The 576,716-nt window shown below is 43.1% G+C and overlaps 1 protein-coding gene and 2 pseudogenes across 4 annotated transcripts; 1 reads left to right on the top strand and 2 right to left on the bottom strand.

Moving 5' to 3' along the window:
- Window positions 1–189,559: 189,559 nt before the first annotated feature.
- Window positions 189,560–496,259, bottom strand: LOC126251329 (transmembrane ascorbate-dependent reductase CYB561). Of its 4 annotated transcripts, none has more exons than XM_049951671.1 (5): window positions 456,600–456,857; window positions 206,530–206,756; window positions 200,070–200,278; window positions 194,374–194,543; window positions 189,560–190,411 (listed from the first exon to the last, which is right to left on the bottom strand). In XM_049951671.1, exons 1-5 carry the CDS (start codon window positions 456,680–456,682, stop codon window positions 190,264–190,266), a joined length of 837 nt encoding a protein of 278 aa, XP_049807628.1. In that variant the 5' UTR covers window positions 456,683–456,857; the 3' UTR covers window positions 189,560–190,263. The 4 variants fall into 4 exon arrangements, with proteins under 4 accessions (XP_049807628.1, XP_049807630.1, XP_049807626.1 ...); XM_049951673.1 differs by lacking the exon at window positions 456,600–456,857 and adding an exon at window positions 496,104–496,259 and having other exon boundaries at window positions 190,363–192,365; XM_049951669.1 differs by having other exon boundaries at window positions 190,363–192,365.
- LOC126254246 (5S ribosomal RNA) lies at window positions 337,799–337,916 on the top strand (annotated as a pseudogene).
- On the bottom strand, window positions 470,508–470,625 carry LOC126254086 (5S ribosomal RNA; annotated as a pseudogene).
- Window positions 496,260–576,716: the final 80,457 nt, after the last annotated feature.

Raw genomic sequence — 576,716 nt, 5'->3', positions numbered from 1 at the left:
TAAAAGGATATTGTGATTTACACAGTCAAATGCCTTTCACAGATTACAAAATGTACCAATTGCCTGAAATTTTTTGTCTAATGAATTCAGTATATTTTCAGTGTAAGTGTAGATAACCTTTTTAATATCAGTACCCTTTAGAAATCCAAACTGCGACTTTGACAGTATGTTACTTGTGATAAGATGGTTATAAAGCCAATTGTACATTACCTTTTCTAAAATTTTTGAGAATGCTGACAAAAGTGAAATTGAATGGAAATTTGACACTATTTCTTTATCTCCCTTCTTAAATAGTGGCTTACCTTCAGCATATTTCAACCATCCAGGAAATATTTCACTGATAAATGACTGGTAACTTAACTCAGAAGCACACCCTTTAATTAACTTTGTTGATATTTCATCATACCCACTAGATGTTTTTGATTTTAAAGATTTTATAATGGACATTACTTCTGCTGGGGTAGTGAGGGTCAAATTCATATTATGGAAGTTACTTGAAATGTCTGGTCTGAGGTATCCCATGGCAGCATATACAGAACCTGACAAGCCCATCTTTTCAGTAACAGTTATAAAATGTTTGTTAAAAAACACTATATACATCTGTCACCAATGTATCATTTACTCTTAATGCTATTTTCCCCTGTTCATGTTTGGTCATACCAGTCTCCTTCTTCACTATATCCCATATTGATTTTATTTTGTTATGTGACATGAGTATCTTTCCTTGTAATACATTTGCTTTGATGTCCATATTACAGCCTTTAATATTTTGCAGTATTTCTTGTAATGTGCTATAGCATAGACATCAGAACTGTTTCGCATTGACAGATACAGTTTTCTTTTCGTTTTACAAGAAACCTCTTTTCCTTGAGTAATCCATGGTACTTTGTAGACATTGCTCTAACCTTTGTTAGTTTTGGGGCAAAACTGTTAAAATTTATTAGCAAAAGTGTCATATTTTTCATTCATTCCATGAGCACTGTAAACATCACTCCAGTGAATCTCTCTGAGGAGTGTCCTAAAATAATCTATTTTTTGGTTATTGATTAACTCCTTGAGTTCAGATTTAACAGATTTTATTTCCTGTTCCATATTAACTTTTAACAGAAAGAACTGCATGTCATGGTCTGAAAGGCCATTGACTATCGGTTTTGTAATGTAATTTTGTTCACTGAACTTTCCTATAAAGATATTATCAATGGCTCCAGAATGAGATTTTCACTCTGCAGCAGATTGTGCACTGATATGAAACTTCCTGGCAGATTAAAACTGTGTGCCAGACCGAGACTCGAGCTCGGGACCTTTTCCTTTCACAGGCAAGTGCTCTACCGACTGAGCTACCCTAGCATGACTCACGCCTCGTCCTCACAGCTTTACTTCTGCCAGTACCTCGTCTCCTACATTCCCAATTTTACAGAAGCTCTCCTGCAAACCTTGCAGAACTAGCACTCCTGTAAGAAAGGATATTGCGGAGACACGGCTTAGCCACAGCCTGGGGAATGTTTCCAGAAAGAGATTTTCACTCTGCAGTGGAGTGTGTGCTGATATGAAACTTCCTGGCAGATTAAAACTGTATGCCGGAATGAGACTCGAACTCGTGACCTTTGCCTTTCGCGGGCAAGTGCTCTACCGACTGAGCTACCCAAGCATGACTCACACCCCGTCCTCACAGCTTTACTTCTGCCAGTAACTCGTCTCCTACCTTCCAAACTTTACAGAAGCTCTCCTGCTCATATCAGCGCACACTCCACTGCAGAGTGAAAATCTCATTCTGGAAACATTCCCCAGGCTGTGGCTAAGCCATGTCTCCGCAATATCATTTCTTTCAGGAGTGCTAGTTCTGCAAGGTTCGCAGGAGAGCTTCTGTAAAGTTTGGAAGGTAGGAGACGAGGTACTGGCAGAAGTAAAGCTGTGAGGACAGGGCGTGAGTCATGCTTGGGTAGCTCAGTCGGTAGAGCACTTGCCCGCGAAAGGCAAAGGTCCCGAGTCCGGCACACAGTTTTAATCTTCCAGGAAGTTTCATTATCAATGGCTGTTTGTGAGGAATTGGGTACCCTAGTTGGGAACTTTACAGTGGGAATTATGTTGAATGATAGTGTTGCTAACTCAAATAAGTTCTTATTGGGAGAGTCTTTAAGGAAATCTAAATTGAGGTCACCAGCAACCACTGATTCTTTGTTTTTGGTTGTTAAATGGGCCAGTACAGCTTCAAGGTGGTTTATGAACAGATTAAAGTTACCTGCAGGTGCTCGATATACACTTAATATTATGAAGGATTTTTTATGAAATTCTACCTCTGTTGCACATGCTTCTCAGATCTCATTTCTAAGTTTTTGCTTCCAGTTTTCTCTTCTTAGTTCTCACTTGTTATTTGTTTCTGTTGATCAAATTGAGACAGAAGTTTTCATTCTCAAGGTTTATTTTTGTTACTATTTTGTGGCTGCTGCCTTTTATTACAGGAATTCAGGCAACATCATTGACTTTGTCATTTGTTAAATAAATTAGAATGTTTAAGTGAAATACATACTAAAACACACAATATATCTGCAACATCATATACATAGAATTATGGAGTGAAACTCTGTGTGGATAAAATATTTTGTGAACAAGTTATGATGAAAATAATACAGTATTTTAAGGGCTAATGATATGGGAAGTGGCAACAATCTCAGTGGGCATCCTGCAAATACCACCTATTATCCAAACTCCAACTATCTGGAATACCAATTATCTGTCTCACTTTGAGGAAAAACAAATTTGTATTGTTTGATTGAAATTGTTGGTTTAGTATGATAGTTATTACAGAATACAATACACCATACATTTCTTTATTGTTCTAAAATCAATCCACAGCAAATGCATTAAAAGACAAAATCTTAAAGTGATTAATGAATACAATATGTGCATTGTTGTAGATGCAATATGTGCATGGTTGTGTTTGTGGTGCCTGTCATTCAGAGTGGCCTGCATCAGTCTGTGTCATGACCTTAATGTATAGGCCTACACTGGCTTACCACCAGATGTTCTATTTTCCGTGTCTTTTGTTTAATGAGTGTCTTTTAACTTATGGTGCAGCATATGTCTTGTAACAGGAAATGTGTTTGTTCTCGTATCATTGGCAGACAAAATGAAAGTCCTGGAACGATTAGAATTAGACAAAGGCATGAGTGGTAAGCAGTTAGCTGAGATGTTTAGTGTGGGAATATCAACAACTTCAGACATAAAAAATGAAATAAATAAATAAAATAAAAAAACGAGGGTTCTGTTTTAAACTTTGTGGCTCTCCTTGAGAATGAAGATGGGAGTTCATTCAAAAAATCAATGAAAACAAGTTGAAGAAGCCATATTCAAGTGGTTTTTGCAGTGACGAGCACTGGGAGACCCTCTTTCTGGGCTGACTGTTCACAACAATGCAAATCATTTAACCAAGAAAATCGATATTTTGTCTTCATTTAAAGCTTGCAATGGATGGCTCCAGAGTTTCAAGGCAAGACACAGTATTCGTAATTTGGATTTAAATGATGAAAAATTATCAGCAGACTCGAATGCAGCAATAAATTTTATTGAAAATTCAAAACTGAAGCAGAATCTTATGGCTGTGAATTTTTATACAGTGCAGATGAGACAGTCCTTCTTTGGAAGGCTTTTCCTGAAACAACTTTGGCTTCTAAATGTGAAGCTAGTGCTCATGGCCATAAGTTAGTAAAGACTGTGTTATCATGCTGAACTGGGCTAACTCTATAGGAAATCTGTTTATAGGAAAATCGAGAAACCCCGACTTTCAAAACTGTTAAAAAACCTGCCATCTTTTACTGGAATCAACCAAAGGTCTGGATGCCTGCTACTTTGTTTTGTGAATGATATGATTCAGTTTTCACTAACTAAACTCCTCCTGAACTGGCCATGAAGGCCTAACGGTAGCAACTGGCCACCATGCCCACAGGTGTCACTGGATGCAGATATGGAGGGGCATGTGGTCAGCACACCACTCTCCCAGCTGTATGTCAGTTTAAGAGACCAGAGCCAGTACTTCTCACTCAAGTAGCTCTTCAGTTCGCCTGACAAGGGCTGAGTGCACTCCACTTGCCTTCAGTGCTCGGCAGACTGGATGGTCATGCATCCAAGTTCTAGCCCAGACAGACAGTGCTTAACTTTGGCGATCTGACAGGAACTGGTGTTACTACTGCGGCAAGGCCATTGGCTGATTCAGTTTTCATAGGTGAAGTAAAAAACTACTCAAAAGGCCACAGAGAAAAAAGATTTTTAGGTAAAAATTTACCAATAGGCCATAGTGGGAAGAAAGGAAGTATGGTGATGTTAATTCTGGACAGTACACCCACCCACCTCACAGAAAGCCTTCCTGATAGAGAAGATGGATGATTCAAAACACTCTTCCTGCCATGAAACTCAAAGAGTTTGTGGCAGCCAATGCACCATTTGGTTTTTGAAACTAGGAAGTGACATTACAGATTGCAACTGTTGAGGAAGCTTTTGATAGAAGATGGAAATGAAGAAGGCATTGGGGCTCCTCACCAAAAACTTAATTTAAAAGTCTGTTCTTCCATGGCTGCAGAAGCATGGAATTTGAAGAAAACCACATTAAAAGGAGCTTGGAATAAATTGAAAGGAATTTCAATCAAAGGTGAGGTACTGACAGATGAAGACAAAAATAAGAAGCGTGAAAATGAAGAGGAAGAAAGAGACATGGCAGAGGACAAAATATCATCTGAGGACATGAGAAAGATCCTTCTTAAAATTCTAGGATGCTTTTACTGCAGTGCAGAGGCTGCAGATGAGTGGCTTGCTCATTATTGTTTGGACTCTGGATCCAAATTGTCAGTGATAATGAAATCATTCAAAGTGTGAGAGAAGAAACTGAAGACCAGAAGAATGACATTGTCACTGAACCAGATACGGGACCACCAGCTGGTCAAGTATTTGCATGTCTTGACACTTCGCTAACACAGATGGAGTGGCACCCTTAATGTGGCCACATACAGCAGCTCACTGACAAACAGTTACGAGACTTGGCTGCACAAAAATTAGTCGAGAAGGCAAAACAGCTGTCAGACATGTGGTCAGCACATCACTCTCCCAGACACTGGATGTAATTACAGTACTGTACAAAATGTAAACAGTATTGTTTTGTTGTCATTAAATTAGCATTACAGTAGTACGCATACACAAATTTAGTTTTCTTTTTTTCTTTTTTAATGATTTATCTCCAGTTATCCACATATCTGAGATATTTGATCATCCAGAACATGTGTGGTCCCAAGTCATCTGGAAAATTGGAGTTCTACTGTACAAGTAAAACCCATTGGGAAATGTCACGGCAGTTGGGTCCCTGTCTGTGTGGGCTGTCGAAAGTCATCTGCTGAGAAGACTTTTGTGGTATCAGTGCAGCATCAGCAACTCCTGGAGAGAAGGTCACAGTTTTAATCCTGCATGGGCCTGGATCTTAATTTAATGCTGAGTGCATCCTCAATATGGTATAGAACGATAGTCTCAACCAATGGAAAGCAATCAATATTTGTGGCAAACAGTATTTATGGTCACTTTTCTGATCGGTAATACATCTAATGTTTAGCTCACAGTTTGGTCAAATACATCGCTATAGAACAGGTTTTTTATAACAAACAGAACTCTTTAGAATTCTCTATAAGGAACTAAAAAGCAACACATCGTATTTCTACCCCCCCCCCCCCTTATTTTCTAAGAAATCATTTGCCTGCCTACTTACATACATACACAAACACACACACAAACTATCATTTATACAAAATGGAAGGACCAAAGACCAAAAAAATGAAGCAGCACAAAGTATAAAGGTGATTGATTGGTTGTGTGACATGGAGTAGGATACCAATATCTATAAAACTCATTTGGGAAAAATCTGATTACTAGGTGCAGGAAAAAATCACTTTGTTATTATTCATTGCAGGGCGACTGAAAGTTGAGTATGGGTTGGTCCATTATGGATGATAACTTGTTTCCGGAATAACCTATAACATTTCTCTTTCTTTGCAAATACAAGTTAAAAAAATTCACTATTGACACTGAAGACTGTCCACACAAAATGTTTCATAAACCACACAGTGCAGTTTGCTGTAGTGAGAGCCACTGCTGCCACAGCCATCAAACTCTTAAAAACCATAAGAAAAATAGAGCACTTGTGTGGATCCTAGAACACAAGAGGTCTGGGACATTTTCTAAAATATTCAGTTTAATATGAAACTATGGCAGTCAAAATAGTAATCTTTTGAGTGGTAAAGAGATATAAGTGGATTTCCTGACACACCTAGCAGAGTGTCCCTTTACCAACTAACAGATGTACTTCATCCGCCAGAGCACTAGGAGACTTTGTGTCACTTGGATCCCTTTCATTCTATCTTGTTTTGTTTCCCCAGTCACATGTTACAACTTGCTTGTGTCTTCCAGCAGCCCATTGGTGTTGAGGCCTTGTTTCTTCTATACCATTTAACCGTTTATCAATAAATATAAAGTTTCAGTTTTCACATACAGAATGATAACTTTTTCATCGCCATAAAATTTCAACTTTCAATGAAAAATGGATAAGTCAGTGCCTGGACCTTCTCGAGACAGCACCAACTTTGATGACAACTCTTCTGACTCAGGTAAAGTAGATTCATAATTATACTAAAAACTTCCAACAGTAAAATTATCTTAGCTTTAAGCATTTTAAATTAAAGTAATTAGTAATTAAGACGATCAAATACATGTGAAATCATTGTAAAGTGAGGTAAAGTCAACTTCTGTTTACTAAACTTAATACTGTATTGTGTATTGTAGATCCACCATCCTTTTTGGGAGGTGATTCTGATGCTGTGAAGGATTACAATCTCGGAAAAGAAAGTTATAAAAGTAGTGAAGAATTGTCAGGTAATATGATTTATTTTATCTATCCATTATAAAGTTCTCCTTTGCTTCTATTTGAAGATCACTGAGATAACAGTACTCCTTGCCTCAGGGACCTAAATATTTTATATTTTTTACACTAAAATTGATAAATCTACCTATAGCTTCTCAGGAGACCCCAGTCACTTGTTGCAGCACAATCAAAACAAACTCTGTAAGTTACCAGAGCAGGCTAAAGAAAGGATGCTTGTGTATTACACTACTACCACCACTATTACTACTACCAAAAAAACTTCTCAAACAATTTTTAATATTCTCCATTTAAAATTATTTTTTGTTCTCAGAATCTAGTGAAGAAGAAGGTGGAGTATTAGAAGACTTATCTGATAAGACCATTCCTGCAGAGCCTCAGCAAGGGAAAAAATGAGTAAGAAGAGTTCACACTTGGCAACAAGTAAAATGAAGAGAAGCTAAGGAACTCAGGCCAGACAACACAAAATACACAGGAAAAACAAAAATAATGCAACCATATGACCGCAACTGCCAGTATAAATGTACTGATAATATCCCTTTACAAGAATAGCAAAGTATTTTTGATTCTTATTGGAAACTTGAAAGTTGGGAACTGCAAACTGTATTTCTGAAGGGGCCAATTGAGTCAGAGCCAGTCAATAGGAACAAAGAAGGTGTTTCATGTGTATTTAAGCTAGGTGATAAAGAGTATGCAACACTTTTTTCTCAAAACCCTGGAGAAATCAAACAAAAGAGTGAGAAATGTAACTGTCAAAAAAAGGGAACAACACATGGAGTGCTTTTATGGGATCAACATGATATGAAGGAACCAGCAAATAAAATTTCTTGCCCTACGATCAAAGTAATCAAGGAACATTTCAGAAACTTCCCTTGTTATTGAAGCCAATACAGTTGAGAAAATGCTCCAAAACATGACATACCTTAACCCTGACTTAAATTTATCTAAAATGTATGATTTGTACACAAGATTCTGTAAAGTAGTAAAAAAATTGAGCCCACGAAAAAAAGTTTTTACAGAAAATCTGACTTCAAAGTTTTCACAGCCTGCAGACTGACTATGTAGACTTTCCCAATGTATTAGAAGATGAAATTCGCATCGGATCTCCAGCCAGATTAAACTGTCATCTGCACACAATATTTCTGCACCACCTTGCTGCTTTCATCAAGTGAGAAGAGCTAAGCTGCTCTCGCTGATAACTGATTCAACCATGAATGATTGAAAATTTACATGCAGTTAAAATACAAAAGCACATTGCTAAGGTAATGCGCAAGCACTTAATCGTTGCTCCTGCCTCCTGGCGCAAGAAGGGTTGCAGTGTTAAATTCTACTGAAAAATGACTTATCACTAAAAATTGTTACTCATAGCTGGCTGATTCAGATACCATTGTTTCTCCGTATCTGACAAAACAGGATTCCAAGTTTTACTTAGCTGATATCCATTATCACAGTTAATGATTTCATCTTTTAGTCTTGTTTCAACAGATTGTCATAAAACACAATCCCAGTAACATGAGGCACTTGCAACCACTTGTGTCTCATTGTATAACAGCCTATGTCCCTCTGTAAGACAGTGTTCAGCCACCGCAGATTTGTTAGATTGTAATAATCAAGTATGGTAATGGTATTCCACCCATCTGTCATTTACCATACGAATAGTTTGGCCAATGTATATTTTACCACACTCACATGGTATTTTGGCCTTAACGAGGCCAACAAGTGTTCTAATCTTATCTGGCCGACAGACACATCTACCTCAGGCAGTATCTTCCCAGCATATGGAAGGAAAGCCACAGAACTAAAGGTGTCTTCAGCTGGTTTAGATAGTGGTCCAAACCCAAAAGCACGTCGATTCTCTCTGCCCGTGCAGCCGCTATGATTAAACATTTTTGAACACAGCTCTAACTATAGAAATTTTCAGCCTCTTTGGAAACACACCTTCACTGAATGATAAATTAGCAATATGTACCAGTGGTTTCAAAATTTGTGTGGCAACATATTTTATTAGTGACACTGGCATTTCATCCATACCTGCAGACATTTTTGCTTTCAGGCTATTGATTACTTTCATCATTTCATATTCATTTGTGAGACTTATTCTCATACTGTTGACTACTTTTGCTGCTGTCATTTTCTCTTGTTTGGTGGAGTTCTGGGTTAGTTTCTCAGTTACTCCTAGAAAGTAGTTATTAAAGTAACTGGGAAATGCTTCCTTTTTTATTTTAGTGTTATCACTACATTTAAGTAAAACTTCTTGTTCCTTACTTGTTTTTTCCCCTATTCTTCTTCTAACAATTTCCCATGTAGTTCTTGATTTATTGCCTGACTTCCTTACTAATCTGTCTGCTTTTAGCACTTTTGCTAGATTAATTACCCTTCTATACACTTTTATGTAGTTTCTTACAATTTTTTTTAAGTTAAAGTCAGTGTGAGTCTTTTCATAGTCATGTAAAAAATTTTAGACTAGATGTGATACATGTGTTTATGCCTAGTTGAGCTGATTTTGACTAATCCTTTTGGGAAGCACAGTTCAAAATTTGTCATGGAAAGAGAAGAGAAAACAATGTGTGCAGCATTTGTATTCGTTTGTAGCAATACTTCTGGACAGAATTGGTTAGTCAATGTGAGCAAATTCGTTACAGTTTTCAGATAAGAAAACTCTTTTATATGTACGATGTACTGTTTTTGTTTTAATGATGAGTGCATTTCGGTCAGATATTCATTACTTCTGTATCTTAGGTTTCTATATTTGAAAATTTATTGTATATGAAATTTTTTAAAGTATTTATTAGCCTTGAAGGGCTATTCATAAAGCTGAAAGTGTGTAAAATACTGAGGAATTGAACTTTCTACAACTACATCCTTGCTCTGCAAACCACAGTGAGGTGCATAGCAGAGGGTGCATCCTATTGTACCAGCTATTAGGGTTTCTTACTCTTCCATTCACACATGGAGTGCGAGAAGAATGATTGGACCCTAAGTAATAATTGTACAGTTCTCTATAATTTATGTGAAAAAAACTTGCTTCTCTTCCAGCATTTAGATTCCAAGTGGAACCACATGATTGTTTGAATGCCTCTGTGCATGCAGTAATTATTCTAATCTTATCCTCGTGATCTGGAGTGATACATAGGGATTTTAGTATATTCCTAGAATAATCATTTAAAGCCAGTTCTTGAAACTCTGTTAACAGACTTTCTCAGGACAGTTTATATCTACCTTCAAGAATCTTCCAGTTCAGCTCCTTCAGTATCTCTGAGACACTCTCCCACAGATTAAAAAACCGGAGACCATTCATGCTGCCCTTCTCTGTATATGTTCAATATTCACTGTTAGTCCTATCTAGTACAGGTCCCACACAATTAAGCAATATTCTAGGATGGGTCACACGAGTGATTTGTAAGCAATCTCCTTTGTAGACTGATTGCTCGTGTTCTACTAATAAACCAAAGTCTACCACCTGCTTTACCCACAACTGAACCTATGGATCATTCCATTTCATATCCCTACAAAGTGTTGCAGCAAGGTACTTGTAAGCATTGTCAAATTCCACCTGTGACTCATTAATTTTATAATCACAGGATACTACTTTTTTGTGAAGAGCAACATTTTACATTTCTTAACATTTAAAGCAAGTTGCCCACCTCTGCACCACTTTGAAATCTTATCAAGATGTGACTGAAAAATTATGCAGCTTCTTTCAGATGGTAGTTCATTACAGATAATGGCATCATCTCCAAAACACCCCGATTTTACTATTAATATTGTCCACAAGGTCATTAATATACAACGCAGACAGCAAGGGTCCCAACACACTTCCCTGGGCACACTCAAAGTTACTTCTAAATCTGACAATGTCTCTCCATCCAAGATAACATATTGCATCCTCCTAACCAAAAAGTGTTCAGTCCAGCCACAAATTTCACTTGATATCCCATATGATCGTACTTTTGATAATAAGCGTAGGTGTGGTACTCAGTCATATGCTTTTCGGAAATTGAGAAATACAGCATCAACCTGATTGCCTTGTTCCAAGGCTTTCAGTATATCATGTGAGAAAAGTGCCAGTAGGGTTTCACATGATCGATGTTTTCCAAATCCATGCTCGTTGGCAACATCTACCAATATATTGGCATTAAAGTCCCCACATATAATTACTGATGATTTCTCATAATGTAAGATGCTTGCAGGGCCTCAGTCTTATTTACAAAAATTTCTACATCATATGATGAATTATACACTGATATTAGTATTGTTTTTCTCTTTTTTTACATTCAGATGCACTGCTGTAGCCTCAAAACATTTAACTACACTCAAGGCTTCAGTTTCAGGACTGTTTTTTACTTTAACCTCTGACTTTACATACATGTACACTCTTTGACATAAAACTCGACCGGCGGCCGGCCGCTTCATAGACTAAGTCTGCGCCGATCGCGACATGGGACAAAAAAACTGGCCAACTCGCTAATTCTCTAAGTCCGGTTATCTGCACAATCCGGCAACACTGTAGACTGCGGCACTTCCTGGAGGAAAACTTGTCCCATGATAGAGAAGCACTAGGCTGATTATGCCTGTGGTCTAGCGGTAGCGTGCGTTGTTTCTGTTCGTAATGTCAGTGGATCGAGAGCAGCTGACATAAAATATTTTTATAGCCTCTTCTGTCTGAATGCTGAAGACGTGAATGTAATGGTAAAGCAGATTCGATCTATTTCGCTTTCTGACACACCGATGTCAAAATTTTACCCAGTAACGATTTTGCGGCAGATTTCCTGCAGACTGTCCTCCTCTGGACGCCGTATGCGGCAAAGCTCCGGGATCCACTGGCTGGCTACCGGCAGCGGCCGTGGCGACAGCAGCGGCACAGCACTCCCCCGTTCTTTATCGAAAGCGCCTGCTACCGCTCATCGCTTTTGATGATTTAAAGCACTTTATTATTAAATGTTGCTCCACAGAAAATTTCTACGATTTCCACTCACGCTCAAAAGCAACGGAGACAGACACCCTGATTATGCCCGGGCCGCTGAAACATTGCACTTGACGTTTGCGTATGAAGTTGGCAGCGTAACAGAGTAACAAGTGAAGAACGATAGGCGCTAGGCGTTCAGCGTAGGGCGCCAGCCAATCACAGCGCAGTGAGCACTGCTGTTACTCACGTGCTGTGACGTCAAAGTTCCCGCGTTGCCGGCTTTGTTTGGTGAATGTGTATACAACGTGAATTGTATGTTGTTTACCGCGTGTTTTCGTTGTACTGTGTGCTATATCGTTGTGACTTTTGTTACGTTGTGAGTGTACATACTTGGAAAATGCCACCGAAAAGGCTTCGTTCACCAAGTGACAATCCTTTGCGTCGAGGGGTGCCGCTAAACAGCCAGGCACTGGAGTTGCTACGCAGAACTCGTGAGTTTTACGAGCAGGAGAAAAACTACGTAAGCATTCATGGACAGCCATCAATTCCTGCCGACAAAGTGGTGGAACGTACGTCGAAAACTCTTGGTATTAGTGCAAGAACCGTAGTAAGTAAGGGAGTATTACTACAAAACTTGGAAGATACTGAAGTGAGCCGTAATGATTCCGAGCTGTCTGGATCAAATAATACATTTTTATCAACCCCGGGAAAGAAGAAAAAGCGGCCTAGTCCTATCACAGATTCAGATTCTTTCCAGACTGATGCAATTCGTAGGCATATTTATGCTTACTACAGCAGAAAAGAGTATCCGACTGTAGCTAAGTTATTAATCTCTTTAAAAGAAAGTGAACTCTTCAGGGGTGGTAAAACATCACTAAAAATTGTGCTAAAAAATATGGGTTTCCGTTACAAAACGCTAGACGGACGCAAAGTACTGTTAGAGAGGGCACATATTGTTACCGCTCGTAGCATTTTCTTGCACAAAATTGTGGGCAGAGACATTCATTCCATAATTTGGCTAGACGAAACGTGGGTTAATGCCGGGGAAGCTGTCAGTAAATGTTGGACGGATAACACACCCAGCAGTAGCGGCCATCAGCCGACGGGAAGAGGAGCTAGATTAATTGTGGTCCATGCAGGCTCCTCCAGTGGTTTTGTTCCTGACGCACTTTTAGTTTTTAGATCAAAAAAGACGGGTGATTACCATGAAGATATGGATCACACACGATTTGTTGAGTGGTTCAGGAACCTTTTAAAACAATTTCTTGTCCCTACAACAATTGTAATGGACAATGCTCCATATCATTCGGTGATACAGAACAAAGCCCCAACCACAAATGATCGGAAAGAAGTTATGGTGCAGTGGTTACAGGCTCGAAATATTGCAGCGGATATGAGTATGACAAAGGTTCTGTTATATTCTCTTGTTAAAGAAAATAAGCCTACGACACCTACATACGTAGTAGACGAAATTGCCAAGGAGCAGGGTCATACTGTAATAAGGCTGCCACCATATCACTGCCATTTCAACCCTATTGAGTTAATATGGAGTGATGTAAAAATGTATGTAAGGAACAACAACAAGTCCTTTACAATAACAGAGGTGGAAAAGCTGTTGCGTGAAGCTCTTGTGACTGTGGATGCAGCCTCATGGAGAAAAAAAGTAGAGCACGTCGAGAAGCTTATACGAGCAGCACAGACAATAGAAGGCATTATCAGTGGCCATGAACAATTAATGATTTGTCTTGCTGATGACGACGATGAAGACGGTTTTGGCGATGAATCGGACAACAGTGACGATGGCGAGCTGGATGGAATTGCGCCATTATCGCTGTAAATTGGTGAGTGAAAAATTACTAATATTGGTTATTTATTGCAATCTCGGTTATTATTTATTTTGTAAACTACGTACATTATTGATTTTAAAGTACCAGTCGTGAGATGCTTGTTTTTTGTATTTCTTTGCTCCGTTATCGAAAGGGTGCGCATCGTTGTGCTTTTATATGCATTATTATACGGTTGTTTACTTCCTATCATTGTAGTACAACTAAAAACGAGTTTTTATATACACTGTAATTGCTCAATCGCTTGCATTTACGAGACGGGACGGGAAACTGTGTCGTCTGCTGTGTGTATAGAGGCTGCTGTTGCAACATCGCTATTACAGTATAGCCAACCTAACTAGACAAAAAGCGAACTGTCAAGTGCAATGTTTCGCCGGCGGGGGTATAGTAGGCGGGTGTTATATTACATTAATTGGCAAGAGCTGAGTATGGCCCGAAATTAATTTTATAGACTGGGATGAAATTAAACCACCTCGCTACATCCGATGAATTTATAAATGCTTCATACCTCGTTTCTTTTCCTTTCAAACTCAATTATTTGTGCAACTTTTGGTCAATGTTAGGATGTTTTCGTCAAGCCAGAGTGAGCGTCTGTGGTGTAAAGTGTATTACAGTTCTTGTTTCATTTCTTATGGTAACTCTATGCGATAAACTGTGTGAATACCTTGCAATGCATGCTCTGCAGCAGTTCAGGAGTTCCATGTATGGGTTCATGAAGTATTTAATGTTGATCGGAAGTGATAGTTAAGGTCATCAGATTTAGACCAGAAAAATTTGTCGTTTTGGAGGTTTCAGAGAACGGCAAGGAATTGCTAACGCCGGTGTTAGAAAACGTCTACAGTTAAATGCTATTGCAAAAATTTAGAAGAGGGGAACTATATTAATCAACATGTGCACGTCATAAACAACCTTCTGACATGTTAGACCTATATGACGAACAAAGCTCAAATTTATATCGTTGACAGTCGCTTTGAATCTTTTCAGGATCTATTTTACAGTGAAGCACCTTGGCATTTGCAAAGCAGACATCCATGATATTAACTTAATTTACTAAGTCGAAATCGGACGAAGATTGATGTTTAAAGGCATTCTTCAGATTTCGTATAAAGAATTTTTACTAGCAGTTTGCAACTCCATTAATTAAAATGGAAAATAAAAGGTTGTAGTCAGCGGCTTCCACCGAGATTGGAACTCCTATGTCATTCAGTACGAGCACCGCAACGCACAAGGGAACCTCTTTTTTTCAATTTTGCTTTTTTTCTTTTACCTTTTTTTGACGATTACCCCTTTTTTTCTCTCTTATTTTAAAGCCCCTTAGGAAAATGGCACTAAAAAAAGAAACTAAGTGCCACCGCCACTTTTCATCCTATAACAAAAAAAAATCTGGTCCACTTCAGGCGTTGGCTCCTGACTAAACCTACCCCGAGAGCTGCCTATATACCAGGGGAAATATGGGAATTCAAGGTTAGGGCTATCCTTACAAACAAAACAAGATCTTCCTTTTTCGGATTTTTTTTTTTTTTTTTTTTTTTTGATCAGACGCCTTCTGCGCCCTGCTGGTAATATGTTGAGTCACGTCTTCTCGAAATTGGTGTTTTCCGTTCAATAGTTCAGAAATGTTCATTGGTTCAAACAGGAAACCTTCTTCACTCTTGGCTTAACACATTCCAGCTGTGAGGTGGGTCGTGGAAAGCACTCCCAAAGAAGTTCGAGAAAAATTGTCTGTATTTTGGGTGGCGGACAACGACATAATGACGGTCGTTGAGGTATGTCCAAAAATCGAGTACAGAGTCTACAGTTTGTCCAAATAGGTAGTGAATGACATGTTCGCGAATCCAATTCACAGCATTGGTCTTTGTCCGAGGAAAATAGTCACGTCCCGGAACTAATAATGAAAGGGGAGTATTCCGATTCAGAATGTCCCGCGTTAGAAAAGCCACAATACGACGAATAACCTCTGAGCTAACGACACACTGGCGACAACAGACGGACTATAGTCACTGCGATGTTGCCTGAGCCTCAAAATGCAACCTTAAATCACACAAACAGGTGTTACTTATGTGAAGAACGCCGTTCTTGGAGTCCAGAAATTAATTATACTTTCTAAGTGTCTCATCTTACAGTGGATTATATCGTACGAGTCTTCGATGTGGAAAACGAATGTCAAGTGAATTTAGCGAGGTAACGCCGGCCTACACCCGGAAGTAAATGCACTATCAGAGTGTTGACAAATACTTGCTACGACGCTGCCATTTCTCGGCTCTTCAGCGAAATGCTTGCCGTGATTCTCTGATACGGTTCTTCAGAGTGGAGACGCGCGCGCACGTTTGGTTTTTATGCGGCGTTCTCCCCTGATGGTTTCTGACGTCGCCTTGTGGGCTATGTATACATTTCAGACATTCACTTATCATTAATGCAGAATGATACAAGTTTCAGCTTCCGGCGTGGAAGAAGGCTGTTGACGCCGACATTATAACATTTCAACGTAGGGAAAGCAAAACGGGTCATTCAATGTTTCTCATTCAACATAAAGCGTGTGAGATAATTTTCCGTAACGTTCATAATCATCTAAAAATACAAACGAAGTAAAAATACATCTGAAGCTTATTCGAATTGAATATAATGTAAGATACCAAACGCTTTGCACCTCGATGTCGAATTTGTCCACGTGTAATCTTTTGCAGCATACACATAGAATGTCATGATTACCACGAGAATGAAGAAATATGTTGGTACGGATGGAAGCAAGAAGAGACGCAGTCAACAAATATTCGATTCCTCATGGCATTCATTTCATTTGCGACGTAAGAAGAGTTAAAGCGGGATATTACTTTCGTTAACACGAAAGATATGCCGCACGTATTGATAACGAGGAAGTCTGCGTCTTCATACGTTTCCTCCTTGAAATCTGTATGCTCTATTATATACTAAGTAGCCTGATCATTGTTTCAGTAATGTTACCCTCTTGTTTGACCCCGTAACGATGAACAGATTCCAAATGCATGTCTCTGCATGAAAGTAGCTGTTCGAACCCTTCCTCGGTTGATTTTTGTGTTTTATTGCTTGGAATTCCTGAAGCAGACCACTGTGCCTCCCCCCCCCCCCCCCTCGTGGGTTAGGTCTCAAAACTAAACCGCTTTTTATCCAATGGCATAATTTATTCAGACAGCATCAGCACATGACTATCAAACAATGCCTTCCATTTACAGTTGCAACACTCTTAACCAGCACTGACCACCGAAGTGTAATCCACGGTCATGGTCCGAAATTAGCAGCTGTCTGCTACTGTGGCAAAGTCCGTACTACACTTTCGATTCTGCAGCACCATTTTATCTGGTAACACTGTGTAGTTGCAGGGTTGTGCCAGCATGTCTGTCCTCACACTGTCAACTTTACGTATCTCACTTCTCCTGTAACGTTGATCACGAGGACCCGAAGTAAATGAGTGTATTCTGCACGACGTAACATTCAGTATTCCCTTCTTTCATAGCCACTCTTCATGTGCATCGATACCAAATAGGAATGTGAAAACTCTTGCGACTGAGAGAATGACAATAACAATCGTAACAAGAACAATCAAATAATGAATGTTTATTCCAACGCAGAACGAGAATGGCTTTAAATATAAAAATCTATATCTATATCCATAGCTATTGATCTTTGAGTTGGCACAATGCAAATATATTCTTAGATTTAGTTACTGAATTTAGTTCTGGATGTTTGCAGAGAAAAGGAAAAGTCGGTACTTCTCGCTAGTGTAATATAATGTGAACCAGCAACTACCCTTTCCTTAGAACACGACTCAAGCAGGTCCCCAAGTAGGTACCAAGGCACTGCTGCATTCTGTTCCCTGACATTGCTCTGATGACGGTTAATGCAGATAGTTCCGATTATGAAATACAAAACGTATTGCAGGTTACTTCCTAGGATAGTAACATTAAATTTGCGTTGTAGAAGGCACATGAACGTGACGACTATCCATATTGCTTATCAATATAAAAAGACAATATTATGGGAATTTAGCAGGCTTACTCAACATGAATTCTGAAATTGGGTGACTGACCGCACAGGTGCTAAACGTCGTCAAGAGTATACGATGTCCTAATCGCATTAGGAATATGAAGATCGTCTTCGACACCTCGCAACTTTCACATTGCTATCTCCACCCTACTCCAGACAGCCCTCGGTGGAGTTGCACTACGTTGCCGATGTAATGGAAGGCCTTCAAACGGACAACAAAAAGAAAAGAAAAGCTGTAACTGTTTGTCTCTCAGAAGTCAAGACCTGGCCATATGCAAAATCTCACAGTGCTGTGGAATCCAAAAGTTCTGGAGGAATAGTTGTCGAGTTCTGGAGCTGTTGTAGCTACGTGTCAGCTAGTAGCGCAGATAAGATGTCGCAAGTTCGAGTACATTCAGTGCTACATTTTTTAAAACGCATTTCTGCTGTCTGCTGAAGTTATCAATCTAATGGAACTTTGAACATAATTCCCTTCACTTCTCAACCCAAAGTAGTCGCATGTGGAAAAAGGGCTAACTACTGTAACATTTTGTTCTATTCAGGTTTAATAGACAGCAGGCAGCAGATGCATCTCGAAGATGTGTAGGGAGAGCGCATCGTGCCATAATATGTCAGAAAAGTATTTTCTACATTAGCTGTCATGTGGTAGTGAGATTTTATTCTTCTTCAAACTTTGTTTGACAGCTTTAACGCAGAACAAGTTTTCTACATGCAGGTAATCAATAAACTGCACGTGCATTGTCATACTGTCATGGGTAACATCAGAGAATTCGCATATATCGTTGATGATTAATTTCTCTCTCACGTTTACTATTGTTTTAACAACACTAAAGGAAACCTTACGAAAATTGTGCACTGTATTATAAGAAATGAAATAAAACTAACCACGATAACCTTACGACGAAAGTATGTTTTAATAAAACCAAGTATCTGTACACAAACGTGCCTCTATCGACACGAATTAGTAAAATACTACTCACTTACATTTTGATTGGGTCTGTGTTTAATTGGTATGCTGTGTCTTACTCAAGAGGTATGCAAATGTGGCATTTCATAAATATAGTTACGTATTCCTAGAAACCCAAAATTCGCTTGTCAGCAGCGGAAAGAGGCGTTACCTGTTGTGCAGCATTGTAAGTTTTTCAACATTGTACTATGAGCCGAAAGTATTTTCTTGCGATTTCCTTATTGATGTTTGATCCGACTGCTTGTAGCTCTTTCACAGAAGGGATGAAAACGTTGCAGTTAGTGAGACTCGAACTGCGACCCATAACAGACGCTTTTCCACAGGTCAGCACGTTACCACATAGCTACAAAGAGGCATGGGTCGGAGCTTTATCTTACGAGGGCCAATAGTGCCTAGAACTCGTAAACCGCTATTTAAAGTTCGAGATTAGTTGCGATTTCCACCTGCAACGACTTTCCTGGGCTGAAAACCGTAAATTTACAATCTTCTGTTACCCTTCAGGCGATAATAACTCAGATTATTCAATGAAAATGACAGGTAAAATCAAGTGAACTTTGAGGCTTAATTCCGTGCACACCAGAAAGTAACTCGTCGATCACAGAGTTGCCAAACATACGTTGCCTTGTTGCCAAATCTCAGTTACAGTACCAGCAGGAAGAAGACGAACCGATGTGATCCTACAGCGGGCTGGGAAGTGACCATAGCTGGTGTCTCCAAGTCGCGGCTGCTACGGCCTGGAATACGTAATGCGTCTGATTCGCTTACTGTAACTAGGTTTAGGGACTGGAGTGTAGTTACTAATAATACTCAGAATTGACTGCAAACTAAGCATCATATATCAGTAACTCTCATTGTTGTTTTTATATTTCTTTCGTAAGTGTACTCAAAACTAAGAAACTCATTCACAGGCGTTTTCGTGCCTCGCCGATAGTCGAAAACATCAAACAAATAAAAGTAAAAAGGAATGTGTATATATATATGTGTGTGTGTGTGTGTGTGTGTGTGTGAGAGAGAGAGAGAGAGAGAGAGAGAGAGAGAGAGAGAGAGAGAGAGACGGAGAGATAAAAAAGAATGAGAGAGAGTGTAAACAATTGTTGTAAAGAAATTGAATCATGGTATTTAAAGAAATCTTTCATTATAATGACACGTTCCACATCATTACGAAATGTCGTATTCATGATCTATGGAACAAGAATTAATCTAATGTAATGTAATCTAATCTAATCACATCATATTGATGACTAGCCATGAAGAGTCATGAATTATCGAAATTTTGGCCAATACCAGTAACCAAATATAAACTTGAAAATAAAAGACGACAATTTTTGTAATAAACCGTGACTCCTATCAAGACCCTTTCGTCCCTGTTATCTAACCACGAAAGATGTCTGATATACCTCCATTCTGAAGTAACAAAGTGTGCATGCATTTAAAGATGAAGTGCATGATGTGAAGTTCTGTGATGGAGATACGAACCCAACACGTAATCGGATTGTTAACTAAGAAAAATCAAATGTTACGTATCGGTTTTTCTTACGAGCCACTAGGTGTCTGAATCTAAAATAAGGATACAAACTTTTGTGCCTAAGAGACAATCGAGCTGCACACCTACCATGCATCCACGAATGTAGCTTAAGTATCAGTTTCTTACGCACAAACAGTAAGATGTGTGCGTGTTTGACCAGAAATAACGACACCTGTTGCGATTGTTGGCAACACATGAACACACATTAAAAATGCGCGTTAATTTTCACTAGCAGGTGGGTGTGCACTTGATAGAGCTGGAAATGAAATTATGAATATTTTTGTACTGGATCAGGGTTCAGACCCTCATACTTACCTCTGGAGGAGACCTAGAGAAGATTGCAGTCTTGGGAAAAGGATGGAAATGATTGAACTATACTGTTCCGAGAGATTCAGATCCTCGAAAGAGGAGATTCGAATTCGAATCACAGTCCAGCACCAAATTTTTCAACGTCTCTAGTTCAATCAAGTACAAGTAAAGTGAGAGCCCTGTCCCTTTAAATGGCTATCGGTTCATCAAATAAAATGAAATTTGCTAATGTAAGTAAGCTTACTGGCGACTGTATTTCTGTTTACCATGACTTCCGCTATGTCATTTCCCAACGTAAACCCGCTCCGCCCAGTTGGTAATGAAGGAACGTGATGCTTAATGTGGATTCTGGATTATAACGTCTTTCTATTGAGGTTACCAGAGGTAAAATAAATCTGTTTGTGCCTCTTAAAAGTAAATGCCTGAACCCAGGCATTGCACCTGTGATAGTTCGTTCCACCAGACCATTGTGGCCACATTTCCCAGCCCTTGGAGTGTGCTAAAAATGGCTCTGAGCACTATGGGACTCAACTGCTGTGGTCATTAGTCCCCTAGAACTTAGAACTACTTAAACCTAACTAACCTAAGGACATCACACACATCCATGCCCGAGGCAGGATTCGAACCTGCGGACTGCACGCCTAGAACCGCGAGACCACCGCGGCCGGCTTGGAGTGTGCTGTAACGGATGATGTGCTTAGCTTACAAAATTAATCACGGTGGAAAAAATGCGAGTCTATTAAATGGTTAAGTAGAAGCAAGCTTCTGACGCAGAGATTATGCTATTCTCATGTCAGCAGGATGTAAAGACTCTTCTAGGCATCATAGACTGGATGTGAAGCCATTTTGATTTTTCACAAATTCAGCAAATTTCTTAGTTCGAGAAAATCCACACATCATGCACTTCATCTTTAAATGCATGCACACTTTGTTACTTCAGAATGGAGGTATATCAGACATCTTTCGTGGTTACATAACAGGGACGAAAGGGTCTTGATAGGAGTCACGGTTTATTACAAAAATTGTCGTCTTTTATTTTCAAGTTTAGATTTGGTTACTGGTATTGGCCAAAATTTCGATAATTCATGACTCTTCATGGCTAGTCATCAATATGATGTGATTAGATTAGATTACATTACATTAGATTAATTCTTGTTCCATAGATCATGAATACGGCATTTCGTAATGATGTGGAACGTGTCATTATAATGAAAGATTTCTTTAAATACCATGATTCAATTTCTTTACAACAATTGTTTACACTCTCTCTCATTTTTTTTATCTCTCCGTCTCTCTCTCTCTCTCTCTCTCTCTCTCTCACACACACACACACACACACACACACACACGCACACACACACACACACACACACACACACACACACACACACACATACATATACACATTCTTTTTTACTGCAGACAGGGCTGTAAAGAGTCTAGAAATACAAGCAAGAGTAAACAGGAGGAGGAACAAGAGGAAGCTGGAGGAGGAGTTTGCAGAGGATGAAGATAATCCATCCTATGGACCTGGAATCCAATCTTTGTCGCTCGATTCCCAAAACTTTTATTTTCTCTTACTAATTACATGTTTTCTAAGGATCTTCCAAACATATTTGTTTCAAACGTTCAGTAAATGTTACACAGTACCTTCTGCATAATTTAACACAGCCTTTTTGCAAAAAACTGTATATTTTTGAATATATAAATAAAAAATTGCAAAAAATGTTGTGAATTTTCATTACAATTGAAAAAAAAATCATCTTTAATAACTGAACTAAAATTTTCTAAAATCCCTGTGTTAAGTTGTAGCCCATATTCCAATAAATAATCTGTAAAAAGTTCAACTTCCTACCTCAAATACTTTGTGAGGAAAGATGTAATTTATAAGCGTTATTTTAACATTGCAAGTATATGGCGTACCGGAGCCCCTTAAGGTTGCGTTTTGAGGCTCAGGCAACATCGCAGTGACTATAGTCCGTCTGTTGTCGCCAGTGTGTCGTTAGCTCAGAGGTTATTCGTCGTATTGTGGCTTTTCTAACGCGGGACATTCTGAATCGGAATACTCCCCTTTCATTATTAGTTCCGGGACGTGACTATTTTCCTCGGACAAAGACCAATGCTGTGAATTGGATTCGCGAACATGTCATTCACTACCTATTTGGACAAACTGTAGACTCTGTACTCGATTTTTGGACATACCTCAACGACCGTCATTATGTCGTTGTCCACCACCCAAAATACAGACAATTTTTCTCGAACTTCCTTGGGAGTGCTTTCCACGACCCGCCTCGCAGCTGGAATGTGTTAAGCCAACAGTGAAGAAGGTTTCCTGTTTGAACCAATGAACATTTCTGAACTATTGAACGGAAAACACCAATTTCGAGAAGACGTGACTCAACATATTACCAGTGGGGCGCAGAAGGCGTCTGATCAGTTACACAACAAAAATAACAAAAAAAAAGAAAAAAAGAAAAAAAATCAAAATAAAAATAAAATTCCGAAAAAGGAAGATCTTGTTTTGTTTGTAAGGATAGCCCTAACCTTGAATTCCCATATTTCCCCTGGTATATAGGCAGCTCTCGGGGTAGGTTTAGTCAGGAGCCAACGCCTGAAGTGGACCAGATTTTTTTTTGTTATAGGGTGAAAAGTGGTTTTATTTTCCATTTTAATTAATGGAGTTGCAAACTGCTAGTAAAAATTCTTTATACGAAATCTGAAGAATGCCTTTAAACATCAATCTTCGTCCGATTTCGACTTAGTAAATTAAGCTAATATATCACTTCCGATCAACATTAAATACTTCATGAACCCATACATGGAACTCCTGAACTGCTGCAGAGCATGCATTGCAAGGTATTCACACAGTTTATCGCATAGAGTTACCATAAGAAATGAAACAAGAACTGTAATACACTTTACACCACAGACGCTCACTCTGGCTTGACGAAAACATCCTAGCATTGACCAAAAGTTGCACAAATAATTGAGTTTGAAAGGAAAAGAAACGAGGTATGAAGCATTTATAAATTCATCGGATGTAGCGAGGTGGTTTAATTTCATCCCAGTCTATAAAATTAATTTCGGGCCATACTCAGCTCTTGCCAATTAATGTAATATAACACCCGCCTACTAATCAGGGCGTCTGTCTCCGTTGCTTTTGAGCGTGAATGGAAATCGTAGAAATTTTCTGTGGAGCAACATTTAATAATAAAGTGCTTTAAATCATCAAAAGCGATGAGCGGTAGCAGGCGCTTTCGATAAAGAACGGGGGAGTGCAGTGCCGCTGCTGTCGCCACGGCCGCTGCCGGTAGCCAGCCAGTGGATCCCAGAGCTTTGTCGCATACGGCGTCCAGAGGAGGACAGTCTGCAGGAAATCTGCCGCAAAATCGTTACTGGGTAAAATTTTGACATCGGTGTGTCAGAAAGCGAAATAGATCGAATCTGCTTTACCATTACATTCACGTCTTCAGCATTCAGACAGAAGAGGCTATAAAAATATTTTATGTCAGCTGCTCTCGATCCACTGACATTACGAACAGAAACAACGCATGCTTCCGCTAGACCACAGGCGTAATCAGCCTAGTGTTTCTCTATCATGGGCAAGTTTTCCTCCAGGAAGTGCCGCAGTCTACAGTGTTGCCGGATTGTGCAGATAACCGGACTTAGAGAATTAGCGAGTTGGCCAGTTTTTTTGTCCCATGTCGCGATCGGCTCGGACTTAGCCTCTGAAGCGGCCGGCCACCGGTCAAGTTTTATGTCAAAGAGTGTACGTGGGGGAATAAATGTTTTCTAGTTCATAATTTTTGCAATAATTCTCAAGAATACAAATATAGCCAATGAATGCACCATTGGCTTTAATCTCAAATTCTGGAACTTTGTATTTGAGACATTGTATATTAAGGCTAAGTACTTTCAAGGTGTTGCAACTAGGTTTAGACAAGCTCATAATTTATAAATTCAAGGAAAAATTCATTTGTACCAGAAAATAGTTCCAAACATTTATTTGTCCATTTCCTTGAAATTAAGTAAAATAAGTAACTAATGCCAAATTTGGATGCACTGGTATATTTAGTTGAGTTCTAGTTTAAAATGTTCAGCATATTCTTACTATTTCAATTACTTTGCGAAAGTCGAAAAACTGGGGGCAACAAATGAGGAGTTGAGAAAATTTGTTATCCTCAATCAGTGTTAAAACAACGGAGGACAAAGCATGAAAACTGAATACTGTCCCCAGATCATGACGACAGCTGACCACCTTGGTCTACTGATTAAAAGTATAATCGGAGATTTGCATTATTGTGCCATTGGACGTTGGTGTTGATTTAGGGGCGAGGGGGGGGGGGGTAAATCAGGGAGCCTGATAGTAAAAAGAAGGAGTGTCATTTTTCAGTTTTTATTTATTTATTTAGTGCCCGTATTATCACATTCATGTCAAGGTACAGAGCAGTATAAAATATTACATATTTACATCATGTACAAAATCTTATCATTGGTATCAACACATCTTTGTAACAAAAACATTATTCTGCTTAATTTGATTATAAAATTATATATGTACTTACAGATAGAATAAAAGCTAGCGAAACCCCTTGGTTGATTTTATTAAAACTATTAAATACCAGTACTTTAGTTAACTAGGCGTAGTAACATATGGCACAAAAGCTAGGTGCATAATTAGATAAATACAGGGACGAAAGAAGTTTGCTTTTATCAAGGAATGGTTGATAATTACGAACTTTTTTTTTAGTGAGTTATGAAGGAGACCTACAAATTTGAACAATGCACTGTACATAATTTTTTGTCTGTAAACAGCACTGTCCTGATATATTGTTTTTCTGTGCAAATCCCTATGATAGTCATCTCTGTTCCTTGTTTGATAATTATGGATCTCACTACTCAAAGCTGGTTTGAAGTTCATTCATACAGTTTTCTTGTCATTGACAACTAGAGTTATCTTTACACCATTTTTCTGCCACTTCTGCTATTTTGGCAATTTTTTGCTGCATCTCATAATCATTCTTCCCTTTTACAATGAAGCTGATATCATCAGCAAATAATATGGTATCAGCTGCTAAAAACTGTTGTGGTAGGTCACTAATAAAAATCAAGAATAACAATGGTCCCAATACCGAGCCCTGGTGCACCCATAATTAACACTTTGATATTCAGAATGGTACACATTTTCATCCTGAGAAATTTGTACTCTTTGTTTCCTATCACTTAAATATGACTTGAACCACTCATAGGAAATACCATGGACATCATAATAACACAGTTTTAACAGCAGTAGATAATGATTTATAAGATCAAACGCTTCAGAAAGGTCCAAAAACAACCCACAGAAAAGTTCCTTGTCCTCAATAGCTTTGTACAGTAAACAAGTTTTAGGAAAATGAAGAAAGCTGTTTGTGTAGATTTGCCTTTCCTGAAACCATTCTGTGCATTTACAAGAATTTTATTTTTGTTTAGGAAGTCTAGCAATCTGTCATACATTATTCGTTCAATTATTTTCGAAAATACAGATAATGTGGTCTGAAATTTTTAATGTCAAATTTGTCACCACTTTTATAAACTGGTATGACTGTTGAAACTTCCTGGCCGATTAAAACTGTGTGGCGGACCCAGACTTGAACTCGGGACCTTTGCCTTTCGCGGGCAAGTACTCTACCAACTGAGCTACACAAGCACAACTCATGCCCCGTCCTCACAGCTTTAATTCCGCCAGTACTTCATCTCCTACCTTCCAAACTTCACAGAAGCTCTCCTGCGAACCTTGCAGAACTAGCCCTCCTTTCTTCCAGGAGTGCTAGTTCTGCAAGGTTCGCAGGAGAGCTTCTGTGAAGTTTGGAAGGTAGGAGACGAAGTGCTGGCGGGATTAAAGCTGTGAGGACGGGGCGTGAGTCGTGCTTGGGTAGCTCAGTTGGTAGAGCACTTGCCCGCGAAAGGCAAAGGTTCTGAGTTCAAGTCTCGGTCTGCCACACAGTTTTAATCTGCCAGGAAGTTTCATATCAGCACACACTCCGCTGTAGAGTGAAAATTTCATTCTGTTGACTGCTAAGTTTACTTGAAAACACACCAGTTTCAAATGAGTCATTGATTACGTCCACACGTTGAGAGACAACATTATCAGTACTATAATTAATAATTTTGTGAGGGATACCATTTGCAGGTCATTATAATAATGTGCCCTGCCCGTGACGTAAAAACATACTGTTTTTTTCTTTTTCTATTGGAATATTAAGGTTTAAAGATATAATTTAACTACTGACTCAATGAACTGCACTGCAAGTCAGCGAATATGAACGCCCAGAATAATAAGAGCGGTATATCATTATCATCTGTATTTTGTTCTATATAAGAATGCGCACTCATTTCTTTCTCTTCTTTAATCACGCTCCTTTCCGACAGCATCTAACGCTATCAGACTCTTATTTTCTTCCCTTTAGTTTGAATGAACTAAACTTTTATTCCTGCTGGGAATGTATTTAATCATTTTATTATTATCACCAATTGCGAGTACTAGTATGACCTTATTATGAATGCTTTCTTCTTTCACTCCAGAGTTGAGCTAAGATTATTGTAATTTCCAAGTATTTCGCCGAACTATGGAACAATTCTTAGTTATGTTCAAAACTGTGAGAATTATTCACAAAATCTTGGATTTCTGTACAAATTATTTACTTCATTTAATAATAATTGTTTAATTTAACATTTCTGCCTTCATTTCGTAACAGCAGTCCCAAATTTCCAATTTATAGATGTTATAGATAATATTTCTTTACTACATTTTTTCCTTATGGTGCCAACACGATACTCATGAGATTAAATCATATTATTCTGAATTTCTTGCGAGGCGAGAAGACAGAAATTTCCCTGAGATTACAAATACACAAATTAATCGTTCTTCAGCACCCTGCTTGCCTACTGATCTTCACTTCAAGCGAAAAAGGTAAAAAGGGTAACATAAATTAAGAGGTGAAGTGATAATATTGTGTGTTCAATACTACTGTGTGAATTTTCTGATAAAAATCATTTTTATTATAAAGTCAAAAAAGTGGCACGGGTGTGAAATACCTAATTCACTTACTTTTAATTAAGGATAAGAAGTGATACCTTTAATTATTCCACACACTAATAGTTGTGTGTGAATATTTAAGTATTAAAGGTAACTAGTCCCATGCATATATTTAAATAATAGTAGAACAGAAAATTTAATGGGATGCATTAAGTTTGAAGAAATTTTGCTTAACAGTCATACAATGACTGATCTACTGCCAATATATGAATATACTAGACGCTTGGGTTACATCCATGGTAATTTGCGCTCGCCGAAACATAAATTTCGACAATAATAATAATAATATTCATCCATATTTATAAAATATACCACAGTCAAAAAGATTCAGTTTATCATTTCACTCTTCAGTTTGGTGATAGCTATTTATACTTCTTTGGGTGTAACAGGATATAGATACATTAACCTTTCATTTATTGGAGTTAGTACATTTGTCTTTGGATTATATTAAGTGGTGATCAGGTTCTGGGCTACATTAATATAATGATCGTTAAATATATTAGCTATTAGAAGTGGATCATCAACAATTTCATATCTGTGTTTTATGGTGATTTTATTACTTGCATTTTCATGTGTGCCTGTATGATTATTAATAATCCACATAGATTTAATTTTGTTGTTACCCTTTCTGATGTATGAATCATTGTGCTTCTTTTTGCAGCAACTATAGCTTTCCTGTACTTTTTCCTACAACACGTTACATAAGGTTTCAAGATAGTAGGGGCCTATTTCGCTTTGCACACTTATATTGCATTCTAAGACTTCCTGGTGACTCTTTAATTTCACTTGTGATCCATGAATGTGATCTTTTGTTCATTTTCATTCTCTTCAGAGGGAATGAAACATCATAGCAGTATTTAGAATTTGGCAAGAACTTGCTGAATTTTATATCTACAGAACTATTGCTTTCGATGTCCCAGTTTACAGTTTTTAACATTAGATTAAAGACCCTAATGCTGTCATCATTAATTAATCTTCTCTCAATATATCTCATGTTGTCACGTTTATCATGAGATTTCTCTAGAGTCAATTTAACAGCTTGATGATCAGAAACACCTGTATCCAATACCTCAGATTTAAAGCCACATTTTGATTTGTCGATGAATATTTAGTCTATAGCACTTTCACTTTTGCTGCCATATCTGGTGGTATCTTCTATACACATGTCCATTAACAAGTTTCTGTCTTTTTACAGTTGTACTTGAAATTAACACTGAAATCCCCAGGCACAATGTATTTTGACTGATTATTTAGATAGTCCGGAAGATTTTCCAAATTTTCAGAGAACAATTCAAAATTGCCAGATGGAACCTATATATACATGCAATTTTAATTTTACTATCTGTTAGTTCACATAAACAATATTCACAATCTTTTTCAATACAGCAGACATTTTTAAACCTAATGTCTCTTCTTACATGTTCCCAACTGCACATTTTTGTATATCTTGCAGCCAGTGTTCAGTTACACATAAGACAGATATCTCCTTCAATGAACCATTGAAAAGGACCTCTAGCTGATATAGCTTACTAGGTAAGCCCTGTACATTATGATATGGGACATTTCTCATCTAGGACAGCGAAACACATAGCAGTGGCCCTATTTATGTAGTGAAAAACACCTGAACTAAAGCAGTGACACGCCATTTTCCGGTGTCAGGCCATTCATATAATGTATGCAACCAAGGCTTTGGGGTCATTGAAATAAAAGAAAAAACCAAAGAGCCTTGTATGTCCCATAAGATTGGGTAGACCTGCTTGCATCTTTAAGCCAGAAGTTTATTGTAACTCTTACAGAAGATGAGGATTTCATTAACATATTATAACTCAACACTTTCTTTCCAAAAACATTAATGGAAATCTGAGGACTGAAAGTTCTTCATTTCAAAAAGACAAATCCAGCCATTCTCTTTTACAAGACTACACCAGGAAGTATTGAATCAAGCAAAGAGTTTCCAATCCCAGATCCGATCACCCTCCCTCACAGCTTCCAGTTCTTGCAAGAGTCGTGTGGTTTGTACAATACCTAGCACATCTGCCTAGTAGACAGGAGACCTAATTCAAGTCCTGGCTGTGGCACAAATTTTAATTCATTTCTTCAGCTTCTATCTTTATTGATGAGGAAGAAAAAATATGAGTCTCATGGAACTTCTCCAATCTGTCTCACCAATCTGCCATTAATTCTCTGTTGGGGTGCCCCATAACATGACAATGGAAGCAACACACCAGTTGTTGAAGAAGGAGAAGAATCATAACCAGACAATGTTTATGATACAGGCAGAGATGATTATATTGTCTAATACATACGAAGCATTCAATTTACATTATAAAGTGAGTTTTCATAAGTGTGTATAACAATAAAAGTATTTCATGAAACTACTGCAGTCATGTTGCTTACCTTTCCTTTAGAAGTCAAGGGATCTAAGTCACGTATTCTTGAAATACAAAGGACCTAAGTGTAAACATAGTTAGAGGAATAAAAAAAAACCGCTAATATTATAAAAATCAAGAATGGCTGAAAGTGATTTTGAATGTCTAAGACTTGTATAAGACTTTGAAATACAAAAATGTACGTAGTCAATATTTTTATTCCAAAAAAAAAATAATTTTTCAAACTTTAACATTGATTTATGCAAAATTAGAAAAATAACACTTTGATCTCTTGTGTTCTAGATTCCACATATATACAGGGTGTGGATAAAGTCCAGGAACACTTTCAATTATTTACTGCGCAAGAACTAATCATTGTACAAATGTCATACATATTGCATTTTGAAAAGAATCTCTGAAAGTTTTTTTTTGTTTTTTTGCTTGCAAACATTCGATATGCGAACCATGAGTGACCCAGCAGATGTCAATCGAATTATTGTCATACCATCCCAGCATGGCATTGTTGACTGTGACAGTCGCTTCCCGTATTCTCTTCTGGAGCTCTGCTACATCACGTGGTAGAGTCAGTACATATACCAGATCTTTAATATGTCCCCAGAGAAAAAAGTCACACAAAGTGGGATATGGTGATTGGGGAGGCCATATCATGAAACAGCTGTCCCCTTCTGTAGCACTGCTGATCCATCGATGCGACAACTCCGTGTTCAGGTACCCACGAACTTCATGTTGAAAATGGGGTGGAGCCCCATCCTGCTGAAAGATGAACGGAGAGTAAGATTGCATTTCAGGCATCAGCCATTGTTGCAACATATCCAAGTAGAAATGTCCAGAGACAGTGCTCTCGGCGAAGAAGAATGGCCCGTACCGTTTTTGGTGTGACAAGGCACAAAAAACATTTACCTCTGGGGAAGTCATCACTGGGCAGAGCAATTTACGAAACGTTAGAAACATATGAAACACAGAGTATCTATGAGTCAGTACCAGCCATTGTAATGAACTACCAATACATTACTGAAAGCAACCATGCAGGAAGTAAATCTGTCTTGGAGACAACAACTAAAGCAGCTACAGAACCACAAATTGCTACAGCATCACGATCAAATTCAGTAACAACCGCAGCACCAGCAAAACCAGCAACATCTGAACCAGCTCAAGCAACAAGACCAATAACAGCAGCAGCACAAGCAACAGAAGCAGAAATGGTGTCAACAACAACTGTAGCAGTTCCACTGCAGTCACTGGTAGAAAAGAGGAAGGAAACGACAGTGAGTATGGTATCACCACCTCCATCCTACGCCAAAGTGTTATCAAGTGCCTCCAATCAGCCTGCCCACATAAACTATGTAACATGTGAAACAAACAAGAACCTTGAGAAACAGACAACAAAAATGTCACCTCCATTAGCAGATAAGAAGACAGAAACCTCAGTAAGTATTGGCTTATCTCCATCCCATAGTGAAGTGTTATCTAGTGCATCAAATCAGCCATCCCACACTAACGTGTTATCAAGTAGGCCTATATCAAATCCCGCATGCCAGATAAATTGTGCAGGAAGTGAAATAAAAAAGTCTGCCACCCGAGCCTCAAACAGAACCACAAAAATACCATAGAGAAGCAATGATGTTTTATGGCCTGCCACAAGGAAGTCCAGCCACTACCAAAACATAACACCATCACCACACCAAACATGAGGGCCAGTGAAAGGCAAACCACCATGTGTGCATCCAATTGGGCTCAAGACACCAAGCAGCTTCCCTCTTGCTGTGAAAAATCAATATTATTCATGCACATAAATATTAGATCTCTGAAATATAAAGCTGATGAACTTGGTATTGTATTGAATGGAAACAACAGAATAGTATTATGTATTAATGAACACTGGTTAAGAGAAGAAGAGATAAAACTGTATGTACCACCATGTTTTAATTTAATGACAAGTTACTGCAGACCCAATGAAGGTTATGGGAGTTTCTCAATATATATAAGTGACAACCTAGAGTTAAGATATACTGTGCTTGATTTTAGGGACATATGTGTTAAAGGCATTCTTGAAGCGGCTGCCATGCTACTACCAACATTAAAAGGGTCGACAGAAGCGTCCGATCCCACGCGTCGGCTTTGACCCGTGACGTAAGGGTGTTGTCGTGTGTGACGTCATGACGGCGCGGAGTTTGGTTTGAGTGTGGCTGTCTCCAGTTCTGTTTTATCTTATTTTATTTACTTTTCTGATCTGTTCGTTCTATCTTGTGAGATTTTTTCTTTTTAATTTAAAAACACTTATTACTTATTTTAATTATCTGTTTCCTCCAATTTCTGTTTTAGTTTATTATATTTATCTTTCTGATCTGTTCGTTCTATCCCGTGAGATTTTTTTTTAAAAAAGACAAAAAACACTAATCAGCTACTGAAACATCTTTATCTTCTATGGGTTGCAGGGGTTATGACCCCTGGGGAGGTGGGTGGGTATTCACGCATGGCTGTCTTCACTTACACGTTGTAGCTACGCAAGGCGTCTAAATTTGTTTATATTTAGTTTGCCCCCCCACCCAAAACACCTCATTTCCCGCGCTTGTCCCGTTAGTGTCATTAGGCTTCTTGTGGAAAGTGTGTGTGTGTGTGTGTGTGTGTGTGTGTGTGTGTTTTTGTTTCCGCCATATTTGTGATGTCATGGGTCAAAGCAGACGGGCGGGATCGGACGCTTCCGTATTTCCCATTAAAACTCACAGTTATTTCACTATACCATTCTCCTGATAGTGATGTCGATCAATTTGTAGTCTTTAGATAAACTTATTCGCCGTACAGGAAAATATACCAAACACAAGACAGTAATTTTAGGAGATTTAAATTCTGATGTAAGGAAAAAAACACACAAAAATGCTAATTTGCTTTACATGCTAAGATCCCATAATATCTTCTGTGTAAATTATAGTCCCACAAGATAACTTTCTTGTCTCGACAATTTTATCACAAATATACATAAAGTTGATTTTGAATTGGGACTCCTTAATGTCGACCATCTGACAGCTCACAAAGGTATATGGGTAAAACTAACAATTAATGAAAGAATGGGGGATTGTGAACCAACCCGGTATGTCAGGTTATTAAATGATAAAAGCATAAATAGCTTCAGGGATAAGCTGAAGGTACTAAACTGGAATAATATAATATATGCTTCCAACAATGTTGAGGAGGCTTGTAGCAGGTTTGTTAGTACTCTATCTGAAATTTTCAATACCCCCTGTCCAATGGTTACCAAACGAAACAAAACTATGGCAAGAAAGCATGGTCGAACTACTCCGCGTAGATGGTTCACACCATATTTACAGAAGCTAAGATTAATGGTTTAGATATGCTATGATAAGGTAAAAAATGGTAGTGTTGATAATGCAACGTATGTTAGCCTCAAGAGACACTATAGACCACAAAGCAGATTAGCAAAATGTAGAGCAAATGATAACTTCATCAAAGACTCCAATAATAAGTGTAAGGCTGCGTGGAGGGTCATTAGAGCAGAATTAAGTACAGGTAGTCACAGTGTAAAAGTTACAACTGATGTTGATGTCACCCCAGATGAATTTAACCTCTTTTTTATCAATGCAGCAAACCCTAATCCCTCATCTCCTCATAAGAAGAGTTCAAAATCAAATTCACAATCTACTTATATAAGTCAGTTTTTATAAAATTCTCCTGATACCATGCCAACCTGTAATTGGGAACATGTGGAAATAAGTGATGTAATTAAATCAGTGGCAAAGTTAAGTGACTCCAGATCGGAAGATAGTTATGACCTCTCAAATTTTGTGATTAAAAAAAAAATAATCAACTTGATATCATTCCCTCTCTGCACACTCATAAACTGGATATTTGACAGTGGTATTTTTCCAGAATGTCTAAAGAAGACAGTAGTAATTCCATTACACAAAAAGGGTGATAAATCCTGCACTAACAATTACTGTCCAATTTCTCTGATACCTATTTTTTCAAAAATAATCAAATATTGTATACAAAAGCTAATTAACATGCGTTTGTCAAAAAACAATATACTAAGTCTCAATATGGTTTTAGGGCCCAGTTATCAACAATTAATGCTGTTGAAAATGTTGTTTCTATTGTGCAATCTTCTTTTGAATCCAAATTATCTGCTGAAGCCATACTAGTGGACTTAAGCAAAGTATTTGATTCTGTAAACCACACAATACTGCTGGAAAAACTATGGTGTTATAGCATTAGGGATCTGGAACTCTCCCTCATAAAATCATACCTCAGTAACAGAAAGCAAACTGTAAGCTACAACGGTAAAAAGTCACAGTTACTGAATGTCACTAGGCGTTCCCCCAGGATCAGTGCTTGGGCCATTACTGTTTATAATATTTATAAATGACCTGCCCAGCAATATGCCAAGCAAATCTAGGCTTTCATCAATTCAGGGAAAGACATAAATAAACTGAAGGAGCAACGTTAAGATTTTCTCAGATTATCCAACATGTGGTTCGAAGCCAATGAGTTAGCTATTAACTATGAAAAGACTGTAAATATATCCTTCAGCTTATCCTATACTGATATTGAGTACACTTTTACCAAATGTCTTGGCATATACTTAGATACGACATTAACCTGGCAGAGTCACATAGACAACATATCTCGAAAGCTTTCGCGAGTTATCTATCTACTGAAAAAATTATGCAACTGCGTTTCTGAAAGCCTGCTAATTACTTCATATTATGGATTCTTTCATTGCCATATTAGCTATGGTATGCTTCTATGGGGTAATTCTCCACGGTCCAGGAAAATTTTTATTTGGCAGAAGAAAGCCATCATGAGCATCTCTGGGATTACCAAAAATAACATATCATGTAGGTCATACTTCAAAGAATTACAGATAATGACAGTCCTTTCTTTTTTTATATACAGCTGCCTTTTGTACATAAAAGAAAACTTTTCAGTTACAACCTTAGGCAGTCATAATCATAACACTCGTCAAGCATTTAACCCTCTATTGCACAAGAACAGTAAAACTAAGAATTTTCCAATAACAACTTTGGATTTATACTTCATAGTGCCCATGAATGAAAAATAGATGATGATAAACTTTCTAGTATATATATTTTGGAAAATATCACTCTGTATGTTCAAATATACACTGCGCAAATACGGATGTAATGAGTACGTACATATTAGTTCGTATAAGGTACTACATTTTTGGAGAACAGAGTTCAAAATTTATGGTACATCGACAAATTAAGACTTTAAATTAAATTTTATTTAAAAAACGAAAATAAAAAACATTATAAAAGTTGGGTATACATCAGTTAGCAAAATGTCACTACTATGCAGTTACATATTTCCAGAATTTATATATTGTGAAAATTGTAGAAACAATTTCTATCTGGTACAAAACACAAATAGGTGTTACATTTGGTACACATTACTTTTGTTATTTTTTGACATTTATTATATTTACATCTGGCAGATTTTTCACAGTAGTTAGGCCAGTGATCGATTCTGTCCTTCCTGATGTCAGCATTTGCTGTATTTGGCTGCCTTCTATTTTTGGTGCCACTGCCTGGTGAGCTATCCAGCGATTGTCTCTTGGATGGTTTTCCTGACCAGAATAAGGATTCAGCAATATCAAGCTTGAAATCAAACAAAGCCATCTGGGTTTTCTCTTCAATACTATTTTCATGACAGGCTCTCTTGTAAAGTAGCCAAGCAACAACACAACTCATGTCCAATAAATGGAAGAACAGTCTCATGTAATATTTCTTTGACCTGATTTTCGTTCTGTACAGAGCTAATAAGGAGTCAATAGTGTCAACACCTCCCATAAACTTGTTGTACTCTTTCACAATCTTTGGGCATTTTATTTCGATATGTTGCTTTGTTTTTTTGTCATATCTTGCAACCTGGCTTTCTGGGTGAGTGCCTGAAAAGGTGCCCAGAAGGCTGACACACCTGTTGTCCTGCCATTTCACAAGAATCAGGTCATATCCAGAAACAGATGCAGTGGATTCAACAGATGTGCCTCTTCCCTGCTTTTTCATTTCAGCATCAGATGGCATCTTATTGTTTCTAACTCTATTCAACTGTACTGTTCCCAGACAGTGAATACCACATTTTACCAGCTCAACTTGAAGCTCTGGACTGCAGAACCAGTTATCATAGAACAGTTTATGATTTTTGTACTTTGGTATTCTTTCAGCCAATCTGAGCACTACATTTCCACTGGCGTTTACATTAGGAAGATGACTGGGTTGATTGACGGGTCCAGAATAGATTTCGAAATCATAAATAATACCACTGGCACCTGCTATGCAATATATTTTGTAGCCCCACTTTTTTGGTTTCTTGGGATTATACTGTTTCAAGCTACTGTGACCTTTGAATGGCACAGTTTGTTCGTCCACTGCAAGGTGTTCTTCAATTGATATTTTTGATAAATTTTTTCGCAGCATATCTGAGTATAAAGTGCACGTCAGTGGCACAGTTACATCACATGAGCCAGTACAGAGTTCTGAAAATATGTATATTTAAATATACACAGTGCAATAGAGGGTTAAGATAGACATACCAACAACTCGACTCAAGAAAACACAAGACAGTTATGAATACATGGGAATAAGGCTTTTCAACACATTACCTGTGCAGGCACATTGTGTCTCTCTTAATATATTTAAAAGTAAGACTAAAAAATGGCTGAAAGACAAAGCTTCTTACAGTGTTAAAAAATTTGAAAACTCTTCAAAAATAGACCTGACATACGAAACAACTTGCAACTCTGTTTGCACCTCTTCCTAAGCTTTTCTTGTCTCTGTAGTTCCACATTTAACTGTGAAATATGTGGAGAAATCCTTATGTATGAAATGTATTATTTTATTATGCACATTCTTTAAAATGCACACTTTAGTTATGTGGGATATCTTTATGTATCAAATGTATTCCTTTATTGTGTATGTTCTTTTAAAACGTATATTTTAGCTTCGTGTGATACCTCACAATAGTTATATTTCTTAATATGTAAATTGTACATTACTCATGACGACATCGATTGCATGTAAATGCTTAACGATGGATAAATAAATAAAAACCAAGCTCAAATTGGATGCATTCGTGTGGATGTATTGTACTCCAGATTTGACAATTATGCCTGTTCACTCTCCCATTAGTGTGAAAAGTGGCTTTGTGTCTAAAAAAAAATTAAACGATCAACAATGCCATACCCATCCCCATTTAATTGTTGTAACTGCAAACAAAACTCAAAATTCTTGTCTTTGTCGTTGAGCTTCTGCATTAGCTCCAATTAGAATGGTTTCATCGACAGCTTCTGTCGCAGGACTTTCCACACTGTCACTGAAGCCGTTTCGAGTTCACGGATTGCACAACGCACCGATTTCCTTGGACTCCTTAAAATGTCTCTCGTGCGCGCTCCACAATCACTTCACTCACACTGGAACGTCCGCTTGTCTTTGCCGGGTACAAGCAACCCGTCGTAACGAATTTGTTGTGCCCGCGGTAAATGGCCTTCCTTGCTGGTGGCTTCTTACCGTATTCGGTTCTAAACATCCGTTGAACAGCTTAGCACACATGTTTTTGTCGAACTCCAACACACAGAAAGCTCGCTCCCCACCTGAAATCGCCATGTTTGCGACTAGCGCCGACTACCAGCAACTTACCAAACTACGCTGTGGCGGTATACATGAAAAGAACTTTCATGTACACCGTGTACTTGTAACTGGCTCGCTACTGCAAACGCGTAACTATGCGCTGGCTGCACAACAGTCACCTCCCTACACTCCTCTGGTCTAGTAGAGCCCATTTCCGAGACGCAACTAGGCCGCGTTCACGAAGGCAATTCCTTTTTTCAATTCAGTTTATAAACTACCTTACGGAATGATTAATTTTCAACAGGCAATGGCTGAAAATTTGTTTCAGTATTTTTATAAATGCACAATCAACGTCATTTTCTCGAAGTGTTAACTCCCATTGACAGCAAAATATTTCAGCTGCTGAGATTTCTTGCTTATTGAAATAAAAGTTCTTGATCACGTGTTGTTGATGTTTCGCTCGAATCGCCAGCGTTGTTGAGACACTCCAATGTCTTTTATTATATACTGCCCTTCCCCAGAATTGTCCGCAATTGTCCTCGTAACTTGGACACTTTCTCTACCATAGTTGTGTATGGGGTGAACACGCTGGAAGTGCCCCTTTAATTACCGAATTTCCAAAATATTTTAGTTCTTTACGGCAAAAACTGAAAGCACTGGTCCTCCTGCACAAAAACTTCCTACACGTCAATTCAGACTTGTTCCTTCTTGAACCAATGTTCGCAGTTTTTAAATGCACATGACCGCATCACAGATCCATAAACTACTTAAGACCCTATGAAAAAAACAATACAGGGACACTGATGCTATGAGTGGCGGAACCGCAAATATCTACCTCACAAAAACAGAGAACGCGAGAACGTCAATCGCCAGCAACGAACTTCTGAGTACTAAATTCATTATCTGGGTCGAGAGATTTTTTATGGATGGTTAGAATATGTAAATGGATTTCCTCTCTATATTCCGAACAGCGAAAGACTTCTGAGGGCAAACAGCACTACTGCCGACTTCCAACCGTGCGAGCTACAGGAAAAGGTTTACAAAAGCCGGTACAAGCGTTTGGATGATTTAACAGTCTTACTAGATCCTTTGTGGTGTAAGTATAGTAATGGATGTAGTAACTTTGTTTTTATGCAGTTTTCGCAGTGAACCTGAGCGTTTACAATTTCAGATTGCTGCTCGAACAAGTTCTATGAAGAGCTTGAAACAAACCATTGTCATAGTGCTTTGAGTGCAATACTGTATAAATTAAGAAAATAACATTCCACAGTAATTAACGCAACCTTTCCGTTGACCCTAAGAAAGTTGCTGAGAATTAGGCTTTATACAACTAACGCCTTTACAAACTGTACGGGATCGAGAAAAGTTACAGGTAGCTTTCGACGGCATCAGCAGTAACTGATTTGAATAAGGTTTCGCTTGTAGTACAAATGTTTCGAGAGGTCTGAGGCGCTGAAGTCATGGACTGTGCGGCTGGTCCCAGCGGGGGTTCGAGTCCTCCCTCGGGCATGGGTTTGTGTGTGTTTGTCCTTAGGGTAATTTAGGTTAAGAAGTGTGTAAGCTTAGGGACTGATGACCTTAGCAGTTAAGTCCCATAAGATTTCACACATATTTGAACATCTTTTTAAAATGTTTCATGGCCTACAAAAACAAACGGCAAACGGTGTCGGGGTTGCCCTGGGAACAGCAAACATTTCAACTTGTGATAAGTTCCTAATTATTATTGGTATCGAAAATTCGACAGTAATCTTCCTTTCTGAAAGATATGAGATAAGTGGATATAGTCTGTACTAACTTGAAACAACTGCGGTCCAAATTCCTCGTGTATTACCTTCTATTTGTTTCAGAATATATCAAAATATTATCTTCAGTTGTTGAGTGGTGCGATTGCAGAAAATTATTAACAGTTAGCTGCATATAACTGACAGTGACTTCATTGGCGCAACCTTAGCGCAGCCCCATAATTTTGAACGTGTTTGCCTTCGACAATAGTTTTACTTGTAAAACATCCCGAAAACAACAGAAACAAATTGTAGCTGCACTGTCTGACGCAAACAAATTACGATTCATCTCCTTTTAAGTGCGTGTAAAGAGAAATAAATGTACGGGTAGAATTCTAAGTAATAACAAATAGAAGGCAGGTGGTTTGCTGTATTCGGTATGTTGTTGGAATTCCCGTTTCTCTTTCGACTCCTTTTGGTTCTCACGAATAGAATTCTCTATTCTTCAACGACTTAAGTTCTGCCTATCCAAAGCCGTAACCAAAGGGGATGGTGCTGGGGGTCTGGACCCTCCAAATGAAATTACACACGGCCTACTTGAGGTGCAGTGAAATTGAAATACATTTTGACTTTCGATCATACCATAATAAGGCCGGTATTACACTATCAAATTTCTTTGTCAAAGATTTGATCAAAGATGTGATCCAATATTCCGTCCAATATATTTGACAAAGATCTTTGACGTAGCGCTAGAAGGGGTATTACACTGTCATCAAATTCTCCGTCAAAGTTCAAGATGGCTGACAACAACGAGTTATTAACCGCAGCAGTTGTACGTACCCCAATTGCATTGTGTGCACATGCGGAAAAGAAGTGGGAGAAAAATGGAACCATACATACGAGGTTGACAGTCTAAGTCCTGGGATTACAACTTGATAATAAATTCAGTTGGGACGAGCACACCACAGAACTGCAGAAAGGCCTTAACAAATCTGTATTTGCAATTCGAGTGTTAGCAGACATAGGCTACATAAAAATGAAAAAGCTTGCATACTTTGCCTACTTTCATTCCATAATGTCATATGGGATAGTATTTTGGGGCAAATCTTGAAGTCAAACAAAAGTTTTCAGAGTCCAAAAGCGTGTAATACGTATTATTTGTGGAGTAAATTCACGGACGTCCTACAGAAACCTCTTCAAAGAACTGGATATACTAACTACTGCCTCTCAGTATATTTACTTCTTAATGAAATTTGTCGTAAATAATATATCTCTTTTTCCAACAAACAACTCAGTTCATACATACAATACCAGGAACAAAAATGATCTGCACAAGGACTTAAAAGCACTTACTACAGTTCAAAAAGGGGTCCACTACTCAGGAACACTCATCTTCAATAATTTGCCAGGAAACATCAAAAATTTAGTTAGAAATAAAGATCAGTTTAAAAGGAGCCTGAAAAACTTACTACTGGCCAACTCCTTCTACTACTCCATTGGCGAAATTTTTAATAGAAACAAATGGTGTATTGTATTTATTCATACTATTAGTATTGTTATTTCAGCTTTAAAAAAATCGACATGTTCCACATCCACGAGGATCTCCTCAGCACAGATCTATGGGACGAAAAACTAATCTAATCTGGGTGAAGCCGTGGGTTTTACGACGACACGATAAAAGCATTCAACAAAACTTGCTACGTGAGCTTACAGTGGAAGATGTCAAGTCGTACATCAATTACTTAAGAATGGACGAGCATACATTTCTGTATGTGCTCAATGAAGTGTATCCTCATATCACAAAGCACAATATTCACTTAAGAACTGCTACATCTTCAGAAGACAGGCTCACTGTAACACTCCGATTCCTTGCTACAGGAGAGAGTTATGTTAGGTTAGGTTAGGTTATGTTAGGTCAGGTCATGTCAGGTCTCCAATCTTCTTAATCTATTTTTGTATTCAGGGTGCCTCAAGTTGTAAAGCGCCTCATCAGCTTCAGACATCTTTATTAATTTTGTAGTTGTCGGCACACACCAATTGTATTTACCGGCAATGGTTATAAAAACACTACCGACGACAGAACGCTGCAGCGATGCTAGCGCTCCATGTGGTAACATGTCACATTGCAGTGAACAGAACACAAGCGGTTTCTTTGATCAAATATACAGCGAGGCCCTAGATTTGATCAAATATTGGATTACATTTGACCAAGTCCCTATTACACTATCAAAAATTTTGGACAAAGATATTGGACAAAGAAATTTGATAGTGTAATACTGGCCTAAGGCCGGTATTACACTATCAAATTTCTTTGTCAAAGATTTGATCAAAGATGTGATCCAATATTCCGTCCAATATATTTGACAAAGATCTTTGACGTAGCGCTAGAAGGGGTATTACACTGTCATCAAATTCTCCGTCAACTTTCAAGATGACTGACAACAACGAGTTATTAACCGCAGCAGTTGTACGTACCCCAATTGCATTGTGTGCACATGCGGAAAAGAAGTGAGAGAAAAATGGAACCATACATACGAGGTTGACAGTCTAAGTCCTGGGATTACAACTTGATAATAAATTCAGTTGGGACGAGCACACCACAGAACTGCAGAAAGGCCTTAACAAATCTGTATTTGCAATTCGAGTGTTAGCAGACATAGGCTACATAAAAATGAAAAAGCTTGCATACTTTGCCTACTTTCATTCCATAATGTCATATGGGATAGTATTTTGGGGCAAATCTTGAAGTCAAACAAAAGTTTTCAGAGTCCAAAAGCGTGTAATACGTATTATTTGTGGAGTAAATTCATGGACGTCCTACAGAAACCTCTTCAAGGAACTGGATATACTAACTACTGCCTCTCAGTATATTTACTTCTTAATGAAATTTGTCGTAAATAATATATCTCTTTTTCCAACAAACAACTCAGTTCATACATACAATACCAGGAACAAAAATGATCTGCACAAGGACTTAAAAGCACTAACTATAGTTCAAAAAGGGGTCCACTACTCAGGAACACTCATCTTCAATAATTTGCCAGGAAACATCAAAAATTTAGTTAGAAATAAAGATCAGTTTAAAAGGAGCCTGAAAAACTTACTACTGGAGCCTGAAAAACTTACTACTGGCCAACTCCTTCTACTACTCCATTGGCGAAATTTTTAATAGAAACAAATGGTGTATTGTATTTATTCATACTATTAGTATTGTTATTTCAGCTTTAAAAAAATCGACATGTTCCACATCCACAAGGATCTCCTCAGCACGGATCTATGGAACGAAAAACTAATCTAATCTGGGTGAAGCCGTGGGTTTTAAGACGACACGATAAAAGCATTCAACAAAACTTGTTACGTGAGCTTACAGTGGAAGACGTCAAGTCGTACATCAATTATTTAAGAATGGACGAGCATACATTTCTGTATGTGCTCAATGAAGTGTATCCTCATATCACAAAGCACAATATTCACTTAAGAACTGCTACATCTTCAGAAGACAGGCTCACTGTAACACTCCGATTCCTTGCTACAGGAGAGGGTTATGTTAGGTTAGGTTAGGTCAGGTCAGGTCTCCAATCTTCTTAATCTATTTTTGTATTCAGGGTGCCTCACGTTGTAAAGCGCCTCATCAGCTTCACACATCTTTATTAATTTTGTAGTTGTCGGCACACACCAATTGTATTTACGGCAATGGTTATAAAAACACTACAGACGACAGAACGCTGCAGCGATGCTAGCGCTCCATGTGGTAACACGTCACATTGCAGTAAACAGAAGACAAGCGGTTTCTTTGATCAAATATACAGCGAGGCCCTAGATTTGATCAAATATTGGACGACATTTGACAAAGTCCCTATTACACTATCAAATATCTTTGACAAAGATATTGGACAAAGATATTTGACAAAGAAATTTGATAGTGTAATACCTGCCTAACGGGCTACGCACTATCGATAGTCAGCAAGGCCAACGGTATATTTAAACTATCTACACATCCACTGTTGGCTATCGCCCATCCCTATTTTAGCCAAGAACAACTGTTAGTCTTGTTTATGCTCAGTAGTTTTGTTAATCAGTTCGGTTCTTACTTGCAGTTGAATTTAATGTAAGTGCTACCGCTTATTGTTTTTGTGTTGTGTACTGTCATGATAGTTTCTAATTGTAGATAAGTTTGTAACAAGAAAGAGGAAGAAAATCGATTTTGATCCATCCGCTAGCATTATGCCAAGTTAAAAATAGGTACGCACTACTGTAATAGCCTAATTACCTATCTATAGCAGTTTAATGTTAGCACTGCATTCGTTATTTAGAGGCTGGTAGGACTTTTTGGTTGCAATATTTCAGTATTTCGGAAAGCAGCAGAGCGATAAATATCACTACAAATAACATTACATTAAAATCAGTGCATAAAAATACGCTTGAATTTGTCCGTATCTCCCAAAAATCGTGTTGACCAACAAAAACGTCGCCTAAAGGGCGATGGTTGCGTTTCTTGGGGTAGCTCTGCATGTTGGGTTGCTGAGCGTGCAATTCCTTGGTTCTGGAAGCGAGGTTCTTTAGCTTCTAAAAGAAAGAAACCTCTAATGACTATTCATTACTCCGGCGCATAACAGGTTGGCAACGTGTGTAACATTTCGTAGCGGCCGAAAATCGGCTGACCTTCACAAATCAGAAAAGTGTTAGCTTATAACGTGGGATTAGTATGTACTAAGTGGATGCCATACCGGCATGCCATTTCTTTAATCTGTAAGTAATAGGTGTCTCAATGTTGGCTGGTGTAAGAGTGTCCAATAGCAATACAAGACTGTTAACTGTTGTAGACGAAGCACATATGAAATGAAAACTGCACAAACCAAATACACGTCTTTTACCATACGCATCGTTCAAGCACATATTAAAACTTCGTCTGCATATATTGCATCGTATTTATTTTGACGAACATCATTTGTTTTCTATTCTGCCGTATGCTTAACTACAGTTTATTCACAAAAAGAAGAGCGAGACCTCCCTAATTCTGAATCGGCAGAAGTCGGTCTGCTCCGATCCGCTCACGTTATGCGTTAGCCCACTACCAACCTCTACAATTTAATACAGAACATTAAACACGTATGTATTCATTACCAGCGATGGCGAGGCATGACAGAATCTCTGACCAGAGAGTTATTTATCGTTGCTAGTCTGCGCTTGACCGCGCGAGAGTTCATTGTGTGTGGCGAGTGGGCAGAGAGAGTAGACAGTTGGAGAGTAGTAGCAGTCTGGTGTAGTAGTCGGTGCTAGTCTGCGGGAGTCGGCATGCGTCGACGGCATGCTGTTCTTCCGAATCTGGTCAGGATTGTGGTGGACGATGTGTATTATTGTAGAAGGTAATGAAGCAGCATTGCGCTCAGCTAATAACGTATGTTAATTGTAATTAATTTGTTCAAATAATTTTTCTATAAAGTAAATCTTTTAAAGAAAAGTAATCATTTCAATTTAAAGAATTTTTCCACTCTTTTGAAGAAAAAGCATTCATTTCAATCTAAATAATATTTCCTATGCATTCCCTCCAAGAATCAAAATTAAATATAAGCCAGCATTGCACGAAGCTATGCCGAAAAATAAGAGCAGATATACATGCAGTTTTACTGAGGTAAGAATTTTGGTTTAATCATTTCATAAGGCCGTAGGTCAGCGCTGCTGTCCTTATAAAATTTGTCAGGTTTAATTATTGCTGTTGAGTTGTTACATTCAGTTCATGGTTCATTATCTAATTAATGTTATTGCGGGTTTGTGATCAATCTTCATCCCTTAATGATATTTTGTGGGGAGTTTACATTTGCGCAATTTTTATTCTTTAATTTTGCAAGGAGGTTACGCTTGGTTCATTTTATTATTCCGTTAATATGGACTAACTTTATTGCGGGTAGGTTACACTTGGCGACCCTGCCAGGATTCGTATTTCTTTGTGAATCTTCTGAGAAGTAGTCATATATCTGCTCTTATTTACTTAATATAATTAGCATTTGGCGCAACGCATTTTCTAATTTATCAATCTTTCTTCCACAGATCATCAGCAATTTGTTGCTCTTTGTTGTATTTGTGTTTGCTGCTTTTTGCATTGTGCTTATTTCATTTGTGATTAATTTGTTTTGAGAAAAATGCCGTGAAAAACTGTTAACAATACATCGCAATGTGTAATGAGTGAAATAGCCGATTCTAATAATTTGAACGTTAGTACTTGTGACACACGGTGTAATGATGACAATCCTCTGTTTACTGACAATCAGTGCGTACCGACCATTAATAATGATTTTTACCTTAACCTTGAGCAAACGAATTCAATTGTGTCCTCTGTTAATTTGACGACAATTGATGACGCGGGACGTTCTGTTGCAATGAGCACTGCCCAGCTTGACACACCCGATTTGCAGGATTTACATGACAAACAGACAAATTTTTCTAATGAAAATGAACAGAGTAATCAGAGTACGATAGACTTATTTAATTCCGGTGTAGTGATTAACAATGCACATCCGATTAGCAAACATTTTCAAGAATCACAAAATGACCGAATGGATACACAAAACGCGACAAAAGCAGATACACCATCAAACTGCACAGAGAATAGAGTAGGTAATATTGGCTTGGATCAAATTATGGCAATATTACTACAACAGAATGAAAGACAAGAGAACAATCTTAAACAATTTGGTGAAAATCTCAAACAACAACTTAGTGAAAATTTCAAACAACAACTTAATGAAACTAATGAAAACGTCAAACAAATTAATGAAAGTCTTAAACAATCGAAAAAAGAACAAGAATACAATCACAAACAACTTAGTGAACAGAACGAACAACTTAACAAAAAACTAGACAACAATTCCAGACAGATTGCAGCTGTTGCCGCGCAGTGTCATGATACTAAGAAACAATTGTGTGTGGAAATTGAGGCTTGTGCTAGGAAGAGTAGTGGAGAAATTAGATCTGTTGCTCAAGAATTAAGGGATATGCAAACAGCTACAACAGAAACATTTAGAGAAGAAATTAGTGCAGTCGGTAAACAATGCTCTGAAAAAGCAACACAATTACGCGACGAGTTTAAAGTAATGACAGCAGAACTTTCGCGCACAATGGATGCAAAGGTAGACGCGAAATTCGAACAACAGAACAGTCAAATTGACGAGCGATTCAATCATCACCAACAAAACAGTGATACCCGTTTCCGTAAATTTATACAGGATCAGAATAAATTAAAACGACAAGTCATGGAAACAATCACCGCACAGAGGCAGGAAGATAAACGTAAATTGTTTGCGAAAGCAAAAACATACGTAGACAACAATATTGCTACAGTATCGGACGAAATTAATACCATCGAACAGTTGAACACAGAATTACGTGATGAAATTTCCGATCTTAAATCGAAAACAGACACACACACACAGCAGACTTTCAGACAGTGACAGACAGACTCGAACAATTAGAACTAACACAGGATTCCGATGTCATTAAAGCTGACGTTAAAAAATTGAACGAAACCACACGTAAAATACAAAAACAAATTAATGCTTCTGACACTAAAAACGATGATCAGGTAAAAATACTGACTGAAAAATATGATGAATTGGCCAGTCGTATTGATGTTATCGAAAGTAATAATGACAGCAAATCGGACGATACTTCACCGATTTCGTTTAACCAAACACCTGAATTCCAAAATCTACAGCAGACAATCAATGAGATAGATTCGTCTAATAATACATTACGTAGAAAATTGTCAAGTTTACAGCAAGAGGTAACAGAGATAAAAAATATTTCAGTTAATAACAAGTCACAGCATACGGCGAATTCCGAACATTTCACACACTCACACAGCCAGTATAATTTAGGTAATCTACAGACAGTATGTGAGTTAGACACCGAACAGTCACGGTCAAACAGATTCTCATACAATCGTGAACCTGTTCAGACATACCGAGATGATAATTTTGATTACAAACATTTTCTATCAGTGAGAAAATTTAAAGTATTTAAAAATGACAGAACACAGATCCACCCCTTGGATTGGATACAACAATTTAGCTTTGCTTTTCCACCAATTGGTCTGTAACGCAGAAACTAGCTTTGAACTGGATACGACAATTTGCTCTTGAATTTTTACCAACATTTCGTGTAATGCAGAAACTAGAATTAGCATGGATACAGCAATTTGCTTCTGAATTTTTAACGGCATTGCCTGTAACGCAGAAGCTAAAATTTATTTGCAGCGCGTAATAGGCCTCAGGGGATTCATTACGCTTTAATGAGTATGTGCCGTAGCGTGCACAGGGCCCCGAGCTGTAGTAGTGCTGTTTCATCTTTAGTTTTCTGCACTGCTGCTTTCTCTTCTACTATCCTTTATATCTATCAAAACAGCTCTTTAACTATTGCTCTACCTAGTATTAAGAAAAGTGAGTAAAGAAAACCCGATAAGACAAGTTATACCGAAAGTGACACTTTTTCATTAGACGCTCCAGAAATGACAACTACGAGAACTTTAATATCAGAGAAAATTTTAATCATCAGTATGTACAAAATTTTCAGCAACAGCAAACACATTTTGGTAACAATAGAGGTTTTTCTCCGCAATAGCATCAAAGCCAGCCGGTTAGCATACCTAACCAACAATGCAGTCTACAAGGTCAACCAAACTTTAATGTTTCGCCACATGCACGTATACGAGGTGTGGCTAGAAAAAAACCGGACTAGTACTGGTGAAACATTAAAACGAATGCAATAAGGCTGAAAGTCGCGTGGCCTGTCACGTGACTCTCGCTCCGCCTACTGCTCGAGTTTCATCTGCCTCCTGCACTCAGTCTGCCCGTGGCGTCTGTTTTAAGTAGTTGACGTTTTGTCTGTGCGTCGGAAAATGTTGAGTGTACAGAAAGAACAGCGTGTTAACATCAAATTTTGTTTCAAACTACGAAAATCTGGAAGTGAAACGTTTGTAATGTTACAACAAGTGTACGGCGATGATTGTTTATCGCGAACACAAGTGTTTGAGTGGTTTAAACGATTTAAAGATGGCCCGGAAGACACCAGTGATGACACTCGCACTGGCAGACCATTCTCAGCAAAAACTGATGCAAACATAGAAAAAATCGGTGAACTTGTTCGACAAGATCGCCGTTTAACAATCAGAGCAGTGTCTGAGTTAACAGGAGTTGACAAGGAAAGTGTTAGGCAGATTCTTCATGAAAGTTTCAACATGAACAAAGTGTGTTCAAAAATGGTTCCAAAGTGTCTCACAATTGAACAGAAGGAACGCTGAAGAATGATTTGTTCTGACATCCTGGAAACTCCTGTTAACTCAGACACTGCTCTAATTGTTAAACGGCGATCTTGTCGAACAAGTTTACCGATTTTTTCAATGTTTGCATCAATTTTTGCTGGCAATGGTCTGCCAGTGCGAGTGTCATCACTGGTGTCTTCGCGGCCATCTTTAAATCGTTTAAACCACTCAAACACTTGTGTTCGCGATAAACAATCATCGCCGTACACTTGTTGTAACATTACAAACGTTTCACTTACAGATTTTCCTAGTTTGAAACAAAATTTGATGTTAACACGCTGTTCTTTCTGTACACTCAACATTTTCCGACGCACAGACAAAACGTCAACTACTTAAAACAGACGCCACGGGCAGACTGAGTGCAGGAGGCAGATGAAACTCGAGCAGTAGGCGGAGCGAGAGTCACGTGACAGGCCACGCGACTTTCAGCCTTATTGCATTCGTTTTATTGTTTCACCAGTACTAGTTTCTAGCCACACCTCGTAGTCTCAGCTCCAAAAAATAGTAACGCACGGCAGCAAGGAAATAACTACGTGCAGAAAACACAGTACTTCAATTCCTATCGCAATGCGCCGTATTGCAATGACTATCACGACAGACGTAAAAACAATGAGCATAATTATCAACATACGTTTAATAACAGTCGGTCTTACCAGCAGCAAAATGATCAGCAGCAACATATTCTCATGAATGAACCCGACAGTAGGTATCATCGAGAACGTAATACGTCTGGAAGAAATAACAGAACAGTTCAAATAGTGGAAATGCCACAGAATCCTCCCGAAAATAATAACACGTCAGATAGAATTTGACTAGATACAGTACAGGTCGCATCTTCCAGTAACACAAGTACTACTTTAGACACACAGAATGTTGTTCACGAAAATGTAATTACTTTTGACGACATCAGAGACACTCTTTCGCAGGAAAGACCAATTGTTCAGAAAACCATTTCACATCCTGTCATCGAAATTAAAATTGGTTCATCGAAATTTTCAGCAGTAATCGATTCTGGATCACCTATGTCAGTTATAAATGAAGAAACTTTCAACGAGTGTAACAAAGAGAATACCTATCCTACGTTACCATTAGGCAAAACTAAAGTAAAAGGAGCAGTATCTAGTAAAGGAGTAGATGTTAAATTACAGACACATTTATCATTTTGTATTGCAGGTCATACTTTTCACTCAAATTTTTGGATTGTTCCTTTATTGACAACAGACGTTATTTTAGGTACGAATTTTCTGGTACAACACGACGCAATTATTGACTTTCAAAATTCCTATTTAATGTTGAAGGATGAAAATGTACAACTGGCTTTAGAATTTCAGCACTCTTTATCTGCGGAAGAACAAACAATTAATTGTACTGAGGTCATTTCCGTATCACGTAGCATAGACTGTAATCCCGCATTGTTCACAGATACGTACGTACATAACTATAATACTCCAGACGAAGCTGACTATGACATTATGCAGATGATTTCTGATAAAGTTAAACAAAGCAGTGCAAATACAGACGACGAATGCACGCAACTACACAAACTTCTTTTACAGCAAGCTCCAGTTTTCGACAACATTCCTGGTACTATGTCCGGTTTCATGTATGAATTTCAAGTCAAACAGCACGATACATTTAAAGGCAAGCATTATCCCATTCCATATATCCATAGAGAACAAGTTAAGAAAGAATTGCAAGATATGCTCGTGCAAGGAATTATTGAACCGGCAGTTAGTCCCTACATAAACCCGCTCCATATTGTTAAGAAAAAGGATGGCTCACTTCGCCTCGTGCTTGATTCACGTCACATCAATGACATTATTATTAATGAAACAGATCGCCCACAAACACTAGAAGAACTACTACAGAAATTTCACGGTACTGCTATTTATTCTACTTTAGATCTGAAATCGGGATTCTGGCAAATTCAGCTCCATCCGAACTGCAGAAAGTACACAGCATTTCTCTGTTTTGGTGACTGTTATCAATTTTGTAAATTACCGTTCGGTTTAACTATTTCTTCAGCAGCTTTTATTCGCGGTTTGAACACAATACTTCCGACAGAACTTAAAAACAGAATCACAACGTACGTAGACGACATTCTTATTGCAGAAGCTAACTGGTCTGAACACAATTTGATTCTTGAACAACTGTTACGAACTTTTCGTGCACAAGGACTCACAGTTAATCTCAGTAAATCGCATTTTGGTAAAACTTCTATAAAATTTCTTGGACACATAATTTCAGCAGAAGGCATTGCGCCTGATCCGGAAAAACTTCAAGCTTTACGTGACATTACTGTTCCTACGACGAAGAAACAACTACGCAGCTTTTTGGGTCTAATTAACTTTTTTCGTAAATTTATTCATTACTCTGCTTTAGACACCCCCAGATTATGTCAATTGACAGGTAAAAACACTATTTGGTCCTGGGATAAGCAAGCACATTCTGAATTTATGAACCTGAAACATGCTTTGTTGAATGCACCACTTTTATCGCACCCAGATCTCACCAGAAATTTTTCCATTGCGACCGACAGTTCTAACACCGCTTTAGGCGTACACATTTTTCAGGAAATTGAAGAAGATGGCTGTACAGTAATTAAAAACATAGCATTTGCAAGTCGCACTCTGTCACCTGCTGAACGAAATTATTCTGTTACAGAACTGGAAACATTATGTGTTGTTTGGGGATTTACTAGATTTCAGCATTTTCGTTATGGAAGACATACTACCGTTTACACAGACCACAGAGCAATACAATTTTTACTTTCGGCTAAATTTACACACGACAGATTAAGCAGATGGAAACTTTATCTACAGGAATTTAATTTTACAATTGTTCACATTCCCGGCACACAAAATGTTGTAGCAGACGCACTATCTCGTTCTCTCGGCAACAATCAGCAAGTCATCGCAACCAACTTCTGCAAAGCAAATTTCAGCGTCGTGTACATTCAACAAGTTGCATTCGAAAATTTCATTTCGTCGTCATTACAAGACATAGCACAAGAGCAGAATAAAGACAACGTATGGAAAGAGATTAAACACCTTTGGCAAGATAGGAAAAATGTTACCATTAGAAACCATTACACTGTACGCAATGACATTCTGTTTCGCCGCTCTCATCCTGACAGCAACAATTGGTTATTATGCATTCCTGACGAACTTGTTAACAAATTAATCTGGTATACTCATTTAAGTTACGCACATTACGGAGCTAGAAAATGTTTTCTTATACTGAGACAGAACTGTTATTTTGCCAACACGGAGAAACGTATACGACGAGTTTTAGCGTCATGTAAAATCTGCCAGAAAGCTAAGTCAGATACGACTTCACATATTCCTCCATTATATCCCACTGTACCTGTTAAATTGAGACGTATGGCCGCTGTAGACATATTTGGTCCGATTCGGAGAACTAATAGAGGTTTTTGCTACATCTTTGTCGCTGTTGAACTCACTTCAAAATTTGTTACCTTCACTCCGTTACGCAAAGCTATTGCTAAAACTGTTTCGAAAGCATTTGTAAAACATTTTCTATTTCATGTAGGGCATGTGTTGAAAGTAATTTCCGACAATGGATCACAGTTTCGATCTGCTATATGGACACGTATGTTACGAGCTAGAAACATTTCTCCGATATATATATCCAGGTACCATGCTTCTTCGAACCCTTGTGAACGAATAATGAAAGAAATTGGTAAACTGTGTGGAATTTACTGCCATAAAAAACATAGTGATTGGGACACACACATACTCTCATTCCAAGATGTAATTAATTCCATACCGAATGAATCTACTATGCTATCTCCGTCTGTTATACTGAAAAATGTTGAACCACATAACAAAATTAAAGAATTAGTAAACTTTCCTACATCTCGTCGACTACGACACCATGAAATAATTGACATTGCGCTGAACAACATCAAACGTGCCGCAGAGCGCCGGAGAAGACAACAAAAACAGGTTTGTATACGCCGTGACTTTCACGTTGGACAGAAGATATTAGTACGTACACACTATTTATCCAACAAAATAAAAGGTAGGTGCAGTAAATGTGAACTTCTATACGCAGATCCATATCGGATTCGCAGCATTCCTCACCCCAATGTTGTACACGTCGAAACTTTGAGAACCAGAAAATCGAAAGGAAACCACCACATGTCGAATATTAAACCTTTTATTGAATGAAGATACTTTATGATTTAACATGCTGTAGTGCCATTTCCTAATTTTTTCGACCACTTATACAATTATATTCATGTGAATATTTATTGATGATTGTCGTATTTTTCTTGGCAAGTGCCCGGCAAGGTAAGGTTAGCAGGTCGCTTTTCTTGTCGTTACACATCAGACCGTGCACATTTTCCATTTTTTATGTATGTATGATTGTTTTCCTGTTTGTTTGTATGCATTATGAAATAGTTAAGATATAGCAAACACCAGTTGACTTTGACATTTTTGCCCTACGATATCTCAACATCGTGACTATTTTTACATTTTTTGCTGCTGCATTATGATATTCTGTGTACATTTTTGCATCTGAACACTGTCTATATTTTTGACATAATACGTTTTCTGTCATGCTATGCTGTATGCTTAATTATATCACTATAAACCAGTTTTTATCTAATGGGTATATGAATTAAATGCAAGACATTAATCTTTGTTCATCATTTTCAGAAAGAAATAACGTGTAAAGAAAATAAATTAAACAGAAATGGGAATTTCAACTACGGAATAAACGAAAGAAGATGCAAAAACCTTATGAGGAAGAGTAAATGGATCAGAATTAACAAGCATTAACAAGAATATACTATACACATCGTAGAATAGCAGTCTTAACTAATTTTTTCTTTCGGAATACGAAGCAATTGATACAGGCTGTCAGACAGAACTTCACATCTTAGTTTTAGTGAGGAAATATGCTAGAAATAAGGTATAGTTGTGTAATGAATAATGAAGTGATTTTTTTGCAGATGATAATGAATGGTGATGAATAATGATGAAGAATATGCAGCTATGAATAATGAAGTTTTTAATTTCAGGTGATGATAATAATGGAGTTATGATAATGAAGTGATGGATAATGAAGTTTTTTCTTTACAGATGAGGATGATGTTGAAGTTTATGTATTTATGCTCTGTAGTTATTTAAGTATTTGTTGCAGTTCGTTTTGACAGTATGTGTTGTATTGCATAGTATGATGACTGAAGGTTTTGGAAAGGACAGCTAGAGAACACATTTTATACACATTTCACTACCTGTTAATTCGAAGTTCACTACTTTTCAGCATAAAATGCGTTTCTTCTTTCAGTCTAATAATCCATTTTTGTATATTTTGCAGGAGAAATTATTCATGAAATTAATGTACTATAAGCAGTTGTTCATTAAACCCATGTCATTTATGAATGTGATTACATATACTCTACTTGTTTCATAATCTTGATACAGCTGACTCATGACGAATGACGTTACACATCTTCATTTGCAGCAATAACTCAAAAGCAAATATTGTTATTAATTATCGAACCCAACACAATGCATTGCTAGCACAAAAAATGCTTTGTAACTGGCAAACGAATGCCACTGATTAATGTAATAAGATGAACTATGAGGACAATGTTTACTATAATTAGATTAATTATGCCATTTATTAACTCATTTTCAATGATGACTTCTGATGGTTTGTAATTAGACAATGAATGCCAATGTTCTCTGTAAATAACTTCTGATGGTTTGTAATTAGGCAATGAGTGCCAATGTTCTCTGTAAATGACTTCTGATGGTTTGTAATTAGGCAATGAATAGCAATGTTCTCTGTAAATGATTTCTGATGGTAACTAGGCAATGAGTGCCAATGTTCTCTGTAAATGACTTCTGTTGGTTTGTAACTAGGCAATGAATGCCAATGTTCTCTGTAAATGACTTCTGATGGTAATTAGGCAATGAATGCCAATGTTCTCTGTAAAGTTACTCATGAACATTATTCTGTAATACTACGTACATGGTACAGAAATGTTCAATAACTGGGCAATGAGTGCCACCCATTACTAGTGTAATTCTCAATGAAGACTAGTATGTGACTTAATGTCCTTCACCTTCTAACCTAATTACCTGGAATTACTGCAATATCCGTTTGTCCTGTATATCCTCATGATCATGGCGCACTATATTTAGTTTTTGCACTAATTCCACGTTGCTGTAACAGACAAGAACGTGGTGCTGACACGACATGCTGTCAACCACAATGAGCGATGAGATGCTATTATGGTCCCACTGTTTGGTGTACCTAATGTACTACCAAAAGGATAACATGGAATATTACTACGGCATTTCAGTGTCTTGGCTACGCTGATTAATACTTCTGGGAAAAGAACTTTAGATTGCCTCACTTGGTGTTGTGCTTCTGTAGAAAGATATGGACTTTCAGTGCAGCTGCGTGCAACCTAAAGTGCTACAACCATGACGCAATCCTTCCCTTTCCTATCCTAATTCTTGTGACATAGTAAAAAAATATCATCTTTTGTTATCATGATTTGTATTTATGGCCTATACATTTTGTGATTTTGCAAATATGTTCTGAACTAGAGTGCATGTGCACTTTTATCATTTTGTTAACATGATTTCTACTCATCGCATATACATTTTTTGTGATTCGCTGATATGTTCTGTACTTGTTGTATATATATTTTGTCATTACCTGATATGTTCTGTACTCAGTGCATGTGCACTATATTTACTTCATGTTCTACACCTATATGTCTGTATATTCTGTGATTGTAAAGTTAGTTAGTTAAGAAAAAATTTGTTGCTCATGGCAAGTCCAAATGACTCACCATCGCTGCCAAATTTTTGCCCCCCCAGTGGAGGGTTATGAAACACGTATGTATTCATTACCAGCGATGGCGAGGCATGACAGAATCTCTGACCAGAGAGTTATTTATTGTTGCTAGTCTGCGCTTGACTGCGCGAGAGTTCATTGTGTGTGGCGAGTGGGCAGAGAGAGTAGACAGTTGGAGAGTAGTAGCAGTCTGGTGTAGAAGTCGGTGCTAGTCTGCGGGAGTCGGCATGCGTCGACGGCATGCTGTTCTTCCAAATCTGGTCAGGATTGTGGTGGACGATGTGTATTATTGTAGAAGGTAATGAAGCAGCATTGCGCTCAGCTAATAACGTATGTTAATTGTAATTAATTTGTTCAAAAAATTCCCCAATAATAATTTTTCTATAAAGTAAATCTTTTAAAGAAAAGTAATCATTTCAATTTAAAGAATTTTTCCACTCTTTTGAAGAAAAAGCATTCATTTCAATCTAAATAATATTTCCTATGCATTCCCTCCAAGAATCAAAATTAAATATAAGCCAGCATTGCACGAAGCTATGCCGAAAAATAAGAGCAGATATAGATGCAGTTTACTGAGGTAAGAATTTATCAGGTTTAATTATTTCACAGGGCTGAAGGTCAGCGCTGCTGCCCTTATAAAATTTATCAGGTTTAATCATTGCTGTTGAGATGTTACATTCAGTTCCTAGATCATTATTTAATTAACATTATTGTGGGTTTAATGATCAATTATTATTCTTTAATTTTGCAAGGACGTTACGCTTGGCTCATTTTTATTATTCACTTTTGTGGGAAGACAACATTTGGCACCATTTCTGTAATCATTGACTTTCCAATTTCTTGCGGGGAGGTTACAAACATTACATATGTAGTCACTTGACCGTTGTGCTGTGTTGAGTTTCTTAGTAAAATAATACATCCCTTGGCGACTGACAACGAAGCGATTTCTGGCCCGTCACCTGCAACGCCAGATACTCCTTCCACTACTCGGAGAAGGGCACGAGGTAGCACATTACAGAGTGGAGCAAGGAAAATAGTTGTTAATGTCACTGAATGTGACTCGACGACACTAGGTTGCAGGCAACTGCGCTACCGGCTACTGCGCATGCGCGCCGCACGTTTGCGCATCTCGTCGGTGGAACTAAACAGTTTCGGCGTGTTCCAACTTTGGAGACACTAGTTGCATGGGTTTTGAGGTTATGTGTGTTCGTAAAATGTAGACAAACTGAAATATGAAGTGGGGAACGGAGAATAATGTTCGCTTTTTGGATATATATGCTTTGCATAGTGTTTGTGGATTTTCAGTGATGCTGTTTACAAAAATAATCAACATATTGCTGGTCCCGAGATCGTCATGTGCGATCAGAACATAATTTGACAATTTCTGAGCTGCAGGGCAAAATTTATTGAATTAAGAGCACTTTTACAACTGAATTAAGAAGAATACAGACAAATTTAACTCTAGCTGTAGAAATGCTCTTGTCTACAAGACTAAAATCCCATTGTTCAAGTTGGTCCCCTCTTTTTTTTTAAGGAATATTGTTGACAGGAGGAAAGGCTACGCAAATCAAGAAGCTACATTCTTTATTCAATATTCATCTATTTAAAACGTCGCAGCAGTGCTCCCCATTGACATGTGTTTAAATTTTGAAATATAGCTACTGTACAGATCTATCTTCAAGAAAGAAGTCTGCAAACCATTCTCTTCTTAATGCGGCCTACTTCGAATAATTACTGCTGTCAATGTTCATAATTATTACTTAGCATGTCGAGTGTCCCCGATTGTAATGCATGCAATGTGATACGTAATTTCAGTTATGGCGACAATGCTTCATGCATTACAATATCTTTATTCCTTATCACATAATTAACTCTATTTAGAAGAACCGTTAACAGTCCTGGCGACATTCTAAGATAATTAAAAGAACTTCTTGGGTCTTCCATTTCAAATGGAAGGCTATAGACAGGGCAACAACGGCTGTGAATATGCATCTTGTAAAATAGAAAACTGTTTCAGTTGTACAAAGATACCTTTCTCTTTTAGGTAATAAAAACATGGATTTTCATACGGCTGAGGCAGTTTTCTATTTTACAAGATGCATATTCACAGCTGTTGTTACCCTGCCTATAGAGTCTTTTATTACAGAAATAACTGCCAGTATTACTTTTATTCCATTATTTGTGGCTGGATCGTGTGATCCCTGGGACCATAACCTATAATACTATATAAGAGGTATCAAAAAATGTATCATTCCCTATGTAATCTTTCCTTGTTACTTGTAACTATGCATTCTGCATAAAATTAAATTCTGCTTTCTGACTTTTTTATGCTCTTTCATTAGGTCAAGATCTGCTGGGTAGATCCAACTGGATAACTTCTATAGGGAGTCTCGAGACAAACAATCAAAGACTTATTCATGATGCAGAAGATTGTTCCCGTTCTGCTGAAACTTCGATCAATACTCGAGGAAAAGATCGACAGGGCTGGGGGTATTACATCTCTGTTGTTCATGGGATTCACATGGGAGAAAAGTGCAGAATAACAGATCTTTACTGCTAGTGTGTGGAGACATTATTGATTTGCCGTCGCCTTTCACTGTAGCAATGAAACATATTAGCGAAGCAGTCACAGAAATATTCCATCTGGATGTTGCTTGGATAGACAGTAATGTGATGCATGGTAAATGTTAGCTGAAGTTTGACATAGCTGGCGTTATGGGATGGGGAAACTCCTCTAAAAGATTTATTATTGGAAGTGTTGGATCGAGGAAGGGGTTTGTCCGGGGGGCCCAGCAAAGTCTGGGCCAATCCACAAAAGTTGATTATGAAATGCACTCTGAAAACTGAAATATGATTCTCCCAAATTTTCATCCAAAGACAGAGATTTGGATGGTCAACGCGCCATACCACAACAGACAGGTAGACAAAACACCCACACGGCAGGATATTGAAAATGCTGCAAAAGGGGTGTGTTGCGTGTAATGAGTGCATGAGCAAGCAAGCTCACTTTAATTCAAGAAAATAGATCTGCTAAAAGAAACATACGTGATCGAAAAATGGCAAAAGAGAAAGGCTACACAGTTTTCCGCTTGCAATCTGTAATTGTAAAGAATTTGAGTGCAGTTGAACTGGCATGGGCAAAAGTAAAACGGTTGTTTAGAGAGTGAAGCATTTCAGGAGACACGTCCAAAGAGAACCTGTTTAAGACTGCAAGTGAATCTCTTCTGCCAACAACTGCTGATGATTGGGAAGTGCACAGTACAGCAAGAAGATCCAGCAACTGGATGAAGATTACTAGACTCGCGATGCTCTGTCATTGGAATCGTGGAATCACAGTGTATGAAATCATTATCAGTACTGGTAATGCTGAACCAGACTGTAGCAACAATAATGCATCGTGTGCAGATGTGGAATTTAATGAGATTGAGTCAGAGTGATTTATGTGTACAGACATTTCATATGTGAATAAATGTTCAAAATTTTACTAATTCTCTTTTTATGGCCAAAATGTTAAGTTTTAGTACTGATTCTTTTTAAACCACAATTGTCTATAGGAGCTGATGAATTCATAGCCACAAGTACTATTATTCAACATGAACCTACCGATTTCGATTTCGCGAATCCTCAAAACTTTTACCACGCCGCTGTTTCAGTTTTTCCTTTCCTAGGCGCGCAATATGTAGCAGCTGACAGATGTTGCGGCGGAGGCTAATAGATGGCTCTGTCAGCGCCGCTTAGAGCACAATTTTTATATGACCAAGTGTGTTGCCAGCACTGCTTGCTACTTGACGTTAGCCCTGCTTGTTCCCCACGCACTGCCTGTCAGTCCTCAGCAACCTATGTGCCGAGAGTCGGTGGGTGGGGCTTTCTGACTCCACTTTCTCTCAGAATTCGCTCTTCTTCTTGTGAACAAACTATACGTAAAATACGATGGTCACTGCAAAAGAAATGTACACTATTTTTGTAAAAATACAGTTTTCATTCTTTGTGTGTGAAAGTTTTCAAACTTAGTTCAACCTGTTCCCGTGAGTGGCGCCGTCACAGCATGTCTTCAAGAAGGCTGCTACACTTGACCTTCGTCAGAAGCAACGTGCTGTCATAGAATTCCTGTGCTGTGAAAACGAGGCTGTGGGAAACATCCACAAGAGGTTGAAAAAGGTGTATGGAGATGCTGCTGTCGATCGCAGTACAGTTAGTCGGTGGGCAAGCAGGTTACTTGATGAAAGCGGGCACGGTAATATTGAGGACTGTCCTTGCAGCGGCAGGCCTCATACTGCACACTCTCCAGGCAATGTGCAGAGAGTTAACAAATTGGTGACTGCTGACACACGCATCACAGTGAACGAATTGTCACGCTACGTTGGGATAGGGGGAAGGAAGCGTTTGCAGAATACTGAAAGTGTTGGTATTAAAAAAGGTTTGTGCCAGGTGAGTTCTCAGGATGTTGACAGGGGCTCACAAAGAAACAAGAAAAGCAGTATGCAGTGAACTTTTGGAACAGTACGAGAATGGGTGGAGATGAATTTCTTGGAAGAAGTGTGACAGGTGATGAAACATGGTTCCATCATTTTTCACCAGAGACAAAGGGGCAATCAATGAAGTGGCATCATGCAAATTCACCCAAGAAAAAAAAAATTCAAAACCACACCTTCCGCTGGAAAAGTTATGACTACAGTGTTTTTCGATTCCGAAGGACTCTTGCTTGTGGACATCATGCCAAGTGGAACCAACATAAAATCTGATGCATATGTGACAACACTGAAGAAACTTCAAGCTCGACTGAGTCTACTGTTTCACGACAATGCACGGCCACATGTCAGTCAAAAAACCATGGAAGCGATCACAAAACTCGGATGGACAACACTGAAACACCCGCCTTACAGTCCTGACCTGGCTCCAATACTACTACTACATGACTACTCTGCAATTCACATTTAAGTGCTTGGCAGAGGGTTCATCGAACCACAATCATACTATCTCTCTACCATTCTACTCCCGAACAGCGCGCGGGAAAAACAAACACTTAAACCTTTCTGTTCAAGGTCTGATTTCTCTTATTTTGATGATACCTACCTATGTAGGTTGGGCTCAACAAAATATTTTCGCATTCGGAAGAGAAAGTTGGTGACTGAAATTTCGTAAATAGATCTCGCCGCGACGAAAAACGTCTTTGCTTTAAGGACTTCCATCCCAACTCGCGTATCATATCTGCCACACTCTCTCCCCTATTACGTGATAACACAAAACGAGCTGCCCTTTTTTTGCACCCTTTCGATGTCCTCCGTCAATCCCACCTGGTAAGGATCCCACACCGTGCAGCAATATTCTAACAGAGGACGAACGAGTGTAAGCTGTCTCTTTAGTGGACTTGTTGCATCTTCTAAGTGTCCTGCCAATGAAACGCTACCTTTGGCTCGCCTTCCCCATAATATTATCTATGTGGTCTTTCCAACTGAAGTTGTTCGTAATTTTAACACCCATGGAAACTGAAAGACTCTCTTCGTGGAACAAGGTTTGAAGATGATGACTCCCTTGTGCACGCTACCAAACATTGACTCCAACAGGTTGGTCCAGAATTTTACCGTGCGGGTATACAGGCGCTGGTTCCAATATGGCATAAGACAGTTGAGAGGGATGGAAATTATGTGGTGAAATGAAAATATTGTTCCTAAAGGATGCATCTTCACACTGTAAAACTTTCAACCATGTAGAATAAAAGATAGATTTTAAAATAAATAGTGTGCATTTCTTTTGGAGTGACCCTTGTACCATGTCACATTTATAAATTTCTGTGGCTCGACAGTCGATACATTTGATAGCGCAATCTAACATTTGACAAGACTATGCATTTGACTGTGTGCTCCGTAGCTCGACTGTCACATGCAAAGGTCAGTATTCCACAGTAATCCTATTATTTATGTAACGGTGTAACTTACTGCCCCAGAGAAAGGCAGTGACTGTCTCTTAAATGAAATTCTTTTATTGTATTTTTCAGCCCTGGACCACAAAAATGATATCAAAGCCAGTTTCCACTTATTAGCATATCATCATAAGATGACCTGTTGAAAATCAGACAAAGGGGGATAATGAAGTACTAGGAAAGCACATTACAAAATCAAATAACGTGTGCCTATACCACTACACACACATGAATCCATTACATAGCACACACTCATCAAGTACTACTGAATAGCTCAGGAGAGGCACTCACAGTGTAAACATATGTGGACTCTAAGAAACTGGTTCAAATGGCTCTAAGCACTATGGGACTTGAAACATCTGAGGTCATCAGTCGCCTAGAACTTAGAACTAATTAAACCTAACTAACCTAAGGACATCACACACATCCATGCCCGAGGCAGGATTCGAAACCGCGACCGTAGCGGTCGCTCGGCTCCAGACTGTAGCGCCTAGAACCGCACGGCCACTCCGGCCGGCTACGGAAATACACTTGTAATATAAACCTAGTTATAAACATAAAAGCAGAACATTAAAATTACTTACCCATAATGTGCTTTAATGCAATCAAGCCACATGCAGGGTGGCACTATTGGAATATTCGGAAACGGCTGCAATATCAAGCAGGATACAATCTCTTCATTTTCATTGAACACGGTCATCGGCATGTAAGATCGGTCCCTGCAAAATGCAATGCATAGTTTTAAACGTAAGAAGAAACACAGTACTGTGTTATACAACGTGAGGTTTATAAGACTGATGAGTTACATAAGTTATGAAATGACAATAAATTCACCTTATGACTGTAGGGATATAATACCCAATATTATTCCACACTCGATTTCATCTCACAAGTCATTGTCATGTGGTTTTGAAGAGTCTTATCACATGTCACAGTCTTAAGTAACACCATAGCATTCCGTGTTATACTGTCATAATTCATGACTGTATACAGGGTAATCGGATTGCGCTCGTTCTGTGTCCTTGCTTATAATGCAGTACATGGAATTGCAATTTTGACCAACGACATGTGCACTGATGCACTGGCCTACCTGAACCTGGTTTTTAGACTTGTTTCCGCATTTGTACAGGGTGTTACAAAAAGGAACGGCCAAACTTTCAGGAAACATTCCTCACACACAAATAAAGAAAAGATGTTATGTGGTCATGTGTCCGGAAACGCTTAATTTCCATGTTAGAGCTCATTTTAGTTTCGTTCTTCCACCTACGCTCAATGGAGCACGTTATCATGATTTCATACGGGATACTCTACCTGTGCTGCTAGAACATGTGCCTTTACAAGTACGACACAGCATGTGGTTCATGCACGATGGAGCTCCTGCACATTTCAGTCGAAGTGTTCGTACGCTTCTCAACAACAGATTCGGTGACCGATGGATTGGTAGAGGCGGACCAATTCCATGGCCTCCACGCTCTCCTGACCTCAACCCTCTTGACTTTCATTTATGGGGGTATTTGAAAGCTCTTGTCTACGCAACCCCGGTACCAAATGTAGAGACTCTTCGTGCTCGTATTGTGGACGGCTGTGATACAATACGCCATTCTCCAGGGCTGCATCAGCGCATCAGGGATTCCATGCGACGGAGGGTGGATGCATGTATCCTCGCTAACGGAGGACATTTTGAACATTTCCTGTAACAAAGTGTTTGAAGTCACGCTGGTACGTTCTGTTGCTGTGTGTTTCCATTCCATGATTAATGTGATTTGAAGAGAAGTAATAAAATGAGCTCTAACATGGAAAGTAAGCGTTTCCGGACACATGTCCACATAACATATTTTCTTTCTTTGTGTGTGAGGAATGTTTCCTGAAAGTTTGGCCATACCTTTTTGTAACACCCTGTATAAGTGTATGCAAGTATTTCCCCCATCACCATCACAGAAGCACAACTAGCAAGTAGTTAAATGACTAATGTATACAGAACAAAGCTTACACGCATTTACAGGCAAATACGCACACAGTACTCCCTGAGCCAAATTGACAACATTTTCCCCCCACATGCGAATATCATTTGGCGCCCCTCTCTGACCCTGCCATCCTCAGACATAAGGTGTCTTTCCTTGGGCTCTTGAAGAGACCTTTAAAAATAAATTTGAATCTAGAAATCATAGAAGTGGACTGTTTACTCTTTCCATATTTTTAGTACACACATACCGATCTGTAACACAAACAAATTTCTAAATCTTATTATTTTTTCACTATGGGACTTAACTTCTGAGGTCATCAGTCCCCTAGAACTTAAAACTACTTAAACCTAAGTAACCTAAAGACATCGCACACATTCATGCCCGAGGCAGGATTCGAACCTGCGACCGTAGCGGTCGCGCGGTTCCAGACTGTAGCGCCTAGAACCGCTCGGCCACCCCGGCCGGCTAAATCTTATTCCAAAGTTAAATATTAGAGAAGACATGATTAATTTCCACTTTTGGTATTTTCTTAGATCTTTGAAAGGTTTAAATAAAAAAGTTTCGTTATTATGTATTCAGGTTGGATTACAGCTAATAGCAGAAATTTTCACTGTAAACATACACAATAAGTGGTGCAAGAGCGTTCTATAGTTGGAGTCACAAACGGACAGCCGTTAGATTAGGTTGGTTTTGTCAGGGCCCACGAGAAATACGGGCCCTGTAACGAACTTGTGATGTTGTAATGGTCAGTTTGTCTGCCATACTTCGTGGGGCCATGGGAAATCAATATGTAATTGAGAAGGTATCCACTGAAGGTCTTCACTTTTTCATGTGCCATCAAGAGCTTACATACATTTAAACGCACACTTAAAAATTATTAAACTTGTTTTGAATTTTCAACTTCTCGCGGCATAATGAATAGTCCATTAAATTTCGGGCATGCAGCCGCGCAGATAAAATTTCCTCCACTGATATTTCGGCCGCGTATCGTCTGGCCATCCTCAGAGTCACAAGACTGAAGACAAGATGCCACGTGCGGACTTATATGCTCCACCGCGGCGGTACTGCGCATGCGGATCACAGATGCTGGTCGGCGGCAGAGGAATTACACATGCGTCACATGTGGCGAAGGCGTACAGACATTCGATTCGCTTGTTGATTTATGATCGGCGGCGGTGACACCATGACGACTTCTCTGCAGTTTAATTACCCCAAAAGCCGGATTCCATGCTTTGTCCAAGTTAAAACTATTATCTCTATTTATTATATTATTAGCTAATCTAACCTCTACAGCTTCCTTGAAAACAGATTCCCAAAAAGAAGAGGTGGATGTTAGAATCTGTATCAATACAATGTTCGGCCATAGCTGACTTGTCTGGCTGTAATAAGTGTGTGTATCTTCGATGCTCCACACACCTCTCATGAACGGTGCGTGTTGTTTGCCCTATGTACGACGTCTCACAATTTCCGCAAGGAATCTGATACACACCCGCTTTACGAAGCTGTAAATCGTCCTTCACAAAGCCGAGTAAAGCTGCAATCTTCGTGGGGGGCCGGGATATCACATTAAACACATTGTTTCTCAAGAATGCGGCCTATCTTCGAGGAAAGAGCACCCACATAGGGTAAAAACGTACTAGATCTGAAGGAATACTCTACAAATTTGTTGCGGAGAAAATCCATTCAATTTGCTCTTCTTGCTAATTGCCTTTATCAGTGCGCCTGATGCACTAAGGTCTTAAGAACACCTATGGTCTGTGAAGGGTCAAGGGTGATGGCAGCTACTGGCATGAAGATATAGATTTGTGTGTGTTGGTTTCCGGTATGCGGCATGTCCTAATGTGCCATCACCTTTACGGCGAACGACAACATCCAAAAAGGGAAGGCAGCCGTCTTTTTCTATTTCCATAGTAAATTCAATGCTAGCATGGATGGAATTCAAATGCTCAAGAAATCGATGTAATTCATCCATCCCATGGGGCCATACCATCAATGTGTCGTCGACGTACCTCTAGAAGACCGTTAGTTTAAACACACGCTTATTACAACCAGACAAGTCAGCTGTGGCCGAACATTGTATTGATACAGGGCATTCCATGAATTACAGTGATGTGAAGATTTTAACATACATCTCTTCTTTTTGGGAATCTGTTTTCAAGGAAGCTATAGAGATTAGATTAGCGAATAATTTAATAAATAGAGATAGTGGTTTTAATTTGGACAAAGCATGGAATCCGGCTCTTGGGGTAATTAAACTGCAGAGAAGTCGTCATGGTGTCACCGCCGCCGATCATACATCGAATAGTGAATCGAATGTCTGTACGCCATCGCCACAGGCGGCGCATGTGTAAGCGTATTTCTCTGCCACCGACCAGCATCTGTGACCCGCATGCGCAGTACCGCCGCGGTGGGGCATGTAAGTCCGCGCTTGGCATCTTGTCTTCAGCCCCCGAGTCCTTTTGCATTTCCCTCCTCTGCCGCTTCTCATTCCTTCTCGCGTCTGACCTGCCCCTCTTCCCCCTTATGAATCCTCTCCCTCCATGGTTCTCCCCCCTTTCGTGTTTTCTCTCCTCCCTCATTGTTTTTCCCCCTGCTCCAGGCCCGCCCCGCCGCCCCCCCCCCCCCCCTCAATCTGCCTTTGGCTCGGGAGTGTCATCTTTGTGCCACCACTTTCGTGCAGTGTTTTACAGTGTGTGTTTTACAGTGAGTGTTCCGTGTTGTGTCTTTTGGGAAGTGTTGCGAACGTCCATCATATTGTCGCTGGGTGTGATTTTTTATCTCTTGCGAACAGAAACCAGACTGTCGCCATGTTTTTTAATTGTGTGTCTACTATGTTACTTGTCTGATTCCTGTGTATTTTATTAACATTGCCAGCCCCTTTCCTTTCTGTTTTAACTTTCCGCATTTTTGCGCCCTTTTACACTTTAAGTCACCATTTTATCGCCTGTTTTTTCTTGTTTCTTTTCTTCCTCCGTTTTTAAAAAAGTCTGTCGGCTGTAGAGCAGCGTACTAAGATGCTGCCAGCCCTTAGATTTGTGCGATTTATCGTATACCCAAAATTTATCGGATTTCTTTTAGTACCCATGTGGATGACCTCGCACTTTTCTTTGTTCAGTGCCAATTACCACTTTTCACACCATACGGAAATTCTCTCTAGATCATTTTGTAATTGGAATTCATCGTCGGATGATTTTACTAGACGGTAAATTACAGCGTCATCTGCAAACAATCTAAGGGGGCTGCTCATATTATCACCTAGATCATTTATGTAAATCAGGTACAGTGGAGGGTCTATGACACAACTTTGCAGAACGCCAGATATCACTTCTGTTCTACTCGATGATTTACCGTCTATCAATACAAACTGTGATCTCTCAGAGAGGAAATCACGAATCCAGTCACAAAACTGAGACGATACTCCATATGCACGCAATTCGATTAATAGTCGCTTGTGAGGAACGGTATCAAAAGCTTTCTGGAAATCTGAGAATCTGGAATCGATCTGAGATCCCTTGTCGTCAGCACTCATTACTTCATGGGAATAAAGAGCTAGCTGCGTTGCACAAGAACGATATTTTCTGCATCCGTGTTAGTTATGTATCAATAAGTCATTTTCTTCAAGGTGATTCATAATATTCGAGTACAGTATATATGCTCCAAAATCCTACTGCAAATTGAAGTCAGTGATATGGGTCTGTAATTCAATTGGTTACTCCTATTTCCTTTCTTGAATATTGGTGAGACCTGTGCTACTTTCCAGTCTTTAGGAACAGACCTTTCGTCAAGTGAGCGGTTGTATATGATTGCTAAGAAAGGCGCTATTGTGTCTGTATACTCTGAAAGGAACCTGTTTGATATACCATCTGGACCGAAAGACTTGGTTTTCGTAAGTGATTTGAGTTGTTTCGCAACACCTAAGATATATGTTTTTATGTCACTCATGCTAACAGCTGTTCTGGTTTCGAATTCTGGAATATTTACTTCGTCTTCTTTCGTAAAGGAATTACAGAAAACAACAGCCAATGAGCGTTCTCTAGTGTTCTGAGCGCTCTGCCGTGAACTTCGTAGCCATTGCGAGTTATTTAGTGAATTTTTATTAATTTTTTTGTGAGTAGTCGTCGCTGATGGTAGTGGTAAGCGACAAACCAATTGAGAGACATAATTTGTAGGATATACGCTTTCTTGAAGCGCAAAGAAAGTGTGTGTGTCAATGCACCTATCGCAAGGAACTGGTAACATCGTAATTCCCATTCTTGCCTCAACCTACGAGGACCGCAATCATTTGTGAATCGCACTACAGCAAACACGGGTCCGCTGAGAATTCGTTTGCGAGGTAATTGTGAAATTATGGTTGTGCGCCGCCACTCACTTCAGTGTGGAATAGTGTCCTACTTAGTATAATTATATCTGAAATGCAAACTTTTGGATTAAGTCCCTATCTAATTGGGCTGAAATTTCTTTCATGGCCTACCTTAACTGGTGTAACGTTAGAGCATCTGGTAGGTACAGGATAGGGGACTAGGCACATTGTGCTGCTGATGTGGAACAACATGTAACACACAAATACTGTACAACATGGACAGATTTAGCAGGCCTGTACCTTGGCCTGCAAGATCACATGACCTCAGTCCTGTGGATTTTTCTGCCTGTCATCTGAGAAGTGAAGTGTACAGCACTCCCATTGATACGAATGAAGCACTGGAGAAGCGACTTCTACTGCCTTGTAAAGATTCACGATAAACTCTCTGCAGGGATGGGTGTAGTATTGCGTCTAAATGTGAGGACAACATATGAAAAACATAACAAGTACAAGTGTACTGTAAATTGTGACGTGTTATGCTGTACTGTATTTCTTAGTGAACAGGCCTTGGGCGAAATTTGAGCCCATATAGATTGAGACTTAATCCAAAAGCTACATTTTAGATAAATTGTACTAACAAGGTCAGTACTATTTATTGAAATCAGTGGTGTATCGTAGCTACCAATTCACAATTATCTCGCAAAAGGTCCCTGTTTACTGGTACGTTTTTGCTTCTACAACTATTATAGAGTAAGTTTCCGTTACTATTTTTTTCATGCTGGATACAAATTTTGCACATGGGTGCCTCTGGCTTATGCTTGTGTTGCATGGACCTTAAATTGAGCCCTACTATCCTCCCTTACGGTAAGTGACATATGAGTTACAAGAATGGCACCCAACACAGCAGAAACGTCAAATATGGCATAGGTGATTCTCAAGCGTTTATGGACCGCGCATTGTTGAATCACGGACTAATGTAAAAGAAGTGGTTTTATTGTTTGTAGACTTTAACGTCCGAACTACAGAGACATGCACTGATGAACAAAAACATTTTGATCACTGCCCACCAAGGGCACATTGCGTTGTAGGCATGTAATGTGGAAAGAAAAGTATGTATGCAGAGCAGAGACGAATAGGGTATCGTTCAAGTGACGATACAAATCGCAAATGGTAAAACACACTGACATAAGCAACTTTGAAAAAAGTGAGATTATTATGACGTGGCACCTGGGAATCAGCATCTTTGAAATTGTGAAGCTGGTCTGCTGTTGGTGTGTTGCTCTCATGAGCGTCTACAGTAAGTGGTTGCAGGGCAGCGAAACCATGAGAAGGCAACAAAGAGTTGGATGACAACGCCTAATTACAGAATGTTGAAGTAAAAGGCCTTCCCACTATGCAAAGCATGATACGCAGTGATCTGTGGAAGATCTGGTGCCAGAGTAGAATGTTGATGCAAGCACAAGTGTTTCGGAGCACATTGTTCAGCGCACATTTCTGAACATGGGGGTCCACCAAAGACGATCCCCACATGTTCCCATGTTGATTCTAAGATGTTGCCCATTATGTTGTCGCAGAAGAAACCAAGTAGCGCAGCCGCAGTAGTGTAGTGATTATGATACTAGATTGTTGCCTCACCCGCATTGAAAAATTATAATTTTTATATTCGGTTCGAGTACATTCTAGAAGTATCCACAAATGGCAAGAATCATTGTACTGGAATGTTCTGTAGCTGTATATATACCGTATGTGTTCTGGCCGGAGGCAGTTCGCTCCGCGCTCTTGTATGTGCAAGTGCTGAATAAATTTTCGTTAAGTGAAGGCAGTGTTCGTCATTCATCTAGTTACACCTTCCTCTACGTGACATTATTCTGGTAGAGGCGCTGGGTATTGAAACTTGTGATACCGCACGACAGTGGCAACCATCAGGCCACGACACGCCGTTTACGTGGCGAGAAACCCGAGTTCGAGCCATATTCAGCAGATCGCAATCTATCGGAGACAGAAGAAGAAGAGGACGTCACGATGACAGCAACTGTGTGCCACCACATGAGACATCCTTCCGGGTTCTCTGGTGACGATGGCCAAGATCCAAACAAGTGGCTGAAGGTATATGAGCGTATAGCCAAATTTAACAAATGGGATGACACCGTGTGGTATTTTTCTACCTGGAGGGCACTGCCAAGCAATGGTATGAGAACAACGAGGAAAAGTTCACAAGCTGGGATGTATTCCAGGCGGAACTGCGCAAGTATGTCGGCGACACACAACGACAGAAGTGCAAGGCTGAAGACAAAGTGCAGGGCCCAGTATCCAGGAGAAACGACAGCATCCTACATTCAAGACCTCTTGGAGCTGTGTAAAATAGTGGATCCTCGAATGAAGGAGAAAGATATGATTGCACATCTAATGAAGGGTGTTGCTGAGGACATGTATCAAGCAAGCCCTTCTTCTGAAGAAGGTTTCGACAGCAGACGACCTCATAAATTGTTGCCAGTATGTCGAGACAATGCATCAAAAAAGAATTACACGCAAGAAGTTTGAACAGCTTCCAAACGTCGTATCGATGTCTGTGATGGAGGAAGAAACTGATTTCACAAGTGTTCTTCGTCAGATAGTGAGAACGGAAGTTCAGAAGGCACTTGGATTGCAAGGCGAGCAGAAAACCGAGACGCTTCAAGAGGTCATAAGGGAGGAAGCGGAACAGACATTGAACCCAATCTCTTGTCTTTCATTTCCTCTTAAAACGGTAAAAAAGTCGAGACCAAGGTGAAGTTATGTTCCTACAATGCCGCATGAGGAACCTGTTAGGGCACCAAGGAAGAGAGACGTCTGGAGGACCGAGGATAGCCAACCAGTATGTTTCCACTGCGGATGACCAGGACATGTGGTGCGTTATTGTCGAGAAAGGCGGCGGATATTTGATGACGCCCGCGCCAAAAGACAGCAGATCGATCTTAGCCGACACCAACTCCTGGACGACGAAGATGAACAAGATGATGTGTGTGCAGGACAACATAGGTCACCATCGCCGCAAGCTAGCCGCTGGAGAGGACGCTCCTCAAAGCATCGATCAATGTCTCCATCGCCGTTTAGAAGCTCCAGCCTATCACCTGGCCGCCGCAGCCTGGAAAACTAAAGGGTGCGACCTATCTTGGGGGTGAGGCCTCCGAAGAGAAAAATCCTCCGCCGTCGATCACTACAAAAATGATAGGAAACTACGTCGATATCCTCATGGATGACCGACCAGCCCAAGCTCTTGTGGACTCTGGAACATCATATTCAGTCATTTCGGAGAAGTACCGTCGCCAGTTGCAGAAAACCGTATTCGTCGACAGCAAAACTTCTTTCCTGAAGGTGGCTAATGGGAAATATGTAAAACCTACAGGAAGATGTGTCATTCGTGTGGGTACAAGTGGCCATACACAGCCCTTAGAATTCATCGTCTTACAAGAGTGTAGTCATGACGTCATTCTCGGATGGGACTTTTTCAAAGCTTCTCAAGCAATTATAGATTGTGGTCGTTCGAAGATTATGCTAGACGAGATGAGATACTGTGGACAGGAAGATGCGCATCCGCGTGTGTGGAGACTATGTGTGCTGGACGAAGTGATCATTCCTGCAGGCAGCGCTCGAAAGGTAGCTGTCATGTTTCATGCCATGCATCAACCCATGGATCTTGTAGTGGAATGTAAGAGAAGCATACCACATACATAGCTTATAGAAGTACCATTCCATGCTAATTACTTACAAGCATAAATTACCTTCCACAAATCAGAAGCGCTGAACTGTTGCGGCAGCATGAGCTTCACCGTATTAAGCAGTCATTCCCATTTTCAAGAGTTTGGAGTAAATCTCATATTTTTTTCGGATTTCAGCAAAAACGATAAAGTGCTCTGACTGATGGCCTTAAGTCTGATTCCTTGTCCTAGTACAGTGGGTGTCTAACATTGCTGTCTCATTATACTTTCCTTAAAAATACCGGTACATCAAACCACCAAGTAACGATACTTCAGCGAGCAGAAAATGATTCCTGATTTCTCCTGTCTTCGACGTCTTTACATGAGATGTGAGCTCTAAGGGCGCTGCTGTCAACAGCTGCCACCCATCAGCACTCTGGACCAGAGTGTGCATGAGTCATAGCTTCACTTCACCGACAGCGGCATCCCCCATTAGATGGATGGTTGCGGGCACTTTTCACATGCAGTCTCCAGACAATGCTGACAGAAAGTGCTGTGGTCTAGTATCTGACAACAGCGACAGCTGTTTCTTGTTAAAACGCTGTGGATAAGAAGGGTGTGGACCATTACTCTCATAAGATGTCATTGTTTTATCACATGTATTTGCCAGGTTTTTGACGGTTATGAGTCACCATTCTGCTTTCAATAGAGGTATTTTCCTCTCTCTGTGTCTGCTATATGACTGGAGCACGTGACATAATTTTTTACGTAAGATGAGCAAGGTAGCTTAAGCTTTGAAGAATGTCATGTTTACTGCCAAGAGCCGCTGATAAAATTTCTTTATTTAACAACCAGTTTCAGTCCACAGACAATCATCATGTACGTAAAATCATTTGCAACATCAGGTTGGGCATTACAATGTCATTTCCATCTGATAATAAAATCCACAAATTTGCAATAATATCACCTAGTGAAATTAATTACGTCATCAATCATAAATTGTACCAAATGGCAAATTTATTCATGCTATATCAACAGTCAGCATTAATTATTGGGCTGGAGGCATTCTACATATTGCCAACTGCTGAATATTTGTTCAGTAGCCAACATGCATTAATTTTTGTGGCGACTTTCAAAATAAACTATCTACTTTCTTTTCTTCCAGCTTCCCTGAGAGGACAAGTGTGTTTAAATTTTCATGCAGAATGTCTGTGTGGGCTATTGGTTAGTTTGAATTTATTGTCGTTTTCCAATGTGGATTAATGCATAAGTGCGCTTCTTGATTTTTCAAATTTCAGTGCCATTTTAAATTAGGTTAAATGGGTTTCGACGTTAGAGGGATTTTTTTTTGTGTGTGTGTGTGGGGGGGGGGGGGGGTAGGGGGGAGAGCGGGGGGGGGGGAGATAGCAGTGCTATTGTAAACAAAATGCTAGTAGGGGAAATCAGCACTACATCTTGGATTTTAAATTTTCCACAATTTCAACTTAGGGCAGTGTATATTGTGTTTATGTGGGAGACTGTGGTCCTATGTTCAAGCCAGACAATGAAATGACGTGACTTGGTGGCCAGCAGTGGATGCACTGCTGTCTGGGACACACAGTGACATGGTTCACAATCTTCTACAGCTGACGGTCTACTGGTGATACTTAGCAACCGTGGAGGGACCTCTCCATCGTCTGATGTTTGTTTAAATAAAGATATAAATACTCTTATGATGTACCAACAATGGTGGCAGTCGTTTTAGAGTAGCAAAAGTGAATAAGAAGAAGTTAGATCCAAACTAAGGGTGACAGTTGTTTAAACTGAGATATAAGAGGGGAAAAACCCAATGGCTATTTGAATTCTGTATGCAACGTGAGCTGACAGCCATGACTGCTATAAGTAAATAGCCTCAAACACAGGTTCCTAGATGTCTGAGTGAATAATATTTCTCGATGCATGTGGAAAACATGTTAAGTGGTCTTTCATGAAGCTAAAGTTATATCTAAATAAATAGCAGGCATGTGAAGACTAGTTACTTCCTCTTTGTCCTGTAATGGATTCTGACGCTATAGAGCTGCGCCAGTATCTTTGGTCAGCCATCATGAAGCCTTCGAATTTCATACCAACAGGACAGTGCACCATCTTGGCTTTTTGAATCTTCTGCCTATTTACACACAGGGCAAATAGCCTGGAAATCTGATAGCAATGCATGACATCATAGTGTGATGAATGAGTGGGAAATCCGATGACGTCATAGGGGAGGATGTTGGCGGCATCCTCTGTCCCAGGGCCGGCAAAACCTACATACAGCGGCCATCTCCATACCAATCAGCATGTATTACGAAAAAACTGATCTTGCAAAACCAAGTTCGCATTTTTCTCGGATGACATTCTGAAACCGCAGATGAAAGTAGTCTGGTAGATGTCTTCCGAAAACCATTTGAGTTTATACAACACCAACGCTTTTAACGAAAGTTATACGGTATAGAACGAAGTTTGTGAGTGGTTTGGGCAATTTTGGTAGGGATGATGCAGAACGTTATTCTCTATATCGTCTTCTGGATTTCTACTGTACTATATCACATTCATAACACATATGACTGATGGAGGACACTGAAAAAGTTCAGAGAAGGGCAGCTCAATTTGTATTACCACAAAGTAAGGGAAAGAGCGTCACAGATACTGTACTCAAGTTGGAGTGGTAATCATTAAAAACCGAAGCGTTTTTCGTTGCGGCGAGATCTTTTCAAGAATTTCCAATCACCGGCTTTCTCCTCCAAATTTGAAAATATTTCGTTGATTCTTACCTACACTGGGAGAAGATTTAGGCGTTTGTTTTCTGCACGCACTAATTAACAGTGGAATGGCGGAGAAGTTGTCTGAAAATGGTTTAGTGAATCCTCTGCCAAGCACTTAAATGTGAAATGCAGAACAGTCATGTCGATGTAGATGAAGATCTGGGATGGAGAATCAGTGACAGCTACGTCTACATAAATACTCCGCAAGCCTCTGTAAAGAGCGTGGTGGTCATTTTCCTTGCTGTTCAATTCGTAAAGAGAGAGAGGGGAAAACGACTGTCTGTATGCCTCCGTATGAGCCTTAATTTCTCTAATTTTATGTTCGTGCCCCATACGCAAAATGTACATTGATGGTAGTAGGATCGTTCTGCAGTCAATTCAAATTCCCCTTTCAAACTTTTCTCAACATCACTCCCTCCCCCCCCCCCCCCAAAAAAAAAACATCGCCTTACCTCCAGGGATTCCCATATGAGTTCCCGAAGTACCGAGGTAATACCTGTGTGTTGATCGAACCCACTAGTAATAAATCTAGGAGACTGCCTCTGTATAACTTTAATGTCTTTCTTTAATCCGACCTGGTGGGGACCCCAACCATTCGAAGAGTAATCAACAATGTGTCGCACTAGTGTTCTACGCTGAAGCGCCAAAGAAACTGGTATAGGCATGCGCATTCAAATACAGAGATGTACTATGTGATCCGGATACCTGGCTGAAAATGACTTAAAGTACGTAGCTCCCTCCATCGGTAATGCTGGAATTCAATATGATGTTGGCCCAACCTTAGCCTTGATGACAGCCTCCACTCTCGCAGGCATACGTTCAATCAGGTGCTGGAAGGTTTCTTGAGAAATGGCAACCCATTCTTCACGGAATACTGCACTGACGAGAAGTATCGTGTCGGTCGGTGCGGCCTGGCACGAAGTCGGCGTTCCAAAACATCCCAAAGGTGTTCTGTAGGATTCAGGTCAGTACCCTGTGCAGACCAGTCCATGAAAGGGATGTCATTGTCATGTAACCACAGGCCGTGCATTATGAATAGGTGCTCGATCGTGTTGAAAGATGCAATCGCCATCCCCGAATTGCTCTTCAACAGTCGGAAGCAAGAAGGTGCTTCAAACATCAATGTAGGCCTGTGCTGTGATATTGCCACGCAAAACAACAAGGGGTGCAAGCTCCCTCCATGAAAAACACGTCCACACCATAACACCACCGTCTCTGAATTTTGCTGTTGGCACTACACACGCTGGCAGATGACGTTCACCAGGCATTCGCTATCCCATACCCTGCCATCGGATCGCCACATTGTGTACTGTGATTCGTCACTCTACACGACGTTTTTCCACTGTTCAATCGTCCAATGTTTACGCTCCTTACACCAAGCGAGGCTTCGTTTGGCATTTACCGACGTGGTGTGTGGCTTATGAGTAGCCACTCGACCATGAAATCCAGGTTTTCTCACCTCCCACCTAACTATCATAGTACTTGTAGTGGATCCTGGTGCGGTTTGTAATTTCTGTGTGATGGTCTGGATAGATGTCTGCCTACTACACATTTCGACCCTCTTCAACTGTCGGCAGTCTCTGTCAGTCAACAGACCAGGTAGGCCTGTACGCTTTCGTGCTTCACGTTTCCACTTCACTATCAAATCGAAAACAATGGGCCTAGGGATGTTTAGGAGTGCGGAAATCTCGCGTACAGACGTATGACACGAGTGACACCCAATCACCTGACCATGTTCGAAGTCCGTGAGTTCCACGGAGCGCCCATTCTGCTCTCTCACGGTGTCAGTGACTACTGAGATCGCTGATATGAAGTACCTGTCAGTAGGTGGTAGCACAACGCACCTACCATGAAAAACGTATATTTTTGGTGGTGTCCAGATACTTTTGATCACATAGTGTATGTAAAAAGGCAAGTGACGGAGCAGCGGTCGGCAACACATACACTCCTGGAAATGGAAAAAAGAACACATTGACACCGGTGTGTCAGACCCACCATACTTGCTACGGACACTGCGAGAGGGCTGTACAAGGAATGATCACACGCACGGCACAGCGGACACACCAGGAACCGCGGTGTTGGCCGTCGAATGGCGCTAGCTGCGCAGCATTTGTGCACCGCCGCCGTCAGTGTCAGCCAGTTTGCCGTGGCATACGGAGCTCCATCGCAGTCTTTAACACTGGTAGCATGCCGCGACAGCGTGGACGTGAACCGTATGTGCAGTTGACGGACTTTGAGCGAGGGCGTATAGTGGGCATGCGGGAGGCCGGGTGGACGTACCGCCGAATTGCTCAACACGTGGGGCGTGAGGTCTCCACAGTACATCGATGTTGTCGCCAGTGGTCGGCGGAAGGTGCACGTGCCCGTCGACCTGGGACCGGACCGCAGCGACGCACGGATGCACGCCAAGACCGTAGGATCCTACGCAGTGCCGTAGGGGACCGCACCGCCACTTCCCAGCAAATTAGGGACACTGTTGCTCCTGGGGTATCGGCGACGACCATTCGCAACCGTCTCCATGAAGCTGGGCTACGGTCCCGCACACCGTTAGGCCGTCTTCCGCTCACGCCCCAATATCGTGCAGCCCGCCTCCAGTGGTGTCGCGACAGGCGTGAATGGAGGGACGAATGGAGACGTGTCGTCTTCAGCGATGAGAGTCGCTTCTGCCTTGGTGCCAATGATGGTCGTATGCGTGTTTGGCGCCGTGCAGGTGAGCGCCACAATCAGGACTGCATACGACCGAGGCACACAGGGCCAACACCCGGCATCATGGTGTGGGGAGCGATCTCCTACACTGGCCGTACACCACTGGTGATCGTCGAGGGGACACTGAATAGTGCACGGTACATCCAAACCGTCATCGAACCCATCGTTCTACCATACCTAGACCGGCAAGGGAACTTGCTGTTCCAACAGGACAATGCACGTCCGCATGTATCCCGTGCCACCCAACGTGCTCTAGAAGGTGTAAGTCAACTACCCTGGCCAGCAAGATCTCCGGATCTGTCCCCCATTGAGCATGTTTGGGACTGGATGAAGCGTCGTCTCACACGGTCTGCACGTCCAGCATGAACGCTGGTCCAACTGAGGCGCCAGGTGGAAATGGCATGGCAAGACGTTCCACAGGACTACATCCAGCATCTCTACGATCGTCTCCATGGGAGAATAGCAGCCTGCATTGCTGCGAAAGGTGGATATACACTGTACTAGTGCCGACATTGTGCATGCTCTGTTGCCTGTGTCTATGTGCCTGTGGTTCTGTCAGTGTGATCATGTGATGTATCTGACCCCAGGAATGTGTCAATAAAGTTTCCCCTTCCTGGGACAATGAATTCACGGTGTTCTTATTTCAATTTCCAGGAGTGTAGAAGACAAGTGTCTAGCGCTGTTGTTATATCGGTTACTGCTGCTACACTGGCAGGTTATCAAGATTTAAGTAAATTTGAACGTGGTTTTGATTTTCCCGTATTACCATTTCACGAATGTACCATGAATATCAGGAATCCGGTAAAACATTAAATCTCCGACATCGCTGCGGCCGCAAAGAGATCCTGCAAGGATAGGACCAACGACGACTGGAATCGTTCATCGTGATAGAAGTGCAACCCTTTCGCAAATTGCTAGAGATATCAATGCTGGGCCATCATTAAGTTTCAGCGTGCGAACCATTCAATGAAACATCTTCGATACGGGATTTTAGAGCCGAAGGCCCACACGTGTACCCCTGATGACTGCACGACACAAAGCTTTACGCCTCGCCTAGGCCCATCAACACAGACGCGAACTGTTGATGGATGGGAACATGTTGCCTGGTCGGACGAGTCTCGTTTCAAATTGCATCGAGCAGATGGATGTGTACGGGTATGGAGACAACCTCAAGAATCCATGGACCCTTCATGTCAGCAGGGGACTGTTCAAGCTGGTGGAGGCTCTGTCATGGTGTGGGGCGTGTGCAGTTGGAGTGATATGGGACCCCTGATACGTCTGGATACGACTCTGACAGGCGATACGTGGCTAAGCATCCCGTCTGAGCGCATGCATCCATTCATGTCCATTCCGACAGACTTGGGCAATTCCCGCAGGACAATGCAACACCCCACACGTCCAGAGTTGCTACAGAGTGGCTCCACGAACACTCGTCTGAATTTAAACACTTCCGCTGGCCACCAAACTCCCAAGACAGGAACATTACTGAGCATATCTGGGATGCCTTGCAGCGCGCTGTTCAGAAGGGATCTCCACCCCGTTGTACTCTTACGGATTTATGGACAACTCTGCAGGATTCGTGGTGTTAGTTCCTTCCAGCACTACTTCAGACATTAGTCGAGTCCATGCCACGTTGAGATGCGGCACTTCTGCGTACTCGCGTGGGCCCTACACGATATCTTGTAGCTGTACCACTTTCTTTGGCTCTTCAGTGTACATTCGATGTCCTTTACAGATGAACTACACTACTCTCTAGATAAATGGAAGTCGACCACTCACCTTTTCCACTACAGTCCATTTTATATCACTTTGCAAGTTTATGCCTAGATACATAATTGAACTGACAGTGTCAAGTAGCATACTACTAATGGTTTATTCGAACATTATGGGATCGTTTTTCCTTCTCGTCTGCATTAACGTACATTTTTCTACATTTAGAAATAAAAAAAAGTGTGAACTCCTAAGGGACCAAACTGCTGAGTTCATCGGTCCCTAGACTTACACACGACAAACTAACTCATGCTAAGAACAACACACACACACCCGTGCCCGAGGGAGGACTCGAACCTCCGGCGGGAGGGGCCGCGCAATCCGTCACACGGCCCCTCTAACCACGCGGTCACTCCGCGCTGCGCATTTAGAGCTAGGTTCAAATGGCTCTGAGCACTATGGAACTTAACATCTGTGGTCATCAGTCCCCTAGAACTTAGAACTACTTAAACCTAACTAACCTAAGGACATCACACACATCCATGCCCGAGGCAGGATTCGAACCTGCGACCGTAGCAGTCGCGCGGTTCCGGACTGAGCGCCTAGAACCGCTAGACCACCGCGGCCGGCTTTAGAGCTAGGTACCCATTCATCACACCAACTATAAATTTTGTCTAAATCATCTTGTATCCTTCTACAGACAACACCTTCCTGTGCACAACAGCATCATCCGCAAACAGCAAAGATTGCTACTCACCCTGTCTGTCAGATCATTTATGTATACAGGGTGAAAAGTATTTAAACCGACAAACTCTGGGACATAAAAACAAATATTTTTCCCTAATGTCATTTTTACTGTGAGGATTATTTAAACCAGTGGAGGCCATCTTACGCACTTCAGTTGTTAGAGGTCGTATTACGATCTTCAGTTGTTAGAGGGCGTATTACAATCTTCAGTTGTAGACAACTGCTGTCCACCAGTGAAGTAGTGCATTGTCTCTGTTTACTAATGGATCGATGCACCTGGAGTGAGTACACTGATATGGTTGGTGCGTACTACGTAGCACACCAAACGGACGAGCTGCACAGCGGTTTTATCAACAACAATATCCTAATCGCCGTATCCAGCATCATACGACCTTTGCTGCTGTGTGCCAACGTCTGCGTGAGACCGGGCCATTTAGCATATTACCTGGACAGGGACGCCGTCGCACGGTAAGAACGCTGCAATTTGAGGAAGCTGTCTTGTAGCATGTGGAGCGGGATCCTTCTTTCAGCACTTGTACAATTGCACGTAACATGGGGACGAACCAGACGAATATAAGAACAGTCCTTCGAGAGCAGTTGTTACGTCCATTTCACTTACAGCGTGTCCACAACCTGGAACCAGTTGATTATGCACCCAGAGCACAGTTTTCGCAGTGTTACCTGGAACAGTGTGAAATGCATCCTACATTTCCATCCCCTGTGTTGTTTACCGATGAAGCAACGTTCGGGCCTGATGGAGTCTTCAACATGCACAATTCGCATGTTTGGAGTGAGGATAACCAACATGCCACAATTACTAGCGCTCATCAAGTGCGGTTCTCGTTAATGTGTGGCTCAGTGTTGTTGGGGTCTGTTTAATTGGGCTGTATCTGCTACCTAGGCCATTAAATGGCAGGCACTATTACAATTTTCTCGCCAGAGCATGCCAGAATTGCTGGAAGACGTCCCGCTCCCTACAAGACAACACATGTGGTTCCAACATGACGGGGCGCCAGCTCATTTCAGTCGTCGTGTGCGTCGATTCCTGGACCGACGGTTCCCAGAAACGTGTATTGGCAGAGGCGGTCCTGTACCATGGCCTGCTCGATCCCCAGATACGTGCTCTCTGGACTTTTTTGTGTGGGGAGAGATGCGTAACCTTGTTTACGCAACTCCTGTTGCATCAGAAGAGGATCTGGTTGCCCGGATAGCAGTAGTAGCAGGAAAAATTCAGTATACTCCTGGGGTTTTTCCCGTGTCAGACAGAACATGATCCGACGTTGTAACCTTTGTTTACGTGTCAATGGAGGCATTTTTGAAAATCTACTGTAATTGAAATTGGGTTGTGTTAATGTGTTGTCTCTTGGTCATAAAAAAAATGGAAAAGTGTTTGTTGGTTTAATTAATTTGCCGCCAGATAAATCTTCCTCTACCGGTTTAAATATTCCTCATAGGAAAAAATGACATTAGGGAAAAATATTTGTTTTGATGTCCCCTACAACCTCCCAGAGTTTGTCGGTTTAAATACTTTTCACCCTGTATACAGAATAACAGCGGCCCTATCACACTTCCGTGGTGCGCTCCTGACGATACCGTTGCCTCTGATGAACACTCGCTATCGAGGACAATGTGCTAGGTCGTATTACTTAAGAAGTCTTCAAGGCGTTCACATATCTGGGACTCTATTCAGTGTGCTCGTACCTTCATTAACAGTCTACAGTGGGGAACCACGTCAAAGGCTCTTCACGGAAATCTCGGAATATGGAATCTGTTGCCCTTCATCCATAGTCCACGAAAGATCATGCAAGAAAAGGTCAAGCTGAATTTCTTATGAGTGATGCTTTCTAAAACCGAGCTAAGTTGTGGGCAGAAGCTTTTCCATCCCAAGGAAGTTTATTATATTCGAACAGAAAACATGTTCAAGAATTCTGTAACAAACAAAGTTAAGGATTTTGGTCTGCAATTTTGCAGGTCAGTTTTGTTCCCCTTCTTATATACAGGAGTCACCTGCGCTTTTATCCAATCGCATGAGACTTTGTGCTGGGCGAGAGATTCGCGATACATGCAAGCTAAGTAAGGGGCCAATGCAGTAGAGTACTCTCTGTAAAATCGAATTGGGATTCCGTCCAGACCTGGCTACATATTTGTTTTGAAATCTTTCAGTTGTTTCTCTACGCCTGTTACTACACTATGTGATCAAAAGTATCCAGATCCCCCCAAAACATACGTTTTTCATATTAGGTGGATTATGCTGCCACCTACTGTCAGGTACTCCATATCGGCGATCTCAGTAGTCATTAGACATCGTGAGAGAGCAGAATAGGGCGCTCCGTGGAACTCACGGACTTCGAACGTGGTCAGGTGACTGGGTATCATTTGTGTCATACGTCTGTACGCGAGATTTCCACACCCCTAAACATCCCTAGGTCCACTGTTTCCGATGTATAGTGAAGTGGAAACGTGAAGGGACACGTACAGCACAAAAGCGTATAGGCCGTCCTCGTCTGTTGACTGACAAAGACCGCCGACAGTAGAAGTGGGTCGTAATGTGCAATAGGCCGACATCTATACAGACCATCACACAGGAATACATAACTGCATCAGGATCCTCTGCAAGTACTATGACAGGCGGGAGGTGAGAAAACCTGGATTTCATTGTCGAGCGGCTACTCATAAGTCACATATCACGACGGTAAATGCCAAACGACGCCTCGCTTGGTGTAAGGAGCGTTAACATTGGACGATTAAACAGTGGAAAAACGTCGTGTGAAGTGATAAATCACGGTAGATAATGTGGGGATCCGATGGCAGGGTGTGGGTATGGCGAATGCCCGGTGAGCGTCATCTGCCAGCGTATGTAATGCCAACAGTAAAATTCGGAGTCGGTGGAGATATGTTGTGGTCGTGTTGCTCACGGAGGGGCTTGCATCCCTTGTTGTTTTGCGTGGCACTATCTCAGCACAGGTCTACATTGATGTTTTAAGTACCTTCTTGCTTCCCACTGTTGAAGAGCAATTCGGGGATGGCGACTGCATCTTTCAACACGATCGAGCACCTGTTCATAATGCACGGCCTGAGGCGTGCATGAAATGAAAACATGAAAATAACATCCCTGTAATGAACGGCCTGCACAGGATGCCGACCTGAATCCTATAGAACACCCTTGGGATGTTTTGGTACGCCGACTTCGTGCCAGGCCTCACCGACCGACATCGATGTTTCTCTTCAGTGCAGCACTCCCGTGAAGAATGGGCTGCCATTCCCCAAGAAACCTTCCAGCACCTGATTGAACGTATGCCTGCGAGAGTGGAAGCTGTCATAAGGGCTAAGGCTGGGCCAACCCTATACTGAATTCCACCATTACCGATGGAGGGCGCCACGAACTTTAAGTCATTTTCAGCCAGGTGTCCGGATACTTTTGATCACATAGTGTATGTCTCCTATACGGGAGTCTGTGCGATGTTCAAGCGACGGTATTTTTATACGATCCTTCTGCGTTAACGATTTCTTGAACGCGAAATTTAAAATTCCAGCTTTCCATTTGCTATCTTCTATTGCCAATCCAGATTGGTTAAGGGGTGACAGGATAAAAGCCTTCGATTCGCATCGCGATTTTACGCAGAACTATAATTCTCTCGGTCTCTCGGGTACTTTCTTTGCTAAGATATAACGGTGGTATTTATTGCATGCTTTGCGCACAGATCTTTGAACAGGCACGAATCTCTATTCGCCTTTGTCTGTCGTTATTTGGATGCTCTCTTTTGAACCGTGAGTGCAACAGTCTTTGCTTCCTTAGCATTTTCCGATTGTTTAAATTAAATCATGGCGTCTCTTTTCCATCCTTAATTCAGTTACTCGGCACATACTTCTCCAAATCGCAATTTATAATCCATTTAAACATTTCAAATAATTTCTCCACTTCCATCATATTGGAACTAAATGATGTCCATTCATTGTCTAGGTGGGATGCCAGGAACATATACAGAAGTAACTTCAGACGTTCCCCAAAAAGTGTTTTGGGACCCAAGCGGTTCGTGTTCGTGTTCTATATTAAGGACCTGACAGACAGTATTAGCAATAACCGGAGACTTTTTGAGGCTATGTATAAATATCTGCCCGAATATTCAATCAGATCTTGATAAGATCTCAAAGCTACGCAAAAGCTGGTAGCTTGCTTTAACCGTTCACAAATGAAAAATTGTGCACTTCACCAAATTCAGAAGCTTCGTATCCTAAGGTTACGATATCCATGTGTCACAATGGGAATAAACGAATGCATACAAATACTTGGTCGTAACAATTTGTGGGGAAATGAAATAGAATGACCACATAAGATCAATCCCACTCAGAGCAGATAGCTGCTTCGGTTTATTGGTAGGACTTTCATAAAATGCAGTTTATAAAGCAGATTGCATACAAAACAGTCGTGCAACCAACCCTAGAATACAGCTCAAGTATATGGGACCCGTAGCAAACAGTACTAATCACGGGTATTGAACATATAGAAGAGTCGCATGAATGGTCACAAGTTTGTCTGACTTTCAAAAATGGCTCAAATGGCTCTGAGCACTATGGGACTTAACTTCTGAGGTCATCAGTCCCCTAGAACTTAGAACTACTTAAACCTAACTAACCTAAGTACATCACAAACAACCATGCCCGAGGCAGGATTCGAACCTGCGACCGTAGTGGTCGCGCGGTTCCAGACTGTAGCGCCTAGGACAGCTCGGTCAGCCCGGCCGGCTGTCTGACTTTCGGGAGAGTCTTACGAGAATGTTGGAAAACATGCATTGAAGATATATGTCAGTTATCCTAAGAATGCTTAGTTACTGAGTTTCAAGAATTCAAGAATGAGTGTTAAGTGAAGAATCTGGACATTATCTTAGACCACTATGTATCGATAATGTAGAGATCGCGAAGACAGGATTAGACTATTTCCAGTGTGCACAGAGACCTTTCAGCTGTCACTCTTGTCCCGCTCCATACACTGTCATGTGCTGCAATGCGTATACAGTTAGTCACGTACTCCACAGTAATTTTGAGAGCACGGATATACATTTAGATGTTCCTGCTGGGACGGGCAGAGAGCGCTTCAGTCTCTATGTCCACTGCAATAGTTTGGCGTGTCATGTGGTTATGACATCATTAGATCTTGTACCGTAGGTCTCGATCTTGTACTAGTGATGGTAACACACGAATGAAAACATTATGAGGGTGGTTTCATAAGCCTGGTAAATTTCCATGAAAGAATGGAAATTTTTGTTGTGCATTTATGGTTGGTAAGCTTGATTATTCCAAGAGTCGTATGAATATTTCAACAATGTACAGCATACAGTTCAACGTTGACAGCCTTCTGCATTGATCAGTGTGTCGACTGCGACTGGGAAAAAAAGAAAGATTTCGCACTGTTAATAAACATTTCATTGGAAGGGTTGAACTGCCACACAGATCAAAATAGAATAGTATGAATCTCACGCGGCCTCGCACCATCATTGAAGACCATTTTCTTTTGGATTAATTAATTTAAAAGTGGTTGGACAAGCACCGAAGGCTAAGCGAGCTCTGGCTGTCCAATAGAGGTCACAACATAGGAAATCGTTGACAAAACCCATGATACGGTAATGCAAGACCTCCGACTAAAAATTCTTGAGATTACTGAGACCAGACAATCTCAACTGAGCGAGTGGATAATATCCTCCTCCAAGAATTGGCTATGAAGAAGCTGTGCACGGTATGGATGCCGCATTTACTCCCAGTTGACGAAAAGCGCATCAGGCACAACATTCCAACACAATGTCTAAAGATGTTTAACCGCAATCCACAAGGCTTCTTGCGGCGATTTGTGACTGCCGATGAAACCTTGATCCATCATTACATATCTGAGTCAAAAGGATAGTCAAAACAAAGGGCAAAAGCTGATGAAAGTGCACCGAGGAAGGCAGAGACCATTTTGTCAGCTAGTAAGACGATGGCCACTGTTTCTTGGAATTCCCGAGGAATAATCCTCACAGATTACTTGAGAAAAGGCAGAACCATAAGAGGATCTATTATGCTTCATTGTTGGATTGTTTGAAACCTGCGTTGGCTGGAAAAAAAAAGATTGGCTCGCAGGAAATTGTTCTTTCATCGGGATAAAAAGCCATCCCACACATCAGCGATAACAGTAGTGATAGTGCAGGAATTGGGCTTCGAATTGGCTCCTCATCCCCTATTCACCAGACTTGCCCCAAGTGACTTCTTCTTGTTCCCTAGCTTGAAACTTCGCCTTGCTGGAAAGAAACTTTCATCAAATGAGGAACTGACAGTTGCAGTCAACGAGTATTTTGCACAGATTGATAGAACCTATTTTTCCCGATGGGACGAAAAAGATGGAGGATCGTTGAACTAAGTATATGTCCCTCAAAAGAGACAATGTCAGTGCATTGTCCTCGTCGGCGAGTGTAGTCAGGAGTGAGGAGTGATCCAGGGAAGTGTGATAGGTGCGCTGTTGTTCTCTATATACAGACATGATTTGGCGGACAGGGCTGGCAGCAATCTGCGGCTGTTTGCCGATGATGCTGTGGTGTACGGTAAGGTGTCAGCGTCAAGTGACTGTAGGAAGATATAAGACAATTTTGACAAAAATTCTAGCTGTTGTGATGAATGGCAGCTAGCTCTAAATGTGGAAAAATTTCCGTTAATCCGGATAAGTAGGAAGAACAAACCTGTACTGTTCGGATACAGCATTACTATCGTCCTGTTTGACACAGTCAAGTCGTTTAATTATGTGGGCGTATCGTTGCAAGGCGGTATGAAATGGAACGGGCATGTGAGGACTGTGGTAGGGAAGGTGAATGATCGACTTCGGTTTATTGGGAAAATTTTAGGAAAGAGTGGTGAGTGGTTCACCTGTAAAGGAGATCGCATATAGGACGCTAGTGCGACCTATTCTTGAGTACTGCTCGAGTCTTTGGGATCCGTAACAGGTCCGAATGAAGGAAGACATCGAAGCAACTCGAAGGCGGGTTGATAGATTTGTTACTGGCAGGTTCGAACAACACGTGTTACAGAGATGTTTCAGAAGCTCAAATGGGAATCCCTGGAGAGTAGGCGACGTTCTTTTCGAGAAACACTATTGAGAAAATTTACAGAACCGGCATTTGAAGCTGACTGCAGAACGATTCTACTGCCGCCAACATACACTCCTGGAAATTGAAATAAGAACACCGTGAATTCATTGTCCCAGGAAGGGGAAACTTTATTGACACATTCCTGGGGTCAGATACATCACATGATCACACTGACAGAACCACAGGCACATAGACACAGGCAACAGAGCATGCACAATGTCGGCACTAGTACAGTGTATATCCACCTTTCGCAGCAATGCAGGCTGCTATTCTCCCATGGAGACGATCGTAGAGATGCTGGATGTAGTCCTGTGGAACGGCTTGCCATGCCATTTCCACCTGGCGCCTCAGTTGGACCAGCGTTCGTGCTGGACGTGCAGACCGCGTGAGACGACGCTTCATCCAGTCCCAAACATGCTCAATGGGGGACAGATCCGGAGATCTTGCTGGCCAGGGTAGTTGACTTACACCTTCTAGAGCACGTTGGGTGGCACGGGATACATGCGGACGTGCATTGTCCTGTTGGAACAGCAAGTTCCCTTGCCGGTCTAGGAATGGTAGAACGATGGGTTCGATGACGGTTTGGATGTACCGTGAACTATTCAGTGTCCCCTCGACGATCACCAGTGGTGTACGGCCAGTGTAGGAGATCGCTCCCCACACCATGATGCCGGGTGTTGGCCCTGTGTGCCTCGGTCGTATGCAGTCCTGATTGTGGCGCTCACCTGCACGGCGCCAAACACGCATACGACCATCATTGGCACCAAGGCAGAAGCGACTCTCATCGCTGAAGACGACACGTCTCCATTCGTCCCTCCATTCACGCCTGTCGCGACACCACTGGAGGCGGGCTGCACGATGTTGGGGCGTGAGCGGAAGACGGCCTAACGGTGTGCGGGACCGTAGCCCAGCTTCATGGAGACGGTTGCGAATGGTCCTCGCCGATACCCCAGGAGCAACAGTGTCCCTAATTTGCTGGGAAGTGGCGGTGCGGTCCCCTACGGCACTGCGTAGAATCCTACGGTCTTGGCGTGCATCCGTGCGTCGCTGCGGTCCGGTCCCAGGTCGACGGGCACGTGCACCTTCCGCCGACCACTGGCGACAACATCGATGTACTGTGGAGACCTCACGCCCCACGTGTTGAGCAATTCGGCGGTACGTCCACCCGGCCTCCCGCATGCCCACTATACGCCCTCGCTCAAAGTCCGTCAACTGCACATACGGTTCACGTCCACGCTGTCGCGGCATGCTACCAGTGTTAAAGACTGCGATGGAGCTCCGTATGCCACGGCAAACTGGCTGACACTGATGGCGGCGGTGCACAAATGCTGCGCAGCTAGCGCCATTCGACGGCCAACACCGCGGTTCCTGGTGTGTCCGCTGTGCCGTGCGTGTGATCATTGCTTGTACAGCCCTCTCGCAGTGTACGGAGCAAGTATGGTGGGTCTCACACACCGGTGTCAATGTGTTCTTTTTTCCATTTCCAGGAGTGTACATTGCACGTAAAGACCACCAAAATAAGATTGAGAAATTATGGGTCATACGGAGACACATAGAAAGTTGTTTTTCCGTTGCTCTATTTGAGCACTGGACAGGAAAAGAAATAAATAGTAGTGGTACAGGGTACCATTCGCCACATACCGTACGGTGGCTTGCAGAGTATCTATGGAGATGTAGATTTAGGATGATAATAAGCAGGTGAACCACCAATTTATTTTCATCATGTATGGATACGTTTTTGAGCAACACTGCTGCGTTTATCCTAGAGGCAACTGGGTAGTTCGTTCTTCTCAACATTAAAAGAATGGCTTGTTGTGTCATAAATGTACGTTAAACACAAACACGAAAAAAATGAAGTAAAATTTTAAAAATGACATAGTCCTTGCAAAACAGGTTGGCAGGTGCGAGGAGTCGCGCACTAAAGCCACCGCACAAGCTTAATTATGTATACAACCAGTTCATCCATTCCGAGAATCGAGGATCTCGACGAATTAGTATTGGAACAAGGCCGGTCCCATTCCTTTGCCGGTACCATTCCAAAGTACCGTTATCCATGATGGCGGCTATGGCGTCAGAAACACCCCCCCCCGCCTACATATACGCGCTAGGCATGAAATGTTTTCATAACACCGCCACCATTCCAAAGCACTGTTATTCGACAACAACAAGGTCGCACCCAGTGTATCCACCACGTGGTGCGTGTCTAGTCCCTATTGCCGTGGCGCGGTGCGAGAGAGAGAGAGAGAGATAGCGTCATCTCTCTATGTCACAACCCCGCGCTTACATACACGCGCTATGCAGGACCTATACAAATCAGTGCACGGTCCACCTCACTCTCACACTGCTCGTGTACTTCGTTCGTCCAGTACTTGTCACGTCTTCGTAATTAAACGTGCAAAAATGAAGCGTTCACGATCCGCCAGCGGCAGCAGCAGCAAACGTGCTCATGTGGACGAAGTTCCCTCGTGGTTCTCGTCTGCTGTCCCGCTCGTCGTCAGCTGGCCAGTCAGCGCCACAAAGTGTAACTGCACTCACTAAGGATACGATATTTATTACATGATTACTTATTGCCTAAGCCACTTCCTCTTACGTCATCACGTACAATACATTACAATTATTTTACAGAAATACATTTCTTAAACAAAATTTTCAAAACAAAATTATAAAAACAATCATGATGGTCTGTTCCTGTGGATAAAATAAACGTTTATTAATTTAGTCATCCCATCACCACATGGTCTCTAACTACCAATTTCTCTATTTCTACTTTCTACAGTTGACGTCAACATGCTACTACTACATGCCGTGACCTTTTATAGTAAACTCCTTTCCCTGGCGTCGCTCAGTTGCTGCTATTATCTGCGAACAATTAAAAACATTTGTTGCACATTATTGTAGGTTACTGTAACTCCGAATTTCTCCGATACCCCTTTGATGTTGTGCTTGTTTGACTGGTTATGGCATTGGTCTTCCGCTCCTAGTCTGCTTCTGTCTGTAACGGTAGGCTCAATTCAACGTCATGCTTATCTGTTGAACAAAACAAGAGTTGGCCGGTCGAAGTTGCCGTGCGGTTAAAGGCGCTGCAGTCTGGAACCGCAAGACCGCTACGGGCGCAGGTTCGAATCCTGCCTCGGGCATGGATGTTTGTGATGTCCTTAGGTTAGTTAGGTTTAACTAGTTCTAAGTTCTAGGGGACTAATGACCTCAGCAGTTGAGTCCCATAGTGCTCAGAGCCATTTGAACCAAAACAAGAGTTAGTTTTGCACGTCACAGCAAGTAAAAATCAGTGATAGTGGTCAAAGTTCATGGCTGGACTTGAGAGCATCTATCTTTTGTGGTGACCTTCATTATCATCCTTTAAACTGACTGGCGTGTTGTTTTAGCGTCTCTGCTTAACTCAAATAGTTAAGCCCAGACTCGGCTAGCGCCGCTAGTACGTCTCTACAACATTCCTACGGCCCAAATCATCAATAAGCTCTGTCGATCACGCTATTGCGACACTGTCGTACCGAGCAGGGTTTGGACCTTACTCGACAGGAGACGGAAGAATGAGCAGGGGATCACCTGCAAGTCATGACAGTAGTTATACGCGGAAAGGGGAGACTTGGCAGTAGACGGTTCAGGTATCGCTGGATTCTTGGAGCGTATGATGCAGAAGATAGACGCTAGTACGAAAGTGATACAGGAAAGAATTCAAACGTGTAGAAAGGAGAGGCAAGCTAGTCTGGAAAGAATCAGCGAACAAACACACAGCAGCATACAGGAGTGTAGAAAGGAAACCCGGGCGCAGCTTGCCATCATAAAGCGCGAAACATGCGGTGTGAATGATGAAGTAAAAGCGCTGCGTGAGAAGTTAGAGCGTGAGATAGCCGAAGCGAAAAGAACCGCCAATGAGGCGAAATTATTTGCGCGGAGAGCCAAGAGAATAGCGAGAGAAACGAAGGAGGTCACAGAGAACAAGACCAACGTCGGCAAAACTGTTATAAATATGCTGCAGACACGAGTGAAAAAGATTGAAGAAACCGTGTCGAGCAGGAAGGAGGAAGCCGGAGAGGCACCACTGATGGCAGAATTTGCCGAATTTAAACGACATTTCGAGAGCAGGGTAGAGGCACTGTCAGTCGACAGAACTTCTACAAATACAGGACAAACTGGAGTCGATATTCAGACAGTACCCACGGAAGAGGTAACCTCGGAAGTACGGCAACGGGACACAGTATCTGTCACAGGAGTTGTGAACCGACGTGATAATGAAGCACGCATGCTGGAAACCAGACCGTTAGAACGTCATGGCAGCTATTAACCGCGAGGCACACGTATGGAGGTACAGCGTGTAGTAAGTGATTTGTCGGAGGCGGAGTTCAGTAGCAGAACAACTGGCGCAAGCAATTGCTACCCGCTTAGGCGATCCACCTCGCACTTGCAAGAGCCACAGAATATCCAGGAGGCGCACACGGAGGTAGTTTATGAAAACATCGAAACGCCACAGCATAAAGATGAAACTAGACAGTTTGATTATAAACACTTTCTGTCGGTACACAAGTTCCAGCACTATAAGGATGATAATAATGCGTTACATCCAAAAACGTTCATTCCACAGTTTGATCTAACATTACCACCACAGTGGCCGTTAATGTACAAACTTGACTTTGTGTGTGCGCACTTGGAAGTTGCATCAGCGGAAAGTATGCGTAGTGTTGCTAAAGGTTGCAGAACATATCAAGAGTTCCGCGACGCATTTATGAGCAGATATTGGTCAAAGGAGACCCAAAACAGAATTAAACAAGAAATCCTCATGACACGCGACTTCGAGAGCTCAGGTTTCCGAAGTGTTGTGAAATTTTTATAGAACATGCTGAAAAAGAATCAGTATCTGGACGAATCGTGCAGCCTTGGGGAGATTATACGCGTATGCTATATGAAGTTGCCACTTACATATCAGCAGACGCTAGCTGGCATATGCGGAAATGAAGTAGAAGCATTTAAGGGCATTCTTAGGGAACTGGAGTTTGCCTATAACGACCAGCAGGTGCGTGAGAAGAAGAAGTAAAGGGGACCGCATGAGGAAGGCCAAGACGCGAATATAGAGAGAAACAGGAACCAGATGAGGAATAACTATGCCGGTAACGGTAACAATAGGGGAAACAACCCACAGTGGCGCGATAATAGAGGACAAACATTTTCCGCCACAGGAACGTAGGTGGAACCAGGGTAATAATAACTGGAAACTAGCCAATCAAAATGGAAGGGATCAACCAGTGCAGAACTGGAGAGCGAGTGAAGACCGCAATCCAGAACCTGCACAAATAATCGAAATACGTCCGGCGAACCCTGGCCGTACGCAAACTGCGCAAAACAGACAAGAATGACTAGGGCGGCACACTCGGCAGCGGAAGAACGCGGACGGGAACAAAGTAGTGTATAATTAGATTAGATTTTTGTGATTTGTTGGCGATGTTTATTTGTATTAGTATAGGCAGTGTTTTATTTGTGTTTTGTGATTATTTGTTTTATGTTGTGTGTATTTATTTTCATATTTTCATGTGCTTGTCTTATTTTGGTATGGATTGTGTGTATATTATGTGTTTGATGTTAAATTTTGCTGTATGGGGACCACTGGGTCTCTTAGTATAGACAATTTGCTTCAGCTATGACACAAACAATATTTAGAAGTATTAGATTAATTATAGAAGGGGTTATCTTATGTAGATAACTTCCTATACAAAATTTTATGGCAATGCTATTGGACAGGAGAGCTTTCAGGATAAAATCTGGATCTGTGGTGGATGGATTTGGGGTGTGTTGAGCGTGTTGTGATATGGTAGGTGGACATTGCGTCCCACCGAATGTGTTGCGTTTCTCGAGACGAGTGCAGGGTATGATGTCCGACGCGGTAGTGTTCAGGACCCACCCGTTGCGTTATCGGCGTATGGCGATTGTGGGTGTTTCGGGTGATAATTATGATGTGGTCTGTCCGACGCAGTAGTGTTCGAGACGCACCTGTTATCTCAATTGTGTTGATAGTGTATGGCGATCAAAACGACTATCCGGTGGCCAGTCAATCGAAATTAGGCGATAGGGACGCACCAAACATGGATAATTCGTAATGGGTGCGATGAGGATGTTGTGTGAAAAGGCGAGTTTTGAGCCGTCATAGAAAGACGTAAATCAGGTGGCTGGTCGCACGCAATAGCGTGATCGACAGAGCTTATTGATGATTTGGGCCGTAGGAGTGTTGTAGAGACGTACTAGCGACGCTAGCCGAGTCTGGGCTTAACTATTTGAGTTAAGCAGAGACGCTAAAACAACACGCCAGTCAGTTTAAAGGATGATAATGAAGGTCACCACAAAAGATAGATGCTCTCAAGTCCAGCCATGAACCTTGACCACTATCACTGATTTTTACTTGCTGTGACGTGCAAAACTAACTCTTGTTTTGTTCAACAGATAAGCATGACGTTGAATTGAGCCTACCGTTACAGACAGAAGCAGACTAGGAGCGGAAGACCAATGCCATAACCAGTCAAACAAGCACAACATCAAAGGGGTATCGGAGAAATTCGGAGTTACAGTAACCTACAATAATGTGCAACAAATGTTTTTAATTGTTCGCAGATAATAGCAGCAACTGAGCGACGCCAGGGAAAGGAGTTTACTATAAAAGGTCACGGCATGTAGTAGTAGCATGTTGACGTCAACTGTAGAAAGTAGAAATAGAGAAATTGGTAGTTAGAGACCATGTGGTGATGGGATGACTAAATTAATAAACGTTTATTTTATCCACAGGAACAGACCATCATGATTGTTTTTATAATTTTGTTTTGAAAATTTTGTTTAAGAAATGTATTTCTGTAAAATAATTGTAATGTATTGTACGTGATGACGTAAGAGGAAGTGGCTTAGGCAATAAGTAATCATGTATAAAATATCGTATCCTTAGTGAGTGCAGTTACACTTTGTGGCGCTGACTGGCCAGCTGACGACGAGCGGGACAGCAGACGAGAACCACGAGGGAACTTCGTCCACATGAGCACGTTTGCTGCTGCTGCCGCTGGCGGATCGTGAACGCTTCATTTTTGCACGTTTAATTACGAAGACGTGACAAGTACTGGACGAACGAAGTACACGAGCAGTGTGAGAGTGAGGTGGACCGTGCACTGATTTGTATAGGTCCTGCCTAGCGCGTGTATGTAAGCGCGGGGTTGTGACATAGAGAGATGACGCTATCTCTCTCTCTCTCTCTCGCACCGCGCGACGGCAATAGGGACTAGACACGCACTACGTGGTGGATACACTGGGTGCGACCTTGTTGTTGTCGAATAACAGTGCTTTGGAATGGTGGCGGTGTTATGAAAACATTTCATGCCTAGCGCGTATATGTTGGCGGGGGGTGTGTCTCTGACGCCATAGCCGCCATCATGGATAACGGTACTTTGGAATGGTACCGGCAATGGAATGGGACCGGCCTTGTTCCAATACTTACAACCAGTTCATCCATTCCGAGAATCGAGGATCTCGGCGAATTTTGCTTGTTATAGACATTAACACTAGGAAGATACCAATCATTCGGGTTCGTAGATTTTCCAGAATGTTTTATTTCAACTTAAAAGTTGGGCAACAAATGACAAACGAAATATTTTTCGCGTGATATAATTACAGATTAACCATTTTTGGATTCTTTTGGTTGGTTGTTCTGTAAGATCTCGCTTCTTGCCAATGTCTCTAGGTCAATGGGACGTACTCTGTAGGTTTCGATGACTAGTTAGAGAGTATTAAAAATATGTGACATAAATGGCCATATTTTTTTATTACAGTGACTTAGAAGCAAACTTTATTACACCGCCAGGGGACCATAGACCTTAGTATGTGAGATAAAATTCAACTTGATATATCAACCCGTTCCTGAGAAAAAAGGTTCAAATGTGTGTGACATCTTATGGGACCTTACTACTAAGGTAATCAGTCCCTAAGCTTACACACTACTTAACCTAAATTATCCTAAGAACAAACACACACACCCATGTCCGAGGGAGGACTCGAACCTCCGCCAGGACCAGCCGCACAATCCATAACTGCCTGAGAAAAAGCCATCTTAACAGATGGACAGGGAGATAACCAGTCTCATAACAAATGACCAAAATTTTTTCGTATTATATAATTACAAATTTAAAATTTTCGAATTTTTTCCCTTTGGTTGTACTGCGAAGCCTTGCTTTTTGGCAAATTTCATGAGTATAGGTCAACGGGGAAGTACCATGTGGGTTTTGATGAGTGTGTTTACAAATATACGTGACAGAAGCGGCCGTATCTTCCGATTGCATTGACTTTGATGCTTCACGTTTTTGCATCAGCGAGGGACTGTAGCCTTTGATATGTGACATAAATTTCAACTTGATACGGCCACCCCTACCCGAGAAAAAGCGTTTTGAACGGTTGGACAGGCAAACAAAGTGATCCTATAAGGATTCCGGTTTTACCGTCTGAAACATGGAACCCTAAAAACTGAATACAGTACGGCATCATAATGATAAAAAGGCAATTTAAATTTCTATAGGCAGAGCATTTGGAATTCTAGTACTTGCGAACAATGTGTAGCTAATAAGGAAAGAACGATTGCGTCAGCAAACACCGGATCTCACTAATCAGTTATAATAAAAGGGAATGAAAATGCCGACTGAATGACGAAACTATTTCTGTACATGTGTAGGCGGCCCCATTAAGGATAGGCACGGTGAGAGTTCTGTTCCGGCCGGCCGGAGTGGCCGTGCGGTTCTAGGCGCTGCAGTCTGGAACCGAGCGACCGCTACGGTCGCAGGTTCGAATCCTGCCCCGGGCATGTATGTGTGTGATGACCTTAGGTTAGTTAGGTTTAATTAGTTCTAAGTTCTAGGCGACTGATGACCTCAGAAGTTAAGTCGCATAGTGCTCACAGCCAGAGTTCTGTTCCGGAAGTTTTGGTTCTCTGGGAAACGTTATTATGCGCGCATTTTCACGTACCTCAAATGGTTGTTGCCAGTTGGCATTTACTTCAGTAGTACTGCACAGCAGAGTCTGGCGTTAAGTATCCTGGCATTGATCGATGTGGCATGTTGGAAAGTTAATTACTTCGAAATGAGTGGTCTCAATCCCTTTACCGTCTGTTTCCTGGCTTCAATCCTGTCGTACGTCATGAGGTTCCAGGTATGCCGATTTCGAATGTAGACGGAAAAGGTAAAAATTGTTTGCCAGGGTCTCGTATCATTGGAGGAGGGGTGTTATGCCCGTTTCGTGGACAACTTAGCAAAATGTTCAATTGTGTGTGAAACCTTGCGGACTTAACTGCTAAGGTCATCAGTCTCTAAGCCTACACACTACATAACCTAAATTATCCTCAGGACAAACACACACACCCATGCCCGAGGGAGGACTCGAACCTCCGCGGGGACCAGCCGCACAGTCCATGACTGCAGCGCCTTAAATCGCTTTTTTTTTTATTTATTCATTTTGTTCGATATTGCTCGTAGCGTTTGGTCTGGGCGGACGTCACAAGACATCCGTTCAAGTTGATCGGTGATTATTTGACTCAGTTTTTTTTTTTATTACAGAGTGCAAACAGCCCTCTGACCGAACACGCTGAGCTACCGTGCCGGCATACCGCTCGGCTAATCCCGCGCGGCAAACTTAGCAACCCTGGTGAAGTACAGGGCGTATAAAGTTTGCCGCTTGGCTATGTTCAGTAGCCCTTGCAGCTCCTGCATCTTGTCTGAAGCAGTGGAGAAAAACTCGGGACACGGCGCAAGGCGACATCATTTGAAACAATTATTTGCAGTGTCTACACAACACAACTATAGAACACTCCTGTTAGGTGCGTTCAACGAAGCTTCCACTACACTGAAAGTAAATTTGACCAATTTTACACAGTTGAATACAATGACCTGTTTTCTTCCGAATTGTTAATTTAAATCCAACTGCGTTCACTGGATGAGCAGTGTTTATTAAACAAAATGAGCATTAAAACTTGTTTTTATATGCTCCAACAATTTTTTATGGCAGTAAACAATTTATTGCGGGAGTAAGGCTTTTGTGGTACCAACAGAAAATAACGTTAACTGCGATAAGACGTAAAATCTGGGACTGTAAAAGATAGGTATTAAAATGACGAGCAACACAATTACATAGAGATTGTTGCGGCAGAAGTAGTTGGTACACCAGATATTTCGGAACATTTCACCTTTTCAGCAAGTCTTTGTTCCCTTTTAGGTATTTATAAAACTCCATGCAAGTCAACTTGTAGTTAAAGTGGCACTGTAAGATTGATTCCACAGTCCCTGGCAGGATTCGATTTCTTTCATCGGTCCACTGGGCCGATGTCACCGAAAATACTTTTTCCACAGTGGCGTTGTGTGCGGCAATAGAAAACAAATACATAATTTTAGCAGTTGGCATTGCATTTTCGGTTTCCTTAATAAAGTAAATCCACCTTTTTTCCACGGAGCGTTTAGACTTGCATTCTTGCGAGACCTGCTTATTTCTAAAAACCTCTTCAGATACATATATTTCTGAAAACAATCGACGCCTGAAATCTTCACACCATTTTAAGTCAGATATATAACAGTGATTTCAATCATCACCCAATCTCGGGTTTCAGATAGCGTCATCCAATCAAATACTTGATATCTGTTAAAAGAAATAGCCCATTTCTCTAACTAATCAAATGTTTTGGTATAGAAAGCCGTTTTCTCTTCCCCAGATTCGAAATCAAATTGATTATATCTTGGTTAGAGTTCTCTCATTCTTTTATTTGTTCAAATTCATCTTGGTTTGAACGCCAATAGAATTGGCAGTCTTCCTTTCATTTAGTCATCTTTGAGTGTCGATTAATGCATTTCTTATTTCAATCATCGAGACTTTATCCTTCCCTATATGCTTTTTATACTTTTTTCGAGCAAAGCCAAATCTGACTGCAGAAACATGAAGTAAATTTCACTAATCGGACTGCTGAAAAAATCTCAAATTATTTTAGGTGGCCTGTCTTCGGCGTCAAAAAACTGTTTTAATGGAATCTAAAGCTTAAGAATTCCCTCAACTGCAGGAGTCTTGTTCTTGAGTCGGATGGAGGTGTTTGATGATTGACATCAATGTAGAAGCAGAACTCTTTCAGTTTCTCTGTCCTTATCGTGTATATTGAAAAATAATTAAGTGTTTTCATGACGATTATTACAATATTGACAGATACGATTCCAATAGCGCTTGACTTAGTATTGTGAGGAATATTGGCAGGGCATCCAACGCATTCTACATTTTTTCCTATTTCTTCCTTCATTTGGCCGCGTCAATGAAGCTCGCCGAAGTTGGTGTACGCACGCGCAAAACGCGCGGTAAATTCTGCGCTGCCTCGCTCTTTTGACAGTCCAAACGAATGCATACGCTCGTTGCAAAGGAAAGGCGGTTGAAGTGAAAGTACATGATGGTAAAGGTGGACTGTACTTAGATACTACATTGCGAGACACAGTTACAGAAGCGTGTGCACTGCTTGGCGGTCACGGTCCGTCTCCCGTGTCCCAGCCAGTTCTGGCCGTGGACTGTGTAAACGGCCGAGCAGAAAAAATTCTTACCTGCAGCGAGTGTCCGGTCACTGTTGCGCCCTCGGGGCACGTTGCACCAATACAGAACAGTTGGTATTGATATTGTCTCCACAAAAAGCGATTAATTTATGTAATAGAATTTGCATTTGTCTTGAAGTAGCCGGTCGAAGTGGCCGTCCGGTTCTAGGCGCTACAGTCTGGAACCGAGTGACCGCTAAGGTCGCAGGTTCGAATCCTGCCTCGGGCATGGATGTGTGTGATGTCCTTAGGTTAGTCAGGTTTAATCAGTTCTAAGTTCTAGGCGTCTGATGACCTTAGAAGTTAAGTCGCATAGTGCTCAGAGCCATTTTGTCTTAAAGTGTCCAGACAAAACTTTGCAATTGTCTCCGATGTTTCGTTATTCAACCAATCAAACTTCAACAACTTCTGTTGGATTCCGTCAGTTTCAGTAGAGAATTGAACAACTAAAGCAAATATCTTTACAGCCTCTTGGCTCGATGCATCAGTGACTATATCGTAAAATGAAACTTCTTGCAATTGTTATATGCATTCTGACGCGGAGTGTGGTGCGAGAATATTTTTATCAATCGGTGTAGCTTTGGTCATGGCTGCAGACTGCTTTGCAGCGACTTTTGAGTCAGGATGCATTGTGGCTTCAGTTTTACGGTACATTCAAGAGAACTTAAGGATTGGTGATGCTTGACAACTTTATAATGTGTTGTTAATCCTGCAGCAGCAACGAACAATTCTTCCTGGGTATTTTCTTTCCTCATGAATGTAGAAATAAGCTTTGATGTCGATGCTACCGCGAATCTGATTGTATGATTCTTCGTAGAAATGTGCCTCATATCTGCCTTACCTCCGTGAGTTACTGAGACGAAACAGCTACAAATCTCACACAACGCTTCCTGATCTGTACCCTCTTTCTTGACAGAAGACCACTCTTTTGTGTAATCATACGAAAAGTGACACTTCCGTAACACTTTCGTCATAGAGGTACACGTCACTTCACCCCCTCACACCCGCAGTAAACACTTCAAACATTACTATCTTTTACTTGTTGTTGGTACTACGTTAAGAATGAATCAGATCGCTGTTCAACTGGGAACTGTCCGAGTCTTCCTTGTAGCGCTGCTTAAATAATTCCAGGCCCATACTACTGGAGAAGTCTGGTATTTTTTTGAATGATGGCGCTAGATCTAGAAAGCGCTTGCATCGTCGATATAGGATACGCAACATGCAACGCCATCTGTGAAACGACCTTGTCAATATAAACTTCACATAAATAAAACTAACTGAGGCTGCATTTACATCTTGCGCTAACAGATGGTGCTACTTCAGTACTTGAACCACGCACGTAACAGTATTTGCTAACATCGGCACAAAATTGGGTCTTGTCGGTATGTCAGGACAAGAAGGTCCATAACTGTGCCTGTCCCGAAATATAGGGATAGATGGAAACCCTAAGTAAAACCAGTGTGTAGGAGCGAACGAGTGGAAACGACCGAGACATTCGGTTGTAATTTTGCGTACTCATTGAATTATTAATTCCTTCTTTACAGGTGAAACCAGTCTGTAGTCTTACTGTCAGCTGAAATATGTATTCATTCTTTCAACATAAAACCTCTCTTTAGTGTTTTATGTGACTGAGCTATTCAATTACTCTTCTGAATAAAACCAGACTGCAGTACTTTCACTGGTTAAACTAAAGCAGTCGTATGCAACTGAGATACACGTACGCCCAGGCGATACCTTGCCCCCACAGGTTCATGATGACATCTCAGGGAGTATCAAAAAGTTAAAATAAGCATTTAATGATCTGAATGGACCCTTCCTCCAAAATCCTTAGCCCCACAGAAGTATCAGTCCTTTCCAAGGCCTCACCTTTTCCCCCACTCCCTAGTTCAGACATGCAGGACTTGTTAAAGACCTTCTCCCAGTCCCTACAGTGGAAACACTTTTTCGCCACCAACCCTATCAATAAAACTCAACTAGAGGTCAATGTTGAATCCTCCCTGACTTAGTTCACTCCTCCATCCAAATGTGATCTACGCCATTATCCCTGAATCCAACTCTGTTAACTTTCCAAAATTTCTTAACCTCAAAACTTGCCACACGATCATTCCCAACTCCCTTAACATGCAAACAAATCGTATATCTGCACAAATAATCGCAATCCACCACCCCCGACCGTATAATCGTACCTGCTGACAAAGGCTCCACCACTGATGGTTTGAACTGCAAGGATTACCTGGCACAAGGACTCCGCCAACTCCTCAGATTCATCCACCTACAAACTCTGCCAAAGTGACCCCATTCCAGAAATACAGCAGGATCTACAAGTCCTCAGGCTCACCCTAGAACCTCTCCCTGGAGTCCATCCTTCTCCTCACCCCTACCACTCCCTGCACTCCTACCTTCTACATGATTCCTACAATCCACAAACCGAACCACCCAGGATGCTCCATTGTGGCTGGTTACTGAGCGCCTACTGATAGAATCTCTACTCTTGTACACCACTACCTTCAGTCTATTACCCACAACCTGCCCTCCTACATAATAGATGCCAACTATTTCCTCCACCGACTCTCCACAGTTCATATTCCTTTACCACCTGGTGCCCTGCTTGTCACTATTGATGCCACCTCGCATTACACTAACATCCCTATTGCACATGGCCTTACCGTTATTGAACACTATCTTTCCCAAGACCCAATAGATTCTAGACCTACAACCTCCTTCCTAGTCTCCATGACCAACTACATCCCCACCCACATTAGTTCTCCTTTGAAGGCATAACCTACCCAGAAATCTGGGGTAGGGCTATGGGCACCTGCATGGCACCACCCCATGCCACCATATTCATGGGCCATCTATAGGACACCCTATCCACATTTCTCCAGAACCTCAACACATTCTCCCTCAATCAGTTGACTACCTCCACCAATAACAAACATACCAATCACCAGCAATATCTCCACTTCAACAGTTGCCACCCGTTCCGTGCCAAGAAGTTCCTTCCATATAGCCTAGCCACCCATGGCTGTCGCATCTGTAGTGAGGAACAGCCCTCATTGAAATATTCTAAGAGTCTCATTGAAGCCTTCACAGATCATGATTACCCTCCCAGCCTTGTACAGCCTGCCTTATCTCTCCAGTCACCAACCACCTCCCACAGTTCTACTGTCTGGCCACAGAACAGCATTCCCCTTGTGACTCACTACCACCCAGGACTGGCGCAACTGAATCACTCTTGTTGTGCCCTGAAATGAGGAATGTCCCACTTCTATCATTCCCACTCCTCCCACATTGGTATTCGACCACCCACCGAACCTACACAATATTCTCACCTATCCCTACACAACCTCTGCTCCCAACCACTTGCCTCAAAACTCATATTCTTGTAAAAGTGATTGTGCAAGGAAAAGGATGCTGGTAGACCTCTTTAATTCATATAATCTTATGCAAACCGTATTCTTTCCAACGAGAGTGCAAGGGAACAGTAGAACAACCATAGACAACATTTTTGTTCATTCCTCATTACTGGAAGGGCATTCTGTTAGCAAAAAGGTGAATGGCCTTTCAGATCATGATGCACAAATTTTAACTCTAAAAGATCTTTGTGCTGCAACACATGTTAAATATAGTTATCAACTGTGTAGGAAAGCTGATCCAGTTGCTGTAGAGACCTTTGTAAATCTTATCAAGGAACAAGAGTGACAAGATGTTTACAGCGCTGATACAGTAGACGATAAATACAATGCTTTTCTCAAGACTTTTCTCGTGCTCTTTGAAAGTTGCTTTCCATTAGAACGTTCAAAACAGGGTACTAGCACAAACAGGCAGCCTGGGTGGCTGACTAGAAGGATAAGAATATCTTGTAGAACAAAGTGGCAATTATATCAAAACGTTAGAAACAGTCAAAATCTAAATGCATCAGCCCATTAGAAACAGTATTGTAAGGTGCTTAAAAATGTTATTAGGAAGGCAAAAAGTAAGTGGTATGCAGATAGAATAGCTAAGTCTCAGGATAAAATTAAAACCATATGGTCAGTCGTAAAGGAAGTGGCTGGTCTGCAGAGACAGGTCGAGGATATAGAATAAGTGCGTAGAGGGAATGTCCATGTTACTGATAAGTCGCATATATGTACAGTATTTAATAATCACTTTCTGAATATAGCAGGTGAACCAAATAGAAACCTTGTCCCAACAGGGAATCATATAGCGCTTTTAGAAAAAAGTGTTCCGAGACTGTTACCTGAAATGCTCTCCCACGATACTGACAAGAGGGAAGTCAATTAAATCACTAAAGACCAAGAACTCTCATGAATATGACGGGGTATCTAGCAGAATACTGAAGTATTGTTCTGCATATATTAGCCCAGTACTTAGCCATATCTGTAACTTTTCGTTTAGGAGTGGTCGGTTTCCTGACCGATTAAAGTACTCTGTAGTGAAGCCACTTTATAAAAAGGGAGACAGGGATAATGTTGACAACTTTAGACCTATTTCCATGCCATCGGTGTTTGCTAAAGTTATCGAGAAGGTTGTATATACAAGGTTACTGGAGTATTTAAATTCACATAATTTGCTGTCAAATGTACAGTTTGGTTTTACAAATGGTTTAACAACTGAAAATGCTATATTCTCTTTCCTCTGTGAGGTTTTGGACGGATTAAATAAAAGGTTGCGAACGCTAGGTGTTTTCTTTGATTTAACGAAGGCTTTTGACTGTGTTGACCACAAAATATTACTGCAGAAGTTGGACCATTATGGAGTAAGGGGAGTAGCTTACAATTGGTTCGCCTCTTACTTTAAGAACAGAAAGCAGAAGGTAATTCTCCGCAATATTGAGAGTGGTAGTGATGTTCAGTCACAATGGGGCACAGTTAAGTGGGGCGTTCCCCAAGGGTCGGTGCTGGGGCCACTGCTGTTTCTTATTTATATAAATGATATGCCTTCTAGTATTACAGGTGATTCAAAAATATTTCTGTTTGCTGATGACACCAGCTTGGTAGTGAAGGATCTTGTGTGTAATATTGAAACAGTATCAAATAATGTAGTTCATGAAATAAGTTCGTGGCTTGTGGAAAACAATTTGATGCTAAATCACAGTAAGACTCAGTTTTTACAGTTTCTAACTCACAATTCAACAAGAACCGATATATTGATCAGACAGAATGGGCATATTATAAACGAGACCTAACAGTTCAAGTTCCTAGGCGTTCGGATGGATAGTAAGCTGTTGTGGAAAGCCCATGTCCAGGATCTTGTTCAGAAACTAAATGCTGCTTTATTTACCATTAGAACAGTGTCTGAAATAAGTGACAGTTCAACACGAAAAGTAGTCTACTTCGCATATTTTCATACGCTTATGTCGTATGGTATTATTTTTTGGGGTAATTCTTCTGATTCAAAAAGGGTGTTTTTGGCTCAAAAACGGACTGTTCGAGCTATATGTGGTGTAAGTTCGAGAACCTCTTGTCGACCCCTATTCAAGAGTCTGGGAATTTTGACATTGCCTTCACAGTATATACTTCCTTTAATGTCGTTTGTTGTTAGCAATATTAGCCTATTCCCAAGAGTTAGCAGTTTTCACTCAGTTAATACTAGGTGGAAATCAAATCTGTATGTGGAATGCACTTCCTTGACTCTTGTGCAGAAAGGAGTGCAGTAGTCTGCTGCATCCATTTTCAATAAGCTACCACAAGAAAAATCTTAGCAGTAGCTCAAAGTCTCATTAGATATGTGATCTACCCATCTAATCTTCAGCATTCTCCTGTAGCACCACATTTCGAAAGCTTCTATTATCTTCTTGTCCAAACTATTTTATCATCCATGTTTCACTTCCATACATGGCTACACTCCATACAAATACTTTCAGAAACGACTTCCTGACACTTAAATCTATACTCGATGTTAAAAAATTGCTCTTCTTCAGAAACGCTTTCCTTGGCATTGCCAGTCTACATTTTATATCTTCTCTACTTCGACCATCATCAGTTATTTTGCTCCCCAAATAGCAAAACTCCTTTACTACTTTAAGTGTCTCATTTCCTAATCTAATTCCCTCAGCATCACCCGACTTCATTTGACTACATTCCATTACCCTCGTTTTGCTTTTGTTGTGTTCATCTTATATCCTCCTTTTAAGACACTGTCCATTCCGTTCAACTGCTCTTCCAAGTCCTTTGCTGTCTCTGATAGAATTACACTGTCATCGGCGAACCTCAAAGTTTTTATTTCTTCTCCATGGATTTTAATACCTACTCCGAATTTTTCTTTTGTTTCCTTTACTGCTTGCTCAATATACAGATTGAATAACATCGGGGAGAGGCTACAACCCTGTCTCACTCCCTTCCCAACCACTGTTTCCCTTTCATGTACAGAAACCAGATGGCAGTTATAAGAGTCGATCTTATAACTGCCATCTGGTTTCTGTAAAAATTGTAAATAGCCTTTCGCTCCCTGTATTTTACCCCTGCCACCTTCAGAATTTCAAAGAGAGTATTCCAGTCAACATTGTCAAAAGCTTTCTCTAAGTCTACAAATGCTAGAAACGTAGGTTTGCCTTTCCTTAATCTTTCTTCTAAGATAAGTCGTAAGGTCAGTATTGCCTCACGTGTTAAAATATATCTACGGAACCCAAACTGATCTTCCCCGAGGTCGGCTTCTACCAGTTTTTCCATTCGTCTGAAAAGAACTCGCGTTAGTATTTTGCAGCTGTGACTTATTAAACTGATAGTTCGGTAATCTTCACATCTGTCAACACCTGCTTTCTTTGGAATTGGAATTATTATATTCTTCTTGAAGTCTGAGGGTATTTCACCTGTCTCATACATCTTGCTCATCAGATGGTAGAGTTTTGTCAGGACTGGCTCTCCCAAGGCCATCAGTAGTTCCAATGGAATGTTGACTACTCCCGGGGCCTTGTTTCGTCTCAGGTCTTTCAGTGCTCTGTCAAACTCTTCACGCAGTATCGTATCTCCCATTTCATCTTCTTCTACTTCCTCTTCCATTTCCATAATATTGTCCTCAAGTACATCATCCTTGTATAGACCTTCTATATACTCCTTCCACCTTTCTGCTTTCCCTTCTTTGCTTAGAACTGGGTTTCCATCTGAACTCTTGATATTCGTACAAGTGGTTCTCTTTCCTCCAAAGGTCTCTTTAATTTTCCTGTAGGCAGTATCTATTTTACCCCTAGTGAGATAAGCCTCTACATCCTTACATTTGTCCACTAGCCATCCCTGCTTAGCCATTTTGCACTTCCTGTTGATCTCATTTTTGAGACGTCTGTATTCCTTTTTGCCTGCTTCATTTACTGCATTTTTATAGTTTCACCTTTCATCAACTAAATTCAGTATCTCTTCTGTTACCCAAGGATTTCTAATAGTTCTCGTCTTTTTACCTATTTGATCCTCTACTGCCTTCACTATTTCATCCCTCAGAGCTACCCATTCTTCTTCTACTGTACTTCTTTCCCCCATTCCTGTCAATTGTTCCCTTATGCTCTCCCCGAAACTCTGTACAACCTCTGGTTCTTTCAGTTTATCCAGGTCCCATCTCCTTAAATTCCCACCTTTTTGTACTTTCTTCAGTTTTAATCTACAGTTCATAACCAATAGATTGTGGTCAGAGTCCACATCTGCCCCTGGAAATGTCTTACAATTTAAAACCTGGTCCCTAAATCTCTGTCTTACCATTATATAATCTATCTGATACCTTCTAGTATCTCCAGGATTCTTCGATGTATACAACCTTCTTTCATGATTCTTGAACCAAGTGTTAGCTATGATTAAGTTGTTCTCTGTGCAAAACTCTACCAGGCGGCTTCCTCTTTCATTTCTTAACCCCAATCCATATTCACCTACTATGTTTCCTTCTCAACTAGTTTGAGCAAAAGTCTTAAGACATAAAAGTCCAAATAGGCCATGAAGGTCCAATGGTGCTGACTGGCCAATGTGTCATCCTCAGCCCACAGGCATCACTCGATGCGGATATGGAGGGGCGTGTGGTCAGCAAACCGCTCTCCCAACTGTATGTCAGTTTACAAGACGAGAACCGCTACTTCTCAATCAAGTAGCTCCTCAGTTTGTCTCACAAGGGCTGAGTGCACCCTGCTCGCCAACGACACTCGACAGATTGGACTGTCATCAATCAAAGTGTTAGCCCATCTCGACAGCTCCTAATTTCGGCGATCTGACGGGGGCCGGTGTTACCACTGCGGCAAGGCCTTTGGTTTACGAGGGTTGTCCAGAAAATAAGTTCCGATTGGTCGCTAAATGGAAACCACAGCGAAAATCAGAAACATTTTATTTGCAAGAGTTAGCTACACTTTCCACATACTTCTCTACGTAGTTACTGCTCCGACTTAGACATCTGTCGGAGCGTTATACCAAATTTCCAACACCATCGTCATAGAAGGCAACCGCCTGTGCATTCCGACAATTCTCTACGCTGATCTATAGCGCGTAGCCTGTGCCCATGTGTTGTCTTCATATCTAGCGTTTCATGTGAACAGAGATGATACTCAGGACGAGCCAATTAGGGCTGCATTGTGGGTGATCGAACACTTCCCATCGAAAAGTCTGCAGGAGCGTCTTCACTGCCCCTGCAGAGTGCGGCTGAGAATTGCCATGAAGGAATAGCGTGAGAGTTGTGTCAGGTGGGCTGCATTCATTAAGGCGAAGCCTCTTAGTGGGCCCTCCTACTTGGCGGGAAACATCGTTGTTCTAGGCGCCTTTACTCGCCCACAGTACGCTCACAACTGAAAAGAGCGTCTCGATGCGATCGACGGTTATACTAGAGACACTACGCAACACATCTGTGCAAAGCTTCATTGGGTTTTCACTGTGGTGTCCATTTCGCGAGCGATCGGAACTTACTTTCTGGGCAACCCTCGTATTTTGCGTATAAACTGGACACAATCGAAGAAACGGTTGTCATTTCTAGTAAAATAAAATTAAAAATTTCGCAAGTGCCGTTTAGGAATCGTCAGAAAACTAAATGCTTCTTGCCGAACTGACATTTTGTATTCTGCTCCTGTGGAGTAGCGAACTAAATGATTCGCAATTCAATAACTGCAAGAATTCGTTGAAGAACTGTAACTGTGTCGCTTGTAAAACGAAAGAATTGCTAATACAGTGTTTTGGGGAACCGTTGTCCACCTAAAACTTCCGCCACAAATATTGTGGAAATGGAAAGTGCTACTGATGTGCGATTTTCACAGAATGTATTGGTGGTCGGGAGTCCGTACTGTTAGCCAATAAACAGATACTTAGAAAGTGTATTTTTGTGGAAACACACATTTTTAAATATAACAATGACTATTGACATTAACACACTATAAGTAGGGTAAATTAGAATGCCAGTGGTGTTTGTTGCAGGATTCTAGTAGGAGTCGTTTACGAGCTATCGTATTTTGAAAAGTTTCCATACTGACACTTGTTTATGCTATTCAACCTGTATGGATGCTAGGTACAACGTTGTTATGTTTGCTCACAATGTGCTTGTGTGTTACTTGAGTGCACTGCGGCTAGCTGGCCTGACAGAATGAGACAATCCAAGCAGTAGGTCGTGAGTGTACGACTGGATTAACAAATGCAGAAAAGGCGACATGCTCATGGTGAATCGACAGTGTGGAAAGAATGCAGTTTGTTCTTGCATGGTGTATGTGGGAAGACATCCCAACAGATCTCAACCATCTTGGCAATAATTTACACTACTGGCCATTAAAATTGCTACACCAAGAAGAAATGTAGATGATAAACGGGTATTCATTGGACAAAGATATTATACTAGAACTGACATGTGATTACATTTTCACGCTATTTGCATGCATAGATCCTGAGAAATCAGTACCCAGAACAACCACCTCTGGCCGTAATAACGGTCTTGATACGTCTGGGCATTGAGTCAAACACAGCTTGGATGGCGTGTACAGGTACAGCTGCCCATGCAGCTTCCACACGATACCACAGTTCACAAGAGTAGTGACTGGCGTATTGTGACGAGCCAGTTGCTCGTCCACCACTGACCAGACGTTTTCAGTTGGTGAGAGATCTGGAGAATGTGCTGGCCAGGGCAGCAGTCGAACATTTTCTGTGTCCACAAAGGCCCGTACAGGACCTGTAACATGGGGTCGTGCATTATCCTGCCGAAATGTAGAGTTTCGCAGGGATCGAATGAAGGCTAGAGCCACGGGTCGTAACACATCTGAAATGTAACGTCCACTGTTCAAAGTGCCGTCAATACGAACAAGAGGTGACCGAGACGTGTAACCAACGGCACCCCATACCATCACGCCGAGTGATACGCCAGTATGGCGATGACGAATACACGCTTCCAATGTGCGTTCACCACGATGTCACCAAACACGGATGCGACCATCATGATGCTGTAAACAGAACCTGGATTCATCCGAAAAAATTACGTTTTGCCATTCGTGCACCCAGGTTCGTCGTTGAGTACACCATCGCAGGCGCTCCTGTCTGTGATGCAGCGACAAGGGTAACCGCAGCCATGGTCTCCGAGATGATAGTCCATGCTGCTGCAAACGTCGTCGAACTGTTCGTGCAGATGGTTGTTGTCTTGCAAACGTCCCCATCTGTTGACTCAGGGATCGAGACGTGGCTGCTCGATCCGTTACAGCCATACGGATAAGATGCCTGTCATCTCGACTGCTAGTGATACGAGGCCGTTGGGATCTAGCACGGCGTTCCGTATTACCCTCCTGAACCCACCGATTCCATATTCTGCAAACAGTCATTGGATCTCAACCAACGCGAGCAGCAATGTCGCGATACGATAAACCGCGATCGCGATAGGCTACAATCCGACCTTTATGAAAGTCGGAAAACGTTATGGTGCGCATTTCTCCTCCTTACACGAGGCATCACAACAACGTTTCACCTGACAACGCCGGTCAACTGTTGTCTGTGTATGAGAAATCGGTTGAAAACTTTCCACATTTCTGCACGTTGTAGGTGTCACCACCGGCGCCAACCTTGTGTGAATGCTCTGAAAATCTGATCATTTACATATCACAAGATCTTCTTCCTGTCGGTGAAATTTCGCGTTTTAGCACGTCATCTTCGTGGTGTAGCAATTTTAATGGCCAGTAGTGTATCAACCTTTTTAACGAGTTATGTGAAAGCAATAGAGTAACACCTAGACAATCTAGCAGAAGGAAACAAGTGACGACAGAAGAGGGGAAAATTTATGTTCTAGCTGCTGTTACAATTGATCAGCAATTAGTTCCCGTTCAATCAAACAAGGATTTGGCAGTGGCCAGGCACATGTTCTAAGAATTCTCCATTGACATAGGTTCCATCCCTATCACATCTCTCTCCGTCAAGAGCTGCTTGGAAACGGTTATGTGAATCTTGATAACTTCTGAACAGGATAACTTCTGTACAGGATACTCCAGACATATCATGTATCCTGTTTAATGATGAAGTCACATTTACCAATCATGGCTAGGTAAACCACTGAAACATGCATACTGGTTTGTTGAAATCCGTGTTGGTTTTGTCAGGTGGAATGTCAGCGTTCAAAGAGCGTAAATGTGTGGTGTGGAATAGGTCTGTTTTTCTCAGAAAAAACGTTGAACATCCGCCAGCACATCGCAGCCTCCTAACAGACCATCTTCCATGGATGCTAGAAGACGTTCCTCTGCAGACTAGGCAGAACCTGTGGCACCAACAGTCTACAGCATGTCTCCACGAATCTTCCACGGATGCTACAAGACGTCCGTCTGCAGACTAGGTGAAATAAGAGGTAGCAACGTGGTGGCTGTCCAGCCCTCACTGGACGAAGTTCTACAGCATGTCTTCACAAATTGTTTCTGAATCGTTGGATAGGACGCGGAGAACCAGTACCTTGGCTGAACCATTCCACGGGTTTGATGACTGTATACTTTTTTTTTGGAAATACACTGTCTACAAGGGCATACCAACTACAACTGATGACATGCAACAAAATTACTGCAGCCTGCTTGTATATCTATGCTGAAATGCTAGCAAGCATGCAGCAGTCATTCCATAGCAGAATGGAAGCATGTATTACTGCCACCAATGATCATTTTGAACATAGCCCGTGACACTCTACAGTCTCATTACTGGCCAGAATCAACATAACAAACGTATTCACTTATGGTGTTCTTTGGTGTGTGCTGTCACTGGTGTTGTGCAAGTGTCAGCGTGGATACTTTTCAAAATACGATATTTCATAAACGACTTGCACTAGACTGCTGCAACAAATACCATGACATTCTAATTTGCCTTACTTTTAGTTTGTTAATGTCAATAGGCACTGCTCCATTTAATAAAGTGTATGTTTGCACAAAAAGTGCGCTTTCTAAGTATTATTTCAGTCTGTTTATTGGCTAACAAAATGAGTCCCTGACTACTGACACAATTTGTGAAAACCGCACACAAACAGCACTTTCCATTTCTGCAATATCTGCAGTGCACGTTTTTGGTGATTCAGCCTATACATATAGTGGTGATGAGACACCATGTCAATTGCCCACATCAGACTATGCAAGTGCCTGCGTGCTTCAAATGTGAGATGCCAGCTCATCCCAATGATCGGTCAGTGTCCACACACCTGATACGTAATGCGACTGGACACTGAGAGGGGTGGAATGGCCATTCTTTATCACACCAGCAAGCTGTCGCTACCGACCTGGCTATCAGGACCAGCAACTGTCTTGTCATAAGCATCCCACACAGCTGAGAGATAACCCTACTGGAGTGAATGAGTGAGATGGCTCCTTTGGCGCTCTTTGTCACAGTAGCCACCAACTCGCCCACACATGATAAATAACAGGTAGCAGCCTGTAACCCACAGAGCTGTTATGATCTGGAACTGCTGTCTATGCCAGGGAATACAGAGCCAGCTGTGACAAAAACTGCAACTTGAGGGCACACTATGCACGAACTGTTTTTAGTTTGTTTTAAATATAGGGCATGCCTGGCCTATTCCCATCCTATTCCAGTGGGGGTTATTGTTTGCAGCGTTAATTTAGTGCTGTGGTGTATGAGCATATGTTTGGAATTTTTTGCTGTTATTTACAAGTATAATATCATCTTATAGTGTCACATTCCTCTAAGGCAGTTTTATAGTGACGTCATTATTTTTAACGCACTACATTGCCATTTTTATGCTGATGATGGTAGCCAGCAACACAAGTGGAAAGGGGGGGGGGGGTAATTGTTTACAGTGTAAATTTCGTAATTTGTTGTGTGAGTATGGACTTCCCTTTATATATCCTATAGTATCCTGCTCCTCACCACAACCTTGTAGAGGCGTTATTGTTTTTTAACATATATGACATCATTGTTATTAACTCACTAATAATACAGGAACAAGTTCCTTACAGTGAAATGTAGGCTTGGTATTACCAAGAGTTTATTTATTTAGAAAATGCAGTGTAGTAATTGTTAAAGATTAAAAGACCTGTGTTTATGTGCACCTTTGATTTACGGTCTTGAAGCTATTTTGAATACATGGGGTCATACGTTGGAGTGCTTACAGAAAAAGTCCAGTTCTCTGCCGCTAACAGTGCTAATTAAGATAAGAAACTTGAAGGCGGCCATTTTGGATGATTAATTACGATGATTAATATAATATTTGCCGCCATTTTTACGTAGGGTAAGAGCCTGTCACATAATTTGCCTAGAGGAGTGGGTGGAAGGAATATTTAACTGCAGCTTCTTATTCTTTCTCGAGGTACTGGCTGATCTCTGATGATGCTTCATGTTGTTTATTCCACTGGGGTGTACAGACCTCAAACGATAAAACTCATGCAACTGACCTAGGGAGAGATGTGGGGAGAGGAGGGGGAGGAGAACTTGATTTCCCCATATTTTTAAGCCATACAACTGGTCTAGAGAGACAAGGGGAAGGCGGAATTTGTTTTCCCACCCTCCTATTAGACTAGATCAATGGAGGGAGGCTGACATTGAAAGGTGCTTGTACCAGCACAGTTGATGAGTGGCCATCATTTTCCCGCCATTTTTATGTCATATAACTGATGTACAGACGGGGGTGGCCGAATGGGGACATTTTCTTGACATGTGATTAGTATCATGTTACATCATGGCACTGAATTTACTATTGCTAGTGTGGGTATCAAGTTACATTGTGACCTTGAGATGAGATCGTTATCTGAGCTCCTACCAGCCCAGCCACACCACTCACGATGTTCACCTAGTCGGATGTGGAAAAAGTGCCAAAAAGACGCATCCAGGCTGACAGGCACATCCCTCATCAGTGAGTCTGGTGGATTCGATATGGGATCGGCACGTCTCCAAGAATCGTGAAAGCAGCAGGCTAACGTGTATGGCTATATGGGAGGGTAAGATAGAAGAACTAAGAATCCACAAAGTTTTAAAATGTGTGTTACACTGTTCTATTGCCAGCTAGGGTGGTAGGCAGGTCTGCCACCAAGCAAAGAATTTTTCTTATGGCAATACATGAAACACATGTAACTAAAATGTGTTGAATCGAAACTGGTATTCCACAAGATGCAGGAACACCGAAAAAGGCCACTCGTGACATGCAAAGGGCCTCTTGGACTGATGAGTTGGGTTATGTGTTAGTAGAGGCCGACTGTGGTCACATTAAGCAGAGCACAGTCTGCAACAGGTAAGTGGCTGAGGTATTTTGATGATAACACGTTGGACCATCTCTGGCCCTAACGCAAACAATTATTCAGCTTGCCACTGGTTGACACGGTTCTCGGATTGGCAGAATTGTTGGGATATCGTGTTAAATTCTATCCAACTGGCGCGCTAGATCGTCAGATGCCCAAGGTGGTTGGTGGGCGCTGTCCATAATGCTCCAAACGTTCTCAACTCGGGAAAGATCCGGCGACATTGCTAGCCAAGAAAGGGTTTGGTGAGCACGAAGACACGCAGTAGAAACTCTTGCCGTGTGCGGGCAGGCATTATCTTGCCAAAATGTAAGACCAGGATAGCTTACTATGAAGGGCAACAAAACAGGGAGTAGAATATCGTCGATGTACCGCTGTGTGTCACGGACGAAAGCCAAAGGAGTCCTGCTATGAAATGTACTGCCATCCCACAGCATCACTCCTAGATGTCGATCCGTATAGCAGACGACAAACATGTTGGTATCCCCCCAGTGTCTGGGGTCTCCAGACACTTCTTTGCTGGCCAGCAGAGCACAATTTGAAATGGGATTCATCGCTGAAAGCAATACTACTCCAGTCAATGAATGCAAAAAAACTATAGTTTGAGAGCAGTATTGTAACGTATCAGCTCTTATCACAAGCAATTTAGGGCACCAGCTATGCCCCGAGGCACAGAATGATGTCAGTCAGCCGCAAGACAGCCTTTAGCTGTATGTAGTCTTTAGCTGTGTGTAGTTGTAAGCCTATAATCTAACATTTAATAAAATATAAATTATGATCCAGTGTCATTATTAGCTTTACTTGGAACAGAAAACCATGTGATATTATAAGTGGAGCTGTTGGTTTGGAAAAGATAATCTACTCATATTATGAGTATTTGCAGCACTTAAAAACCTAACTCAGAGGAGTGAAGACATAATGAAATTCGAAGCGCGGAGTAGCCGCGTGGTTTGAGGCGCCATGTCACGGATTGCGCGGCTCCTCCCGCCGGAGATTCGAGTCCTCCCTCGGGCATGGGTGTGTGTGTTGTTCTTAGCATAAGTTAGTTTAAGTCTAGGGACTGATGACCTCAGACGTTTGGTCCCTTAGTAATTCACACACATTTGAACATTTTTTGAATATAATGAAATTCGAATAAACAGGAACAAAATAAGCAAATATTTCATACAGAGTTCAGACTCGTTATTGTGGTTCCACTTTCATGTATAACAAGCAATGAATAGCAGAATATGCGAACTGAGGCACTATATTAACTTATGATGTTATTCAACTTATATTAATTTGATGTACCAGAAGGCAGATGGGAAGTTTACACAACACGCCAGCCCATCGCTTCCGAGTTGTATTAGAATGACTTGTGAAACATTGCAAAGGCATGAGGTTGCGTGTCGAAACTCCGGTCACTTGGCTTCAATCCTACCGACAGCAACTGGGATGCTATAGAATGAGATATGTGCACCTTGCGGCCAGCTGCGACAACTTCATGAATTGTAAGCTGCAGCTGTTATGACACGGATAGGAATGGATGCCAAATACCCTCTGTTTTACCTGGAATGGAAGTTACAATGAGTTGCTTCCATCATCTTGGCAGAAAGGATTGTTACACGATGCCAGCGGTGTGAATGTAATTTAATTACTCGTGAATATGCATTATATAGGTAATTCCTATACATCCGGTCAATACTTGAAAACAGTTTCATAAGTTCACATGCGTTAATTCTTTGGCAGTATAATACATAATATATAAAGAGAGGCCAAAAGTCATGGGAAGGCACTAACTGTGATGTTACTCGCTAGTCCCCGAGCTGTCAAAACTACAGTGGCACATAGAGACATGGTCTTTACGAGATGGTGCAACGCTTCCAGGGAGATTTCACTGCAAACATCTTCCAATGCTACAAACATTAGTTCTTCTGTAATTCGTGTTGGGTTCATCAAGCATACAGTGGTATTACACACATCCATAAATTTGCGACTGGGTTCGGATCAGATGATCTGGAGGGCCATGCCATGATCATGAATACCACCTGCATGTACACAACGAATGGTGACATGTCACATTGTCCTACAGAATCACGGTGATCCCATACCTCATACCACAAAGGACTGCTGATGGTTTGCAGGAAAGTTCATATAACATTCACCTGTCATTGGTCGCTACAGCTTGACAGTGATATCTAATTGTGACCATGTGGACACAGTTCAGGTCATTACTTACTTTCGCCACGACCAGAACAGATGATGCACTGGATGCATAGTTTTAGGCGGCATATGCCACACTCCCCCCCCCCCCCCCTCCTCATCTTAGCACAACTGAAACTGAAATTCAGCATAACGGGCTACATCATTGCCTGCGTTCCAAGGTCCATTGACGATGTTCACGGGGCGGTGGCAGTCATTGAATTCTGTTTCGAACTGTCGGCAAGGGGACAAGACTGACCCATCTGCTGTTGCAGTTGTCTGCCTACACTTCGAGTAGAAATGGATTCCTGATGTCTAACAGTTTAACTGGCTGTGATCTGACTAGCATTAGACGTCGATCGCCACTACAGATCTGTGGAGGCGACATGATGCCCATTCGTAACAGCAATACTGAGGGTCCACTCAACAGCAGAGTCAGTGAAAAAAGATCCCCAAGAGCTGGCAGCGCTGTTGCCAGCTTTAAACTGCAATACACAAACGGCTCCAGGAGAAAGCAACAGAGACCTACTGAGCCGTGACAAAATGAGGTGTTGCCACAGAGATGTATACAAAATCGCGTTATGTGACTGGTTGATGCAAAGAGGCTGCTCGAAGCCTGCTGCAAGTGTCAGGTATTTTCATTCGCCGACTCAACTACAAGTACTGTTGACGATTCTTGCGTAAAAATTTGAAGTGTTATGACCCATGCTTCTTGCATAGATTATTACTGCACGCTGGAAGTTGGATAAGTCGTGATGAGCCACCACACACACTACAAATCTATCTTTTAACACACTGCTCAGTTATCGTGGCTACACTCTTATCCTACGCCACACTTAGCCACAACATTCGAGAGTTACACATGGCACATCCTTAAATGCAACAAGCCTTCCCGCGACCTTTGGGCACTCAGTTTAAATTAGTACAGAAAGAAACGTACACAAGTAGATTCAAATCAACGTCACCGAATATTTCCTTTGTACATGGAGTTTTAAAGAGTTTCCGTATATTGGGGATATCTTTTGTCTCCGTTCTGCGCCAATGAGAAACTGGATATATCTGTTTTGGTGAGTCCCTCTGGCTCTTCGGAGACTCTGACAAGTCTGGCGACGAAGGTTCCTGAAACAAAGAGACACACTTACACTAACAACTAATAAATCTTAACACTTTAAACATACTGCAACAGCTCATAGTTACCTTCAAAGAACTACCTGGGACATAGCGCTAAACGAACTTACTAGTTACTAGATGTAAGTGTATAACGTAAGTTCAGTCATGTAAAAAGATAAAAAATGTTTGAAATTCTGTGAAAAACAGGAAGAAGGTGTAGAGAAAGGCGGATGATTTACAATATATACAAGAACGAAGAGGGAACAATAAGAATGGAAGGCCAAGAAAGGCGTGCTCAGATTAAAAAGGATGTAGACAGAGATGCACTCTTCCGTCCCTAGAGTCCAATCTATGCACTGAAGAGGCACTGACGGAAATAAAGGTTAAAGAGTGGGATTAAAATTCAGGGTAAAAGGATATCAATGACAAGATACGCTGATGAAACTAAACGAACAATCGAATGAGTTCAGAATATGGATTGCGAGTACACCAAAGAAAGACGAAAGTAAAGAGGGGAGCACAAATGAGATTAGCGATAAAATTAACATCAAAACTGGTCACCACGGAGTAGACGAAGTTAAGAATTTCTGTTACCTTTGAAGCAAAATAACATATCTCGGACGAAGCAAGGACGACATACAAAGCAGATCAGCGCAGACAAAGAAGTCTGCTAGTATCACATATCAGCCTTAAACTGAGGAAGAAATTTCTGCTAATGTATGTTTGAAGGACTATATTGTGAATCATGAACTCTGTGGAAACTGGAGAGAAGGAAATCTAAGTATTTGAGATGTGGTGCTATAGAAGGATGTTGAAAATTATGTGGACTGATTTATGGAACGAGACAGTTCTCTGCAGAATCGGCGAAGAAAGAATTAGAGGTAGTCATATGTGTACTGGGTTTAAGCTTCATGGTAATAAGCACGTGAACATTCATGAGTATGAAAAAGGATCTTCAAGCTAAGGACATGCATTTTTAACATAGCCTATTACGTGAATTGTTGCCTGTTGGAAGAGTGAAGTATGTGAGTAGTGGATGCTGTGTAATGACAGACATATTACTATACGCAGATGCGCGATTTCGCTAATAAGAAATATATCGTTTAATGGGTCGATGGGCGTCAAGACTTAAGACATACACTGACGGAAAAAAAAATCGTAACACCAAGAAGGAATTGTGTGACATAATCGAAAGTTGGTAGGCATGTTTCTACATTTGAAAGATTATATCTGTTCAAATTTCGCCCCAGTCGCATAAGAGCGGGCTAGTAGACCTAGTATGAGAATGCAAATCACGTTTGCTTTAAATACAAACTGTAACGGTTGTGAGGGTTAGTTACATTTGAGCATAGATGTAGTTTGTTGATGTTAGTCAAGAAAGCCTTTAAGGCAAAAAAGACGCCATTATCAGCACCTCGCTGAGTTTGAACGAGGAGGCCTAGAAGGGGTATGAGAAGCTGGACGTTCCGTCTGCGATATTGCAGAAAGACTTGGTAGGAATGTGGCCACTGTACATGACTACTGACAATGGCGGTCACAAGAATGTACGGTCGCAAGGAGACTGGGCCGTCGAAAGACAAGGCCATCGTGTTCAGCGTATGACTCTGGCGCATCGTACTGCATCTGCAGCCGCAATTTGAGCAGTAGTTGGCACCACAGTGACACAACGAACTGTTACAAATCGGTTACTTCAAGGAACGCTTCGAGCCAGGCGCCCTGTAGCGTGCGGTGTACCGTAGGTCTCTAGAAGAGCGTAGCGTTCCAAAGGATTGGAAAAGGGCACAGGTCATCCCCGTTTTCAAGAAGGGACGTCGAACAGATGTGCAGAACTATAGACCTATATCTCTAACGTCGATCTGTTGTAGAATTTTGTAACACGTTTTATGTTCGAGTATAATGACTTTTCTGGAGACTAGAAATCTACTCTGTAGGAATCAGCATGGGTTTCTAAAAAGACGATCGTGTGAAACCCAGCTCGCGCTATTCGCCCACGAGACTCAGAGGGCCATAGACACGGGTTCCCAGGTAGACGCCGTGTTTCTTGACTTCCGCAAGGCGTTCGATACAGTTCCCCACAGTCGTTTAATGAACAAAGTAAGAGCATATGGACTATCAGACCAATTGTGTGATTGGATTGAAGAGTTCCTAGATAACAGAACGCAGCATGTCATTCTCAATGGAGAGAAGTCTTCCGAAGTAAGAGTGATTTCAAGTGTGCCGCAGGGGAGTGTCGTAGGACCGTTGCTATTAGCAATAAACATAAATGACCTTGTGGATGACATCGGAAGTTCACTCAGGCTTTTTGCGGATGATGCTGTGGTATATCGAGAGGTTGTAACAATGGAAAATTGTACTGAAATGCAGCAGGATCTGCAGCGAATTGACGCATGGTGCAGGGAATGGCAATTGAATCTCAATGTAGGCAAGTGTAATGTGCTGCGAATACATAGAGAGAAAGATCCCTTATCATTTAGCTACAATATAGCAGGTCAGCAACTGGTAGCTGTTAATTCCATAAATTATCTGGGTGTAGGCATTAGGAGTGATTTAAAATGGAATGGTTCAAATGGCTCTGAGCACTATGGGACTTAACAGCTATGGTCATCAGTCCGCTAGAACTTAGAACTACTTAAACCTAACTAACCTAAGGACAGCACACAACACCCAGCCATCACGAGGCAGAGAAAATCCCTGACCCCGCCGGGAATCGAACCCGGGAACCCGGGCGTGGGAAGCGAGAACGCTACCGCACGACCACGAGATGCGGGCTAAATGGAATGATCATATAAAGTTGATCGTCGGTAAAGCAGATGCCAGACTGAGATTCATTGGAAGAATCCTAAGGAAATGCAATCCGAAAACAAAGGAAGTAGGTTACAGTACGCTTGTTCGCCCACTGCTTGAATACTGCTCAGCAGTGTGGGATCCGTACCAGATAGCGTTGATAGAAGAGATAGAGAAGATCCAACGGGGAGCAGCGCGCTTCGTTACAGGATCGTTTAGTAATCGCGAAAGCGTTACGGAGATGATAGATAAACTCCAGTGGAAGACTCTGCAGGAGAGACGCTCAGTAGTTCGGTACGGGCTTTTGTTGAAGTTTCGAGAAAATACCTTCACCGAGGAGTCAAGCAGTATACTGCTCCCTCCTACGTATATCTCGCGAAGAGACCATGAGGATAAAATCAGAGAGATTAGAGCCCACACAGAGGCATACCGACAATCCTTCTTTCCACGAACAATACGAGACTGCAATAGAAGGGAGAACCGATAGAGGTACTCAAGGTACCCTCTGCCACACACCGTCAGGTGGCTTGCGGAGTATGGATGTAGATGTAGATGTAGACCCAAACCAACGTCGTTTGCGACTTCCTGGGGTCAAACGAGAGCTCATTGGAGAGTAGTACGGCGGTCTGTCCTGTCGGTATGCCTGCGTGCCACGCATACTGGACCTAAACCTGGAGTTACGATGTGGGGTGCGATTTTGTATGACAGCAGGAGCGTCTAGTGGTTACCCCGCACACTCTGACTGCAAATCTGTATCTCAGTATAGTGATTCATGAACAGGGGGTGTTTTCCAACAGGATACCTCTCGCCCACATACCGCTATTGTAACCCAAGATGCTCTACAGAGAGTCTACATGTTGTCTTGGCCTGTGCAATCACTGGACCTGTCTGCTATCGAGCACATATGGGACATCATCGGACGACATCTGCAGCAGCGTCCACAACCATTTAATCGTCCCTGTACTGATCGACCAAGGGCAACAGGCATGGAATTCCACCTCACAAACTGACATCTGGCACCTGTGAAACACAATGCATGCACTTTTGAATGCTTGCATTCAACATTTTGGCTGTTACATTGGATATTAATGTACCAGCAATTCACATCTGTAATGATTCATCTTGCCCTTACATTAAGCAGTAATTTTGCAATGTTAATCACTTAAATATATTACCTAGACAAATGTATGCCCGAAATTTCATTACTCTACATTAATTATTTTTTGGTGTTGCGATTTTTTTCCATCAGTGTATTTACAGTCTATATCCCGTTCGTGGTTATGTTACTTTCGCTTGAGGGCACATAGAATCATTCTCTCTTAACCACTGTCAGAACCAGGCAGAATTTTATTTACCTGTACATCGAGTTGATCATTGTGATTTATACATTTTCGTTATTGTATTTACTTACCTGAGGCACATTAGCCATATTACGCATTTATTTAGTGTTAAATGAAAAAAATGAAACTGAAAATGTTTTATTAGTTACATTATGTCAGGAATGTTCTTTGTTGTGCGATTGTTTTTCCAAAGCTGTTTCACAGAGGAAGACCGCACTGCAGTTCCTTCTCTAAATCCTCGCACGAAACATGGCTGACATCGAAATAAGTGTCCAAGGAATAGAAAAGCAACTGAAATCACTCAACAGAGGAAAGTCCACTGGACCTGACGGGATACCAATTCGATTCTACACAGAGTACGCGAAAGAACTCCCCCCCCCCCCCCCCCTTCTAACAGCAGTGTACCGCCAAGTCTCTAGAGGAGCGGAAGGTTCCAAATGATTGGAAAAGAGCACAGGTAGTTCCAGTTTTCAAGCAGGGTCGTCGAGCAGATGAGCAAAACTATAGGCCTATATCTATGACATCGATCTGTTGAAGAATTTTAGAACATGTTTTTTTGCTCGCGTATCATGTCATTTCTGGAACCCCAGAATCTACTCTGCAGGAATCAACATGGATTCCGGAAACAGCGATCGTGTGAGACCCAACTCGCCTTATTTGTTCATGAGACCAAGAAAATATTAGATACAGGCTCCCAAGTAGGTGACATTTTCCTTGACTTCCGGAAGGCGTTCGATACAGTTCCGCACTGTCGCCTGATAAACAAAATAAGAGCCTACGGGATATCAGACCAGCTGTGTGGCTGGACTGAAGAGTTTTTAGCAAACAGAACACAGCATGTTGTTCTCAATGGAGAGACGTCTACAGACGTTAAAGTAACCTCTGGCGTGCCACAGGGGAGTGTTATGGGACCATTGCTTTTCACAATATATATAAATGACCTAGTAGATAGTGTCGGAAGTTCCATGCGGCTTTTCGCGGATGGTGCTGTAGTATACAGAGAAGTTGCAGCATTAGAAAATTGCAGCGAAATGCAGGAAGATCTGCAGCGGATAGGCACTTGGTGCAGGGAGTGGCAACTGACCCTTAACATAGACAAATGTAATGTATTGCGAATACATAGAAAGAAGGATCCTTTATTGTATGATTATACGATAGTGGAACAAACTCTGGTAGCAGTTACTTCTGTAAAATATGTGGGAGTATGCGTACGGAACGATTTGAAGTGGAATGATGATATAAAATTAATTGTTGGTAAGGCGGGTGCCAGGTTGGGATTCATTGGGGGAGTGCTTAGAAAATGTAGTCCATCAACAAAGGAGGCGGCTTACAAAACACTCGTTCGACCTATACTTGCTCAGCAGTGCGGGATCCGTACCAGGTCGGGTTGACAGAGGAGACAGAGAAGATCCAAAGAAGAGCAGCGCGTTTCGTCACAGAGTTATATGGTAAGTAATAAATGAAAAGCACCAGTTTGCTTTGTTCTACAATATTAGATAGATATATATATTGTAGAACAAAGCAAACTGGTGCTTTTCATTTATTATTATAATGTCGTTCTACCAAGAACCGACGGAAGATTCTGTTAATATTATTTGGTAAGCTTGATAGCGTTACGGAAATGTTTAGCAAACTCAAGTGGCAGACTCTGCAAGAGAGGCGCTCTGCATCGCGGTATAGCTTGCTGTCCAGGTTCCGAGAGGGTGCGTTTCAGGATGAGGTATCGAATATATTGCTTCCCCCTACTTATACCTCCCGAGGAGATCACGAATGTAAAATCAGAAACATTAGAGCGCGCACGGAGGCTTTCCCGCAGTCGTTCTCCCCGCGAACCACATGCGACTGGAACAGGAAAGGGAGGTAATGACAGTGGCACGTAAAGTGCCCTACGCCACACACCGTTGAGTGGCTTGCGGAGTATAAATGTAGATGTAGATGTAGAATTGCTGCGGCATGAGGATAGTGTTATAGCAGGATCGCTGGTTCAAGAACAGAGCGACTATGATCAAAGTTAATTAAATTCTCTGCCGGCTGTAAAGCATCGCTGCGAAATATATATCATACTCACTTTATTAGAATCAAATATTAAATGAATGTTGAAGTGTTGAACACTTGTGTTAGTGATACGTGAGTCACCCTCTACGTGAGCTTACAGCATTACTAATAACAAAATGGCAAGAGATTTTACACTAAGCTAAAGGCTGTTACTCAAGATTTTGATACTGACCAAATTTTATTTAATTGAATAGAGGCATTATTTACTCGTTTATTTGTTTATTATTACATGAAATAACTACAATTATAAATTTTACGATGAGTGACATGTTAGCAACTTCAGGTGAACAGAGGGAAGAGGAAGGGAAAGGAAACCTTTGCCTCAGTTGAGTATGACGTGCTAACATACATGCAAAAAAACACTAATATGGCGAGTCAACTGTTATCACCCGCAGCTAAGATTATTGTTATCTCTGGTGAAAGAGCGCTAATGAATTTTTTAAAAGCTGATGCGTGGTATGTTAAGAGGTGTAACATCGAAGAAATGATGAGTTATTAAGTAAATGTGTCTTATTTTATAAAAACTGGAAAGATTAGATGGGGATTAAAATCGAATTTAGAATTATTCTCAACAGATCTTGAGAAGCTACCTTTTAATACGTATAGCGAGAATTTGTCTAAAGAAATGAAGAGAAAAGTACGTTTCAGACATTCAGGGCTGCATTTCTGTCAACGAATAAAGATAAACCGTAAAATCTAATAGCTATGAATGGATCCCTGTCGGACAGTCATTGACAACAATTATTTATGAGAAGGTGAAGACTTCTTGGAAAAGTGTGCATGAATGTTATTAGTGACCCATGGTAAAACGAATGCAGGGGGAATAACATGAGAGAAGGATCATTATTAGATGACTGAATACAATATATGCAACTTATGGCATTAGTAGTTTAGGTACAAAGGCACAGAAGGAATAAGGAAACATAAGTTTGAAATAACTGGGTAGGGACAATATGCTACGGAGAAACTTCGTCATTCATCTCCGTAAAGGAAAGTGTCAGAGGAGGGACACTTGCACTGTAAAGATGAAGTATTTACACAGCATCTGCCCATAGGAGGAGATGTAAGCTCAGCTCTTCCATAAGCTGGGAAGCTGCACAGTGTCTGGTGTACACACTGTAGAAGTTCTCTCCAAAATAGTTAAAGGATAAAAGTGTTATTAACTTGTCTCGGCAGTGATGATTCTCTGAATTTACGTTTCCGCACATTTTTAACTTACCACAGACCTGAGATTTGAAACTGTGGAGAGTGGTGTAAATAAAAATGTCAGCATCTAACTCCTTATGGCAAAGAGGAGCTTAAACATTTTATGTTTCAACAAATTTAAAAAACTTGTGCTATTGGAATCAGTGAATTGAAAGCAAAGTAAATGCAATTACTTTTGAGTAAGAGTATAATAATGATGATATAGCTTTATCGAACAGGGCAAATATCTCTCTTGTTTCTAAGAAAATGAAACAATGTACGTGTAAAGTAATTGGATGAAAGTACAGGAGAAATCCAGTACAAAGGAAGCAACAAAATGTATAATGGGAAAGTCATTACTAGTTTATAACAGGGAAGAACTACATTATGATTGAACAGAAATACACCTGTATTTTGAACGAAGTATGTTAAGCGTGAAACGAGACTATTAAAGAAATATTCTGCTTTTATCTAAGCAAGCTGAGTCACGTGATGGATAGTTTTCAAAAATAAAAACAGGGTTGCTCCTAAGTCACCTTAAATACAGATAATGCTAATAATATTGAGTAAAAGTTAAAAATATGGTTATTTCGTTGATTTTTTTCAATGTCTTTCGTCTCAGTAAGGAAATCTGTGGTGTAACAAGTCGATTCCGTAACATGTTCCACTTTCAACCAATTACTCATCCGCCCCCGGTGGCTGAGTAGTCAGCGCGACGGAATGTCAATCCTAAGGGTCCGGGTTCGATTCCCGGCTTGGTCGGCGATTTTCTCCGCTCAGGGACTGGGTGTTGTGTTGTCCTAATCATCACCATTTGATCTCAATCGACGCGCAAGTCGCCGAAGTGGCGTCAAATCGAAAGACTTGCACCCGGCGATCTGTCTACCCGACGGGAGGCCCTAGACACACGACCAATTACTGAAGCCGACGAAAGATCGTTAAGTTTGGAACATCCTACTGTGCGCGCTCTGATTTGCCGCATGTGCAGATTTGGGCCAAACAACGTCATCTCAGAAGAAGGACAAAGCGCAACGCCAGATCAACTGAAGATTATACATGAGAACAGTGAGTCTCCAACGTCAAATCGGTACACGAATATATATACAGGATGTTACAAAAAGGTACGGCCAAACTTTCAGGAAACATTCGTCACACACAAATAAAGAAAATATGTTATGTGGACATGTGTCCGGAAACGCTTCATTTCCCTGTCAGAGCTCCTTTTAGTTTCGTCAGTATGTACTTTACTTCCTCGATTCACCGTCAGTTGGCCCAATTGAAGGAAGGTAATGTTGACTTCTGTGCTTGTGTTGACATGCGACTCATTGCTCTACAGTACTAGCATCAAGCACATCAGTACGTAGCATCAACAGGTTAGTGTTCATCACGCACGTGGTTTTGCAGTCAGTGCAATGTTTACAAATGCGGAGTTGGCAGATGCCCATTTGATGTATGGATTAGCACGGGGCAATAGCCGTGGTTGATCGGCGTGTTAGGGAGCACGGAACATTCCAGCGTATGACTCGCGACTGGGGAAGACCTAGAACAACGAGGACATCTGCAATGGACGAGGCAATTCTTCGTGTAGTTGACGATAACCCTAGTGTCAGCGTCAGAGAAGTTGCTGCTGTACAAGGTATCGTTGACCACGTCACTGTATGGAGAGTGCTACGGGAGAACCAGTTGTTTCCGTGCCATGTACAGCGTGTGCAGGCACTATCAGCAGCTGATTGGCATCCACGGGTACACTTCTGCGAATGGTTCATCCAACAACGTGTCAATCCTCATTTCTTTATGGATGAGGCTTCATTCCAACGTGATAAAATTGTAAATTTTCACAATCAACACGTGTGGTCTGACGATAATCCGCACGCAATTGTGCAATCACGTCATCAACACAGATTTTCTGTGAACGTTTGGGCAGGCGTTGTTAGTGATGTCTTGATTGGGCCCCATGTTCTTCCACCTACGCTCAATGGAGCACGTTATCATGATTTCATACGGGATACTCTACCTGTGCTGCTAGAACATGTGCATTTACAAGTACGACACAACATGTGGTTCATGCACGATGGAGCTCCTGCACATTTCAGTCGAAGTGTTCGTACGCTTCTCAACAACAGATTCGGTGACCGATGGATTGGTAGAGGCGGACCAATTCCATGGCCTCCACGCTCTCCTGACCTCAACCCTCTTGACTTTCATTTATGGGGGCATTTGAAAGCTCTTGTCTACGCAACCCCGGTACCAAATGTAGAGACTCTTCGTGCTCGTATTGTGGACGGCTGTGATACAATACGCCATTCTCCAGGGCTGCATCAGTGCATCAGGGATTCCATGCGACGGATGGTGGATGCATGTATCCTCGCTAACGGAAGACATTTTGAAAATTTCCTGTAACAAAGTGTTTGAAGTCACGCTGGTACGTTCTGTTGGTGTGTGTTTCCACTCCATGATTAATGTGATTTTAAGAGAAGTAATAAAATAAGCTCTAACATGGAAAGTAAGCGTTTCCGGACACATGTCCACATAACACGTTTTCTTTCTTGGTGTGTGAGGAATGTTTCTTGAAAGTTTGGCCGTACCTTTTTGTAACACCCTGTATATATCGCGATCTATGTTGAGGTACCTGTTAAGAAGGATCCAGAAATAAACCTCTCGGGCTTGCCTCCGTATCGTATTGTGTAAATCCCTCAACATTTTATCGATGCAACTGCTCGACATCTTCAGGTGGTGGTAGTTGCTGCTGGCACTGCTGCAAGACGCGACTGATGACAATTGCACGGCGGCGTCGAGATTTATCAGGCTCAAGCAGCCAGTACGCTTGCGTGGGAAGACGCTCACAGTTGGAGGAAAGCGGCGCTCCTAGTGCCCCCTACTGGGGTCCGCAGAAAGCCCTTCCGCGCTTGAACTGTTGGCAATGACTGTGCTACCGGACACTCCTGTGGTTACAAGCTGAATTAAATCCCAGCAGTGTGTTGCATCGAATGACGAATAGGAAGTTCTAGTTTTCCCGGTTTTGATTTAATGGCAGCCAGTGCTGGATTCCAGACGGCGCTTAATTGAAAACCTGCATCCCTGTTGATAATACTGTCGCTCTATGTATGGCCTCCTTAGCAACACGGTCCCAGGAACATAACACTGGGGATAAAATTTCCGTCTTTTCGTAAAACATCCGATGCCCCGTGTCCATGCAGTGCTTCACTGCAGCTGATTTATCAGATTGTCACCAGCAAAATTCAGGACTTTACTGTGTTCGATCAAAGACGACCTTGGCCTTAGGAAACATGACGTGTAAAAGATCCTACGCCAATGTGGAAAATCTTGTATTGGACACGCATGCCGAACCGAGCAAGAACGTTGCGTCGAACGCCACTGTCATAAAAGCCTGCGTATTTGCAGCAGATCAACCGGGAAAGCCTAAAAAGTCACATAAGAGAGGTCTGTTTTACCCGCAATTGTAAATGAAGTTGTACAGTGGAAATACCACGCTTATAATACGGAAAAGTTACTTTAAAAGTGACTACGTCATTTCAGTGACTGGACAATATGGGAGCTATATTTCAGTACCCAACCACTACAAAATGTGAAGAAATCTCACATCACGGTCTAGTGGCACTGCATAGCTGGTCCACTAAAGTGAATAACTTCCAAGAACGGCGAGGTAAGGTAAAAGTCGCCATACATATCAACCGTGTGACGGATCGTGCATCATACCAAAACACAACCTGTCTCACTCCGGATTATAAGTAGTATTTCTTTCATCTCCATCGCTATCATTCTCGTAAAATTTCTATGTTGTTGTGTATCTTCCATCACAAGCTCTACAATGAAATTCTTGCATGTTCCAAAGTCATCCCCCGACTAATTCACTCTCTTATCCAACACGGTCGTTTCTTTGCCACTAAAAATATTACAAGTGTAGCTGCAACCCGACGTTCTTCCTTCAAGCTCGGAAATACGAATGAAAAATCTCGCAGAGTGAACTCTCAGATCTTATACACTCTCTCACCCAGCTGTGTGTAAAGGCTTTCCATATCTACTACTAGCCGGCCGAAGTGGCCGTGCGGTTAAAGGCGCTGCAGTCTGGAACCGCAAGACCGCTACGGTCGCGGGTTCGAATCCTGCCTCGGGCATGGATGTTTGTGATGTCCTTAGGTTAGTTAGGTTTAACTAGTTCTAAGTTCTAGGGGACTAATGACCTCAGCAGTTGAGTCCCATAGTGCTCAGAGCCATTTGAACCATTTATCTACTACTGCAGAACTCTCGGGCACTTACAAAAATTGCTCGCAAAGAAATATCAGACAGTAACTACGAGGGTAAGTCAATTATTATGCGCAATTTAGTTATATTTTTGTTTATTTTGTTATTACTGTCGTTTTACGTTGATGACACATGCATTGTTTATTTGTTGTTAAACCTTTGCAATTTTCAAGCTGCTAGGTTAGTTTCGTTATCGCTGTCATGCTGCTAATCATGGCTGCTCCGGTCGAAGGTTCGAATCCTGCCTCGGCCATGGATGTGTGTGATGTCCTTAGGTTAGTTAGGTTTAAGTAGTTCTAAGTTCTAGGGGACTGATGAGCTCAGCTGTTAAGTCCTATAGTGCTCACAGCCATTTGAATCATGGCTACTCCGCTGTCTATTTGCACCAAAGAAGAGCAACGTTCAGTGATCCGTTTTTTTTTTTTTTGTGGTCAATGGGCGTATCAGGGGCCGAAATTCATCGAAGACTTTCGGTACAGTGTTTTGCCACAACGAAGTGTCTACGAATGGATTGAAAAATTCTGAAATGGTCGCACAAGTGTTACGCACGATGAAGAAACCGGACGACCGTTTACCGCCACAAATGGGGAAACCATTGAGCGTTCACGTGAAATCTTTCTATTAGACAGACGATTAACTATTGACGAAGTGCCACATCGTCTGCATATTAGTGCCGGCCGCTGTGGACAAGCGGTTCTGCCGGCACGGTAGCTCAGCGCGTTCGGACACAGGGCTGCGCCGGGCGCTAATGACCGTAGCAGTTTTGCGCCCTAAAACCATAACAAAAAAAAAAAAAAACAGTGCTGCGTGCTCTCTGTAATAAACTGACTCAAGGAATCAACGACCAACTTGAACGGATGTCTTGTGACGTCCGCGCAGACCAAACGCAACGAACTATATCGAACAAAATAAAAAAAAAAAAAAAGCGTTTCTACGCGGTTCAGTCCGGAACCGCGCGGCTACTACGGTCGCAGGTTCGAATCCTGCATCGGGCATGGATGTGTGTGATGTCCTTAGGTTAGTTAGGTTTAAGTAGTTCTAAGTCTAGGGGACTGATAACCTCAGATGTTAAGTCCCATTGTGCTTATAGCTATTTGAACCATTTTTTGCAAATTAGTCACGGTTCTGCCTACGAAATCATCCACAACAGACTTTGGTTTCATAAAGTTTGTGCAAGATAGGTCTCAAAACAACTCACACAGTTGCATAAACAAACGCGCTTGGACATCTGCAAAATATTTGGATCTCTATGGTAACGAAAGGGGCAACTTCTAAGACGGGATCATTACTGGTGACGAAACAAGGATCCATCATTACGAGCTGGAGAGTAAACGGCAGAGTATGGAATGGAAACATCCAAATTCGCCGTGCAACAAAAAGTTCAAGACCCAACCGTCCGCAGGAAAACTGATGCTTACGGTTTTTGGGACGCACAAGGTCCAGTACTGGGACATTATGGGGAAAAGGGCACAACAATAAACAGCGTACGTTACAGTGTGACGCTTACTGCCAGGCTAAAGCCTGCAATTCGAAGCAAACGCCGAGGATTGCTGTCAAAAGGTGTTGCGTTGTTGCACGACAATGCCCGTCCGCATACTGCTGCCCACACAGCTGAAACGCTCCAGAAACTCAAATTTGAAGTACTGGATCATCCTCCATGGACCCGATCTTGCCTCGTCTGACTATCACTTGTTTGGTTCACTCAGTCTACGGGGCCGTCGATTTGCCTCGGACGAAGCAGTGGAAGAAGCGGTGCATTCCTGGCTCGCAGCTAGAGATGGGTAAAACTGTTCTTTTCAGAGATTGGATCAGAACTGTTCGCTCCCTGAAATGAATTAGCTCTTTTTCATGACTCACCACTCACTTAAAATAGAAAATAAATGGAAGGCACATTGCCCTTTAAACTTGGTTTATTCCAGTACTATACCTGTATTTTGATCTTATTTGATCCTATTTTGAAGTAACACAGATAATGAGTAAGAATTTTGTATTGTTTATTGAAATTTCCACGATATAACAAAGTTTTTGATTATTGATTTATTTTGCACTATCGTGGTTTTTTGGGTGATCGGAAAATGTTGTAACTTGAGATTTACATTAACAATATATTTGGCTATAATGTATTAAAATTTCATTAACCTCATACAAATACATCGCAAGCCATATATTTTTAAAGTGAACGTTTCCTTCCGAAGACGCTTAAAATCGCAAAATCCGTACCAGAATAAGAAAAAAAAAATATAAATTTGACTGTAAAACGAAAGTGCTGCATATAGCCTTACGCAGAATAAAACAAGGAAAATATTGGTGTATCACATTTTGCGATACGTTTATCGGTTCGCTCGTAATTAAGGCGTAAATTCGAGTATCCATAATAAAAATCCTATGGTAAGAGGAGTCATCAGGAACCTAATCTAATCAGTTTAAACAAATAAAAATAAAAACGATTGATGTATCCATAACATAATAATGTAATATACATAGCGGTATTACTACGAAGAACAATATCCAGTAGAGAGGAACTCCGATGCAGAGGCGCTGAGTCGAGCAGGTCGAGCCGCGAGCTGTATTACTGCATGAGCTGAGACCGCAGAGACCAGAGTGACACCTGAGTCGCTTTGCTCAACGCTCTGGCTAGAGTCGAGACGGTGGGGTGAGCGTTGAGCGGGCGAGTTCCGAGGGTGGGGGGAGCTCACCCGCTCCGAGCCAAATCGTCGGTTCCCTTGCGAGCAGGTTTTTGCAAGTAGTTCCTATGTTATCCGCTAGGTGGCTCTCTGTCCTGTTGCTCGCATCAACTGCCCAGAGGGCAGGACGTGCGACTGAAACGATCGCCGACAGAGTGCGATGCGAAGTTAAGCTGCGCCAGACACTGCACACGGCAGACGACGCACAGAGACGGCACGGCATATGTGAAACACAAAATCCAATGGGGCACTGCACAATGCAGGCAGCCAAGGTAGAAGCAGGGCAGAGGCCGGCGCTGGCTGTGTTGTGTGGCGTGCACTGTGCTCTGACCAGCAGAGGCGCTGCTGATATGCTCCGTCTCTCTCTCTCTCTCTCTCTCACTGCCGTGGGAAACGTTTGGAGCTACCGTTCTTTTTTTTCTGAATCACTGATTGTTCACTCCTTTGAAAGATTCAACTCTATGAATTAGTTCAAGAGCGGATCCCCCATCTCTACTCGCAGCTCAAAAATGGATCAAATGGCTCTGAGCACTATGTGACTTAACATCTTAGGTCATCAATCCCCTAGAACTTAGAAATACTTAAATCTAACTAACCTAAGGACATCACACACATCCATGCCCGAGGCAGGATTCGAACCTGCGATCGTAGCAGCCCCGCGGTTCCGGACTGCAGCGCCTAGAGCCGCTCGGCCACCGCGGCCGGCGCTCGCAGCTCAACCGAGTATATTCTTTTATGAGGACACCACGAAGCTTATACAACGATGGACGAAGTGCGTTGAAACGCAAGGAGACTGTCGAACAATGATGTTCTTGTAAGTTTCCTATTTGATTACAATAACATTTTTTAGCTACTTTCGCCGGCCGTGGTGGCCGAGCGGTTCTAGGCGCTACAGTCTGGAACCGAGCGACCGCTACAGTCGCAGGTTAGAATCCTGCCTCGGGCATGGATGTGTGCGATGTCTTTAGGTTAGTTAGATTTAATTAGTTCTAAGTTGTAGGGGACTGATGACCTCAGAAGTTAAGTCCCATAGTGCTCAGAGCCATTTGAACCATTTTATAGCTACTTTGCGGATAATAATTGACTTACCCTCGTATCAGCGAAAATTCGCTCCTAGTGTAATCCTTTCTGCGAGTACTATCTGAGAGTACCAAATTACTGAGAGCAAAAATTCTCCAAATGTAACCCAGCCCTTTCAACAATAGAGTTCTAGGAAAATAACGAAGGCCCCAGCTAAAAATTTATTCTCGTTTTGAGCGCTGGGCGGGTCCATCCTTATGTTATGAAGGGGCAGCCAACACAGTTTACTGTCGCCTGTGGGGACTGATGACCTCAGATGTTAAGCCCATAGAGCTCAGAGCCATTTGAACCATTTTGAGCCACTTGACTGTCGGCTGCCAAATTGTGTACTTCGACCTAGGGCAGTTGATATTTTTAAAAATATCGGGAAACAGTTATATCGATGTTAAAAAATATCATATTCGGCCATGGACGTATCGAAAAGAATTATGGATATATCAATACATCGATGAGAAAAGCCTTTAAAAATATCAGCTGCACATTGCAAACATTCTGTCAGTTTTGGAGCTGCATATTTAAATATTGATTTATTCTTAGATACTCTGTACATCAACAAGCTAGCAGCCTGTTTATCCTCCTTAGGGCAAGAACTGAAATGAAAACGATGCACGTTCATGCTTGGAGATAACGACTTTGCTAGCAATGTTAACTGCATGTAAGTGACACAATATAAGGTGTTCGATGCGTCCATCATTTGGTTTCGTCACGTATTGGATTTGTTTGGAACACTTCATGTCGACTTCCCTGTTTTTTCATTTCTGCAAATGCCAGCGACCTAGTAGCTGCAGTGTCAAAACTGCGTGGTGAAGTTAAACGGTGTAGTTTCTGTTGGTAGCGCCGCGCGCCGATAACATCACCATTTCCCCTCATATTTCTCGTCCCATCGCAAAGACCGACTGGTGTGCTATTTCTTCACATCTGATATCTTGTTATTCCATTCGCACCGCCATGCCTCCTGTGTAATCGGACTTCTTCTTTGTGCCATCTATACTTGCTTCAAAAAGTAAAAGGGAAAGACTGGACGTCATGACAGCTCAAAAAGTAGTAAAACTACTTCACACAGTGAAACTAAAATTATGTTCTACTACAATTTTAAAGGAACAATCTCAAATGTTTACCGAAAATTGCGAAAAAAACATGATATAAAATAAAAATGTCTACAATCGATATTGCCAATTCGATATCGATATATCGTGAAGAGACGTATCGCCAATATATATATCGTTAATTTTGGAAAAAAATATCCACATTGGGAATGGTTATCTTTTATCAACAGCCCTACTTCGAGCTACTTGTTGTATCTTTACTAGACTGCATGACATTGGAGCATTTGCACACCGTAGCTCCAGAAAAGTTCATAATCAGACGTTATACACTGAATTGACAAAAGTCGGGATACCGATAAGCGCATATACAGATGGCAGTATTATGGCGTACACAAGGGATTAAACGGAAGTGCATTGGCGTTGCTGTCGTTTGTCCTCGGGTGATTCACGTGGAAATATATCTGACGTGTTTATGACCGCACTACAGGAATTAACAGACTTTGAATGCGGAATAGTAGTTGGAGTTAGACATTCAGTTTTGAAAATCATTACGTAATTCAATACTCCGAGATCGACTGTGTCAAGAGTGTGTGGAGAACATCAAATTTCAGGCACTATCTCTCACCACGGACAACGCAGTAGTCAACGGAATTCACTTAACGATCGAGAGCAGCAACGTTTGCGTAGAGTTGTCAGTGCCAACAGACAGGCAACAATGCGTGAAATGTGTTTATATGACGGATTCGGCTGTCGAACTGCACCTCCCCTACTACCGTATGATGGTAATTTAAACGGAGCCCTCACCATTATCACTGTCTTCTCCCCTTCCACGCAATCTGCACAGGGGCCCTATACAAGCGATCGCCGCATTCAGCTGTCTCTCGCCGTTACGAGGCTGAGCATCGGACAGCGTGTCGATTGGGTAACGTTCATGACATCATAAGGAAGGCATCTGGGTCTTTTCCTAATGCTATCTGATGACATTCATCGATAATTTTTCTTTTGAAGTAAATGAAGTCGCTCACATATGGCCAACGATTTGTAAATAGAAGACCTGTCACTACTCAACAGAGTGTTGCGTGGAGCTTTGGCTATATGTAACTAAAATATGATTAAAAAAGCAATGTTCGAGTGTAACAAATCTGAATTGTGATGACAAACTGATCTATAGTCTAGTTATAGATTTGACTGGCAGGTAATAGCCTGAAGCCAATGAATGTATCTACATAGTCTCTAACTGCACGACCATAGTGAATACATGCAGTTGTTATCTCTATCTTTTATGTTACAATCTGCTGAAGGCTTTTAGTATCAGTGCATCGAATGAGAGACTGATTTGTAGCATGTGTCGTGGTCTACATTGTTGGCTTAATCAGGAAACAGATGAGTATTCTGTCATTATTTCCATTTCCTCAGAGTACAGAGTCACTTCGAAAAATACGTAATTATGATCATGACATAACTGTTTAGATGCACGTCTTTTAAGAGTTTGGGAAGTGACTGAAATATTGACAATACACGGTCATATAATCATAAAAACTAGCACTACGCTTTTATGCTTTAATTATACACTATGTCTCCATATTTTTGAACGTACTACTTTCAATGGTTAAGAATATAAACGCAATTAACTGTGGCCTTCGATAACGCAGTTTATTTTCCATAACAAAATTTCTAGATACAGTGGTAACACGGATTTTAATTGCTTGGCAAATCACTCATGTGTGTGAAGGTTGGGGTGAGCTACAAATTGCAGCGATATCACGTGCGAGGCCCTTTATTTTGTGTGGACTCGAACACACATCAACAAAACTTGTTTTACAATGAGAGTGATACAAGTTTTAGGTGTCATTGTGGTCAGTTTTTTTTTGAAAGTTGATGCAAGAGAAAGTCTATTTTTCTCTTGATAAATACTTTCTCACGGCCCCAATATCCCACTAGTTATTTAAAAGGAAGCAGGGCGCCTTGTAACTTTTCCATCCCTTCGTCATCACCTTTAGCTAACCAACTTTTTAACTGTTCACCCTCTAACCATTTATTACGAAATGAGACCATTCTTTCCACTTTTTTCTTTCGGGTTTCATTCTGATTGTTCTAACTGTCGTCACTACATTCATTTCCACTGATATTTGTATTTAGGCTACACTTAATCTACTGAGTATTTAAAATATGAATCGGACTTCGGAAAACCTTAAACTCACGGCAATATTAATGATATTTTGCTCTTACGGAGCACCGAACGTAGGAAACATGGAAATACACTTTCATTCGATTACAACATAAGTACAACTGTCTCTGCAACACCATAAGAAAAAGATAGTTTCGTTGCTCTCATGTGTATTTTAGACATTGGCTTTGGCAAGCAAGAATAATATGACTTGCTTAAGAACACGAAATTATAAATTATAGAATATGATATCGTAAAAGTAAAACTGTAAAAGAAAACATGGGAAGTAGATACTTCAGATGGTCCCGTATTACTCATTTAGGAAATCGGAACCGTTACAAAGGAGTAGGGGCAATCGCTAGTGTCACATAACTGAACAAAAATCATGTCTGAGAAACTGCCAAGAAATTTAAATTATTTCTCTATTTCCAAGTAGTGTCACTCGTGAAAACAGACAATTACTACGACAAATTTTAGTTGACCAAGGATTTTTAAGCAATATAGTGTTATTTACTCGCAACAGCGTACGTAGATCTATGCTATTTGATGTTGAAAAGTTTACAACTTTCTCTCGTGAAGTGAACTACATCCTAGAAGAGAAACAAACTCGTGCTTACCTCGCTGAACTGGTAAGACATATTGCCGTTTGTTGAAAAATATCCTTCTTAAAGGTATAAGGTCTCACAAGTCACAGTTTTTCGCGACACATTCAAATAAAATCAGATCTTCTACCTTACAATAAAAAATCACCAAATGCCAAAAATAAAAATAATAGTCAAAAAACTCTTCGCTTTGATTACAACAAAATCTACAGTCAGAGATTATTGTGCAACAGTACACGCCATTCACGGAAACTTAAAAAAAAAATCTGCGATTGCAGTTTAGATTCGTCGTAGACCAAGGAGATTAGAATATTTTGAAAAACCAACTCTGTTAAGGGGATTTACTTCTAGCCTCCTTGATTTTTATAACCGGTTGGATGTAGAACTCTGGTCTCTGAGCATTGAAATTCATCGTACCTGTTGATTCGTATTGTGAGTATCGATAGCCGTATTATTATTAGGCAAGAAGTTTCAATCATTGTGTACTGTGATTAGGGATTATTTACTTGTTCCTGGTTGTAAACCATTACTCATTTACTGTAACAGTGTCTGAAGCAGAGAAATATCAGCTCGCATGATACTGCACTACAATACTTCATTAAAATATGCCACAAAATCAGAGTAATCGCTTCCTTCAAACAAACTGCGAATTTCACAATCTTAACCCCTAATTTTCTACCTGCGTATGGTAACAGAAATGTTTCATTTGCTTTGTAACTTTAGATACATCCCACAGTAAACGGACAAGGACTTCCAACGTTTTTCCCGAATTACGTTGTCCGTCAGCTTTTACATGGATCTCTCTTGGTCGAAATAGAACACATTTAGCAACCAGAAATGCAGCTAATCCTATTGAAAACTCGATATGTAATGTCTTTTTGAAGAAATAATATGCCTCATTTGGAGTGTGTGTTTCTGTGAAATTGATTAACAACAGAAAAGTGGTAGCAATGCGTGGCTTTATATACCAAGTACAGGGAGGGACAAGAATATGAAAACACCTTAAGATATGCATGCATGAGCATAAATGCAGATGCTAGCCAAGCCTCCAATTTTTGCTGTTGTATTTTATCACCAGCAGTACCCGTGCAGTGTCCTCAACGCACTGCAAGTGTTAGACGTGGTCAGAACAGTGATATGTGTTGTGAATGCACCATGTCGTAGCTAAGTGAATTCGAAGTACACAACTTGTTGGGACTCGTATGGTGGGTGCTTCTGTAACCAAGGTAGTTGAAGTGTTTGATCTTTCAAGAGACATCGTGTTGAAGATTTATAACACATACAGGGAATGAGGAAATCCATTATCCACAAAGTCACAGTGTGGATGAAAGTGTGTGTTGAGTAATCATGGCTGACGTTCATTGCAGAGGATTTAGACACAAAGTAAGGGGACAACTGCAAAAGTCAACGCAGAACCGAATGTCCCACTCGCGAGCCCTGTCGGCACTAAAACAACATGAATCGAGCTCCATACGCAGGAAACTGCAGGGCAAGCTGGAATTCCAAAACTACTCGACTGCAAAATGTGAATAGTGAGGAAACGAGACAACGTTGCTCTAAAACAATGAACATTGCCTAAGGTCAAGGTCACGTCCTTATCTCAAAGAATGGGAGTCAACATCCTCCGCTTTGAAACAGTTTTGTTTCAATATTTTTTAATCAACTTCTATACACCTGGAAAGCCTGTCACTTGGCTTTCAGGCATAATCAAGAATGAATAATATTACGAAAATATTTTGGTACTAGAAAGTTACTATTGTATCTAATATAAACCAAAACATTTTTTTTTGGGGGGGGGGGGGAGTGGGTGTAGGGCGAGTGCCTCCTGCCCCACCCCATCACCAAGGCCCCTACATGTGGGTGTGCCAGCATCTGCCATTTATAATGCAGTACTGGAAACAAGAATTTTCCAGATTTCTGCTGTCTTTAGGTCTCCACATATAAGTTTTGTTATGCTTGCTGCAGTTCGTCCTTAAGGCCTTTTCTTACCACAGGCAATCCAGGACACAATCTCATTGGTCCCAAGGAAATTCTAAAATCGTTGTGGAAAGCAGATAACAAAACGATTATTCAAGTAAGTTGATTAGCAGACATACCATCGGGCTTTTCTTGGAGGTATGGTGAACAGATTAGATACACTGGTATGCAAAACTTGTCATCTGTGGACGATGTTCTCACACCCTTCCCCTCCCCCTTCCTTCTCCCCTTCCTTCCCCCTCTTTCTCCCATTCGCCACTCCTTTCTCTAGGTAAATTGTGCATCACTAGTATCTGAACACTGCAGGAAAGGATCATCATGAAGCATTAGGAGCAGTAGGGATCAGCATCAAACAGAATATGAGAGGAAAAAACTGACCTGTTAATACACACATCAAAAAAAGTTTTGCATCACCCCGATTCCCAGAACTCCTGAAGATAGACATTGAGTGTGGATATTGTATCACAGACACAGTCCCTTTGACTCTACAGAGAGGTGACTAAACCCACCCATAGATGTAAACAACCATGCATGAGAAGCGCCTATTAGACGGAGAGGGTCCGACAGCGATCAGTTCCAGTCATTCCACCAGGAAGGAGGTACACTTCTTATGTTGTGTGTAATTCAACCACACCCAGACAGTCAGTACCGTGGTTCGACCGCGTCCGCATTGTTACTTTGTGCCAGGAAGGGTTCTCAACAAGGGAAGTGTCCAGGTGTCTCGGAGTGAACCAAAGTGATGTTGTTTGGTCATGGAGGAGATACAGAGAGACAGGTACTGTTAATGGCAAGCTTCACTCAGGCCGCCCAAGGGCTGCTACTGCAGTGGATAAACGCTACCTATGGATTATGGCTCAAAGGAAACCGACAGCAGTGCCACCATGTTGAATAACGTTTTTCGTGCAGCCACAGGACGTCGTGTTGTGACTCAAACTGTGTGCAAAAGACTGCATGATGCTCAACTTCACTCCCGAAATCCATGGTGAGGTCCATCTTTGCAACCACAACACCATGCAGCGTGGTACAGATGGGCCCAACAACGTGCCAAATGGACCGCTCAGGATTGGCATCACGTTCTCTTCACTGATGAGTGTCATATATGCCTTCAACCAAAGAATCGTTTGGAGGCAACCTGGTCAGGCTGAACGCCTTAGACACACCGTCCAGCGAGTGCAGCAAGGATGAGGTTCCCTGCTGTTTTCGGGTGGCATTATGTGGGGCCGACGTACGCCACTGTTGGTCATGGAAGGCGCCATAACGGCTGTACAATATGTGAATGCCATCCTCCGAGCAATAGTGCAACCATATATTGGTGAGGCATTCGTCTTCATGGATGACAATTCGCACCCCCATCGTGCAGATCTTGTGAATTACTTCCTTCAGAATAATGACATTGCTCGACTAGAGTGGCCAACATGTTCTCCAGACTCAATGCGCAAGGCATACATCCCAGTCCAGAGCACCTCCATTCCATACAAGACTTGCCTTCGCCGCAGAATTTGAAGCAGCTACAGAGTGTGCTGGGAAAAATTAATTATTATCATCGCTATGTGCGCCACGCCTCTTCCATTTCAGCTCCGCTTCATCGCTTACGCCGTAGAGGTGTTCCGTTCGTCTGGACGACGGAATGCGAACGCGCCTTTCGCCAGTTGAAATCGGCGTTGCTTTCCAACACTTGCCTTACGCCATTCGATCCCCAGAAGCCCCTTTTGTTGATGGTGGATGCATCAGATTTCGGGATCGGTGCTGTGCTTGCGCACAAAGATGGTTCGCATGATCGCCCTATTGCCTTTGCGTCCAAATTGCTCTCGTCGGCACAAAGAAATTATTCACAGATCGAGAAAGACGCTTTGGCTCTCGTATTTGGTGTTCCAAAGTTTCATGATTTCTTGTATGGTCGTCACTTTACCATCGTCACAGACCACAAACCTTTGACATCGCTTTTTCATCCGACCAAGCCTGTACCTCCACGTACAGCGCAGAAATTCATTTGCTGGTCTATTTTCCTCTCGCAGTACCGCTACGATATCTTGTATCGGTCCACTGCTAAGCACGGAAATGACGATGCGTTGTCCCGTTTGCCTGTTGCTGAGGATAGAGCATTCGATTCCTCTGAACTTGCTTGCATGTTCATTGATTCGGAAACCGATGACGTGGTCGAATCGTTTCAGATTGATTTTCGTCGTGTAGCTACAGCCAGAGCTGCAGACCCTGTCCTTGCTACCGTCCTGCGTTTTGTTGCTACGCAATGGCCCTTGTCAAAGTCACAGATCGGGGATCCGTTGGTTCGTCGATTTTTTGCTCACAAGGAGAGACTTTTTGTACGATGTGGTGTTTTGCTGTTGCATTCTGATAATGATCAGTCCAGGGTCGTGGTCCCACGTTCGTTAGTCCTCTGTCTTACGGCTTCTCCACCAAGGACATTGGGGTATAGTGCGTACGAAACAACTTGCTCGTCAGCACGATTACGAATATGTGCTCTTCTTGCATTGTGTGTGCCGAACAACAATCCGCACCACCGCAGAAATTCTTTGCATGGCCAAAAGCCACTTCCCCTTGGCAACGCTTACACATCGATTTTGCTGGTCCATTCTGGAATGCTCGATGGTTGGTTGTGGTCGATTCATTCAGTAATTTCACTTTTGTTGTCCGGATGTCTTCCACGACGTCTTCTGCCACCATCCAAGCGTTATCCACTATCTTTTGCATTGAAGGTCTTCCACAGACTATTGTTTCCGACAATGGCCCACAATTCATGTCCGCAGAATTTCAGTCATCCTGCAAGGCCAATGGTATTCAACATCTGACGTCCGCGCCGTTTTCACCACAGTCAAACGGTGCCACTGAACGATTGGTCAGGACTTTCAAGTCACAGATGTTGAAGCTGAAAGAGTCGCATTCTCGGGAGGACGCGTTATTGCTCTTTTTGTCCTCGTATCGCTCTCAGCCCCCAGATGGTCGCTCGCCGGCTGAGTTGCTCCACGGTCGCCCTCATCGAACCTTGATGTCTTTGCTACATCTGCCCCATCAGGTTCCTGTGCAGCGGCAGACATCTGCTTTTGCCCCAGGTGACGTTGTCTACTACCGCAACGATCGAGGTTCACGGCGTTGGCTTGAAGGGCGCATTCTTCGCTGCCTCGGCCGCGCTATGTATTTGGTTTTGGGGGCCTCTGGTGCGGAGCGTCGGCATCTCAATCAGCTGCGCCTCTGTCGTCGCACGGGTTCTGCCACTCCCCGCCTGCTTTCAGCGACGGTGCCGTATGGTCAGCGCCCTGGGGACCCATCTACTGGCTCGCCTCATCCCCAGGTGTTACCGACGCTGCCTTCCATTTTGCCCCCTGGCGACGCGCCGCCGCCTGTTCTCCCGCCGGCAACGCCCACGGTGGACGCTTCGCTGCAGCCGCCAAGCGCCTCCCTGGGTCACGCGCCGCCGATCGCTTCCCGTGACCAGCTGTCCTCCGACATGGAACTCTTGCCCGCTCCAGACCAGATGTCGTCTTCGCCCGTCGGGTACCCCGACGCAATGGAGGTCGACCCTTCGGCCCCTCCTGTCTCTCTACGGGCGCATAAACTGCATGTTGGTGTGCACCCTGGACTAAGTTTTCAGGCGTTTCCTAGCTCCCCTCGGACCGAATGGCCGGGTGCGGGTGGCACAGCCTCGCCTGTTGTTAGGCTCCCCACCTCGTCGCATACATCAACATGGGGTCCTCCCCAAAGCGGGCGGAAGCCTTATAACACAACCGTACGCCGATTTGCGGGGGAGGAATGTGGTGTCACCGCCAGACACCACACTTGCTAGGTGGTAGCCTTTAAATCGGCCGCGGTCCATTAGTATACGCCGGACCCGCGTGTCACCACTCTCAGTGATAGCAGACCGAGCGCCACCACACGGCAGGTCTAGAGAGACGTACTAGCACTCGCCCCAGTTGTACAGCCGACTTTGCCTGAGATGGATTACTGACAAATACGCTCTCATTTGCCGAGACGATAGTTAGCATAGGCTTCAGCTACATTTGCTACGATCTAGCAAGGCGCCGTATTCAATTGATATTGAGATTCTATTAATGTATCATCAAGAGCGATGTTCTACAAATGTGGATTAAAGTTAAGTATTCCAGAAGCTACATACTTTTCTTTATAGCATTCATTACGTATCCTGTTTCAGACCTCACGCCAGCCTGCGTGAGTTTAAGCGTGTGCCTTTCGGCTTCCTCTCATTGTGTCTAGACTGTCTTGTCTAGACACAACAATTTTCACAAATACTTACGATTTTTCCTTTTCAGTAGTGCAACAGCCCCCTGATATACCAATAGCTGAGGGCATACACCTCTTCACTGCACCATCACTCGCTGAGCCGCAGCAACATGCAAGTAGGTTACCTGATATTTCAGACCAGGTCACACAACCATTCTCTGCACCAGCACTTCCCAGGCCACAGCTACATGGTCCTAGTGTACTGTTATTCGCCAGAAGATATAATTTTACTGACAAACATAGGTATAGGAGCAGACAGTGATTGCTATGTAGCAATGAAAATTGAGAGTGTTAAACATGGTGTGAAATGTGGTTTATCTTCCCTGTTTATTTACGTCATTTGAGTGTTATGAACTTGTGTGATGCATTACAGATTATGAAAGACATGCTGAGTCACTGGCAGCTGTATGTCAAAGCTGTATTCTATGTGTGTGAGCTATTGTATAAATTCATGTGTCCACACAGTGCCAGAGTCAGCTACTGTTACCCCAATAAGTATTAAACCCATAAAAGTGTAATTTACAGATGGAATGAAGAGGTTTTTTGTTGCTCACATCTGTTTGTCTGTGATACAATGTGTATTCAAAGCATATATGAAACAGTTATTTGTGAGATACTGCAATGTAATGCTCTAGAGAGAGAAAAAAGAGAATAACAGTTTTGGATGGTTTTGAATAATAGTGTTGGAAATATTTAATAATTTAATAAATTTTTTTTTTACAAAATTGTTTTAATTTTTCCCCAACTCCATCCTGTCATTAAATGTGATTTAGTAGCTTATAAAGCTGTGCAGTCACTGTAGCTCAATGAGTAAGGTGTTTGTTTCTTAAACACAAGTATATACAGAAACAGATACAACAGCATCCTTCCACCAACTTGTTCAGCTAGAGTGACAGCATATTTTAGGTCCATCTGTTTGACATTATGCATTCAAATAATTATGCTAAGAAATAAGCATGTCACTCTTAAACACTTGAGGTAGCCAATGAAAGCTGTGTGAAATATCACTTTATACTGGCATCAGTTCCTTAGGAAACACATGATATAAAATATGTTCAAACGACAGGGTCTTTCTGTAATTTTGTTACACATTTTAAACATCACCTTACATACATTTTTAGATCCAACCAAATAAAACTGGTGGTATGCATTAGCACTCTCATTATCATTCTTCTTGTTGAATTCATAGTTTCCAAATTGAAGCATCATGACATATTCAGGAATAATTAGCTCCAGAATCTTCAGATCATCTAGATTGGGTAGATTTCCTGAATACACCAACCCATCAAACAGTAACCAGTATCCCTTAGTAGTGAGGTAATGAATGTGTTCAAAATATGAACAGATACATCAGTTCTCAGCACTTCTAGCACTGTACATATTCATTGTCATCACTTAAATTAACAATTAGTAACCATTTTCAGCAGTACATGTGATGATTCAAGTGACAGCAATGAATTGGCTGTAAAATCAAATGTGTTTTTTTCTTCTATACTTGAAAGCGAAGATGATATTTTACTACAAATTTTCACGTTGCAGGCGTTGTGATGAACACTACTCAGTAATGGAGGCTGAAGCAACATTTTCTCCCAGTCATGTAAAACTCTAGAAGGGTGAACATGTCGAAACACATAGCAGCAGCAGTGCCATTCTCATCCTCAGTGTGTCCATTATGTAAGTATTATTGAGGCTGGTGGTATTAGAATGTTGTTGTTGTTGTGGTCTTCAGTCCTGAGACTGGTTTGATGGAGCTCTCCATGCTACTCTATCCTGTGTAAGCTTCTTCATCTCCCAGTACCTACTGCAACCTACATCCTTCTGAATCTGCTTAGTGTATTCATCTCTTGGTCTCCCCCTACAATTTTTACCCTCCACGATGCCCTCCAATACTAAATTGGTGATCCCTTGATGCCTCAGAACATGCCCTACCAACCGATCCCTTCTTCTGGTCAAGTTGTGCCACAAACTTCTCTTCTCCCCAATCCTATTCAATACTTCCTCATTAGTTATGTGATCTACCCATCTAATCTTCAGCATTCTTCTGTAGCACCACATTTCGAAAGCATCTATTCTCTTCTTGTCCAAACTATTTACCGTCCATGTTTCACTTCCATACATGGCTACACTCCATACAAATACTTTCAGAAATGACTTCCTGACACTTAAATCTATACTCAATGTTAACAAATTTCTCTTCTTCAGAAACGCTTTCCCTGCCATTGCCAGTCTACATTTTATATCCTCTCTACTTCGACCATCATCAGTTATTTTGCTCCCCAAATAGCAAAACTCCTTTACTACTTTAAGTGTCTCATTTCCTAATCTAATATCCTCAACATCACCCGACTTAATTCGACTACATTCCATTATCCTCGTTTTGCTTTTGTTGATGTTCATCTTATATCCTCCCTTCAAGACACCATCCATTCCGTTCAACTGCTCTTCCAAGTCATTTGCTGTCTCTGACAGAATTACAATGTCATCGGCGAACCTCAAAGTTTTTATTTCTTCTCCATGGATTTTAATACCTACTTCGAATTTTTCTTTTGTTTCCTTTACTGCTTGCTCAATATACAGATTGAATAACATCGGGGAGAGGCTACAACCCTGTCTTACTCCCTTCCCAACCGCTGCTTCCCTTTCATGTCCCTCGACTCTTATAACTGCCATCTGGTTTCTGTACAAATTGTAAATAGCCTTTCGCTCCCTTTATTTTACCCCTGCCACCTTTAGAATTTGAAAGAGAGTATTCCAGTCAACATTGTCAAAAGCTTTCTCTAAGTCTACAAATGCTAGAAACGTAGGTTTGCCTTTCCTTAATCTTTCTTCTAAGATAAGTCATAAGGTCAGTATTGCCTCACGTGTTCCAGTATTTCTACGGAATCCAAACTGATCTTCCCCGAGGCCGGCTTCTACTAGTTTTTCCATTCGTCTGTAAAGAATTCATGTTAGTATTTTGCAGCTGTGGCTTATTAAACTGATTGTCCGGTAATTTTCACATCTGTCAACACCTGCTTTCTTTGGGATTGGAATTATTATATTCTTCTTGAAGTCTGAGGGTATTGCACCTGTTTCATACATCTTGCTCACCAGATGGTAGAGTTTTGTCAGGACTGGCTCTCCCAAGGCCGTCAGTAGTTCCAATGGAATGTTGTCTACTCCGGGGGCCTTGTTTCGACTCAGGTCTTTCAGTGCTCTGTCAAACTCTTCACGCAGTATCGTATCTCCCATTTCATCTTCATCTACATCCTCTTCCATTTCCATAATATTGTCCTCAAGTACATCGCCCTTGTATAGACCCTCTATATACTCCTTCCACCTTTCTGCTTTCCCTTCTGTGCTTAGAACTGGGTTTCCATCTGAACTCTTGATGTTCATACAAGTGGTTCTCTTATCTCCAAAGGTCTCTTTAATTTTCCTGTAGGCAGTATCTATCTTACCTCTAGTGAGATAAGCCCCTACATCCTTACATTTGTCCTCTAGCCATCCCTGCTTAGCCATTTTGCACTTCCTGTCGATCTCATTTTTGAGACATTTGTATTCCTTTTTGCCTGCTTCATTTACTGCATTTTTATATTTTCTCCTTTCATCAATTAAATTCAATATTTCTTCTGTTACCCAAGGATTTCTACTAGCCCTCGCCTTTTTACCTATTTGATCCTCTGCTGCCTTCACTACTTCATCCCTCAAAGCTACCCATTGTTCTTCTACTGTATTTCTTTCCCCCATTCCTGTCAATTGTTCCCTTATGCTCTCCCTGAAACTCTGTACAACCTCTGGTTCTTTCAGTTTATCCAGGTCCCATCTCCTTAAATTCCCATCTTTTTGCAGTTTCTTCAGTTTTAATCTACAGGTCATAACCAATAGATTGTGGTCAGAGTCCACATCTGCCCCTGGAAATGTCTTACAATTTAAAACCTGGTTCCTAAATCTCTGTCTTACCATTATATAATCTATCTGATACCTTTTAGTATCTCCAGGGTTCTTCCATGTATACAACCTTCTATCATGATTCTTAAACCAAGTGTTAGCTATGATTAAGTTGTGCTCTGTGCAAAATTCTACCAGGCGGCTTCCTCTTTCATTTCTTAGCCCCAATCCATATTCACCTACTACGTTTCCTTCTCTCCCTTTTCCTACACTCGAATTCCAGTCACCCATGACTATTAAATTTCCATCTCCCTTCACTATCTGAATAATTTCTTTTATTCCATCATACATTTCTTCAATTTCTTCGTCATCTGCAGAGCTAGTTGGCATATAAACTTGTGCTACTGTAGTAGGTGTGGGCTTCGTATCTATCTTGGGCACAATAATGCGTTCACTATGCTGTTTGTAGTAGCTTACCCACATTCCTATTTTCCTATTCATTATTAAGCCTACTCCTGCATTACCCCTATTTGACTTTGTGTTGATAACCCTGTAGTCACCTGACCAGAAGTCTTGTTCCTCCTGCCACCGAACTTCACTAATTCCCACTATATCTAACTTTAACCTATTTTACCTCCGGAATATTTTACCCAAGAGGACACCATCATCATTTAATCATACAGTAAAGCTGCATGCCCTCGGGAAAAATTACGGCCGTAGTTTCCCCTTGCTTTCAGCCGTTCACAGTACCAGCACAGCAAGGCCGTTTTGGTTATTGTTACAAGGCCAGATCAGTCAATGATCCAGACTGTTGCCCTTGCAACTACTGAAAAGGCTGCTGCCCCTCTTCAGGAACCACACGTTTGTCTGGCCTCTCAACAGATACCCCTCCGTTGTGGTTGTACCTACGGTACGGCTATCTGTTTCGCTGAGGCACGCAAGCCTCCCCACCAACGGCAAGGTCCATGGTTCATGGGGGGGGGGGGGGGGGTATTATTAGAATATTATCATAAATTATTAGATATTAGAATATGATCATAAATATGTGTCTAGAGCATTTTCTTTTCTTCTTCACACAAGTGAGGTGAAGACATCTACACAAGAACAGCCACCGAATGTGAAAATGTTGTTTAATACAACATGTACTTTTTTGTATTGTGTTGTATGGAACTGGGGACGTAGAAACGACGGAGAGGCTTCGTCCCCACCTTAGCCCTCAGTGGTTCACAACCCCACAACAGGCTAAAGCAGTCCACTCACCCCACCACCACTCCACACCGAACCCAGGGTTACTGTGTGGTTCAGCCCCTAATGGACCCCCACCCCCTGGGAATGTCTCACACCAGACGAGGGTAACCCCAATGTTTGTGTGGTAGAGTAATTATGGTGTATGCGTACATGGAGAAAGTGTTTGCACAGTAATTGCTGACATAGTGTAACTGAGGCAGAATAAGGGGAAGCAGCCCACATTTGCTGAGGCAGATGGAAAACCGCCTTAAAAACCATCCACAGATTGGCTGGCACACTGGATCTCAACACTAATCCACCAGGTGGATTCGTGCTGAGGACCGGCATGCTTTCCCGCCCAGTTAGCAATGCGTTACACCACACGGCTAACCGGGATGTTGTGGCATGAAAGTGACATCATACTTGGATGAGTGGGTTGTATTTCAATGCTAGTTTCAGCCAAGCTCCCTCATTGCAAGCAGGTGATCATATGGTTACTTCAGGGGACTTTCCATGAAAAGTTAAACTTTTTTACAATAGAAACTGTTCTCATCTGCAAGAATAAGTATTTAAAAACGTAATGTATGCAGGTTATGTGGTACAGCATGATCTTGACAAATGAATAAGTTAGCAATCATACAGGTACAGATTGCATGAGAAAATAAGGACCAGTTTGCTAGAATTAGCACATCAAATAATACTTCCTGCAAAAGAAACCATCATTGAACTTCATGACACATGTTGTGCATCAGTACATGCAAATATGTATGAATGTACAATGCCAGATGTAAGTGCAGAACTGTGTTCTTATTTAAGCATGTTCATATATCCTAATATATGCAAGAGTAAATAAAAAATAAAGATTATAAGAGCTTCATGTGTTTTTTATTTCTTTATACAATCCCTTGCATGCTAATGTCATCATATAGTCATCACCATGGCCAAGTAAGTGAAACACACTCATCACAGGGACTTTGTAGTAATTGACTGGTTCTGCAGTTCTACAAAAGACCAGAAGAAAAAGAAGAAAAGTAGAACACTCATATAATGGTGATAACTGTTGACTGATCCAACTGCAGAAAAATGAATATTTTTGTTTGAGTGCTAACTCTTCCAAATGGGTTTCATTTCTAGAATGTGTATCTATTTTCTAAAACTTTGTTTCAGCCCTAATATCAGCTATTACAGCAGATACTGCACAGCAACAATGGTGTAACATAATCAACATTCAGTGCAAGCAGCAATATCACACCATTTGAAAGAGTAGAGCCAAACAGTGAGTTTACATTTGATGATGTTGCAATGAAAAACCATCATCAAATATGGAAATATTTTTGTTTTGGCCACAATATGGAATGTGACATCTTTTATTTGAGTAATATTTGTTCTATATGAATTCCAAACACATTTGGAAGACAGTCAATATGATAGCTGCAAGGTCTGTGACAGCTAAGAAAATGTTAGAAAATATGGGAAAAACTCATGTGGCTATTAGACCCATTTTGAAGTTAATCAGAAAGGCACACATAAAATTGAAAAAAAAAACTGTAGAATTTAAATCTTAACGGAATTCAAGTGCATTTTGTGTGAGAATGGACAAAGTTCAGGTGGGCCATTTTCATACATCTACCCAGAGAGAATACATAAGCTGTGTACTGTCTTGAAGTAAGTTTAAAACAAATAATATATAGACAAAACATAATCATCAAAGTATGTAAAGCCATTCAACAGAAATTGCCATTGATAAGGTTAGAGCATTTGGAACGAGATCATGCTCTCTCAAAAATGTTTAAATCAGTTACTGAATCTCTTGATTGACTGTTGAAGGTGATAAAAGAAGAAGATCTCATTACTGATTTCATTGAGAGACACAGTGATGGAAAGATAGATAAAATATATGGAGTCTGTTGTGACTCGCCGATCTTTCAAAGTGCCGCCGTGCAGTTACGTGCGTCCTCTACATGCGGCGCTGTCTGCCAGCCATGCAGCAGCAGCGCCACCTAAGCGGCCAGCCAGCCAGTGGCCGCTAGACTCAGAGTCAGTTATGATTTGACTGTTAAAGTGACACATGTCCTTACTCTGTTTACTTGATCTGTGACTTTCATGTATTGCGTCGTCCTTGAAATATATTTGTTCAAGTTGTAGTTATAACAGAGTCAGCAGAGGAAAATCATATACTCTGGGCACACACATTGATTGCTGCTATATAATTTGAAATAACACCAGGTTTACTTTATTCGATACTCTTAAGAACCCAAAAACATGAGAACTGTTTACTGAAAGAACCAGAAAAGTACGGTGAATACAACATGTGACTGCTGCACATAAGAAAGCCAATGTGAAACCAAAAAGCCCAAGTGCTGTGAAATATAAAACCACTACTAAACCGAAATTAGATATTGGACACAGCCTCAGTGATGGTATTGACATTCAGTGTAAAAGAATGAACAATCTATCTCTGCACTACATGTGCTATGACAACCCCAAAGAAATCATAGACTGGCTCCCAGCTCCCAGCATTGACAGCCACGGGGAATATGGCTGACATGAACAAAATCGTATTAATCATTTCTGCACTTAGAAAAATGTGCATCATCAAATAATTTTGAGAAAATAGTCCGAGAACTTCACAAACCAGTGTGCAAAATATTCTCACATAGATGTGCTGTATTTTGAAGCTTGGACAACTTACAGCAAGTGTATCTTGCAGATAAGGAGAAATATTCATGAGGAAATAAAGGTTTCAAATATATTTCAATGGTTATTGATATGAATTCCAAATTCACCTGGACAGTACCTGTAAAAACAAAACTGGGGAAGGACATTGATAATCTGAACATTTACTGCAGTTGGGGATGAATCATTGCCCACACAAAATTCAAACTTATCATAGTGGCTATAATAAGTATTTCAAGACAGTAATGGAGCAGTGCAGAATAAACAAGTACTCGAAATACACCTACATGAAAGCGAGTATTGTGGGATGATTGAACAGAATGATAAAAAACCGAATGTGGATGCATTTCAAGCTTTGAAGATCATACAAATGATTGTACATTCAATCAAAAATAGTTGGACTGTATAACCATATTAAGGGCTGGTTCAACAACATATATCCATACAGGTAGCTTATTATTTGGCACTCTGCCCCTTCTTCCTTTTCCCTCCATACACTTTCACCTGTGTCAGCTTTCACTATTAATTGTGAAACACACCATACATAAATCTTGCAGTTGGGTGCCAATGGTGCCCCTCTTACCTTGGTACCCCAAGCAACCATTACTAATTGTGATATAACTCGTAAAGAAATTCTGTGGCTGTGATGTCTCCAGATCTCTCTTGGCTTGTTGCCCCAAGTGGCGGCTTGTGTCACTTGAGCCTGAAACTGGCCCAGAGTGCATCATATGATGAAAATAAAACCTGTTGATGCCTGTGACAATGGTCTTCTAAGCACAGTATACAATCAAATTCAAATGGTGGCTCCATGTGAACAGAAATTTAATGTTGGTGATTTGGTATGTATTTCAAAGTATAAGATGGTGTTTAAGAAATCTTACCTGCCAGACTGATCGGCAGAGGTATTTACAATTACCAAAGAGCAGTGAACAAGCCCTAGAATATATATCTTAAAGGGCAGAAAAGATGAAGAAATTGCTGGGAGTTTTTACACAAAAGAATTACAGGGAAGCTCTGTGCTAGATGTGCTTCTCATAGAGTGTGTCAGACACGTCAAGGGAACAGGGCTTTAGTTAAATGGTTTGGTTTCCCATCATCGCATAACAGTTGATTGTATGCTCATGATTTGGTATATAACAGGATGTGCAAATCTCAAACTGTATAGTAGCATAACACAACTGGTAGGAAGAACATCTGGGGTGGTAGTAGTATTCTCGATAAGATGTCAGTAGAACTGCATATCCGTACATATAACTACTGTCGACTGGGCACATAGCTTGAAGAGTGACTAGCACATGGTGGTAAGGGGATTAATCTGTTGGATGAGGCATGCAAGGGGCACGATAGTGTTATAGAAAACTCATAGCATTTGGCTGCAGTAGAGCAATTTATTAATTTGCTACTGGTTTGGATCACTGACCATAATCTGGCAGCTGACTCAATGTCAGGAAGCGGAAATAACAACAAAACCTCATGTGCAAAATGTCATAAAAAATGAAATAAGAAAACGTAACTTACGAAAAAATTGGCTACTGCAAGTCAGCTGTCAATCATGCTGACACATCATTGTATTGTCACTTTCATGAGTAATAATATACAAGGACAAAACTTTTCGTACACCAACAAGCTTTATCACGAACACACAACAGGCAACTGGCCATATGTTGTCAGGTCATAGCATGAGAAGCCAAAACACTTGTAACCTCAAACACAACACCAAGAATATGCCTGGTCGGTATAAATCATGACATAAAAACTACCATAACTGCAACAATTTCAGTACAGTCACAACTAAAAGATGTACACCAACAATAAGCATCAATTGTCTAAAACAGTTAGCATCTTCTTTTTTTCATTTTTTTGTTGTCTGTTTAATAAGTATTACATAACAGTAATGTAAATAAAATGACCTATGACAAAAATCTTTGAACAAAAATTAAAACAAGACTGCCAAGTCGTAGGGACAATGTATAAATCAATGTATCACATGTTCCAATGCACAAGGACATAGAAAGAAATAATTATGATTTCATGTCTATATGTGTGGTTAAAATAATGTAGCGCGCACATCTAACTTCCAGTAAAACAGGAATTACATGGAATACATTACCTCAGAGGGATCAATATACAACACCCAGATGAGTGAGATCAATATGAAACATGAGAACAAAAGATTAATGAACTTAGAGAAGTTGCTCAAAACCAAGGAAGAATCAGGTACATCAGATTTAGCCAATTAAACATTGTATTGACTGTGATTAACTAGGTGACCAATTAATGGATAACTTAAAAATAAAAAATATATAAAAACAGTTTTCAGCTATTACAAGCTATTGACACTGTTACATAACTATCCACAGGAGAGACTGAGGTACCTCAATTCCAATAAACCATACAGCCACAACAAAGCAGTAATACGACATCTCATATTTTAAAGGATGGAGATGAGTGGGTAATATAACTTATCAGTATGAACCATCTGTAGTGGCATCATGAACAACAACAAAATTATCAAGAAATACAAAGAGGGTATTGTACACACACAATATCAGACAAGTTTAAATAATCACAGAGCAGTCCTGTAAAAAGTATAGTACAATATCTCAAATGTTTCTGGGAGGAGGGGAGCAGAGGGTGATACAAATTAATAATGTGAAACGTGTAAATAAGTACCAGGGTAAAACAATAAAATTATCAAAAATACATAAATGATAATTCATATACATGGAAATGGACCAGCCTGCACAGCAGCTATCACAATTGCAAAGCAGTGGTCTTTCAAGATGGTATAATGTCACAATGCCTTAACATAAAGGTCCAGAAAAGAACACCAACATACACTGAAGAGCCAAAGAAATTGGTACACCTGCCTAATATTGTGTAGGGCCCTAGCGAGCATGCAGAAGTGCAGCAGCACAACATGGTATTGACTTGACTAATGTCTGAAGTAGTGCTGGAGGGAACTGACACCATGAATCCTGCAGGGCTGTCCATAAATCTGTAAGAGTATGATGGGGTGGAGATCTCTTCTGAACAGCACGTTGCAAGGCATTGCAGATATGCTCAATAATGTTCATGTCTGGGGAGTTTGGAAGCCATTGGAAGTATCTAAACTCAGAAGAGTGTTGCTGGAGCCACTCTGTAGCAATTCTGGATGCATGGTGTGTCGCACTGTCCTGCTGGAATTGCCCAAGTCTGTCAGAATGCACAATGGACATGAATGGATGCATGTGATCAGACAGGATGCTTACATATGTGTCACCTGTCAGAGTGGTATCTAGAGATATCAGGGATCCCATATCACTCCAACTGCACATGCCCCATACCATTACAGAGCCTCCAACAGCTTGAATGGCATGCAGGGTCCATTTATACAATTTGAAAAGAGACTCCTCTGACCAGGCAACATGTTTCCAGTCATCAACAGTCCATTTTCGGTGTTGATGAGTTCAGGCGAGGCATAAAGCTATGTGTCATGTGGTCATCAAGGGTACACTAGTGGACCTTCAGCTCCAAAAGCCCATATCATTAATGTTTTGTTGAATGATCTGCACGTTGTCACTTGATGATGGCCCGGCATTGATATCTGCAGCAATTTGTGGAAGGGTTGCACTTGTGTCACATTGAATGATTCTCTTCAGTCGTCATTGGTCCCATTCTTACAGCATCTTTTTCTGGCTACAGCAATGTCAGAGATTTGATGTTTTACTGGAATCCTGATATTCATGGTACACTTGTGAAATGGTCATAAGGGAAAATCCCCACTTCATCGCTACCTCGGAGATGCTGTGCCCCATCACTTGTGTGCTGACTGTAGCATCACATTCAAACTCATTTAAATCTTGATAACCTCCCATGGTAGCAACAATAACTGATCTAACAACTGTGCCATATACTTGCTGTCTTGTATAGGCATTGCCGACTGCAGTACTGTATTCTGCCTGTTTACGTATCTCTGTATTTGAATACGCATGCCTATACCAGTTTTTTTTGGGAAAATAAACAAGTAGAATTACATTTAAACACGTACCATTTACATTATAAGCAAATTAAAGTAAGAAGGCTAAAGATATGAATGAGCTTTATTTTGAGGAGGGGTTAAAAAGTTCAAGAGCGAGGAGGGAAACAGATGGGATGGCGGCCTTGGAGCTGGTTATGAGGAGCAGATAGCTCTGTAATGGTTATCCTACTTAGAAAGAAAGTGAAACTTACTGATATAAAAATTTTTATTATATTCTAAAAGACCAATCAATAAATTCAAGCACGGGTGTGCGGTAATAATTTTTACTTAATACATTACCTAACACATCCAATTATTGCCTATGAGGGGCTAATCATTCATACACTACAGAGTGTGATGTATCTAAAAGCCATTGACAAAAACAGCAACTGTCAAGGCATTTCTATAACTTCAACAAAATTATTTAAGTAATTCTTATTTTCAAATCAGTTTGATCATTTAAGATCATAACTGAGTGTGTGACCATGTTAAAAAATATTTATGTCTCCTCTAGCAGATTCATTCCAACTTCTTTGTTAGATTTGTGTAAAATTTCCATCTAATTACTCAGAAAATGTTTGTGAGTTTTTACATATGCCCCTAGAGCTGATGTATTATTCAGGTTGGAGTGCTCTTTAAATCTTATTCTCATAGGTGGTAATTGAGTGTGGTAGGTAATTACATCAATTAAAAATTAATGCATCACACCTGTGCTTGGATTTATTGAGTGGTCTCTTAGAATTACAATGTTTATAAAAATTATTGTATCAATAAGTTTCAATTTCTTCCTAGTTACCAAAACCATTATAGAGCTATCTGCTCCTCATACCCTGATTTGTTTCCCCCTCACTCTTGAACATTTTAACCCCTCCTCAGAACAAAGTTTGTTCATATCTTTAGCCTTATTACTTCAGTTTGCTTATAATGTAGACGGTACATGTTCAAAGGTAATTCTACTTGTGTTTTTTCCTTTTTTATATTGGTGTTTTTTTGTGTCTATGTTAAGGCATTGTGACATTATCGCATTATGATAGATCGGTGATTTTCAATTGTGATAGCTGCTATACAGCTGGTCCATTAGCATGAATGTGTATTATCTGTGTTTTTTGATAATGTTATTGTTTTGCTCGGATACTATTTTATATGTTTCACATTCTTAAGTTTAATTACCCTCTACTACCCTCCACGTCCGCCCTGTCCCTAGAAACATTTGAGATGTGTTATATGTTTCACAGGACTACTCTGCTATTATTTAAGCTTGTCTGATATGGTGTATGCATATTACACTATTTGTATTTCTTGATAATTATTGTTATTATTGACACCTTTACACATAGTTCATATTGATGAGTTATGTTACCCATTCATTTCCCTCCTTTAAAATATGAGGTGTTTGATTACTACTGCTTTGTTGTGGCTGTGTGATTTATTTGAGGTCAGGTATCTTGACTTCTGCTGCAGATAGATATATAACAGTGTTAATAGTCTGTAGTGGCTGAAAACTGCTTTTATATTTTTTTATATTTTTAAGTTATCCATTTAGTGGTCACACACTAAACCCAATTCAATACAATTTTTAATTGCCTAAACCTGATGATGCTGATTCTTCCTTGGTTTTGGGTAACTTTTATAAGCTCATTAGCTATTTGTGTAATGTCCATACTGATCTCACACATTGGGGTATTGTGTACTGATCCCCCTTAGGAAATGTATTCTGTGTAATTCCTGTTTGACTGTAAGTCAGATGCGTGTGCCACATTATTTCAGCTACACATATAGACATGAAATAATGTTTTTATTGACAGGTCTTTTGCATGCTATCAGTAAGGTACCCTTTATTAAGTTATTGAGTTTTAACACTGTGTCCTTGTACCATTGAACCCAGGTTTTCCAATTTCCATGATGATGAAGCTTCTCAGTAATATACTAGGAACCTGAATTGTAACAATTTGTTTCTGTGTCCCTGTCTGTTGGTACAAGTGATAAATTGATTTATACATTGTACATGGAATTTGGAGTCTTGTTTTCATTTTTGTTCAAAGATTTCTGTCTTAGGTTACTTCATTTACAATACTGCCATAATAACGCTTCTTAAACAAGCTGCAAAAAGAAATAACAACACTGTTGCAAGTCTGCTGTGTGCAAGGCTTACAGTTTAATTTCATGATTTTGCTGTGGAATAATTGCCTTCAGGTTCTTTCAATCAATGAACTTTATTTTCTTAATTAGAATGTTTCCAAATTACAGGAATTACAAGAAACACAAAAGTAGAATTAATTCAACTGGAGGAAACAATTCGTTGACTGAAGCTAAGAGCTGGAATCTAAGTAAATAGTCAACGATGGAATATTCTAAAATAGAGCAGTCAACAACCGCAGAATGTCTGTGAGCCACAGCAGGGAGTGATCACATATGAATGCTCCTAGCAGCCAGCACATGACCACAGCTGACACATCATAAGTGATCAGTAGATCATGCAGTGACACCTGTCACCACACAGCCCCGCCCCCCCCCCTCCCATGGGGAAATGGAGCGTCATCTTCAGTAATTGCCTCAGATGCCTTCCTTGAATCCTGCTGGAAGTGGGATTACAGGAGATGGCTGTCTGCTGTCAAATGATGGCACTGATCAGCATAGAGGAAAGTGAATAAAGATTATTCCAAGACAAATGCTGGATATCGCTGTCAATAGACACAGTATTTCTCTTGCCATTAACCAAAATTTCCATCGTCTTATCTTGTCTTGCTACTACATGGTGTGATCCAGTATATGGTGGTGTGAGCACTGGCTTGATTCTATCTTTTCATGGGATGATATGGGTGCAACACTTCAACTCTCCATGGAAAAATGTTTTCTGTATGCTGCATCATGACGCGGGTTGCAGTTGAATGCAGGAGATCTCTCAAATGCGCTATGAACTCCGATGATTGCAATATGTCCCCCATTGAGGAATCCAGATCAACAAACTAACCTGTCAGCAGTTGCATTTCCACATAGACCAATTCAGCTGGGGTTGCACAGAGATCCAGCTTGCTTATGGTGAAGAACCCAGGTGGAACTAATGGTAGGGCTGTTGTCCATTCGATTCAAGGCACATGAGGGTGGGAGGGCAGGTTTTAGGAACTGGTGCCACCACTTGACCATGCTATTGCTGGTTGGATGATAAATTGCTGATATGTGACATGAAATGCTACAAAACTTGTTCAACTGTGTAAACAAATTGGACTCAAATGGGCATCCTCTGTCACTTGTTATATGCACTGCACATCTGAAGCGAGTGACTCAGTTGGACATAAAAGCAGCAGCTAACATCTCAGCAGAGATATCATCTATAGGAATAGCTTCTGGCCAGCATTTCAATCTACTACAATGGTTAGCAAATGTTGTTGACCTTCTGATGGTGGTAGCAGCCACATGATGTCAATATGTATTTGGGCAAGCCTCTTAGTTATGTCTGCGAATTTTTCTACTTTTGCATGAACATGATGTGAAACTTTGCTGCATTGGCAGTTCACACATGCATGAGAACACTGACAGCAATGCTTCTATATTCCAAGCCACGTGTAATGATTAGATGTGAGCTTCATCACTGCCATAATTCCAGGACGACATAAATTGTGGATGCTACAAAATACTTGTTTGTGCCTATCTGCTGGAACAAAAAGGTGAGTTTTTTTCATTGGAGGCATCACAATACACCTTATTGTTTGACTCTGGTATGTCAATGAGAGTGAGCAGCAGGCCTGAGGCCTGCCATAGTATGAGTCACATAATCTCAGATTTATTGGCCAGACTGCTGTGGTGGAGCGAGTTGTGTGAATTTTATGGTCTACACACTTGCGTTGATGGGTCAGAAATGGTCTGCTACTACATTGCTCAATTCTAAGATATGTTTAATGCCAGTGGAAAATTGGGCCATTAATTCCAGCTGATTAAACTGCCTCAGAGCATTTGTTATTGTTGCCAAAGATGGAGGTCAGAGGTTTGTGGTCCATCTAGACTGTGCATACTCTTACCTCCAACTGTGGATCGAAATATTTTCTCCATTTTTGCTGAGCTGGAGACATTTTCCAAGACAAAACAGCAAGAGCCTGCCAGGGCTCATTAACAAACTATTTTAATGCTGCACCAATGGCTACCTGGCTAGCATCGAGCTCTAGCATGAGGGGTACATCTGCAGCATAATAGGTGAGAAGCACTGCTCCACTATAAATTTTTTGGAGGGCTCGAAGGCATCTGTTATTGACTGTGACAACTGCAGAGGTGTCATGCATTTTGTTTATGGACCAGTCAGAACAGCCATAAATGGTTCTTGAAGTTCTGCCACATATGGCAGATGGAAAGGATCTAACCTAACCTAACCTAACCTAACCTAACCTAACCTAACCTAACCTAACCTAACCTAACCTAACCTAACCTAACCTAACCTAACCTAACCTAACCTAACCTAACCTAACCTAACCTAACCTAACCTAACCTAACCTAACCTAACCTAACCTAACCTAACCTAACCTAACCTAACCTAACCTAACCTAACCTAACCTAACCTAACCTAACCTAACCTAACCTAACCTAACCTAACCTAACCTAACCTAACCTAACCTAACCTAACCTAACCTAACCTAACCTAACCTAACCTAACCTAACCTAACCTAACCTAACCTAACCTAACCTAACCTAACCTAACCTAACCTAACCTAACCTAACCTAACCTAACCTAACCTAACCTAACCTAACCTAACCTAACCTAACCTAACCTAACCTAACCTAACCTAACCTAACCTAACCTAACCTAACCTAACCTAACCTAACCTAACCTAACCTAACCTAACCTAACCTAACCTAACCTAACCTAACCTAACCTAACCTAACCTAACCTAACCTAACCTAACCTAACCTAACCTAACCTAACCTAACCTAACCTAACCTAACCTAACCTAACCTAACCTAACCTAACCTAACCTAACCTAACCTAACCTAACCTAACCTAACCTAACCTAACCTAACCTAACCTAACCTAACCTAACCTAACCTAACCTAACCTAACCTAACCTAACCTAACCTAACCTAACCTAACCTAACCTAACCTAACCTAACCTAACCTAACCTAACCTAACCTAACCTAACCTAACCTAACCTAACCTAACCTAACCTAACCTAACCTAACCTAACCTAACCTAACCTAACCTAACCTAACCTAACCTAACCTAACCTAACCTAACCTAACCTAACCTAACCTAACCTAACCTAACCTAACCTAACCTAACCTAACCTAACCTAACCTAACCTAACCTAACCTAACCTAACCTAACCTAACCTAACCTAACCTAACCTAACCTAACCTAACCTAACCTAACCTAACCTAACCTAACCTAACCTAACCTAACCTAACCTAACCTAACCTAACCTAACCTAACCTAACCTAACCTAACCTAACCTAACCTAACCTAACCTAACCTAACCTAACCTAACCTAACCTAACCTAACCTAACCTAACCTAACCTAACCTAACCTAACCTAACCTAACCTAACCTAACCTAACCTAACCTAACCTAACCTAACCTAACCTAACCTAACCTAACCTAACCTAACCTAACCTAACCTAACCTAACCTAACCTAACCTAACCTAACCTAACCTAACCTAACCTAACCTAACCTAACCTAACCTAACCTAACCTAACCTAACCTAACCTAACCTAACCTAACCTAACCTAACCTAACCTAACCTAACCTAACCTAACCTAACCTAACCTAACCTAACCTAACCTAACCTAACCTAACCTAACCTAACCTAACCTAACCTAACCTAACCTAACCTAACCTAACCTAACCTAACCTAACCTAACCTAACCTAACCTAACCTAACCTAACCTAACCTAACCTAACCTAACCTAACCTAACCTAACCTAACCTAACCTAACCTAACCTAACCTAACCTAACCTAACCTAACCTAACCTAACCTAACCTAACCTAACCTAACCTAACCTAACCTAACCTAACCTAACCTAACCTAACCTAACCTAACCTAACCTAACCTAACCTAACCTAACCTAACCTAACCTAACCTAACCTAACCTAACCTAACCTAACCTAACCTAACCTAACCTAACCTAACCTAACCTAACCTAACCTAACCTAACCTAACCTAACCTAACCTAACCTAACCTAACCTAACCTAACCTAACCTAACCTAACCTAACCTAACCTAACCTAACCTAACCTAACCTAACCTAACCTAACCTAACCTAACCTAACCTAACCTAACCTAACCTAACCTAACCTAACCTAACCTAACCTAACCTAACCTAACCTAACCTAACCTAACCTAACCTAACCTAACCTAACCTAACCTAACCTAACCTAACCTAACCTAACCTAACCTAACCTAACCTAACCTAACCTAACCTAACCTAACCTAACCTAACCTAACCTAACCTAACCTAACCTAACCTAACCTAACCTAACCTAACCTAACCTAACCTAACCTAACCTAACCTAACCTAACCTAACCTAACCTAACCTAACCTAACCTAACCTAACCTAACCTAACCTAACCTAACCTAACCTAACCTAACCTAACCTAACCTAACCTAACCTAACCTAACCTAACCTAACCTAACCTAACCTAACCTAACCTAACCTAACCTAACCTAACCTAACCTAACCTAACCTAACCTAACCTAACCTAACCTAACCTAACCTAACCTAACCTAACCTAACCTAACCTAACCTAACCTAACCTAACCTAACCTAACCTAACCTAACCTAACCTAACCTAACCTAACCTAACCTAACCTAACCTAACCTAACCTAACCTAACCTAACCTAACCTAACCTAACCTAACCTAACCTAACCTAACCTAACCTAACCTAACCTAACCTAACCTAACCTAACCTAACCTAACCTAACCTAACCTAACCTAACCTAACCTAACCTAACCTAACCTAACCTAACCTAACCTAACCTAACCTAACCTAACCTAACCTAACCTAACCTAACCTAACCTAACCTAACCTAACCTAACCTAACCTAACCTAACCTAACCTAACCTAACCTAACCTAGGAACTCAGCACTCCAAGAAATCGCTATAAGTTTTTCGTTGTCTTTTGAGGAGGAATGTTCAAAACGGCTTCAACTTTCACTGGAAAAGGGCATGAGCCTGCTGTGAGATAAGGTGGTCTGGAAATGTTATCTCCAGATGCCCAAACACGCACATAGGGAAGTTCAGGACAATGCCAAATGCATCAAGGCGCTAAAAAACTTTAGTGAGATACTGCTCATGTTTCTCTGGCATTCCTGAGAATACGAGTATGTCATCCAAGTAGGTGAAACAACATGATAATCCCCATAACAGTGAATCAATGAATTGTTGTCATGTTTTTGCGGTGTTTCTCAGGTTGAAAGTCTTGAACGAGCTTTCGAACAAACCAAAAGGTGGTATAATGACCATCTTTGGAATGCCTCTCTCAGTAACTGGGATTTGTGTGTAAGCTTTGGCACAATCTGACACACTAAATACCTGTTTTCCACACAGTGGAAGGTTATAATCTTACAGCAGAAGCACCGGATAGTGGTCTGGGATCATTCTTACATTTAAAGCATTGTAATTACCACATGGGTGCCACGCACTATTCTTTTTTGAAACCAAATGCAAAGGTGATGACCATGGCCCTTTAGAAAGAAGGATAACGCCCTCAGTCAGTGTAGGGTCAGGATTTGACTTAGCAATTACATACTGGTTGTGAGCTAATACTCTGGGCCTGCATGAAGTCAGAGGGTCTGCTGTCATATTAATGTGGTGCACGGTATCATGACATACCTGCAAGGCATTGTGAGAGCAGGCAACTGGTTGATCAGCTTGGCATACCCATTTCCTGTAGCCTGGGTCACCTTGGCTTCAAATGTGGCAACATGACACTGGAACCCAGTGGTGGACAGCCCAGTGCAAGTGTCCAGCTGCTGTGCATTGGCAATGTGAGGAATCAGGCAATAATGCAGTGAGAGATCTGCTTCAGTGATAGGCTCTGTCACATCTGCAATTATGAAGTTCCATGCCAAAGCATACCTCAGTCTCAGGTCCAGTTCCAAATGCTGCACAATAGCAGACCTGCTAGTGGCTGACAGTTGAAATGTGGTGGCCGAGTGGTACTTGTGTAGCTTGCCCCACAGCAGAATGCTGAGATTAGACCCCATATTATCAAAAATTTTCACCCCTACTTGAAATCCATTACAAACAGGCATACAGAAAGATGACCTGATGCATCTACCTCCGTCTGACATTTATGGTTGACATAAGTGCATGGCAGATTTCATTTAGTGCCTGATCTCCATATCACTCATGATACTGACATATGCTGGCTAACTGCCTGTCGCTGGAGCAGGGTGAGTTTGATGAAGAGCAACTCGGTGCTTCCTGTCTGGACTGTCTTGTAATGTTCAGACCGGCTACCAGCTCACGCATCTATTTACTGCGGGCATCGATCTTGCTCAAGTAGCTGTCATTCAGCTGTTTGTTCAGTGCCTCAACTTCATTCAGTAGACTGTCAGTCTGGTCTGGTTCCCAACAAAACACTATTACATGCCATCATAACAGGAGGCAGGTACATCTTGAATAAGGTCAGTAAGATCAGCTACGGCATCAAGTGGCATATCCGTTTGTGATGCGATGAGAGTTTTCACCTGAGCTGATGGTTAGTTGCTCAACAAGGTATGAAGTAGTGTGTCTGACACTGCTTACATTGACTTTACTCCTCAAGTGATGGAGATATTGTAAAGGTTTCTTGTCCCCAATATCCTCTTGTGTTAGTACTTGTTGCACTCTCTCTTCTTGTGACACTGATGCTCACCATATTAATGCCGTCTTGAGTTTCAGGTACACTTCTGTGTCAGGTGGTAAGATTATACTGCCCTGCACTTTGGAAACATATCAGTGATCCATTTGACTAACTGCTAAAGCAATCTTGATGGAATGAGCTGTCACACTGGCACAATCTAACAAATACCTGTTTTACACACAGTACATGGTTATAATCCTGCAGCGGAGGCACCAGACAGTGGTCTGGGATCATTCTTACATTTAAAGCATGGTAATTATCACATGGGCGCCACGCACTGTGTGTGTGCCTCAAGTTTTGGGGCTGTGGAGCCAGAATGGTGGCAGCTGTACTGCCAGTCTTGAGATTGTGGATGAATCTGCCTCTGACATGTTTCTGTTATTGAGTGCAATGTTTGTGAGCCTTTTTGTATTGTATCATACCAAAAATTACCTCAGTGTCACCACTGTGACAGGTCTTGCTGTCCACGAGGCTTCTGGCTAAATTTCATGTTCTTATTGTCGAAGAATTGTGTTTAGGTGGTGCCTACATTAAGTACATTTTATTTTCCTAATTAGAGTGCTTCCAAATTACAGGAATGATAAGAAACATGGAAGTAGAATTAATACAACTGGAGGAAACAATTAATTGACTGAAGGGAAGAGCAAGAATCTCGTAAACAGTCAAAAACGGGATAATCTAAAATGGAATATTGAAAACCACAGAATATCTGTGCACCACAGCAAGGAGTAAGCACGTGCCAGAGCTCTTAGCAACCAGTATTTCAACTCAGTTGACACATAGTAAGCAATTAGCTGATCACATGATGAGAACTGCACATCTGCCTCTTGCCATGACACCAGCTGTTTTTGATAATTGATATTTGTGGTTTTTGTACATTTTTACTTATGACTGTACTGTAATTGGTGTATTTATGGTTGTTTTTCCATTAAAATTATCTTTGTATGTCATAATTTATATTGGATGGGCATCTTCTTGGTGTTGTCTTTGAGGTTACACGCTTCTCATGCTATGTCCTGACTATATATGGCCAGCTTCCTGTTGTGTGTGCATGAGGAAAATTGTTGATGTATGAAAAGTATTGTTCTATATTGTTACTCATGAAACTGACAGTTAATATGATAGTATGATTCAGTATGATTAATGTGTGACTTGCAGTAGCCAAGTTCTTCCTAAGATTCGTTTTTGTATTTCATTTCCACATGATGTTCTGCACATGAGGTTTTATTGTCATTTCTACTTTCTGACATTGACTCTGGTGCCAGAAGAAGGTCAGTAACCGAAACTGGTAGGAAATTAATAAACTGTTCTACTGCAGCCAAGTGTCGTGAGTTTCCTGTAACATATATCCAATGCTGAAAGTCGCCTGAGGAAAACATTTGGAAATGATATTGCATACACTACAAGACGCACATTCACACTTTAGTGAGGCTGCATTTACACTCATTCTATGTGAGCTAACTGGCATGCACAATACACATGGGTGCACAGCCCAAACAAATGTGTACCACAGAACACAGAACACAGAATGATAGCCCACACTACAGATTTTTTCTTACACTGTAATAGGAGTTGTAGGGAAGAAGGAATCAAATTGTTTAGATAGTGTGTAGGCACTGAACACGCACCAGGAATTGTGAATGCTGAGCCACATATCACAATGGATTGTTGCAATAAGCGAGGAGTGCTCACAGTCGCCAAGTGTAGCACGACATCCATGCATCTGTGCACCTCGCCATTTCATGGCTGAATGCAGTAGGCGGGCAGCTGTAGGCACACACAGTCCCCCACACATCTGCATGCACAACTGCACTCCTTGCTCATCTGCAGTGTTTGCCCTGCCACACCACTGCCTTCACTCTCACGGCAATAAAATGGAAATGAGCATTTGGCGTCATTGGCTGGGAGGCCCCTTACGGGGCAGGTCCGGCTGCCTTGGTGCAGGTCTTATTACATTCGATGCCACATTAGGTGGCCTGTGCCTCCAGATGGGGATGAAATGACGATGAAGACAACACAATACCCAGCCCCTGAGGGGAGAAAATCCCTGACCTAGCCAGGAATCGAACCCGAGCCTGTAGGACGGCAATCCGTCACACTGACCACTCAGGTATCGGGGCAGACTCTTTCATGGCAATGCGCCAGTGCAACTGGTTGTCAATTACTTGGCAAGATAGGGAGCTGCCGATGGATGTCTTTGAAAACCACTGCTGATGTGTTAGAGGAAGTAGCGACTTGCTGATGAATTCCACAAATGCTTCCCTGCAGCGTTTAGAGCATGCCACCCTCATGTCAACCAGAAACCTCGCAAAAATATTTGAGTTAAATACACAGAAATTTATTGAGCTAGCACTGGTGATCTGTAGATAGGAACATACTATAAACTGTCTCACTATGACAGCATCAAATGGGCTGCAGACCCTTTTCAAAGATGATGGAGGGTGTCTGCCGCACCTGCCTTCCATTTCCAAAACATGTTTCAATGCTACTAATTCCTTAAAGCCACAGCATTTACACTGCCTCTCCTGGGTAGAAGACCTGCAGTCCCATGATGAATGTGTTATGTCCTCTCTGATCTGGTACAGACTTAACAGAAGGCCAAAGAATTTTTCCATGCGTATATTCTCACGCCTACAGATTTAAGTCCTTACAATACTTCACTCTAATGAACCTCTAGTGTGCTTCCCATGCTATTATTCTGCAGACACTGATATTTCAAAGGACAGCACAATGAGAAAACATCTCATTATTCTCATTCAGACACCATTGTCTTGACATTCCACAGCAGTTAACCTCCTGTGATAAATTTGGTCAGCATGTGTGCTTCCTTCCCTTTGATTTGACAATACATGCCCCAACAATCTCTACACATGGTAGCTGCATGATTCTCCCACCAGTCAACAGAATTTGTATAAATACCACAATTCTGCCAGTTGAATTCATTTTATCTCCAGGTTGCAGCACTTTATCATCCACAATGGATATATTCTGCAGTCAGTTCTGTTATGAAGCTGGTTTCATATCCAGTACTAAAGTTGAAGATGTGCTATGCTGGCTTTTGGCCTTCCATATAAGTAGTGACTTTTTTTCCTTCTTCAACTTGTGTGTTTTTGTGTGTGGGTGTGTGTGTGTGTGTTATATGCAATTCATTATGTTGTTGCAGCATTCATCTCTCAAATGCTGGCTGAACTTGAACAACAACTTAAAAGATGAACACCATCATACTCACTGTACATTGCATTCTAATATAGTGCTTTTCTTAATGTCTTTTTTTCATATGTTATAGGTAAAGATATATGTACAATGAAGATGTCCCCCCTCATGGGTGACAATACTGAGAGTACCTTAAGAAATAAATACTCACTCCAGAGATGGGAGGTTGGGCTGGTGTGGGTCTGGTTATAACTTATAAATAGTTATGTTGTTTAAGAAATATCAAATTGTATGATATTTCATGTGAGAAGATATATGACAGCTGAATATTTCAAATCTTCAAGTGATGATGATATACCAAACTCACAACAGACACGTGACTCTGACATGCCTGACTGGGTAGAAGCTGTGCCTAATGATCTCAGTGTACTGATATCAGAGTGGTATGATACAGACATCAATACTGATTTAGGTAAGCACCAAAGAAATCTATTACTTACACTTGCATATTTATCCACATTTTTGGGAATGTGATTCTAATTTATCTTGTTATTGTTTCTACAGGAGTGTTTAAACCATCTTGAGGTGGACATGGGGTGCAGTTACCATGACCTGGACTGTCAGCACAGTTAACACGGCATGTTTGCTGTGACCCGGCCCAGCACTTTCCCCACAGTCCATCACATCCACTGTACACTCACCACAGCATTGGCCATCATGTCAGCACCAGAGGTCAACTCACCAGCATCCTGAACCATCCCACTCACCAGAGCCATAAACCTCCCCTGTTGTAATCATAGTAATACTCCAGCTAGCAGCAACTTTCTGCCCTATCCTACTAGTACTGTAGACACACTCCAGCTTAGTAAATTGCCATTTTTAAATCACTCTTAGGTTGGAGGTGTATTTGAAGACTGAATCTTGGCCTGTGAATATAATTCTACCACTGGGTACAGAGACCCCATACATTTCCTAAACACTTGTCTACCCATTCTGGAAGGGACCTCTCCAACATCATTAGCAATTCACAATATCCCATTGTTAGGTTTGGTGCACCCCAAAACAACCTGATGGTTTTGAAGAATTGACCATTGTCTATATTTGGGGGGAAATTGGCGTGATATCATGAGGCACCTCAATCACAGAGTGGTTTTGAACTTTTACCTTGAATGTCATACTGGGTACTGGGCCATTTTTCCCAGATGTAGCAAAGAGGGTCTGGTACGCCACTCAGCTGAGTGCTCCACCCAGACATCCACTCACACCTTCACCAATATCCAGCTTCCACAGGATACACAGCATACAGCTTAAAATAAGGCTATTATTAATATCCAAAATTTTGATGATAAGTTTCCCCCCCCCCCCACAGTCAGTCTTGGCTTGTGAGAACTGCAGCATCCAGTAAATACCATGTGGGTAATAGTATTTGTAGGTGCCATAACTTTGTTGGTATTGATTTCCCTGTTAAACTACAGGACATGCCTAACTTTGAGAGGCAGAATACCAATATATCAGTTCAAATTAATGGCCTGAAAGAAAAGCAAGCCAGCTGACAGTGGTACAGTGATTCACAAAGTTGTTGGACCCCTTCATTTATCCAATTTTGTCGGTCAGCATAAGTTGCACTTAGAATTTCTTCTATTGTCAGAGGGAGAAGATCACCACTACTGTTGGATCAAGAACATGTCCAAACTCTTTTCCTTCCAACTGTCAGAACATTGTGGTACACGACATTTTTTCCCCTGGCCACCCGGACACCTCTACTTCGAGTGAGCGTGTAGCAAAACATCTAACAGATTGCTGTTTACAGGAGCTGGTTCATGAAGAAGTCCCCACAGAGAAAATTAAATTCTTAAGATTTAAGAATGCCCACCATCAGGATCGGTATCCCTTTTTAGTGTATGCTGTCTTTGAGTGTGTCCTTGCTCCTGTAAAACACTGTGGATGACACCACAACTTCCCATACAATCTTCACAGAATGGAATGAACCACAGTTGGCAGTGTATCAAGTTATGTATGTATAAGAATCTAACCACAATTATTTTGATTCATATGTTGGGGATAATACTATGAGATGATTGCTCTCTGAGCTCGATAAACTTGCATGGGATGTTGATCTGTTTTACAACACCGACATTCCCATGACCTAATCAAAGAAAAATTACAGTTTGTAGAATAATGCAGTTAAACGTCATATTTGTGAGCTGCCATTAGATATAAAAGTGGAAGCTACACATAAGTACCACTGTCATCTTATAGGGAAGCTCTGTGGCACAACCCACAGTGCATGAAATTTTAAATACCAGTTACCTTGACACATACATATTTTCTTCCATAGTTTGAGAAAGTATGATGCTAACTTCAATGCTGTACAGTTGGCTGATTTTGGACTGAAGAATTACCAGTTTAGTGTCCTACCTGAAAGTGATGAAAATACATCTCGTTGTCCAGGCAAATGACACCGAGAATTATGCTCCATTTTTAAAACTTGCTATGTTTTACGCATGCACTGCTTCAGAAACTTCTTAAAACAATGCATCAAGATGATATGCACATCATTTGGGGTCCATATCCTGATGATGGAAAGTTCCAGCTTATGTTGAAGAAGAGGGTCTTCTCATACGAATATCTGGATTCAATGGGAAGACTCAATAAAACCACATGAAATAAGTAGTCATAGGAACAACTTATGTAGCACATTAGCAGGTGTCAGTAAATGGGATAGAGTGCTTCAAATTTTTGTGTGTACGTATGGATGAAAACTTGAACTGAAAGAATAGTATTACTGAACTTCTCAGCTACTTAGTATAATTGCTAACCTTGGAAACAAATGAATGTACCTCTTGATATATTTTGCATATTTCCACTCGATGATGTCTTACAGAATAACTTTCAGTAGGAACAAATCACTTAGAAAGAAAGTATTGATTGTACAAAAACGAGTGGTAAGAATAATATATAGTGTTCACCCAAGGACATCATGTAGTTACCTATTAAAGGAGCTAGGCATTTTAACTGTGCCATCACAATACATATATTTACTAATGAAATTTGTCATAAGTAATCCATCACAATCTGAGAGGAACAGAAATGTCAATACCTACAAAACAATACGGAAAAACAACCTTTACTACTCACTAATAAAGGTATCAGTGGCTCAGAAAGAGTTCAACATGCAGCATTAAAATTTTGACCATTTGTTCAATTACATTAAATGCCTGACAGGTAACAAAGCAAGTTTAAAATATAAATGAAAATCATTTCTTATGGATAACTGCTTTGGCTCCATTGATTAATTTAAACTTAAAAAGTGGAAACCAGTAAAAATAAACAAATAGAAATAAAAAATATGTAGCTACATGAGTGTGACTAAAATAATAACGAATTCATTAATGTTTACACTAATCATGTGTGCACATCCTTTAAACTGACTCACTCTGCATCATTTTCATAAAAGAGACATTCAGATGATCTATGAAATGTGTAACTAATTGCCTAATTAAATAAACTTGTCTGAGTTTATTGTATAGCATGTGTGTGATGTAATGAAATACATTAGCATTAGTCTTGCACCTGCTCTGGCTGCCAGAGTCTCCAGTTTTTAGTGTAATCTAGTTCCTATGTTAAATCAGTCCTTTTTTAGGAAAGTATATCAAATTATGCTGCAGAATTTCTCCATTGCATCAAATGACACTGGGGTTGTAAAACTTTTCGACTCTAAATCAAATGACATTGCAATAACTGAATTGTAATTTTTCTTCTATTGTACCACTGATGGCTTTCATGAGAAACATATATTTTTAGTGTAAGAAAACATATCTCTGCACCATGCATAAAAAGCACTATTTTTGAAAGAACTCATTATTTTTATCTCAAATTAATTGGATAACTATCTCCATATTTTTATTAGTGTTGGAACTAAAGAAAATATTGTATAAGATTAACTGAATGAATTATGAAGATATTTGTTACCCCCATAACCTTGTTATTGTTTACAAAACACCAAATCACAATTCTGTCAAAGTAATGTAGTAGCCTGAGATGTTTAAAGATGAGGATAATGGGGTTCGCAGAATGATCATTTGGGATTTTACATTTTGATAAGCACATGTAGGTTTCTGAAAACAGGTAGCATGTGGTTGCTGCTGTTTCCAAATACATGTAGACGATGCCATGTCTAAAATTTTATAACCTGTGCTTGAAGAAGACCATTGATATAATATGTGGATGAAGTTGTATGCTAAACAAAAATATATCCCCATAACCTTACTCTGGTGATAGTTGAAAACAATTGTGATGAAATCATTAATAACACAGTGAATTAGCTTTAAATTAATTTGTTGGTCACCCAGCTTAAAACCAATTACACATTTTCTGAAGCAGACACAACACTATTTTGTCCATCTACGTACTTCTCCTTGAGCTGCTGGAGGGTTGAACAGCAATATGATTCCAGATCCTGAATAGCTGCATACTTATAGATCCATCCATCCACATAGTCTCCTAGGGGCCTTTAACATAAACAACAGTGCCTGTGTAGTTGAAAGTTTTAAGCAGCGTCACCACATCTGCATAAGATATATCAGAATCATTCCAGTGATTTCCATAGAAAAACGGGTTATCCACAATGCTGTCTTCTTTGTTTCAGCACACTTCCCATCCCTGAAATGTTTCAGTGATGGTATACTTCCTGAGAATGTCATCGTTACCCTTTCAAAATTTGTAAAAGCAGTTAAGGCAACATTCATAAATACAAACTTTGTGCATACATAGCAAAAACCTTGAGCATCTACTGTGATGTTCACCCTTTGAGGTTCCATCATGAAATGCTTTAGATGAGACACAACTCTTGTTCTTTTATACAACTCATTGCACTATTCCTCTGACTGATGAATGGTTAATCATATAGTCATTCAGAAATAGAGCATATGCTATGGTGCCTGCTGGGAAGTTCGCTGAAAATTCAAGTTCAATATGTACATCTAGTGGACCAGGTTTAACTGTCTCATTCTATTTTGAGCAACCTATAATTATGAATGGTGCCAGTTCCTTAAATTTCTATGAAGTGAGTAGACACTCTTCTTCTATAATATCCTCCACAGTAAGAAGGGTGAAACCTTGCATACATATTGAATGATGGACTGTAGACATTATGATTCCACTCCACTTGTAAGTCGTCATATGGATAATAAACTGAATTTGAGTAGACTTTGCCGTTAGTTAAATTACTAGTGTTGAATATGTCCAAATCATTTTCTAAGTAGCTGTTCCTATTGGTTTGAAATGCTAGTATAATAAATCTTTTGTTACTAATTGAATGGACATTTTAATAGCCCATGTCTGCTTGGATGCAGTCAGTAGCATAGGATATTCAAAGAGCTTCCATGAACAGAAAGTTAATGGCAGATGAATACTGGCAATCAAATCTTTTGACAGCTTCAGGCATTCCTCATCTGTTACAATGATGTTGGGCATATTCCATATTATTTTATTGATGAGTATCTCATTCACTTCCTTGAATGTATAAGTACAAGTTCTGTCAATCTCAACCCCAATCAATTCATATCTTATTTTATTTCATGAAGAGAAATTCTAGAGCATTATGAATAAAATTTGATGCAACTGTAGTATTACCATCACTTTTATGAAATTTCCTGTCCATATATAGGAAAGTATTGCATGGTTGATGCTGGATAAGAATCCTGATCTCATCATTTTTGTTAAACATTGCTGAGGAGGCAAATGGCTTGTGTGAAATGTATTCCTGTCATGTAGTCCTCTCATCATATTCTGTGGGAGCTGTTATAATGACTGATGTCATTGCACGGTTTCAAGCCCAGGAATTTAAAGAATGAGCAGGTCTTCAGTGTTATCATTTTGCACCTGTAAAGTGGTGCACAGAAAAATGTATGTACTGGTTTTATACCTTACAGTCATCCTGATTGAGGTGTAGAAGTACTATGATTTTCACTCTGTGAAAGTAGAGTACATAATTGTCTTGGTCAACAATACATAGCTCTAGGTGTTCCAACATCTGGTGCTCACTGGAAGATATACAGTGTTGGTAGGAGCTTCGATAATTTTACATTCTGGTGAAATTGTTGGGAAGAAACTGTAAATTGTGTGAATCAATTTATCATCATATAAGAGTTCATTGCAATGTTACACTCAACATGAATTGTACAACAGGTAGTGCATCTAATGTATCATTTGGTACGTAAAATTTATGGGATTGTTCTCTAAAACTTGACTCCTTGAGAAACCTAGCAGTGGTCCTATTGAACCATCATTTACTATTGTTCTTATTCTGGTTTAAGTGTATTCACATTTACATATAATGCAATCCCTTTCCCAACTGTACAACAACCTCATTTAAATCATCAATATCATATGTGCTGGGTTTTATTTACACAAAATCACCACCTTCTAGATATAGCTTCTTGTTTACATCAGTATTTTGGGAATGCTGTTGTATGTCTCCAGTGCAATCAGTGTGACACATCAGTGCTCTCTGCTTAAATCAATTGGTGGGAAGTATTTGACATTTACTTCTGATGATCATTCTTTTAAAGTTGGAGTGTATGAGATCACATCTAAATCTCAACTGACAATTTGATGTCTAATGTTGATCATTATATTTGTTCTTATATGTAAATGTCAGGAATTACATGAGGCACAGATGACAACTCAAGTATGTGTGGAAGTTTTGGTAGTGTCAAAAATTGTGGAACATATGGTGGCTGATAAAGTATCGGCCTTTTTCTGCTGGGCACAGGTCACCAAACAAATCAAAACTATAGATACTGTTTAGAAGCTTTTTAAAATATGTCATCCAATAAGTTCCAGATCCCCTCACTACCTCTAAATCCACAGTTCTGCATTCATTAGATTTACACATAGTCTAAAGCAAGGTATTCTGCATAAATACTCCAAAAAAATCTTGGAATACCAAATTTATTTGCGAATTTAAGTAGATAGGCATTTTTAAGTGGTCCATTGAATAGTATAGCTAGGAGCTTTTTCTTATGAATTGACCGTGGCCTTTCCTGTGTCATTTTAAATGTAGTCCTTTTGCGATAGCCAAAGATTCCATTATCCTATTGTGGCTTTTTGCCTTATAAAGCTCTGCCTGGGCTCTTTCGGTATTTTTCACTGTTGAGGCGATGGCTGCTGCACCTCTGGCTAAAGAGCCAATCACTAAAAGACCTGCCAGTGAAGGAATTAGAAACGGAATAATTCCACCTGAGGTCCAAGGACTTGGTAGACCCCTAGGTAATTGAATTGGTCTTCTTCTTCTTACTTCTTTCTGCTTCAGGGCACTTTTTTACCAGGCACCACAGACTGAATGCAGTTCTTTAAACACCACTGGGTTGTCTTCTTGTTCTTAAGTGTACAAAGAGTGGCATTCATAGATTGTCAGAAATTTACTCCCAAACTCAGTTTGAGCTAGGTGACCATTTTTATATCAACTGCAAATGCCCCAATGCATTTTCTTATACTCTTGCAGGTGTTGCCTTAGCTTAATCAGCCAATATTCAATCTGCTGCATGAAATTCTGCCAAATCCCAATTTACAGCATGTGCAATACTGTTCTCCTGGCATGCCTTGTCCAACAGATTAATTCCCTTATCACCATGTACTAGCCATGTTTAAGCTGTTTCAGGACCACAGAAGTTATGTATAGGGATTCATAATTTGACCATTAGTTTATCAATAACACTAGCACCATCTCTGATGCACTCCCTACCACTCATGTTATGTTACTGCACAGTTTGAGATTTGTGCGCCCTGTTATATAGCAAATTATAGGCATCTACCCAAATATGGTGTGATGATGGGAAACCAAGCTGTTTAGCTAATGCTCTGTTCCCTCAGTGTCTTATGACACACACTATAACAAGCACATGCAGTTCAGAGCTCTTCTGTAATTCTTCTGTGTAAAAATTCCAAACAGTTTCTTTATCCTTGCAATCCTTTAAGTTGATGGATCTAGCGTTTGTTCTCTGTACTTTGGAAACTGTAAATATCTCTGTTGATTATTTTGGTATGTGAGATTTCGTAAATGCAGTCTTATACTTTGAAATATGTAATTAATTGCCTAGATTAAATTTCTGCTTGCATGAATCTAGATCTACCATTTTAATATGACTGTATTCAGTACTAAGAGGCTCATTATCATGAACATCAGTTGGTATCATTCATGCTGTATGATGTGCAGTTTGGTAAAACTCTTCAATAATTTGTGGGGGAATGTCAAGAAATTTGTATGATCTCAAAGATTGAAATGCATCAACATTTGGTTTCTGATCATCCTTTCCAAACTTTCCACAATATTAGCTTTCAACTGGGAGGATGTCGAGTAGTGGTGTATTAAATACCGCTCAACTATTACTCTGAAATGCTTTTTGTAACAACACACCAACACCAATGCCTTATCTTGCCTTGCAATTGGGCTGGACCCAGTGTTTGATGAGGACAAGTTGCTTTGTTTCTATTTAGATATTGAAAACCAGAATGTGGCCAATGGTTTTCCCATTACTAGTGCCATGATAGCATCAGCTGTCACCTCGGATCCTGGACTTAGTTAGGTCCTCTCTTTTGTGCAGCACAGTTGACAAGAAAAACTCCTGGGCCATGCCTCAGATCCCTTGCATAATTACTTCTCCCTCCAGCACCACCTTTCTGTTTTTGATGGGGTTCTTTTGTTAGCTACGGAGGACGCTGCTCTCTGGGTTGTGATGCCTGCTTCCTTAACCGTAATGTACTGCCACTTCTGCATGTCAGTCATTGGGTGACCTCTCACACCAAAGCTTTGGCCCATCCTATGGTTTAGGAGCATGTCTGTTTCAAGTAGAAGAAACCAATGGGAACAGGGAAATAAGAGTTATAGCTTTTGCCAGCCGAGTGCTTACTCAATGTGAAAGAGCATATTCGGTGACCGAAATGGAAGCACTCAGTGTTGTATGGGCTCTGTAAAAATTTCATTATTATGTTTATGGCAAGTCAATTAAATTGTTCTGTGATCACCAAGTCTTAAGTTTCCTATTAACCTGCAAACTATTACATGCCAGACTAGCCCGTTGGGCATTAGTACTACAGGAATACAATTTAAAAATTATGTACATAAAAGGGCAAGATAATGTCATTGCGGACACTTTATCACGTCTACCAGTAGGCATGTCACAGCTAGATGAAATGATCGAGCGAGCGTCAGAATATAGAGTTTTATTAATGACGTCGCAAGCATACCGTCGTGAATATTTGTACCTGTGCAAGAATGTAGGAGAGCTGCAAGACGAAGATCATACCTGGACGAAAGTGAAACGATCACTAATATTAGAGCAAGCTAACAGCGAAAATTCGCGGTACAAAGTGAACAACATATTGTACCACAGAAATGACACTGCCTCAGAAAACTGGTGCGTGTGTATCCCGTAAAAATACATACAAAATTTTATCTGGTACACGCATTCTGCATGGGGACATGTAGGAATACAGAAGTGTGTAACAATAATACAAAGATATTGTTACATCCCGAATAGTAAGAGTGTGGTCCAAAAGATATTACGAACTGCGTAGGATCCCATGGTCTTGGCGTGCATCCGTGCGTCGCTGCGGTCTGGTCCCAGGTCGACGGGCACGTGCACCTTCCGCCGACCACTGGCGACAACATCGATGTACTGTGGAGACCTCACGCCCCACGTGTTGAGCAATTCGGCGGTACGTCCACCCGGCCTCCCGCATGCCCACTATACGCCCTCGCTCAAAGTCCGTCAACTGCACATACGGTTCACGTCCACGCTGTCGCGGCATGCTACCAGTGTTAAAGACTGCGATGGAGCTCCGTATGCCACGGCAAACTGGCTGACACTGACGGCGGCAGTGCACAAATGCTGCGCAGCTAGCGCCATTCGACAGCCAACACCGCGGTTCCTGGTGTGTCCGCTGTGCCGTGCGTGTGATCATTGCTTGTACAGCCCTCTCGCAGTGTCCGGAGCAAGTATGATGGGTCTGACACACCGGTGTCAATGTGTTCTTTTTTCCATTTCCAGGAGTGTATTTATATCAAATTACTGACTATCTGAAAGTTGTTATCACAATTTGTCAAAGTATAATTTCATAACCAGAGTCACTAATTTCAGTTCTAAGTTTGATTATATAAATTCTAACAACACTGAGAAAACATTTGTAACTGTTGCATTTTATATAAGCACCACAGCGGTAGCCACATTAGTTAAGTTCTGGATCACACACATTTTGTGGTGTGTAGTGTGTGTATGTCAGAATAGGGATGGTGGTAATCTATGAAACAACTGGCATTTATCTTTTTCTATGCCAGGTTAACTTGACTGTTAAAACCATTCAAAATAACTGGATTCTAAAGAAATGGATTATCGGATTTTTATTCATATTATTTCCTGTAATGAATGTAGAAGTCAAAAAAATAATGAAAAATTTTGACTCTCAGTTTCAAGTTACACAGAATAAAAATATTAAATTAAATGTACAATAAAAGAAAGTGCAGTACATCCAGTGTTCACTGCTTTTCTCAAAAAGTTGTTAAGTGGTTAAATGTACAAAAAATTGCCAGCATTCTCATGTTTCCAATTTTTTGCTCAAAAATCATGTTGTAAATGGGAATCATACCACTATTTTGGCATTATGAATAGTCAGTGCTAAAAGATGAAATGTGGTATTCAAGAACTCATTTTTTCATGTCAATCTGTCCCTGTTCAAGGGCTGCTCGCAGGTAACGGCATATTATGCAGACGCAGGCAGCAGGTCAGCTACTTTCTATTTTTATTGTGCACTATGAATGAATTGTTATTAAGTTTTGAATTTATTACTGTTAGCATAATTTCATTCCTCTTATTATTTCATTGGAATGGCGGACAAATCTTTAATCTTTTAAAAGAAATAAAGCATTGTACTTGATTGTTATGCAACTTTGTAAAAATATTTCCAGACTAGGGTCAGTGTCATTCTGCAATACAATGGATGTCTGGTAACAACAGTGGGGAACTAATGTATAGACCAGGTGAAAGCAAGTCCTGCACACTGCACTTACATGCGTACCTTAAGCCACAACACATGGCAACAAGGACATTATCATCTGAGAAATGCTGTACCAATTCTTACGCCATGTGTTTGTTGCTAGTTTCTGTCAATGTTGTTGTTAAAACAGCACTGATCACTTTTCCCATTTTCTACAATAATGCAATATTTCTAGCAAATGCAAATTTTATGTATAGAAATTACTCCTTTTTTAAAAAAAGGGTTTATTTAAAAACCAAAAATTTTAACACTTCTGCTATGGATTATTGATATTGGTGTTAAAAAAAAACTGCCATAATCTAGACCAAGAAAATACCCAAAAATATTGCTTATTCAAATCTACAATACCAGTATCAGTTTTCAATGGTTGATTTTTCCCACCTCTATGTCACAGTGCCAATAAATTTGTTAACAAATGAAAAATGGTGTCATGTACATGAACTACATATTAGCATCCAGTATAACTGCTTGACTAAGTGGAAGGAACCCAACAAAGTTTTTAGTGAATTCATTTATCATATATTTTGACCACTTGAGTTACACCCAATCAATGAACAATACAATCAAATATGAGTATTATTCAGATGCATGTGTAGAAAAAGACACATTGGAACATCACAGGACTTTTTAAACAGATTCCAGTGAAATCAGATACAGCCTCTGCCCCTTCTATGATGGACCATCCACTTCATAGCTCTCATCAAGAATGTTACTGCAGTTTTCATTGTGTAACTGTAGTTGACAAATCTTTCCTCCTTGCTTCCCTCCCAACCCTGATCACACACTGACACACAACAAGCCAACCAAAGTACTGTGACTGCCAGATGCAGTTTCATTTAATATTGTGGCGATACCAGAATTAGTGACATACCGGTATACAATTCTATAGCCAGATATTTTTCTAGCACTTTTGTGTAACTGCTGTTTCTTACATTTATAGTTCTACTACGTTGTGAACTTTATCCCCTTTGAATTGCGTAAACATAATTTTCTATCTCCATTTTACTTTTTATGATACAAATTTACTTTCCTTACAACATACTAGTATTGTTGTTTTGTCAACGTTTCTGGATTCAGACATTATTATTTATTCACCTCAAAAGAGCTATATGCAATGGAATCCATTACACATATACACACTGAAAATATGTTAGTGATAAAATCAATAAAATAATTAAGTAATTAAGGGATTCTGTAAACTCATTGTCTAAATAACAGCATTTAATATAATTTTATAATGAAAACTTTACCTAATTGGAATTTACTAATAATAGATTTGTTTCAACCTACACAATTCACAAGGTGAAAAACCTGTTATAAAATATAAATTTCTAAACAGAACATAATTGATGTAATCATGTCAGTTATGTAGTTCGGAGCATTGCCACTGGTATTTGCTGCTGGAGAGTACTTAACCAGGGTACAAATTCCATGAATGTGATCTGTTACTTGCATGTTTGTATTATCTTTACCTTTAAATCCTCTCTTTCTGCACTCGTGTCACTCCTTGAAGTTGCGCTCCTGCCATGCAGTGCCACTTGTTGGTATATCGAACTTCTTCACTGTCTGCAGGAAAGTGCTGTGATAATGGAAAATCATGTTTGATACTCACTAGCTACGAAATCATGTAACCATTTCTTTTTCAAAATACTTGTGTGTTTAACAGTCCACCTAACACTTTCAACATATCAATTAAACATTCACATTTAAGCTCTTAATAACCAAACCTGCCAACAGACAGATCATTAGTATCTGACAGTCAAAAAGTAAGTAAGTAATTCATTAAGTAATTCCATGCAATTTTTTTCTTTTTCGGAACACCACTCATTGTCATCCCCACCTCTTCCTCTCTGGCATCCATGGCACCCCCAAGCCATGGTGCCTAAGTATAAATGGTTCTTTCCCCACCAGTAAAACACTCACCCTCCATTGCACCTTGTGGCTGTACTGTGCTTTTATTTCCATTTTGTATCTGCACATACAATGGACATCTCTAAAAAGGGCCATCACAGAAGTTGGGAAGTAAAACATTGGTACAAAGAAGGTAACTGTGAAGAAACAATGGGTAACAGAAGAAATACTTCAGTTGATTGATCAAAGGAGGAAGTACAATGTTCTGAGAAACTCAGGAATACAGAAATACAAGTCACTGAGGAATGAAATAAATAGGAAGTGCATGGAAGGTAAGACAAAATGGCTGCAGGAAAAATGTGAAAGACATTGAAAAAGAAATGATTGTCAGTAGAACAGACACAGCATACAGGAAAGTCAAAACAACCTTCGGTGCCGTTAATAGCAAGGGTGGTAACATTAAGAGTGCAATGGGAATTCCACTGGTAAATGCAGAGGAGAGAGCAGATAGGTGGAAAGAATACATTGAAAGCCTCTATGAGGAGGAAGATTTGTCTGATGTGATAGAAGAAGAAACAGGAGTCGATTTAGAAGAGATAGGGGATCCAGTATTAGAATCAATTTAAAAGAGCTTTGGAGAACATAAGATAAAATAAGGCAGAAGGGATAGATAAAATTCCATCAGAATTTCTAAAATCATTGGGGGAAGTGGTAACAAAACAACTATTCACGTTGGTGTGTAGAATGCAGTAGTCTGGCGACATACCATCTGAGTTTTGGAAAAGCATCATTCACCCAATTCTGAAGACAGCAAGAACTGACAAGTTTTAGAATTACCACACAATCAGCTTAACAGCACATGCATCCAAGTTCCTTACAAGAATAATATACAGAAGAATGGAAAAGAAAATTGAGGATGTGCTAAATGATGATCAGTTTGGCTTTAGGAAAAGTAGAGGCACAAGAGAGGCAATTCTGACATTGTGGTTAATAATGGAAGCAAGACTAAAGAAAAATCAAGATATTTTCATTGGATTTGTTGACCTGGAAAAAGCATTCGACAATGTAAAATTGTGCAAGATGTTTGAAATTATGAAAAAAGTAGGGGTAAGCTATAGGGAGAGACGGGTCATATACAATATGTACAACAGCCAAGAGGGAATAATAAGAGTGGACGACCAAGAATGATGTGCTCATATTAAAATGGGTGAAAGACAAGGATGTAGCCTTTCGCCCCTGCTGTTCAATCTGTACATTGAGGAAGCAATGATGGAAATAAAAGAAAGATTCAGAAGTGGAATTAAATTTCAAGGTGAAAGGATATCAATGATATGATTGAAAGTGAAGAAGAATTACATGATCTGCTGAATGGAATGAACACTCTAATGTGTACACAGTATGGACTGAGAGTAAATTGAAGAAAGATGAAGGTAATGAGAAGTAGTAGAAATGAGAACAGCAAGAAACTTATCAGGACTGATGGTCATGAAGTAGATGAAGTTAAGGAATTCAGCTACCTAGACAGTAACATAACCAATGACAGATGAAGCAAGGAGTACATCCAAAGCAGACTAGCTATGGAAAAAAAGGCTTTCCTGACCAAGAGAATTCTACTAATATCAAATATCGGCCTTAATTTGAAGAAGAAATTTCTGAGAATATACGTCTGGAGTACAGCATTGCATGGTAGTGAAACATGGACTGTGGGAAAACCAGAACAGAAGAGAATCAAAGCATTTGAGATGTGGTGCTACAGAGGAATGTTGAAAATTAGGTGGACTGATAAGGTAAGGAATGAGGAGATTCTACGCAGAATTGGAGAGGATAGGAATATATGTAAAACACTGGTAAGGAGAAGGGACAGGATGATGTGACATCTGTTAAGACATGAGGGAATGGCTTCCATGGTACTAGAGGGAGCTGTATAAGCCAAAAACTGTAGAGGAAGGCAGAGATTGGAATACATCCAGCAAATAATTGAGGACGTAGGTTGCAAGTGCTACTCTGAGATGAAGAGGTTAGCAAAAAATGTGTGCACAGTACGCAGTCTTTCCTCTAGCACTACTACAGCAAATTAAACCATATTTTATTTGATACCCAAACTGCCTGCCCCCTCCCAGTTTTGACAATGGATCTCTGGCCCCCATACAAATTTTGAAGAAGAATTTATTTGAAGGAATTAATTTCACTTCATGTAACTCAAAGTGAAATATTTTTTAAGATTTTGAGAAGTTCCTTAACACGATTTTCTCTGAGCCCTCATTCAAAAATCAGTGAACAACATAGCACTTCTTCTGACATACTTCTGGTATAATACCAGATGTTAAAATTACAAAAATTTGGTTCCAGTTAGATGGATACCAACACCAGATTGTAACTGTAGATGGGTATTCACTAGTATGAACTCACAGATTTTCTTGGTGCAGTTGATTCCTCATGTGCTTCCAGTCGAGTATGTTTGCCCCAACCAGTATTGTGACAACAGGCCCCTTTGTCTTCTTCAGTGGTGTAAACTGTGTTGTGTGCACTTGCTGCCTGGACTCCAACCATAGCGTGAAATGTTATTGCTGGTGTGTCGCTACTTACAGCAGAGTTAGACATGCAGTCATCAATACATACTTGCTCAGTTGCGATGATTTCCAAGCAATGTTGTGCAAAGCATAAAAACTTCTTATTTTCCAGTTGCCATTTCTCTTTAATGAACTGATATTAGAAGTTAATTCGTAAACAAAAGCTGGCTTTCTGTGTCTTTATAGAAGAGTGCTCTTTCATGGTTTAGCTCTAACTGCAGTGTTCTGTATACAGGAAATATCCATTCACTGTGAGGAAACAGTTTAGTCCTACGAGTAGCATAAGAAAAGTTGCTACATATCTGATTCTTACACAAATGAGTTTTGTGAACATAATGTATATACAGGTTGTGCGCATTCTACATAATCTATTGAGGTTACAATTTATATAACACATAACTAACAATTGTAAAATTTTCAGACCCAAGATTTTATGTTAAACTCATGAATGGGTTTTTGGAAATAAATAAAAAAGAAAACTGTAAACTCACACCAAATTACTACAAAGCATGTAGTGGAGATGAACCACCAAACACACACACACACACACACACACACACACACACACACACACACACACCTATGTGTTTAGTAGTTCTATCATTGTACCTGTCTGCAATCTTTCATCTCCACCATATGATGACTAGTAATTTTTTTTTCATAATATTGTAAATATTCCATTACGGCCTCTCCATTGTTTGAAATTACTATGAGGATCTTGTAAACCCAAAGACCAGATCACTTTCAGGCAACCTGAACCACATTCAGATTAGAATTCTCCTCACAGATGAACTAAGCAAATATGTAAACTAAAAAACACTACATCTATTCTTAAGCCACTTAAAGTGCGTGGCAGAGGGTACTTCCCATTGTACTATGTATTAGGGTTTCTTTGTATCCAATGCAAGTATGAAGCACAAGAGGAATGACTGTTTTAATTCTTCTGTGTACATTATAAAAATCCAATACTACAGAAAAGGACTGTAGTATATCATTAGATTCATCAGTTAATAATGGTTCTTGAAACCATGTGAGGTTTCCATGAGACACTTGACATTCATCACTTGCCAGATCAGGCTTTTCACCATTTTCATTACTCTCACCCATGGGACAAAAGAATCCATTAACATTTGTGCTCCCCTTCTTTGTATATGTTCAATAACCCCCATCAGTACTACTGATATGGGCTCCACACATCTGAGAAATATTGTAAAATGGATCTCACATGTGTTTTGTGTGCTATCTTCTTTGTAGACAAGGGAAATGCTATCAATATCATTTCAATGAACTGATGTCTGTGACCTGTTTTACCCCCAGTTGACCCTATGTCATCATTTCATTTTATTTTATTTTCTGTGACAATAAATTACACTGGCTGGCCATAAAAGTGAACCATGCTGTAACTACATAAATGTACACACCATCAGTGAATATATAGTCCACCAGTTGCAGTTCTCTGTGACAAATCAAATGGCCAGCATTACTGTTGTTCATGTTTAGTGTTGTTACCAGGCCTTGTAGGATATACAAGAGGTGTGAAAAGCATCAGATGTTGAGTGTTCACCATGAAGGATACAGACATCTTGTGCACTCATATGAGACAATTTTATCAGCACTTGACTAAGTTTGGAAAGGGACCTCATTGTGGGACTCCAATAGGTCAGCTGGTGAACCCGTGCAATGTTCAGATTTATGGGGCCATTGGGCATGATGGCAGCTTTGTGTTGGATTGGATGGGAACGTTGGGGCAGGCATGAAAATCATCAAGTTTCTAGTCGAACACATCTAACCACCATGAGGGAGGATCACCACACTATGCACCAAGCACATCATAACCCATTTACATCTGTGTCTGTCATGCAAGAACACATAATTAACCCTTCAGAATCCTGTGTCATCTTGCATCATTGGTGGGAGACTAGCAGCGCCCAGACTAAGGAATTACAATCTGATTCATGGGCTGCCATTAATGCCACAATACAAATGGCTGAAGAGTAGTACTGTGACGAAGCGTGGAGAGCAGGTGAATGGAGTGTTATTGTATTCAGTGTGAATCATGGTACTGTACTGCCCTGTAAGACAGTTGTCAGCAACTGTGGCAGTGACCTGGGGTGAGGTTCATTGTCCCACTATCTTGGAGAAACATAGCCGGTGCCATGGTGTGGGGATACATCTAGTATAACTTCAGGTCATGATTGAGAGAACTCTGACTGTACAGTGGTACATCACGGACATCCTGTGTTGTCATGTTATCTCTCTCATATAACAGTATCATGGTGCCATTTTTCAATGGTCTGAATGATAATGATACTGGTGTACTCCCGTAGCCAGAAAGATCCCCATATCTGTCCCTGATGAACATATGGGACCAGCTTTGGCATCAACTCTGTTCCATTGTCAGTATCCAGGATATCAAAGACCAGTTACAACAGTTTTAGATCACCTAACCTCAGGAGAGAGAACACTGATCAGCCAGAACATTATGACCACCTACCTAATAGCCGGTATGTCCACCTTTGAAATGGAGAGCAGCAGTGTCACAGTGTGGCATTGAAGAAATGAGGGCTGGGTAGGTTGCTGGAGGCAGTTGGCACCACATCTGTACACACCTCACCTAACTGCCATAAATTTCAGGGAGGGGAGTGATGGGCTCTGACATACTTCCCAGATGTAACTTGCCACTGCGTTTCTCAGACCATTCCATCAGACTCCTGGCCTTTTTACTTGGCACATTATCTTGATGAAAAATGCCACTGCTGTCAGGAAACATCATCATCATGTAGGGGTGCACGTGGTCTGCAGCCAGCATACGATGCTCAATTGCCATTATGGTGCCTTGGATGAGCTCCACTGGACCCATGGATGCCCACATGAATGTTCTCCACAGCATAATAGAGCTGCTGCCAGCTTGTCTCTGTCTCACAATACAGGTGTCTAGGAACTATTATCCTGGAAGCCAATGTATTCACATCCTCCCACTGGCATGATGAGGAACATATTGGAATTCATCAGAGCACTGCTCTGTTACTGCACCAACATGCAGTGCCAATGGTCATGTATAATTGTTGTTGTCATGGTGTTAACCCTGGCAAATGCATGGGTCGCCGGCTTGCACTGTGTGTTCAGAAGCACCTGTACTCTGCCCAGCATTAAAGCCTGATGTTGGTTCTGCCACAGTTCACCACCTGTCCTGTTTTACCAGTCTGCCCAGCCTGCAATGTCCAGCATCTGTAATGAGGGGTGGCCACCCAATCCACAATGTCTGGACATGGTTTCACAACATGTTGAAGACACTCAACACAGCACTCATCAAACACCTGACAAGTTAGGCAGTTTCCAAAATGCTCATGCTGAGCCTCCAGGTCATCACAATCTGCCCTTAGTCAAACTTAGAGATCATGCATGTTCTCCATTCAACACAGGGACAGCATGTTCACTGATACTACACACACTGTGCGTGTCTCTGACTAGCAGTCATTCCTTGCAAGGTGACACTGTTTTCATCTGGATGTGTTTACATCAATAGGAGGTCAGTGGTCATAATATGGAGATAGCTTTATGACACTCTTTCCAAATGAAATTGTTAATGGATCCATGCCAGAAGGGGTGCAATGCCATGCTGATATATGGGCTCCCATTGCCAAATTCTTTGTAATTTTGACTTGATCTTGTAGTCACTGAAATAACATAACATACCCTCTCAACCTGTGAAGTTCCTTTTTGTTTCCTGTTCTCCTTGAAGGTGCTTCACTTGTTTGTCTGGCAATGTATTATATCCAGGCATTTGCTGGAATTGACATGGTACAAGTGGGACTCATTAATATTGTTATCATAAGATTGTAATCATCAGATGTTATGTTTCTGCATTTTTTTAAGTGAACAGTTTTACATTTCTGAACATTTAAAGTAACTTGTCAGTTTCTGCATAAATTTAAACTAATATGATCTGACAGGATATTTGTGCAGCTTTTATCAATTAGTACATCTTTTTGTATCATTTCATCATCTGCAAACAGTGAGGTTACTATTACCACATTGACTGCCACAAGACCACTGGCAGTGCCGCAGAGCTTTCTGCTATGGCTGCTGCTGGCTGCATGGCAGTTAGTGGGTTTAATTGTCTGTCAGATCAATACAGTATACAACATAAACAGCTTGAGGCCCAAAATACTCTCCATGGGAACACCTAAAGGTACTTCTACATGTTTTGATGTCTCTCCATCGAAAGTAAAATGTTCTCCCTACCAAGAAATCCTTCATCCAGTCACAAATTTTGTTCGATACCCAATATGATAATTCTTTTTTAAAAATAAGAAATGGTATGGGAAAAAAAACAAGCAGCAACAGTCTCACTTATAAATTAATGGGATAAAACAAACATCAAAAACTACAGAAGGATGTTCTCACTACCAGAATTCTGTAAGTCTTACTTCTGAAACTCAAAACACAAACAGACCACCCAATTTGTTAACATCAGGTAGGTTTCTGGTAAAGCTTATCCTGTAGATTTTATCACTTAAGTGAGGATTCAGTTTAATATCTTAGATTGTTATTGTAAGATGTCAAGTTCTTTTCTGAAGTCATTGTTTACATTGTGAATGAAAATTATGAACTATGCTTGTCAATGATTTTTGCTCTAAGAGGCAGTGATACAGAGAGTTCAGGAGCATAGACCTCCGTACTCTTCAGTTTTGTATTGGAGAAAGCAACCATTACCGGGGAAAAAGAATTAAAAGGAATAACTATTGATGGACTATGTGAAAATAAAATTCATTTGCAGACGATCTAGCAGTTCTCTCAAACAATAGAACAATATGATTCACTCCAAAGAAACAATTTATGAAACTGCAGCCGAAAGTGTACTGTACATTTCACATATAAAAATTCTGCATGTGGAATGAACTCCTCAGTTCTTTCATATTTTTGTATGTAAAATCACACTGGTAAGGTAAACTAGCCAACATTAAAGATTAAACTATGAAGCACACAAAGAGAGAATCTCTAAATAACAAAAAAGCCTACAAAATCCCCTGAAACTGAGATAAGGAAAAATCAGTATCCCAAAATGCAACCCTAAGCACAACAGCACAGTAATCAAAGTGCAATGGAATCCTCAATAACTGGTGCAGGCCCAAATTCAACACATAGAGGAGTAAGGAAGAAAAATTATAAGGAAAACTTTTGATCCAGGGTGCACAGGAGGAATGAGGATGAAAAGAAAATCCTAGTAATTGCATCAGCATACTGAGAAAATCTGACAATTCCACCAAAAGATTATTAAACGTCATGGGCACACTCAAGATAACTGACAACATGCTGACCAACAGAATTCTTAGTCTTATCGTCTCAGTGAAAGTTATGAACAACTGGCTGCTTGAAACTGAAAAAAGATTTTCAAGTGACATGATCCAGGACAGATGTATTCAGAACATTTATATAGAATCATCTGTTTTGAGACAGACTGGGCAGAAGGATAAAAGACATATTTCAAGCAGAAGATAAGAGTTATGAGAAGAAGAAAGCAAAATCATCAGCTAGTTCAAGAGTGCTTTTCAGCAAGGAATAATAATACACAAAAAAGAGCCATGGTGAAACCTTGTGTAACTGCAGCCTATAGAATGAGTATTTAGAAGTATTCATCTTTGACAGAACAACATGACACATATTCCAATGAACCTTTCTGCCTCAAGTGGCAATGTTCAACTTTTGCCACAGTACTGACCCTTCTGGAGATCAATATTTAAGCAGATGACAGAAGAAATTTTACATAGACATAGGCTCTACTGTAACTGGTCCCTGTGTTGAATGCTTATAAATCTTTATAACCACAATAATTTTTCAGCTTCTTTGTTTCTCAGGTTACAAATTTTGAACCATTCTTAATAAATTTTTGGCAGTACACAATACAGTTAAAAAGGTTACAATTAATTTATACAACCTTAAGTGCAGTTAGAACAGATCTGAATTCTTAGGAAAACATTTCCCATTTCCTGTCTTAGTGAATTTTGGAAAAGTGAGATTCCATTGAAGGAGATCAGTGATAGACTTCTCAAACTTCTGTTTATTATCTTAAGATGGCCATTTGAGGCTGAAACCAGTCATGATTGTAACATATAATGTGATTCAGTCGAAAATAAACAGAAGTTCAATCCCTACACTTACAGGAACACTAATGTACAGAGTGTGACTTAGCAATGCGCCTAATATGGACCTATATTCTATTCAATTCAATTCTGCACTTGTCTAACTACATAAATAAAAATTTAACAGTATTAGATCTGGATACCATAGTGTCTGGTACAACTATGATCAACCCAATAATTTGGCATAGTGTTGAGATATTGTGACACACACATGCTAAAATGAGGAAGGGCTCCACCACGAAGTACACTGCATTCTGTGCAGCCACGGAATATCTTGTACCTCTCCACCTAAAGTATTTATGTTGTGTTATTTGTTACTTCATGAGCCATTAGTGACACAAGCAATGTATATAAAACGCCTTCTATATGGGAAATCATTCCAAATCAAATACACTTGTAGCATCTCTCTCTCTCTCTCTCTCTCTCTCTCTCTCTCTCTCTCTCTGTGTGTGTGTGTGTGTGTGTGTGTGTGTGTGTGTGTGTGTGTGTGTGTGTGTGTGGAGGGAGGGAGAGAGAGAGAGAGAGAGAGAGAGAGAGAGAGAGAGAGAGAGAGAGATATTTATTACTTCACCATTTATGTATTAATCACAGGTGCTAGAAGTTTCCTACAATGTTAGCCTTCCACTTAAAGAGGATGAAAAATCAATGCAATGGATATGAAATTTTGTTTTATTTGTAAATATATTAACATACAGATTGACATATTTAAATGCTGTAAAAGACACATACCCAAATACTAGGAGTTTATTCAATATTACGGCTGTCTTTCATTAACTGAGGAATAAACATATAACCATACAAACACTAAACAGTTTGCACATATTATAGCTTAAATCTGTATATCACTTTATCTGCTAAGGACATTAAAGTATATAATATTCACAACACATAAGGCACACACACACACACTACATACAATAAACACACTCAAAACATCTTTTAGCATGTTGAAAGATTCTAATAGCATTGAAAACGGAGTATTATTCAGAAAGTAAGCATATTTATTTACATAGATATTATGGAGTTGTTGGAAAGCTATCTGCTGTCACATCATATGTGGAGGTAGACAGGAAAGGGAAGGAAGATTAAGTGAGAAGCAAGAATACACAATAGTCAAAGTTTCCTGTACACAGTGTGATTCAGAGGACATCATTCATACAAAAAGACTCATTTTATTCATAAGAGTAGACTGAGACAGCATAATGTACTGTCACCAAGAGCATTGAGAATAGGTGGAAGAGGCTTCAATTGAGGGAAATTTGGAACTGTTTAATGATTATTAATAACAGTTGGGATGACCTATTATAACTATTTATAATTGAAACCAATCAGTCTTTAAAGGTAATTGCACACATATCCATGCCACTTAGCTTTTAGTCATTTTAATAATGACTGTTAAAAAAATCTTTACATAATGCAACTTACCTATAGATAGTTTTTCTTTTGGTTCTGTGTGGTATTTGTCCTTGTGTAAATATTATCAAAAGAGATTTATTGTATGTTTCACAAATGATTTACCGTTCTGTTTGAGAACCTACTTTGTTTCTTCCTTGTAGAATTTTATTTCAGAGTTGGTCTTCCAAATGTATGTGTGCATTTCAGTGGTTGTGAATTCTTTCACGAGGTGCAGTATGTAGTAGTTCTCTAACACTGTTCAACATTTGTTGTTCCCAATCAGACAATAGGCGAGTGATGTTAATATTATGAGATAGAATAACTTTCATTAAAATTTTAATCAGACGTTACTATTCTGTTCAAATGCTAGGATAACATTAAAAGTCTGAAGTTATGGTTCTCTGGAAACTAGGGTAGTGCTGCTGGTGGTGACGACGACTGCAGCAAATGAGAATAATGAGGACGGGGAAGGGGAGAGGAGGAGTGAGAGGAGGAGGAGGAGGAGGAGGAGGAGGAGGAGGAGGAGTTTTATGAAGGCATACCATACCATTGCATGAAAAAAAGGTTTAGAATGGACAGACTATACATGTTTCACCAATTTATGTACAGTGTAGTGCAAATAAATATCATCTCCAGATCTCATAGTATAGTGCGGAAATTGAATGCAATTCTTGCTGCCATCCCAGAAAAGATCAAAGTGCACACAATACTAATTTTGAGGTACTTTTAAGCATATAATTAAGTTATATTAATACAATGCAATATTTGTTATTTGTTCAAGTGATTTGGTTTCTTCTTGTTCATGTTGTGTTTAAAACTTGCAAATGCTTTTCAGTGTTTCTTTTTATCAGAAGTTCATAACTTACACTCCGTGTCACTGTCATGATATTAATCACACCATATTTTATGCTTGTAAATAATCCCAGTGGCGAGTTCACTGTGTTATGAGTAAATGGTATCTTATACAATTCCTGTAAAAACAAAACACTTGTTGTCTGACGTATAGAAACTTGAGTTTTAAATGGATGTTAGCATGCTTTATAAGCATGTAATACACATTACATTTGACTCTACCAAAGTTCAAAAATAGCTGTTTGTAATTGACAGTGAGCAGACAAAGAACTTCTAAAATACGGCAGTTTTTTTAATACTTTAATGTCAAACTTCTTCAGGTTACATATGAAACTTTTTATACTCCAATAACACTTATCATTTTGAATGCTTCGATGTAATAATTATAGCATAAATGTAAATCTATTATTTCTTTCATACATTAATCTGATATCTCAATAACAAAAATCTGAATAATAGAATTCCTTACTTGACCGAATTCTTTACGTGTTCTGTCAAGTCAACACTCATGGTATCTTCACACCAAAAGATTTAAAAAGATAACAATGATGGCAGAGGTAAAATTAAAAACTTTTTGTGACGCAGACAATATGAGGGAAGATGTAATCATAGAACAGATTTTTTTAAAAAAAAAAAGAATCTGCTCCAAAGACAAATATTTCAAACTTTGCACAAGTGTGCAAAATATGTTAGGTGTAATTAACATTTATAGTTTTCTAAAATTTTCTGCCATCAAACAATAACAACAAATTACTTTTAATATTCAGTCATACTGCTCATTAACTTTTCTCTATATTTAGAGCAAGTTATTTAAATACAACACTCATGCACGCATTTGCACAGATCTGAATTTTTGTATATATATATAAATGGATCATGTACACAAATGTATGTCAGTATTTTTCCTTATTAACTACAAAGCTTATGTACAAAGGCATGATTTATAAAACGATATACAAGACTGATTATCTGCACCGAAGTAATAAAAAGTGACTATGCTAGAACACACAGAATGTCTATAAAAATGGTATGGGTAATAATAAGGTACCTTAGCAGGAATAAAATGTCTTTGTACACAGAATATATCCTTTTTGGTCCTTTCAGCTTGTACACTGTTAAAAAGGGCACTGTCCACTGTTATGAAGATAAGACTGACAATCTTGATAAGAAAATGTATAAAAATTCTAATGGTTCACTATTTCTGGATTGAACAGTTAAAGAATTTTTTTTTCCTTCCAATACAGCGTAGGAACAACTGAACCTACAAAGCTTCTGTGACATTAGATTACAGCAGTGAAACAATTCAGTCCAAATAACGTATTGTAAAACTAGTCTACAGTCGCTCAGTGACGAAAGTCTTAACTTGTGTGCGGAATGGTTCCCTCCGCACAGCGTAAGACAGAAGTATCCCCAAAGCTACCAACACCATAGCCAGAGCATTCATGATTATCCCTTCCTCAGGCATCTCCGAATACTTAGAGCTGAAAGCACACAGAGAAACAAACATAAATTTGTGCACATGCCACACCATGCAGGAACCCTGTGAGACAACACAAGCATAAACATGGTTCAAACAACAGCAAGTTTGTAATGGGTGTTTTGCATTTCTGCCAACATCACATAAGTGTTTCCACAGGAGGACAGAAAACAAACTTCAGTCTCTCGTGAGTAAAACATAATAAATGACATTATGATTTAGACTGATACAAATTAAGGTCATGTCAGACTATATTGGTCTTTCACACCTGAATACTGCTGCCGAAGCAGCAAAATCCAAAATGAACAAAAATGTGACAGGTACTGAAGAATTGCCCCAGAGCCTCTAAAAATAAATAAATCAAGTGTATTAGGGAGGTATAATAAAACCTTCAAATTATGAAATACTTTCATTGTATGTTTTTAAATTTTGGGAACAAGAAAATTACAGAAACTGATAAAAACCAAAAAAACTCTTTTGCAAATGGCAATATTGCGTAACTTTGACTGTCACCTGTAAGTTGTCTTTTTTGGTACTGCTCCATTAGCCTCACGTCTATTGTGTTTGCTGACGAATGAAACCAGTATTATGCTAGGCATAGATCACTGCAAGAGTAATACAGCTACTCAGTGGTTCATTCACAGACGCTTGGTAATAACTGAGATATACTTGTTCGATGTTAATTACATGCAAACATTTTTCAATATGAAAACAGGCTGTTTAGTTACGTTTGACTTAGAGCTATAGTGTCCTGTTCTTTACTAAAACAAAATTTCATTGTGAAAAAATGCAGGTGTCTTGAATCCATAGCCAGCAGATACTGTAATGGCATCTATTGATGCTCTCTGAATTAAAGATTTTTCATTTCCTTCGTATTCTTGGATAACGACACAAAACATACTGAATGATATGCATGTGAATTTCTGGCAGAGTTAGAAGTTCATCTCTCACTAAACATAGCAACTTTTTGAGAAAATATTCATCACTAAGCACTAGCAGACAGAAAATAAAATGTTTTTCTGGCAAATACTTCAAATGACAAGGAACAGCTTTCCAGAACTTGCATAGCTCTGTCGAATTCTTGTCAGTAACTGTTACCAGCCTAAGGTAATTTTCTAAGCTGATCATTAATACTTAGTTTTAACTATCACTGTGCAAGATAAAACTAATTTTTCTTGATAAGAAAGTCACATATTGCTTTCTGCAAATGCTGATAGAGACTAATTCTAGTAAATGAATGGTTTACCTGAACTCTTGCATCTGATACATTTAATATTGTGTTACTTAAAAAGAGGAAAAAACAAGGGTGCATAAGACAAGAGTATTAAATTATAATTATAAACAGGAAAGATAGACAAACATGAAACTGTTACTTTAAAAAACTGGATTCAGTTTTCACCATGATGGAATTAAGAAAGATGAATTAATGACGTTAGGTGTCCACTGTGACTGAAAAGCAACAGGTTATTGTTAAAAGGCTGTGTGACAGACTAATACCAAACACATTCAGTGCAGTGTACCATCACCTTAAGAGTGCCATCTGCTGTGCAGTGAAGTTAGTAAGCTGATTTAGGGCTGATACATACCATAAAGTAAGAGAAATCTGAATATTTCCACAAGTGAGTAATCAGAATCAGAGAACAGGCAAGAAGTGTAACAAAAAATGTTTTTATTTGAGCATCGCTCAATACAATCACTTAATCAAAAGTGTTCTTATGAATGAAAATATGAAAGCTCAATTTATATTCTTTGTAAATAGTTTTCTGAATATCACATGAGAAGCTTATGAGAAGTGTTAAGATCTTCATAGATCTCCATCTGATGTAATCAGAATACGACCACGGTAACGGAAGTCATCCCTCATGACGATGTAGCCAACAACAACTGCGCTGACTGAAAGCACTATGGCAAGTGCGTTCACTATGACAGCCTCCTCAGGCAAATTCTGGTAATTGGTGCTGCAAATTGATAATTGATATGTGCATAAATGTAATGTATATATGCTAATGACAGTTAAAGTAACATAAGAATAAATGTGTCCAGTATTGAAATTATTAGAGGAAAAAAATGGAGGTTTGGAAAATCGTTAAGAATAAAAGAAAGTTAACAGAATCTGAAATGTCAGGGAAATAAATTATAAATAACAACCACTAAAACTCATCAGTAATTTCAGAACATTGATCATTCTTTCTGATGACCAATGTAATAGCTTTTGTTCTCTTTATTTTAATTTATGCAAAGTTGATAACACTGTCTACTGTGGCTATGATGCAAGTCACAAGTAAATAATATGTATTATAATAGTTATGGGAACTAAATTAATCAGTGATACCTGAGAAGGTTACAGAATAAAAGAAACATAATTAAATATGATAATATGAACTTCAGAAAATAATATATTTCTACCTCCACAGCCAAAGTGAAAGTGAAAAAGCAGGAATAGAAAATGTTTAGATAGGTGGCAAAGGTTAGAGTAGTATAAGGGTTAGGAAACTAGTCAACTGATACATATGGCCACTGTAGACAAAGTATGTGAATAGAAAGTTGATTATGATGGATAATGTGAAGACTAGAAGCAATCTGTAGACTGCAATTAATGTGTTACACAGTAAGTAGATCTACTGTTCCCAGATCAGGATAAAGGACTGAAGGAAGATTGAGAAAGACAGAGCAGACATGAAAAATCTCAACACAGAAACAAAAATGAGGAAAAATTGTCAGTAGATAACAAATAACTAAAAAGGTGATTTACCCTGAATATCAGAGATGTAACTGCACAAAAAGAGAATGCTACTTTGGAAAGGAATTATCAAATAAACTAGTGGAAAAGGAGGCCTTTTCAGAAGGAAATCAAAATAATATGGATTAGGTTAAGACCAAATATTGCGAATAAATGGGTGACATTAATTGATTTAAATTTTATGAAATGAAATGAACAGAATTATTAATGATGAAATGCACAGACATTAAATTATACGCACTATTGGGTAGCGTATTTCTATTAATTTCAGAACTATTCTTGTGTGTACCATTTCCCACCATTTTTAGTGATAACACACCAGTGAACATTTCTTTCTTTTTGTTTTAACTTTTAGCTTCTTATGCATAACATATGATGATGTTTTATATCTTGTCATTGTAATAAAAATAAAGTATAGCAGCAGCAATTTATTATTATTTTTGCTCCATGTGAAGCTATTGTTAACATATCTGAATAACGGAACTTATGAGCAATTTATAATTTCTGCTTCTATCTACCATTTTGTTATTTTCAGAGAGCTGCTTCTAAAAATATGTGTGTTTTACCTGCAAAGTTGTAGGCATCACATCAATCTTGTTCCTCACATTTCATTCCTTTTCTGTAATACATCTATGCAGGCGAAGTCTACTTTTGAGCAACGATCTATTGCTTAACCAGTTGACTGGACAGATTGTATGTGTTCATTCAGAATAAGGAGTTTAATAGTAGCAGTATACCATTTTACCTTACAAAAGGCACATGGGAAATTTGGAAAGATTATTTGTTTATGACACTGATGTGAATGTTTGCATTAAACTTGGAGCTAAGAATGTGCCTCTGTGACATTCTCAGGTAATTTTTAAGAAGATTTTGAAGTATCACTAATGATTCATGATGCTTTTAAGATGCAAACTATTTGTCAAATAGATGGCAAATAGCTGAAATATCTACTTTTCAAATAGAAGCATATCACACTGCACAAAAACGCAGTATGAAGCTATGAAGAAAGCTTCAAGATTTGTCTAAGAAGCAGAAAGATAATTTTCTAAATTTAACTTCACAGCTTGTAAATGTTATCCTATTCTGACCAAGCAATTATTGTGTTCCATGTGTGTCTTTTTTAAAATATTGGTAATAATTTATTTGGATTGCAGCAAATAGGAAGTAGAGACAAATCAGTCCCTTTCCTGTAGGTGAAATACACTTTCACTCTCTGGAATACATACCTAAGTTTAAAGAAGGCCTTCTCTGTGAGACCTGTAAGGCATGTCGCTACAGCCAGCATGAAAGTTGTTATGCCAAAGGATGCGTGTATGGGTACCAGAGAAGCTCGGAATGCTGCTGTTGCACCTTCGCAGCACAGCAAGATCAGGAAGCTGAAGAAGCCTACAACAAACTGGAACAAGCAGTAATATTAATCATCTGTTCTACAGATCACTAGAATGTAACTATCCTTTCTACAAATTGTATGAACCACACTAGAAGTAAATAAGCATTTAAACTTGACATGTAGGTATTAAAGCTTAGTGTAAAGTATAGATTTTTCACACTTAACGCAGATTCAGTTTATTTCAAATTTTCGTCAACACCGTCACCCTTAATTTTGTATGTATATTAATTAAATATTGCTTTCATTTTTAACATTTTTTTCCACCAAACAGCCCTGACTCTGCACACACATGCTTGTGACTTGCATGTGAATTGTGTACAACAGGAAACCATTTGGTCTAACCTGAAAGTAGATACTTAGAGAAAGTATTTTCAACAGAGGAGACAACAGTGATTAGATATCTACAATAAAATTTATTATGCACCTAGATGGCATATATATATATATCAGATTTTTTTGCAGATTGAAACTGTTGCCAGATGAGGACTTGAGCTTGAGAACTTGGCCTTTCATGGGCAGGTTCTCTACCAACTGAGCTACCCGAGCATGACCCATCCTCACAGCTTTATATCCATCAGTACCTCATCTTCTACCTTCGAGACTTTACAGTAGTTCTGCTACAGAAACTTGCAGGACCAGCACTCCTGGAAGAAAGGATATTCCAGAGATGTGGCTGAGCCAGAGCCTGCAAGTGAAGATTCATTGTGGAAACAATCCTCCCAGGCTCTGGCTAAGCCATGTCTCCACAGTGTCCTTTCTTCCAGAAGTGCCAGTTCCATAAGTTTTGCAGCAAAACTTCTATGCTGGTAGGAGATGAGGTATTGTAGGAAGTAAAGCTGTGAGGACAGGTAACAAGTCATGTTCAGATATTTCATTTCGTAGAGCACTTTCCCACTAAAGGCAGAGATGTTGGGTTTGAGTACCAGTCTGACATACAGTTTTAATCTGTCCGGAAGGTTCATATTAATACATACTCCGCTGCAGACTAAAAATTCATTCATTGTGCATTTTTAGTCTAGATAAATAACAATGTTGCAAATCTGACAGTATTTTAGATTCACAATTTGTAGAGCAATCTGCAATAAATAATTCAGTTACATCCCTGCCAAAAGGAATCTAAAAGTCTGCAGTTCTACATCGAAGAGGCAACAGATTCATCTTGCTCTTACAGTAATGTGAAATTTCTGTTACAATAAAACACCTTTCCTAATTTTGTAATTTAGTATTTCTGTTTAGATTCAGAAGTATACATCCTTCAGTATTTCAATAACCCAAATGACAGCAGTTAGTTTAATTATTTGCATGTTTCGTGGATCATTATTTGACCTCTCACTGTGATACGGAAGACACCAGTTTCACAAGATCTTATATACCACTTTTATCACAGTATTCTAATGAAACAGTACTGAGAACTAAAAGAATCGAGTAAAAACTGCATTATGGTTGCATTTTATGAGTATAACATGATTTCATAGGAGCAAAGTCGTATATGACATAATCTGCTACTAAAAAATCATCCATATAGTAAGTTATAATGCATGCTTAGTTTATCTTCAGGTATGACTTGATACTACATCAAAATCACAAGTGTCACTAATGTATCAAATGTATGATACTTCTGTTTTAGATACTTGAAAATGGCCTATGGCTGAAATTGTACAGTCTTACAGGAAATAAAGAGAATGGCAGCTGAAGGTTTCAAGAAATCATTAAAAAAATATTAATTTATGTTGTGTTCCATATTCATATAGTAATTTATAGTTAACTCTGAGAGGAGGAGAGATAAATTAAACAAACACATGCACACAGACCCAAGACACCACACAACTAAACGTTCAGAAATATTTCAATGGAGACAGAGTGATCTCAGTTTGTGTTTGAAGTTAATTACATTCCTTACATCAATGTGTACATGGTCAAAGATTTTTATGGATGAATACCTCACTCGGTTGAGATCGAGGGTGTTACAGGAATGAAAATTATAGTGCAGGACAAGTTCACAGCTATGAAATTGAGAAAAGCTGGTGTTTCTGGGAAGAATGCAGATGACACAGCTGTGAAGCAATTTTTGAAGTCACACACATTGTGTTCAGTGGCATGCTCTGCAGCTGGATGGTCCTGCAGTCTCTTGGCCACAGTTTGGTGATTGTCATTCATATGGACAGATGCCGGACAAGGATACTGCATAGTTTGGGTGGGTGGTGGAATACAGCTGTGGATGAGGTGGGTAAGGTAGTGAGGAGGATATATCTCAGTTCAAGTAATGGTGAGAGGTAGTCAGAATCCTGGCAGAGAATGTCATCAGTTGCTCAAGTCCTGGATCACAATGAGTCACGAGGGGGGTACTCCGTTTGGTCAGACAATGAGTATCTGAGGAATGGGGAGATAAGGCACAGGAGACTTGTTTCTGGATAAAGTGGGAAGGCAATTTCAGCAGTTGAAAGTCTCGGTGAAATCTTAGGCACATATGGAGAGGGACTGCCCCTCATTACAGATGGCATGACCACAGGCGGCTAAGCAATATGGAAGGGACTTCTTGATATGGAATGGGTGGCAGCTGTCAAAGTGGAGGTATTGTGGTGGTCAGTAAGTTTCATAAGGGTGGAGGTACCGATGTAGCCATCCTTCACATGGAGACTGACAGCGGGGAACATGGCTTGTTGGGCTGAGGAGGACCAAGGATTTCAATCATTCTGAGGGTGATCTGTCAAATTCTTATTGCAGTATTACATCTCTGCTTTATCTATCCCGTCTTCTCTTTCAGTAATACTGTCTCCAAATATGTCTCAGCCTACCCTTCTTTACTTAGTGCTGGCTTGTTATCTGAGCTGAAAATTGCATGTATACGAATATTATACAACACTTCACTCACATCTTTCATAACTTCATTACTATAAATTACTTTATACTGTTTATTAGATGTTTTACCTAAGACCATTCACATAACTGTGTATTTATAACTGCTACTGATAAAATTTTATGTATCCAGTACAAAATGACAGAAGGCAGAATACAAATAAATGTTTAACTCGAGCATCATACTCATCTGATAAATTGAGACAGCACTAGCTCAGCTGAAGAGGACTGGGGAAGAAAGTAGCCACATGGTTTTTTAAAGACTCCTTTGTTACTTGCATGATGTGATTACAAGCAATTCACAGACAGCCTAAATCAGAATGGGAAGATGGTAGGTTGCACTCATTGCTTATGAAAAGGAGTCCATTGTCTTCTGCGACTGTGCTGCCTCATGCGTTACATCTGTGGTTTACTTACTTACAAAAGACACAAATACCTTTAGTGAAAAGCAAGTCAAAATGACTCCCTTTTAAAATTTTGTGTAACTGATAGGAACAAAAATAAAAACTTTGGCATGTTTGAAAAGCAATTCAAATACACATCACTAATATGATAAACTCAAGAACTGTACCAACATGACTTGTATATGGAAATATAAATGGCAATATTTATTCATGAGTTGTACATGTGACACTTTATACCTAAAACTGATTGATTTTAGTAATTCATTTATTATAGATTCAGAGCTATAACTATCATAGAAAAATCACTAACTCATGAAATATCAGTTTTGTATAAAACTCTCACTTAAATATTCACATTGAATTATTGCTTACTATTGTGATAATGTAATTGGGTCATAACTTCAGCTTATATATTCTCAGAAGCCAAAAGTTACAGAACTTTATAGTGGGAATTTCGAGTTGCAGTGCACAAATGCTCATTCATGAACACCTGAGATCATTGTAAAACACATTACTTCTTATTCTAGAACATTTGAAAACATTCCTAGAGAATCCAAAATTCTTTTTGAAATTTATGAACAATTTCAACTTTGATATCTTTGCAGGTTCTCAGACAGTGGTGTCATGCACATGATGAGACATTTCTGCAAGCTGATTTGTTGCTATCCCCAGGTGATCCTAATGACTGCTTCTCATGGGCTAATAGTGCCTAGGCATAGCTTCCTCATCCATGTATGTATGTATGTATGTATGTATCTGTGTGTCTATCCATAATGTTCCATAGATCCGATTGAGAAGGAGAACCTTCATGGTTGTGGAAAAAGTAAAGATACACATTAATGTAAGACAACAACTTAATCTGCTTACTGCTATAACAACAGACTATCAATATATTGCTTAACACTATTCACACTTATGTCATCTAAATTTCATCAAGTAAATTGGTAAGAAAGTTACTACCTTGAAAAAGAGTGCTGCCTCCTCGGTTTTACTATATAACTGCTTATCATCTGCTATTAGTAGCTTAATACTCACTCATTTACAATGGAACTTTTCAAACAAAACAGTTTTTACATATAAAAATACTGGAGTTTTATAACAAACCCTTATACTTGCTATGTAGTTAACAGCAACTTTTAAACCCTGAATCAAGATTTTCAAATAATTTGAAGAAACAATAGATAGTGATGTATAGTTCCAGTTTTCTTTTGAATTTATAAGGATTCCCAATTTCTTGCTTTATGATAGATGGGAGGTTGTTTAAGGTCTTACTAACAGGGCAATTAACACTATTCTGGGGCCGGGTGATGGTGGAGGAAGTGAGTAACTGGGATACGAACCACATTCCTCAGTCACTAAGCTGCCACCACCAGGATCGCGACATTGCTAATGTAGAGGTGGCTTACCTACATGGTGTGGTCTTAATTTTTCAATTGATAAGACATAAATGGATCTTCTAACAAACTGACATTGTATTTTGAGTGCATTCAAACTTTAGTCCCAAGCTTTAATTGTTAATCAGTCATCAGAATTGCCTGAAGTTGCCAACAAATTAACTTACTAAAATACCACTATGTTTAGACGACACTACCACACTGAATACCTGAAAAAGAGTTCAAAATTATCATACACCAGGAAAATCTGAAATCACATATATGTCCATTATTTTCTGCATAATAAACACATCTCAACTGTATCAGTTCTGTAGTAGTGAAATATTTAGCTAGAATTACAACTAGTTATCATCTCCATAACTTGCCAGCTTTTAATGAAATCACCTTGTACAATTGATGGCAATGTAGAAATGCAATAGACAACAAATGATCACAGTGTTAAAATAAGATAGGCTGCATTATCTGATGAGTGTTTACTGCAGAGCTGTTAGCAAGCTAGTGTTTTGTCAATACTGAAATGCTGTGACTACTGATGTAATGGAGGCTGTTTGCATTACGTTTTTCAAACCTATAGCGACCCATTGACACGATAAGCATATATGCAGCTATTGCTTAAATATATTGCTATAATTGCTATAAATCAATAAAGCTATTTGCTTGAAACAGTAAACAATTCTATATTAAGTACCTGCAACAATTCTTCGATCAGAAGTAAGTTCTGATGTGCTCTGCAGTATGTACTGACTGTATCTATCAGCATCAATCTTTCCCTTTTCCCTCAACATGTTGTTTGTGAAATTAGTTCACATATGTGCTAGTGCCCGTTCATTGATAAAGTTAAAAGGAGCTACTAAAATGGTGTTTACAAGTATAATTACCTGCAGTGCAAACAGGCCCATGGTAACCAGCCCCATCCAGCTGTGCAGGGAGTAGAAGTTTGCTATTGGTGGATCTGCAAGGTTGTGTGAATCAAGTACTGCTATAAATCCAACCACAATGCATGGTATGGCAAGAGCATGAAAGATTGTGTGGAACAGCTTCACATAGATGCGACGGCAGCATCGACAGATTCGATACAGTAACAGGGCTGAAACAAAAAAAAAAAAATTGTTAGTTTTTCTGTGCAAGAAATTTTTATCACAAAACTTTAATTTGCATTTGAAAAAAATGAAATTTATCAGTTATTTTGTAACCTTCACAGAATGACAGTATATCACGTTACTCTCACCCCAATGTTTTCCTGTAAATCATATGGCGTTACCAAGTGAGTACAGCTACATTTTTGAATCTATCATTGGACACAGAGCTCCTTCACAATTTGTTTATGCAAATATAAAATATGAATATGACATCAGACAGAAAACAAATGTGTGCCTGAAGCAGCCCACAAACATTAAGACTACTGAAAGAGGTGAAGACAATATTAATGCACAATGATTTCGCTATTCTAAGCAGAATTATTATTGTTAAAAATATTTAATATGTATCTATATGTGTCACATCTGAAATAATCTGTATCTGTAAGTAAATACTAATAAGGCCACATACACCATCACAGTAAACAAAAAATTGTTTCTCTTTCTTTTTGTAACTGGAAACAGTCTTAATTTTTCACACAGCACGCTGATGCTTGAAATGAATAGGATCCTTTTCACAGCCTGACAAGCACAGACAGTATCAGAAACCACATGGCACTTGTGCATACCCACAAAAAAGTACAGAATAGAAGAAAGAACCAGCAGGGTCAACCCGTTGATCACAAGTCAGGATGTGCATTACAGGCTACAGGCCTGATGTAAGACTCCACAGACACAGTTTTACTTAAAATGCCAATCTTATATAATTTTAAAATATATCTGGCACAATATCTTGTGGTAGAAATTTATCAGGATTGGACATCTCTTCCAAAAATCTTTCAGCTTTTGTTGAATAAAGACAACAGCGGACTTCATGTTAAGAATGTTACATTACTATCTCACTATATATACAAGAGCTATAAATACATCTGTACATTGTGAGTTTTATCTAGAAAAGAAGTATCCCTCACCACCATCAACTTGGCAGTCATTTACTGGAAATGAATGCACAAGTGAGGAAAGATATAGGTCATGAGTATCATCTACTACCATATTTCACCTAATCAAAAGTATGTAGACATTTATTAATGACGTAGATATGGGGTATGTCCAAACTTTGCCTTTATGATGGCTTGAACATTGCTGGCAGTACTTTCAGTAAGATGTCAATATCCATGGAGGAATGGTAGCCCTTTCTTCCTCCAGAGCCACATCCAGATACAGTAGTGACGTAGGACACTGGTGTCTGGAGCGAAGCTGACATGATAACACATCAAAAGATGTTCTTTGGGATCAGATCAGGACTCTGGGCAGGCCAGCCCATATTAGGAATGTTACTGTCCACAAACCACTGACTCAGATGATGCTTTGTGACAGGGATTACTGTCATATTGCTACAGTCATACTCTCTGAACAGTTCCTCTACTGTACACAGTAACAATAATGTAAAATATGTTTATATCCTTCTACATTTAGCTGCTTCTGAAGTGCAGTAAGGAACCACACACTGAACATAAGAAACAACCACACACTGAACATAAGAAACACCCCCATACTGTGACATTTACACCTCTGTATTTCACTGTTGGCACAATATATGATAGCAGGTAATGTTCTCCAGACATTTGCCAAACCCAAATTACTCCAGCGGATTGCCACAGGATATACATGCTTACCCTCACTCATATCAATCCAAATCACTTGTTTCCTATCACCCTTTGTCCAGTAGTATTGCTCTTCAAATGTGCTTCATCATTAAACCGTAGGTATCTACAGTTATGAGGAGCTCCTTGCCCACTGTACCCAATTATTTTTAATGTCCTACACAGAATCATTGTGTGACTGGTGGTAGCACTTTAGCACTAATGAGTGATTCCTTGCACTGAGTTCATGAGATTTTTTAGAACTATCCTCCACTGTGCTCGACAGTACCTGTCCATCGGTATATGAGCTCTGCCTGGTCTTCGTCTTGGTTTAGCTGTGGTTGTTCCTTTACATTTACATTTCATAATCACATCATTAACAGTCAACATGTGTGGTTTACATGGGTTGAGATGTCCCTTTTGGATCTGTCACTCAGGTGACATTCAGTTATTAGGCCATGTTCAAAGTAACAGCTCTGCTAACTGACCCATTCTGCTATTCTGCTTCTCTACTGACAACACAATATTTCTGCCTCCTTTTATCCTGGCAGGTCTGCCTCTTGTGACATATAGTGCTTAACTCCACATTAATTAGGGGTGTCCGAATGCTTAGTTATTCTCAGTAACTTCAACTGTCCATTGTACAAATGGAAGGTTATCTGTGTGTTTCTATGTCACTGACTACAGTGTTAGATCTGTGATGAATTTCTTGAATTCATATAATGTGGCATCAATGAAGATTCACTGGAAGTCCTGTCCAGAGAGAGAGAGAGAGAGAGAGAGAGAGAGAGAGAGAGAGAGAGAGATAAGAAAGCAGATAGCAAGTACCTAATGATCCAAAAGTGCATAAATAAGAGCAAAACAATGGAGCAACTGACATTTTATGAAGCACCTTAATGTCTTCAGCACCTATTTCCCACTGATATCCCAGTACTAAAATTTTCAGTGAACCATTAAAAACCGTTAGTGTAAGATGCTCAGTGCAGACATCATGTTACCTCACAATACTCTTTGTCTACAAACTGCTCAGTGTACAACAAACTATTGGCATGTGTTATTGTGTGAAGTGTTCAGTGATCCATCCTGTAGTACTGTTCTTTTTCTCATGCTTCTGTCTTTTCTTTGCCTCATGAAATTCCACCCTGTGAAAAATTCTATAGTGCTGTCACACACTGGTCCCAAACACAAGCAGTACACTTTTAAAGGAGTACTAAAGTTCATTATGAGAAGAATTTAGATTTGCATGTTAAATACATTGAGATGTAGCTGAAGGCATTGAGATGTAGCTGAATAACTGGTGTAACAGTTCCAATAAATGTTTCCACGATGTTTTTTTACTGTTTACAGCCTTGGGGAAATTTACTTCCCACTTAAGTAAATGAAAATTCTGGAGCTGGAACAATAATCACTCAACACATTTACTGTAACTTCCAAGCAGTATTACAACACAAAAAAGCTGATTCATTTGACGGATTGTCAAGCTCTCCCATGTGTTATTGTGGACAGTTACAGATCTTGGAAGTATATTATGTGTGACCTTGACACAACTGTGCAACTCACTAGTTTATTTTAAGAGCTGTTTCATCCTATGAACAAAGCAATGAGCCTTCTCTCCACAAGGAGATATTTGTAATTCAATCCAGGATGTCTTCAAGAGGATGTAAGAAGATATAATGAATACTTAAGAAAGACAACTGGAAAAACCTAGATTATGAGGAAGACAATATAAACTGTTGGACAGACTCCAAATTTCTTCTTTTAAGATAATATATGGCACAGTGTCTTACAACAGAGGCAAAACTATACAAGAAATATAAGATTTCTTTGAATATTTATATATTTCAGGAGATGAATCTAAACCACAGATGGTTGATAATAGACGATCATAAGGGAAGAGTAAGGCATGTCTGATGTGCTTTTTCTAAAGTAAGCTTTCATTGAGTCCGAGAAGGAAAGTTTACAAGATATGTGTAATATCAATTGTGTGTTATGATAGGAATACATGGTCTTGTGTGTTATGATAGGAATACATGGTCTTGTGTGTTATGATAGGAATACATGGTCTGGTTTCATACAGCTCATCACTATTCTGATCAAGCCTCTTCATCTCTCTGTAACTGCTGCAACCTGCATCTATTCAAACCACCTTATAGTAATCAGGCCTTGGTCTGCAGCTACAGTGCTGCCCACTTCCCACTTTCATCCATTATGAAACTGATGATTCCTTGATGTCATTAGTGTTCTTCAGTAGCTCTATATTTCATATGCTTCTGTAATGTTTTGTCAGTGCTGTTTATCTTCCACATTTTACTTCCATACAAGGCTGCACTTCAGACAAACACCTTCACAAAAGACTCCCTAAAACTTGAATCTGTATTCAATGTAAGCTAATTTATTTCATAACTGCTTTTCTTACTACAGCCAGCGGATAGCGAAAGAACTTTTCGGATCTATGAGGTTCATTCAAATGAAGCCAGGTCAGTGCACCTACCTTTGTCTTACACGTATGGTGACACCAAGTAACTGCGAGTATGGTGGCGCCATCTATTGGTAGAGAGACTGATGTGTGCGCACCATTTGACGTTGCATAGCAGCAGTGTGGTTTCACGCCGAGAAGGTGATCACACAAGTTATCGTCCACAATCGAACATGCAGGTGCATGTAGGTGAGTAAGCAGGAACAATGAGGAATGATTCAATTTTTGATGGTGGAGGGAGTTGGAGGCTGTGAAATGTATAGACAGATGAACGCTGTGTACAATGAGTACAGTCTGAGTAGTTCCAGTGTTGTGGAATGGTGCAAATGATTCCTTAAGGGCCACAAGTCACTGAAACACTATGCTCGTCCTAGTCAGGCTCATCGTGTCATTACACTGGAAATGGTTGCGGAAGTGAATGCTTTAGTCTTGGACAACTACAGAATCATCACGCACAAGATCCATCAGTTACTGGGTATTAACATGGGCAACGCCCACACCATACTGCATCGAGAAATCTGTGCGCAGTGGGTTCCCCACCAACTGACCACCGAACAGTGCTATGGCACTGTCTTTCATCTGCAACATTATCACGAGGAGGAATATGGCTTTCTGTCGCATGTTGTCACAGGTGACAAAACATGGTGTCACCATTTTGAACTGGAAAGCAAGCGTCAGAGCAAGCAGTGGAAACATGCGACTTCACCACCTCCAAAGAAATCCAAGGCCGTGCACAGCACTTCTGGTGAGGCCATGATGTCGTCCTTTTTTGATCACAAGGGCTCATTGCCTGTCGAGTTCCTGGAATGGGGACATCGATTCCCAATGGACGACAAAGTGTGTGACAGGGTCCAGGCATGGATCCGACAGCAGCCTACTAGCTTCTTCAAGGATGGAATCGACTGGCTAGTGTCACAATGGGATAAATGTGCCAATAGTTTTGGCGACTATTTTTGAGTATGTGTACTGTGTATAAGTTTTGAGTTAATAAAGTTGTTACCGTTACTTTATACTAGTGACTGGATTTCATCTGAATGCCCCTTATATACTTTTTTCATCACTGGTCACATATTTAATTTATGTGGCATTTGAGAGGCAATATAGTGAAAAAAATCCTTTGTGCATTTTCATGAAGTTGTAGTGAATTTCATATGTTATTTAAATATTTATTATTTGTAATTATATTTTCAAGGACGTGGACAGGCTTGGCAAGCCCAAGTCAAACCTCGTTAAATAATGATGCGAATGACTTTATTCACAATAAGTAATATAGTAAGTCACAATGTGCCAGACCACAAAAATAACGTACAATTATTCGTCGGGTGTGCTCTCGACAGAACACGTTGGCGCCGGCCGTTGTGGCCGAGCGGTTCTAAGCGCTTCAGTCCAGAACCACACTGCTGCTACGGTCGCAGGTTCGAATCCTGCATTGGGCATGGATGTGTGTGCTGTCCTTAGGTTGGTTAGGTTTCTAAGTCTAGGGGACTTATGACCTCAGATGTTGAGTCCGATAGTGCTCAAAGCCAATTGAACCATTTGAACCACAACACGTTGCAGGATGGTATTTGTCATACAGACATAAAAAACATAAATTGGAACTTCATGCAAATACACGTTCTTTTTTCTCATTATATCAACTGGAGAAAAAAAAAAAAAACAGCTTGATAATGAGGTTAGAGAGGGAGTCGAACCGTCACCACGTACAGATTGGTCTTACAAAGCTCGAATGCTGATCACTTGACCACCATGAACTTTTACGTCCAGTACCTCGGAACAGATACATAAGCTACGTAATAGACGCGTAAAAATTCTCTTGTGATTTTGTCGTAATTGCCGGTGTAGTGCACCTTACTACTTGCACATTGTGTTGTTTTAATGGCCTACTAAACGAGTACTAAGTTTGAAGTAAATCCGTGATCCCAAATGTGGTCTCCCCCTGTAAGTTTTGGCAACACTGCGGTGTTGCCACGGAGACCGATACGAAATCACGTTACGTGATTGGTTGTTTGACAGACGCGCGAAGCAGCCGCGCCAACTCCACTCGAACGGTCACATCTCATATTTTGCGGTTGGACTGTAAGTCGTGATAGAGTGAGCATCTCAAAGACTGCCTGCGGCAGCTTCGATTCTGCGGCGTACTCACAGAAGCCACTGAAAGTGATGAACCCGGCGACCATGAGCACGGGGTGGAGGTTGAACTGGCGAGCGGGCTCCTCGGTCCAGGCGAAGCCCCCGGCGTAGTACAGCGCCCAGAAGAGGGTCAGCGTGAGGGCGCCGAGCAGCAGTAGGCTGGCCAACACCACCACCAGCATGTACTCGAACCAGTTCATGCACGCCCACCCGCTCTCCTCATCGTCATACTGACGATGCCTGCAACAAAGGAGAAACAGCTCGGTAAGACCAGCCAAAGTTCAATACAGTAAGCTACTCACTATAGACTGTTGTCGTGCTGCTGTGATTACATGAAATGCGAGGCAGAAAAGAAGTCAGCATATGTCCATTTACAGACAAGCAAAAGATTATAATTTCAGAAAAACTGAATTTATTCGGGGGAAAGAACTTCACAAATTGAGCAAGTCAATAATGCCTTATATATATATATATATATATCACAGTTTTTGTTTGCCTGTCCGCAAGAATGTGCTAATTGCTTCTTGGTCGGGTCGTTTTCATTCACACCTCGATTGGGTAATTTAAGGTTGGTGTCGCGGGTCTCTGTGGTTCGGAGTCTGTGCAGACACCGCCCTTGCTACATCTTCTGGTTTTGAGTAACTCAGGGAGGTGGCGGCTTGTACTGGAAGTTTTGGGGCTGATCTGCTGTGGCCCTGTAGACCACCAATAAATAACTATTCCGCCTATTGTGATTTGGGCCCCTTTACACGTGTTACTCCCTCACCAAGCTAAGGAAAATTTTTTGGGGAATTGCCTTTAATGTGAAGGTTTGTGTGCTGGCTTATTCACATTTATCTTTTAACAACTGACAGGTGTAATACAAGTTATTTAACTGGCGAGAGAGAACTATTTTAGCTTCAGTACAAACTAGCTACTTACAGTAGTGTTTTTTTTTAATTTCTATTATAGATATCGCAAGTTTAAAATCTTACTATTGGGAAGTTATTAACGTCATAACTGGCAATCTCCTTTCCATAAAGATTATTATTGAGAAACCCTTTTAAAATAAAAAGATAACCTTAGCAATGTGAGTTATTTCACCAGCACCTCCTGGCCCCTACTTCCACGATAACGTTTTTGGAATAACATGTGTACTTGAGTTGTTTGTGAACCGCCCTAATTGACGGGTCAACGTGGTCAAAACCCCAATATGGTTGCAGGACCCTGACCTGAGGACAGATCCAGCGACCTTGCTGGCCGACGTGCGGTTTGGCAAGCATGAAGACAAGCAGTAGAAAATCTCACCATGCGCGAGTGGACATTATATTGCTAAACTGTAAGCCAAGATGGCTTTCCACGAAGGGCAACAAAACGGGGCGTAGAAGATCGTCGATGCTCAGCCCAGGCCTAGTCATCGGGACTAGTCACTGAGGTCAAGTCTATTCCAGTCAATGAGAGCCCAGGCCGAGGCGAGTCTGGAGATTCCCCGGGTAGCAACGGGATACCACCGTGACTGTCGCCCGCGATATAGCCCGACAACCAGGAGTGATGGTCTGGGGTGGCATTTCTTTTCATAGCATCATCCCTTTGGTTGTCATCCGCAGCAGCTTTACAGCACTACTGGACGTCGACGGTATTTTACAGTCGTTTCCCTTGCCCTTCATGGCAAGCCACGCTGAGCTTACACTTCAGCTAGATAATGCCCGCCCTCACAAGGCGAGAGTTTTTACTGATTGCCTTCATGCCTGTCAGACCTTGTCTTCGCGCTTGCCAAACCCTACATTGGCCAGCAAGGTGACTGGATCTCTCCCCAATCGAGAAATTCAGAACGACGAAGCATTAAGAGCAGGGTTTTCCAAACAGCTCGGCATTTCGACGGTCTAAAGCGCAAATTGGACAGTATATGGTACGATGTCCCGCTGGTGGACACCCAACAACTCTATCGGTGAATGCCAAACCATACAACTGCTTGCATAACCTAAGGACCAGTGGTGGGCCAATGTGTTACTGACTTGGTCAATCTATAAAGCCCTTTCTCTTGAATAAATCATCCAGTTTTTCTGAAATTTTAATGATTTATTTGTCTGTTCATATACATCACAGAATAGTTCCTTCGTGGTGAGTTTTTTTTTTTTTTGTCGGCTTAGAGTGTAATTTTAAGCCTGCTGTACTCTTGTACACGATAGACTTTCTGGTCAAAATCTGCTACTCATTGCGGGTGCAGGTAAATCAATCGCCACACCACATCGTGGGCAAGTCAGTGAAATTAACCATTAACTGACTGTGCGCAGTGTAGATTTCAATAATCGTGGGGTTGAAGTATGCATGCGCAGGAACAGGGGCCTATGGGGGTCTCCTAACTCTTGAAGTTAACCTATTGTCGCAGCGTTCACTCATATTATAGTAATGGATTTTGTGCTTTTGTTTCTTCTTAATCTTGTTATGTTATGTTAACCGGGGACCTAGAAACGACGGAGAGGCTCCGTCCCCGCCGCACACTCAGTGTTCCACAACCTCACGACGACTACCGCAGTCCACTCCTCCGCCGTCCCACACCGAACCCAGGGTTACTGTGCGTTTCGGCCCCCAGTGAACCCCCCAGGGAACGTCTCACACCAGAAGAGTGTAACCCCTATGTTTGCGGGGTAGAGTAATGGTGGTGTACGCGTACGTGGAGAACTTGTTTGCGCAGCAATCGCCGACAGTGTAGCTGAGGCGAAATAAGGGGAACCAGCCCGCTTTCGCCGAGGCAGATGGAAAACCGCCTAAAACCCATCCACAGACTGGCCGGTTCACCGGACCTCGACACAAATCCGCCGGGCGGATTCGTGCCGGGGACCGGCGCTCCTTCCCGCCCGAAAGCCGTGCGCTAGACCGCAAGCCAACCAGGCAGGCTTCTTCATCTTTATGTTTTGTTGCTTGCTTAGTTTTCATGATGAATTGCAAAAGCTGCAGGAGAACTTTACGTTACTCCTGCTAGCGTTCTCCCACAATGTAAACTAAATATCTCAAAGCAAAAAGGTATTTAGGATTTACAATACTAGGTGAAGGAGATAGTCTACGCTCAGCATAAATAAGAAAGTCAACACAATGTTTTCTAACGCGATAAATGCTCCAAGGTAGACTCTTGAAGAATTCCAAGAGACCAATTGGTAGTGAATTAGGTATAGCTGTAAATAAAGAGTCAATAGAAGACTGTTCTGAAAACCACAATGCTTCACTGGCCAGAACGAAAATGACACGACCTCTCCTTTGTCAGACGTGGGTACTAGCTACCTCCCTTGAATCCTACGACGCATACACACAGGCAGAGGTGGAAGACAAGAAAAATGATAATGCTGTTCAGAAAACACACACACACACACACACACACACACACACACACACACACACACACACACACACACACAAAGAGAGAGAGAGAGAGAGAGAGAGAGAGAGAGAGAGAGAGAAAGAGAGAGAGAGAGAGAGAGAGAGATATTGCCCGTATGTTGTTGCTGGAGTTCCATTCCATGACAGGACAACGAAACCACCGCGCCACTTAACTGGCATTAGCAGAGCAGTAATGACATAAACCCATTATCTGCGATGGAGCTTCTGTAACGAAATGCTACGGACGGCGTCTCCCGAGAGAAAGTAATGGCGTGCTTAGCATAACAAGTACCGCATAAATTTCGCCTACAGGCGCTGGAGCACTTCTCCGCGGACCATCTTCGCGTCGCAAGCAGGTTCCAGACGTTGTCTGGACACTACAGCTCCGCGTTGGTCGTTGCGTTGGCCTCCCCGACTTCCACCGTCTAAGGTACGCGTCACAGAAGTAAAACTGACAAAAAATAACGACTGCCTACTTGCGTAGGGGAGCGATGAGCTAAACTTCCTTCACACTGTCGTTTTCTCTGTGTGACAACGAGTTAGAAGTAGATACCAACAATGCTGCCATGGCTCAAAAATAGCTGTGAACACTATGGGACTTAACATCTGAGGTCATCCGTCCCCTAGAACTACTTAAACCTAACTAACCTAAGGACATCACACACATCCATGCCCCAGGCAGGATTCGAACCTCCGACCGTAGCAGCAGCGCGGTTCCGGACTGAAGCGCCTAGAACCGCTCGGCCACAAAGGTCGGCATGCTGCCATGCTTCTGTCAATAATGCCGGAGGCGGATGCAGAGTACTGACTAGTGGTAAAACATTGGTTTCGTGGATCTACGTGTAAACCTGAGCAGCAGCATCACCCAAATTCACAAACAGCGAAATAGGTTAAACACAACACGAACAGAATTTAATTACACCACTGTGATGAGACTAAATGCGTGCTCTTGGTGCATTTGTTGCTTTTTTAGACATCAATTATAACTGAAGAAAAGAAGCCGTACTGGTGAACAAGTGTTAGTATGATGTGGCGCAACAGTGGAAAATAAGATCGAAATTTTAAAGAAAGGCAAGAACACTCCGTTTATTTTGTGACAGATACTTTGGTTGTGTAAGTAATTTTTATTGACGATTTGAACACAGCCAGATGATGATAGCCTGATTCTCGAAACGCTTAGCTCTGAATTAACAGTGCTTCTTTTCGTGTTGAATGAAAAAAAAAAAGAAAAGAAACAAATATAATGAACTTCAGGTTGTGTACAATATGGTTTATCAGAGGCTAGAAAATAAAAACCTGCAGTTGTCTTGTTCAAATGGCTCTCGAGCTCTATGGGACTTAACATCTGAGGTCATCAGTCCCCTAGAACTACTTAAACCTAACTAACCTAAGGACATCACACACATCCATGCCCTGCCGGCCGCGGTGGTCTCGCGGTTAAGGCGCTCAGTCCGGAACCGCGCGACTGCTACGGTCGCAGGTTCGAATCCTGCCTCGGGCATGGATGTGTGATGTCCTTAGGTTAGTTAGGTTTAAGTAGTTCTAAGTTCTAGGGGACTGATGACCTCAGATGTTAAGTCCCATAGTGCTCAGAGACATCCATGCCCGAGGCAGGATTCGAACCTGCGACCGTAGCAGTCGCGCGGTTCCAGACTGTAGCGCCTAGAATCGCTAGGCCACTCCGGCCGGCAGTTGTCTTGTTCTACAGTATACTATTGACCAAAAGTATTTGATCACGAGATGTCATGAGACAAGACAGTGTAAAGGGAGGTGGGAAGTACTGTGTAGTCGGTAGAGAAACAGTAACAGCAGAATGGACCCATCACAAGATCTCAGTGACATTATTGGATGTCACTTGAGTAACAAATCCACCAGAGACATTTCAACCTTTCCAAAAGGTGCCCAAGTCGACTGTTGGTAATGTGACTGAAGAGCAAACGCGAAAGAACAGCCACAACTAAACGAAGACCAGGCAAATCTCATGTGCTGGTGGACAGAGATAGTCGAGCATTGTGGAGGGTGTCTGTCAAAAATCGCATTAAATCAGCGGCAGGAATCTGTCAAGTTCTAGAGTGCTACCAACAATGCAGCTAGCACAATGACTGTGCGTAGGGAGGTTAAAAAAAACATAGGGTGCAATGGTCGAGGATCTCCTCACAAGCCCCACATTTCTGTAGTCAATGGTAAGCGACGCTTTAGGTGATGTGAAGAGAGGCACCATTGGGCAGTGGATGACTCGAAGCGAGTGTTTTGGAGTAATTAATCTCCCTGTGATAATGTGATGGAAGGGTTTGGGTTCCGTGAATGCCTGGAGAACGTTACCGATCATTATTTTGTGCCAACATGAAGTGCGGAGGAGATGGTGTTACAGTATGGAGTGTCTTTCGTAGTGAGGGTGTGATCCCCTCATTGAGCTTAAGAAAACGGTAAATGCGGAAGCATATGAACACATTTTACAGCAATGTACAGTAGAAGAGCAGTTCAGAGACAATGATTGTATCAGCGGCATAATGAACCCTGTCAAAGCAGCATCTCAGTCCGAGAGCCCCAATGGAGCACCCCTGGCTTGAGTAAGAACGTTGACTTCGCTCCAGACCCCAGCCTCCAACATCATTACAGAGCCTAGTTTCGGCTCATGAGTGAGAATGGGTTCCCATTCCTCCACGGGCATTCCAACACATCATTTCAAGTGTCCCCAGCAGAGATCAAGGCGTCATAAACCGAAGGATGGACACACCTCTTATTAATGTCCGCTAACAGGTTTACTGACACTTTTGATCGGATAGTGAACAGGCACATACAATGCTGCCCAGAGTGTCCAGATGATTCACAACTTCAGAAGGGAACTTCCCGAACGGCCTCATTGAAGACGGTGGTACGGTGAAAATTTACACAATGGAGTCAGTTCTACGCCATCAAAAGTCAATTTCAGTGAGGCTATGGGCTACTTCTCACGTTCGCCTAGCCATGTACTCATTCAGGTACTGACGAAGTAGGGTTTCACAAAAAGAGCTTGTTCACGGTACGGAGAAATTACAACAGGATTTCTTAATAAACTTCGAAATAAATCATTTGTGATCCATACTTATCATAGTGTATGTTGTCTCTTTACGCTATTACTCGCTACATACAGTCCTAAAATGTTTCCAATACAAACGAACGTACTAAAAATCCGTGCTTGTATCGTGTAGCTCGTTATCTATACATATTACTACATTTAAAGATCCCACCGCGTTTTTCTGTCTGTATGTATGTATTCCCATCTCAGGAACTACGGTATTCTGACACATTTTCGCTAACAGACTGACTGGTTCACGGAGAAGGTTTGCGTGTATAATTATAGTTATTTGGATATGTGCGGGAAAGAAAAGAGAGAGAGAGAGAGAGAGAGAGAGAGAGAGAGAGAGAGAGGGGGGGGGGGGGGCAGTAGCTTTTCAGTTTTCAAAAATCGTTGATATTCATGACAATCTGTTTTAACAAGACAGACAGAAATGTTTAAAAGACTCCAGGTGCCACAGCTTGGACTTTGTGGACCAGAAAACTATTTGCTCTAAAGATTCTAAGTGCCTACCTATTCGAGGAGTCAAAGAATACATTACTGTCTCTCGCATAGTGACTATGTTACTACCTCCACAACTTTATGTTTTAATTTTGTTAGTAAAACCTTCAAATATAGTAACATGAAATAGTTTCATTTTATCGCCGTGCTAGAACGAAAAGTATAAGCAGAGACAATACCCAGAGAGGTCTACGAATAATAATTTTATAATTAGTAATAGGGGACTGATGACCTCAGATGTTAAGTCCCATAGTGCTCAGAGCCATTTGAACCATTTGAATTAGTAAAAAGAAAGAATATCCTTGTCTTATTGGGAAGATAAAAGGAATATTCTATTTGATCTTATTGTTTCGTTGCACGTCGTCCAGATTGAACTTGAGTTACATCTACTATTCTCTTAAATGAATAATGATTCATTTCCAGATTGAGTCAAAAAACTTATTCAAAATTACTTTTGATACAAATTAATGCGACAAATAATGAGGTAATGTTAAATGTGGCCGTCTTTAAAGCGGAATCGATTCGTTTCGTATCATAACTTTGAGTGTCATATGGCTCCACCGTTCATTCACTACCATTTTAAAAATTTAACCTACGGAATTAGGAGACGAAGTCCGAATATTACACTAAATGAGATTTTGACGTAAAGAATACTGTTTAGTAATCATGCGGTCGCGCAATTATTCAACGGATCGATTCCATAAAGGTTATGAGCCTAGCTAATATTTTCAAATTCCATAATAAATGAACCAAAAATCCCACTGATATTTAAAGCATTTCACTTAAAGAAAGAAATTCTCTTCAGTCATTGCAGTTAGACCTGTAATGAGGGCAAAGGTTACAATTATTTTTTTATATCGTCCACCCATACCATCATAACTTTTAAGCCTAGTTTACACGACGACACTAGGTTGCAGGCAACTGCGCTACCGGCCAGCGCTCATGCGCGCCGCGAGTTTGCGCAACTCGTTGGTAAAACTAGACACTTTCGGCGTGTCCCAACTTTGGCGACACTAATTGCATGCGTTTTGAGGTTGTGTGTGTTCGTAGAGTGTAGACAAACTGAAATATGAAGTAGGGGACGGAGAATAATGTTCGCTTTTTGGATATCTATGCTTTGCATAGGTGTTTGTGGGATTTCGGTGATGCTGATCACAAAAATAAGCAACATACTGCTGCCGCCGAGACTGTCATGTGCGATCATAACATGGATGGTTTGACAATATCTGAGCTGCATGGTAAAATTTATTGAGTTAGGAGCACATATACCACTGAATTAAGAAAAATACAAGGGAGTGTAATTCTAGCTGTGGCAATATGCTCTCGTCTACAAGACTAAAATCCCATCGTTCGAGTTGGCGACCTCTTTGTTAAGGAATATTGTTGACAGGATGGAAGGCTATACAAATTCAAGAAGCTGCATTTTTTATTCAGTATTCATCTATTTAAATCGTCGCTGCAGTGCTCTCCATTCACATATGTTAGAATTTTGAAATACTGCCACTGTAAAGATCTGTCTTCAAGAGAGTAGTTTGCAAACCATTCTCTTCTTAATGCGGCCTGCTTCGAGTAATTATTATTTCTAATGTTAATAATTATTACTGTTAATGTTAATAATTATTGGTGTTAATGAAACAGCGTCATCACCAACTGAAACCGTATCTTATAGCATGTCGAGTGTTCTCGATTGTAATGCACGCAATATGACATGTAATTTCAGTACCTTTATTCCTTATCGCATAATTAACTTTATTTAGAAGAAACGTGAACAGTTCTGGTGACATTCTAAGATAATTAAAAGAACTTCTTGGATCTTCTGTTATAAATTATTTCGGCAAGAATGCTGAGCAACCGAGCTGATGCCTTTTTTTTCATCCAGTCACGAGTCGAAACACGTTTCGTATTTTTTTCTTATGCAGCGATTCCACGCAACAAGCATTAACTCCATCACAACTCGTGCGACATGCAGCTGCCTAAACTTTCATTTCAGACACGACTCAGAGACCCACAAAACGACGAAACTGAATTGTACATTGGTGTCGCCGTGTCTAGTCATATATGAAACCTCTTGCGTGTAAGTCATTCCACTCACCGAGTGGCGCAACCCAATGTCGTCGTGTAAACTAGGCTCTAATTACGGAAGGGTGGGAACGACTTATATGTAAGTAGCAGTAAGCCATATTAGACCTCCCATGTAATGACTATCACGAAAAACTTATAGGGGTTTGGTTTCATACCGATGTAAAGGCACTCAATTCTCCCGCGCACTATTCGGCCACGATAATGAAATAGGGTAAAACGATAGTGGCACTCACTGAACAACAGCACGACTGTATGAAGTGTCCTTGTTGTTCACGCAGAAGGTCGGGTTGAAGCGTCACTCAACTCTAGGAGCAGTAAGCGAGGAACTCCCGTACAGCCGTCGCGCCTGGCAGCTTCAGAGAGGTGAGGAGAATGTGGGTTAATGAGAGTGTTCCCGGCCTTACATCACACGGCAGGCGCTCTGCTTTAGTGCCTATCCTTTCTTCCTTCCTTTCTGCCCGCCACTTGTCTGGCGGGACACGGAAAGGCCATAAGGCGCGCGCCCATTCCCGGAATGAATTAGTGGCGCGCGGCCCAGTATATTTAGCAACAAGTGCGACCACAGACCACTCACACGCTCGCCCAGCCTTTGTGCTGCTACCAGGATAAGATTTCCGCTATTCCTTCTTCTGGTATTGTCCGTAGATCGCGGTGCCACACCAAAGTCGGCGACGCGAATCGATACCACAAAATTAGCGAGCACTCGCTGCAATCCGCAGCAACCAATGGGAAACACTCCTGAAGACGGGCCTCCCTTCCGGTATAGCAGCATCCTCACACTGCTGTCAATATAGTGTCGAGCATGCAATGTTCAGCAACAGTTCGTGACGTCAACTACAGCAGTCAATATAGAACTGCAAGACCAACGGGCAGTTAAAGCTTCTGATGAACTGCAATGTTGTAAATGTCGAATATGCACTGTAAGGTAACAGTTTGTTGCTAAGTCCATCAGGTGATGCCTTCATAGTTAATGACAGTTTTAAAGTATCTAGCATTCCTGTGGCAAAGAAGGGTGCCAAAGTTAAGTAAATCTATTACTCATTTATGTCATAAAGTGAACTAATATTTCATGCCCTCTCGTGTGATGAGCTTTTCGCCTCTCGGTACTTTTCCTCTTCTTTCTGAGCTTCAGCCTTGTTTATTGTCGTTGCAAACAAAACCTTAATTGGGAACTGAATTCGCTTAAAATCAATGAATAAATCTGTTAGGATCGTTGGTATACGCGATATGAAAAAGACCTCTTCAGCTGGTGGATCTGTGGGGCTAGTAGCTCCAATGACAGTATTTTGCATAGATTTCATTTGTGGATGGGTAGGATTAAAGTTGGGACCAATCAGATTCGATAGTAGTGTCAATCATAAACCTATAAGCCATAAATACAACTTCTCTGTTACCTGTAAACCCGAAGGCGAAGAAAAAACAAAGCAGTAGATTGTTGTTGAAAATGTGTAAAAGAAGAAAGAATACGTATGGGAGGAACATTTTCCCTAATAGTTTACTTTCTCTCCTATAGTTGATGAAAGTGAGTGCCAAAAAGAAATAGAAACCGCACATCTTCATAGCACAGCCCTATATTTTATTTCTCACAGTCTGTTTTAACAGAAAATCTATACAACATCGTTTTAAAAAAATTTAAGTAAATCGGTCCTTAACGTTTCGAGATTTTTGTTATCAGCATTAAACAGCAACCTGTCTTTGTACAGTAGTATGGATTAAACTCCGCGAAATGAAATGAATGGAGCCAATGACGATGAAGTCAGTTACATGAAATGTCATCGGCGAAAACCGCCACGAATGCTTAATCTGCAATGTAATGAATAGTCGAACCTGAAAGAAGCTAAATAGTTGATGTGTGAAACGAGGCCTTCAAGACTTCTCCTCTCGAGATTCAATGCTTAATCCAATTTCCCGTGTCAAACCATCAATTAGGGGAAGCCATTCCTCTTTGTTTTCAACACTTATTTCCATTATATTTGTCTAGCATTAATTACATAATTTACTATAAAATAATTTTGTTATATAAATTAACTGACATCACTCTGTGCAGTTTTCAGAGTGTCCATCTCCGTAGCTGAGTAGTAAGCGTAGGACCCGAGTTCGACTCTCGTTGCTGCCAAGGATTTTTCCTTGGCAAGAGGACTGCTACGGAGTACACTCAGCCTCTTGATGCCAGCAGAGGAGAAACTTGACTGCGACATAGCGGCTCCACCGTCTGGAAAGCGGTGTCGAACACATGCCCCTCCATACCGCATGGCAAAGGATGACACGGCGGCCGATCGTCATCCCTTGGGATTTCAAAGGACTGGGCGACGAACTCTCTGTTATTCAGATATAACAACTTATAAGCCACCTCATCCGACAAAATATTATGCAAGCCCCAACTCCAAATTCGATGGGATTAAACGGGTATCACATCACAACTCCACTCTTTCGATCTGAATATATTTAATTAAAGCAGATAGAAATAAGAAATTTTTGGTATTGTTCATATTAAGGTGCAACTAGAGGCTGCATATGCTCAAAATAATCACCATCCACCGCAATGCATTGTCGACAACGATTTACAAGTGAGCGACATGGTAGTTCTATTGTTTCTAATAGAAAAATCATTCACGACCTGTGATTTTGCGGAGTACACTGCTTTTGACACTGCTGTCAAGACAGAAGCGTAAAAGGAGTTAAATCTGGTGATCGAGCTGGATGTTCTGCAGCATTTGATCTTCCTGGTATCCATGTCAAATAGAATAAGAATTGAGAAATTCCCTCGCATCAAGTTGTAATTTTGGTTGTGCCCCATCCTGCAGAAAGTAACAATCTTCATTGTCAATAATTTAGTTAAGTTCTGGAGTAATGTGCAAAATTTCTTGGCAAGCGGCACCTGTGACAGTTTCTCTCTGGAAGTGCGGCCGAATTAACACTCCAGCCGACAGACCACTCCAGAATGATACTCCTAGTAAATTAACATGGTCTTTCTTCAATTATGTATGGATATTGTTACAGAAGTACATAACATTATGGTGGTTGACTGTTCCATTATGTCTAAAGACTGCTTCTTCGGACCAAAGAATTCAATCCTGGAAACGTTGACCTTCGTCAGACAAGTTGTTGAAATACAAAATTCGGCTCGCCTATCGGGATCATTCTCGATCAGCGTGTGAAGTGTCGGAATGTAAGGCTCCCATCTCAGTTTCCGTAAAATACTGTGAACACTGGTTTTGCTGATCCCAGTCTCACGACAGCATTGCCTCAGACTTTCGAGTCCGTCCCGATAGGTGAGTGGTCAGCGTGACGCATTAGCCGTCCTACGTGCCCGGGTTCGATTCCCGGCTAGGTCGGAGATTTTCTCCGTTCAGGGACTGGGTGTTGTGTTGTCTCCAACATCTTTTTCATCCCCATCCGGCTCGCAGGTCGCCCAATGTGGCGTCGAATGTAATAAGACCCGCACCAAGGCGGCCGGACCTGCCCCGCAAGGGACCTCCCGGCCAATGACGCCAAACGCTCATTTCATTTCCATAGACTTCCGAGATTGGATAAACTCCTGAATCACTACATCAATACTTCCGTCGTCTGTTGAATGACTTTTTTCCACCATGCCTCTTCTTCAAATGTGCACCGTTCCATCAATTTTGGTCGGATTTGTCTTAGTGTCTTGTAATTGTTAACCGTGAAGGTGCGATAAATTCAACTCTTCGACATCATCGAACATGACGTTCTCTATTTTGCAGTAGTACTTCAGGACCCACTTGAAACGATAAAGTCATGTTTACTTCCGGTCATGCAACATACGGTAGCGTTGAAAGTTTTTACTGCCTTTTGAATTATTACGCAAAAAAATTGTCATGAGCTTTAATTAAAGAGAATGCGTGCATTGTTTTGGGACACATCGTATATCTTGCCAGCAGCAAAGCGCATAGTTTCCCTCATTGTCTCTAGGCTCAGACGTTGCGTTCAATGAGTTGGTAAGTCTCGTAATGCTGTAATCCTTTTGGGAATTCTACGACTGGACACTGACAGCGCTGATAAAAGTGACCTCATAAAATGCCCCAGCTTCTCCAATGCTGAAATGCTGAAGCGACGGGGAAAAATGCTTGGGTCGTGCCAGCAACATCGGCGTAACAAGTCATCCGGCACGGATTGCAAAGGCGGGCCAAGGACGCTGGGCGGCGGGCCCATTTGACGGATGACGTTAAGTGCAGCAGGCGTTTGCAAACACGCTCCCGCCGCAGCAGCCGGAGGCGCGGCAAAAAACAAGGAGTGGGAGGACGAGGAAGCCGGCGTGGCGCTGAGGGACGTTATTTATGGGCCGGCGTAATGGGCGCGCCTGCGCTTTTACTGCTACGTCTGCTGCCTAGCTGGCTGCCCGATGCAGCAGGCGATTTACACACGTCCGAGCCGAAGAAGGCAGGGGATGAGAAGGCAGTGAGACAGGGTTTCAGCCTATCCCCTATATCCTTCCAAGCACTAAAGGAGACCAAGCTGAAATTAGGAAAGGGGACTGAAGTTTAGGGAAAGGAAATAAAAGGAAGAGGAAATAAAAGCTGCAGCGTTTATATGCAGACTGAAGCGACGAACGAAAATTTTTACAAAGCCCGGGATTCGAACCCGGGTTCCTGCCCAATTGGCAGATGTGCTAACCACAACGCCATCCTGTAGGACTACCCTAGGGCGCCTCCCTCCTTAACTCAAATTCCCGTCTCTTCGACCGTAGGGTCATTTGATTACGGCACCTATGTTTGGATTTCAGGCACGATCCCCGTTTCGATCGATGTTGTTGTTGTGGTCTTCAGTCCTGAGACTGATTTGATGCAGCTCTCCATGCTACTCTATCCTGTGCAAGCTTCTTCATCTCCCAGTACCTACTGCAACCTACATCCTTCTGAATCTGCTAAGTGTATTCATCTCTTGGTCTCCCTCTACGATTTTTACCCTCCACGCTGCCCTCCAATACTAAATTGGTGATCCCTTGATGCCTCAGAACATGTCCTACCAACCGATCCCTTCTTCTAGTCAAGTTGTGCCACAAACTTCTCTTCTCCCCAATCCTATTCAATACCTCCTCATTAGTTACGTGATCTACCCACCTTATCTTCAGCATTCTTCTGTAGCACCACATTTCGAAAGCTTCTATTCTCTTCTTGTCTAAACTATTTATTGTCCATGTTTCACTTCCATACATGGCTACACTCCATACAAATACTTTCAGAAACGACTTCCTGGCACTTAAATCTATACTCGATGTTAACAAATTTCTCTTCTTCAGAAACGCTTTCCTTGCCATTGCCAGTCTACATTTTATATCCTCTCTACTTCGACCATCATCAGTTATTTTGCTCCCCAAATAGCAAAACTCCTTTACTACTTTACATGTCTCATTTCCTAATCTAATTCCCTCAGCATCACCCGACTTTATTCGACTACATTCCATGATCCTCGTTTTGCTTTTGTTGATGTTCATCTTCTATCCTCCCTTCAAGACACCATCCATTCCGTTCAACTGCTCATCCAAGTCCTTTGCTGTCTGTGACAGAATTACAATGTCATCGGCGAACCTTAAAGTTTTTACTTCTCCTCCATGGATTTTAATACCTACACCGAATTTTTCTTTTCTTTCCTTCACTGCTTGCTCAATATACAGATTGAATCACATCGGGGAGAGGCTACAGCCCTGGCTCACTCCCTTCCCAACCACTGCTTCCCTTTCATGCCGCTCAATTCTTGTAACTGCCATTTGGTTTCTATACAAATTGTAAATAGCCTTTCGCTCCCTATATTTTACCCCCGCCACCTTCAGAATTTGAAAGAGAGTATTCCAGTCAACATTGTCAAAAGCTTTCTCTAAGTCTACAAATGCTAGAAACGTAGGTTTGCCTTTCCTTAATCTAGCTTCTAAGATAAGCCGTAGGGTCAGTATTGCCTCACGTGTTCCAATATTTCTACGGAATCCAAACTGATTTTCCCCAAGGTCGGCTTCTACTAGTTTTTCCATTCGTCTGTAAAGAATACGCGTAAGTATTTTGCAGCCGTGACTTATTAAACAGATAGTTCGGTAATTTTCACATCTGTCAACACTTGCTTTCTTTGGGATTGGGATTATTATATTCTTCTTCTCACCAGATGGTAGAGTTATGTCAGGACTGGCTCTCCCAAGGCCGTCAGTAGTTCTAATGGAATGTTGTCTACTCCGGGGGCCTTGTTTCGACTCAGGTCTTTCAGTGCTCTGTCAAACTCTTCACGCAGTATCTTATCTCCTATTTCATCTTCATCTACATCCTCTTCCATTTCCATAATACTGTCCTGAAGTACATCGCCCTTGTATAGACCCTCTATATACTCCTTCCACCTTTCTGCTTTCCCTTCATTGCTTAGAACTGGGTTTCCATCTGAGCTCTTGGTATTCATACAAGTGGTTCTCTTCTCTCCAAAGGTCTCTCTAATTTTCCTGTAGGCAGTATCTATCTTACCCCTAGTGAGATAAGCCTCTACATCCTTACATTTATCCTCTAGCCATCCCTGCTTAGCCATTTTGCACTTCCTGTCGATCTCATTTTTGAGACGTTTGTATTCCTTTTTGCCTGCTTCATTTACTGCATTTTTATATTTTCTCCTTTCATCAATTAAATTCAATATTTCTTCTGTTACCCAAGGATTTCTACTAGCCCTCGTCTTTTTACCTACTTGATCCTCTGCTGCCGTCACTACTTCATCCCTCAAAGCTACCCATTCTTCTTCTACTGTATTTCTTTCCCCCATTCCTGCCATTTGTTCCCTTACGCTGTCCCTGAAACTCTGTACAACCTTTGGTTTAGTCAGTTTATCCAGGTCCCATCTCCTTAAATTCCCACCTTTTTGCAGTTTCTTCAGTTTTAATCTACAGTTCATAACCAATAGATTGTGGCCAGAGTCCACATCTGCCCCTGGAAATGTCTTACAATTTAAAACCTGGTTCCTAAATCTCTGTCTTACCATTATATAATCTGATACCTTTTAGTATCTCCAGGGTTCTTCCATGTATACAACCTTCTTTCATGATTCTTGAACCAAGTGTTAGCTATGATTAAGTTATGCTCTGCACAAAATTCTACCAGGCGGCTTCCTCTTTTATTTCTTATCCCCAATCCATATTCACATACGTTTCCTTCTCTCCCTTTTCCTATTACCGAATTCCAGTCACCCATGACTATTAAATTTTCGTCTCCCTTCACTATCTGAATAATTTCTTTTATTTCATCATACATTTCTTCAATTTCTTCGTCATCTGCAGAGCTAGTTGGCATATAAACTTTTACTACTGTAGTAGGCATGGGCTTTGTGTCTATCTTGGCCACAATAATGCGTTCACTATGCTGTTTGTAGTAGCTAACCCGCACTCCTATTTTTTTATTCATTATTAAACCTACTCCTGCATTACCCCTATTTGATTTTGTATTTATAACCCTGTATTCACCTGACCAAAAGTCTTGTTTCTCCTGCCACCGAACTTCACTAATTCCCACTATAACTTTAACCTATCCATTTCCCTTTTTAAATTTTCTAACCTACCTGCCCGATTAAGGGACCTGACATTCCACGCTCCGATCCGTAGAACGCCAGTTTTCTTTCTCCTGATAACGACGTCCTCCTGAGTAGTCCCCGCCCGGAGATCCGAATGGGGGACTATTTTTCCTCCGGAATATTTTACCCAAGATGACGCCATCATCATTAACCATACAGTTCGATGCTGAGGTGGTATTCCAGTGCCGGACGCAGTGGCCGAGCGGCTCTAGGCGCTTCAGTCCGGAACCGCACTGCTGCTACGGCCGCAGGTTCGAATCCTACCTTGGGCATGGATATGTGTGTGATGTCCTTAGGTTAGTTAGGTTTAAGTAGGTCTAAGTTCTAGGGACTGATGACCTCGGATGCTAAGTCCCATAGTGTTCACATTTGACTTTTTTTTTTTTGCTATTCCAGTACAGATGGAGAGCCTCTGCAATGCCGTACGTAGTTGGCGACAGCGTGGCATAGTAGCTAGCGTATATGTCTAGTAAGCAAGAGACTCGGGTTCGAATTCCACCCTTGGCAAAAATTTTCATTTGTCGCTTCAGTCTTCTTCTACAGGATGAATATTAATAAAACCGACAAACTACAGGGCGCTTTCCTGACTGGAAATGGAGGAAAAAAGGTCGCATGAACAGGTATCCTGAAATGCATCGTTGCCATGCTAGACGCCGCTGACGAATGAAAGTTCCTCTGACCACGCACCCTGTGTTCTGTGTGTGTTGCAGGCTGTGTGATTGACGATTGATGCAGCGTACTGTAAGCAGCAGAATGGTCTTGTATTCATGTCGGGAATAAGCTGAGATGGTGTTTGTGTACGGTCAAGCAGACGAAAACAGTCGAGAGACAGCGCGGCTATGCCAAAATAAATACCCTCACGGACACCAACCGCATCATACAACATTTCATGACCTTTTTGGGCGTGTGTGTGGTAATGGATTCTCTCAGACAGACGAATGTGCAGGGAGACGGGAGACTGCGTACCCCAGATTTGGAGGACCGGGTTTTACAGAACATTGAGACGAACCCGGAACAAACTCTAGGCAAGTGGTCCGCCAACATGGTGTAAGCCGAAGTACAGTTATGTACAACCTGCATGATGCGATGTGTGAATGCTGAAGCTCAGGTTGGTTGACAGAAAAACTAATGAAGCAGCACTGAATCGAATTTGGGAAAAAGAAATTTGCGGGAGAACTTGACAAAGAAGTCTTACGTTAAGACACACATCCTGCGCACCCCCTGAATTAAGTGTTCGGCTCTTCTGAGTGCCATGCTGCGGGCCCGGGTTCGGTGATTTTCTCTGCTCGTGGACTGACTGGGTTGTCCTCAATATCAGTTCACCACCACCACCACCACCACCACCACCACCACCACCACCACCACCACGTAAGTCACCCAACGTGACGTCAACTGAAAAGATTTGCACCTCGGCGGCCGAACTTCCCCAGGCGGGGTCTCCCGGCCAACAATACCATACGGTCATTTCATTTATCAGGACACATCCTGAGGCATCAAGGAATTGTTAATTTGGTAGTGAAGAGAAATAATGTGTGGTGGGGGTGAGGTGGGAGGGGGGTTGTAGAGGGAGACCGATGCTTGAATACAGTAAGCAGATTAAAGTGGATGTAGGCTGCTGCAGTAATGCAGAGATGAACAGACTTGCAGAGCATTCACTTGCGTGGAGACTTGCATAAAACCAGTCTTCGAACTGAAGACCACAACATTGACACCAGGAGGCTTCGCCTGTTACAGGCCGACTGCACTCAAATTCTTCGACCTTTTTGGTGTTGCTTGCGAAGGTAGCTGCATTCGCTCACTTCTGTACACAAATCCAAAGGTACGGAAATCGGTTCTGAGTGGGGTCAATGATTTCTTTTTTCTCGCAGTTAAAATGTCTTATCTCTCGTAGTGTTTTGAGAAAGTGAAATGATAAGCTGCACCGTAGTACGAAATCCACATTGAACTGCAGGTCCGTGCGTCGTACCTGGTCGAATACCACCATCGAGTATTAAACATTCTAGACCGGTTAAATGGTTCAAATGGCTCTGAGCACTGTGGGACTTAACTTCTGAGGTCATCAGTCCCCTAGAACTTAGAACTACTTAAACCTAACTAACCTAAGGACATCACACACATCCATGCCCGAGGCAGGATTCGAACCTGCGACCGTAGCGGTCGCGCGGTTCCAGACTGCAGCGCCTAGAACCGCTCAGCCACCCTGGCCGGCTAGACCGGTTAAGAAGTGTAAATGTACTTCAGGGGGAAACTGCGGCAGAACCATGGAAAAACTACAGCTCATCTATTGTGGGAAATGGTATAACCTAAACAAGTTTCCCGATAGGCCATTAGAAAGTATAATTACTTATCTGGTGTTTGATTCATCACCACTACTGTAGGTGAAGCTTTTGCGCACCTTAACTGTTTGTAAAATAAAGAATCGTCGTAAACGTGTCTTGCCTGACGAGAGAAACAGATCCTTTATGGGTGCAGAAATGACAAAGAGGACATCTCTGCACTAGGATAGGAGATTGCTCCTTGGTCCAGTTAGATCTACGTGCAAAGCTTTAGGTTCAACACGATAGCAGAGTTCTCTAACGGTCATCCCAGGAAGCTATTCGACACACACACACACACACACACACACACACACACACACACACACACATTGTCAGCCACAGAGAAAACAGCATGTCTACGGGATGTTTATCCATGCGAAACGAAGAAGCAGGTGGATAAGAACGGTTATGGTCGTGTGTGTTGTGTTAGTGTGCAAGGAGAATATACGTGCTCTGCTTTCCATACTTTTAATTGGGATTGTCTCATTAAGTGTGGTTTCAGGAGGACGTATTCCAGGAGTGGTACTGCGACTACCAAGTGAGGAGCTGTTGAGTATTTTATTCCATTAGTTCGCGAAATTTTTCTATATTTTCGTTGTGAGTGGAAAGTGACGATGCCAAATAGGTTTAATTTTTGTTTTATTTTTTTACTGGCGAGCGTTTATATCTGAAATCAATATTTTTTCTAGCAATCTTAATAGAATTTTGTGGCTAACTTGGAACACTGTTTAAGTTCTATTTTTTATGCAGTAGCTATTTATACGATAATTTAGTTCTGACGAAAGCGAGGCTATCGTAACCGTAACAACTGAAATTTATACTATAAACCATTGTCTCCGGATGCAGAAAAGATTCCGTTTCAGTCTTCTCAAAAAGACGGTTGGGATTATCGTGGTACGAATCTTTTTTTTCTGTGTAGCAGAACACTGACGTCTCAGTTTCTGACATATGCAGTATATACAACTCGATAAAAAATAAGAAAGTTCGACATTAAATTGAAAAAAAAAATTGTATAGCGTCGCCCGAAGTTACATTGTGACCTTTATCTCGAAGCAGAAAATCAGATACCTGACGTGGCCGTCCGAAGCTCAAAGTAACACCGGGAGGTATTGATTTGGCACTGATTTGGTCATACTCGTCTGAAACTTTAATACTTTATTTCAGCCGTGCCGTGCTGTCACAAAAAAGGAAGATAGAAAGTTAGAGCAACAACTGCCAAACCTCTGAAATTATAAAACGGTGAAGAAAGTAATTTGTTTCTCAGACAAATTAGTATGATGTTACTGTTTCCTCAACCACTGGGAATCCACAGCGAAGTCTAACGTACGTTGCCGTTTGCCGCTAGGAATACCTGTAAAGCTTATTCGTCAATAAAATACGTATCAGTTTTCATTAGCAGGGATCATTTAACTGAATTAATTCCTTGCTACATATTATCTTCAACTTTTCCTTGAAATATCGCGGGAAGATGACAGAACCAGGGGTTCTTACTACATATTGTTTGGGAAAGGTAGCAATAGACTGTCGTCGCTAATGAATGAGAAGTTCTGCGGCCAGAACATCAGTGGATATGCACAGTTTATCATACACGACAAAACATCCTTGTCATTTCAACCGCGAAAAATACGAAGATGCACAACCAGTGACTACGATTAATAAAAACATATGGGTTCAAGTTTCATTTTTGAGCAAAATCGTATGATAAATTTTGGTGTATCCGAATATATTAGGAAGACGATTACAGTGATATTTTTGTCGCGTAGTTTTCCACTGAAACAGTATCTTGTGCTAATTTCGGTTTATCCGGAAAGACAAAGTAGACTATTTCAATTTGTTTATCTTTGTCTAGAGGTTTTTCTTTGAAGCTATTTCCTTGTCTCACTGAAAGGGAAACATTAGACGTACAGGCTTCGTGCTTTGCTCAGATATGAAGATGCACATACTTGAAATCGTTTTTTCATGTTCGCTCTGACACACTTGGAAATAAAACAATTTTAATTTTTTTTAACCTCAACCTTTATACCAGTACCAGAATGCGAGACTAAGACGTAATACATCATTGCATTTTACAACATTATCGCAAAACAATATATCTGTACCTTTCACGGCTGTAATGGCAGAAAGGATTTATGCTCTACGCTATAGTTTATATAGCATGTCACAAATTAACGTTAAAAAATTCCTCGTGCTCTGCTGAGGACTGAGATATGTGATTTGACGTGGAGTACTTGGGATATCGAAGATTTGAACGAACAGTTGCGAAGAGTTCTTTCTTTTTAATACACGTACATGTTCGCTAATTTACTGTATGACGTTTCGTTTAATTCTACTACTCCGGCTTATACTCTTATACCAATACTCAATTTAAAGGCAGTTTCACATCTGCGGTTCCACGTGTTTTAAACCAAATAATTTAACTCAGAAGTTACCTACCAAGTCAAGAAATGTTTTAAACCTTGACTAGCAATGTCCCCCATAATCCACTGCCACTCCTTATAACAGAGGAACAGCTACGCTTATATCCTCCAAATGCAAAAATTCTAGGTACCACGCAGATCGCTAGATTCCACACATCGCGCACCATCATTCGCCACTAGCATTTGCTAGTACTGTTTGTGGATTGTGGGCAACTGCTTGGCGATAGAAGCAGGTTCGCGTCCATTTCGGCGTGAAGTTAGGATTCGCAGAATTGATACCTACAGTTTTTTTTTCTTCTCCTGAGAGCAGTCATGTGAGTGCTGATTTGACTATTTACATTGTTGAGATACATAAAATGTCCAGTCTTGTTTCTCACTTCTGGGGCACAGGCTATTTACGTTCTATTACGTTTAAAGTTTGTTCTTGAGTACTTGGCTTAGCCTGAAAGTCAAGAGGTTCCAGTTCGATCCCGGTTTCATAATTTTAATTCCTCAGGTTCCGTGAGATTATCTTAGCCGAAGCTACTTGGCCATCGACGAAACTCGACATGTTTTACGGAAAGAAAATTTAAAAAACCAAAACAGAAGACAGAGGAAAACACGATATATTTACACTACTATACATCTACATCTACATACATAATCCGCAATCCACGATACGGCGCGTGGCGGAGGTTACACCTCGTACCACAACTAGCATCTCCTTTCCCTGTTCCACTCCCAAACAGAACGGAGGAAAAATGACTGCCTATATGCCTTAAGCATGCATAAGCAATTACAGAACGAGGGTCTCAACTACTTTATGGAACTCTGGTACGGAATAAAAGTAGTGTATCATAAAGCAGCCTTACGGTGGTATTAACCAAGCGCATATCTTTCTCTAGGGTTCTTTTGCTGGCACCTGATACAGTATTTTCTGTGTGATTAGCTGCATTCTCGTTCGACTCCCACTTTGTGTGTTCATTTTACATTCCCCATTCAAGAGTGGAAAGTGGGCTATTGATACCTTACAACTCTATTTTCAGCGAGATGGGACTAGGGCAAAGGAGTAACCAGTTGGGAGTACTTTGAACACGATTTCCAGTTCCTGTTACACAGCAGGTCATCCTATAACCGGCTAAATGACCAGTTCTCACGGAGGATGGCAAGATAAGAGTCACTTCTAACAGAGCCCAGCTCAGTGAAGTACTGTGGTGTTCAAACCTACCTTCCACCTGAACAGTTTTACCTATCAAGCAGGAAACTGCGGAAATAGATACTTTTGGGAGTATTGATACTTACAGTAAATATGTGGCTTAACCAGTGCCACCGCACTCATATAAAAAACTAAACTCGGCCAGAGCAGTCCTCGGAAGGTCCAAAGGTACCGACCGACCGCTCGACCGCTGTGTCATCGTCAGCTCACAGGCATCTTTGGATGCGGATATGGAGGAGCATCTGGTCAGCACACCGCACTCCCTGCCGTTGTCAGTTTACGAGACCGGAGCCGCTACTTCTGAATCAAATAGTTCCTCAACTCACGCCACAAGGGTTGAGTGCACCCTGGTCGCCAACAGCGCTCGGCAGATCCGAACGGTCACCCATCCAAGTGCCAGCCAAGCCCGACAGCGCTTAAATTCAGTGATCTGACGGAAACCGGTGTTACTATTGCGGCAAGGCCGTTGGCCACGCCGCTCATATAAGCATGCTAGAATGTGAGCTTCAAAGAACAATCAGTTATGGTTTCTGCCACTGTGTCGGTAGGACCGTGGACGCGAGCAGCAGTTTTCATGTGAGCCTCATGCTTTTTTATAGCAATACTCTTAGCCTGAGGTATTATGGATTTGTTCAAATGGTTCAAATGGCTCTGAGCACTATGGGACTTAACATATGTGGTCATCAGTCCCCTAGAACATATAACTACTTAAACCTAACTAACCTAAGGACATCACACACATCCATGCCCGAGGCAGGATTCGAACCTGCGACCGTAGCAGTCGCGCAGTTCCGGACTGAGCGCCTAGAACCGCGAGACCACCGCGGCCGGCTCGGCCACCATTGACCAGACGTTTTCAATTGGTGAGAGATCTGGAGAATGTGCTGGCCAGGGCAGCAGTCGAACATTTTCTGTATCCAGAAAGGCCCGTAGAGGACCTGCAACATGCGTTCGTCCACTATCCTGCTGAAATTTAGGGTTTCGCAGGGATCTAATTAAGGGTAGAGCCACGGGTCGTAGTAACACATCTGAAATGTAACGTCCACTGTTCAAAGTGCCGTCAATGCGAACAATAGGTGACCGAGACGTGTAACCAATGGCACCTCATACCATTACGCCGGGTGAGACGCCAGTATGGCGGTGACGAATACACGCTTCCAATGTGCGTTCACCGCGATGTCGCCAAACACGGATGCGACTATCACGATGCTCTAAACAGAACCTGGATTCATCCGAAAAAAATCACGTTTTGCCATTCGTGCACCCAGGTTCGTCGTGGAGTACACCATCGCTGGCGCTCCTGTCTGTGATGCAGCGCCAAGGGTAACCGCAGCTACGGTCTCCGAGCTCGTAGTCCATGCTGCTGCAAACGCCGTCTAACTGTTCGTGCAGATGGTTGTTGTCTTGCAAACGTCCCGATCTGTTGACTAAGGGATCGAGACGTGGCTGCACGATCCCTTACAGCCATGCGGATAAGATGCCTGTCAGCTCGACTGCTAGTGATACGAGGCCTTTGGGATCCAGCACGGCGTTCCGTATTACCCTCCTGAACCCACCGATTCCATATTCTGCTGACAGACATTGGATCTCGACCAACGCGAGCAGCAATGTCGCGTTACGATAAACCGCAATCGCGATAGGCTACAATCCGACCTTTATCAAAGTCGGAAACGTGATGGTACGCATTTCTCCTCCTTACACGAGGCATCACAACAACGTTTCAACGGGCAACGCCAGTCAAATGCCGTTTGTGTATGAGAAATCGGGGGCCGGCCGCGATGGTCTCGCGGTTCTAGGCGCGCAGTCCGGAACCGTGCGACTGCTACGGTCGCAGGTTCGAATCCTGCCTCGGGCATGGATGTGTGTGATGTCCTTAGGTTAGTTAGGTTTAAGTAGTTCTAAGTTCTAGGGGACTAATGACCACAGCAGTTGAGTCCCATAGTGCTCAGAGCCATTTGAACCATTTTGAGACATCGGTTGGAAAGTTTCCTCATGTCAGCACGTTGTAGATGTCGCCACCGGCGCCATCCTTGTGTGAATGCTCTGAAAAGCTAATCATTTGCATATCACAGCATCTTCTTCCTGTCGCTTAAATTTCGCGACTGTAGCACGTCATCTTCGTGGTATAGCGATTTTAATGGCCAGTAGTGTATATCACAACAAAAAAGTATTTATTTTGTAATTCGTTATCCGACTTCAGACTTGAAATTAAAACATTCTGGAAAATCTTTGAATCCCTGGGACCGGTATCAAAGTTGATAACAGGCAAAACTCGTGGAGATTCTCGATTCCGGAAAGGATGAACTCTATACAACAATTTAGTTTGTACGGGATCCTCAGTGCAGCTGGTCAGTTTTTTGTCCCATCTTATCCGTTAGAAACACAGTCCTATCATGCCACTCGTCGTATGACAAAATCATGTCTCTGATTACAACAAATACTGTATTTGAGAGGGAATGGTTGCGCAGAAGGTTGTGATTGCTACGTGGTAAGGAGTGAGTGCGTCGGATGGCTGCTTCCTGTTAGCGGGCTGCGGGGTGCTACACCACACATAAAAACACTCAAACAAGTACGCCCATAAACGCAGCCAGCAGTAAAAAAGCCGGCAGTGCGTGCCCGACGGCGCTTCCGCCTCACTGAGCCCTCCTCTTTGAGGAAGCCGCTGCTTGTCAAACCAGATACACGCTGTTTATATCTCGCGTCTTAATTCCCGCATTCTGCTGACAGCTACAAAATTACGTTTGTCCCCCATTCATAACAAGTAAAGAATCGGTTGCATCTGTGGCTCAAACGTTCTCCGATTCCGAAGCACAGCTTTCACCGACGAACCATCATTCCCGTTCTATTTATAGCATACAGTATTTCATCCAAATGTTTCTCTCTCTGTTATTCTACATGTAACGCTCAAGTATTTAATTTTCTATCGGTCCTAGCATTTTTATAGCACTTGAACATGAAGTATTACCCTAGATAAAAATTACTTTACGTTAAAAAGTCTGAAATTTGGACACTATGAGTCTCACAATTATTGGTTGCACGACTCGAGTCCCAGGACAGGAAAAGACCAAGCCACAACATAGTCAATAGTACCTCGAGTAGTCCAAGCAATCCTTCTGGTTTACTTTTTAACCACATTTTTATGAAACGCCCGCTCTTCCCTATGCTGCTTTGTACATTACTGTTAGAGCTTATCAGCAACGTAAGTCGGTAGATGTGCAACTAAATCAAACAATGCACACTTTTGCTGGTACAATAACAACACACCAGTTTTACGGCTACCTGCCTTGTGCCGCATTTCACTACCTAACCTGAGAAGAAGCAACATCCTTCTGTGTGAATAAAACAAAATCTGCAATAATCAGCAGCTGCCAATTCATGACGACATACCTGCTATTCAAACCAACAGACCCTGCACCAGACATCCCCCATTCAGAATATCTAACTAGCTGGTGAACCGTAACTTCGATCCACATAAAGATTGGACGCAGCAATGGTACAACATGGAATTACATTTTCCTGGAGACATATTGAGTCTCACTTTCATCCTCGATAAGGACAGAAGCTAAAGAAATGAATTAAAACTTGTACCAAGACCTGGAGCTGAATCCGAGCCTCCTGCTTACTAGGCAAATGTGTACCCAAAGACACCACCCTGGCATTGTGGCTAACACAGCTTTACGGACTACTCTAGTCCAGTGCCCTCCCTGACACAAACTTCAGTCCACCAGAGCTCGATAGCTTTCTCGAAGTAAACGACACATTATGGGAACTTTATCTGCCACGGAGAACACTGAGTAACTCAGCAAGAACCAAAGTAACCATGGGAGATGCGGCGACTACCAAATGGCTCTGAGCACTATGGGACTTAACATCTGAGGTCATCAGTCCACCTAGAACTTAGAACTACTTAAACCTAACTAGCCTAAGGACATCACACACACCCATGCGCGAGGCAGGATTCGAACCTGCGACCGAAGCGGTCGCGCGGTTCCAGACTGAAGCGCCTAGAGCCGCTCGGCCACTCTGGCCGGCTGGCGACTACCATCGTGGAGCGCAACTGTGGCTTTCCAAGACAGACTGGCAGAGATATAGTTGGAGAATGCCCTCGAAATTCGTGCCCTGAAAACCCCCCTGACTTCTTAGACACTACAGCGGAAGTGATCAATTACATGAATAACATGTCTGTGAATCTGTCAATCATGTACATATTTTATTTGTACTTCTAAAATGACTTATAATTGTCATATTATTATTATTATTATTATTATTATTATTAATCATCATCATCATAAAGATCGTGGTCAGCAAATGATGTTCTGCGTCAGTGATCAATCACTCATTAGCTGATGTGTGAAACATCAATAACAGTCGAGGGTTTCTGTTTTCTTGGGGAACGCAGTCATAACATACTTTTTAATTGGAAACATTGCCATCACTTGACTAAGTTTTTATTATTTATTTATTTCACCATCGGTGTTTTAGCATTTTTGAGTGCAAGATGAGAAAGGTCAGTAAATATCAAACATGTCTGAACGACACGTCGTCCTTGAAATGTTACGAAGTATATCTGGTCATATGTACTAGTCGTATCATCGTAAGATCCGAGTGTGAATGAAAAATAGTTATAACTAACATAGGGACGGCAGACATCCTTTGACACACGGTGCTGTGATAATGCTGGCCAACACAATGCTGTGATGAGCACAAACCATGTACAAATACGAATTCATCCGTTCCAAGTTGACTCAAGAAACAGTTTTTGCAACATACAATCAGAGCACTGGCCATGATGGCAAAATACGGGATGTGAGGCTTTCAGAGAGGCGTATTGACTGTCTTTCTTGCAGACAACTCGCTTCCAAGTGTAACGCAGGGGGGGGGGGGGTAAAAATGACGTACCCTCCACCATGTGGCTTTCAGAGACCAGAAACACTATCCGCGTAATCCAGGAAGGCACTCGGCGGGGTGGGTCATACGAGTAACAGATGCACAATGTAGTGTACGACTTCGGACTGCTGTTGTTTGGTTGGTTGGTTGGTTGGTTGATTGATTGATTGATTGATTGATTTGAGGGAGGGGACCAAACAGCGAGGTCACTGGCCCCAGCGGATTAGGGAAGAATGGGGAAGGAAATCTGCCGTGTTCTTTCAAAGAAACCATCCCGGCATTTGTCTGAAGCGAGTTAGGAAAAATCACTGGACTGTTGTTCACTTGTTTAGAATCGCCCCTACTTTAGACTAGAATACAATGCTATATATACACTGGTGTACTTGTGATTCTGCGTTGTCTGCGTTGTACAAATCTTGTTCCGTGTTTTGCGATATGTTACGTTTTTTGCAGTTATTACAAAATGAGTTATGACACAGCTGAAGCTCTATTAGAGGCATACGCTTTCGTGCGCAAAATCGTAAGATCAGTAAATTCATTGTTGTTTGCTAACAGAGGCAGGCTACGTTGGTAGCGAACGGGACAGGTTGCGTGCCTCTTCCTCAACATGTGAGTGCGAGTAATTCATTCACACCTGTGTTCACACTGGGCCGCCTCTACTTTCGCGTGGGGCAGCTACAGCTGCAAGGCGCACATGTGTAAACGCATCTTAGATGGTAGTGATTTCGGTTGACGAGACAGCTGTAACTGCTGTAGTAGTTTAACTTCGGAGCTACATGACGCGGTGTCCTCTTCTAGCAGCGATGCTCGTGGCAGATTCCATGATTACTGGCCGCACCGACTGTGCTACTCAAGCAGAGGCTCTTCGTGCGGCACGTGTACAAGAAGCGCCATTAGGTCCACATTTTCTGGCGGCTGCATCGCGAAGGCAAGCTGCGGCGCTTAGCGGGGAACCGCAAAGCCAGCCGTCTGCGTTCCCAGAAACCGACAGCTCGCAAGAAACAGTACCGAATGCACTCATTCCACAAATGGATTGCCAACATTCTTTCCTTTTTTTCCAAGAAAGGGGTACAATCATTTCCAAGAACGTTTCGCCGGCGACACCCGTCTCAGTGGCCTTTTCTTAAGCAACCGCCTTACTATTCTCGCAAAATTTTCTGAAGCGGCAGTAAGAGAGAGAGAGAGAGAGAGAGAGAGAGAGAGAGAGAGAGAGAGAGAGAGAGAGAGACCGCATCAAACTAGTCTCAGGACTGAAGACCACAACAACAAAAACATAGATAACAGAACGCAGCATGTCATTCTCAATGGAGAGAAGTCTTCCGAACTAAGAGCGTTTTCAGGTGCGCCGCAGGGGACTGTCGCAGGACCGTTGCTATTCACAATATACATAAATGACCTTGTGAATAACTTCGGAAGTTCACTGAGACTATTTGCGGATCATGATGTAGTATATCGAGAGGTTCTAACAATGGAAAATTGTACTGAAATGCACGAGGATCTGTAACGAATTGACGCATGGTGCAAGGAATGGCAATTGAATCTCAATGTAGACAAGTGTAATGTGCCGCGAAGACATAGAAAGAAAGATCCTTTATGATTTAGCTACAATATAGCAGGTCAGCAAGTGGAAGCAGTTTATTCCATAAATTATCTGGGAGTAGGTATTAGGAATGATTTAAAATGGAATGACCACATAAAATTAACCGTCGGTAAAGCAGATGCCAGACTGAGATCCATTGGAAAATCCTACGGAAATGCAACCCGAAAACAAAGGAAGTAGGTTACAGTACCCATGTTCACCCACTGCTTGGATACTGCTCACCGGTGTGGGATCCGTACCAGATAGGGTTGACAGAATAGAGAGAGAAGATCCAACGGAGAGCAGCGCGCGTCGTTACAGGATCATTTAGTAATCGCGAAAGCGTTACGGAGATGATAAACTCCAGTGGAAGTCTCTACAGGAGAGACGCTCAGTAGCTCGGCACGGGCTTTTGTTGAAGTTTCGAAAACATACCTTCACCGAGGAGTCAAGCAGTATATTGCTCCCTCCTACGTATATCTCGCGGATAAAATCAGAGAGATTAGAGCCCACACAGAGACATACCGACAGTCCTCCTTTCCACGAACAATACGAGGCTGGAGTAGAAGGGAGAACCGATAGAGGTACTCAAAGTACCCTCCGCCACACAGACTCAGGTGGCTTGCGGAGTATCAATGTCGATTTAGATTAGCGTATCCTAAACGAAATGCAAGGTAATGCCTGAAACAAAGACGGCAGTTTAGAACGTTAACACCCGCGGTACACCCTGGACGCAGTCAGACCGATCATATAAAATGTCCAAATAAAGTCTTGCACTCCATGTGTAGTTTGTGTATCCTTAGTCGGACATCACTTTCTTCGTCCTCTTTTGACCTGAGGAAATATATACCCGCAAGACTAAAAAACGGCACAGGATACTCCTGTTTACACGGAACTGTAGACCAATATTGCTAACGTGGGTGGCTTCAGGTATATTTCACTAACAGAATCCAGTACGTTATACTGAACGGTGATTGTTCCACACAAACGAAAGAAGCATCTACTGTGCCCCCATCAAAGCGTAAGAGAACCCGTAACTTAATACTTCATAAATTGCTTATCAGAAAGATCTGCAGCACTATAGGATATCGCTAACGATGCTGATGAGTCCAGGAAAATGTCGTCGTAGAACGATCGTAAGTAACTGTAGTAAGACTTGGACAAAAATTCCTCTTGATGTAGTGAATCGCTACTCTATTTAAATGTGAATAAATATAAAACAAGGCTTATTAACTAGTGAAAGGAGCCTGTAGTACAGGGTGGGGCAAATAAAAGTGGCCCAGAGAACAGGATACAAAGAAAACAGGCGTCGGGTTGATCTGATAGGACTCTAAGCATTTTCAGGTGAACAACAGCCACATTTTCTGGTGTGCGGGCAAGTTTCGAAATGTGTTTTAACTTGCTAAACAACAGATCCTGTCTGACGTCATTTTCGGACTAAGCGTTGCGTGGCACTCTTTGCTAGCACTTTGACACCATTAAACTTCTCAGCGAAAAACAGACCACTCCGTTTCCATGGCTCTGTTGTCACATAACTTTCCACAACGAGTACCCGCTGCTCCACTATGAGCACCACAGTCCCCTTTGCATTTTTCCACCCACACTGACAGAGACTGCACTACGCTATGAACAGGCGTGGATCACGTGTCGGTCGTTCACGTGGTGTATGCATTACATGGCGTGGTTATATGTATACAATCACATCAAATCGCATCCACTCGTTCGGACCACTTTTATTTGTCCCACCCTGCATCTCACTATCAGATTAAAGGTAAACATCTTCAGAGGTTTTTAAACTCCCTCAGTCGGTATGCACCATCATCTTATATGTAAAATCAATGGTGTTAACATCTATGCGATTGTATTTTAATTGGTTCCTGTATTTCCTCTAGCACTGAGGATGGTCACTCAGTGAGCAAAATCTAGATCTGCTACAACAAACACAAGTTGCAACTGATTGCAGTACCTTCTTTCACCATCTTTAGCATGCCACATCTTTCATGTATTTATATATTTAAATTATCTGGGAGTAGGCATTAAGAGTGACCTAAAATGGAATGACCACATAAAATTAATCGTCGGTAAAGCAGATGCCAGACAGATTCATTGGAAGAATCCTAAGGAAATGCAACCAGAAAACAGAGGAAGCGGTATGAAGTGGGACGGTCAAGTAAAATCAGTATTAGAGAAGAAGAATGGAAGACTTAAGTTTTGTTGGAAGGGTTCTGGGAAAGTGCGGTGCATCTTCAAAGGAAATCGTACACAAGACGCTAGTGTGGCCAATTCTAGAGTATTGTTCAAGTGTTTGAAATCCTTATCAAGTAGGCATGACAACAGGCATCGAACGAATCAGAGACGCGCTGCTAAGATCTTAACAGCACGGTATAACCGACACAACAAAAATGTTCCGACAACGTAAATAAGAGTTCTTTGACGAATGACGACGTAGTTATCGCGAAACCTTGTTGCGTAAATTTAGAAAAACTGTATTCGAAGAAGACAGTGCGGCCATTATGCTACCACCATGGAATATATCGCACAGTGATCGTGAGAGTAAGACGAGAGATTAGGGTACGTTCAGTAGAATGCATATAATAATTTTTTCTTCGTTCAGTATGCCAATGGAATAGGAAAGAAAACTGATTATATTAGTACCATGTACTCTCCGTAGTGCACTGTTCAGTGGCTTGCGGAATATTTATGTAAATGTAGATGTACAATGGAGCTAAATGAAAAAAGGCCTCTCAGAGTACTTCAGTATAGAATACTGTTTCTACAATCGAGAATGGGACGGTACTGCCTGGGTACACTGTCCGGGCTATCATCCATGCGTTGTAAGATCATCTCAAGCTTAGACCGGATACGTATTGTCACTTTACAGCAAGAGGGGTTGCCAGGAAGTGAATTTTCCACCGCGCTGGAACGCACCGCAGCGAAGTATCCAAACACTGAAAGACAAAACACTTAAGATCTGTTTCTTAGCGGTCGCCTGCTGTCAACAGCACTTGCTAGCCACTGTTACATAAAAACGGCTCTTAGGTACGACGAAGAAAATGTCTTCGCGCTGAATTTTTGGGGCAACGGTTAGTGCCGTGTCGTTCCACACAATACACATTGCCGGAGTGGCCGAGCGGTTCTAGGCGCTAAATTCTGGAACTGCGTGACCGCTACAGTCGCAGATTCGAATCCTGCCTCGGGCATGGATGTGTGTGATGTCCTTAGGTTAGTTAGGTTTAGGTAGTTCTAAGTCTAGGGGACTGATGACCTCAGATGTTAAGTCACATAGTGCTTAGAGCCATTTGAAACATTCGTTCGTGTTAACGTGATGCCAAGTTTTCTTTGAGCAATTTCTACAGACAAGATTACGTAAAAATGGTATAAATACAAAATATCACTTGCAAAAACCGCAGGTTTAAGTTATAGTACACTGGAGACTTCTTACAAAACTTGCGTGCGATTCACTGTTGAACACGGGTTACTTATTTGCGGTCTCTCCACGAAGTGGGTTTGGAGAAGTAGATCTCACGAATTGAAACGCCGCTTGCCAGATTCGTGACTGGCTAGTTTCAGTACGTCATGTCACATGCGCACTGGAAATCGTTGGGAGAGAGTACGCGTTGCTTTCGGGAGGAGCTACTGGCAAAGTTTCAGTAGCCCGATTCCAGACAAACTTTAACCGATTCGCATCCGTCGAATACATCCTTCGTGTACAAAAGAGGTGAGAGAGAATAAGCAGCCATAATGGCAATCGAATAGCCGTAGTTTCTTTTATTCTTGGAAGCGACTATGTCTATAATGACATCTGTGCATAGTATTCTATGCAACACAATATATTTCGGAGCATCTTTGCGGCGTCACTGTTCCTCTATCTTTCCCCACACCTCGAGACAATTGTTATTGTTGCTGGTTGTGCTGTATGTAATCTGACAGAGATTAGCAGTGCTGACTGGTGTGCTGCGGGTCACCAATTTAAGCCCGATTACCAACAGTCATTTGTTATTCAGTATGTATAATTTCTGGAAATTTCCAGAAATGTCTTTCGTTTATTATGTCTGAATGTTCTGGAATATTCAAAGTTTGTATAAACTGAAGTACTCTGTCCAGGTGTTCAGTTCGGTTCTTTTCTGGTTGTACGTTGGTGTTCGTAATAAACGTGCTTTCACTGCTAAGTGTTGCACTTGGTTCACGACCCCGATTTCGGATATGGACTTCACAGTGTTTACGACGTGACAGTATTATTAAAAGCTCTCCATTGTTCTCTGAATGTCATCATACTACCCTGGGAGCGCGTGCATGAATTACATCCTTTTAGTTACGGATAATCTAATTTCGGCACTGAAAGTGACTCCTGCTGGTACCATTGTCATGGTCTTAATTCTGCAGTGTAAGTAACGGACGTAATTCTGCTTGATATGATCTTATCAGTCATTTACGGTAAAAATATAATTTAGAGAGTGATATTTTGGTGAAAATATATTTTGGTGAAAATATATTATGGTTAAACAGAGATGTAATAGACTACGGAACTCAGCCTTACTATTACGTGAGAGGTGAGTGTGGACTGTGAAATGCTTCCTTAGGCCGCGTAAGAATCCACTTGTTCCCAGGAGGCTACCAAATAACTGTTCATCAAAATGTACCGTCGTTTGAGAATCGATACCGACGAGCAGTCACCATATTTCCGTTTACGTACGTAAGCTGAGAAAAAAAATTCACTCGGCAGCACGTAAGTTGTAGCTCTACTGATAGGCGACCCTTCACAAAACTTAGTTTGACAAATATTTCTATCACACTACAGTTACAATAAACAGAATGTACACTGTATGCCCATTCCACTAACGGAAGTATCATACTGTCTTTCCCTGTGATCTAGTAGCTGGTGTGAGAGAAACCTACAATTAGCAGTTGAACTTTTAATGGAGTGCTTTGATGTATGCTATCAGCAGATAGCGCTAATAGTATGCTGCTGGAAATGACTCAATGGCAGGCATCGCGCTATGGATGCAGATGTTCTGTGTAGGTGGCGGCTATGGATGCGCAGCAGCCGGGCTTCAATGGAGCAAGTGCCTGCCTGACAGTCGTTACGGCCAGAAGCAGTCTTGGGCCATGTATGAGCAACAGTTGTAATATGAGATCTAGCAGTGAAGAATACTCACGAAGCTTGACAGCCAAGTGCCGTCCGTGGTAGCAGAGCGATTCTAGGCGCTACAATCTGGAACCGCGCGGCTGCTACGGTTGCTGGTTCGAATCCTGCCTCGGGCATGGATATGTGTGACCCTTAGGTTAGTTAGGTTTAAGTAGTTCTAAGTTCTAGGGGACTGATGACCTTAGAAGTTCAGTCCCATAGTGCTCACGGCCATTTGAACCATTTGACAGCCAAGTGTCTTCTACACAAGGAAGATAACTCCCCTAGCATTGAGAGAAATTTGCTATGAGTGTGTCCCCCTTATTTGATTGGCCAGCTCAGATTCTTCGTCTTGCCAAGAGAATCATTTGGAATTAATTTTTATCGCAGCTGCGTTACGCCTTGTGTTCCAGCGCGCACGCCGACGTACTCGCATGGGCACTCAACTTGCACACACTACTCTCTCTCGAAAGGACGATCTTCGAGTAGTGTGTTGATTCTGATTCTTCAACAAATGCGAAACACTGTGTTCTGCTGAGTCGTTCATTTACCTTCGACAATCGACAGTTTGTGCTTTACTGCTGTGGTCGACTGGAAAACAATGAGCCTCGAGTTGACTCTGGGAACTGCATCTACAGTGGTCACCGAAAGGCGCCATAGGATTATTTTGCTAGGTTTGTCTGCTTGCGGTGGCGAAAAAGCTATTACGTCTGTTTTTCGGGGCGACTGGGACTCCCTTCGGGGAGAAATCGTCCTATTATACTCCCGAGACGTGGTTCTCCATACATAACATACCACGTTCTGCGTGTCAAAAAATATTCAGTCCTCTCGCATACGTGGCTCGGTTCCCGCACGCGAACTCATTTTCTCCAATAGTCGTTATCGAAAGTGTTGGAACACCAAGTGTAGGAAGCGTAAGCGTAAAAGTTAAGGCCTGGTTTACGTTGAAATTCAGACGCCACAATATCGTAGTAGGCAGCTAGAGGAATCAGCTGATCCGAAAGCAAATTACCTCACGATACTCCACTTTACGACGCACGCCGCCTCTTTCTGTTGATTCCTCTAGCTGTTTTCTACGATACTGCGGCGTAGGGTGTTCAGTGGGTACCAGGACTGCAGGCATATACCTGCAAACAAAATATTAACTGTGTGGCCTTATTTTTTTACCTCGTGATTACTGAAACATTAAGACTCGCACGAACTGGTGAGGCTGCAACCCCCTGGTGACTGAGCGCGACATCTGCTCTGCGCATGCGCATCCCGCCCCTCTGGGCCACGCAGTCCCCGACGCCAGCAGCAGCCGCCGCCGCGCCAGACAACTGGCGGTTAACGAACCCGACGGCGGGTGCGTGTTGTGCGGGCAGCGGGCCGGTAGGAGCAGCCGCCTAACCTGCTCCACTTGCAGCGCCGGGTACCGTACGGGGAGGACGAGCGTCATTCCTCAGACACGACACGGCGGATGCTGGCCGCCTGCGGCATCGGCTCCACGTCCGGGACGCTCCCTCTGCCCTCTGGAGGCGCTGCCGTCTGCCCCACAGCCGGAAGAGGAAACCGACGCGCTTCGCCGTCTCGCGGCACACACACTCCTGCCACCCTGAACGTAAATACAGCGTGTACATAAAGTCCGTGAACGCTTTCAATTACTTACCGCACAAGAACCAAACATTGTACAGATATCATACATATGTCATTTTGTAGAGAAACCCTGAAAGATTTTTTTTTTCCACGTATACTGCCACAGCGTAGTTTGGTAATTTGCCGATAGTCAGCGCTGGTCGCAAACATGGCGAGTTCAGGTGCGGAGCGAGCTTTCTGTGTGTTGGAGTTCGACAAAAACCCGTTGCAACGAATTTGTTGTGCCACTGGTAAATGGCCTTCCTTGTTGCTGGCTTCTTACCGTAGTTGGTTCTAAGCATCTGTTGAACAGCTGTAGCACACTTGTTTTTGTCGAACTCGAACACACAGGAAGCTCGCTCCGCACCTGAACTCGCCATGTTTGCGACTAGCGCCGACTATCGGCAAATTACCAAACTACGCTGTGGCGGTATAAACTTTCAGGGTTTCTCTTCAAAATGACTTATCTATGATATCTGCACCATGTTTGCTTCTTTTGCAATAAATAATTGAAAGTCTCCCCAGACTTTATGTACATCCTGTATATTGTACTCAGCTAACAACAATGCGCACGCTCGGAATGTTGCTGCGAGTGGACATGGTCTAGACAATAGTATGCGCTCTTCTAAAAACAGTTTCACGAATGCAACTACACCGAAGCGCCAAAATACTGGAACAGACATGCGTACAAATAGAGAGGTAAGTAAACAGGCAGCATACGCCGCTGCGGTCGGCAACGCCTACATAGGACAGCAAATATCTGGCGCAGTTGTTAGATCCGTTACTGCTGCTACAATGGCAGGTTAACAAGATTTAGAATAGTTTGAACGTGGTGTTATAGTCGGCGCACCAGAGATGGGACAAAGTGTCTCCGAGGCTGCGATGAAGTGGAGATTTTCCCGTACGATCACTTCACGTGTGTACCGTGAATATCAGGAATCTGGTAAAACAGCAAATCTCCGACATCGTAGCGACCGTAAAAAGATCCTGAAAGAACGGGATGAACGACGACTGAAGAGAATCGTTCAACCTGACAGAAGTGCAAACCTTCCGCAAATTGCTGCAGATTTCAATGCTGGGCCATCAAGAAGTGTCAGCGTGCGAACCATTCAATGAAACATCATCGATATGGGCTTTCGAAGCCGAAGGCCTCTTGTACCCTTGATGACTGCACGATATAAAAGCTTTTACGCCTCGCGTGGGCCCGTCAACACCGATATTGACTGTTAATAATTGGAAACATGTTGCCTGGTCGGACGAGTCTCGTTTCAAATTGTATCGAGCGGATGGACGTATACGGATATGGAGACAACCTCAGGAATCCATGGACCAGCATGTCAGCAGCGGACTGTTCAAGGTGGTGGAGGCTCTGTAATGGCGTGGGGCGTGTGCAGTTGCAGTGGTATGAGACACCTGATTCGTCTAGATAGGACTCCTGACAGATGACACGCAAGCATCATGTGTGATCACCTTCATCCATACATGTACACCGTGTGTTCTGACGGACTTGGGCAATTCCAGCAGGGCAATGCGACACTAAACACAACTACATGAAAATTATAACTGTCACTGACTCTAAATAGTTCGAGCGAGGTAAATATATCGAATCTCCTCAAGTCTTTGCCAAAGGCCTTGCCGCAGTGCTAACACCGGTTCCCGTAGTATGACCGAAGTCAAGCGCTGTCGGGCTTTGCTAGCATTTGGATGGGTGGCCATCTTGTTCTGCCGAGCGTTGCTAGAAAGAGGGGCGGAGTCAGCCCTTGTGAGGCCATTGAGGAGCTACTTGACTGAGAAGAAGCGCTCCAGTCACGAAAACTGACAACGGCCGAGAGAGCTGTGTGCTGACCACGTGCCCCTCTATATCCGCATCCAGTGATGTCTGTCGCCTGAGTGTGACACGGCAGTCGTTCGGTACCGTTGTGCCTTCCAAGACCTGTTCCGACGGAGTTGTATGTATTCTTCGGCGTACATGCTATCAGTAGCTGCTGTTTCAATTTATTAATACTGGTGCCACGGATGCAGCTACTGAAATGTGTTTTACGTTATGATTCACGTTTCGTTTTATTCAGCTAAAACATCACAGCGATAGTAGTACAGATACCCATCATGGTTGCTGTGCTCCTCTAGCTGTGTCGCAACACTGAAAAACGTGCGACATCTGTGTGAGAGGCTTATTTGAAGGGTATTAAATTTGGACGTGAGTTACAAAACCTTAAGCAATAAGGGCTGCAGTTGATACGTAGAAAGCCGCCGTTTGCACAGACAGACAGGCTTTGTCTGCTGCAACAGCTGTTACGGTAGAGCAGCAACGTGGTATGGGGGACGGCAGTCATTATAAGAGCAGTTGTAACTAGGAACGAGACAGCGAAACGCACTTGCCATTTTAGTGTTATAAATAGGTAACTGCCATAAATGGTTAAATCTTCACCACTTATCTGTATTACTTCTATTTTTAATTAACCGAACGGTAGAAATTTTATGCAACAATTACTGGACTAAACGTGGTATGATTTCCGAAATTGAATGCTGAAATTTAGCGATAGGAAGTGAATCTTTGTTTGAGTATGGACTCGAAAACGTCACATTTAGCTTATGATGAAGTCGTCATTAAATTTGTTTTGTACCGTTAAGTTAATTAGCGTCTGACGGAGAGTACGGAAACTTTCAACTTAGGCAACATCACTAGTGGTATTTGTGCGATGTAATACCTGAGTCATGGTAGTCAAAGTCATGAAAATTTTGTACAAGTTGTCCTTTTGGAGAAGGCAGTAGATATGGTTGCCTCGAATTAATATCTTTTAATGGTATCCCTTTTATTGTTCAAGACTATCGCACCGAAACCAGTCGTATCACCCATCAAATGCAAATGTTTTCAGCCGATAAGCGCTACACCTGCAGCGGAGAAGACGTTACAAATGAAACGCTATGCCTATCGCAGAAGCCAGACCTACACCAGCTCGGTTTTCAGTACACGTGTGTAACATCCGAACAGCAGCTAGCTGTGCTACGCCACGGTACGTGAAAGTTTTGGAAGATGATTTCATCGCCATAATCCAAAGTGACCCTGATTTTGACAAGATGTGGTTTATGCAAGACTGATCTCGACTCCATCGAAACAGAAGCGTGTTTGATGTCTAGAAGGAGCTCTTTAAGGACCTCTTTCCGGCTCTGGGGTACCCAGAGGCCACTAGCATTGGCCTCGAAAATGGTTCAAATGGCTCTGTGCACTATGGGACTTAACATCTGAGGTCATGAGTCCCCTAGAATACAGAACTACTTAAACCTAACTAACCTAAGGACAACACACACATCCATACACGTGGCAGGATTCGAGCCTGCGAGCGTAGCGGTCCTCGGTTCCAGACTGAAGCGCCTAGAACCGCTCGGCTACAACGGCCGGCTGGAGCATGGGCCTCGATTGTCCGCCATATTCTTTGGATCTGAGCACATGCGACTCCTTTTCGTGGGGCTATATTAAAAACAAGGTGTACAAAAATAACCCCAAAACCGTTGCTGATCTGAAAACAGCCATTCAGGTCATCGATAGCCTCGATGTTCCGGGACTACAGCCGGTAATGCAGAATTTTGCTATTCGTCTGCGCCACATCATCGCCAATGATGGCAGGCATATCGAACACGTCATGACCTAAATCCGAATATTTGTAGTGACGTTTACGTGTCGAATAAAGTGTGTGCACGCCGTAGTTCGTAAGTAATTTACGTTTTTTTTATATAGTTCAACAATTGTCACCCTGCATCGGTCACGGAGATAATTCGCAAATACTTCCATCAGTTCCATAAGACGACTCAGATGAAAGTCTCTAACGACTTTAGAAATGACACCGGCAGTGTGATACGGCCAATGGAAATTACCTTTGAGGTAGTTTGTTTATATCTCATTTACTTGTTTTACGCCATTCGACAAACACTGACGCCACTTGTATCACGCCACTGCAGTCGAGTAAAATTGTCAGTCTTGTACTTCTGCATCTACACTGCACAACCGGAAATGTCCTATATCGATGAAGCGTAATTTCCATACAAGGGAATGTGTAAGCTAGAACTTACTACCGAAAAGCGATGTCCCATGCAACAGGTAATAAAAACCTGAGACTGTTACACGAGGCCGGCCGCTGTGGCCGAGCGGTTCTAGTCGCTTCAGTCTGGAACCGCGCTGCTGCTTCGGCCGCAGGTTCGAATCCTGCCTCGGGCATGAATGCGTGTGCTGCCGTTAGGTTAGTTAGGTTTAAGTACCGGGTGATCAAAAAGTCAGTATAAATTTGAAAACTGAATAAATCACGGCATAATGTAGATAGAGAGGTACAAATTGACACACATGCTTGGAATGACAGGGGGTTTTATTAGAACCAAAAAACTACAAAAGTTAAAAAAGTCCGACATGTGGCGCTTCATCTGATCAGAATAGCAATAATTAACATAACAAAGTAAGATAAAGCAAATATGATGTTCTTTACAAGAAATGCTCAATATGTACACCATCATTCCTCAACAATATCTGTAGTCGAGGAATAATGTTGAGAACAGCACTGTGAAGCATGTGCGGAGTTATGGTGAGGCATTGGCGTCAGATGTTGTCTTTCAGCATCCCTAGAGATGTCGGTCGATCACGATACACCTGCGACTTCAGGTAACCCCAAAGCCAATAATCCCACGGACTGGAGACCTGGGAGGCCAAGCATGACGAAAGTGGCGGCTGAGCACACGATCACCACCAAACGACGCGCGCAAGAGATCTTTCACACGTCTAGCAATATGGGGTGGTTCTAATAAAACCCAATGTCATTCCAAGCATGTGTGTCAATTTTTACCTCTCTATCTACATTATTCCGTGGTTTATTAAGTTTTCAAATTTATACTGACTTTTTGGTCACTGCAGTTCTAAGTCTAGGGGACTGATGACCTCAGATGTTAAGTCCCATAGTTCTTGGAGCCATTTTTTGTTACACGAGCATTCATGTACAGGGTGGCTTTACAGTCACAGACAGTGCTAAATACGCCGCCCCCGCCTAGGAGAAGTGTGGTGCTGCGCTAGGTACCGGTTGCGCGCCGACTGGGCTGCAGTGAGGAGGAGAAGCGGTCTGCCTGCGGGCAGCAGCTGCCGTCGTCGGCTGTGTAATTAGGAGCGGGATGCGCCGACAGACATACGACGTGCCGCCACCAGCCTGTCTGGCCACGCACTGCCCTCCACACTCCGGTCTCGTCTCGTAACGCTGCACCGAGAGAAAATGTTCAACAACATCAAATACACTACTGGCCATTGAAATTGCTACACCACGAAGATGACGTGCTACAGACGCGAAATTTAACCGAAAGGAAGAAGATGCTGTGATATGCAAATGATTAGCTTTTCATAGCATTCACACAAGGTTGGCGCCGGTGGCGACATCTACAACGTGCTGACATGAGGAAACTTTCCAACCGATTTCTCATACACAAACGGCATTTGACTGGCGTTGCCCGGTGAAACGTTGTTGTGATGCCTCGTGTAAGGAGGAGAAATGCGTACCATCACGTTTCTGACTTTGATAAAGATCGAATTGTAGCATATCGCGATTGCGGTTTATCGTAACGCAACATTGCTGCTCGCGTTGGTCGAGATCCAATGACTGTCAGCAGAATATAGAATCGGTGGGTTCAGGAGGGTAATACGGAACGCCGTGCTGGATCCCAAAGGCCTCGTATCACTAGCAGTCGAGCTGACAGGCATCTTATCCGCATGGCTGTAACGGATCGTGCAGCCACGTCTCGATCCCTTAGTCAACAGATGGGGACGTTTGCAAGACAACAACCATCTGCACGAACAGTTCGACGGCGTTTGCAGCAGCATGGACTATCAGCTCGGAAACCGTGGCTGCGGTTACCCTTGACGCTGCATCACAGACAGGAGCGCCTGCGATGGTGTGCTCAACGACGAACCTGGGTGCGCGAATGGAAAAACATTTTTTCGGACGAATCCAGGTTCTGTTTATAGCATCATGTTGGTCGCATCCGTGTTTGGCGACATCACGGTAAACGCACATTGAAAGCGTGTATTCGTCATCGCCATACTGGCGTACCATCCAGCGTGATGGTATGGGGTGCCACGTCTCGGTCACCTATTGTTCGCATTGACGACACTTTGAACAGTGGACGTTACATTTCAGATGTGTTACGACCCGTGGCTCTACCCTTCATTCGATCCCCGCGAAACCCTACATTTTAGCAGGATAATGCACGACGCATGTTGCAGGTCCTGTACGGGCCTTTCTGAATACAGAAAATGTTCGACTGCTGCCCTGGCCAGCACATTCTCCACATCTCTCACCAACTGAAAACGTCTGGTCAATGGTGGCCGAGCAACTGGCTCGTTACAATACGCCAGACACTACTCTTGATGAACTGTGGTATCGTGTTGAAGCTGCATGGGCAGCTGTACCTGTACACGCCATCCATGCTCTGTTTGACTCTATGCCCAGGCATATCAAGGCCGTTATTTCGGCCAGAGGTGGTTGTTCTGGGTACTGATTTCTCAGGATCTATGCACCCAAATTGCGTGAAAATGTAATCACATGTCAGTTCTAGTATAATATATTTGTCCAATGAATACTCGTTTTCATCTGCATTTCTTCTTGGTGTTGCAATTTTAATGGCCAGTAGTGTATGTGAAAGGTGAAGTAAAGGCTGACTGGTACTTAACAGTCATTCTAAAAACACATCGACTGCGTACAGTATGCACTGACGGAAAAAATCACAACACCAAGAAGGAGTTATGCGACAAATGAAAGGCGTGTTTCTACATCTGAAAGATGATGTGTACTCCAATTTCGCGCCAGACGCATAAGAGTGGCACTGGCAGCGCCACTATGCGGATGCATATCCGGTTTGCTTTAAGTTCATGCTGCAACTGTAGTGAGCGTTAGTTACCTTCGAGATTAGACGTGATGAGTTGATGTCAGTCAAGAATGCCTTCGGGGCGACAAAGACGCCATTATCAATACACCACTGGGTTTTTAAATTACTGCTAGCGGCGGTGGTCTTGAGAATCTACGGTTGAAGAAGACCGGGCTCCGGATGATCACGTGGAAGTACCGAGAGGGAAGACCATCGTATTCGATGTATGGCTCTGGCGCATCGTACTGCATCTACAGCAGCAATTTGAGCAGCAGCTGGCAGCACCGTGACACAACCAACTGTAACAAATTGGTTACTTCAAGGACAGCTCCGACCCACACGCCCTGTAGCGCGCATTCCACTGCCGCCAAAGCACCGCCATTTGCGACTTCAGTTGCGTCAAGTCACAGCTCATTCGAGAGCAAAGTGAAGGTCTCTGTGTTTTCTGATGAAAGCCTGTTCTGCCTCGGTGCCAGTAATGCCCGTATATTGGTAGGAGCACTTCGCTCTTGGTCGTCCATTCTTATTTTTCCCCTTTTGCTTTTGTGCATACTGTATATTACACGACAGTGTCTTGAAAGAAGGATATAAGATGAACATCAACAAAAGCAAAACAAGGATAATGGAATGTAGTCGAATAAAGTCGGGTGATGCTGAGGGAATTAGATTAGGAAATGAGACATGTAAAGTAGTAAAGGAGTTTTGCTATTTGGGGAGCAAAATAACTGATGATGGTCAAAGTAGAGAGGATATAAAATGTAGACTGGCAATGACAACAAAAGCGTTTCTGAAGAAGAGAAATTTGTTAACATCGAGTGTAGATTTTAGTTTCAGGAAGTCGTTTCTGAGAGTATTTGGATGGAGTGTAGCCATGTATGGAAGTGAAACATGGACGATAAATAGTTTGGACAAGAAGAGAATAGAAGCTTTCAAAATGTAGTGCTACAGAAGAATCCCGAAGATTAGTTGGGTGGATCACATAACTAACGAGGAGGTATTGAATAGAATTGGGTAGAAGAGTTTGTGGCACAACTTGATTAGCAGAAGGGATCGGTTGGTAGGACATGTTCTGAGGCATCAAGGGATCACAAATTTAGCATTGGAGGGCAGCGTGGAGGGTAAAAATCGTAGAGGGAGACCAAGAGATGAATACACTAAGCAGATTCAGAAGGATGTAGGTTGCAGCAGGTACTGGGAAATGAAGCTTGCACAGAATAGAGTAGCATGGAGAGCTGCATCAAACCAGTCTCAGGACAGACGACGACGACGACGACGACGACGACGACGACGACCACCCTATACCTACCAACTACTTTTTCGAGAATTTCGAACATTTTTGCACCACTTTACGTTGTAGAATGGTGTTCTAGGTCGAAAAACCCTACGAACTTGCCTAGATGTTTTTTAAACCTTGCTTCCATTATCAGAGCTACCAGTCCTCCTCGCTAAAGCCAAACTGGTCGTCGTCTAACATTCCTCAATTTTCTTTTCCATTCTTCTGACCTTACTAAAAGCACTGTAGAAATGCAGATTTGGTGTGAGAATTTGGTAACCTTTCCCGACGGAGATTGTAGACCAGCAGGTCAATGCGAGGAAGGCGGTAAGCCCGTACAGGTCACGTGGCCTACACTGTGCCGGAAGCAGCGGCAGCTGTGTAGCCTACTCTCGGCTTGGGGCCCGAAGGTATCGGCCGCGCTTTGTCTGGTTGAGGTACAGCGCACACAAAAACATGGCAGCTGGCTGCCGGCTCTCCAGCAGGTACACCACACGCCGCCTATCTACGCCTCACTCCCGGCAGTTCTTCACTGCTGAAAAATAACCAACTGGTTCAAATGGCTCTGAGCACTATGGGACTTAACTCCTGAGGTCATCAGTCCCCTAGAACTACCTAAACCTAACTAACCTAAGGACATCACACACATCCATGCCAGAGGCAGGATTCGAACCTGCGGCCGTAGCGGCAGCGCGGTTCCGGATTGAAGCGCCTAGAACCACTCGGCCACAACAAACTTACAGCATCAGTTCGGTTTTTTCGTATCTAGCACAAAGCGTATCGCCAACTTATTCCAATTTTAGACTGCTGTGGGGCGTTATATACCTTTTTTAATATGGTGTGTGTGTGTGTGTGTGTGTGTGTGTGTGTGTGTGTGTGTAACAACAATAGTAAAGACGCACACAGGCCGTCCAATTTGGGAGAATGGGGGTGCACTGCGCCCGAACGACAGTTCCGAGAGGGGGGAGAGGATGGTATGCGAGGGGGTGCCGAAGGCTTATTGCACCATCCGTCACTAAGGTAACTGTAAATTTGTTCTTAAAGCTTCTACATTACTAATTTTATTTTGCATATACACATGGGCGACATCCGTTTTATATTGAAGTGAGGCTTTTGAATCATTTTGACTCTCTTTTAAGCAATTTTGATGCTGAAAATACTAGTATTCTGTAGTAGATGAAGTTTGTAGGTTTTTTGCGGAGAGGCGGGAAATGCCGTTTGGGTCGGGCCATCCGAAATCAGCGCCGGACTACAACCCAGGCAGCGCTGCATTTCGCGCACCGCTGCGTCTCCCTTGTGGGGAGGAACAATTACGTATGTGACACTACAACAGACCCAGAAACTTATTTCTAAATAAATGTTTACAATTGTTGCTACACGTAGTTATAACGAAATCTGACCAACGATGTTGCGAATAGTGAAGTTTGGAAAGTACTTACCAGCACAGTTTTCCGACATTCAATTGTCTGATACTGTATACAGAGTAGCCTATTAGGGAAACATAGTGACCGTCTTTTAATTATTTTTATTATTTTTTTCACCCTCAAACTCACGACTGAGCAGTTGCATGGATGTGCCGCTTGGACCAGCTTATAGATCAAGGTCAAAGATATAAGGCCTATGCAAGCCTGCAGGGTTGCCACATCTTGCAAAGAAAATCAGTCTCATTACTTTATTGTCACACCTCGTACAGAGGTATGGCACGCCAAGAAATTTTTAACGAATGCTGAAATATACATAAAATTGACAGCTACATGACTGTTTCAGATAATCCCCAGGTCTCTGTATGTAAAAGTCAGAATGTTCTAACAACTGTTCACTTCCTTGACGATAGCAATCCGCTCCTTGGTCACGCAGGCTTTCGAGAACGGCGATCAGAGCGTCCTCATTGTTGGAGTCTCATCCCCACAGGTGTTTCAGCGTACCGAAAAGATGGTGATCGCATGATACAAGATCAACACTCTTTGACTGATGCTTCCAAACCTCCCATCGAAAACCCTGAAGCAGAGCTTGTGCTGTGCACGCAGTATGAGGTCTTGCATTTTCGTGCAAGATGTTGTGACTCTAGAAAATTTTAATTTTTGATTTTGTGAGCATAATAAGACACCAGGCTTCATAGGCAAACAGCCAGCCGACAATAAGAAATAGTCCACCAGGACGTAGGGACAAGATAAGCGCTGGAGGCTGTCAAGTATGGCTTGTTGATCAAATAGTGTTTGACTTCCTGCATGAATCAAACTTGCGCGATGGAAGACGCAAACACCAGAACGATAATACAGCAAAAGAGAGTGTCAGTCACGTGCGGAAAAGACTCGTGTGGACCCAAAGTAAGTTGTGTGCAGCTAGAAACGAAAGTGTGGTGTGGAACCAAAGGCATGCCGGCCGCGGTGGTCTCGCGGTTCTAGGCGCGCAGTCCGGAACCGTGGGACTGCTACGGTCGCAGGTTCGAATCCTGCCTCGGGCATGGATGTGTGTGATGTCCTTAGGTTAGTTAGGTTTAAGTAGTTCTAAGTTCTAGGGGACTGATAACCACAGCAGTTGAGTCCCATAGTGCTCAGAGCCATTTGAACCATTTGAACCAAAGGCATTCTAGTGCAACCCGACCAATGAGAAACGAGAGTCGTGTGGAACCATAGGCATTCTTGTGCAATCTGATCACTTAGAAATGAAAGGACCTTGTGAAACAAATTAACTCGTGTGGACCCAAGTACATGAGAAACGAAATAAAACGCCAGGCAGCGGAATAGCGAGAAGCAGAGATTCAGAGGCAGTGCTGGCAGTTTGGAGATTCCGCAGCGAGACGCCAGCGGGGCCGAGTAGGCCCATAGCAGCCGATACAGCTGATAAATACTTCAACTAAGAGAAGACGGTGATAGACTCTGGTGGACACTCAGGAACTGCAGGGCAACTAGGATTTTGAGAGTTTCATTGGAATAGTGTTGAACAGAGGCTGTCAGTCTTTGTCTCAATTACTTAGAGAGATTTCAGTGCTAACCAAGAACAAGTGATTGCTTTGTACTTGTTTCTTATATGTACCGGCAATTAGCTTTGAAGAAGCAAGTCCGAATAAACAGACTGAATCTTACTAAGGGGTTTATGGTCCAACACCTCACATAAGTATATGTGAGAATAAACTTGATAGAAACTAACCAATCTTTTCTGCCTATTGCAGTTCTGTAACCTATTTTCAGGAAACTTATTTGCTTCAAACCAAGGAGATTCTCTCCCTCTCATCTCTAGTATAAAGGTTGACAGCAATTTATAACCAACCCATTGACGTTAACGTCCCGATTGCGCTACGCAGTTCGCACTTAAGTTCATTCTGGTATAGTGAGGCTGTGCCGGGACACGACAAAGAGAACAAAGTCTTCACTTAATTATTCACGCCTCTTATTATTTACGTTTGGCCACAAGAATTTTACTGTCCCACATACTTTAAGTATGAAGTACGTTTTCAGTTGGCGCACAAATTCACTCGCACCGTGTGATGCATCTTTAATCCATACAGCAGCAAAACTGCGTTTGCAGGAAACCCACAATATATATTTCCTTCTGACAATGCGCCCCTGTTGGTGTGGGACGGTCTTAGCGCGGGGCAACACTTTTAAGTTACTTTCTACATAGATAATTTCTAGCCAGTGATTGTCATGCTCTGTGACATATCGGGGAGAGATTTATTATTTACAATGATGGGTTTTAAACCCTCCTGTCGCAATTCCTTGCACACGCTGAGCCTCCCCAACGCATATTTGTATTAAATAAACCGCACAGCACGCCAAGACAGCTGGCGTTGCTCCGCTTTGCGCAGCTTCCCCCCCCCCCCCCCCCCTCCTTTTTCAGGAGCAGTATACGACGGGAGCAGCAGTTCTCACGCGGCCGCCTCGCCACCCCCTGCCTGACTGCATCTGACAGGCTGTGCTCGTCCGCTCGCTCCACCCCCGCTAACCCTCCCCCGCGCCAGGAGGGTGCACTCCTTTCCCACGCAGGAGCAGCAGCGGCAGCCCACAAGAAGTGACGGGCCTCTAGCGTTGCTGACGGAGCCTCTCCCAGGAGACCCGGCGCACTAGCAAAACACCGCTGTCCGCACGCCGTCAGTGATAAATCCAACCCCACCACGACCCGCACGTAAACTAACGCTTATAAAAAAAAATGCCGTCTCCACATCCTTTCCGTACATCAAGGCTCCGACACCGCTTCTAGCATCCTGCCCCAATCCCTCTCCTCCGTGTTTCAGGCTCTAGACATATCGCACTCCGGCAAGGAAAGTAAGAAATCAAAACGGCAATTTTTAGTTCTTGTTACTGAAAAATACGTGTGAATTGCTCCAGCGTGCACGAAAAACATCGCATCTCTACTCCGCAATTTGTCTACTTCAGCACAGTTGCGTCAGTTTTGTTGTAGGCTGCCATATTCCGCCACGGCAAGAACATTGTCGCTTTAGCGTTTGTAAAGCAGGTGTGCATGGGTCATTCAACAAGAGCGGCGCATTCTGAGTTGTGACACATTTCATGTATATGTTAAGTTGAGCGTAATCGTTAATATAATTGATTATTTAAACGGCTGTGTTTACACAGTGTCTGTATCTTAACATCACATAGTCCTTCTGACATGCATGTATGGGATGCAACAGACCCATAGCCGTGTCGGGAAACTGTATCTCGACGAACAGACATTGTTTTGCCAATTACAGTAGTTGTAAATAATATGAGATTTCGTAAGTACCAGCGCACAAGGAAAAAATCGGAAGTTCTGCTGTAAAGGAAGTCCATATTGAATCTCTTCTCTCGGCGGAAAGTACGCCGTATGCGTACATTACATTGGCCCGTTTGTGTGTTTTCGTAAATATTTCTTAAGTTTTAACTAATTAACGTTTCTTATTGCATTAATTATCACAAATTACAATTCTGCATTTTTTATTTTTCTAATACAACAATTTCAACTTTTTCTTTTTCAGTTTAAAATAAGTAGTAACTTTCCCAGATGGATGTTCGAATGTCTTATATTTGGGGTGGAAAAGTGGCAAAAATATTACATGAGGTGTCATAGCAAATTCATAAATTTTTATAAATAATTACCTGATAACACCTCACATTTGACGAGAACAGAATTACATGTCCGTATTACTACTGTATCGAATATGAAGAAATGTACTGAAAAAATTGCTTACTTAAGTTTAATCGACATTTAGACTATTTCAACACGAGTTTTATAGAATTCTTTAAGTCGATTTATCTCAAGTATTATATTTTTGAGTTATGTCACTGTTATTGACGGGGTGTGGTACATTATACTGCCCAGCTCTTTATAACACCTACCACACCGTCGTCGCCTGTGTTTTTGTAATAAATAATCAAACGAAATTATGATTGTATTTTAAACATATTTTAGTTTTTAACTGTAATTATCCGTCCATTGTTCGGCGTTTCTGAAAGAAAAAAGAAAAAACTAATGGAGCCTCGAGTATTCTACTGTAATTTGTAGTTTTCAAAGCAAATTTCTGGTTATGAAGACGCAGATGAATAAAATATCCGCCAGTGATTAAACAGCGATGGCTACTAACCGGGACTGGAGAATATGAGTGACGCGGATGTACTAAACCGCGTGTGATCGGTGGAGGAAGACAACGAAGACGAGCCGATCGAAACCGAGCGAGGTGGCGTAGTGGTTAGCACAATGGACTCGCATTCGGAGGACGACTTCCTTCCATAGTCCGATGAGACCGATGACCTCTCAGTTTGGTCTCTGCCCCCAAATCAACCCCGACTCAACGAGCCGATCAAAGAACACATTGTCACGCAAATGAGATGCGGTAATGTATTTACTTGTTATTAGAGTATTCGAGATAAAATTCGTGCGACTATATCGATGTTTTGAATCTCCGGAAAATGAGATCGTCGTCAGAAAAAGTGAATGAAAACAAACATAAAAACTGGACGATTATTTTAGGAAAGCGATATGAAATATTGTGTGTTTTAAGTGTAATTTTGTAAATAAGTTGTCAATTGCTAACAGTACCGCGTCAGTAATTTATTGGGGGTTTCATATGTGGCATGTGTTTTTTTTTAAATATAATAAATAGCAGTTTCCGTATAAATACCCAGTTACCAGCGTTTTACTGTTAGCCGTGGAGCCTCGACTCCGCGTTAACCTGACTAAGAGAGAGCCACATGTGCATAAAGGGCGACCGAGAATGAATAGCCAATATTGAGGGATATTACAGGGAATAGCATTCGAAGCACAAAAGTCTAGTAAATATGGGCTCTCAAATTCGTACCTTAACTGGTATGAGCAGTTGTTCAATACAAGACATGTTTCACACCAGCGAAGATGAAGAATCGACGTTTACTAGACGTTAGCGCTTCGAATGCTCGTCCTTGTAACATCCCCGAGTACTGACAATAGAGGGATTAAACTATACGCACCTAGATGTCACGTTTATATCTATTATAAACAACATTCGTTTCCTCAGGATATCAGTTAAGATATTCAATGCTTGGGACAACCTGAATTGCTTACAAAAGCACTCTGCAATGGGACACAAATGTTTTTGTTAACATAATTCCAGTTGACATTCATTATTTCCTTCAACCGCAGCCCGTTGAAAAGGCTACTAGAGATTCGTTGCGGGAGTATTTCGCTTTTTTAGTCGATAAGATGGGGCAATGAAACCATTTTTACCCACACTCCCTTTGAAGTCCGAATTTTATTTTGGTCTGTTTTCTTACAGGATAAGCTCTGAGAAGAGTTTCCGCCGTTCTCGTCTGCAGACTATGATATGAGATAACAATGTATACAAGGAAGCTCTTATCATAAGCACATGACAAACTGCAGATAACCGTAGCTGATGTATCCGATTATTCGGTTTCCTGTCCGTCTCTCCAACACACTTGTCAGTGACAAAAGCTTAGCTGAGGAAACAGACCTTCTAGACGGGGCTATTATGCCGAAGAAGACATAAGAACATTTGGCTAACGTATATAGTACAAGAAGTTTCTAAAAGTTACGCGCAATAAAAAAAGTTTTAGAAGCGAACCGCGAAAAAGTTATATTTTGCTCATCCCGTATGTCTCATACTTGATGTTTAGGACTGCTTGGTAGCTGTGTAAAAATGAGCTTAATCAACAGTTACGGAATCTGCTACAGCGCTTCCAGTTTTGTGGAAGAAACCTACACGTTTTTTATTTATTTGTAAACCACAATAGAAGTATATGACAAATTAGGCAGAACTTTATACTGTTTAACTTAAAAAAAAAATCAAAAACCTTTAGCAAAGCCAATCTTTAAATATTCTCTCATCATGCAAAATTTTCCAAGCTAGTGCTTTAAGTATTATGGATAACTAGTTACAAATTTTCAAAAACAATTCAGAAAAAAGAAAATGTTCAGGTTCGAGGATAAACACTGTTTTCTTAGTCTTCATTCATTTTGTACGCCCACGTGTTTCTTGGCGACCGGGCGAAGTAAATATTCGTATACATGTGTTTAATACTAACAGCAAAGAACACGGGCAGTTATAGGAAGATCGAACAACAACAAAAATAACGGAAATGTTATTGCGATCGATGAAGTTCGCATTTGAGACACATGAAATGTTTCACACGGAAACGAAGAATAAGACGAATGAAAGTACAAGGTGTCTTAAAATATTTGCTGCACCTGCTACTTTACTACGGCGTTTAGAGATTCGTAGTACGTGCACGTACACTGAGAAAGTAGATCTTACACCACGTGTTCTGTCTTTCATTTTGAAGCACAATTATTCAATTATTAACTTCGCGATAAGAAATTCAATGAGAAAATCTTACTTTTATCGCCTACGTTTAGCGAGATTTTTCTCTATTATGACGAACGTGGCTACGTAGTTTAGCAACGTTTCACAATCAGGTCGCTTTAAATCTGCAGACAGGCTGGCGGAAGCGTCGTCCCGACCTTTTGAATCTTCATCGACGTCGAACATAGTGAATACAGTTACAGCCGGAGTAAGTTGGCATTGCGTCTGATGAGGCCCTTTGGGTAGCAACCGACCGTCAGCGAAACTGCAGCACAGCTATGTGAAATGGAGCGGACAGCAGTTTCTGGGTGTAGAACAGGAAATGACTTACGACTCTCGAACAGACGTGTAGTGCATCTGCGTAGGCATGTTGCAACGCCGCTAGTTCCGAACGCACTGCCTAAGGCCAAGCGGCGCTGTTATCGCCCGATATCGCAGACAGGCGGCAAATCAGTACCTCTGCGTCACCAGTGTAGTCTAATAGGTTGGCCACACGCAGGCGGATTCCTGCGACGGCCCAGAACTGTAGGTCAGTTCTGAGGATATTCCTGACAGATCAGGCCTGTCGTTTTCCACTAACGTGCAAGCCCAGACGCCGGGTCCCTTCCTACGTGGCGAAAATCAGCAGAGTTTCGCCATTTATCCGCGGACCCAGGGCGACTCAATATTATTTTAAGGCTTTTTTTGTAGTGCATTTTTGGATTTTGAAGCTGTTGAATAATAAGTGGACACTAGCCGCTCAGGCGAACATACATTTTTCTCTATATGATGATAATTTGTCTGTGTAAGTTTCGAGGGCAAAGAAATATAACAAAATGATCTAAAGAGACGACAAGATACGCTCTTTTGTTAATTTTTAGTCGTCTTCACTTCTTCTCTTGCCTTGGTTGCGTGTAGACGGACATCTTGCGAGTGCTGGCAAATGTAAGCATATTTGTATGAGTTAAGCAGATAATATATTGATTTAATATCATTGTTCACTTTTAATTTGTAAGAGGTGATCCCGATTTCATGTCCGCCTTCCTTGAATTAACCTGCATTCGAGTAATTTACAGTTCAACAATCGCAGCGGCCGATGCAGCCAACGACGCCATTATGTGGCGATATCAACTTATAAAAATTTAGCAGAAGCGAAAAACTCGCCCGCTATTAACATAATATCCATTTTTCTCCACAGCCGCACGAAGTTGCAGAAAATACGTAGCTTTAAGATTCTTATTTTCAGTACCATAGCCGAGAGCCAGAGCCAGGACTCAGACTACAATACAATGGTTAACGGAGGTAAGAAAAAGTACTCTCGCGCGTGTGTGGGCCGCAATTGTAATTAATAACTAAAGACTTTTGCTTTAAAGTGAACTGACTAGCCGAGGAAACTAATATGAAAAGTTTATTCCATTGTTCAACTTATATGCTCATGTTTTAAGATTCAGTGAGTCTAACGTTCATTAACGTAACAAATAATTTAAGATTAATGTTGTTAAAAAGGAGAACTTCAGGAAAACATTTAATCGTAAATCAAAATTGAATGAAATATTTTTATTAAGGCTCACCACGTAAGTCGACAACAATCAAAATAATGATAATAATATATTGAATTACGACAGCCGACAGATGCGAGAAAATCGTAAGTCACGCACCAAGTTTATTCAGTTCCTCACTTTTGCTCTCATTGTTAGGTCTATGATAGATGAAAATCCACTCACATATTTAAGTTGTTACGAATGGAGTCATAATTATTACGTATTTCCGACAGTAATGTGTACTCGCCACCAACGTTTCACCAAAATGTTGCCAGCTCTGTTTCATCGAAACCAATTTTTATGTGTATTATCTTCGCAGTTTCCAAGAAATTTTTCTCTGGCTCGGATCTCATTAATGAAACATTCCACCATTCACTGAAAACGGTGTTAGAACCGAAGAAATTATTTCTCGGCTTTTCAAATCAGGAAGATATTAACTAACAGAAATTACTTTCACGACACACATTAACTTATTTCATATCTGAATGAGCACTTATATCAATCATCTCTGCCAGTTCTAGAAACATTGACACCTTAGACTGTAAAAGCTCCAATATGCGAAAAAACTAGCAACCTCTTGTTCTGTTACAACATTAATCATATTTCCTATTTTTATTTCTACAAGGAAATCCACAGAGCATCCAATTTTGAAAATACTTATTATACACATGTGAAACGGGGCCACGTTTTGTGAATGTTGTACATAGTGTATAGTAACCTTTCAGAATTAACATTTATTTGTGAATTACACAGCTGATACATAGTGTACGCGTAACACAGCGAATTTTTTTTTTTTTAAAGTACAATAGAAATGTTCGCCGAACGCATCGTTCATCAACATGCACCGCAGCATTAAGCAATTAACGACCACAAAGCGAGTCCCCAACATTAAAGTTTGGAAGAGCCATCGGACAATGGATTTTTTAAAATCCGAAACCAGTAACGGTTAAATGTAAATAACTTTTATATCATAGTAATGGCTGGTTGCTGTATTTAGGTTACAATACTTATAATTCTGCTACAGCCACGTCTCTCATAATGTCTATTTTCGACAAGACAGCTAATACGCAGTATCTGACCTTCTGTACCTCCACTGTCATTTCGCATTCACTGTTTACTGTGCGGCGAAGAAGGTAGCTTGGCACCGTTCCTATCTTGCTGCAAGAATGCAGTGTGGGCGCCGATGCTGAAACGCTAGCGAACGTAATACACACTCTGTATACGATAAATGAGCGGGAAGAAACACTGCTGACCGGGAAACATAGCCACCATTTTATAGATTTTTTCTCCAAAAATGTTATCGTGCAGTGCACAGCGTTTAGCGTTCCGTAGCGTCTTTACCAGCACTAGGCCTATGGTGCACTAGGCACAAGGCTTTCGCTGCCTCAGCCATCGATCGTCTGGTTTACCGGTCAAACGTAGTGGTTTTTCAGTGCTGTTTCATGTCTCAATGATAAAAAATTGGATTGATTTCTCACATATAAAATGCAGCTTATAGAAAGATACATCTCATCCGTTCCCTGTGCTCCAGCGTGAATTATTTCCGGCATTGCGGCAGCAGAATATCGTGTCAGAAAAGAAAGTCAAGTCTAGAGTGGAAAAAAATACAAATAAAGAAGATTCTACGTAGGACAAGTTAAAACCATAAACTTGCACATGGGAGTAGAGCACTACGCAAACACGATTCTCGGACAGATTCAAATCTTGAACTTCTCACCACTACTAGTGGACTCCACAGAGCGTCTCCCATGATACGGTAGCAACACCTCCAGCGGAGCAGATATAGTGGAAAATTTAACTTTTTCTAAGCCTCTACGTTGTTAATGAGATCGACGCACAGAACCAATACAGCGTAAATTCCTCAAAAACAGCAGAAAATTTCTGTCTATATAATAACTGAACTTTTAAAACAGCAATATCTCACAAGCCACGGAAGAATCTCCTACTATGAATAAAAGGTTGGCTCAGCCACCGTTTTATGTGACAGAGTATGGGACTAGTGGAATCGAAGGTATATTGCACGATTTTGCTTTTAGTCCTGTAAAAAGGCAGGTCGGAAATCTCGATAATCTCATCCAGAGTTCCAAATTCTCTTTAATTATTAAATTCCCCCGAAGACAGAACAGTGAATCGTCTATTACATTTTGAACGGACGACAGATCAAACGTCTACATCACATTGCCGTAGAGAACCTTGCGTATAAACTGCCCTAAAAAGAAGGAACATGGTTTTACACCTCTCGTAGAGGACAAGGTTACTAGAGAAGGAGCGCAACATCGAATTAGTAAAGGAAACCAGCCGTGTCTTTTCAGAGGAACCGTTTCGGCATTTGCCTTAAGCGAGTTGGGGAAATCACGGGAAATATGAATCTGGATGGTCGGACGGGGATCTGAACTACCGTCTTCCCTGCTAACAATTGCTGACCAATGCGCTGCCTCACTCGGTATGAACGGGCCAGTAGGTGGACAGCGTTTTGGAAGACATATGGCATTACGGAACGATACTCAAAACTAATTGAACTAATCTGGTAAGAAATGAGGACGTTGTTCGTAGAATAGGCGCGGGAAATAAAATGTGGCCGACACTAACTGGAAGAAGGGACAAAATGGCATTTAAAACTTCACGGTACTAGAAAGCCGTAGGAGCGAATGTAGAAAGGAAAGGTAGAGTTCATAATACACAAGGTGTTTCACAAGGTCTCTTACAGGCTTCTAAGGGTTGCCGAAGGCCGTCTGTTGGTAAAGTTTCGACGTGCGGCCCATGTGCAGAAATGTACCGTTTGCATACAAAATAAATTTTAAGATCGAATCACTTTTAGACTTCCAACTCCACGCTGAGCGCACAAGCTGGGGGAGTGTGCCGTCATCAGTCCGTGTTGTAATTATATTTCCGTCATACAGCATTTTAATCCTACTACAAGAACGGCTGTGAGAAACTGGTACGTTCGCAGCTAGTTGAGGTTGACTGAGGTGCTAAACGGACATACTGCACTCTCGACTTCGTCGCGTAGAATAGAACCCAACAGCGAGCAGTCTAAACATTGCCCGTACCTTGGGCCCCTGTTGAGCATGTTGTCTCCATTGCCCGCGAGATCTGAAAGTGATCCAATCTTCAAACTTATTTTACATCCAAATGGTACATTTCTAGAAACGTGTTTCTTATAAACACGTTATTTACTACAACCCCCAGAAGCGTGTAATAGGGCTCGTGAAACACACTGCATACCATACATAGTCGAGGACGTTGAGCTGAGGTGCTACATCTATACTCCGCAAGCCACCCAAAGGTGTGTGGTGGAGAGCACTTTACGTGCCAGTGTCATCACCTCCCTTTCATGTTCCAGACGCGTATGGTTTGCGGGAAGAACGACTGCCGGAAAGCCTCCGTGCGCACTCGAATCTCTCTAATTTTACATTCGTGATCTCCTCGGGAGGTATAAGTAGGGGGAAGCAATATATTCGATACCTCATCCTGAAACGCACCCTCTCGGAACCTGGACAGCAAGCTATACCGCGATGCAGAGCGCCTCTCTTGCAGAGTCTGCCACTTGAGTTTGCTAAACATTTCCGTAACGCTATCACGCTTACCAAATAATCCTGTGACGAAACGCGCCGCTCTTCTTTGGATCTTCTCTATCTCCTCTGTCAACCCGACCTGGTACGGATCCCACACTGATGAGCAATACTGAAGTATAGGTCGAACGAGTGTTTTGTAAGCCACCTCCTTTGTTGATGGACTACATTTTCTAAGGACTCTCCCAATGAATCTCAACCTGGCACCCGCCTTACCAACAATTAATTTTATGTTATCATTCCACTTCAAATCGTTCCGCACGCATACTCCCAGATATTTTACAGAAGTAACTGCTACCAGTGATTGTTCCGCTATCATATAATCATACAATAAAGGATCCTTCTTTCTATGTATTCACAATACATTACATTTGTCTATGTTAAGGGTCAGAATGGTTCAAATGGCTCTGAGCACTATGGGACTTAACATCTGTGGTCATCAGTCCCCTAGAACATAGAACTACTTAAACCTAACTAACCTAAGGACATCACACACATCCATGCCCGGGGCAGGATTCGAACCTGCGACCGTAGCAGTCGCGCGGTTTCGGACTGAGCGCCTAGAACCGCGAGACCACCGCGGCCGGCTGTTAAGGGTCAGTTGCCACTCCCTGCACCAAGTGCCTATCCGCTGCAGATCTTCCTGCATTTCGCTGCAATTTTCTAATGCTGCAACTTCTCTGCATCATCAGCGAAAAGCCGCATGGAACTTCCGACACTTTCTACTAGGTCATTTATATATATTGTGAAAAGCAATGGTCCCATAACACTCCCCTGTGGCACGCCAGAGGTTACTTTAACGCCTGTAGACGTCTCTCCATTGAGAACAACATGATGTGTTCTGTTTGCTAAAAACTCTTCAATCCAGCCACACAGCTGGTCTGATATTCCGTAGGCTCTTACTTTGTTTATCAGGCGACAGTGCGGAACTGTATCGAACGCCTTCCGGAAGTCAAGGAAAATAGCGTCTACCTGAGAGCCAGTATCTAATATTTTCTGGATCTCATGAACAAATAAAGCGAGTTGGGTCTCACACGATCGCTGTTTTCCGGAATCCATGTTGATTCCTAAATTGTGGTAAAGAGGTTGGCACAGGAGAGAGAACAGTGGCGGGCCGCATAAGTTCAGTCCAAAGACTGGCGACGAAAGTTCTTGTTAGGGTTATCAGGCACACTGATCAAGTGACTACTACCCAAATGAAAAACCGCAATTGTGTAATACAAAACAACTAATATCCAGTGGAAAAGGTAGCGTAGAACTCAGTCTGAACAAATTTTCGTGTCTCTTATTACAGCAATTACCTCCCCTCTTCTTCACTGTGTACATTTACCTAGGTAAATGTTACGAGCTAACTGTTGCAGAGCAATGTTGCCGCCGACACTACCACCTCGTCGGCCCGGCTTACAACTTTTTAGATGCGCCACACACGCACGTTTTGACGTTTTCCTGGATAACATTTAAGACCAGCTCATTTAGAGCAGCAGTACCGCTGCAGACTAGGGCTACTGGCTGGATCAGCAGACGGAGAGAGGGACCCTGCCGTTGAGGTGGAGCGTCGCGCAGTTTGGGGTTTAGCGGCGCGAGTTAAGCCGGGCACGCCCGGTGTGGTCGGTGCTCCAATCAGCGCAGCCGTAATCGCCCGCACATTAACCGGCGAATTCGCGTGTGCCTCAAGTGCGGGAGGCGCGGGCAGTAACAGAGCCAGCAGCTACCGCTCTCCGTGGTTCAGAGAGTTGTTCGTTACGAGTCAGAAGAATTATTCGGCAACTGCCACATAACGCAAAATGTCTGACAGGTAGAAAATCGAATGTAAAATACACCTTACTTAACTCTACAGCAATGTATAAAATAGTAACTGGTGAGAAATTAGAAGCACCTCTTAATGATAGCAATACGGAATTATCTCATTGAAAGGCGAAGAATTCTCGTTTTTCACTGATGATAGTTCTGCTTAGCTTAATGAAACTGACTAGTAAACAATAAGCACGTTAATTTATCGTGACAGTGGCTAGGGGCAGAGGACGTCCTTGTACAGTGAATTCCTCTGACAGTGAAGATGTAGAAAATGTGAATAAAAAGCCACGAAGAACTGTGCTACAACAAGTTTAAGAAATTAGGTCTTACAATGTTGGCCAACTGTCAAAATTTATTGAGGCAAGGAGTGCCTCAAAATGCAGCAAACCCGGCTGCGATTCCCACATAAGAGACGTGTATCAAATGTGGTATGTATTCATGTACTGTGAAAGATAATTGTTTTGAAGCTTATCATAAAACGCACCGCAAAGATCTATCTACAGCCAGCAGCAAAATGTTACCTGTCATAAATTATATACAGGGTGTTACAAAAAGGTACGGTCAAACTTTCAGGAAACATTCCTCACACAAAGAAAGAAAATATGTTATGTGGACATGCGTCCGGAAACGCTTACTTTACATGTTAGAGCTCATTTGATTACTTCTCTTCAAATCACATTAATCATGGAATGGAAACACACAGCAACAGAACGTACCAGCGTGACTTCAAACACTTTGTTACAGGAAATGTTCAAAATGTCCTCCGTTAGCGAGGATACATGCATCCACCCTCCGTCGCATGGAATCCCTGATGCACTTATGCAGCCCTGGAGAATGGCGTATTGTATCGCAGCCGTCCACAATACGAGCACGAAGAGTCTCTACATTTGGTACCGTGGTTGCGTAGACAAAAGCTTTCAAATGCCCCCATAAATGAAAGTCAAGAGGCTTGAGGTCAGGAGAGCGTGGAGGCCATGGAATCGGTCCGCCTCTACCAATCCATCGGTCACCGAATCTGTTGTTCAGAAGCGTACGAACACTTCGACTGAAATGTGCAGGAGCTCCATCGCGCATGAACCACATGTTGTGTCGTACTTGTAAAGGCACATGTTCTAGCAGCACAGGTAGAGTATACCGTATGAAATCATGATAACGTGCTCCATTGAGCGTAGGTGGACGAATCTAAAATGAGCTCTAACATGGAAATTATGCGCTTCCGGACACATGTCCACATAACATCTTTTCTTTATTTGTGTGTGAGGAATGTTTCCTGAAAGTTTGGCCGTACCTTTTTGTAACACCCTGTATATTGGTGAATAAAATGTTTTAGTGAAGAAATAGGAAAGATAATATAAAGCAAGGATTAGTACGTTTTCATGGTAACTGAGGTCCACATATGTGGGCTTACTTTTAAGCCTTAGTGAATCATCAAAAAATATTACATTTGCGTCATGCTCGTACATTAGTTTGCTAGAAAATATGAAAAGAAAAATTTAGTGTTAATTTTTATCTGAGAAGTGAAGAGGTTAATGCATCCTGCCACTTACTGCACAAGATAGGAATTCTACCGACGTCATCCTGAAAGGCAATGTGAATTTTAACGAGGCGACTAAGACACGATGAAAGAGACTTTTTCAAAAATTCAGTCCTAGAAAGGTGCCGCTTGTTTAGAACCGAAGATTCTCGAATCACAAATAGCGAAGGAAGTGAGTTAACCTGGAACGCAATTACGAGACAGAAGCTGGAGAAAACTTGCAGGACGTAAGAACAGAGTGGAAGAGTGAGGGCGCCGCAATCGAGAAAAGACCAGCGCGCAGCGGACGGCAGTGTTAAGGTGGGTTCACACTTTACTTTACGTCACCATTACGCCGTATATTCTCCTCTGGAGCTCTCTGTGGCACTCACACACGCCGTCAAAGGAAGGTCATCGACACGTGACGTCAGCGTCACCAAAGGTTTCTCGGGAAGAATGTTTCGATGGGCCACAGTGTAGCGTACTTGGCGGACAACTGTCACATTAAGTACACAGTGTGGACTAATACGAAAGTATTCCCCACTGACTGCTATCGCGAAAAGGTCTTAATGTGTGCTGGGAGACAATACTACGTTAAAGTACTATACATTTTACTTACTGAAGGAGTACATTGCAAAATAAACTATACATATCTTGTTCAATGTGTTATACTCAAGATTTTTCCAGTGGAATAGCGAGAAGAAAAGCCGCGAGTAAAGCTGAAGTGGCATTCAGAAGTTTAAAATAAGATTCGTAATAAATTAACGACGAACATCAGGTAGCAAAAATACGAGGGTGAGTCAAATTGAGAACCTTAAATTTGTAATAAAAAATCGAAATTTCACGCAGTTATCCTGTAAGTTGGTAAGCGTGCTACAAACAGCGTGCAGAATGGCCTGTAGGTGGCATCATAGTGCAGATGCACACATACCGTAGCAGTATCAGTATAAAGATGGCCGTCCCCACTTGCAACTTGCTCCAGGGAAGATCAGCATTCTGTTATTCCGTTTTTGCGTAGTGAAGGTGTGAAACCTATTGAAATTCATCGACGAAAGAAGGTTCAGTACGGTGGTGCATGTTTGTCACAGCAGCAAGTCTACGACTGTAGTAGGAAGTTCGCAAATGGTGTGACTTCAGTGGAAGATGCGCCTCGTCCAGGTCAGGCACAACGAGTTGTGACTCCACAGAACATTGCAGCAGTTGAATCCATAGTGAAGGAAAACCGCCGAGTGACACTGAATGACATTGCAGCATGTTTAGAGATTAGTCATGGGTCAGCACACCACATTGTGCATGATGTGCTCCAGTTTCACAACGTGTCTGCAAGATGGATGCCACGGCAGCTGACTCCTGAAATGAGAGAACGACGTGTTGATGCTTGTGAAGAACTTCTTCGTCGCTTTGAACGAGAAGGTGATGGCTTCCTTGCAAGAACCGTTACTGGGGACGAAACCTGGGTTCACTTCCACCAACCGGAAACGAAGAGAGCGAGCAAGGAATGGCGCCATTCCTCGTCACCAAGACCGAAGAAGTTTCGAACAGAACCATCAGCAGGGAAGGTTATGCTGACTCTCTTTTGGGTCGAAAAAGGTGTCATTTCGGAGCATTACATGCCTAGAGGGACCACTGTCACCAGTGCATCATACACAGATCTCCCAATGAATCATCTGCGACATGGATTGCTGTCAGCAGGTGTCCTTTTGCAGCATGACAATACAAGGCCTCACACTGCCCGTACAACAGTTGCAACAATCACAGACCTGCATTTTGAGTGTCTTCCTCATCCACCATACTCACCAGACCTTGCCGCAAGTGATTTCCGTATGTTTGGACCACTCAAAGACGCAGCAATGGCACGAAAGAAGTACCGTTTTGATAAAGAGGTACGCCACGCGGTGCATGAGTTGTTTTGCGGACTACCTAAAGATTTTTTAAAAAAGTAATTTATGCACTTTGTAAGCGCTGGAGGACTTCAATTGACCGTGGGGGAGATTATGTTGAAAAGTGATACAGCTTTGTAACACTACTGCACAAGAAATAATATTTAAAAAAATATTTAAGGTTTTCATTTGACTCACCGTCGTATATGTAAACATAGTTCAAGTACGCATCTTGACATACCGTAGGCAAACCGTCAGCTTCTGTCTAAGTGATATAGGACACCTAAATCTTTAGTTTCTCTTCGTAATTTTTATTTGTATCTTGCTTAACAGGTAAAAAACTGTTGTTTAGAAATTCTGAAATGTTTACAGAACGACGACACCTCCGCTTCCAGAATCTTGTAAAGCGTGTGGAGATCACCTTCACAGTCTAGATTTTTTTACACTTTTCTAATCCAGACTCTGTTTGCTCTCTGTTCCTGATCATCAAGTGCAACAGCAATCAGTGCAGACTGCTTTAAACTAAATTTCGGCTTTTTATGACTGTCCACCACGAGCTACGAAATAGCGCCTCTAGTGAGTATTTTATGAACCAGCTGTTCTTTCTACGTTTACGTGCCGTGTAATATGACTGCTCAGGAATTCCTCTGATCGTCGGCGTTCAAAAACGCTACGGTTACGTTACGGTGACGTTCCGGCAAGTGCGAATCCGCCTTTATAGTAGCAGACGAGGTGCGGATCCAGCGCCGCGGGCGCTGCCGCGTCAGGCGGTGGCTTTGTTCTCGGCGACAGACAAGAGCCCGCCTGTTCGCGTTAGCAGCACGCCTGTAAAGCTTGCTGACGCCGCCACGCTCCGCACAAGCGGCACATTAATACCAGCTGCGCTCGTTTCCACTAGTCTGTACAAGGATGATGCAGTCGAGGGCAGGTGTAGGAAGAAATGGTTGCGGGAAAGGTCTACATCTACATACAACGGATGATAAAGTTTTAATTATTACTTCAAGAAAAAGCTACGTAACTAATTTCTTGTTAGTTAGCAGGTACAGTTAACTTCTGCAGTTCTGGTGCACTCTGAAATGCCGAGGCCGCAGTACTGTAGCGCACTGTTAGTGAAGCCAGAACAAAAGGGTGCACACGATCTACACTTTACCGATGGTCTGCGAGACAGCACTGCGCCCTCGGGATTTCGGTGTGTGCAGGACTGCCCACGTGAACTGTACTTACAAACAAACTAGAACTTAAATCCCTAACTCAATCCAGGATGCCTCAAAATAACGTACAGATTGTTTGAAATTAAGCAGCTCTTTAGCAGATACGAATGAAAAATTGTTGGTGTCATATACTTTTAAGTGTACCTCACACTGAAGTGACAAAAGCCGGCCGCTGTGACCGAGCGGTTCTAAGCGATTCAGTCGGGAACCGCGCTGCTGCTACTGTCGCAGGTTCAAATCCTGCCTCGGGCATGGATGTGTGTGACGTCCTTAGGTTAGTTAGGTTTAAGGGGCTCCGGAACGCCCTATGCTTGCAATGTTAAAATAACGCTTATAAATTACGTCTTTCCTCACAAAGTATTTGAGGTAGGAAGTTGAACTTTTTACAGATTATTTATTGGAATATGGGCTACAACTGAACACAGGGATTTTACAAAATTTTAGTTCAGTTATTAAAGATGATTTTTTTTCAATTGTAATGAAAATTCACAACATTTTTTTGCAATTTTTTATTTATATATTCAAAAATACAGTTTTTTGGAAAAAGGCTGTGTTAAATTATGCAGAAGGTACTGTGTAACATTTACTGAAAGGTTGAAACAAATATGTTTGGAAGATCCTTAGAAAACATGTAATTAGTATGAGAAAATAAAAGTTTTGGGAATCGAGCGACAAAGATTGGATTAACTTTTTAGTGCATTCCAGGTCCATAGGATGGATTATCTTCATCCTCTGCAAACTCCTCCTCCAGCTTCCTCTTGTTCCTCCTCCTGTTTACTCTTGCTTGTATTTCTAGAATCTTTACAGCCCTGTCTGCAGCCCGAAGGCGTTCCTTGTCTAAAGCAAGCATCGCTCGTACCATGTTAGAACCTATCTTCATTCCCATATTTCTAAATACCTTGCACCTTACAATGTTGCCATCATTGAAAGTCGCAACAGCATCATACACACCAAAGTGAAGTGTTTCTATTCCAACAAATACAGTCTTGGGGATTCTCGACCATATAACACTATTTACAGTTTCATTGGGGTTTTGATTTTTTCCGTGAATACACTTTTTCAACAGTTCAGGTGCTGCTAACTCTCTGAAAATAGGTTTTATCACCTCCATTATTGCATGAGGCAGACTATACTTATGAGTGTACACTTCACCAGTTAGCAATCCTTTGTTATATTTACACCAACTGTCTTCTTCTTTGGGACACAAGCTATGTTGGGGATTTTCATCGGTTGAAGAAGTATGAAAAAAAAAAGAGCCCAAACAGCCTTCTTCATTTCGTCGACACTTTGTGTATTTTGCCTAATAGCCATTCCATAATAGTTCTGTATTTTGTCAATTACACTGTCAGTTAACCTTCCCTTCCCATCCAACCCTTTACCATCACAGAGTTTTTGTTTTATGTACGAAGCTTTCAGTCGCCGAAGTCTTGTTCCCATTCGCTTCTGTACGTGTCCAATACACTCAAATTTCTGCACTACAACATCATCACCATAGGGCTTCAGTACCTGATGAACACGGACGTTAATAATAACACCATTTGACAGCAGTTTAACAGCGCGACAGTGGGTCACGCCCGTGTAGAACACATTTCAAAAAAAATTTAAAAATAGTTGTAGTCTTCGGAATTGAATAAATTATATATCTATTAAAAGGTAATAGTCTGCAGATTGAGAAAACGCAAAAAAGTAAAAATTGAACTTTTCATGATTTTGAGCCTTTCCGGAGCCCCTTAAGTAGTTCTAGGGGACTGATGACCTCAGAAGTTAAGTCCCATAGTGCTCAGAGCCATTTCAACCATAACTGCAGATGGGCGTACTTTGTTGTAACTCGGTTCAGCTGAGCAGGAAATGTGAAAAGTGAGCCCGCTGGGGTCCAGTGTTACCGGATAGCGCTGGATGGCCGGCTAGCCGCGCCGGCTCGGCTGGCCACGGCCTGCCTGCTAATAGGGACTATTGATATTCAGAGCAGGCTGCTGCAGGCCATCGTCTCCGGAGCGTTTGCTGTGGCGGCGTGGGACGGCGGGAACAGTGGGGGCGCGATCGCAGCTGACGTCACGGGCTGTGCAGCACGCACAGGTAGTGTGGGCTCTAGAAATGCACTCACACACCTTCAGCCTAACTGTGGTGTTATCCGACAAATTCTATACCTACGCAGTTATCTCAACTGAAGACGTGCAGGCGACATTTAGTTTTGCCCGCAGTTCCTTCCTCAGTTCTGCTGCTGCGTGTAGTGGTTGTGACGATGAAGTGACTGGCTGACAGAAGAAATCTGACCTGGCTATCGCGCACTGAGGAATTATATCTACACTGCTGGCCATTAAAATTGCTACACCACGAAGATCACGTACTAGAGGCGCGAAATTTAACCGACGGGAAGGAGATGCTGTGATATGCAAATGATTAGCTTTTCAGAGGATTCACACAAGGTTGGCGCCGGTGGCGACACCTACAACGTGCTGACATGAGGAAGGTTTCCAACTTTACCGATGGTCTGTGAGACAGCACTGCGCCGCCGGGATTTCAGTATGTGCCAGGACTGCACACGTGAACTGTCCTTACAAACAAACTAGAACTTAAATCCCTAACTCGATCCAGGTCCCCATGTCGAATGCATCCTCAACAGTTTCACTAAGAGTCCGCAGAAATCCGTTCGCCGTGCAGCTCGACAGCTCAATATACCCTCTATGTCCGTCTGGCGTGTGTTGCGTTTATGTTTATACATGAAACCACACAAAACTCCGCTCGTCCAAGCTGCCCTTGAAGGTGACAAACTACGTGTGGAGCTCTGTTAATTTCGTTCTTGATACGGTGGAGGAGGACACTTTTCTACCACGCTTAATGTTTAGTGACGAGGCCACATTCCATTTAAATGAAAAGGTGAACAGTCATGATGTGAGAATATGGGGTACGGAACAACCAGATGAAGTTGTACAACACGAGGGGAGCCTTCCAAAATTAAAGGTGTTTTGTGCCGTTTCACGGGAAAAGGTGTATTGGTCCATATTTCTTTACCGAGAACACTGTTACATAAAGCACATATCTCAATATGCTTGAGAACCTTCTTTATCCACAGTTGAAGACGGATTCGAACAACTCCATTTACCAACATTTGCCACTCTGGCATCTGGAAGTGTGGTAATTTTTAAATCAAAGGATAACTGAACAATAGATCTGTCGCAGTAGGCCAAATGATTCAGCCTTACATTACTGGCCTCCAAGGTCACCAGCATGACTGTATGTCATTTCTTATGGGGGTTTATGAAAGACTGTTTATGAGGCTCCGTTACCAACAACAATGAATGAACTGAGACATTGCATAACAACAGTTGTGGAGGCTGTCACTCAAGACATGCCCGCTGCAGTGTGGGAATAATTTGAATACCGCACTGACATATGCGGTGCATCTCTAAGGCGGCCATGATGAACACACATGAAAGGGTACGAAAGAAAACGGAGTTTCCCGTTCATCAGGAAACAAAATTCATTGTATATGTTTATTAGATTCAGAGATACAGACGTGCCAAATCGGATGATTCTTTCTGATACACCCTGTATGTTTATTTTTAAGGCACGAATCTGTAAAAACGGAACCCCTATATTATCACTTGGTTGTCCGTCTCCCTGTTAAGCTCCCTTTTTATCTGGAACAGATCGGCGTATCAAGTTCAAATCAAAGTCACATGCTAACGTCTATGGTCTCTTCGCGGTGTACAAAATTAAAACTTCTAAGTCAATGTAATCAAAAGATTCAGTAATTTATGTTACCTATTTTATTACTTGCAAATTTACTCATGAAAATCTATTGGGTACGTCCCGTTGACCTGGAATCACGAAATTCCGCAAGAAGCAAGGTTTCACAGTGCAAGTAAAGTAAAAACTCTGTAACTACATTACATAGAAGTATCATTTGTAATTTGATAATACATTGCATTCATCATCCGTCAAACGCATAATAATAGACGAAGATCATTGCATGCAAAAATAAAATGTGAGTTGCAATTATGTTTGGCAAGTAAATAAAAAAATGCTTTGTTAAATCTTCTCTCTGCACACAATATAAACTGAGGTCCCGGCGCGCGGGATTAGCCGAGCGCTCTAAGGCGCTGCAAATGGTTCAAATGGCTCTGAGCACTATGGGACTTAACATCTATGGTCATCAGTCCCCTAGAACTTAGAACTACTTAAACCTAGCTAACCTAAGGACAGCACACAACACCCAGCCATCACGAGACAGAGAAAATCCCTGACCCCGCCGGGAATCGAACCCGGGAACCCGGGCGTGGGAAGCGAGAACGCTACCGCACGACCACGAGATGCGGGCTAAGGCGCTGCAGTCATGGACTGTGCGGCTGATCCCGGCGGAGGTTTGTGTCCTCCCTAGGGAATGGGTATGGGTGTGTGTGTGTGTGTGTGTGTGTGTGTGTGTGTGTGTGTTTGTCCTTAGGACAATTTAGATTAAGTAGTGTGTAAGCTTAGGGACTGATGACCTTAGCAGTTAAGTCCTATAAGATTTCACACACATTTGAACTGAGGTCCCCTGCTCGCTTCATTTTCTAAGACTCGGCTAGTCCGCCAAGGGAAACTCCCGGTTGCACCCCCCTCAGATTTGGCTGTAAGATGGCCCAGTGGATACAGATGTAAACACAGCGAACAGACACGTCAATGACCAGACGGACAGTTAATAATTTTCAGGAAAAAAAAATTGGCACAAAGGAGATTTGAACATGGTCTCCCGTTTCGCAGTCCAACACCGTGACCACATAACCACGACGCCTTGGCTCTGTCAATTTGCCTGATGTTCATATCAGGAACTTGGACCGTTCACTGTTTCTATTTTGTTTCTTTTCTCGCAGTTCAGTACACCTTCTTTCTGTTTTTATGCTTGATCTATGTTCAGTTTTTGACGGATTATCCACTGGGCCAACTCACCATTAAATCTGAGTGAGGAGCGATGTGAAGTTTCTCCTGTGAGGAAATGCTGTATAGATTTTGATACGGTCTTGGAATTTCCGTGACCAATATCTCGCCAGTTTCGATATAGACAGGCAAAAATCGTTCAGGTTCTCAGTTCCCAGAATGGATGAACTGTATGCGTACATAACAAATTCTGTATAGAACCCACAGTGCGCGAATACTACTCTGACTTGGTCAGTATTTATGTCCTCGCTAAACAGAGAACAGCACCAAGAACACTATTACACGAGTAAATATTTCTGTCTCAATACCATTTTCGACTGGATGAACACGAACTTTACCAAAAATACATCAAAATGCTTAGAAACTGTCCCTGACCAACCTCCGAATGAAGGGACCCGTAGTTTCCTGAACTTCGTTACAGAGTAATTGTATTTATTTTTCATTCCTTGAGCCTTTTTATCTTTGTATCTGTATTGCACTGAAAATACCTGCACAACAGTGTAAATTTCTACGGTGTGCTCCGTGTGTCTTCTTTGGAAATAACCTCGTTCCATTCCCTCACGTCACTTGCTTTTGGCAACATAGTGTCCACTTTACTTTTCGCACTCAAGTTTGCATTCAGTACTGCTCGGTAGTCTTTCGGTTTCTTGTTCCAGCAGTGTTAGCTCTACTTTATCGGAAATATACAGCAGTATGGAGATGTTTCCTAATGAAGAGGTGGCTGATATGCACCATATGTGTGGGTTCGCTGGACATGATGCAACACGATGCTATGCAGAGCTGTTCATGCCGCATTTTTTTTTTCCATCTATCTGAGGGCTGTTGCATTACTCTGTGTTGGGTGTTGTGCGTTTTGTTGACTGTACATCTAACATCATCTACATTTATACTCCGCAAGCCACCCAACGGTGTGTGGCGGAGGGCACTTTACGTGCCACTGTCATTACCTCCTTTTCCTGTTCCAGTCGCGTATGGTTCGCGGGAAGAACGACTGTTTGAAAGCCTCCGTGCGCGCTCTAATCTCTCTAATTTTACATTCGTGATCTCCTCGGGAGGTATAAGTAGGGGGAAGCAATATATTCGATACCTCATCCAGAAACGCACCCTCTCGAAACCTGGCGAGCAAGCTACACCGCGATGCAGAGCGCCTCTCTTGCGAGTCTGCCACTTGAGTTTATTAAACATCTCCGTAACGCTATCACGGTTACCAAATAACCCTGTGACGAAACGCGCCGCTCTTCTTTGGATCTTCTCTATCTCCTCCGTCAACCCGATCTGGTACGGATCCCACACTGATGAGCAATACTCAAGTATAGGTCGAACGAGTGTTTTGTAAGCCACCTCCTTTGTTGATGGACTACATTTTCTAAGCACTCTCCCAATGAATCTCAACCTGGTACCCGCCTTACCAACAATTAATTTTATATGATCATTGCACTTCAAATCGTTCCGCACGCATACTCCCAGATATTTTACAGGCTCTCTCATTCCTATCAAAGGTATTTTTTTTAAAAAACGAAGGTAACTCGGGTAACAAATCTAATAAACCGTAGCTACATTATTAGTGTCTAACAAGGCACAGGGGATCCTGGTTCCCTTAAAAAAAACTCACATAACGTCCCTGAACAGCCTCCGAAATTTTATCGGTAAGGTTGGGGCCTCAATGCCTATTATTGAAAAGAAAATCAAGAAAAGAAGCTATATAATAAGTCGTCACAGAAAGATACTACGCAAATACGTTTCTAAACCAAGTAAAATTTAAGAATAATTAGGATGGGTCTAGGCATAAATCTGCATCGTCGTCTTTTTCGTTCTAATTTTTAAAATAAGTAAAAATTCTTGGGGTTCTACACTATTGTAAAATATTGTTTTTGTGTCGTTACGTAACTTTAAATCAAGCGTGCAAGCCAAATGTTAAACGCTCTCATGGCTACGTCTTCGTGTTTAAAAACTTGTCTAGTAATTGTTGCGAAATAGTAACGCGAATTATTCGCAGAAGAATGGAAACACCTTCGAATCGACCGCTGCAACAATCATTTTACGACTAATCTTTGGAGACAGATTACGGAAAGAAAATCTACGGTTATGGAATTTGTCAATTTAGAGAAATTCTGCTGATGGAAGTTATATGACTGTAGTCTGGTTTCTGTACATCTTTTTGGTAACCTGTCGCCTGTTGTATTTTATGAGTATAATGATATGAAAGTGTACAGTAGTCTTTATACTGAATAAGAAGCAGTAAACTTAGTTTTTTATGTTTCGTATCGTTATTTTCTTTATAACTGACAGACAAGAGACTATTGAGCAATCGATTTATAAAGAAAATTGTCTGTCATAAAAGTCTTTACGGCCACTTCCGGGAGGCTGACGTTAGCAGTCACAGCGAAAACGTTTTCGATTTAGCCTCTACTGTTGTGGTTTTCTTGTGACATTAAGAAGCAGATAGCAAAAATAGGTGGCCCTATAAACTTAGTATTTGCACGTGGAAAAGTTAAATTATGTTGGAACATGAGCAACAGCTCTGTGAAAGGACCATGACACATACTACACTTTCCGCTGTAACAAAGTGATAATACTGCTTAGCAAACACGTCCCACACAGAGTTAGTCAGCAGTTGAGCTTGTTAGATAGCAGGCTCCTCATAAAGACGTTCTTGTCTCAACTCAAATATTTGGCACGGGCGACGGGAACTATAAAGCTACTGTGTACAGCGCTGCAGGCATCTCAAGATTTTAGACAATGTTCTTGCACTGTCGTAAACGGATAAAAGTCAATGGTAGAACTTTCACCCTCGTAATGGGCGTGATGATTCGCAATAAGTTGTGCTTTAACATGTGGAATACCTTGTTAGTCATTGTCATTAAAGTGACGACATACAGTACATAATCGCCACTTCTAAACAAGTGTCTTGGAGGAGATTACGAGCAAGCCCACAGCATCTGAATGTTTGAAACCATTAGACATCGTTCGTTTGATAAAAACTGGAAGTCTGGTGGTTTCCTTCATGGATTTCGAGAAAATTAATCTAAATGTTGCACCAGGTTACATCCTTTCTTTCATTTCCATAATCACTCACAATAATACAAATACAGCAATACAGCGAAGGCACACTCATCGCAGCGCCGAAATTCACGTGATTGCCCTGACATAAGATGATGGACCATTCCTCGGCATTTCAGAACCTCCCACGAAGGTCCATGAAATTGGACTGCGATGTCGAGTTCTAACCAATGGTTAGGCTTAACAGTAAAGATGCCATGGCCGGTCTTTCGTGATTGTTTCTCTAATCAAATAAGCTCTCCACCTTTATTTCTGCAAACTGACTGCTGATCTATGTTACTAAAAGCCTGAATACAGCCGTTGCCAGTTGCAGGCTGCGTATATAACGGGTTGCCGCGGGGGCAACGAAAATTTGACTTTCAGTATTTGATATGATTAGGCCTATTAAACTCATCTCCTCCCGCACACTCCAGGAAGGCCCAAAGGTACCAACCGGCCGCCATGTCATCCTCAGACCATAAGCGTCACTGGATGCGGATATGGAGAGGCATGTGGTCAGCACACCGCTCTCCCGGCCGTATGTCAGTTTCCGAGACCGGAGCCGCTACTTCTCAATCAAGTAGCTCCTCAGTTTGCCTCACAAGGGCTGAGTGCACCCCGCTTGGCCGGCCGCGGTGGTCTAGCGGTTCTAGGCGCTCAGTCCGGAACCGCGCGACTGCTACGGTCGCAGGTTCGAATCCTGCCTCGGGCATGGATGTGTGTGATGTCCTTAGGTTAGTTAGGTTTAAGTAGTTCTAAGTTCTAGGGGACTGATGACCACAGATGTTAAGTCCCATAGTGCTCAGAACCATTTGAACCACCCCGCTTGCCATCAGCGCTCGGCAGACCGGATGGTCACCCATCGAAGTGCTAGCCCAACCCGACAGCGCTTAACTTCGGTTATCTGACGGGAACCGGTGTTACCACTGCGGCAAGGTTGCTACAATCTACCCATTAAGAAGCGTATTGTTATGTTGTAAGTATAACACAATAATTCAAGTATCAAAATTGCTGACGAGTAGGAAATTTGTGGTAAGGACTATGGGACCAAACTGCTGAGGTCATCGGTCCCTAAGCTTACGCACTACTTAACCTCACTTAAAGTAACTTACGCTAAGGGCAACACACACACCCATGCCCGAGAGAGGACTCGAACCTCCGACGGGGGGAGCCGCGCGAACCGTGACAAGGCGCCATAGACCGCACGGCTACCCGGCGCGGCTGCTGATGAGTCTTCTGGGCTGTGCGGTTGTAGTCAAAGAAACTTTTCAGTTCCTAAAGTTCCGTTCGGAGTTGCGTTCGACGTCTTCGGAGGTGCTCCTGGTGACGCTGAGCCTTGCCCACTGACGAGTCGGACGTCGGAGAGCGACATAAATACTCTATAAAAGTGGGCGTGGTCGAGTTTACACGTGATAAGCAGAGATAATCTTTGTCAAAGATAAAATTTGACTGCCGATTATCACCTGTCACGGATAACTATCGATTCTGCAGGGCGACTGTCCATATATCATTAAGTACCATGACTTCTTCCTTTCTGTTAAAATTATCACTATGCTTGTACATTCTCTGTACACTCGTGGATAATAATTTGCCACGGTAGATAAAATTTTGGTTTCGGAAATTTTCACTTCATTATTTCCTGACTGAAGAGCATGCTCTCCTACACACGATTTTTCTGTTTTCCCTAGTCAGAAAAGACTTATGTTCTTTCAATCTTGTATTCACTTTCGTAGTTCCAATGTAGACCGTTCCACATGTACACGATGTCTTCCATAGATCACTTGCTGTCAAAGGAGGACGTTTGTCCTTTATTGCGCGATCACGTATTAAAGCTAGAAACTTTGTATACGTCTTGAGGCAAAGTAACTCACAAATTGCCCAAATAATATTTATCCAGGATTGGTGTTTTCTCGTTTTCTCGCAGTGTGATCGGCTGATATTGGTTTCTCAGAACGGGAATTACGCCTTGTGTCCCAGTAAAATACTTGTCCTTTCCGGCTTTCTAGTTCAGGCAAGCGGCCCAGCCACGACGTGTGGGGCATCTCCGTTCCTCCCAGTGCCACTAGATGTCGCCAAGAATGGGCAGGGAAAGCCGCGGCTAGTAGGCCGCACGCGGTCGGAATGAAGCGCATCTATCACGCTTCCGGTCAGCTGCACCAGGAGCGGATAGCGTCGCGCGCTCACACACACACGCACGCGCGCGCGCGTGTGTGTGTGTGTGTGTGTGTGTGTGTGTGTGTGTGTGTGTGTGTGTGTGTGTGTGTGTGTGTGTGTGAGAGAGAGAGAGAGAGAGAGAGACGACGACTTCATTATCGAGTATTTCCTAACGTCGGGCAGCGGTGCTGTGGAGTCTGTGGCAGGAAGAGGGGTCACGGCGCGGTGTCCCGCTAGCGCCTACCGGCAGGTGGATGCCAGCAAGTGTGTCGCTGACCTGGTGTCCTCACCAGCCCGACCGACACCGCTGCCGCTGTCACCTTTTTATAACTTCCTACGGCTACGGAAGGTGGCCACGGCGTTATATGGAATGGCCAGATGTGTACTCTCCCAGGAGATGAGGATCAACAAAGTGACAACTGGGTGTGGAGGGGGGGGGGGGTGCGAGAGGGGAAGCGGTTGCGATTGTGGTGTCGTCTTACCTGGGTACCGCAGCCATTGTAAAACTAACTAGACGAAAGGCGGATTGTCCATACAGCATACGTAACATGTTGCGGGCGAGCGTTGTAAGGGGCACTGCAGCCGCACTGCCGAGTTTTCTGGCGAAAATTAACATTTAGTAGTTTTGAATTGCAAGAAGTAGAAAAAATGTAAATGTCATATAGCATGTGGGGCTTGGATATTCCACGAGGTGGATTCAGCCGCCTGTCGAAGTGGCGCTCGTCCTCCGCGCTCATCGGCCTCTTTCCTTTTGAATAAGAGAGGTGTATCTTACGTGTACATGTAGGGTGGAGGTGAGTGTAATGGATGGTGTGTATAGCGTAATGTATGTATTGTATGCTGCTGCTGCTGCTGCTGCTGCTGCTGCTGCTGATGATGAAGATTATTAGACGAGGGACAGGGTGAAACCTTATTGTAGCACATAGCCTACTCCTCTCAAATAGCCCTAACGGAGCCACTGTGTTCAATGTCCCCACTCGATGGACGAATTACCGGCAATAGTGCCACGTGGCCACACTTCGTGAGACACTGTGGAAAGGATCAGAGTTCAACCCGGGACACGCGCGTTGGTTGGTGACAGGGACTTTACCCCAACATCTCCCCCCCCCTCCCTCCCTCTCCTTGCCGACGAAACACTGGCACTGAAAATTTGATCCACCATCACGATTTGAACGCCGCGGCACATGCTTGCTTAGCGACCTCGGTAATGAAAATATAGCTCCTGTCCATATTAATCCGAACTGCTTTAATGAATCATAACACTTGAACCAATAATGGGACACATTTGCAATTTTGGGAGATGCTAATGCACAATGCATGCATACATAGTACTCGCAGCAAATGCTGGAACTGCTCTCCATCAGCTTCGATGCATAACTGTACTTGTTTCATCATATCCCGCGATGTTTTGTGAAGTGTTCAAAAAAATGGCTCTGAGCACTATGTGACTAACTTCTGAGGTCATCACTCCCCTAGAACTTAGAACTACTTAAAACTAACCATCCTAAGGACATCACACACACCCATGCCCGAGGCAGGAATCGAACCTGCGACCGTAGCGGTCGCGCGGTTCCAGATTGTAGCGCCTAGAACCGCTCGGCCACCCCGGCCGGCTTTGTGAAGTGTATCTTCGCCACTGTCGTTTATTTAGTGTATTATAAATTGGCACGAGAATTTCATTAGCATATTGCGAACTGTTCGCGTTACACTGATAACAGATCCGGCCTAAAAATGGTTCAAACCAGTGTTCGTTAAACTTTGGCCCGAATCTAGTAGTCATGCGGCCTGCGATTCCCAGCCGTAATTTATAACATGCACTAGCAATGAAAAGCCGAATCAATAAGAGCACACAAACAGCAACACTTCGCCAGGTTCTTACAGTGTCACAACTTGGGATCGCTGAGAGTGGCAGCAGCAATCAAACCAAAAACAGTCAGTCGACACGAAGCGTTCCGAATGGTACAGAATTTTTAATAATCAGTACTTGTGGCTGGTGGCCAACTTAGCGCGCACTTACTGTGTATGTAGTCTACTGGTGGCGTACAACACGATAAATTATGTGCACTACCGATTAACAATAAGATCCGTACATATAGAGTCCGAAGTGCCAACACACAGTCAGCATACGTTTTTGGGCAAAAAAGTTTGACAGCCACTGGTTTAAACAGTAGCCCAATCAGAACTAGTTTGAATTAAGATTAGTGATAATCTGTCTTACTTAAAGCTGTATTTGCGAATCTACTTTACGTTCCTTTCGCCAATTTTAAGTTCAGCTATTGTACCTTTGTAGCAGCTGTGCATCACGCTTCAAAGTTTACATGTATGCTTTAATATTTAACACATTCACTCCCGCCGAACGTCGCAGTGCTAGGTTTCTATCTTCCACCGCAAAACACAACGTAGATCAGGTGCTCTCTACCGGTGGTTCGCTGCGTTTTACTATCTAGGTAAGTACTGTGGAAAACCGCGAAAATTTGCTGCGTCAGAATTTTAAGTCTTGTAAGTTTGCAATACGACATGATTTACTGTTTACCGCAATCTGCCGGCAGCCGCAAGCAATGGCAAAACTCTGGAACGGCGATTAGTTTACTCCTCCCGCTTAGTGGGAACAGGATCACCACCACCTTGGTAACTTAATTAGTTGAACAGGCAGCCTAAGAAGGAACTGGTCCAAAAATTTTATTTCAATTTAATGACACAGATACTTGGTATGCGTAAAAGGGAAGCTAGTCTTTACTTTAATGGAATAAAAGTTTATGAGACTTTGCCTTCACATTTTATACGGAAGCAAAACGAAACAATTAGGAAAAATATGAGTATATAATGATGACTTGGGGCGCTGAAGTTCGTACGTGTTACGGGCTCCGCCCGACAATGATTATAATTGTTCTCAACATATCCATCACCTCTTGTTCTCTTCCATCCTCTATTCACTGTCCTTACATTATCACTTAATTGCAAATAATTTACAGCCCGCATCTCGTGGTCGTGCGGTAGCGTTCTCGCTTCCCACGCCGGGGTTCCCGGGTTCGTTTCCCGGCGGGGTCAGGGATTTTCTCTGCCTCGTGATGGCTGGGTGTTGTGTGATGTCCTTAGGTTACTTAGGTTTAAGTAGTTCTAAGTTCTAGGGGACTGATCACCATAGCTGTTAAGTCCCATAGTGCTCAGAGCCATTTGAACCATTTTTGAGCCAAATAATTTACATTGCCACGTACTGCACATCTATATATTGTTAAGAATTTTGAAAGTGCATTATGTAATCTATTCTCCTCGCTCCCTGTTTTTACGGTTCCGTACATCAATCGGCAAAAAGGGAACCCTTACAGCCTCATTTTGTTGTACATCAGTCTATCCGTCCGACTGTCGAAAAACCCTTTTTCTCATAAATGAGTACATATATACAACTGAAATTTATGTCACCTATTGAAGTGTATGGTCCTTTGGTGGCGTACGAAAGTTAAGATTCTAAATCAATGTAATCAAAAGATACGGCCATTTTGTCACATATTTTTGATACTCGCGCACTCACGCCTTAAAACCTCTAGGGTACTTCCTGTTGACCTACAATCATAAAATTTGGCAAGAAGGAAGGTTTCACAGAAAAAAAAGAAAAGAAAAAAAGCATATTATTGATTTGTAATTATATCACACGCAAAAAATATTTCCTTTGTCATTCGTTATCCGACTTCAGACTTGAAATTAAAACATTATCGAAGCTTTAGGAATGCCGGGGATCAACATCTTACGAGTATCGATGTCGAGAATACGCAGAGATCGCCGAGATCCTCGATTCCCACAGTGGATAAGCTGTATACGTACATAATTAAGTCCGTGCGGAACTCACAGCGTGCGAATGCTACTCGTACCTGGTCAATTTTTTCTCATAGCAGTCGTCGGAGTTTCAGGCTCAGACGTCAGTTTTGATTTGCTTACAAGTACTAAACAGGGCGCTCAAGCTGGAGTCTGAGCAGCAACTACAACGACAAATGTTTTGTTAGCGATAGTGCCGTAGCTTAGCATTCGTCCTGAGTCTACGGAGGAAATAGCTTAAATGTTGACTGTTAGATAGGGCACAGTTCGATTCGTACGTCTGTTGCTTCGACAGCACTTCATTCAAACAAAACCTCTGATTTTACACTGCAACATGGCCTCCAGGGTCTCTGATCGCACGGTATGTGATTTCTTTTCTGATGATTTGTGGAACACTCCTACGGACCTCACCTACCAATAATTTAGAGTGAACTGCGGCGCCGTATAGCAAACACGAGTGAATATAGTAACTCTAGATCTGATGACCAAAGTATGGGACGATGTAGACGGCGAGTTTGACTATCGTCAGGAGGTATAACGTGCCTCCTTTGGAAGGTACCGGATGGTTATAATTACGACTCGCGGAGGTCCACTGTAGTCTCTAATTACCTGCACGGCAGCGGAACTTGGTGGACATGCTACCGCTGTAACGAGGAACAGATTAACGCTGGAAAAGAAATTGTTCAAATTTTGGTTAAAAGGTGAGAATCTGGCGTTGTTCAGCATTTCGTTGACGTCTCTGGTGCTCATATTGAATAAATGGTGAAAGTGGCGGTTAATAATAAAATCAGCCTTGTGCCTTTCTTGCTTGTTTGACTTTTTCTGCCCATGTCGCGTTTCCAGTGCATTACATATGCAAACATTTATATACGTATTTCTTGCATCAGCGCCAGATTTGCACCTGGTGGCCACAACTGGAACTAGTTTTTTCCATGGTAAATCGGTTCCGTATTAACACATTAGAATGTCTACCAAATTTCGCTGCCATACTTTAATTACAGCCCACACTGTATCTCTGCAAGTAGCAGCACTTCTTTTATTATAACCACCCCATATACTGAACTGTTCTGAAAGGTACATGGAAACTTTAATCATAAACGCGACTGTAAAAAGTAGCGAAAAGGTTTGTGCGTGTGCATGTTTTAAGCTCACTTGGCTTATACTGTACAGTTTAATTTTGCGGTTATCGGAGACGGCTGTGGGATGGTCGACCGAGAGAACATGCTTCGTTTCTAAGAGGAATATGACCGAGCTGCCAAGTGCAAAAACGTGTCTCTTTGCTTTTTGAATACTGACTGAAATATCTTGCTTTGAAAAGTTGATCGTACAGATGATTTTACTTCGTTTATTGACTCTTTGTATGTAACACAATTGCTCCAACGCAATTTGAATCGCGCGCCAAAAACAAGACAACCAATCAGAGACTGTGCTCGACATCTATTGAGCAGCCCAGAGAGCATCACAGAGTGCCCCAGAGAGCATCCCAGAGTGCCCCAGAGAGCATCCCAGAGTGCCCCAGAGAGCTAAAACACCAAGAAGAATTGCTTCTCGGCTTTTGGCAAGATCAATGTGTAGTATTTGTGGCCCTTAAAAGGGCCGTTTATTGACAACTGCTATCAATGATTATATAAAGTACAATCACCCACAATGCGTCAATCTTCCAATGAAGAAGGACCACTTGCCTTCACCCATAAGTGAATACTAGAATCAGAATTTATCTTGATACGTCTACGACAAGACAAAGACAAATTCCCGTGAGGTAAAAGGTAGGAACCCTCACTAGCAATAATAATCTCGGAAACAGGAATAGTACGGTAAGCTAAGATTTCCCGAGTTTCAAAGGATTCCAAACCGGCTCTTCCTGCATTGTTGCAAGCAACGAAAGCTACAGTTACCCATCCGTTACCCAAACTGGAGGAAGAAGAAACTTTCATTAAGGAAAAATTTAACCTCGCACCACAAAATAAAGTAGGTCCATTAATAAGAACAAATTGAGTAGTTTTACCTACTCCTCTTGTTTCGTTCTTTTTACCCTTCGCAGAAGATGTCGAAGCACCAAGAGTGCCGTCCACATTGGCAAGTGATTTGTAAACCAGCATTTGTAGTTGGCATTGCCGCACTGCTTTTCCGAATTAATCTTTCAGGTCCACGTATCCTTTTTCAAACTGTTCACATGTACCGACAACACAAGCTACTCAGTAGCGACGACGACGAACGCGTTTCGTCCAATGATATATTTATTTACGAGAACCTTTCGCGAATAAACCGCATCATTGCTCACTAATATCCTGCCAATCGACGTAATACTTCTAAACCAATAATTCATCAGTTTCAAATAATTTTGATGCGATGCATCTATACGCTACCCTTCCGTGCGAAACCCTAACGACTCCCTATTCGCATACTGGCGCGTGACCGGTAGCGGCTGGGCATTGAAGAAAATAAAATACCAGGACAATGCCCCTGCCGAAAGAAGATGCGCTGAGCTCGTAACGTTCCGGAGAACCAGCGATGCTTAACCCTCGCAACATAAAGGGGTAGGGGAGTTACTTTTATGCCCACTTACTGAAATCTGGTCAGTTTTATTGTTTCAAAATTCTGAAAAAATATTTGTTTTTAATGAATTCCTCTACCATATTCGAGAAATGATTTAAAACTTTCAGTTAAACTTATCCAAAAATTTAAAACTTAGCATTGGATGTCACTCTTACCAGTGAATGTAAAATTCGATATTTATACGTTCGGGACTACTTACACAACAAAATTTCTGTAAGGAGTTTATTGTGAGTCAAGGTCAGCAATAATTAACGTAATTTGAATTTCAAACATTCTTTTGTGATAGTCATATTACATACGGCAATAGACGTTACTAAAACTGCCTGGACTGATGTTGCTAAGAGTACACTAGACGATATTTTCAGGTTCTGGATCCTAATTAAGCATCAGAAACTGTTTAAAAAATATGTTGCTAATAAAAGTCAATGACAGTTAACGAATTTTGCATATTCTTTTAATTTTTTAGTGTGGGCATAAAGTACCCCCCTCCTTGGTATTGCGCGTTATGGGAAATGCGTTGGTATCGCTAGAGTTAGGCATACCTGCCAATCTTAGGAAACCAAAATCAAGAGATTCAGTTTTAAAAATCTGGAGATAGGAATGATCAAAAACCGGGGCTTTTTCTCAGTATAATCCCGTGACAACTGATGTCTTTCCATATGAACCTTTTCTCAATATTTTTTTGGTTTCTACGTTTATGAAATACTGATTTTTCCACTAAGTGATATACTAATGTCACATCCACAAAGAGTACAAAACGCACAGAAGAGGCCTCCCCTACACTTGATAATGCACGGAAACTGTTCCGAATTTTGCTTCAACAAAACATTTATATATGTTTTGTCATAATGAGAAACAAAACAGCGAAGCAAAATACTACGAATATAATGAATCAGAGGATTCAGGTGACAAAATAACACTCAATCATCAATTCTAAGGATTTATAACGATTATAAAAACGTTGATTGATAAGCAAAACGACACCAAACAAACACAAGTCCAAAAAGAGCACAACACTAAGCAATACGAGTATACACTCTACAAAATACTTAGCTGAAAGGAAAGTATGAACTTCGATACTCTTTAGCCAAAAACTTCCAGCCATCGAGAAAGAACACTGATATCACGGGTTTGCAAAACAAATGGTTTGGGTTTGATGATAATTAGCTAAAAATCGGGAGAAATAATGAAATGATAGGGAGGTGACAAAAACGTGAAAAATCGGGAGTGTGTCGCTTAAATAGGGAGAGGTGGTTAATTTGGGTTAAAGGATACGATTTACTACGTCATACTACTATGGATAGCAATACCCCTTAGAATATGAGATATGTACCTTAATAAAACGAAATGGTTCTCTTGAAAATAAGACTTCGTAGTCATATGCCGAAGTTAACATCCATCCCACGTTCATATCGACATTCATTTACAAGATACAGACGTGTGAAATCCGATGAGTCTTTTTGAACCACTCTGTATATCGGCAGTTCCGAATTCCTGGGAATTCTCAGTTCTGTCCATCACTAGCTTACAACACCGCTGGACTCAATCAAACCCACCAGCTTCAGGAAAGTGGACTCTTAAGGGGGGTAGGACGTCAAACGGGCCGACTTGGAGCAGGAGAGGCATCTCAGGACATTTTAATTTCCAGTGTCTATACCTTTACAAATAAATTCATAAAACTTTGTCAGCATCACCAGGAAGGATTCAGGATTCACACTCATTGCAGTGGACGTTCGAAAATATAACAAAATAATTTTTTTTACGTGCGAAATTTCATTTTTTCACTTACTAATGGCTGCTTTTGTTGCTATAGGTACACTTTTCTTCAGAAGTTAGAGAGATTCTTCGAGCCGGCCGGTGTGGCCGTGCGGTTCTAGGCGCTTCAGTCTGCAACCGCGTGACCGCTACGGTCGCAGGTTCGAATCCTGCCTCGGGCATGGATGTATGTGGTGTCCTTAGGTTAGTTAGGTTTAAGTAGTTCTAAGTTCTAGGGGACTGATGACCACAGATGTTAAGTCCCATAGTGCTCAGAGCCAAGATTCTTCGATGAATTTTGCACAGCATACATACCATACTTACAGGTATACGAAACTCTAGAATTTATTAAATTTATGAAAAAACGAATGAGCTGTTTTATTTTAAACTTCATGATTAGAAAAAAACACAGATTTTATAGTTACTTACCGCAATTTTTACCACAGTTTTTAATAGATTTGGAAAATTCTAGAGTTTCATACACCTTTAAGTATGGTTTGTATGCTGTGCAAAATTCATCGAAGGATCTCTCTTAGTTATGAAGAAAAGTGTACCTGTAGCAACAAATGCTGCCATTAGTAAGTGAAAAAAATGATGAAATTTCACAGGTAAAAAAATTATTTCGTTATTATTTTCGAAGTTCCACTGCTAAGAGTGTGAATTCTGAATCGTGGTGTGCGTACTGTAAGACCTTCAGTACACACACCATCAGATTATTTGACTTGTCGCTCTAACGAAGTAGGCGTGTGTCAGCAATATGTCTCGTGGTCTTATCGTGGCGTCAGACGATAGAAATGCTTCTTGCACGCTTAGAGTAGCAGATTGACGGTTACCAAGAACTTGATTAATTTTCACACACATTTATTAAAATAATAAAAAGCATAGATATTACGTAACTTGATTCTGGATGCTGTTTACAATTGACAATCTGAAGTTCCTTTGGTCTTGGTACGTTAATCTTATTCTCACATATCTCTGATACTTGACAAAGTGTCTATACATTTCTCTTCATGGCTATGTACAGGAACATGATAATCTTATTAGGCGCAGACAAACTTGACTTTAGACTGGTACAGACAAATGCAGACTAATGCAGACTCGTACAGACTAATGCAGACTGAGTAATCGGAGTTTTTTTTTTCTTTCTTTATTGATTTTCAATTCCCCCCGAAGGGGGCGGGCTGGCAGCTGCTCTACAGCCTTGAGTAATCGGAGGTCTGTACACTCGTTATAATACCTCGCGCGTTCAGGTATCACTGCGCGAGTGTGATCCGCGAGGAGGAAAGGTTCTACGTTAGGAGCAATCTCATTGGCTGCGTTACATATTAATACGCGGATCGGCGGAAGCAGAATTTGGTCTGTCTTTATGGCAGCGCCATCTCGTAGAGCGGAGACGGACGAGCGCTGCGCCTGCGCTGTTGTGCTTAGCGGGGCGCGCTCTAGTGGGAAAGTTGTGTACGCGCTGACTACGCGGAACTCTGTACACAACAGAATCCTTCCTGGTCATGCTGACAAAGTTTTATGAATTTTTTTTGTAAAAGTATAGACAGTGGAAATTAAAATGTTCTGTGGTGCCTCTCCTGCTCCAAGTCGGCCCGTTTGACGTCCTACCCCCCTTAACAAGGTGAAGCAGAGAAGTTTTCACACCAGATCGTCTTACTTTTTGTCAGCGCCTACAGAGATAAAAAGGGGCACGTACAGTGGAACTGGGTATCGAACCGGAGACCCCTGTGGGAGAGCGCCAGCCGGGAGTGCCGTCTGCGCGTGGCGCGTCGCCGCCACATCCTCCCGGTGACTGTCCACTCCGCTCCAATTGGGGCGAATTGTGGCCGCTCGTTGAGGCAATCAAGCGGGATTGGCGGCGGCCTTGCGCGCAAGTTAAAGCGCGTTGCATCACAGGAGGTGGCGGTTCCGCGCTGCAGGCGTCTGTCTGCACGGGCGGCGCGCCGGGCCGCCACCTGTCCACGTCCACGTCCACCCTGCTTGTCCCACCAGCAGCCGTGCTGTCTGCCGCCGCGGCCTCGCCGCTCCTGTGATAACGGCGCGCCGCCCGTCACGCCGCTCACCAGATGACCCACATCCTGATTATCTACATACCGCCGCCATTGGCGCAATTGGATGAGTGTCGCGAATTGCAGATTACGCTTTGCAGTTCGATCACACGTCGCTTTCGTGACCTCGCTTCGCTTTGCCAGTAGTGCGCTGAGGCACGTAGTAAGAAATGGCTCTGAGCACTATGGTCATCAGTCCCCTAGAACTTAGAACTACTTAAACCTAACTAACCTAAGGACAGCACACAACACCCAGTCATCACGAGGCAGAGAAAATCCCTGACCCCGCTGGGAATCGAACCCGGGAACCCGGGCGTGGGAAGCGAGAACGCTACCTCACGACCACGAGCTGCGGACGCACGTAGTAAGACAAACAGCTACTGCGTTACGCCGAGGATGAAACGTATTGGCCTTCCTCTTTTGCAGCCGTGGCGTAAGTACACTGTGGCAGCCGGTGTGTGTCCTGCTGGGCGCCGTTTCTGTGGGGATGCAGTTTTCTAACGAACGAAAAAATTAGGAAAGGAAAAGGGGGCGGGGGGGGGGGAGGAGGGGGAGGGGGAGGGGGAGGAGGAGGAGGAGGAGGAGGAGGAGGAGGAGGAGGAGGAGGAAGCTAGCTGGTTGGTTGGTTGGTTGGTTGGTTGCCCTTTCAAAGGAACCATCCCGGCATTTGCCTGAAACGGTTTGGGGAAATCACGGAAAACCTCAATCAGGATGGCCGGACGCGGGTTTGAACCGTCGTCCTCCCGAATGCGAGTCCAGTGTGCTAACCACTGCTCGGTAGTAGGAAGAGGAGGGTTCGAAGCATTAAAATAGGTAGAGGGGAGAAGATGCGTTAAAGGAAATCACGAGCAGATTCGGATTGGACTTTGTTGAGCACCAGGGTGGGTTGCTTTTTTTTCTTCTGTGGATACGAAGTAAGACAATTACAGAAGCCCGCCCGGTTAGCCGAGTGGTCTAACGCACGGCAGTCCGGAGTGGGAAGGAGCGCTCTGTCCCCGGCACGAGTCCGCTCGACGGACTTTTGTCGAGGTCCGGTGAGCTGGCCAGTCTGTGGATGGTTTTTAGGCGGTTTTCCATCTGCCTCGGCGAATGCGGACTGGTTCTCCTTATTCAAATGCTTCAAATGGGTCTGAGCACTATGGGGCTTGACATCTGAGGTCATAAGTCCCCAGAACTACTGAAACCTAACTAACCTAAGGACATCACACACATCCATGCCCGAGGCAGGATTCGAACCTGCGACCGTAGCGGTCGCGCGGTTCCAGACTGTATCACCTAGAACCGCTCGGCCACTCCGGTCGGCTTCCCCTTATTCCGCCTCAGCTGCCCTACTTCGGCGATTGCTGCGCAAACAAGTTCTCCACGTAGCGTACACCACCATTACTCCACCACGCAAACGTAGGGGTTTACACTGGTCTGGTGTGAGACGTTCCCTGGCTGGGGGGGGGGGGGGGGGTCCAACCGCACAATAACCCCGGGTTCGGTGTGGGGCGTCGGAGGGGTGAAGTGGACTGCGGTAGTCGTCGTGGGGTTGTGGACCACAGCGGCTGCGGCGGGGACGGAGCCTCTCCGTCGTTTCTAGGCCCCCGGTTAACATACAATACAAGACAATATAGAAGAACTGTAAAGAGCATACTCTTCATAAAATCTGCCCTAATTACAAAAATTTCTAAGGAACTAAGGTAGATACAGCTAGTAGCTTAACACACATTTCTTAAGGATACATTGCCACTTGTGCTCCGTTTGATTCCCGTGGAATACCTCAACGGCACTTAATATGTCTGCATGTCTTTGCCAACAGATCTTCTGTCACCGCTTCTACAGCATCTCGTACTCGAGCCGTAGGAGTTTGCAGGTCAGGAACTGGTCAGCTGAACACTTCGTCCTTGACATAACCTCACAAGTCAAGGGAGGGGGGGAGGGGGTGTATTGATGACAATTATGTTGAACCGCCCCAACTTATCCATCTGTCCGGAAACGTTTAATGCAAGAATTGGAAAACAAACAACTCCCAGTGTGCCGTAGCACCAACTTGTTGAAACACTGTTAGGTGTAACGCCGACATGTAGAAGCGAACCAGTAGAAGAACAGGCATACGGAAGCGTGTCCAAAAAATCACGTAACTGCATCTAGCATAGTTACTTAGATATAAATTTATGTATCCAAGGATAGACTATCTTCACCTCGTAACTTTCGTTTATTGTTTCAATAATTTCTACAACATTTCTTGTGGAGAGCAAAAACACTTATTTTGTGATAACTGGTTTCGGTCAGTTTTTGACTGTCTACAGACCCTCATACCATAATGGTAGGCTGTGGCGAGGAATGGAGCGTGTGGTAGAACTCCACGAAACGTCAACTGCAGGTAAGACCCGCTCCATTCACTGCCACCGTCTAACATTATGGTATCAGGGTATGAAGATGGTCAAAAACTGACCGAAACGCGTTACCACAAAATGTTTTTGTGGTCGAAACAGTTTGTGTTCCTTTTTAAAGTTTACTCTTTCGTTTTGTTACCACTTTGCACTGACCGGCAATTCATCAGTGAAAAAGGAATCGTCTTATTGTTGCAACCAATGCGAATTTGGTCTGTGTATTTTTCTTCGTTTTGACTAGCATATGAAAAAATAATGACTGAAATGTATGGCTTTCACTTATTTATAACTACGAGTATTTAAACAACCTCAGCGGACTACCTAAAAAAAATAAAAATAAAAAAACTTGCAATTTTAGACGTTTTTGTTTGTACAGATTGTGGAAGGTTCAAATTGGTAACTGAGGAGTTCCCTAGTTAAAATCGCTTTTAACTAATATTTTAACTAATATACTCTACAGCCGCCTCCGTAGCCGAGGTCGCCAACGCACACCTATGCAATGGCACTCGACTCTGAGATGAGCCGGCTCGAATCCTAGTGGTGGATGGAATTTTCACTGCAAGTATTTGGCCAGTTACGGGAGGGTGGAGCGGTGGTGCGGGAAGTGACTGATCACGTGCTTTTTTACGAATGACCCGTTTTAAATTGCAAATCTCTGCGTAAGTGTCATGGAATGAGAGCATGTGGCACCAATGATGGTGATCCGTCGTCGGATGGGGACGTTAAGCTCTGCGGAACCTAGATGTTATTCGGGAAGAGTAGGCTACGTGAAGGCAGCGTGTTCCACCCTCTCCCTTCACTTCACCCATAACGACACAGACCCGGCACTACAATGCACAAACACACTTCAGTCATCCACACGACACAGATTCGCACTTGACACTTCGTAACAGGTCAGAAGCATGCACTGGCAAACCACTAGGACCTTTCCTAGCATAGCGATGCTGGATTCGGTCATCTGCTTCCTCATTCTGACTGTACAGAACTACTTTGATTTTTGAATATACTCTACAGACTTTGATATCAAGCACAAGTATGGTGATTCTGTTTTATTAACACTTTTCAATCTGGAAAAATAACGAGAGAGATTTAGGAGGAGGCAAGGGAAGAAGTTAAAGAAGAAGTGGTAAGAATATGGGAATTTGGCAGGAAGTGGATGGGTTGAAGAGCACGCAAAACCTAAGTTTGCCTCGGGCACCAATTACCTCGGTTACACAACTGTACGGAAGTAATATTATAGAGCAGAGCAAATTTCACACTCATGTCGCCATGTTTATTTGAATTTTATATTGTTGGTTACCTGATGATGAACGCAACCGGTAATTAAAATTACGGTTTTTTTTTTTCAAACAGCAGTTGAGATTCCAATTTACACAGTCCTTAAATAGGAGAAGTGTAAAGGTTATTACACTCATGCTCATAAATTAAGGATAACTGCAGAATGTGGTGCCACACAAGATGGCACTACACAAAACTGGCGCTAATAGCATAGGCACATAGGGAACACAGGTCTGTAAGTCCACGGTACTGGTGGTAAGTTGAGAAAACCGTCCCGAAACACATGTGCTACAAAACGCCAGTTTCCTGCGCATGTACCCAGATATCAGTATGTGATATGATCACCACGCACACGTATACAGGCCGCACAACGGCTTGGCATACTCTGGATCACGTCGTCGAGCAGCTGCTAGGGTATAGCCTCCCATTCTTGCAACAGTGCCCGTCGGAGATCCTGAAGTGTCGTAGGGGTGTGAAGACGTGCAGCGATACGTCGACCGAGAGCATCCCAGACGTGCTCGATGCTCGATGGGGTTTAGGTCTGGAGAACAGGCAGGCCGCTCCATTCGCCTGATATCTTCTGTTTGAAGGTACTCCTACACGATGGCAGCTCGGTGGGGCCGTGCGCTATCATCCATTAGGAGGAAGGCGAGACCCACTGCACCCCTGAAAAGGCGGACATACTGGTGCAAAATGACGTCCCAATACACCTGACCTGCTACAGTTCCTCTGTCAAAGACATGCAGGGGTGTACGTGCATCAATCATAATCCCACCCCACACTATCAAACCTGACCAGCATACAGGTCTCTTTCAACGACATTAAAGGGTTGGTATCTGGTTCCTGGTTCACGCCAGATGAAAACCCGGCGAGAATCACTGTTCAGGGTATACCTGGACTCGTCTGTGAACATAGCCTGGCACCACTGTTCCAATGACCATGTACTGTGTTCTTGACACCAGGCTTTACAGGCTCTCCTGGGACCAGGGGTCACTGGAATGCACCTTGCAGCTCACCGGGCGAATAAACTACGTCTGTTCAGTTGTCGGCAGACTGTGTGTATGGAGACAGCTGTTCCAGTGGCTGTGGTAAGGTCCCATGCACGGCTACCTGCAGTACTCCGTGGCCGTCTACGGGTACTGATGGTGAGATATCGGTCTTCTTGTGGTGGTGTACACTGTGGACGTCCCGTACTGTAGCGCCTGGACACTTTTACTTTCTGCCGGAATCATTGCCATAATCTTGAGATCACACTTTGTGGCACACGGAAGGCCCGTGGTACGACCTGCTGTGTTTGACCAGCCTCCAGTCGCCCTAGTATTCTACCTCTCATAACGTCATCAGTATGTGTTCTTTGAGCCATATTCAAGACACAGTCACCATTAGCACGTCTGAAAACGTCTGCACACTTACTCGCTGCATAGTACTCTGACATGCACCAACACACCTCTGAGTATGTGGACTGCTGCCAGCGCCACCGTGCGACGACCGCAGGTCAAATGCACCGCATGGTCATACCCCGAGGTGATTTAAACCCGCAAACCGCCCACCAGACCGTTATTTCACCATGTATCAGCATTATCCTTAATTTATGAGCATAAGTATAGTTACTTTAAAACGTGCTGAACCATACTGGCAACGTAAGCAGAGCGGGACAATGTACTGTATTCTCAAGGGATAAAAAACCCTTACTGTCGGGTTAATGTGGAGACATGTTGACTTTCGCTAGAGCGTTTTACGGAAAACAGAGGAAAAGTAAATTTGCTGCACTAGGCCAACACTTCCTGGTAAAGCATTAGCGGAAAGCGAGTCTAACTCTCTTTACTGCGGCACGGCCAGAAGCCCGTGACGCTGGGTAAACACAGTTGTGCATCAACCGCCGCTTTTGAGACGCTACGTTCAAGTTATTAAAACCTCAGGTTAGCTGCCAGTTACGAAAAAAGCAAAGGAAAAAAGCGGCTGTCAAAAAAGAAATGAGCAGGCAGGGAACATACTTAGTGAGGTGAGTGTTTCAAAAGGTACCGTGACGAACTCTGCACAAATGGGTCTGCATCTCTGTTGTTCTCCTCGGTCGCTGTTTTTAGTGATGTAGCTGCGCCACTGAATCACTAGAGTTACGGTGTTTTACTGCTGGCGACGCCTAGTGTCAAAGTGTCGGTTTGTTGCCAGTCACAAACAAAATTATTTCAAAAGGGAAATTACGTGTGACTATTCTCCGCAGCTGTCTCAAATTAATCCAGTACGATATTCGGTTAAGCGATATGTATTAGCACGGACAGTAGAACACTGAATAGCGATCACTGCAGCAGCGACGGGACAGCGCCGCTACATGGTGGTAGCAGACAGCCCGGGGTGGGGTGGCATGGGAGTAGGGGTAAGCTGGGCAAGGACTACTGCTGCGCTACCGGTTATTGTTTGTGTTTCAAAGTCTCTGTCAATAAATATCTGTAGAGCGACTGTCGCACGCCGGCCGCTGTGGCCGAGCGGTTCTAGGCGCTTCAGTTCGGAACCGCGCTGTTGCTACTGTCGCAGGTTCGAATCCTGCCTCGGGCATGGATGCGTGTGGTGTCGTTAGTTTTAAGTAGTTCTAAGTCTAGGCTACTGATGACTTCAGATGTTAAGTCCCATAGTGCTCAGAGCCATTTGAACCATCTGAATGTCACACTAGACTAATTTTGGACCGCTTAACACAGGACAGTTACCTGTTACTGGCCCACGTGCACGAGCTGGCAGTCTGACCAGCTGCAGAGAACTTTCCAGACAAGTAAAAAACAGCCATCACAGGCTGATTTTACGGATTGCCAACTACAGGACCGAGGCGGTTTGTGAGTCCGCAAGCAGAGCAGAATAAATAACAGAAACTGATTTTCCTGAACGTAGGCGGAAAGAAACAGCACTAGCCCCGTCTGCGTGTTCGCACAGCCACAGTCTACAGACATGTGTTCACAGTCTTCGTGCTGACAGACTGGCATTGGTCAGTGCACACTTCGATCCTATATCGCGTAAATTATTACATTCCCCAAGTTCTAAGAGCTTATTACAACTATAGCTGAAATCAATAACTTGAAACATGTATGTCTCAAATTCTTCGGCCGATTGGTGTTTGAATGATGTATTTCACTGAAGTGCAATTTAGTGTAAGTTGCGCTAAAGCTGTAACCTGTGGTGACGGCACTCACGACTCCAGAGAGTACCGCACCACAATCATAGCGCAGCAGCTGTGTGGGTTGGCAGTGCGAACTATACCGATATCCGCCAGGCGCCCCAACTGCTACGCCTTGGGGATCACGTGTGTGGATAGCGATCGGTCGATGCCTCGTTAAATACCGGTGCATTGAGCTACGGCGGACAGTTCTCTTTAGTGTGGCGAGTCGTGTGCAGTCTCCACTTACCGCGGAGTCGTATTACTAATTGTTGGAACACTTTATAATTGAGGATAACCTACGCCGTCCTCTTGCATTCCCGACATAACCAAAGTGCGGCCGGCCGAAGTGGCCGAGAGGCTCTAGGCGCTACAGTCTGGAACCGCGCGACCGCTACAGTCGCAGGTTCGAATCCTGCCTCGGGCACGGATGTGTGTGATGTCCTTAGGTTGGTTAGGTGTAAGTAGTTCTAAGTTCTAGGGGACTGATGACCTCAGATGTTAAGTCCCATAGTGCTCAGAGCCCTAAGTGAAGTGCAAATGTAAATAAATTATTATTACATTAAAACATTTCATTGATATTATTAATCAACCCATAGGCATCAATAGCATGTTACAAGTAAGCGTGGCGAAAAATCCTGTTTAGGAGTTTTTGACAACACTCGTCCCCGCCTCCCCGCCTTCCGTCCCACCCCCGCCACGTTCACCCAAAGAACAAAACTATGCGTGTCTGCCTCAGAGCCGCAAATTTCTTATCCTCTGGTCTTCCTACTGTCCATGTTTCGCTTCTGTGCAGAGCTGCTCCACTGTTAAGATTCCCTGAGCTACAGTAACTTAGTTTCCGTCCTGTGCTGCTATAAAGCGAGCAAGAGAATTGTCACGGTGGCAATGCATGTCCGCCCGCCCGGTTGGCCGTGCGGTCTAACGCACGGCTTTCCAGGCGGAAGGAGCGCCTGGTCCCCGGCACGAATCCGCCCGACGGATTTGTGTCGAAGTCCGGTGAACCGGCCAGTCTGTGGATGGTTTCTAGGCGGTTTTCCATTTGCCTCGGCGAATGCGGGCTGGTTCCCCTTATTCCGCCTCAGTTTCACTATGTCGGCGATTGCTGCGCAAACAAGTTCTCCACGTACGCGTACACCACCATTACACTCGTCTGGTGTGAGACGTTCCCTGGGAGGGGGGGGGGGGGGGGGGGCGAACCGCACAATAACCCTGCGTTCGGTATGGGCCGGCGGAGGGGTGAAGTGGACTACGGCAGTCGTCGTGGGGTTGTGGACCATTGCGGCTGCGGCGGGGACTGAGCCTCTCCGTCGTTTCTAGGTCCCCGGTTAACATACAATACAATACATGTCCACTAAGTCTTTGTGTTCATTGCACGTAAGCAGATGCACACTTTTCCGACACCCCAGGGTACACACTTGTTGCTCTCCGTGCAAACGGATCTTACGCTGTTGGGTTCCCACGCGGCGTCACGGATGGCTGGCCGCACTTTCCTCCGCGTCAGCGGCCAACGGTTCGGCGAGGGTCGCAGGTGAAACTCTACCGTTCGCCGGGTCAGTGCGGCCAAACCTACTGTGACGCCGTCATCAACACTCCTCCTGTACACCACACACGTAACCAAGGCGTAAAAATTGAACGAAAACAGTGTTCATAAGCTAATATCAGTTTTGCAATGATCTCACGATTTTGATACGGTGCGACTTCGTACAAGTAGGGTAAGGTGGGGTAAATCCGACCGGGTGGGTAAACCCGGCTGCCCTCTATTTGTGAGAAACGGCAAAGCGAAGCGATTTCGCATTCGTGTTACCATATAGAGCATTCGAAATAACGAAAATGTCACCTTGACAACTTTGCCGCATTTGACATTTAGACACTCAAAAGACAACAAGTGTGTTTTCGATTGTTACAATTTAATTTTTGTGCAAATTGCATCACTACATTCACCTTATTAAATAAAACGATCGCAAAACAAACGGTAAGTGATTTTGTAGTGCATTTGGTGACCTATTCGGTGTATGTATCGTTTTTGTTGGAAATTTCGTCTAAATTGTTTCTGTGTGTGTTAAATGAAAAATGGCATGGTGGGGTAAATCCGACCGCTAAATGGTAAGGTAAAGCCGACCGCATATTTTTTATCGTTTATGTTTATGGAATTATTTATTTATGGAAAAAATTGAATTTCTGTTTATTTTTAGGAAAATGGTACGAAATTACAAACGAAAAACGACAAAACGCAATCAAAACGATATTCGCCGAGCAGTTGCTGCAATGCAAATGGGAATGTCTTTTCGAGCTGTCGCTTGTGATGTTAACATTCTTGAGATCGACATTGCTGTTGCACTGCCGTGCAATGAAATCATCTTTTTTCAATTAGAATTTACATTCATTTAACTTTCAGTAAATTTAGTACTCTAAACATTGTTATTTTTTGAGAAAATTTTGTTCATTTATATAAAACCCATAATTGCTTATGATTATTTCCCAAAAAAAAACCGTCATTTGGAACTATTTCTGTGCAAAATCAGCCAAACAAATAGGGGGTCGGATTTACCCCACCATTTTTGCAAATGGCAAAAATGGACATTTCTTAAAATACGGATATCTCAAAAACTATTGATGGTATAACAAAAATATTTTGCAAACAGTTGCTCCTTTATATTACCCATAATTTAACGCACATAACGTTAATATCAGACCTCGGATAAGCGTTTTATAGCCACAAGAAATTACTAGGTCGGATTTACCCCACCTTACCCTATTCATTAAATAACGGAAGTTTTAGTTCTGCCACTACGAGATATGCACTATGTGACCTCAAGTGTCCGGACACCCCTTCCAATGCAGAACTGACAACTAGATGTCACTCGAGACGTACCTGCAATGCAGAAGGTGGCGGGGAGTATTGTGTTTTCAGTAGACCAGCAGTAACAGAGGGGCGGATCTGCAGGAGAGCTCGGTGACTTCGAACGAAGACTAGCGTTTCGCTGTCACCTGACTAACAAATTCGTCAGGAAAATTATTCCACTCCACCTTGGTGCGGTGACACAGCAACCTTCTTTTGCTACTAATTAAAAACAGTCTTAGGTCTATGAGAATACAGACCGGTCTCTGGGACCGTTGTACTATACGGCTGTTTTCGGTTTGCGCGCGAGGTTCTGTTCTGCGCTGCTAAGCCTATCGTTGCCTCCATGAGGTTGCCTTTTAGTATGTTTTATGCGGCATCCTGCCTTCTTGACGGATGCTTTTCGGCTGACAATTTCTGAACTTTTAACATGACCTAACGATGCCCTATTCGGGCGAAACGCGCCGGTCTTAAGTTAATAAAGAGCATTCTGCAACATACCCGTTTTTTCCCCTTTTTAATGCAGTAAGTTCATCAGGGACATTTCAATCCTCCCAAATCTGTCCAAGGGCACTGTTGGCGTTGTGACTGTGTCGTCAAAACGCGAAGGAACAACCACACTGGAGGCATGACGAGGCAACCCTTGTGTAGTGACGGACAGAGACCGTCGACCACTGCAGAGGTTTGGTATACAATATCGCATGACATCAGCTTCCGTTGATCCGATCCGGCCGGGATTTGGAGTGATGAATCACAAATGAGTTTGAAAGTGCCACCAGCATTCCAGATACCACAATGACTGTGCGTAGGTAGTTAAAAATAATGGAGTACAAAGGTCGAGCAGATTCTCATAAGTCACACATATCCGTAGTCAAACCTCAGCGACGACTGAGGTGGTATAAAGACGGACGCCGCTGGACAGTGGTTGACAGGAAACGAGCGATTTGGAGTGGTGGTGGTGGTGATGATAGCTGTGGGGCGCTCATCATAGTGATCATCAGCGCCCGTACAAGTTCCCATTTCCAGTCTCGCTACTTCCCGAATGATGATATTATGATGATAAGAAAAACACCCAGTTAATGGGCAAGGAAAATTCCCGATCCGGCCAGGATTTGGACTGACAAATCACACTGTGAATTAGCGGCTCGATTTCGCACCAGACCCCAGCGTCCAACATCATAACCTTCTCCGGTTTCGGCTCTTGAGCTGCGATTCCTCCGCAGACATTCAGACACTTCACTGAAAGTGTCCTCAGCAGAGTTCCGCCCGTCAAAAAGGTGAAGGATGAACATACCCCGTAATAATGTTCATTAACAGGTGACAGGATACTTCTGATCAGACACTGCATGTACAACCAGCTTTATACAAATTGTTCCAAACATTATACAGGTTGTTTCAGCTGTCCCTACCGTGAGATTTTATGCAACCCGCAACGCATTAAAATACACTCGCAAGACTTTGCAATTCTCTTGCTTGCCATGCGGAAACTATTAGCCCCACAGAAAAATTGAAAATCGTTTTTGCTAAGGACAAGTGTATCGTGAATGTTGCAAAAAGTCGCGATTTGACTTTGTTCGTGGTATGATACGGTGCAAAACGCATGGGTCACAGAATATCGGAGATTACACAAAGTTCTTCTTTCTGTGGTCAACAGTGTATAGTGTGAGTCTTTCGCACCGCATAGAGAATGTTTCTACATGCGTAAATCGCAGCACACCAATCGCAGTGGCTGCATCAAAACCAACGCGACAATAGGAGAACTGTACGTGATACAGCCGAAAACCAGTTGGGCAACAGATCGTGTTTTCTCTCGTACTTATTATCGAGCGGTCACTGGCCCTGTAGACCAGGCACTGCATCAATAATCAGTACCCATTGATTATGTCCGTTGTTTCCTCCAAACTTACTACATTCAGAGCTTCCCCATCTCTCCTGGCCCATCCAGGCATCTTTTCGTTGTAATGTGGGCAACGAAAGCTTGCTTAGGAAGTCTGTTCTCTGGCATACGGATTACGTGACCTGCCAACTGCAGTCGTTTGGTCTTTTGATACTGTAAAATGTTGGGCTGGTTTATGAAATAAATTTCATATCTTGCTCTCCAAGACCTCCGGCTCTCGCTGGGTCCAGATTTTTCTCACTGCGTATCTTTCACATGATACAATCTTTTGCATTTTCATTTTAATCAGCATATAGCTCTTGAATCATACAGGACAATAGGGGTGTATAACGCCTTTATACTTATGAATTTTCGCAGAATGTGATACGGCTTGAGACTTGAACGTATCTCTCACGGCATATAGACATCTGAAGCGAGCAGAAATTCCTTCGTTTACCGTGATCCCCATTACTTGCTCAATGTACCAGATGGTTACAAAATGGCTCTAAGCACTATGGGACTTAACATCTAAGGTCATCAGTCCCCTAGACTTAGAACTACTCAAACCTAACTAACGTAAGGACATCACACACATCCGCGCCAGAGGCAGGATTCGAACCTGCGACAGTAGCAGCAGCGCGGTTCCGGACTGAAGCGCCTAGAACAGCTCGGCCACAGCGGCCGGCAGCAGATGGCTATAATTAAAGTGCAGCTACCCACGGAGGTCCAATGTGGGCTGTAATTGTCGTATGACAACGAAACTTGGTAGATGAGCTAAAGTGTTAATGCGAAACTGACTTACGCTATACGAAAGTTAAAATTTTGGCCACCAGGCGCAAATCCAGCGCTGTACAGCATCTCGTAGACGTCTCTTGTGCTCATATTCAACAAACTGTGCCGGCCTTTGTGGCCGTGCGGTTCTGGGCGCTTCAGTTTGGAATCGCGTGAGCGCTACGGTCGCAGGTTCGAATCCTGCCTCGGGCATGGATGTGTGTGATGTCTTTAGGTTAGTTAGGTTTAAGTAGTTCTAAGTTCTAGGGGACTGATGACCACAGATGTTAAGTCCCATAGTGCTCAGAGCCATTTTAGCCAACAAACTGTTTTAAATGGCGGTGAATTACAAAATCAACGTCATGTCTCTCTCTTTTGTTTGATCTTTTCTGCCCATATCTCATTCCTAACCCACTCCTTATGGAAATATTTCTATACGTCCTGCTTGCATTTAAACTGGTTCCAAAACCCTTCCCGCTGGGATGTCGACGGCTCCACTCTAGAAGTTCCCTTCTGTGAAGACACGCCAGAGGTAACCAGACAGCAGGTTTCCACTCTGCTGAAACCTTCTGTACATAATTTGCCTCGACACAACACGTCCAGGTGATGCTGCGAGGTCAGATGCTAGTTGCAGTGCAGCACTAAGGCACTTGTCCTTACAGCCAAATAATGGTCCACTCTTTCTGATGTCAGACATGGGCCCTGTCCTGGACTCCGGGATACAGTTTCGATCTCTATAAACTGTCGCCGTATCCGAGAAACAACAGAAAGATTCATATTAAGCCATCAGCCCACATCGGTTTGCGACTCTCCGCCTTCCATTCTTTCTATGGCCCTCCACAGTAGTGTCTGAGGGCGTCTTCTCTGTGCGATAATTCACCGTCGTGACTGTGTACACAGCGATTGTGGATGTGGGACTACCCTGGAAACATAACCCCGCTTGATAGGTACCCTGACGTTACTGCTGGCGTGGCTGTCCGTTGACCGGAATGCGATCTTCCGTGCAGGACACGATCGTAACGACATCTGTTGACAGTTTGTATGATTATATCATGAATTTCACACAGGACGGGGAAATAGCAGTTCGTTGCTTTAATTTTGGACTCCAGTGTACATCGCCTGATATGCTCCTGGTGGCCAACATTGGAACTTTTTTTTTTTTCCCAGTGTGAATCGGTTCCGTATAAACACATTGGTATATCTGCCAAGTTTCGCTGCCACACGGTAATTACAGCCCACACTGGACCCCTTCGAGTATCTGCACTTTAATTAAAACCACCCGGTACAACTAGGAGCGTGCACAACCCTTTCCGGACCGCCTCAGCCCCCTGCAGTGTGTTCGCTGTCTCCGCCTGCGCAGTGCGGCGACCTCACGGCCGCTGCTCGCTATTAGCGTGGGAGGCAGAAAAGACCACAATCATCCCATCACGGTCCCATTACGGCGCCTCGCGCTCTATTGTGGCGCAGATATGTGCCGCTGATAGACCGCGCCGCACCAGCCGGGCCCGGCCGTCTTAGCGTAGGGGGAAGGAGCGAGGCGCGCGTCGCCCCCGCCTCAATGCAGCCGGCCCTCCATTATGGAACACTTCCGCTTCGTTGAGGCCGCCGACTATCTGCATTTTGAGATCCCGGCTGGCGTCAAGTTTCACGACTGTTGTGTGATTCCTTTCAGTCGGGACTCATCTGGACCGTGAGGACATATTTAAAGGGTTGCGAGACTGTCTTTAATGCCAGATTTTGATGTAATGGTACACACTATCTGAAAAATTCAAGACGAAGTAAATATTCCTGAATTCCAATCAAGAACAACTGCCAAGATGAGAAACATAGAAGTAGATATCCTCGGAGGAACGAAGCAGCTTAAATCACGTAATAAAGACAAGGCCTCTGGTCCAGATTGTATACCAGTCAGGTTCCTCTCAGAGCATACTGATAAAATAGCTCCATATTTAGCAATTATATACCACCACTCGCTCACAGAAAGATCCGTACCTAAAGACTGGAAAATTTCTCAAGTCACACCAATACCCAAAAAGGGAAGTAGGAGTAATCCGCTGAATTACAGGCCTATATCACTAACGTCGATTTGCAGTAGGGTTTTGGAACATATACTGTATTCTGACATTATGAAGTACCTCGAAGAAAACGATTTATTGACACGTCGCACAATTTCAGAAACTATTGTTCTTGTGAAACACAACTAGCTCTTTATACTCATGAAGTAGTAGGTGCTATCGACAGAGGACGTCAAATTGATTCCATATATTTAAATTTCCAGAAAGCCTTCGACACCATTCCTCACAAGCGTCTTCTATCCAAAACTGCGTGCCTACGGAGTATCGCCTCAGTTGTGCAACTGGATTCGTGATTTCCTGTCAGAAAGGTCACAGTTCGTAGCAATAGACGGAAAGTCATCGAGTAAAACAGAAGTAATATCCGGCGTTCCCCAAGGAAGTGTTATAGGTCCTGTATTGTTCCTGATCTATATTAACGACGTAGGAGACAATCTGAGTAGCCGTCTTAGATTGTTTGCAGATGATGCCGTCATTTACCGTCTTGTAAAGTCATCAGATGATCAAAACGACTTGCAAAATGAGATAAGATATCTGTATGGTGCGAAAAGTGGCAATTGACCCTGAATAAGGAAAAGTGCGAAGTTATTCACGTGAGTACTAAAGGAAATCAGCTAAATTTCGATTACGTGATAAGTCTCACACATCTGCAGGCTGTTCAAAAATGGTTCAAATGGCTCTGAGCACTATGGGACTTACCATCTCAGGTCATCAGTCCCCTATAACTTAGAACTACTTAAACCTAACCAACCTAAGGACATCACACATATCCATGCCCGAGGAAGGGTTCGAACCTGCGACCGTAGCGGTCGCGCGGTTCCAGACTGAAGCGCCTTGAACCGCTCGGCCACCAACGGCCGGCTGCAAGTTGTTAATCCAACTAAACACTCAGGGATTAGAATTACAAATAACCTAAACTGGAACGATCACGTAGATAGTGTTGTGGGTAGAGCAAACCAAAGACTGCGATTCATTGGCAGAACACTTAGAAGGTGCAACAGGTCTACTAAAGCGACTGCTTACACCACGCTTGTCCGCCCTATTCTGGAGTACTGCTGTGCGGTGTGGGATCGATATTAGGTGGGACTGACGGATGACATCGAAAAAGTACAAAGGAGGGCAGCTCGTTTTGTACTATCGCGAAATAAGGGAGATACTGTAACAGACATGATACGTGAATTGGAGAGGCAACCATTAAAACAAAGGCGTTTTTCGTTGCGATGGGATCTTCTCATCAAATTTCAATCACCAGTTTCCTCCTCCGATTACGGAAACATTCTGTTGGCACCCACCTACATAGGGAGAAATGATCATCACGATAAAAGAAGAGAAATCAGGGCTCGCACAGAAAAATTCAAGTGCTCGTTTTTCCCGTGTGCCGTTCGAGAGTGGAACGGCAGAGAGACAGCTTGCAGGTGGTTCATTGAACCCTCTGCCAGGTACTTTATTGTGAATAGCACAGTAATCACCTAGATGTAGATTTAGAACTGTGGATGTAAAAAATGAACACTAGTTACGTACAGGGAGTCATTCCTAGTGGAAACCCACTCACTGTTACACAGTAGGGAGCCCCCTGTTTCAATGACTTGGCATATTATTATTCTTTTTCCTGGTTTTTATCCCGGACCTTCACGGGGCCGGCCTGTAAAAATTGAATTTCGCAATATTAGTCATAGAAGGTGCCCGGATACCCATTCTGTCGCCACCCCTTTCCATCGAATTCCGTTTCTCTCGCATACGTGCTTGCCCATGTCGGGGAAACGTCTACAGCTTTCTCGTTTACGAATCTAAAATAGGCATTGAAAATAGCATGTGGCTGAACTGATTCTGGTATGAACCCAATTGCTCTTTAGTACAATTTATGCTAGTCAGCTTATACAACGCGAGAACAAATTCCTCGTTTGCGAGATCAAGTTTCGGAGTGGCTTGGGTCTGTAGTCTTACTAACCTTATCCCTTACTTAAGAAAGCTCACGAACTAGCGAAGCTATAATATGGTGCAATTACATTTTCCTGGACAAATACTGAGTCGCAACTTTATATCCGACAAGGATAGAGGCTGAAGTAACGAATTACAATATGTGCCAAGGCCGAGACATGTCTCTAGCTTACTAGGCATGTGTGCTATCCACTAAAACACCGTCGCATTGTGGCTGCCGCAGATGCATAGATTACTCTAGTGAGTGTGGACTGAAGTTTGTGTTAAAAAAGAAAATTGCTCAAATGGCTCTGAGCACTAAGGGACTTAACATCTGAGGTCATCAGTCCCCTAGAACTTAGAACTACTTAAACCTAACTAACCTAAGGACATCACACACATCCATGCCCGAGGCAGGATTCGAACCTGCGACCGTAGCAGTCGCGCGGCCCCGGACTGAAGCGCCTAGAACCGCTAGACCACCGCGGCCGGCGATGTTTGTGTTATGGAGGGCATTGGGCTAAGGTAGTCCGTACAGCTGAGTCAGCCACAATGGTGGTCTTTTGGGTAGTACAGATGCCTAGCAAGCAGAAGCCCTATGTTCAAGTCCTGGCCTTTGCACATATTTTAATTCATTACTTCAGTTACTATCCTTAGCGAAGCTACGTTACAATCTGCTTGCATCTTTTGCATATTATTACCTGGTTTTTATTTTCCGCATTAGAATGTCAAGGCGCAGTCCTTGCTGCAGATGTGAAAATATGGTATTCATAAGACAATAGCATGTCTTAGGCTACGTGTTGTCTTACACATCAATGAGACTGTCCCCGATTTTGCGTTTACTACGTATTTTCACCCAAATTTTCGAGGCCAGTTCTTCAGTCAAGCTCTTCTCGGAGGCCTACATTAAAGCGTACAGCTTACTAATATAACACTGGCGTCAGAAAACAGTGGACTCTTGAGATAACGTTATACTTATTCCCCTTCGTATCCTATTGCAAGTCTTTCGCGTAATGACAACCTATGCTCGTATTCAGTCGCTCTGAGACAACCTGAGTATACACTGTTTCTACAGGATCTTGCCCTGTGGAGGCGCGTGTGTTTGAACGCAGAGGCATGCGCGGGTACACGGCCTAATTATAAACACGGCTGGCGTCCCAAATAGATGGGCGCCGACAGACTGCCGGGGCGTGGCTGGGCCGTCTCTCGTGACGGACTGGTGCGTGCCGCGTCCCATCAGCTAACGGCAGCACTGTGCTCCCGATTAACATTTCAGGGGCCGCGTTGCGGTATGGCCATCAGTTTCAGGGCAAAGGCAAGTGAACCCATAGTCTCCCTTCTAACGAGAAGAATGCAAGAAGCAAATAGAAAGAGAAGAATGCGAGATGGGGAAAGATAGAGAGGGGATGGAAGACAAGTGGAAGAAGAAGAAGAAGAAGAAGAAGAAGAAGAAGGCAGAAGATTATGAGAGAAGAGGATGCAATAAATAAAAGAAGGCGACGCAACAAAGAGAAGAAGAGAGTGCTACGATGAGTAAAAGTAAGGGAAAACAACTTAGAAAAAGAGAGAAAAAGAACGTAATAAAGTCAGGAAAAAATACAAGGAAAGAAAGATAGTGACAGTAAGAAATGTGAGATAGATTGAAATAAATTGAAAGGAAGGGGCACAGACAGAGACAGAGAGAGAGAGAGAGAGAGAGAGAGAGAGAGAGAGAGAGAGACAGAGAGAGAGGGCAGAAGGGATACTTTTATTACAGACTGAGAGATCAAGAAAGACGGGGGGGGGGGGGGGGGCGACGTTAAAAGGAAGAGCTTGACTGCGACAAAAAGTCCCGCAGGAGGCCCGCGACCGTTATGTTAACTCCGAGAACGTCTTGTATCACTGTTTTATCAGGGCACTAAGATTAGCTCACCGAGATCAACAGATTAAAACTTGCAAATTATATTTTCTGATGTGCTAATACGCTGCAAAATGAAACATAATTGCCATGAAAGTACAAACGTTATATCTACATGACATTACAAGTAAAAATGTTTTTAAAAACTTGACAGTTATGTTTACGCGGCACGTAAAATGCCGTAATTCATAATATTGTGTCGCAAATTACATTCTTGATATGGATGCCCAACTGATTGTGGACTGACACTTTAAAAATTCTGATAGTCTGCTAACACTTGGTACGTATGTACGGTTGTACTGGCGTTAGAAGCGTACACTGAAATTAGCGAGACAAATTAATAAGAAAAGTAGAACCAGATAATGACTATAGATAGTGGGAGGAAAGGGCTGTAAGAAAAACTGAAAACAATAAAATTAAATAAAATTATGTCAATCACGTGATTTATTTGAGGGTGATAGGAAGTGAATGAACGGAAGACTGGGGTGAGCATATTGGGACAGTTCGCCATCCGCCGGCCGGGGTGGCCGAGCGGTTCTAGGCGCTACAGTTTCGAACCGTGCAATCGCTACGGTCGCAGGTTCGAATCCTGCCTCGGGCATGGATGTGTGTGATGTCCTTAGGTTAGTTAGGTTTAAGTAGTTCTAAGTTCTAGGCGACTGATGACCTCAGAAGTTAAGTCGCATAGCGCTCAGAACCATTTGAACCATTTTTGTAATTCATACAAGTAAGAGACAATAAAATGCGGAATTATCGTATTAAAATTATACAAGAAAGATACACCTCAGGTACTTTAAGAAATGCACATAAATCAGAAAGGGAAGAGGGAGGAGTGGAAGCACCGTGTATGGGGACAAGTATTTTTCTCAATGTCACGTGTACGTTGTGATTATGCTTTCATGCCAACTTTCGTTTGGCACATGTCTGATGATGGAATATGTCCAAAACGCGTCCGGAAATGTTAAAAATTACAAGTTACCTGTAGATTTCAAAAATAAAGACGTGCCCAGAGATAGAAGAAGTCTAAGGAAGTCATAAAAGACCTCATTGACAAGATATTCGTCAACACGAAGTGGGATACTTATACTGTTGTCGTAGGCCTATACATAACTGATTACTAATAAATCACAAGTCAACAGATTCTCAAAAGCGTTACTGAGACATCAAAGGTAACACAATGAGTTTGACTGTTTCCGTGCTGAATATGCGACGATGAACGGTTACGTAAACGGTGCGGTATTTATAGCGCCTAGTCACCGCCACTGTTAGTGGGCCACCTACTTCTAACCTACATTTAACTGACGCGTTCCACACAGAGGCAGAAATGTGGAATGCACTGACTATCAGAGCGGCTGCAGTAGCATCGGCGTGGCGCTCTGGTTGGGGTGGGCTGCCCGCCACAGCACGCTGTTATCCAAACAGAGCGACGGCCCCTTCCTCTGCTCGATACCATCTGCTCTACTTCCAAGTCACGCTCGTGTCCGGTTCCCTTTAACATCAGATGGGACACCGCAGCACAGTCCTCTGGGGAGGCTCCGCCGGGAAAGTCTCTATGCTCACAGATTCATCAGAAACGTCCAGACGACGACCGTTAACATTATCACGTCCCAACAACAGAAGTATAACTAGTCATCGTGTCTAACGGTTTCTGAAAATCGCAACACTGACGCCAGCCTTGGGCGTCAGTCTCGACAATTAATTGCTTGTCTCTGCTCTCATCAGTGTAATGCCCAAGGACAGAAAGCCCCAATTAACAAACTTTGTGAAAACTTAAAGTAGGGAAGTGAGTAATCTTGACAGTGACAACAATTATTGGTGATAAAATTACACTGATAATGTTTTGATTAACGACTACAACACTTAAATACTGAGAGTAACATACAAAAGAGGACTTAAAAGGAATGGGTTGTCATGCATTATACTTTAAACATCTATAGAATAAATTTAAATTCATATGAACGAAGGTTAAATCCAAGGAGGTAATTCGGTCAAAGATAACATTTACCATGGAAGAGAGTTGTAGACGCATCGAAAAGGAAATCAGTGACCAAAAAAACTATTCGTAGTCTCGAGTAGGACACAATAATACAAAGTCATGAAGAAAAACTAATACGCAGTTCAATCAAAAGTTGTTATCATCACGATTACTGGACTGATGAGAAGTTAATCTTGAATGACAAATTACAAAAATATTAATAAACTATTAGTCAAGAGATAAATCAGATGTGTCGCCTACATGATTCAAGGAATAATATTACATATGTTCATGCTAGTGATTGAGTCTTTTAAACATTTTAGCCTAAGTGACTGTGTGAAGACAGGAATAACAGACAGTGAAAGGTGAATAATATAAAAATCAGCATTACGGCGTGTTACAAGGACGTTACTTCAATATGAGTGATCTCTGGAGTTACCTTGGACCATTGTTAATAATTTGGCATAGCAACGGAATTACGAACAGCAATTATTAATCCTCGCTAAGGATGATGTAAAAAACGACCGTAATGATAGGATCAAGAACCAAGATTTCACTGCTCAACAAAACTAACAGGGCATAAGATAAAAGATAAACAATTGATCAGTTAACACAAATTGCTAAAACTGTTACGGACGAACAATAGAATATTTCTTAACTACGCGAGGAGCTGCGTTCTTACGAGAGTGACAGGTGCTGTTCCACGTCATACCGACGAGGACGATCATTACAAGTCGCGTCTCCTCCCAACGAGTGTAGAAGGAGGGAAGGGACGTCACAATAGGAATCCAGACTAATATAATGGACTGGAGAGCCGATTACTGATAAATGTTACACATACAGGGATTCGACAAAAAATATGGAAATACCGCAAGAAATGCATGCTTGAACATAAATGCAGATGCAAGACAACCCTGCAGGTTGCGCTTTTTTATTTGGCCACGAACGACGCCTGTGCAGTGTCTTCAGTACATTGCAAGTGTCAGCCGTGGTCAGAACAAAGTTCTGTATAGTTATGAGGGTATTATGTCGAAGCTAAGTGAATTGGAACGTGTGGAAATTGTTGGTGACGGTATGGTGTGCGCTTCCGTAACCAAGGTAGCCAAAGTGTTCGAGGTTTCAAGAGGCATCTTTTCGAAGAATGATACCGCATACAGGGAAAGAGGAAAACTGCCATCCGCTTAGTTACAACGCGGGCGAAAGTGTATGTTGACCGTGAGAGACGGTCATTGAAGAACCTAAGACGACGATGGCTGTAAAAGTTACTGAATGTCGCACTCGCGCACCCTGTCAGCACCAAACCACGATAGAATCTCCAGAAGCAGGGAACTGCAGGGCCAGCTGGAATTCCAAAACCAATCGTCAGTGATGCAAATGACTGTACAAGGAAAACGTGGTGGCGAAGCCATAGAACCTGGACAATGTAGCAATGAAAGAAATTTATTTGGTCGCACGAGTCTTCTTTCACACAGTTGCCAGCATCTGGACGAGTTTACATCCCAAGAGTGAAACATGGTGGGGATTCGGTGACTGGGCAGCCCTATCGGGGTATTCCAAGCGCCCCCATGGGTACTCTGCATGGCCGCACTGTTGCCAAGGATAACGTGACTATTTTGGCTGAGCAGGTCCATCCCATGGTACAATGTTTGTTCCCTAAGGATGACACTGTTTCAATGCGACAGAGTCCCTATTCACTAAGAATAAGTACAATCTACATGAAGACCTAAAATTACTTACCTTGGTCCAAAAAGGGGAACAATATTCAGGAATATAAATTTTCAATAAATTGCCAGCAATCATTAAAAACTTGGTTTTAGATAAAGCACGGCTTAAACAGAGTTTGAAAGACTTTTTGATAGTCAACTCCTCCTCTATAGATGAGTATCTTAACGGGGACTGTTAGGACAGCTAAATTCAAATGATTCAAATGGCTCTAAGCACTATGGGACTTAACATCTGAGATCATCAGTCCCCTAGACTTAGAACTACTTAAACCTAACTAACCTAAGGGCATCACACACATCCATGCCCGAGGCAGGACTCGAACCTGCGAGCGTAGCAGCAGCGCGGTTCCGGACTGAAGCGCCTAGAACGCTCGGCCACAGCGGCCGACACTAGCATAAGTAAAAATGTCGTTAGATTTCAGTTTAGACTTTGTCACAACAGTCAAGATTACGCATTTTGTTTATGATACATTTATTATAAGTGCATAACAATTTTCATTCTGACAGTGTATTAATTCCATAAATATTAACAGTTCCAGTATACTGTAATGTATTCACCTATCCGGACAAATCATCAGGATAGTAAGTATTCTATTCAAATGTTTTATGCTTTTTTAATGTTATACTTTCTCACATATTCCACACCCACGAGAATCATCTCATTCTTTGGGTCTATGGAAACAAAACTGAATCTGATCTAATCTCATCTTATCACACAGCTCGCATCCTTCAGGACAGGTTTTGCGAGCACGAGGATGAATTGTCGCATCTCCCTTGGCGTCCACACTCGTAAGATCTCAATACTTATTGAGCCTTCGTGGTCTACCTTGAAGAGAACGATGCTTGATCGCTACCCACTTCCATCATTACCTGAGCTTGCCACTATTTTGCAGGAAGAATGGTATAAGATTCGCTTGAAAACTATATAGAACTACACTAATCCATTTCGAGAGGGCTGGAAGCTGTGTTGAATTCCAACGGTTTTCCTATGCCGAATTAAGCATGTTAATGTGTTGTTTTTGTGGTGCTTCCGTATTTTCGTCCACCTCCTGTAGTATGTTCTAAAATGTAAGACTTAACTATCACTAATCGCCACTTCAGCGAACTATGTAATACGCATTGGCATACACTATCGATCGACTTGTTTTTTGTCTCTGAGTGTATCTTTAACAGAAGTTAAGAGTAGTTGTGGTTCGCACATGATACGGTATGGTACTTCAGTGAAAAGATATAACCCTTCATTACGAAGTTTCACAGTGTATCACTTTTTCATATTTCACTGATCTTTCGTTTATATTCGATACAGAAGATACTGTTGTTCACGTGTGGCGTCACATGTGGACTGATCATTTGATTTGTATGCCACACCTCGTGCGACATGGTTCATACTGTAAATGTACTGTATACAAGTTACACATTACTCTTCTATCTTGTTGCGTTCTTTTCAGGATTCTTGATAGTGACACTCTACTCGACACTGGCCAGTAGCACAGCAAATAAATGATATAAATATACATCCTACAATGGGCAGTGTTTTCATTTACGAAATACAGGGTATAACGGGTGTAACTGGAGATATTTCTACTGGTGAGTTAGGACGGTGTAATGAACAACTGCACATCAGTATTTACGTTTGTAGACTAATAATTAAAGCTGTTGTAAGTGCTGCGTTTTTAGCTTGGGTAGTACCTCCAAGTAATGTAAGACACAAGCAAGTTATTTATTAATGTTCATTCTTTTCCCTGGGCGGCATGTCTGATATTGAAGCGTAGACGTAGGAAACAAAACGGGTAGCCTATGCTTCAAGGCGTCGTTCACTTCGCGGCCTCGGTCCGGGCATGCAGAAAAAAAATCAGCTCGTAAAGTTTGTGATGTGCTTCTGGAAGGACTGTTTTTAACAAGAGAAAACGCAACTAACACATTGCCATGTGTGTATATTAAGGTGCCACACAGAAAAATATCTACATGTACATACCTAACACTCTGCATTTGGAGACTGTAAACCCACATATACACTTTCATCTCTGGAAGTTTGTCGGTACAACTGAGATGTTCAAACGAGTAACATATTTCCCCGAATTAGGTTTTTCACTAGTTCCCACTCGCGGCATGACTAAGTTTAGCTCTCTATTGTTCGAATAAAGTTGCCTTTTATAGTGGTACTTAATTCCCCTCCGTGGATCTCCTCCGACAGTCTTTTCTTCTCGTCCTTTTGCCTCGACCTTTTCTCTTTCTTAAATTGTGTCCAGTGTTTCCACATCTCTCATTCTAAAATTACCGTTATTGTTTTCTTTCTTCTACCTTGGTGTGACTATTGACTTGGTTGGCATCCATAGTCAATATTACCCTTGCGTTTGTTTAAAATGAAACTACATTGGTCTGGAAATGACTTGTGTGATAAGGGCTACAATGGTATTTAAGCCCAATCGAGCTGTCTCTGACCTCGAGCTTTTGTATTTCTTCTCCGATGAGGACAACAGAAAATACGTGCGATGAAAAGATGTACTTAATATTCCGGATTTAGTGTCCTACGTGTACAAAAGTATTTGCATCTGCATGCCTTCGGAACACTCTCCGCTTTGTTACGTGTTATTAATTTTAACGAATGAGTAATGTGAAATATTCAATATAATGATAAGTTTCCACTAAGCAGAGAGGAACAATGCTATGCCCAAGTTCTCACTAACTGAAATGCAAGTCGTAATAAATGACAATTAGTAAAACGAATGGAGTAAAAATATGGGTATGTGCGATTGCATGTCAGTCACGTAGTCTTTTAGTGAACTATCTTTACAGAAACACTTTCCTGATACAGAACTAGCGAGACTGTTTGAAGGCTACGACATTGTATTGTGCGCGAATTAAAGATGAGTGAGGTTCAAATCTTGCGTCAGGCTTTTTTGATTTAGTCTCTCCATGGATTCCTAATTGGTTGGAGGAAAATACTGGAATGGTTCTCCCCCCTCCCACCATCACCATCAGGCTCTCCGAATGTTCTGTCCCTAATGACACTCTACCATCTAATGCTTCTCCTTTTTCCCTGGTTCAGATCGTCGCACACAATAACGTCAGGTTATTTTCTGAAAATAGACATCAGGTCTTTAAATAACAGACAACATCAGTTTCTCACTTACAAATCAAGCGCTACGTTATATAACCTAGCAGTACGTCGCGATACACATGACTGAGGTATACACTGGACGGGAAAATACTTCCGTCACCGCGCTACACAACAATCTTTCTTCTCCTATTTGCTGTTTCAGCTAAAGAACGGTACTAAGAGGCGAGACCGGTTCGTGACGAACGCTGGAAGGAGTTTAACGTGAGTAGCCCTGAAACTATTCCAAGTATCGGCGTGCGAGCGGAGTGCTCTAGCGGTAAAGCCGTCGATATCGACCTTGTAACAATGACGTGTATTTCCTGTGGTTAGTCTGAAACTATCCGTGCGTCCGCTGAAACACTTTCTTGTTCAAAGACGTGAATGTTGCTTTCTCCAAGGTTGCCTATCTTTAAACGACTGGTCAAATTAATACCGGAGTAGAAATTATAGTAATACTCCTCGCCAAGCTTTATTTGATTTAATCCTCCTCAAGTTAAAATGCTCACTAGGCAAGCATGTCTTCGTCTTATCCAGTTGTTTTTCCATTAAGTCTTTGTCCCATCTGTCCATTGGTCTTCCTCTTTGTCTTTTCTGGTAAATTGGGACAGTATTTGTGTCTGCCATCGTTTCTTCGAGAGAGATAACCAGCCCATTGCCATTTCAGGGTATTTACTCTTTCCATTATGTCACTGACTTATGTTGTACGTCTCATGTCTACTGCTTTGTTTCTGTATTTCTTTGTATAGCTCAACATTGATCTTTCCAATCCTCTCTGAACTACTGTGAGTCCTCTGATAATGAGCTCAGTGTCCATGTATCATGTACGGGATAGATAAACAGCTCGTCAATTTGTGACACATGGTCTGTAGGAAAAAACTTCTTTTTAAGTTAGTACTAAAAAAAATGTTTTCATAAACATTAACACTAATTATGTATACATATCCTGTTAACTGATTCGTTCCACGTCATTTCAATAAAAGAATCGCTCAAATTATCTAAAGAACATGTAACTAGGTAATTAAAAACTAAATGAGCGCGTGCAAAGTTGTGTGTATCGGAACCTGTATCTATACTCTGCAAATCACCTAACTCCCGGTACCACCGCCATTTTCCCTCTTTAGTTGTTCCAGTCACGAATGGCGCGTCCGAAGAATGATTGCCGGTAAACTTCCATGTGACCTCTAATTACTTTGATTTACTAGTCGTGGTCATTTCGCAAGAGTTTCGTTGAAGAAAATTCTATAAAATTCAACAGTAATCCTCGCCGTGGAGCAGAAAGCCTCTCTTGTACGCGATGCCCTTTGCGTTTCCTGAGTATTTCCTACTCGCTCTCCGTTGGTTTCTATCTCTTCTATTAATTCAGCTTGGTAGGCAGTACGAGCAGTAAATCTGCTTTCTCACAAGTGTCAGCGGTGGAAACTTCCAGTGTTATCTCGTAACTTAAGCATAATCTAGTTTTAATTTAGAAAAGAAAGAAAAAAAAAAAGAAAAAGACCGTTACGGAGCAACATCAGATTTCGCCAAGAGTGATTTACGAAAAGAAGACTACTTCTTCTCTGTTTCTCTTCTTCACTTCGTTCCGCTGTTACACGAATTCTGCCCGCAAGTCAAGTCACGTTACTGGCAGAGCTCCACCGACGCGAGGAAACTCGACAGTGGATAAAAAAGGGGAACGAAAGGGAACAAGAAACTCACAGGCCCGCATCTCGCAGCTTTCAGCGCTGTGTCGCATTAATTCTGTCATAAAATGTATTTCTGCGTTTCTGTCTGTCGGGTGAATTTTGTGGCTTTGATCCCCGAAGCGCGAGATGATAATCAATATGGCGCACGAACCCCTACCACAGCATCGTAATCAGTCTGCTCGTCTAAAGCTTCTGGGGGGGGGGGGGGGGGGGGGAACGGAGAACAGGTGGCTTCAAAGCTTCTGTATGCATTACAAAGCGGACTATTTTTCTGTTGTAACGAGGTACGGACTGTCTTTGCGCCTGGATGAATTTCTTTAAGTTGTATGGATCTTAAAAACACAGGAAGGAAAATATATAACTAGAAATAGAAGTTGAAATGAAAGTACTAGTTACGAAATGCAACGAATTATATCGAACGGTACCGATCTCACCTTTCCTTCATTTGGTAAACTCTTCATGCTCCATCCGGAGCAAACTTACCGCAAAGTTGTGCAATCCCATGTTTATAAGCCGTTACTCAAGGAGCTTCGTTTTCAAACACACACAAAACATGTAGATTTTCAATTTTCTGGTACTCCTTACGCAGAATTTCGGAAAATTAACGCGCCCAGATTGATGTCTTTTTATTTATTTATTTATTTATTTATCGCCGGCCGGAGTGGCCGTGCGGTTCTAGGCGCTACAGTCTGGAACCGAGCGACCGCTACGGTCGCAGGTTCGAATCCTGCCTCGGGCATGGATGTGTGTGATGTCCTTAGGTTAGTTAGGTTTAATTAGTTCTAAGTTCTAGGCGACTGATGACCTCGGAAGTTAAGTCGCATAGTGCTCAGAGCCAACCATTTTTTAATCGATAAAAGATATTTCCTTTATCAGTTATGGTTTTGATTATTTGAACTCTTAGACTGTTATCGGCACGTTTTATCATCACAATAATTTTTCGAAACAGTTTTTTTCTTCACAGCTCTCTGTGTTCCTAACCTGGGAAATAAGAATCCATGTCTTGTAGTACATAAACTACAACTCACAAGTACGGTATACGTATTTCAGGATGGGCAACAAAGCTAGTGAAGAAAACACAGTCAACCTAATTTCATTGTTGTTATCCAGCTGGATAGTGTAATTACAACCATATATTTCACTTTCTCTCGTAAGAGGAGTTTCACACCCATAGTTTTCGCTCTTTCCATGTGCTGTGAGTACTGTTTTGAAACTGTTAATATACCCTAATAACGCACACTCTCAATTCATTAAGACAGGCTAACTTTTTCGTCGTCTGTTACTTAATTTTCCCGTCATATTCTGCTGGAGCTTCTTAAACAAATAGGCGTCTACAAATAACAGAAAGGTTGTCCTCTTAAATGGACTCAGTGTTTGTAAAAAGTCATGGCTCCCATATCAAAATTTCTTTGTTGAGGTTCCATCTTAAAATTCTCTGTAGACTTGTAAATATGAAACTGTAGAATATTTTGACAAAACCATTTTGTTAGAAAAGAAAAGGAAGTTTCCAAAGAATAAATCTTCAATTCAAGTTGTGACAATTTCTGTAATTAAAATATTATTTCTCCTTTAGCTTGGTCTGTACGTGCAAGTTATTGTTCTTTACATTGTACTGGAGTAGTTAAAACAGATCTACTACTTTCTAGCATCCTAGATCTTACACATATATTTGTGAACGAAGAATGAAAGAAATTACTCCGCAAAGAGAGCTGCTCTTGGCTGCAGAACAAAATCTTTGCCGCCATGTGCGTCTGTTGCTCTCGAAATGTTTCTAAGTTACAAAACACGTGTTTATTACCTTATTCGGCGACTACAGTTGCTTTCATGTAAAGAGAACATAGACTAGAAAGAGGTTAGCTACAATTTTTGAATATTTATGTCATTAAGCGATACACGTTAATTTTTTACATCATAAAAACAGCAACCAGCAATTGTATCATTTATTAAGAACAAAAAGCGCCAATAGCGGTTTCGAAGCGGCAGGCTCATTGTCAGCCGCTGTCCCCGTTTGAAAATAGATTTACCTTACGGTGTACATCTGAGATAGGCCGATTTCCATTGTAGCTTAAGTTCCTATATCAAATTAAATGATGTAAGAAAAGGGGATCACTTAAAGTGGGCCTAATAATGAATTAAAACATCGTAAACAATTTTCTATATACAGTCGCAGGATTTTCGATATAAGTAAAACAAAAACTCAATCCTTATCTTAGAAAGTTATTTCAAATGTTTTAATTCGTTGTTAGCTCGAATTACAGTAAATGAGACCTTTTTCTTACATATTTTTTGCTGCAAGTTGCAAGGGACCGACGCATCACGGAGCTTCCGTGACATCGAAAGTACAACATAAGCTATATGTAATATTAAACGTAAACAGACGTCTAGTGATGAACCTGTCGGTTAGAAACAGGAAATGGCGTTATTTTCTCTTAATAAATAGCACTGTTAAGTGTCTGGTTGCTGTTTAATTTATTGTATGAATTAACCTGTATCTTCACATAGTAACGGTCTCGCCATATCAATTTTCGGAAAAATAACGTTATTATGATATCCTCAGCGTCGTTGTGAAAACTAAGATGAGTAGATTTCTTTTTAACCCTTGACTCAAGAAGTGTGATCTCTCAGACCGCGCAAGGATTGTCATACTCGTTCTCGAAGGTAATTTTTGGCGGAGTGCTTCTATACTCCACCTACCCTCCTTGAATCGTCAACTTTATAGTGTTTTATTGTCAACTGATTTACCGCCTTCCTTGTTTGTTGCTGACACGTGTTGAGGTGTCCTAGACCGCGCCTTGTGAACTACGTACCTGTTTTCTTAGTATAGCACAAAATGTGTTCGCAGGGAAGTGTCGATTTTAACTATCCTGAGTTTGGTGAAGTCTGTCAGTTATATGGCTCAAAAAATAAACGAAAAACGGCGATTACGGAATAACTGGTGATCAAACTGACAGCGAATAGAGGTTCATTCAGAAGAAGAATTTCACAACAATGGTATTGGGCACCTTCCTGTTTCTTCAAAAATCTTAAAGTGTAAGTTAACATTAAAAGTGATCAGAGTTGCTAAAAAGAAAAATTTGCATGTCAGTTTTGCAGACTTTCTTTTTGTCCTATCGAGTGCAATTTTCATCTGCAAGTTTAAACCCTGCAGTTCAGTTTTACGTGAAAATTTACCTGATACAAAGACACTATAATTTTTCAGAATGTAAAGTTCAGTTCTCACAGTTTGATTATGTGCACTATTTAAAAAAATCGCACGAAAGTATGTAACTTTATGAGATCAAAAGAAAAATACTGCAGGCTTTATTTAGCACAATAAAATCAACGAGTAGTACCCAACGACACTGAAATAATTGTAAAAATAAATGTTACATAACTTTAAATGAAAATTTTCATGTGATTTATCCCCTAAATCTCAGTTTAAACATAAAGGTCTCAGAGGCCACACCTCGTAGTATAAGTTACAGATAAGTCACCTCGTCAGTTGAGGGTTACAGATGGGTAATGGTTAAATAATGTCTGCCAATGCTAGACAATGAACGAGTCACTTGGGACTGTAACATCACATCGATAGGTACTCCTATTTCCGTGCAGAGCTACGTAATCTACTTCCCCAAAAAATCAATAGAGAAGAAATAAATAAAATATTTTACCCGGCCTCCACTATCTACAACAAGACGAGCACGAAACAAAGTAGCACTGTCAAAGGCACTACGTCTTCGCTATGCAAGTCTGTGGGACGAGAGGCAAGTTGCATAACCCGTAAGTCGCAGGCGTTACGCTACCGATAACGTGAATTATCACGACGTTAACTGCGGTGCGAAGGCCAGTGTATCCTCTGCCTGTCGACCTTAGACATGCGAATGAAAAAGCCTAGTCTACAGAAAACAGTCTAGAAAGTTGAACGCTAAGTTTGTCAGTCTATAGTTGGCACAAATTTAGTAGTTTAATCGCACATACGAGAGGGTAAGGCAACCAGATTCCGAACACTCATTTCTTCGCCCAAGTGTGGTTACAGAACTGCTTAGTTGAAGATAGATACAATTCTTATCAATGTGTTCAAAATATTTGTTTGAGAGCGCAGAATTCAACCCGTCGTTCTTAACGGGGCGATATTGTAAGATGTGGAAGTAACCACGTAAGCATCCGATGGGAACGTTTTAGGGTCCTTGCTGTCCACGATACGTACAGTGTGTGCAAAGTAAGGCTGGATCGGAAAGTATGTACAATAAGACCGGCGCGGTATTGACCTTTGTTAGTGAAGATCGTAGGAGAGGCTGGAAATGGCCACCACTGACGGTGATGCAGCGCTGTGCTCGATTTATCAAAGTGTGAGACTCGCTCAGCAGCACTAACGTTTTCAGTGTTCCGCTGTAGGTCCTCCAGTGTGTGACGTTTATCTGCTCCAACCTTCAGTCTGCTCCTCTCTCCCCCCCCCCCACCCCAAAAAAAAAAGCACAGGAACAGATCAAGCGATCTATGAGGCCAAGAGATTGCACAGCCTCTAGTGGCCGACCTCCATTAGCCGAACACCTCATGCGCTCGGGACTAGGCTGTCATGGCGTTGTGTGTTATTGCTCCGTATTGCTGAAAACATATACACAGTTTTTCGTCTTCTCTGAGTTGATGCACATATAAATCGAACCGTTTCTGGACAGACCGGTGAGCATTAACAGTTGCTGAAAGACCCGTGTTACAATGCCATCACCAGACATTGCGCATCAAACATCAGTCTTGAGATTACGCAAGGCTTTTCGAAACAGTGATGGGGATTTTCTGACAGGCTGAACCAGGCCTCATCTAAAGAAATGAACTAAGGATTCGAAAGTACCAATTCCGCTTCAATGAGAAACCATCGGCAAACCTTTACACGCACAAAGTTCGTCTGGGGGTTATAACACACGCACAACAGAAAATTTGTAAGGATACATATGCAGGTCCTTTTTGATAATGTTTCGACACAATTATCTCTTGATTCCCACTGGCGCCGATAAATGGCGATTAGATTTCGCCGGACTATGTTCGAAGCTTTCCTGCACTCTAGCAATATTTTCCGGTGTTTAAACTCTTTTCGGGTAGTTACGTTTATTCGATAAATAGCGCATTTCACGCCACTCTGATACGAAGTTTTACATTGCAGACTTTGCTGGAGGTTTTTCCAATACACTTCCAGACTTTAACTCCTGTACAAACCGTTCCGCACACGTATCCCACGAATTTAGCTCCGCGGAATATTCGAAAATGAACACGCACAATCACTTCGTGAGCACAATTTTGTGTTGCATTCAACTGGTCACAAAACACGTCTGATCCTCTCATTCACTCAAACGTAATGACACAGACGAGCACTTGGGACAGAGCATGTGCAAGCGCACAAAAGTGACAGCATCCGAGTGGTACATCGAAATCACAGTCCCCAGAATTTTCTGTGATGGGCGTTTCTGCTGTTCATTAAGAAAGATAAGTTCTGCGTCAATCTTGTAAATACAGGGCTATTCAAAAAGAAGGAACATATTTAAAACATTTATTGCTTCCAAACTACAAAAGATAGAAATATAATTCCAACATTGCTGAAAAGATAAAAGTTAATATTTTCATGCATTAAATGTGAGCACCATGTGTTACACGACAAATAGCATATCTGCGGCTCATATTCTGCCACACACGAAGCAGCTGGTCTCTCGTTGTCGAATTCACAACTTCAACAAAGCGATGTCGCACACTTTTCAAGGGTTTCAGGCATCCGGGAAGAGAGGAGGGGGGGGGGGGGGGAAATCCTACGTCACCTGAATGATACTATTCCATTGACTGGAAGAGGAAGAGCAGAAGATGAACTAAATCGCCGGTGGCCTCCCAGGTCTCCAGAACTGACACCTTATGACTTCTATCTGTGGAGTTACGTAAAAGACCGTGTTTTTATCTCCCTCCCCCCGCCCCTATGCCTGACACTCTTGAAAGTCTGCCACATTGCATTGTAGAAGCTGTAAATACGATAACGGGAGACCAGCTGCTTCGTATGTAGCAGGAAATAAGCTACCTTCTTGATATTTCTCTTGTAACACATGGTGCTCACATTAAAGCAGGAAAATTTCAACTTATCTCTTTCGAGGAACGTTGGAATTGTGTTTGTTTCTTTTGTAGACTGGAAGCAATAGATGTTTGAAATCTGTTCGTTCTTTTCGAATAGCCCTTTATTTTCCATACCAGTTCAATTGTGACCACCCTTTGTAAATGTTCTTCTGAATAACGCCGGGAGATCCGACAGCCTTTTCGCGAACAATTCGAATTCGTTCGGAGCGCCTAAAGAGTGTAGTGAAATGCAGGAAGACTTGTGGAGGATCAACGAGCAATGGACAGACTGGCAGCTGACCCTGAAGGTAATAAGTGTAATAGGCCTATATTGGGCATAAATAAGCACAAAGATCGATTACTGTTCGATTGCACTATTGGCGAAGAATCACAGAAAAGAGCAACAATTGTAAAATACTTACGAGTAATCTTCAAGAGCGATGTTAAATGGAAGGAGCACACAAAACGAGTTGTTGAAGAATCTGATGTCCGACGGAGATTAAATGGAAGCATCCTAAGGAAATTCACTCGTCCACGAAGAAGTGGTTTGTAAATATCTCTTTTAACCAATTGTTGAATACTACTCGTTAGTATGGGACCCCCACCGAAATGGATTAATAGAGGAGTTGGAGAATATTCAAAGAAGAGCATCGTGCTTCGTCATGGAATTGTTTAGTAAGCGCGAGAGCATCAAAGACATGCTTCTTAAACTGTAGTTACATTCGATGCAAGCGAGGCGTTCCAAGGCGACTCGGGTAACTTTCTCTCAGACACATCTCACGAAATCACCACGACTGGAAAGCTACGGAAATTAGAGCTTACCGACAATCATTCTTCCCATGCACTGATCGGTACCGGAAGTATACCTATCGCACACTTTAAGATGGCTTGCGGAGCCACCGTCTGGTGCGTGGCGGAGGGTACCTTGTACCACCACTAGTCACGTCATTACCTGCTCCACTCGCAAACAGAGCGACGGAAAAACGACGGTCCACACACCCCCGCGCGAACCCTAATTTCTCTTACACTAGTGGACCTTACGCGGAATCTACGCTGGTGGTAAAAGAATCGTTCTGAAGTCAGTCTTCACTATTGCTGACCAATCGTTTCAGATGAGTTATTGAGTCAAGGCGCTAGTCACTATTCGCAAGGTCTTCTGAAGTTGTATGCAAAATCAACAACATGTCAGTCACGGAAACTACTACCTGTGGGCGATGGATGTACTAGATTCGCTTTATCGATTCACTGAATGTTATTTTGTTGAAAGAAGGTAAGATATGAAGAGGAACAAAACATTCCATTTGTGTTTTCTGTTCTCTGTATTGTTTAATTGTATCAGAATTTTTTTCTACCACCGTGGCGGAATACGCGTACACATTGTCAGTGCCAGCTAGACTGGGTACGCAGAAAAACAAAATATCGCATCCTATCTATAAGGCGGAGGTAAACTACGCAATTTTGTTTTGTGTTGTTTAGCGGTATGGCGCGGGGATTTCTGTCTTTCAGACTGTTACGGTGCTGCAGACATGTACCTGCAAACAAAAAGTTCTGAAGTTTTTCTTTCCGTGGTGATAGTTTTTAAAATGTTTTTAGTGAACGCTATTTTCCTTACTTTTTTTACGTTCGGGCATAGCCTTTTGTTGGAAATGAATTTTCGTTCACTGATTTATTGATTAACGGCGCCAGGGCTACGGTGGTTCGTAGCGTGTTCGGTTCACAGGTTGATTCCGAACAGTGAGCAAAGAATTCTGCGCTCGATACCTGACAAAGACGTATCGTGTAAAGAGAAAAATGACAACCAAAAAGACTTGTAAACCAAGAATTTTGCATCTTGGATGCAGTTACGCCGTAGCTAGTCGTCGGTGTATTCTTAGCGAGACAAGCCACGATATGCTCACCGAAACACCACGGAAGCATGAGCGCTCTGGCTCTGAGCACTATGGGACTCAACTGCTGAGGTCATTAGTCCCCTAGAACTTAGAACTAGTTAAACCTAACTAACCTAAGGACATCACAAACATCCATGCCCGAGGCAGGATTCGAACCTGCGACCGTAGCGGTCTTGCGGTTCCAGACTGCAGCGCCTTTAACCGCACGGCCACTTCGGCCGGCATGAGCGCTCTCGAAGGGTTGCAGAGGGGGAGGGGGGGGGGGTAGAGCTAGCGACTGAGATCGCCGGCACGTGTTCACCTGCCAACACCTCTCCCCTTCTTCCCCTTCCCCCTCCCTCCTCTTCCCTCCGGTATTCGCTAATGAGCGTTCGTTAGCGGTGAGCTCCTATCGGCGCCAGCACCTCCGTAACCAGCCTTTCACGCCCACCTCAAGCCGTTAGAGCGAAGGGCGTCCTCAAGTGCGCGGCGTAATCTAAGAGCGGCCACGTCAATAAAACTGACTGCCGAGCTTGCGGCAGAATGGCTGTCTCTAATTTTATCAGTTCTTGAATACTTCTGTGAAATGCGTTAACGCTGTTAACATCTATAAAACGAATCTCGCCAAATAACTATTCGTGTGCACAGTACACGTGATAGCTGTCATGTAGACACTGTATACAACTAGTGCTTTGATGGGATTCATGTTATGTATGTGAACAACGTTAAAAGATCCAACATACGGATACGACGACGACTTTTACACATGTCAGAATATTAAAATGTTTTGACATGTGCTAAACGACAGTTATACCACTTGATAACGGCCACACTGCCAAATCTGAAATAGTACAAGTAACAGCTTTTACCGTCAAAGGCGACTTTGATTTCATTTACAAAATCTTTCCAGTTAAAAGTAGTATAAATTGAAATAGGGCCAGCCTTCAGGCAACTTAATTGTATTATTAAACAAATTCTTGTACTTCGTTTGTGACATAGTTCATTCTTAAATCAGTTCTTTTATTAATTCTTACATTTTGTTCTTACGTTTATGCTTCAGCAAGATTTGGTGCACTTGCTTAGATGTCACCGATCGTAGACACATTGGAAACATACAAATTCCGGACACCACGAGCGTCGCGCGAAGACAGGTTGGCTGCAGTGACATTTCTTCGTATGAATCTCACACTACTGAATATTTCACGCGTTGGCAATATTTTCGCGGCAAACCACGCATAACGGATCGTTTTTCCGGAAACTGGCGCCTACAACTGGTTATGAATCAAGATACGCGACAGGAATTTCACCCAAAACAATTTGAAAGTTTTCTAATTTATTTACTTTTTTTTAATTGCACTCACCACACAGACAATAAATAGACGAATAAAGGCAACACTGTTTCAGCATGCATTGGAAAACGTTCGTGTAGTAATCCTCTTAGGACATGAGTTAATAAATAAAAAACAAAAACAAATATATAAACAATAATCGAGTTTCGAATACAGATGGCTAAAGTGTTAAGCCGCGAGGCAAACCACTTTGCCCCGCTTCTGTTAAAGTTGCCGCGTGCTAAAAGGCGTGTAAGTTACCGCGGAAACTTTGACCATCGGGTTCTCAGAAACGGCGGAGTATCTATGGGTCACCCGAGACACACATTCGCTTTTTTTGACCCCTCTTCCACTGAGCGGAGTTTCTGGGAAATCGGATAATGGCACTTACGGCGTTCTCTACATCTACATTTATACTCCGCAAGCCACCCAACGGTGTGTGGCGGAGGGCACTTTACGTGCCACTGTCATTACCTCCCTTTCCTGTTCCAGTCGCGTATGGTTCGCGGGAAGAACGACTGTCTGAAAGCCTCCGTGCGCGCTCTAATCTCTCTAATTTTACATTCGTGATCTCCTCGGGAGATATAAGTAGGGGGAAGCAATATATTCGATACCTCATCCAGAAACGCACCCTCTCGAAACCTGGCGAGCAAGCTACACCGCGATGCAGAGCGCCTCTCTTGCAGAGTCTGCCACTTGAGTTTATTAAACATCTCCGTAACGCTATCACGGTTACCAAATAACCCTGTGACGAAACGCGCCGCTCTTCTTTGGATCTTCTCTATCTCTTCCGACAAACCGATCTGGTACGGATCCCACACTGATGAGCAATACTCAAGTATAGGTTGAACGAGAGTTTTGTAAGCCACCTCCTTTGTTGATGGACTACATTTTCTAAGCACTCTCCCAATTAATCTCAACCTGGTACCCGCCTTACCAACAATTAATTTTATATGATCATTCCACTTCAAATCGTTCCGCACGCATACTCCCAGATATTTTACAGAAGTAACTGCTACCAGTGTTTGTTTCGCTATCATATAATCATACAATAAAGGATCCTTCTTTCTATGTATTCGCAATACATTACATATGTCTATGTTAAGGGACAGTTGCCACTCCCTGCACCAAGTGCCTATCCACTGCAGATCTTCCTGCATTTCGCTACAATTTTCTAATGCTGCAACTTCTCTGTATACTACAGCATCATCCGCGAAAAGCCGCATGGAACTTCCGACACTATCTACTAGGTCATTTATATATATATTGTGAAAAGCAATGGTCCCATAACACTCCCCTGTGGCACGCCAGAGGTTACCTTAACGTCTGTAGACTTCTCTCCATTGATAAAAACATGCTGTGTTCTGTTTGCTAAAAACTCTTCAATCCAGCCACACAGCTGGTCTGATATCCCGTAGGCTCTTACTTTGTTTATCAGGCGACAGTGCGGAACTGTATCGAACGCCTTCCGGAAGTCAAGAAAAATAGCATCTACCTGGGAGCCTGTATCTAATATTTTCTGGGTCTCATGAACAAATAAAGCGAGTTGGGTCTCACACGATCGCTGTTTCCGGAATCCATGTTGATTCCTATATAGTAGATTCTGGGTTTCCAAAAACGACATGATACTCGAGCAAAAAACGTGTTCTAAAATTCTACAACAGATCGACGTCAGAGATATAGGTCTATAGTTTTGCGCATCTGCTCGACGACCCTTCTTGAAGACTGGGACTACCTGTGCTCTTTTCCAATCATTTGGAACCCTCCGTTCCTCTAGAGACTTGCTGTTAGAAGGGGGGCAAGTTCCTTCGCGTACTCTGTGTAGAATCGAATTGGTATCCCGTCAGGTCCAGTGGACTTTCCTCTGTTGAGTGATTCCAGTTGCTTTTCTACTCCTTGGACACTTATTTCGATGTCAGCCATTTTTTCGTTTGTGCGAGGTTTTAGAGAAGGAACTGCAGTGCGGTCTTCCTCTGTGAAACAGCTTTGGAAAAAGGTGTTTAGTATTTCAGCTTTACGCGTTGAGTTTTTCTCGTGAGTTGTTGTTGTGGTTTTAGTTAACATAGACTTACAATACTTTAAATTTTCGTGGAAATGTGCATGAGCACGACCGAAGTCAGTCCTGAGCGTCCTCTGAGAGTTGTTTACGATATGAATACTGAGCTGCAAAGACATATTTTGCTTTATCTACATTTGCATTGCACATTATTACAAAAACCTTACAGGGAGCTCAGATCTGGAATCGACTGCGGCCATTAAATTCGCCACATTATATCGAAATTCACAAGTTGGGTTTATGGCATGGTATATGAAGTGAGGGGCTCACACTACTTCCGTTAACTCCAAATACTGGTGTCCGCAGCTGGTGGTCTCGCGGTCGCGTTCTCGCTTCTCGAGCGCGGGGTCCCGGGTTCGATTCCAGGCCAGGCGGGGTCAGGGATTTTCACCTGCTTCGAGATGACTAGGTGTTTGTGTTATCATTTCATCATCATTCATGAAAGTAGCGAGTTTTGACTGAGCAAAGGTTGGGAACTTATACGGGCGCTGATACCCGCGCAGTCGAGCGCCCCACTAACCAATCATCATCATCATCATCATCATCATCATCATCATCATCCTCATCCTCATCCTCATCCTCCTCCTCCTCATCCTCCTCCAAGTACAGGTCACGCCACAGCCCAATGGCCATGATAACTAGTTCAGTGCGACCAACTAGGATTTGAACAGCGCTTCTTCCAAACACAAAAATGCGGTATTGTTAACTACCGCTCCTCCTACCTTTGTGCAAACAAGATGGAGCGTAGAGTACATGAGCTAATATCATCATGAAATTAGCCAGCTAATCTAAACGTACAGAGCGGGTTTTCTCGCACGATGTTGGCGTGGTATGTGACAGAAATTCGTATTAAAAAGCCAAAGACAATCAAAAAGTTTTCCGATCCAAGCAATACTATTCACTGGTGAGCGTATGAAACGACGTGGATAGCAATTACAGGTGCTACGTAGGACGTCTTAGTTGAGTAATATGCCAAGCAGAGCCTTTGATTACTGTCTAACAATATCTGCAAGCACCTAAGCTACGTCGGCCGCGGTGGTATCGCGGTTCTAGGCGCTCAGTCCGGAACCGCGCGACTGCTACGATCGCAGGTTCGAATCCTGCCTCGGGCATGGATGTGTGTGATGTCCTTCGGTTAGTTAGGTTTAAGTAGTTCTAAGTTCTATGGGACTGATGACCACAGATGTTGAGTCCCATAGTGCTCAGAGCCAACCTAAGCTACACAATAACAGCTATTTTCGTGTGGGTCAAGGGCCTGCTAGAAGTCTTTGAATTGGATGCCACTTCGGTGACTTGCGCGTCCCTAATCTACCCGTTATCCAATCGTGTAGCTCGATGAGGAATCCGAACAACGTGTCGATTCTGGCGAATATCAACATCACTGAGATGTAAGTGCCAGGCTGAAAGGCAGGCTGATCCATGTTCCTACCGGGATACGATCCCGCGACCTACCTGTTCGCAGATACGGTGCCGCAACACCATCATGCTACGGAAAAAACATCTTGAAAAGGGTGGATATTGGTTGGTTGGTTTAAAAGAAGGTGAAAGGGACCAAACTACAAGGTCATCGGTCCCTTGTTCCTAATAAAACACTGCCACAAGTGTGAGAATGGAATAGACGAGACATTAACAGAAAACGGAAAGAAGGGAAAGACCACAATAAAGAAGGAAAAGCAACGAACACTAAAAGGAACAAAAGAGGACAAGAGAACAGAGATATGCAAGAAACAGAAGAGAGTAAAACAAGGAAGCAGATTACAGTGGCTGGCCGACCACGAAAATAAAAGGAAAAGCCAGCCACCCTGCAACACATTAAAACTTTCACCCTAAAGGCACTAGGGTGGAAGACACAGATGGACAAAGGACAGGCGCTAAAATTCAGATCGAATGATAAAACCCAATCTCACGGATGAAACGTAAAACCAAATCAGCCGATGAGGTGTTGTCTGCTAAAATCAATGATAACGAGTCCGGCAACCGAAGACGCAGTTCATCAAAAGAAGGACATAGCAGAAGAATATGGGCCACTGTCAACCGGACGCCGCACAGGCACTGAGGTGGGTCTTCACTGGGCAGGAGGAAGCCGTGGGTCGCCCATGCATGGCCAATGCGGAGCCTGCAGAGAACCACAGAGTCCCTGAGAGACGCCCTCATCGAGGACTTCCACATATTCGAAAGGGTGGGTATTATGAAGCTTTCGTGTAGGGAGATCGTGGAGCTTATTTCTAGCGTGAAAGAGACTGTGAAGCCTACATTTGTGAACGGCATGAATTTGGTGAGCCTTCGCTACGGTACCGGGTGAAGAAAGCATATCGTGTCCGTGGCGCCGGAACACTGGGAAGGCAGTCCGCGCACGTTGGCTAGCTGTTGTCTATCTCGCGGCCAGGTGCAGATCCCGATGCAGATGCAGATCCGGGCGTGCTGATAGCGGCAGGTCTGTAGCTGGCACGCAATCACGCCGGCTTTCTGCGGCGATCAAAGATCCGCAAACACGGACGCTTTCTCCAGTCGCTAGCATCTTCCACTTTGTGTCCTGCTCTTGAGTGATGACAGAGGCAGAGAGAGCCTTGCGTGTCATACCTTAAACGTGGTCTGTCATTACTTGTCGTCGGTAATGTTTACACAGGGATGTCCCTGCTATGGGTAGCTACAACTTTATACGAATACGTGGTGTCTGTTCTTTGGACATACGCGAAAGAATAGACACCGCGCTTTCATGTAACTGATTCGCCTCGATGGGCAATGAATCCACCACCTTCAGTGCGGATGCATAATCACGTTCGATCTCCAGAGGGAATCTAAAATGGCTAGCGTGGAGAACATAGACGGGGACTGCTGATAGGCGGCGCTAGACGGGAGTGTGGGTCAGTCAGGGAGCGTGCCAAGGTAGTCAGCGCATTTGCGATAAATACTGTGTCTGGATGGCACACTGGTAAGTAGGAGATCCTAGGTTCCGGTCACAGTCCGGCACACATTTTCACTCGTCGCCGCTGATCCCGCGCACAGTCCCGATGCAGGTGATATCACATTAGTCCCTTCCGCTTCTTTTCTCCTCTCCGCCTTCAATTTACCTACTGCTGCAGTCGGGCCACAAGAGTTGAGTGCCGTTTCCGTGCGTGCGTGCGCGAGGGGCTGGTGCAGTTAGGCGGAAAAAATATTGTGCAAAGAAAGCGCGCACTAAAATGGTAAGAGGGTCAAGATGCATGAAAGTTTATCAGGAGCACGTTCAGTCTGGACTGTGTTGAGCAGTGTGTGTCTACATACCACTCGTATGGAGACGCTTGTTTCCGTTTTTCGGCTGCTACATGGAACCCCTCTCCTAATGACAAGCGCCCCAACACAATGTGTAAGGAATATGTTTTGCGTTTGCTGTTTTGCTAATTACACGGCTTGTTAATGATCGGTAATAAAAATTACTATATGTTTGAACCAGGTTACTATGATAGACGCCTAAAATGGAATAACAACGTAAAACAAGCAGACAGGGCCGTTTCTACCATTAGGCAAAGCTAGGAGGCCGCCTAGGGTGTCAAATTATTAGGGGCGGCAAAGGGCGGAAAAAATTAGTTTCAAATCAAACAACGAAAATATTGAGCAAATGAGGAGAAAAAATTAAACAGAGGAAAAATTAAAACACCGAATTGTTTTCAAATCATACAGAACAGTTATTTAATAAGTCTTTACTTACTTTGACAGAGCGAGATGATGCAGTGGCTAGCACACTGGTTTCGCAATCTAGAGGACGACGGTTCAAACCCGCGTCCGACCATATTGATTTAGGTTTTCAGTGATTTCCCGACATCGTTTATGGCAGATACCGGGATGGTTCCTCTGAACGTGCACGGCCGATTTCCTTCCTCATGTTTCCCTAATCCGAGCTTGTGCTCCGTCTCTACATAATGTCGTTGCCGAGAGGACGTTAAGCACTCATCTCCTCCTTTACTTTGACGAAATTAAACACACTGACTCTACCAATCTCAAAACTAATTCTTCCTATTTCAATTATTTTGGGGAATTTAAAAAACTCAGGACAAAAAATAAGAAACTCAGGACAAAAAATAAGAAACTCAGGACAAAAAATAAGAAACTGAGGACATCCGTTTTAAAGGAACTGAGTACAAAGCATGGAAACTGAAGACCGTCCCCAGAAAATGAGGCCGTCTGGTCACCTTAGTATAATGATACCGTCTAGGGCGGCAAAACACCTAGCAACGGCCCTGAAGCAAGTGCCGGACAGATTTATTTGGACACTTGGCTGACCGCATTCTTGGGTATTGCTCATCAGTGTGGAATCCTCATCGAGTTGGATTAATAAAAAGACAAAGAAGATTCAATGAAAAGCGGCGTGTTGGTTGCGGGATCGTTTGGTCGACGCGAAAGCGTTATGGAGAGGCTCAACACACTCCTTTGGCAGAAGCTGTGCACCACAGATGCACAGAATGCCAGAGGGTGGGCCCGGGCTCTCGTCGGGTATTGCCGTTCCATCTCGTTCCTGTCATGGCACCACATTAAGGGACGATAAGTACCTCGCACCCTCGGTTCTCTGAACGACGGCAGCTCACGGCGGACATAGCTATATTCTACAAGAAACGTTGCAAAGTGAGCAAGTATCGGTTAAATGTTTGCAACTGGAACAGGAGGCAGGCACATGAGAGAATAGCATTAGCTGGTCAATCAATGCCGATGTTACTGTAAGCGTCCGACGGTGCGAAATTCTGAGCATCGCCCGCATGAACAGGGCTGAAGACTTAAGGCGGAAGTTCGTAAGGTCAAGTCCACCATCCTAGCGCTGAGGGTTGAAGTGCATTAGCACGACTCAGGACACATCCTCACAGTTTTACTTTCGCCAGCACCTCGCCTCCTACCTTCTGTGACGCCTACAGGGTAGGAGGCAAGGTACTGGCGAAAGTAAAACTGTGAGGGCGGGACGTGAGTCGCGCCTGGGTAGCTCAATCGGTAGAGCACTTGTCCGTGAAAGCCAGAGGTCTCGTGTTCGAGTCTTGGCCCAGAACATAGGTTTAATCAGACAGGAAGTTTCAATCAAGTTTAAGTCGCAAGGGCCTACGCCAGAGGATAGTGATGGGTGGTACTGCACTTCCAAAAACCGCCGATCAAACACGCCAGTAAACTTGCGTCATACACGCCTGAGCATTCTCCCAGAAAATGATGGTCGAGTCATGCAAAAAGTGTCGCCGCTTCTTTCTCTAAGCTGTTCAGTTTTGGAACACAGCCTGCGAGCAGCTCAGAAAAAGATGCGGCGACACTTTCTGCAGGACCCACCCACCGTTTTGCAGGACAGTACTCGGGTGCGTGTGGCGCAAATAGTGACTGATTTGTTCGAGCGAAGGGGCTGGGAAGTGTTGTACCACCGACCACACTTCTCAGACTTAAGATCTTAAGACTTCAATTCTTTCACTGAAGGAACCACTTTATGGGATTCACTTCAGAACTATTAGAGAGATTCGTAGGGCAATAGATCGTTCCACCAGAACTTCGAACACAACTAGTGCTGCTAAGCATATCGTACGACTTCAACATCGCTGGCGTCGTCACCCCGTCCAAAAAAAAGTCAAGTCAAATCAAACACCAAAACGATGCTGATTTGCTTTTTTGATGCCAAGGGCATAGTTGATTCAGAGTTTGTTCCCCCACCAGGTCAGACGGTCAATCAAACCTTTTATTTGGAAGTTTTAAGAAGACTGTGCAACAAAGTTCTAAAAAAAAGACGCGATTTGTGGCAGACAGGAGACCGGTTCTTCCACCACGACAACGCACCTGCACACACACCTATCTCTATTAGACAGTTTTTGGCTGAAAATGGCATGGTTCCGCTGCCCAACGCACCTTACTCACCTGACCTGGCTCCGTGCGAATTTTTCTTATTTCCACGCATGATAAGGGGCCTGAAAGGACAGCTTCTTGACATTGAAGAAGTTAGGAAAAAAACAAAAAAAAAAAAAACAACGAGGTAAGAACTGTCAGCCATTTCTGAAGACGACTACAGGATGTGTTTCGACCAGTGGAAGCACCGGTGGGACAAATGTATTAGTTAAAATTGAGAGTATTTTGAAGGGAATTTGCTTGTTTTGTATACAATTTGAAAATATATAGCTTGTAAAAAATAATTCCTTTTTTGGGTGGATGTAAGGTGCCTCTTACGTGAGGTAGACATTTTTACCAGTTTTAATAAATGATTGTCTCTTATTGGTATATTCACGATAGTTAGGAAGTGCTGTAGTCCGTAGCCGGCCATGATTTGGAGAGCATTTCCCATTGCTGGCTGGCTAGGTGACGAAGCGACCATATGTCGCGCATAGTGGGGTGGGGCTCGGCGCTGGACCGTAGCAACAAGCGTCAGCCTGGGAAATATACATGACGGAAAGTACCGCCAAAGTCACCGATTTTGTTTATTTAGATTTAATTATTAAAGTCATTTATGACAACATGAATACGAGTAGGAGCCTCTGGATGTTTAAAACTATTTATCATAATTTTGCCTCGTTAAAATTCACACCCGTTCATTAACAAATGCATAATTTAGTAAGTACGAACGTGATCGGAAATCCACGAACTGTGACGAAACTAGTAAGAGATACGGACTGCGCGCCGAAGTCGGCAGTCGGCGTTAAGAGCTCTTCCTGTCTTGTTCGATGGTAGCCATGCTCTCGGTTACGAGTAGTTTGTGACATGAGTGTTTAATTATTGATCTAATAAAATCGGTTGGTAGGACATGTTCTGAAGCATCAAGGGATCACAAATTTAGCATTGGAGGGCAGCGTGGGGGGTAAAAATCGTAGAGGGAGACCAAGAGATGGATACACTAAGCAGATTCAGAAGGATGTAGGCTGCAGTAGGTACTGGGAGATGAAGGAGCTTGCAGAGGATAGAGTAGCATGGAGAGCTGCATAAAACCAGTCTCAGGACTGAAGACCACAACAACAACAACAACAACAACAACAACAACAACAGGAATAAGTGATATTACGGCATTCTGAATGTTAATTTCAAATAAATAGATACCCCAAAGTTGATCGACAGCAGTTTCAGATAATTAGCTTCCACCGACAGACATCCAATGCGCCAATGAAGAATCTGCACGGGACGACATTTACGAGAGCTGCACCGTGCACAGGTAGGAGGAAATCCGACGACACGACCCCCAAGGCGGATCAAGGAAGGTCAGACTTACAATCGGATATTCCGGGTGGAAATGCTGACCAGTTATACTGTACGTCACATATACCACCCTCTACGGACTCGCGGCTAAGCTGAGTAATAACAGTATCAGTTTAGAAGCGAGGGGATCTTGCTTGGAGGAAGGGGGTGCCCCTCGTAAACAATGCTGGTGACTACTCAGAAGGGCAGTAAAACTTTGAAGCATGTGTGTTTCGTATAAATTGTAAATAAAGAGTTGCCACTATAGAAGTTTCATTCCTCGTAGAGCGGTTATACTGTGAGAACGAGTTGAAACTCGCGGCTGCAGCGTAGCGCGGGCTGCAGAGTAAGCGGGGATCCGGCCGCAGAATTGTCGACCTTGAGAGGGCATGAATGGCGGCCGCGGCGGCGGCCGATCGCAGGTGCTGGCGGTCGAGCTGAGCCGAGGCTGGGCTGGGCAGGCGCGGGAGCGGCCCGGCCTGAATGCTCGCCTCTCTGGGTACGCGGCTGCACTAATGAATGATGCAGCGCGGTCCGCGCATTGTCCGCGACGCGCTCTCCGGCGGCGTGCCGGCTCATTACGGGGCACTCTGTGCCGGCGGCGCTCGATACACGCGCTGCGTAGCTACCGGCTGCGAGCCACCGCGCCCTTTCCACCTGTACCGCCACGAGCTGACACTCGCCCCACAGGTCACCAGCGCAGTTTACACCGCGTCAAACGCTTTATGCCATCGGTAGCTGCGTCTCTACCTAAACTCTGTAACATCATAGATTAAGGGCCGACCTGCGACAGCAATCGCACAACTTGCGTACGGGCCACTAGACGCCGCCGCGAGCGCCAAGAGTGCATTGCGATCGCAGGCGCGCGTGTTGCGTACGGGCCGCGAGGTGCCTTCACGAGCGCAACCGTATACAAGTGCTGACGGACTTCGGCCAGCTATTCTCCTTTTCCTTGAACACATCCGCACACTATATATTGTCCGCCGCCTTGATCCCCCTCACCCCCTGGTGTCTCCCTTCCTCTCCACTCCCAACCAGTTGCCGCGCCTTTACCGTTGTGTCCCTCCCTCTCTCCATCTCCACACCCTCCATCTCCTTTCCCAACACAACTTCCACCATCTACCCCTCCCGGATGATGAGCTTCGCCCTGACATCTACCCTTCCTACCAACTCTAACCCCCTCTTCCTGCCTCCTCCTCCTCCTCAGGTCTCCCTCTCCTCCCCCTCCCTCCTCCTGAGCGGCTTTCCCCTCCTACTTCCCCTCCATCTCTTGTGCCTCCTTTCAGTGTCTCTGCGCTCCCTCCTGCCCTGTCTTCCCTTTTCCTCTCCCGCCCCACGTGTCTCCTGCCTCTTCGTGAACCCACGGTTGCCCCTCCTCTCTCCATCCCGCCGCTTCCTCAGCTGCCCCATGCTCTCCCCTCCTTTTCCATCCTGTCTGACCTTTCCCTCGGCAGGTCCCACCTGGTAGTTTTACTCTTCGTCGTGTGTGCTCGAAGTGGGTTTTAAGTGTGTTGTTTCGGAGTGTTTTTAATACTGTGGCCAACTTTTAACCTGTGCATTCGCATTCAGTGTCTTCTCTGTGTTTCAAGAATCACCAACTGTGTTTTTTAACTTTCTGGTGACTTTTTTTTAACTGTCCCCCATGAACGTCTACATGTCCATGTCTTTTTACCTCCATTTTCTCCCCTTACTCTGTTTTATGCTCCCCTTTTTTATCTCCTTAGGTATGTATCATTTTATTCTTGTTTTAGTTGTCGTGTCTCTCGGCTGAAGAGCGGCGGATTGTGCCGCTGACAGCCCTCCCCTGCCCATATGGGGCAGGGGAATGAAATCACAATAAAGAAAAAAAAAATTCGGCCAGCTCTCATTCTGGCCTATTCTCTTATTGGCTTAGTTGCTTACCTCGTACTCGTTTATGGCTCATGTTATTGTGCTCTCTTTCAGCCATTCTGATTGTTTTGATTTACTCCCAATTGAGAACTGCTCATTTTGGCATTTCACTTTTGCATATTCCTCATTTTCCTAATAATATGCTCCTTAGCTTTTTACAGTTGAATTGATTAACGTAGTCTCATGTACTCTTTGTTCATTTCTGCCTGTTCATATTTTGATGTTCTTTAAATACTGTAATAATTATCGGAAGCATTTCTTCCCTTAAACTTGTGTAAAGTATTCTCGATGTAGGATTTGTTCTGTGACACAGGTGTAAGGTTTTGAATATAAATTATATACGGAACTGTGCTTTAAAAGGAATTTATTTTTTCAGTTTGTACTACATCAGACGACAATTTTGTGATATGAGGGAGAAATTTGAGGGGCGAACCCATGGAAATAGTCTTAAGTGATCCCCTTTAAAAATAAAAATTTGTGTGACACTGAAAGACGTGACACTGTAGGCACCGAAAATTTATATATATAAAATTATACGTCACAACTCTCAGGCAAAGAAGTTATTAACCTAGAAGGAAACTTCTGGTATAGAAGCATTCTGTACTCATGGAAAGCAAATAAAAGCTAAGCTCCATATTCTGGTCCTGAAGGACCAGTCGGCACCGACGACCGCCGTGTCATCGACTGCCAATGGCCTCATCAGATTCTGTATCGGGACCAACGACAAATACGGGCCCTGCAGCGAACCGGTGACGTCACACAAGCGGCTTGTCCGCCACACTTCGCGAACACTCGGATCCGTGCATGGCCAACGGGAACTCAATATTTAATTGAAAAGGTACTCACTGACTTAATTTTGTCGTGTGCTATCGAGAACATAGGCAACGGCCTTGCCGCAGTGGCTACACCGGTTCCCGTGAGATCACCGAAGTTAAGCGCTGTCGGGCGTGGTCGGCACTTGGATGGGTGACCATCCAGGCTGCTATGCGCTGTTGCCATTTTTCGGGGTGCACTCAGCTTAGTGGTGCCAATTGTGGAGCTACTCGACCGAATAGTAGCGGCTTCGGTCAAGAATACCATCATAACGGCCGGGAGAGCGGCGTGCTGACCCCACGCCCCTCCTATCTGCATCTTCCACTGAGGATGACACGGCGGTCGGATGGTCCCGGTAGGCCACCGTAGCCTGAAGACGGAGTGCTTTATCGAGAACATGCAGGCATTTAAACACGCACTCAATAACTATTAATCTCGTCTGAAATATTAAACTCTATCCCCTCCGGGGATTTCTCTCTCAGACACTCCAGGAGAGCTGGGATCCCTATTTTTGTACAGCATTTCCACTCCATCCGAGTCTGTCTCCGACATGACGTGGTGTTGAAGGCATGTTGCCTTCTCATTGGCTCTAATTTGCAGTCGCCCTTAGTAATTTTACTTAGACTGGGTCGCGGGGAGACCGCAGTCTGTCCATATACTGCGTTTCTAGTTTGCTATCAGCTTCTTATGAGATCTCTCTTCCCTTCCCCGAACATCTCTGTCCATCCTCTTCTAGCCCCCTGATTGCTGTTACGTCGGAAAAATTTCCGTTCCCTTATTTTGATGCATATGGGTACTGAGTATACTTTGCAAGGATGCAATGTAATGCGGTGGTTACCGCCATCCTGGCGCCGGCTATGTACTCGCCGTCAAGGGACGCCTGGCACCCTGTTGATGCCCGCTTCTGCATCGAATCTGAAGGTCTTCCTCTTCACAAGACTTGGTCCTTTTCCTCTCTGGATACGACAAGCCACAATTTCTCTCTCAAACAGCTCCTCAGCTGGCATCAAGAGGCTCAGTGCACCCTGCACCAGTCCTCCCAACATAGAAAAATCCCTAGCAATGTTGAAAACTGAACCCGAGTCCTTCCCATAATAGCCAGACATGTGAACCACTGAGTTACGAAGGCAGACGTATACACGTAAAGCGTTTAGAAGATACAAAGCATCATTTCACGTATGTACGCAATAAAAGTTCATTACAAAAAACAACAGGTCAGACAGAGGTGTTCGGGAAAGGAATCGTATATCTCGTAAGAAGCTGATAACAGGCTAGAAGCTCAGAATATGGACAGACTGCTCTGTCCGCTATACTCAGTCTGTGGAAAGTTACTAACGGCAAGTGCAAATTAGGGCCGATGAGAATGCAATACGCCTTCAACATCATGTCATGTCGGAAACAGACAGGGACGACGTGGAAATGCTGAATAAAAATAGGGAGCTCGGCGTTCCCCCAAAGAGTCTGAGAGAAACAGAGAATTAGTCGGAGTCAGAGCTGCCGGAAGTGCTTGGTTTGCGAGTTATATACATCCTTCAAACAGTGATATTTACTGCAACGTTTCAAAAATGGCTCTGAGCACTATGGGACTCAACTGCCGAGGTCATTAGTCCCCTAGAACTTAGAACTAGTTAAACCTAACTAACGTAAGGACATCACAAACATCCATGCCCGAGGCAGGATTCGAAACTGCGACCGTAGCGGTCTTGCGGTTCCAGACTGCAACGTTTCGCTTCGCGCAGGAAGTTACCGTGTCCGAATATATTAACAGGACAGTTTACTCCCAGGTGAAGGGTATGTTGTGTGTGATATTTGGCGTTCGACTTTTACAGAGATCAGGGTCTGGTAGAAGTGTACTTTATGTACGTTAAGGCGGACGGCAATGCTACGCTGGATCGTCATTTGCACCAGGAGAGAGAACCACAGCAAATATGTCCAGATCGGAAGACGTATCAGTGTGTCTATCACTGTCTGTGCGTTCGTGGGAAGTTTACATGTCCCGGTTTGCAGACGGTAAGGGGGGGGGGGGGGTAAATCATGAATAACTGCTGTACCCATATCATCTACAGCACGTTCAGGCCCTAATGACACGGGATCATCATGACAGATGGCGGTTCTGTCATTGGATGTTGCAGCAGTGTGCCGCAGACCCACTGTCCACATCTAAGATTTTATTTACCGATGAGACAGAGTCTACAAGAGACGGTGTTGTATGGGCAGACGTAAATCATCAGCAATTCAGGAAAAGCATCAACACCGATTGCCAATCAACGTATGGGCAGGCGTACTTGACGAGAGATTAATAAGGCCATACGTGCTACCACAAAGGTTAACTGGGGCGCATTACATGAACTTTCTCATGAATGTACTGCCTACCTTGCTGGAGGCTGTGCCACTGCACCAGCGAATACGAATGTGGTTCATGCATGATAGCGCACTAGCACAGTTGCGTCACAACGTGCGCCAACATCTGGCGCAGGCATCTCAGGACCGCTGGATTCGGCTGGAGAGGGGGGGAAAGGATGGTGGTGGTGCACACCTTGGCCTGCTCCTACCCCAGACCTCAATCCCCTACACATTTGGTTATGGGGACACTTAAAGGAATTAGTCTACGCACACTAATCAACGATGTGCGGACGCTCCAGTGTCGCTTCTTCAATGCGTACAACAACAACCGGGTATACTTCAAAGAGTGCATCATTCCTTACGCCGCAGGGCAGAGAGGTACATTGTCATGAATAGATGCCACGTTGAACACCTCATGTAAACATGGATTTACCGCAGAACCTATGCGCGATCGCTATATGTTGTCTTCACTCGACAGCAGGACACAAGAGGGCGAAAATACTTCGTATAGCTTGGCTGAAGTTAGCAACGATGACAGGCACTACCTCGCCTAGCGATGCGGCGACGTGTTTGAGGCGAAAGGCTACGCGGCGCTCACACGGCTGTGGCTACTTTCGGATAGGTTCCAAAGCCCCAGAATGCGCTGGCGCAGTGCGCTTCCTTTCACCTCAGTACAATGTCTGCGCACTCCACTGCTACTGATTCAAAAGGCACGCTGTAGAAGCGCCGGCATCACTTTGCGACACAGCTTGTAGGTGCCGCTTGTGACGTAGCTGGGTAGAAAAGAGTGCAGACTCACCTGTTCGCTCTTCAGCTTGCAGACAGATTACACTGTCTGGGAAAATGTATCGGGATATCAATTAGTGCACATTAATATAGGATATGTCCACTCCTCGCCTTTATGATGGCTCGGGCTCTTCTGGGACTATCTTAATGTGATGTCTGAATGTCTGTGGAGGAACGGCAGCCAATTTTTCCTCAAGAGCCAAAACCAGAAAAGGTAGCGATGTTGGACGGTGCGAAGTCCACGTTCTAACTTATCACAAAAGCGTTTCATTGGGTTCAGGTTGGGACTCTGGGCAGCCGAGTGTATAACAGGAATGTTGTTCTCCAAGAAAATGGTTCAAATGGCTCTGAGCACTATGGGACTTAACTTCTGAGGTCATCAGTCCCCTAGAACTTAGAACTACTTAAACCTAACTAACCTAAGGACATCACACACATCGATGCCCGAGGCAGGATTCGAACCTGCGACCGTAGCGGTCGCGCGGTTCCAGACTGTAGCGCCTTGAACCGCTCGGCCACTATGGACGGCTGTTGTTCTCCACAAACCATTGCCTCACACGTGCCGCTTTATGACAGTATGCATTTTCATGCTGATACAAACAATCGTCTCTGAACTGTTGATCTTCTGGAAACAGTACACAATGTTGTAAAATGTGTTCATATCCTTCCGCATTTAGCGCTTTCGTAAGTGCAGTAAGACGACCACGCATTACCCGCGAGAAACACCAACTGCGTATTCCACTGTTGGCACCACATATGATGGAAGATGACGTCCTCCAGACATTCGCCAAACCCAAACCACAGGGTATAGCGTGACTGACCACTTCAGACCGATCGCTTCCAGTCATCCACTGTTCAGTAGCATCGCTCTTTACGCCACCTCAAGCGTCGTGTAGCACTGACGACAGAAATGTGTGTTTTCAGTTCCCTACACACAACCACTGTGCTAGCTGGTCTGCTGATAGCCCTTCGAAATTCATGCGTCGTTTCTTACGCTGATTTTTATGATTTTTTTTTAAACTACCCACCGCAATGCTGGGCAGTCCCTGTCAATCAGTGTATGAGGTATGCCTGGTCGTGGCTTAGCTTCCTTCGCGTTTCCACTTCACAATCACAAGACTTGGGCAGCTTTAGAAGGGTCTAAATGTCCCGATGTATGTGTTACTTAGGTGACATCCAATGACTAGTCCACGTTCGAAGTCGATGAGCTCTCCTGACCGCCCCATTCTGCTGTTACTCTTCCTGTACTGATAAGACAATACTGCCCGCCTCCTTTTATAATGGCGGGTCCGGCTCTCGCGACATCTAGTTGTCGATTCCGCATTACGTAGGGTGTATCCTAATACTTGTATGTATGTATGTATTAAACCAGTGACCTAGAAACGACGGAGAGGCTTCGTCCCGCCGTAGCCCTCAGTGGTTCACAATCCTACAACAGGCCACAGCAGTCCACCTACCCACACCGAACCCAGGGTTATTGTGCGATTCGGCACCCAGCGGAGTCCCACGGGGACGTCTCATACCAGACGAGTGTAACCCCAAATGTTTTACGTGGTAGAATGATTATGGTGTACGCGTACGTGGAAACAGTGTTTTTGCAGCAATCGCCGACACAGTGTAACTGAGGCGGAATAAGGGGAACCAGCCCGCATTCGCCGAGGCAGATGGAAAACCGCCTGAAAAACCAACCACAGGCTGGACGGCACACCGGGCCTCGACACTAATCCGCCGGGTGGATTCGTGCTGGGGACCGGCACGCTTTCCCGCTCGGGAAGCAGCGCTTCAGACCTCGCGGCTAGCCGGGTGAGCTGTCCTGATACTTTATCAGTCAGTGTATTATACAAGGGCAGAATTAAAAGTAATGCCTGAACCTTCGTTAATTGGATTTGGATAGGAATATTTTAATAAATTAAACACAGAAATAATCCTTACAATGTGATCTTTAACTACTAATATTCACTTTACCACATAATCACCAGCTAATTGGATACATTTTTGCCAACGATGAACAAGTTTTCTGAAGCCGTCACGGAAGAAGTCCACACTGTTTCCGCAATCACAGTCTCACATTTCTCTCAACGTCTTCATCAGAAGCATAATGATGTCCCCGCAGATCGTCTTCCATCATAGGAAACAGATGGAAGTCAGACGGTGCTAAATCTGGACCGTATGGATGATGCCGTACGGTGGTGAGAGTCAGTATCTCAACTTCTGCTGTGGTGGCACGTGAAGTCACGAGGCAAGAAAACATTTCCCTTTTCCTTTCGGGCCCTTCTTAGCCGTCGTTTCAGAGTTCGCAGCGTTGTGATGTAACGCTCTGAGTTTATTGTTGTTCCACATCAAGGAAATCAACATGGATAACAGCATCTGCTTCCCATCTGTGACCATGATTTTTCCAGCTGAGGGCGGCGTCTTGAATTTCTTTTTCTGGGGCGAGTCTTTGTGTCGATATTCCAAGGACTGACGTTTCGTTTCCGGGTGGTAATGGCGTGCCCACATTTCATCTCCAGTCACAATTGAATGGAGAAAGGCGAGAGGAGTTCCTGACAAATTTCAAGTCTGTACGCTTTCATTTCAGGAGACAGCACCCGGGGTACCCATCGTGCACAGATCTTTCGGTAGCCAAACAAAGCAATAATGTGACCCACACGTTCTTGTGAAGGGCCGATTGTGTTTGCAGTTTGTCTCTTAGTGATACGACGATCGTCCTGAATCAATCTGTCAACATGTTGCTTGTGAAAGTCTGCTCTTGCTGTCATAAGACATCCAACTCTTTGCCACGCAGTTCAGATGTTCCCGCCTCAACATCTTTAAACTTACTCGCTCAACGACGCAAAGTATTCACATCAACACAATCACCATAAACTGCTTTCATTCTCTGATGAATCTCCTTTGGGGTGGCACCTTCTGCTGTCAAGAATTTAATGACTGCACATTGCTTAAATCGCATTGACCGACCGTCTGCGCAGGGTTCCATACTTTACACTGTAAGGACAAAACCGTTCAATTGTTAAGGCTTCCCGCCATCTGGAGCTGTAGAGAAGAGGCTACCGAACAAGCCAGTACCTGCCGCATACCAATGCTGCCAACTGTTGAAGAGTTGCGAAGGTGGAGACTTTGCTTTTCAGTCAACCCTCGTAACGCAAAAATGAGAGCTTTGTGCGTGGAATCCGCTCTGTCTTCTGGCAATGGGCACAGATCTGAAACTGTGCTCCTTGAAAAAGTATCGGAACCGCGCGACTGCTACGGTCGCAGATTCGAATCCTGCCTCGGGAATGGATGTGTGTGATGTTAGGTTAGTTAGGTTTAAGTAGTACTAAGTTCTAGGGGACTGATGACCTCAGATGTTAAGTCCCATAGTGCTCCGACCCATTTGAATCATTTTTTGAAAAAGTGTAGTTGGTTGCAGTTTCCTATTCCATGATATTTCCGGTAACAGCCCTGTTCTTCTCAAACTGTCATGGATAAAATAATTTGTATTCATATTGTTTAACAGTGTATAAAATCGAACGAAGAGACAACGAGGCCTTTGGATCTCGGCATCTTAATAAACTACGAGAAACAGCGGAGTCGGAAACGTGAGCCCTGGGCGTCGGCTATTGCACGGTGCCCGCGGTAGATAGCGGAAATGCCTTCGCATCGCGCTGGATTTAAATTGCCACGGCCCACTGAGTCACGCCCCCCTGTACACAACTGCGCCACAGTTCAGTTCAAACACGGCAGTGACGACAGCCCCGCGGCTAAGCGAACAAGGAGAACACCCGAGTCGCAAGCGCTGGGCCGCGATGCGTGGGTACCGACCCAGCTACACTACGACATCTGTGAGGATTACAACTAGAATATAGCCACCAGTCAAAATTATGGTATAAAACGTTTATTCGCATTTAGCCACTAATGGGTCCGGAGTTTTACACGTTTTCGTGCTGGGCCTTCGCTCTGTTGTCGTCAGTCGTTTGGTGCTCTAAGATTAGCAGATAATAGTTTAAAATTCAGTAAATATATATGTACGAAATTGAAGTTTTTGAAAGTCGTTTTTGAAAATATTTGTTTTTAGGGTAGCCTTGCACGGGAGTGAATCGTGCTCGATAAGCAGTTCAGTGTAGAAGCTTGTGAAATGTGATGCTAAAGGAGAATGCTGAAGATTAAGTGATTAGATCGAGTAAATAATGTGGAGCTACTGAATGTAACGGGGGGGGGGGGGGGGAATGAAACTTCTGGGGCAACTGGACTAAAAGAACGGGTCGGTTGATAGGACACCTCCTAAGGCATCAAGAAATCTTCAATTTTGTAATTGGGAGAGGAACAGAGAGAGAGAGAGAGAGAGAGGTGTGTGTGTGTGTGTGTGTGTGTGAGTCAGTGAGAGAGAGAGAGAGAGAGAGAGAGAGAGAGAGAGGTGTGTGTGTGTGTGTGTGTGTGTGTGTGTGTGTTAGGAGGAGTGGGGGGGGGGGGCGAAAACGTAGAGGAAGAGCAAGAAATGAATACAGCTAGCAGATATAGATGGTTGTCGGTTGCACTAGGTATTCAGAGATGAAGCTTGCACAAGATAGACCAGAATAAAGTGCTTCATCAAGACTTCGGACTGAAAGCAGCAGCAGAAACAACAACAGTAATATGTGGAAGATTTGTAAATTCAGGAAATTATACGGGAAATGGTCTTCAAGTTGGTTAATACATAATTTGGCGAACATTCGCGTGATATATATTGCTCAGCGACACGTTCGTTGAATATTGCTGTTGCTTTTATACTATTTCTCACCATGTACTGGTTATAGGACTCACTAATAATCAGTTCAACGTCCCATCTTTCTGAATTTTAGGACACCACACACTATATTCAACATTCAACGATGCTAAGTTTCAAATGGATAATGAACAAAAATTAGGCCTACTTCCAACCAAAAATGCAAATACATTAAGTTACAGGCGCTGTGTAACTTTACACCTGTAAGTACACTATCTGATCCAGAATGAGATTTTTACTCTGCAGCGGAGTGTGCGCTATTACGCAACTTCCTAAAAGATTAAAACTGTGTGCCGGACCGAAACTCGAACTCGGGACCTTTGCCTTTCGCGGGCAAGTGCTCTACCGTCTGAGCTACCCAAGCAAAGCACGACTCACGCCCCGTCCTCACAGCTTTACTTCTGCCAGCACCTCGTCTCCCACCTTCCAAACTTTACAGAAGCTCTCCTGCGAACCTTGCAGAACTAGCTCTCCTGGAAGAAAGGATATTGCAGAGACATTGCTTAGCCACAGCCTGGGGGATGTTTCCAGAATGAGGAGGGCTTCTGTAAAGTTTGGAAGGTAGGAGACGAGGTACTGGCAGAAGTAAAGCTGTGAGGACGGGGCGTGAGACGTGCTTGGGTAGCTCAGTCGGTAGAGCACTTGCCCGCGAAAGGCAAAGGTCCCGAGTTCGAGTCTCGGTCCGGCACACAGTTTTAATCTGGCAGGAAGTTTCACACTATCTGATGTTTGAAAATCATAAAACTGTTTGTCTCTCATTTTTTAGAAGTTCATTTATGTATTCCTGTGCCTGACGATTTGAAACAATCGAAATTAATGCAAAGAATTCAGGTTTTTCCACAGCAGTTGATTGTGATATTATATTGTTTCCTGTAAAGACACAGTAAGTGGAAGCATTTTTTGAAGTGACGTAATGACTTGAAGGAAGATAAAGTAAAAACACAATTTATCCGTAGTCAGCTGTAATCTGAGCTATTGCTATGTTTCTCTCACTGCAGTTCTTAGATTTTGCCAAATATCATGTGGAGTATGTCTTGTGATACGAACGTTCCGGTGTTAGAAAATGAGTTCAGTTACGCAACGAAGTTGCGGAACTCTGGACTGAATGATATGACTTATATTTCCTTGAATTTTCCAGTGTCACTTCAGGTGAATGACTAGTGGTTGGTTGGAAACTACAGAGCACGTAGCAAACTCTAACATTGGACAAAATGGCTCAAATGGCTCTGAGCACTACGTGACTTAACATCTGAGGTCATCAGTCCCCTAGAACTTAGAACTACTTAAACCTAACTAACCTAAGGACATCACACACATCCGTGCCCGAGGCAGGATTCGAACCTGCGACCGTAGCAGTCGCGCGGTTCCGGACTGAAGCGCCTAGAACCACTCGGCCACCGCGGCCGGCCTAGCATTGGACAAACTGATCCACTGATGCGTCTCTAACAAACGTGTTCCAGTGGGACAGTACGCTGCAACAAAGAAACAAGATCACGTAGCGTGCAACTAAACTCGAGCGGGCAAATCGTAAATACATCGCTTCGGCAGCCTGTAATGATAAATCTCGAAAAAGAAAACTGTTTCGTGTGAGTGGTACACAGCCGACGACGTGAGGGATAACTGCACTTTAAGCTAGCGGTGTAGATGACGGCTACTGCGCCCGCCGGAAAAAGAGGCGGTGGCAGGCCCATTAGAGCTTCCCGGGAAAAGTGTCGTGCAAAACATGGCACACGCAACCCGGGGGGCGGCCCGTTAACTCTCCATTAACCAGCTCGCCACGCCATCTTGCGACACGCCGCCAATTACGATCCACGCTTTATTACATTAACCGCTGGCCAGGGCTGGGTGACGGGATACCCTTAGCTCTGTTTGCACAACGTAACCCACAAACGTACAAAACGAAGCGGCCCGTTCTGTGGAGACTGTGAAGACCGAGCGACCCGACTGTGTTTTTGGCCAATTGTGTTGTACTTCGGAAGGAATCACACTGTCAAAAGTAGATGGGTATCAAGTGAAATTTGTGACCAGATTGAGGACTGTTTCGTAGGAGGATGCAGTATGTTACCTTGGACGGAGAGTCATCGTCAGATGTAAAAGTAACTTCGGATGTGTACTAAGGAAGTTTTTGGGACCCTTGCTGTTCATGTTGTATGAATGACCTTGCAGAGAATATTAATAGTAACCTCATACTTTCTGCAGATGATACAGAAATCTTTAATGAAATATTGTCTGAAAAAACTGCATAAATATTCATTCACGTCTAGATAAAATTTCAAAGGGATGCAAAGATTGGTAACTTGCTTTAAATGCTCAGAAATGTAAAACTGACCACTTCACAGAATGAAAAAACTTATTATCCTATGACAATAGTCTGATATGAATGAGTAACTGCTGGAATCGGCGAACTCATACAAATACCTGGGTGTAACACATAGTACGTATATGAAACGGAATGACCACATTGGCTCAGTTGTGGGTAAAGCAGAGAGTAGACTTCAGTTTACTGGTAGAATACTGGGGCAGTGGTATTAGTCTACAAAGGAGACGGCTTACAAATCACTCATGCGGCCGGTTCTACAATATTTCACATGTGTGTGGGCTCCATACCAAATAGGACTAACAGGGAATTTTTACCGTATACAGAGAAGGACAGCTTAACCTCGGGGAAAGTGTTACAGAGATACTGAGGAAATTTAAATGGAAAACTCTTGAAGAATATCTATTAACAAAATTTCAATAATTGGCTTTAAATGATAACTCTAGGAATATACTACAACCCCCCTTGTATTCTTCACATAGGGATTGCGAGGATAATACTAGAATAATTAAACCACGCATAGAGGCATTCAAACAATAATTCTTCCAGCGCTCCGTACTTAAATGGAACGGGAAGAAACCCTAATAACTGGTACAATGGGACGTACCCTTTACCGTGCACCTCACGGTGGTTTACAGAGCATTAGATGTACGTGTAGGTGTAAGTGGATGTCTTCCAGTCCCCGGCAGAAGAAAAAGCGGAGCAATAAGTAACTTTTTACATTCTGTGTCATTCACCTGTGCAGCCCTCAAGCCAAAGTGCTGCAGCCTTTTTAAAAAATCAACTTTTTACTGCGAAGACAATACTAGAAATATCGCCATTTTCCCACATAGTCTCCCTTCAGTCTCTACCCACTTGATAGGTCGCATCCTTCATGGATGTTTTGACTGCACATTAACTAAATATAAATACACCTAACTGCCATTCGTCACTTGTGAAGTATTTCTTTATTTACATCAATGACTTTCCAAGCCTTTTCAGGCTTTTCAGATGAGCCATGCAAAGCTTACATTCGTGTTTGTAGCGCGATACATGCTGACGGAAGTTCCTTCTTGTGGCAATTTGTGCAGTGCTGCTGTTAATACACACTCGGGAGCTTCAATTTTCATGGCCTTCGGACAAAGAATCAAGCACTACTTGCTGACAACACTGAATGTACCAGAAATCTTCAGAATCAAGCATGTGCTGTAGAGCCTTAAATGTGATTTGGAAATTCCCTGAGTTCCTGTGTTTGTCAGTTGACGTGGTCCCTAACGAGCACAAACTCTGCTATAGTGCAAAGTTTCTAGGGCGATTTTAAACGCTGAACAGTGGCTAATCGTCAGCTCACGCGCAATGTCTTCACTTCTGGGATGGCGATCGTAGCGAATAATTTGCCCAGCTGTCTCGAAGTTCCTGGCAGGTCACATATTATAACAAGAATCGTAGCTGAAAACTGTACTCTAAAGGACAGTGGAAGTACAGAATCGCAGGGGCAAACCCAAATGTATTTAACGCAGATCGTCGATGCTGTGGGATGCAACAGGTATGTTTAAATGATGAGCAGAGCTGAAAGGCAACAGGAGTCCAGAGCGGCATCAAACCAACCTTGGCGTTGATGACCAAAGCAACAATAGCTGCACGTCTTGATTTAGAATTCCGTAGCAAAAATTTGTATTAGTGGCGTTCAGCCTTCAAAAAACCATGACTGGAATTTCGATCGCAACATTTAGTGCCCGTTGACTATGTTGTAAGCCCACTGTCGTTGAAATGTTTGTAGCGTGAAAAAAAAAAAAAAAAAAAAAAAAAAAAAAAAAAAAAATAAAAAGGAAGGAATGGGTTAATTAGTGATGTAGGGCAAGACGAGGCGAACAGTCTGAAACAGGAAAATTATGATACATCAAGTTGGGAACTAACAAATTAGCCTAAAAAACCACCTAACCTACAGTACATTCGCGCCACCTGAGATCTTAGAATACCCTCTCTCCATCTTACGCCATCGTCTTAGTCTTGCACTTATGAATTATAAAACTGACGTTTACGTAAATTTTGCCTCACAATTTTGTGAACATTAGCGCGTAAAATTAACAGTTAAATCGTTCTGTTTTTCTGGTATTCTTACTATGAGACTAGTATACTTCTAATGGTTAAGTTTTGATCGAATTGTAAAAGTAATTAATTTTTGCACATAGTGTTCGAAAGTCTTTTACTTTCACTTCGCTGACAGGAAAGGTTAACTTTAATGATGCTCAGGAAAGTCGATGGCATACGAGGGCGAGGGGGGGGGGGTATCTTGCTTGGCGCGCAATTGTGGCTTCGATGGCTTTTGTAGGCCAATTTGAGGTTGTTTTCCGATTTGACAGACCATAAGTGTCTTACACTCGAGTGACAAAAGTAATGTGGTGACACCTGCAAATTTCACGTCAGACTCCCTTTTTCCCGGCGTAGTGCAGCAACTCTACGCGGCATGGAGTCAAGGCGTTGGCAGAAATACTGAGGCATACTGCATCTACAGCCGTCCCTCATTGCGAAAATGTTGCCAGTGCAGGATTTTGTGCACAGACTGAGTTCTAGACTATGTCCCATATACGTTCGATGGGATTCCTGTCCGGTGATGTGGGTGGCCAAATCATTCGCTCGAATTGTCCAGAACGTTCCTCAAAGCAACTGTGAACAACTGTGACACGCCGACATGGCGCATAATCATCCATAAAAATCCCATAGTTGTTTGAAAACATGAGGTCCAGGAATGGATGTAAATTGTCTCCAAGCAGCCGAACATAAGCACTCCTTGTTGACAAATTGGTTCGATGGTTTCGTGGAGTCTGCGCCACACTCGATCCCTACCATAAGCTCTTAGCAACTGAAATCGAGACTCATCTGACAAGGCCACGGGTTTCCCAGTCGTCTAGGGACCAACCGATATGGTCACGAGTCCAGGAGAGTGCTGCAGGCGATGTCGTGCTGTTAGCAAAGCCACTGGCGTGGGCCGTTTGTTGTCGTAGCCCATTAACGCCGAATTTCACCGCAGTGTCCTAACGGGTACGTTCGTCGTACGTCCCACATTGATCTCTGCGGTTATTTCACACAGTGCTGCTGGTCTGTTGGCACTGACAACTCTATGCTAACGCCACTGCTCTTCGTTGTTAAGGGACGACCGTCGGCAGCTGCATTGTACGTGATGAGAGGTGATGCCTGAAATTTGTTATTCTCGTACATTCTTGACACTGCGGATCTCGGAATATTGAAATCCCTAACGATTTCCGCGTTCAAAGTTTGTTAATAACCGTGGTGCGTCCATAATCACATCGGAAGCCTTTTCACACTGAAACTTCCTGGCGGATTAAAACTGTGTGCCGGACCGAGACTCGAACTCGGGACCTTTGCCTTTCGCGGGCAAGTAGTCTACCAACTGAGCTACCCAAGCACGACTCACGCCCCGTCCTCACGGCTTTACTTCTGCCAGTATCTCGTCTCCTACCTTCCAAACTTTACAGAAGCTCTCCTGCGAACCTTGCAGAACTAGCACTCCTGAAAGAAAGGATATTGCGGAGACATGGCTTAGCCACAGCCTGGGCGATGTTTCCAGAATGAGATTTTCACTCTGCAGCGGAGTGTGCGCTGATATGAATCTTCCTGGCAGATTGAAACTGTGTGCCGGACCGAGACTAACTCGGGACCTTTGCCTTTCGCGGGCAAGTGCTTTTCACATTAATCATCTGTATACAAATGGCAGCTCCGCCAATGCACTGCCCTTTTGTACCTTCTGTACACTATACTACAGCCTTCTGTGTATGTGAATATTGCTATCACAGGACTTCAGTGTACATCAAATTGATTGTCTCGACTTCTCCTACACCAGTCAGTTACCGCTTACATCTTGTTTATTGTGAAACACGAGACTAAAACACAAAAACCGAAACATGGCAATCTAATGACGCCAAAACCATGTTAAAAAAGAAGTTCTGTTTTCCTGGGTTTGAGAAGGAGGCAGATTAAACTCGTGACAGGTGTAATGAGTGGCCACTTCAGGAAACATTTGCACACGATGGGTATAGAGAAAGAAGGTCCTAAGTCAGACTACGTGAAACGGGGATGAAGCAGCAGCATTTTTTTTAACTTTGCAGTGCAAAGCAGTGGAGGCCAAAAGATACGAAACATGTGGGTCACTAACTACTGAAGGAAATATAGCAAGGATAGACATGATAAACGGCCTCCTATTAGTCTGTAAGGTTACTGGCTGGCTTCAATAGAATGCAGGGAAAGATACCGCGCAACAAACTTAGCGTCGGTGCCGACAACAGTGGACTAAAACCACTGTTGCTTTGTATTCCTGGCTATCTTAAATCATCATATTGTACAGGCTGACCTTCTACAGTGAGAAGTTCTCAAAATTCATCTGGATGCTGTTATACAGGGATCCATAATGGAATTTCAAGTTTCAAAACGTTGTAGAACGGACCCCTGCTCAGAATGACGTAAAATTTGACCAGCATATTATAGAAGCTGGGAAAACGTCATGGACCAAAAAACAACAAAAAAACGAAAATTTGACCGATCGATGGCGCTGTAAGCGTCGGAATGTCCACACCAAGAGACACGCGGCACAAAGCTTTTCCTCAGTTTGAGATCGAGACGCCCAGCATGGCTGTCTCCATGTAGGACTGCGCGCTGCTGGTGAAGCCCCTTTACAAGAACGGTGACGATGCGTCACTAGCCGTGCAAAAGTTCCGGACACTCAAGGCTATGGAAAAAATGCATTGGTCCGTTCTCTGCTAAGGGTCTGGAGAAAATGAAAATGACAAGAGGGAGATTGACTTAATAATTAAATCACTAAAGACCAAGAACTCTCATGGATATGACGGGGTATCTAGCAGAATACTGAAGTATTGTTCTGTGTATGTTAGCCCAGTACTTAGCCATATCTGTAACTTTTCCTTTAGGAGTGGTCGGTTTCCTGGCCGATTAAAGTACTCTGTAGTGAAGCCACTTTATAAAAAGGGAGCCAGGGATAATGTTGACAACTTTAGACCTATTTCCATGCCATCGGTGTTAGCTAAAGTTATCGAGAAGGTTGTATATACAAGGTTACTGGAGCATTTAAATTCACATAATTTGCTGTCAAATGTACAGTTTGGTTTTAGAAATGATTTAACAATTGAAAATGCTATATTCTCTTTTCTCTGTGAGGTTTTCGACGGATTAAATAAAAGGTTGCGAACGCTAGGTGTTTTCTTTGATTTAACGAAGGCTTTTGACTGTGTTGACCACAAAATATTGCTGCAGAAGTTGGACCATTATGGAGCAAGAGGAGTAGCTTACAATTGGTTCGCCTCTTACTTTAAGAACAGAAAGCAGAAGGTAATTCTCCGCAATATTGAGAGTGGTAGTGATGTTCAGTCGCAATGGGGCACTGTTAAGTGGGGCGTTCCCCAAGGGTCGGTGCTGGGGCCACTGCTGTTTCTTATTTATATAAATGATATGCCATCTAGTATTACAGGTGATTCAAAAATATTTCTGTTTGCTGATGACACCAGCTTGGTAGTGAAGGATCTTGTGTGTAATACTGAAACAGTATCAAATAATGTAGTTCATGAAATAAGTTCGTGGCTTGTGGAAAACAATTTGATGCTAAATCACAGTAATACTCAATTTTTACAGTTTCTAACTCACAATTCAACAACAACCGATATATTGATCAGACAGAATGGGCATATTATAACCGAGACGGAACAGTTCAAGTTCCTAGGCGTTCGGATGGATAGTAAGCTGTTGTGGAAAGCCCATGTCCAGGATCTTGTTCAGAAACTAAATGCTGCTTTATTTACCATTAGAACAGTGTCTGAAATAAGTGACAGTTCAACACGAAAAGTAGTCTAAATGGTTCAAATGGCTCTGAGCACTATGGGACTCAACATCTTAGGTCATAAGTCCCCTAGAACTTATAACTACTTAAACCTAACTAACCTAAGACCATCACACACACCCATGCCCGAGGCAGGATTCGAACCTACGACCGTAGCAGCCTCGCGGTTCCGGACTGCAGCGCCAGAACCGCACGGCCACCGCGGCCGGCGAAAAGTAGTCTACTTCGCATATTTTCATACGCTTAAGTCGTATGGTATTTTTTGGGGTAATTCTTCTGATTCAAAAAGGGTATTTTTGGCTCAAAAACGGGCTGTTCGAGCTATATGTGGTGTAAGTTCGAGAACCTCTTGTCGACCCCTTTTCAAGAGTCTAGGAATTCTGACATTGCCCTCACAGTATATATTTTCTTTAATGTCGTTTGTTGTTAGCAATATTAGCCTATTACCAAGAGTTAGCAGCTTTCACTCAGTTAATACTAGGCAGAAATTAAATCTGTATGTGAAATGCACTTCCTTGACTCTTGTGCAGAAAGGAGTGCAGTATTCTGCTGCATCCATTTTCAATAAGCTACCACAAGAACTCAAAAGTCTTAGCAGTAGCCCAAAGTCTTAAGTCTAAACTGAAGAGTGTCCTCACGGCTCACTCCTATTCTGTCGAGGAGCTCCTGGAGAGAGCTAAAAAATTAAGCAAATTCCAGTGTTACATTCTTGATTTTCTTTATTTAAACTTACGACTTGTCGCCTGAGTATGTTTTTTATATTTCATTTTATCTGTTTCTACTATCGTGTTATAATTTCATGTATTGACTCGTTCCATGACCATGGAGATTTCTTCTTAATTGGGTCCCACGGAACAATAAATAAATAAATGAATACAATATTCGAAAAGACAGATTCTTTTGAAGTACAGTGTGCCAGTGGGTCGAAAGTAGTTGATCTGACATCTGTCGAAGATGTGGACACAGCACTGTAGGAGGGGTCGAGCAGTAGTGTGCAAACATGCACTGGACGGGGAATTGGCCCATCGTTGGACATGCCTACGACAACGGTGTGTAAAATTCTACGAAATATCCTGCATTGCTACCCATACAAAATTACCCACGTTCAGGAGTTGCTTCCTGGTGGCCTGCCAGCAAGACAAATGTGCGGTCTGGAATTTGTTGCACCAAGGACATGTCAAAACGCAGAATTGCAAGATGGCGCTCCTGGGCGCATTACACAGCTGCTGCAGAGGTACCTTGGATATGCTTGATCTATTAGCCGTCATTTCCCTACAGCCTGGACATCCAAAACACCTGGTCTTAATCCGCGGGACTTCTGGCTGTGTGGTTATCTCATAGTTGATGTGTTCATTGCTCCAATTGCGAATGCAGCTGAAGTGAAGGCGCGCATGACAGAAAACGGTAGACAGCGTATTGAACATGTCTTGCGCCAGTCTCACGAAAATTAGAAACCGATGTCCTTTTGCTTTTTGTGCAGTTTTTGGCTTCAAGACAATTAAAAATCGATTTTTCCCACACGATATGGTACGACCTTGCCGTGGTGGATGGCTCTACCGAACAGTGCCGAACTTTTGCAGTCACGCACACTGAACAGTACCGACGGTGTGATGTGCAATTGAACCGTAGCCGTCGTATTGCGATTCATCTGTCATTTGTAGCCGGCCCCGTTTACCTTACAACGCTCACAGCGCCATCCATTGGTAAAAATTCCCGTTAACTTTTTTTTTCTTAAATGACGTTTCCTTTGCGTCAATAATATGCTTTTCAAATCTGACGTCACTCCGAACTGTGGCTCTCTTTCTACAGCGTTTTGAAACCGGAAATTTAATTATGGATGCCCTTCATTATGTTACCTAAGACCAGAAAAGAAATGAGAACTTCCTTAGATGCGATCACATTGCTCCAAATTTTGTAGATATCTTACAAGGGGAGGCCGCCAATTGTGAAATTCAGATTCGATTCATACTGCGCATAATAAAAGCTCATGGCCAGAGGTGTAATGTGGCAAAGCACCAAGATGCACTTCCCAGCCGTTGTCGAGAAAATCGACAGTTAAAAGGAACCGTTGCGGTGAAATACTCTCTTCGGGTTCGTAATCCGAAGGTCGCCGGATCGAATCTCGCGCCATGCAACCTTTTTTTTGTAATTTATATATATATATATATATATATATATATATATATATATATATATATATAAAATTCCCGGCAATCAGTTGCAACAATTATGCATATAATAAGTTGTTGAAAATCGTTTCTCGTGGGAAAACTGGCGACTTCGAACATCATTGTTTTCCGCAAACAAAGTTGTATTTCACAAATGTTATTAATTGTCTTCATAATGCTAACCACGTATAGTTAATGGAAGACGTAGAAACGATATTCCGAAACGAATACGTACAGCGTAAGTCAAACGTTCGAATTAGAACAGAGACCCCACGAACACAAATTTGCTGTGGCAGGTATGAAATATAAACTCCGTTACTCGCTCGTTACACTTGAAGGACAGATGCTGAATGGGCCGAAACGAGCAGCCGCATAACAGCGTAGTTGCCTGCTAACTTCGAAAGAAGGTAGATGCGGTCCCTAGCGCAACTTATAACATCGTCGAAAATCAGTGCGGACGGGAGAGCTTTGGTACACCCTGTTAAACAAACGGAAAAATGGAGGCGGTACAATTGGAGAGCGATCCGCCTTCACCAACATGCATAAGCAATTCATTAATAGTTATATATATTTGAATTACAAAAAACTTATAAAAAAAATTGCATGGCGCGAGTTTCGATCCGGCGACCTTCGGATTACGAACCCGAGCGCTTACCGCTGCGCCACGACGCTGTAGAAAATTATTAATCGTAGAGAGTATTTCAGCGCAACGGTTTCCTTTAACTGTCGATTTTCTCGGCAACGGCTGAGTAGTGCATCTTGGTGCTTTGCCACATTACACCTCTGGCCATGAGCTTTTATTATGCGCAGTATGAATCGAATCTGAATTTCACAATTGGCGGCCTCCCCTTGTTAGTTTTACCGTCTCAATGGATGATACCATTCTTTCTTTCTTTCTTTTGCTACTGCCTTTATCCCACTTGGTGCACAGGGTTTAGTACGGAATTGGCATGGTTAATTTTAAGGGGTGGCCGGATGCCCAGGGTTAAGTACGGAATTGGCATGGTTAATTTTCAGGGGTGGCCGGATGCCCTTCCTGCCACCACCCTGTACCCCCCCCCCCCCTCATCAGGATGGAAGTCGTGTACCCCAGCTGTCTGAGTCTAGTGTAAATCGTGAAGTAGTGTGAATGTGTGGCAAATGTCTGCGAGTCTTTTAACTGAGGCGGGACGTGGGGGACCAGCCTGGTATTCACCTAGTAGGATGTGGAAAACCGCCTAAAAACCACATCCAGGCTGGCCAGCACACCGGCCGTCGTCGTTAATCCGCCGGGCGGATACGATCCGGGTCCGGCGCGCCAGCCAGAGTCCAGGAAGCAGCGCATTAGCGCTCTCGGCTCCCCTGGCGGGTCTCAATGGATGATACCATTGACGGTAGATTTTGACAGAAAAGCAAAATCGCAGCGGTCTGCCCAGATATTAAGTAGATGTTTTACTACATTCCGCACTGAAAAAAGTTATCTAGTAAGTTGAAGCTACGGTAGGAGGTAAGAATATAAGTCTTTGGAATTTATCAAGTGCAGTTCAGTTGCTGCGTTACCACCATCCTGTGTGCATTCTTACTGAACGATGTTTACTGGAAAACGCCGAGGCCGTGCGGAGGCAGCTGGCGACAAAGCTGCAGGATAAATCTTAGCCTCTTTTATAACTTTTATTTCAGTCGTCCTTAAGAAGCTTTTGTCTTCCTGTTTTCATTCAATTAGGCGCTGTACGGTCGGCCGCAGACGGCCTGCACGACCGTCCTTGGCGGTTACGGCAAGCAACGCTGACCTCTGCTGGAATGCGAGAGAGTTGCGCCGAGTAAAAGCATGCTGGCCGCACTGTCACTTGGCGGCACGTGAGGCAATAACAGCCGCTGCCACGCTCTTTTGTAAAGGCATTGCGTTTAGTTTCGCGGGGCGAAATAAACACACGGCAAATGAAGGGCTCATTTCAGTAGTGGTACAAGTCTATTTTTGTTCATTTTGAGATACGGAGTCCTGAAGTTAAATAAGCGCTGAAAAATTTGCAGCTGAGATACCAGAAATATTCAAGCATATGGCTTCTTGCTAGAGATGAACCTCTCTTTCTGTTTGTTTGGCTCAATTTCAGAAACATTATAGGCAGAACAGTGGAGGTATTGGACTTTTACCACTATCGAAATAAACCCTTCATATTATATACAGTGCAGTAACGAGCTCCACTACAATCAATGCACTGATCTGAAGCCTATGCGACTCTATCCCTAAGGCGTCAGTACCACTGTGACTATTTAATGATGATCTTGCACCGATAGATTAAATACGACCATAAAATGATTGATTAGGTGTTTCAGGTTTATTATAACTTTTGGTTCGGTGCGCTTATTTCCACCACAGTCAGTGATACTTTTGAGGTGGAGCACGGTAGCAGTCCCTTACCCCTTCAGGGTCTTAAACGATTATTGCACTCACTGGTCCGCAATAATAATTGTGGTGTGCGTACTGTGAGACCTTCGGCACACATCAGATTATTTGACTTGTCGCTCTAACGAAGTAGGCAAGTGTCAGCAATATGTCTCGTGGTCTTATCGTGGCGTGTTTATCTTCTGCCGTTAGGTCAGACGATAGAAATGGCACTTGCACACTTAGATTGATGGTGACCAACTTTAAACAGAACTTGATTAATTTTCATACACATTTATTAAAATAATAACAAGCATAAAAATTACTTAACTTGGTTCTGGATGCTATTTACAATTGACAATCTGAAGTTCCTTTGGTATTGGTACGTTAATCTTATTCTCACATATATCTCTGATACTTGACAAAAGTGTCTATATATTTATCTTCATGGCTATGTACAGGAATATGGTAATCTTATTAGACGCAGACAAACTTGACTATAGACTGGTACAGACAAATGTAGAACTCGTACAGACTGGTACAGACTGATGCAGACAAATGCAGACTAATCGGAGGTCTGTACACTCATTATAATACCTCGCGCGTTCATGTATCACTGCGCGAGTGTGATCCGCGAGGAGAAAAGGTTCTACGTTAGGAGCAATCTCATTGGCTGCGTTACATATTAATACGCGGATCGGCGGAAGCAGAATTTGGTCCGTCTCTATGGCAGCGCCATCTCGTAGTGCGGAGACGGACGAGCGCTGCGCCTGCGCTGTTGTGCTTAGCGGGGCGCGCTCTAGTGGGAAAGTTGTGTACGCGCTGAATACGCGGAACTATGTACACAATAATAATAATAATAATAATAATAATAATATCGTTGGCTTTCAGGCAGTTGTAAGAATTTCCATTATACATGATATCTTTTCGTTTTTCTATTTCAAACCACATCGGCAACTTGCGTATTAGCTTAAAATTTTGTCAAGCAGTTTCTAAATTAGTCTCACTAGATCAAACAGACCTTTCCACAATACAAAGTTGATGGTGAAGTTCGGGAATGAAACCCTGTACCTCCGCCTTCACGTACAGAAAAAATAATCCGAAAAACATGGAGATAATGCATCGTCAAGCGATTTACACGAGCGGAATATGCCATGAAACATACGGAGAGGGGTAGGGATGACGGAGTTTTTTTTTTTTTTTTTTTTTTTTTAAAAAAAAAATCTTTATTCAAACATTACATTACATTATACATATAACCCACTACCTAACTACATTAGTGGGTCTTATAATGATACAGTTAATGCAGCTGTTTTCTACACTACAGGTACTTCTATTAGTTTTGCACTAGTCTCACCGCTATGGGATTCTAAGTTTCTTAATCTAAGAGCCTACATTCTACCTGCAGCGTTACAAGTGTGCCAGTGCTACTATAAACCTACTGGTGTTGGCCCAGCCCACTGAGCTAATCCCAGTGGGCGTGCCCCTGGCACTGGGTTGGCCTTTAACTTGATGTCGCTGCAGTCTACACTAGGTATTATCCTATCTCCTACATCTAATCTAATCTAACTACATGTCATAATTGGTGTGCGGTCAAATCCGGTGTTTTGTGCTCCCCTCCCTCCTAGTCCAAGGTAAGGCGGATTCCAGCCGTGAGACGGCTGGCCAGGTCCTCACTTGGCGGTACAGGAAGGGTGCACGAGGTCTAAGTCGGTGAAAGTGTTTGTCTTCTACTGATGGTTGTCCCTTAAAAAGTTCCTAATTACTTTCTTGGATATTACGTCAGTGAGAGTGTTTAGGATGTTGAAGGTGTTTTCGTGCCTTAGTATGTGGTACGTGTCATTATTCGGTAGTTGTTGTCGTAGATCATGGGCTACATCATCGAAAAGGTGGCACTCGTACACCACATGTTCTGGAGTACCCTGCACGGCACCACAGTCACACGCTGGTGTAGCCTGCTTCCCAAACCGACATAGATATGTTGGGTATGGTCCATGTCCAGTAAGAAAGTGCAGCATTCCTCTTGTAGGTGTGAAAAATGTAAATTTCAACCTTTCTTCTATATCTGGTAACAGTTCATAGGTTCTGCGTCCCGTGTCCTCACTACTCCATTGATTCTGCCAGAGTTCTGTTCCTCTCTTTTTAATGGCATGCTTGTCCCCCGCATAGACCCCAAGTATTTCCCTAATTTTTTCCCTATTTTCTTTCTTTGCCCAGTACCAGGCGGCTTGCTCTCGGATTTTTATGTCTAATGGACAAATCCCCATTAATACTAACAACGCTCCTCCTGGTGTAGTCCTGTAAGCCCCTGCTGAACGTAAAAGCATATTACGCTGCACTCTTCTTACGGCCATGGCAGGCATGACCCTCGTGAGTCTGTGTGCCCAGACTCCTGATCCGTATCCTACAATGGAGGTCAGAATGCTATTATGATATAGTTTTATCAGGTTGGGTGGAAGGTGAAATCGCTTATGTCCAATTCCAATGAGGTTATTTAATAAAACCAGTGATTTTTGGGATACGGTGTCAATATGTGATGACGGAGTTTATGACAAGTTACTCCGAGCTATGCAGATGTGGATGCATGGCGAGCTCGCAGCGAACGGAAGCGCGTCCGCATCATCCGGCGACTCGCAGTTGACACGCGTCTCCCGCTGCCGGCCAGGAAGGGCACTGCATCGCCACGCAAGCTGCGTGCAAATGCGTGAGCTGCACACACAACGTCCCCTCACACTTCCGTCAACGTGTTACGACGCACACCGCCCCGTCCTTAGCAAGGGGTCACATCTGGGCACGCTACGCAATTTCATCTCTAGCTTTCTGCGCAGATCGTATTTCCGCACGGATAACATGGATACGAGCCCAGAGTGTTAAATCCTGTGGGGCGGAAAAATTTTGAAATTAAAGAAGTACGCTCAGAATGCCTTACGGAGAAGCTCAATTACTTTCATCCGTCTCAGTCTCAGGAGACGGTACATAATTTTTAATATTAACTATTTATTTATTTTACCTGATGCTCTGACGTCGGGCCAGGGTTTTGTTCATACATTTTTACATCGTAGTTACTGATTTCACTAACAACAGAAAGTGACATTTTTTTCTCGTGTTTGAAAACGCTTTTTAGTCGTTGAAACAGCAAACGAAATATATTTGGCTTGGAACATTATTCTCACGGTATCTGGACTTCACAACGTATAGCCAATAATGTCGTTATTAGTCGTATCGTTTACTAAGCTGCTTCGTTTTATATCCCTAAAAACTTTTAAAATTTTTTTCTGTAGACATGGAGCCACCAACTATTTGCGTGCTTATGCGGAATGATACCGTACAAAAAAGAAAGAACTTCGTGGCAAATTTATAAGAAGGGTAACATTCCTGTTTTTGGTTGTGACAGTTGGGTAGAACTGTTGAAACTCTTAACGCTCTCTCGATTTTGAACGCTACTGAAATTTTGGCTCTATAGCCATTTGAAAGTCATCCATTATTGTAACATGGTAATTCTTCACACACTGCTTGCTGTAGCGCACGTCTAGATCACAATATGAGACATACGATCATAAAGTGAATTTCATATCAAATGAACTTTTGATCCCATTTCAACGCCAGTCCCACTCTTAACTCCTGGCAAATACATTTCATCGCCGACACAGTAGAAAGTACTGCAATCATGTCCAAAAGGAAATTAATTAACAGTCGGAAGGCGAAAGTGTTATGTCGACAATTACGAGGACGACATTGGTTCTTTTAAGTACTGATGTGTGAGGCTCCACGTGTAATGTCTAAACACATGATGGATAGCGGTTTATGTATTAGAATTGCACGCACTGTTATTTGCTTTTCTCCTTTTGGTAATAGAGAGACTAAGATGGACTGATTCAGGACCGAAATTGATGGTCTTCAATAAAAGATGAGATAGTGCAGTTATGTTTTGTACAAAGCAATTCTTAGTCTTGATGGACAAGGTTTGGAAACCAATGATTTCCCCAAGCGACGTATTATGACTGAGGACATGAACACCATACAGCTCAGTCCCCGTGGATCCAACTGCAGATATGCACTTGAGGACAAACATATGATAGAAAGTGTTCCACATGGCCGTCGCTCATGTAAAGGCAGGCCTCAGCGCGTCTCCTCATCGATGCCCGTACACTCTCAAAACTCCCAGGTGTTTTCTGAATGCACTGACAACCAGCCACACGGAGTCCATCTACACTATCAACAGAGCTGAAATACATCAAAGCTCTTAAATATCCCGACACAAAAAAATCCAACGGGTTGATATCGTGGGATCTGGAAGGCCACAGTATTGGCGAGCCAAGACCGATACACTTGTTGTCGAAGATTCGTGCTACGTATTCCCAAACAGCCACTCGAAAGTGCGCCAGAGAGCCAGCATCCATGTACCACATACGCATTCTCGCACCGTAAGGAACACCGAAGCTGCAGCGTAAACGTAGCCTTCGAGATTAACAGTTCTGTAACAATGGCACGACTGCACTTGTGCATATGTCGTATCGAAGAAGCCATTGGCTTCCAAACCTTCGTATCAAGACTTTTTGCTAGTTTCGTTGTGCCACGGCAGCTGACTCCTGAAATGAGAGAACGACGTGTTGGTGCTTGTGAAGAAATTCTACGGCGCTCTGACCGAGAAGGTGATGGCTTCCTTGCAAGAATCGTTACTGGGGACGAAACCTGGGTTCACTTCCACCAACCGGAAACGAAGAGAGCGAGCAAGGAATTCCTCATCACCAACACCAAAGAAGTTTCGAACAGAACCATCAGCAGGGAAGGTTATGCTGACTCTGTTGGGACGAAAAAGGCGTCGTTTTGGAGCATTACATAGCTAGATGGCCCACCTTCACCAGTTCATCATACACAGATCTCCTAATGAATCATCTGCGGCCTGCAATCAAATCAAAGCCAAGTGGATTGCTGTCAGCAGGTGTCTTTTGCAACATGACGGTGCAAGGCCCCACACTGGCCGTACAACAGTTGCAACAATCACAGATCTGCATTTTGTGTGTCATCCTCATCCACCATACTCACCAGACCTTGCCCCAAGTGATTTCCATATGTTTGGACCACTCAGAGACGCAATGGGAGGAAAGTAGTTCCGTTCTGATGAAGAGGTACGCCACGCGGTGCATGAGTGGTTGCGCGGACTACCTAAAGATTTTTTTTTAAAGTAATTTATGCACTTAGTAAGCGTTGGAGGACTTGCATTGAGCGTGGGGGAGATTATGTTTAAAAGTGATACAGCTTTGTACCACTTCTGCACAATAAATAATATTTAAAAAATATAAGGTTTGCATTTGACTCACCCTCGTACTACTACGTTCAGCTGAAGATAAGGATCTACGCCAGCGAAAATCGTTGTGGGTGACGTAAAAAATCGTGGGCCAAAAGCAGATGTTTTGATTTAGGCAGAAGTTCACGATAAAACGACTTGTGCTATTCCTCTGATACGCAGGTAAATTGGCGCAATCTCGCGAACGCCTAGAAACGGAGCGAGGGGATTCCCCACCACGGAATAAAGTCGGGGTGGGGGGAGGGAGTAGGGGGAGAGGAGGTAAGGTGTGAAGCCAGCGCTCCAGAGGCGTGACGTCACCCACGCCTCGCCGCCCCCGCCCGGCTGCTGCATTATTCAACAGCGGGGCCAGAGGCAGCGCCAACATTCCGCAGATTAGCCGTGGCAGCACGCTCCGCCTCCGATCGCACCCACTGAGCTGCCGGAGCGCCAGGTTCCTCGACATCTCACTCAGTGGCCAGTCTCCTGCCGACGTTAATTTCACTCAGCTAGAAGTTAGAATACGACGTGAAAGTTCAATCAGTGCACCGATTTCCAAATGAAAACATGTGTTAGAGATACGAGAAACGACACATCGTGTCCAAACTGAAGCACATTTTCCTGCCGTGGCCAATCGATAGTAGTCGGCGCGAAAACCAGGGGGGCGGGTTTCATCGGAAATTAACGACAGAGATGCCAGTGATTTCAGTACAAGTGTATAGAAGAGAGCTGTGGGCAGAAATTGTGTATCTTAGTACGAAATCAAGAAGGCTATAGAGCCTGCCTCGGTAGCTGCGAGGTCAGAGCTAACCGACGGGGCCAGGGTTCGATTACCGACTGGGTCGGAGATTATCTCCGCTCGGGGACTGCGTGTAGTGTCGGTCCTCACACTCGTATCGTCATTACTGACGCGTAAGTCTTCTCAAACACACTGTCGTACCGCCTTTTCACTATTGAGGTGGCTGTATGTGCACGAATTGGAAAAAAAGAACTACGATGAACAGGCACGGAAGTGTGTACAGCGAATTCATAGAGACGAGGAAGGGTAAAGTTAGAAGTCTGTGCGCTAGCGGTTCTAAATAAATCCACAGTTTTGCACTTCACGAAATGGGATAAGAGGGTTAATGAGTCACAACTACAGTCAGACACAAATATTTGGGCTCTGCATAACGATTTTTAAAGATGGGAGTTGGAACGACTACATAGGCTTAGTTGTAAGTTAAGCAAATGGCAGGCTTCCATGGACTGGTATACTAGGAAACTGCAGTTTCTTTACAAGAGAAATTCTTTACCAAACACTTGTAGGGACTACACTAGTGACAATGTCAGACTAACAGGAGGCGTCGAGCTATAAAAAGGAAGAAAAATGTTATACCGGCCGATACTCTAGGAAATCCAATGCACAGGATCAGCTTAGAAAAGTCTAAAAATCAGCTTTCAGCGAAGAAATGGACTCCCCAGGCATCTATCCCGTAGAGATTTGAGAAATAACAGCTTTAACAGAAGCATAAAAGTAGTCATCATTCCCCCACAAGAGAATGAAACTGGGAGAAACCTTTGGAAACGTTACAAAACAAAAATACTCCTGCCGTACATTTAAACGACTCGACTAGTTCAGTTGTAGAACAGGCTACGGTAGGAAAATCGGAAGAACGTTACCATCGATACCGATTAAAATGGGTTAAACAGATTGCTGGAATTGCAGTAGGATTTCGGAACATGTACTTCGTGGTTATGAATTACCTGAAGGAAACGATCTACTTACGATAATCAAACTCAGAAACTACCGTTCTTGTTAAACACAGCTGGTTTATTATTCATACGGAGCAATGAGTCCTCTCGACATCGGACATCAACTCCATTAATTTGATTCAATATTATTTTGCAGACTTCCAGAAGCCTTTTGCCACCATTCTTCATAGGCGACATCTAATCAAAATGTGTGCCCATTTATCGTCGCAATTGTACGACTGTTGGGGTAGGGTTGTTTGGGGGGAAGAGACCAAACTGCGATGACATCGGTCTCATCGGATTAGGGAAGGACAGGAAAGGAAAGGAAAGGAAATCAGTCGTGCCCATTCAAAGGAACCATCCCGGCATTTGCCTGGATCGATTGAGGGAAATTACGAAAAACCTAAATCAGGACGGCTGGACGCGGAATTGAACCGTCGTCCTCCCGAATGCGTGTCCAGTATTGTACGACTGTATTCGTGATTTTCCATCAGAAAGGTGGCATTTCGTAGTAACTGACGAAAAGTCTCAAGTGAAACAGAAGTGATGTCTGATGTTCCCCGAGAAAACGTTAGAGACGCTGTGCTGAAAAATCTTTATAAACGATTTGGGAGACAATCTGAGCAGCCCTCTTACATTGTTCGCAGATCACGTTGTCGTTTACGGCTTAGTAAAATCTTCAGAAGATGAAACCAAACGCAAGAGATAGGACACGTCTGCGCGACCTCGTTGCTATGATGACAGACGCTTCACCCAACGACTCACCGTGCTTTTGTTCACTGCCAGGTTTTCGTAGACATTCTGCAACCGCCTGTGAGTATCTGCAATGCTCTGGTTTCCCCCCAAAAGCAACTTAATGACAGCTCTCTGTTTGGAAAGCAGCTGCGTCAAAGACGCCATTTTGAAGGTTACGTATAGCACCGCCACCTATCGGATCTTCATGAAACTATAGTTGCTGAAGCGGAAATATTCCACAATTTCCCCACAGCAAATCTCTTATTTTTTGCAACCGAAATTGAGCGAGAAAAAAACGTTTTGCATTATTTATTGAGCACCCTTCGTAGACATGCAGTGATAAGAACATTATAACAATCTATCAGCAGACGGAGAACAGCGCCAGACGAGTCTCGTGTGTTTGTAACGCACAAGGAAAGTGACGTGTTTAATAGTATGGAAATAATACTGACTGGAAGCTGGCGGAGAGCAACAGGTTTTATAGGCAACGGTGTTAGAGAGAGAGAGAGAGAGAGAGAGAGAGAGAGAGAGAGAGAAACACGGCTCAAGGCCAGCCGTAAAGCGCTCGCCGCGGAGCGTTTTGCGAGCCGCTGGTGAAGGCGGGTCCAGTTGCCCCGCAACGGGACCGGGAGCCGGCATACCTGGCCAGCGCGGCAGAGAGCGCTGTTTGCGGTTACGCACGTGGCCGCTGCAGCGCTGGGCACTGCGCCTCCAGCAGCTCTCCGCCCGTCTCGTAGTTCTCCAGTACTTCGCCACCCTCTACAGCGCGAAATGACGGTGTTGTATCTCACATTTATGTTAGCTCTCACTGCACCTTCAATGCAGAACGAGTCTATCTGCATATTATCCCAAACCTGAGTTGCAGTAGCGAACCACACCGCAATTATACGAGGGACGTTCAATAAGTAATGAAATACAACCTCGGACAAAGTTCTGTGAATAGTCCTGTAACATTAACGTAGATGAACTATGAACTACAGTTACTGTCCTTCGAAACAGTCACCTCCCATAACTATACACCGCTGAGCTCTGCGATACACGTCCTGGAAACTTTGCACGAAGTCTTCCTTTGGGATGGTTGTCAAAAACCGCGTCACGTTTCATTGGATGTCAAGAACATCGTCGAATCTCTTTCCTTTCAAAGCGGATTTGAGTCGAGGGAATGGGAAGAAGTCTGGAGGATTGAGATCCGGCGAGTACGGTGGATGTTCAAATTGCACCACCCCCTTTTTTTGCCAAGAACTCTGTGACGATATTGGCTGTGTGTGGGCGAGCGTCGTCGTGAACAAAAAACAGGAACCTTGTGCGTACTGGGGCGTGCCCTGCAAAGATGTTGCATAAAAAAAAAAAGCTCCGTCTGTAGGCCACAAGTGGCCCTTCCGGGACCGTCCGGCCGCCGTGTCATCTTCCGAGGAGGATGCGGATAAGGAGGGGCGTGTGGTCAGCACACCGCACTCCCGACCGTTAGGACGGTATTCTTTGACCGAAGCCGCTACTAATCGGTCGAGTAGCTCCTCAATTGGCATCACGAGGCTGAGTGCACCCCGAAAAATGGCAACAGCACGTGGCGGCGGGATGGTGACCCATCCAAGCGCCGGCCACGCCCGACAGCGCTTAACTTCGGTGATCTCACGGGAACCGGTGTAGCCACTGCGGCAAGGCCGTTGCCTGATGTTGCATAAAACGGGTCAAAATTTTGGCGTACCGTGCAGCGGTCGTCATTCCCTCAGATAGAAATTCCTTATGAAAAATGCCTCGACTATCGAAAAAGGTGATGAGCATCATTTTGTGCGTGATTTATCGGCTCTGACATTTTTCCGACGAGGTGATGTCTGAGAACGCCATTCCATGCTTTGCCGTTTCGTTTCAGGGTCGCATCGGAGACACCAGTTTTCATTCTCAGTGACAGCACGGCTCAAGAAATTCGGTGTCGCATTCAGAGTTTCGACAAAATCCAGTGAAGCCGCTAAACGTGCCCGCTTCTGATCGTCAGTCAAGTGATGTGGCACAAGACAACACATTTTTCTCTTCCCTAACTCCTGGGTAAGGACTTGCCGCACGGATTCACAGTTCATCCGCCATCATGGGCACAGTTAATCGACGGTCGTTCGTGATTAACGTCCTCACTTTCTCAATGTTTTCGTCACCGACGGCGGTCGCCGATCGTCCGCTACGGGTATTCTCAGAAACACTTTCACGGCCTCCCCGAAAACTGGCGAACCATTCGTACACACACTTCATGGACAGTGCTTGATCCCCATAGACACGTACGTGCTTTACATGCGTTTCTTTCGGTATCTTGACAAGCTTAAAACAAGACTGTAAACTGATCCTTTGCTCGTTCATTGTCCTGTTCTCAGTTCGGAACCTACGAACTAAAGAAGCACTTCGTCCAACAGGTCCAACACGGAGCACACACGATGCCTATTACGGGGAGGGGGGGTGGGGGCAGGTTGTGCACGTTGTCAACACCGGCCGCTACGCAGGTGCAGCGTTCTGTGAGTCGCCAAATTGCTCGCTCGACCGTTCTGACTTCATTCACCGAACTTTATTGTCAGAGATTGTATATTTTGTTCTCCGCCAATTTCGGCTGAAAAAATGCGGAAGTAGTTGTGGGACATTGTGGAATGTTTCCGCTTCAGCCTCTGCAGTTTCATTACGTTACAATAATGATGGAATCTGAAGAAATGAATTAAACTTTGTGCCACGGCTGGGACTTGAATCCTGGTCTCTCTGCTTCCTAGGGAGGAATCCTAACTATTACACCACCGCCTTACTATTGCTAACATTGCTTCACGCCCTCTCCAACACAAACTTCAGTTCATATCTTCTGATTATTTTCCCCTTTTTAGATCGCCACTGTTGCCGAGGCTCTCCGGTATTGGGCCAGCACCCCAGCTTTGGACTTAACGGGGAGATCATCTATCTCAGTTGTAGGTTATCTATAGGTCTTATAAGATCATTAAGTTCCGGTAGGTGGCGGCGCTATAGGTAGCTTTCAAAATTATGTCTGTAACAGAGGTGCGTTACAAGCAGAGACCTGTCACAGCGCATCGCAGATACTGAAAGGCGCTTGGAGAATGTCTACCAAGACCTGGCAGTGAACAAAACCACGGTGAGTAGTGGGGTGAGGCATATGTCATAGTTCCAGAAAGGTCGCGCAAACCTGTTCGATCTCCTGCGTGGCGACCCATCGCACACACCTGTGACTCCTGCAATGTTGGAACGTGCGGACATTCTTATTCGAGGTCATCGACTGATCACAATCAAACTCCGCGCTGCTCAACTGAACATATCCGTTTGTAGTGCTTACACACTCGTCCGCCAGTTGGAGTACTCTAAGCTGTGTGTCCGTTTGGATCCTCGCCCGCTATCTCTGCGGAATTGCTTGCACGTTACGAGGCTGGTCGTGAAGATTTTTTTGTCCATCATCATCACGGGCGATGAAATATGTGGTCATCACTTCGAACCGGAAACGAAGCGGCCATCCGTGGAATGGCACCACACCATCTTTTCTCCCGAGAAAAAGCTCAGCCGGAAAAGTCATGGCGACGGTCTTTTGGGATTCTGTAGCGGTTATTCTGTTTGTTGTCTTCCCTGATGGTGCAAAGATAAACTTTGAAGTGTATTTTGAGCCCTCAGGACTTCAGCGTGTTCATCGCCGCAAAAATGCAAACTAATTTCTACTTCTCCATGACAACGTAAAACCTCAGATGACTCTGCGCATCCGAGAGGAGTTCACAAAACCTCATTGGACTGTTCTTCCTCGTCGACCCTACAGCTCCGATCTCGCATCGTTCGACTTACATCTGTGTGGCCCAATGAATGACGCACTCCACGGAGGCTGTATGGACCAAGCAGTAATGTCAACCGAAAAGAAATTTGGAAAAGGAATAAAAGTACAGCCAGAAGAAATACAAACTTTGAGGTTTGCTGATGACGTACTGCTTGTCAGAAACGACAAAGGAATTTGAAGAGCAGTTGAACAGAATGGATAGGTCTTTAAAACAACTTATAAGGCGAAAGTCAAGAAAAGCAAAGTCAGTGTAATGGGAAGCAGTCGAATTTCATCAGCCGGCAAGGGGGGAAACAAATTAGGAAATGAGAGCTTTGATATTTGGGTAGCAAAATAACCAACGATGGCATATGGAGAGAGGATTAAAACTGGAGACCGACAACTGGAACAAAAGCAATTCTGAGAAAGAGAAATTTGATAATACCGATTATTATGCAAATTTCAATCTTGCAAAGTCGTTTCCGAAGGTGTTCCTTGTATTATGATGTGTCGAAGAGAGACACCTCCATCTTAGTTACTATTAATCAATTTCTAAAGGCGCTCTGCCACCTCAATTAAAGCTTCTCCGTGCCATACAGCTTTTGCTTCGCTGCTGGCGCTTGCGAATAACTTGACGAACTATAGATTCCGACACACCTTTCAATGACCTTGCCTCGGCCAATTCGAGTATGATGAACGTATCTCTTCTCCCCTCCACCCTCTCCATGTGCTGTGTGGAATAGCCGTTGAATAAAGCCATCTATCGTCAGCATTCTGGGAGGAATACTGAAAGTGTTAACAAGACTGGTCTTCACTCAGCCTTACTGGTAGGTTTGGGTTGAGAAGACGTAACGTCGGAATGCGATTATTCCGCAGGGAGAATTACTCAGTACAAGATTACCTTCTGTTTTCTTTACAAATTCTGGCTGCTGGCGAATATATTTTTGTAAAGTATTCAGCGTTGTCTTCCGATTCATAGCAAATTTTTCTGTCAGGAATTGTTCCCGTGAGACGCCAGACCAGAACAAATAGCTAGTAGCGCTATTAATAAGTAACAAATCTTGTCACATACCGTTTTGTTCATTGTAATTTGTTTGGGTTGTGCTGATTTAGATTTTTTCTTTTATTGTGTAAGACTAGCACGAGGAAAGTTGTTTTATTAACATTTTTGTCAGACTGTTAAAAAGTGAGTATCTCATGCAAAACATTTACCTGTATTTAAAACAGCGTCTAATTGTAGTATGAGGTCCCCTTCAAAAATTTCATACTGATATTTTTACCTAAAGCAAAAAGGCATCATATTAATATTAATTACTACAATTTATCCCTTTACTATTTTATTTAGTTCTTATTCATGCAGATCATAAAACCGAAGCATTATAAAATTTGTTAATAATGCATTCGTATTTAATATTTATCACAGGTGCCTCATCTTAGCTATATATTTAATTACATTATGGGATCCATTAGATTATTTCCTCGAGGAAAGATCTACTCGGGTGCATAGCTAGGCGAAGCGAAATCTGGACGATAATCAGCACACACAGAAAGAGACTAGAAGCTTTCGAAGTATGGTGTTACAGGAGAATGCTGAAGATTTGCTGGGCAGAACAAAGAAGTAATGCAGACCTTCTGAATCGCTAGGACTTCGCTTAGTCATTCTCCGCGGTATCCTGTCCATCATTAGCGCTGGTAAAGGAAGATATCTAGGAGAGCCGCTGGGACGTTTTTGAAAGTAGGAGGTCCGAAGGCGGGTCGTGAACCGCTGTTAGATGCTTATCCAGTAAGAGCGCTGCTCGCCAAATGCCAGGGGCCCGGTTCGAGCCCCGGTCCGGCACAGTTTTAATCTGTCAGGAATTTTCACGACAGCCCGATAAATTCCTTCTAGGTGCTGTCAGAAAATCACGAAAATCTGGATGTGGCTGATCAGCTTGCTTTCTCTGCAGTTGAAAAAAAATTTATGATTTTTGGAAAACAGAAGCACAGGTCGTGAACCAGAGAGAGTGGTTCCTGGAGTATAGTGCAAAGGCAAATTAAGACCGCATAATCGAAACGTTACGAGGTGATTTCGAAAAGTAGGTTACGCCTGTCGCCCCACACTAAAACCAATGCGGAACAAGAGTGGTGGATTGTCAGAAGAGCGTACATGTTTCGGCTTCTTTGCAGAGACACTGAGTCACATTGTGCGAATAGACTGGCGCAGCTAGTGGAGACGTACTCCAAAGTACGCAGAACAGAACGATTCTTGGGGGCAAAAACGTTTGGCAGAGAGTTTCACTGAGAATTTCTGGCGGTATATCATCCAGATGCAGCGTCACGTCCAGCCGCAGTGAAAGGCCGCTTGGATGTAGTATTGATGACACTAATCGGCAAGGAAGCCCATCGACATCGGTAATACACGACACACTCTAAGTATTCGAAGAAATGATTCGCAAAAATTCCATTTCATTTTCCCCCTTCTGACGACGAGAACGTTCACAATGCGGTTCTCGAATGGCACCGTGACCGAGAAGAGGTTTTCTACCGTCGAGACACTGAATGTTTGATATAAAGTTCAGACCGCTGTTTACAGAGACTTTATGACTACGCTGAGCAGTAGTGTCATATATATGTGTCACTTTTTTAGTGCAGCATTCAATAAAAAAAATAAAAAAATGGCTCTGAGCGCTATGGGACTTCTGAGGTCATCAGTCCCCTAGAACTTAGAATTATTTAAACCTAACTAACCTAAGGACATCACACACAGCCAGTTCGTTACCTTTAAAGTTTACTGTTGTCTTAGGAGACGGATCGTTTTTGCTCTGTCCTTTAAAGCTGAGAACGTGGGCAAAGGTTTCGTATACCCAGCTGGAAAATTTTAAAACAAATAAAAAGTAAACGCGAAAGAAGTTGTTTGTCGTACATTCTTTCGGCTGCTGACGACAGAAGTCAATTTTCTTACATTCGCTTCGCTGATGTTGCGACACCTGCAACGAACCGGCAGGAAATACGGTATTTTGAGTTCCATGGAGACGTGTGTGTCAAGGTGACTGATAATTTGACCAAATTTTCACTCTTTGGTTATTCTAGCGAGAGAGGGAAAAATAGTTTCACATTAGGATGTTGATTTCGACAGTTCAAGGTACACGAGCGAGGATTTGGACAGTGAAGTATTGTAATCCACGGATTATAACTGCCTTCGGGTGTAAATATACTAATGGTTCTTTGAGACAGGTAAATGTTAAGATTTTGATATTGGTGCAGAAGAAGCCTGTCATTAGGACCACTTCATATTGACATCTAAGGATGTCCCATATCGCAATCATACGAGTATTTAACGGTGGTGATGCAGTTTTAGAGTATTTTTAAGATTATTCGACGTATAGTGTGTAACGGGATGTGATCTCAGGTATTCTTGGAGTGATTTATTAATGCTGCGTGTTCAAGCGACTTGTTTCATTTATTCCACATAAACAGAGTGTAAAATTCAAGGAGCACCAAATGTCAAAAATAGATCTGCTTTGCAGTGCACGTAACAAAACAAATTTTGTCAAGTGGTCCTGATACACCATTATATACTTAAAGCCACAATCATCTTGAGTTTGCATGTTAATGAGATCAATTTCTGAATGAAGTATAGGTTTCCAAACATGATCTCTCTTCTTAATGCTCCTTTTGCGCTGACAAGTTTCACACATGGACTGATAAATGGTTATCATCTCCACTGTTATGTTTGCACATTTTCTTGAAGTTTCAAACTTTAATCTGTCTCGACCTCCGTGACCAACGGCCTGATGAGTTGTTTCAATAATGTCGAAAATTTCTTCGACACGGAAGTAGTACTTCACAGGATCTTTTCTTGTCACTAACTTCCTGGTCCCACAAATATTAATAACATTGAATCGATTTGATCTTCTGTACTGCTTCTGTGTCTTTTTCTCAGCTGTATGTGCTGCTTCAATTTCGTCCACTAATTTATCGTAAGATATACAACAGGCTCTAGATACTGGCTCCCAGGTTGATGCCATATTTCTCGACTTTCGAAAGGCGTTCGACTCAGTTCCGCACTGTAGCTTGTTCCAAAAAGTGCGCGCTTACGGCCTATCCGATGACATATGCGGTTGGATAGATAGTTTTCTAACAAACAGGGAGCAGTACGTCGTCCTGAACAGGGTGACTTCAACAGAAACAAGCGTAACTTCATGTTTACCCCAGGGCAGTGTAATAGTTCCGCTGCTTTTTACGATTTACATAAACGATCTGGTTGACGGTATTGACAGCGGCATTAGACTGTTTGCTGATGATGCTCTAGTCTACAGGAAAGTAGTATCACACGAAAATTGTGAACAAATCAACGATGATTTGCAGAAAATAAATGCGTGGTGCAATGACTGGCAGTTATCTCTCAATATTACTAAGTGTGACCTACTGCGTTTAACAAGGCGAAAACTTGACATTAATGTACGAGTACAAAATAAATACCCAGTCTCTGGAAGCGGTAACATCCATCAAGTATCTGGGTGTGACTCTAGATTGCGGTTTATTGGTAGAATCCTGAAGCGATGCAGTCCTTCAATAAAGGAAATAGTTTACAATACGTTAGTTCGTCCAGCGTTAGAGTATTGTTCGTCTGTATGGACCCCTTACCAGTTGGGTCTGGTTCAAGAGATTGAGAAGGTCCAAAGAAGAGCGGAAAGATTCGTGACTGGTACATTTAGCCATCGCGAGAGCGGAACAAATCTCATTGAAAGTTTGATGTGGGACACACTTGCAGACACGGCGCGCTAAGCGCAATGGGCTGCTCACTAAATTCCGAAATCCGATCTTCACCGAGGATGTAGAGCATATATTATTACCACTAACTTTCAAATCGCGCAATGATTACCATTCAAAGATAAGGGAAATTAGAGCTCGTACTGAGGCGTTCAGACAGTCATTTTTCCCTTGCGCGATCCGCGAGTGGAACGAACGGGGGGATATATGACTTTGGCACGAATTGTGCCCTCCGCCACACATCGCTTGGTGGTTGGCGGAGTATAGATGTAAATCACAAAAGAGAGTGCCTTTAAGGCGACAAAGAAGCATTATCAACACGTCACTGAGTTTGACCAAGGTCACGTATAGGGCCACGAGACGCTGGACGTTCCTTCAACGATGCTGCAGAAAGACTTGGCAGGAATGTAGCCACTGCACATGTTTGCTAGCAGCGCTGGCCGCGAGAATGTGCGCTCGCAAGAAGGCGAGGCTACCGCCCTACCGAGAGGCAAGACCAACGTGTCGGCGTATAGCTTTGGCGGTACGTACTGCATCTACGGCAGCAATTTGAGCAGCAGTTGGCACCACAGTGACACAACGAACTGTTACAAATCGGTTACTTCAAGGACACCTCCGAGCCAGACGCACTGTGGCGTGCATTCCACTGACGCCAAACTGCCGCCATTTTCGACTCCAGTAGCGTCAAGCCAGAGCTCATTAGATGATGGGGTGAAGGTCTGTTGTGCTTTATGGTGAAGGCTGGTTCTGCCTTGATGCCAGTGTGTTTGTTAGGAAGAGGCCAGTTGACTGTCTGCAACTGAACTGTATGCGTTCTAGGCACACTGGAGCTACACCTGGAGTTGTGGTCCGCGGCGAGATTTCGTATGACAGCAGGAGCACTCTCGTGGTTACCCCATGCACCCTTTCTGCAAAATTGTACAGCAGTCTGGTGATTCGATCAGTTGTGCTCCCATTCATGAATAGCATTCCGAGGGTTGTTTTCAAAACGTATAACGCTCGTCCACATACCGCTGTTGTAACTTAACATGCCGATATGTTGTCTTGGCTTGCTCGCTCACCAGACCTGTCTCCTATCGAGCACATGCGGATCATCATCGGACGTCAACTCCAGCGCTATCCACAAACAGCGTTAACCGGCCCTGTGACGAACAACTACGTGCAACAGGGATGGAACTCTGTCCCACAAACTGACACCCGGCACCTGTACAACACGAAGTACGCACGTTTCCACGCTTGCTTCAACATTCTGGCGGTTACTAATGTACGAGCATTTCAAATTTGCAAATGACTTATCTTGCGCTTACATTAACATGTGATCTTCAAATGTTAATCACATAAATGTTACCTAGACAAATGTACTTCCGAAATTTCATTTACTCTACAATAATGATTTTTTGGTGTTGCGATATTTTTTCCATCCGTGTATTTCGCCGACCGACTCAGTCGTCTTAAGGTGCTGCGAGTTTTGCTGTTACGTGTACTTGCTGCCTGAATTATCCAGACTGTTAACTATTTGATGTCGGTGAAATGTTGTGCATAGAATGGGACTAACAAAATGGCAGAATGTCCCGAATCACGCTATTAATATGTAACTGGACAAAAAGGAAAAAAGCCGGCCGAGGTGGCCAAGCGATTCTAGACGCTACAGTCTGGAACCGCGCGACCGCTACGACGCAGGTTCGAATCCTGCCTCGGGCATGGGTGTGTGCGATGTCCTTAGGTTAGTTAGGTTTAAATAGTTCTAAGTTCTAGGGGACTGATGACCACAGCAGTTAAGTCCCATAGTGCTCAGAGCCATTTTTGAGAAAGGAAAAAAAAAAAAACATGCGTCCTAGATTTCGAAATTTTGCAGTATGGGTAAGAAAGTCATTTTCTCATTTTTGAGACGAGGAACTTCGTCGGGATCATCTGTCCGAAACTAACAGTGAAGCAGGTAATGAAACCACAGTAAGAAAGATGCATCTATGGATGACTTTTCTTTCAGCAGCTGCACAGTATGTCTGCCGCTAATCTCTCAAAATAAGGTCAGTCTTTTTTGTCTAAAATATCTGACGAAAACATTTCTACGGTGATGTACTAACGCATCGGTAAATAACTTTTTCAAGCGGTAGGCACGCTTAATTGTTTAAGAATTCTACGTCATTTTGTGCTATTTACTTTTCCTGCTGTATAGCACTTTCACAAACGACTTTTTTTCCTATTGTACTAGAGTCCTACAGTTGAATGCTTTAAGGTCGGTTAGACAACATCCGATGGCGTTAGACTGTAGCCAACCGAAGACAGCTGTTCCGTCGGGTAGTTCCTGCCCCTGTTTCCTACTTAACCATCTTCGCTGGGGCCTTCGCTATGACGAGTTGAGCTCGCCGATCCCGCACTGCGAGCTTCCACGATATACGCTCCCTGACAGGCGTAACTTTAATTTCCACAGCGTAGGTGTCGTTATTGGCAATCTGTAAGCGATCGACTGAGGTGACCGTGTCGTCGCTTGCATCACCGTTGTACATGGAGGCGGGCTGGCTGACTTCACTCCGGAACCGCGCGCAGCACAAACACACGCGCCCTTACATACTAAGCGTGTTTTATGTAACAACCTAGTCACATTACTCGTCGCGGTCACTGCCAATCTTCGCCTTTACTCTGTGTCGTTATTTCGACATACAAGTGGGAGACCAGCAGGCTGGAGTAAAGAATTTTATTGGCACATACAATCAGTCTTACAAAGGGTTAGACATTTTAGTCTCCTGGTTTCAATGCTTGTCGGAAGGCGAATAATTGCGCGAGGAAGGCCACAGAGCCGGCCGGTGTGGCCGTGCGGTTCTAGGCGCTTCAGTCTGGAACCGCGTGACCTCTACGGTCGCAGGTTCGAATCCTGCCACGGGCATGGATGTGTGTGATGTCCTTAGGTTAGTTAGGTTTAAGTAGTTCAAGTTCTAGGGGACTGATGACCACAGGTGTTAAGTCCCATAGTGCTCAGAGCCATTTGATTTGAAGGCCACAGACCTCATATGTCACAAACAAATGTGCTTTTTTTTTCCTTATGCGAAATATAAAAATAGGAACGCAACAAACAAAAAAATCTATTAAGTCAAATTGTAAATAAATGTTGTTTAGTGGCGCGCAATACTTTTCAGTAAACTATGATACTGCGTCGGTATTTACTGACCTTGATGTTACGTAAAACACACTTTGTAGGTAAGGGCGCGTACGTTTTAGATTCGCTTTTAGCAAATTTTCTGTTTGTGCGGCATTTGTGTGATATCTGAAAATGTGAAATTCCGGAAAGAAATTGCAAGATGTTACTTAAGTGTATGAGCCACTCATTCATCCTTTTATTTATCTTCACTTCCAATGTTTTTCATTTAAAACTGTTTGAGACAGTAATCTTTCAAAAAATGTGCAAATGTGTGTGAATTCGTAAGGGTCGAAACTGCTGATGTCATTGGACCCCAGACTTACACACTACTTAAACTAACTTAATCAAACTTATGCTAAGAACAACACACACACACACCCATGCCCGAGGGAGGACTCTAAGCTCCGGCGGGAGGGGCCGCGCAATCCGTGACATTGCCAGTAATCTTTGATGAAATAATTGTTTTCTACTGTGAATTTGTGATTGTAGCTAGATTTGAATTCCCATGTGTCTCTCTGGTCTACATCTATTACACCGTGTTCTGTCGTTCACAGGAAACTTGGAAATTCAAATTACTGGTAACAGTAGGTGTAGGTTATGATGATCCAATCGTCGATATTTTTGCATGAAAGATTTTGGGACTGGTTTCCACTTGATTGTAAAAAGCAAATTCTTTTTATTTCCTTGCTCAAATCTGTTTCAGCAAATATGTGCCATCATTGATGTATTTATCTTGCTGCAGATCGTTACGTTTTGCAGAACTTTCATTAGTGGACTGATGGCCGCATCCAAAAACTTGCGGTTCAATCTTCAGTTGATCCTAAGTTTTTTTCTGCTACTCACCTCTTTTTTCAACTTTGACAACTATTAACATACGGGAGAAATGCTAAGTTTCACCTTGGTCTGGAGTCTATGTTAAACTGGCTGGGTGAAGTCGGTTCATGGTCAGAGGAAGACAAGAACATACCATATCCAGTAGGAACAAGTATAGTGAAGCACTCCAATGTCTAAATCAATCTTTCAGTTGGGGACAGCCCTACCCCTTTACTCACAAAATGCAACACAGAAATTAAGGTATGGAGTAAATAATTAACTAATGACCATGGCGGAAATTAGCTGCAACTGCTTTGAGCACGAAAACTTACACAAAAAGGCATAATCCAGTGCTGGAAGATGTGAACTAACTTCCGGAGCGTTTGACGTTGATGAACCAGTTTAGTCGGCCATAGCTTGTAGTACAAAGATGGCCACAACATGGCTTTTACGTTAACCTAGTGTCGCTCTTGCACACTTAGCAATGCTGTACAAGCTTGCTTAACATTCCTGTCGCCTTCAATTTGTTTTAGGAGAGAGAAACGGAAAGTCAATGTGGCTTCTGTGTCATCAAGAACTGTGATCTGTTCTAATAGGAACCATCGCGACGTTTTCTTGAAGTAATTTAGGAAAAGCGTGACAAACGTAAATCCCAGTTCGGTTTTACAAAGAGTACTGAACGGAAATGGGCCCTTTCTTAACTTGCGTTTATCGCGAATCTCTAGCCCAGTGCGTCGTCCCAGGCGACTGGAAAAAGCGCAGATGACTCCTGTGTGTAAGAAGCGTAAAAGAACGGACTCTCAAAGTTACAGACCAACACCCTTAACATACGGGCAGAAGTACAGCTGTGAGGAGAGGGCGTGAGTCGTGCTTCGGTAGCTCAGTTGGTAGAGCACATGCCCGGTAAAGGCAAAGGTCCCGATTTCGAGTCTCGGTCGGGCACACAGTTTTAATCTGCCAGGAAGTTTAACATCAGCACACACTCCGCTGCAGAGTGAAAATCTCATTCTGGACCCATAACATTAGCTTGCTGCAGAATTTTTTAACACATTCTGAGTTCTACCGTAAATTCTAAGAGGCCGAAAAGCTGAGGTCCACGTATCAACACGGTTTCATAATGCATCGATCGTGGGAAATTTAGCCTGCCCTTTTCTCACGTGGTCTGTGGATGAATGGAAACAGGCTAATACCATATTTCTAGATTTCCGAAAACCATCTGTCAATGTGCCCCACTCCAGATTGTTAACGAAGGTACGAGCATTGGGAATAGGTTGCCAGATATGTGACTCCAAGAGTTCGTAACCGCAGCCAGTATGTTGTCCTCGGCGGCGAGTGTTCGCCAGAGAGGAGGATATCGTCAGGGGTGGCTCTGCGAAGTGTGATAGGACCGCTCTTATTTTGTGTGTCCATAAATGACCTGGCGGACAGGGTGGGCAGCACCCTGCCGTTGTTTGCTGATGATGCTGGCGTCTACTGGCAGTTGTCGAAGTTGAGTGGATATGGGAGGATCCAAGATGACGTGACAAAATTTCTAGTTGGTGCAATGAATGGCAGCTGGCTCTGAATGTACAAAAACGTAGTTTAATGCCGGGAATAGGAAAAAGGCAAACCCGTAATGTTGCGATACAGCATTAGCAGTGTCCTGCTTGACAGTGTAACGTCGATTAAGTAACTGGGCGCCACGTTGCAAAGCGATATGAAATGGAACGAGGTATGAGGACTGTGGTAGGCAAGGCGCACGGTTACGTTGGAGAATTGTATGAAAGTGTTGCTCATCTGCAAGAGAGACTGCATATAGGACGCTATTACGACCTACTTTTGATTACTACTCGAATGTTTGGGATGGGCAATATGTCGAATTAAAGGGAGACGACGAAGCAATTCAAAGGCGGGCTGCTAGACTTGTTACCGGTGGGTTCGAAGAACGCAGAAGTGTTACGGAGGTGATTTGGAAACTCAAATGGGAATCCCTGAAGGGAAGGAGACATTATTTTCGAGGAACACTGTTGAGAAAATTTAGAGAACCAGCATCTGAAGCTGACTGCAGAACGATCCTACTGCCGCCAACATACATTTCGCGTAAGGAGCAAGAAGATATGAAAAATTAGTCTCATATTCCGGCATAAAGATAGTTGTTTTTCCCTCGCTCTGCCTGCGAGTGGGACAGCAAAGGAAACCACACTATTGGCCATTAAAATTGCTACACCAAAAAGAAATGCAGATGATAAACGGGTATTGATTGGACAAATATATTATACTAGAGTATTATCTGTATCCAGAAAGGCCCGTACAGGACCTGCAACATGCGGTCGTGCATTATCCTGCTGAAATATAGGGTTTCGCAGGGATCGAATGAAGGGTAGAGCCACGGGTCGTAACACATCTGAAATGTAACGTCCACTGTTCAAAGTGCCGTCAGTGCGAACAAGAGGGGATCGAGACGTGTAACCAATGGCACCCCATATCATCATGCCGGGTGATACGCCATTATGGCGATGACGAATACACGCTTCCAATGTGCGTTCACCGCGATGTCGCCAAACACGGATGCGACCATCATGATGCTGTAAACAGAACCTGGATTCATCCGAAAAAGTGACGTTTTGCCATTCGTGCACCCAGGTTCGTCGTTGAGTACACCATCGCAGGCGCTCCTGTCTGTGATGCCGCGTCAAGGGTAACCGCAGCCACGGTCTCCAAGCTGATAGTCCGTGCTGCTGCAAACGTCGTCCAATTGTTGTCTTGCAAACGTCCCCATCTGTTGACTCAGGGATCGAGACGTGGCTCTACGATTAGCTAGAGCCATGCGGATAAAATGTCTGTCATCACGACTGCTAGTGATACGAGGCCGTTGGGATCCAGCACGGCGTTCCGTATTACTCTCCTGAAACCACCGATTCCATATTCTGGTAATTGTCGTGGATCTCGACCAACGCGAGCAGCAATGTTGCGATGCGATAAACCGCAATCGAGATAAGCTAAAATCCGACCTTTATCAAAGTCTGAAACGTGATGGTACGCATTTCTCCTCCTTACACGAGACATCACAACGTTTCACCAGGCAACGCCGGTCAACTGCTGTTTGTGTATGAGAAATCGGTTGGAAACTTTCCCCATGTCAGCACGTTGTAGGTGTCGCCACCGGCGCCAACCTTGTGTGAATAATCTGAAAAGCTAATCATTTGCATATCACAGCATGTTCTTCCTGTCGGTTAAATTTCGCGTCTGTAGCACGTCATCTTCGTGGTGTAGCAATTTTAATGGCCAGTAGTGTACTAGTAGTGGTAATGATTACCGTCCGCCACGCACCGTACAGTGGCTTGCGGACTGTGTGTGTAGATGTAGGGTGGTCGCATCAGGCCCTGAGCCTCCGTCCTGCCGAATGCAGACCGGCGGCAGCTGCCGCAGGCTTACACGGTGGTCTGGGGAGCGGGACAGAGCGGAACCGCTAGCCGCGTGACGGATGGACTCATTCATCCGGGCCACAGCCGACCCCAGCCAATTGGCGCCTCGCGCCGCTTCAATTTGTAGCCTCGGCGCCGGTGCTAGTGTCTGGGCAGGCGTGGCGTGCCGTGGCTTTCCCCGCCGCTACACGCCAGCCAGTACCGCCTCCCGCGGTGAAATACACGCCGCGAACCGCCGCCAATCCTATTCTCCGGAAGGCTAGCCAAGTAGCAAACTTTCAGTCGTCAAACTGAAAGTACCGCTCTTGGCAACCGCACTGTTTTACTAGACAGCGCGTGAAAGTGGCGCCGAAACGCTTATACGACGCAGCAGTAGACTCGCATCCCTTTTAGGCGCAGTCACCAAAAAGGTGAGAGTGAAGTTCAATGTGTATGCATATACTGCAACTACCTATTCCTACTCCTGACAACTCGACGTCGCGAAAGCACAATCGTGCTACGCTTCATGCGCCACAGGCTTTTGAATCACACTTTGCCTCGTTGCTGTTGTGGCTTTCAGTCTGAAGAGAGGGTTAAATATATCTACATCTATATCTACATCTACATGGATACTCTGCAAATCACATTCAATTGCCTGGCAGAGGGTTCATCGAACCACCTTCACAATTCTCTATTATTCCAATCTCGTATAGCGCGTGGAAAGAGTGAACATCTATATCTTTCCGTACGAGCTCTGATTTCCTTTATTTTATCGTGGTGATCTTTCCTGCCTATGTAGGTCGGTGTCAACAAAATGTTTTCGCATTTGGAGGAGAAGGTTGTGCTCTACCAAAACTACAGTTTGGTACTCTCGGAGGTTCGAGTCCTCCCTCGAGCATGTGTGTGTGTGTGTGTGTGTGTGTGTGTGTGTGTCCCCTTAGGATAATTTAGGTTAAGTAGTGTATAAGCTTAGGGACTGATGACCTTAGCAGTTAAGTCCCACAAGATTTCACACACATTTGAACATTTTGGTACTCTCGGTACAGCATATATACGACGTAGTGAATGTAGGGTTACCGGTAGTATTGTTAGCACTGATAGAGGAAAAAAATTAAGGAATGTATGCGAGAGAAACTGGGAGGCAACGACGATTTCTTGTTTTTTATTTATTTGTTTTTCAAATAATTAGAACCGAAAATCGCTATAAATACCGTTTATTTTTAAGCGATAGGAGGATAACTACATTGAACAACAATGTTTCACGGGGTACATATATACTCACTTAGCTTGTACATGGTTCACTACTTTTTTGTGTGAATCTACTAAGACACTGATAGCATACGCAAACAAAGCGATCAAAATGAGGTGATGCCAGGTAGGTATGCAACGCATCTAATATGTAAGTAACATAGGTACGATCGTAACGGACGAAAGTTACTAGGAAAACTACCTTAGTCTACTCTTACTTCTGGTAGTACACAGTAGCCTACAATAGTTTTACAGCTCTAGATGTAGCTCTCTGTCCTAGTTTATCCTGTGCAAGTCTCTTTCATCTCTTCGCGACTGCTGCAATCCACATTGTTCTGAAGCTGCTTTCTGTAGTCTGGTCTTAGTCTCCGTCTACAATACTACACACTATTCTCCCCCCCCCCCCCTCTCCCCATTACCAAATTAACTATTCGTCGAAGCCTCAGCCCTGTCAACCTGTGCCTTCTTTTAGTCAAATTGTATCAAAGCTCTTTCACCTCAATTTCACTTAGTTACTCGATCTACCCATCCGTTCTTCAGCATTCTCCCGTCACACCAGATTTCAAAAACTTCTGTTCTCCTGTCTTTACCGTTTATCGGCTGTTTCCGTTCTTATAGTCTCTTTTATGCAGCTGACCCGAGTCAACTGTCCGCACTGTTATATTAGTGAAAAAGTTTTTGATAAGGGTCAACAATACTACTTCAACCGGCGAAACCTTGCTGTAACAACTCTTGACAGAACTGACCACTGCCCTGTAGCATTCTGACTGGACCCAGATTACTTTAAAAAAATCTTATCACTGAACTGCAGGCAGACAACGCGATATTCTCTATTTCAGTTCCAGCTGGCTCTCTGCGAAGTCCTCGATAATGTCAGGAAAAAACGTCAAAGGGTAATAGTTCAGGAAGACCACCAACATCTAACACTCCAATTTGCCCAGGGACATTCAAGTTTATTCATACTGTAGTAAACATCGCCATAGCTATTTCTTCGACCCAATTAATACTAACAAGATTAATACACTCTGGTGGCGGTTCTAGTTGTCAGAGGGAATTCAAACTCTCACCATTTGCATGTTGTGTACGTGTAAGAAGTTATATTGACACCCGACTGTGTCTTCTGGGTGCCCCATTTCTTTGCCAGCTAATGTATTTGAGACTTCCCTTGTCAATTGAAGGCGTTGGCAAATATAAACATTTTAATAACAAATTGAAATAATTACTATTTCACAACTACTCTTACTTTAGTTACCACTTTTTGAGCAGATAGAAGATAAAAACTACAGTTATGTAAATGGCCAGCACATAGCCTTGTGTTCAAATCATGGAGAGTTATCGCAAATATGATTCACGGAGCATGCAATAAAACCAAAATGAAATATCTAGCCAATCGAAAAACGCTCATGTTACGAACAGCTGTGCAATGACAGCGCGTGGGAAAAGATGATCAAAGGAACGGCGCCCGCTAGCTTTCTCCGCCAGTTCCAAAGCAAAGCCGATGATAGCGCTGACTCACTGGATCGCTGGAAGGCAAGAGAGCGTCCTTACAGAAAAAAAAACCATTTGTCATGGTAAACCCGGAAGCTGCCCAACACGAAAGTGCAGACAATTGTCACCTCTGCTCGCTCATTGAATTAGGAAAGCCTGAGACTGCCACATTCCACTAGGTAAGAAAACTAATCTGTATTATACATTAATCACCGAAAACATTACTACCACCCGCGAAATAGCTTGTTCGTCGGTCTTTGGGACGAAATACATCACTGATTCCGCGTATCGTGGATCCGACAGTTTGTTGGTACGTTATGGAGGAATGTGGCATTAGATGTCTACGCACAGGTCATATAATTTGCGCAAACAAACGGGTCGTTGATTTGAGTATGTGCTGATGGCACCCTATAGCGACCCACACGACGTTCCATAGGATTTACATCATGCGAATTTGGTCGCCGAGACATCAACATGAGTCCACTGTATGCTCCTCAAACCACTGCAGCACGGCTCTGGCTTCGAGACAAGACATCAAGCATGAAGGGATGCAAGGATTTGCAGCTGCCAGTGTGTCTTCTGTTATTACCACAGGTCCCATGCAAGCTTAGGAGTATGTCTGCCATAGCATAATACGCTCTCATCAGGCTATGTCCGTGGGGCGTGCACGTTTCCACCCGCGGTTCACTTCGATGACTGCGTTTGTGGAGACGACCATCGACCTAGTATAGCAAATATGTGATCGACCCGAAGTGCCGACACATTTCCATTATTCGACGGTCGAATCCCGATGGTCCCGTGCCCACTGCAATCGTAACTGATGATGTCAACATGCGAACACCTAGGAGCGGTCTGCTGCGGAGCTCCATGTTCAACAATGTACGATGAACGGTGTGCTCCGAAACACTTGTGCGTGCACCAGTATTGTGCTCTTTCGCCAGAGATGCCACAGATTACCCTTTATCCTACTTTAAAGTGCAGACAATCCTCCGAACCTTGCATTTTGTGAAGAGACGTTGAAGTCCAACCATTTACCGCTACTTGTAGTTTCACTGTCCTATCTCTTTCCGTAGATGCTCACGACAGTAGCACGTGGAAGTTCGACCAGCTACGCCGTTTTCGAGATACTCGTTCACAGGTTCTGCGTAGTAATCCGCCCTTTGTCTGTCTCGCTTATCTCAATGGGTTTCCCCATTTGCAGTCCGTATCTTCGCTTGCACACTTTTGATACTTCGTGACGTGCCTGCAACGCCACCAAGCGGCATTCAATATCGCGGTGGGCAGTTGTCACATGTTCTGGCCTATCAGCGTAAAGCTATAATTAATCTTGTCGGGGACAATCTGTTACCGTCTTTCTTCCACCTGTGAAGTAAAACACCGGAAGTTGTTGAGGTAAATTCTAAACTGCAGCAGGAATTCGCATTTTACCCACACAAAACGCCTTCGCAAAGGCAAAAATTACGTCATGAACTATTAAAAACCTCGCAGGGGATCACCAGGAGCTTGAACTTCAGACTTTTATACAGATAAATAGCTGACAACTATCCAGTTTGATGGGAGGTGCCAGCTCGTGGTACACGGGGTTTTAATTACACTCCAGCCACACACAGCTTTCCCGTATTTGTCGCAAGATAATACGCTCGAATTGCGGTAGCTGTTCATCCTCCAAGACAATTGACTGCTCCTTACCAATTTATCAAATGCAAAAGAAGCGAAGGATTTCTGCCAACAGGATGAAACATTGAAATGTAGAAAAAGAACTTTTGAATCCAGTTACTACAGCTAACACGTCTTGCTTCCTATATATCTTAACAAGTTCTTCGTATATGTTAGGAACAGGTACTGGTATCCAAATTCGGACTTATCTAGACCATAAATCGTCTTCCAATAATTGATCTTCGCCCGCCTGTAATGAGCGTGTCGAAAAATTCCACGACGACTGTGAGAAAAACAAAGCTGTTAACGGTACACTTGGAAGATACATTATGAAAGTTGAACATTATGACTGGAAAACTCTGGATACATTCCTGGCATATTAAACAAAGTCCAGGACGTACTCTGTGTGAACTCAAGTGACTATGAGAGAATGAACACAAATATCCAACAGGGTTTAGCAATTGTGCCGAAGAACAATCCGATCAACGATACTCATTCTTTTGAGGGTATGGCATTCCCTTGACGACGAATACGTCAGAGCACTTGAATGCCATCGGTATTTGAATATTTCAATACGATCGTATAAACTAACGTAATGCTTACAACTGAGCGAAAAACGATCACACTACAGACCATTTCACCACACAGAACATTAGCTGCGAAGAAAAAATTCTGAAAAAGAATGTTGAGTCCAACATTCTTTTTATACCTTAGAATTCAGTTTGACTGTCTCGGCGCATATGTGCTTTACGGAAGTACTTTTTTTCTGTTTTCTTTTAGCTGAAGATTCCATAGCTGCTAGAAGTCGCTACTTGGGGATGTCCTATAGTTGGCTGCGATACGCGAATTCCGTCAGGCACATTATTCACTGTCTAATATCACTCTGTCATTAGCAATGAACGAATTCAAACCATACATATGAAATAAAATAGCTACAGACACTAAAACTTCTCTATTATATTTTCTTCTCTCCTTAGAATCACGGGAGAAATACTACTGATTTCAACGTCTCGCGAAATATTCGTTGCATTGAACATTTAGGACGGGGTAAAAGTGAATGAGAAACCACGATTTCAACCCAGGACTCGCGTGCAGCCGTCTTATAAGTGGGACGTAAGTGTTACTCGATCAGTGCCTAAAGGTGTGTACGAACTGTTCAACGGAACGAGTACTTGCCACGAATACAAGTGTCGAGGTCGAGATTCTAGTCATGGTCCGAAAGTTTGTTAGTACAACATTCAAGAACCAATGCTGACGAAGAAATCTATGCTCCTGTAGACTCAGAGAAAACCTAGTAGGTGTCAGGAAGACAATCTCTCTCTCTCTCACACACACACACACACACACACACACACACACACACTAAGCCCGTGAGATCTAGGTCTAAAGCTATTTGGAGTATGAGGAAAGAAAATAGGCTACGAGATTATTGTGTTTCAGTAGAAACTGTTGAAGTACACACACACACACACACACACACACACACACACACACACTACAGGGAGCGGGGAACGCGTTTCTTATGCGTGGGAACTTGTCCTGAAGGAATGTCGTAGAGAAAATTATCACGCACACGCAACCTTCTCCAAGACCGTTACACGGCATTCCACTGAGTCATCTTGTCTAGAACACGACGGTGCAGTCCCCATTCATAACATATCTACGGACCACAGAATATCACGGCTTTTGTTCGGCTTAAGGAGAATTAAATTGAAATTTGTTAGGTGTAAATTTATTTTAACTGCATTTCTGCTAACTGAACGGAGTTCAAAATCTGCAAACTATTAATAGTGCGAAGAAAACAACAGAGTTGCAGGCTAGAAAATACCTTCGTAGAGAGAGCATCTCCATAAAGAGTCTGTAAAACAAAATAAGGAATTCAAAATCTCCAGAATTTTATTGCAGAATAAACTGGCGTGAATATGTTGGACAGCGTATCACGTGAATTGTCACTGTCTGGCCAAAGTACTCCAGCAGTTACATCTGAGACAGAAGTAAACGCTTTGTTCATATTGCGAAAGAACAGGGAAACTTTATGTCGTACCGCAAAAGTAAACATACGATGAAGTTGCGGGGAAGGGGAGTGATACAGCAATTAGTCTAATGATGTTAGACCGCAAAAACACACTACGACGTAATTCCGGTGAAAAATGGAAACGTGGGGTTGTCTGAACTTTACTGTTAGTCGAGGAAATGAAAGGAAATGTGTTTGTTCAACAATAACATTTAATTTTCTTTAAATGTTGAAACGTAGACTTAGTTTCCATTCGATTGCGTTTGCACCGCTGTACCAGGAAATAAGAAGAGAATATTAAATTTGGAATGTCAAAAAAATGTTCAAATGTGTGTGAATACCTAAGGGACCGAACTGCTGAGGTCACCGGTCCCTAGACTTACACACTACTTAAACTAACTTACGCCAAGGACAACACACACACCCATGCCCGTGGGAGGACTCGAACCTCCGGCGGGGGGGCCGCGCAATTCGTGACAGGATGCCTCTAACCGCGCGGCAGGTGTCAACACAGAAACCCGTAACGAAAGCACACATATACACCGACGGAAAAAACAATTGCTGCACAAAGAAGGAGCTGTGTGAAATGAACGAAGGTTTGCAGGCGTGTTGTGTTTCTACATCGAAAGGATAATGTCTGCTCAAATTTGGCACCAGCTGAGTAAGTGGCAGTAGTAGTGCCACTATGTGGATGCAGATCAGGTTGCTTTAAATAGATGACGTAACGGACATTAGCGTTAGTTACCTTTGAGATTGGACGTAGTGAGTTAGCGTTAAGGAGGAATGCCTTTAAGAAGGCAAAGCCGCAAATATCAGTACCTCACTAAGTATGATGGTTCAAATGGCTCTGAGCACTATGGGACTTAACATCTGAGGTCATCAGTCCCCTAGAACTTAGAACTACTAAAACCTAACTAACCTAAGGACATCACACACATCCATGCCCGAGGCAGGATTCGAACCTGCGACCGTAGCGGTCGCGCGGTTCCAGACTGAAGCGCCTAGAACCGCTCGGCCACACCAGCCGGCTCTCTAAGTTTGAACGAGATCGTGTAACAGGGCTACGAGAAGCTGGATGTTCCTTTTGCAATATTGCAGAAAGACTTGGCGAGAATGTAGCCACTGTACATGATTGCTGGTAGCGGTGGTCACAAGAATGTACGATTGCCAAGAGACAGGTCTCCGGACGGGCAGGAGGCAGTACGCAGATGGTACCATCGTGTGTCGGCGTATAGCTCTGGCTATTCGTACTACATCTGCAGCTGCAATTTGAGCAGCAGTTAGCAGCAGTGAAACAACAAACTGTTACAAATCGATTACTTGAAGGACACCTCCAGGACAAACTCACTGTCAGGTGCATTCTAATGACCTGAAACTACCGCCATTCTCGACTTCAATGTTGTCAAGCGGGAGCTCATTAGAGGGCAGAGTGGAGCTGTATTGTATTTCACGTTGAAAGCTGGTTCTGCCTCGATGCCAGTGACAGTTGTGTGTTGGTTAGTAGGAGCCCAGTTGCGTGCCTCCGATCAAACTGTCTGCGGGGGGTGCGACTTCGTATGAAAGCAGGAACACTCTCGTGATTATCTCACGCAGCCCGGCTGCAAATTTGAGCGTCAATCTGGTGATTCGCCCCGTTGTGCTGTCATTCATGAACAACATTCCAGGGAAGTTGTTTTCCAACAGGATAACGCTCGTCCACACACCGCTGTTTTAACTCGACATGCTCTACATAGTGTCGACATGTTGTCTTGGCCTGCTCGATCGCCGTATCAATCTCCTATCAAGAACATATGGAACATCATGTTCCCATAAAACGATGGAATTTTAATAGATAACGATGCGCCGTGTTACCGGGTCAGAATTGAGTGACTGTAGGAGGATACAAGATGACTTGGACAGGATTTGTGATTGGTGTAAAGAATGGCAGCTAACTCTAAATATAGATAAATGTAAATTAATACAGATGAATAGGAAAAAGATTCCCGTAATGTTTGAATACTCGATTATTAGTGTAGCGCTTGACACAGTCACGTCGATTAAATATTTGGGCGTAACATTGCAGAGCGATATGAAGTGGGACAAGCATGTAATGGCAGTTGTGGGGAAGGCGGATAGTCGTCTTCGGTTCATTGGTAGAATTTTGGGAAGAGGTGGTTCATCTGTAAAGGAGACCGCTTATAAAACACTAATACGACCTATTCTTGAGTACTTCTCGAGCGTTTGGGATCCCTATCATGTTGGATTGAGGGAGGACATAGAAGCAATTCAGAGGCGGGCTGCTAGATTTGTTACTGGTAGGTTTTATCATCACGCGAGTATTACGGAAATGCTTCAGTAGCTCGGGTGGGAGTCTCTGGACGAAAGGAGGCGTTCTTATCGTGAATCGCTACTGAGGAAATTTAGAGAACCAGCATTTGAGGCTGACTGCAGTACAATTTTACTGCCGCCAACTTACATTTCGCGGAAAGACCACAAAGATAAGATAAGAGAGATTAGGGCTCGTACGGAGGCATATAGGCAGTCATTTTTCCCTCGTTCTGTTTGGGAGCGGAACAAGGAGAGAAGATGCTAGTTGTGGTACGAGGTACCCTCCGCTACGCACCGTATGGTGGATTGCGGGGTATGTATGTAGATGTAGAATGATCGCGATTGGTTTACAGAACATTCTTGACAATTCGAACAAATGATTTTCCCAACCAGATCGCCCGACATGAATCCCATCGACATTGGACATAATTGAGAGGTCAGTTTGTGCACAAAAACTTGCACTGGCAACACACTCGCAATTACGGACGGTAGAGAGGCAGCATTTCTGCAGCGGAGTACCAAGTATTTGTCTTGTCCATGCCACGTCGAGTTGCTGCACTACGCAGGCAAAAGGAAGTCCGACACGGTATTAGGAGGTATCCCACGACTTTTGTCACCTCACTGTATGTAAAGCTATCATGGGATCCATGCCCCATGCGCTTCCCGTTGTTACTTTAGAGAACTTTCAGACTTAGCTTAGATATCTCCTATGTGGCGGAACCATCAAAGCATACTGCCGTTGGAGGCGTCCATACGCAACACACCTTTTAATGCGAATTTGCTAAGCAACTAGTTGCATAGGTGCACAGTCACTTTGATTCTGCGTCTTGAGTATATGATTACTGCTGACTTACTACATGTAGTGTCAAATAAGTTCAGGTGTAGCTAGTGTCCGAAGATGCGTATTGCTTCGTTCAAGTTGCTTTTAACGCATATCTACGTTTAAACACTTTGCAAGCCACCATACGTGGTGTGGTGGAGGTTATTCTGTACCACTACTAGTCATTTCTTTCATGTCCCACTTGCAAATAAAGCGCAGGAAGAACTACTGTTCTGTGCCTCGGTATGAGCTCGTAATTTCTCGCACCTCCGTGGTCCTTACGCGACATGTATGTTGGCAGTACTAGAATGGATCTGCAGTCAGCTTTAAATTCTCATTCTCTAAATTTCCTGAATAGTGTTCCTCGCGAAGAACGCCCCTTCCCTAGAAGTATTCCTATTTTAGTTGCCGAAGCATCTCCGTAATACTTGCGTGTGGTTCGAACCAGCCCACCTCCGAACTGCTTCGATGACTTCCTTCAATCTGACCTGATGCGGATCCCTAACACTCAAGCATTACTCAAGAATGGTGAGCACTAATGTCCCTATATATCTCCTTCATAGATGAACCACGCTTACCTAAAATTCTGCCGATAAACCGAAATCGACCCCTCGCCTTCCACACTCCTGTCAGTCACCCGCAGTATAAATACACAGATGTCGTCATGTTGAAGTATTCTAGTTCTGACAGGATACTTCTCAGGCCACTCGTGTATCATTTGTCTACGTGCAGCCCCTGAATTCATGAGAACCACCACAGTAGCTATGCGGTCAGCGTGGCGGATTGCTAACCGATTTGTCCCGGGTTCGATTCCCGGACGGGTCCGCTATGGCCGAGCGGTTCTAGGCGCTTCAGTCCGGAACCACGCTGCTGCTACGGTCGCAGGTTCGAACCCTGCCTCGGGCATGGATGTGTGTGATGTCCTTAGGTTAGTTAGATTTAAATAATTCTAAGTCTAGAGGACTGATAAAAAATGGTTCAAATGACTCTAAAGCACTATGGGACTTAACATGTGAGGTTATCAGTCCCTTAGACGGAAACTACTTAAACCTAACCAACCGAAGGACATCACACACATCCATGCCCGACGCGGGATCCGAACCTGCGACAGTAGCAGCAGCGCGGTTCCGGACTGAAGCGCCTAGAACCGCTCGGCGACAATAGCCGGCTGGGGATTGGTCATCCAAGATGTTAAGCCCCATAGTGCTTAGAGTCATTTGAACGATTTGAACCGGCCATGTCGGCTGGGTGTTGTGTTGTAATGTGTTGTCTTTACGTTCGTATCATAATAATTGACATTCTTCTGTTGAGATGGCTGTATGGTCACATCTCGAAAGCTAATAAGTAAAACTCACGAGAGGCCAGGACTACGTGGACTGCACGCAGCCAACGACGACGTGCATCTGGTGAAGGTCAGTCGGCAACCCGGCGCGTGACCGTCGCGGCCGGCATTCCGGAGCCAAACGATCTCCTTGTGGCAGCCGGCCAAAGCAGTTTACCTCTGTGGGCGCCAGTACGCCGCCTGCTCCCAGGTCAGCCGCGTGTATTTCACACTCGACACTCTGCTCCACCCCGGCACACGACTGCTAAGCTGCATTTGTCTCTGCACGCCTGAGAAACTGCAGCTAGACATTTGCCGGTGGAACTTCGGACCTACGTCTGGAGCTCTATGTGGAAGCGATACGTGGACAAGAATAAAACCAGAGAGATGCGGGGACACCTTAAATATTCTGCTGCACAACGATATAAAAAATTCAGATCAATCTACGATATAGTTTAAAGTCTCTCGCCGCGTTTTTCTGCCTGTACCTTCGGGATGATCTCAGGAGCTGTTGTAGAGATTTTGATATACTGTAGTTTTCACTAATTCGAGGAGCGTTCAGTAAGTAGTGCAACACATATTTCTCGCATAATTTTGGTTGAAAAAATGAGAAATTTATTGGGGAACATAATGGAATATTCTCGATTCAGCTCCAGTAGTTTTATTAAATTCTGATGAGTGGCGACATTATACGTAGGCTTCAAAGTGGCGTCTGTAGCGTAGGTGCGCTCCAAACCGAGAGCTGTCATTGGGCTGCTTTTGGCGGAGAAACAGAGATTCGCAGATGTTCACAGGCGCTTGCAGAATGTCTACGGAGACCTGGCGGTTAACAAAAGCACGATGAGTCGTTGGGCGAGGCGTCTGTCATCATCGGAACAAGAGCGCGCAAACCTGTCTCCCGCGTACCGAAACTGAACAAACAACTTCTGCGTCTTGACCGGCACAAAAATACAAACGAACTCCTCTCTCTCCACGACAACGTGAGGCTCAAGTCAGCGCACCCAAGAGCAGCTCACAAAACTTCATTGGACTGTATATGTGTCTGTTCTTTCGGACATGTCTGAAAGAACGATGCACCGTGCGGCTGGTCCCGGCGGAGGTTCGAGTCCTCCCTCGGGCACGGGTGTGTGTGTTTGCCTTAGGATGATTTAGGTTAATTAGTGTGTAAGCTTAGGGACTGATGACCTTAGCAGTTAAATCCCATAAGAATTCACACACATTTGAACATTTTTTGAAAGAACGAACACTAAATATTTATAATTCAGGTGAGAACGGGCAATGACCCCTTCAGTGCAGCTGAACACCATATTCGAACTCTTACGGGAATTGGCGAGATGCTGCGAGTAATGAGGATAATGGGCAAGAGGCACTACATTAGTAGCGTGTGGCGTAATTTGAGAATCTGGGTCTGACGGTAGGTCATTAGTCATAACATCTGCCTACCAAGTGCGAGACCCGGGTTTGAATCCTGGTCTGGCGCAAATTTTCGGCTATCCTGACGATGGACTACCATGTGCTGCGAATTAATGCCTCCCAATGTACCTCTTCCACCCTCACGTGGAAGGAATGATCATCCCATTCACAAACCATCCGGCAACACAGGGGTACAGGCCTACCGGCCACTGACCCTTCTTAATTGCGACTACAAGATCTACTCCAGGATACTTGCAGCACTCTACCAAACCCAGCTAGGAGGGGATAGCAATATACAAACGGCACTCAGCGATTCAATGACCACTGGCAGCTAATATCTTTAATTGCTGTCACGGGACTGTTCTACCTCATCCACCCTACAGCCCGGATCTCACACCTTCCGATTACCATATGTTTGTCCCATTTGGGCTGCACTTCACGGGAAACAGTATGTGGATGATGGGGTGGTTATTGATGCAGCAAGACATTGTCTCAGGCTCGATGGAATTTGAAACGTGACTCACCCGACCACGCAACGTGTTTGCAGTCATCAACAGTCTAATGTCTCTGTTGACGGGCCTAGGCGAGGCGTCAAGCTTTGTGTCGTGCAGTCATCGAGAGTACACGAGTGGGCCTTTGGTTCCGAAAGCCCCATATCGATAATGTTTCGTTGAATGCTTCGCACGATGACACTCCTCGACGGCCCAGCATTGAAATCTGCAGCAATTTGCGGAAGGGTTGCACTTGCGCCACGCTGAACGATTCTTTCCAGTCATCGTTGGTTCCGCTCTCGCAGGACCATTTTCCGGCCGCAGCGACGCCGGAGATTTGAAGTTTTACCGGATGCCTCATATTCACGGTACACTCGTGAAATGGTCATACGGGAAAGTTCACACTTCATTGCTACCTCGGAGATGGTGTGCCCATCGCTCGTGTGCCAACTGTAACACCACGTTCAAACACAAATCTCGGTAACCTGCCACTGTAGCAGCAGTAACCGATCTACCTACTGCACCACTCTCATATAGGCGTTGCAGACCGGAGCGCCGTATTACATATCTCTTATTTGAATACCCAAGCCTATACCAGTTTATTTGACGCTGCATTATACATATACAGGGTGTTACAAAAAGGTACGACCAAACTTTCAGGAAACATTCCTCACACACAAAGAAAGAAAATATGTTATGTGGACGTGTGTCCGGAAACGCTTACTTTCCATGTTAGAGCTCATTTTATTACTTCTCTTAAAATCACATTAATAATGGAGTGGAAACACACAGCAACAGAACGTACCAGCGTGACTTCAAACACTTTGTTACAGGACATGTTCAAAATGTCTTCCGTTAGCGAGGATACATGCATCCACCATCCGTCGCATGGAATCCCTGATGCACTGATGCAGCCCTGGAGAATGGCGTATTGTATCACAGCCGTCCACAATACGAGCACGAAGAGTCTCTACATTTGGTACTGGGGTTGCGTAGACAAGAGCTTTCAAATGTCCACATAAATGAAAGTCAAGAGGGTTGAGGTCAGGAGAGCGTGGAGGCCATGGAATTGGTCCGCCTCTACCAATCCATCGGTCACCGACTCTGTTGTTGAGAAGCGTACGAACACTTCGACTGAAATGTGCAGGAGCTCCATCGTGCATGAACCACATGTTGTGTCGTAGTTGTAAAGGCACATGTTCTAGCAGCACAGGTAGAGTATCCCGTATGAAATCATGATAACGTGCTCCATTGAGCGTAGGTGGAAAAACATGGGGCCCAATCAAGACATCACCAACAATGCCTGCCCAAACGTTCACAGAAAATCTGTGTTGATGACGTGATTGCACAATTGCGTGCGGATTCTCGTCAGCCCACGCATGTTGATTGTGAAAATTTACAATTTGATCACGTTGGAATGAAGCCTCATCCGTAAAGAGAACGTTTGCACTGAAATGAGGATTGACACGTTGTTGGATGAACCATACGCAGAAGTGTACACGTGGAGGCCAATCAGCTGCTGATAGTGCCTGCACACGCTGTACATGGTACGGAAACAACTGGTTCTCCCGTAGCACTCTCCATACAGTGACGTGGTCAACGTTACCTTGTACAGCAGCAACTTCTCAGACGCTGACATTAGGGTTATCGTCAACTGCACGAAGAATTGCCTCGTCCATTGCAGGTGTCCTCGTCGTTCTAGGTCTTCCCCAGTCGCGAGTCATAGGCTGGAATGTTCCGTGCTCCCTAAGACGCCGATCAATTGCCTCTAACGTCTTCCTGTCGGGACACCTTCGTTCTGGAAATCTGTCTCGATATAAACGTACCGCGCCACGGCTATTGCGACGTGCTAATCCACACATCAAATGGGCATCTGCCAACTTCGCATTTGTAAACATTTCACTGACTGCAAAACCGCGGTCGTGATGAACACTAACCTGTTGATGCTACGTACTGATGTGCTTGATGCTAGTACTGTAGAGCAATGAGTCGCATGTCAACACAAGCACCGAAGTCAATTGGGCCAACTGGCGGAGAATCGAGGAAGCACAGTACATACTGACGAAACTAAAATGAGTTCTAACATGGAAATGAAGCGTTTCCGGAAACATGTCCACATAACATATTTTCTTTCTTTGTGTGTGAGGAATGTTTCCTGAAAGTTTGGCCGTACCTTTTTGTAACACCCTGTATACGTGGCAGTTTATTTTTGTTTTTACAAATTTTTTTATATCCAAATTATGAACGGCTGACGATTTTTTAACGACGCCCGGTGTTTTGCCGTCGTTTGTTGTGGTTCGGGAGCGGGCAGAAGCAGCAGAGCAGAGCTGCGGTTTATCCCCGCCGTCGCCACCGCAGGCGGGGGAGGTGGAACACAAGCAGCGAGGGCCGGCAGCCGGGGGCAGCGCTGTTGACCCGCGTACAGTCGCTGCTTGTGCTGCGAGCTGTGGTGTGGCGGCAGCGGCGGCGGCAAGTAGCCGCAACTCCAGCAAGCGGACCAATTCAGAGGCGTGCCGCAGTATAGCGAACAAGAGCGTGCAACAGGCATGCCACGGCAACTCAAATGTGGGAATTTTCGGAAAAAAAGGCAACATTCTACTCGCGATACGGTGTTGAACGTATCTAAGGAGCTGGTATTCCAAAGAGTCTGTCAAATACACTACTGGCCATTAAAATTGTTACACCACGAAGATGACGTGTTACAGACGCAAAATTTAACCGAGAGGAAGAAGATGCTGTGATATGCAACTGATTAGCTTTTCAGAGCATTCACACAAGGTTGGCGCCGGTGGCGACACCTGAAACTTGCTGACATGAGGAAAGTTCCCAACCGATTTCTCGTACACAAACAGCAGTTGACCGGCGTTGCCTGGTGAAACGTTGTTGTGATGCCTCGTGTAAGGGGGAGAAATGCGTACCGTCGCGTTTCCCACTTTGATAAAGGTCGGATTGTAGCCTGTCGCGATTGCGGTTTATCGTATCGCGACATTGGTGCTCGCTTTGGTCGAGATCCAATGACTGTTAGCAGAATATGGAATCGGTGGGTCCAGGAGGATAATACAAAACACCGTGCTGGATCCCAACGGCCTCCTATCACAAGCAGTTGAGGTGACAAGCATCTTATCCGCAAGGCTGTAGCTGATCGTGCAGCCACGTCTCGATCCCTGAGTCAACAGATGGGGACGTTTGCAAGACGACAACCATCTGCACGAACAGTTCGACGACGTTTGCAGCAACATGGACTATCAGCTCTGAGACCATGGCTGCAGTTACCCTTGACGCTGCATCACAGACAGGAGCGCCTGCGATGGTGTACTCAACGACGAACCTGGGTGCACGGATGGCAAAACGTTATGTTTTCGGATGAATCCAGGTTCTTGTTTACAGCATCATGATGGTCGCATCCGTGTTTTCCGACATTGCGGTGAACGCACATTGGAAGCGTGTATTCGTCATCGCCATACTGGCGTATCACCCGGCGTGATGGTATGAGGTGCCATTAGCTACACGTCTCGGTCACCTCTTGTTCACAGTGACGCCACTTTGAACAGTGGACGTTACATTTCAGATGTGTTCCACCCGTGGCTCTACCCTTCATTCGATCCCTGGGAAACCCTACCTCTCAGCAGGATAATTCACGACCGCATGTTGCAGGCCCTGTACGGGCCTTTCTGGATTGCTGCCCTGGCCAGCATATTCTCTCACCAACTGAAGATGGTGGCTGAGCAACTGGCTCGTCACAATACGCCAGTCACTACTCTTGATGAACTGTGGTATCGTGTTGAAGCTGCATGGGCAGCTGTACTTGTACACGCCATCCAAGCTCTGTTTGACTCAATGCCCAGGCATAACAAGGCCGTTATTACGGCCAGAGGTGGTTGTTCTGGATACTGGTTTCTCACGATCTATGCACGCAAATAGCGTGAAAATTTAATCACATGTCAGTTCTAGTATAATATACTTGTCCAATGAATACCAGTTTATCATCTGCATTTCTTCTTGGTGTAGCAATTTTAATGGCCAGTAGCGTATTTAAACGCCGAGCTAATAAGTATTGAACTGGTCTGGAGTAGTAACTCGCTTCCGCCACAGACGGTCGCTGCAACTGTTAAGACCTGTAGCATCACGCGCTGTGACACACGCCACAGGAGCTGGTGTATCTCGTTGGCCTCGCTCAGCGGTCGGTGACGTCACGCCCTGGTATCGGATAGGCGGAATGATGCGGACGCTGACATGTGGAGAGCTGCTGATCGACGGATCAACTCTTGACATTTGCGGCTGGGTACACACGAGGAATGCACTGGAGCCCTCTGACCCCAGAGGAGAGTGAAAGAAACAAAAAATGCGTGAGCTGAGCTCACCGCGAGTCACTGGTGACGTCACGATACCAGGGGCACACTCGCCGCTCCCGTCTGCTTCTCTGCACCGGCTGCACACGGAATGTCTTCGTGATTTTCAGTCCTACGTGAATTTTTTGTAATTGTACCAAAAAAGCGTGTATTTATGAAGGTCTACTTAGCATTTCACCGAGCTCCAAACGAAGGTTGGATGATCACCATCATCATACTTAATGTGTGATGAAGATGACAATGACGATAGAGATGGATGGATGAGAACTTACGGTGCTCAACTGTATGGTTATCAGCTTCTTTACTGCATATCAACGTACACATCTCGAGCTTTTGACGATGTCTTTAGTCAAGACAAATTGCTGCGACGATTCTCCAGGAACGTACACTATCAATTTCCTTCAGAAGGTGGAACCATATTGACGAAAATATATGGTTCGGCAGTGGTAAAATTATGGTCGTGTACTGACGTCCATCGATCGTTTGGATTAAGTCTGTATGACGCACTAAACCATGACAAATAAAAGAATCAACTCATTGTTTCTATGGCAGTTAATTAATTGCTGGTGAGTTTACTAACATAATAATAGTAATTATAATTCCGTGCGGCTAAAACGCCTGGCGCAACTCTTTCAAATGCATGCCACTTCGGCGACTTGCGTGTCCTTAACCTACACCAGCAACCTTCCAGAGAAATGGCATCTGCAGTTTAACGTGGAATCAGAACAACGTGACACTCCTAGCGAATCTTCTCTCCATTGAGACACGAAGGTTGGCTTAAACGCAGACTGAACTATTCCGTGGTCCGACTTGGATTCAATCTCAGGACCTGCCGGATTCCAGCCACGGGTTTTACGGCTGGACTACAAGTCCCTACAACTTATCGCAAAGCTACTTTACTTCGCGCTGCATACAATGAAGAACAATGTTTATAGGGCTGATTTCCTTTGTATAAAAATGGAGGGAATCGGAAAAATTGCATTAGGTTTTTAATCTCTCCACACACTAGTGTCATCGTTGTTGAGTACAAGTGAACTAATCACGACTTGAGATGCTACTTAATGCTACGAGAACTAGCTGAACAGAAACGTTAGAACTACTTGTTATATGTGGGAAGCAGACCTCTTAATGAGAACCAGGAGTCAAGCCATCCACTCAGAGTTCACTGACATCTCCCAAACACTTCAGGTAGGATGCCCCGAAATCTCACAAAACATTTTCGAAAGGTTAGAGGATTAACATTCTCCCCACCCCCACTGCTAAGATTATTGATGACGGTGCCGTAACACTGTCGGACAAGGACGGTGGAAGGAAGAGACTGTAGCAGTTTAAAAGGAACCGACCTGGCATTCGCCTGACGTGATTGGTAAAGCGCCACGTAACTCGATAACTCAGAAACCAACAAGGTGGCTGACTGTTCAAGTGACACAGTTGTTCTTATAAAACATTTAATTTATTGTTTAAGTTTTACTTGCAATCAACAACGAACTCTGTAATTATTTTCCCATTATTAGCATAATAACAAATAAGTGGAATGGAATAAAGCTACCAAAACAAATTTGGGTTTGGAAGAACAAAGAACGCGCACTTTTCCAAAAAACGACGGATGTCTACGTACGTATTTCAAAATTTCGAATTCCTTTCGTTTGACAGAGCGGTAAAACCAATGCATATCAATAACATGGAGCCGAAAACCTTGCAAGAAAGATCACGTAATTTGTACACAACATGAATCTGAACAGAACGGACTGTAGTATCAATTTCAAATATGTAACAGTTCAGCGTAATGTACAAAACTGACAAAAATATGCAACATTTACTGGGAAATAATTCTATTTACTGCGGAAGGTAGCGAACTGTAGTGCACAATTGCTTTCCTCGAGTTTAACGGATCATTTGCAGTTTACAAGGTGCAAATTACCATCCTGTCGCTTCCTTAACTAAATATCAAGTTCATAGTGAGTAACTACAACTATTTATTTTTGTTTTTCTTCTTTTTTAACCTTCTGTATCAAATACGTAATGTACAAAATTTGTTTTCACATTCACTATATCAGTAATACCCGGGAACCCGTGAAATAACGGTTATTGACCGCGTGATACGGAACTGAGCCATTAGCGAACACGTGGAACTATCTTGCAGGTGTCGCTATTTAAATGTGGGAGACAAACTCGTGGAACACTATTTGCATTCTAATCGTTCAGTTGTTAAATATTTGCATCTAATTATTTCCAGGTCCATTTGCATAAGGACAGCGCCTGCATCTAGATGCGTGGAACCCCGCTTCAATCGCAAGAAGCAAAATTCATTGTGAATGTATGCTGATACCTAAATGAAATTACAACCTGGAGGTCCCGCAAGGAAAGCTTTTTCAACTTTATTTGGCCTTCAAGTTTCTTAATTGAGTGGTGTCTAATACGGTCCTCAAAGCTTATTTTAAATCCGGTGTCTCGTGGATATTATGCTGTTGGCTGATACATATCGAAATGGTGGCGAAATAACTGCATTTAAGTAGTAAGAACTGTGGCAGTGAGGTTTAACAGATGTATTTTATCCTAACGCTAGTTGTCTTAACAGAGGCCTACTCAACCTCAGCTTAAGCGTGGTGTGTTTGTTTGACACTTATCAGTCTGATTTTAGGCGGGTGTTCACACCTTTCTAGACGAATTCCTTGGTTTGTCCTCCAAATGTGCACAAACAGTTTGCAGACGGAAAGATATTGAATACAATTTATACGGATGGTGGGCAGATGGTGCTTCGATATCGCTCCCCATCTGAGGTACATGAGAGGTTTTGACCACCATATGGTCAACTGGTAACCGAAATAAACCAAAAGGTTAGTTTAACCATTTGCGTGCTTTACTAGGAATGATCCCTTTGGTAATGAAATGTCTTGCTGTTTTCCGACCTTTGAACTGATTAACCCAACCACTTACAGGGGACTTTCAGTTCATGTTGTTTTCGAACTACGGTCCAACATGACATTTTCCACACTAGCAAATCTTTGTCAGAGATAAAATAAACCCCTGGATTAATTATCTGACTCTTAACTACAAAGACTTTGTTTGCGACTTCCCCCGTTCCCGAAGTACGAAAAACTAACTCGCACCCTACACCGTCAAACAGGCGAATAACTGATTACCGTTTGAAGAACGGCAGAACGTGTTACGTATATTGACTAGTAGCTAGTGAACCAAGAGCCATTGGGCCTGCAATATCACAATTATTACGTCAGTCAGCTCGAAACTAACCTAAATTACTGCCTCCGCCCCCCCCCCCCCCCCCCAGGTTCATGTTCTAGGTACGCTGTTGTTAATCACCTATGAAGTGATTTCAGGATGTGTGTACAATCACCTGCACACTTCGAAAATTAGGGATAAAGACAACTAGAAGAAATGCATTCTAATATGTTGACAAGTACTTACGTCACCGCTTGTTCTACGAAACTCGGATTGTGTTACAAGGAAAGAACCTGAGTGTCGACATATAGGTCTTAGAAACAAAACAGATTTCCTCGAACCGCTTTAGAACTCTGATAACTTCAAGGTCGCAATGGAGCCCATCTTCCTAACAATACGTGTCCAGGTTCTTAACCACGTTACGCCGCACTCAGTGAGACTACGAAATTCACAAGGATTTTAGCACTATCGTCCGTCTTTAAATCTCTGTTTCATTATAGATTAAATTCGTTTAGCGATTAAGAAAGTGCTATTCGTATTGAAATACACTCCTGGAAATGGAAAAAAGAACACATTGACACCGGTGTGTCAGACCCACCATACTTGCTCCGGACACTGCGAGAGGGCTGTACAAGCAATGATCACACGCACGGCACAGCGGACACACCAGGAACCGCGGTGTTGGCCGTCGAATGGCGCTAGCTGCGCAGCATTTGTGCACCGCCGCCGTCAGTGTCAGCCAGTTTGCCGTGGCATACGGAGCTCCATCGCAGTCTTTAACACTGGTAGCATGCCGCGACAGCGTGGACGTGAACCGTATGTGCAGTTGACGGACTTTGAGCGAGGGCGTATAGTGGGCATGCGGGAGGCCGGGTGGACGTACCGCCGAATTGGTCAACACGTGGGGCGTGAGGTCTCCACAGTACATCGATGTTGTCGCCAGTGGTCGGCGGAAGGTGCACGTGCCTGTCGACCTGGGACCGGACCGCAGCGACATACGGATGCACGCCAAGACGGTAGGATCCTACGCAGTGCCGTAGGGGACCGCACCGCCACTTCCCAGCAAATTAGGGACACTGTTGCTCCTGGGGTATCGGCGAGGACCATTCGCAACCGTCTCCATGAAGCTGGGCTACGGTCCCGCACACCGTTAGGCCGTCTTCCGCTCACGCCCCAACATCGTGCAGCCCGCCTCCAGTGGTGTCGCGACAGGCGTGAATGGAGGGACGAATGGAGACGTGTCGTCTTCAGCGATGAGAGTCGCTTCTGCTTTGGTGCCAATGATGGTCGTATGCGTGTTTGGCGCCGTGCAGGTGAGCGCCACAATCAGGACTGCATACGACCGAGGCACACAGGGCCAACACCCGTCATCATGGTGTGGGGAGCGATCTCCTACACTGGCCGTACACCAGTGGTGATCGTCGAGGGGACACTGAATAGTGCACGGTACATCCAAACCGTCATCGAACCCATCGTTCTACCATTCCTAGACCGGCAAGGGAACTTGCTGTTCCAACAGGACAATGCACGTCCGCATGTATCCCGTGCCACCCAACGTACTCTAGAAGGTGTAAGTCAACTACCCTGGCCAGCAAGATCTCCGGATCTGTCCCCCATTGAGCATGTTTGGGACTGGATGAAGCGTCGTCTCACGCGGTCTGCACGTCCAGTACGAACGCTGGTCCAACTGAGGCGCCAGGTGGAAATGGCATGGCAAGCCGTTCCACAGGACTACATCCAGCATCTCTACAATCGTCTCCATGGGAGAATAGCAGCCTGCATTGCTGCGAAAGGTGGATATACACTGTACTAGTGCCGACATTGTGCATGCTCTGTTGCCTGTGTCTATGTGCCTGTGGTTCTGTCAGTGTGATCATGTGATGTATCTGACCCCAGGAATGTGTCAATAAAGTTTCCCCTTCCTGGGACAATGAATTCACGGTGTTCTTATTTCAATTTCCAGGAGTGTAGTATAGTGTGCTCCGGAAGATACGGAACATAGCCATACACAGATGAGCACTGGATGTCTACATCTCAGGCGCGCTATAGTTTCAATTAGCCTTGTCGGAGGTCTACATTACGCTTCCGTGTTACGTCATGCAGACACTTCCGAAGTGAATATCCATCTGTAAATCGAGGATATAAGAAGACGCACGGTTCCATTCAGACAGTATCAACAGTATCTCACCACGACGCCAAGAAGACCGAAGTTTGACATTCTAGACGTGATCTTAGTTGTCGCTCACTGGATTCAAGACTATACAAGAGTTACAGACAGACCAGTGCAAGTGAACGTAGAATGAATTATTGACATGCACCATCCTCATACTGAACCTGAGCATTTCTAAGTTTTGTGTAAATAAATTGTTGCCATTCTGTGTTGCCGTCATTTTAGAACACATGTTGTCTAATCCTATTTGGTCCTGCGACGAGTTGCTACGTGGAAGCAAGCCATGTTCAAAATGGTTCAAATGGCTCTATGAGACTTAACATCTGAGGACATCAGTCCCCTAGACTTAGAACAACTTGAACCTAACTAACCTAAGGACATCACACACATCCATGCCTGCGGCAGGATTCGAACCTGGCGGTTCCGGACTGAAGCGGCTAGAACCGCTCGGCTACAGAGGCCGGCGCAAGCCATGTCATAACAGCAAAAAGGTTAAAAACAAGCCTCGCATTGGAGAGGACAGTGTTCGAATACCCTCTCTGTTCTTCTATTTAGGTTAAACGCGCTTTCTCCAAACGCGAGGACACGGGCGGTTCCTCTAAACACGCTGATGAGGCTTATTTCGCATCTCATCCTTATCCAGTTGATTAGTCGTCGACGAGACGTTAAATGCTGACCGTGCTCCTTTAAGGAAAATAATCGTGCGCTGAAAGAAATAAATGAGGCGGGAGAAGGAGGTAATAATTTGTGTGTGCTGTGGGCGCCTCGCCTCGACGTAGCGATGCTGCAGCTGCATTCGCCGTTGTAAGAAAAAACTGGGACAGTGACGTCACATCGGTGACGCTCCAGCGGCGACCCCAAGACACGCAGCTGCGGCCGGAAGCCTGGCCCACACACCGTGACGTGGCCGGCACAGCTTGGTCGCTCACAGTCACGTGACGACTAAGCAGGAAACCGGGCGCAGATGACACAACGCGCTCGAGAGAGAGGCGTCAGCTCTACCATTAGGCCGATGTACTGTCATCTACGAAACGAGATACGCGCTGTAGTAGTATCACATCAGCCGTGCGATTCGAGTGCTGATTCGTTTACAGGCCGTCCAATCAGCCACTCAAGTGCGGTTTTGCCAAAGAATTACGACACGTACGCAGAGATTTTCGCGGGAATGGGTGCTTCCAATCTATATATGTAGAGAAGAGTGTTTCCAGAATGAAACTTTCACTCTGCAGCGGAATGTGCCCTGATATGGAACTTCCTGGCAAATTAAAACTGTGTGCCTGATCGAAACTCGAACTCGGGACTTTTGCCTTTCGCGGGCAAGTACTCTGCCGACTGAGCTACCCAAGCACGACGCACGAGCTGTCCTCACAGCTTTAATTCCGCCAGTACCTCGTCTCCTACCTCCCAAACTTCACAGAAGCTCTCCTACAGACCTTGCAAAACTAGCACTACTGGAAGAAAGGATATTGTGGAGACATGGCTTATCTACAGCCTGTGGATCCCCTAGGAGTTTTATTAATGGGAGCTCGATTCTTTAAAGATTCGGGGTGAGGAGTTCACCAGTGGAAAACCTAAATCAAGCTGGACGGGCATTTGAACACCATTCCTCCCGAATGCAAGTCCACAGGCTTCAACACTGCGATGCCTCTCTGTGTATAGAATTATTAAGACTAACCTGCAATTTATAGATATCGTAGATAATAATAATAATGATAATAATAATGCCTTTATGCATCAGAATTCATTTCGTTAAAAACAGCCAAAGAATCGGGTGAAACGGAAGAGAAGGAAGGAAAATAATCACGAAAATCCTTGGACCAAAATATGTGAATGGCAAATGAAAATTAAGAAGTAATGAAGCAGTTTATGGAAAAAATAGATACAATATCAGACATGATGAGGAAGAGAAATTGGTTCAAATGGCTCTGAGCACTATGGGACTTAAAATCTGAGGTCATCAGTCCCCTAGAACTTAGAACTACTTAAACCTAACTAACCTAAGGACATCACACACATCCGTGCCCGAGGCAGGATACGAACCGACGACCGAAGCAGTCACGCGGTTCCGGACTGAAGCGCCTAGAACCGCTCGGCCACCACGGCCGGCGAGGAAGAGAAGAGTTGCATTCTATGGACACCTAAAAAGGCTAGATGAAAAGTGGATAACAAAAAGAATGTTTCTTTGACAGAAATCCCAAAACATCAATGACTTGGATAAAAGAAGTGAAAGCAGACCTGAACGAAATGGAAATAATTAGGACGAAACAGGAGAAAGAGAAAGGTTCGGAGCGAAAGTAAAACGTATGAAGGGCATCTAGAAGAAAAAGGTGCAATATGGACAGAAGAAAGAAGAGAAAAACGTAGGGAAAGAATGAAAAATTACTGGAAAGAAAGGAGAAAAGACAGTATTCATAATTTATTTTATGTGATCGTTAGTAGGCCAAACAAATTAAAATAATAATAATTTAGATTTGTGGAATAGGTTCATTTCAGGGTGTGGCAGGAAATGATTTGCACAAACAGCGTCTGTACGTCCATCAGTGTCAGTGTGTATAAGAGGGGGGGGGGGGGGGGTGGCGCTTACGTACACCTAAGTCTGTAGGCGCTTGTGTGTAAGGATTTAACGGTGCCGCCAAACGGAACGGTCTCTTCCAGGCACTGGCTCCACTTGTGTAGCACGGCGGGTTATCACAATACAATGGTCAGCCCTGATGTCGGTGGGTTTTACCGCGACACGCCTCACCTTTAACGGCGTAGTAAACTCAGTGAAGTCACCGTAACAGTCACTCTCTCGCCGTCGTTTACACTTGAAGGGTGACAGGAGGAACATTCTCTCTTTTACGGAGCAAAAGAGCCCTTCCCTTCACTTGTTGGTACCGTGAACGCGAAAGCATGTAATTCGTTCACAGCAGTTCTACTGTTTAAAAGTTAAGCGTAACAACAGAGGGGAAAGAAAGGAAATGGAAAGTGGAAAGACGACCACTGACTGTAAATGGGCATCAAGAAACGTAGTTGCGCTGTCTCTATGAGCAAAGAGTACCCCTAGTTAGACCAATAAGAAGGAAGACACAGGTTTGGTAATGCATCGGCCTGGGTATAACTGTCGTTGCGTAAGCAAACGCAAACATTTTTCGGCGAAAGCACTGACTATCTTGTCTCAGTGGGATACACGTATTAACAGTTATGCCGATTATTTGCGAAATAACAAACAGTTTATTGTTTTTCTCCATCTGTCTCGTTTCCACCTGAATCCTCCTTGTATATCACTAAATGGTTTAAACAATCACACTGTCACCAGTTGCAGGATGCGCTTCCGACATCTTCCAGGAGGACAAAAACTTTACTTTCAGTATTTGATATAATTGTTGACGGAACAGAAAATTTAAAAATGCTGTCATAATCTACTCATTAATAGATAAGATCTTACGTTAAAGGTTTAACGCAGTAACTCAAGTGTTACAGTTAGAAACTGTGAATAAGCCTTGAGCCAGCATATTTCACAGCGCGCAAGTTAGCCACACTATATTCATCCTGTATTTAAGAACTAGACGATTTAACGACTTCTGTCAAACTGTTCACATAATATCTGACACCCACGACAAAGTGATGAAAGGAAAAAAGTTTATCAGTTGTTATATTTTCACTCCCCGCGTGGTAAAACTTCAGCGTCAGGCTTTATTAGTTATAGAGGTGAGAGGAAAGTAATGGGACTGACAAAGCCGCAAGCGATCTGGCAACGCTGTGTATTTCTGCTTGTGTAGACAGGTGTGTTCGTCCCTTCCAGATGGTCAGTCCGAGTTTCAGCTCCGTACAGCCATCACGTGATTTTTGGGAGTACCATCGGTAAAGTTATGATTTTGTTGTGTGTTACGAAAATGAAACAGCGGAATTTACAGCAACGTTACAGTATCAAGTTTTGTGTTAAACTTGGGGAATCCGCGAGTGTGGGCTTTGAAAAGTTGAAACAGGCCTATGTAAAACATTCCTTATCAGGGCGAAAGTTTTTCGCTGTCACAAATCATGTTTGGAAAGCCGAGGACACATTGAAGATGAATCTCGTTCAGGAAGACCTTCAACTTCAAAACCGACGAAAACGTTTAACGTGTGCATGCTCTTGTGAGATTGTTCCTGTCAAACAAGTGATTTAAAAAAATGTCATTGAAAGGCTCATGAAAATGGTGAATCTGGTGAGACTGCAGACAAGCAGATGCTGCACCATGACAACCTTCCACATCACAGGGCCACATCAATCATGGATTTTTTTTTTACCTCAAAAGCATTCCTCTTTATCCACAGCCCCCCCCCCCCCATTCATTTAATATGAGCCTTGTGACGTTTTTCTTTTTTCGAAGCTGACAAACATCTTAAGAACGACGTCATTTTGGGACTCTGGAGAACATTCAAAAGAAAGTGACCAACATGTTGAAGGCCATATCAGTTGAAGACTCTCAGCGCTGCTACCAAGAATGGGAAGAACGACTTCGCCGGTGTGTAGCTATCTAAGGGAACTGCTTTGAAGGTGACAGTACTGTTGTTTGAAAACAAAAATAAGTAAAAAAAATAAATACTTTGGTACATAAAAAATCAGTCTCATTACTTTTTCATTCACCTCCTATACCACTGATTCTATTCGCAACACATGTTGCAGACAGTATTCGCATCTACCAGTGAATGTACCTGTACAATTGTATCAGTTTACGACACATAGTGCTGGAGGTATGACATCATAAACATTGAGATACGAATAACCGTACGAGTTTTACACGCTCAGCGTCATATATTTAATTTATTGACTAACTTGTCAAGCAATCGGACGTTTCTTTAAAAAATGATGTGGAGTGAGGGGCGTTACTGACAGCTGTTCAATAACTTTAGTTGTTGAAGTAATTTTCCAAGTTACAAGGGCTGTTCGGAGCATAAGGTCTGATCGGTCGCGAAATGAAAATCACAGTGAAACTCAAAATTTTTTTATTCGCAACAGTTTGCCACACCTTCCAGCTATCTCTCTAAATAATCGCCGCTGCGACTTTATCTGTAGTGGCGTTGTACAAATTTTCCAGTACCCTCGTCACAGACAGCTGCCGCTTGTGCTTTCCGCCAATTCACTACGCTGATCTGCCTTTCGGTGTTTGTGCCAAAATGTTGTTTTCATAGCCAGCGGTTCATGTGAGCAGAGATGAACGACGGAGGCAGCCAATTAAGGGCTGTATTGTGGGTGATCAAACACTTCCCATCGAAAACGCTGCAGGAGCGTCTTCACTGCCCCTGCAGAATGCGGCTGAAAATTGTCTTGAAGAAAGAACCGCATGATATTTATGTTATGCGGACTGCATAGCTTCAGGCGAAATCTCTTACCAGGTCCACATACTTGGCGGGAGGCGCTTTTGATTTAGGCATTTATTCGCGATCGCTTGGTGCTCTGAACTGAAAAGAGCGTCGTGAAACGACCTACAGGCACACTAAAGACACTGCCCAACACATCTGTAGAAAGTTCCATCGGATTTTCACAGTGGTTTTCATGTCGCGCCTAATCGGAGCTTACTTTCCGAATACGCTTCGTACATACATTTCTTTTCTACAGTTACACAACTTCACTAGTCTCATGCTTTTTGGACACTGCTGTATGCAAAAACGTCTTGCGATTGAGATTTACGCTGTTCTGTAGCACTTCCGGTACGAAGTTCAGGAACAAAGGTCTCATTTTTCTCGACTGTGCAAAACTTTTGGATGTTAGTGTACTTCGATGGCGCGGAATAGTCGTTAAGCTGCAGTGAGCAGGGCCAACCCCGGCTGTACGTAATTTTGCAACGGCAACTAGCAAAGTGGAGAAGTTAGCGGTGTGTTTTAATTCCGCGCTACATCTGGGGGAAGTACAGAGGGCTCCCCTCCGGCACTCCCGTGATGAAGCGGGCAGTCTTCCTAGTCCCTGCTGCTGAGCTCATCAGCCAGAGGACACACAGCCGCACTGCGTCCGCTGCTTGCTTACACCACCACTGCGACTCATCTGAAGTTGTGTCTCGCCTCGCACGACGTCATTATGTAGAAACTAACACTCGCTGGCTGCTACGTTTCCTGCATGCTACTCGTAACGTAGGAGACGTTTGTCGAGAGATTTGGACTGAGAGGCAAGTAACATGGTATCTTAATTTAAAACCAATAAATCCCTGATTCTTTCAAGAATACGACTCCGATGTAGAATATAACTTCTAACGTCCGAGTACTGTACAAATGAGTAGACGTGTTGAGCATGTCAAGCCTTCATGGCTAAGGAAGCGAAACACTGCTGAATGTTTATGATATGATATCGTATCTCCTAAACTGTGTGCTGCAAAAGTATCTAATATTGCAGGTACATTCAGTGTGGTATGCGTGGATACTGCCTGCAAACTGTATTGCGACAGTCGGTATTAAAGAAGTAATAGATTAAATCATCATATCTAAAGCCGAATTTTTAGAGCATGTGCAGCGTAAAAGTAATAAGCGATAAACTATTTTTTTATCTTTTTTTTTGGGGGGGGGGGGGAGATAGGCAGCGAGAAAGTATTTCGTAAAAGTTTGAAATTATGTGTACAGCTTTTTGGAAGTTGGTAAGTGTTCTCATTCTCTAACAGTGGATAAGTTTGGGTATTTTCGCGTTGTCAGACTGCCTCGAGACAAACACGCAGTTTCTAACTGTAATACATCGTGTTTCAAAAACGAATACACGTATTACAAACCATGTTGTCAAAACTTTCGATCGCTGCGCCACGGCTCGGTTATTGGAGGAACGAATACATTGTCTAGTTTATATTCAGTACGACTAGATGTCGTTTGTCTTCTTTTTGTTTGGTTACAATCATATGTTGCGAAATGGCTACTCTGTAGCTGAAACAATTTTGTGTCTCCGAGTTTGCGAAGTAATTACAGTGCAAAGACATTTCACACCAAAATTTTGGTCTAACTTTTAGTTGTTCTAAAAATTAGACCGAAACTATCAGTATCCAACGCGGAAAAACAACGATGTGCTAGCAAACGGCATTTGCCGATTTAAGCGAGAAATCAAGCGGAAATCACCGTAAGTACAAATCAACATATTCTTAACGAATTGTTTTTCGATCTGAAAGCAAATCAAAATGTAAATAATTTAATAACAGACCACTGATGATGTCTAACCTAAATGAAGTGAAACGCGTCTGGAGGAAAAAAAACCACGCACTTTTGTAGTTGCAACGACAAAACAAAACCTCAAGAAGTGTTTGGAAGTTTATGCAGGATATTGGCGCAAAGACTGGTGGTCAGGAACTCCACCACCTCCTCTCCTTGTTCGGGAAATACTGGCACTGAAAATACGGGGTGTATCAAACACGATCATCCGATCTGGCAGGTCTATATGTCTGAAACTTATAAATATATACAATGAATGTTGTTTTTTGATTAACGAGAAACTCAAAAAGTTTTTTTTCGTTACTTTTCATAGGTGTTCAGTGTAGCCTCCTTGAGATGCACGGCATATATCAACGCGGTATTCAACTAGCATGTCTTTTTATGCGACGTCTCAGTTCATTAATTGTTGTTGGTAACGGAGGCACATAAACAGAATCTTTTATAAACTTTCACAAGAAATGATCACATACAGTGGCCTTGGAGGCCAGTAATGTAAGGCTGAATCACTTGGTCCAGTCTTAGTGAGTCCAGACGTGTCAAAACGAACTGTTGTGAACCGATTATTAACAAAAAAAGAAATGGCTCTGAGCACTATTTAGGGACTTCACTTCTTTGGTCATCAGTCCCCTAGAACTTAGAGCTACTTAAACCTAACTAACCTAAGGACATCACACACATCCATGCCTGAGGCAGGAGTCGAACCTGCGACCGTAGCGGTCGCGCGGTTCCAGACTGTAGCGCCTAGAACCGCTCGGCCACCCCGGCCGGCCGAATTATTAACAGTTGACACTGCTGCTGCCTAGCGGAAACCATTTGTAACTCTGGAGTTTGCTCTTTCCAACAATACCGTACGTTGCACAGGCACATATCTCAATTAACATAATAGTTATTTAATTTAAATCGGATGATTCTTTTTGATACACCACCAGGATTCGATCCGGCATACCTGTGACTCGACCTCTAACGCATAGGCGTGCGTTAGCGACCTCGGCTGTAGAGGCAGGTGAAGCTATCTCTCTAAATGCTATGCTAGATGTAAGCTAGAAAATTAGCACGGAGTCCACTTCTTTGGATGAAAACTTCAATTCCTCGGTTTGTTAAACGAAGTTTAGTGAATCCACTTTGAGTCGACTCACTACGTAAAGCTACTCCGCAGCGCTGAAAACCGATGTTGGATTCTTGGCGTCGCAGGAGAGACGCTGGACACGCAGCTATGGAAGGGAATGCAGCAGAATGCTTGTTGGCAAAAACACATGGGAACTAGTGGTGTGGGATGACCGCAGCGTATTGGGCACAAAACGAAGTTGAGGACGAGGCTACCGGCACTGGCGCCGAGCAGACACAAAGGGGCGCCTTGAGAGGCGTGGGAGAGCGTGAGAGCGCGTGAGGCATGTGGCTGGCCAGAGGTCCCGGCGCTCCCGTGGGAGGTGCCATGCGACCAGCGTCCACTGACCCCGCCCTCCTGTCCCGCAAAAAGCACTGTGCTCTGTACCGCCAGCTCTGCCGCACTTGTCGCGTAAGCCCCCTTCACTCCGTAGCGAATGGAAGCGATCACAAGCATATGTTCTTTCGGAGACGATTCGCCACAGCTCTCTATCATTCGCTTGTACACTGAGGCGACACAAGTCATGGAATAGCGATATGTACGTATACAGATGGCCGTAGTATCGCGTACACAATGTGTAAAAGGGCATTGCATTGGCGACGCTGTCATTTGTACTCAGGAGATTCGTGTGAAAGGTGTCCGATGTGATTATGACTGCATGACAGGAATTGACAGACTTTGAACGCGGGCCCGCATCTCGTGGTCGTGCGGTAGCGTTCTCGCTTCCCACGCCCGGGTTCCCGGGTTCGATTCCCGGCGGGGTCAGGGATTTTCTCTGCCTCGTGATGGCTGGGTGTTGTGTGCTGTCCTTAGGTTGGTTAGGTTTAAGTAGTTCTAAGTTCTAGGGGACTTATGACCACAGTAGTTGAGTCCCATAGTGCTCAGAGCCATTTGAACCATTTTTTTGAACGCGGAATGGTAGTTTGAGACAGACGCATGGGAAATTCCATTTCGGAAATCGTTAGGGAATTCAACATTCCGAGATCCACAGTGTCAAGAAAGTTCCGACAATAACAAATTTCAGGCATTACCTCACACCATGAACAAGGCAGTGGCCGACGGCTTTCACTTAACGACCGAGAGCAGCGGTATTTGCGTAGAGTTGTCATTGCTAACAGACAAGGAACACTGCGTGAAATTACCGCGGAAATCTGTGTGAAATGTACGACGAACGTATCTGTTAGGACAGCGCGGCGAAATTTGGCGTTAATGGGTTATGGCAGCGTATCACCAACGCGAGTGCCTTTGCTAACAGCACGACACCGTCTGCAGCGCCTCTCCTGGGCTCGTGATCATATGGGTTGGACACTAGACAATTCGAAAATGGTGGCCTGGTCAGATGAGTCCCGATTACTGCAAATTTAAATACATACAGAGGGACGGAGGACTGGAAAGCGAGATACAACACCGAATAAATTGCGGTTGGAACAACTGGAGGAAAATGAGTGGAGTGTTGTGTGACAAGAAGGTGAGCATTGGGTTGAAAGGGAAAATGTGCAAGTCGGTGGTAAGGCCTGCTATGGGGGCAGAGACATGGCCAATCACAGTACCCCAGGAGAGGAAGATGGAAGTGGCGGAAATGAGGATGCTGAGGTGGATGTGTGGGGTAACAAGGAAGGACAGGATTAGAAATGAGTTTGTTAGAGGAGCTGTGAAAGTGGGACCCATGGGGAAAAAGATACAAGAGAGCAGACTAAGGTGGTACGGTGACTTACAGAGAAAAGGGGAAGAGTATATCGGAAACAGAGTTGAAGATATAAAGATTGAAGGAGCGAGGAGGAGACGAAGACTGAAGATGAGGTAGAAGGATATCCGGGGACCTAAGGGAGAAAGGATGGAAGAAGGAAGAGGCAATGGATAGAGTACTATGGAGGAGAAGGATCGAGAAGAGCGACGCCGACCCTGCGTGACGTGGAACAAGGCGACGAAGAAGAAGAAGAAGAAGAAGAAGAAGAAGAAGAAGAAGGGCTGATGGTAGGGCTCGAGAATGGTGAAGACCCCATCAGGCCATGGACCCAAGTTGCCAATAAGATACTGTACGAGCTGCTGGTAGCTCAGTAATGGTGTGTACTTTGTTCACATGGAATGGACTGGGTCCCCTGGTAAAAATGGCTATGTTCGACTGTTTGAAGATCATACGGAGCCATTCATGGGCCTCATCTCCCCAAACAACTATGGAATTTGTATGAATGACAACGCGCCATGTCACTGGGCCACAATCGTTCGCTATTGGTTTGAAAAACATTCTGGGCAATTCGAGCGAATGATTTGGCCACCAAGGTCGCCCGACCGGAATCCTATCGGACATTCGAGGGACGTAATCGAGGGGCCAGTTCGTGCACAAAGTCCTGCACCGTCAACACTTCCGCAATTATGGACGGCTGTAGAGGCAGCATGGCTCAAAATTTCTGCAGGGGACATCCAACGTGTTGTTGAGTCCATGCCAGATCCAGTTGCCGTACTATGCCGGGTAAAATGAGGTGTGACACGATGTTGGGAGACATGTCATGGCTTCTGTCGTCTCACTGCGTCTGAACAAGCGTTTACGCTAGAGGGAACGGGAGGGAACACAACGAACGTAAGCTATGAACGCTGTGTTATTGTTTTGTGGGGCTAATAGTCTGCATACATAATGTAACACCACACAGGGAGAACATAAATAAAACCGATAAACTCCAGGGACGGCTTCCTGCCTGGAAATGGAGGAAAGAGGTCCTGTGAACATGTGTCTGGAAAGGCATCGTTGCCACGGTATACAGCGCTGACGAATGAAAGTTCCTCGACCACGTACCGTGTGTTACTTGTGTGTTTCAGGCTATTTGAAGGAGCGGACTGTAAGCAGCAGAATGGAACGGTCTTCATGTTGGGAACAAGCCGTGGTGGTATTTGTGTACGGCGACGCAGATGGAAACGGCCGAGGGGCAGCACGGCTATACCAAAACAAATATCCTCACAGACACCGACCACATCACACAACATTTCAAGCCTTTTTGGGCGTTTGTGTGATCGTGGGTCCTTTCAGACAGGCGGCGGACCGTGCAGTCACAAGACCTGAAGGCCGGGTTCTACAGGATGAGGCGAAACCTAATACAAGATCCAGGCAAATGGCCCGCCAACATGGTGTAGGCCAAAGTACAGTTATGTGTATCCTGCATGACATATCTACTATGCCTATCACATACAACGAGTGCACGCAAAGATTATCAGCAGCCGTTTCCTTCTCCGGAAAATATTTTGTCGATGGTTTTTGCACCAGACCTTCACAATTATGGGATTTCTGTCATCTTCCTCTTTACTGACCAAGCAACCTTTACCAGAACTGGCATCGTCAACCTGCATAACCGTCGTCTGTGGGCAACAGACAATTCTCGGGGAATGGCTGAACGTCTCATCAGCATCGGTAAAGCATCAATGTGTGGGCAAGGTTTCTTGGCGACCACATACTTGGACCAGTTATTATTTCACAACGCCTCGACGGAGGAACATATATTGACCTCCGGCGGAATAACCTGCCTGAGATTGTTGAGAATGTGCCTTTGGCAATACGACAAGTTATGTGGTCCAGAATGAGATTTTCACTCTGCAGTGGAGTGTGCGCTGATATGAAACTTCCTGGCAGATTAAAACTGTATGCCGGACCGAGACTCGAGCTCGGGACCTACCAGGAAGTTTCAAGTTATGTGGTTTCTGCATGACCGAGCACCACCCCCTTCCGCTTCATAATTCGCCGACACCTCAACATCATCATCCCCGGACGTGGTTAGGGCACGGAGACCCTGTAGCGTGGCCTGCTAGATCTCCGGGCTTAAACTCCCTGGATTTTACTACCTCTGGAGGCATATGAATACCGTTGTGTATGCTGAACCAGTTCCCGATATGCAGACCCTTCAACAGCGTCCTCAGTTATTCGGAGAGAGGCCGGAACGTGCGGAAAGAGTGTGGCCACCCACGAGGCGGCCTGTGAACGCGTGAACCGCATCCCATGGAGGCCACTCTGAACACGTGTTGCGACGTGGGTGCGATGCGGCTCTGTACTGTGTTCAGGGACGATTTGTTGTTTTTGCACGCACACCGTCTATTTCCAGACACATGTTCTCATAGGACCTTTATCGAATCCCGCTGTCGATACTATGTGGGCTGAGGCGTAAATAGGAATTTCGATTAAGGAGGACGGCGCGCTAGTGTAGTCCGTGCAGTTGTGCAAAGCCACTGTGCCAGAATGGCGTTGTGGTTAGCATAAAAGAAGAAAAGAGCGTGTGGGAGGCCCGGGTTCGGACCCTGGCCTTGGTACACATTTTCATTCGTCGCTTCAGCCTGCTTATGTACATTAAAAGAAACTTATAACTATCATAGGCAAAGGAGCACCATGGATGCCCAGCTTCATACATGTATTTTACATAGTTAATTTATTATTCACGAATAACATATATACAGCATTGTCATAGATAATAACTGTGACCACACCGTAATCCATTATCTCTGCCTTCGTACAAGATGACTTTTCTAAATGAATATACTTTCCGTATTTGTCATTGTCGCCTTGAATTGTGAACTGCTTACTGCTAGTACAGCCTAACGTGCTTACTGTAATTGATAAATTTTGTCTAGCTAAAGATTGTTTGACCAGACTGACAGTATCCGCTCTGCCCGTCGCACAGGCCGGAACAAACAGATGAATGCAAAACACATTTTTGGACAGTTGGAAATGTATACACAAGGTTGCATCATAAATTGATCCTTATTATTTCACGACGTTCTGTTCTTTTTTGAAGATTTTTTCGCTACACCCCCACAACTCATCCCAACGACTTCAGTTATTCCAAATACGTCATTATTTACAACTATGGAAGTGCGACAGTTTCGCACGCATTCTCTGGTCTAATGAATTCATCGTCTTACGTCCCCAGTAGGCTCTTCGATTACTTCGGCAATTTTCTAACAATATTTTTTACCTTCGGCTTTTGTACTGTTGTTGATCTCTTGGATCTGAAAGCACTCACGGCACCTCTATTACTCTATGAGCAACATTACATTATCTTGGGCCTGCTTCATCGCTCGAGAAACTCGTAACAATAACAGTAGACCTGATGGGCTAAGGCTTTCTGTGCTACCAGCGCCGCAGCGGAGATGACCCGAACCTCCTTTGATGGTTTGCAAAGAGATCGGCAAATAGCGGAACACGAGCGAACACAAGGTAATGCGGACCGATAACGACCGTTTGCTCACGCGCGCCTAGCGTTTACGCCAGAAGAACTCTCGTTGGCTATTGCACGTTCGCTTGTGTTCGCTACGCTGTTAAAGGGGCGTTAGCGTGGCACGGATCCCCGCGTAGCTGCACTGAATGAAGCTTTGGCCCGAGTTACACGACCCCTGAACGACTAAGTTTCTCAGATGCGTCCTGCTCCTGGCCTGTACACAGATTACACGCCTGGTACCTGGTACCGTTAGCGTCCTTAGCCTAGGGGTAGCGTCGTTGCTTCGTAAAGGCAGATACAGGGTTCAAATCCCCCTTTGGCCACTTATTAGATTTTAAATATGTCGTTGCGGTGCATGAAGCTTTAAGAACATTACAATATTACGAAGCATTTCAAAAATATTCTTTATCTTTTACATGTCTACATCTACATGGATACTCTGCAAATCACATTCAAGTGGCTGGCAGAGGGTTCATCCAGCCACCTTCACAATTCTCTATTATTCCAATCACTTATAGCGCGCGGAAAGAATGGACACCTATATCTTTCCGTACGAACTATGATTTCCCTTATTTTATCATGGTGATCGTTCCTCCCTATGTAGGTCGGCGTCAACAAAATATTTTCACATTCTGAGGAGAAAGTTGGTGATTGGAATTTCGTGAGGAGATTCCGTCGCAATGAAAAACGCCTTTGTTGTAATGATTTCCAGCCAAAATCCTGTATCATTTCTGTGACACTCACTCCCATATTTCGCGATAATACAAAAAGTGCTGCCTTTCTTTGAACTTTTTCGATGTACTCCGTCAGTCCTATCTGGTAAGGATCCCACACCGCGCAGCAGTATTCTAAAAGAGGACGGACAAGCATAGTGTAGGCAGTCTCCTTAGTAGGTCTGTTACTCTTCTGCCAATAAAACGCAGTCTTCGGTTAGCCTTCCCGACAACACATGAATGAAGATGGAGACTAAGGGTGTTTTTTAAGTCAACAAAGCCATCGCATTTTAAACAAGTGTTTTTCTTAAATGCATTTAAATAATATCTTTCGGTACTTTTTACAATTACGTTTTGATTTTTCACAGATGTTAAATCTACCCTCCACGGAAGCACGACTAACGTTCGGACGAAATCCTAATTGTCCATTCGGATTCGCTACAACTGTTTCTGTATGGTCATCGTGTTTAACGTATCTTCATTGAATTAAATGTAGATGTTAATCTTGTAATCTGATACTATAGAGTTCTTTTTTAATGTGTATAATTTTGCATCTTTCACATTAAAACAGCTGCAAATGCAGTGTATCAGGACCAAGGACACTATGCTGTCTGCATTTTCAAAAAATGTTCAAATCTGTGCGAAATCTTATGGGACTTAACTGCTAAGGTCATCAGTCCCTAAGCTTACACACTACATAACCTAAATTACCCCAAGGACAAACACACACACATGCCCGAGGGAGGACTCGAACCTCCGCCGGGACCAAAAATGGCTCAAATGGCTCTGAGCACTATGGGACATAACATCTGAGGTCATCAGTCCCATAGAACTTAGAACTACTTAAACTAACCTAAGGACATGACACACATCCATGCACCAGGTAGGATTCGAACCTGCGACCGTAACGGTCACGCAGTTCCAGACTGAACCGCCTAGAACCGCATGGCCACACCGGCCGGCTCCGCCGGGACCAGCCGCACAGTCCATGACTGCATGTCTGCATTTTACGAGAGGGTTCTGACGGTGGAAATTACTATTCGAGAACAACAGAAGCGCTGGAAACATTTCCCACTGTGCTGATGCCAATCTATAATTATTACGGTGAGTACATAACAGTGCAAAATTCAGCTGGATATTTCTGCTGATACTGTTGTGTCTTATTTTCATCTTTAACTAATTATTCTAATCATGTCTGTATTGAATATTCAGAAAGTAAAGTAAAGGCTGCCTTCTGTTACAAATATTCAACATTTATTAGATTATAATAAGAGGCAGTTCGGGTCCATCTTCGAGTGTGAGCACTGTTTTTCTTTTTTTAAAAAAAGATATCTTTGGTCGAAAGCAAAGGAATCGATTTAAAAAAGTACAACTGAAGATGGCTCTGCACGGCCCCAAACGTCTCTTTTAATGCAATATACTGAAGTGACAAAAGCTATGATGTGCCTCCTGTTATCGTGTCGGACCTTCTTTTGCGCGGCGTAGCGCAGCAACTCTACGTTGCCATTGGAAACCCCCTACAGAAATATTGAGCCACGCTGCCTCCATAGCCGTCCATATTTGCGAAAGTGTTGCCGTTGCAAGGTTTTGTGAACGAACTGTTTATTATTTCCCATAAATGTTCCGTGGAATTCATGTCGGGGGATCTGGGTGCACTCGCGCGAATTGTCCTTCGAAACAATCGGGACCAACTGTGGTCCAGTGACATGACATTGTTGTTTGGGAAGATGAATGGCTGCCCAATATAACGATTTCTAGTCAGTTATAGGTTCATCAGTCCACTCCATGTATACACAGTCCACACCATTATGGAGCCACCAGCAGCCTGCACATTTCCTTATTGACAACTCGTGTCCCCCAGTGGATTCTGGAAATCGGCATGAATGCCCTTTGCTTTCATATCTCTGTTTACGAAACACTTAATCACTTAATCACTTCTCGAATCTCTAATATTTCGATCTTCGCAAATCACTACGCGGGAACAACAACAGAGCCACATCCCTGCCACGGCTCTCTTCCAAGAGCACTGACGTGGCACACGTTTACAGGCCACAGTCAAATGAATATCACGTGAACAACTCGTTGCGCTAGCACTGACCTCTAGTGGTAAATCCGAGAACTTTTCAAACCACCCTCGTGTAATTGGGAGACGAACAGGAAACCTTTATTTCATTATAAAGCGGAAAAATTCGTGCAGTAATCTTTTATAGTCACGGGTAGATAAATGAAAAAACAGAAATGAAAATAACAATCGGGTTTCGAACAGGGAGCCCAAAAGCATGAACCTGGTACACTAGCAACTGTCGTACCGCTTGGGTTGAACCATGCACTCGCTGAAAGGTATATGAAGTACCTCGAAAACTTTGACCGTCGTTTTCTCGGAAATGGTAGAGTAGATATGGATAAGCGAAGCCATGCGTTCGCTTATTTTGACCTCTCTTCCAGTGTGCGAAGTTTGCGGGAAATCTGATTACGGCACTTGTATGATGTTCTAGTGGCACTCGCTCCGCCATTCTATAAAATGGTTGTTAGAAATAAGAATACCGATTGTCTCACTGACTCGTTATTTCTTGGTTTAACAATATACCTACAAAAAGTGGGCATAATTTATCTTTTGTCATTTTACAAATTAAAATTTTAAGGAAATTCTTTTTAATTCTAAATTTCAATTAGGCGCTAAGGTTGATATGGTGGGGAAACGGGTGGGTGGCGGGGGTGGTGGGGTGGGGTGGTTACCAACTAATATCCGATTGCATTCATGAGTAACGGTCTCAGAGCTGTGGTTGCCAACCCTTGTATCAGATGCCGGTGCGGCTCACGTTTCAGTATTCCACCTAGCTGCCGGCGCTAGAGCCGAGGCAGCCGGGACGTGTAGTTTGTTTGTGTTACGCTTTAATTAAATGAGCAACTTTGTAGCTCGCCGCCGTACGTCACGTGGTGACATAATCACGCTATTCAGCGGCGCCGCGCGCAGAATCGCCAAGCAGCCGGCTTTATCTGTCGCCGGTTTGCACGAAGCTTCGCAAAGCTCTCTAGTTTTCCGCTCGTGGGCGCCCGTGTCAGCTGGAGGCAGCCGACTGCATCAGTCTCGACGATGACTGCTCCACTGTGGCCGCAGAGGAAAAAAAAAAGTGGCTCCGCTCAAAGAGCGACATTCTGTTTGATCTCTCCGCGTGCGGTTCATGCGGGCTGCAGTCTGGCCGAAACCAGTACTGACTTGCATCCGCTACGGATCCCTGGAACTGCACGGCAGGCTCCGTGACCGGAGGGATCTCTGTCCGTACATGTTATCAACTTATTAATCCTTTCGCCAGCACTGAAGCATACGTGGTCCACGTTACTTTATCGAAGAACCAGAGGGAATTCAATGCATGTTATTACAACGCACAGTGTGCATCATCTTGCTTTGTGCAAAAATTGTTTCACAATATACCATATGTAGGAAGATCGATGGGACTGTGAGACGGGATACTCAAATTTGCGTTATAATAATAGAGTTTAATTCAATAAATGTACCAGATTTGCACTTTTCAACCACAAAATACTTAAAGATGTTACCGCGCGACCGCTACGGTCGCAGGTTCGAATCCTGCCTCGGCAAGAGTGTGTGATATGCCCTTAGGTTAGTTAGGTTTAAGTAGGTTTAAGTAGTTCTTAAGTTCTAGGGGACTGATGACCTCAGATGTTAAGTCCCATAGTGCTCAGAGCCATTTGAACAAAGATGTTCACGAGCATTTATTTGCATTGCAAGACGCTACTTACGTGAGTTTTTCATTTACTTTTTCAACACGAAAATGCTATAACTCTTCATTTGTCTTCTGGTAACTAACTCCCTCTCCTGTCTGTAGTTATGTTGTGAGGAAGCATAATGTAAGTTTGCGAGCTGTAAGGTGCTTATTGAATAATGATCGATTTAGTTTATGTAAGAGTGTATTGTTTAGTAGAAATATTTTAAATACGTTATTTTCATGTTCTTCATGATTCAAAATGTAAATTAATGTTTTTACTGGGCTTACTTCAACAGGATTGCATTCGCATTGTTCTGTGCCTAAGCGAGTTGAGCCTAATGTTAGCCATATCGTTAATCACTCCCACGTGAGAGAAACTATCCATCTTTGTCAGAAATGAGGTCAGATTATGTTACCGGGCGAGGTGGCGCAGTGGTTAGCACATTTGACTCGCATTCGGGAGGACGACGGTTCAATCCCGCGTCCAGCGATCCTGATTTAGGTTATCTGTGATTTCCTTAAATCGCTCCAGGCAAATGCCGGGATGGTTCCTTTGAAAGGGCACGGCCGACTTCCTTCACTAATCCGATGAGACCGATGACCTCGCTGTTTGGTCTCTTCCCCCAAACAACCCAACCCGATTATGTTAACTTTTACGTTTTCACAGTGCGTATTTTATTGAAGTTTTACAACCAAAAGCCACTGATCAATGTTGGAAGCCATCCAACATGGCTTGGCGTAAAAATTCACCGGTTATCGAACAAAAGCGGCGGGAATAGTAACACGCAGACGGAATAAAGGTCGCAACACCAAAAAATAATTAATGTAGAGCAATGATATTTCGGGTAACCATTTGTCTAGATGCCAAAATTTATGTGATTAACACTGCAAGATCACAGCAAAATGGAAGCGCAAGATAAGCCACTGCAAGTCTGAAATGCTGGTACATCGACAGAATGTTCAATGGAAGCGTGCAAACGTGCATGCATGTGTTGTACAGGTTGTCGATGTCAATTTGTGGGAGGAAGTTCCATGACTGTTGCACTTGGTTGGTTGATACAGAAACGGTTAATGCCGCTTGAGGATGATGCTGGAGTTGTCGTCCGATGACGATTCGTATGTGCTCGATTGGGGACAGATCTGGTAATCGAGAAGGACAAGAAGTCAACATGAAAGTACTCTGTAGGGCATGCTGGCTTAAAACAGCGGTACGTGGGCGAGGTTATGTTGGAAAACACCCCCTGGAATGAAACTTCCTGACTGATTAAAACTGTGTGCCGGACCGAGACTCGAACTCGGGACCTAGCCTTTCACGGACAAGTGCTCTACCAAGGTCCCGAGATCGAGTCTCGGTCCGGCACACAGTTTTAATCTGCCAAGAAGTTTCATATCAGCGCACACTCCGCTGCGCCGGTCGGAGTGGCCGTGCGGTTCTAGGCGCTACAGTCTGGAGCCGAGCGGCCGTTACGGTCGCAGGTTCGAATCCTGCCTCGGGCATGGATGTGTGTGATGTCCTTAGGTTAGTTAGGTTTAATTAGTTCTAAGTTCTAGGCAACTTATAACCTCACATAGTGCTCAGAGCCATTTTTGAACACTCCGCTGCAGAGTGAAAATCTCATTCTGGAAACAACCCCTAGGCTGTGGCTAAGCCATATCTCCGCAATATCCTTTCTTCCACGAGTGCTAGTTCTGCAAGGTTCGCAGGAGACCTTCTGTGAAGTTTGGAAAGCAGGAGACGAGGTACTGGCAGAATTGAAGCTGTGAGGACGGGTCGTAAGTCGTGTTTCGGTAGCTCAGCTGGTACAGTACTTGCCCGTGAAAGGCAAAGGTCCCGAGTTAGAGTCTCGGTCGGGCACATAGTTTTAATCTGTCAGGAAGTTTCATATCAGCGCACACTCCGCTGCAGACTGAAAATCTCCTTCTGGAAACAACCCTCTTGAATGCTTTTCATGAATGGCAGCACAATAAGTGGAATCACCCAGACTGGCATACAAATTTGCAGTCAGGGTGCGCGGGATAACCACGACAGTACTCCTGCTGTCATACGAAATAGCACCGGAGACCGTAGGCCTAACTCCAGGCGTGAGTGCAATGTGTCTAACAGGCAGACAGGCCGGGAGCAGGTCCCCAACTAGCCTACTCCTAACCAACACAGGGCCATCACTGGCACAGAGGCAGAACCAGCTTTCATCAGAAAGCGTAACAGACCTCCACCCTGTCCTCCAGTGAGCTGTCGCTTGACATCACTGATGTCGCAAGTTACGGGTCAGTGGAATGCACGCTACAGGGAGGCTGGCTCGCAGCTGTCCCTGAAGTAACCGATTAGTAACAGTTCGTTGTGTCATCGTGGTGGCAACTGCTGCTCAAATTGCTGTTGCAGATGCAGTACGATGCGACAGAACCATACGTCGAACAAGATGGTCTACTCTCTCAGTAGCGCTGCGTGGCAGTTCGGAGCCCAGTCTTTTGGCGACCGGACATTCTTGTGACCATAGCTACCAGCAGTCAAGTACAATCGCTGCATCCCTGGCAAGTCTTTCTGCAATGTCGCAGAAGGAACATTCAGCTCCTCGTAGCCCTATTACGCGACTTTGTTCAAACTCAGTGAGATCTTGATAACGACGCCTTTGTCACCTTAAAGGCATTCTTGGCTAACAACTAACTACGTCCAATTTCAAAGGTATCTAACGCACAATATCCTTACAGAGTGTATTTAAAGCAAACTATTTACATCCTCATAGTGGCGCTGCTAGCGCCACTCCTATGCCACTGGTGAGAAATTAGAACAGACAATCTTTCAGATGTAGAAACACGGCTACCAACTTCAGTTTATGTCGCACAACTCCTCCTCCGTGTTGCCATTTTTTCCGTCAGTATGTGAAACATTTTTTAACAGTGATATAATTAAAATTTCTTACAGAAGCTGTCAGAAAAGGTGTAACAATGGTAAATACGCCCATCGCTGTACGCATGTGCTATCTCGAAGCGGCTAAGCACGCAGGCGAACGCTTCAAAATATTCGCCATCTTTTAACGTCGCTTAACTGGAGGAATTTTTCCTTTCCGTCATTTTCTCTGACAAGAAGGCACATTTCAGTGTATGATGAAAATTAATAGTGCACTTCCGGTCTTTCTGCCGAGTTGCTGTTTCCATTTTACCAACAGTCCGGTTGGAGTTCAGGTAAGAAAACACACAACAGCAAAACTTGCAGCCACTGTAGAAGGCGGCTGGGTCGGCCATCGGAAGATTAGGTAGAAATGGAAGCAACAACTCGGCATATCGCCCGCAGCACACTAACAATAAATTGCGTATAGAAAGCCTAGCAGATGCCGATAAAGAGCTCACCATTTGAAATAACCTACCGAAATCTGAAATATTTGTAATCATAAATACTACCCAAATGCTTTTCTCGAACTATATGTACCATACATGAAAATACAGGATCATTTGATTACAACTGGGACGTATAGATCACACATCTAAATACACTCCTGGAAATGGAAAACAGAACACATTGACACCGGTGTGTGAGACCCATCATACTTGCTCCGGACACTGCGAGAGGGCTGTACAAGCAATGATCACACGCAAGGCACAGCGGACACACCAGGAACCGCGGTGTTGGCCGTCGAATGGCGCTAGCTGCGCAGCGTTTGTGCACCGCCGCCGTCAGTGTCAGCCAGTTTGCCGTGGCATACGGAGCTCTATCGCAGTCTTTAACACTGGTAGCATGCCGCGACAGCGTGGACGTGAACCGTATGTGCAGTTGACGGACTTCGAGCGAGGGCGTATAGTGGGCATGCGGGAGGCCGGGTGGACGTACCGCCGAATTGCTCAACACGTGGGGCGTGAGGTCTCCACAGTACATCGATGTTGTCGCCAGTGGTCGGCGGAAGGTGCACGTGCCCGTCGACCTGGGACCGGACCGGACCGCAGCGACGCACGGATGCACGCCAAGACCGTAGGATCCTACGCAGTGCCGTAGGGGACCGCACCGCCACTTCCCAGCAAATTAGGGACACTGTTGCTCCTGGGGTATCGGCGAGGACCATTCGCAACCGTCTCCATGAAGCTGGGCTACGGTCCCGCACACCGTTAGGCCGTCTTCCGCTCACGCCCCAACATCGTGCAGCCCGCCTCCAGTGGTGTCGCGACAGGCGTGAATGGAGGGACGAATGGAGACGTGTCGTCTTCAGCGATGAGAGTCGCTTCTGCCTTGGTGCCAATGATGGTCGTATGCGTGTTTGGCGCCGTGCAGGTGAGCGCCACAATCAGGACTGCATACGACCGAGGCACACAGGGCCAACACCCGGCATCATGGTGTGGGGAGCGATCTCCTACACTGGCCGTACACCACTGGTGATCGTCGAGGGGACACTGAATAGTGCACGGTACAACCAAACCGTCATCGAACCCATCGTTCTACCATTCCTAGACCGGCAAGGGAACTTGCTGTTCCAACAGGACAATGCACGTCCGCATGTATCCCGTGCCACCCAACGTGCTCTAGAAGGTGTAAGTCAACTACCCTGGCCAGCACGATCTCCGGATCTGTCCCCCATTGAGCATGTTTGGGACTGGATGAAGCGTCGTCTCACGCGGTCTGCACGTCCAGCACGAACGCTGGTCCAACTGAGGCGCCAGGTGGAAATGGCATGGCAAGCCGTTCTACAGGACTACATCCAGCATCTCTACGATCGTCTCCATGGGAGAATAGCAGCCTGCATTGCTGCGAAAGGTGGATATACACTGTACTAGTGCCGACATTGTGCATGCTCTGTTGCCCGTGTCTATGTGCCTGTGGTTCTGTCAGTGTGATCATGTGATCATGTGATGTATCTGACCCCAGGAATGTGTCAATAAAGTTTCCCCTTACTGGGACAATGAATTCACGGTGTTCTTATTTCAATTTCCAGGAGTGTAGAAGTGAGACATGTGTGTCCAACCGCTCCCCGAATTGGAGAACAGAACAGCGGGAAATACTGTTTTCATCTTCTTACTTTTGACTACAATATTAATTAATTACACAGTAATGTTTTTCACTCCGAAAACAAGTGGTAGTGAAATGGTTAAGTGATGCAGGAAGTTCAGGCACGATTTCATGGCTGGTTTATTTGAGTTAAGTTCTGACACGGCTCATCGCTAGTCATCTGTTGGTTGTTTTCCGACTGCAAGGTTTGTAGCTAAGTTTCCAACCAAGCGAACTTCAGTAAAGCTCATTGGCCTCTGCAGCCCATATCGTTAAAGCACGCTGGTGCTACCCAAACGTAGCTGGTTCGAGGTTGGTGGTGAAAGTCATTACATTATTTGCAGCCGAGGGAAGTGGTGGTCCAAGGGACGTGCAGCAAGACGTTGCTGTGTCTTACCTTAAATAAAGTAAGTACATGGTTATTCATAAGGTTTCAGAAGATGACTGCACTAAAACTGCGCTACATACAAAGAAACGGCATGTGTCAGTGGACAGAGTATTTATGTAAGTTTCAATTTGTATTACACGCCATATCATAGTTGTTCAAGGAGACAGACGTGTCAGAGCATGCAGACAAATCATCCCCTGCGCATTGTCGCGTCGAATTAGTTCGTGTCTGCAGACAAGCGACCCAATTAGCAGGTTTGCAAAGCGAGCTGCTGTAGCGCCTTATCAGGCAATTCATGAATAGCACGCACGTACTGACGTTCGCCGCATCACGAACGGTTCCCATATTGAGCACCAGTGATGTGAGTCAAAAGTTAGAGAGATGCTTTATTCACTGATGTGTGTGTGTGTTTTCTGTAGTCTTGCAGTTCTCGTGTACCTCACTTCTGAAACCCCAGAGATACTTACGAATAAATTTTTATTCGAATACGGAAAACTCTCACAACAAATAAAGTGGTGTGACTGTAGGACTCTTGCTTGGACATCAAGGAAAAAATAGTCTGGCAATTTAGCCAGAATGACTGAAAAACAGATGGAGGAAGCCACGAATAACGAAATAAGAAACATAAATTATTATACATGTTCTTAGGCGCAGTCGATAAACATGGATGAGAAGATTACCATACACTGGAAAGACACGTATGGCTACATCACCCTAGTCAGAAGAAAAAGAAGAAGAGGAATGTTTAAAAAAATTGGAAGAACACACTTCGAAGTATTTGTGAAGTGTTTTTAGTTCTCATTTTTCGACTGTTTGAAATTGTATTGTATTGTAGAACAAAAGCAAACTGGTGCTTTTCATTTATTATGATGTTCTACCAAGAACCGACGGAAGATTCTGTTAATATTTGAAATTGTATTTCTTAAATTAAAAAAAAATCTGTGGCCAACTATGGGAGTAAATTCCACATATTGAAACACAGAAATAAACATTTCATGTACCCTTTATGGTTGATAAAGCATTCTGATAAGTAACATTAGGTATTTGCAGTTTTCAGCTCCCATGGATTGGCCAGAACGTCAGCAACTCGAACAGTCTCGCAAATAATGTTAAAAATATCCTCCAATTGCTCAAGCTGTGTCGAAAACTTTCACACATTTCCGTGACATTATAAGCCATACGTTGGGTACTGCGCAAGAAGTGATTACCCTTTGGTGCTTTCGCAGAGAGCAAATTCAGGGGGGAACTGTGGTCAAGTTCACACGCGTACCTTCAAACTAATTATTCCCTTCGTAGCTCATCTGTCGTAACAGACACTGGGCACTGCATTTATAACAACATGACTGAAATGTCCTGAAGGTCAATGACGCATAAACTGCATTATACGAGTATACGGCGCTGCCTGAGTTGCATTCCGTAATAGGTCTGAAACCTTAGCAGATGACTCACCGCTTATATCACAGAAGTGGTTATACAACAACTTGAGCATATGTATACACAACTTTTCTCCGTTATGTTGATGTGAAAAATACGCGCAAAATGTTGGGCTGAAGAGTAATTGTAGCATAGCGTTAAAAATACTAAAACAGGTGAAAGTTATTGATAATTCGGTCGTAGTGGAAGAATACACAGTCACACATAAATTATTTGATCGAAAGTATTCGCACACCTATTAATGGACATCAATTTGGAGTGTGTCCATCCTTCGGCTTTATGACGTTTTAAACTCTGCTCAGGACATTTTCAATGAGCTGTGTGAATGTATGGACCGTAACACAGCCTCGTCTGTACCTTACTGTTGGTAATACACATGATGGCAGGTAACGTTCTCCATGCATTCGCCAAACCCAAACCCTTCCATCGGATTGCCAAAGGGTATAGGGTGATTCATCACTCCAATTCACTCGTTTCCAGTTATCAACTGTCCAGTGCTGTCGCTCTTTACACCATCTCAAGCATCACTTACGACAAAATACGGAAACACATGCGTTATCAGGAGCTGCTCGACCACTGCAGCCTATTCTCTTCAACTTCCTACCCACAGTCATCGTGCTAGTTGCAGTGCTGATAGTACTTTGATAGTCCCAGTCGGCAGTCCATGAGATGTACCTGGTCTTTGTTTAACTGTGTTTGTTCCTTCGTGTTTCCACTTCATAGACGCATCAGTAGCGGTAGACTGTGGCACATTTAGAAGGGTTAAAATGTTGTTACCCAGGTGATATCCACTGGAATTTCACTAGAGCAATATCGTCTGTTTCCAAAATATTCCCAACAAAGTTCCCCGAGAATTTCTGTTACACTTTCGCATGGGCTGTGCCGACCTGTTAAATATCGTTGCTGGGTGTTTCTGGAATCGGATGACGTCTATTGCCATAGCTACTCCAAAGGAATTACAAGCACTAGAACAGTATTGTAGAATTACTTACACTAGCATCTTGTATGTATTCAACTTCACACATGAACTGCATTTCCGCATGTCCCCACCGACATAGTTAAGTGTTCCATTCGCCTTCCCTACAGCTGATTTACGTGCTCGTCCCATTTCATACAGCTTTCAATATTACCCCTAAGTACTTACACGATCTTACGGGATCGGGAGGTGGACCACTAATCTTATAAACGGTTGCTGTCGGAGTTTTTTTTTCTCTCTTTGTTACAGGCATTTATCAACATTTGAAATAGGCTGCCACGTATTACACCAAACTGAGACTTTCCGAGTCTGTCTGACCTCACCCAGCGACATTTCCCTGTAGACAACGCATGTGCTTAACGCCTGCGCGGCTTCGAAGAGGGGAGTGATGTCACCTGGGACGGAGAAGCTTCACACTTGCTCGGAAGTGACGTCAAAAAGACAGCAGCACATTTCGAGTAAGCCGAAAGTGATACTGCACCAGCTTTTCCCGTGGGTGAGTTTACACGCGAAAATTCCGGAAACAACAGCTAAATATTTCACTCGCAACGATTTAAGCTATTCTCTTAAGTTCCTGCCTAGCCACACCTTCGAAAATAGCGACATAAAGAGCCAAATATTTGGCACAAACAGTGGGTATAAAACATCGTTGCTGGTCGTTTCTTTACTAGCAATTTCATCCTTCGTTTTCTAATCACACAGAGGTCACAAAATCGAAAAAACTCGTCCCGATAGTGCGCGTTCATATGATAAATAAAAAAATCGAATGTATTACATTCATAGGAAAGTCCCAGAATGAGTTCAAAACACTGCGGCAAAAGAAGTTAGTGTTGAACACAAACATACCTCGTTCAGTTTCGTAATCCACGATCTTAACTACATTACACGGAACACATGGATCTTACAACATTACACTATATTTATTTATTTATTTATTTATTTATTTATTTAACCTAGCAAGATTACGGCCATCAGGCCCTCTCTTACATATAACCAGGCATTCTACTTATTTTACTTTTATATGTTTTAGTAGACATGTTGAACTACATGTAGTACAAAAAGTGAAATAAACAATTACAAAGGCACACTTGGAAAAATACATACATATACAATTTATATTCGTAGATGATAAGTATTGCTATAATTAGACATTATTAAAGAGACAGATTTGAGATAGGATTGCTAGCAACAGGGAGTATGAGGGAGACTGATGGTACCGCGCGACTGCTATGGTCGCAGGTTCGAATCCTGCCTCGGGCATGGATGTGTGTGATGTCCTTAGGTTAGTTAGGTTTAAGTAGTTCTAAGTTCTAGGGGACTGATGACCACAGATGTTAAGTCCCCTTGTACTCAGAGCCATTTGAACCATTTCTGAGACTGATGGTGAAGGGAGGAGAAGAATAGACATGATGAAACAATTAGGCCTAAGGAAATATAAAGAAAAAGAAGATTGCGTGGCTAATAGAGAGATTAAGAGGAAGAAGAGTAAGGAGCAAGACAGAAGACACTAGCTTTGCTATTTGACACAGGGGAGGATTGGCCTTGTACACTAATTTTGTGGAAAACGTTATGAGGATGATAGTAGGAAATGCTTCAACTTCTTCTTAAAAGCAGCAAGGTAAGAGGCAGCTTGTTCCAGATGCGGACAGCGGCAACTGAGAAGGAGTTTGCAAAAGTTTTCGTTTTGTGAGTAGGCACAGTTAGGATACCAAATAAGTGACCTCGTGTTTCGATTATGATGGCATGAAAGGTGTTTAAACTCCGAAAGAAGGTACTGGGGTGCTTGCGCGACGAGGAGTCGGTGAAGTAGAAACAGAGTGTGGTAGTCACGCAATTTGTCCGGCCGCAGCCACCCTAGCTGGGAGTATGAAGCACTAACATGATCATATCGGCGAATGTTGCAGGTGTAACGCACACAGGCATTCATGGTCAGTTCTAACCGTCTTTTGTTTCCACTACTTATGTCTTGTTGAATTACATCACAATAGTGGAGGTTCGGTAGAACAAGTGCTTGCGTTTCACGTCCCGTGGAAATACGTTCCGAAACTTTTTGAGAGCATAGAGAGAAGCGGACGTCTTCCGGCACACTGCGACTTTATTCTCTGCCCAACTGAGAAGCTCATCCAAAGTTACACGCAAGTTCTTAACTACGTCATTTCGATGTCACTACCCACAGCTGGGGTGTGTGGGGATGTGGATAATGTGAAGCGCGCAGGCCTTAACGTTTGCTATTTGGAAACAATATCATACGCGAACAACCGTAGTGCTGCTGACTTTATTGAATAAATCGTTTATGTAAATTGGTAACAAAGATCTTATTACTCTTCCTTGGAGCGTACTCAGTGTTACGATAGCCGACATCAAGAAACCATCGCGCTTGCCAGAATTCTACGCGGGATCAAGACTTACGGACTGGCACTCTCTGACAGGCTTTGCTGGCGCCGGAGGCGTTAATGAGCTCGCAGCGGCAATTAGACGTGGCAGCCATCGGCGGGGGAACATTAAATTACTAGCACGCCGGTTAACAGGGCCTCGCCGCCTGATAGGCAGTCTTTATCGAGCGTCGGCCGGCAACAGGTAACACGTGTCCTCAGCCAGCGACCAACCGCCGGCGATCAACACATGCCGAGGCACCAGGCACGGCGGTCACAAAATCTAAAACCGGGTATTCTCGATCGCTCGGTACACATCCTTGGAATGTCTGCCCCAGATCTCACCTAGTTAACACAGGCAGGATCTCTCCGCGCTGTTTACACAGCAACCAGCATGCCACATTAATAATACCACCTGTTACTTTTGGAGAAAGCAGTGTGTAGCTCACGAAGGACTTTGCGTGTGGGCCGTGGTGGTGCGTAATCAGGGTGCAGCTTACTAACAAACGTTATACATCTACATCCATACTCCGCAAGCCCCCTGACGGTGTGTGGCGGAGGGTACCTTGAGTACCTCTATTGGTTCTCCCTTCTATTCCAGTCTCGTATTGTTCGTGGAAAGAAGGATTGTCGGTACGCCTCTGTGTGGGCTCTAATCTCTCTGATTTTATCCTCATGGTCTCTACGCGAGATATACGTAGGAGGGAGCAAAATACTGCTTGACTCCTCGGTGAAGGTATGTTCTCGAAACTTCAACAAAAGCCCGTACCGATCTACTGAGTGTCTCTCCTGCAGAGTCTTCCACTGGAATTTATCTGTCATCTGCGTAACGCTTTCGCGATTAGTAAATGATCCTGTAACGAAGCGCGCTGCTCTCCGTTGGATCTTTGTCTATCAACCCTATCTGGTACGGATCCCACACTGTTGAGCAATATTCAAGCAGCGGGCGAACAAGCGTACTGTAACCTACTTCCTTTGTTTTCAGATTGCATTTCCTTAGGATTCTTCCATTGAATCTCAGTCTGGCATCTGCTTTACCGGCGATCAACTTTATATGATCATTCCATTTTAAATCACTCCTAATGCGTACTCCCAGATAATTTTTGGAATTAACTGCTTCCAGTTGCTGACCTGCTATATTGTAGCTAAATGATAAGGGATCTTTCTTTCTATCTATTGGCAGCACATTACACTTGTCTACATTGAGATTCAATTGCCATTCCTTGCAGATCCTCCTGCATTTCAGTACAATTTTCCATTGTTACAACCTCTCGATATACCACAGCATCATCCGCAAAAAGCCTCAGTGAACTTCCGATGTCATCCACAAGATCATTTATGTATTTTGTGAATAGCAACGGTCCTACGACACTCCCCTGCGGCACACCTGAAATCGCTCTTACTTCGGAAGACTTCTCTCCATTGAGAATGAAATGCCGCCTTCTGTTATATATGTTTACTAAACTGCTACCTGATAGCGAAACAATATTTTCAAGCAGCGGTCAGCGAAACTAGTATTTTAGTGTACGGCTGACACTCTTCGTGGACAAATCATCGGCTCCGTATTGTTGCATCTACAGGTATTCAGCATTTTCTATAGCCCTACATTTCAAAATCTTGTATTTCCAATCTTCCACGTTTCACTGTCACAATATGCTGCACTACAGAACAAAAAGAACACATTCTAACATTTAAATATATTAGACGTTAGCAGGCTTCTCTTTTTAAGAAACGCTTTTCTTGCATTTTATATCCTGTCTAATTCGGTCACCATCCGTTATTTTGCTGCCCATATAGCAAAACTCATTTACTACTATTAGTGACTCATTTCCTAATCTAATTCCCTCAGCATCGCCTGATTCACGTACACTACATTCCAATACCCTTGTTTTACTTTTATCGATGTTTTATCTCATAACATTTTTTTCAAGACACTATCTATCCCAATCAGCTGTTCTTCCAAGTCCTTAGCCGTCTCCGACGGAATTGTAATCTCAGTGGCAAACCAAAAGTCTTTATTTTTCCTCCAAGAACTTTAATCCCTTTTCAAATTTCTCCCTGGTCACCTTCACAACTTTGCTCAATGTACAGACTAACATCGGGAATGGGCTACAACCCTGTCTAGTTGCCTTCTCAACTACGGCTTCCCTTCATGTCATTCAACTCTTGTAACTGCAGTCCGATTTCTGTACGGATTGTATACAGCCGTTCGCTCCCTGAGAGAGAGAGAGAGAGAGAGAGAGAGAGAGAGAGAGTGTTGGCCTATTCCAGTCAACATTCTCAAAAGCTTTCTCTAAATCTACAAGTGCTAGAAAAGCACTCAAGTTTGCTTTTCTTATGGCTATCTTCTAGGATAATTCATAGGTTCAGTATTTCTCCGGAACGCAAACATCTTCCCTGAGGTCGGCTTCTATCAGTATACTTGTTGATTCCGTTATGTTCCGAACTTTCAGGGATGATGGAGGAGGGTAAATGCATCAATCTGAAGTAGGAGAGCCTGGTCCAGAAACGGCCCATTGGTAAGTTATTAGCGAAAATCGTTCTGACACCTCTGACGAGGGAATATGTACCGGCACTGTAGTTGTTAAGATTGCATGGTTACTCGTCAACGTATGTGGTTCCAACATGAAGGAGCCCCGCATCACTTTGAAATGAAGGGTCGTGATCACCTAGATCAGACATTTCCTGAAAAGTGTATAGGCAGAGGATATGTTTCGTGGCCAGTACGTTCACTTGATCTCGCCGCACTTGATGTTTTGCAGTGGCGCCATGTGAAAAGTCTTGCTACGAGATGCCTGTCGAAAGGATCTGGCAAGAATTCTCGCTGCCAGCGACACTGTTCAAAACGACATAAGGGATATTAGAACGGGTACGACAGAACTTTGTGCGACGACGCTTTGTGCACCGACGCTGGGGAACGCCATTTGAACAACTGTTGTAACTGTAGCAGCTTGTGAAGCTTGTGCAAATAACTGGAATTCATTGTTACTGTACCATAGACTCAGGACTTTCGGTCTCTCTGACATCACGACACGTGCGCCGTTACTAGTACAGCAACAGGGGAAATTATCTGAGGGTATTTGGGAGTAATAAGCGGGAATTCTGTACATCATTATCAGAGCTCGGAAATTGAGGCACTTAGTTTACTTTAGTTAATGTTCCACAGATCATACGAACGATTCTTCTATTGAAATCATGTGGAACGTGTCAGTTTACAGGATAAGTATACATTATTAGTACTAATATTAATGAACACATCGTTATATTTCTACTTTTTTTGCTGGCTACCAGTTTTTTTAGCAGACATTTGTCAATGGAATAAGAGTAGTTGTCCAAGAGAAACAATTTTAAATTAGATTAAAAATTTGCTATGCTGCCTGTCAGACGCTTCATGTTATTCGACAAATCATCAGAAATTTTTATTGCTGCATATTGAACTCCCCTTTGAGCCACTGACAGCTATAACAATGGGCAATAAAGGTCTTTTTTCCATCTAGCGTTGTAGGTGCATTATGTGATCGAAAGTATCCGGACAACTGGCTGAAAATGACTTACAAGTTCGTGGCGCCCTCCATCGGCAATGCTGGAATTCAATATGGTGTTGGCCCACCCTTAGCTTTGATGACAGCTTCCATTTTCGCAGGCATACGTTCAGTCAGGTGCTGAAAGGTTTCTTGGGGAATGGCAGCCCATTCTGCACGGAGTGCTGCACTGAGGAGAGGTATCTATGTCGGTCGGTGAGGCCTGGCACGAAGTCGGCGTTCCAAAACATCCCAGGTCAGGACTCTGTGCAGGGCAATCCATTACAGGGATGTTATTGTCGTGTAACCACTCCGACACAGGCCGTGCATTATGAATAGGTGTTGAAAAATGCAATCGCCATCCCCGAATTGCTCTTCAACCGTGGGAAGCAAGAAGGTGCTTAAAACATCAATGTAGGCCCGTGCTGTGATAGTTTCACGCAAAACAACAAGGGTTGCAAGCCCCCTTCATGAAAAACAGAACCACACCATAACACCACCGCCTCAGAATTTTATTGTTGGCATCACACACGCTGTCAGAACACGTTCACTGGGCATTCGCCATACCCACACCCTGCCATCGGATCGTCACATTGTGTACCGTGATTCGTCATTCGACATAACGTTTTTCTGCTGTTCAATTGTCCAATGTTCACGCTCCTTACACCAAGCGAGGCGTCGTTTGGCAACCGTCGTGGTGTGTGGCTTATGAGCAGCCGCTCGACCATGAAATCTAAGTTTTCTCAGCTCCCGCCTAACTGTCATAGTACTTGTAGTGGATCCTGATGCAATTTGGATAGAAGTCTATCACACATAACGACCATCTTCAACTGTCGGCGGTCTCTGTCAGTCAGCAGACTAGATCGGCCTGTACGCTTTTGTGCTGTACGTGTCCCATCACGTTTCCACTTCACTATCACATCGGAAACAGAGGCCCTAGGAATGTTTAGGAGTGTGGAAATCTCGCGTGCAGACGTATGACACGAATGACACACAATCACCTGACTACGTTCGAAGTCTGAGGTCCGCGGAGCGCCCCGTTCTGCTCTCTCACGATGTCTGATGGCTACTGAGGTCGCTGATGCGGAGAACCTGGTAGCACAATGCACCCAATATGAAAAACGTATGTTTTTGGGGATGTCCGGGTAATTTTGATCACATAGTGTATTTACATCACTGTTTTCAAATTGTGATAGATTATATATGACGAATTTCATTATCTAAAATATGTATTGTCACGTCGCAGTTAAAATACCTTGCCTAAATGACGTCCGTTGCTTTTATGCAATCAGTACTTTATAAGCGAGGAGTTACTACAGAAAATTATTCTTACATTATTGAGTGGAAATATGCAAAATACGTCAGGAGGTTGATACGTTTGCTTCCAAGGTTAGCAATTATACGAAGAGAAAAAGTAGCTGAACTTAAAATGGAGAGCTGGAGTAGCCGAGTGGTTCTAGGCGCTACAGCCTGGAACCGCACGACCGCTAGGGTCACAGGTTCGAATCCTGCCTCAGGCTTGGATATGTGTGATGTCCTTAGGTTAGTTAGGTTTAAGTAGTTCTAAGTTCTAGGGGACTGATGACCTCAGAAGTTAAGTCCCATAGTGCTCACAGCCATTTGAACCATTTTTTCGCCTATACCTTTCAAGTCAGCCCGTTTCTTGACTACGGTCCATTACTTCAAACTGATACTTTACTGTTCTCCATCAACCCCGAAAGTTTGAATCATCACCGTGAAATGACCCTGCGCATGAATAACCATGTACATATGACGTCCCTCTCTGATACGCTCCTGTGAGTTACCTTAAACTGGGATAGGCGACAGCAGCGGCTGTCGCGTGCAGTTAAGTGTCGGCCTGCAGAACGGGATAGTAAAGAATAGGCGCTGGGCGAGGTGTACAGTCAGTCACCTCGCCTGGGGGACCGGTCGCGCCGCCTGCACTGCCGTGGAACGGAGCGGTGGTCCGCCCGACCGGCTCTGAAGAATACCCGGAAGCGAAGGCGGAGGCGGCGCCTTACAAAAGCGCGCCGTGGGAGCGGATTTCTGCCGCCATTGTGACGCCGCCGCCGCTGTCAAAGGCGATCTCGTCCGGGAACGAGGACCGCTCGCAGGTGACGTCTCGGCCCAGGGCAGGGGGGGGGGGGGCAGAGAAAAAGCGGTGCGGGGGTGCCATTGTAGGACCTGCCTGTCGTATTGACTGGCGCTAAACTCACGCTCGCTGGTTCGCGGGGCCCGCTTCCCCGCGTACGTGCGGCGAGGGTGTGACGGCGGGGCGAGCAGGCGTGCCAACCCTCCAGCGTCCCCTCGCGGCTCGCGGCGGGCGCAGAGTGTGGACGGCGGAGGAGGGCGCTTTTCGAGGCCCCTCGCGTGCGTCGCGCAAACGAATACGGCGCGGTCCTTCATCCGAGTGAGTGCCACCGCCGAGTCTGCGTGCGGGCGTGAGCAAAATAACGTCGCGCTGGCGCAGTACTTGGAGAGATCCGCCGCAAGTGGCGCCGCATTAGTGCCCAGTTTTCGCCGCGTGGCTTCCCTCCGTCTTTACGAGTCGTTGCAGTGTTTTGCCAACGCACTCTTTAGCGTTAACCCGTACTACGCCACCCTACTCCGTTAGGATTGAAACGAAAACGTGGCACAACTTTATTTTTGTTTCGCCTTCAGACTTGCATCCATTCTGTCAGGTGCAAAGCTTGACCTCAAAAAATTCTACGGTAGAAGATTTCAGGACAGAACGGGATAGCGGAGCACAACAGGACTGAGCTGTTTCCTAGAATGGAGAGTGTTGCAATCTAACGAAGAGAAATGTAACTGTGTTTCTGAATTGAGGAGACAGTGCGGCAACCATTATGACTTGCTCTGGAGAGCGACTTTTAAGTGAACGATTTATGGATGTCGAATTTTTACAGTACTGCGTCACTAGCTAATTCAGTTCCTCAAGCAGAAGCGGATGAACTAGACATCTCAGTTAAAACCGTTGTAGAACGGAAACGGTACGTTTCCGGACATGGGTTCCTACTCAAAATATTGTACAATCACTCCTCTCTACAAATAACGAGTATTTCCGAACATCCTGTATACTGATTTAAATGTCGCTGGCGGCCAACTTCAGTATCTTCTGTGATGTTTAGTAATAAAAGTCAATTCCACCTCAGTCACTTTAAGTAATCTTAGTTCTCCAGATATACACTACTGGCCATTAAAATTGCTACACCACGAAGATCACGTGCTACAGACGCGAAATTTAACCGACAGGAAGTAGAAGGCTGTGATATGCAAATGATTAGCTTTTCAGGGCATTCACACAAGGTTGGCGCCGGTGGCGACACCTACAACGTGCTGACATGAGGAAACTTTCCAACGGATTTCTCATACACAAACAGCAGTTGACCGGCGTTGCCTGGTGAAACATTGTTGTGATGCCTCGTGTAAGGAAGGAAAAAATGCGTACCATCACGTTTCCGACTTTGATAAAGGTCGGATTGTAGCCTATCGCGATTGCGGTTCATCGTATCGCGGCATTGCTGTTCGCGTTGGTCGACATCCAATGACTGTTAGCAACATATGGAATCGGTGGGTTCAGGAGGGTAATACGGAACGCCGTGCTGGATGCCAACGGCCTCGTATCACTAGCAGTCGAGATGACAGGCATCTTACCCGTATGGCTGTAACGGATCGTGAAGCCACATTCTCGATCCCTGAGTCAACAGATGGGGACGCTTGCAAGACAACAACCATCTGCACGTACAGTTCGAAGACGTTTGCAGCAGCATGGACTATCAGCTCGGAGAACATGGCTGCGGTTACCCTTGACGCTGCATCACAGACAGGAGCGCCTGCTATGGTGTACTCAACGACGAACCTGGGTACACGAATGGCAAAACGTCATTTTTTTCGGATGAATCCAGGTTCTGTTTAGAGCATCATGATGGTCGCATCGTTTGGCGACATCGCGGTGAACGCACATTGGAAGCGTGTACTCGTCATCGCCATACTGGCGTATCACCCGGCGTGATGGTATGGGGTGCCATTGGTTACACGTCTCTGTCACCTCTTGTTCGCATTGACGGCACTTTGAACAGTGGACGTTACATTTCAGATGTGTTACGACCGGTGGCTCTACCCTTCATTCGATCCCTGCGAAACCCTACATTTCAGCAGAATAATGCACAACCGTATGTTGCAGGTCCTGTACGGGCCTTTCTGAATACAGAAAATGTTCGATGGCTGCCCTGGCCAGCACATTCTCCACATCTCTCACCAATTGAAAAGGTCTGGTCAATGGTGGCCGAGCAACTGGCTCGTCACAATACGCCAGTCACTACTCTTGATGAACTGTGGTATAGTGTCGAAGCTGCATGGGCAGCTGTACCTGTACACGCCATCCAAGCTCTGTTTGACTCAACGCCCAGACGTATCAAGGCCGTTATTACGGCCAGAGGTGGTTGTTCTTTATAGTGATTTCTCAGGATCTATGCACCCAAATTGCGTGAAAATGTAATCACATGTCAGTTCTATTATATTTGTCTAATGAATACCCGTGTATCATCTGCATTTCTTCTTGATGTAGCAATTTTAATGGCCAGTAGTGTATTGGGGTGATCTATCTCAACCTGTATGGGTTGCAGCCCTGGGTCAGGGCTAACGAACCACGAACTAATTTCCGTTGTCGTACGAACAGAGCGGATAAATCGCACGAAGCCATTTCGGGCCGGCTCCCCTCCCCCGGGTTCCCACGAGTCGCTGCACCTGTTGTCCGCCGATCCGTCCCACCTGCATGTAGTGGGCTGGCGTGCACCACGGATCCGATGTCGATCGCGCGTGTCGAATTTCCTGCCGACACGCTTGCGCCCAGTTCTTCCGCCGCTGTTCCCGCCTTTGTCTGGGCTACTTAGTAATGCTTCATTACTATCTGCGCCACCAGTCACATGAATATTACTGTTATCTGCGCCGCAATGATGCAGGCGCGGGTTCTGCACTCAATAAAATGGATGCTATTCCGTCGTTGTTTAACTCAGAGAGTCTCAATCTGTATTGAAAGTGCAGTGGGTGTTTTAGGAAGGAAGGAAGGGGGGGGGGGGGAGGCGTTCGTACAACTCAGTAGTACAATCATTCTTCATGGTTCTATGAAACATGACGACCTAGCGAGCTGGCGCAGTAGCTGGCACACTGCACTCTAGTTCCGGAGGACGACCGTTGAAACCCGCGTCCCGCCATCCAGATTCAGGTTTTTCATAATTTCTCTAAATGGCTCCTGGAAAATGCAGGGGTAGTTCCTTTCAAAGGGTACGGCCGATTCCTTTCACATGCTAGAAATATTCAGAAATAATGCTCCGTCTCTACTGACTTCGGTGTCGATGTACCAATCGGTTGTCACGTGTCTGCACATGCGCATCTCTCGCGTGCCCTGCCCCTAGTATTTCGCTGTGTCATTACGTTTGCGTGAGTGAGAGAGCGACAGACGTGATTAGTGACCAGATGAATGCAACAGAATATAGTGTTCACGATAAAACAGAGCCATGGAATATCTGAAAGATAAAGAGGCTGTGAGATGCACTTAGTCGCTGTTTGCTGTATGCCTCTAATTGCCATTCTTGCATCGTACACAAAGAAGTTTATGGCCACCAAAATGCTGAAGTTCTCGCGAGAAGCAACACGTGATAAAATGAGTTTCTTGTCTCGAAGTCCGCAGCTCGTGGTCGTGCGGTAGCGTTCTCGCTTCCCGCGCCCGGGTTCCCGGGTTCGATTCCCGGCGGGGTCAGGGATTTTCTCTGCCTCGTGATGACTGGGTGTTGTGTGATGTACTTAGGTTAGTTAGGTTTAAGTAGTTCTAAGTTCTAGGGGACTGATGACCACAGATGTTAAGTCCCATAGTGCTCTGAGCCATTTGAACCATTTTTTTTCTTGTCTCGAAAATATAACAGTAGATCACTAGTTTGAGGACGTATTTTCGTTTTCATGACGATGTTCTAGGTTAAATGTTTTTCTGACTTCTTATGTACGAACTTTCGACGACTTCAACTGCCCTCATCGTCAAGAGTTAACTGAAGTACTAATAAGCCATGTGGGATTTCCGTACATATGTGGCAGATTATACTGAGGTGATAAAAGTAATGGGATAGGTGCTAATATCGTGTCGGATCTCTTTTTCCCTGGCGTAGTGCATTAATTCGATGTGGCCCGGTCTCAAAAAGTCGTTGGAAGTCCCTACAGAAATACTGAAACATGCTGCCACTACAGCCAGTCATAATTGCGGAAGTGTTGACGGCGCACGAGTTTGTACTCTGACCTCTCCATTACGTCCCATAAATGTACAATGGAATTTATGATGGGCGACCTCCGTGGCCAGATTATTCGCTCGAAATGTCCAGAACGCTCTTCAAGCCGTTCGCGAACCATTGTGGCCCGGTGGCGTGACATCGTTGTTTGTGAACCTGAAGTACGTGAACGGTTTCAAATGGCCTCCAAGTAGACGAACACAATCATTTCCAGTCAATGATCGGTTCAGTTGGACCAGAGGACCATGTCCACTCCGTGTGATCACAGCCCACTCCAGTTTGGAGCCACCATCAGCTTGGACAGCGCGACAACTTGAGTCAGTGCCTCCGTGGGGACTGCGCCACATTCGAATCCTATGTGGTGCGGACTCCGTGAAACCCCATGGGTTTCCAGTTATCTGGGGTCCAATCCGGTCTGGTCACGAGCCCTGGAGATACGATGTTTTGCTGTTAGTAACGGCACTCGCGTCGGTCGTCTGCTGCCATAGTCCATTAACGCCAAATTTCGCTGCACTATCCTACGGGATACGTTCGTCGTACTTCCCACATTGATTGGCTCTAAGCACTATGGGACTTAACAGCTCAGGTTATCAGTCCCCTAGAACTTGCAACTACTTAAACCTAACTAACCTAAGGACAGCACACACATCCATGCCCGAGGCAGGATTCGAACCTGCGACCGTAGCGGTCGCGCGGTTCCAGACTGAAGCGCCTAGAACCCCTCGGCCACTCCGGCCGGCCGTCCCACATTGATCTCTGCTGTTATTTCACGCAATATTGCTTGTCTGTTAAGACTGACAATTTTAAACAAACACCGCTGCTCTCGGTCGTAAAGTGAAGGCCGTTGACCACTGCGTTGTCCGTCGTGAGAGGTAATGCCTGAAACATGGTACTTTCGGCACACTTCTGGCTCGGAATATTGAATTCTATAGCTGCAACTGTCATTCCGCGTTCACGGTCTTAATTCCCGTCGTGCGGCCATAGTCACCCCGGAAACCTTTCCACATGCATCACAAATAACAGCTCCGCCAATCCACTGTCCTGTTATACCTTGTGTACGCGACACTACCGCCATCTGTCTATTGAGTATCGCTATCCTATCACTTCAGTGTAGTTACTTCACAATTTATGGCCATATTGATTGTTAATTGACCCTGACTGTTTCAAAATATGAGAAGTTTTTTCAGAGATCGCTTCCAGTCACAAAACTTGTGTACTGATAGTATTTAATGGATCAACATGCTTCGGGATATAAACTTCATCTTCAATATACAATGCAACACACTTTTTAAATGTTTTTGTTTTGCTATTGTAGCATACTTCGGAGCACGTTGCTCCATTAAATAGTTTAAGAGAGTCAGCTAATTTTGTTACTGGCAGTGGCCTCTGAACAGCCTTTTCACAGTTACTTGAATTTGACCCTGCAACTTCGGTTTCGAAAGGAACCATCAACGGTTGCAAAGGCTGTGTCATGACCCCGGCGCTCTGCAGTACTGCAGTCTCTTAGGATACTGATGTCGATACCGCTACCAAGTATCGAATGTCACCATTAACCGGTCTTTAGACGATTAATAATATTATGCAAATATATTGCCGGCTGGCTCCGGACAGCGAAGCGATATTGCGCGAAGTTGACATAAATTCTCGGACGTGTTATTTGCCTCTTGGGGGGGGGGGGGGGGGTACGTTCATACGTTCATGTATGGAATATAAGAAACGTAGATAGATGAAAGAGAGGTATAAGAAAAGAGCAAGATTGACGCACGAAAATTTACGAAGTGACTTGCAGATAACCGAGCCAAGTGATTATCTGAGCTTTCAAGATCGACTCTCGCTCATTTGATGTACTTTTGCAAGTGGTTGCACCTATAACTGATTATATCTGCTCAATAATTATTTATTTAGAGTCAATTTTAAAAATTCAAGTACGCACATTTTTATTTAAATATTTAGACTGCGCTAAAAATTACTTGTCTTGCAAAAGGTTCATGCCGTCAAAAAACCAGTGTTGGTTTCAATACGTCGTCAGCCCAGCGTCGCTTTTCTTATAATCTGTCCGCAATGAATTTAATTACTTTACTAACTGAAGCGTGTACTTTTAAAGAGGATGTAAACAATAGAGCAGGTGTTGTTGAGAACACACTGAGACCGATAGCTACACTGCCGAACTTTGATGTAGATTTACATTTCATAATCCTTTCTTAGCCTCGGGCAGAAGGATTATGTCGTCTGCACTGACATCTGTTGTTCCTCCACGGCGCGAGCGTTGATTCATTGCTTAACACAATTGACCAGTATTTGGGAGCGTGTGTGTGTGTGTGTGTGTGTGTGTGTGTGTGTGTGTGTGTGTGTGTGTGTGTGTGTGTGTGTGTTTTTTTGTCCAAAGGGCAAGTTAGATTAAGTAGTGTGTCGGCCTAGAGACCGATGACCTCAGCAGTTTGGTCCTGTAACGCCTTACCACAAATTTCCAGTATTTGGGAAGACAACATTTTAATTCCCATCCAGCCATTCAATGTTAAGTTTCCCCTGGTTCGGTTGGATCGCTTAAGATGAAAGTCAGCACGGTTCTTTTGAAAAAACACGGCCGATTTCCTCCCGTAATCCTAGGTTGTTTCCATCGTTAATGAATAGAATGAAGGCTTCCACGACTGGATAACATGGCTGCTGGTAAACCTTTCGGCGTATACGGTCGTTGTCCACGAAACTCTTCTGTCCCTAACGTTTCGTCCAAAACTGCGCTGGACATGTTCAGAGGCGTTGCTCCTCCGTTCAGTCTTGCCGACCTTGGTCTTGGTCGATGGGACTCAACGGAGGACGATGTCCAGCGCAGTTCTGGACGAAACGTTAGGATAAGAAAACTTCCATGGACCACGACCTCCACGGAAGAGTGTCATGGTAAACACGACCCCTCGCCATAAAAAAACTAGGATGTTTTAGTAAAAGTCTTTATATTTTTACATATATCGATTACCAGAGATCACGGTTAAGTTTCGGATAATAAATTAGAACGAAAACCAAGATTCTCGAAAACAAGCTGTATCTAACACATGGCACCTTCTCATTTGCTTGCGTGGGGCCGTGAACACGTGGGTGGGCTCACGATCTGACTGATAACATTCTAGCCAGGTAAAGGCGCACATTCCCTGGGTGGCCGAGCCCGCTGTGAACAACAAATGCGACGCGGTTCGTGAGTACAAAAGGCAAACCGGAAAACCACAGTGAAGTTGAGTAATGGAAGGTAGGAAGTGAAAGACCCGACATAAGGAAGAAATTCTGACTTCGTGAACGTAGGCGGAAACGACTGACGGAAACAGCTTTACGGTTCGGATTTTACACGCTCATTAGTCTGCACTCCTGTGTTCACAATCTTAGAGCTAAGCGAAATACTCTTAATGGTTAGGGCTAAGATTGATTTTATATTGTGTAAATTATGACGTTGTCGTTATTTGTTAGTATAGTCTTCATCTAGCAAATACTTTAATCTTCAAGTATTTGCTAGATGAAGATTGCTGTACTGATTTGAACAATATGTGACATCTTTATCGGTTAGAGATCAGAAATGGAGCGAATGCGAGTCTAATGTTGAGGGTTGCATACATTTGAAACCAAGGCGCCGCTGTACGTCAGTACTTCACCTGCTTGCTTCTTTCCTTCCTTCCTCAGACTTCACGAGTATGACGAGTCTGAGAACGGTCGTATTGCAGTTGCTTCTTACTCGACCAGTAATTGTATTCGTATGCATATAATAATCGGCATGCCCAAGAGTTGTGTATGTGTGTAGCGGCAATGCTGCGAGCCTTCAGTTACACTTGCGTACTTGTGTAGTCCCTCCCCTTTCTATGCTGATACAGTCCACTTGCACCCGACGACACGCTCAAGTGGCGAGTTTTCGGTTGAACAGCCAGCGACAAAGACCTGCTACTCGAGTCTACGAACACACAGAGTTCGACGATGACGTCATAGGACCCGTTGGCGAGTTTAAAATCAGTATACGGAGCAGATTTCTGATGTCTAGTGTCGGAACATACGTATATTCAAGGAAAGTAGAGTTTTTCTGCCATTGTCCTTCCGCACATACTGGATAATGAGGTGGTGAAGTCGATCATGATTCACTATTTGAAATAAATCTGTCCTTGGAAATACAACGGGAATACTGCAATCGATGTACTAACCACTGTTGTAAAATTACTATTTTATATTAAAACAATTTATATACTTCATTATTACTGAAATCGTATTCATATGTCCCAGGACGGATGTGGGAGCGACGGCAGGTTAGAACAAACTGCGATCCCTTACAGAGCCAAACCCAGATCCCCGCCTGCGTCGAAGTGATTTGGAAGCCCTCTAGGAAGCGTGGCAGCAGACTAGACGGCAGATGGGTGGTGAATGGGAACCAGCGCAGAGAAGAGAAGAGGCCGCGATGTTTCAATTAGGCGCACGGCGTGGCGGATCAGCAGACCAAAGCCGCCTCCGCCGCGAGTTTATTCTGGCGCCGCATTTCTGGGAAATTAATGCCGTCAGGCGGAACCTATCAAAAGCCAAACGAGCTTTTGCTCCGCCGGTTACTTTTTTCTTCCCTTTTTTCCGCGCCTTTATGCGAGGCAGTTGCGCAGGCTTCCAGAATTTAACGAGACCCTGGCGAGCGGCTGTACCCGAGCCTTCCTCATCTGAATCCATTTCGCACACCCACGCACACAGACATGCACTTTTCTCACTTCTGAGGTTCCGACACTGAAGTAAGCTACAGCCGACATGGGACAGCAACAGCTCACTACGCTCCCCTTAATTTTACCACTGTGTTGCTTCAGACGTATGCCCCGCTCGCAAAAGCGCGCTTGCAGCGTCACGGGGAGGTGAGCCAGACCCGTCACGAATCAGTACGGCAGATTAACAACCGTGGGCTGATACACCGACAGGATCTGAAATTGGTTTTTAGGCGGCTTCCCATTGTCCTTTAGGCAAGACAGCTAACATACGATAACACATGGTACGCAGACAGAAAGCGCACACACGAGTTCCCTCTCTTAAGGTTACCTTTACGTCTGTGGCGCTGCAAAGCGATCCGAGCGCGAATTAAGATGATATATACAGAAGGGTCCAAAAAAATGATTCCACTGTTTAAAAGTACATAACTGGAAAACTAATTGACTGAGTTGTCTCATCTTTGGTAGTGTAATAATTTGTAGTTCCGGCAGTCGCCACACAAGCGTTGTATTGCGTTGTTTTGTTTTGTCAGATGACAGTCGCCAGACAGTGTTTTGTTCTTAGTTGCACATAGTTACTAGAGTAAACATGGCTGGCGCAAGGCTTACATTCGATGAAAGGAAGTCAGTTTTGAAGCGGTATTTTAAGTACAAAAACATTAATGAGGTTCAACGACAATGGCGAAATATCAAACAGAGCCACCGACACATTTAATGATTCGTCGCATTCGAGACAAATTTGAAGTCGGAGGCTGTGTTAAAGATGTACACAAACAACGATCTGGACGACCTGTAACAGTAACAAGTCCAGCTAACTCCCGTCGTGTGTTACAACAATTCACTTTCTCACCACAGAAGTCTGTGAGACTGTGTGCCCGTGAAACTGGAGTGAGTCGCTGAAGTGTTCGGCGAATTTTAAAGAGAGCAAAGTGGAAGTGCTACATCCGACAACTGCTACACGCAATGAACGAGGACGACCCAGGTCGTAGAATGGAGTACTGCGAATGGTTTACTAACATGGCGCGCAACGATGAAGAGTTTGCAGAGATAATTGTGTGGTCTGATGAGGCACAGTTCAAACTCAATGGTACAGTAAATCGCCAAAATTACATCTACTGGGCCGCCGAAAATCCGAACGTCCATGTAGACAAAGCCGTGAATTTGCCAGGAGTAAATGTGTGGTGTGGGTTGTCTTACCGGGGCTTGATTGGGCCATTCTTCTTTGACGGCACAGTTCCCGGTGAGGTGTACCTTCAGAAGCTTCAGACATCCATTTTACCTGCCATCCGAGACTTGTATGGAGACGGAAGAGTTTACTTTTAACAAGATGGTGCCCCAGCCCACTACCAAAATCGTGTTAGGGCGTATCTCTACAAAAATCTACCAGGAAGATGGATAGGCCGTGGAGGTGCTGTGCAGTATCCATCACGTTCCCCATACCCAGCTCCTCTGGACTTTTAAGCGTGGGGAACACTAAAGGACGTGGTTTATCGACAAAAGCCACGCACATTGGATGAACTTCGAGAATCCATCGTACATTCATGTGCAAATAACCAACTGAACACGTTGCAGTCAGTAGCTCGTGCCGCAGTTCGGCGGCATCGTTTGTGTGTGGATGTTAATGGTGACCATTTCGAACGCCTACAGAGATATCTTTAAGTTGTACTTTAAGGTACACTTTCACCAAAAATGAGACAACTGCGTCAATTAGTTTGCAAGTTATGGCCTTTAAAAAAAATGGTTCAAATGGCTCTGTGCACTATGCGACTTAACTTCTGAGGTCATCAGTCGCCTAGAAATTAGAACTAATTAAACCTAACTAACCTAAGGACATCACACACGTCCATGCCCGAGGCAGGATTCGAACCTGCGACCGTAGCGGTCGCTCGGCTCCAGGCTGTAGCGCCTAGAACCGCACGGCCACTCTGGCCGGCATGGACTTTTAAACAGTGGATACATTTTGTTTGGACCCCTCTGTATATAAGCGTGTCCGTCTGTTTGTATTTCATACAAATCTACAGTTTTATTCCGGTCTTGATCGAATTTTGGACACTTTATCTTCCAGACAAGTGGAAGAACACTGTCCACGCAAGATATCGTAATCCGACCTGAAACATAGATGCATGTAACATTCACTAACGGGCCAAAGAAACTGGTACACCTGCCTAATATAGTGTAGAGTCCCCGCGAGCACGCAGAAGTGCCGAAACCCAATGTGGCATGGACTGAATCTTGCAGGGCCGTCCATAAATCCGCAAGAGTACGAGGGGGTGGAGATCTCTTCCGAATAGCACGTTGCAAGGCATCCCAGATATGCTCAATAATTTTCATGACTGGGGAGATTGGTGACTAGCGTAAGTGTTCCTGCAGCCACTCTGGGGGACAGGGGGGAGGGGGGGGGGGGTCGCGTTGTCCTGCTTTAAATGCCCAAGTCCGTCGGAATGCACAGTGAACATGGATGGATGGTCCCGTATCACTCAAACTGCAACCGCTCCACACCATTACAGAGCCTCCACCTACTTGAACATCCCCCTGCTAACATGCAAGGTCCATGGATTCATGAGGTTGTCTCCATACCCGTACACGTCCATCCGCTCGATACAATTTGAAATGAGACTCGTCGGACCAGGCAACAAGTTTGCTGTCATCAACAGGCCAGGCGAGGCATGAAGCTTGTGTCGTGCAGTCATCAAGAGTACAAGAGTGGGCCTTCGGCTCCGAAAGCCCATATCGATGTTTCGTTGAATGGTTCGCACGCTGACAATTGTTGATGGCCCAGCATTGAAATCTGCAGCAATGTGCGGTAGGGTTCAACTTCTATCACGCTGAATGATTCCCTTCAGTCGTCGTTGGTCCCGTTCTTGCAGGATCTTTTACCGGCCGCAACAGTGTTGGAGATCTGATGTTTGACCGGATTTCTGATATTCTCGGTACACTCGTGTAATGGTCGTACGGGAAACTCCCCACTTCATCGCTAACTCGGATACGCTGTATCCCATCGCTCGTGCGCCGACTGTAACACCACTTTCCTCAATTAAATCTTGATAACCTACCACTGTAGCAGCAGTAACCGATCTTACAACTGCGCCAGACACTAGTTGTCTTACATAGGCGTTGCCGAGAGCAGCGCCGCATTGTGATTTCTTACATCTCTCTGTGCGTTAATACGGATGCCTATACCAGTTTCTTTGGCGCTTAAGTGTATAAAGGGGAAAGGTTGTTACTATAACTCCGTAAAAGGTCTTGGCCAATATACGAGGGCAGTTCAATAAGTAATGCAACACATTTTTTTTTCTCGGCCAATTTTGGTTGAAAAAACCGGAAATTTCTTGTGGAATATTTTCAAACATTCCCGCTTCGTCTCGTATAGTTTCATTGACTTCCGACAGGTGGCAGCGCTGTACGGAGCTGTTGAAACGGCGTCTGTAACGGATGTGCGTTGCAAATAACGGGCAGTGATCGAGTTTCTTTTGGCGGAAAACCAGGGCATCTCAGATATTCATAGGCGCTTGCAGAATGTCTACGGTGATCTGGCAGTGGACAAAAGCACGGTGAGTCGTTGGGCAAAGCGTGTGTCATCATCGCCGCAAGGTCAAGCAAGACTGTCTGATCTCCCGCGTGCGGGCCGGCCGTGCACAGCTGTGACTCCTGCAATGGCGGAGCGTGCGAACACACTCGTTCGAGATGATCGACGGACCACCATTAAACAACTTAGTGCTCAACTTGACATCTCTGTTGGTAGTGCTGTCACAATTGTTCACCAGTTGGGATATTCAAAGGTTTGTTCCCGCTGGGTCCCTCGTTGTCTAACCGAACACCATAAAGAGCAAAGGAGAACCATCTGTGCGGAATTGCTTGCTCGTCATGTGGCTGAGGGTGACAATTTCTTGTCAAAGATTGTTACAGGCGATGAAACATGGGTTCATCACTTCGAACCTGAAACAAAACGGCAATCAATGGAGTGGCGCCACACCCACTCCCCTACCAAGAAAAAGTTTAAAGCCATACCCTCAGCCGGTAAAGTCATGGTTACAGTCTTCTGGGACGCTGAAGGGGTTATTCTGTTCGATGTCCTTCCCCATGGTCAAACGATCAACTCTGAAGTGTATTGTGCTACTCTTCAGAAATTGAAGAAACGACTTCAGCGTGTTCGTAGGCACAAAAATCGGAACGAACTTCTCCTTCTTCATGACAACGCAAGACCTCACACAAGTCTTCGCACCCGAGAGGAGCTCACAAAACTTCAGTGGACTGTTCTTCCTCATGCACCCTACAGCCCCGATCTCGCACCGTCGGATTTCCATATGTTTGGCCCAATGAAGGACGCAATCCGTGGGACGCACTACGCGGATGATGAAGAAGTTATTGATGCAGTACGACGTTGGCTCCGACATCGACCAGTGGAATGGTACCGCGCAGGCATACAGGCCCTCATTTCAAGCTGGCGTAAGGCCGTAGCATTGAATGGAGATTACGTTGAAAAATAGTGTTGTGTAGCTAAAAGATTGGGGAATAACCTGGTGTATTTCAATGCTGAATAAAACAACCCCCGTTTCAGAAAAAAAATGTGTTGCATTACTTATTGAACTGCCCTCGTACATCAAATTTGTACACGATACCCAAACGAACATTTTGGCGGCCATATATTATAAATACACTCCTGGAAATTGAAATAACAACACCGTGAATTCATTGTCCCAGGAAGGGGAAACTTTATTGACACATTCCTGGGGTCAGATACATCACATGATCACACTGACAGAACCACAGGCACATAGACACAGGCAACAGAGCATGCACAATGTCGGCACTAGTACAGTGTATATCCACCTTTCGCAGCAATGCAGGCTGCTATTCTCCCATGGAGACGATCGTAGAGATGCTGGATGTAGTCCTGTGGAACGGCTTGCCATGCCATTTCCACCTGGCGCCTCAGTTGGACCAGCGTTCGTGCTGGACGTGCAGACCGCGTGAGACGACGCTTCATCCAGTCCCAAACATGCTCAATGGGGGACAGATCCGGAGATCTTGTTGGCCAGGGTAGTTGACTTACACCTTCTAGAGCACGTTGGGTGGCACGGGATACATACGGACGTGCATTGTCCTGTTGGAACAGCAAGATCCCTTGCCGGTCTAGGAATGGTAGAACGATGGGTTCGATGACGGTTTGGATGTACCGTGCACTATTCAGTGTCCCCTCGACGATCACCAGTGGTGTACGGCCAGTGTAGGAGATCGCTCCCCACACCATGATGCCGGGTGTTGGCCCTGTGTGCCTCGGTCGTATGCAGTCCTGATTGTGGCGCTCACCTGCACGGTGCCAAACACGCATACGACCATCATTGGCACCAAGGCAGAAGCGACTCTCATCGCTGAAGACGACACGTCTCCATTCGTCCCTCCATTCACGCCTGTCGCGACACCACTGGAGGCGGGCTGCACGATGTTGGGGCGTGAGCGGAAGACGGCCTAACGGTGTGCGGGACCGTAGCCCAGCTTCATGGAGACGGTTGCGAATGGTCCTCGCCGATACCCCAGGAGCAACAGTGTCCCTAATTTGCTGGGAAGTGGCGGTGCGGTCCCCTACGGCACTGCGTAGGATCCTACGGTCTTGGCGTGCATCCGTGCGTCGCTGCGGTCCGGTCCCAGGTCGACGGGCACGTGCACCTTCCGCCGACCACTGGAGACAACATCGATGTATTGTGGAGACCTCACGCCCCACGTGTTGAGCAATTCGGCGGTACGTCCACCCGGCCTCCCGCATGCCCACTATACGCCCTCGCTCAAAGTCCGTCAACTGCACATACGGTTCACGTCCACGCTGTCGCGGCATGCTACCAGTGTTAAAGACTGCGATGGAGCTCCGTATGCCACGGCAAACTGGCTGACACTGACGGCGGCGGTGCACAAATGCTGCGCAGCTAGCGCCATTCGACGGCCAACACCGCGGTTCCTGGTGTGTCCGCTGTGCCGTGCGTGTGATCATTGCTTGTACAGCCCTCTCGCAGTGTCCGGAGCAAGTATGGTGGGTCTGACACACCGGTGTCAATGTGTTCTTTTTTCCATTTCCAGGAGTGTATTTCTTATGAACACAGTATGTAAAATTTACAGACGAGAAACGATTTAACTAAGCCTCTCGAAAAGTACTTGATGTCTTTAGTTCAAATTTCTATATTCAGACAATGAAAAAAATTAAAGAAATATTGGATGCCTAACAAACGAAATATATCGTGCTAAACTGACCGTAATTCCCATCGCGAGAATAAATTATAGTGGCAAAACCCGTCTTAGAGACAGTACCATCAGACATCACTAGATTGCGGGACGATCGAAAGCTCGACAGTTTGACAGGAACATGATTATTTATAGATTAGCTGCCGTTGTTACATATGCAGCGGAAGAATGATGGCCGTGAAGAACCTATTGCCGAACGTAATAGAGGCCACCATCATCGCCGTGCGGGATTAGCCGAGCGGTCTTAGGCGCTGCAGTCATGGACTGTGCGGCTGGTCCCGGCGGAGGTTCGAGTCCTCCCTCGGGCATATGTGTGTGTGTGTGTGTGTGTGTGTGTGTGTGTGTGTGTGTGTGTGTGTGTGTGTGTGTGTGTGTCCTTAGGATAATTTAGGTTAAGTAGTGTGTAAGATTAGGGACTGATGACCTTAGCAGTTAAGTCCCATAAGATTTCACACACATTTTGCCACCATCATCATGGGATATGCCGCAGGTGAAAACGTATTCCATTCTTCGCATTCCGTCGTTACCAGTAACTTAAGTATGCCCTTCGATATAAAGCGATTGCAGTTTCCCATGCAGCTTTCATTCGTTGTATCAACAAGGCATAGGGTCAATGACTTTCTGTGACAGAGTAAACATCCTGGGCAATTTCAAAATCGGTTTCTTTGTCTCGTTTCTTTTGTATTACGAGTCTCTCAAAAATATATCGCATCTGTTGCAACAGGCGAAGTCTTGTTGCTCTGCCGCCCACTGTACAGTGCTTGAGCGTATCGCAAAATCTCGTGTGCTAATACATAAACTAGTCACGAAACGGGAACTTCGCCTTTGAAGTGACGCTATCTCCGCTTTGGCTCGTGTCCCAGACAAACTAACGATGATCGCGCTTGGATTGCACAAGCTTATAGCAGGCGACTTCCCTTTCGAATAAGCTACGCCTCCCTACACTCCACTTAAAGAACCATCTAATTTCCTTTCTCTCCTACAGTGTTAGCCTTACTGACCATCCCGCAGCGCTTCAGTCATTCCGAGATATTTCACCAACTAAACTAATTGTGAATGTTGTTCACGCAGGAACTATACTGGTGCGTTTCATCTATATGTATTCAGCTAAAATGACAGTAGGATGCCAATCACTGTAAAAACTTTTTCCTTCGATTTCGCGGCAGTGAACGATCTATGGACGATATAATGGTGCGCTGTCGGACATAGTAGATCATCACAGTGCTATTATCGTCTAGCGTCAAATATGTGACAGTTCCACCGGAAGCTGAACTGTACGCCAAAATCAGTACGACATCCACTGTCTAAGGAAATATGGAACTATTCTATTTAGGAGCGATAGCCGAAGGTTAACTTACGACTGCACAATAAAAGAACTAAATCCGTGATGGGTGTGTGTTTCACAGGTACCACGAAGCAAGATCCTCAAAAAATCATGAAGGAAAGCGAAGTCAAAAATAAATCGGAAAAGCAGCCCATCCGATTTACAAGAAATCATAGCAGCTCCGCGGGAATTACAACTAAGAGGAAGTCCCACACTCTAAGATGAGGATATTCTGCAAGTCTTATCTATGCCGCCAATTCAGTAAGTAGCGGTTCTGATTGTGTAAAGGACGTTTTCTAGAATTGCCGAAAATTTTGGTATCTATGTAGGGCCAATGTGTGTATAGCACGCATTCATCATGATCGTTGGTTAATGTCCTTAAAAAGTGAGAATGTTTGTCATACGAAAAACTGTCAAACTTCTGATAAATCTAGTGCATTCCGTTTCCTTTGGCAGTCAATAACACGTGATTTTAAAACTGGCATATAGGCATAACTAATACTGTACTAAGTTCGACAGGTTTCACAGAGAAAGTCTCTGGAAACGACAGGCGCAGCTCCACCCGTCACGGACAGGAAGTTCGCCCTAATCTTTTTTCCTTTTGATCAGGTGCTATGAAAATAGCAATAGACTAACAACAAATTAAATAGGTTTAACACTTTCAGCTGACAGTCTGTGGTATTTTCAAACGTGTTGTGGCCAGCTAAATAAAATGCAGAGTAAAAATAAAAGTTTAGATTTAGCTACTACTGGGTCTTGCAGTTTGTATGGCCGAGGTCCGTGTAACTTTTCCCTTCCTAACGTTTCGTCCAAGGCTGCGCTTGACATCGTCAGAGGTGCTCCTGCTTCAGCTATTATCTTGCAGCCGGAAGACGTTTCATTGACCACAGATATAAAACCCGGAAGATCTACCAGCACCTACGACATCTAGTCGTTAGAGTATTCAAAGTTTAGAAGTGTTTCGTTGCGTACATACACATATTGCATCCGCGACAATCAACTATTTTACTTTGCAACTGGTAATGTATTGGGTACTTGGATTCATTCACGCTGTTTGTTGGACAAAAAACATATGTTTATTTTAATAGAATAGTAAATGATAATTTACTGAACATAGGGTTCTTAGGTAGCAATAACCATTTCTCCACTCTTCGGGTAAAATGGTTTCCAAGACAAAAAATTAAAATTCTTTTGAGGTGATCCACACATGGAGATATTTTTCGAGATCTTTCCAAGATGTGAAGTGTCGTCCAGAAAGGCCACGCTGCGTGAACCGAAAGAAATTGAAATCGGAAGGGCCAATGTCTGTTGAATATGTCAGGAAGGGTATACATCCCATCTACGTCCCTTCAGGGTTTCTTTAACTCTGCAACGTGTGGTTTGGCACAGTCATGACTCAGAATGACAGCAAACAAGCTGAGCAAATTGCCGGCGTTTGTCCTAAGTGCGCGATTCGGATCCAGTATCTGTGCTCAGTAGCGTTCAGTCACCTCAGAATCTTTGTTTGTGAATCGTCGAATCAAATCAAATGGCTCTGACCACTATGGGGCTTAATTTCTGAGGTCATCAGTCCCCTAGAACCTAGAACTAATTAAACCTAACTAACCTAAGGACATCACACACATCCATGCCCGAGGGAGGATGCGAACCTGCGACCGTAGCGGTCGCGCGGTTCCAGACTGTAGCGCCTAGAACCGCTCGGCCACTACGGCCGGCCGAATCAAATCGTCAGCACGAGTTTCCAACAGAGCACGTTTTCCATACACGTCCACTATCAAACGATGACTATCCGCAGCTGATTCCTTGCGATGAGAGCAGAAGAGTAACACTTGCCGCAAATGTATTATTCTTTTCACTCCACTCGAAAGCCACACACACAGCGAGAATTAATTCAAGCTCTCAGTATACACGACACTACTTCTGACGTTAGTTGAATGTTAATTACAGATTTGTTGACAGCAGAAACGTTGTAGTAATTGCAACCCAGACCGCGTTATTGGCAAAGAAGTCCACAACGTTGGCAGGCCCATCTAAGGAATTTACTTCTTTTGTTGACTTTGAGAAAAAGTTTTCGGCGCGGGTGGGATAGCGGTCTTAAGCAGGCCGAGTAAAAACGCGAGGTTGTCACGTGGGACGTGCACCTCGGGTACGCACCTGGCCTGGTGGCGCACGTGCTGTGCGCGCGGGCCCCTGCCGTGTCCGTGTCCGTGCGCGCGCTCCACGCTTCCCACCACCATGGTGGCAGCCCTGCTGCCGGCGCCCTGCTCCAGCTTGCCGCACGCTACGCGCTCCTGAAGACGCCGGGGCTTCTGCTGCCGCAACGCACGCACCAGCGACTGTCGCGCGGCCGTGTCCACTCGTCTCGGCGCGGCCGAGGAAGGCGCAAATTGACGCAATGACCTCAGCAGCGCCGCCGCCAATTGTCGTGTGAGGAAGGGGGAGCCGGCGGCCGGCGGCCGCCCCCGCACCAGACCGGTCGGCCGGGCTGCTCGGGTCGCCGCGTGCAGCCGCACAGCGGCTTTCTCCGCTGCTCGCGTTGCACGTGCAGCGAAAGGGAAACCGCCGGCCGGCCGATTAGCAGATTGCTTCCTGTCCTCCGCCCGCTGCAGACTGTCCTTTGTTCCTGGAGCTTCAAGTGCCGGCATTCGGGAGTCCATTAGCTAGATCAGTCGTTCCGGAACGAGTCTTTCGCTCTGCAGCTGTTTGAAACTTTTTTTAAAATTTTTATGGCCTCCACGTATTATCCAACGAGCCAGCGGAATATCTATGGTATTTCGTACTGAAGTCAGTGCCGCCCAGTACATACATATACACACTCCGCAATCGATCATACTGTGCGTGGCGGAGGGTACCTCGTACCACAACTAGCATCTTCTCTCCCTGTTCCACTCCCAAACATAACGAGGGAAAAATGACTGCCCATATGCCTCTGTACGAGCCTAATCTCTCTTATCTTTGTGGTCTTTCCGCGAAATGTAAGTTGGCGGCAGTAAAATTGTACTGCAGTCAGCCTCAAATGCTGGTTCTCTAAATTTCCTGAGTAGCGATTCACGAAAAGAACGCCTCCTTTCCTCCAGAGACTGTCACCAGAGTTCCTGAAGCATTTCCGTAACACTCGCGTGATGATCAAACCTATCAGTAGCTAATCTAGCAGCCCGCCTCTGAATTGCTTCTATGTCCTCCCTCAATCCGACCTGATATGGATCCCAAACGCTCGAGCAGTACTCAAGAATAGGTCGTATTAGTGTTTTATAAGCGGTCTCCTTTACAGATGAACCACATCTTCCCAAAATTCTACCAATGAACCGAAGACGGCTATCCGCCTTCCCCACAACTGCCATTACATGCATGTCCCACTTAATATCGCTCTGCAATGTTACGCCCAAATATTTAATCGACGTGACTGTGTCAAGCGCTACACTACTAATAGAGTATTCAAACATTACAGGATTCTTTTCCTATTCATCTGCATTAATTTATATTTATCTATATTTAGAGTTAGCTGCTATTCTTTACACCAATCACAAATCCTGTCCAAGTCATCTTGTATTCTCCTACATTCACTCAACGACGACACCTTCCCGTACACCACAGCATCATCAGCCAACAGCCGCACATTGCTATCCACCCTATCCAAAAGATCATTTATGTAGATAGAAAACAACAGCGGACCTACCACACTTCCCTGGGGCGCCCCAGGTTATACCCTCACCTCCGATGAAGACTCGTCATCGACGACAACGTACTGGGTTCTATTACTTAAGAAGGCTTCGTGCCACTCACATACGTGGGAACCAATCCCATATGCTCGTACCTTAGGAGTCTGCAGTGGGGCACAGAGTCAAACGCTTTCCGGAAGTCAAGGACAGCCGTGCTGATGCTTGGACAGCAACTTCTCTGTCTCAAGGAAATTCATTATATTCGAACAGAGAATATGTTCGAGAATCCTGCAACAAACCGATGTTAAGGATATTGGTTTGTAATTTTGAGGACCCGTCCTTCTACCCTTCTTTTATACATACAGTCCGATTAAAATTACTTGTTAGTTGAAGTCTGTCCGTTCCCGCTACATTGTTGCCACATCGTCTGCTGGCTACCGCTCGTTTATAGATGACACACTCTGCGGGTCACTTCACAAACGTTGTTAACGTGTAACGCAGAACAGTGTTGGAATGGGCCGGCGCGAGGTATGCCGAAAATGCGAGATGCTCTGTGGACAGCTGATTTGAAGTTCAAAAATGGTTCAAATTGCTCTGAGCACTATGGGACTTAACTTCTGAGGTCATCAGTCGCCTAGAACTTAGAACTACTTAAACCTAACTAACCTAAGGACATCACACACATCCATGCCCGAGGCAGGATTCGAACCTGCGACCGTAGCGGTCGCTCGGCTCCAGACTGTACCGCCTAGAACCGCACGGCCACTCCGGCCGGCGCCGCTGTATCGAAAGGGAAAGTAAAATTCAGCTTTAAAATCATTCTAATGCACTCAATGATACAGAAAGTAAATGTGAATAAAATGCATGTTTGACAATCAGCTGCTTTTTTATTTAAAACTAAAATATCGACCGGTTTCAGTCACAGACCATCTTCACGGACCAGGGTTAAAATAGCTTAGGCCGAACATCACATCTGTCATTAATAATGGCCACGTCTCATATGTAGAACATACATATGAAGCTCTTTGCTTGAAATGATCATTCCTGTTATATTCCTGCATGTTGGCCATTCCTCCGGCGACACTCTAGTGTCGTTTTCCGGATATCTGTATTGGTTATGTCCCTGACTGGCGGCAGGAATACGGGCTTTGCAGTGAGCCTGTGCCTTGTGTGTTGCCTATAATCCAGTTATCTGCTCCGCATGAAGGGTGTACGCTAAGTAAAATTATAGTTCCTGAGTCGCTCCTGAAATATCTTTCTCCATATTGAGAAACTCACTCTTAAGGTTTCTTGTTGAAAGTATCAGTTTACTTAGGTAGGTAGTATGCAGCGCACCTCGTTAGTACAACCCTCTAGTTGGGTGAAATTTGGTCGTCCCAGGGCCAGCGAATTACGTAAAGGACGCCTAGCATCAGTCGAGCAAAATGTACCAATACATATATCAGAATTACGTCTTTTTTAGGAGCTACTGTCGTAAAATGATAGTCAGTCTTTGACGAGCATGCCCACGTTTGCCCGGCAATCTGCAGACAATTTAATGCCGCCCTTTACCATCTCTTCCAACCATGTGCAAGTCCTTCTAGGAGCGAGTCCTGGCCACTGCTTGACTAACAGATACAAATTTGCGCTTCTAAAACGTGGTGAGACCGTTAAACGTTGTGTATCAAGCATTCTAAACATTTAGGAATGAGATTTTCACTCTGCAGCGAAGTGTGCGCTGATATGAAACTTCATGGCAGATTAAAACTGTGTGTCGCATGAAGACTCGAACTCAGGACCTTTGCCTTTCGCGGGCAACTGCTCTACCACCTGAGCTACCCAAGCACGACTCACGACCCGCCCTCACAGATTCAATTCTGCCAGTACCTCGCCTCCTACCTTTCGAACCTCACGGAAGCTCTTCTGCGAACTTTTCTTCCGGGAGTGCTAGTTCTGCAAAGTTCGCAGAAGAGCTTCCGTGAGGTTTGAAAGGTAGGAGGCGAGGTACTGGCAGAATTGAAGCTGTGAGGGCGGGTCGTGAGTCGTGCTTGGGTAGCTCAGGTGGTAGAGCACTTCCCCGCGGAAGTCAAAGGTTCCGAGTTCGAGTCTCGGTCAGTTTTAATCTGCCAGGAAGTTTCATTCCAAACATTTCTTCTGGTCGCCCACACTTATGGAAATATCTAAGTCGGGTTGCGTGAAAATGATGTTTATGGAACTAATGGAACTCCACATAGTTTGCGATGCGCTTGCATTTCAAAACAATGTTGCAGTTTACGATCAGATTCTGCAAAGAAATATTGCATGTAAACATGTTTCTGCAAATGTTTGATTAAATATATAATACTTAGCAGAAGTTTGAAAGAAACTAGCCAAGTAGGTGAGAGAAGCAATATTTTTACTCGTGTATATGTACTGGTTTTAGACAGAAGAGATATGACGTATCGTGTTTCTTACCGAAAATACCGCGTTATCAGTACATTTTCACGGACATTACTTGAATGCACAAGCGAATGTCATGCGTTCACACCTCTTAATACCAAAAAATAAAAATAAAATCTTCGCCGTTTGCAGCAGCTACGGCACAGACCACGTTGAGGAGTTAATCTGGCTCGGTGGCGCTAACACGCGTGGGCGCCGTGCCGCAGCAGTGAATACGTCTCTTCTAGAAACACCGACTCACTCTTCCTGCCTGCGGTTTCACAACAAACCCGCTAGTGTTATCTGCGCTGCTGACGAATACAAGCATACGCTGAAGGTCTCAACAGGAGAAGATAGTACACCGCAACACCGCATTTCGCGACTCAGATGCATTTTCAACATTTCACTACTGTCGTAGACATTGGCTGGCTAATTGTCAGTGAGAAGGGAGGCGAATAGTGTAGTTTATGAACACTTCGTCTTCTGCAAAATAATCTTTTTCCGTATTTTTTGTCGACATATATTACGACAGCCATCTTGTGAGGACCTCTATTTTATTTCACAAGCTGCAACAAGATATATGTAGACTACAAGGCGACACTGCCATTATTCACTGGTTTGACACCATGCCACTTTTTTTTTGTTATGTGGGTTGCAGTTATGTACACTGTTGCTGTTCACACCTTTTGCCACTTCGCTATTACTTGCTACTGCAGGTCAAAACGAATTTTAGGAAAGTTTTTGAAGGGACGTTATTGTATCTTCAGATGAGTGGGCGCATTAAGGTTTTTTATAAATTCGTTTCAGCCGAGACACAAGGTAAATGTGTGTAAAAATAGTGTGCAAAATTACAACCCACTAAAAACACCAATATGTACGATGTAACAAAAAAAAAATCAGACTTGCTGCAAGCTTAACAGTAGGCCACCCTGTAGTACAATCGAACGTTTAAATGAATATAGTTTTAAGTGGAAAAAGAAGATCCGTAGATGATGACACACAGCTCTCTACGCATACATGGACACGTAAGAGAGGAAAAATCGTGTTTTGTGGAAGGTGCAGATACAAATTCTCTCTCCTGTACTTTACGTGCATTTACAGACTTGAACTGAAAACATGTATACACGTTCAAACACTACAAGTAGTTCGACAGAAAAAGGCGAGTGTCCGTTTGTTTGTTTGTAATTCATACTAATCTACAGTTTTATTCCGATCTTGATGAAATTTTGCACACTTTACCTTCAAGACAAATGGAAGATCACCGTCTACATAGGATTCCGTAATCTGACTTGAAATATATATACATGTAATATATAAAGGGAGAGGGAAAGGTTGTTACCAAACATCTCTAGAAGTTCTTGGCCGATTTGCTTCCAATTTCTACGTTCAGATGAAACAATGAAAAAATTAATGAATAATTAAATGCCTAACATACGAAATATATCGTGGAAAACTGGCTGTAATTCCTATCGCGAGAATAAATTACAGCGGCAGTACCTGTCTTGGAGGCAGTACCATCAGACGTCAATAGATCGCTGGATGAGCGGAAGTTCGAGAGTTTGACAGAAACATAGTTGCAGAATCTTATTTACTGATTAGTTGCCATTATTACATATGATATATACCCCAGAAGATAATTTAGCCCGTGTTTCACAGTTATTTTTGTTATAAAAATACAGTGACATGCGAGTGCCAAGGTAGATCGCGGATATAGTACCAACAAAAATCACTAAATCGCAAGCCGATCAAATGATCGAACAGAATCTAAACCAGAGTCGATTTTGTATATCGCCCATCCGTAGCTCAGGGTTGCTAATATGGCTGTAAGCAGTGAATTCACGACAAACGATTCTTGGAGCAGTTTAAAGTAGTCCCACTTCTTCACCTTCGGATTTATGTACGCACAAACTGTATCAATGAACCAAATTCTACCATTTCTACAGTTTCCGAGTCGGAACTACTAACATTCTCTCTCTCTCTCTCTCTCTCTCTCTCTCTCTCCCTCCCTCCCTCTCTGACACGCACACGTACGCAGTTTGACACATAGCAGGTCCCCGCAACGATAACGGCATGGAGATGGTGCACAATTCGCTTAGGTCTGTGTAGCGTGTAACAGTCCCAGAGTTTGGACCTCAAAATACGCCTCCGGACGTTGACCCCTGGGGACGGACTTCAATGCCTGTGTCAGCGGAGATAAGGGGCAGTGTTGGCTTCCGTTTGCAAGACAGCGTGCAACAGTCACAAGCGTCAGACGTCTGCTGATAACACTACGGGCTGCGACCGCAAGGAGGCGTAGGCTGCTCCGACTTAGCGTGGCGCGTTCTTTTTCCAGAGTCGTTTCTGCGATGTTGCCGTGTGTTCTGACACGGAGAATGTTGCACTACGTGAAATTTAGAAAAAAAGAGATTTAGATTAGGTTTAAGGAATGCGTTATTTGTAATTTTCAGGTTATCAGGCATAAAATATAGAGCTATAGAAAAAGAACGAATTTACCTAAACCAGAGTACAGTTGTAAGAATCGAAGAGTACGAACTGAGAAGTGAGCGAAACTTGTAGCCTATCTCCCATTTTATTCAGTCTGTCCATTAAGCAAATAGTAAAGGAAATGAAAGTGACAATTGGAAAGGGGTTAAAGTTCTGGTAGAAGAAAAAAATGCTACATGGGCCAATGATCTTTTACCTCTGTCAGTGCCAGCAAAGGACTTAGATCGTCAGGAGAGTGGCTTGAAACGTGGTTACAAGATGAACACGAACGTAAGTAAAACAAGGGTAATGAAATGTAGCCAAAACCACGCGATTTTAAATGAGTCTTCTTTCGCTTATTGATAGAACAATGTAATTATAAACCAAAAGCACAATATTTTTTATGTTATATGGGATTAATTTATTTAATTAACCGGTTTTCTGCTTACACGACCAGCGACAGACTATCGTCGTCAAATAAGTAACAATATGTGTAAACAACTTTGGAAAAGATGTTACTCATTTCGACTCAGAAAAGAACGCACAGTAAATTCCATCATTGGCAGTGCACTGCTACGCAATGAAAAAGGTAAAAAGAAGTTGAGCAGTAAATAAATGTAAAGGTATCAAACCAGGAAAAACGTGAATACTAAACTCGAGAAACAGAGCCTATATAATAATTTAAATGAAATTAACAATTCAATAAAATAAAACTAGTATTGGAAAAGGTGCTAAAGAATAACATGCAGAGGTATTACATATGGAAAGTGATACAGAAACAGAGTAAAAACACATAAAGTACACAATATTGTGCTTTACAGTTATAAAATGAGGCTACGCTAAGAGAATTTGTTTAGAAAATGGCACATGAGCTTTGCTGATTATCAGCAAAATAACTGATAAAAGCGTAAATAAACAGGATATAAATTTTAGACTGACAATAACAAGAAAAGTTTGAAAAACAGAGAAACCTGTTAACGTCTAATGTAAAGTTACAGTGTTCAGGCGTCCGGATTGTGGCGTTACAGGCAAAACGCGGGCGATAAAGAACGTAGACAGGAAGAGAATGGAAGCTCCTGAAATGTGGTGTTGCAGAAGAATGGTGGTGATTAGAAGGAGAGAACCGATTTAAGCTGAAAAAAAAAAGTTCAATTTTGGTCACCGAGTGCTAATCTTCTGCTGTAAAGTATCTCGTCGGCGTCTGCAGTGCTCATATCGAACAAATTGTTTAAGAGGCGGTAAATAATATCAACATTGTGTCTTTCTCGAGTGTTTGACCTTTTCTGCCCACGTCACGTTCCTAATTCATTACATATGGAAACGTTTCTACATGTCTCTCTTGCATTCACAGCGCCAGATTTGCACCTGGTGGCCAAAATTGAAACTAATTGTTTTTTTCTGCGTAAATTGTTCCGCATTAACGCATTAGAGTGTCCGCCAATTTTCACTGTTACACGACAACTACAGCCCGCACTGGACCAATATGAGTAGCTGCACTTTATTACCATCCGATGTATGAAGACTTGCACAAGATACACAGCCGCGTAGAATTGCATCGAACGAGTCTTCGGGCTGAAGTACACAGTACAACGTATAATATGAACTGCATTGAAAATAAAGAAAAGAAGAAACGTTTGATTTTATCGTCCAAGTATCACCTTATTCACTCAGTCCAAAAAGTTTACAGACTGGATTATTAAAAATTAGAAAAAGTTTAAGACGGCGGTTTTAGTGCTTCAGGTGTTCTGTATAGTCTCCTCCTACTTGCGTACAACGCACAGAATGTTAATACATTCAGAGAAGTCCTCCTTCGGGATGATCAACGCGTGCGTCACATTGGCTTGAACGTCCGTTAAGTCGTCAAAACGTTGATCCTTCGTGTGAATTTCTGCATTTCGTCGTTTTGTGGTACGTAGGTATTGATAACGCATAGAACACGACATCTTGTCACCCGTGACGATTTATACGGCAAAGCAGAGTGCGCGTTTTGCATTTTATTCAAGTCGCGGCAGCCGTCAACGCATCGTCTGCTGTCCGGGAGTGAATATGTGCGGGAAAACTTTAACATACTTATGTCTTGTTCAGAATCGCGTAAAACTTAAATCTTAAGGGACGGACAACAATTTTATTTCTGCTCGCACTGGAGACGATTTCGAACGAAAGACGCAGAAACTAGAGAATCCAGTAGCATCAGGCGACACCATTAATGTTGAACTACTAGCACATATAACACCGTTGGAATATCTGGGTGTTACCACTACGCAGTGGTATAAAATAGAACTAACTCGTAGAAACCGTAATACGGAGGCGGATGAAAACTTCAAGCATGTTCGGGAACAGTAGAGCGATTCAGTTAAGCATTCAGCTTATGTGACTACTATGTGGTGCGGCTTCACAAGCTGCTACATTTTCGTTTTTCTTCGAAGTGACCACACCTCGCAGTCCTGTTACGTGCATAGTGACATCTGAACGTCACGAGGACTTACTTTTGCAGCAAACGGTTCCAGCTTTACAAAAACGCAACTGTGTCCACACTAATATTTTAAGGCAAGGCTGGGCGACACATATCGCTTACCAGGTGAAAGTTTCCCTTCGAGAAACCTTCGGTTACGACCGCATTATCTCTAGGCAATTTGAAGATGTGTGGCCTTCGAGACCTCCGACCTAAATCGTGGTGATTTCTGGCTGTGGGGATATCTGAAAGGTAGTTTCTATCAGTGGTGTACCCGGAATATTCCTGATCTAAAGATAGCATACGACGACATATCACCCTGATTGCACTGGATGTCTGCGAGCAGTTGTCGACCGTGCCGTGTTACGGATGGAACATGTTGCTGTGTCGGAAGACTCAACTGCTAAGGTCATCAGTCCCTAAGCTTTACACACTACTTAACCTAAATTATCCTAAGGACAAACACACACACCCATGCCCGAGGGAGTCCCCGAACCTCCGCCGGGATCAGCCGTTCCATATTGTAAATTGTGACCACAACATAATAAACGTTTCAGAACCACAGGTGTCATGTGTTTGATCGTTACTACCCTTTTCCTGCACCCATCACATTCTGACTGCTTACAGCTGCCGTATTTCACCTTGTAGTCAGGAAGTAGAAAGCCGGCCGCTGTGACCGAGCGGTTCTAGGCGCTTCAGTCCGGAACCGCGATGCTGCTACGGTCGCAGGTTTGAATCCTGCCTTGGGAATGGATGTGTGTAACGCCCCTGGATTCGTTAGGTTTAAGTAATTCTAAATCTAGGGGACTGATGACCTCACATGTTAAGTCCCATAATGCTTAGAGCCATCGGGGAGTACAACTACTATTTTTTCAGCATACTCCGCGAGAGCAACAATTAATGAAAATATATACGATGGTTCTGCTTTTTGCGATGTATAAAGTCCGCACTGCAGCACACGGAGCATCGTCAGTTTAATTATAACTATCCTGTATCTTGAGGACGTACATCGATTCTCGCAACCTTGTGCTTCTAGAGAGCGGGTTGTGGCTTCGAAATTCATAGTTTTTCAACTAGAAAACAGTAAATGCGGCTGAGTGAAAGATGGGAACAAGAAACAACCGGACACTGAAGAACAGGGTGTATCAAAAAGAATCATCCGATTTGGCATGTCTATATTTCTAAAACTAATAAACATATACAATGAATTCTGTTTTTTGATGACCGGAAAAAGTTTTTATTTTCATACCTTTTCATAGGTGTTCAATATGCCCCCCCCCCCCCCCCCCTTGGGATGCACGGTATATGTCAATGAGGTAATCAAATTGTTCCCACACTGCATCCAGGATGTCTTGACTTCCACAGCTGCTGTTATGCGATGTCTCAGTTCATTCATTGTTGTTGGTAATGGAGACACACAGAGTCTTTCATAAACCCCCACATGAAATATTCACATACAGTCAGGTCTGGTGACCTCTGAGACCAGTAATGTAAGGCTGAATCGTTTGGTCCAGTGCGACCAATCCATCGGGCAGTAATCCTTTGATTTAAAAATTCCCGCACTTCCAGATGTCAGAGTGGCGATGCCCCATCCTGTTGGTAAATGAAGTCGTTCGAATCAGTCTCCAACTGTGGGAAAAGGAAGTTCAAGCATATCGAGATATGTGCTTCCTGTAGCAATGTTGTCGACAAAATAAAAATGGACCATACAGCTTCGTCAGTGAAACTCCACAAAACGCATTAATTTTTGGAGATTCCCTCTCATGTTGTACAACTTTATGTGGTTGTTCCGTACACCACATTCTCACGTTATGAGGGTTCACTCAACACAACACTAATCATGGAAGAAAATTGTCATCCTCCATCTTGCCAAGAACGAAATTACAAAACTACACACGATGATTAGTGTCATCTTCACGAGGAGCCTGCAGTAGCTGAATTTCGAATAGTTTCATATGTAAAAGCCGACACGACACACGCCAGATGGACATCGGGGGCATGCTGAGCTGTCGGAACTACAAGGCGAACGGATTTCTATGGACTCCTTATGAAACTATGACTGTTGCGTTCGACGTCTGTGTCAGACACTCGGGGACGCCCGGAGACTTGCCTTTAGACAAACAACCTGTTTTTCAGAACTGTCCGCGCCATCGTCTAATGTTCTGTGCTGTAGGAGGATCCACACCGTACCTAGTACGAAAGTCACGCTGGACAATTATTACTGACCCGGGCTGCTCAAAACGCTTTTCTGTTGTCCTGACACCATTTTTACTAGAACCGAAGTGGACGCACACTACTGCTACCTAGCGGGAACCATGTAAAACTCGAGAGTTTTCTCTTTCCGACACTATATTGTTCATGCACATATCTCAAATAACATAATAGTTACGACTTTCTTAATCGGATGATTCTTTTTGCCGGATTCTGTATTTTTTCTCACGAAAACAATTAACAGAATGTTAATGTAAATTCTAGAATTGTGTCAGTCTCGTGTCGATACAATGTTTACAGCCTCGTTTAGAATCTCATCTGGAACACAGCTTGTAAGTAGGCTGTTTAGGTTCTTATATTGATAACGCCACCGACACGTAGCGCTCTGTATGAAAATCACTGGCTGTGCTGTGTGCAGTCTGTGGCTGGGTGGCATTGTTGGAATTTGCTATTGTAGTGTTGGGCAGTCGGCTGTTAACAGCGCGTAGCGTTGAGCAGTTGGAGGTGAGCCGCCAGAAGTGGTGGATGTGGGAAGAGAGATGGAGTTTTGAGAGCGGATGATCTGGACGTGTGTCCATCAGAGTCAGTAAATTTGTGAGACTGGATGTCAAGAACTGCTATATATATTATGACTTTTGAACACTGAAGGTAAAATACATTGTTTGTTCTCTATCAAAATCTTTCATTTGCTAACTATGCCTATCAGTAGTTAGTGCCTTCAGTAGTTTGAATCTTTTGTTTAGCTGGCAGTAGTGGCGCTCGCTGTATTGCAGTAGTTCGAGTAACGAAGATTTTTGTGAGGTAAGTGATTTGTGAAACACATAGGTTATTGTCAGTCAGGGCCATTCTTTTGTAGGGATTTTTAAAAGTCAGACTGCGTTGCGCTAAAAAAAATATTGTGTGTCAGTTTAAGCACAGTCATTTATAATATTTTTAAGGGGACGTTTCAAGCTCTGTACTGAAATCGAGGCGCACATTGCTGCTACTGACGGACTGCCCTGCATAATGACGCTGCACACGTCTCTAGCACTGTGCAGTTTGCAGCGTGGCTTAGAAAGTGTAACGAGACAGCGGCCGCCGCGGCGCGGTCGCTGGCTGCTCGTTTGTTCCACATGGCGGCGTCGACTGCACAACAGTCATTATACCGCTGTTGGGAAATGCCGACAGGAATGCACCGCCAACAGGCGTCTGAACAGAAAGGATGGGAAAAATCGACCGGCTAAAACCTATAACGGTTTTTCAGTTCTGAATAACCGGTATTTTATTTTTCACCAATAATCTGGTAAGACACCGAAATATCAATTAGCCAAAGCAGCAGTGCAAAAATTTTTGGTTTTTAAATAAACCCTTTTCAAAGAAGAGTAATTTTTTATTCGTAAAATTTCCAATGCTTTGAAATGTTGTGTTATTACGAAAAATGGGAAAAGCAGTAGCCGGCCGGTGTGGCCAAGATGTTCTAGGCGCTTGTCTGGAACCGCGCGGCCGCTACGGTCGCAGGTTCGAATCCTGTCTCGGGCGAGAATGTGTGTGATGTGCTTAGGCTAGTTATGTTTAATTAGTTCTTAGTTCTAGGGGACTGATGACCTTAGAAGTTAAGTCCCTTAGTGCTTCGAGACATTTTTTAAAAAGCAGTAAGTGATATTTTAATAATAGTGCCGACAGAAACGAACAACAAATACATGAGATATTAACTGGTACAGCTTTGCTAAGAAGGTAAAGTACCTGTTACCATGAGGTGTGGCGTATTTAATGGCACTATGCCTAGTATGGAAGTATTTTAAGAAGTACGGTGTCAGTGAAGTGCAATGCCCCTTTTGCTTTAACATATTAAGAATGGGATAAGCCGTAACGAACTTACAACAGGAGAAAAAATTTAACAGTTCATTCATACAACGAAAAACTAGTCGAAAACACCAAATTTTAGTTTTTTTTATTCACTTGATGGCTAGTTTCCATAATAAAATAGTTACCATGATTTGTGACTATAACGATGCGAAAACCATATAAAAAATGTACAACGAACAGTTACAGTACATACAGATAACTGGAACTGTTCGTTGCACGTTCTTGACATGGTTTTCTCATCTATGGATACATCATTATTGAATATGTCACGATGATTTGAAAATGGGTCTCGGCCCGAAACTAGTAATCATGTGAAAAAATAAATAAATAAAATTTCCTGGTTTGCATTGGTTTTTCGTTGTACTGATTAACAGAATTTGCTGACCCACAGATATTCCGAAGTTCGTGAATTCATTAATCTTTTACAATAAAAATAGAAGGTAACCGATCTGTTGCCTCTGTCTACATGTGCACTTAGCTGCTTGTAGCTATTGAAAACGGACGAATTAACAGGTAAAATATAGGTCTTCAACCTCAGTTTTCAGCCTTCGACACTGACTATTCGTAATGCCCAAACTCTGGTATGTTCCTCGATTACAACATGATTTTTGAGCAGAGTTTCAAAAATATTAGAATCGATAGAAGAATAATGGCGACTTTTTTGTGGTATTCAGCTACTCGTCACTTTTAGAGAAAGCAGTGAACGGTGGACGAACTATTTTTCTTTTATTTGCCTATTTAATTTAATATTTTGAGTTTATGTATATTGTAACTGGGGGTCAAAATTTTTCACTGTTTGTTCGCTTTCTACGTTTATTACAGGGCGTAAAAAAAGCGCTCCGTCTTCAAGACACAAGTGGCCCATCGGGACCATCCGACCGCCGTGTCATCCTCAGCTGAGGATGCAGATAGGAGGGGCATGTGGTCAGCACACCGCTCTCCCGGTCGTTACGATGGTTTTCTTTGACCGGAGCCGATTCTATTCGGTCAAGCAGCTCCTCAATTGGCATCAAAAGGCTGAGTTCACCCGAAAAATGGCAACAGCACGTGGCGGCCTGGGTGGTCACCCATCCAAGTGCCGGCTACGCCCGACAGCGCTTAACTTCGGTGATCTGACGGGAACCGGTATATCCACTGCGGCAAGGCCGTTGCACATTACAGGGATAATGAGAATGAAAACCAAAATCGATTATTTCAGAAACTGGTTATTTTGAGCGGTTTTAACGCTCCAGTTAAACTGGCGTTGAAAAAAAGGCCGATACAATCGAAAACCGGTTGTTTAAGCGATGACACCGAGCAGAGTGGAACGACGGGAGAAGCTGCGGGGAGAGCGAGAGATAAAGATCCAGGAATGCTGGTGACTACCGACGCTAATGGTCGTAACCGCACTGCTATGACAAGCTGTTAAATGGATACAGCGGAAGGTCGGCCAATATTGGACAGGACCTGTACCGGAACTCTACCCTTTGATGGGACTAATCATCTGAGGTCATCAGTCCCCTAGACTTACAACTACATAAACCTAACCTAAGGACATTACACACATCCATGCCCGAGGCAGGATTCGAACCTGCGACCGTAGCACCCGCGTCGTTCCGGACTGAAGCGCCTAGAACCACTAGGCCACAGCGGCCGGCAACGTGATTTTGAATCTCAACAACAGTGCGTTTCAGAGTGGGAACAAGTTATGTGTTTCTACTACGTTTTATGGATGGACGAATTTAACTTTGAAGTAGTGTGTTTTATTTGCAACTAAGTAATATTACATTTTCATTGCATCTTTACATAAAATTGATATTTTCTATATTGTTGACTGTGAGAGTGACTACTCCAAGTAAACTACAAGGGGAATGTTAATTACCATGGTGGTGCATTTGGATTGTTTGGTAAAAGGTATTTCGGGTTTCCCAGACACAAAAGATACCCTAAAAATACATTTTTACGTCTTTTAAACAAGCAAATATGGAGAAATCATCACATAAAATGAAATGAAAGTAACACGAAGGAAGCCAATGTTGGGCCTATGAAAATTGTGCTAGTGTAGTGCTGCATTCTCTTCACTACGCGTTTGATAAATGTTTCACTGAAGGTTAACCAATATTTGATTTAGACCTACTCAACAGAAAACTTCAACTTAATTGCTTCATTATGAATTTTCGCTTCTTTGAGTCAAATTTCATCCAACGTGGAACCATAGTAATACGAGGCACATAGGACTTCTACCCACTTTAGTATGATGCTCATAAACCCTTGTCCAATTACAACATTGTTGTAACAAAACTGACTTTATTTATTACAATTTCACGCACTGCGGGGGGGGGGGGAATAGGGAAGAAATAGATAGCTTCGTGGCCATAAATAGAGGGAGCAGGAAGACACCTGAATAAGCGTAATGAGAGGAAAACGGATATGACCAGCTTTAAGGAAGCAACTTGACATTTCTCTGTTGCAATTAAGTGCAATCACGACCGACTACTTGAAAATGAATAAATTCTTCTCGGGTTTCAAGCACCGTTATTTCGAAGTACAGGAACTGAAGAAAGATTACAAATAGCTTAGTTCAGTGAATCAAAATATATGTGATGTAAACACGACAGGAAACGAAGTTTGCGACCACTGCAATGACGTAAGTCCACCTGATGGAGGTGGAATCATCCTGAAAGGGAAGTGGAAATAAAAGTGAATTATGGGTACTCACAGTAACTTTTAGTTTCAATTCATGTTTATAACGGAGAATCAAGCATAACCTACGATGTTAACATTAAAAATGGAATTAGCTCCTCAAGCTTTCCAGACGTTGTCTACACCATCGTCATCAGGAGGAAAACTACCGGCTACCGGCACTGGAACGGCTTTCTACACGTGTATAACGGAATGCCGTGCCAGCCTCATCACTCAGTGGCTTCACTATTATTGACGAGGGTGAAGACGGCTGTCTAAAGACTGGTCATTTCATTCGAAATGACACGGATTAAAAACCAAGGAGACTCGTTTTCAGACATGCTACCGTGAAGGACATCGAGAATATTTGCAGGGCGAACTTTTATCTCATCTGATACAAGAACTTTTCCTGTGGGTTAGGCACGGCGCACGTCGTTTGCTACGTTACGTTGAAGTTCACTATTTATAATGACGCCTTCTATTGAATACGACTGCGAGATAAGAGACGTGTGTTATATATGATGGATGAGGCCTCAATAGAGTCGACAAAGTTGGCTATGATGAACTTGTTTCGATGAATTGGTCCATAGAACCATAATTCCAATTTTTAATGGTTCTTGGAGCATCACTAGCAATGTAATCGGAAGCATAACCAATGTTACTCACTAGATACGCCATGTGAAAGTATTCCTTGCCACACGATAAACACCTCTCGAAAACTAGAACCTCTGATGCGTCTGAGATTGCTGCTGCATGTGACACTCACACTGCTTCATCACTAAGAATTTATACTAAAGGAAAAGAGTTCCAAGAAATGATAGAGCAGATCGAAAGCCCTGGAAAATATCATGGAAAGCAAAGAAAACGAATACAATTACAATAGGAGAAGGGCCAAGGACGTCGATACGATAGTTCGAAGGGGAGTAGGGCTAGACCTGGGGATACACACTATTTTTAAAAATTTTGGAAGACTAATGGCGACTTGCAAATAGTATAAAAAGTTCCAGTTGCGACCATATTAAAAACCTATGGACTTCAAGGTAATATTCTTGAAAGAAAAATACCTGACTACACTGCGTTTTCTCCTTTCCCTGAGAGCTTGAGGGGGGGAGGGAGGCGCTCCCCTCCCCCTTTCCTTGCCTCAGGATATGGGCGCCCTTAAGGAGGGCAAAACGGTATAAATCATGCCAAATGGAGAGAAACTGTAATATGTGCGGAATTAGAATACATAGGAATTGGATGTGCAGTACTGACATTAAATCATGAATGTCAGTAGCAAAATCGGCGTTCTCTAAGACGAGGATTATTTTCGCAGCGCTGTGTGCATGTGAATCATGTAAAATGTTAATACATTGTTTTGTCTAGAGCGACTTTCTGTACTTCACCGAAAATTTGCCCATGAGGAGGAAAGACGTGAAAAGGCTGGAGGATTAGCGCAGAATGCAAGAACATAAAATGAGGAGCAGAGTTACGAACAAAGAGGTGCTGAGGAGAATAGGAGCAAAGAGGCAGTTACTGGACGTAGAAAAAGGAACTATATTCAGTACGTGACGTGAAAAGATTATAAAAACTATTTTAGAAGGGTATGAGGAGAAGATAAAGGAAGTGTGGAAAACGATTCATATCCTTGACAACACGTTACTGGATGCAATTATAGTAAACATGAAGAAGGAAGCAACTGACCGCAAAAGATGATTGACTTGGTGATGACTGCACTCCTAGTCGCCTGCAGGTGAGCAGTGTGACGTGGTTCGGTAGCTTAAATGGTTTAGTTGGGGGTTGGGTTGTTTGGGAGAAGAGACCAAATTGCGACGTTGTCGGTCTCATCGGATTAGGGAAGGAAGTCGGCCGTGCCCTTTCAAAGGAACCATCCTGGCATTTGCCTGGTGCGATTTAGGGAAATCACGGAAAACCTAAGTCAGGATGGCCGGCCGCGGAATTGAACCGTGGTCCTCCCGAATGAGAGTCCAGTGTAAATGTTTTAGTGGCCAGTTAATAAGCTATAGGGTAGGAGATTGTTCTGCAGTTGGTCGGAGGGCTTTCTTTTTCTCGCATGCAATACGACATTCGGTTGTGAGACTATCGCATGTGTTTCCAACATGCGGATCACAATGAGTATCATGTTCAACGTAATACACCTCTGGAGTGGCAGGGTGAGCTAATTTACAAACTGGATGAAAAAGTATCACCTACAAGTGTAGCACGCGTAGAAAGGCATCACGGTTGCTCTAAAAGCAACGAATTTTCATTATTTCTCAGTCACTGCAAAAATTCGATTGGACAGGTCGAAGGAAGAGTTCAGCTCATGAACGTTTTCTACACTCGCCGTTAAGCGAACCGACTTTAGACGGTAAAGTTAGACAGCTGAAAATGTCACATTTGGATTCTGTTACGTTCGCTAGGAAACACCAGTACCGGTTGGTAACACTGTAGCAGTTCGCAGTTCGTCAGCTCAACGAAGGAAAGGAAAACACGGTCTAACGTCCCATCAACGACCAGGTCATTAGCGGTCATCAGGGACGGCGCACAAACTGGGTTTGGAGATCGCGAAGACCAATTACAGCACCTACAGAGACCTTTAAGTTATCATTTTTACTATTCCTCTGACGCGAATGGAACTAATGATACAGCAGGAAGTGCTCTCTACCCATCACTTCATAGTTTTTTAGCGAATGTACAATGACGGGAAATAATCTCAAACACCAAGCAGCTATGCGACATAATCGAAAGTCGATAGACTCGTTTCTACATCTGAAAGGCGACGTTAATTCAAATTTCGCGCCAGCCGCATAACAATGGCGCTAGTAGCGCCACTATGAGGGTGCAAATCAGGTTTGCCTTAAATACACGCTGTAACGGTCGAGAGTGTTATTTACCTTTGAGGATGGACATGGTGAGTTGGCGATATTCAAGAATGCCCTTAAGACGGCAAAGACGCCAATATCGAACCTCACAGAGTTTGAACAAGGTCGTATAAATAGGGCTACGAGAACTGGATGTTTCTTCTGCGATACTGCAGGAAGACTTGGTAGGAATGTAGCCACTGTACGTGATTGCTAGTAGTGGCGGTTACAAGAATGTACGATAGCAAAAAGACCGGTCTCCGGCGGCTGCGTTGCACTAACGCGTGGGACGACCATCGTATGTCGCCGTATGGCTCTGTCGCTTTGCACTGCACCTGTACCTGCAATTTGAGCAGCCGTTGGCACCACAATAACACATCGTACTGTTACAAATCTGTTACTTCTGGACAGCTCCGAGCCAGACACGCTGTGCCGTGCATTCTAGAGATGGGCAAAGTCGTTCATCCTTGGGAACGAGTTCACTGGTGATCGCTCGTTTTTGGGAACCATTAATTTTTACTCGTGTACCGTTCTTGTGCTTGGTATATGGTTCTCACGAAAAATTGAAAATTGGTAGCATAGGTGACTGAGGATGGATGGCGCCAAGAGGGGGCACTTGCCTCCCCCCTGGAGTACAGAGCCATAACAGAATTCTCACACACTTGTGATTTTCGTGATTCTGCAAAACATCTCGTTTAGCCAATGCAACGTTATGTGGCTGATTGCAGTGAAATAATATAAGGTGGCGCATGAAAAACCGGCCCCGAGTACAGACTGCTCGTCAGTTACGCACGATTGACCGCAGAATAAATAAACATGTAATAATTAGGCAGTGAAGAAACAACAAATAGGCTAATGCAAACAACTTCGAAACAATAGATGACGATTGGTAAGCGACAGTGAGCAGTCTAGTACTCGGGCCGATGTTTCGTGCGCCATCCTGTACCACTGAAATAATAATGTAGGAGTTATCGTATTATCTTTACAAAATGTGACGCCATACACTCGATTATGAAGCGCAGGCTTCATTCGGTTTTAAGTCTGTCTGTCTTCCACAACAATGAACATGCTCTTTTACCTTGGATCAAAAAAACAGACGGAAAATGGCCACTCGTGTGTGCTGTGCCAACGTCCTTTGCATGTGTGATTACAAAAAATCTTGCCTTTTTACAAGTCTTTGTTCTGCTGTTTATAGAAATAGTGAATTAAGCTGATGCGCCGTTTTGTTACCTGAAAAGATGTATGTATTACATACCACGTAATTTTTGTGTAATTTATGTAATTACAAAATACATTTAATTACCGGTCGTGGACGCTGAATTGAATACGAAAAGAACCAGAAGTTCAGAGTTCAAAAAAGGTTTGAAACAGATCTGGAATGGACGTCCGAAGCGAACAAAAACAACTGGATACTGAAGTATGAGCAGTCGGCAGTGCCGGCTGGTGTGGCCGAGCGGTTCTAGGCGCTTCAGTCTGGAACCGCGCGACCGCTACGGTCGCAGGTTCGAATCCTGCCTCGGGCATGGATGTGTGTGTCGTCCTTAGGCTAGTCATGTTTAAGTAGTTCTTTGGTTCTAGGGGACTGATTACCTCAGATGTTAAGTCCCATAGTGCTCATTACTTGCCTGCATGCTTGTATTCAGGCACACAGGTTATCAATGCGGCACCATTTCTCATTTCCAATGGCTTATCTCGATTTTTTACGTCAACGTAGATGTAGAAATTTCGCCGTATCCTTTTCAAAGTAACTATCCCAACATCTGTCTTGTTCGATTTGATGATGATGATGATGAAGTCCCACACTCCGAGGAGCGTAGGGGACGATGCGGGAGACCCGCACCACTGTACTAGGCAAGGTCCTAGTGGAGGTGGTTTGCCATTGCCTTCCTCCGACCTAATGGGGATGAATGATGATGAAGACGACACAACTGCACACAGTCATCTCGAGGCAGGAAAAATACCTGACCCTGCCGGGAATCGAACCCGGGATCCCGTGCGCGGGAAGCGAGAACGCTACCGCAAGACCACGAGCTGCGGACTTGTTCGATTTAAGGAAACCAAAATCTCGATAAGACGCACGGGAAATCTACCTCTAGTCCTCCGAAAGGTAGGGCCGATGGTTCACATCTCTGTGTCAAGTTAATAAGTTCCATATGACTTTTCGTAGTGCCTAACTCGGTACCAAACGCCATCGATGTCAGAGGACAGTGTGGAGACTGCAAGTGGAGGAGGCCTGAGATAGTGGTAGCCCCGAATTACTGGTCGTTAAGGGCGGCGGGCCACATCGTGTGTGCAGCCGCGCCGTAATTGCAGGGCTGCCACCATTAGCATTCCTGGCGGCTGCGCCGCACTCCAAGGTCACGAAATTAACGCCGGCCCGCGCGACCGGTTAAACCACGGCAGGCTAGCGGCATCACTGCCCGCACGAACATCCCGCAGACGGGTCGCGCCGCTGTGGTTGGCAGTAGCGGCCGCTGTCACATGTCACAATGCGAAAGTGACGTGATGCAGCGCGAGCAGCCACAAGGATACTTGGGCCATACGTACGTACATACAGACCCCGCACGCCCCTATCTCTGCCTTCTTACGGTTTGACACAAACATCAGATTCACGTGACGGAGTGCAAAAGGCCGATTTCTGTGACTACGTACTATGCGAAGTGGAGCCGCCAGTTACAGTTTCTCTCCTTTATAGCTCAAATCATTAGGCACATCCGAAGGAACATTGCGTTGTTGTTCTTTACATCATAGGCACTGCAATATCTTATTCAGCCGCAGATAACTTTCAGTTAAAATGTCCTATACACAGGAATTACGTAAAGTGTGTACGAGTTTAGGCTGTGACGGAGGAATGACGACATAGGTAAGTTTTGGTCTCGCCGTGAGCTGTGCAAGAAGAGCGAAAGCGGTTAAGGCTCGTGTAAAATGAGAAATCCGAGTTCGAGTCCCCATTTGGCACAGATTTTTCACTGTCGTCATTAACTTATACAGCTGACGGTTGGTTGTATTCGCAACTACGACTACCTTTCCTCTATTTCATAGCGGCTGCAGTCGTCGCAGCGCCTGTTCCTTTAGTCATCCATGCAGTTTTCAAACACGAGTTTCTCGAAAATGGGTGAGAATTACGTATTGCTGTTCAAGTCCTAGTCGTGATCTACAAACCCTGTCAATGAGAATCAAATCAGTGCGGGGGAGTTCGTACGTTCCCGTTGCCACCACAGATACTGCCTGCAGTCAAACCACAGGGCGCAAAGACAGGCTTCCACAGCGCCATTTGATCGCCGATTGACCGTGACTAACGAATCACAAACGCTACAACCCTTGAGATTACGCATATTACACCCTGATGACACTGAACACAGTCATTGAGGGTGTTGCATACTTTTTCCTGCAGTGTACGTTACAATACTTCAATTATAGAGAAAATCTGGTAGTGAATTCATTAACTTCCTACCGTCTTCGCCATTCATCGAACTTCAGTTATGAGAGACAAGGTTTTTTGTTTACGACATAGGTATATAACGACCCTCATCTTTCATTTTGTAATATTTACACATAAATAAATAATCTCACAAAAGTCTACTCGCACCAGTTTGGTAACATCATCACTGACACGCCACTGATGTCTAAGATTTTAATGACAATAACACTTGTAAAAGTATGCAAAATATTTTTATGTAATAATTTATTCCCGTTAGTGCTTACAACATTGTATCCTAACTTCAAAGAAACTGATATTCAGAGAAATACACAAATTGAAAACTGCTAGTCAAAATTTGACACACGTGTCGTGAAATTGATTTAACAAACGTCATAGCAACAATTTCCCCCATCTCTGACAACGTCATAATTTAAACAGTGTTTTAGGTTAGAGGGACCCCCCATTGGGCGAAACGATAAAATACCTGACGGCTTACCAGAGAGAACATCAGCATCGTTGATAAAGAACGTCCGTCCTCAGAGACCAAAAACAGGAAAAGTTAACGTAATATTGGTAAACTGCAGGAGTATCCAGGGCAAGGTTCCTGAATTAGTATCGCTTATTGAAGGAAATAGTGCGCATATAGTATTAGGAACGGAAAGTTGGTTAAAACCGGAAGTGAACAGTAACGAATTCCTAGACACAGAATGGAATATATACCGCAAGGATAGGATAAACGCCAATGGTGGAGGAGTATTTACAGCAGTAAAGAATTCAATAATATCCAGTGAAGTTATTAGCGAATGCGAATGTGAAATAATCTGGGTTAAGTATCAAAGGTGGGTCAGATATGATAGTCGGATGCTTCTATAGACCACCTGCATCAGCAACCGTAGTAGTTGAGCGCCTCAGAGAGAACCTGCAGAACGTCGTGAAGAAGTTTCGTGATCATACTATTGTAATAGGGGGAGACTTCAATCTACCAGGTATAGAATGGGATAGTCACACAATCAGAACTGGAGCCAGGGACAGAGACTCTTGTGACATTATCCTGACTGCCTTGTCCGAGAATTACTTCGAGCAGATAGTTAGAGAACCAACTCGTGAAGCTAACGTTTTAGACCTCATAGCAACAAATAGACCGGAACTTTTCGACTCCGTGAATGTAGAAGAGGGTATCAGTGATCATAAGTCAGTGGTTGCATCAATGACTACAAGTGTAATAAGAAATGCCAAGAAAGGAAGGAAAATATATTTGCTTAACAAGAGTGATAGGGCACAAATCGCAGAATATCTGAGTGACCACCATCAAACGTTCATTTCTGAGGAAGAGGATGTGGAACAAAAATGGAAAAAATTCAGAAACATCGTCCAGTACGCCTTAGATAAGTTCGTACCGACTAAGGTCCAAAGCGAGGGGAAAGATCCACCGTGGTATAACAATCATGTACGAAAGGTACTACGGAAACAAAGAAAGCTTCATCATAGGTTTAAGAGTAGTCGAATCATAGCTGATAAGGAAAAGCTGAACGAAGCGAAAAAGAGCGTAAAGAGAGCAATGAGAGAAGCATTCAACGAATTCGAACATAAAACATTGGCAAACAATCTAAACAAGAACCCTAAAAAGTTTTGGTCATATGTAAAATCGGTAAGCGGATCTAAATCCCCTATTCAGTCACTCGTTGACCACGATGGCACCGAAACAGAGGACGACCGAAGAAAGGCAGAAATACTGAATTCAGTGTTCCGAAACTTTTTCACTGCGGAAAATCGTAACACGGTCCCTGACTTCAGCCGTCGCACGGACGCCAAAATGGAAAATATTGAAATAAACGATATCGGAATTGAAAAACAACTGCTATCACTTAGTAGCGGAAAAGCATCCGGACCAGACGAGATACCCGTAAGATTCTACAGTGATTATGCTAAAGAACTTGCCCCCTTTCTATCAGCAATTTATCGTAGATCTCTGGAAGAACGTAAAGTACCTAGCGACTGGAAGAAAGCGCAGGTCGTTCCCATTTTCAAGAAGGGTCATAAATCAGATGCGAATAATTATAGGCCTATTTCGCTTACGTCAATCTGTTGTAGAATAATGGAACATGTTTTATGTTCTCGTATTATGACGTTCTTAGATAATACAAATCTCCTTCATCATAACCAACATGGATTCCGCAAACAGAGATCATGTGAAACTCAGCTCGCCCTATTTGTCCAAGAAATTCACAGTGCCGTAGACACTGGCGAGCAGATTGATGCCGTATTCCTGGACTTCAGGAAGGCATTTGATACGGTTCCGCACTTACGTTTAGTGAAAAAAATACGAGCTTACGGAATATCGGACCAGGTTTGTGATTGGATTCAGGATTTCCTAGAAGAAAGAACACAACATGTCATTCTTAACGGTTCAAAATCTGCAGATGTAGAGGTAATTTCGGGAGTACCGCAAGGAAGCGTGATAGGACCTTTATTGTTTACAATATACATAAATGACTTAGTTGACAACATCGGTAGCTCCGTGAGGCTATTTGCAGATGACACGGTTGTCTACAAGACAGTAGCAACATCAGAAGACTCGTACGTACTCCAGGAAGACCTGCAGAGGATTAATGAATGGTGCGACAGCTGGCAGCTTTCCCTAAACGTAGATAAATGTAATATAATGCGCATACATAGGGGCAGAAATCCATTCCAGTACGATTATGCCATAAAAAAATGGTTCAAATGGCTCTGAGCACTATGGGACTTAACATCTTAGGTCATCAGTCCCCTAGAACTTAGAACTACTTAAACCTAACTAACCTAAGGACATCACACACATCCATGCCCGAGACAGGATTCGAACCTGCGACCGTAGCAGTCCCGCGGTTCCGGACTGCAGCGCCTAGAACCGCAAGACCACCGCGGCCGGCGATTATGCCATAGGTGGTAAATCATTGGAAGCGGTAACGACCGTAAAATACTTAGGAGTTACTATCCGGAGCGATCTGAAGTGGAATGATCACATAAAACAAATAGTGGGAAAAGCAGGCGCCAGGTTGAGGTTCATAGGAAGAATTCTAAGAAAATGTGACTCATCGACGAAAGAAGTAGCTTACAAAACGCTTGTTCGTCCGATTCTTGAGTATTGCTCATCAGTATGGGACCCTTACCAGGTTGGATTAATAGAAGAGATAGACATGATCCAGCGAAAAGCAGCGCGATTCGTCATGGGGACATTTAGTCAGCGCGAGAGCGTTACGGAGATGCTGAACAAGCTCCAGTGGCGGACACGTCAAGAAACGCGTTACGCAATACGGAGAGGTTTATTATCGAAATTACGAGAGAGCACATTCCGGGAAGAGATGGGCAACATATTACTACCGCCCACATATATCTCGCGTAATTATCACAACGAAAAGATCCGAGAAATTAGAGCAAATACGGAGACTTACAAGCAGTCGTTCTTCCCACGCACAGTTCGTGAATGGAACAGGGAAGGGGGGATCAGATAGTGGTACAATAAGTACCCTCCGCCACACACCGTAAGGTGGCTCGCGGAGTATAGATGTAGATGTAGAAATGGGACTGTGCGATCACCATTATTAATATTTCACAAATCTGCAGGCTGTTGCTACACAAGTGTGTAGAATGGGCGGCCTGGGTGGCGAGGCCATTGTCCCAGTCGTCTTTTCCTTCGAGAAGATCACCAGAACTCATTTGACAGCAGGCTGGACGTGGGGACTGTCCTGGATGGACTGGAATGAGGAAAAATCACCAACCCTACGCGAGATTAAATCCGACATCTTCGGGACCTGAGTCTGCTCTCTGCCTGCTAGACAACCACGTCCACATGTACATGCAGGTGGGAGCAGTACACCGAATGATTCTTCTACCAGCGAATGTTCTCTGAACTTTTAGAGGAATTCGCACCATGATGCAGAATGGTTCAGATGGCTCTGAGCACTATGGGACTTCTGAGGTCATCAGTCCAATAGAACTTAGAACTACTTAAACCTAACTAACCTAAGGACATCACACACAACCATGCCCGAGGCAGGATTCTAACCTGCGACCGTAGCGGTCGCGCGGTTCCAGGCTGTAGCGCCTAGAACCGCTCGGCCACTCTGGCCGGCGATGCAGAATGCCTCCACTGTAGGGCGTGCGGTTAAAGGCGCTGCAGTCTGGAACCGCGAGACCGCTACGGTCGCAGGTTCGAATCCTGCCTCGGGCATGGATGTTTGTGATGTCCTTAGGTTAGTTAGGTTTAACTAGTTATAAGTTTCTAGGGGACTAATGACCTCAGCAGTTGAGTCCCATAGTGCTCAGAGCCATTTGAACCTCCACTGTAATCACCGCTACTGGAAGTTTACGAGCATCTACGTGATGTTTTCGCACTTATTAAAAATCTTCTGACGAAATGCGGCCTATGCACATTCCCGATCCGAACGTGTACTCCGTCCCTAATGGCCTCCCTTTCGGCGCGACGTTAAACCCTAATCGTCTTTCGCTCTTTTTCCGAAACCCAAATCAACAGTGGGTTGTCTCAGTGGTTGTCAGAACACGTATAGAAGGGCTGGGGTTCAGTCCTCTGGATTAGGGTTTTTGCCGTCACGTATCGTTTCTTTCGCTTCTGTGTGTCCCTAAACTGTAAAGAGCCCAAACTGTAAGTGCCTAGCACGAGTAGGTCTTAAGAGATCGGAAGAGGGCAAGGGCAAACCATCTCTAATATGTTTACGTGTAGTACAACACTACCACATTCAAATCAACTTCAAGTAAACCACAGCTGAACCATTTTCTCGTGCACAGAAAGGTGCAGAAGCAAAATTACCGCCGAACGTTACCCTTCGACGAGTATGACATGAGGTTCGTCACTTCCGCGACGGAAAGTACACTTAGATAGGTCAAATTTTGTAAAATGATGATTCATAGTTTGCAAACTTACCTAGAGTAATCAGGTTTGAACCTTAGTGGTGGCAGAAATTTTTTTGCATCACTACCCGTATTTTGGGAGAAGCGGTCGCGTGAAGTTTATTAGTACCTACCAGACTGTAAGCCAATAGGTCAATAGCTAAAATTCCAGATTTTTTTCCTTCAACGTCTCCTTGAGTAAATGAGTACATGTGACACTTTGTATGGAGATTTGGTAGTCAGGCAAGAACGTCAAGGTCGGCTACCCTCTTGGAGGTAGCCAAGAAGAATGAACTGTGCCGAAAGCAAGTTCCGCTCTCTCTCTCTCTTCTGTCCCATCGTCATCAGTGCGACGACTACACAGATTCACCACCTCCATTCGCACTCAACATCTGTATTCACGCCTATATTCACACTCTGCGATGAATAGATGTACAAACATATTTTAAATTAAAAGGAAGGTCAGGTGATCGCGTCTCAGTTTTGGTTATTGATAACTTGATACCAGTGTCTGAGTTTAATTTGTACAGCACTGAAGATGATCGCTATGTAATCGAAAATCGATTCTGCTATCAATAAAACATCAATATTACGGCCAACGCTGACCCTCCTTCTAATTTAGCTTATATGGTCGTTGTGCACACAGCACTCCATGGAGCCGCCAATCAACAAACATATTTGTCTCCATAAGCACTGTGTATTTACGCGGTAAAATAATCTTATTACATGGAGACAATTTAGTCGCATATGACCGCCGAAATTCGCGAATAACCCATACCGAGAGACAAAGAATGATTGTGTCGACGCCGTATTACCAATTTGTGAAGTGCCTGGAAGGGCGAGATCGTATGACGCTCAGCGGGAGGCTCCTAAATTACACTGAAGCGACAGAAGCCATCTGATACTTCCAAAAGTTTGGACTACATGGTTGTGGAGTGACAGCGATTAGTATAAATTAACTTAGTATTAAGACTGTTTTCTTAATACTAACTCCCGAAAGTAGTGCTTTTGTCCGTAAACGTAAGATGGGATATCGGGCGATCTGGGTGGCCATATCATTCGCCCGAATTGTCCAGAATGTTATTCAAGCCAATCATGAACAGCTGTCGCCTGGTGACATGGCACATTGACATCCATAATAATTCCATCGTCTTTAGCGAACATGAAGTATGAGAATAACAGCAAATGGTCTCCAAGTAGCCGAACATAACTATTTCCAGTCAAAAGTCTGCTCAGTCGGACCAGATGACAGCACACACCATTAAGGATTAACCACCAGCTTACACAGTGACTTGTTGACAACTTGGGCCCATGGCTTCGCGGCGTCTGAGGCACACTCGAACCCTACCATCAACTCTCGCCGACTGAAATCTTGACTCGTCTGACCAGGTCACGGTTTTCCAGTCGTCTAGGGCCCAACAGATATGGACACGATCCCAGGAGACGCGCTGCAGGTGATGTCGTGCTGTTGACAACTTGGGCCCATGGCTTCGCGGCGTCTGAGGCACACTCGAACCCTACCATCAACTCTCGACGACTGAAATCTTGACTCATCTGACCAGGTCACGGTTTTCCAGTCGTCTAGGGCCCAACAGATATGGACACGATCCCAGGAGACGCGCTGCAGGTGATGTTGTGCTGTTGACAACTTGGGCCCATGGCTTCGCGGCGTCTGAGGCACACTCGAACCCTACCATCAACTCTCGACGACTGAAATCTTGACTCATCTGACCAGGTCACGGTTTTCCAGTCGTCTAGGGCCCAACAGATATGGACACGATCCCAGGAGACGCGCTGCAGGTGATGTCGTGCTGTTGACAACTTGGGCCCATGGCTTCGCGGCGTCTGAGGCACACTCGAACCCTACCATGAACTCTCGCCGACTGAAATCTTGACTCGTCTGACCAGGTCACGGTTTTCCAGTCGTCTAGGGCCCAACAGATATGGACACGATCCCAGGAGACGCGCTGCAGGTGATGTCGTGCTGTTGACAACTTGGGCCCATGGCTTCGCGGCGTCTGAGGCACACTCGAACCCTACCATCAACTCTCGCCGACTGAAATCTTGACTCGTCTGACCAGGTCACGGTTTTCCAGTCGTCTAGGGCCCAACAGATATGGACACGATCCCAGGAGACGCGCTGCAGGTGATGTCGTGCTGTTGACAACTTGGGCCCATGGCTTCGCGGCGTCTGAGGCACACTCGAACCCTACCATCAACTCTCGACGACTGAAATCTTGACTCGTCTGACCAGGTCACGGTTTTCCAGTCGTCTAGGGCCCAACAGATATGGACACGATCCCAGGAGACGCGCTGCAGGTGATGTCGTGCTGTTGACAACTTGGGCCCATGGCTTCGCGGCGTCTGAGGCACACTCGAACCCTACCATGAACTCTCGCCGACTGAAATCTTGACTCGTCTGACCAGGTCACGGTTTTCCAGTCGTCTAGGGCCCAACAGATATGGACACGATCCCAGGAGACGCGCTGCAGGTGATGTCGTGCTGTTGACAACTTGGGCCCATGGCTTCGCGGCGTCTGAGGCACACTCGAACCCTACCATCAACTCTCGCCGACTGAAATCTTGACTCGTCTGACCAGGTCACGGTTTTCCAGTCGTCTAGGGCCCAACAGATATGGACACGATCCCAGGAGACGCGCTGCAGGTGATGTCGTGCTGTTGACGGGCCCATGGCTTCGCGGCGTCTGAGGCACACTCGAACCCTACCATCAACTCTCGCCGACTGAAATCTTGACTCGTCTGACCAGGTCACGGTTTTCCAGTCGTCTAGGGCCCAACAGATATGGACACGATCCCAGGAGACGCGCTGCAGGTGATGTCGTGCTGTTAGCAAGGGCACTTACGTCGGCCATCTTCTGTCATAGCCCACTACCGCCAGATTTCACCGCACTGTCCTACCGGGTAGCTTTGTCGTACATCTCAAATTGGTTCCTGCGGTTATTTGAAGTGTTGTTTGTCTGTCAACGCTGACAACTCCACACAAACGCCTTTTTCTCTGTCAACGTGAAGGCCGTCGGCCACTACATTGTCCATGGAGAGAAGTAATGCCTGTTTCTCGGCACACTCTTGACACTGTGGAACTTGGGATATTTAATTTCCTAACGGTTACCGAAATGGAACGTCCCATGCGTCTAGCTCCAACTACCAGTCCGAACACGAAGTCTGTTAATTACAGTCGCGCGGCCATAATCACGTCGGAGACCTTTTCACGTCAATCACCTGGGGCATAAATGACTGCTCCGCACTGATTTGCCCTTTTATGTTGTGTGTACGCGATATTACCGCCATCTGTACATGTGCATACCGCTATCCGATGAGTTTCGTCCTCTATCGTAGTTGTATTGCCTGCTGCGTTATGAAACGAATACACGAGGGCATTCTGAAATACTGTGTTGTAACTCTTCGGAATGTTTGTTTACAAAGCAGAGTCATTGAGCTTCTCGTCTTGTAACGGAGTATTTACGTTGGACAGGGTGTGCCGTGGAAGGACATCTTGAGTTGAGCGGCGCGCGCGCGGGTGTGTGTGTGTGTGTGTGTGTGTGTGTGTGTGTGTGTGTGAGAGAGAGAGAGAGAGAGAAAATGAGAATTTTATTCTCTATGTTTTCATCTTGTTTGCCTACGACAAAAGCGTGAGAGCGTAATTTGCGGCGTGCGGCCGGAGCACGCGAGGATGGGCCAAAAAACGCGTCCATCAAGATACAGAGCGCAATCGATACTCGGGTCGACCCCTCGCCGTGTTGCGTGTTGGCTGCTCCCGTGCTGGCGTTACCACATCTCACGCGCCTACCTGTTAGCGCACACACACAGCGTAGTATTTTGGAGTGTCCTGCCGGTACTGACCCGTTAGCTGCGGTGACGTAATCTGCCCCAAGGTCAGCTACTCTTCTTTGTATTCATAGTGGTATGACAGAAATGACTTTTTGCAGAACAGCATAAAATGTTGTCATTGAGGATCACGTTAGTGAACCTACGATTTGCAGTTCGTCCATGTCACCTTCTCAGATTTGTAATTATGAAGAAGAAAAAAGGCATACTGTCAGGGTCACCTTAGGACTTGTCTTCTCTGGTGTTGTTCTTACAGAGTGTGTAGGTCCGAAAAAAAGTCGCCGCCTTTGAAGATCAAAAGATTTTTTTAGCGTTGCTGGAGTTTTGTTAACAGTCGGTAAACCAGCGCGTGAAGTCGCTCATTGGAGTGTTGCTAGTGGCATACATTTCTTTACTTTTTAAAATCCATATTTGTTAACAAATAGAACTCTTAATTAACAAACATTAGGAAAAACATCTAATTTTAGATTACTATTTGCATGAAAATACGAGTATTCACACTAAATTAAAATTTGGTACAAAAGAGAACAGGAAAGAGAAAATCTAATCTTTTTTATTGCTAGAGATTGAACAGTGTCACTAATGTATACACTATTTTTGATTTAACAAATGGACATTTCCCCTGTCTGCATCAAATTTTAATTTATTTTCATGCGACCAATAATTAAAAACGATTTAGTTTTTATTAAAAGTTATGACGTAAAATTTATTAATTAACATTTCCAACAGTCAATAAATGTGGAAGCAAAAAGAAATATAATATATACTAACTACGACGGGCGTTCAATAAGTAATGCAACTTTTTTTTTCTCGAAGCAGGTTGGTTTCATTCAGGATTCCAATATTTCATATTATTCCACACTATTTTGGCTACAAAACCCTATTTTTCAACATAATCTCTGTTCAATGCGACGGCCTTATCTTACCTTACAGGGTGGGCCTGTATGGCTGCATGGAACCACTCTACTTATCGACGCCGGAACGAAAGTCTTGCTGCATCAATAAGCTCCCCATCATCTACGTACTGCTTCCCGCGGAGTGCAGTCTTTATCGGCCGAACCATTTGGAAATCGGAAGATGCGAGATCCGGGCTATAGAATGGATGAGGAAGAACAGTTCAGTGAAGTTCTGTGAACTACTCTCGGGTGCGCGGAATTGTGTGTAAGGCCTTGAGTCTTCATCAGGAACAAGATCTTCCTTTTGCATTTTTGTGGCGACGAACAGGTTGCAGTCGTTTCTTCAATCTCCTGAGGATAGCACAATACACTCGAGAGCCGGACGTTGCACGATGACTGAGGACATCAAACAGAATAACCGTTTCAGACACCCAGAAGACCGTCGCTACGACGTCACTGAGGGTCCGGCAATGAACTTTTTCTTCAGAGGAGAGGTGGTGTGGCGCCTCTCCATGGATTGCCGTTTTGTTTCCCGTTCGAAGTGATGAGCTCACGTTTCATCGCCTGTGACGATGTTCGACAGAAAATTGTCACCGTCAGCCTCGTAACGCACTAGCAATTCCCCACAGGTGTTCCTTAGTTGCTCCTTATGGTCTTCTGTGAGGCGGCGAGGAAACCAGTTGGCACACATCTGAGTTATGCAAATGGTGCACGACTGTTTCAGCACTACTAACAGTGGTCTCCAGTTAAGCAGCGACGTGTTTCTTTGTGATCCCACGATCACCTCAAATGAGTGTGTCCGCACGTTCCAACATTGCAGGAGTGACAGGCGCGTGTGTGGGCAGGTCGGAAGGTTTGCCCGACCCTGTCGCCTCGCCCAACGACTCACCGTGCTTTTGTTCGCTGCGAGGTCTCCGCAGACAGTCTGCAACCGGCCATGTATATCTGCGTTCCTCTGGTTTTCCGCCAGAAGAAACTCAGTGACAGCTCACTGTTTGGAACGCACCTCCGTTTCCGACGCCATTTTGACGGTTACGTAAAGCGCCACCACCTATCGGAACTTCAGGAAACTTAAAGGGGGTGAAGCGGGAATAATCCACGATGTCCCACAACAAATTCCGCCTTTTTTTTAAACCGAAATTGGCCGAGGAAAAAAGTGTCGCATTACTTATTGAACGTCCCTCGTGGATGAAATTTGGCTTTCCAGCCAGAGACGTAGCCGCGGTAACTTTCTGCGTCCTCTCAGCTGTGCCGAATTTTTTCGGGCCCGAACCTAATCGTAGCTCGGGCTGCCGTCACGGCGACGGGAGCTGCGACGGTGAATGAGCAGCGAGACCGCGGGGTGGCTGCAAAACAAGGCGCCCGACGCTTTCGCTGCGACTGCGTCAGCTGTGCCTCCGCCTGGCTTCCCTTCGCTAGGCGCTACCCTTCCCTACTCTGCTTTCCCGGGCAGCCCCTCGACATATCGACGTTGCTATTAGCCGCTCCCGACTCCCCGCTTCCTCTCGCAACAAAGACACGCCTGCCACCTGCGCGCGCTCACAGTGCGATCTTCCTGGCGCGCGGCCGACACTGCGACGCATTCTCTTTCGCGTCTTGGGCGCTACAGGGTGGTCCGAAAGTAATGCAAAATACTGTATATCGCTTATTGCTGTCTCCTCAAAATCGGTCCGAGATAAAAAGAAAACTCATTAATTTTGGGTAATATGTTGGGTGCCGTTTTAAAGTAGTCTACGAAATTCCACGATTGTCGAAAAATAGCAGAAAAATTGTAATTTGTGCACTGAGCTTTCTTTTGAAAGCACTGTCCAAACTACTGACTAGTTCAAGATGAAAGTGAATAATATTTTAAGTCATAAATCTGTCGCTGTTTTAAAGTAGTCTACATAGTACTGGGTGACACCAAAGTGAACAGACTCTTTTAAAGCGACTGTCTAAATTACTGGATAGTTTAACGTAAAAAATAAACTGAATATTTTTTAAATAATATATGGATGCTGTATTAAAGGGGTCTTCATAACTACAAGATAATCCAAAAGTAACCACAAAGTTTCGTATGCTGAATTCTGTTTTAAAGGGAACCCCTTGCATTTTTCGCAGCTTATATACGAAAGTCTTGCTGCATCAATAACCCCCCCCCCCCCAATCATCTACGCACTGCTCCCCGCGGGGTGTATCCTTTATCGGGCCAACCATATGGAAATCGGAAGATGCGAGATACGGGCTATAGTGTGGACGAGGAAAAACAGTTCAGTGAACTTCTGTGAACTCCTCTCGGGTGCGCGGAGAAGAAATAAAAACTTTTGAGGTTCGCCGATGACATTGTAAGTCTGTCAGAGACAGCAAAGGACTTGGAACAGCAGCTGAACGGAATGGACAGTGTCTTGAAAGGAGGATATAAGATGAATATCAGCAAAAGCAAAACAATAATGGAATGTAGTCGAATTAAGTCGGTGATGCTGAGGGAATTAGATTAGGAAATGAGACACTTGTAGTAAAGGAGTTTTGCTATTTGGGGAGCAAAATAACTGATGATGGTCGAAGTAGAGAGGATATAAAATTTAGACTGGCAATGGCAAGGAAAGCGCTTCTGAAGAAGAGGAATTTGTTAACATCGAGTATAGATTTAAGTGTCAGGAAGTCGTTTCTGAAAGTATTTGTATGGAGTGTAGCCATGTATGGAAGTGAAACATGGACGATAAATAGTTTGGACAAGAAGAGAATAGAAGCTTTCGAAATGTGGTGCTACAGAAGAATGCTGAAGATGAGATGGGTAGATAACATAACTAATGAGGAGGTATTGAATAGAATTGGGAAGAAGTTTGTGGCACAACTTGACTAGAAGAAGGGATCCGTTGGTAGGACATGTTCTAAGGCATCATGGGATCACCGATTTGGTATAGGAGGGCAGCGTGGAGGGTAAAAATCGTAGAGGGAGACCAAGAGATGAATACACTAAGCAGATTCAGAAGGATGTGGGTTGCAGTAGGTACTGGGAGATGAAGAAACTTGCACAGGATAGAGTGGCATGGAGAGCTGCATCAAACCAGTCTCATGACTGAAGACCACAACAAAAATACGTTATATGTACGTAATATGCATTACAATACTTATAGGAGGCTTATCCATGATCTGATATGAGTTTCCTGAATTTATCCTGCAATTTTAGCTTTATATAATTAAAAGTGCGTTTAATTCGCCAAACTGCTTTTAAATGTGGTGCCAATGTAAACATTAGACAACTCGACTGTTACGGCGTGAAGTCAAGCGTCGGCACGCCAACGAAAGAGGAGAGACGGCTGTGAGAAGAGGTCGGCCAATCGCACACTGACCGGACCTCCCTCCAGGACAATGCAACAGCAGCGGTCCCTGTGTGAAGAGGACATTAGCACCGCGACCGACTGGTGACGACCTAGTTCAATAGGAGGTTTAATATTATCCAGTTCAATAGCAGCTTCAAGTCTAGCGACTTGGATAGCAGCGTCAATGCTAGATCACTTTGCCTGTACACACTATATAGCACAGACTTGGGATTGTCTCCACTGAAGAAACTTGATTACTTTGTATGTCGTCCTTTGCTTGCGACACATCAGTGTAATTGCAAAAGTATTATAATTTTCCTTTTATAATAAAACTCATTAATACGACTCGTTTGATTGATTGTCTAGCGATCCGAGTATGCAGCTTCCTAGACACCACATCTACAGGTCAGTTTGTTACCACAACCTGTATTTGAGAATCACATTTCTTAGCTACGCCTACTCAATCACATTTAAGCCTAACCTAGTTCAAAAACTGTTCTAATGTGTGTGAAATATTATGGGACTTAACTGCTAAGGTCATCAGTCCCTAAGCTTACACACTACTTAACCTAAATTATCCTAAGGACAAACACACACACACACACACACACACACACACACACACACACACACACACGAAGAGGACTCGAACCTCCGACGGGACCAACCGCACAGTGCATGACTGCACCGCCTAACCTAGATCTCGTGCGATGTAACAGGTCTCTGTCACCACAACCAAGATTTCAGGGAGATCCAGTAAAACATTCTGTCCTTTAAAGTGGGTGTCCCTCTTAGTAGGTAATCCAACGTAATAGCAAAACAAACCTTTTAAATTGTACTCTGGTGCTCTTAATAGGGTTTCGAATCTTACGCTCACCCAGAACCGTTAGTAAAAATTTAAGACCTGTAATTTTTAATAATGAAAATGTATTGCTGTAACAGACATTATTTACCGATTAACATTTTCGTCTTCTCTAGAAAGCGTGTTTGCCTTCAGAGAACTGGATATCTATGTATTAAACAACCGAATCCAGATATTTAAACGTCTATCTGTATAATGTCTATAGCTGTATGCTTTTATCAACCACTCATGAGTGCATTATTTATTGGCATCGAGTACTTTGTTACAGAAAGACGTCGAGGTAATTAGACACAAGCTCAGAATTGGGAAGAATGGGGAAGGAAACCAGCGGAACCTTGCCTTAATTGATTTAAGGAAACACAAAACTGGATGGACGGACGGGTATTTGATGCGCCATCTTCCAGAATGCTACTCCAGTGTGACAACCACGGCGTGATCTGATTCCCCGAGCCGTATTCAGTTACCAGTGCCAACCTCGTACAGTAAGTTGTCAGTCTGCAGCAGGATGTGCTCTTGGCTGCTACCGAGGAGAAAACTGTAATGTATACTGATCACTACTTCATTTTCCTCTACCACTCACCCACCAAGTGGATGCTTCGCCCGTGGTGGACAGACGAGCGCAACAAATTACGTTTCGCTTTCTCAAAGTCCAGCAAGCACCATAGACAAATTGTGTGCAAATTATCCGGATCTAACAGCACTGATTGAATGGACACAGACAGGAACGACTGCCAGAGCTTCGTTCGCGGCCTAAAGAGTGCTAATTTCAGACCTGCTGCATCACAAAGCATCAACAGGGGTCCAGAGCACACAGCCCTGTTGAGTAACTGTTCCGACATACGACCCAGATCGAATTCCACCACTTAAGCGTGCCTGCACAGGAAACAGGGCGGCATCCGGTTCAGAGAAAGGACCACCCATTGTCGGGTCTAATAGGGGCCGTACCCACTGAATGGTGACCCCCTATCCTCACCTACTTCGTTAATGTTTTATATATGAATATATTATTTCTGTAATGTATCTGCCGCGCGGTCGCAGGCGTCTTGTCACGGTCCGCGCGGCTCCCCCCGTCGTAGGTTCCAGTCCTCCCTCGGGCATAGTGTAAATTAGTTTCAGTTAGATTAAAGGAGGACCGGTGACCTCAGCAGTTTGGTCCCCTAAGACCGTACCACAAATTTCCAAATGTCCGATACTGTTGTACTTAGCGGAGCTGAGCTGAGCGTACGACGACTTAGGGACACTATTTCCTCTGGACTTTCGACGCAGTGGCGATTCTTCTTTGAGAAACGTACTACGTTTACATGTGGCACCAAAAAGTGGACTTCGTTAACAGATTTCGCAATACCATTTCTGGTTGGTAATGCGATTCTAACTGCCCTATTTTCTTCTCCACAATCTACTTTTGCTCCCATGTAAAAGCGTAATCGGTTTTGAAAGGTGCTAGGGTTGTCAGTTGTTTCTAACAACTTTCGGTTGATCTGGACGGAATGACTTTGTGCAGTGACGAAGCTGAAATATCAGACTCAGTATGAAGCGTTGTCTACCTCCGATATTTAACTGAAGAGAAAAAGCCATTGTGCTGACTAGGTCAGAAACCGTAACAGTTGATATCAGCTGATATCTAGAGGCAATTTGTGTTATACAACCGACTGTCGGAAAACCGATGTTTGACCGATCTAGCAAAACTGTTTCAAGCCCTAACATGTAAACACGGGAGAGAAAAATTGTTTCCGATATTCAGTTTTCGTCTTCCGGAAGTTGTCTCTCATGTAAACGTAGCTACTGTATAAAACTGTTCTGTCGTTGCGAGAATCGAACCTGAAACCCTTGAAGTCTTGCACTAGGTTCAACCTTAGTACCAACTGGGGCGGTATATTTTATAACCACGCACATACTATGTAAGCGACTGTACAGGGCAGGGTGGAGGGTACCCTGTACCCCAAGTATCTTTTCAGATCCTTTATCATTGGCGTATGAAACAAGCAAAAACTGAATATCTGGTCCCCAGTACGCGTCCTAAGCCCTCTTATCTTATTCTTCTTATCCTAATCCTTACGCGAGATATACGAAGGTGACAGCAAAATTTTAGCCTTACTCGAATAACGGTTCACTAAATTTTCCTAACAGTGTTTCGTGAGCACAGCGTCTTTATTCCTGTTTCCTACTTAATTTTTCTGAGCATTGCTGTAAAACACTCTTATGGGTTATACGGGCGTGTGTATTTGTTTGATGTCTGCCGTCATGTTTAGCTGATAAGGAGTCCAAGCGCTCGAGCAGTACTCTACAATTTTTCGCACTAGCGCCTTGTATGCTGTGTGTCATACACACTCCACTTTCCCAGAACCCTTCTACCAAATGTAAGTCTTGCAGCCGTCTTCTCATTACTGACTTTACGGATTCATCTCACGTGATTTTGCTTCTTAGTGTTGCATCTAGATAGTTAAACGATGTACAGCATCCAGAAGTTTACCACTGATTTTAGTAACGTGATACCAACCGGTGTCTGCTACTTCGAAGATATTGTAGGTCAAACTTTATTTTAAACTGCGATGAATTTTTGTGGGAAGTTTTTCCTCGATAGAATTCGTTACGTTCGATCTTAGTGTATGCTCTACGATCAAGCAGCAAACGGGTGGTAGAAATACTGATATGTAGTTGTACGTATCCGTTCTCTTACCCGTTTTGTAAAAAGGAGACATCCACGTACTTTTCCAATCACGCAGTAAGAAACTTTGAAATTTATCTTTCTGCTGCCGTGCTATTAACACGCATAACTTACACTTATAAACCTGAGAACTGTAAAGATTTGTATTCGGCGAATTTTTTGTTTGTTTACATCTTGCCAGACAACAGTTCTGCTTGCTACGGTACATGTAGAGTTTTCGCAGAATTCTATCACCGCTGTACATCCGTGCTGGTGAGGCCCCACGTACAAATATTCGCCACTTTTTACTTCGTTAAACAGTGAAATATTTACAATGTCATTTTAAAATTTTTAAACCATCTTAATATTCAGAGTACTTCAGATATGATGGCCCTTCTTCCTGTTTACCACTATAATTCCGGCGGAGGCAATTCGTCCAACACAGACCCACTTCTGGTGAGAGAGAAAACGGCGACTGAGGCAACGAAATTTGATTACTTCTCGAAGAAGCGATTCACTGTCTCTAATACGGAATAAACACACTGCTGCTTCATTTTGCAATGATCATACTCTTTAACAAAACCGATTAAGTCTTCTATGAGAATATGACGAAAGGTAACAATGAAGAAGAAAGGTAACAATGAAATAGAACAGTAGCACATTTCTCGTAGATGGTTTCTCGTTCTGTGTGCATTAGCTTTGTGACAAAGTCTGGGTTCAGATCGCCGCCGATAACAGTAACAATTTCCGTGCCTCACGATTCTAGACGTCGGTCACTGGTCGTATGGAAATGTTTCAGGGTGCTAAGCTAAATGGAGATGAGAAACAATTGTGGCATTCATAATGCGAATTCAAGCAAGTAATAGGCTCTTCTTTAGATAAGTTATTACCTACTTCCACTGTAGGTGCGTTTTCTATTAAAATATGCGTTCTTCAGGAGTCAGTTATCGAACGGGTCTGAGAAACTGGATGTGATACAAACTGTCAGAACAGAAAATCCAAGGTCCTTTAAGTAATGGTAATCTGACCTCGTAGTTTCTAAAAGTGAAAAAAAGTAAAAAACAACCTACTACAGTCAAGTGACCTGTTGCACCAACTCCTTCAGTGCAGCAATGTCTTAAGACAGATCGTAACAGGTGCTGGAAATAACCTCCAAGGAGGGCGCCGGTGCAGCGCGGAACAAAAAATACAGCCTCAGGGGGCTAAATTTTCCGGACCGGTTTTGAAGGCAAAGTACAAAAATGAAAACATTTGCTGATTACTCACGAGACATGCGTTTTCGACTTGGCCATCGTTGACGTCCGTGCAGTAGTGGAGCGCTGAAGGCGTGTCTGTTTGACGCCGGTGTCTTGTCGGAGCACGAGGGCTACGGTACCCAACACACCACAACAAACAAGTGAGACAGACTGACCGACGCGCCTACAAGCCGCGCGCTTGCCAACAACGCCGCCAACCACGCGCGCCGCTGCTGCCACCTAACGTCGGCGTCGCCAACTTGTAGGAGCACGCGGCGAGGTAACGCCGATTCGTTAGAGCTGTCCGACAGATGGCACGGCGGGACACCGCACCGCTGTGTGGGCGGGAAAGTGTAGGAAAGTGTACGACTTGTGAAAGAAATGCTTCGTAGTCGGAAGCAAAGTCCGTTTAGCTTCGGTCGGAGCAATCTATGGAGATTTCACAGGTTGGTTCTGCAGTGATGTTTTCCTTTCCCTTCTACAAGGGAAAGAAACAAAAGACATGTCAGACCGTTGTTTCCTGTTCTTAACATCCCGCTTGAAGGCTGGCTTCCCACTGGACACCAATGGAGCCGAAGGTGACGTCACTGTCAAACGATGGCGTGTGTTCACATTATACGGGACATCAACACGTCACTTCGTTTAACACAATAGCGAAAGGCGGAAGTCCGGTTATGAGTTATCATCCGTGATACAAAAAGTACGGAAGATAGTATCGGAACTGAGAAATTAGTAATGATAAAGGCTGTTAAATGGCAAAATCAAAGTTCGTAGCGTGTATTCTTGACGAAGTATCGACGATAAACTGTTTAAAAGTAAAGTAATACTAAATGTGTTGACAACATGTACTGCTGTGCAACACTTATGGAAGAAAATAACTTTCGCGTGTCAAGCAACATAGCTCGACGAAGCTTGAACCATACATATACTACTGGTCTGCGAGCTGATAGTCCATGCTGCTGCAAACGTCTTCGAACTGTTCGTGCCGATGGTTGTTGTCTTGGAAACGTCCTCATTTTTTGACTCAGGGATCGAGACGTGGATGCACGATCCGTTACAGCCATGCAGATAAGATCCCTGTCATCTCGACTGCTAGTGATACGAGGCCGTTGGGATCCAGCACCGCGTTCCGTATTACCCTCCTGAACCAACCGATTCCATATTCTGCTAACAGTTATTGGATCTCGACCAACGCGAGCAGCAATGTCGCGATACGATAAACCTCAATCGCGATAGTCTACAATCCGACCTTTATCAAAGTTGGAAATGTGATGGTACGCATTTCTTCTCCTTACACGATGCATCACAACAACGTTTCACCAGGCAACGCCGGTCAACTGCTGTTTGTGTATGAGAAATCGGTTGGAAACTTTCCTCATGTCAGCACGTTGTAGGGTCGCCACCGGCGCCAACCTTGTGTGAATGCTCTGAAAAGCTAATCATTTGCATATCACAGCATCTTCCTCCTGTCGGTTAAATTTAGCGTCTGTAGCACGTCATCTTCGTGGTGTAGCAATTTTATTGGCCAGTAGTGTACATACTCTGCAAACCACAGTGAAGGTTTTAGTACAGGGCATATGGCATGGTACCACATATTAGTGTTTGTTATGAATGTGGTAATGGATAGTTACTATTAATTCAGCCCAAACATCAATGGTAACAGAAAACTGCTTTAGTTTATTCAAGGACGCCATATCACACTTTCTAATTAATATTTGTTTTACAGGGCTCACTAAAATAGGAATGTGGCTACACTTAATAAATAACCGATAACATTAATTATTTTAATGAGATTATGTTACAAAACGGTACAAAACTTCGGTGCAATTTGAGGTGTGGCACTCTCTCCTAAACCTAGTCCAATGAAATATAAATAAATTCGCTGTTTCTTGGCAGCCTATGGTATTGTAAGTACCACAAATAGCAATGTGGCAGAATATGTTACTGGTACAAATTATGAGCAAACAGCGACTGCTAAATTGGAAGGTAGTCTTCAGAATACTGCCCTGGGCTGACTAGAGGCACTGTATTAAACTTCCTGACTGCTGGTTAATAACCACCTGAAGTTACGTAGTCCGCAGTTGAGAGTGTTCCCAATCGGCCGTCCGTTTGATCACTGGAGGGAATGCGACGTGCTGGAGGACGTGTCGCAGAAGCAGGAAGAGGTCTGTGTTTGAGAGCGGCATCTAGAGGCTGCTACGCGGAGCTGAGAGACGCTAGGTGTGTGGTTGTGTCACTCGTGGTATTTATTGTGTGCGTCTTGCTATAACAGTGAAAGGATGTGTATATACTTGTCTGAAAAGCTTTTAAGAGTGTTGCAGGGAATATATATGACGGTAGTATCTGTTCCCGAAAGAACAGTTACTGTGGATGACCATGCAGCTTTGCTAGAAATGAAATGATAATTAAATGGACACCCTAGTTGCAAACAGGCGTTGATGTACTTCATTGGGGACATGTTGAAACTGTGTGCCCCGACCGGGACTCGAACCCGGTAAGCAGGAGATCCCGGGTTCGAGTCCCGGTCGGAGCACACATTTTCAACATGTCCCCAATGAAGTACATCAACGCCTGTTTGCAGCTAGGGTGTCCATTTAATTATCATTTCATTGTTGCAGGGAAGGTTGAGTTGAGAAATAATCGTTAAGAAAAAGTTCGATGTGTTGCGCCGTTTTCGATTTAAGGGGGGTAGGACGTCAAACTGGCCGACTTGGAGCAGGAGATGGACCACACGACATTTTAATTTCCACTGTCTATACTTTGACAAATGATTTCATAAAACTTTGTCAGCATGACCAGGAAGAGTTCAGGATTTACGCTCATAGCAGTGGAAGTTCAAAAATATAACAAAATATATTTTTTTTGCATGTGAAATTTCATCATTTTTTCACTTACTATTGGCTGCATTCGTTGCTATAGGTACACTTTTCCTCATAAGTAAGGGAGATTCTTCGATGAATTTTGCACAGCATACAAACCATACTTACAGGTGTATGAAACTCGAGAATTTTCCAAATCTATTAAAAACTGTGCTAAAATTGAGATAATTAGCCATAAAATTTGAGTTTTTCTAAACATGAAGTTTAAAATGTAACAGCTCATTCATTTTTTTCATTAATTAAATAAATTCTGGAGTTTCATACACCTGTAAGTATAACAACAAACGCAGCCAATAGTAAGTGAAAAAATGATGAAATTTCGCACGTAAAAAAATTTATTTTGTTATACTTTTGAACTTACATTGCTATGAGTTTGAATCCTGAATCCTTCCTGGTCGTGTTGACAAAGTTTTATGAATTTATTTGTAAAAGTATAGACAGTGGAAATTAAAATGTCGTGTGGTGCCCCTCGTGCTCCAAGTCGGCCCGTTTGACGTCCTACCCCTCTTAATTAGCATTGAATCGGACCATTGCGGGCCCACCATATATAATTAGTGTTATTTGTTCGCATAACATAGATGAAGACGCACGAGACTGCTAAGCTTTAGGCTTGGGTTCGATCCTGACGACTGTCCCATGTCAATTTTTTTTACCGCTCTCTTGTTCGGTTTTGGGAACCCAACGAAGAAGGGGGTTGGCGACACCGTCCCTGACGGACGTTTCAATTTGCGCCTGATTGGCTAACTTCCAGGTTAATTAACTTGGAAACGGCGCCACGTATCGAATTTTTTTCTTAACAATTATTTATCATTACAACCTGCCCTATCAGACTGTTTCTGATAGCCCTGTGTAGTATGTGTCCCTCATAAGGCTGATTTTCACTAACGTTTCGGCAGATTTTTGCAAATTAATTTTTGCAATGTGTAGCTGGAATCAGGCCACGCAAATTCTGCTCATATCTTTTAAGAGACGCTCAGCGTCTGTGGAAGACGTCGGTTGTTTGAACGTTACACACAAAATTACCGAACTATCTGTTTAATAAATCACGACTGCCAAAAACGAACTCGAATTATTTACAGATGAATGGAAAAACTGGTAGAAGCTGTCCTAGGGGAAGATCAGTTTGGATTCCGTAGAAATATTGGAGCACGTGAGGCAGTACTGACCCTACGACTTATCTTAGAAGCTAGATTAAGGTTCAAATGGTTCAAATGGCTCTGAGCACTATGGGACTTAACATCTATGGTCATCAGTCCCCTAGAACTTAGAACTACTTAAACCTAACTAACCTAAGGACATCACACAACACCCAGCCATCACGCTAGATTAAGGAAAGGCAAACCTACGTTTCTAGCATTTGTAACTTAGAGAAAGCTTTTGACAATGTTGACTGGAATGCTCTCTTTCAAATTCTGAAGGTGGCAGGGGTAAAATACAGGGAGCGAAAGGCTATTTACAATTTGTAAAGAAAGCAGATGGCAGTTATAATAGTCGAGGGACATGAAAGGGAAGCAGTGGTTGGGAAGGGACTGAGACAGGGTTGTAGCCTCTCCCCGATGTTATTCAATCTGTATATTGAGCAAGAAGTAAAGGAAAAAAAAAAGAAAAATACGGAGTAGGTATTAAAATCGACGGAGAAGAAATAAAAACTTTGACGTTCGCCTCGCCGATGACATTGTAATTCTGTCAGAGACAGCAAAGGACCTGGAAGAGCAGTTGAACGGAATGGACAGTGTTTTGAAAGGAGGATATAAGATGAACATCAACAAAAGCAAAACGAGGATAATGGAATGTAGTCGAATTAAGTCGGGTGATGCTGAGGGAATTGGATTAGGGAATGAGACACTTAAAGTAGTAATGGAGTTTTGCTATTCGGGGAGAAAAATAACTCATGATGGTCGAAGTAGAGAGGATATAAAATGCAAACTGGCAATAGCAAGGAAAGAGTTTCTGAAGAAGAGAAATTAATTAGCATCGAGTATAGATTTAAGTGTCAGAAGTCGTTTCTGAAAGTATTTGTATGGAGTGTAGCCATGTATGGATGTGAAACTTGGACGATAAATAGTTTGGACAAGAAGAGAATACAAGCTTTCGAAATGTGGTGCTACAGAAGAATGCTGAAGATTAGATGGGTAGATCACATAACTAATGAGGAAGTATTGAATAGAATTGGGGAGAAGAGGAACTTGTGGCACAACTTGACTAGAAGAAGGGGTTGGTTGGTAGGACATGTTCTGAGGCATCAAGGGATCACCAGTTTAGTATTGGAGGGCAGAGTGGAGGGTAAAAATCGTAAAGGGAGACCAAGAGATGAATACACTAAACAGATTCAGAAGGATGTAGGTTGCTGTAGGTACTGGGAGATGAAGAAGCTTACACAGGATAGAGTAGCATGGAGAGCTGCATCAAGCCAGTCTCAGAACTGAAGACCACAACAACAACAACAACAACAACAACAAACAAACAAAATGACTTTAAATCAGAATTTTGAGTGCCCTTTGGATAGTGCAGTGCCATATTAGTCTAGTGTAATATTTGTTTTATCGATATGTATTAACATCGACAGTTAACCACGAAGAATAACCAGTACCACAGCAGCGACTGACAAGCAAACTTCGCCAAATCGACCTCATATTTTAAGAGGAAAAAACACACTTGCTGGATATCGCGCCAAGGAATCGACCACGTGCGAAAATTTGGTACATAATTATGACAGTATGCATTTATGACCTTCTGAATGTAAAGGTTTTAAACTTTCATCGATTGTTTTTCGCTCGTTCCACCAAACAACGCCCGCATCCCGTTGTCGTGCGGTAGCGTTCTCGCTTCCCACGCCCGGGTTCCCGGGTTCGATTCCCGGCGGGGTCAGAGATTTTCTCTGCCTCGTGACGGCTGGGTGTTGTGTGCTGTCCTTAGGTTAGTTAGGTTTAAGTAGTTCTAAGTTCTAGGGGACTTATGACCACAGCAGTTGAGTCCCATAGTGCTCAGAGCCATTTGAACTATTTTTGAACCACCAAACAACCGGTTGGACCCTAGACGATTCGAAAATCGTGGTCTGACCAGATGAGTCCCGGTAATAGCTGGTATGTGTTGATTGTAAGATTCGATTGTGGCGCGCACCCCCGAAACCTTGGACCCAGTTGTCAACAAGGCACTCTGCAAGCTAGAAGTGGCACAATAATGGTTTGGGCTATGTTTACACGCAATGGACTGGGTCTTTTGGTCAAAGTGAACCGATCATCGACTGGAAATGGCTATGTTCGGCTACCTGAATACTATTTGCAGCCATTCATAGACTTCATGTTCCTAAACAATGATGGAATTTTTATTCAAGGCAATGCGCCATGTCACCTGGTCACAATTGTTCGCAACTGGTCTGAAGAACTTTGTAGACAAATTGAGCGAATGGTTTGGCCACCAAGATTGGCCGACATTAATCCAATCGAACTATTATGGGATGTAATCGAGAACGCAATTCGTGCACAAAATTCTGCGCTGGCAACACTTTCGGAATTATGGTAGGCTGTAGAGACAGCATGTGTCAATATTTCTGCAGGGTGCTTTCAACGAGTTGTTGAGTCCACATCGAGGCCGGCCGCTGCAGCCGAGCGGTTCTAGGCGCTTCAGTCCGGAACCGCGCTGCTGCTACGGTCGCAGATTCGAATTCTGCCTCGGGCATTGATGTGTGTGATGTCCTTAGGTTAGTTAGGTTTAGGTAGTTCTAAGTGTAGGGGACTGATGACTTCAGATGTTAAGTCCCATAGTGCTCAGAGCCATTTAATTTGAACCCTCAACATGATACGGAACGCCTCTCTTGCAGCGTCTGCCACTGGAGCTGGCTGAGCACCTCCGTGACGCTTTCGTGCTTACTGAGTGAACCTGTAACGAAATGTGCTGCTCTTATTTGGATTTTCCCATTTCCTCTCTCAGTCCTATACGGTACAGATCCCATGCTGACGAGAAATATACAAGTATTGGTCGAACAAGTCTTTTGTAAGCTACTTCCTTTGTTGATGGACTACATTTTCTGTGGATTCTTCCGACGAATGTCGGTCTGGCATCTGCCTTCCTCGCTATTAATTTTGTGCTGTCATTCCACTTCAGATCGTTGCGTACGCATACTCCCGGATATTTTACGGTTGTGACTACTTCTAGTAATATTTGTGCAATTTTGTAATCGTACAGAATAAGATATTTCTGTCTATAAGATATTTCTGTCCATGTATTCGCAATACATTTCATTTGTTCAGAAACAATTTTGGCCGATCTGTCTTCCTCTCCGCCGGCCGAAGTGGCCGTGCGGTTAAAGGCGCTGCAGTTTGGAACCGCAAGACCGCTACGGTCGCAGGTTCGAATCCTGCCTCGGGCATGGATGTTTGTGATGTCCTTAGGTTAGTTAGGTTTAACTAGTTCTACGTTCTAGGGGAATAATGACCTCAGCAGTTGAGTCCCATAGTGCTCAGAGCCATTTGAACCATGTTTGTCTTCCTCTCCCCGCGCCATCAACGTCCCGCTAGTAGGACGTGTCTGGATGTCACTCCGCTGTACAGTGCTCGGACTAGAGCTGTGCTGTACCAAAACTGCTGTCTGCTAGTTTTGGTACACTGCACAAATGACATGGTAAATGGTAGAATTACCGCCAGTATCGGTAGCACTGGTGGGGAACTAAACATAAATGAACGTGTAAGAGAGGAACTGGAACGCGGGAGTTGTTTGTTTGTTTGGTTGTTTGTTTTGCACATAACTAGAACGGCACATTATTCAGCGCTAGTCCATTGTTGTATTTTATATCCGTACAGAACGTAAATTACATTTTATAAGTTACAAAAATTAGCTGACCGTGTAACTTCGGCGCTTTTATGTAACTAAAGCAATTACTTTTGGTCCAATTACAGTTTACATACACTAAGATAAAAAAGTCTATATACAGTGTTTGGCAATCCCCGTTACAACTTGTTGAGGGGAGTGAGTACATAATATTCCTGAAGTGGAATCCGCATTCGCAAACTTACTGCTTCCGTGCTACAACCATTTGAAAACATGATCGTAACGCGATCATTTTACAAGGAATTCATTGGGCGTGACCAAGTACATCACTTGTTTTACAGTTCCACTCATTAATAGCCAAATAAACTGCTCGCGTACTCGTTGATGGGTATTCTTCAACGTGGTGTAGTACTGCCCCTTCCAATTCGGGTCTCCTTGGTGCACCACAGTCACGACTGCTGATGGTGAAGGTACTGTTTCTCGAAGCCGTTGCATAATTGTGACGAAAAGGGTATGAGATAGAGTAAGATGAATAGAACTTGAATTATATATTGAGATTTCAATTTTGGTATAAGTACTGTTTACGTTTAAGTAACAGGCAAGAGGATAACTATGTAGAACAAAAAGTTCCATAGGTTATCTATCCCTTTATACACACATCAAAAAAAGTTTTGCATCACCTCGGTTCCGAGAGTTCCGGAATTTGTTCAGAAAATTGGAATATAGATTAACATAAACATCATTTCCGCTCTCTTTATTTCTCATGAAAACCGCACATTGCATGTTGTACCACCATACAGCGAGACATTCAGAGGTGGTGGTCCAGATTGCTGTACACACCGGTACCTCTAATACCCAGTAGCACGTCCTCTTGCATTGATGCTTGCCTGTATTTGTTGTGGCATACTATCCACAAGTTCATCAAGGCAGTATTGGTCCAGATTATCCCACTCCTCAACGGCGATTGGGCGTAGATCCCTCAGAAGTGGTTGTTACGTCACGTCGTCCATAAACAGCCCTTTTCAATCCGTCCCAGGCATGTTCGATAAGGTTCATGTCTGGAGAACATGCTGGCAACTCTAGTCGAGTGATGTCGTTATACTGGAGGACGTCATTCACAAGATGTGCAAGATGGAGGCGCGAATTGTCGTCCATGAAGACGAATGCCTCGGCGATATGCTGCCGATATGGCTTCACTATCGGTCGGAGGATAGCATTCACGTATCGTACAGCCATTACGGCGCCTTCCATGACCACCAGCGGCGTACGTCGGCCCCACATAATGCCACCTGAGAACAGCAGGGAACATCCACCTTGCTGCGCTCACTGGGCAGTGTGTCTGAGGCGTTCAGCCTGACCGGGTTGCCTCCAAACACGTCTCCGACGATTGTCTGGTTGGAGGCAAATGCGACACTCATCGGTGAAGAGAACGTGATGCCAATCCTTAGCGGTCCATTCGGCATGTTGCTGGGCCGATCTGCACCGTGCTGCATGGTGTCGTGGCTCTAAAGATGGACCTCGCCACGGACGTCGGAAGTGAATTTGCTCATCATGCAGCCTATTGCACACAGTTTGAGTCGTAACACGACGTCCTGTGGCTACACGAAAAGCATTATTCAACATGGTGGCGTTGCTGTCAGGGTTCCTCCGAGCCATAATCCGTAGGTAGCAGTCATCCACTGCAGTATTAACCCTTGGGCGGCCTGAGCGAGGCATGTCATCGACAGTTCCTGTCTCTCTGTACCTCCTACATGTCCGAACAACATCGCTTTGGCTCAGTCCGAGACGCCTGGACACTTCCCTTGTTGAGAGCCTTTCCTGGCACAAAGTAACAATACGGACGCGATCGAATCGCGGTATTGACCATCTAGGCATGGATGAACTACAAACAACGCCAGCCGTGTACCTCCTTCCTGGTTGAATGACTGGAAGTGATCGGCCGTCGGACCGCTTCCATGTAATAGGCGCTTCTCATGCATGTTTGTTTACATCTTTGGGTGGGTTTTGTGATATCTGTGAACAGTGAAAGGGACTGTGTCTGTGATACAATATCCACAGTCAACGACTATCTTCAGGAGTTCTGGGAACCGGAGTGATGCAAAACTTTTTTTATGTTTGTATATTCTCACTCAGTTTATGACGGTTCGCCACTTTCGGGTTTTAGGAGAAAAAAGTGAAATGATCGTGTGGCATTGTTGACCGGCAGGTCCCATCCAGGGAAGTTCGGTCGCCGAGTGCAAGACTTATTTTAGGCGACGCCACATTGGGCGACTTGCGTGCCGGTGATGAAAATGAAATAATGATGAGGACAACACAACAGCCAGTCCACGAGCAGAGAAAATCTCCAAGCCGGTCGCGAATCGAACCCTGACTATCTGCATGTGAGGCGAGCACGATACCACTCAGCTAAGCAGGCGGGTTTTTAGGGGAACCTAGTAAGACACTGATCGCATACGCAAGAAAAGCTGGGGTAGCGCATGATGGTATGCAAGACACCTAACGTACAGATAATGCGGGTATGGGCTTAATTGACCAAAGCTACAAGGAAACTATCGTAGTCCATGCTTACTTGCTACCATCTACGGCAGGCCAAGGTAGTTTTAGAATCCGGGTATTAGGGGACTATAGTTCGGCCGAGCGAGTGACAAACAACGGTGCGCACGAAAAATTAAAAGCTGTACTTTCGCAATGTCAAAACTGTGTACTACCAGAATTATGGCCTAAATTTTCACGCGGGAGGAAAAAATGGTTCAAATGGCTCTAGGCACTATCGGACTTATCATCTGAGGTCATCAGTCCCCTAGAACTTAGAACTACTTAAACGTAACTACCCTAAGGATATCACACACATCCATGCCCAAGGCAGGATTCGAACCTGTGACCGTAGCGGTAGCGCGGTTCCAGACTGCAGCGCCTAGAACCGCTGGGTCACGCCGGCCGGCCACGCGGGAGGAATTACTGAGGTTGATATCTTACAAATGTACGAGGGTTGGAACTTTAATAGTGGCAACTATTTATTTTCAGCTCGTAGAAAATAGATACGTGTTTCAAAGTTTTACTGACCTTCAAAGTGGTCGCCAGCATTGTGTATAACCCGTTGCCAGCAATGTGGAAGTCGTAGAATACTCTTAACAGTGCCAGTTGTGTTGATAGTTCGAGCGGCGCGGTCTATTGCCCGACGAATTTGTAGCAGTTCTGAAGCGAATGTCGAGAAGTGTTTCCTTTAGTTTCGAAATCGAGTTAAACTCACGAGGGCTTAAGTCAGGGGAGTGCAGTATGTGGTATAGCACTTAGCAGCCCCATTAGTCAAACAAATCAGTAACAGCTTGCACTGAACATGGTTGAGCATTGTCCTGCGAAATGATGGTCAGGTTCTGCAGAAAGTGTCATCACTTCTGTCTCTTAGCTTGTCTTAGGTTATGTTCCAAAAATGAACAGAATAGAGACAGAACTGATGACACTTTCTGCAGGACCTGACCATCATTTTGCAGGACAATGCTCAAGCACGCACAGTGCAAGCTGTAACTGATTTGTTTCACTGATGGGGCTGCTAAGTGCTATACCACATACTGCTCTCCCCTGACTTAAGCCCTCGTGAGTTCAACTGGATTTCTGAGCTGAAGGAAACATTTCATGGCATTCGTTTCAGAACTGCTACAAAATTCGTCGGGCAATAGACCGCGCAGCTCGAGCTGTCAACGCAACTGGCACTTTTAAGAGTATCCTACGACTTCCACATCGCTGCAAACGGGTTATACACAATGCTAGGGACCAGTTTGAAGGTCAGTAAAACTTTGCAACACGTATATATTGTGTAAGATTGGCTCTAAGCGCTATGGGACTTAACATCTGAGGTCATCAGTCCCCTAGACTTTGAAGTTTGAACTACTTAAACCTAACTAACCTAGGGACATCACACACATCCATGCCCGAGGTAGGATTCGAACCTGCGACCGTAACAGCAGCGCGGTGCCGGACTGAAGCGCCTAGAATCGCTCGGCCACAGTGGCCGGCTATCGTGTAAGAGCTGTAAGTAAATATTTACAACTATTGAAGTTCCAACCCTCGTACTTTTTCTCCACAAGAGATGAGATCAAGTTGGAGGTAACGCTGCTGCCTAGCGGAAGCAGTCAGTGCGGTGCCGTCGCTGTTCGATTACTGGTTACTCTTCATGCTTTACTGACCCTGTTAATACATACAGACGAAACGAATATCGCACTGGACAAAATCTGGGACCACTCTATCTAAGAGGCACGTGAAATTCCAATTTAAGTATCATTTTGCTTGTAACAACAAACAAACGGACGCTTTCCGAGCAAACAGGATGTTCTCATCAAAGTTGTGACGTGCGAGGCTGGCCCCAGCTACAAATCTGCAAAAGCGAAATTGTAATACCTACAGAAAAACCAGAGAAAATGCAGCTTGTAGCTCTGAGGAGGTACGCCTTGTATATGTATCCCTCCTTGCTTCCCTTGAAGCCATACTTTCACAAACTCTGAGCAGTTTTATAAGATCAGGCGGACTCATTGGTAAAGTATATAAGGCGTTCTGAAATAAGGAGTATTCGATGTAGAGCAAAAAGTTAGCATACGATACGAATGTGGCTGGCTGAACAAGCAATGTAGCACGAGCCAACCCTTTTTGTAGTATTAAAATCTCACCTTCCCTACACTCCCAACTGTTAAGTAGCAGACGTTACCTTACAGTCCGCAAATAAACTACATTCCCACGCGAGAAACTGATATCAAGGGAAAAAGGATGGTGAGAAGAGGGGACGAGAAAGAAAATGTTGCTAGCAGACTTGAATGAAAATTAGTACTCTTCGGTTAACCATTACATATACAATTGGTAACATTACAATGATTAAGGATCATGGCGGGTAATGAAATAAAATTTATGCCCTCGGGGTGGAACGTACCGACAGCAGCTGGACAAGAGGCACTAATTGCGTGTGGAGGGTAGAGCTGTGGGCGGGTGCCACACAATGCGCAGTTGAGAGGGCATTGTGACACTCAAGTAGGGCCGATGAGAGCTGAATTAACAGACCCACAGAGGCTTCCCATTCAATGTAATCCCACATTTCCCAGTTAACACTTCGCTGGCGCCCTGTCACTTTAGTGAAGCACTAGTGTGGCAGTACCCAAGTTTGTTCACGATACTCTGTGGCATTCTGGGACATACCACCAAGCCCTGTTCCGAATGTTGTCTGAAAAATTTGTTCTGGAGCTAACTTTTCTCTACATACACTTCGAAGTAACAGCTTCCAGTTTCTTGGCTGCCGTTCCTGTGAAAACTACTGTTTTTCCGCAAATGGCCCAATTTAAAACCTGAGAAACACAGCTGGACCAGTTTTGTGCTGTGAAAAACATGCCACCTCCTACTAACCTAACACATTAACAAGAAATGATAGTTATAAATTCTTGGGTATGCATGTTGATGAAAAATTAAACCGGAAAAACCATTCAGTAGACCTGCTAAAACGTTTACGTTCGGGTACTTTTGCCATTAGAAAAATAGCCAACTTTTCGGATACAGAAGTCAGTACGTTAACCTTTTGTTGCATATTTTTATTCAATGACGTCTTACGGGATAATATTCGAGGTAACTCTACACTTAGGCAAAAAGAAAGTAATTTCAATTATGTGTGGTGTTGTCACACATTGCAAGCATTTCCTTAAGCATCTGTAAATATTAACCACAGCCGCATACTATATTTATTCACTTATGAAGTTTGTTATCGACAATCCATCTCAGTTTGAGAATAACAGAGGTACTCATAAGTACACTATTAGAAGGAAAATTAAATTTGACAAAGAAAGGGATAAAATAAGTAGCTACAAAGGTGACGATGTACTCGTTAAAAGTGTCTGACAGATAGCAGAAGTGTTTTCAAATGTAGTTCAATGATTTTTCTTCTAAACAACTCCTTGTATATAATAGACAAATTCTTGAACAGAAATAATTAGTCATTTATACAGAAGAAAATTGTAAATGGCGAGTATATAGGCACATAAGTTTTTTTCACTTAAATAAAGTATGTGTTTTAAGTTTATTCTGTTGACACATTCCAGATTACAACATTGACTGTGAATATGATCTATGGACCATGTAACTAAATTACTAACAAATTACTTGGTACATTGTTTAAACTTTCCTTTAATATTCCCACCTACATATTAAAAAAAATGGGAACGTTTAACTCAAAGTCTATATTGTAATTATAAAAGCCACATAAAACTCTCCTTCACATTTAACTTGAATACGCACCCCCAATATGCATAATGGATTTCGAGATTAATATTGTCTTGTTACAAAATTAGCATGTTAGATTTTTTTTTTTCATTTCATTACTTCCACTGCTGAATATACATACAGTACGTAACTTTTCAGAAACAAAGGTCGCTTGTGTTTCTAGTGCTATGTTTGTTAGTCCTATGCTGAGAAGCTAGTTCATATGTTGAACCTTGTTAAATGCACTCTACGAGGCTATTTATGTTATAATGGATTTATATGTTATACAGCTTGAGAGTCTATGTGTATAAAAGAGAATGAATGTATGTACACACATGTGTATGTCCATCATCCCCTCCCAAGTCGCTGGATCGATTTCAACCAAATTTAGCGCAAATACTGCTTGCGATATGAGAATCAGCAGTTTGTGGGTTAGAACTTCCTAGCTCAGACAGCAGCAGAAATATGGACAAAAAGTATTTTGTATCCCTGATTTGTAAGTTGCCCAACATGACAGGGGTCTCGTGTGGGTAGTACCCATATGTCTTGCAGGGTCTACATTTGTGGATAGGCTGGCTGAGCAGAGAGAGGGGGGGAGGAGAAGAAGGACAGTGAGAGGGGGGGGGAAGGACGAAGTGGACAGAGAAAGGGAAAGGAGGTAAGGGAAAGAGAGGGGGAGGAGCTCATAGACAGGTAAGGGGAAGAGGCGATGGAGAAACAGAGAGTGGAGAGGGATGGGATGGGCAGAGAGAGTGGAGGAGATGGACAGAGAGGAAGTGGAGGAGGAGATACACAGCCAAAGTGCCGAGGAGGAGGACACAGACATAGAGAGGGGGGAGGAAATGGACAGAGAGGAGGGTGGTGGGGAGCAGATGATGAGAGAAGGAGAGCAGGAGATGAATGGAGAGTGTGGAGGAGGGGGAGATGTAGGAGGCAGGTGCAAGGTGTAGAAATGTGATGGACAGCTGGAAAAGGAAGAGTTGTGTAAGCAGGCTGTTTAGGTTTTTATGTTGGTAACGGCACGTAGCGCTCTGTATGAAAATCACTGACTGTCCTGTGTGCAGTCTGTGGCTGGTTTGCATTGTTGGAATATTCGCTATTGTAGTGTTGGGCAGTTGGATGTGAACAGCGCGTAGCGTTGCAGTTGGAGGTGAGCCGCCAGCAGTGGTGGATGTGGGGAGAGAGATGGCGGAGTTTTGAGAGAGGATGATCTGGACGTATGTCCATCAGAGACAGTAAATTTATAAGACTGGATGTCATGAACTGATACATATATTATGACTTTTGAACACTGTTAAGGTAAATACATTGTTCTCTATCAAAATCTTTCATTTGCTAAATATGCCTATCAGTAGTTAGAATCTTTTATTTAGCTGGCAGTATTGGCGCTCGCTGTATTGCAGTAGTTCGAGTAACGAAGATTTTTGTGAGGTAAGTAATTCATGAAAGGTATAGGTTATTGTTAGTCAGGGCCATTCTTTTGTAGAGATTATTGAAAGTCAGATTGCGTTGCGCTAAAAATATTGTGTGTCAGTTTAGTGTTGATCAAGGATAAGTAAAGAGCGAAATGTCTGAGTACATTCAGTTCTGCTCAGCTGTTTGAAAATCAAATAACGTAAGGGGTATCCAAGCACAGTAATTAATAAATTTTTCTAAGGGGATGTTTCAGTTGCTGTGTACGTTGTCACACGGCACACAGCGAATACCCACAGACGGCGTCACCAAAAAGGCGCTCTTCACGCTAGGTGTCTCAAAATTCCCATCTGTTGCTGCGCTCATAAACTGGAATCAGTTTATGATTTCCTGTCCCACGAAATAGAGTGCAGCTGTACATTATTCCGCTGGTCGTGGATAAATGCCGACGCACGGTACACAGTCGGCAAATTGAAGCTGCAGCTCATTTTCCAGCTACAGTTCATCACCAGCAACAGTTCCATTCTACAGGTATAGCCGCCACTGACGAGTGATCATCGGACAGTAAACGCCGAATGTTCATGTGTTACTCAAATCCGAGACAGACCTATAAACTGCTAGATACAACAGTGCAGACTGAACTTATTTAGAGTAGACAGTTCTCTTTCAATGTCTTAGGTTACAGTAGCATGTAGGACTTAAACGGAGCCACCAATCACACATCACTAAAAGGTGAGTACTCTGTATAAAGTCTTTTAATAAATATTTTGAAGAATCAGCGTCAGCTGCACAAATTTTCTGGTCTTTACCAGGTTTCGGCTAAATTAATCTAGCCTTCTTCAGAAGCATAAAGTTCCTCCACTTTATGCTTCTGAAGAAGGCTAGATTAATTTAGCCGAAACCTGGTACAGACCAGAAAATTTGTGCAACTGAGGCTGATTCTTCAAAATATTAGTCTATCACAGTTGCTGACGGGGCTGCAATATGCTAAAAATTCTTGTATTATATGCTTATTACTTGTTTAATTTTATGTTGCCCATATTATTTGTTTAATATATAAAGCCCTGTGACCACATATGTTGCTAGCGTTCTAGCCAACTGTAGGGGCCGGACAAAACGACGGAAACATTGCAAGAAATGCATGCTTGAAGAAGTCTGTAGGATTTGTTTGTGACAGTTCATGGCCACTCCGTCGTAGTTGGCAAGAAACTGCATAATAGGTAGGAGGCCTTTAGCCGGCACGGTCAGACAGCTGCGCTTCATCATACCATTGGCTGTGTGAAAAAATAGCTAATTCAGGAAAGTAATTGTAAATAAAGTTGTACGTTGGCATTATCTTGTTTATTTGTATTTGTTACGTTGATAACAACATGTTGATATCTAACAGTCAGTGCCGAGTGTTACGATTGTAGTGGTGTACATTATGGTGCAACTGTGTGCTTTCTAGCGAGTGCATCTGCGTATTGTTTCGCATCACTGTTATTTCAGTGTAACTTGGGAAACGACACGAGGTGCAACTGGCAAACTCATTTTATTAAGCAACTATCATATCGCGTACGCATAGAGTGCAAAGATTCTGGCGCTGTGCAACTCATTCTGTACTCTATCATCTCAAATCACAGAATCTGTGCAACAGATGATCACTTTAAAAATCATACACCCATGTACAATGGTTACTTCTAGATACATCTGACGAAGTTAACTTTACAGAAATATATCTCACAGGCTAATTATTTCTCACTTCATCGGTTATGTTGTGTCTAAGAAACATACGTGAAAAATTAGAGAAATGCTTTTTAGTTCTTTGTTGACTACTATGTTTTCTTAAGTTTACTGACTGAAAATAACCCTCGAGATTTTCCTAGAATATTACATTCGTTAGCGTTTTTCTGATACTCTGCCAGTGGAATTACACAACTTCTAGCATTTACGCCCCATGACGACAAATATTTTGTTAGACTTTATCGTACTGTGTAGAAAAACTTTTGCTACTTTGCACCAGCAAGCAGTTAGGATCGGTAGCAGTCCCTGTCTCATAAAACGGCACGTGGTCACGGAGCGTGAGAACGGTGACGCGATCAGGAGGTGAGTCGTGTAGGAGCAGACATATAACTCTGATCAATAATATTAACTGTTTACATGTTTATATACGACTGCAACGAGACGGTCGGCGTTATTCACATTGACAGCTCCCTAAATTTGATTTCAGTAACTCCAAAGTCAAGCTCGTATTTTAACTAGAATTTTGTTTAGTGTTGTCTATCATTGGTCGATTCAACCGGCCAATCACAAACGCGCCCTATGCAAGTAGACGCGAAAGACTGAAGACAGCACACTACACAGTCACGAACTATTTTTCGGAGATGCACCATGCACGTACAGCGAACCGAATACGTTCTCGCGTGAAATGGTTATTTGAGTTAAAAGTTCCTCAGAGAACGTTCGAATTCGCGAGTGTGTGACTTCTAATTTGTATGGAGAAAATTTTAAGAACTTCAATGGTACTCGATAAGCGAAGTCTAGAATTCACGAACTTGCTTTCAAGTATTACCACTAGACGGGTTCTAAAGATTCTTTGTTCCTTGCTTTTTTATTAAAACAAGGTTGCATCCCACTATTTCGAGATCTTTCGTTTAAAGTAGCGTGAGGGTTTCCCGGCTTGCCATTCCATTATTCATAGTCAATTGAATGCTTACGCAGAGCGTGATTTTTTGGTTAGAAGAAGAGCAATTTGAACATCGAGACAACTTCACAAGACGCAAGGAAAGCAGACCTGTTAATCGTGAATCAGGGAGCTTGCAGGTGCGATGCACTTTCTCTTTACGAGCTGGTCAACTTAAACCTCCACACGCAACGATTCTGTAGAGACAACTCGTGCCGTTAACGTGTTCGACGCAGTGAAGTGTCAACAGCAGGAACAATCCATATCTCGCCTCAATTAATTAACTAGTTAGAAAGGTAAGAATTGTTACAAACTCGCATGATACTTCGACCACACACGAACTAAATTGCTACGATTTCATTTGCCAGAACGCTCGCGTACCACGTATAAAAAGTTGTCTCTGATGAAAACTGTTCGTTTTCACTAGAGACAATATGATAACGAGGAATCTAATGAGAATGTCTGAAATAAATCGTTTATCTGGAAGAGAGCTTTCTTTAGGGTGAAACTGTGATCATTGCACGTGAAGGTTAATAAGTATGGAACTGGCGCTGCTCTACTGTCACGCTAGTCTAGTTCTGTGATGAAAGTCACTCTCGCCACGGAGATATGGATCGACCGTTCACGGCCGAGCGCCATCGCCATTAAGCCAACCCGCCTACGGAGGCCATTTGCCTGCGTAATTGCAGTTGTGTATCTGATTTATCCTCAACGGTGCTTGCGGAAATTGCAGCGGCATGCAGTAATTATTAGACGTTGCTCCAGTTTAGTTCACATATCACCTATGGTGATGAGAAGAAAGGATATGCCGAACAATGAAACAGTATAACACGCCCAGACCCAGTATTTGACGAAGGCTTCACACGCTGCAGTAACGGACTCTGCACGTCATGGTATCGAACGGATACGTTTGAACGGTCCCTATCTGCTCCCTTAGTCGGCGCCTGCACAAACTTTTTCGACGCGGAAGAAGTCTGTTGGAATCCTGGTGGTGGAAGAAATTTTTTACCACCAGTATTTGGCTGTTAAGGCGAGGGAAGATGGTGGCGTAAAGTTCCAGATTACCACACTTTTCTCCAGTGTCCCTCAGTGAAGCCGCAGAACTTCGCGCAGTGTCTTGGAACGAGGGTAAGTAATACTGTTGGTGTTGATACGTCCGTTGGATGAGGGTGTGAAGCTCGATGGCTCCCTTGGTGCTATTCGAGAAGAGTAGGCATTGGGTTTCACCCTCTCCCTTCTCTCATCATCGTATAACACAAACATGACAGTAAAATTTTAAATACATACATTAATTACAGTCCCCTACGCTCAACATGTTCACTTATGACGCAATACATACTTCGTGAGAGAGAAGACAGAAAATTACGCCAAATACGTGCGTGAATTTGTACCTCGGGGTGTCAGTCAACAATGCCATACTACAGTGAGGTGACAAGAGCGATATGCACATGTACAGATGGCGGCAGCATCGGGGGCACAAGGTATAAAAGGGCAGTGCATTGGTGGAGCTGTCGTTTGTGCTCAAGTGACTCACGTAGGTTTCCAACGTGTTTATTGTCGCACGAAGGGAATTAAAAGAGTTTGAACGCGGAATGGTAGTTGGAGTTAGACGCATGGGACATTCATTTCGGAAATCGTTAGGGCATTCAATATTTCTTGATCCACAGTATCGACAGTGTGCAGAAATACCAATCGTCAGGTGTTGCCTTGTAAGGTGTCAGGCAAATCCAACACCTTCATGAAAACCCAGACATGATAAGCAAATCCAGTAGCATGTCACATAGCTCCGAATAAATCGTGACATTAAATTAACCAAAGTAATACGAGTAACGAGTGAGCAAATGGAATACCACAGACTAACACAAAAATGCCTAAATGCATGTCATACCTTCCCACCGTGAGACAGACGCAGTTCCGAGGGGAGAAACGAGAACAGAAGCCGAGAGCATAACCGTGTTAAGCTGGAAGGCCCTACGATAAGGGACGGACGGACACCCACGTCGCCAGCTAACCGCTGGGACCACACCACACGCAAGTTTTAGCGTGAGACTTTTTCGCGTCTCTGTTATGTCAAGACCACCCCCCCCCCCAGCCAATGTTAAAAGCTAGAGCCCTCCAGAAGAACAGTATAGATTTTACGATAACACAAAAAGGGCTACACCACCCTCAAGTTTTAGCTTGAGACTTTTTCGCGTCTCTGTTATGTTAGGACCACCCCCCAGCCCATGTTAAAAGATAGAGCCCTCCAGAAGAACAGTATAGATCTTACGATAACGCTAAAAGGACCACACCAGCTGCAAGCTTTAGTGTGAGACTTTTTTGCTTCTCTGTTACGTTGCAAACTTTAAAAAACATTGCCCCACCACGAAAAGTATAACGTTTCTCATTGGATGGACAAAATTTTTGTAGGCGGAGCTTAAGGTTAACATTGAGACCCTGATTGGTCAGATGAAAACACAGCCAGATAGTTTTTTTTAAACCAACTTCGGTAAATTGTAGTAAGGGGAAGTCAGAGGAGAGTTGCTTCCGAGACTGCGAGGTGAGCGGAGCTGTGCTGCCCGCCGCCCCCTGACGAACACCGACAAGGTAATGAACGCACGCGATGCCGCATAACAGTGCATAAAGCTTCACTCAGAACTGCGAAAGTCTCATCTGTTACACCCCTTTTTTGCGTAATACTAGTGTCGATCGTCAATTAAAGCTCATCGTGTTCACATTTGCCACTTGAAGTAAAAATCCGAAACGCGATGATTTTTCTGTTATATAGTTATTGAGAAGCCACATCAGCCACTGTAATTTAGTTAGATAAGTAATTAAAGATAATTGAGGGTCACTGTAGACCATTTTGATAGTTTTCTCTTTTGTGAAACTTAATTAAAACCTAGATTATAGATGTGATATGGCATAGGTCATCCTTCGATCCATTGTAGAACTTGGAAACCCATTCAGGGAATATTCGTTCACATTTTTGTTGAACGCAGTTGGTTTTTACCATCCTGTATTAAAACATTTCCTTTTATCAATAGTGCAATTTATAAACAATGTTTTGTGAGTAGAATAAAATTTCCAATGGTAAACTTAACTACTTTTTCGACGTTATTTTACCAGCTAACTAAAAATAGGAAAGCCTTGAACCCCTTCCACTAAATTTAGTTAGTATTAAGATTCTTTTACAGGGAGTGCAGTGGAGCTGACGCTGAAATCATTAAGTATCTGGTTATATCATCGCTAGTCTCACTGAACTCTTCTGAATTCTACATGTCATGTGTGGTCTGGCGTCTCCTTACCAGCAACAGGTCCCAGGTTCAAACTAGTCAATTCCCTAAAAAACACGCTCAGAGCGTCGTTGTGCGAAAGTGGTAGGGAGACAGGATATAGAACAAACAGACACCACGCAGAATGTTTAGAGCCTCTACCACGTACAACGCAGTGGTCAACGGTCTTCATTTGACGACTGAGAACAGCGGCATTTCCGTGAAGTTGTCAGTGCCAACGGACAAGCCACACTCCGTGGAAGAACCGCACAAATAAATGTAGGACGTACGACGGACGAATCTGTTAGGACAGTGTGGCGAAATTTTGCTTCAATGGGCTATAGAAGCCGATGATCGACGTGAGCGCCTTTGTCAACAGCACGATATCGGCTGCAGCTCCTCCCCTGGAGGACGACGGTTCAATCCCGCGTCCGGCCATCCTGATTTAGGTTTTCCGTGATTTCCCTAAATCGCTCCAGGCAAATGCCGGGATGGTTCCTTTGAAAGGGCACGGCCGACTTCCTTCCCCGTCCTACCCTAATCCGCTGAGACCGATGACCTCACTGTCTGGTCGCCTTCCACAAAACAACCAATCCTCCCCTGGGCTCGTGGCCATATCGGTTGGATCCTAGACGACAGGAATCCCCGTAGCCTGGTCATATAAGTCACGAATTCAGGTGATAATAGGTTATGACAAGGTTCGAGTGTATTGCAGACACCATGAAACCATGGACGCAAGTTGCCAACAAGGCATTTGAAAGCTGGTGGTGACTCCAGAATGGTGTGGGCTGTGTTAACATGGAAGTGAACCGGACTGGAAATGCTTATGTTCGGCTTCTTGGAGACCATTTGCAGCTATTAATGAACTTCATGTTCCCAAACAATGATGGAATTTTTATGGATGACAATGCGCCATGTCATAAGGCCACAACTGTTCGCTATTGGTTTGCAGAATATTCTGGACAGTTCGAACGAATGATCTGGCCACCCAGATCGCTCGGCATGAATTCCTTAGAACATTTACGGGACATAATTGAGAGTCAGTTCGTGTACAAAATCCTTCACCGGCAACACTTTTGCAGTTATAGAGGCAGCATGGCTCAATATTTCTCCAGGGAACTTCCAACGACTTTTTGAGTCCATGCCACGTCGAGATGCTGCACTACGCCGGGCAAAAGCAGGTCCGACACGATATTAGGTGTCCCATGACTTTTGTCACCTCACTGTACTTTAATTACTTTTAACGTGCTCCTGAGCAATAGCATTTCAGACAACTTCTGTCCGGCCATCCTGATTTAGGTTTTCCGTGATTTCCCTAAATCGCTCCAGGCAACTGTCGGGATGGTTCCTTTGAAAGGGCACGGCCGACTTCCTTCCCCGTCCTTCCCTAATTCGATGAGACCGATGACCTCGCTGTCTGGTCTCCTTCCCCAAAACAACCCAACCCAACAACTTCTGTCCAAAACTAAGTTCTGAGCTATACTGGCTACATGACTAGCGTCGGGAGAAAGTGAGAGACCGACGTAACCAGAGATACATTATGACACCTCATTAAGGAAAATATTGACGAACTGGGAGGAATAAAAGTCATGCGGTTGATTTAAGGATATTTTTAATGGAAACGTACATGACACTGGTCAGAGATGGAGTGGGAGGAAAGTTATACCATACTGTTTTCTCAACTGATCAGCGTTGTATGACTTGCTTAAGACCATAGCTCACAGTGTGAGAATCTTTTCGAATGCATGACCTAGAGAATTAAGTACGAGAGAGTTCCTGATGAATAATGCGAACTTCGTACTGAGAATTAAACAGTCTCGATTGACGACAGTTCCAACAAATAAAACGAGGAGATAGACTACCCATCTGATCTACAGTAGACTTCTGAAAGAGCGAGTGGAAAGGTAAGACATAACTCAGTTCTTGCTGAATTCGATTACCATGCTGTTAGTGACTAATTAGTTGTTTTTAGCAAAATGGATCCTAACAAAAAACCGGAAAAGAATGTCAGGAAGACGATCTGGGTCGAGGAAACACTGTAAGCAAGCATGTGCCGGGCATAGAATAGGCATTTCTCAACAACAAATATACTATATCCAGTACCTGTAGCCGATATAGGTCTTACAGTTAGAGCCTAGAAGTTTTTTGGCGATTCATTTGGAATTAAAAAGGACTGAAGACAATCTTGTAACTGAGGAAAAACGTGATTTGGTGTTCATGTAAATTAAAAAAGATTCTCTTTGTGGTAGCAAATTAGACTGAAGTGGGAAACATAGGATAAATAAATTACTTAGTGGTGGACAGTTAGACCGAAGTGACTAACGCAGGATAAATAAATTAGGCTTGAAGGAACTGCTCAAGGTAGCTATTAATGAGCCAGACACTAATATATATATATTAATATTTTACAATATTATTCATAAGAGTTTCTGAGTTTACCTTATTAGTAGTTATTCGCTGTAGAGAATTCCTGTCTGAGTAGTGAAAAGGCTAGAGAGAATCTTCAGCAAGTGTTGATAAAGCCAATTAGTGCTGGCACTAAGTAATCTCTCTCGTTCAAGCGATGCTAGCTACGATGCTCACGTGAGGCCACAGGCAAAAATCCCCTTAAGTTGTGTGGGCAACGTAAATGTTAGTGTGTGGACAGGGGTGATTAATCCAATGAGTCGTGGAGCGGATATTAGGACTGCATCATGTGGTTTTAGCAGGAGAAATTCCTTCTTATGGATAATCTTGTCGGGGTGTTGGCCTACCAGGAGTAGAGAAGTTACAGTGTTGAATAGGCGACGCGCCAAGTGTAGCAGCACGCCAGGAAGAAGTAGCGTTGTCGTATAGAGAAGAACTCTTCAACGTTCCATACAAATACGTAGAAATATTGACCTGTTGGAATACAGCTCAAGGAATACGTTGAAGTGAGGTTGCCACAAATTCTTGAAAAATGGTTCAAATGGCTCTGAGCACTATGGGACTTAACATCTGAGGTCATCAGTCCCCTAGAACTTAGAACTACTTTAACCTAACTAACCTAAGGACATCACACACATCCATGCCCGAGGCAGGATTCGAACCTGCGACCACAGTGATCGCGCGGTTCCGGACTGATGCGCCTAGAACCGCCAGATTCTTGAAATCGGGCTTGCTGTTGAGAGTGTTTGTAATCTGGCGATCACTCTTTTGATGTAGATGACGGTCGATTGTAGATAGCCTTTTCCATTACTGCGTCTCGTGCGTACTTGGCGATAACAAGTATCCAAATTATGTCTCGTCGAGTGACAAGTGACTATGTTGATGTGCCTGTTGTAGTCAAATGAGTATTTCAGTTTTTCAAGGTCTATCCACTGCGCCAACTTATAACTAAATCTGAGGGGGGTGCGATGGGGAGGTTCCCTTGTAAGTTCTAGGGGACTGATGACCACAGATGTTAAGTCCCATAGTGCTCAGAGCCATTTTTTTGAAGTATTTTCCCAGTATGACACACTACATTAATGGAAGCCAGCATTGGCTCCGTAACTTGTAGACATATCGCATGTTCATGTCAGCTTCGCATAATAACCACTCATTTAATGATATGTACTTTCGGTGATACTACTAGGCATTTCATATATTGGATGTTTCATGAGAAAATCCTGTAAGAGGTAATAGTATGGACCATTCTGAAGGCGAATATCACACAAATATATCCTTTAGTCACACACTTGTCCGTCTCTGTAGATAGGCACGGGACGACCGTGGAATCTTCAGTAAGTAGTAATAAAATGTACAAACTTAGCGACTGAGTTGATTTATTTCTCACACTCCTCGTTTCAGAATTGTGTAACCCATTGAATTACAGACCCATATCACTGACCTCAATTTGCAGTAGGTTTTCGGAGCATATACTGTACACGAACATTACGAATCACCTTGAAGAAAAGACTTATTGATACATAATCAATACATTCAGAAAATATCGTTCTTGTGCAACACAGCTGGCTCTTTATTCCCATGAAGTAATGAGTGCTGTCGACAAGGGATCTCAGATCGATTCTATATTCCTAGAATTCCAGAAGGATTTTGACACCGTTCCTCACAAGCGACTATTAATCAAATTGCGTGCATTTGGAGTATCGTCTCAGTTGTGTGACTGGATTGTGATTTCCTCTCAGAGAGGTCACAGTTCGTAGTGATAGACGGTAAATCATCGAGTAGAACAGAAGTGATATCTAGCGTTCCGCAAGGTAGTGCTGTTCCTGATTTACATAAATGAAGATGACACTGTAATTTACCGTCTAGTAAAATCATCAGATGATCAATTCCAACTAGAAAATGATCTAGAGAGAATTTCTGTATGATGCGAAAAGTGACAATTGGCACTAAACAAAGAAACGTGCGAGGTCATCCACATGGGTACTAAAAGAAATCCGATAAATTTTGGGTATACGATAAATCGCACAAATCTAAGGGCTATCAATTCGACTAAATACCCAGGAATTACAATTACGAGCAACTTAAATTGGAAAGACCACATGGATAATATTGTGTGGAAGGTGAAACAAAGATTGCGCTTTGTTGGCACAACGCTTGGAAGATGCGACAAAGCCACTAAAGAGACAGCCTACACTACACTTGTCCGTCCTGTGCTGGAATATTGCTGCGCGGTGTGGAATCCTTACCAGGTAGGATTGACGGAGGACATCGAAAAAGTGTAAAGAAGGGCAGATCGTTTCGTGTTATCGCGCAGTAGAGGTGAGAGTGTCACTGATATGATATGCGAGTTGGGGTGGCAGTCACTGAAACAAAGTCTTCATTGCGGTGAGATCTGTTTACGAAATTTCAATCACCAACTTTCTCTTCCGAATGCGAAAATATTTTGCTGACAGCCACCTACGTAGGGAAAAATGACCATCATAATAAAATAAGAGAATTCAGAGCTCGAACGGAAAGATTTAGGTTTTCCTTTTTCCCACGCGCCATTCGAGAGAAGTAAGAGAAGTAGTATGAAAATGGTTCGATGAACCCTCTGCCAGGCACTTAAGTGTGAATTGCAGAGTAACCATGTAGATGTAGATTTAGAAGATATTTTCCATTTTCTTGTGTGTTTGTGTGAAACATGTAGATAATTCCCATGAATGCATGCAGAGATTTGTTACTATTGATGATATTTTGGAACCAAACGACATGGCACTACTTGAAATATGTTCATGTATACGGAGTATTACGACGTGATCGGAAAACAGATACTTTAGCTTTAACTACTGTGTGGTTGGTCCCGGCGGAGGTTCGAGTCCTCCCTCGGGCATAGGTGTGTGTGTTTGTCCTTAGAATAATTTGGGTTAAGTAGTGTATAAGTTAGGGACTGATGACCTTAGCAGTTAAGTCCCATAAGATTTCACACACATTTGAACATTTTTTTAGCTTTAACTACTGGTCACTCTGTTCCCATTTATGAGCATAAGCTAAACAATTTACCTATGCACATGTGAAGTTTCCGATACATGTAGTGTGAGGAATAACTCAATTCACTGGCAAACATCGAAAATTTTACTACTGCTTATCCATGTCCTTTAGTGTACTTAAGTATTTCTGACGTATAGCTATTTCAAAGTCAGGAGGTTTCCTGTGTTGGTCGCTTGAATGCGCAAACTTCTTGCACAAAAGGATGGGATGATGGGCGCTTCAGTCCACTCTTGTTGAGTTCGACGCGGTTAAAGCTTATACTTAGGAAAGCTAAATCACAGAATTGTGACTCTAATGAGCACAATATGTTATCTTACAAATAATAAAATCAAGCGAAATATTTAGGAAACCGCGATAAACCAATTTTCGTCGTTGACTGCGGAAGGCACACAGCACAACAATATTTTTAACAAGTGTTGTTAGTTAGAACGAGACTCGGCCGAGGAACAGGTTTGCTGGACAATCGTACGTATTGCCCCGCACGTTAGAGGCTGCTTCCGGGATTCAGGGCGGCCTGCCACCCCAGGATCGCGTCCACCAGCGTGGTTAACGACGAGGGCCGGAGTGCCGGCCAACCTGGATGTGATTTTTAGGCGGTTTTCCATATCCGACTACGTGAATACTGGCCTGGTACCCAAGATTGGCAAACACTTCGAAAACTGTTTCAGAGACTACTAGACGCAGACAGTTGGAGTACAGAAATTCCATCTTGTGAGGGGTGAGGGGGGGGGGGGGCGCTATAGGGAGGGTATCTGGCCACCTTCTACCACTTGCTTTGTCATAGCCAACAAACAATATACCGACCCCGTGAAAATACAGGATAAGGCCAGGAAGAAGAAGAAGCATAAAGGTTTGCAGTACATTGGTGTAATGAGAGAATGTGGCCCGCTAAGGGCACCAACCAGGCATTCTACTACGGATACTTGTGATGGAGAGATATTGCTGGATAATTCTGGTATGGACGTCCATCAGCCATTTGAGATTTTCACTTCCAATGCCCACCATTGTCGCAAGTTCGCTGGAGACGTGTGTTAATTGCATCAGAAGACGTGAATAAGTTGTAGCCTGCTATATTCCGAGAGAAAGGTTCAATGACGAAGAGATTTAAATGCACTGGCAAAGTATTCTTCGAAGTTTTAGGAATACAAGCTATTTAATAAAACATTAATTCATTTTAAATGTAATTTCATCTTTTTTGGATTGTTCTTTAAAATATGATGTACTGGCCTATCGATTTTTAGTCTGATAAGATTACAAAAATTAATTAAAAAATGATGTGCCTCACATCCTTTATAACCTGTATGACAAAAAATCTGGGTCCTGCTACATGAAGAGTTCAGAGTAAAAGTCAATTTTGAGAGAAAGGAGTTAAGAAGGTGAACAATATGAATTAAGTAACTATAAAATTTAAATCGCCTATCCTATGTTTAGGTAGTATGGTAACTATTAAGTAAGCCAATGTAGTATATTATACTAACTCATTACATTGTTACTGACAATTATAAAATGTAACGATGTTTGAGATTTAGTTCAATATCTCGCTGAAACTTTTAGGAAAGCCTTTGGCGCAAGAGGAAGCCTTTATATGACAAAAATATATGAATGTGTTTCTTTTTGTATTAACATGGACATCTATCACATATTCAGTTTCCATACAGTGATATTAAACTTGTGATGATTGTACACTGAAGTGTTTCTGGTCACTGTTGTCTTAAACAATAATATTACCATCTTAAATCACAGTCTACAAAGTTAACTCGGCGGACTGTGTGTTCAACAGTACTGGAGTGTTTTGGAAATTCGTGTATCTTACAGGAAGCACGTATCACAGGAGTAACTTCATATCGTTTCTCTTCTTATTACTTTCCTACTTTCTAGACTAATAAAGGAAATATGTGTTGAAGTCTAGACAGAACATCTTTGATATTTATTGAATAATCAATCGAAAAGATGTACAGGCTCCATAGAATGTGTCTTTTAATATAATTTTTAAGGGCGAGCCTTTTCGAAATATCAGCCAAGACATGTTTATACAATCAACAAGTTATCCATCTGAGTTCACTTTGCAATTAGTTACGAAGTTTTTGTGCTGAGAAAATCATTTTAAATCATTAAAACGATTGTAAATTTACGTTTATTCTACATTTCTGATTTTATGATTTGGATCCAATTCTCTGGGAAGTTAATGTATTCTTTCTTAGTAGCATTGTCGATTGTACACTGCAAGGCAATAATACATGTCCGGACACAAACGATGTCAAAATGCAATTTCTGTTTTCAGATCAGGAGTTTGAGGTAGTTCCAAGTGTACTATGACCATATTGATATTTACATACTGGAAGGGTACGAATCCGGAAAAAAGTACCCTTCGTGATTGAAGCTGTGTGCCACTAGCATATCGTGCAACCTGCTCCAAACAGAAGATTGTCATTTACGGATTAGACATGCTATAGACGACATCTAACATCAATGGTAAGGATACATTTTCTTTACGGTAACGCCCATAGTTCCCTCTACTTACCTTTGCAAAGTAGGTGTCAGATATTCACCTCTTCCTTTGAAGCCTCTACGATGGAGAACAGAACCGCGACGCATATAATTGAAATCACGCGTTTTTCTTATGGTTGGCCGAGGAAACCATTTCAGACACACTGCCACTTACAGACACAAGAAGTCCTCAGGAGGTGGCATAAAGGGCGTCAATTAAACCACCACTTTCCATGGAGCGTTGTTTCCCGCACATTTCTACGTCGACGAGCAACTGTGGGTGATTCAAATTTACTATAAGGACACCGTCGGTCTGCAACCCCACTGAACGTGGTTTGACCCCTCTGGAGTGTAGTGCGACCGCATTTTTTGCTCTGATTTATAGGTTGGAACCATTAGAAACCGTTTTAAACCAGTCGACGAAATCTGAACATGAGCCAAAGCAGCAAAGGGATTTAACGCTTTTTCAGCCTTCCTGTTTCTCGCCCTCCTGCAGCGTGATGCGGGGGGATGCAACATGAACACATGCACGAATAAAATGGAAAACGGTCGTTCTAAGAAGTCTGGCAACATCGTCGGTGCCACCAACTCACCTTTGCTGACCGCATTAAAAATGTACCTTTCAGAGACTTCGACACCTATTCAGCCTCACAGCTTCTCTAGCGCCTAAGGGCAGGCAACCCCTTTGACACCTCTTAGGTGGGGTTGCCTGCTCTCGAGTACTGGGGCAGCAGCGAGGCTGAATGGGTGTCGAAGTCTCCGACAGGAACATTTCTAATGTTTCAACAACTGCGACATCGTCGCGTATCCAAACAGTGATCCAATACTGTCAAATGTTTTTTTTATTTTTCCAGTCTTTGGTCACAATATCAATTTTTTAGACTATGACAGGTTTCAGTCCGTAATGGCCAGCCTCAGACCTTTTTTACACATTTTTAACGTGTTCAACAAAGAAGTGTGGCTAGCATCGACGGTGTTTCCGACTCTTTGCCATTTTATTTACACATGTATTAATGTTGCAGGAGGCTGAAGTAGCTTCTGAAGTAATCTAAAAAAAATTGTCAAATGCTCTCTCTTTCCTGTCTTGAAATCAAACATGATTGTTCTTTTTATTTTATATTGATTTCCAGCAGGCAGACCGGATCTCGGCCACTTCCAGTGTAACTGACACAAGATTCATTGCGGAGACGAAAATGATGATACGCTACTCAAAAACGTCGAAACTCAAGTGTATGTGTGTAGACAGCTGTTTACGAAACTATTCGTAGCGCTGGCTTCAAGAAACGAGTTTAGCAGTTCATTGTCTCCCTGTAAACTAGGCTTAAAGCTCATACAAATAAACCACACTCACACGGATAGCAAAGAGTGCCTACTTCATGGAACATAATAACATAGAAAACAAATCCTCCAAATATTGCTCGGATAATTGGACAACGGAAATAACAGGTAGGTAAAAGCCTTAGATAACGAGGCGTCTTAGAGAGATAGTTATATGTTCGACAGATCACTTGAACGATTCTTTCGTTGAAATGATGTGGAAGGAGTCAGTTTACGAGATATGTATACATGAGTATAGATAGATGGCTCTGAGCTAGATTTGAAACTTTTTTAAAGACTACCTTCTTTCAAATAAAAATTAGTCCCTAGAATAGTAGGAGGTATCGTGGAGAAATGATTTTAGGTTAGGTTTAAAGCTTAATTTTCTATCTGTCAGACATCGTATGGTTTTGGGCAAAAGAGCAAAAGATTTTATTGCTGCATACTGAACTCCTTTTTGAGTTCGGGACAGCTTTAGTAATGCGCAATAAAGATAATGTTTTCCTCAAGTGTTGGAGGTATGGATATCATTGTTCTCCTCAAGTTGTGATGTGTTATTCATGACGATTTTCATTAGGGAATATAATATGTATTGTGATGGTGCTGTTAAAAATGTCTAATTCCTTGAAGAAGTACGTACATGTCGACTGTGAGTGAAGACCACTTACACTGGCAAAACTTAAAAACGAAAGTAACCCCCATATGATGTATCACTGCCAAGGAACATAGCTCAATGAAACTTGGACCATACATAAAAGCAGCTGCTACAGTAAAGTACAGACCATAACAGAAAGAAGACACATTTGTTAAAAGATCATAATTACATTGAAGGCACCGCGATTCACAACGATCCCTTGGACATTAAAAACGGCAGGACATGGTTTTTTAATCAGGTGTGTGATCACCCTGGAGGCAGTGGCTCCTCTACAGCGAACTCCCATGCTGACAAAAATTTTGGTAAGGAGTTCTCGTGACAGGCTGTCCCATTACTACACCAGCGCAGATGACAACTGTTGTATGGTCGCTGGTGCATGTGGACTCGCTGCAGTACGTCTCCGTAAGAGACCCCACATGTGCTCGATGGGATTTAAGTCGGGGGAAACGGGCAAGACAGTCCGTTCGCCGAATATCCTCTCGCTCCAAGAAATGCGCCACCTACGCTGTTCGATGCGGTAGCACACTGTTACCCATGAGAATGGAGGCAGGGCCGAAAGCGTCCCTGAAATGACACATAGAGGAAAGGAATACAGTGTCACAATTATGTTGACCGATGATGGCTCTGAGCACTATGGGACTTAACTTCTAAGGTCATCAGTCCCCTAGAACTTAGAACTACTTAAACCTAACTAACCTAAGGATATCACACACATCCATGCCCGAGGCAGGATTCGAACCTGCGACCGTAGCAGCAGCGCGGTTCCGGACTGAAGCGCCTAGAACCGCTTGGCCACCGCGGCCGGCTGACCGTTGAATGTATTGCTTTCAAAGATCTGGAGGTCAGTACGCCAACACAACATTATACCTCCATACACCATAACACCTGTTGTTGTTGTTGTTCTTGTTCTGGTCTTCAGTTCTGAGACTGGTTTGATGCAGCTCTCCATGCAACTCTATCCTGTGCAAGCTTCTTCATCGCCCAGTACCTACTGCAACCTACATGCTTCTGAATCTGCTTAGTGTATTCATCTATTGTTCTCCCTCTACGATTTTTACACTCTACCCTGACATCCAATACTAAATTGGTTATCCCTTGATGCCTCAGAACATGTCCTACCAACCGATCCCTTCTTCTAGTCAAGTTGTGCCACAATTTCCTCTTCTCCCCAATTCTATTCAATACCTCCTCATTAGTTATGTGATCTACCCATCTGATCTTCAGCATTCTTCTGTAGCACCACATTTCGAAAGCTTCTATTCGCTTCTTGTCCAAACTATTTATCGTCCATGTTTCACTTCCATACATGGCTACACTCCACACAAATACTTTCAGAAACGACATCCTGACACTTAAATCTATACTCGATGTTAACAAATTTCTCTTCTTCAGAAATGCTTTCCTTGCCATTGCCAGTCTACATTTTATATACTCTCTACTTCGACCATCATCAGTTATTTTGCTCCCCAAATAGCAAAACACCTTTACTACTTTAAGTGTCTCAGTTCCTAATATAATTCCCTCAGCATCACCTGATTTAATTCGACTACATTCCATAACACCTAGACCACCAAAAGGATGGTGTTAGACATGCTGGGATATCCGTGTTGAACGTAAGAAATATGAATGTTTTAGTTGGATCACCTTTTTCGCTTTGTGACAGATGGCGCTGTAATAGTCACAAACAAATGGCTCACAATTTTAGACGAACCGTTGGTAGCAGGTAGGTTTTTTAAATTAAAATACAGAACGTAGGTACGTTTGAACATTTTATTTCGGTTGTTCCAATGTGATACATGTACCTTTGTGAACTTATCATTTCTGTGAACGCATGCTGTTACAGCGTGATTACCTGTAAATACCACAGTAATGCAATAAATGCTCAAAATGATGTCCGTCAACCTCAGTGCATTTGGCAATACGTGTAACGACATTCCTCTGAACATCATCATCATTTGTTGCAGGTCGTGGTTGACGTTTCACATGTGGCTGAACACTTCCTGTTTCCTTAAATAACGTAACTATGCGGCGAACGGTCCGGACACATGGATGATGTCGTCCAGGATACCGAGCAGCATACGCAGCACACGCCCGTTGGGAATTTTGATCTCAATAGTCATAGATAAACACGATATCGACGTTTTCGCAATTTGTAAACGGTCCATTTGTAAACAGTCCATTTTAACACGGTAATGTATCACGAAGCAAATACCGTCCGCACTGGCGGAATGTTACTCGATACCATGTACTTATACGTTTGTGACAATTACAGCGCCACCTATCACAAAGCGAAAAAAGTGGTCCAACTAAATTCATATTTCTTTACGTACTACACGAGTATGTAATAAAAATGAAGATTCCTATTTGAAAAAGCGCAGTTGATATCCGTTTGAGCTAAGGCAGCGCCATCTAACGGGCCAATCATAGCGCCATCTGGTTCCCCCCTTCAAACTAGACCAGTTTCGTCGTTTGTAGTTTTTTGGTTTGACGCTTATTTCGTGAGATATTTGGCCGAGTCACGATATACTGATAAATTTTCTCGTGCTTTCAGTCGGGTACAGTGGCTTAATCCACGTGCTTTCGGTCGAAAGTTCATGCGCTTTAAACCACTGAACAGAGAAGAAATGGACGACGCCAGTCTGCCCCCTTACTGTGAGATTGTAAACAACAGATACATTAATAGAGCGTGGGTCACCGTCAGGGCAATACAATGCTACCACAAAGCGTTATCTTGAGAAATATCCTCACTGTCACGTCCTATCATGCCCACTGCTGGAGTACCCATGTGGTTATGACAGCCGGTCGCTGCGCAGTGATTGAGGAAGAGCCGGGAGGCGGCCGGGCGGCCCACGGCTGCGGCGGCAGAGGATGGGAGGATGTGGGTAATTTGAGCCCTGCTCGCCGTAATGGGGGCAATCGGCGCCCACTCGCCGCCCGCCGCTCGCCGGCGAGCCTGTGCGGGGGCGGAGGCGGAGGCGGCGCACCTGCGCAACGCAGACAGCGAGGTGCCAACCCTCCCCTCTCCCCCCCCCCCCCCCCCCTCACAGGTCACGTCCGCTCTCCCACTGACACTGGACACCCAACGAGCCGCGGCACGCCGTCTCCCCAGACGTCTTCAGTCATTTGACCCTAGGAACCTCGCACGCAGCACCCGTCGCGTTCGTTAAGCGCAAATTGCCCGTTTCGTATAACGAACTCAGCAGTGATTATACCGGTGTGCACAAAAGAAGATGGGTGGTCGGCCGTACGCAATGGCAGAGGGCAGGCCTACAGCCTCATTGTACCAGAAGTATGCAATGCTTTGATAGAAGGACCGAAAGATTTCATTAAGGGCAGCTAAAATAAAAACACAACTTTTATTTTAGTTCATCAGCACACATAACCGCTTGCGTTGTCAAATCCCGCTTCATTTATGCCTCGAGATGTTGTTGTTGTGGTCTTCAGTCCTGAGACTGGTTTGATGCAGCTCGCCACGCTACTCTATCCCGTGCAAGCCTTCTCATCTCCCAGTATCTACTGCAGCCTACATCCTTCTGAATCTGCTTAGTGTATTCATCTCTTGGTCTCCCTCTACGATTTTTACTCTCCATGCTGCCCTCCAGTACTAAATTGGTGATCCCTTGATGCCTCAGAACATGTCCTACCAACCGATCCCTTCTTCTAGTCAAGTTGTGCCACAAACTCCTCTTCTCTTCAATTCTATTCAATACCTCCTCATTAGTTATGTGATCTACCCATCTAATCTTCAGCATTCTTCCGTAGCACCATATTTCTAAAGCTTCTATTCTCCTACTGTCCGAACTATTTATCGTCCATGTTTCACTTCCATACGTGGCTACACTCCATACAAATACTTTCAGAAACGACTTCCTGACATTTAAATCTATACTCGATGTTAACAAATTTCTCTTGTTCAGAAACGCTTTCCTTGCCATTGCCAGTCTACATTTTATATCCTCTCTACTTCGACTATCATCAGTCATTTTGCTCCCCAAATAGCAGAACTCCTTTACTACTTTAAGTGTCTCATTTCCTAATCTAATTCCCTCAGCATCACCCAGCTTAATTCGACTACATTCCATTATCCTCGTTTTGTTATTGTTGATGTTCATCTTATACTCTCCTTTCAAAATACTGTCCATTCCGTTCAACTGCTCTTCCAAATCTTTTGCTGTCTCTGACAGAATTACAATGTCATTGCCTCGAGATAGAATGACTCAAACCTTGTGGATGAAGTGTCACCTGTGCCTTTACGTTTCGTGTGCATCTTTTTTGCCTCGCATCTGTCGTAGGTTCGAAGACTTCGGAATTGTTTGTATGCTTCGACAAGCATGAGTCCGAGCTCATCGCCAATACCTTACCAAATGTTGTTTTTTTCAGACTGCGATATATGTATACATTATTTTCGACGTTCGATAGCTCTAATCATACTTGGATCGCATTATGAAATTCATAATTCTCTCGTTTGTCCATTTCTCGCACTGTACACAGCAAAATCACGATAAAAAACAACTACAAAACACGTAGCTATTTAGGTATGCTCGCAAATATTCGAACAAACGCGAAACGATATTGTTTTCATTGAGACACGTGACTGCAGCGCTGTAGGTGAGAAAAGCAGGAAACAAAGTTTTCGGAATTAACCAGATCTGTAAGTAATCGTTAGAATGCATGTGTCTTATCTTCTGATTATATTTTCTGGCGTATTAAGCTGGCATGTTTAACAACATTGTTAAGTAATCTCTGGATAAATAAACATCTAAGTTTGAGGCATGGAAAAATTCAGTTCATTCTTTCCAGTGCACATTTCCGATATTTCTAATGCTAACTACTAAGTCAGCTACAGAATCGAGCTTATAGCGTTTAGTATCACTAATATCTACATTTCATGGCTCGTAGCAGAATCCATTTCAGCACGAGCTCCTGTCTTGTCCCTGCGACACCCAACGGAGGTCATCCGTCGAGTTCACGGTATTGCCACGGCGTGGCAGCCCGAACAGGCACCGTAGAGCGTCGATGATCCGCTCCTATGTGTTGTGTTGTGTTCTGGTGTTGACGGCGACTGGTAGGCAGGTTGTTAGGATGACGTAGGTGTCGGCTGATGGTGCTATAGTATAGGGGAAGACAACGTATGTACAGCCTGCTGAGTTTATGCGGCACTCAATTCACTGTTCACATTCACATTTAGCTATTGCGTTAAAATTTGTCATCAAGGATCATTAAAATAATGGCATCTCATAAATTGTCCGAGTACTTTGTTAACCGTGGGCGTTTAAAGAAATGTTGTTGTAATAACTGAAAATTTCACTTGAAGGTTTCGTTCGATGATTTTTTTACGACTTTAATAAAAGTCTTAATAAAACTCTAACTCTTGGTTCAAGAATCATGAAAGGAGGTTGTATACATGGAAGAACCCTGGAGATACTAAAAGGTAACCGATAGATTATATAATGGTAAGGCAGAGATTTAGGGAACCAGATTTTAAATAGTAAGACATTTCCAGGGGCAGATGTAGACTCTGACCACAATCTATTGGTTATGAACTGTAGATTAAAACTGAAGAAACTGCAAAAAGGTGGGAATTTAAGGAGATGGGACCTGGATAAACTGAAAGAACCAGAGGTTGTACAGAGTTTCAGGGAGAGCATAAGGGAACAATTGACAGGAATGGGGGAAAGAAATACAGTAGAAGAAGAATGGGTAGCTTTGAGGGATGAAGTAGTGAAGGCAGCAGAGGATCAAGTAGGTAAAAAGACGAGGGCTAGTAGAAATCCTTGGGTAACAGAAGAAATATTGAATTTAATTGATGAAAGGAGAAAATATAAAAATGCAGTAAATGAAGCAGGCAAAAAGGAATACAAATGTCTCAAAAATGAAATCGACAGGAAGTGCAAAATGGCTAAGCAGGGATGGCTAGAGGACAAATGTAAGGATGTAGAGGCTTATCTCACGAGGGGTAAGATAGATACTGCCTACAGGAAAATTAAAGAGACCTTTGGAGAAAAGAGAACCACTTGTATGAATATCAAGAGCTCAGACGGAAACCCAGTTCTAAGCAAAGAAGGGAAAGCAGAAAGGTGGAAGGAGTATATAAAGGGTCTATACAGGGGCGATGATCTTGAGGACAATATTATGGAAATGGAAGAGGAGGTAGATGAAGATGAAATGCGAGATACGATACTGCGTGAAGAGTTTGACATAGCACTGAAAGACCTAAGTCGAAACAAGGCCCTGGGAGTAGACAACATTCCATTAGAAATACTGACACCCTTGGGAGAGCCAGTCCTGACAAAACTCTACCATCTGGTGAGCAAGATGTATGAGACAGGCGAAATTCCCTCAGACTTCAAGAAGAATATAATAATTCCAATCCCAAAGAAAGCAGGTGTTGACAGATGTGAATATGACCGAACTATCAGTTTAATAAGTCACAGCAGCAAAATACTAACGCGAATTCTTTACAGACGAATGGAAAAACTGGTAGAAAACGACCTCGGGGAAGATCAGTTTGGATTTCGTAGAAATGTTGGAACACGTGAGGCAATACTGACCCTACGACTTATCTTAGAAGAAAGATTAAGGAAAGGGAAACCTACGTTTCTAGCATTTGTAGGAAGCCTTTGACAATGTTGACTGGAATACTTTCTTTCAAATTCTGAAGGTGGCAGGGGTAAAATACAGGGAGCGAAAGGCTATTTACAATTTGTACAGAAACCAGATGGCAGTTATACGAGTCGAGGGACATGAAAGGGAAGCAGTGATTTGGAAGGGAGTGAGACAGGGTTGTAGCCTCTCCCCGATGCTATGCCATCTGTATATTGAGCAAACAGTAAAGGAAACAAAACAAAAGTTCGATGTAGGTATTAAAATCCATGGAGAAGAAATAAAAACTTTGAGGTTCGCCGATGACATTGTAATTCTGTCAGAGACAGCAAAGGACTTGGAAGAGCAGTTGAACGGAATGGACAGTGTCTTGAAAGGAGGATATAAGATGAACATCAACAAAAGCAAGCCCGCATCTCGTGGTCGTGCGGTAGCGTTCTCGCTTCCCACGCCTGGGTTCCCGGGTTCGATTCCCGGCGGGGTCAGGGATTTTCTCTGCCTCGTGATGGCTGGGTGTTGTGTGATGTCCTTAGGTTAGTTAGGTTTAAGTAGTTCTAAGTTCTAGGGGACTGATGACCTAAGATGTTAAGTCCCATAGTGCTCAGAGCCAGCCAACAAAAGCAAAACGAGGATAATGGAATGTAGTCGAATTAAGTCGGGTGATGCTGAGGGAATTGGATTAGGTAATGAGGCGCTTAAAGTAGTAAATGAGTTTTGCTATTTGGGGAGCAAAATAACTGATGATGGTCGAAGCAGAGAGGATATAAAATGTAGACTGGCAATGGCAAGGAATGCGTTTCTGAAGAAGAGAGATCTGTTAACATCGAGTATAGATTTAAATGTCAGGCAGTCGTTTCTGAAAGTATTTGTATGGAGTGTAGCCATGTTTGAAAGTGAAACATGGACGATAAATAGTTTGGACAAGAAGAGAATAGAAGCTTTCGAAATGTGGTGTTACAGAAGAATGCTGAAGATTAGATGGGTAGATCACATAACGAATGAAGAGGTAGTGAATAGAATTGGGGAGATGAGGAGTTTGTGGTACAATTTGACCAGAAGAATGGATCGGTTGGTAGGACATGTTCTGAGGCATCAAGGGATCACCAATTTAGTACTGGAGGGCAGCGTGGAGGGTAAAAATCGTAGAGGGAGACCAAGAGATGAATACACTAAGCAGATTCAGAAGGATGTAGGCTGCAGTAGGTACTGGGAGATGAAGAAGTTTGCACAGGATAGAGTAGCATGGAGAGCTCCATCAAACCAGTCTCAGGACTGAAGACCACAACAACAACTCAGAAGCAATGCCTCGAATCGTTTCGTACAAATTTTGGTAATGCATCACCTTTGGAAATCGCTTTTTACGATCGGTCAGCGGAGTTTCGTTGTGGTCGTGTTTCCCTTACCGATGAACTGCGTGAAGGTCGGCAAAAATCGGTTGCTGTACTGATACACCGTCAATACAGTGCGTATCGTGACCGAGCAGCATCGGCATGTGACTCACCAGATCGAGGACTTCAGTACATTACACTCCGAAAGAATCTTTAGCTGCGAAAAAGATCTATTACCATGCAATTTGATCGAACCTCAGAAATAGTCTCATTTCAGTTGCTGTAGGGCTATGCTAAAAATTCGACCAAAGAATTGCAACTATCTTATAGAACATCGTAACAAGAGACGAAACTCGCATATACACTATGTGATGAGAAGTATCCAGACAGCCCGAAGCAGCGCGGAATTGATCGCTAGATATCACGAGATGGGGACCAGCCACTAAAAAAGGAAGCGAAGAGCGTTATTTTGTCAGTAGAAAAGCAGTAACAGTAGGATGCGTCTGTCAGGAGAGGTCCGTGATTTCAAATGGAAACTAGTCATTGGCTGTCACACGAGTAACAGATCCATCAGGGACATTTCAACCCTTATAATGATGTCCAAGTCGATTGTTAGTGATGTGATTGTGAAGTGGAAAAGTGAAGCAACAGCCTCAGCTAAACCAAAACCGGTAGACATCATGTACTGAAGAATAGGTATGGTCGAGCGTTGCAGAGGGTGGTTGTAAAAGATCGCATGAAATACACGGAAGGAATCACTCGTGAGTTCCCAGGTGCTACAAGCAGTCCTGCTAGCACTATACTGTGCATAAAGAGTTAAAAAGAATGGGGTACAATGGTCCAGAACCTCTCTACAGGGTGGTCCGTTGATCGTGACTGGGCCAAATATCTCACGAAATAAGCATCAAACGAAAAAACTACGAAGAACTAAACTCGTCTAGCTTGAAGGGGGAAACGAGATGGCGCTATGGTTGACCCAATAGATGGCGCTGCCATAGGTCAAACGGATATCAACTGCGTTTTTTAAATAGAACCCCCATTTTTATTACGTATTCGTGTAGTACGTAAAGAAATATGAATGTTTTAGTTGGACCACTTTTTTCGCTTTGTGATAGATGGTGCTGTAATAGTCACAAACGTATAAGTACGTGGTATCGCATAACATTCCGCCAGTGCGGACGGTATTTGCTTCGTGATACATTACCCGTGTTAAAATGGACAGTTTACCAATTGCGGAAAAGGTCGATATCGTGTTGAGATCAAAATGCCCAACGGGCGTGTGCTGTGTATGCTGCTCGGTATCCTGGACGACATCATCCAAGTGTCCGGACCGTTCGCCGGATAGTTACGTTATTTAAGGAAACAGGAAGTGTTCAGCCACGCGTGAAACGTCAACCACGACCTGCAACAAATGATGATGCCCAAGTAGGTGTTTTAGCTGCTGTCGCGGCTAATCCGCACATCAGTAGCAGACAAATTGCGCGAGAATCGGGAATCTCAAAAACGTCGGTGTTGAGAATGCTACATCAACATCGATTGCACCCGTACCATATTTCTATTCACTAGGAATTGTATGGCGACGACTTTGAACGTCGTGTACAGTTCTGCCACTGGGCACAAGAGAAATTACGGGACGATGACAGATTTTTTGCACGCGTTCTATTTAGCGACGAAGCGTCATTTACCAACAGCGGTAACGTAAACCGGCATAATATGCACTATTGGCCAACGGAAAATCCACGATGGCAGCGACAAGTGGAACATCAGCGACCTTGGCGGGTTAATGTATGGTGCGGCATTATGGGAGGAAGGATAATTGGCCCTAATTTTATCGATGTCAATCTAAATGGTGCAATGTATGCTGATTTCCTACGTAATGTTCTACCGATGTTACTACAAGATGTTTAACTGTATGACAGAATGGCGATGTACTTCCAACATGATGGATGTCCTGCGCATACCTCGCGTGCGGTTGAAGCGGTATTGAATAGCATATTTCATGACAGGTGGATTGGTCGTCGAAGCACCATACCATGGCCCGCACGTTCACCGGATGTGACGTCCCCGGATTTTTTCTGTGGGGAAAGTTGGAGGATATTTGCTATCGTGATCCACCGACAACGCCTGACAACATGCGTCAGCGCATTGTCAATGCATGTACGAACATTACCGAAGGAGAACCACTCGCTGTTGAGAGGAATGTCGTTACACGTATTGCCAAATGCGTTGAGGTTGACGAACATAATTTTGAGCATTTGTTACATTAAGGGGGGTAGGACGTCAAACGGGCTGACTTGGAGCAGGAGAGGCACCAGAGGACATTTTAATTTCCACTGTCTATACTTTTAGAAGTAAATTCATAAAACTTTGTCAGCATGACCAGGAAGGATTCAGGATTCACACTCGTAGCAGCGGAAGTTCAAAAACATAACAAAATAATTTTTTTACGTGTGAAATTTCATCATTTTTTGACTTACTATTGGCTGCATTTTTTGCTATAGGTACACTTTTCTTCATAAGTAAGAGACATTGTTCGATGAATTTTGCACAGCATACAAACCATACTTACAGGTGTCTGAAACTCTAGAATCTATTTAATTTATAAAAAAATGAATGAGCTGTTACGTTTTAAACTTTATGTTTAGAAAAAAATCAAATTTTGTAGTTAATTATCTCAATTTTTACCACAGTTTTTAACAGATTTGGAAAATTCTAGAGTTTCGTAGACCTGTAAGTATGGTTTGTATGCTGTGAAAAATTCATCAAAGAATCTCTCTTACTTGTGAAGAAAAATGTAGCTATAGCAACAAATGCAGCCAACAGTAAGTGAAAAAAATGATGAAATTTCATATCAAAAAAAAAATTTTATTATGTTTTTGCACTTCCTCTGCTATGAGTGTGAATCCTGAATCCTTCCTGTTCATGCTGACAAAGGTTTATGAATTTATTTGTAAAAGTATCACATTGGAATAACCGAAATAAAATGTTCAAACGTACCTACGTTCTGTATTTTAATTTTAAAAAACCTACCTGTACCAACTGTTCGTCTAAAACTGTGAGCCACATGTTTGTGACTATTACAGCGCCACCTACCACAAAGCGAAAAAAGTGGTCCAACTAAAACATTCATATTTCCTTACGTAATACACGGATATGTAATAAAAAATGGGGGTTCCTATTTAGAAAAACACAGTTGATATTCGTTTGACCTATGGCAGCGCTATCTAGCGCGGCAACAATAGCGCCATCTGGTTTACCCCTTCAAGCTATATCGGTTTCATTCTTTGTAGTTTTTTCGTTTGACGCTTATTTCGTGAGATATTTGGCCCGGTCACGATCAATGGACCACCCTGTATAAACCACGCAGATCTGTAGTCAATCGCAAGCGACGCTTGAGGTTGCGGAAATGGCGACGCCGCTGGGCAGTGGATGACTGAAACTGGTGATCTGGAGAGATGAGTCACGCTACGGTCTGTGGCAAACAGATGGAACGGTTTGGGTTTGGTGAACACCTCAAGAACGTTACTGCCTTCATTCGTAGCGACAATAATGAGGTACGAAAGGGGTCGTTTTACGGTACGAGGGTGTTTCCGATGGCTGGGGTGTGGTGCTCTTACTGCTCCGAAGTAAACGCTAAATGGGGAAGGATATGAATACATTTCACAGCATTGTGTACCGCGTACAGTAGAGTAGCGGTTCGGAAGCGATGATTGTTTGTATCAACATGACAACACACACTTTCACAAAGCAGCAATCGAAGGCAATGTTTTATGGACAGTAAACGTTTGTGAAATGGGCTGGCCTGCCCAGAGTCCCAACTTGAACCCAGAGGAACACATTTGGGATGAGTTAGAAGGTCGACTTAGATCCAGAACCCAGCGTCCAGAATCAGTATCTGCTCTGGTTTCAGATCAAAAGGAAAATGAGCTGCCATTCCTACATACATTGATGTGACGAAAGTCGTGGGACAGCGATACGTTCATATACAGATGGCGATACAATCGCATACACAATGTATAAGAGAGCAGTGCAGTTGCGGAGCTGTAATTTGCACTCAGGTGATTTGTACCCAGGCTTTATTATGGCGGCACGACGGGAGTTAACAGACTTTGAACGTGCGATGGTAGTTACAGCTCGACGCATGGGACATTCCATTTCGGAAATCGTTAGGATATTCAATATTCTGAGATACATTGTGTCAATAGTGTGTCGAGAATATAACATTTGAAGCATTACCTCTCACCACGGACAACGCAGTGGCCGACGGCCTTCGCTTAACGATCGATAGCAGCGTCGTTTGCGTAGAATTGTCAGAGCTAAAAGACAAGCAGCAATGCATGAAATAACAGCAGAAATTGATGTGCGACGTACAACGAACCTACCCGTTAGGGCAGGGTGGTGAAGTGTGGCGGTAGTGGGCTCTGGCAGCAGACGACCGACGCGAGTGCCTTTGCTAACCACACGAATAGCCTGCAGCGTGCTCTTGGGCTCGTGACTATACAGGGTGAATCACCTAACGTTACCGCTGGATATATTTCGTAAATCACATCAAATATTGACGAATCGATTCCACAGTCCGAACGTGAGGAGAGGGGCTAGTGTAATTGGTTAACACAAACCATAAAAAAATGCACGGAAGTGTGTTTTTTAACACAAACCTACGTTTTTTTAAATGGAACCCCGTTAGTTTTGTTAGCACATCTGAACATATAAACAAATACGTAATCAGTGCCGTTTGTTGCATTGTAAAATGTTAATTACATCCGGAGATATTGTAACCTAAAGTTGACGCTTGAGTACCACTCCTCCGCTGTTCGATCGTGTGTATCGGAGAGCACCGAATTACGTAGCGATCCAAAGGGAACGGTGATGGACCTTAGGTACAGAAGAGTCTGGAACAGCACATTACGTCCACATGCTAACACCTTTTTATTGGTCTTTTTCACTGACGCACATGTACATTACCATGAGGGGTAAGGTAAACGTACACAAGTGGTTCCCGTTTTCAATTACGAAGTGGAACAGAGTGTGTCCCACTGGAAACGCGTCGACGTATGTGGTATCAGCATGATGGTGCACCTGCACATTGCTCGATTAACACTAGGCTGACCCTCGACAGGATGTTCGACGGGCGTTTCATAGGACGTGCAGGACGCATAAATTGGCCAGCCCGTTCTCCTGATCTTACACCTCTGGACTTCTTTCTGTGGGGTACGCTAAAGAAGAATGTGTACCGTGATGTGCCAACAACCCCAGAGGATATGAAACAACGTATTGTGGCAGCCTGCGGCGACATTACACCAGATGTACAGCGGCGTGTACGACATTCATTACGCCAGAGATTGCAATTGTGTGCAGCAAATGATGGCCACCACATTGAACATCTATTGGCCTGACATATATCAGATGTGCTAACAAAACTAACGGGGTTCCATTTAAAAAAACGTAGGTTTGTGTTAAAAAACATACTTCCGTGCATTTTTTTATGGTTTGTATTAACCAATTACACTAGCCCTTCTCCTCACGTTCGGTCTGTGGAATCGATTCGTCAGTATTTGATGTGGTTTACGAAATATATCCAGCGGTAATGTTAGGTGACCCACCCTGTATAGCTTGGACCCTAGACGACTGGAAAGCCGTGGCCTGGTCAGGTAAGTCCCGATTTCAATTGGTAAGAGTTGATGGTAGAGTTAGAGTATGGCGCACACTCCACGAACCCATAAACCAAGGTTCTCAACAAGATGATTGTGGCTACACAATGGTGTGGGGTGTGTTTACGTGGAATGGACTGCGTCCCCTGAATGTTGGGCTACTTGGAGGCCATTTTCAGCCATTCATGGACGTCATGTACCCAAACAGCGATGGGGTTTTTATGGATGACAATGCTCCATGTCATCGGGCCACAACTGTTCGCCACTGGTTTGGAAAACATTCTGGATCGTTCGAGCGAATGGTTTAACAATCCAGATCGCCGACATGAGTCCCATCGAACAAATGGTTCAAATGGCTCGGAGCACTATGAGACTTCTAGAATGAGACTTAACATCTGAGGTCTACTTAAACCTAACTAACCTAAGGACATCACACACATCCATGCCCGAGGAAGGATTCGAACCTGCGTCCGTAGCGGTCGCGCGGTTCCAGACCGAAGCGCCTAGAACCGCTCGGCCACACCGGCCGGCACCATCGGACATTTATGGGGCATAATCGAGAGGTCAGTTCGTGCACAAAATCCTGCATGGGCAACACTTTCGCACTTATGGACAGCTATAGAGGCAGCATGGCTAAATATTTCTACAAGGGATTTCCAGTGACGTGTTGAATCCATGCCACGTCGAGTTGCTGCACTACGCTGCCCCGACACGAACCTGACATTAGGGGGTGTCCCACGACTTTTGTGACCTCACTGTACGCATTCAAACAACTTATTGAAAGTTTGTTCAGAAGTGTTAAAACCATCATAAAGGCAAAGGATGGACAGGCTCTATATCACTGTCCGTTAGTAGCTGTCCGGATACTTATGATCAGATAGTGTATCTACAAACTAAGCTGCAATCAAAAGTTTGGGATTTCAATATGAACCGAAACGAACAACAGAGGTAGATTCACGAAGCACTTCCAAACAAATAATAGATTGTTGCACTCGAAACATCGCGGTCGTTGGTTTAGCGCAGCGTTTCCTACACTTTGTTTCACGGACGCTGGGGTATCGTGGAGATCTTCATTGTTGTTGTTGTTGTGGTCTTCAGTCCTGAGACTGGTTTGATGCAGCTCTCCATGCTACCCTATCTTGTGGAAGCTTCTTCATCTCCCAGTACGTACTGCAATCTACATCCTTCTGAATCTGCTTAGTGTATTCATCTCTTTCTCTCCCTCTACGATTTTTACCCTCCATGCTGCCTCCCCCCCCCCCCCCCCCCCAATACTGAATTGGTGATCCCTTGATGCCTCAGAACATGTCCTACCAACCGATCCCTTCTTCTAATCAAGTTGTGCCACAAACTCCTCTTCTACCCAATTCTATTCAATACCTCCTCATTACTATTTGATCTACCCATCTAATCTTCAGCATTCTTCTGTAGCACCACATTTCGAAAGTCTCTATTCTCTTCTTCTCCAAACTATTTATCGTCCATTTTTCAGTTCCATACATGGCTACACTCCATACAAATACACTCCTGGAAATTGAAATAAGAACACCGTGAATTCATTGTCCCAGGAAGGGGAAACTTTATTGACACATTCCTGGAGTCAGATACATCACATGATCACACTGACAGAACCACAGGCACATAGACACAGGCAACAGAGCATGCACAATGTCGGCAATAGTACAGTGTATATCCACCTTTCGCAGCAATGCAGGCTGCTATTCTCCCATGGAGACGATCGTAGAGATGCTCGATGTAGTCCTGTGGAACGGCTTGCCATGCCATTTCCACCTGGCGCCTCAGTTGGACCAGCGTTCGTGCTGGACGTGCAGACCGCGTGAGACGACGCTTCATCCAGTCCCAAACATGCTCAATGGGGGACAGATCCGGAGATCTTGCTGGCCAGGGTAGTTGACTTACACCTTCTAGAGCACGTTGGGTGGCACGGGTACATGCGGACGTGCATTGTCCTGTTGGAACAGCAAGTTCCCTTGCCGGTCTAGGAATGGTAGAACGATGGGTTCGATGACGGTTTGGATGTACCGTGCACTATTCAGTGTCCCCTCAACGATCACCAGTGGTGTACGGCCAGTGTAGGAGATCGCTCCCCACACCATGATGCCGGGTGTTGGCCCTGTGTGCCTCGGTCGTATGCAGTCCTGATTGTGGCGCTCACCTGCACGGCGCCAAACACGCATACGACCATCATTCGCACCAAGGCAGAAGCGACTCTCATCGCTGAAGACGACACGTCTCCATTCGTCCCTCCATTCACGCCTGTCGCGACACCACTGGAGGCGGGCTGCACGATGTTGGGGCGTGAGCGGAAGACGGCCTAACGGTGTGCGGGACCGTAACCCAGCTTCATGGAGACGGTTGCGAATGGTCCTCGCCGATACCCCAGGAGCAACAGTGTCCCTAATTTGCTGGGAAGTGGCGGTGCGGTCCCCTACGGCACTGCGTAGGATCCTACGGTCTTGGCGTGCATCCGTGCGTCGCTGCGGTCCGGCCCCAGGTCGACGGGCACGTGCACCTTCCGCCGACCACTGGCGACAACATCGATGTACTGTGGAGACCTCACGCCCCACGTGTTGAGCAATTCGGCGGTACGTCCACCCGGCCTCCCGCATGCCCACTATACGCCCTCGCTCAAAGTCCGTCAACTGCACATACGGTTCACGTCCACGCTGTCGCGGCATGCTACCAGTGTTAAAGACTGCGATGGAGCTCCGTATGCCACGGCAAACTGGCTGACACTGACGGCGGCGGTGCACAAATGCTGCGCAGCTAGCGCCATTCGACGGCCAACACCGCGGTTCCTGGTGTGTCCGCTGTGCCGTGCGTGTGATCATTGCTTGTACAGCCCTCTCGCAGTGTCCGCAGCAAGTATGGTGGGTCTGACACACCGGTGTCAATGTGTTCTTTTTTCCATTTCCAGGAGTGTACTTTCAGTCATCGTGGCAGTATCATAGACAGCTAAAAGACATGAGTATTATTAAATTTCATTGCATTAGGTATAGGCCATCAAGTGCTTCACATCCAAGTGTACCAGAGTTAAGTATTATTTTGTATATAAGTCTTAATAAACGTTGTTGGTATTTCTCATTGTGTTGTCACATTTCTTTTCTAGTTCCACCCTGACAAAGCAAGTGTTTACTAATTGATCACCGCGTGCATCATCGACCTTTAGTGAACTACGGGTATAGCAGTTTTCTGCTACTGTGGATGTTTGCGCTGAGTTAATAGTAACATTCAGTTACATTATTCGTACAGAGTGGTGATGTTCGACGCTAGGATCTGAAGCGAAATGGACGTTCTAGCTCATCCCGAAGGTGTTGCATTGAGTTCAGGTTGTGACTCTGGGTGGGCCAGCCTATTTCAGGAATATTATTGTCCACCAACCAATGTCTCACAGATGCTGCTTTTTACAGGGGATCTTGTCATGGTGATTCAGTAATTGTCCCCAAACTGTTTCCCTGCTGTGCGCAGTAAACAATGTTGCAAAATATGTTAATATCTTTCCACATTTAGCGTTTTCTTAAACACACACCCTAGCCAAGAAAGACACCCCATTACTGTAACAGGGTCCACCCCCGGTAGCTGAGTGGTCAGCGCGACAGAATGTCAATCCTAAGGGCCCGGGTTCTATTCGCGGCTGGGTCGGAGATTTTCTCCGCTCAGGGACTGGGTGTTGTGTTGTCCTAAATCATCATAATTTCATCCCCATCGACACGCAACTCGCCGAAGTGGCGTCAAATCGAAAGACTTGCACAAGGCGGACGGTTTATCCGACGGGAGGCCCTAGTCACACGACATTTTTACTGTAACAGTGGCTTTTCAGCACTTCACGGCTGGCACTACGTATGAAGGCAGGTAACGTTCTCCAGAAATTCACCCAACCCATGCCGTTCTGTCGGATTGGCATAACGTATAGCGTGATTTCACGTGATTTTTTACAATCACTCTCTGCATTGATCGACGCTCCCTGCCCGTCAGTGCATGAGGTCTGCTATTCTTGGCTTAGCTGTGGCTGTTCCTTTACAGTCACGTCAGCAAGAGTCGACTTGGGAAGCTTTAGAATGATTGAAATGTCCCTGATCGATTTGTCGCTCACTGACAGCCAGTGACCAGTTTAAGTCAGAAGTCACTTAGCACTCCTGGCGCGCCCAGTCTGCCGTCGCTGCTTCTCTACTGACAACACAATTCTCTACGGCTCCTTTTGCACTCGCGGGTTCGCCTCTCGCGATATCTAGTGGTCCATTCTTCAATACATAGGTTTTTCCGGATACTTTTGATCAGATATCGTGTATGTAGATGTGATGTTGAGTATTTTGTTAACACCGTAGTGCTGTACACAACTACCACACGCAAACCAGCGGCGCTGTAACCTACTTGTATTATCTGTTAGTAACAGCCAACTGCCTGTTTGAGTGTAGGACAGCTGTGAAGGAGAGTGGAAAGAGATACCTTAGACAACTTTGTCGAATGGCGCCGCGGTATTTATCGGATCAGCAGCGATGGTGTGATAGCGGGAAATTGAAAACAAAGTCAATTTCCAACACAATGGATGAGCACAAGTATTTTACACATATTCATTTATTTTGACTTGTAAATAATAAATTTCAGCTATCAGTCGTCCTTTTTAAATTTTATAGGCAGATCTAGTTTTCAGCTAGAAACTAGCCATTCTCAATGCACTATCATTTTTGATCAATGCATGTAATGCCTGTTGGTCGGGCGTCATCACAGTTCATTGAATACTCAAATGTTTGTCACAGCAGAATGTCTAAGAATGGAGTAGGAAGTTCGCAAATGGTGTGACTTCAGTGGAAGATGCTCCTCGTCCAGGTCAGGCACAACGAGTTGTGACTCCACAGAATATTGTAGCAGTTGAAGCCATAGTGAAGGAAAACCGCCGAGTGACGCTGAATGACATTGCAGCGTGTTTACAGATTAGTCATGGGCCAGTACACCACACTGTGCATGATGTGCTCCAGTTTCACAAAGTGTCTGCAAGATGGGTGCCACGGCAGCTCACACCTGAAATGAGAGAACGACGTGTTGATGCTCGTGAAGAACTTCTTCGGCGCTTTGAACGAGAAGGTGATGGCTTCCTTGCAAGAATCGTCACTGGGGGCGAAACCTGGGTTCACTTCCACCAGCCGGAAACGAGGAGAGTGAGCAAGGAATGGCGCCATTCCTCATCACCAAAACCAAAGAAGTTTCGAACAGAACCATCAGCAGGAAACGTTATGCTGACTCTCTTTTGGGTCGAAAAATGTGTAATTTTGGAGCATTACATGCCTAGAGGGACCACTGTCACCAGTGCAACATACACAGATCTCCTAATGAATCATCTGCGACATGGATTGCTGTCAGCAGGTGTCATTTTGCAGCATGACAATACAAGGCCCCACACTGCCTGTACAAGAGTTGCAACAATCACAGACCTGCATTTTGAGTGTCTTCCTCATCCACCATACTCACCAGACCTTGCCCCAAGTGATTTCCGTATGTTTGGACGAATGGCAGGAAATAAGTTCCGTTTTGATGAAGAGGTACGCCACGCGGTGCATGAGTTGTTTCGCGGACTACAAAAAGAATTTTTTTCTAAAGGAATTTATGCACTTTGTAAGCACTGGAGGACTTGCATTGAGTGTGGGGGAGAGTATGTTGAAAAGTGATACAGCTTTGTACCAATTCTGCACAATAAATAATATTTAAAAAATATTTAATGTTTTCATTTGAATCACCCTCGTGTTATCCATCCCGTGATACGTACTATTTCTCTCCAAGTTCCGAAAACATCTCTCTAGATTTTAGCACAAGTCAGATATGAGATATACAGGTCCCAAAGTTCAAACCTGGACATTATTTTAGTGGGACGTATGTGCCCCATCAACAACGGAAGGGTTAATGTCCTCATCCGACTGACGGATCACTATTAACAGTGTCACATGCCCTTACTCTACGAGACACTGTGGAGAGGTTTGGAACTCAGTGCAGGCCACTGGCGCAAAGTGTGGCGATCAAGAAGTTGACGACAACAGCTCACCTCCCCTTGTTGTCTAAATGCGGTCGCAGAACATTTCTTCCAGCACAGCGATTCGAACCAGCTACCCCCTAGTCGAGCGCCACCACATAGGCGTGTATTAACGACCTTAGTTATTTTCTTCCTCTCCTCAGAAAATATAGCGCTCAGGACTCGCGAGTGATGAATTTGTGCGTAGCAGAGAGCGCGGCGCGGACCTATTCATTTGCTCGCATTGTCACATAAAAATCCGGCCAACACGCCGCCTAAAAGCGCGCTAAAAGGAAGTAATAAACGCGAGCAGCGCCGGCGCAATTTTCGCGCACACTTTAATAAAGGAGTGGTAAACAAACGAATGGCGGGCCAGGTGAAATTCGCGCGAGTGGCGCGGAAAGGCGAGGCGAGGACAAAGCGGAAAAGCGGACCAGTTCCTCGCGCCGCAGCGGCGGTCGTACGCACGTTACTTACTTACCGCCGGCGAATTTCACGCAGTCACAGGAAAAGAGCCACAGTACCGATCTCTCGGTGTTCAGTTTTCTCTTTGCTTGCGGCATAACAAGAGTACAATGGTCCCCCTGCAGGGACATCTAAACCTTTCTTTAACACGATAATAAATTTATCGGCTGAGTACCTCCGCTCTGCCTGCCCGGTTAGCCGATCGGTCTAGCGCACGGCTTCGGGAGTGGGAAGGAGTTCCTGTATTTGCCGGCAAGGTAGCTCAGCGTGCTCTGTCAGAGGTTAGCTGCCCTCTGTAATAATAATAAAAAAAACATGTCAACGACGGACTGAAACTGGTGTCTTACGACGTCCGGCCCGAGCAGATGCAACGAACTAAAACGAGCAACATGAGATTAAAAAAAAAAAGCGGTCTAACGCACGGCTTTTCTGAGTGGGAAGGAGCGTCTGGTCCCCGGCACGAATCCGTCCAGCGGACTTGTGTCGAAGTCCGGTGAGCCGGCCAGTCTGTGGATGGTTTTTAGGCGGTTTTCCATGTGCCTCGTCGAATGCGTGCTGGTTCTCCTTATTCCGCCTCAGCTGCACTATGTCGGCGATTGCTGCACAAACAAGTTCTCCACGTACGCGTACACCACCATTACTCTACTACGCAAACATAGGGGATACGACATTCCCTGGGGCGGGAGGGGGAGGGGTCCACGGGGAGGAGAGAGAGAGAGGGGGGGGGGGGCAACCCCACAGTAACTCTGGGTTCGGTGTGGTGCGAAGGGGTGAAGTGGACTGCGGTAGTCGTCGTGGGGTTGTGGACCACTGCGGGTGCAGCGGGGGCGGAGCCTCTCCGTCGTTTCTAGGTCCCTGGTTAACATACAACACAAAACAATACCTCTGCTCTTGTCTTCTTCACAAAAATCATCACCAGCCTAGTTGGACTAAGCCGACCCGAAGAGCGGACCACCTGGTCACCAGGTCATGTTACTCGAAGCTCCACCGCAACTGTTTGTAAATACCACCAGGCGGTTATAATTAAGGTGTAGCTACTCAAGCAGGTCCAGTGTGGGCTGTAATCATCGTACGCCAGCGGAACTTGGTAGATACGATAACGTGTTCGTGCCGATTTACGATGAAAAAAATAGTTCCAATTTGGGCAACCAATTGAAAATCTGGCGCTGCATATCGTTTCCACGACGGTATGACATCCATGCTCTCATTTGCCAAGCCATAACGTGAGTAAACAGCTTGACTAACGAGAAGAGAGACCGTGTGCTGTTAGTGAAACCGTATTATGTGAACGACAGCAATTACAGCGCTACATTGAGACCGTCTCTGAGGATAGGCCCGAAGTCATTAAATGGTTTAAAGAAGACGACGCCGAAATTAAACAGAAAAACACAGATGAGGTTGGCGTGGTACCTGGTTCAAATGGCTCTAAGCACTATGGGACTTAACATCTGAGGTCATCAGTCCCCTAGACTTAGAACTACTTAAACCTAACTAACGTAAGGACGTCACACACATCCATGCCCGATGCAGGATTCGAACCTGCGACCGTAGCAGCAGCGCGGTTCCGGATTGAAGCGCCTAGAACCGCTCGGCCACAGGGGTCGGCCGGTACCTGGAAGAGGAAGGCGTCCTATCCGAATGGAAATTATGAGGTGATTGTTGCTGTTGTTACTGACCGCGCCAGCACGTGCTCCGGGTAGTGCCAGTGCTGGTGCAGTGTCACGAGAATTGCCTTCCACTGTGTGGATTCACATCCACTTTCATTCTCGGTTCGTTCTTGCCTGAACGGAATACTCCCAGAGGGCCTGTCAGTTGTACCGTGACGTCTGCAAATTATCGAGATCTCATTGTACAGCATGTGATTCCTGCCTTGGAAGAGAGCAACTGTGTTCACGCAGATGGGGCAACACCTCATGTCGCTCGCTCAGTAAAACATGTACTTAATGCACCTTCGACGAACGTCTTATCTCCAGATGTTTTCCACGTGCATGGCTTGTAATATCACAGAATTTGAAAACATATGACTTTTGGCTCTGGGGATGTCTTAAATAACACGTTTATCAGGGATACGTTCGGTCTCTACCTGATCTGAAGAGCAAGGAAGACGTTGCTGAAATTCCACCGGAACTGCTGTGAGCAACTGTTAATCACGTCGTTTTACGGGTGCAGCAACTCGTCGAATAACAACATTACCATTATGCCTTTCAGACTTGTTTGATCTTTCCTGGCAACGTCCCGTTTCCAACCCATTACCGATGGAAACATTTCTGTATGAAGATGGCATCTGTTCTTTCGGATATGTCCGAAAGGACAGATGCCACTGGTGACCGTGCTGCTCTGTAGAATGAAATTACAATTAAATCAATACCATGATGACCTTCTTCAGTGTGGATGTTACGAATTGCCAGAAATCTTACGGGACTCGGTGGATTGTCTGCCGTGAGTAATGGGGGTAATAGCAGGAGCACTACGAATGTACTGTGTGGACTATAAATGGAGAATGTGGGTCTCACGGGGAGCGGGCCGGCGATAAGTCCCTGCAGTCGCCCTATCCTCTGCGCCCTCGGTGGCTCAGATGGACGCCGGCACGATAGCTCAGCGTCTTCGGTCAGAGGGTTAGCTGCCCTCTGTAATAAAAAAAAAAAAACAGAGTAAATGGATAAACGATGAACTTCAAGGGGTGTCATGGGACACCCGCCCCGAACAAAACGCAACGAACAACACCGAACAAAATAAATTTATAAAGAAAAGATGGATATAGCGTATGCTATTCAAACAGGAGAACCCGGGTTCGAGTCCCGGTCGGGGCACACATTTTCAACTGTCCCCGTTGAAGTATTTTAACGCCTCTCGCAAGCTAATGCTATTGATTTAATTGTAATTATGTATTTCAACGCCTGTCAGCAGCTAATGCTATTGATTTAATTGTAATTACATTTCTGTATGTCTTTCTTGCATTCAGAGTGCCAGACCTTGTGGTCAAAACTGGAACTGATTTTTTTTCCATCGTAAATCGGTTCTGCATTAATGCATTAGCATATCTACCAAGTTTCGCTGCCATATGGAATTGCAGCCCACACTGACGTCTGTGAGTAGCTGTACTTTAATTATAACCATCTGGTACGTTGATTGTCCATGCTACTCTGACGCATGCGGAATTGCGGCACTGTCTATAAATATTACTATAAGAGTTAATTAGTTGTGACCGGGTTGTAAAGATTAAAGGATTCTTACTGCCACTGTCAACAGTTTACATCATTTTGTTCAATGCTCACCGTTTTATTCTTGTCGTTTTCCATTTTTACCAGTAATACACAGACGGGAAGTATTAGTGCACGAAGACCTCGACAGAACCCCACCAAACTGATAATGCGGGATTTCCACACCTGTGGAATATTTTATTATTTCATATTTATACGATATTATTGTCATTGTTTCCACAGCAGAAAAAACGGCATTCCTACAGATGAAGAATGGTTTGGCTACATGGTGGCTGTTGAAAGTAACTGACGTTACTAGATCTTTTCAGGGAGAGATTGTAACACAGCAGCACACACATCATTCACATGCAGCTTATCGTCATCTTTATGACTTTGAGGAAGGTCGCATAACTGCTTGGAGCTGTGGAGCTATTTACATCTGTACTCCGTAAGTCACTTTACAGTGTGTGGCGGAGGGTACCTAATGTACCGCTGTCACTTCTCCATTTTCCTGTTTCAGTCGCATATTCGCGGGAAGAACAGTTGCTGACAAGCCTCCGCGTGCGTTGGCATTTCTCTAATTTTACCTTCGTTATGTTTTCTTGAGATATACGTAGGAGGAAGCAATGTGTAGGATGACTCCTCTAGGAACGTACGCTCTCGTCATTATAGCAGTGGACCTTACCGTGGTGCAGAACACCTCTCTTGCAGCGTCTGCTACAAGAGTTGGCTGAGCATCTCCGCGACTATATCACGCTTGCTAAATGAACCTGAAACGAAACGATCTACTCTTCTTTGAACCTACATTATTTCCAATGTCGGTCATATCTGGTGCAGATCCCAAACTGACGAGCAGTATTCAGGTATTCGTCATATCGACAGATCACACATATGCTTAACTGTAGTGCAGTGACTGCAGAACGAGTGGTGGCGAGATAGATTGAGGTCATAAGTGTTGCAACAAGTGTAGACGTGGGTCCTTCAAGAATGACTAGACCATAAGAAGATCGTACCCTACTGGCCATTAAAATTGCTACACCAAGAAGAAATGAAGATGATAAACGGGTATTCATTGGAAAAATATATTATACTAGAATTAACATGTGATTACATTTTCACGCAATTTGGGTGCATAGATCCTGAGAAATCAGTACCCAGAACAACCACCTCTGGCCGCAATAACGGCCTTGATACGCCTGGGCATTGAGTCAAACAGAGCTTGGAAGGCTTGTACAGGTACAGCTGCCCATGCAGCTTCAACACGATACCACGGTTCATCAAGAGTAGTGACTGGCGTAGTGTGACGAGCCAGTTGCTCGGCCACCATTGACCAGACGTTTTCAATTCGTGAGAGATCTGGAGAATGTGCTGGCCAGGGCAGCAGTCGAACATTTTCTGTATCCAGAAAGGCCCGTACAGGACCTGCAACATGCGGTCATGAATTATCATGCTGAAATTTAGGGTTTGGCAGGGGTCGAATGAAGGGTAGAGCCACGAGTCGTAACATATCTGAAATGTAACGTCCACTGTTCAAAGTGCAGTCAATGCGAACAAGAGGTGACCGAGACGTGTAACCAATGGCACCCCATACCATCACGCCGGGTGATACGCCATGACGCGATGACGAATACACGCTTCCAATGTGCGTTCACCGCGATGTCGCCAAACACGGATGCGACCATCATGATGCTGTGAACAGAAACTGGATTCACCCGAAAAAATTACGTTTTGCCGTTCGTGCACCCAGATTCGTCGTTGAGTACACCAACGCAGGCGCTCCTGTCTGTGGTGCAGCGTCAAGGGTAACCGCAGCCATGGTCTCCGAGCTGATAGTCCATGCTGTTGCAAACGACGTCGAGCTGTTCGTGCAGATGGTTGTTGTCTTGCAAACGTCCCCATCAGTTGCCTCAGGGACCGAGACGTGGCTGCACGATCCGTTACAGCCATGCGGATAAGATGCCTGTCATCTCGACTGCTGGTGATACGAGGCCGTTGGGATCCAGCACGACGTTCCGTATTACCCTCCTGAACCCACCGATTCCGTATTCTGCTAACAGTCATTGGATCTCGACCAACGGGAATAGCAATGTCGCGATACGATAAACCGCAATCGCGATAGGCTACAATCCGACCTTTATCAAAGTCGGAAACGTGATGGCACGCATTTCTCCTCCTTACACGAGGCATCACAACAACGTTTCACCAGGCAACGCCGGCCAACTGCTGTTTGTGTATGAGAAATCGGTTGGACACTTTCCTCAAGTCAGCACGTTGTAGGAGTCGCCACCGGTGCCAACCTTGTGTGAATGCTCTGAAAAGCTAATCATTTGCATATCACAGCATATTTTACCTGTCGGTTAAATTTCGCGTCTGTAGCACGTCATCTTCGTTGTGTAGCAATTTTAATGGCCAGTAGTGTAGGATTGTGCGAACGACTTTGCCGAATAGGCAGACGACAACAAGTGAAATTCTGGTAGAGCCTACGGACAGTTACCACGGGAACAGAGTACTTGATATTTCAAGTTACCATGCATCGTCTACTGCTCACATGATACTACACAAACAACAGAATCTTGCATTGTGTAGAGCCGGAGTCAACGGCTACACTGCCATTCTGTGGTGTTGTGCAATGGGAGTCGCTTCTGTCTGTGGCAGTCAGATCGACGCCAACAAGTCGATAGACAGCCTGGTGAAGGTCACGGGAAGCAGCGATTATCGATACCTATACGTTTCCAGCTCCTCAATAACAGCGTGGGAATTACTGGACGTGGCAACTGTGTGGGCTGGGTGACAGCTTGTGGGAGACTGGATGGTCTCCGGTATGTCGCAAAAATAGTAAACCTTGGTTCGTATCTTTCATGATCAATGGCTTTTTTTTTTTTGCAGAAATTCAAAACCTCGATTTCACACAACAAATGTCTTGAGAAATGAACGTATCCTTGACTGGCCAACGCAGTCCTGTGATTTGTCACCGGTACAGCATGCCTCAGATCCGATGGGAAGACGCATAGTTGCATGCCGGCCTCCAGCCAGCAAGACTTCACGAACGTGTTTCGGGCATGGCAAGAAATTCCTCAATATGATATTCAGAGGCAGTTGTCTCCTATATCGGAACAAATACGAGAGTATTATTGTGTTCGTGGGGGGCATAACTGGTCTTGGTGATGGACATCAGCACCAAGAGATATAAGACTTTAATTATTAAATTCATATTTTGTGATGTTCATCTCCACAAAGTTTAATAAATATACAACTCCTGCTTCATGGTGTAGCACTTACCATTTCCGTCAGGGAATTTTTCTTTTTTAGAAAAGTTTCCTTGGTATTGGCAGTCTGAATTTTATAACCTCTTTATCTCTCCACTTCTGCAGACGTACTGCCGGTTCTAATGAGCGCACTCTCTACTGGTAGTTGGACTAAAATATTTTAAAATTTGTGTTTGTTCAAGACAAGAAATTAATTACAATACTGGTGGGGCATTAAAAACATACAAAGGTTCATTGCATACAAAATATCCATTTCAGAGAAAATCCAGTAAAGTAAAGATAGAAAGTAATAACAATTAAAATACTAACATTTACATTTTAAGAAAGAAAAAAAAGGATTTATCCGAATTGGACAGAAATCGGTAGATGTGATGTACATGTACAGACAAACAGATGATTACAATTTCAGAAAAATTAAATGATTTATTCGAGAAAAAGAGCTGCACAAATTGAGAAAGTCAATAACGCGTTGGTCCACGTCTGGCCCTTATGCAAGCAGTTATTCGGCTTGTGATTGACTAAGATAGTCATTGGAGGCTGTCCTGAGGGATATCAGCCAAATTCAGTCCAATTGACGCGTTAGATCGTTAAAATCCCGAGCTGGTTGGATGGCCCTGCCCATAATGCTCCAAATGTTCTCAACTGAGAAGAGATCCGGTGACCTAGCTAGCCAAGAAGGGATTTGGCAAGCACGGAGACAAGCTGTAGAAACTCTCGCCCTGTGCCAGCTGGCATTATATTACTGAGAATTAAGTCCAGGATGGCTTGTGGTTCAAATGGCTCTGAGCACTATGGGACTCAACTTCTAAGGTCATTAGTCCCCTAAAACTTAGAACTAGTTAAACCTAACTAACCTAAGGACATGACACACATCCATGCCCGAGGCAGGATTCGAACCTGCGACCGTAGCGGTCTCGCGGTTCCAGACTGCAGCGCCTAGAACCGCAAGGCCACTTCGGCCGGTGGATGGCTTGTAATGAAGGGCAACAAAACTGGGCGTAGAATGTCGTCGAGGTATCACTGTGCTGCAAGGGTGAGTTGGATGACAATCGTAGCAGTCCTGCTATTAAAATAAATGTCATCACAGACCATCAGTCCTGGTTGTCGGGCCATATGGTAGGCGACCGTCCAGGTTGGTATGCCACCACTACTGAGGCTTCTTCAGTCTTCGGCCTGGAATCGCATTGATTGGAGTAGAATTGTCTACAGTGATGAGTCCCGTTCCGAACTAAGGTCCGATGACCAGCGAAGACGTGTCTGGAGGCGCCCAGGACGTTGGTAGCATACCAACCTGATAGTCACCCCCATATGGCCCAACAACCAGGGTTGACGGTCTTGGGTGCCATTACATTTCATAGTAGGACGCCTTTGCTAGTCATCCGTCGTGTCCTTACAGCACAGCGGTACCTCGACAATTTTCTACGCTCCGTTTTGTTGCTTATGGCAAGCTATTCTGGGCTTACATTTCAGCAAAATAATGCCCACCCGCATGCGGGAGAGTTTCTACTGCTTCTCTTTGTGCTTGCCAAACACTAACTTGGTTGTCAAGATCGCCCGATTTCTCCCCAGTTGAGAGGGTGTGCAGCATTATAGGTTGGGCCCACCAACCAACTGGACAGCATTTAGCACAATATTTCTCAGGAGAACATCCAACAACTCTGCCAATCAATGCCAAGCGTCAGGGCCGAAGGTGGACCAACGCATTATTGACGTGTTCGATTTGTGAAGCTTTATCTTTTCTACATCTACATCTGCATGGATGCCCTGCAAATCACATTTAAGTGCCTGGCAGAGAGTTCATCGAACCATCTTCACAATTCTCTACTATTTCAATCTCGTATAGCGCTCGGAAAGAATGAACACCTATATCTTTGCGCACGAGCTCTGATTTCCCTTATTTTATCTTGGTGATCGTTCCTCCCTATGTAAGTCGGAGGAGAAAGTTGCTGATCGGAATTTCGTGAGAAGATTCCGTCGCAACGAAAAACGCCTTTCTTTTAGTGATGTCCATCCCAAATCCTGTATCATTTCTGTGACACTCTCTCCCATATTTCGCGTTAATACGTGCTGCCTTTCTTTGAACTTTTTCGATGTACTCCGTGAGTCCTATCTGGTAAGGATCCCACACCGCGCAACAATATTCTAAAAGAGGACGGACAAGCGTAGTGTAGGCAGTCTCCTTAGTAGGTCTGTTAGATTTTCTAAGTGTCCTGCCAATAAAACGCAGTCTTTGGTTAGTCGTCCCCACAACATTTTCTATGTGTTCCTTCCAATTTAAGTTATTCGTAATTGTAATACCTAGGTATTCAGTTGAATTTACGGCTTTTAGATTAGACTGATTTACCGTGTAACCGAAGTTTAACGAGTTCCTTTTAGCACTCATGTGGATGACCTCACACTTTTCGTTATTTAAGGTCAAGTGCCACTTTTCGCACCATTCCGATATTTCTTCTAAATCGTTTTGCAGTTCGTTTTGATCTTCTGATGACTTTATTAGTCGATAAACGACAACGCCATCTGCAAACAACCGAAGACGGCTGCTCAGATTGTCTCCCAAAACGTTTATGTAGATAAGGAACAGCAAAGGGCCTATAACACTACCTTGGGGAACGCCAGAAATCACTTCTGTTTTACTCGATGACTTTCCGTCAATTAGTACGAACCGTCACCTCTCTGACAGGAAGTCACAAATCCAGTCACATAACTGAGACGATATTCCATAAGCACGCAGTTTCACTACGAGCCGCTTGTGTGGTACAGTGTCAAAAGCCTTCCGGAAATCCAGAAATACGGAATCGATCTGAAATCCCTCGTCAATAGCACTCAGCACTTCATGTGAATAAAGAGCTACTTGTGTTTCACAAGAACGATGTTTTCTAAACCCATGTTGACTGTGTGTCAATAGACCGTTAATAAACCGTCTTGAATAACCCATCCAATTTTTCTGAAATTGCAATCATTTGTTTGTATCTAAATGCACACCACATCTATCGATATACGACCTATTCAGATAATTCCTTCTTGGGGGGTAGTTTTTTGTCTTAGAGTGAAATACGGGCAGGGGCAAGAAGATTTTAAAAAAAGCATGAACGAACGAACAGCATGAGTGTTCTCTTCACCTTTTGTGGAGACACAGTATTCGACGGTTCTGACTGCTGTTTTCTTAGCTTTGGCAAGATCATCAGTAGTACAGGTATCTGGCAACTGCAGTATAGCAGATTTTGTTGGTCCTGCAGGTAACCACACTGGTAAATTTCATCACGACTGCTGAAGCCTCTGTTCCTGAGGTTGAATCTGCACCGTGATACTCCTAGTTCTGAGCCTGTTCAGCGTCCTCCATGTCCGTGAGGCAGTTGTACGCCACGGGCTGGGTGCCCCTATGACATTCATTCGATGTGCCTGTGGCGAAGAACCTCGCCAAAGTTCCGCTCGGCGAGTTCCGGAAAATGAAGGAACCACTGTAGTTGTCTGCGTGAAGCTAATTCTGCATCTGAGTCTTCGTCGCCGGGGCTCTAGTCCAAATAGGGGATTCTGGGATCGGTTCCATGTTTCCTCTTCTTCACTTCCGGAGATCCTTTCCTGCGAATACCTGTTGGTGCTACATGTAGCATCGTAGCCTGTCGGTACTCCCTGGGTCGGTGCCTCGTCGACCGGTCGTCTCGAGCGCCGCTTTGAACATCGCCACCAATGAAGAAGTTACAGGCCGCCGACCAGTGAAGTGCGTCAGGACGGAGTTGTAAGCGGCGGGCACGTGGGCACCAGTCTACTAGTTAAGGATTACTTCTTTTTGCTAGTTGATGCCGAACGTTACTCCGTGTTCTTCACAGCTAGCTCTACCGTCAGACATCCAGTTTACTCAGACGCACGCCCGTGTCGGGCCTTTGCTTGTAGCTATCGAACATGGAACCGATCCCAGAATCCCCTATTTGGACTAGAGCCCCGGCGACGAAGACTCAGATGCAGAATTAGCTTCACGCAGACAACTACAGTGGTTCCTTCATTTTCCGGAACTCGCCGAGCGGAACTTTGGTGAGGTTCTTCGCCACAGGCACATCGAATGAATGTCATAGGGGCACCCAGCCCGAGGCGTACAACTGCCTCACGGACATGGAGGACGCTGAACAGACTCAGAACTAGGAGTACGGCTGTTTGCAATCGGTGTAGCATTTCTTCAGCCGCAAGTTGAGCGCAATATATTTATTGAAAGTACACTTGTGTCAACTAATCTTTTGCTTGCCTGTCCAGATTTACCCATCTTTCATTAGCAGCGAGGATGAAATACTTGGCGCCTCGGAACGTAACGGTTAACGACTCGTATCATAACACTGTACCCGTAATTTAGTACAGTTTACTGCAGGAGTTGATCGTATACAGCCTGTCACAATGCGACCAGTGTCGTTTAGTGCTGTATCAACCTGTCTGGGACGTGCAGACTTTTGTCAGCCTGCTGCAGAATATATCGCAGGATAGAAACATAGCGACAGGGAGGATGTTCGAAGCATTATTGCGTGAGCACCACAGGTGTTTCCTGTGAGTATACGGACAAGGTAGTTTCGTGCCGATACTTCTTCACAGTGGGTTTGTCCGAAGTACGTATTTAGAAGTGGAATTTTTATAGATAATGAAAATATTCTGACTCTTGCGTTTAAAGGGTACGTGATTCAGAGAAGTCCAACTCCCAGTACGCTAAATGTTCATTAAAATAGTGTTATGTGTAATTATTATTGTCTATTGGGCCGACAGGTCATCCACAACTTGTATAAAAACCATATTGTAATTATAAGAGTCGAATGACATGAAAATGAGATAGAAACGGAGAAGAGAGAGATGTTGGTAACCTTTGCCCTAAGTTATTCAATCTGAACATTGAGCAAGCAGTAAGGAAATTAATGAGAAATTTGTAAAGGGAATTTAAGTTCAGGGAGAAAAAATAAAAAGCTTGAGACTTACTGAGACTTACCGAAGAGATTGTTATTCTGTCACAGATGGTAAATGACATGGAAGATCAGCTGAAGTGAATGTATAATGTCTTGTAGAGAGGTTGTAAGATGAATACTAATAAAAGTAAAACAAGAGTATGGAATGTAGTGAAATAACAAAGGTGAACTAAGGGAATTAGATTAAGAAATGGGAAACTAACAGATTTTGGTATTTGGGCAGTAAAATAAGTGACCAATGCCGTAGTAGAGACGATATAGTATGCAGACTGGCAATAGCAGTTAAAGTATTTATAAATCACAGGCAGATTTTAACAACTAATATAAATTCAAGTATTAGGAAGTCTCTTTGTGTCTGAAATCTAGACTTATATGGAAGTGAAACGTTGATATTAAACTGTACAGACACGAAAATGGAAGAATGTTTTAAAATGAGGTCTACAAAAGGGGTTGAAAATGAGATGTGTAGATCGGAAAACCAATCAGTGGAGAAAACAATTTATAGCACAGTATGGCCAAAAGAAGGGATAGGTTGATAGGACAGGTGTTGAGGCATGAAGGAATGAACGAATTTGGGATTGGAGGGAAGTGTGTGTGGAAGGGGGGATGGGAGGAGCGGTAAAATTGAAGAGAGAGACCCGTGATTGGCCACAATAAACAGATTCACGGGGACGCACAATAGGCTGCAATAGTTATACAGAGATGAAGTGGCTTGCACAGGACAGACTAGGGCGGAGAGCTACATCAGACCAGGGTTCGCAATGAAGATGACGACGATGACAACTACAATAACAACAACAACAACGAAAACAGTAAGAACAATAACAAGACATCATCATGGACGCACAGGATCTGTAGATACGTAATACTTATTATTAAGGTGGTAATGTGAACTCTAATTTACCACATGTTCGCATTAAAGTATGAAACATTCAAAGCGTTTCCCACATTTGTGTGCTGTTTTTCCTTGGATGAGTAACTGTATCATAGGCAAATCTGACGTAACTGTCCCATTTTCTAATAATGTGTTAGGACGCCGCAGCCTTAATCAGTGCTAAACAACATTCTGGTGCATATGGTTATTGAAACTTACGAGCTGCAAGATACTGAGAACTGGACTTTAAGGATTTATAAAGCATCTTTATTCAAATAGAATTGCGAACTGTTTTGTAACATGGATTGCCTCTTGTTTTCTATAAAGGATAAACTCAAGAAAGGTTATTTACAAGAAATTCTATAAAATAATTACGCAACTACGTGTGCCTTAAAGTTCTAACTGAAATGAGCATTGCTTGAAGGTTGTAGTTTCATCTGATGATTACTTGCAGTTTGTTTTTGAATGTTTCTGGCAGCACTGAAGTTCCATTTAATGCAAACCAGAAAGCCACAGCTTAATTAAAGAGCTAATGGAATGTTCTTTTACAGTTATTCCATACACGTTCGTTCACATGTTATTTTCTATTTGTATACTTACATAGGTGTGTTAAAATTTTACAATGTAGTCGATAGTGACGCACTTGTTCTAATACGCCACGCTGCCGAAAACCACAAGTAATTTGTTCGCGGTTAGTCCGATTGCCACATGGTCAAGTCATTATAATATGTAAGGGTAAACCACATGTGGATTTCATATCTGCTATATTCTGATTTGTTTTAAACCAGCCCACGGCTTTAGCAATTTGATCGGACGACATAGCGTAGTCATAATAATAACATTAGTAATAATAATAATAATTCCGTATGGTGACTTGTATGTGTGGTGTCACCGCTAGACACCACACTTGCTAGGTGGTAACTTAAATCGGCCGCGGTCCTGTAGTACATGTCGGACCCGCGTGTCGCCACTGTGTAATCGCAAACCTAGCGCCACCACATGGCAGGTCACAAGACACGGACTAGACCTCGCCCCAGTTGTACGGACGACATTGCTTGCGACCAGAAGTACGACGCCTTCCTCTCATTTGCCGAGAGACAGATAGAATAGCCTTCAGCTTAGTCCATAGCTACGACCTAGCAAGGCGCCATTTGTATCAGTGCTTATAGCTTACTAATATTCAAGAGAGATGTATTCCAACAAGAGAATAAAGTTAAGTATTATAAAACTACGTACTTTTCTTTAGTGCATTAATAAGTCTCCTGTTCAAGTACTTCAAGCCCGTCTGCGTTAGTTTAGCGTGCACCTAGCTACCTCATTGTGTCTATGCTGTATGAACTAGACACAACAGTATGTACGTAATTTTCCGCACTGTTTATGTGATAGCGGAACAAGTGAAAATCACACGAACAGTAAAAAAATGTGTGTTCGGAAACTTCACTTAAACACCATGTAGAAGCAAGAAAACGCGCGATCTACAAAAAATAAGCACATACATGCACATACAAAGTCTGCTCCCCCTGTTCAATCAACATTTCTTAAAGCTTAATCACAGTCAGCATACATTCAACATAATTTTCGAAAAACACTACTGCAACCTAAAAAATGTTATTCAAAGAGAAAAATAACGAATCTCTGTTTACGAAACAACATAATACAGCGACAGTACTGCTACAGAAAGAAAAAAAGCGATAATACCATATTAGGTCTAAAAATAAAAATATGAGAGAAAATAATGATAAACGCTTATTAATTACAGATGATATACTGGAAGGCAATAATTGTAGTTGTGCTGCAAATACCAAAGTCTTGTCGAAGCCAATATGCAATAATAAGGTATGTATTTATTCTTCATGTTAATATCTCTGTCATTACTTATCGTAATGGAATACTATAACCTCAAAACACTGGCAAATATCATAATGCATAAATTTTTTGTATGTTGTTCAACAGATAATAGATAAAACGCGCTGAAAATGGAGAAATTTTTCCGAAACATGAATGGATAGTAAAACAAGAAAAATTGTGTTTTCTCAAGACAGAACCACATGTCCGTAACATAGTCTACTGAAGTTTAGCTGTAAAAATAAAACTAAGATAATTGGCTTGTTAAAAATTGAAATAAATATCAGTCGAATGTTTTGTGAAAGGATTTGTTTAAAAGTAAGAAACAAAATGGATTAGAGAAACATTTGGCATGCCTTTAAACGAGGCTCGAAATCATGTTATTTGACATTCCCTATAAAGGAAGATTTTGCTAAATTGAGCAAACCGCAGGAAACGAGCCAGGAGCGAATTTGGGGCAAGAAAGGGCATATGAACATATGGCGGGAAATGCGTTCTAATGGAAGTACATCCCTTTGAAGTTGGAGATTAAAGATCTTTGACAGTGTGGGTATCAATGATTGAACGTGTGGTGTATTGGGGCAAGTGTAGATCACTTCAGGAGGAGATCGAGCAGTTACAACATCACATACACACACAATTTATTAGTAATCTGCAGTATTAAAACTTGAGCATGGCAAATACTTAATTTTGGAAATAATTATTGTCGTCACAGGTGACATGTATTCGATACTTTGCCCGCATCTCGTGGTCGTGCGGTAGCGTTCTCGCTTCCCACGCCCGCGTTCCCGGGTTCGATTCCCGGCGGGGTCAGGGATTTTCTCTGCCTCGTGATGGCTGGGTGTTGTGTGCTGTCCTTGGGTTAGTTAGGTTTAAGTAGTTCTAAGTTCTAGGGGACTTATGACCACAGCAGTTGAGTCCCATAGTGCTCAGAGCCATTTGAACCATTTTTTTATTCGATACTTTCGACGGCATAACATTTAGCATTTCGTTCATTGCAGAGTACAATTGTCATTAATATGATATAAAGTTCTGAATAACTATTCTGTTAGCACGCAGCCGGATTTGTGTGAAGACGGTACTGTTGTCGTAAGCGGTGATTGCAAGTGTTTGCACATTACATAGAGACTGGACTGAGCGTCACTGTTCTCGGACATAAACAATTTTTCCGGCCGTGGCGGCGTGAGGAAACACGCGGGGGTGCGTCTACGTCGGCGTCTCCGATTCGTTGCTGCGTCTGGCAGCGACTGCCTTTACTTGTGATGCTATTGTGAGGTACCTACTTCTGCATGAGACCTAGTTCTGCGTCGACACCACAGAAAGCACACATGGAAACACGTCAGGCAAGTAGGAATGTTGTATCTGTACTACTTAGTGTTTCATCTCCACATTCAAGAGGGCAGTAATATTGTCCACGAAAACACATCCAGACCTTACACTGAAAATGGTCTCCAGGTAGCCGAACATAACCATTTCCGGTCAATGATCGGTTCGATTGGACCAAAGGGTCCAGTCCATTCCATGTAAACACAGCCCATACCATTATGGAGCCACCACTAACTTGTACTGGTTCCATGGCCTCGTGCGGTCTGCGCCACACTCGAACCCTACCAACTGAAATTGGGACTCATTCATATTTATCCGCTGACACCGGACAAGCGATTTTCAAAGTAAAATGTATCACCTGTGCGGGAATATACACTCCTGGAAATTGAAATAAGAACACCGTGAATTCATTGTCCCAGGAAGGGGAAACTTTATTGACACATTCCTGGGGTCAGATACATCACATGATCACACTGACAGAACCACAGGCACATAGACACAAGCAACAGAGCATGCACAGTGTCGGCACTAGTACAGTGTATATCCACCTTTCGCAGCAATGCAGGCTGCTATTCTCCCATGGAGACGATCGTAGAGATGCTGGATGTAGTCCTGTGGAACAGCTTGCCATGCCATTTCCACCTGGCGCCTCAGTTGGACCAGCGTTCGTGCTGGACGTGCAGACCGCGTGAGACGACGCTTCATCCAGTCCCAAACATGCTCAATGGGGGACAGATCCGGAGATCTTGCTGGCCAGGGTAGTTGACTTACATCTTCTAGAGCACGTTGGGTGGCACGGGATACATGCGGACGTGCATTGTCCTGTTGGAACAGCAAGTTCCCTTGCCGGTCTAGGAATGGTAGAACGATGGGTTCGATGACGGTTTGGATGTACCGTGCACTATTCAGTGTCCCCTCGACGATCACCAGTGGTGTACGGCCAGTGTAGGAGATCGCTCCCCACACCATGATGCCGGGTGTTGGCCCTGTGTGCCTCGGTCGTATGCAGTCCTGATTGTGGCGCTCACCTGCACGGCGCCAAACACGCATACGACCATCATTGGCACCAAGGCAGAAGCGACTCTCATCGCTGAAGACGACACGTCTCCATTCGTCCCTCCATTCACGCCTGTCGCGACACCACTGGAGGCGGGCTGCACGATGTTGGGGCGTGAGCGGAAGACGGCCTAACGGTGTGCGGGACCGTAGCCCAGCTTCATGGAGACGGTTGCGAATGGTCCTCGCCGATACCCCAGGAGCAACAGTGTTCCTAATTTGCTGGGAAGTGGCGGTGCGGTCCCCTACGGCACTGCGTAGGATCCTACGGTCTTGGCGTGCATCCGTGCGTCGCTGCGGTCCGGTCCCAGGTCGACGGGCACGTGCACCTTCCGCCGACCACTGGCGACAACATCGATGTACTGTGGAGACCTCACGCCCCACGTGTTGAGCAATTCGGCGGTACGTCCACCCGGCCTCCCGCATGCCCACTATACGCCCTCGCTCAAAGTCCGTCAACTGCACATACGGTTCACGTCCACGCTGTCGCGGCATGCTACCAGTGTTAAAGACTGCGATGGAGCTCCGTATGCCACGGCAAACTGGCTGACACTGACGGCGGCGGTGCACAAATGCTGCGCAGCTAGCGCCATTCGACGGCCAACACCGCGGTTCCTGGTGTGTCCGCTGTGCCGTGCGTGTGATCATTGCTTGTACAGCCCTCTCGCAGTGTCCGGAGCAAGTATGGTGGGTCTGACACACCGGTGTCAATGTGTTCTTTTTTCCATTTCCAGGAGTGTACAAGGGTCGGAACTTTAATAGTGGCAACTATTTATTCACAGCTCGTACAAAATAGATACGTGTTTCAAAGTTTTACTGACCTTAAAAGTAGTCACCAGCATTGTGTATAGCCCGTTGCCAGCGACGTGGAAGTCGTAGGATACTCTTAACAGTGCCAGTCGTGTTGACAGATCGAGCGGCGCGGTCTATTACCGGACGAACTTGTAGCAGTTCTGAAGCGAATGCCGTGAAGTGTTTCCTTCAGTTTAGAAATCGAGTTGAATTCACGAGGGCTTAAGTCAGGGGAGTGCAGTAGGTTGTATAGCACTTAGCAGCCCCGTCATTCAAACAAATCAGTAACAGCTTGCACTGTACGTGCTTGAGCATTGTCCTGCAAAATGATGGTCAGGTCCTGCAGAAAGTGTCATCACTTCAGTAGTGTAGTACGCCACACCGCCACCGTTCCGCCAGATGCATAAAATTATCTTTTGTGGATTCAAGCAGGACATCGTACGAGGACTTGCTGTTGTGTGATCAACCATCCATTTTTTTCCTCATGTTAGCACAAAGACACCATTTCGCGTCGCCAGTAACGATACAGGATAGGAATGGTTGGTGTTGTTCACGGGCCACCTGATGACGAGCAAGCAGAGATGCACGTATGTCTACCCCCTGATTTTTGTGATTTTAGCTTAGAGGATACGTTGCATGGGGGCTTAATAAAAATATTAATGCAAATAATTTTAATTTTTTTTTGCTTTAGTAGCTGTCTGTCCGATTACGAAGTCTCGTAACGGTTGGCCCTGACTATTATTATTACGCAATCTGACTGCTTAGAACAATAACAAAGAATGAAATGGAAATTTTCATTAACACAGTTAATTAATTAAGCCCCCAGCAACTATAAAACCAACGCAACAACAAGCACAAGAGTAACTGTTCTGTGTGTGGGAGTGTGACTCAACGTACGCATCTGGCACGGTTCTTCTTCAACAACACAACAATTTTTAAATAACATTATACTGAATTAATTAAAGAAAATACAAATACCATAATTACTCAAGAGAACCACAATTACACTCTAATCCAAGAACACAAGCCAGATGCTTTGTTGACTGAACCTGTAATGACACATTATTTAAAACATGGAAATAATGAAAAATAAATCAAGTTTCGTTACCTTCATATATTGACCAAAATCACTCTCATAATTACAATATATCTCCACACCGCCTCGCTATTACCACATCTGAACAAGAACCTTTCAGTATCACATCTCAGCAAGCACTCCCTACTAGCACATCTGAACACGAACTGACTACTACGAGTCCTGGACAAGCACTGCCCACTACGACATCTCAATAATCACTGTGCCAGTGGAGGCGGCGGAACAATGCTCTCTAGCGATCTCTGGCGCTGTGGCTCAGTGTAGCCACCTTTCATATGCCCTTCCTCCACGGCTAGAATTTGATGGTATTTTTGCCAGCATTGGTGGTGAAAATACCACCAAATTCGTCAAAAAAATATAGACAAAAATAAAAGATAATATTAATACGTAAATATCATATAACTAGATAAAATTTTGGCTTTGCACTGACCTTTCAATAACCTATTATATAGAATACAGTAAGCAATACAAATTCTTTCATACATGTGACTTTACATAACAGTTTATACAAGTATTATGTGGTTAAACAGTTCAATCAATAGCGTCAGCAATGACGAATATGTTCAGGTAAGAGTCTCATAACTTTCCATAAACAGTAATACACAAAAAATCAGTTTATACAAATATTCACATAAACGCTTTCCATAGCCCAAGAATAAGCAGTTGACAGTTCCAGCAGTAGCACCCAGCAATGGTCAACAGGTGCAAATACCAATAAGTAACATTTTTTCAATAGAAGCAGTCCATCAGTGGCACCCGCAATGTTGAGCAGGTGCAGACACCAACAAGTAACACCATTTCAGTATAAGCAGTCCCATTAGTGGCACCAGCAATGTTGAACAGGTGCAGACACCCACAAGTAACATCTTTTCAGTAGAAGCAGTCCATCCGTGGCACCCAGCAATGTTAAACAGGTGCAGACACCAACAAGTGACATCATCTCAGTAAAAGTAGTCCATCAGTGGCACCCAGTAATGTTGAGCAGGTGCAGACACCAACAAGTAACACCATTTCAGTAGAAGCAGTCCATTAGTGGCACCAGCAATGTTGATCAGGTGCAGACAGCAACAAGTAACACCATTTCAGTAGAAGCAGTCCATTAGTGGCACCAGCAATGTTGATCAGGTGCACACAGCAACAAGTCACATTTCTCAGCAGAAGCAGTTCCATAAAATTCACTAGCACTGATCACACTGTTCATCAGAGTTTATAAGCAGAAATTAAACATGTCCTAGTGGCACCAATCATGTAGAGAAGGTACAAGTAACAGTCCATAATTTTTTTTTACAATCACTGATCACACAGTTCATCAGCAGAAATTAAACATGCCTAAATGTCACACATCATGTTGAAAAGTGCAGCACCATCACTAACCAGACGGTTCAGGCATGAACAATAGTTTGAATACACATACAATGCTTTTACACTAAACATACAAATCATAACAAACACACAAATGATATCAGATAATTGTCCTATTAACTATTACAATACACAAATACAGTTAACCTATAATATTTATGGGTGTCAGTGCAAGCCACTACCAACAAATAAAATAATATTTAGGAGATAGGTGGGTAGGATTAGGAAAGGAAAACACACAAAACACACTCACTCATCTTTCATCCACATTAGTGCTACTGTGTAATTGAATAGTGTTAACTGTGTAAATGTAACTCTGTCCAAGATTTGATGTTCATCATGTGTACCAAGTAGTAGTGGCAGCAATGTATAACAGTCAATAATAGTTAAGTCAACGTCATAGTCATCATGTCAAGACCAATGTTTGCCAAGCCAGATCAAATTGTACTGTTGATGAACAACTGTCAGTGAGCCAAGATATGCAATTGCTTCCTCTCTCCCAAAAAAAATATGTACTGCTTAGTGATTTAACAAAGTGTGTGTATAGACAATCTTCCTTCCACTTTAGTGTTCTAGTCTGCCATCTTCATCCTCCTTGTTCCATATAAACCAACAAAAACAATATGCTCCTCATTTACTTTACCTCTTATCCACCAAAACTCCAATAATCATCAACTTCACCTAATCTCAATACCTCAATAATACGTCGATACATATAAACCTCAGCACCAATATCATTTCAATATCATTTACCTTACCTTTTGTCCACGAAAACTCCAATAATCATCACTTAATCTTATCTCAATACTTCACTAATACCTCTTCAACTTCACATAATCTCAATAATATCTCAATAATAAATTTTCAATACGTCGATACCTATAAACCTTATTGCCAATATCATTTCACTTCCATAACAACTCTTTCCTCTAGTCAGTCTCCTGAAACAAGTACAGACAAAATCCTAGTGCAACTTCAATTCAGCATCCCATACAATCCGAAGACAGTGTCCACACACAACCTCTGTGTAATCCATCTGACCCAAATTTTCTACTCATTATAAATTATAAGATACATTTTGGTTCCTTGTCCATCATTAAATAAAAGAAATACATACATGACCTCTAACAGACTTAGTTCGAATAACTCTCAGTAATTAAGTACGATTACGGAGTGTGAATAATCATAATATTTCACAGTGTGTACACCACTTCAAGAATCATAGCAGAAGCAAACATGTGGAGTATTTTTTGTGTCACGTGTCACTTCCTATTTCAATTGCTCACCAAAATGCAGTGTAATACTGTCAATGGTCTAAACCTAGTTTTGGTCTGTCATGTCGTTAGCTTCCTTCCTATTAGCATAAATTTATACAGCTTCCATAAAACCTCAGCTCATGTGACTTCTATGACTTTCTTGTACTAATGTCGTTCGTCGAATTACTGCAGTTCATTTTCTTATCTTAAAAATATAAGGCACTGAGCGTATGCAAAACAAGCAATAGCGAGTAAATATACCAGTAGAGAACAGAATGTCAACAAGTGGATGCAGTACAATTCTTACAACGAGGCTCTGCCAAGCGAACAATCTATAATTAATACAATAGTGTGACCTAAACTCTATGTACGTACACAGTATATCAGCATTTCTATATACTAAATTGAAGAGTAGTTATGACAACAAAACAGAAATGTGTAAATATGCAATCCATAAGCAAGGCAGCAAATATGTTATCTATCATAATAAACAGGTCATTAGCATCATATCAGCATAAGCAAATAAATGTTTATATGTAATCTTAATAAGTAAACATGAAGGCGCAAGCAGATAAATCACAAAGTATAACTTACATATCTAACCACATCAGCACAATTAATCAGGTGACAATTATAATTTAAATAAATAAGCACAGCAGGCACATAATAGAAAAATATGACATCAGTGAAAAAGCATAGCAGCCAAGCGATGCATAATATACACAAGTAATAACACTGTTCATTAATCAATAATTGTCAAAATCAGCAAATGTACACAAGCACGTCGCTTCACAAGTAAATTCATAGAACATGAAATTTAGCACAAAGTATGAATCACGTAATCGCAAGCAGCAAATTACGTCTAAAGTACGTACCTAAGTGGAATTATGTTACCTGAAAAATAAACTCAATTAACCGTTACCTTTTTGGTTTATTACTTTCTTCTTCGAAATGACCTTCTTCCTGAAAATTTTCTCCAAAGCAAGTCGTCTTAACGTTGGACACGCACAGAATTTACCTGAAGGTCTTAAATACTTTATACAACCGTATCCTGAAAAATACTGAACGTTAATAACATAATTTATGAAGTCCTTATAGCTTTATACAGAATTTATTCGGAGAAATTAAACTGTGTATTTATTTACGTCTGTCAGTGCATTCGCACTGAGCGCTCGATCAGCTGTAGGCGCGTGACGTAGGAAGTGATTGTTTGCGGTCAACGACTGCCTTGTGCGGCGCGCAGACTGACTGTTGCTTTGAGTATGTGCCGCCGCCAAAACACAGCGCGGTACTCTTGCATTCTCCGCATGTTTACGTAGCTGTTAGTTTCTCTAAAGTATGTCATTCTACAAAAATTTTTACGTTCGATATATGATGTATTCCCTTAGAGCGCCGAGATTTAAGAGTTTCTACTTCAACAGTGTTATCATGAATAATTTTGCGAACTCTATACGGACCGTTATAAAGCAGAAAAAATTTGCGACATAAGCCTTTTCCTTTATGAGATAAACGGTGGGACTTAATTAACACCTTCTGGCCAACTGACAAGATTTTTAAACGACCAGGACGTTTCGCTGATTTCTCTCTTCTAGCAGCCGCCGATGCAATATTTCGTAGGGCCAGGTTCACAACTTCAGAATGCCGCAGTTTTCGTGAAGGCGGAAAAGGAACGATTTCAAAAATGCGATTTGTCGGTGCTTTATTTTTTAATATCAGTGTAGGCGGTAAAGAAGTTGAATCATTAGGGAGTTCATTCAGAATATTTTGAAAAATATGAAGATACTGATCCCACGTTCTGTGATTCTGATGACAATAAAGACGACACAATTTATTGATTTCCTTCATCCATCTCTCTGAAGGATTAGATTGAGGGTGAAAAAGTGAAATGAAAATTGGTTTAATTTTACGACGCCGTAGAGTACGAAGCCAAATTTTAGAGCGAAACTGTGATCCATTATCTGATATAACCTTATCAACATGACCAACTTCCTTAAGAAAATGTTTGATGAAAGCATTAGATACTGAACGAGCTGTTGCTTTGCGTAAAGGTGTAAAACACACATATTTTGATGTTAATTCCACTGCTACGAAAATATACGCAAAACCATTAGTAGAACGAACCACTGGACCGAACAAATCGACTGCAGCCATCTCCTTTAATTTCGCTGGAATGATAGGAAACAACGGTGCTCTGTGAGAAACTGTTGGCGGCTTAGCCTTTTGACATAATTTGCATTTGGCAAGAACAGATCGAATACGTTTTTCCATATTACTGAAGTAGCAATTTTCTCGTAATTTATGAAAGCATTTTCTGGGACCAAAGTGCGCATAACTGAAATGTGTGTACCAAATCAATTTATTGACCCACTCATCAGGAATACAAACTAACCAAACAGAGTTGTCGACCGATTTTCGTTTGAAAAGAATATCATTGCGAACTAAATAATACTGTCTGATCGCTACGCTTTCCTTTCTCCTCCACTTCTCCTTAATGTCCTTCCAGATTGGATCCTTATTTTGCTCCTTAGCGATGTCCTGGAGCGAAGACGAAATAAAGTTCTCAAACGCAACACCTTGAATGTACATCAAACAATAATGGTTTTCTTTGCCGTCCTCTTCGGCACTTTGTTTCAAACCCATAGGTGCACGTGATAAAGCATCAGCAACAATATTTGAAGATCCCTGTATGTAAACAATACTAAAATCAAATTCCTGTAGGTACAACGCCCATCGTGACAATCTGCCATGAGTTAATTTTGTCGACATAAGAAATTCCAGAGCTCGATGATCGGTGTAAACCTTAGTATGTCTGCCAAACAAAAATGTGCGAAATTTTGTGAAGGCCCATACAACAGCCAAAGCTTCAAGTTCCGTAATCGAATAATTCTTCTCTGATTTAGAGAGAACACGGCTTCCAAAGGCAACAGTTTTCTGTACTACAACGCCGTTTTCTTCTATCTCTTGAAATAAATGTGCACCTAGGCCTTTGTATGATGAGTCCGTCGCCAAACAAAAATCTTTAGATAAATCCGGATGTGAAAGAAGTGGGGCAGCAACTAAAGCATCACGAAGTTGTTCAAATTCTGACTGAGCTTCCTCATCCCAACACCAATTAGAATTTTTTCCAGATAATTCACATAAACGAGGTGTGGCCAAATTGTCCAATCTAACAAAGCGTCTAAGAAAATTACAGACACCAAGGAAACTACGAACATCACGTTTTGTGGTAGGAACAGCATAATTACGAATAGCGTCTAGTTTCTCTGGATCAGGGAGAATACCTTCTGTAGAAATAATGTGACCGAGAAATTTCACCTGAGAACGACCAAATTCAGATTTTTCCAAGTTCACTGTCATGCCAACTCGTGCAAAAATACGTAATAATGAATCCAAAATTTTGTTATGCTCACTCCAAGAACGTTTAGCAATAAGAATGTCGTCAACATAAGAAGTAATATTGTCACGAAGATAAACAGGTAAAATTTCATTTAAGCTACGAATGAATGCTGCTGAAGATACAGTAAGTCCAAACGGTAATTTCCGAAACTGGTAACAGTTACCAAAGGCTAAAAAAGCAGTATATTTTCTACAATCAGGGTGGAGTTCTATTTGCCAAAAACTTGCGCGCATATCAATCGTGGATAAAACTTTAATTCCATGGAAATGTTGAAGAAGTTCATCTAAATTTTGTGGACGGTCAGTTTCAGGAATAATAATATTATTTATCTGTCTGGAATCCAGAACCAAACGAATTGACCCATCCTTTTTAAGAACAACGTGTAATGGGCTGGTATAAGGACTGACTGCTGGCTCAACAATGCCCTGATCTAACATGTATTGAAGTTCATTCTTAACCTTGTCTCCGTAAGCCAAAGGAATAGCGTACGTTTTTCCGCGAAATGGTGTGTGTTCTTTTACTTTAAATAAATATTGTAAGCCTTGTATAGTTCCTGTGTGATGACTAAACACTGTAGCATGTGAAGTCAAAATATGGTGCAGCTCTTCTCTTGCAACGTCATCTGGCACTTCAGCTTTCTTAACCTTTTCATTAATTAATTCTTCGCTATTAATTACATCATCCATCGCGTCCCTGTATCTATTGTCATTGTCATGAATAAACACTCTGTCGTCATAATGCTCATCAAAAGCATCAGAAGTAAGAAACCTTAAACATTTTGTATCTGATTCAGATCTTGCTAAACACTCGAAAAATTTCAAACATTTCAGCATTCCGGCAACAGTCAAATTCACACTTCCTTCTTTAAAGTTCAAAATTGCCTTATGTGCGTTAAGAAACTCCATACCTAAAATAATCTGTGTACTGAGTAATGGAACAATAATAAAATTAGCAGAAAATTCGTATCCTTGACAAATGAAATTTAGGTTGGTCTGTTGTTTAACTTCCACACCTTTTCCAGAAATCGCTCCTCGAATTGTAGTTTTAGAAATAGGTAACACGGGACAGGCAATAGTTCTTTCACATATACGAAAAACTGATTCACTAATGACGTTCAATGGGCTCCCAGAATCTAAAACTACAGTGAACTTATTCTTACCCACACATACATCAATAACAGGATGTAAAAATGCGTCTACATTAGTTTCCTTTTCGTCTAACAAAATGTCTCTCATGTCTTCCAGTTGTACGTAGTGTAAAGTCGAAGTGTCATTACTTTCTGAACCGTCTATATTGCTGCCAGAAGCCGAAGCTGCTAGTCATTGTCGATTGTTTGCGTCACGTCTTTGATTATTCGCGTCATTTCGCGGATCAATTTCTACTAATTGCACTTGTCTCTCTGAAGTTCTGTCACGTGGAGGATGCCAATTAGGTCCTTCCTGTCTGTTAGATGCAAATTCTTGGTTGTGTCTGTTATTAAAATTTCTGTTTTCCTGTCTGTCTGCATAACTACTTCTTGTGTAATTTCGACTGTCACTTCTGAAATTATTGTTGTATCTACTACCCTGGTTATTTCTGTAGTAAGAATTTCTGTTATTGTATGAATAATTTCTATCTTGATGATACCGATTACTGTTTCCGTATGGTTGATCATTCCGGTAGGAATTACCGTTATTATAATTGTCTGTGTAATTTCTGTTAGAACGTCTGTTATTGTCATAAGGCTGGTATCTATTGTCCTGTCTGTTACGTCTGTCATTCTCAAAGTTACCCAAATAACGTCCGTTCCGATCACTATCCCTTTTCTCTGAAAATGTATTGTAATTACTGCTACTGAAAAAATTACAAGAAGTCCCGTCGTCGTTGTCATACTCAAGTTCTTGTAGCAAAGTCTTAAAAGTCTCAATGTCGTCTTTACATCTTCCGGCTAAAGCAATTTGTCTTATGGATTGTGGCAGCTTAGTTAAACAATTGCGAATTAATTCAGTCGGACTGTAAGGGTTGGAAAGGAACTGATTCTTTCGCATCATGTCTTCAAAATATTCTGCTGGCGTGCGGAATTCAGACTGTTTGAAATTACGCTGCATAATAAGACTGTGTTTGACTCTGTCTTGCGTGTTTTCGGACCAATATGCCGATAGAAATGCATGATAAAAATCATTCAGATTATTACAATCTCTAATGAGTGCACGCATCCGCGTCGCCGGTTCGTTTTCTAAATATCCACACATAAATTCCAGTTTGTGACTTAGTGGCCAATTTGGTGGGAGTGCATACATAAATTGATCTAACCATGCACATGGATGTATGTCATTTTTAGAATTGCGGAAGATCTTAAATTTCCGAACAGTCAAAAAGTGTTTATAGTCAAAGTTTTCGCCTCGTGGCGACAAAGACCTACCGCGTCTGTCCCAGTTTGAATGTCGATTATTGTCAAGTTCGCGCGCCTGGCGCTCTCTTGTTGTGTCCCGTAAATGAAATAAATTACTTTCTTCAAACCCCTCTGCTATCTGTGATTCTAAATTTCTTCTGCTGTCTTTTCCTACGATTTCGCCTTCAATTTGTTTGACTTGCTTTCGTAATGCCTCAACTTCCCTTTTAACGCGTTCATTAAATTTTCCCTGATTTTCAACATGCTTATTTATGTTCTGGTACTCTTCGGTTTCTGCAAATGGTAATGGAGCTGTATCATCTGAATCTCTGTCCCCATGTAAACTAAGATTTGTCAATTTATCTGAAATCTCCTCAACTCTTTCCGATAAGTCACCTAATTGTTCTTTCTGTTTATTTACGTCTTCCGTAAGTGTCGCGACTCAGGTTTCAGTGTTGACACATTTGGTAGTTAACTGTTCATATTGTTGTGTTAGATTATTTATTCTGTCATTTGGTACGGATTCCTCGATTCTCTCAAATATCTCTTCCTTATCGTGTGCACATTGTAAATTTAGCTCTGAAAATTTTTGTACTATCACGCGATCTCTTTCTTCCTGTTCTCTATCCTGTTCCCTTTGTCTAATCTCTACTGCAATTAATCTATTATTGTGAGAATTCAAAATCGGTTGTACTTCCTCTCTAATTTCTTTCTTTAATTCATCTTTCATGTTTCTGAAACATGTTCCTATTCGTGAATCTAATCGTGTTTCCATTGTTCCTATCTCAGTTTTAATTGTTCCTATTTGTGAGTCTAACCGTGTTGCCAAAGTTCCAATCTCTGTTTTTAATTCAGATCGTAACTGTGATCCCATTGTTTCCCTATCTGTTTTCAATTCAGATCGTAACTGTGATCCCATTGTTTCCCTATCTGTTTTCAATTCAGATCGTAACTGTGATCCCAAATTTAATATTGCACCCAACAACTGCTCCATAATAGCCGGTTCGAAATTCTTTTCGCCCCTAACATTTCCCGCAAAACCAGTTTCCTTCGTCATAGCTGTAAAGCTATCTGTGTTCGATACTATTCCAGAATCTTCTATCGTTAATCTCGTATTCTCTAAATTTTCTGATTGAGAAAAATTTTGAAAGGGTTCTGGACTATTTTCCCTGCTTATTAAATTGTTTTCAACTTCATTATTTATCGTAGTGTTGTCCTGTGTTGGCGAGTTCGCCATGTCAACAATTTCGTCATTCTGACTATCCATCATTTTTGCCTTTTTCATCGATCGCGTAATCATTTACAAAACATACAAAACTCGTCACAGTACGAAAATTACACACAATGACTCTTTATAATCAACAATACCATTCACTCGAAATGTTTCCCAAAAAACACGATTAACGAACAATTGAAATTGCGCTAAATCGTCAACGCGTATACAAGACAACAATCAAATTCAGAGAAAAAAATACCATTATAAGAATGACAATTACCAAATCTACACATGCAAAATAGACTATAATTACTAAACTACAAATTACTACAACAATGCTACTGTCCACTATTTTTACAATCAGAAGAATTCCAAGGGACGATCCGAAGCAGTGGTCGCCACGTGCATGGGGGCTTAATAAAAATATTAATGCAAATAATTTTAATTTTTTTTTTGCTTTAGTAGCTGTCTGTCCGATTACGAAGTCTCGTAACGGTTGGCCCTGACTATTATTATTACGCAATCTGACTGCTTAGAACAATAACAAAGAATGAAATGGAAATTTTCATTAACACAGTTAATTAATTAAGCCCCCAGCAACTATAAAACCAACGCAACAACAAGCACAAGAGTAACTGTTCTGTGTGTGGGAGTGTGACTCAACGTACGCATCTGGCACGGTTCTTCTTCAACAACACAACAATTTTTAAATAACATTATACTGAATTAATTAAAGAAAATACAAATACCATAATTACTCAAGAGAACCACAATTACACTCTAATCCAAGAACACAAGCCAGATGCTTTGTTGACTGAACCTGTAATGACACATTATTTAAAACATGGAAATAATGAAAAATAAATCAAGTTTCGTTACCTTCATATATTGACCAAAATCACTCTCATAATTACAATATATCTCCACACCGCCTCGCTATTACCACATCTGAACAAGAACCTTTCAGTATCACATCTCAGCAAGCACTCCCTACTAGCACATCTGAACACGAACTGACTACTACGAGTCCTGGACAAGCACTGCCCACTACGACATCTCAATAATCACTGTGCCAGTGGAGGCGGCGGAACAATGCTCTCTAGCGATCTCTGGCGCTGTGGCTCAGTGTAGCCACCTTTCAACGTTCCCCATACACCCTATTTATTGAACCTTCCCCACTGCATGCAAATGTCGCACGATGGTGGAATGATCACAGTTCATCACATTTGCCAGTTATCGAGGACACTGACGCGGATCATTGCGGATTAACGCGTTCAAAACGATCTTCATCAGACCTCGAACGTCTTCGTGAACGCGGAGGGTCACTAATGTCAAAACGATCCTACTTAAAACGAGAAAACCATTTTATTGTCGTGCTCTGTCCAACGTCATTATCCCCATACACGGCGCAAATGTTTCCATCTGCCTCCGCTGCCGTCACTCCTCTATTGAAGTCAAACAGAACAAGATGTCCCGATTT

This window comes from Schistocerca nitens, chromosome 4 (genome assembly GCF_023898315.1).
Source record: "Schistocerca nitens isolate TAMUIC-IGC-003100 chromosome 4, iqSchNite1.1, whole genome shotgun sequence".
NCBI lineage: Eukaryota > Metazoa > Arthropoda > Insecta > Orthoptera > Acrididae > Schistocerca > Schistocerca nitens.
This window is presented reverse-complemented; position numbering and strand designations above follow the sequence as displayed.

Coding starts and splice junctions, on each gene's coding strand:
- LOC126251329 (XM_049951669.1), bottom strand. CDS start 456,682: ATGGTGGTGGGAAGCGTGGAGCGCGCGCACGGACACGGACACGGCAGG. Junction 200,279..206,529: donor CATCACTTTCAGTGGCTTCT/GTGAGTACGCCG, acceptor TTTTTGTTTCAG/CCCTGTTACTGTATCGAATC. Junction 194,544..200,069: donor TGGGCCTGTTTGCACTGCAG/GTAATTATACTT, acceptor TGCTTGTTCCAG/TTTGTTGTAGGCTTCTTCAG.